The 576716-nt window shown below is 40.7% G+C and overlaps 2 protein-coding genes, 4 long non-coding RNA genes, 2 other non-coding genes and 1 pseudogene across 14 annotated transcripts; 6 read left to right on the forward strand and 3 right to left on the reverse strand.

Moving 5' to 3' along the window:
* Window positions 1–17426: 17426 nt before the first annotated feature.
* On the reverse strand, window positions 17427–17533 carry LOC111773326 (U6 spliceosomal RNA). Its single transcript, XR_002807710.2, has one exon. It is a non-coding gene; the product is annotated as a U6 spliceosomal RNA (small nuclear RNA).
* Window positions 17534–44078: 26545 nt separating this feature from the next.
* On the forward strand, window positions 44079–44664 carry LOC111773089 (AP-2 complex subunit sigma pseudogene; annotated as a pseudogene).
* A 7474-nt stretch (window positions 44665–52138) lies between these two features.
* TAX1BP1 (Tax1 binding protein 1) lies at window positions 52139–131072 on the forward strand. Of its 4 annotated transcripts, none has more exons than XM_001499910.7 (18): window positions 52139–53161; window positions 60985–61150; window positions 69696–69798; window positions 74610–74797; window positions 78457–78615; window positions 89028–89176; window positions 89262–89352; window positions 92715–92900; window positions 97562–97786; window positions 98346–98492; window positions 100110–100233; window positions 101395–101498; window positions 104008–104133; window positions 106815–106886; window positions 119249–119432; window positions 119782–119930; window positions 129743–129825; window positions 130451–131072. In XM_001499910.7, the coding sequence occupies exons 2-18, from the start codon at window positions 60992–60994 to the stop codon at window positions 130650–130652; spliced, it is 2451 nt and encodes an 816-aa protein (XP_001499960.3). In that variant the 5' UTR covers window positions 52139–53161; window positions 60985–60991; the 3' UTR covers window positions 130653–131072. The 4 variants fall into 4 exon arrangements, with proteins under 4 accessions (XP_001499960.3, XP_005609328.1, XP_023495193.1 ...); XM_005609271.4 differs by having other exon boundaries at window positions 119249–119402; XM_023639425.2 differs by having other exon boundaries at window positions 53060–53458.
* Window positions 131073–132395: 1323 nt separating this feature from the next.
* JAZF1 (JAZF zinc finger 1) lies at window positions 132396–453828 on the reverse strand. 4 transcript variants are annotated; one of them, XM_023639427.2, is made up of 5 exons: window positions 453351–453828; window positions 273667–273739; window positions 183568–183764; window positions 142852–143021; window positions 132396–134788 (listed from the first exon to the last, which is right to left on the reverse strand). In XM_023639427.2, exons 1-5 carry the CDS (start codon window positions 453463–453465, stop codon window positions 134612–134614), a joined length of 732 nt encoding a protein of 243 aa, XP_023495195.1. In that variant the 5' UTR covers window positions 453466–453828; the 3' UTR covers window positions 132396–134611. The 4 variants fall into 4 exon arrangements, with proteins under 4 accessions (XP_023495195.1, XP_070120825.1, XP_070120826.1 ...); XM_070264724.1 differs by lacking the exon at window positions 453351–453828 and adding an exon at window positions 385003–385136; XM_070264725.1 differs by lacking the exon at window positions 453351–453828 and adding an exon at window positions 287648–287782.
* Window positions 134521–138428, forward strand: LOC138923783 (uncharacterized). Its single transcript, XR_011437906.1, has 3 exons — window positions 134521–136084; window positions 136191–136446; window positions 136963–138428. It is a non-coding gene; the product is annotated as an uncharacterized lncRNA (long non-coding RNA).
* LOC138923784 (uncharacterized) lies at window positions 390126–392116 on the forward strand. The gene is made up of 2 exons (XR_011437907.1): window positions 390126–390305; window positions 390462–392116. It is a non-coding gene; the product is annotated as an uncharacterized lncRNA (long non-coding RNA).
* LOC111773337 (U6 spliceosomal RNA) lies at window positions 394210–394315 on the reverse strand. The gene has a single exon (XR_002807721.1). It is a non-coding gene; the product is annotated as a U6 spliceosomal RNA (small nuclear RNA).
* Window positions 414293–420575, forward strand: LOC138923785 (uncharacterized). Its single transcript, XR_011437908.1, has 2 exons — window positions 414293–414699; window positions 420123–420575. It is a non-coding gene; the product is annotated as an uncharacterized lncRNA (long non-coding RNA).
* Window positions 452864–464571, forward strand: LOC106783081 (uncharacterized). Its single transcript, XR_002807494.2, has 4 exons — window positions 452864–453427; window positions 454313–454497; window positions 457404–457570; window positions 463144–464571. It is a non-coding gene; the product is annotated as an uncharacterized lncRNA (long non-coding RNA).
* Window positions 464572–576716: the final 112145 nt, after the last annotated feature.

Below are 576716 nucleotides of genomic sequence, written 5' to 3' on the forward strand. Positions count from 1 at the left end.
TCTTAGACTGTGAGCACAAGGGCCATGCTCAAAGAGTGACGGAGCGGGGGACTAGACCAGTGGCATAGTGGTTAAGTTCATGCACTCCACTTTGGTGGCCCTGGGTTCACAGGTTCAGATCCCAGGCGCAGAACTACGTACCGCTTATTAAGCCATGCTGTGGCAGCATCCCACATACAAAATACAGGAAGATTGGCACAGATGTTAGCTCATGACCAATCTTCCTCACTGAAAGAAAAAAAAGAAAAGAGTGGCAGAGCAAAGAGATAAAAGGAGTGCTCAAGCATACTCAAGTGCTACATGGAGCCAAGCTGTGTTACCAGCCAGGTTGCCCACCTCCAGACTTCTGCAAGAGAGAGAAATGAACTATCTTGTTTAAGTCACTATTATTTTGGGATTTTGACCACTCACAGACAAACCTCATTCTAACTGATATATATCTATGGACATTTATGAAAACATTTAAAATATTGCTTCCTAGGCATTTTTATTAGTATAGGAAAAGTCTCATAATATAATGTTAAGTGAAAAAAATCAGGATACAAAACTATTCTTGCAATATTTTTTAATTTTGTATTGTATTAAATGTTTACATATATGCATAGAAAAACAGTAGGGTTATGGATGGGTTTTTTTCCCCTCTCTGCTTTTCTTCACCTTCCCTACCTCACTATGTACAAAAATCAGCCCAGACAAACCAAAGACTTATATGTGGAAGGCAAAACTTTAAAACTATTAGAAAAAAAATATGGAAGAATACCTTTATGACTTTAGGATAAGGAAGAATTTTTAAATAAGTCACAAAAGCACAAACAATAAAGAAAAGTAGTAGTATATTCAACAGCATTATAATTGAGAACATCTGTTCATCAAAAGATGCCAAAAAGAAAGTGAAAAAAAATCCACTGGGAAAACATATTTGCAATACATAAAACCATCAAAGGATCAATGTCCAGGATATGTTTTTTAAAATCCCAGAAATCAACATGAAACATATAAATAACCAATCTAAAAAACAGGTAAAAGATATAATCAGGCATTTCATTAATAATCATGGAAGGCACACAAAACTATTAGCAAAGTTCTTTTTTTTAGGCTTTGTGATAGATACTGGTGTTCATTTTATTGTTATTCTTTAAATAATAAGGTAATTATTAAACATATATTTGTATCTCATACACTTTTTGTAGGTATATTTTGCAATGTAAAAGAGTTTTTAAAAGGCATGACTTGAGGGAGGCTGGCCCGGTGGTGCAGCAGTTAAGTGTGCATGTTCCGCTTTGGCAGCCTGGGGTTCGCCGGTGCAGATCCTGGATGCGGACATGGCACCACTTGGCAAGCCACGCTGTGGTAGGTGTCCCACGTATAAAATAGAGGAAGATGGGAACGGATATTAGCTCAGGGCCAGTCTTGCTCAGCAAAAAAGAGGAGGATTGGTGGTAGATGTTAGCTCAGGGCTAATCTTCCTAAAAAACAAAAAAGGAAGAACTTGGGGCCAGGTGGCCGAGGGGTTAAGTGTGCGTGCTCCACTTTGGTGGCCCAGGTTTCACTGGCTCAGATCCTGGGCGCAGATATGGCACCGCTCATCAGGCCAAGCTGAGGCAGCGTACCACATAGCACAGCCAGAAGGACCTACAACTAGAATATACAACTATGTACTGGGGGAGCTTTGGGGAGAAGAAAGAAAAAAAAAAAAGACAAAGATTGGCAACAGAAGTTAACTCAGGTGCCAATCTCTAAAAAAAGAAAAAAAAGGGAACAACTTGGAACTGGTTTTTGAAAACTAAGCCACACGCCCATAGTGTGTCCTGAGAACGTAAATTTTTAGCAAATTAACAGTTAGAACTCATTTCACGGGGATCATATGCAGGTTCGGACAAATTATTCAAAGAAATCAAGGTGTTTTGTGTATTTTTGATCTCAGGGCATGACACTGAGCAGAACACTTCCAGTGTCCTTCGCAGCTGGATATGGCAATGTGACTAAATTTGGGCCAACAGGATATGAGCAGAGGTGATCTGTGCCACCTCCAGGTCTTTCCTTAAAGTTGGATACCTTTACCCTGGACATCTTCTTTCCCATTTCCCCAGACGTGGAGGGAGCCAGTATCGACCACATGGATGAAGACCACACCCAAGGAGATGGTGAAATGATAAGACGGAAAGAACCTGGGTCTCTAAGTGAAGCCTGGGCCTCAGCTCTTGTGGAGCAGGACCGCGAGGCCAGTCTTGGACCTCTTACCCTAGGTTATTTAAGTCACTATGTTCTGTGGTCTCTTTATTGCAGCAGCTTAGCCTGTACCTTGACTAATAAAGCCATTGTCATTTTTTATGTGTTCCTTGTAAACATCAATAGAGAGACATGATTCTGAAAAACGAACAGTGTGTAGGTGGTGTTATCTACAAGAAACCCAGCTGCTTCCACAGCCTGGAAGTTTCGTTTTCTCAGTGTCTAGGAGTGATTAGGCCCTGAAAGAGTGGGGCAAGTCTAAAAAGCACAAGAGACCAGAGTCGACAGCTGAATGCAAATTTGTTAGTGTACTAACAGAAATAAAACAGCAATACCCCATGGACATAATTAGCTCATGCTCTCCCCTGTGATGAAGCTACATGGAAAGCTAGATCATCAGAAGCCATTTCAGTGACATTCCAGAAATTTTTGACGTTCACATCATCAACTCATTCCCTTCCTATAGGCAGACTTACATGGAACTTAGAAGGCTGCTTCATGAGTATGAAATCAAATCAAGGAGAAACAGATGAATCAAATGTCTAGTGAATGTCCTTTCACTTTTGTGACAGGAAGTACTCAAAATCAAATGCCTAAATCTCATATGTTTATCTTCACATTAGAAATGGTGTTGCAACTGGGACCAGTAATAGGTCAAAGGCAGATGGTGAAGACTTCCTTTTCCCCTGATAACAGGGACTACCAATGTTTGCCTCTGTGACTCTTCTTTTCTTATCCTAAGGGCTGGTCCAAGAGAGTATTGCTTGTCCTTAATGAGATTTTCACCTGTTTTGGAAGAAAAGAAAAAATATCTCCCTAGATTAATAGACTTTCTGGCCACAGCTGCCTTTGTTCTGAAAATATGCTCTTTATTATTTTTTTGGTAGTAAAGCATCTTTTCTTCTGTAACATGACGGTGGCAGCAGGCTGTTGAATTTTTTCATGCCAGTGTTTTTGGTGAATCAAAAAGTTGGCAGCACTTTATCAGGTCTTCCAATTTTTTTTTTAACTGAGTAATAAAAATTAAAGGCCTGGAACTACTGTTCTATCCTCCCACAGTTGAACAGCTGCTTTTTTTGATTGACACATTCTTAAGATACGATAATAAGTGCAAACTGGTTACACTGAAATTTTCTGAACCTTCAAGCTATCCTTCGGGTGATCCATTTTTTGTTCATTTTATAGCTAAATTCTTAGATGTTTTATTTTATCTCATTTACAAGTTATCCAGGCATATCATTATAGCCCTCAAGTATTTAGAACATTCTATGAATTCACCGTCTAGGAGCATAGGAGTCAAGTCTTGTAATAATAATAAGAATAACATCTACCATTTCTTGAATGTATACTATATGCCAGGCACTATAAGTTCTTTACGTGGATTAATTCAGGTAGACCTTTCAGCAACCCTGTGAAGTAATTATAATTATCTGCATTTTAAGATGAAATGGTTAGGTCACAAAGAGGTTATTAATTTGTTCGAGATCGCATAGCTGGTAACTAGACCTGGAACTCAAAACTAGACATCTGATTCCAAAGCCCATGCTCATATTATGTCTCTCAAGAAACCAGAGGCTGCCTTCTCGTTAGGAAATTAAACCCTGGTTTCTGGTGAGACAGTAAAGCTCAGGAGATGTGGTAGGGCTTTGTTTAGTTTATTTTTCAATTTTTGTTACTTAAAAAATATGCAATGCTAAACCTAATCCACCCTATCTATAGAAATACACAAAGAACTTGCATTTTCTAGGGTAGAAAAATGAAAACACTTCTCAGTAACTCCCTCTATCATTTTTCACTCTTCTATTTGTGAACATTTTGTCACTAAAATAATTCCTGACTGCAGCTTTATCAAGAAAAGTATTTCTTAAGGAAGAAGTTTTTCCTTGTGCTGATATTAGGTTTTTTCTTTTTAATCAACAAGCTTCCTGGTTTTAACCTGCTCTGTCAATGTGACTGAGACAAGAGTAGCCCTTGTCTCTCTATTCCATTTTCTAGGATGTGGCTTTGGATTCTGTTTAAGGAGGGTCCTGCCTCTGGTTTGTGTGTGTTTCTGCCATGTTGAATCCTCCACACCTTCCTTGGCCTTCCTCCGCTGACTTCGCCTGAGTGTGCTCTATGTAACCTTTCCCAACAGGTGCCCTTTTAGAAGTCTACATCATCTGCCAATTTTCCACATACTATTTAGCCTCAGCTTTAGTACTTTGGGTCCCCCAACCACATTCTGTAATGTCATGTGCATCCAATGTCAGGGATTCCAACTCTTTAAGAAAGAAAATCACACCAAAAATTGTTCCCATTTAAGTTTTCCTCCAGCGGGTTCTGTGTATTACCTCGTGTGTCGAGGGTCCCCAAGACCACCCCCAGGTTTAGAGATCTGCTAGAAGGAATCAGAACTCAGCATATGGCAATGAGTCAATACAGCAAAAAGATGCAAAGCAAAATCAGCCAAGGTAAAAGGCACATGGGGCAAAGTCTGGAGGAAACCAAGCACAAGCTTCTAAGAATCCTCTCCCAGGACACACTTCAGTCCCCAGGAAGGAGTTGTGATAACACATGCAAAATGTTGTCTACCAGCGAAGCTCATTAGAGACTCAGTGCCCAAAGTTTTTCTTGAAGCTGATCACGTAGGCATCCTCTGCCCAGCACAACATTCTAGACTCCAGAAGGAAAGCAGATGTTCAGCATAAACCACATTGTTGTTACAAACAGTTTGAGTACAGTGAGCCGTTCTTATCAGTTTGGGTGATGGGATCCCTTCCCAAATCCCAGTTACCAGACACCGGCCAAGGGCCAACATTATAAGGAAATCTTTCAAAGACTAGCAGTTGGTCTGCTGCGTTAACTCTTTTTTGAATATCTGAGGAAGTACAAATGAAGGAGAGCTGATAGAACAGGTCTAAGGCAAAGTCCTTGAGGGAGAGTCAAGAGTTTGAGGCTGGAGTTTCCAGACACAATTGTGAAGTCCAAAGGTCTGCAGCCATAAGTGAATGAGAAAGAAAACCAAAAATGGGAAAGCAAGCAAGAATCTGATTGAAGTAAAGCCCTCTGAGGGTTTTGATCAGAGGTGGTTGATCCCAAATGCTGCTGTGTGCCTGAGGGTACCCTTCGGGGTACATGGCTGAATTAACTGTTTAAAGGTTTAGAGTCAAGACTGGCAAATGCTCTCCAGATGCCCCCACAACACGGCAAAGATACCTCAGGGAGGAAAGCCTGAGACTGGTCATTGAGGCGAATGCTTGTCTTGGAAAGCCAGTGCCATGCCAATTTTCTTGGCCTCACTTTTTCCACTGTCCCAGTTTCTTTGGTGCCAGCCAAAGTCTGATGTCTTGTAGAGACTGTGTAGTATTTGACACAGACCCACGCAACCTTTCAGAGTGCATTTGTGGCAGAAGCTGAGTTCTGTGGATAGTATTTCCGCAACATATAGCTAGCTGTTTCTACATCTGTCCATGCTTGGCAGAGCTCTGGGCATACCCTGACAGTTAGTGGTGTGAACTGGGAGTAAGGAAGGCCTCCCATGCAACTACAACCAGTTACGTGTCCCAGCAAACAAAACTTAGATCCAGGCCTTTCTGCTGTGCCAGGATGCAAACTGAGAGGGCCACTGGGGCTCTTTGAAGAGAACTCATTTGACTCATTAGGGACTCTAATAGTCCCAAATGCAACATAACTTTTTCATTAGTCAGACAAATACAAGGATACTCTTGGCCAAAAGATAAGTCAGAGACTCCCAAGGAGCTATTATTTGTTTTCCTGCCCCCTAAGCCTGCTAGAAGACAATGTCATGCACTTTAATTGTAAATCTTTCTTTTTCTCTCTATCCATCTCAGGGTGATAAGGCTATTGATGAAGACAGTTTATGTATCACCTGTGCCTGCTCACGCTTGGCACTGGACACTCAACCATGCACCTTCAAGCTGCACCTGCAACCATACACCTGCAAAATGTAGTGGAATGGTACAGACCACCCAATAGGTTCCTCTCCTACAGAACTCTTGAGAGTCCCCATACTTGTAACCCATGCTTGTAAGGCATGTCAAATCCAGGTCCAAGTCTGTTTCATATCACCCTAAACTCATGGCCAAGAATCCATGAACCAAGTACTAGAATATTTCAGATTTAGGCCATCTTCTTAATAAGGCAGTTGCCCACAATAGAGCAAACTTGACACTGTGGAATTTTTCTATAACTCCATTCAAACAGCATTTAAAATACCCACTACAATTATGGGTTTTACTCCAAGTAATTCTCATTACTCACTTCAGTTACTGCACAAGCAACCCACCTAGAAGAATTCCCTGAAGTCCAGGAGAAAATTCAGGCTTTTTGAGACCTAAATGATTGGACTCTGAAGTCTGAAATATGGCCAAACAATGATTGCTTTGTAGGTGGCACTGAAATTTTCAGCTTTACTTGCATTATGCAGTCCTTCAGGAATATCATCTTTTGCTGGGCATACTATGAAAAACAGATAAAGTAGAATGTTCAGAATTATTATTCCTTCCCTTGAGAGTACCAGTATTTAATCTAAATTGGGCTGGATCCGAGAGAGACAGAACGTCCACGGTAATTTTAAGTTGATCCTGTTATTAGCAAGGAGATGTTCTGTTGCTTATTTGTCAGGCTTTTTGTGGACTTCTTTCAGTAAACTTTACATTGTTTCTTTGCAGCCAATCATTAGTAAGAGAAAGTTAAACCTAATGAATTTCACTTTGGAATTTGTAATTATTGTACATCCATCATGACAATCATTATTCTATATTCTCTCCAAACTGACATTATTGAAGGATATAGTCCTAGTTCCCCAACGGTTGCGTTCTAAGCATAGGATAATCTAAAAAAAGACCTAGTCTATATCAAATGGGAGAGCTTCCTATCAATTATATCTCTTCAAAGGACATGTCATGATCATTATTGCCAGGCTTTACTCTGTTTATTGCTGCAGAAGAGAAATTGGTTTTCTTGTCGAATAATTTTATGAACTAGGATAATTTTGTGAAGGCAACAGTGAAAAGGCTTTCATAATAGTATTGACAAAGATTAGGATGAGACTGATGGTCATTGTTGATTGCCTGCAAGGCAGCCATGTCCATTTCCCTCTCTCCCCTTTCTAACAGTATCCTATTCAGGTACCAGTATGAATCTTCTCATGTACATCGGGGAAGCTGTCACAGCCAGCTCCAGAGAAAGGCTATTTTGAATTAAGAGTAATGCCATCTCTCTTGCTACAGTGACTGGTGCTGGAACCCAGACCTAAGCTGATCTTCACATGACATTCCTCTGGTCCCAGGGACTGATTCAGCAACAGCATATAAACCAGTTTGGGCTGATAAGAAATGAGAAGAGATGTTGTAGAATCTTCTGAGAAAGAGTTTTCCTTGTTGTTACAAGAGAATCACAGGAAGAAATACTCTTTCCTTCTCTGGACATAGAGGAGAGCGGGAGTGAAGGCAGCATTTTGCCATGAGAAAAGCCAGTGTAAGGATGAATCCAACAGAGGACTAACAGTCCAGGTGGGCTGGACAAGACTGAACCTGAAGCCTGCCCTACTCACGACTTCTATTATGTGGACCAATGAATTCCCAGTTACATAAGCCAATAAAAACGAAGTGGATCTGGTTTTCTGTTACTTTCGGGCAAAAGTATCCTAACTGAAAAGGTGAGAGTTTTAATGTTATTTCATTTTTAAAATATTTTAAAGCTTTAAAAAAATTTTTATGAGCATGTGGTAATACTCAAGCAATATAAAAGGACAATGAAAGTAAATGTCCAACTCATTTCAGACATCATCTACCTCTCCAGAGTCAATTACAGAATAAGTTTCACACATGTCCAAGTGTATGTCCTTGTTTCTATACTCAAATAGAAGCACAATATACACATTGTCTTAACATCTTGCTGTTTATACTTTGTATATCTTGGAGATCATTTCAAATCATACATATAGATTTATCTCATTCTTTTTAAAGGCTGCACTGTATTCTATTGTATGGATGTACTAAAATTTATTTAAGCAATTCTAATTTTTTGCCATTATAAATAATGACATTAACAACCTTAAATTTATATATTTAAACAAATATGTGAGTGTAAATCTAGTGATAAAGTCCTAGAAGTGGAATAGCTGGATCAAAAAGTGTATACATTTTATATTTTAACAGTTATTGCCAAAAATCAATAAAACCCCTTTAGAAGAGATTTTGGCAAACTATTAAAATATAAAATGCATACATTTTTTGACATCATAGTCAAATAGATTGTTTTGCCTTATACTCTACCAGCTACTCAAAATTATACTGTATTTTAGATTGATTAATATTTGGACCACAACTTTATTTCAGTTTTTTTTTGGTTTTCCCGGAGTTTCTAATTGCCTTTCTTTTTTTATTCCCCCTAAGAAAAGGAACATGCCTTCTTCACCATATTCAAATATCTTCCAACACTTTATTTATTCTATCTATAGCATGGAATTTATTCCTTTCTTAATACAGACATTCTTTTTGGTTCCCACTGACCTGTTTTAATTTGGGAAGACTTATTCCTAGGCCTGCAGAGCCAGCAGTCATTTGGGATTTCTGTTCTGAACAGCTTCTGTTCTGTTTTGAATCCTGGGTTATTTCCATGTTTTCTGTATTCCAGGTCATTTTCTTTCTGATTTCCTTCCCCCTTGCTTTTTTCAAGTACATCAGGTAACCTCCTACGAAAGGGAATGTTTGAATCCTTGAACATCTTTATCTTTTTCTATTGCTTACTTGACAATTGCCTCCAAGTTTCCAATCCCAGAACTTCTCTGAGGTTCTACTGAATAGATTCACTCCTATAGCCACTGCATGCCCTCCTGATTGTATCTGGGTTGTGTCTTCCTTCCCTCTGTTTAATCCATCACATGGTTCCATCTATTTTCTGACTTCCATAAATTAAAAAAAAATCTTTCATCTGTTGGTGATTTTCATCCTATTCTCTTCATTCTTGTGATTTTATTTCCTTTTTTGATTTTGTTCCTTTCCTATCATTTTAATTAATTCCAGATCAAACACATGTGTACAGTTTGCCATTCAAGTGGGAAGCCTCTCTCTAGTCCTTGTTTTTTAAAATCTCAAAATAATTGTATTGGTTGTCATCATGTACAAGAATTCGTCTGTCTACTTTTTCCATGAAAAAGTAGCTCATGGTGAGATCTAATTGCTTATATAATTATATAAAGTTGAACTATATGGGTGGGAATGAAATGTCACCTTCCAAAAATATTAGGCACTTAGCATTTCAAGATGGTTTTAAAGTATACCTTAGATGTCATAGGATTTACTTGTCTATTTATCACCAAAGCATTTAAGGAAACAACTGAATGAGTATTCCTATTAAGCATTGGTAACATCCTGAACTTTTTGTAGCTTTGATAGAATATGACTCAGGATGGAGTCATACTAGTCTGGAACTAAGCAGTTGTGAGTGGAATGAAAGTATGCATTATTCATGTTTTGTTATTACTAGCAATTCATTATAAACATATAACCTGTTAGTAGTGGTATACTAGTAAATATTTAACAGCCAACTCTTCAGGGAAAAAACTGTGTGTATATATATGTATAATGTATATATTTGTTTATTATAAATTTTAATAATATAAAGGATGTGTGGCATACAATTTAAAAATAATAATAAAATTAGAATACTTTTATTATAATTCCCATATAGCCAATGGATTATTACAGAATACATTTGTTGACTTATGCCAAACTTTTGTACCTGTAGTCAACATATGGTTGCAAGTGAACCATTATTTGACAAATGGAGTTGCATCCCAATCTGTTAACTCTTTTCCTAATAAATCTATTGTCATTAAATCTGACATATGTAGTCAATTTTTCATGACAGCTTTGCTTAACAACCAGCTTGCAAAATTCCTGGAAATTTAACAGTCAGCTCTCACAAACTGGTACAAGCCAACTCCAGCATACCACTACCTACAAACTCCACTTCTCTGACCTGGGGATCAAAGTGAGGACCTATCTATTTTTTTCAATCCAAATAATACTTCTCTGATATCATGAAAACATCTTTCTTCTCTGTAATCCGTGCTCTCTAACCATTCCCCATCTCCCACCATAAGAAATCCATACATCTTGGGGACTGGGCAGTTAGCCCTACTTAGTCACCTCCAGAAGAGAAAACTAGAAATTTGTCTGGTCAATCAAGGTGGCTTATTGTGCTAGGGTTATGCTGTTGCTGGTGTCACAGCCACATGGTGGTGCTCTTGAAACACAGGTATTGTAGCTGCCTCAGTACCCCTACACACACCCCCGCCCCAACCCTGGCTTGGCCCCAGTCATGCAAAGCTTTCTAATGGACCAGCCTACATCTCCTCTAAAAACCTAGCAGTCCCTCTACCCTTCCACACACTGTTCCTTTCAGCACAGGAAATTCCATCAATGCAAACAAACCAATGGGAATTCTGCTTGCCTAAAAGTTATATAATAGGGCCTTCCTCTTGCATCTGTCCCAGCAACTTCTACTTGTTGACCTCTGGTTTTTAAACTCTGTCATCCATATGTCACTGGGGGCCTCTCAGTCTCAGATTTAGTGATGCAGGTAAATTTTTGAATACCAGTCCAGGGCCTGGGGAAGCTCAAGCCCTTTTTTTAATAATTTATGTGTCCTTACTTATTTGTGTCTTTCTATCTTTTGCTGTCCACTGTGTCCACATGGCCTGCTAGGTTCTGTTCCACATTAGACCCCAGTGGAAAAACTCCGTTCTTTATCATGTTCCATAGGAATTCAATAAAACTCAGCGTTTTTGTGTTTGGGCAACTTCATTGAAGAGTTCTCAATTTCATATGAATATCCTAGGGAAGGACTCTAATTGGCCCAGCTTGGGTCATGTGCCTACCACTCAGCCAGTGTATGGTCAAGAGGTTGGGACACTATGACTGATCAGACCTATAACACATGCCAACTTCTATGATGGGGAGAGTATGAGTGGCAGCCCAGAACCGCATGGAGTAAGGGAAATAGAATACTCCAAAGAAAATGGGGAAATATTACCTGAAGATAAAAGACACAAGTGCTGAAAGAACAAAAGCAACAAACATACGCTACTGGTAGAGATTTGACCCTTCCTCATGGCCAGGTCTCTCTTTTTGGATGTTCTTACAATTCGTGGAGAACAACAGAGAAAGTTCTGCTTTGTGGGAAAGAATTTTAAATGAAAACATATTTAACATAAAGTAATGCTGAAAGATGTCCTTTGAACCATTCCTTTAAATATTAGTTTATCTACTACTAAGTTTAGATTTTTGTACAATTGGTATTCTCAAAGAGGGGCACAATTTTTGCATGCTTTCAAACCCTCCGCCATGTGGTATTACTTTGAGTTTTCACTTAATGTGATATAATAATTTAGAACCTTCAGTGGAAACATTAAATCAGAAGATGCCTTATGCTACTTAGGCAGAGGCAAAAATGGTGAAATAATCTTACTACTATTTACTCACCCCACTATTCTAGCTTTATAATTTTGTGATTTATAGGCTTTTTCATCTCTAGAAATTCTGTATCAAAATATGAGAATTAGACCTTGGAATGTGAGCTGTTCCAATAACAGGAAGCATTAGCAAAGTAACTCCCTTTGTCCTACTGAGTTTCTGGAATGCCTGTTGCTGTGTGACTGTCTCAACACTGGAAGGCTATCTTGTGTTTTTGTGACACATGCATTTCCCCTCTGAAAAAGGTTTAGAGCAGCAGACTTCAAACTGGGTACTCATACTCCTAGGGTACATGAAGACTGTCCAAAAACACATGGTGATTGGATAGTTTTAATGCAATGATTTCCAGATCTCAATGTTCCCATGTCCCTTTCCTGAGAGTGCTCCTCCCAAGGCCTGCCAATACCTCCCTTTTTACATTCACCCTTCTCCCACCTCCCAGAAGACAGACTTATCTTCTCCCAACCTGAACCTTGGTGCATTGCTCTGGGCTATACATATCTTGGAGGCAACTCATAAGGAGATAATTAAACATGAACTGTCTCTGTGGAGGCTTCCTCCCATCCCCCACCCAAAGATAAAACAAAGAAAGCCTCAGTAAAAGTCCTAAAGTCTTATTTTATCTAGGCAACAAACTCTTGGCAAGTCTCCATGCCTTCTCTCTCTCTCCTCTGTCTCTGTCACATGGAATTAAGATTCAGAAGGATATTAACCCAATCGTTCAAATTTTAAAATGATAGATAGTTAAGTCTAATTTAGCTGTTTGGTTTGACAATGAAGACTGGCTTCCAAGTGCTATGCTTATATGGTGGACTTATTCCATAAACCGAATGAACTAAAGCTACAGCTCCAAGGGTTTGATAAACACGAAGTTAAAGTTTATATCCAAATTACAATACACCAGGAAGTACATTCTTTGCAGTGATTTAAATTTAAGATAAAACAGTTTTAGATACCAATGTAAAATGTTCAACGGGTCTTACATTTTTCAAATGCTTTCAGGATTACATACGCAAAGAATTTTGAAGATTTCTGGTCTAAAGCACCAGGAGACCGACTGACCGTCTCAAGCAATTTAAACTCTTCATTAGGAAAATATAACTATAACTATATAACTTACAGTTATAATTAACTAGGAAAAACATCTCATTTAAAAGAAGGATGTAAAAGAACATGACATCTTAGTAAAAATTCGTACTTAACGAAGCTAACATTTTTCTTATGTTGACTTAATTTTTTTACTCTTTAATCAAATGTGAGTTTCTTCCTGTTAAATATGGAATTTGGCCAGAGGACATACTAAAGCTTTCCATCCCACCGTCTTTCAGCCTGTTTATGCTGTAGGTGGGAAGTGGCTGGTGCTTAACCTCTATTTTCCCCATATTTAAACCTATGAAGCCTATATTTGAAACCCCACAAAATTTTCTGGTTACAGTTCTCCTGGTGGTGGGTTCCCCCGCTGCTAAATATCAAAGAAGAAGGAAATAGCAGTTTTCCAAGCTCTGGTAGATCCCATGACTGTTTTGACCCTATGAAAAAGAAAATTGCAAAAGCACTACTGACTTTTACCTTCCCTCTTCCGGCTCTGTTGCTTAGAAATCTTTAGGGTCATTTAACACAATACAATGCAAAATTAATTACTGAGGTTTGATTCTATTAAATTGCCAGACGGGTTTACCGACCCAGAGCCAAACTGGTTTTTTCTACTGCCAGAATTTTCCTTCCTGTTTCTAATGACTGAAAAATGTTGAAACATATAAAGACATTGTAAATACTTAGCATCACAGTTTTCTCCACAAACATACCCTCTTACCCATTAATTAGCTGCCAGCTGAGAGCAAAATTTAGCCAAGGACAGAGACTCCCTCCTGAGAGCAAGAGAGAGGAGGAGAGGTGGCTACAAAGGGCAAAGGGAGCTGTTTGGAGAGTGAATATGCCAGGGACAAACTTCCTATGGCACACGCTTGCCTCTGGCCAGGCCAGTCCCTGAGGACAAGGCCCCCTTTAACCACCACACTTAGCCTGGCGTAACCTCGGATTGGGAGAAATAGTAACTTCTTGATATGCATTTGGAGCAGAGGATTCATTTTATTTAGTTTGTCTTTGTTTAATCTTTATTTTCTATCTGCATTGTGGGCCAAGCCCTTAAAGTAGCAAATTGGTCCAAATATATCTTTGGGAACAAAAACCTAGCTTTCAGGAAGATATTCTAGCTATTGAATTTGAGGGGTTTCTCTTATTTTCTCTTGTTTTCATAATATTTTCAACGTTATGGCTGTTCCATCTATATTTTTCCATTCACTCATTTGGGGAGTAAAACCTCCATCAATTTTTTTTCACGAAAATAGTCCCCAAAGGGTAATTACATGTTCCCTGTGGTGATAGCAATATTTTCTAGTCTCATCAGCAGAGACTCCAGAGCACAGTCAGTACACAATGAATAATTGTTAATGATGATAAACCATAAATAAGCAAAATTAAGAAGGTGTGAATTCATTATGAATAGATGATGCAATGGTGAACTCGTTACCAAGAAGAAACAACTTTATTATTCATGTGATATATTTTTAAATGATAAGAGAAACATCGATTGCTAGAGTAACTCTTCGCTAGCTCAGATTAAATGAAGATTTAGGTGTGGTTAAGTGCATGCACGTGGACTTGAGGATAGACAGAATCTTCTTTTAACTATCTTATACTACTAAGGACACTGAGGTCACTGAGAATTCACTGAGACTTTGTCTACACAAAGCCCCAATCTGGTCAGTTTTGAGACAATGCCTTACAAATCTGTTTTCAGTATCATGTAGGAATAACCTTAATTTTTAAATATCAGCGTGGTCTATTTTGTAATTCTTCTGCAGTCCTAAAGAGATTCCCTCAAGTCGCTCAATTCTTCAGCAGGTACTGCTATATTGAAAGCTTCTGGTTTCCCCAGCTTCCGAAGGTTAAGCTAATAAATATTAAATTATATACCGGATTGCTTCTTAAAGGCACCAAATCTAGTTTCTCTCTAAAGAGAAAGAGGATGATGCATCAAAAAGCAAACTGCTAGGGCCGGCCTGGTGGCGCAGTGGTTATGTTCGCACGTTCTGCTTCTGCGGCCGGGTTCGCCGGTTTGGATCCCGGGTGAGGACATGGCACTGCTTGGCAGAAAGCCATGCTGTGGCAGGCGTCCCACATATAAAGTAGAGGAAGATGGGCACAGATGTTAGCTCGGGACCAGTCTTCCTCAGCAAAAAGAGGAGGATTGGCAGCAGATGTTAACCCAGGGCTAATCTTCCTCAAAAAAAAAAAAAAAAAGCAAACTGTAAAACAGAGGACCGACTAGACATTTTAGTATGATCCAAAATGAAACACGGAATAAGAAAGAAAACATATAGGTGGGGAAATGTATCTTGTTTGGAAACACAAATTTAAAGCATTTCCTTTGATAAGCTTTTGATCAAGACCGGCAGAGTGAGTTCACTCAGAAGCAACATCCCACCCACAGAACCACCTTCTGCCCTCCACGGCATAATAGACAGAATGGTTAATCAATGGTGTTTAAAAGATGCCTACAAGCTCTAAAACGAGATGGGTAAAATGGGATATAAAGTGATGTGTCTCTAGGTATGCACAGAGAAATAAGAAAAATGAAGTTAAATTTGTATCTTTTAACTTGTGGAGAAGTTTGTGATATATTAAGTGAAAATAGTAAGTTGTGGAGTAATGTGAATAATAGAATTCTATTTCGTGAAAAACAAGAAACACCAAAATCAGTCAATCTCTCTTTCTCTCTCTTTTTCCAATCTATGCGTGTGTGTGTCTGTGTAATGAACAAATTATATAGTTCATATATATATAACTTGTGAAAGAATACATGTCAATCTTTTAACATGTTTACCTTAGACAGATGGCAGGGATACAAGAGAGAGATGAAGTCAGTTTTTCTTTATATAACTTCATATTGTTGCAGTTCTTACAACCACCCACTATCATCTTTATAATTTGAAAAACCCCAATTTAAGAAGACTTTAAAAAATTAAATCAGGCTGAGTTTTACACAATTTCTATATTTAATGGTAAATTGCATACTGGTTCAGGATTCATTTGTAAATATTCTGAATTTTATCTAATTATAAAGTTAACCAATATTCATTTTCAAAAGATTGCGAAATACAGAAAATCACACACAAAGAAAGAATAAATATCATCAATAATCCCTACCCCTAGAGATGAATACTATGAACACTTTCGTGTAATCATTTCTGGTCTCTCTTTTTTTTTTTTCCTGTGTGTGTTTATGTGTTTGTGTATTTTAAAACAAAACAAAAATGTCACATACTATGCATAATCTACTTTTTAAAAACCTAACAAAATTTTCCCAATAATCAAATATCCTTCCTTAACAGTGATTTAGTGGCTACACTGTACACTATGAGTGCATGCTCCACCAAGTCTTCAAGGACATGGATTCTTTTTATCTTTTTGCTCCTTTGTCCTCCGTGTGGGGGTTCCATCCTCAAGGTCACTTCATACTCCAAGTTGGCCACTAGAGTTCAACATCAGCAAAAGGGAGAAAGGGAGAAGCACAAATGGGTCAACTCTCCAGACTCAGTGTCCTTGAAGAAGCCCGGCTCTGCTTCCACCTCATTAGCCAGCACTTAGTCAGGAGGCTATGCTTACCTCTAAGGGTGGCTGGAAAATGTAGCCTTTGTGCTGGATATGTTGCCACCCTGAATGAAACCAGGATGTTACTAAGAAATAAAGGTTAATTGATACAGATAGGCAAGGAATTGTCTCTGCCACGCCAACCTAAAGATATAATTTACTTAATCAAACCTTTTTTATTTATGGGGGTTGTTTCTGATTTTTTAACCTTATCAATATCATTTGCAAACTTTTCAATTGTTTCTTCCTCCAAATGTTTAAAAACATATTCCTAAACAACTAGTACATTTCTTTGGAAGAATTTTTCCATTTATTAAATCAAACTAAACAATATGTACTTAAACTCTCAATGATGACAACAGTAGCATTCTTTTTTCTACAAAGAAAAAGAGGACAATTAAACATTTATGTTGATATTTAGTCCTGACATAAACACTGTGTGGGTCGAGGAATAGATGGCTAAAGATAAAGACATGTTAAATTCTGTGGCTTTTTTGATGCCCTGATCCTTTACACTAATGCTAATTTATGTGTTGCTAGATGACAGAAAGCAAAAATGATAAAAGCAACTTCTGAAGGTTACTGTTTTTTTAAAGATCACTTACTTCTACCTGAATCAATCCATTGTCAATATCTTGATACATTGTATCATCTTGTATTAATGTTATCTATTTCTAATATTGAGTATCAGGATGCATTGTGTCATCTTGAATTAATATTATCTACTTGAAGCATGCCAGAATACAAAACCTAAGTGAGAACTAGTTCTTGTTCATTTTTTTTTTTATTAATGTTATGATAGATTACAACCTTGTGAGATTTCAGTTGTACATTTTTGTTAGTCATGTTGTGGGTACACCACCTCCCCCTCTGTGCCCTCCCTCCACCCCCCCTTTTCCCTGGTAACCACCGATCAGATCTCCTTATCGATATACTAACTTCCACCTATGAGTGGAGTCATATAGAGTTCGTCTTTCTCTGACTGGCTTATTTCGCTTAACGTAATACCCTCGAGGTCCATCCACGTTGTTGTCAATGGGCTAATTTTGTCTTTTTTTATGGAAAAATATGGAACGCTTCACGAATTTGCGTGTCATCCTTGCGCAGGGGCCATGCTAATCTTCTCTGTATCATTCCAATTTTACTATATGTGCTGCCGAAGCGAGCATTTCTTGTTCATTTTTGCATTAGCAAAATGAATCAACCTGTTCTTTAGTTGGTAAAAACTAGTTCTCTGTTTAGCATTAGCAACTCAAGACTAAAATAACTTGACTCTTCTTAGCTCGTTTGTTTGTCACATCTTTGCCAAGCTTATCAAATTATTTCCATAGGAAATGAAAACATGATTTACTAGCCTCCACAACAGTTTTATTTGAAGCAAATAACTGTGAAAGAATTTGCTTATTCTATTTTTTCAATCAATGCTTAAATGATAAGAATTTGTAATTTGTTAAACAGAATAGTATCTGCATATTCCGATTCTAATATGAAGTTTTTCTGAATGAATTTGGGTACCTTTAGACTTCAGAAATGGAACCATTAAAATCTGAGTATTATGAGCAAACTGTTATTTATAGAGTATAGTTCCACATACTCTAACATTTTGTCCTTTGCATATAAATATCTGGGTACATGCACCATCTGAGTGTATAAAATCAAACTACCTGAACACCTTTAAAAAATTAGAGTAAAACGTAAAAATGTCTATAAAAAGAAATTCATTAGAGATTTCAAAATATCCGTAAGTGCTAAAAAAGGTTTCCAGAAATCAGTGATTATGCTGAAACATGTCACAAGGGGAACTGTTAACAAGTGTTACTTTGCCAATGGTAGGAAGAGTGCCAACCTTTAATTGGCTTTAAAGTTGGTGTTCTATCAATGGCGTATTGTAAAAGCCATAATGCCCACATTTATGATTTAAGCCTGAAATAGGAACGCTAGTTTGACTAAACGTGGCACTATGCACTAGTCCTTCTAATTAAAAATATTCAAATGCCCACCTTTTAAATTTGATTAGGATGTTTATTATCATGTTTTTATTAAAAACAACAGCAAAACAAAAGATGTTTGTCTACACTTTACAATATACAATGACCAGCCAACCCCCCTCTTACTTTGCTGTGCATTAACTGTTTTGTTCTAAGGAAAATACTGAGAACAGCTCTTTCAAGGCTGCTGGGAAGACGGAATTCTACTGAATGAAGCAAAAATCTGGCATGGTAAGATTCTTTGGATTCTGTAAAGGAGGTGTCCTCATTAATAAATGCAAATGAGAGATCATATTATCTTTAATAAGCAGAGTACACGATGCTCTGTCCATTGGCTACTGGATTTCTAACTGTGAATTCCTATCCACCTATTGACCTGATCCTGGGGCCATGCAAGAGAACTCATGAATGACAATATGAACAAACAAACATGAAGCTTCCAGTCAAAGCGTTAAGAGGGGAAACCCTAACAGAAAGATCACTTTCAATATGAGTGAGGCTTTATAGAGCGGGGAAAAAGATCCAGGGAGGATTTCTGAGGGAACGCTCAGTTCTTAGTGTTCAGTATTCAGCTGATCAACCTGGCAGTTTTGTCCTGCTGACTTGAATAGCTTTATGGCGTAGGGATAGTGCAACTTTGCTTGCAGGTTACTGATTCAGCACAGTGCCTTTCTATACCAGCCACGTGTTTTCCACTCTCTCTTCTTCCTCCTCTTCATGGGACATTGCACACTCCATATTTTAGTTCAGTGGTCATTAGAAATTGGCAAGACACATGCAGTGACCATAGCTACATTTAAATAGCTACAAGACCCTGAGGCAGACACTGTTGGCTGCCTTCCCAAGGTCATATCTCCCCTCCCCTGTCTTCCTTGCTGGCAGGACTGTCTCCTACAGGAGAGGCAGAAAACACCAAGTACTTACATTCTCAGCCTCCCTTTTGACCCTGCTTCTGGACAGTGGTGTAAGAGGAAGTCTGCCAGGAATTTCTGGGAAAGAAAAGTTTCTCCCCACCCTCCACCCCCAGCCTTTCTGTTTTTAATGTGAGTCTGTGTGAAGATGTGATGCCAGCTAGGAGCCCAAGAGGCCATCTTGCGACAATGAGAGTAAAGATAGAGAAATTGCAGAAAAGCCAGCTTGGAGCTTTCTGGACTTTTGTTGTGTGATAAAACTAAGTTATTTTTAAAGCCAGTTTTAATTTTTATTTATTTTTTTACTTCCACCCAAAAGCAGTTTAAATATTTACTCTTAAAATCATTGTAGTTTGCCAGCACAAACAGTCTGACTTGTGATGATTCAAGCTGCGTTTCAAATAGTTCACAGCATCTGCTTGGTTATTTCTCAATCCGTTTTCTTTGATGCTATAGAAAAGCAGTCCTCAACCAAAGAGATACATGCTATTTGTTGAGATTTAAGTAAAATCTAAGTAGAACAATGACCGTGAAACAATTGCTTACACTTCATGACAAAATTCCCCAACACTAATGCAGTTTTTGTCCTTTATATCTCTATAAACATAAGGTAGAATGCCCGTGGGTATAAAAATTTGTTTCTCAGAAAAGATAGTTTTTTAAAAATCATTGTGGATAAAATGGTTTGTGGAATGTAAAATATGAAAAGACAGAATCACAGCTATTAAGAGCCAAAAGTAACGATAAGAATTCAAAAAGAAAAACAAAACTGGTTTCCATTTTTAATATATGCAGCTCATTCTCATATAATCACAAACTATAAGAAACAAAAATTTAAGTATTTAAACCACGGGTTTTGAGTTCATCTCAAGAACAGTAGCAAAAGGAATCTTTCGCATCTATTCTCAGCTAGAAAATTTGGCAAAATCGACTGTCTCCTATAAGCATCACAATTATTTGTTTAGGCGGAAGAAAAAAATATGGAAAGGATATTAAATGTGTTTGGGAATTGGCTTCAGAGTCAGACCTGTCTATTCTGAGGCCCTCACTGAATTAATTTGGAGCTCAAGTATAAAATCTTGACTAAATCACCTCATCTTGTAGTCTCTCCCTTCGTAGCCTGTTCTTTAATATGGAGTCAATATTATTGACAATACTTGAATCTCCTCTGTGAGCTTGGAAATTTTGAGTTAACTCCAAGCCATCTCCAACCTTATGTCAGTTAGGATTAGGCTCAGCTGTTGGCAACAGAGACTCAAGTGTAGCGGCTTAAACATATTGTTTATTCTCTCTCAGAAAAGAAGTCCAAAGGGTCCAAACTTACTAGAAGATGAGTAAGTTCTGAAGATTTAATGCACCGATAGTGATTATAGTCAAGAATACTGTATTACACACTTCAAATTTGCTAAGAGACTAGATCTTAAATGTTTTCACCACAATAATGAAATGATAATTATGTGATGGGGTAGAGGCGTTAGTGAAAGCTATGGTGGTAATCATATTACAATATATAACTATATCAAGTCAATATGTTGTACACCTTAAACTTAACACAATATTATATCAATTATATCTCAATTAAAATTTTTTTCAAAGTCCAGACATGCCAGTTTAGGGCTGATATAACGACTTCACAAAGTCATCAGGGATCCAAGCACTGCCGTCCTTGATGTGTGGCTTCCTTTCTTATTCCAGCCATCATGTCTGCCTTCCAGCAGGAGGAAGGGAGGAGCGGAAGAAAGGGCATGAATGAGCTGTTTGCCCCTATTTTAAGGAGCTTTGTAGGAAGCCTCACCTAAGAATGTCTGCTTCCATCTCATTGGCCAGAACTTTGATCTAGCTACAAGGAAAGACAGGAAATGAAGACTTTTAGTTGAGCACATTGCCAGCCCAAATTAAATCAGGGTCCTATAAATAGGAGGAAGTGGAGCATGGATAGTGGGTACACAGCTAGCAGTCTCTAAAACTGTCTGACCATTTGGTGATCCAACACCTTTCTCCCCATTCATAGACTATACTCACCCGTTCCCCAAGGCCTCCTCCAGTTATCATACCCAGCAAAATTCTAGGATCTCTAGATGCAGTCCTCACTATCATGACTGGATGTGACCCTTTGTGGTCTTAGAAACTAAAAGACGAGTCCAGTCTGTCTCCAACACACCCAGTATATAATAGTTGGCGGGGGCGAGGGTATAAATAGGGTAATTGCAACCAAAACACCTTTTCAGAAAAAGGGAGACTGTGAAATATACAGCAGTGAAGAAATCTCTGGTTACAAGCATTGTTCCAACATTGATTTCTTAGTTTTGACAAATGTGCCGTTGTTAGTTAGGTAAGATGTGAACGTTAGGGGACGCTGGTTGAAAGGTGTATAGGAACTCTTTTTTTAAAATTGTGGTAAAATTCACATGAGATAAAATTCACCATGTTAGCCATTTAAAAGTGTACAATTTGGTGGCCTTTAGTGCATTCACAATGTTCTACAACCATCACCATTATCTAATTCCAGAACATTTTCATCACCCCCAAAAGAAACCCTGTCCTCACTAAGCAGCCACTTTCTATCCCCCCCTCCACCTCGTGGCAACCACTAATCTGCTTTTTGTTTATATGGATTTGCCTATTCTGAATATTTCAATAAATGGAATCATACACTATGTGGCATTTTGTGACTGGTGATAGGGTTCAGGACATGTTACCCCAAAAATAAGGCACCTTAGTATATTGAGTAGTAAGCTGAAGGAGTTTGAGAAAACAGCAGAAGCAGGAAGTTCACTTGATCTCCTTTTCCCTGACCCTTCTCCCCTGAAACAGGTCATAAAAGCCTCATGTGAGAGGTGCCCTCCCTAGACCTGGAGGAAAGGAGCATCCTTATCTCCTAAGATAAAAGGCCACTGAAAAGAATCCGAACAAACAGGCCTTGCTAAGTTTCCCCCAGTTTACTGCAATCGCCTCATACTCCTTAATCTATCATATTTCTACATGACTGTCTTCTCTTCATCAAACCTATCATAATAATACTCAGGTCTGTTTCTTTGAGCCTTCATTTCCTTATGAAGGCTCCCATGTCTTGTAAAACTTACATTCAATAAATTTGTATGCTTTTCTCCTGTTAATCTGTTTTTGTCGGTTTAATTTTCAGTCCCAGCCAGGGACCCTAAGAGTTGAAAACTTTTTCTTCCCTTGAAATGATTTCTTTTGCTTTGCATAAGGTTTTCAAGGTATAGAAACTCTTTGTACCAGCTTTGCAACTTTTCTGTAAATCTAAAATTATTTCAAAATAAAGTTTATCAAAAAAATTGAATAGGCTTATGTTCTATTTTCTTCCAGTCCATTCCATGTGCTAGTGACCACAAAGATCAGACTATCCTTGTTCACGCTTGAACCATCAGATCCACATTCCAGCCAGGAAGCGGGAAGGGGGTGGTTGGACCAGAACTTATTCACATGGCTGGGGAATTGTACTCTTTCAGCTGGGCACACTGTTGCCTGAAAATGATGGTGATTCTGCACTAAGGAAGAAGGTAAGAATGGATATTAGGTAGGCAACTAGCAGTCTGTCAGACTTCCAACAAAACTCCCCATGGCAATAAAAACAGAGTTGAAGCAAGGACAGCTGTTCCTCTAGGGAGCAAGAGCATAATTTGTAGTCTGTCTGAAACCTGGAATTGAGACTACCTCTGCTACGTACTGGCCTCGTGGCCTCAGGCAAACTGCTATCTGAGCCCTAATTTTCTCTTGAACAATGGGAAGAATAAAAGTGCATGGCAAGATTAAATGAGATAATAAGTAGGAGCTTTTTCATAAATTATCTGCTGAAAAGTGATTTTAAAAGAGGAGACCCGAGGCTGGAGCTATACTTCGAAGAACTCTCAGGACCAGCAGACATCATGCTGAAAGCAAAAGCTAATTTGTTCTCATGGCTCTCCGAATTAATTCCAGTGGTCTCTGATGAGCAGCACCGGGTGCTCTTCCTTCCTTCTGGGAGGACCCAGAGCCTTTTCTGCCACAGTGGTCGAGTTCCCTGTAATGGTTAATTTTACTTGGCTGGGCCATGGTGCTTAGGTATGTGGTCGGACATTATTCTGGATGTTTCTGTGAGGGTGTTTTTGAATGAGATCAACTTTTAAATCGGCGGATTTTGAATAAAGAGATTGCCCTCCATAATGTGGCTGGGCCTCATCCAATGAAGTGAGGGCCTGAACAGAACAAAAGAGCGACTTGCCCAAAACAAGAGGGAATTCTGGCAGCAGCCAGCCTTGGACTTGAACTGCAGCCTCAGCTCTTCCCTGTGCATCCAGCCTGATGATCTCTGGATTTGAGCTGCAGATTTTGGACTTGCCAGCCTCCATAATCACTTGAATCAATATCTTAAAATAAATCTCTCTCTCTCTCTCTTTTTTTTTTTTAAAGATGTTATTTCTCCTTTTTCTCCCCAAAGCCCCCCAGTACATAGTTGGGTATTTTTAGTTGTGCGTCCTTTCAGTTGTGGCATGTGGGATGCTGCCTCAGCATGGCCTGATGAGTGGTGCCATGTGTGCGCCCAGGATTCCAACCGGCAAAACCCTGGGCCACCGAAGCAGAGGGCGCAAACTTCACTTGGCCATGGGGCTGGCCCCACATCTCTCTCTTCTATAAGTATATATGTATATATTTATTCTATTGATTCTGTCTTACTAGAGAAGCCTGACTAATACATTCTCTGACAGAAAACTCAGGGATTAATTTCCTCCAAGCCTAGTTTCTGCGTTAGTAAAAATCATCCCACTTAAGATGTCATTAAAACATCACAGTTTTGATATCACAAAATAATGACTGAATACTGAGAATATTGATTACAGTAAGCCTCTCTTAGGATGGTAAGTGAGGAAAGAATAAACTCTTAGCTGGGTATAAATGTACCTTGCCTATTCCAGTTATGTTTAGGACAGACAATGGCTTCACATATAAGGTAGGAGCTATATAAATAAAGTATTATATTGACTATATGTTTTATTCATATTACTTTTCAATATTGAGCCGGTGATTTCCTGGAATGATTGTTAATGTACATATTGCTTTCTAAAAGCCTTTTTCAGATTTTAAAACGCAATTTATTAGCAAATATAAGTCCACAACCACAACTTTCCAACTGTGAATGCATCAATTTATCATTCCTTGATACTTTTTCACCAAACATTTCAGAACTACATTCTGTGTTTGGTTGGAAAAAGTTCAAGTTGGTTCTAAATAAAATGCTTAAGCATGAATGTGATTTTCCTATTGTAAGATAAAACATTCTACATGCAATGGTTACCCATTTACACAGGCAAACTAGAGTTTTATGCAGGTAACTGAAAAAAAGGAGCGATATCCCCGTTTATTATCTCTCTAGTGTTGAATAAGTACTTTGTGACTATGCAGGCCTTTTGATTATAAAGTCATAATTTTTTTTTTTTTGGAGGAAGATTAGCCCTCAGCTAACTACTGCCAGTCCTCCTCTTTTTGCTGAGGAAGCCTGGCTCTGAGCTAACATCCGTGCCCATCTTCCTCTAGTTTATACGTGGGACGCCTACCACAGCATGGCTGCCAAGCAGTGCCATGTCCGCACCCGGGATCCGAACCAGCGAACCCCGGGCCGCCGAGAAGCGGAACGTGCGAACTTAACCGCTGCGCCACCGGGCCGGCCCCCATAAAGTCATAATTAATTTTCCACTAAAGACAATATATGGCTTTTGTGCATTGAGGTGTTTTTGATCACTTAAAGCTTGCTGTTTTATTTTTAGCTTTTGCATTCTAGACAGCTGAAATTTTTTATGAATTATCTCACTAATCTTCACAACACTCCCCTGAACTATGTTGGGAATCAGTCACAATCTTTGGGGAACATAAGGTTAATGTAATATATACTTATATTTATTAATATAAATATTTATATATTACATGTAAGATATATGCATACTCTGAGTATGCTTAATTCTTAGCATTCTTACTTAGACACAGGTTAAGTAACAGAGGCAAGTAAATGAACTTCCTTTGTGCATTTTTTGCCATTGGTATCTCATAAGCAAAACTTTGTGTTTATGAAGGTCTAAAGACACTTACTGCTGATTAAATTTATATTAAACACATATACAGAACAGTACTATATTTTTCCTAAGTATGTGAATGCATGGAAATAATCTGGAAGGGTGCATGCTTAATGGATAACAACGAATACCTCTGGGGCAGTAGGGCTAGGATCAGGATGGAGATACTCTTCTAAGAAGACTTTAGCTTTATCTATAATATGTATATCATTTATTTATTTGTTTGTTTTTGTGAGGAAGACTGGCCCTGAGCTAACATCTTTTGCCAATCTTCCTCTTTTTGCTTGAGGAAGATTGTCACTGAGCTAACATCTGTGCCAATCTTCCTCTACTTTATGTGGGATGCCACCACAGCATGGCTTGATGAGCAGTGCTATGTCTGCACCCAGGATCCGAATCTGTGAACCCCAGGCCACCAAAGCAGAGTGCACAAACTTAATCACTACACCACAGGGCCAGCCCCAATCATTTATTATTTTAATAACTAAAAGAATTTAAAAAAAATGAAAATGTTTAATGCGGTTGATTTTCTTCTTTGTAAAATAGAATGGCTAACAGTATTTGCCATGCCCATCACCTGGGTCCCGTAATCCTATGTTGGTACTTGTGACACTGGCCACCCTGTACATGATTGTATAGACTCTTCTCACCACAGAGGAATGGGCATGATACAGATTTGTTCTACATGAAGCTCCCCCATACACAGATAATGGCCGAGAAAGAATAATTAACAGATGTATCTCTTATGGCTCTGTTTGCAGTTTTGTTATGAATAACAATCTGGGTTTAAGTAACAGTTATTTATTCAGTGCTTATTCTGCGTCCAGCACCAGGGTAGACACTGGACATACAAATATGCATAAAAATGATCTTGCCCTTAAGGAAAGGTGGAGAGAGTGGACAGACATAAATAAGAGACTGGAAATATAATGAGGAATAAAAAAGCTAATGGAGGTCTGAGCCAAGTGCTTGGGGGGACACAGTGGATGGGGTAACAAATGGTGCTGAGGACTGAGGAGAAGAAGGAATCAGGGAAGACTCGCAGTGATCTTTAAATGGATTCTTGAAGCACGAGTAGGTGTGTGCTAGGCAAATAAGAAGAAAATGGGTGGGGTCGCCTGGTGGTGCAGCGGTTAAGTTCCCACATTCTGCTCTGGCGGCCTGGGATCGGCTGGTTTGGATCCCGGTTCTGGACCTATGCATGGCTTGTCAAGCCATGCTGTGGCAGGCCTCCCACATATAAAGTAGAGGAAGATGGACACGGATGGTAGCTCAGGGCCAGTCTTCCTCAGCAAAAAAGAGGAGGATTGGCAGCAGATATGAGCTCAGGGCTAATCTTCATCAAAAGATAAATAAGTAAAGACAAAAATGGGCCTAATCAGGCAAAAGAATTGTTAAACTCCCTAATCAAAGATCACCAGGGGAACCTGTTGATTATTCAAAACTGGGTTTATACATATTAAGCGAGGCAGAGCACAACCATTACGGCCTCTCTAAAGGGAGGAGTTAGGGAAGGTTGCTTAATCAGAGGCTGCAGTTAACCATCAGATGGGTCTTAGGTAGCAGTTAGTGAGTGTGGCCTGGGCAGAAGCTGGTCAGAATGTCAATGAGGTGAGCTGTTCGAAGAGCCAGTGGTCCTATCTATAGAACGCATGAGGCTACAAATTTAGTTGTTGGTCTATTTGATCTTGGAAGATGTGAATCAGAAGGAGCCGGGGTTCAATTCGTTTGATCTTAGATGGTATGTGTGGCACATTATGGTTCAGTGCAGTTGATCTGTTTTCTGAGTCATGATGCATTTTTCAAGTTGCATTTCTGTCATTTCTCAGGATCCGTTTGTGCAAATGTACAAGGGCATGAAAGGCCATGGCCCGATTATAAGTGTTGCGTGAAAATAATTACTGAGATTGGATGCCAGCCCCAGGGCGAGGCAATGATAGATGTTTTTCTGCTCCTCGTTGCCTAGCAGGTCCCTGGGACTTCACTGGCAGCAGGGCCGGCCACGGCTTTAGTGTGTGGCAGGAGGGCCAGAACAAATCTGTGGGTGTTCTGATGTCAGAGCTGGAGAAGGAAGTGAGTCCAAACAGGTTTTCAAAGCAGGGAAAGCCTGAGATGAGAATCTCAAGCCAGTGTAAGAAAGAACAAAGACGAAGGTTTAAGCTGGACAAGTGGATTCCTAGTGATGCGTCTGTACATAATTCCAGAAGCCAAGAGGACTGTGAAAATCCGCACACCAGAGAAGAACTAAATGGTCTCTGAAGTCTTTTCCAAATCTGAAACTAAATGTACCAGAAGGATAAAGATAGAAAAGGGCAAGGTAGGACAGAGGGACGTAAGGATAAGGAGGCGATCGTAAAATACATGAAATCTTATCAAGTGCAACTTCCTGTCCTCTACTGCAACATCCCCCTGGTGAGTGGGCGTCTACCCTCTCCATCGACAACTTTGAAAAAGGTCACGCATTACTTTAAATGTGTGCATTTGTGTGTGTGTGTGTGGACAGTTTTAATCACCACCTGAGGTGAAACTAGATCATCTGTGATTTCTGCTCATTATTTCTGCTTTGGATGCTATATAGCACATATCTCATCTTCTACACAAAAGAACCTGCAAATTTTTGAAGAAAGTCATCAATTTTATCATCTTACCAAAATGTTCTTTATTCCTGGCTGAAGTCCCTTTAAAAAGATTTCTTTCTGGGGCTGGCCCGGTGGTGCAGCGGTTAAGTGCACATGTTCTGCTTCTCAGCGGCCCCCAGTTCGCCGGTTCGGATCCCGGGTGCAGACATGGCACTGCTTGGCACGCCATGCTGTGGTAGGCGTCCCACGTATAAAGTAGAGGAAGATGGGCACATATGTTAGCTCAGGGCCAGGCTTCCTCAGCAAAAAGAGGAGGACTGGCAGTAGTTAGCTCAGGGCTAATCTTCCTCAGGAAAAAAAAAATTTCTTTCCATTTTTCTTCTGATATTTTCTTATTATGTACATATAGGAATAAATTACAAATATACATACAACTTTTGATGTTTTATAGTTTTGATAGTGATAGATATTTTTAAGAGTTATCAAGCTTTTTATTTTGGAATAGTTATTAGATTGATAGGAAATTTGCAATAATATTATGGAGTTCCCATTTGCCCCACACCTAGTTTTTCCTAATATTAACATTACTATGGTACATTTGTCATAGCTAACAAAGCCATATTATTAAATAAAGTCCACACTCCACTCATATTTCCTTAGTTTTTACCTAATGCCAAAAAGTCAATTTTTCATATGCCAGTTTTCTGGCCTTTATAATCCTGATCAAAGTCCTCTTTAAGTACCCAGAAATAAACATGATTCTTCATATATACTGTGGCCAGGGCAGATATCTCATCAGAAACTAGATGGTGAGCAGAATAAGAGAGGATGGGGCAATCCCAAGGACACATGTGAGGTCCACACCCAGGAGACTGTCTCTGAAGGGCTGTACACTTCTCATTGATTAACACATTTAATCCTCCTGGCAACCAAGAAGGTAGATGCTATCATTATCTTCATCTTCACAGAAGCTCAGAGAGATTAATTGACTTTTCCAGGGTCACACAGAGCCGAACCTCCAATCCAAATTTGTCTGACTCAGAAGCTCACTGCACTGCCTGCTGTGGTATATTTCAAGGAAATTATACCATGTAGTATACCATGTGTGCTATCCATGAACCACTCATTCTTCAGACGAGATGGCAACATGAGGGGCGTCTAGCCATGTTCTGCCTGTGGATTCACTTATTTAACAAACATTTTAGCTCCTACCATGGAGCAAAATGGCTGTATTTCGTAGGAAGGACTTTGGATAAAATCAAAGGGCAGACTGGGGCATGGGGCCCCAGTGAGTAATGTGACTGTGAAATGTAAAGGCACTAGCAGTCAGTCAAATTCTTTACCCTTAACTGATAGACTTCCAAGAACAAGAAATGAGGGGAATCTCTGTTTAATTACCTGATTGGGAGTTAGCAATAAAGATGAACCATAATTAGGAAACCAATAGTACCTGGGTCCATAAATGTGCTATTTGTACTTCTATCTAAGGTGAATAGGACATTTACCAGGGTTCAGAGGTAAACAGGTGACTCTTATGAACCTCAAGGTTGAGAACCTCTGGTTTACTGACTAGGTTCTATGTGGGTGAAAGACTATGTAAAAGAAAGTTCTTTTTTTATCTTCCGGTATAAATTGTCTACTTAATTGCTCATGTAAAGTAATTTTAGTGTTATGAACATAGAGTGATGATATTAGCTACCATTGTGCCTGTGACACTGTGGGCCATCCTCTGCCTTAAGGCCTTGACATTCATTTTCTCATTTACTCTTCAAAGAGTCTGTTAGGGAGATAGACTAATCACCATTCCACAAAGAGTGAACGGAAGCTTAGAAAGACTAAGCACTTGCTGTTAGTAATTTAGTACTAAGCCAAGGTTTAAGCCTGGGTCTGTCTGATGCTTGGATGGGGATGAGAAGGGTGCAGTTCACCTGCTCAAATATGAGTCATATTAGTTGGGGACAGTGCGACGAGTGACTGACCTTGAGCAGGTCCACCACCTCAGTTTTGGAAATGAAGATGAAACAGATAGAAATGTTCAGCTATTCCTAGGATATAATAATGTGTCACAGTACTAAGGTCCCATGGTCCAGATGCCAGGCTAGAACTTTAGGTAAAGAAGCTAAACTTCACCTATGAATGGATTGAGGAGTTTGATAGGGTTCTCCAGTAAACCTATGATATGGTTTGTTCAAATCAACAGGGAAACCTGTTGGATACATGCAGGTATGAAGAAATAAACTTTACCTACTCATGACGGTAGGAGGAATGTAAGAATGGGGAGATAGAGACAAAAATATAGGGAGAAGAAGGAAGACAATGCTGAGTGGTCTTGAAACCATCAGGCATTGTCTTCCTACACTGAATAAAAATGATGATAATAGCAAACATTTTTTGAGTACTTACCATATGCAAGCATTTACGTGAACATGTCACAACTCTACCAAACAGGTGCTATATAGATAAGAAAAAGATAAGACTCAGAAAGGTGAAGTAACTCTCATAAAGCCACTCATGTCTGTCTGACTGAAAAACTAAGAAAGTAGTGGTATTTCTTTTTTTTTTCTTAAAGATTTTTATTTTTTTCGTTTTTCTCCCCAAAGCCCCCCGGTACGTAGTTGTATATTCTTCGTTGTGGGCCCCTCTAGTTGTGGCATGTGGGACGCTGCCTCAGCGTGGTCTGATGAGCAGTGCCATGTCCGCGCCCAGGATATGAACCAACGAAACACTGGGCCGCCTGCAGAGGAGCGCGCGAACTTAACCACTCGGCCACGGGGCCAGCCCCAAGTAGTGGTATTTCTTAATCCGTGTATGTTTAACCCATTGTTCCATCAGGATATCTTTCAAATCTCCTCTAAGAAGGCATGGAGATAAAGAAAGGTATGGAGAGAAGCTTAGTGGATAATCTGAAATAGAGTTTCTCTTGACAGGACTCTCAGAGAGAGTGTGGACACAATAGTGAAGAGCCTGGCACTGTCTAGCTATTGTAGGGTTGGAAACCTGTACTTTGTTAGATTGACTATACTTACGAACTTTGTGTTTTCTTTGCTTGTGTCCCTTTTTCTTTAGTCAAGTTTCTTTGGAAAATTCCAATCTGCTTTGCTGTGCTGAGAGAAGCAACGTTCTTTTGTTCATATTTGACTCAGAGAACAAGGAACAACTCTTTCTCTGTCAAGGATAGAGAAAAGGATGGAATGGGATGGAGAGTGGCATGGGGTGGTGGTGGGGTGGTGGTGGTGGATTACTGTGGATATCAAAGTGAGAGAAGCCTCAAAGGGGAGACTCACGTGCACACACACTCCTGGGTCCTTTTCTCCTCTATGTATTGTGGTAAGAGAGAGGGCATTGAAAAGGGGGCAAATGCTTTTTTACTTATCTGTTGTCCTCCTTGACTGTAGATGCTCACTGTGAAACAGGCATCCAGTGGAGCAGATGTAGGGGTTCTTTGGGAGTCTCTGTAGTAGACCTCTCCACTGCTTGTTTCTCTGGTTTGGGGTAAACTAGCCTGATATATTTTAAAGTCCATCAACTCCTTCTTCTCTCTCCTACATGACTCTATTACTCTCTTGATGCTGGGATCCTCTTGCCCCACAGGCAGCCCTCTTGAGTGGAGTACCCACAAGATAGCTCAAGCCTGCCTATCTTTTTCGTTGTACACTTGGCCAGAGAAACTCCCACATTTTGGCCACACGTGTTGGGAATCTAATGTAAAAAACAATTGCGCCTTAACTGATATATTCATGTTTTACCAGCTAAGGCCAAGACAGTGCCATCTCTGAGTACATCAACTATCGTACTTTAGTAAAGGAGCAGGCTGCTCCTCAACTGTTCCCTCTCTCCTCCTTGTCACCACTCCTCAATTCCTTTTCCCTCTGCTCAGATAGGCACAGAGGGCAGCTGATCAGCAATTCCAAGGCATAATTATAACTTCATCTGGAAAATACCCTCTTCTTCTTGCAGGCACTTCCCAAATTTACGAATCAATCAGTGGTTCTCTTAGTGTCCTCCTCACTTGACTTGAATGGGAGATGAGAAAGGAAGAAGCAGAAAAAAAGCATGGTGGAGGGAGGGAGCTCACAATCCTGATATTTCTTTTAGAATCTTTGGGTTTTGTATATAAGCTGCTGGGGATAGGGGTGATATTTGGAGTAGCAAATATAGCTTTGCTTTTAGCAAGTTCTGAGGGCACATATCCGAAGGCTTTCTTCAGAATGGAAGGTGGGAAGTTCAAGTATGTATTCTTCTCAGTTTTAGCACCTAATGTTCTCAGCTTTGGGGTTTTCCCAGCAACCAGAGGCAACAAGAAAAGTCTCATTCAACATTCAATTATGTGTGTTAATGCAACAACAAGGGTGCAGTAATATGCCTATCTCAATCGTAGGGGCAACATGAGAGTAACGTGAAGTAGTGAAAGGGCTAACCCCAGCCCACGGTTGCTATTAAATCAGAGGTAGCCTTTATATTTCAACAAGCCCTAATTTGAAAACTGTAGGGCCAACTATGTTCCAGAATTCAGAAGTTTTTGGATTTTAAAACGGTAATTTTATATATTATGTAGCACCCCCAGGGGGTCTGGAGCAAAACTCTCTGGATCTGGAGCAGCATATAAATAGTCACAGTAACTGTTTTTTTTTTTTTTTTTTGGAGGAAGATTAGCCCTGAGCTAACATCTGCTGCCAATCCTCCTCTTTTTTTGCCAAGGAAGACTGGCCCTGAGCTAACATCCGTGCCCATCTTCCTCCACTTTATATGTGGGACACCTACCACAGCATGGCTTGCCAAGTGGTGCCATGTCTGCACCCGGGATCCGAACCAGCGAACCCTGGGTCACCGAAGTGGAATGTGTGAACTTAACCACTGCACCACCAGGCCGGCCCCATAGCAACTGTTTTAAATAAAGGCTTTAAATAGCCTACTGTCAGTTCAGGTGATGATTTGCCACTAAATGAGTTCAGACTTGTATATGGTTTTGGCATCAAATGAGTTGTAAACAAATTGTCAGCTTACAGATTTCAGTTTCAGATAAAAGATTGTGGACTTGAATTAATAATACGAGGTCTTTGTCCTAGGAATTGAAAACCAGCAAACCAAGCCACTGGACTATAGCTCTCTTCACTGCTGATTCCCAACAAAGCATCATTGAACTGGCCCTTTACAAAATAAACTGTGCTTCATTTGACCCATTCATGTTCTACTGAGCTAGCCTAAAACAATGCCCTTTCTAAGTGCATCAATTGTCCTACCAGTCTGGCGAAAGTACTTGGTGTCTAGCAGACAGGCCTCTTGGATAACTATTACAGTACAGAGATTTATTAAATGGTGCCCTGCTGGTTAACAAGCATTCATAGAGCTCTGAAACAAGCCTAATTATAACCTGGGAGTCTCAAGCATAAGGCTGAGTTCATTGGGATTGTTACTCACCTTAAAGAGTACAGGGTACACCCCTTAGTCGTTAGTCCCTTTAAAGTATAGCATTCTGGCTACTGTCAGTTGATTATATGTGCCATGGATTTTGGCCAAGCTCCAGATAATCAAGGATTTCTTCTACTTTGGAATAGCTGATTTTTTTTTTAAGTTTAAAAAAAGGTAGAACAAAAACAATAAATTTAATCCACAGAGTCCCCAGATTACTTAAATTTATTGTTTAATTTGAGATATTCACTACCAATTAATTGACCCATTTAAAATAATATACTGTATAAAGCTCCATATTATGCTAAAAATATTTTTAGTACTAACTTATTAGAGCAATAAGAGAGATATTTTTAGCACAATGTTAAAAGTGCCCTAGAGCTTTAGAATTGAAAGATTATGTTCATAAGTTCCACAGTGTTGGCATGAAATATAATTCTCAAGAAATACATGGGATGATAAACACTCAATTCAGAATAGTAGTTATCCCTGAGGGAGGGAGGGAAATGCAATAGTTGAGGGTGTATAGGGGCCCATAACTGTGATAAAATTTTGTTCCTTAAACTGGATTAAGGGTGCATGGGTGTTTATTAATCTTTATACTTTTGCGAATGTCTGAAATATTTCATGATAAATTGAATACATATGTATAATTTTCCTTGATTCATTTAGGCTAGGGTAAGAGAAGAACAAAATACACTTCTGTGTCAAATATCTTGATAGATAAACCGTATACTATTCTGCCATCCCTCCATGGATTTGCTTCTGGTGTCCTCTGAGTTTCTTGATCATTGAATGCCCTCCTTACTCAGATTTCTTTGTAGGAATTAGTTTGTGGACAAAAGGAAAGGCCTGCAGACAAAGTGTCTGTGGAAAATGATTCCATTTTGAATGTGAAGTGTGACATTTTATTCTTAGAGGAAGATTGAAAGCACTGGAGGAATTCCTGGCCTCCTCTAAGGCCTGCTGCCATCATATCTCTACCCCCTCCATCTCCTCTCTTCCTGCCTCCTCCTAGCCTTACCTTTGCATGATGCAGAAGTCTGTCATTTGTTATGCTATCTGCATTTTTTGTCCTATGCTTTCTTTCTCATGGAAGCTGTTGAAAGCAAGCCTCTTTATTACATGGGAGTGGCCTTTCCCAGAATCTCAGAATTTTTTCCGTAAAAATTTATATGCAAAAAAGAGTCAGAGTCCACTTGAGTCACCCTTAACAAGATGTGGGAACCTGGTCATAGGTCTATTTGGTAGGCAGAAAAATCTCCTTGAAAGCAAATGTTAAGCAAACATTATAAAAATGCTTGTTTAGCACTGTTTACACAAACTTTAGTATATTTAACAGTTTCTCATATTGAAATTTTGTTTTCCTTTTAGATATCATCCCAGTAATTATGTAACATTTCATTCTGAGTGTGTTTCAGATAAGAAAGGTCTTTGATATCATGTACATATTATGTATTATATATAACGTTTACAATGTGATTGTTCTTAGAATCTTGGATAAGCATGTTTATTTCTTTGAAGTAAAATATGCTATATTTGAAATCCTCAAATAAACTCATGATTTTCACAATGTGTTGCTTCATAAAGAGGACACTTAGGTTTTGCTGGTGTTATCTACCCTCTGCTTCTAGGCCCATCTTTGTGGAATGGGCAGCTCGAAGGCCTTCTGGCTCAGTAGCTGTCTATGCTTGTTAACCCTCCAAAAGAGGTGTGGGAAACACCCGGAGCAGAACCAAGGAAGAATGAGAAGTCAAAGTCTGGCAAGAGTGCCCAGCAATCACTGTTGTCACGTTAAACAGGGTAAAGGAAGGAGAACCAGAGGCACGGATCTTGCGAGTCTCTGTGGTTTGGTGAATGAAGTCAGGACCTTGGTTTTCTCAGTTCCATAGTCAGTGGCCAGGTCAGTTTCATGTGAATATTCATAACTCGTCCTAAGAAGGCCCGGTCTACAGCTGTAGAGAGCCCAGAGTAAATTCACTTCCATGAGAAAAGCAGCCCAAAATTATACTCTTCAAAGAATGAGGTGGTTATATTATCTCCAGGAAGGGCAGTCTCTGGTGTTCAATTGTAGAATATCATAATTGGTCTATGTTTCTAAGGGTTAAATTAGCCAGAGTACATTTGCTTCTAGGCAACGGCCTTGAGAAGAGCTGATTTTACAATGGAAGCTTTTCCTAAATCACTGCAGACTTGGTGACTTCAATGTAGTAATCTGATAATTCCTTTTTAGTGCCTCCAAACTGGACTGGGAATGATAACAAACTATATAGCACCTTAGCGTTTACAAAGTGCTTTCTCCCATCCCTAGACGCACCAGTAAAACTCTGGACAGAGAAGTAATTGGTAGTAGATAAACTCAGTATAGCAGGGATTCTGATCTGGCTTTGATGGGCACACTAAGCTGTGTAACACAAGCAGTCATTCATTTAATTAACATCTTTTGAGTTTCTCTTATGTGACAGGCACTGTTCAAGGCACGGAGATATTGTAATAAATGAAACAAAGCCCCTTTCCTAAAGGGACATTTTTATAAGTGAAAATATGACAAATATCAGCTAGTGAGAGGTGCTGTAAAGAAAAACAAAGCAGCACAAAGGGCTAATAAATCAGGAGGCCAGGAATGCTGTTTTGCATAAAGTGATCAGAGAAAGCCCTTCCAAGGAGGTGACATTCGAGCAGAGACTGGAAAAAATCAAGGAAGTATACTATGTAGCTATCTGGAAGAACAACATTCCAGGCAGAAGTAACAAGCACATGCAAAACATGTGCTGACGCAGAAGTATTTTTGTATCATTTTTTACACAAAAATTTAAACATGTGCAAAAGTAGATAGCATTGCATGACGAATCCCGGGTATCAATTACTCTGCTTCTATACATCCAACCAATCCACCAGTTTCTTCTCCATAATGGATCATTTGAAAGCAAATCCAAGACGTCATTTAAATATTCAGCATGTATTTCTAAAGTTACAAACACTTTTCTTTGACATGCCACAATATCACTCTCACTTAAAAATTGTCAATAATTCCTTAATATCATCTAATATTCACCAGTATCCAACCTTCCAATATTAGAAATAAATTCATATATACTTTTACTAATTGGTTTGTTAAAATCAACTTTTAAATGAGGTTATCTGGAATGTCTGAAAAATAGCAAGGGGGGTAATGTGGTTGGAAAGAATAGAACTCAATACCAAGTCTCACAGCCACGCAGAAGGGCACAAAGATAGAACTGGGGTCAAAACATCAGTTAGAGTAAATGAGAGAAGGTGAGTAGTGGTTATCAGAACAAAATGAACAGGCTGATGCTGGCTGGCAGAGATGCACAGGCTTCTGCTTCCATTTATGAGGAATGTTGCCCTGTGGGCCCAGCCTCCAGGAGGATCAATGAAGCAGATGAGATTGCCTTACCCTTGAGGTCCTTGAATTCCTTGCCCCCAGACAAGAGGCAAAATAGCCAGACAGGAGAGAAGACCAACATTTCTGCTCAGCACTAAATTGGGAACCTTTACACATCAGCTCTTCATTCTTACAATAACCCTACAAGATACTAATTGCTGTCTATAAAAGATGAGACTGAGGCTCAGAGAGGTCAAGTGGCTGGTATGGTGTGGAGAATGAATTTGAACACTGGTCTTCTGGACCCAAAGCTGGTCTTCATTTTCTGCTATTATGTCATGTATTCATTTGTTTATTGCCTGTTTCCTCCCTGACCAGTTTGTCAGCTCCATGAGGACAACAATCCTGTCTGTCTCTTACACTGTGACCTTCCTGGGTCTAGGAAAGTGCCTGGCACATTGGAGAAATTAAAAATATTAATTCAATGAATGAATGTACATGTTATATAACCTTGAGTCTCAAAGAAAATTCTTTTTCAGGGATCAACTCTACAAATTTCAGGGTCTCCATGGCTCAATATGAAACTTTCCACTTTTTCCACCTTTCTCTACCTCCTTCAATTTCTTTTAGATCCATAGCTCTGGGATGGCTTGGAATGTCATCAGGGTTGGGCAAGGTGAAAAAGCTCGGGACTGATCCCAAATGAGATACTATTTTATACCTACTAGATTGGTAAAAAGCAGGGTCTGATAATATCAATGGTTGGCGAGGATGTGGATTAACAGGAATCCTTACATACCACTGGTGGGAAGGTGAATTGATACCATCGCTTTGAAAAAATTTGGCATTATCTTGTAAAATTGAACTTCCGCATACTTTAAGACCCAACAATTTCCCCCGCTAGGCCTTATTCCTAGAGAACTCTTGCACTGTTCACCAGGAGACACATTCTCAGTAGCATTGTTCGGAATGGCAAAAACCAAAACCAAAAAATAAAACCCACTAAGCAACCTAAATATTCGGGGACTTTAGAATGAATTCATCAGTTTTGCTATCGTCAAATGAAATTTTATAGAGCAGTGAAAATGAATCTGTGAGCTACAGCTGCAAGCAACAACACAGATGAATCTTAGAAACACACCCTTGGGTAAAAATACATACAAAAGAAATCACATAGTTTATATCTAAGCTTTGAAGCTTTTGTATGTATCAAAGATCAAATAAGTACATAAATCAAACAAGTCAGCCCAGGATGGAGCTGTGTGTAAAGACATCATGTCTGTCATCTGCACAGCCATCTGCTGGCTGCTGGCAGGAGTGTACTTCTGGCATCTGGAAGCCGTTGTTTTCTGCACCATGGGTGCCAAGAGGTGAGCTGAATCCCATAAGTGAGAAATGAAACACTCACTCAGATGTGGAACTCCCAAGCACACATCCAGCATTACACACCAGAGAGGAGAATTCATTCAGGGAAAGCATAATTTATTTGTATTTAAACATTCCTTTACTGTTTGACAATGTGGTGATCCCACCGAGAGGTACCAGGCATTCGAATGCGTTCTTTTACAAACATTTTTCTTCACGCCCATTGTCTTGCATAAAGCTGCCAAAGATCACGCCTTAGGTTCCCTTGGCCTCTTCCCCACAGACAGGGAGGCACACAGACTCTCAACTACACATGTGGGATTAATGTGTCTGATGTCACTTGGCCTCATGTGAGAAAAGTCACAGATTTCATCATTCTTTCTAGTAGTTTCAGAAGTCCTGGCAGCTCTTGCAATCTGGAAAGGGGGTAACTTCATTAATTCTAATTAAGTGTCAGAAATGAAAATCGAAAACACACAACGAGGCTTTTTCCTTAATAAGGAATGTTAACAACATGTGACCTTAGCTGTGTGACAAAGACAGGACTTGTACTGGAGTCTAAGGCGTGGGACTCTTTTGGAGAGTATGAAAAGTGCTCTGAAAAGGAAATTTCTTCATTATTTCTAATGATAAGTGTAGACAATAAAAAATCTATAACTGTGCTTACTCTCTTCATAGGGAAAAGGAAGATTTATAAATCACCCAGAAGATATGATCAATGTAAATAAGCTGCTAATTTAGACACCTTTATTTTTTTGTTTATAGTGTTGACTGAATGTCTTTATCACATGAATCAGATAATTGCTAAATCTCCACCTTATTTTCTTTGGATTAGACATACTGTCAATCATTGATCCAGGCTACAAGGTAATTTTCTTACAAATGTAAAAGCAGTTTTTAATAAGCCAATTAAAGAAGGTCGTGTGTGTGTGTGTGTGTGAGTGTGTGTATGTGTATTATATTACATATATATATATACACATACATATATATGGAAAATGTGTTTTTTTCAAAATCCCACTATTCCTAGAATAAGCAGCAGCAGGTTTATAAAAATAGACCTAAACTGATTTTCTAGTAAATTAATTCACATGCAATTTTTAAAAATTATGATCATCCAAGAATGGTGCATTGCATAGAGCATGATATATAGGTATTATTGTGTAGCTTAAGGATCTGATCACTTTCCTGGGACTATTTCTTATGTTGTTATTAGTATTGCCCTTTGTAAACTTTTGACTCCAAGGCACCATGATAATACAATACCTATTCATTTATCATTCATTCATTCAACAAATATTTATAAAATGCCTATGAGACGCCGGGCACTTTGCCAGGTGCTGGGGACATGATAATGATTAAAACCAAATAGGATCCTTTACCTCACAGAACTTTCTATTTAGTGATGGAGAAAGATATTAATGAAATACCACAAAAAGAAACTTATAATTACAAAATGTGGATAAAGAAAATGTATATGGTGTTGAAAGATTATAACGGGGGTAATGTGCCTTAGTTAGGGAGGACCTCAGAGGGCTTCCCCAAGGATGTGAGGTTTGATGTGAAGAATCCCAGATATATAAAATCAACCACTTGAATCTTATTTTCACTACAGTTCCTTTTAATCCTGATGTTTTGCTAGAATCATTCTCAAATTGCTCTCAGAGCTGTGTGATAATTATAAACAAATTCACAAAAATTGATTACAGGCAGTATGGGAAAGAATAAAATAACTAAAGTTCTTGTCTTCAATGAGTTTACTTAGTAGGGAGAAAAGCACAATACAATAACATATAACACAACTTGATAAGCAAAACAAGAGATATAAAAGCAAGAGGAAAAAAGAAGGAAAACTTTTTTCTACTTGGAAGTAGACTCTAGAATGTTTTTACTGAATGGGTGGCGTATACTTTGGGTCTTGCAGTCTGAGTGGGGGTTTGAAGATAGACGTAGGAGGAAAAACATTTCAGTAGAATGTTCAGATGGGAAAACATGAAGCATACTCTAGAAATTGTGGGTCCAGTCTGAGTTCTGTAAGAGGAAGTGGTGAGAGTTGAGGCTGGAAGGTTAGATTGGAATCAGGCTGGGACAGGCTTTGATTGCTACCCTGAGAAGTTAATATAGGACTCAGAAGGTAGTGGAAGATAAATTATTAGACGTGTGCAACCAGCCTTGCTCAGCTCTCCCACTCCATAACGTGGCTCTGAGCAAAGGAAATGATGAACTCTGATAACCCCTGTCTCTATCTGTACCTTAAGCTGGTTAAAAATGACACCAACAAATTGTACATATTTGGAGAAACACAGAGGGCCTGCATCCTTGAGGTCAGGGACGTTGTCCTATTCATACTGATATGCCTAGCACCTCTCATAAGCTTGGCATAAGATTTGTGCTTGATAACTGGGAGTTCCCAATTTATCTTCTCAATCGTTAAGTAGAAACCAACAAAAGAAGAACCAAAACCTGTATATTCCCTTATTTTTTCAATTACATTTTTTTAATTACAAAAAGACACCAAACAGATATAACCAAATACAAACTTGGCTTGAAGAAAAATAGGTACCAAAGGCATTATTGGGACTTTGAGGAAATTTGATAATGGCCCCCATATATGAGGATATTGTGGCATATCCAATATCCAATGTGGAACATTGGAATTATTTTATTATTTATGGTAATGGCCACAGCATTCATAGGCTATGTTTTACTTAAGTGCCTGCAACTAACTTTCAAATGTTCAGCAAAAAAATACATACACACACACCCATAAAGCAAACACACCAAATCATTACTAATTGTTGAATCTGGATAGATGGTATTCAAGTATTCATTTTTCTATTCTTTTAACTTTTCTGTATGTTTGAAATTGTTCATAACAAAAAGTTGGGGAGGTTTTTACACTTCAAAAATATACTCTATCAACACTTGAAACTAATATAATCTTATATCTCAATTAAAAAAATCACACAAATATACTCCATCAGTCAGTATTCTTAGTTTCTAGTAAAGAAACCAACTCTGGCTACTTTAGGGAAAAGGTCTTAATTAAAAAGATAATGGGTAGCTCACAGATCCTTGGGAAGGCTTGAAAATCATACTGCTCAACACGTCCTGTGAAGAGCTCCTTGCCCTGTCCCCGTCGACCTCACAGCTGGTTCTGCCAACTCCACTGATGCTGCAATTGCTGCTCTCTCTTCCTCTGGAGAAAGAATATGGCTGCCACCAAGCTGCTACCTCTGCTGGGGCAGAATGGATTCTGTAAGCATCTGACTGGTGTACCCCATGCCCTAACCACAAGGGAGGATGGGAAGGCATGAATCTTGCATTTCAGTTTCTACAGTGGGATACTTGGTCTGCTTCATGACATATGTGATTCTCCAGAAATAATGAGGTGCTTCAGATGTCGATTGGCCAAGAACAATAATAAAAGTCAACTGCTTCTGTACATGATATAGAAATCTATATTATTAAAGGTGAAAGTTACACTCCTTCCCAGAGGAAGTCACAATTTAACATGTATGTATGTATCTATCTAAAGTATTGATAACGTATATATATATTTTACATAAACAATAATAATGACACGTACCTAACATTACTGAACAATTGTTGAGTACCAGATACTATTTTAATGTATGCTTATATGAATTAACTAACTTAATGCTCACAACAACCATTTCCCTACAAGGAAACCGACGTTCAAAGGTTATGTAACTATTGAAATTATCCAATGTTCCCAGAGCAAAGTAAGTGGTGGAGTAAGGATTGTGAATCAAGATAGAACCTATGTTCTTTAAACACAGCCGCTCTGATGCCTGTCGTTCTATTATTTTCTTCATTCATTTACCAATATATGATTGTTTGTCTAATTCATTCTTTTAACGGCTGCATAATATGAGCATATCACAATTAATCTACCCATTCCCCTATTGATAAATGTTTAGATTGTCCAGTGTTTCCCTACCCAAAACAATGTTTCAGTAAGTGTTCTGTTAGATATTATCTTTGTGCATACATGTAAGTATTTCCAAGAGTCCTAGCAGTGCAATTGCTGGGCCAAATTGTACAAATATTTTGAAATTTATAGATACTGCCAAACTGTATTCTACAAAGTTTTGTACCAATTTACATCCCACTTCTAACAGAGTACGAGTATTTCTTTTACTGGTTTCTATATTTGTGACAATTTAATGGTGAAAAATATTTTATTGTGATTTTAATTTGTATGTCCTTGATGATAGCAAAGCTCAGCATCTTTCATGAGTTCATTAGCCATTTATATTTTTCCTTCTATGAATTTCCTATTTACATATTTTAACTCATTTTTTCCATTGGTTAGCCTTTTTCTTGATTTTAGGGTGCACGTTATATAAAAATCCTCTGTCTGTCATATATCCTACCAACGGTTAAACTTTAAACTAAAAACTAAGGAACTTAAAAAAGCAATGCAAGTGTGTGTGTATGCACTTGTCTGTGATTAAAAAACCAATCTGGGGTGAAATAGGAACAAGGCCTGTAGTTTAGTTAACAATATTGTGCTAACGTCAATTTCTTTGCTTCAATATTATGCTGTAGTTAAACATTACCATTCGGGGAAGCCAAGTGTGTTAGTTTCCTAGGGCTGCTGTAATAAATCACCACAGACCAGGTGACTGAAAACAACAGAAATTTACTCTCACATTTCTGGAGGCTAGAAGCCCATAGTCAGAGTGCCACGTTCTCGCCAAGGGCTCTGGAGGAGGATCCTTCCTTGCCTCTTCCCCAGCTTCTTGTGGTTGCCAGTAATTCTTGGCATTCCTGGCCTGCCTCCAGCGTTTGCCTTTGTTGTCACATGGTGTTCTCTGTGGGTGTGTGTCTGCATCCAAATTTCCCTCTTTTATAAGGACACCAGTCATTGGATTAGGGCCCACTCTAGTCCAGTGTGCCCTTGTTTTAACTTGATTACATCTGAAAAGACCCTATTTCCAAATAAGGTCACATTCATAGGTAGCCGGGATTAGGACTTGAACGTAGCTTTTTGGGGGACACAGTTCAGCTCACAACACTGGGGTGAAGTGTACGGAGGACTCCCCGTGCTATTGTTTACAAATTCCTCTGAGTCCATAATTGTTTCAAAATAAAAAGTTAAAAAAAACCCCATATCTGTCAATCATAACTCAATAAAGCTAGGGGAAAAAACCTATGTAGAAAAATAAAACCAAGTTAACCATGGTTACCTCTTTAGAAGATTTCACATTTTATTTAACGCATCAATACAGTCTGACTTTCCTTGGATTTATGGTATTTTGGTAATTAATTTACAAATTTTAAATTAAAAGCTGGAGGGAAAATTAAAAATTAGGGGGAAAGGCCTGCCATTAAAGTGCTTAGAGAGGGGCTGGCCCGGTGGAGCAGCAAAGTGCACACTTTCTGCTTCAGCAGCTTGGGGTTTGTCGGTTCAGATCCCTGGTGTGGACATGGCACTGCTTTGTAAGCCACGCTGTGGTAGGCGTCCCACATATAAAGTGGAGGAAGATGGGCATGGATGTTAGCTCAGGGCCAGTCTTCCTCAGCAAAAAGAGGAGGATTGGCAGCAGATGTTAGCTCAGGGCTAATCTTCCTCAAAAAGAAAAAAGGGCTTAGAGATTAGCTTTTTAGAAAGATAACTTCAGTAGCAGTGTGAAGGGATGGTGTGGGGATGGTTTGAAGCTAGAAGCTGAGAGACAGATAAGAGATGCATGCATTTATCAAGATGAGAAGAGACAAAGACCTGAGCTGGAACACTGGTAGGGAATGGCAAGGAAGGGATGAATGTGAAAAACATTCAGAAAGTAACATGTACAAGTTTTGGTGACTGGTTGGATATAGTAGAATAAGTAAGAGAGAGGAGTTGAGAAAAACTCCCATGTTCCTGGCCAGAGAGACTAGATCGTTGGTGGTGCTGTTCATTGAGTCAATGTGCTGGTGATTCTCCATTTGCTCCACCAGAGCTATTCTCCATCCTTTACCCTACTACTTTGTGTCACAGGAAGCCGACTTTTGTGGACTGAATCACCTGGGATCCTTTGACGTCTAGTTTCATGGTCTGCTTCACCCTCATCCAGAACCAGATGGGCAAGACGTGCCTGACCAAGTGGTACACGCAGTTTGATGATGATGAGAAACAGAAGTTGATGGAGGAGGTGCACACCACCATGATCACCATCCAAGATCCTAAACACACCAACTTTGTGCAGTTCTGAAACTTAAGATCATTTACTACTTCTACTCTGGCCTCTACTTCTGCATCTGCGTCGACGTCAATGACAACAACCTGGCACACCTAGAGGCCATCCACCACTTCGTTGAGGTCTTAAACAAGTATTTCCACAATGTCTGTGAATTAGGCCTGGTGTTCAACTTCTACAAAGTTTATACAGTCGTGGATGAGATGTTTTGGGCTACCAAGATCCGCAAGACCAGCTGGATGAAGGTGCTGAAACAGCCACTGATGCTGCAGTTCCTGGAGTCCAGGCCTGAAGCTCACCTCCAGCAACCCCCTCCCTCAGGTGCCCAGGAGGAAGGCATCCTGCTGGGTCTGGGCCACAAGGGAGGAGACTGTACCCCACTGCCTCTGAGACCTAACAGCTGGTGGAGGCCATCTTGTGTGTACTGAGTAACCATGCCGTTGTCACGTGATGCTGCCAGTGTGCATGCGTGGAGCCCCTAATAAACCTGTGGTCCTCACGTGAAAAAACAAAAAACAAAGCTGACCTGTTTTCTGGTTGGGTTTGGCCAACGGGTTGGTGTTAGCAGGAGATTATGGAGACAGGTCACAGTTTGGTAATGGGTGTGGCCACAGCTTCTGTCAGGCAGCCCTTCCTCCATATGCAGGTAGCACCCTTAGGACAAGCAGGGATAACAGCTTCTTCTCTGTTGCTAGCAAACCCTTACTGAAACTCTTAAACCCTTCACTAACCTCTCTTCAGTGACTTCTTGAGTGTGTAATCTGTTTACTGCCAGGAACTTGATTGGTACAGAAGGTAAGTAAAGGTGAAGCGGGGGTGAGGTGAGGAAAGGATTACAAATCCACTTTAAGAAACACTGAGTTTAAGATATTTGTGTGACACCCCATTGGCAATGTCTATATGGGGCTGATGTCAGGAGGAAAGCCTGGGCTGGAGATATAGCTCTGGTAGTTATTAACAAAAGTACTAGTATATTTAGCAATTGAAAATATGCACTAATAATAGGAAATGATTTAAAACCCAAAGGACAGAAGGCTAGGCTCTGAGGAAGATCAGTATTTTTAGGGGCAACTGCAAAATGAGAAGCCTGCAAATGAAATTGATGAGTTTTCAAAAAAAAGAAAGACTAGGCTGCAATTGTGTCACAGAGAGGATGTAGGAAAATGCTTCAAGAAAGAAGGAGTGGACAATTGTGTCAATAATATTGATTTCTTGGTTGAAAAGTCTGTGGGGTAAGGTCTGAGAATTGAAAATTGGGAAAGTTGGCAAATCTGAGGGTTATTGATGAGCTTATCATAGGACCTTTCAGTGGACTGGTAGAGGTGAGCACTTTGCATGAGGTGAAGAAAGAATGGTCAGTGAAGAAGTGGGGATGTAAGGTTAATGAACATGTAGAGAATGAATATTTTACAGAACTCAAGTCTGTAGAAAAACATATTGATACATTTCACCAATGCAATTTCTGAGTCCCCTAATTCCAGTTTTGTCAGGATTTTAGAATATTACTCAGTACTAAGATGGGGCAGGGGATGTTTGGAGACCCAGGAAGGTTAGACAGGCTGGGGGATTTTGTCCACCTAGATATACTCTTCCACGTTTCTCCAGCCCAGAGAAATCTATTTCTAGAGTTGGGGAGGATGCTATATTTTCTCCCTCCACGATTATCCCCCTGCTCCTGGCTTCTCTTCAAGCCATGTGCTCTGTGGCCTAAATCTTCTCCCTGTTTTGGGGCTTGAGATTTTGGAAACAGACACAGAAATATTTCCCTTCTATATCCCTCCTTAAGGCAACAAAACTATGAGTTTGATAGGGGGCAACGTTTGGGAAAGTGGCAAGCTATAGAAGGGGAAAATACCAAGAAAAAAATAGGTTATTCTCTTAAATATATTACCTTGTCATATATATTGGTCTTTAAAGAGGTTAAGTTGGGAAGACATGAAGAAAAATAGGATGATAGTTGGAAGAGGATATGGGGTAGAGGAAGGTTCTCCTGGAATGACAGCGAGTGTGATTTAAAAAGCACAAGGAGGATCCCTTCCTTAAAGAGATTGTCCCCATGGATGCGTGAAAAACTCTCAAGACAGGCTCATTGCTTTATGCTTACAAGCCTTATTTTGAGATCCTCATATTTGGATTAAGTCCCTCACAGTCATAGGGATTAATATTGAGACTCAGTTTCTTTTTTTTTCCTGGACAAGAAAAACTGCCTGGTGCCTGAGCAGGTAGGGTTTGTTGAATCTGGGAAAGGGCACCTGAAAGAGAGAGAAAAGTGTAGAAAAGGAAGAATTCAAGAAGGGGAATTTTGTCTATTCTTAGCATCTTAGAACTTGCTATATCACACTAACCAATCTCAAAAGGCAATTTTCACAATTAACTGATAAAATGTATTATAAGTCACTTTCTAAAGACACTCAACATAAGTACTTAGTAATAATTTCATTTTTCCCTGTGTCCTCATGGCAGGCTCATCATAGGATGGCCTCTTCTGAGAATAAAAGCATTTCTTTCATCTAGGAAACCCAATGTTAAATGGTAATAAATCATCATTCCTTGAATTCTACAACCTAAACTATGTTACGGAAGAAATTCTAGCCTCTATGCATCATAATTAACATCAAATAGCAGTACAAAATTGCAATACAACAAAGAGCTACATGGCAATAACCCTAGCTGGTCAGAACTAAATTAACTCATTTAACAATTACTTAAGGAGAAGAAGGAAAAATAATCAAGACAGGTTCTACCTATGGAGCTAAAGGAAGGGAAATAGTGATTGTGTCAGTCTGGGTCCAATCAGTAGAGAGAAACCACACAGTGATTTGAACAGGGAAAGTTTAATATAAAGAGTTATTAACTATAGCAGGGGACTGGAGTAACCAGACTAGTAAGGAGTACAGAGAACTCTAAAGACTTTAAGAATAGCAGATATAAGGAGCAGACACTATCTCCATGGTTGACATACATGCCCAGGCAAGAGCACCTCCAGGGCTGAGATCCAGACCTTGCAGACGGCACGGCTATGGATCACTGAATGAAGAAGTCCCACAGAGAATCTCAGAGAGAAGTCCTTGTGTTGCTGAGCTGTTGGAACTTGCTAGAAATTCACCCTCTGGAACTTGCCAGAAGTCCACCTTCTGGAACTTGCTGGACAGCCACTATGTGGAACTTGCTGGCAATCTGCCCTCTGCATCTTGCTGGAAATCTGCCTTCTGGAACTTGTTGGAAATTTGCCCTCTAGGGTTCTGGGGAAAGTTGTTCATGGAGAATGATTTCACTGCAGGCACTCTGCCATACAACTGCCCAGAGGGGAAGACTGGGGGTAAAGTTGCTGGGTGCCGCTAGCTACCATGCACTGCAGGGATCAGCGACCTAAGCCCCAGGCACTGCGGAGCTGGACACTGGGAAAGCTGAGCAGGCTGCAGTAGATGGACACTGGAGAAGTCATACATGCTGCAGGAGTCTGTTGAGTGAGTATACAAGAACCAGGAAACAAAATCCTTTCCTCTTTCAGTATCTCTCTAGCACTTCCTACTGACAAAGCTTAATATCATGCCAGCTGGCAAGGAAAAATATTCAAAGGTCCTGGATGCATTTTCTCGGCATGGCAGCAAGGCAAAAAGGGTGCATTTAGAACTGAGAGGCAACAAATTGATAATAGGCATGACAATAATCCCCAAATTCCCTCCCCCTACTCCAAATTTTAAGCCCCTCAGAAATGTTTTAATGTTTTATAAAGTTGGCTGGGTATCAATCAGGGAAATGATGGAACTCTCCAATCACGGACGAAATTCAAATTCCTTTTCATGGATCTTTTTTTTTTTTTTTTTTAAAGATTTTATTTTTTTCCTTTTTCTCCCCAAAGCCCCCAGTACATAGTTGTATATTCTTCATTGTGGGTCCTTCTAGTTGTGGCATGTGGGGTGCCGCCTCAGCGTGGCCTGATGAGCAGTGCCATGTCCGCGCCCAGGATTTGAACCAACGAAACACTGGGCCGCCTGCAGCGGAGTGCGCGAACTTAACCACTCAGCCACGGGGCCAGCCCCCCTTTTCATGGATCTTTTGAGTCCCAGGCAAATCACGGAATACGGTCAGACACCAGGTTAGCATCCACAGGATGCACATGAATGTTAAGATGGATTTGCCTGTCTAGTGTATATTATGCACCTTACTATATTAATGCAACCTGTTTTGATGTGATGGGGGCAGCATCCAGAATGGAGTAAGAAAGGTTAGGAAATAACAGAGTGGAATATAGACAATTCTTTTTAGTAGTGAGAAGTTTGCTTGTGAAGGTGACGACAAAAGACAGTAGTAGCTGGAGGGAAGTATGGAGCTGGAGAATTTTGAAAAAATTAAATGGAAGAGATGAGCATGTTGAAAAGACAATGGGAAATATCCAGTGAAGATGGAGAGCTGAAATATAAGAAAGATGATGTAGAGTTCCTGAGAAGGTGGGAGGGGATCTGTGGAAATGAAATCGCATTTTAACCTAAAATATTGATTCAGGCTTTGTTAAAATTAAAACTTTAAAAAATTATCTTGATGACATTTCTTAAAATAACTTTTATTAACTTTAATTGCCATTGATATGCAAGTGACTCAAAAAAATGAAAGGTATGTAATTAAAAACACCGGGAGGAAAGAAACTTGTTGACTTAAATACCTTAAGAATTCAAAGTACTATGCTGGCTATTACTCTTCTCTGTAAGATAAGGAAGGGAGGTTAGAGAATATTTACATTCCAGTGACCTCTGGGTTGCACAAGGAACAAGAACACTGTTAGGAGTGAGGAGGGGCAAAGGTCTAACTAAAGCATAAACCTCTGCAGGCTCTGTTTCTTAATATCGTGAATTACATAGTTTCTCTCCTTGATAGTGCAAGAAACTTCCCAAGACACCCAATTTTAATGCCAAAGTTTTTGCTTAGTATTTTCAGACGTAACCTTTAGTGGTTAAGCATATGATGACCAGAGAGTCTGTAACATGTTTGTTGTAGGAAATTGCACTTAATCTGCAAGATGAAAAATCAAGGGATTTTAGGGTACTGGAAATTATGTTAATGATAGTCCATGGACTCTGAGTTGGATTATGAGAAAAGTATTCAAAGGAAAAAAAGCTCAACGGATTAGAGATCCCAATGAGACTGAAAAATAGATACAGTGGGCTTATTTGAATAAGCAAGTTAGGAGAATACGAGGTTGCTGTCAAAGAGCAAGATGCTCGATTTTGAAGGTGAAACAGTCCAAGTACGAGCATGGAAATAGACCTCTGGAGTGGAGTGAAGGAGATTAACGGAGACGAGGGATTCAAGAAATTAAAAGGCCAGGATGTTGGCCTTTTAATTTTAATCTCATTGAGTGACACTGAGGGGCTTAGAATGGAGAGGAAGGCTGGGTACCAGGTGAGTCTTCAGTGAATGAGGAAGAGTGACTTGGAGATCAGCAGATGACAGCAACAAGGAGGAAAGGGGGGGTTATAGCTGATTGACAAGCGCCTCAAAGGAGCAAAGTTTTTACAAACATCTGAGAGAGCAATGGTAGGGAAGTCATAAGGAGCAAGCAGTACACCAAAACTATCTCCTAACACAGGGTAAGAGAAAATAAACAAGTCTGTTTTAAAGTGTTTTGAATCCTCCCTTTTTCTGTCTGTCCAAAACCTACCATTATTCAAATCCCATCTTTAAAAGCTCTTTTTTTAAAAAACAAAGGTTCACAGATATATTATTTTTTAAGGAAGAATAATTTCTGGCAAAAGAATCTTTAATAAAAACACCAAAGAAAATCACTGCTCTGAAAGGCGAGAACAACTCATTTTACTTGCTTTCAAAACCTGTAATATTTCTAGAACATGCCTATTTGAACTCAATTTTTCTAACTTTCAACCCATTTTGTACCACCTAATTGTCCCATTTGTGCCTTTTTAATTATTTTCTCTACATGAGCCCTTTCTGTACCTTTTCTGATCTCAGAAAGCAGTGTAGCTTGTGTATGGGAATTATTTTTTGTTAACAGTCTTCTCCTCACCTAACTCATTTTCTCGAGCTCTTACATCCTGACTTGAAAGTCTTCCTTCTGTCTCTTCATCAATACCCCACTCAGGGGCCAGCCCGGTGGCGCAGCGGTTAAGTTTGTTCTTCTGCTTCTTGGCAGCCCGGGGTTCACCGGTTGGGATCCTGGGTGCAGACATGGCACCACTTGGCAAGCCATGCTGTGGCAGGCATCCCACATATAAAGTAGATGAAGATGGGCACGGACATTAGCTCAGGGCCAGTCTTCCTCAGCAAAAAGAGGAGGATTGGCAGCAGATGTTAGCTCAGAGCTAATCTTCCTCAAAAATGAAAAAAAACCCCAAAAAACCCTACTTAACAGTTGAGGCCTACCTCCTCAAAGAAAGTGTCCTGCTCACACAAGCCTAAACTGAAGTCTCCCATCTCTGAATATCTTATCCTTTCTTATCATTTTTAATTTTATTTTTATACTACATTTTATACTTTAGTCACCTATGTTTTCATGAATTCATTTATTTTCTTCCCTTTGTTATCATAAGTTCTTCTAATAGAGGAACAGTGTCTTTTAGATATTTTCCCAATAAAAACATAGAGTAGGTGGTACGTGATGTGATAGGTTAGGACAACTGCCAAGAAATTCTTTGAAATTGTAATTGCTCCAGAAATATCATGGTATGCTGAGGGATTTACTTTTCAATAATTCTCTGAACAGGTCTACAATCCCTTATTCACTATTTTGAAATCCAAAAAGCTTTGAAAATCAAATGTTTTTTAACATTTGGTGGCAAAACCTATTCTGACCTAAACTCATTTGTCAATAAAACCTGACTTGGTCTAGGGGCCGGCCTGGTGGCACAGCGGTTAAGTGCGCACGTTCCACTTCGGCAGCCCAGGGTTTGCTGGTTCGGATCCTGGGGGCGGACGTGGCACCACTTGGCAAGCCATGCTGTGGCAGGCGTCCCACATATAAAGTAGGGGAAGATGGGCATAGATATTAGCTCAGGGCCAGTCTTCCTCAGCAAAAAGAGGAGGATTGGCAGATGTTAGCTCAGGGCTAATCTTCCTCAAAAAACCCCCAAAAAACTTGACTTGGTCTAAATTCACAGTGGCAAAGAGGCAAAACCTGATCTGAACTGAAGTAAGTCTATACACTTCATTTATCCTACTTAGTAGTGTGATAGTCATAAGTTTTCCTGAAAAAAATGTTAACTTGATTCTGGAGTGCTGCCCCAGCCCTTGTGGGATGTCATATAACAAAGTACACTTTCCTAAAGTCTGAAAAATTCTGAATTCTGAAATCCACCTGGCTCAACATCATTGTTAAAAGGATTAAAGCAAGGTACAGTTGTTAAACAAATACCTTTGTGGGGAAAATAAGATCTAAAATCTCAAAAAATTACTAAAAACAAGAAAATAAAAATATTTTCCAATTATGGCTTTTATTAAGCATATTGTTTTTCTGATTTCACTAACTGAAAATTGGTGGTAACTAGAAATTTATTACATGTAAATACGTAATGTGATTAAAAAATAGAGTGACACCTCTGGAAAACTGTGCTTATAAAGTTAACTGCTATATTTATATTTCTTAAGGGACACAGTTATTTTGCATTACTATAAGGTTGCTGGCAGCGACGCTAGTCGTTACTGACAATGACTATCACATCTTTTTCTTCACCTGTAAAATAAGAAGGTTGGGTCTAATGACCTATAAAGATTCTTCTGAAATTCTAAGATCAAGTAGGATACACAGAACGAGACCAAGTTCAAAGATTTCGTATATATGAAACAAATCAGTCAGCAAATATTGAGAACCTATATTATCGAAGGTGCCGTCATATTAAATACTGGGAAGCGAAGACGAAAGGATTTGAAAGAGGATGTTGTACGTTCTATACTGAGAAGGTGCTTCAACGTTTAATGTGATCTAACTTATTATTCTTTCTTCACTGGTGATACTGCAAATTTTATCAGGGTTTTACGGCAACACAGGAATACGATGAATTACATCACAACACATTGCTTCCGTGGAGTTAGGATTCAAACTGTAAGCCTCCTATAGGAAGTTAAGATATAGTGACAGCCAAAAGTGACTTTAGAAATTATGATTGAACAGAATACAGGACAAAACTCACACACACAAAATAACACAGAGAACAAAAGCAGTTAATCCACAGCAATGCGGGTAGAAAGAGGCCACGGCTGGATCAAGGGGAAACAGAATCAGAGAGCATCAGAAGTGAAAAGGAGAAACCGCCGTTTTACAGGGAACGAAACCAAACAAGCACGGGACTGGACCAGGAGTTGGGAGAGAGCCTCGGGGTTAGGGTTGCAGCCCTAACCGTGAGGTCGCTCCCTCACTTCTATGGTTCTCTACTTTCTGGTTTATAAAATAAAGGATTCGCTTAGACACATTTTTAAGATCCAGGCAATGACATGGGAACAGTTCAAACCTCTGGGCTACCCGTTCCATCTAAGTGGTAAGTTACTTAACTTTCCGGTCAAAGAGAAAATTATATAATAAAAAATGCAAATCCAAACGGACCCTGTTTGGCTGCAACTAGCTCTCTGAAAGAAAACGGCGAGGCCCAAAAAGAGAAGGAGGAGCCGGGCCGAGGGAAAAGGCCAACCTAGACCTGTTTGCGTCCAACGGCCGCCCGCTGGCCGCGGGGCTAGCAAGGGCCGCGGGGCCCGAAACAATGTTTCAGCGGACGCGCCCAGCCAACCCAGCGCAGCGGCGGCGGCGGAAGGGGCGGGCCCCATACGCGGAAGTGACGTGGCGCCGGCTTTTGGCCCTGAAGAGAGGTGTAGCCGGTCGGTGGAGAGAGGCAGTGGTGGCGGAAGAGGTTCGGCGGCTGATGGTCGCTCAGGCTCGGAAGCCTCTCTGACGCTCCCGCTCTGTCCGGGAGCCTCTCACTGGTAAGCGCCTTCCCCAGCTCCCCCCAGCGCCTTGTGCGAGGCAGACCCCCGCTGGAGCTCTTTGTGGGCTTGTGATACACCCCCCAGCCCCTGGAGTCTCGGGGCCTGGCCGGTCTCTGTGGTGACGATGCTGCCAAACTGTGATGCTTTCCTTCCCAAGGACAAACCTTTCCTCCCGGACTGCGATTGTGACGGGGGCGTGGGTGACCTCGGTTAGCAGTGGAGTTGGAAAAAGCGACGGGTGCCCGTCCCCCACGGCCGGGAGGCCCCGGGATATAGGCCTTTCCGATTTGGGAGGTGCGTGGAACGTGGTCCCTTTGGCGGGGGGCGAGGGACGCGGGTGACCCCCGAGGAAGAAACTCTCTTGCCCAAGGCTCAGCTCTAGGGTGAGCGTTTTGCGGTCGCCCGGTTTGCGGCCGGCGTAGGTGAGCTTGGGAAAACATCTGGACCGAGTCCGGAAAGGACGCTCGGGTTTTCGGTGCGGAGTGAAACCCAAGTGTTTTGGTTTGAGTCGCCCTGGAGGCGGAGGAGGAGGCGGAGACTCCCTGCGCCGCCTCCGTTGGGGGCCGCGGGCGGAGTTAGCTCTTCTGGCCTGATCTGCGACTTCGCCTGGGCTGCGCGCTTAGTGACCGCTCTTCTTCGTCAGTGTATGAGTGGCCCCTCCGCCTGGTGCTCGAAGGGACCTTAAAAAATCTTTCCAGGAGCGTCACATCTTTTTTTGCTTAGGCAACTTTTCTTGATTCCACAACTCTTTCTCCCCATCGCCCAACACCCCGCAGGTCCGCGGGTTGTTGGACAAGTCCCGACAGGCGCGACATGCGCTCGTCGCTTCGGGGAATCTTTGTTAGGGATTAGGGTGTGTGTGTGTGTGTGTGTGTGTGTGTGCATGTATGTGTATATGTGTAGAAAACTATTGATAAATATGTATTGCCATATTGGTAATAGTTTTGTTTGAAAACACTGGCATTTGACTTTCTACATATACTAAGTTTTAGGTTTCACAAAGTAGTTATGAATTGCTGTTGTGTCAGGGATTTAGATGGGAAAATACATCTTAATTTTTCAACTCTCTGCATTGCACTGATTGCAAAATTTCTACGAACTGTGCACGAACAATCGCTAATTATAATTCTGGTGCTCGATTCCAAAAGCATTTAAAGAGGTTTTTTGAGTAACTTGTTAATCTCAAAGTGGGCTGATTGCCCTCGAAGTGCTGTTCGGGTATGGAGAAGGGGCGGAGGCCAGGCCTTCGTTCTGTTCTTGTCGCTGGTAGACGTGATTTCTTGAAGGATTGCTTGATTATGTTAGAAATGACTTACTAGGTTTTTCTTTTTTGCAAGTTCAAAGAACATCCTATTGTAGTTTTTATTTTCTAGTCATCATATTCTTAAATTGCACACCTCTGTTTACAATTATGGCTGAGCCATTTGTTTTTAGACTTAACCAGTAAATATCTTTTCCTTAACAAAGTAATAGGTGTTTTGGAATTCTAAGTTTCACCCTTTTTAATGGTGTTAAATATTTATGAAAGATCCTAACGATGGTCCTTTTCTACCTCTTTGGGGGAATTATCTCACATGGGAAGTTTATTGGCTTGTATTCTTTTGGAATTTGGATATTACTGAGTAAAACTTTGGCTGTATGCACTTCTGGCTTTTTAAAGTTTATTTTGCTCCAAATAAACCCTTAGAAGAAGATAAAAATTCCCTCCCCTCTATTATGTATGGGCCACGATCATAGCTTTTTAGAAACCAACTTTTAAAACAACTTAAAAAGTAAATAAAAGTAGTGTGAGTGACAGCTGGGCAGAGTGTAGTGGCACTCATGTGTAAGGAGTTCTGGAGATAGGGATGTCTGTAAGAGTGCAAATTAACAGATTGGTGGCTTGGCTTCTGCCGGGATCCCAGAAAGTTTGCCTGTAACATTTTTCTGGTCTATATACCACCTGGTCTTTGTTTGAGCTAAAGTATGAATAATTGGGAACTGTTAGACTCTCAGGCATAATTTTCCCTTCAGATGTTTTTGTGTCCTGTAGGACTGAAGTTTGGAGATAATTTTAAAAGTTCACCTATTTTTAGCTGAAGATTTAATAAACGTTCACTAAGTTTGTCAACCAGTACATGTGATGTGTTTCTGTTGCAGTGGTCATACATGGAGTTTTTATTACTAATCTTTGTTTATTTGATCTAGTTTCACTAACTTTTGTTATGGAAATTTTCAAACATACACAAAAGGAGAACGAACAGTAAAAGGAACCATCATTTTGCTAATCTTGTTTTATTACCACCTCCAACACATTTATTTTTTCCGTTAGAGTTTTTAAAGCAAACCCTGGACATTAGGATATTTCACTTAGTATGTGTAATTACTTCAGCCTCTTTAACTGATAAGGGCTTTGGGAAAAAAAAAATACAATCACCATAATCATATTATTATACAGAACAAAATTACCTTATTTCCTTTTTGAATTCTAATTGTTAGAACTGGCAAATTATATAAAATATTCCAAATTAAAAAGCCTAATTTGATTCTGTAACGTTTAATGCACAGAAGTTCTTAGTATGGTCTATTTTCTACTGTAATTGACTAAGACTTACATTTTTGGGCCAGACAAGTAAAATAAGGATCAAGAGCTACTGGTAAAATACTACCACAAAAGCCAGATCTATTTTAGGCTTGAAAAAGTACTGAGAGGAAGAAGTAAAGACAACATTGAAATGTCTTCCGCCCCACGTTTATTTTAGCTAGATACTTGAGTGCCCACTGCATAGTATTTATCTTTTCTTTGGACATTGATGAAACCCCAAAATAACAAAATTGGATTTTAGACCAAAGAGTTCATAGTGTAAAGTTTACAGCATGATATAGGCAAAGGAACTCTAGAGATGTTAGAACTCTGGGAGGCCATATAGTAGGAAGCCTAGAAGAGGGCACTGCCAGCAGCATGCATGTGCATTCCAGACTTGGTATCCCAGCCAAATGTGACTGGTCCTTTAATTCTTGACTGGAAAGTTTTTACTTAGTCTTGGCTTGCATCTTAATGTACCCATGCTTCTGGAGATGTACTTGAGAGAATGGGAGCAAAATTTGTTATGGTAGAGGGGCTTCTGCTTCCCTTTGTGTGTAGCGGCTGTATTTCCTTTCTCCAGTTGAGGCAACAGTTTGTTCTTTTTATCAGGATGTTAGTGGAGCTACACTTCCAAGTATTACCACAAGGTGATGCAGTGACTTTGCACATTACTTCTCACTGGGTGGGGTGTGTGTGTGTTTGTGCGTGCATGCGTGCGCATGTGTAGTGTATAAATCTGCCTGTAAGTCATCTTGATACATTGGCATTCTGAGTGAATTTCAGCATTTTTATAAGCTTGCCAGTCTTTTCACTCCATTGCTTATCCGTGTGAGGAGTGAAACAGAGGAACATATGGAAATTAGAAATTTTATTTTACTATTTAAAATGGGTTGATTCATATTGTAATTACATTTAGATTACATTTATCCATGTTAACTTTTTTTTTTTTTTTTAAGATTTTATTTTTTCCTTTTTTCTCCCCAAAGCCCCCCGGTACATAGTTGTGTATTCTTCGTTGTGGGTTCTTCTAGTTGTGGCATGTGGGACGCTGCCTCAGCGTGGTCTGATGAGCAGTGCCATGTCCGCGCCCAGTATTCGAACCAACGAAACACTGGGCCGCCTGCAGCGGAGCGCGCAAACTTAACCACTCGGCCACGGGGCCAGCCCCCATGTTAACTTTTTTATGACTAGAAAATATATTGGAATTTAATAAAAAAAGATTAATGGGAGTGGAATGACTTTTATAAAATATTTCTGTAGTTATCACACTGAAATTTTTGAAGAGGTTGGAGTGTTGGAGAGAGATTAAGAAGGTTAATAGGATGATCACAAATTTTCTTACTCTTCAGGTTTATAAGCGTCGTGATTATATTTAAAGTCTGATGTTAGGGTCTTCTACTAAAAACTTGAATTTGGGGAGGAGGGTTTAAAAATAAAATTTTGTGTTAGTATGTTTAAGACAATGAAAATAATACATTTGTATACACTGTAAAAATTCAAACAATCAACTGAATTAACCTTTAGTCTTAAATCCTCTTTTCACACATTTCTCTCATGAGTAAAGACTATTAAGTGCATGATGAGTACTTTTTGAGTCCCTTTTGATGCATTTATAGGCATATATACATATATAAATATGTGTATACCTTCAAGCTATTTTATATCTTAAACACTTTTCATTGAAGTAAAAGTGTGAGGTTGGATTTTGGATTTTAAAAATACTCTTGTAATTGAGGTTAAACAAAAGTTTAGACTTCACTGCCTTGTTTTATAACGAATAATTACAGCTTTGTTGATTTAGTTTACTTTAGGAAACATGTTAAGTTTGAAGATAGAAAAATGTCATTCTTAAACTGCTTTTAATTAAAAACATGAGAAACTCATTCTAAGCCAGCCTTATTTTCTCCTTACTGAATATCTCCCTCAGAGAAACGTAAATATTCACTCTCTTCATAGAAAAATGTTACTGATTCTCTTGCCTCAGTTTTGGTAGTTCTGTCTAACAGGTTGGTTCAATTGATTTAGCTATAGTTTCTCTTATTAGTATCTTATAACCAGTAGTGAACATTTTTTTTCAAAACTGGGATTGATGGGCTTTTCCCACTTTAGAAAGCCACTGACTTGAAAAGATACTCGATAGCATCATGACATCCCCCGAGCCCAGATTAGCTCAGACAATTCAAAGAGACAAAGTAATAGCTGTTCCGTTTTTTAAAGCAGAATTCCCAGTGTTTGTAAACACCACCTTTTCATTTTCCTGAAGGCTTTGGGTTATCACCTGGGGAGTATCGACAGTTAATCTGTGAAATAGGGTTGCTGGTAATAAAGCCTTCTTGTTAGTGCAGAGGTACAGGAGGATTGCTGCTTAATGCACTCTCTTTACTTTGGAATCCTAGCAAACCTTAGATGGGGAGAGGCTAACAGGCAACCAGCCTGGTATTCTACCACAGCGGCTTCCAGGTTCAAGATTGACAGTCTCTCTATGGGATGTCCAGTATATTGTTTCAGTAAAGCAGTACTTTGACCAGAACAGATGCAGAGAATGCACAAGAAGAAAAGTGGATATTTTCCAAAGTGCTTGTTATTTGAAAACTTTAAAAATTGCCCTAGGATTTCAAACAGTCAGCAAAAGAAACAGTTGTAAAAGCATATTGTCCTAGATCTTCTTAGTAATAAAGACTTTTTTTTTTTTTTTAAAGATTTTATTTTTTCCTTCTTTCTCCCCAAAGTCCCCCGGTACATAGTTGTATATTCTTCGTTGTGGGTTCCTCTAGTTGTGGCATGTAGGACGCTGCCTCAGCGTGGTTTGATGAGCAGTGCCATGTCTGCGCCCAGGATTCGAACCAACGAAACACTGGGCTGCCTGCAGCGGAGTGCGCAACCTTAACCACTTGGCCACGGGGCCAGCCCCATAAAGACTTCTTAATGATTGTTAAAATATGAGTAGAGTCTTACTGCTGTGGTTGCCCTGTGGAAACTTCATTCATTTGTTAAGTAAATTAATTTGGTTAGCAAAATCTTGTTCTAGTTGTCCCCATTATTACAGAGATTCCTGTTTTGATGACTCAGAACCAAGTACTGTAGGGTCAGTGTCATAGTTTCTTATGTGTACTGTAGAATCAAGGATTGTGCTGAGTCTGTGACACACTGTAGATAGCCTTTTTGAGTAAATATTCAATTATATCCTTTATCTCAAAAGTAGAGAACAAAATATGGAAAATATTTGAGTCTTGCAGATTTTTATAGTCCACTCTCACCAGTACTTGGTGTTCACTAAGCCAGTGAGTGTTCACTGAATCTATATTAGATTTTCAACAATATGTTTTTCATTGACACTATACATTTAAAAATATGTAAATTATTTTTCAGCAGTAAATATGTGGAAAGGGTACATAAATACTGGAAATCAAGGTAGAATCATTGAACTCAGAGTGAAAGGGTGGAATCTGTATAAGTAGAGAGGAACAAATAGACTGAGCTATTTCAAGTAGACTAGCTGAGATTTTACATCTGAACAAGCATGTACCAGAAGCCCAAGGCCTAAGTCTGCATCTGTGGAAATGAGTGAGAGGTGGTAGTGGAGACTTAAGTTGTTGGGTTGGGTCAGAGTCTTAAGCAGTGGTTCTCTGTACTTGCTGCATACAGGATTAAGATTACTTTGAAAGACTTTAAAAGAAAAAAACACACATGTCCCATTTCTGGAAAGTCATTGTCCTGGCCTTTTTTTTTTTTTTTAAACCTCTAATGATTCTAATATGTAGTCAGGGTTGAGAAACACTGGTCTGGGGATTGTGAGCATGGGTCAGGAATGCAGGCACAGAGAGATTAGCATCAGTTATAGGAGCCTAGAATCAAGGGAGAGGAGGGGATGGGTCAGATTAGAGAGGAAAATGATGAATTTCAAGGGTTCAGCATAGGAACGCCTCAGGTTCATTTGCTTTTGGTTGCAAAAAGAAGCAGAGCTCTAGGCTGTCTAGGAGAGTTGAGTTTTTTCCCCCCTAAATTGTGGTCATAATAGCTTATAACATTGTGAAATTTCAGTTGTACATTATTATTTCTCATAGACCATATAAGTGTGCCCCTTCACCCCTTGTGCCCACCCTCCACCCACCTTCCCCCAGTAACCACTTATTTGTTCTCTTTGTCTGTAAGTTTGTTTATATTCCACATATGAATGAAATCATACAGTGTTTGTCTTTGTCTGGCTTATTTCGCTCAGCATAATACCCTCAAGGTCCATCCATGTGGTTGCAAATGTGACGATTTCGTCTTTTTTTTATGGCTGAGTAGTATTCCATTGTATATATAAATATCACATCTTCTTTATCCATTGATCAGTCAATGGGCACTTGGGTTGCTTCCACATCTTGGCTATTGTGAGTAATGCTGCAGTGAACATAGGGGTGCATAATTTTCTTTGTATTGTTGTTTTCAAGTCTTTTGGATAAATACTTAGCAATGGGATAGCTGGGTTATATGCTATTTCTATTATTTTTTTCTTTGAGGAAGGTTAGCCGTGAGCTAACTGCTGCCAATCCTCCTCCTTTTGCTGAGGAAGACTGACCCTGAGCTAACATCTGTGCCCATCTTCCTTTACTTTATATGTGGGACGCCTACCACAGCGTGGTTTGCCAAGTGGTGCCATGTCTGCACCTGGGATTCAAACCAGTGAACCCCGGGCCACCAAAGTAGAACGTGCACACCTAACTGCTCTGCCACTGGGCCGGCCTGGTATTTCTTTTCTTTTCTTTTTTAAAGATTTTATTTTTTCCTTTTTCTCCCCAAAGCCCCCCGGTACATAGTTGTATATTCTTCGTTGTGCGTCCTTCTAGTTGTGGCATGTGGGACGCTGCCTCAGCGTGGTTTGATGAGCAGTGCCATGTCTGCGCCCAGGATTCGAACTAATGAAACACTGGGCCGCCTACAGTGGAGCGCGCGAGCTTAACCACTCACCACTCGGCCACGGGGCCAGCCCCCTGGTATTTCTATTTTTAATGAGAGTTTGTTTTTGATTTTGGTTTTTAAAGTTTTTAACTGCCATGTAACTTTCTGAGCCATATTGTAAATGAGTTATTTCTCAACTTGTCAGTGAAAATCACGTTTTTAAGGAGGAGTTCCAGTATTAAAAACGTATATGTCTTCTCAAGGCTTATGGCATGCAAATATCCATGTAATTTGCATTAAATGGTATGTATTTTCTAAAGGTTTTTTTTTTAGTTGGTGTTATTCAACTTGTATGATTTACTTGTTTCAGATTCACAATGACATCCTTTCAAGAAGTCCCACAGACTTCCAACTTTGCCCATGTCATCTTTCAAAACGTGGCCAAGAGTTATCTTCCTAATGCACACCTGGAATGTCATTACACCTTAACTCCGTATATCCATCCACACCCAAAAGATTGGGTTGGTATATTCAAGGTAAGAAAAACTTTCTGCGTATTTCTTCCATGTAGATCGTTTTTATTTTCTTTTTAAGCAGGTTGATAAGTAGCTTGTACTATCCTTGTCTGAACTCTACATTAATGGTCATTTTTGTAGACATCAAATGTAAAACATTTACATTTGTAAGTGTAAACATTTTGTAAACACAAAATATTTAACAGTGCAAGGTAGTATACAGCAAATGTTGGGAACTTCAATTCACCAGGCTTTCTCCCTGTGATCAAAAGGTTTAACTTTATCAAGGTCTTGTGAAAATTTTTTCAGAATCTTTTTTTTTTCTTCTTCTTTCTCCATTCCTTTTCTGAAAAAATGATCTTTTCCTTTGGTTTACTATGTCATTTACTATCTCTTCCAGACATTTGTAATGAATTTTTTACAGCAGTTCTTATATTTTGCTATTCATTTTGTGTATTTACTTGAAAATTGCATTGAGATGATCGTTATAGTGGTGCTTCACTGTGCTGGAGGTTTTCTGGCAATTTCAATTCTTTAGAATGTGGTGGAGAACCAAAACATAAGAGAAGAGTGTCCTTTGAGCCGTCAAAATAATGTTATAAAAGTCCAGACAATAAAACGTATTTTTTTCCTGGGTTACTCTAGATTATCCCTCAGAATCAGTTTGTTTTATTTTAGATGTGATTTCAACGGTCTTGAAACTTTGTCTGGTCTGTATAAGTTAAACAGCAAAGTAGAAAGAAGTAAGAGTAGCTGCTAGACTTTGGCACATTGAGAGTATTTAGAAATGACAGTCCAGCCTAATAAAGTGAGGAGGTCAGGAAAACTGTATTGGACAAAACAGAGAGTAGGCATTTAATGACAATTCGGTTCCTTTGTGAATCCCTCAGTCCTTGAGGTTGCTGGATAGATGAGTCATTTACTGTTAATTTTGGGGGGTTTTTAGACTTGTCAAATTCCAAAATGGAGATAAATTTATTGTAAGCATTTTTTATGAAAGCAGTATCAGTTTTGATTTTATATGAGATATTGGTGTCAAGTTAAAGATACTGACCAAGAATCGTATTTTCTACAAGAATGGGTCAAAGAGGAAGAATAGAGCAAGGAAATGAGATTGAGGGAAGAGAATGGTATTCCTAACAGGAAAATGGTATAAGCAAAGGCACTGAGGTAAGAATGTTAGGAGAATGAGTTAGTCGGTTTAACTAGAACATAAGCTTCATTTAGGGAAGTGGAGGGAGATAAGGTTGGAATTAAGTGTTAGGCTAAATAGTTTGCCGACTTTTTTATTGTGGGCAGTGGGAAGTCTTTGCGTATATAGGTATGTAGGCTGATGTGTGATAAATTGTATTTCCTGAAGATGAATCTTTACCTTTTTACTTCAGACTTCTTGTTTATTTCTTCTATTTTTTTTCATTTTTAGTTAATAGCCTATTGCCTAAGGCAAAAGCTCATGACTTTCCCTTCAAATCCAGCCAAACAGCAATTCTATCCATTTTACTGCCTACGTATTTCTGCATAGTATCACTGCCCTAGTTTATGCCCTCCTTTTCTCTTACTGAGACTGTTGCAGTAGCTCACCTCTTTTCCCTGCTTTCATTCTTGTCCCCCCCAATCCCCGTCTGTTCTTCAAACTGCTCTGTATAAACTACTATAATATAAAATGAAGATCTGAACACATATTTTTCTTGTCTGAAACTCTTTCAGTGGTTCTTCAACATATATAGAATAATGCCAAGACCAAATAACTTAGTGTACTATATAGAGCTCCTTTATATGACTTGATCTGCGACTTCAGTTTTTTTCATTGCCCACAGCTTACTTTTTGCTTTGGTAATGCTAATCTGTTATCTCTTGTGCACTCCATGGACTGTAACTTTTCTCTAAACAACAAATAAATACTTAGATAAATATATAAATAAATGAATAAAATTGTATAGAATACCCTTTCCATCTTTTTTGCCTGGATAATACTTTAATATGTCTTTATTTTGTTCATTTGTCCACTTATTTCAGACAGTAAGTTCTTGGAAATGGAATTGCCATGTTTATGACATTGCATGTTCTTAAACACTTTATGTGTATTGCAGATTGCCCTCCAGAATGATTTTGATAGATATGATACTGACAGGCAGTCAGGGAGAAAGTGCCAGATAGTCATTGTAAGGGGGAGGGAATGAAGAGAAAGTGGATGGTATGGTTGAGAAAGTGTTAAGGAATTTGATTTGCCTGGGACAGATAGCAGTTTTAGATGATGAATGGGAAAGATTGGTTTGGGTCACTTTGTGGATTGTTTTAATATTTGGCTGAGAAATGCAGAGTAGTAGAGTTTGGAGGTGAACTTTAATCTTGTAGTGCAGAGTAAGATAAATTAGAATTAGAAGAGAATGGCAGAAGAGAGAATGTTTATACTATCCTAATTTTCTAGGTGAGATGACAACAAAGTCCTAAAGTAGAGAAGAGAATCACTTGTGGGTAATAAATCCATAAGTAGAATCCATAGTGTTTGTCAGCAGTTAGTTCAATGAATTGGGACTGGAACTCACTCATGGCTTGAGTATATTCACTAAGGGGGAGCAAGGTCATGTGCTCAGAGTTGGGAAGGGCTTGAGTATGGAGAAGATCTGGTCTTGCTAGGGTTGAAGAATGTTATATAGAATTGAGGTAGGGAACCTTCTGGTTGCTGAGCAGCAGTTTTGTGACTTTCTCCAGAGAGGTTCAGCACCCAAAATTGTGAGTGAAGAATTTCAAAAGTGGACATCATTCAGAGTGGGAATTGGAGAACAGTGGGGGAGTGTGAATGGAAAGGGAAGTCAAGAAGACAGAGGATACTAGTGTGGTTTTGGTGCATTATTGAAATGATTAACTGACGGTGAGGTCCATGTTGGGTAGGGAAATGAGTGAAGCCAGACAAGGGATGTAGACTGGGTTAAAGATTTTTATTTTTTCCTTTTAGTTTTTACTCCCTCTTCTAAGTATTGACTAGTTTTAATTATAAGTAAAATAAACATATGTTTATTACTTTGCCCTTTGCAAAGATCTTTCATCAGAGCATTATAGTCCCAATTTTATAGATGAGGGAGCTGAGGAGAGAGAAGTGACTTGCTCAAGGTTATCCATTAAAGTTTGGAGCTGTGATTTGAACCTCATGTAAATTGGCATTCAAGAGTTGTTCTCTGACCGTTTGGTTAAGTGAGAGATCTGGTTACTCAAAATTAGCAACAGAGTTCCTTATAAATCCAGCATGTATTTTATGAGTAATAGAGTTAAAGCGAAAATACAGGAAAAGATTTAGAACTATACCTGATGCCATATCTTTACTATTAAACCCAACATTAGCTGCAGTAAAATATCATGTTATATTATATGAATTTTATTGTTCTGTTTGTGTTTATGACTTTTATTTGTTCTTATTTGTATAAGTGTATGAGCATAAGGAATTTATTTACATTTAGATTTATGCTTAGTACAAATTAAATTACCTTATAATTAATTTATATTAAACTAAAGGTCCATGGGATTTAAAAAAAATTTTAGTCTTAAACAGTTCTCATGCTTCCGAGATACTGTTCTTGATGAGGAGATTGGAAGTGCAAAGTGATTCCTTCATGTGTCCAAGGTCACAGGCAAACAGAATCTCCCAGTAAGGCGCTGTTCTCACTGCATCAAACTGCATCCAGATGAGAACCTTTAATTTCCTGGTGTGGAAAGTGAACCTGAGCAGTGGTTATATACTTGAATATGCTGTTTCAAGCCTTTGTTTCCCTCTTTCTTTTGTCTCCTTTCCTTTTCATATTTCTCTTCTGCTGCTTCTGTTTTCCTGCCTGGGTCTCCCTTCGAGCCTGTCTTATTTTCTGTTTTAAAAGAATATTCTGTTGTAAAAGTAATCACGATTTTAGAAAAATTAGAACAAAACAGAAAATATGAGAGAGAAAATTAAGATGACCAGCAATCTCATTGCCCAGCTATATTCCTACCTAGTAAAAGTGGTTAGTACATGTTTTAAGTATTTCCTTCAGTCTTTTTTTGTTAAGGAAGAAGACTTTCAGTCTTTTTTCTAATGCATATGTTTTGAAAGTAGTTGGAATAGTACTGCATGCCCTTTTTTATGTCCTGAATTTTTTCACTTATGATTATAATCACTTTCTTATTAATATAAGTAGCTCTGTAACATTTTATCTCATGGAGGGACATTTATACTGGTTATGATATTTCTATCTTAGAATCAGCGTTGAATCCTCCTTGTCTATATCTAGGCATTTTTGTAGTTTTCCTTTAAAAGGAGGGACCTTTAACTCTTCCGATACTTTTGAAAACTACAGTGTATACAAAAGAAGGAAAATGAATGACCCTACCCATTGTACCCACACCTCTTCCAGAAATATCTAAATTTGGTGTATATTTTTCTAGATTTTGAAAATTCATACTTATTTTATACTATTTTGTATGTTTTGTATTTATCCATACATAACCGGCAAATTTATTTTCAGTGCCTTTCCACTCCTAGTCTTGTGTCTGTCTTCCTTTATCCCTATCTCAAAATCTGTCCCCCTTGGATCTCTGTCTCTCTTTGCAAGTGCTCTCTTCACCCTTATGTTTCTATCTTTCTCTTAAGATTTCTCCAGAATTTATTAATATCTTTACTTTTACTAGGCAACCTTGACGTCCTTCACATTTTCTTTATGTTCCCTCTCAGAATTTTCTTTATGATCAATACTTCTCATCTAACATGTTTTTCTAAAATGTTAATGCCATTTAAAGGGAACGCATTTGTGATTTTTTTTCCTTTAATGTCACCCTTGTTTAATTTCCTTTTTAGCTCTTATTTTGCTATTGCATTTGTAACAGAAGAATGATTCCCAGTACTATGGTAATTCCCCAAACTAAACTATGTGAAGTATCTGTTGCTTTGATTCCTTAACGTAGATAGACCCTCTTAACTGGATTCAAGTGTATCTCCTAGACGCAATATATTCTGACAGTCATAAGTAATTTTAACTCTTGGTCTCAATGTTCTAAGTGTTGTCCTATTCTTGCAGTTTTTCAGTGTTTTAAAATTGTTGTTACCAACTCTAAATGTAATAATTTTTTTAACGTTTGCTGCTAATGGACTAAGGCAAATTCCCTTGGATTTCAAGGGATTGAAATCTGCAGTCCAGAAATCGAATCAAGTTCTAGCCAGGTGACCAGGAAAATAAAACAAAGAGAAACAACCGGTGACTTGGACAGTTTGTGGTTTATTGACTCTTCTAATAACATTTGTTTGTCATTTTTACCATGTGCGCCTATATAATTTTCCAATGTCTGTCTTCTGTGTTTCTTCCACTGTGGTCCAGTCTACTATACACTTACGCTGGAGTGTAGGTGTAAGACATACCCATCCTAAAGGAGCCCGTATTCTCTTTCCAGATTGAAAGACTTTTACATTTATTTTTTTATATATACCTGACGTGTGCTTCCCAGAGAGGCCTAAGAACTACTGTTCAGTTTTCCTTCCTCGAAAGGAATTTGAAGTATAGTTCTATATTCCTAATTTTTGTACTCAGAGAGTTGTGTCTTGCCCCACTTCCCCAGTAGGCTCAGCATAGGGTACATGTGACACACATCTCATAGCACAGTCAACCACTCTCTTGAGAAGAGTTGCCCAGACTTATGCAAAAAGGGAAAGCAAAGTATAAGTTACTATTATAGTCAACCAATAAGAAACAGCCTGAGCTGTTGTGATTTACTTAGAGAAAACACAGCAAGGACCAAACCACTCAACATATTTCTTTTCTTACACACATTTTTCTTAGATGAAAGACAACTAGAAACAGAGCTTTCCCTCTTTACCTTACTGTGTCTTGTTTTTTGTCAACTTTACTTCTTTTAAGAATTATATAGTTATAGACTCAGTTTTGGAAGGAAGAAGGTGGAATTTCAGAAAGTATGAGTATTTTATATCCTGCCAGGAGAGGAGTGAGTGGTGTCCTGGTGGTTAAGAGCTTAAACTTGAGGTTCAGATCCTGACTCTGCCATTTACTAGTTTCTTAATTTGTAAGATGAGGATAATGATATTTACTCCAAAACAAACGTTCAGTAAGCTATCTGTTACTGCTGTTCCCAGTACCACTTGAATCAGATATCTGTAAGTGTGATGTTAGCAGTTTTGTGTGTCAGCCATCACAAATAAATGACACACCGCAACTCTTCTGTTGACCACTTGATCTAGGTAGAGCCTGTTCACTTAGGGAGATTTCTTTCAAAAAAGATGCAGCTCTACTTAGTATTTCTTTAAAAATCGGTGTATAGACAGGGACAAAGAGTGCAAGGTATGACTTATACTAAATGCATTTATTGGGGGAAAAACTTCAAATAGGCTCTCTTTCAGGAGATGGCAGAAGCATCGTGGGATCTGAAATGAGGGACAGAACATTGTAGAGTGAAGATGACCATCCCTAATAGGATGTGTGTCCTTAAGTGTTAATGAACAGTAACATTTAACGAACGCTAATGTACTAGGCACTGTGCTAAGTGCTTTGCAGGGATTATCTCATTTAATACATGCACAACCCTTTGAGATTGTTACCATTAACTCCATTTTAAGGAGGAGGGAACAGAAGTTCCTTGTCTGAAGTCATACAGTTAGTGGGTGATCTTTTCTGGCAGTCTGACCTTACTGCCTATGCTGTTAATCACTACAATATACTGTGCTTGCAAAAACCACCTTTTATAGAGTGCTCACCATAGGTCAGGCACTCTACTAAGTACTGCTTTTATGTTCATCGTCTAATTTTAATCTAACAATTCTGAGAGGAAAAACTGAGCCTCAAACAGGTGAGGTAAATCACTTAACATCACAGATTCCTTAAGCTTCTCATCTATAAAGAGACAGTGTTTTTCAAACGTTTTTGTTTATGACATACAGAAAGAAAGAAATTCTGTGATTCAACCCAGCAAAGTTGCATGCAAATACACCTGAAACAAATTTTCATGAGGCAATACAGTAGTACCCCCCTTATCTGTGGTTTGGCTTTCTGTGGTTTCAATTACTTGTGGTTACCTGAGTCTGAAAATATTAAATGGAAAATTCCAGGAATAAACAATTCGTAGGTTTTAAATAGCATATCATCTAGCTCTGTCCTTCCTGGGTTGCGAACCATCTCTGTCTATTGTATCCATGCTATATGCGCTACCTGCTCGTTAGTCACTTAGTAGTCCTCTTGGTTATTAGATCACCTGTCACAGTATCACAGTGCTTGTGTTCAGGTAACCCTTACTTTACTTAATAATGACTCCAAAGTGCAAGAGTAGTGACATTGGCAATTTGGATATGCCAAAAAGAAGCTGTAAAGCACTCCCTTTAAGTAACAAGGTGAAAGTTTTTGACTTAAGAAAAGAAACACAGTCATTTCCTGAGGTTGCTAAGATCTGTGGTATATTTTATTACAGTATATTGTTATAATTATTTTATTATTGTTAATCTCTTACTGTTAAGAGACTTATAGAGATTTATCAAGAGATTATCAAGGAGATTTATCATATATAAACTTTATCATAGGTATATATATACATATATGGGAAAAGGCATAATATATAGGATTCAGTACTATCCATGGTTTCAAGCATCTGTTGGAGGTCTTGGAACGTATCCCCTGTGCATAAGGGGGGACTACCTACTATACTTACCCTTCATGCACTCTGATACTTTCTAATTTTATGCAATTAAAGAATAAATGTGATTGTGAACCACTAAATTGATATTACCTCTTTCTGCTGGGTTGTGACCTGCCGTTTGAAAACACTCCTTAGAAACTAAAGATTGATGAGATTCTTCCAGCTTCAATATTCTGTAATATCTAGTTCTAGGTCAATCAGACTTACAGAACATATGTATAATCTAACCCTGTGGATGATGCATAATTTCTTATAATATTACTGGCAAATGAATATCTAGTACCTGTTTTCAACATCTCTAATGTTCAATATTTAACACAGTACCATCCATCTGGAAAATGAAGACTGAGATATGTAACGTATATATTCATGTTGTAAGTTGAAGATGTTTTAGAGATAGGTGGGACACAGGTGGTCTATTTGTACATATAAACATCTTGATAATAAAGGCGTTTTACAAAATTTACCAATTCGCTACAGGCAAGACTTAGTAAAGATCAGAGATAAGTGAAATTTAGTTAGTGGATTTAAATCTTGTTAAAACACTTAAATTTGAGACATAAAATAGTAAGTTTTAAAAAGTTATATTTAGTGCAATCAAATTTTAAGCAAAATAAGTTTTTATATTTGATCATAGGCATACTAAGATTTTCCTTGAGAAATTGGATATCAAATTGCATTTTAATGCATAGTAGAAATTCTACTGTTCAGTTTATATAGATTTTTATAGCACTAAGTTATAGCTTAATAAAAAATCATAAAAATTTGACATGCTTGTTAAAATACTCATGATTTGTAAACATATTAACGCATGTTTTAACTTTAGGATGTAGTAAAAAATAGTATGCTAGAAGATATCACTCTAATATTAAACTATTTACTTATAATATTCATGTTTTATATTTTTTAGGTTGGATGGAGTACTGCTCGTGATTATTATACATTTTTATGGTCCCCTATGCCTGAACATTATGTAGAAGGATTAACAGTCAATTGTGTATTAGCATTTCAAGGTAAGAACTGAAAACTACAGAACTTGATGAAATTAGATGTTTTTTTTGCCATTAAAAATGTTGTATCCCATTGTAATGATCTACTTAGCCATGCCCAGCATACTAAAGTTCAATTAATTAGTAACTTAGTTTAACAAAAGTCAAAAGAATATAAATAGCTAGGGTAGGTCACATGGTATTTTATGTAGACATTGAAAAGGTTTTTTTATCTTAACTTCCGTTGAAAATGGTGGGTTTCTTTCCAGATCTTTACTTTTGATGATTTTTTTTCAAATGAGAAAATGATGCTATTACTGATAGTAGAATAATATAACAGGTTAGAGGTCAGGAAATATCCTATGTGAAAACTATAAAGATGAGTTAACAGTATCTATAGAGTAGTTAGATTAATTCTTAGGGAAAGTTGCCTATAAATGGATGTAAATGAGGAATATAAAATTCATGTTTGTTTTAGCTTGGCGTTACATACAGATTTTTAAAAATACTCTTATTTAGGAATCTATCACAGAGTTTGCTGCACAGTGATTTTCACATTATCATTGCACTGACTTGGAGTATTAAAGCAAATTCTTAGAGGAAGATGGACACAAATGTTAGCTCAGGGCCAGTCTCCTCAGCAAAAAAGAGGATTGGCAGCAGATGTTAGCTCAGGGCTAATCTTCCTCAAAACAACAACAACAACAACAACAACAACAGCAACAATAAGAAGCAAATTCTTAGTCTTGTTTATGCCGTGGCTTCTTTTTGGTCTGGTGAAGGTAGTGGACTCTGTCTCAGTATAATATTTTAATACACATAAAAGGCATAGAATTACAAAGGAAACCAATTATATTTCATTGTGCGGATGTAACACAATTTGTTCATCCATTCATTTGTTAAAGGACATCTTGGTTGCTTCCAAGTTTTGGCAGTTATCAAAAAAGCTGCTATAAACTTTCATGCACAAGTTTTTGTGTGGATGTAAAGCTTTCAGCTCATTTGGGTAAGTACCAAGGAGTGCGATTGCTGCATAATATGGTAAGAGTATGTTTAGTTTTGTAAGAAACCGTCAAACTTTTCCAGGGTGGCAGTATCATTTTGCATTCCCACCAGCAATAATGAGAGTTCTTATTGCTCTGCATCCTTGTCAGCATTTGGTCTTGTCAGTGTTTTGGATTTTGGTAGTTTACATTTTTTAAGAAAACTTTTTATTCTGAAGTTTGTATATCTTTGTTGTGAATGTCAGTTGGCAATGTGACCCCGTGGAGCTTGCATATATAAAAAAAATTTCCTTACGCATTATGTCAAAAAACAAATATTCAGAGGATAAAAATTTTTTTTTGAGGAAGATCAGCCCTGAGCTAACATCTGCCAATCCTCCTTTTTTTGCTGAGGAAGACTGGCCCTGAGCTAACATCTGTGCCCATCTTCCTCTACTTTATATGGGGGACGCCTGCCACAGCATGGCTTGCCAAGCGGTGTCATGTCTGCACCCGGGATCGGAACCGGTGAACCCCAGTCTGCCAAAGCGTAATGTGTGCACTTAACCGCTGCACCAGCAGGCCGGCCCCTACAGGATAAAATTTGTTCTGTAATACAGGCAAAGATTTAGGCTTTCATAGATGTTTTATGGATTAAGAAAAGTTACAAATTATATAAGTAGTTTATCTTTTAATTCTTAGCCTGTTTGTTAGATAATCAAATTGAAGTATGTATATTGGAACTGATTTTGTTATTAAGATATTTGTTCTTAAAAGTTGTGGGTATATTTCCAGTCGTTTTTAATGTGATTGGTTTTCTTATAATAAATAAGTTAACTTACTGAATTTATTATAGTGACTAATAAATATATGTATCAGTGACTTAGCAAAAAGTTTAAAATCAGTAAAAGTAGAAAAGCATTAGTTTATTTCTGTTTATACTATAAAAGCATTTTCATGGGAGCTAAGCATAAATGCAGTAAGTTTTACAAGTTTTTGAAGATTGATGATGTTAGATTTTTACTTTGAAATTCAGAGGTAAAAACTTCTGCCAGCCTAGACTTGTTTGTTATACAAAAAAGTCAGGATAGAGTCACAGAAAACTTAGTCATAGAATATTAATGCTCGGAGAGATTTTAAAGCATATTCCAAGTTACTTTGCTCATTTTGCGGATGAGTCCTGAGAATCCTGAAATGCAAAACTCAGAACAATTAACAAAAACATGTAAGTGTAATTGTTTTCCTAAATTGGAGTCTTATTTGTTTATTATAATTTGGCTGATTGCAAATGTCACAGGCTATAAAATTTTGACTCTTTTTCGTTTCTACTTTTTCCTATTTTCAATGTTATTAATCTGATGAGAGCTTTTTCTAGACAGCTTTAAATTGCAACTCTGAATAACTACATCTTTTATCTCAAATGGTATTTGAATCATATTTTGTAGTGGATTATTTTTGTGAGTTTTTTTAAATCACCCCTTGAATATCTAGTTTGTAGAATTTTTAATGTCATGATACTAGAGCTGATTAGTCAGACTATATTTTGTTTTCTCTTTTTAAATAAGTCTAGTGGCCATTTGCAAAGTTACTCTGCCATGGATTGATAAATTTAGTAGTAGATATTAGGAGGGTGGGGTTTTTAAAAACTTTTAAAAATATTTGCCAGGTGTACCTGTATATTACTTTTTTTAAAACTTGATATTTTGAAATAATTTTACATGTAAAATTGCAAACATAGTACACAGAATTTTCATATACCCTTTACCCAGCTTCCCTTAACGTTAACATCTTACATAAGCATAGTACATTTTAAAAAACCAGGAGTTTAACCTTGGTACAATACTGTAGGCTAAAGTACAGACCTGACTTACGTTTCATTAGTGTTTCCAGTAGTGTTCTTTTTTTCTATTCCTAGATCCAATCCAAAATCTCATGTTGCGTTTAGTTGTCATATCTTCTTAGTCTCTTGCAATCTGTGACAGTTCCTCATTCTGTCCTTGTCTTTCATGACTTTTACATTTTGAACAGTACTGTTCAATCTTTTCCTTTCTTTTTTTTTTGGTGGCATGATCCTAATTTGGGGCTCGTCTGATGTTTTCTCATGATTAGATTGAGGTTATAATTTTCGGGAAGAATACCATAGAAATGATGTTGTATCCTTTTCTGTGCGTTGTATCAGGGAGTACTTTGTTCCATGTATCTTATTACTGGTGATACTAATCTCAATCACTTGGTTAAGGTGGTGTCTGCTGGGTTTCTCCACTGTAAAGTTAGTATTTTTCCCTTTGTAATTAATGAATATTATGGGGGAGCTACTTTGAGACTAAGGAAATATCTTGCCTACAACAATTGTTGTTGTGTTTGCCTAATGATGCTTTTCTATTCTCATTCCTTGTACTTTATTAGTTGGAGTTGTTATGTTAGGAAGAGTTGTCCTGTTCTCCATGGACTCATGGATATTTATTGTGTTCTGTGGAATAAAATCTAATACTATAATTTCTTTGTTGTTCAAATTGTTCTAGCTTTCTTTGGCCATTGGGAGCTCCATCAGGTGAGCTCCTGAATTTTTTGACATCTCCCCCGCCACACTCCCCCAAGCCTTCCATTTCTTTTTTGAGTACTTTTTTCTTACTTTCAAGCACCACAAGATGTTCCAGGTTTATCTTGTATTTTCTCTGCCCCTCTCTCCTGTTTCTAAGGAGAAAGGCCAGCTATTTTTTAATGAATGAAACCAAACGAAGTAAATATCATAATAATAAGGCTGAAAATTTCAAGATATGAAAGAATAATAACAGGCATACTTACTACAGATTTGTGGGTAGATATTAATATCCAAGATAAGGTGAATATATTCATCTTTGTAGTTCATTTTGCAATCATTGAATGCTTCCTTTTTACAAGTCATTCTGGGGGATTCCAGAATTTTTATGTGTATTATATATCTGCCTTCAGTATTTCTGAGGTCTTGATATAGGATATAAAGCATGCATATAATGACTAATAATGCTAAGTATACTGTGGAGTTTTTTTTTTTTTTAATGTAAACAGTACCATGGGAGCTATGGAGAGAGGAGGTAAAGATTAATTTTGAGGTAGGATAATCCAGCAAAATTTAAAAGAGAGGGTAACAATTGAGTTGAAGAAAGAAGGAACAAAATTGAACACACATTATTTATTTGTCAGATAGTGGGCTAGATGGTATAAATACATTATCTATAAATACTTTGGAACTCTGAGATAGATGGCTTCATATCTCTTCCACGTAAGAAACTGGGGCTCAGGGAGGTTAAGTAAATAGTGGTAGAGCTGGAATTCCAGAATAAATCTGTGTGGTTCCAAAGCTTATTTGTGTTCTGTTGTACCAGTGGACCTCATCTTCTTTTCTGCTTTACACAATTCTTATGTGCAGCCTATTCCTTTTGTTAATATCTCACTTTTGCGTGTAATGAATTTCAAATTTGAAGAAGATTTTTTTTTAAATTATATGTTCCCACCTTCAATCCTCCTAGATTTTTATGCTGGTTTTTGCCTTGCTCCTTCTCCAGCTTCTTTCTGATTGAAAAATACATACTTGACTCTCTCAGATGAGTTGGTTTTCCCTAATAAAGATGGGGGAAAGGGTATTCTGGAAGTATAAACTTAGATCTAAGATAAGAAAAATTTCAGCATGTTTAGGGAGGAAGAATGAGTCTAGTTTTGACAGATAATTTGTGAAAGATAGGGGGAAAGATACTCTAAGTGTCTGGAACAGGGTCAGGAATGAGAGGAGATGGCAACTATAGTTCAATTAAATTGAAATAAGATTAATTTTATAATAGGAAGTTTAATAATTTTTTGTTAACTTCCTCTTAGGATATTACCTTCCAAATGATGATGGAGAATTTTATCAGTTCTGTTATGTCACCCATAAGGGTGAAATTCGTGGAGCAAGTACACCTTTCCAGTTTCGAGCTGCTTCTCCAGTTGAAGAGTTGCTTACTATGGAAGATGAAGGAAATTCAGACATGTTGGTGGTGACTACAAAAGCTGGCCTTCTTGAGGTTGGTACCAACACTGAGCTGGTGATTCATAGTTAATTTTAAGAACAGAGCTCACACTGGTTGGCATTTTAAGAATTTTCAGGTTATGCAAGAGTATAATCTGAAAATCAAATGCTTTTTAACTAAAATAATAAACTTAGACTGTCGGTTTTGAAATACTTTAAAAATTTTTCACAATTATGCTGTTGATTTCACTGTGGCAGGGACTAACTGTAAGGCTTATTAGTATTTTGTGCATAGTAGATGTGCAGTAAATAACTCCTGAGAGTATTTAGACCTAAAGCTTTCCTAATGTTCCCTTACCCTAAGCTTTCTTTTTTTTTTTTTTTTTTAAAGATTTTATTTTTTCCTTTTTCTCCCCAAAGCCCCTCCAGTACATAGTTGTATATTCTTCGTTGTGGGTCCTTCTAGTTGTGGCATGTGGGACGCTGCCTCAGTGTGGTTTGATGAGCTGTGCCATGTCCGCGCCCAAGATTCGAACCAATGAAACGCTGGGCCACCTGCAGCGGAGCGCGCGAACTTAACCACTCGACGACGGGGCCAGCCCCCTAACCTTTCTTTTTTAGTGGTGGCCTAACTCATTGATTGTAGAACAGTATATATTTGGAGGGTGAAGCTGGTGGGAAAGTGATGTAAAGCAATAAATGTAACTGTAATTGGGTGTGAACTTTATTTCACTGTGCAGTGCTCTTTCCCAAATGTGGCAGTAAATCAGGGAAGCATCCCAGTCTTTTAGTTTAGGTTGAGAATTTTTAGGATGATTTCTTTTCCCTGTTCATCTGATCAAATGAATAAGCCTGGATTACCCATAATTTAAAAAGGAAAAGTGAAAAGTGTCTGTTTTTTTAATTGAATATTTTGAAGTCATTGCATCAACTCCAATAGAAATTTACTGGGTAGATGGTCTAATAATGTTTTATATCTTAATTTTTAGTAGTTATTGAAGGAGAAAATGGAAGAACATTCTTATTTCAAGATATTTCTCAATATCTTTACCCTAAACCTAAAAAATTAGAATGTTACACTTCAGTTTCTATGAAAAACAGCTGCTTTAACTGGTTCGGTATACATTTTTGGTTAGTTTACATTCATATTAGTCTATGGCAAGGCTTTGCTTTTTCTTTATAATCAGGTGGATATTTTTAAATATTTTTAGTATTTTATACTTAGGTGGATTTTTTTACATTTTTAATGTAAATATTTTATGCCTTTTATTTCATTTTATTTATCTTCAAAATCTGAGACTAGAGAAAAAAGACAAGAAGTTATAGATATAATACTTTTATTAGACAGTTGAATGAAGATGGTTAGGAACCAATCATTTTTTATTGTGAATTCTTCCATAACTTCCCTTCCCCCTCCAGAAATTCCTCTCTTATCTTACATAAAGAAATGTAACTTTTATAGGGTGACTAAAACATTTTGTGGTGACAACTGCCTCATGATCAAGGTTTTTAGCCTGGTATTTGAATGCTAGTCAAAGATGCTGAAACGAGCCCAGCTCTTAGGAAGAATGCAGTTAGCGTTTATATTGCAGCATTTTGAATACTTGTAGACCACCCTGATTTCGGGGCCTCCAACAGAAAGACAACGGGCATTTTGACATCAACATCTCTGTTGTGCTCCTTCTTTAAGTAAATTGGGACATTGCACAATTTATTTTGCTTCTTCCTACTCATAAAATCCTTTATAAAGAAAATTTAAATTGTTGTCTCTTAGGTAGATATTTCTAAGATAAAAAATTTTTATGCTCTGACCTATTTTTTGAGAATTCTTTTAAATTTCCTCATTCCTCAAAATCTTTAATGATTTTGTCTAAGGCTGCACAAAATTATTAGAAATGTGAGATATCTGGGGTATTGTTGACATTAAAAGTGATTAATGAGACATAATCCTTCAATATATGAGCCTTGATTGGATCCTAGATTTTAGAAAAATAGATATTTGGGGTAGTGGGGGATACTTAACTATGGACTGTGCATTGGATGTTATGAAATTATTATTAATTTTCTTAGCTATGATAATGGTAGTGGTTGAATAGGAGATGCTTGCTGTGAGTACTTAGGGGTGAAGTGTCTGCAGTTTTGCATCAAAAAAAATTATGTAAATACACTTAAGTTTATAATGGGTGATAAAATAAACATGGCAAAATATTAATAATTAGTGAATTTAGGAGATGGATCTGTAGGTCTTCATTGTAAAATTTTAACTATTTTGTTTGCTTGAAAGATTTCAAAATTCAAAATTGGGGGCAGGAATTAGACTTGTATACATTTTTATCTAATTTTAATTCCTTGTTAAAATTCTACTTAAGATTCAGTGAACTCTTCAGAAAGTATGTGCCAGTGAAATGAATCACTGGGAAAAAGTGGTTCTTTCATAATGTTTCTATTGCACTATGTCAAGATGTATTTTCATTTTTAAGCTACCAGAAAGTTTAGAGCCAAAAATGATTTTTTAAAAACATAAATAAAGTATAAAAGAAGTTAAATGAATAAATTAACTGTTCTCTTTTGAGGGCGTTTACTCATGTCATTTTCATTTGGTCTGATGCAACAGGTAGCAGGGTGATTTAAAAATTTTTAGCTTTTTAACTTTCATAAGAGTTTAGTCAGTTTGATTTCCTCACTTTGGAAAACTGACTTGGGTGTCCAAGGGGAAAACGTTTTAGCTAAGTGTGTGATTCCTCTTTTGTGAAATCTTCCCTCTGAGTCTCCATTCTTCCCCTATTAGAATCAAAGACTTCTTGCTGTACACAAAATATTAACCATTTTATTTACTACTATTTTAGGTCCCTTAATTTAGTAATTTTTTAGAATATTGGAATTTAGATTTTCCTGAACTGAGTAACTATTAGTGTCCACATAAGAATCAGTTATATTGTTAATATATTGTTACAGTCTGCATTTTGTCCTAAAATTTACATTTACTTATAAAGTTTGTTTTGGTTGAGCAAAACGGAGGCGATTATATGTATAGAAACTGTTATTCCTTATTTAAAGAACCAAAACTTTTAATAGTAATCCCATAGATGAAGGCCTTATGTAATACATAAGGAAGTTCTTAATAGCTTCAAAGATTTCCCATAGATTTGCATTCAAGAAGAGGTACACATTTTCTTCCCGAATCTTACCCATGGAAAGCCCAGAATTAAGTCACTTATGAAGCGTAATATGTCTTATTTTTTTTTAGGACTGATTTCAAAAGTGGTTGCAGGCAACTTCATAATAAAATTAATTTTATACCTTTTTTTAATGTTTTCTTCTTTGCCCAACCAAAAGATGATTTAAATTTATTATTCATAAGGGCCAGCCTTGCTGGCCTAGTGGTGAGTTGAGCATGATCCGCTTTGGTGGCCTGGGTTTGTTTCCAGGCAGAGACCTACACTACTCATCTGTAAGTGGCCATGCTGTTGGGGCGGCTCACATAAAGAAGAGGAAGATTGGCAACAGATGTTAGCTCAGGATGAATTTTCCTTAGCAAAAAAAAAAAATTGTGATTCATGAATTTTTCTAACTGAAGGCTAAAAGAGGCTGATTGGTATGAAGTAGATAGTATGTAAAAGTTCTTTCTGTGAATTTATTCACTACTTTTTGAAATGGAAAACAGTTTATAACATTTTAGGATTATAAAAAAACTATGAATTTTTTGTTTTACAGTTGAAAATTGAGAAAACCATGAAAGAAAAAGAAGAACTGTTAAAGTTAATTGCTGTTCTGGAAAAAGAAACAACACAACTTCGAGAACAAGTTGAAAGAATGGAAAGAGAACTTAACCATGAGAAAGAAAGATGTGACCAACTGCAATCAGAGCAAAAGGTTAGTTGTGTCTTCAGTAACTATTTGGGTTTGATAATGTATTCCCTGAAACCCACTTTTTTTTTTAATTGAGATCATAATAGTTTATAACGTTGTGAAATTTCAGTTGTACATTATTATTTGTCAGTCACCATATAAATGTTCCCCCTTACTCCTTATGCCCACCCCACATACCCCTTCCCCTCTGGTAACCACTAATCTGTTCTTTTTGTCCATGTGTTAGTTTATCTTCCACATATGAGTGAAATCATACGGTGTTTGTCTTTCTCTCTCTGGCTTATTTCGCTTAACGTGATACCCTCAAGGTCCAGCCATATTATTGTGAATGGGATGATTTTGTCTTTTTTATGACTGAGTAGTATTCCATTGTATGTGCGTACACACACACACACACACACAAACACATACACACCAGATCTTCTTCAGTCGATGGGCACTTGGGCTATTGTGAATAATGCTGCAGTGAACATAGGGGTGCATAAGTCTCTTTGAATTGTTGAGTTCAAGTCCTTTGGATAAATACCTAGTAGTGGGATAGCTGGGTCATATGGTATTTCTAATTTTAATTTTTTGAGAAATCTCCAGCCTGCACAGTTTGCATTCCTACCGGCAGTATATGAGGGTTCCCTTTTCTCCACATCCTCTGCAACATTTGTTATTTTTTGTCTTGGTTATTATAGCCATTCTAACGGGTGTAAGTTAATATCTCAGTGTAGTTTTGATTTGCATTTCCCTGATGATTAGTGATGTTGAAGATCTTTTCATGTGCCTATTGGCTATTTGTATATCTTCTTTGGAAAAATGTCTGTTCAGATCCGCTGCCCAGTTTTTGACCAGGTTGTTTGGTTTTTTGTTATTGAGTTGTGTGAGTTCTTTATATATTTTGGAGATTAACCACTTGTTCTATATGTGATTTGCAAATATTTTCTCCCAGTTGGTGGGTTGTCTTTTCATTTTGTCCCTGGTTTCCTTTGCCTTGCAGAAGCTCTTTAGTCTGATGAACCTGTTAAAATGCTCTGTTTTCATTAAATGTTAAGTTAGGGTTGGGGTTAGGGTGTGCTATTTTGTGTAGTTATTATTCTTTTTTCTCTATTCTTTACACATTTCTCTCATTATTTGTACCTGGATTTGGCAGTTTTCCAAAGTGGAATGCCAGTGTTTTCTCTTTCACTCTTTTGCAAGCCAGAGGGGTGGAGGTGAGACAGAAGATGATTTCTGAGAACAGCCCATTACAGCATGTACTTAGCCCATGAGATCAAGAACACCCTGAAATGTGGCCTTTGAGGTTTTGACTCTTATCACTTTGAAATCCATGGGAAGAGTGGACGATTGGGAGAACAGGAGTTATGGAATGATAGTCTTCAATTGTGTGAAATTACTCATACACATCAAGCCATGCCTCTGATCCCGTTGAGTGTTAGGTGACATTCAAACAGTTTCAGGTTCTCTCTGCTGTCCAGGTGACAAGGATAACACTAAAGCTTATTCTGACAGACTTAGGTTCAGAAAGTGGTAGATTGAGGTTTCGGGATTAATGAAGCAAAATTTGTGGGAGATTGTGGCTGTGGTACCCAGTAAAGGTCTTCAGCAGAAGTTTTTATGGCAAATCATAAGTCTTGATGACAGTCACTAATCTTGGAGGGAACTCCTTCCCAGCTGCCATTCTTGCATTGGGAAGATGAAGTATGTGGAAGTGATGTTTTAAATGATAGTGTATACTACAGAAAAAAGGACCTAGAATGGTGTTTGTTACATAGTAGATTCTTTATAAGTGCAAGTAGCCATTATTGTTTTACTAGTTTTCATAATGATGAACCAGAGAATCATCAAAGAAGAACTAAAATGTGAACAGTGTCATAAGAGGAATGGAAATTCATAGAATTTCCCCAAGATTCTGAAAGTAGTATTTATATAATGTAAAAAAAAAATTCTTAGTTATATGTTGGCAATTGCTTATTTCTTGGGATAAAATGATATGCTTGCTAGTATTCCTTTATTAGATAGTTTTTCTTTGTTACTAGTCTCAGGGCTTCTGGTTTTTTATGAATTTGCTTTTTACTTCCAAAATTACAGTCTCCATCTTATTTATTTATTTATTTTTTTTTTTGGAAGGTTTTATTTTTTTCCTTTTTCTCCCCAAAGCCCCCTGGTACATAGTTGTATATTCTTCGTTGTGGGTCCTTCTAGTTGTGGCATGTGGGACATTGCCTCAGCGTGGTTTGGTGAGCAGTGCCGTGTCCGCGCCCAGGATTCAAACCAACGAAACACTGGGCTGCCTGCAGCGGAGCGCGTGAACTTAACCACTTGGCCACAGGGCCAGCCCCTACAGTCTCCATCTTAATTAGGCAGGTCTGCTGGGCAGCTGTAACAGCTCAGAAACTTTCAGACTTGTCTTAGTTGGGTGGCTTATAAAATCCATGACATTTCTTGGCACTTGTTTTAAATATATTGCATGATGTGAATTCTTAAAAAAAAAAAAAAATCTTAGGGGCTGGCCTGGTGATGCAGTGGTTAAGTGTGCACATTCTGCTTTGGTGGCCCAGAGTTCACCGGTTTGGATCCTGGGTGCGGACGTGGCACTGCTTGACAAGCTGTGCTGTGGCAAGCGTCCCACATATAAAGTAGAGGAAGATGGGCACAGATGTTAGCTCAGGGCCAGTCTTCCTTAGCAAAAAGAGGAGGATTGGCAGCATATGTTAGCTCAGGGCTAATCTTCCTCAAAAAAAAAAAAAAATTTAGGAGAGTAGTTCTGAAGATCTTCTCTTTGGATACTGAGTATGTAAACTACTGAATATCTGGAGGGCTATTTTGATGTATCATCTACAGTTTCGATTAAAATTTTATAATGGACAGTATACTAGGAATGATTGGTTGAAATCTTGTTTCTTCATGATAGAAGAAATTAATTGCATTTTCATTGTTTTATAAAATAATATGATTAGCTTATTACCCATTCAGTACTTGACAAATACTGACAATTAAATGTTTATAATAATTAAGTGATTATAAATAAGATCTTTCATCTTTTATAAACACTGACTTTTCTCGTTGTAAAATGCCACCAGAGAACACTTTTACTTTGTAAATTAAAAGAATTGGATATGTTAAGCTTATCAAAACTGATTGATTTAAGTAATGCCTATAGTTATATTTAAGGTTGTTTTGTGTGATTGGCTGTTTGAAGGAATAAAGTAGATTAAAACTGAAATCAAACGTTTGTAAATTGAGAACTATAAATTCCGTATTATATTTCCCCTAGATTATTTTAATGTGGTATGTACGTTTATGTACACCCTAGATTTAAAAATAAGGATAATTTTTACATTCATTTCTAGTTCAACTTTTAATACGTGTGGAATTTTCTCCTCTTTAAAAGGCTGATTAATAAAAATAACTCCTGTAACACTTAATGTAAGCCAAATGCTGTTCTGAGCGTTTTTACATTTGTCAACTCACTTACTCCTATGAAGTAGGCTCTGTTATCTGCTTTTTACAGAGGTAGCACAGAGAGGTTACTTAACCTGCCTACGATTGAACAGTTTGTAAGTGGGAAAGCAGGCAGTCTGGCTCCAGCCAGTACTCTTAATCACGCTCTATACTTCTGCCTCTGAGGGTCGAAGATGTGAGCTTACCTAAATGATCTTTTTTAAAAACAACTTTATTGAAATTTAATTTACATACCAGAAATTTTATCACTTTAAAGTGTACAATCCTATCATTTTTATTATATTTACAGAATTTTGCAACCATTACCATGACCTAATTTTAGAACATTTGTATCACCCCAAAAAAGAACCTTTGTACCTATTTGTAGTCATTCTCCATTTCCCTCCCCTCTCAATCCACTAATCTAAATATCTGTCTGTGTGGATTTGCATATTTTGAACATTGCATGCAAGTGGAATCATATGTAGTCTTTTGTGACTGGCTTCTTTCACTTAAAATGCTTTCAAGGTTCATCTGTGTTGTAGTATGTATCAGTACTTCATTCCTTTTATTGTTAAATAAAATTCCATTGTATTGATTGATGTCTTTTTTTTTTTACCCCAACTTTACATTTATTAGACTTACATAAAAATTAGCAGTTTGTATGTATATTCGTTGTGTTCTTGTTTTTGTTTCGTTGGAGTGCTAGATATGTATTTGAAAATCAGAAGATTGAAAAGTAGGGCTCAGGGAACCAGTGATACTGAATCTTGTTTTCCAAATAGGACTAAAATGGGCTGTGACTCTGTTAAGTTTTTTGTTTTAGTTTATAATTTTTTGGAGCCTAAACTATGAATTGAGTTTTTTGCATAAAATAAATTATTTTCTTAACTTGAATGTTGATAGTATAAGATGTACTTCAAGGCATTTTTAAAGTAAATTCTTTTTGAGGATACTAAACAATATTGCATAAACCACATAAGGAACATGTTATGAACTGTTGTATGTGTTCATATTGTTTTTGTTCTTAAGTTTCACAAACTGGGTAGGATACCTTGAGAATTACCAGGCATTTGGGAGTTACTACAGGTTTTGGAGTGAGGGAGAATGAAAGATCTCTCATTATGGTGACTCTGGCTAGTGTGGACCTCTTTGACTATCTTTATGTTTTTGGCTTTCTCTTCTCTAAAGCTTTATTTATCATTGCGTTGCATCCCTGGTTTTGGACAGAGGTAGTTTAAGGCATTTAAACTGCTTAATATATGGAATTGCTCCAATTGCTTATATATATCTATATATGATATGTATCTTGATATACAGATATCTATATATATATTTCCTAATAGGTGAAATTGCCAAAAACCAATTTTGAATTTATAATACTGAATTTCTAATTCTCTTTTACTGATTGTCATTGAGGGAAAAAAGACACAAAGGCTTAATTTAAATGATTAGGGCATGATGGTTATAACTTATGTGTATATGGCAATAAATTTCTTTAAAGCCAATTACGTTCATTTTGTATCTGATTTGCTAAGTAATAGTTTCAGGAAATTCATAATATTTTGTTTCTAAAGTATAAGTATATTTATATATACTTTGAACTAGCTCATACTCCTTGTAGATAAACACTGAAGTGTAAGATGAAGCATTTTTTTATAGTTCCATACAACTTGTATCATTGAGTATTTTCCATTCAGTTTCTTTTTTTTCCCCACCAGCTTTATTGAGGTATAATTGAGAGGTAAAATTGTAAGATATTTAAAGTGTACATTGTGGTGATTTGATATATGTATACGTTGGGAAAGGATTCCTCCCGTCTAGTTAATTAACACATCCATCAACTCACATATTTATCTTTCTTTTTTTGTGAGAAGATTTAAGTTCTACTCTCTTAACAAATTTTAATTATACAATACAGTGTTATTAACTATAGTCACCATGTTATACATTAGATCCTCAGACCTTATTCATCTTGTAGCTGAAACTTTGTCCCCTTTTACCAACCTCTCCCTATTTCCCCCACCCCTGGCCCCCTGGCAACCACTTTTCTACACTCTGTTTCTATGAGTTTGACTTTTTATTTAGGTTACACATATAAGTGATACCGTGCGGTATTTGTCTTTTTCTGTCTGGCTTATTTCACTTAGCACAATGCCCTCAAGGTTCAGCCATATTGTTGCAAATGGCAGGATTTCCTTCTTTCTTATGGCTGAATAATATTGCATTGTATATATTGTACCACATCTTTATCCATTCATCCGGTGACACTTAGATTGTTTCCATATCTTGCTTGTTGTGAATAATGCTGCAGTGAACATGGAAGTGCAGATGTCTCTTCTATATCCTGTTTTCATTTCTTTTGGATTTATACCCAGAAGTGGGATTGCTGGATCATATGTTAGTTTATTTTTAATTTTTTGAGGAACCTCCCTGTTATTTTCCATAGTGCCTGCACCAATTTACATTCCCACCAACAGTGTTCAGGGGTTTCCTTTTCTCCACATCTTCTCAACTCTTTGTTTTCTCTTGTTTTTTTGATGATAGCCATTCTAACAGGTGTAAGGTGATATCTCATTGTGGTTTTGATTTGTAAATCACTGATGATTAGTGATGTTGAGCACCTTTTCATGTACCTGTTGGCCATTTGTATGTTATCTTTGGAAAAATGTCTGTTTGGTTCTCTGCCCATTTTTTATTTGTTTATTTTTTGAGGAAGATTAGCATCTAATCCTCCTCTTTTTGCTGAGGAAGATTGGTTCTGAGCTAGCATCTATGCCCATCTTCTTCTACTTTATGTGTGGGTTGCCTGCCACAGTATGGCTCAATAAACAGTGGGTAGATCCACACCTGGCATCTGAACCGGTGAACCCTGGGCCACCAAAGCAGAGTGTATGAACTTAACTGCTGCACCACTGGGCTGGGCCCTCTGCCCATTTTTAAATTGGATTTTATTTTTATTACTTTTTTTTTTTTGCTATTGAGTTATGTAAATTATATATAATTTTGGATAGTAACCTCTTATCAGTTATTTGATTTGCCCATATTTTCTCCCATTCTGGAAGTTTCTTCTTCATTTTGTTGATGGTTTCCTTTGCTGTGCAGAGTTTTTTTAGTTTGATGTGGTCCCACTTGTTTATTTTTGCTTTTGGTGTCAAATCCAAAAAAATCATTGCCAATGCCAATGTCAGGGAGCTTACTCCCTGTATGTTTTCTTCTAGGAGTTTTATGGTTTCAGGTCTTAAATTTAAGTCTTTAATCCATTTTGAGTTGATTTTTGTGTATGGTGTAAGGTAGTGGTCCAGTTTCATTCTTTTGTATGTGGCTGTCCAGTTTTCCCAGCACCGTTTATTGAAGAGATTATCCTTCTCCCATTGTATATTCTTGGCTCCTTTGTTGTAAATTAATTGATTATTTATGCATGGGTTTATTTCTGGGCTTTCTATTCTGTTCCATTGATCTATGTGTAACTTATGTTACATAGCCACGTGTAACGTAGATCATTATAACAATACACACAAACCATCCAATTTCATTAAAATAAAAGGCAACTTAATATAAGTAAAATTACGTTATCCTAAATCTTTTCTTCTTATTCCCTGCCTCTTTAAAAATGTATGTGAAACCCAGTGTTAAAAATTACTTGTCCATGGAATGTATACATGTTTAGGAAATTATTTAGACATTAGATATGTTTGTAGCCTTTCTTCCCTCTTCTCTACTCCAACCAAAAAATTTCTTTGGATCTGCCGTTTTCTTATAAAGGTAGAATTTAAGTGTATTTGCTCATAGGAGATTTACATTTAGTTAGTAAAGTAGTCCTCGTTACATTTTATTGCATTTAAACTTTGCTTTCTTTGAATACGAACAATAGTTCCTCTTCATGGAAATTTTCTTAGTGAATTTCTTGCTTTTGTTGTTCTTTGTTTAAATAAAAGTATAAGGTTTTCTCAAGATAATTTTGAAGTTTATTACTGAAGAGGTTATATGAATATTTGATCTTTAAAGATGTTTAAATTCAGAGATCTAAAATAAATTATGATTTCTGTCAGGTTAGTTTATAAAAACAAAAAAGCCAGCTGCAACTTAAATAGGTTTTTATCAGGGCAATGCTAATGAAACAAATAATTGCCTAATTATTGTGGTAATTATTTATTTATTTTGCCTTTTAGCCCATTATTTTAATGCCATGAAGACAGTTTATTATTGTACATTGTTGTCTGTTATATATTTTGTCTGAACCAGAGAACATGCATTTATATTCTATGTGGCTATCTGCATAGCTCAGTATTGTAGTTGATTTCAAGAAGCAGAGTGTTTGAGAAAGTCCAGGCTAAGTCAGATGAATGAGATTTACTTTAAAATCTCCTAGCAATTTCTCTGAACAACATAATCCTTTTGCCACTAATTTGCTATTTAGAGTATTCAGGTACTAATTTACTAAAGTTTACCACTGTTTACATTTGAATCCAGAGTACCACACTTGTTTTCTGGACAGTAGTCAGTGATACCGTACCTGGTTTCTTTAGATACATTGGTATTCATTGGTAATCAGTTAATTTTGTCTTTTTTTTTAACATGGGAATAAATGTATTCTGTTACTTTAGATATTTTTAGTACATGATTAGCCACAGAGATAGGTGATTTACAGTCTTTTTATCTGGTTGTTCCTATTTGAGAGTTTTATGACTTGGGAGAATTGATAATAGTGGCTCGTGGTAGCAGTGATCCTTAAACCTAGTAGGAGAGGGAAGAGTCTGCGGCATGAATCTGAAATATCCAAGTCTCTTAGTCTCCTTTTGCCTGCATTTTTTAATTGTTCTTATCTTTGTTTTAATATTAGAATTAGGCACTTTTGGCATGATTTGCAAACACTGTGATCAGATGAATATTTATCCCAAATTTCAAGTGTTTTTCAAAGATTGTGTTGTAGATTTTACTCTTTTAAGAAAAGTTATTTTTTTAAAGAAAGCATGATTCTTAGTTGTTTGTATGTACACTAAGGGCTTTGATGCCATTTTCATGCTCAGGAAGACTTAAGCACATTGAAGATGCCTATGCTTCGCTCAGACATGAGAACTAGAGGCCTGAAGAAGAATCTCTACTTTATTGTGCCTCTTGAAAATAGGCTTGGATACTGAGAAGCTGTCAGATGCCTTTATGGGTACCAGAAAAAGATTCTAAGACTCTCAAGTTACAGTTAGAATTAATTTGTGACTTAATTCTGTAGAGTTAGCTGACTCATAGATAATGCAATTAGTTCATGTTTTGCATTTAGTTGCTTGCCAATCTTTTCTTGTTCTTGCCCCATAGGTTTTTTAGAAGGCTATTTACCAACTGTAGAACTTCGTTAATTATGGAATCAGAAACTAGTTTTTGCCTCTGGGCAATCTAGTCTTTGTCCTGAGGAGAGATACCTGGATTAAATCTGTAGCCTATTTAGAGTGCCAAGAGAACTTTTGGTAAAACTAAAAGTAAAAAATGTAAAAACTATTTAGAAACCTCTCTGGCTGTTTTTATACATCTGTCAGATTTTTACAAGAATCATTGAATTTTTTTTTTAAAGATTTTATTTGTCCTTTTTCTTCCCTGGTACGTAGTTATATATTTTTAGTTGTGGGTCCTTCTAGTTGTGGCATGTGGGATGCCGCCTCAGCATGGCTTGATAAGCCATGCCATGTCCGCGCCCAGGATCCTATCCCGCGAAACCTTGGGCCCCAGTAGCGGAGCGCATGAACTTAACCACTTGGCCGTGGGGCCAGCCCCATGAATCGTTGAATTTTGACAACAGTTATAGCAGAGGGAATAAGTATTATCTGCTCTCTTTGGTAGTGTGGCTTTGGTGGTGGAAAAGCATTTGGCTTTGTATAACGATTGTTGGTTAATGTTGCAAATTGACTAAGGCAAACATTTGCTTTGAGCAAAATGAAACCAACAGAGTGTATCTGACCACCATTGTGATAAGCTTTTTAATGAAGTATAGATACAATATAGCAATTTTTGTATTATAGGAAGATAATTAAAATGGTATTCTACCTGTAAGTAAAAAGTTTGGCTGTGTTATTTTATATAAATCAAAGTGACTTATAAATACTGTGTAACATTTGATACATTTAAGTTGGCAGTTTTCTTTTGTTTTTGTTGTTGGTAGGTGGGTGGTGCTTTCTTAGCGGGAAATTTTAAAATTATTTTTTTAACAAAAACAGTTTGTCTTAATTTATCAATTTTTCTGATGTATAGTTTCCCATAACAAAGTACCTCCATATGCGTTGTTACATTTGAGTCTCATAATTTTATAAACTAGGCAAAAAAGCCTTATTATGTCCATTTTACAGATTATAAAACAGGCTTAGAGAGGAGCTTGATCAGGTTCTCATAAGTTGCTTGTGTGAATTGATGTGATAAATTTTTTTTAACTTTTAGATTATTTGTTTAAAGTAGAATATTCTATGTTAAATAGAAATACATTTTATTTATTGCATTTATTACTTGTTTTTTATTTGTTTCTGTTTCTTTGAATATTGTTCATGCCTCTGAGTCACAGTGGCAGGAGCATTAGGAACACTGCTTTAGGCATGTGTCTTAACTTAGTGCTTTGTTGTAATTATCAGTGGCTCTTAGTTATCTCTGCTGGAAGAAGCATATGTTAACGTTGGTAATATCATATGAAACCTGATTTGTCATTGGGGTGATGTTGAAAAGCAAGATGTGAAAAATGAAAGTGACTGATTTTTACATTTTTTTCTCATTTTTGTTGTCTGCCCTCTGGTGGAGAAGTTAGTGAAATCAACAAGCAAGTGTATGAAAAGCCAAGAAAAAAAATCGATAGTTTAATTTAGTATATGAAAAGTTGAATATATGTTACAAATTTGGGTTTAGTTTTTAGTGTTAGCTTATAAACTTTGGAGGGGACAAATGTGGGATTAAAATATGCAAATTTGTCTTAATTATATTTCTGTTTCTCAAAATACTTTGTTGTTTTTAAGGGTCTTATTGAAGTATCACAGAGTTTAAAAATGGAAAATGAAGAGTTTAAGAAGAGATACAATGATGCCACATCCAAAGCTCTCCAGCTTGAGGAAGATATTGTGTCAGTGACACATAAAGCAATTGAAAAAGAAACTGAATTAGACAGGTATTTCTGATGCTTTTAAAAAAATACTTTTATATTTTAACAGAGGGCTTTTTGTTTATACTAATGTTACTTGAACTTAATTCAGTTTAAAGGACAAACTCAGGAAGGCACAGTATGAAAGAGAACAACTTGAATGTCAGTTGAAGACGGAAAAGGATGAGAAGGAACTTTATAAGGTAATTTATTTTTTCCATTTCTATTAGTTATCTATTGCTGTGTTATAAATTACCCCAAAACTTAGTGGTCAGGTCAGGAATTTGGGAGCATCTTAGCTTTTCGGTTCCGGCTTAGTTGCACTCAGGATGTTGGCAAGGGCTGCAGTCAGCTAAAGGCTTGATTGGACCTGGAGCATCTCTCGTCAAGGTGGCTCACTCACATGACGTTTGGCAGGAGCCCCTTCAGTTTCTTAATGTGTGGGCTCTTCAATGGCTGTGGAATATCCTCACAACATGGCAGCCAACTTCCCTCAGAGTGATCTATCCAAGAGACAGCAAGGAGGAAGTCACAGTGCATTTTATGATCTAGTCTCCGAAGCTGTACACTGATCTTCTACTTTATCTTATTCATTAGAAGCAAGTCACTTGATCCAGCTGACACTCAAGGAGAGGAGAATTAGGCTCCATTTCCAGAAGAAAGGAGTATCAAAGGATTTGGGGACATATTTTAAAACTACCTCATTGTGTATTGTCCCTAAAAATTAGTTTTCAGGGGATTAATTTGCTGGTATTTTAGATACTTAGCAGTAATGTGAAATAAGTCAAAGTTTAAATGGTAACAAGATACCTGTTTATCAGAATTTACATAATTATTTTCCCGTTTTAAGAACATATAAACGTTAGGGAGAGCATTAATTTATTTCAGTGATCATCATGTTGTAGAATTTGACTTTTGGAATAATCTTCAGAGACTGTCATTTTAAAAAAGATATCCTCACTGCTAACAAATCTTCGTATTTTGAAGTTTTTGTTCCTTTCCTTTTTAAGTGATTCTGAAATAGGATAGTTAGCTTAATTGTCAATAATGTTTTGAATGCACATTGAGACTTATCTTAGGTGGCTCCTAAGCCATTCCTGAAGGCAGTTCCAGATGAGGAATTTCAAGAACATTCTGAGTTTGTCAGTATTATTCAGTTAGATTCAGTCTCTTGATTAGAATAGGAGAGGGCAACACTCTTATATTATGGTATATATTTGATTAAAGATAAAAACATATAATTCTACATATTTTCAGTATTTGAGAATCACAATATTTGCACTAAGAAACTAGAATGTGATTTGTTGTATTGCCAGTGGGTTTTTTCCTTATTAGTTTTGGTGGTGGTTTGTTTTTTTTTTATAGATAAGAGTTAAAAAATATTGAATCCACTATGTACCTCAGAGCAGAGCCTGGATAGGGACATTTTGCAAATCATGGATTATACCTATTCTATTTTTTGGAACAACTCTTCTGCAGAGATTGAGAGAGAGAGAAAGAATTGTGTGTGTGTGTGTGTGTGTGTGTATCACCCCCAAAACAGGAAGAAAAATAGTGAAGATTCACTGGTGGATGATTTTATGATTTGACTCTTTAAGAAAAAGTGCCCAAAAATAATGTTTAGTTTTTGACCAAGATTTTGTGAAAAAGAGGAGTAATACAGATATCTAGAGGAAGAATTAACGCAATTGGATTACCATTTATACGGTGTTTTTGCAAATTACCTTCAAATGCATTTTTTTAAAGTTATAAAGCATTTTTTAACTAAGTGAAAATTTGGCATCTATAATAATTTTTTGTTTAATGTTACTATGAATTTCAGTGAGAGTGTTTCAGTTTTATTGATAGGAAAAGACCTGGGCATTATTTTTCTGTGGAGAATTAAGTGCTTTCCATGTTGTTTTTCTATTACCACAGTGGGAGATTATAGTAAAGTAAATAGAATGTCTATGTCTTCAGTCATTTTAATTCAATAGTAAATGAAATGAAATATAAAGGCATGCTAGTTAGTATTGGGAAGGGTTTAGGAAGGTCCTAAGTAAACTAGTGATGCTGGAGAGGTGTAATGATAACTAGGATGACTTATTTTGGAAAACCTAACCCTAAGGCTGTCACCTTTCCACTCTGCCTTTCTTTTCTCTCTTCTATCCTGAGAACAGGACTTCTGGTGTTTTATAGAGGGTTGCAAGCACATTTTAGGGTAAATCCAGCATTTGTTTTTCCTTTACTGCTCTAAATTATTTATCCCTTATATTATCCCTTGTTTTGTCTCACTTTCTGCGAAGACTTTCTGTCTCTCTGTTGTACACCTGAATGAGTCCTTTGCAAAAGAGTTGGCAGGCAGGAAGGAAGAGAAAGGATGAGGTGGCTTGGGGATTTATTCTTTTACAGTGCCAATATCTCCAGTTTCTATTAGCATTAGCAGTTGGGTTCAAAGTGACATTAAAATTCCTGTTTGAATACTACTCTCCCCCAACCTCCCAGTGTTCTGAACAGTAGTATTTTATTTGAATGTGTGTACCTCAAAAATCAGAAGTAAACTTTTCCTTTGAGATTTTTGTTTTGTGTTTTTTCAGCATGGAGATTCCATTTACCGAGTGTGGTAAGACCTCCTACTGTGCTGTTAACCTCAGAAAACATACTTTCCTGTCCAAATTGTTCACATAAATAACCAGAGAGATTGCTTATGTCTCTCTCCTTCAGCCCCTATTGGATCATATGACTCATCCCTGCCCTATTAGAATTTAGAGGAATTGGTAAAACACTTTGATGAGCTAATGATTATGAAAATTAGGTAGTGTTTCTAAAGTGATGCTGCAAAGGTCTTGTCTGCTGATACCTTCATAGAATCCGGAGTTATATTCTATCCTTGTCAACAGGAATTAGTCTTTCAGCATTCTATACATTTAAAGAGCAAAGTGCAAAAAGTATGTTAATTTGTTTTTCTGTGGTACTCTTAACCAAAGCACGATACTCTTTATAGTGGAAACTAGATATCTGTGCTCTTTATAATTTCATTTATGGAATTTGATTTGTGTATCTGTTGTGAGTAAATGAGCAGCAGCAGCCAAAGTTCCTGGAAAAATCAATATAGTTGGGTTAATTAATCAACAAATATATTTTTAGGCACACAGGAAGTAAATGACATAGTACTTGTCACAAGCAAAGAATTGCTTTGCTTAAGATGTTGTTCTTGAATGTCTGCCTTTAGTTTTCCAGAATGTAGTCATGCCTTTATATCTGAATATGCTTTTAACATAATCTGTTTCCCCAAAAGAACAATCAAATCCATGTGCAATTTTAAAGAGAACTTAAAATGATTAAATCAAAGGAAAAGACTTTAGAATTAATCTCTATGGAAAATTTTTTTTAAAAGATCAGAAAAGCTGTGTTCTGCTCCCACATGCTTATTAGCTAGTCATTTAGCAGAACTTGGGTCTCCTGACTCCTAGTCTCATAAGTCTTCTCTTGCCTTGATCATATTTGGGTTAGTGATAAACAGTGGTATTTTAAAGTTTGACTTATGAAGTTAGAATATTCTTGACATTTTTGAACACTGTTACAGGTACATTTGAAGAATACGGAAATAGAAAATACCAAGCTTGTGTCGGAGGTCCAGACTTTAAAGAATTTAGATGGGAACAAAGAAAGCATGATTACTCATTTCAAAGAAGAGATTGGCAGACTTCAGCTCTGTTTGGCTGAAAAGGAAAATCTGCAAAGGGCTTTCTTGCTTACAGCCTCAAGTAAGGTAAGTACTTTTGCAATATGTATTTGAAGATTGTAAAACATATCTCTGTTATATGTAAACAGTATGGTGGTTTTTATTTTTAATCTCCCCTCTGCCTAAAATTTTTTTGAAAAAGTCCTAATTTACAGAACAGTTGGAAGACTAGAACAGTGAATACATATGTATCCTCAAATATTTTGCCATCTTTATCTCCCTCATTTATGTGCCTTTTTTTTTTGAGCCCTTTGAAAGTTAGTTGCAGGTCTTAGGACATTTCACCCTCAACACTTCAGTATGTCTCTCCTATCAACAAGTACATTTTTCTTTATAATCCTAATACCATTATCACACCCAAGAAATTTAACATTGGTATGATAATATTCATTCTTTTATATAGTTTTAGTCTACATTCAAATTGTCCCAAATATATTTGTATATAACCTTTAAAATTTCTTGATCCAGTGGTAGTGAAAGATCATACATTAATTTGATTATTTTTGTGTTCCTGGTCTACTCTGATTTAGAATAGTGTCCCTATACTTTTTGTCTTTGTTGTTGTTGTTGTTGAGGAAGATTAGCCCTGAGGTAACATCTGTGCCGATCTTCCTCCACTTTTATACGTGAGTCACCGCCACAGCATGGCTGGCAAGCAATGTAGGTCTGTGCCCAGGATCCCAACCCACAAACCTGGGCTGCTGAAGCGCAGCGTGCCACACTTAACCACCATGCTGTGGGGCCAGTCCCATACTTTTATCTGTTATGACATTGATGTTTTTGAAGAATCCAGGCTTGTCTGAGACAATGTTCCATAATCTAGATTTGTCTATTGTTTCTTTGTGACTGGATTCAGATCAAACATTTTTGGCAAGAAAAGGCATAGATGATGTTTTGTATATTCTATTGCAGTCATATCAAGAGTCACATAATGTCACTTCCACTCTTGATGGTGTTAGGTTTAATCATTTGTTTCAAGTTATGTCTGCCTCTCTTTCCATTATATCTATGCCTTTCCCTCTTTGTGATTATTGAGTAGTTTGTGGGATTATACTGTGATATCATGTGAACATCCTATTCCCCAATAGCCTTTCACTCCATGGTTTTTATCCCTGATGATCCTCACCTGCATCAGTTATTACATTAATGATTGCAAAATGGTGATCTAAAAAGTTCTATCATTTCTTTTACTTTTATTAGTAGATATTCTTTTATAATGAGGAGGTTCCCTGTTGCCCACTCCCCTTTTTTTATACACTGTGGACTTAGGGATTGTTTTTTGTTCAGTGTATTGTACATTATCATTATTATTCTTTTTCTTACCCAAATTGTCCCATATTTTCCCAGGGGGAGCCTTTTCAAACTTGTTTTTTCGCTCTTTTTGATATGTCCCCCTAATGCTTTGAATATTTCCTTGCTTTGTGGCACAACTGTATGTTAGAGCTTTAGGTTCTGCCCCAGAACTGGTATTAGTCATTTCTCCAAGGATCCCTGCTTTTTCAGTAGGGAATGATATTTTGAAACCAAGAACTAGATCTGTTTCTACTAGGGGTTGTTGCTGCTGTATACATTCATTGGACAGACATTTTAAAAGTGTTGAATTTATATTGATATGCCCAATTCACATCTACTGCCTTAAGGTTCTTTCTTATCTTTCTCCATTCCATATTTACGTATCTCTTCTCCCAGTGTGAGAACCCTTGTTTCCAAAACATCATTATATTTATTCATTTTTTGCCCAGCTACACACACCAATAGTTTCAGAATAATTACGTCAATGCCACTTCCAACAATAAGTCTACCAAATAAAATTAAGATCTTTTGCAGCTTTGTTTTCTTAGAATATGTTTCACTAAAGATATACAGAGTACTGTGTTCAAAAGTTATTTGAATTAATTTTTCAACATACTTATGCTATGAATTTGTAATACAGTTTATTTTTTGTTGTATTTAATTTTAAGATTTGTTTTTATTCTTCTGACCTTTTGATTTAATTTTTTGAATATGTAAAATAGTTGCATCATTCAAAAGTCAAAATGATTTAAAAAAATTTACTCTCTCTCAATCTCTTCCCTCAAAAATTCCTTTCTTACCTATACCCATAGGTAAACATTTTCATTAGTTTCCAGTTTATCCTTCTTATGTTTCTTTTTGCAAAACTAAGCTTACATGGACCTGCATGAGTACACACTCTTCTCTATCCCCTTCTTTCTTAAAAAAAAAAAAAGGCGCCATGCTATATATACTCTTTTGCACCTTGGTTTTTTTCACTGAACAATATAAACTGGAAATTATTCCATATCAATTTATAGAGATCTTCCTAAGTTTTTAAAAATAGCTAATACTACATTGTGTTGATTTACCTTGATTTATTCATTAACTTTTGTGGATGCATATTATGTTGTTTTCAGTAGTTCGCTATTAAGTACACTCAGACATAGTTAATACAACACCTAAAATGTCAGATATGTATGATGTTTAGAATTAATAAGACCCAAGTTAATTTTCAGGGTATTTAATGTAGCAAATTGCAAATGCAAAGGTGAAAAATATATTTGATTGTTATTTAATAAGATGCTAAAAATTTCTCTAAGCATCTTTTTCATACTTAAGCCAGACGTCTGTCAGGAAAAACATTGGTATAGAAATACCTGGGAAAAATGACTCTGAATTGTTAAAACTTTTTTTAAAATATGAAAGACAATATGAGGTCTTGGTTATAAAAGAAAAAATTCAAATAATGCATGAGGGTACACAGTAAAAGTAACCCTCATCGTTTCCCAGATGTTATCATTATAGAATTTTTAATTTTTCTAGAAATCTATGAATGTGCACATAATATTTATATTTTAACAAAAATGAGAATATATATAGTATTCCAAAACCTTTTAAAAAAAATTTATGGACTGTCTAGACATCTTGCAGTATGAGTGCATGTACAAATCTTCCTCGTTCATTATGTTTCTGCATAGTATCCATCCTTTTATTTACTAGCTGTGTACTGTGTAATTGTTTTTAGTTATGTGCAGTCCTTAGTTATTATAAACATGCTGCAGTAAACGTTCTTGTGCAGATATCTAGGCACATGTATAAATCTAGAATGAATTCCTCCAAGTGCAATTGCCAGATATTTAAATTTTTAGAGTCATTTTCAAATTGCCTTTCAAAAAAATTAATAGATCAACAGTGTATGAGATATGCTGCTGTTTGTAGTGGCTGCATAGACTTTCATTGTGTGGAGTATATATCATAGTTTATTTATAATAAATTCTCATATTGTTAGACACTTTGATTTTTAATAATTTTTCATTATTTTAATATTTTGCTGAATCCCTGTCAAGCTAAACTCCTGTCCATATCCTTTAATAATTTTCTTAGAAACTCATGAAAATAAAGTTGCTAGATCAGAGGCTGTGTGCTTTTTAAAGATATTGATGAAAGTTGCAAAAAGTCTGATGAGAATGTTTATACCACTTATAGATTATGTAACCCCACCTGTTTGGAAATGTGCTAATTTTCCTAAACCCATCCAAATATTGGAGTATTCCTCTTTGTCAACTTGAAAGAAGATAAATAGTATTTGTTTTTACTTCTTTATTTGATTGTTGATGAGTTGATTAATTTTTTTATGCATAATAGTTATTTTTTTCTTTTAAAAAAATTTTATGTTCATGGCTTCCTCCAGTTTTGTTTTGTTTTTTTTTGGTTTTGAGTTTTTGCTTTTCTTATTGATTAGAAAAGATGTTTACATCAGTATTATACCATTTTTGAATATATTACAAATAATTTTCTTCTCGTTTTTTGCTTTTTTATCTTTTGACATATAGAAGCTGACAATATTTACATAGTTAGATGAATTAATGTTATACCTACAAAGATTTTCTCTACTTCAACATTATGTAAATAATTATTTACATTTTTTTCTAAGGAGCTAATAATTTAAAAACCAAGAACAGGTTGCACTTTTTCTGAGTTTACACTGTTTTTAGTGCAGAGATAAAAGTAAAGTTGAATAAACTAGATTTAGTGAGCTTATAATGTCTAGTTAATATTAAAGGAAATAATTTTATCATGGCAATTTTAGCTTCTTAAAGATATTTTTAGGTTTGTTAAGAGATGCTAATTACTTTTCATTTTTACAGTGCCTCATCTCTGCTATTTGCATATCACTATTTTTATTTAGAACTAAGTTCTAAATCTGTTCTGTTTTCATAATGATGTGTAATGATATATTAATGTTATATTGGATATGTTTTAGGTTAGATAGTAGGAAACATCTTTCAACCAAAATTTTTGGCGTTACAAAGAAGTTTTTGAAATTATTTTTATTGGTCATCAAAATAAATGAGGGTCAGTAGTTCCAGCTGGAGAGATCCTGGGGGACAGGAGCTTTCATTTGTCTCATTTTAGCCAGAGCTTTAAGCATGTTGAGTATGTCACCTGACTTCCTGTACTTCAGTTTTCTCGTGTATATAAAATCGTAGTAGTGCATAGCATTGCTGTATGGGGACTCTAAAACAAAGTCGTATCTTAAGTTTTTTATAGACATATACTTCATTTGTCATAAATAGAAAAGCAATATTTAATTAAAAATTTTCAGTCTGTTGAAATATGAGTAAAAATTGTTTCTGCTTCTATTTTTTATTTGAATGGTTTAATTACAAATATATTTGTCTGCCTTTCTTCAGGAAGATACAGTTTTTTTAAAGGAGCAACTTCGTAAAGCGGAGGAACAGGTTCAGGCAACTCGACAAGAAGTTGTCTTTTTGGCTAAAGAACTTAGCGATGCGGTAAACGTGCGAGATAAAACGATGGCAGATCTGCACACTGCACGCTTGGAAAATGAGAAAGTAAAAAAGCAGTTAGCTGATACAGTGGCCGAACTTAAACTGAATGCTGTGAAAAAGGACCAGGTAAAATTGGGTTAATTTTGAATTTACATTTTGATCAAAAACTCACTCTAAGCTCACCAAAGAGAATGAATTATCTTTGAACAGGTTGGATTCCTGATCGCAGAATTTTAAATTTCTATTCATTTTGTTTAGTTGTTGTAACTTCTTAGGTTGAAATTAATGTAAGTTTTAAGAAAACGTTCTGTAAGCCAATTCCTAGTGGTCAGTAAAAGCTGCTCTCTTATTGTTCATTAAACTTTCTGATGTCAGGTATATATTGCTTTGTGTGGAATTTCTTATTTACTAGCTACATAAAATGGTATTACGGTTTTTTAACAGGGTAATACTTGTTCCTCAGGAGCTGGGATATTCTTCTCTAGTTTCTTAATAAACCTTAGTCCTAAGAATATAAAGCTGAATTTATTAGGAGAGCTAATGTCACTCTGTAGCCAAAACTCCAAAACAAATAAAAATGAAAAGCCAGAAAGAAAAAAGTGAAAATGAGGTTGGGATTTACTACTATGTTATGAGAGATGAGATGTTTTCTTTTTCTTAGAGGAAGTGTTTGTTTCTTTCTTAGGAAAAGACTGATACACTGGAACATGAACTGAGAAGAGAAGTTGAAGATCTGAAACTTCGTCTTCAGATGGCAGCAGATCATTATAAAGAAAAATTCAAGGAATGCCAGAGGCTCCAAAAACAAATAAATAAACTTTCAGACCAATCAGTAAGTTGAATATATATAGTTGAATTCATATATAGTAAGATATTTCCTTTATCAATATTTTTGTTTGCAAATCAAGTTTATAATATTCTGAATATTAGCCTTTTGAATATAATTTATCTCTGCTTGATTTCAAGTCATTGGCTTCATATTGTAATGATATATATATTTTTTCTTTCTTTTTTTTTTTTTTGAGGAAGATTAGCCCTGAGCTAACTACTGCCAGTCCTCCTCTTTTTTTGCTGAGGAAGCCTGACCCTGAGCTAACATCCATGCCCATCTTCCTCCACTTTATATGTAGGATGCCTACCACAGCATGGCGTGCCAAGCGGTGCCATGTCTGCATCCGGGATCTGAACTGGCGAACCCCGGGCTGCCGAGAAGTGGAACGTACGAACTTAACTGCTGCTCCACCAGGCTGGCCCCTGTAATGATATATTTTTTGAAAAAAAATCTGAAATTTTTATTTGATGGAGAACCAACAAAAGAAGCAAGGGCAGCAGGAGGAAAAGAAAAAAAAAAAAGGAGAAAGCATTCTCTTTTCCTGCCCATTTCCCACTAAGTTCTTGATAAATGTCTTTTTCGCTTGAAAACTCAATATGTGTTATTGAATGCCTCCTGTGATAATGGTGCCTGTCTTCACTGGGGTTCATGATCATCCCCGGAGTCTTAGATAGTTTCCTGGTTGTAATTATTGAGTTCTTCCATCCTATTCACATCCAGTAGATTAGGAAGAGTTAAAGTGGTAGTTGGGGCCGGCCCAGTGGTGCAGCCCAGGGTTCGCCGGTTCAGATCCCAGGTGTGGACATGGCACTGCTTGGCGAGCCATGCTGTGTTAGACGTCCCATATATGAAGTAGAGGAAGATGGGCACGGATGTTAGCTCAGGGCTGGTCTTCCTCAGCAAAAAGAGGAGGATTAGCAGCAGTTAGTTCAGGGCTAATCTTCCTCAAAAAAAAAAGTGTTAGCTAATTATTTTTGTTCCATTTGAGAGTGGGTAGGCAGATTGAATAAAAGCAAAGAAAATGTTTCTGTTTTGAAATGTGTGTTTTAATGTGGGTCCTGAAATTGTACTTAAATATAAGGTTTGTTATGTAATGGAGTCCTGGAAGTGAAGAAACGTATTTCAAACCTGAAGTTGAAAATGATACCACAGTTCTCTTTGCAAACAAAATTTGCTGTAGAGATCGTTTTATTTGTATACAGATGATGTTTTCCCAGTCTTATTTTTTGAAAAATGAGATGCAAGAAATGCATGTCATCAAAAACGAAGGCTGTTGTGAAAAAAATTGTACTTTAAGTATGACACCCACATGTATAGATTTTGGCTTAGGGAGTTAAAATATATTATGACTTTGTAGTAGAAAACTTATGAGATTTCTGTGAATGGCTTGTTTTGGTGGTATTTTGATGATTTGACAAGAAAAAGCAAAATAAAGCTTTTCTCTTTTGTAACATCTATGCCAGTAAAGTGATATGTCTAACTTTAGTCTTTCTTGCCCTTTAACACAAAGCAGTTTTGTAGACTTTTCAGGATTTCTTTACATAATTATTATTTACACAATTACTGAAGGAAGGAAATATAACTCATTTAACAATTTATTGTTAACATTTTGAATAGGCCAATAACAATAGTGTCTTCACAAAGAAAATTGGGAATCAGCAGAAAGTGAATGATGCCTCAATCAACACAGACCCAGCTGCTGCTGCCTCCACTGTAGATGTAAGGACACCGCCTTCTGCAGGTAAAAATCTTTCAGACTTTGTGTGTAAAGTGTCCTGCCTTGAAAAGTATTTATACTTATTTATATTGCCTTGTTCCAGGTGTAAAAATTTTAGGGAGCTTATAAAAATCCTTATGTTATAAATAAGGATTTGAGGCAAAGGGTCTAAAAGTAAGATAAAGTCATGCATGTGGTGAACATACAATATGCGAGTGTGAACTAGTGTTTGTCTCATGAGAATATTCACAAATGTTAAATGGGTAGTACAACAAAAGCTGAGAATTGAATTTTTAATTGTACAGTTCTTTCAGGGGGAAAAGCTTATAAAACCCCTATTTGTTCTGTTCGTTTCTCTCTCTCTCTTTTTTTGGCTGCTTTGGGGCTATAAGGTACTTCCCTTATTAGTGTACCTGATGGCAGATAAGTAGATAAGTTAAATCTTTTTATTAGTTTATTAACTTATAGAACAGACTAGCGAGATATACTGAATATGTGAACAACATGAAAGTTTGAATTAACTCTAGGTTTTCACTTCTCCTAATTTCTGTTTTTCACTTTATGTTAATGATTTGACAGTAGTGAAGGTAAGCACTAGAGTATTTAAAAGTGTTATTTCCTTGTGTAGCGTTTGGAATAATTGATATTTTTAGACTGTTTAAATGTATTGTAAATTTCCTATACTATTAAATATTTAATTGGGTTCAGCCACTATAGAACAGGCTCCTGCCTTCCATTTCCATACATCCTCTATAGTAACTAGAATGGTGTTATAGAGCATTTAATAAGGACTTAGTGAATAGTATTGAAGGACTAGAAAAATGATTTAAAATGTCTCAAAGAGTATGGCTTTTCTACTTATCTTGTCTATTCAGTTATATAAAGAGAACAATTTTTGTGCTATTTTAGAAGTATTTTTAGCTAATTAAAAAAAATAAAATAATGTTCCTTTCATTATTGAATGTGAACTTAGTTCTGGCCAAACTGACATTTAAAAAATTCTCATCTAGAGTTTATTTTATCCTTCTTTGTTTATTTAGTGTATGGATAGATGTTTTTAAATAGATGTTTCTTTCCTTTGGTATTCCATTTACCATAGTTCACAGTTTACTGACCCTTAGGTTACTCGGAACAGGGCGATGAGGGGCAAAATAATTTTTAATAATCTTACGTTCTGCCTTATAGCTGAGACAGATTTTGACATTGTGACAAAGGGGCAAGTCTGTGAAATGACCAAAGAAATTGCTGACAAGACAGAAAAGTATAATAAATGTAAACAACTCTTGCAGGTAGGTTATCTCCGTTGTAAGTGAAAGATATTTATCAAATGTAATGGCTTATGTAATCGATTGATGGATACCCTAGAGTTCCTTTTCATGCCCATAAACTGGCATTTAGTTTCACTTTTGAGATGATGAGAGAGGATTGTTCTGTGTATCTGTTCATGTAGCCTGTATGTAAAATCATGATCCTAAAATTATTATTTTCTGTGCACTTGTCCTTCTCTCAATAATGAGCCAGTGATTAATGAGATTGGATATTATTGTCTGTTGTGTTCATATAAGGATACATGGAAAATGTTTGAACTTCATAAAAGGAAAGTGCTCCTTTTACATTTAATGTAATGATAGCGAAGAATTTTACCACATCTTAAAAGTGACCAGATTTGCAAAGTGGAAAAAAGGAACGTTAGCTCAATGAGTTGATGCCTTAACAGTGTTACTTATTTTGATTATTTTAAACTGTGTTATTCAGATGTTTCAATTTTTCAGCTGTCTTGGCAGCATTCACTACTGGAGTACTTAAAGGATAAAGGGAAAATGCTTCTCTTTTATACCTGATTTGGAGAAGGGAGAAAAAGGTGTTTTGTGTTTGTGTATGTGATTTTTGTTTGTTTAATTAAATTTTTTTGTGTGTATGTTTCTCTGCATGTGGAGAGGGGAGGGATAATGTTTAGAGCTATAGAATGAAGTTCATATGTTAGCTCAATGTTACTATAGTGATTAATTTAAAATATTTTATGTTACTGCTTTCTAAATAATATTAATTTAATGTAATCTTTTAATCTAACTTTAAACTGAACATTTTTGTTGCATTAGAGGATCCTTCCTTCTGTAGAAGGGTTGATTAGAAGGGTTGAATATATGCTTACCCTTGAGTTCAAAGTATTGGTTTATAAGGGACTAAACTATTTTTCGTTAAATGTGAAACAATTCTGGATGAATATTTTAAAAATCTCATTATACGGTATTATTGAAAGGAAGATAGAATGTTCCTTCAAGCTAAAAACTTCCTCAAGGTACATTTCTTTTTTACAATTGTGTTGAAGTACAATTCAAATCCAATAAATCACACATATTTAAAGCCTGCAGCTTGGTCAGTTTTGCAGCAGATAGTCATGAAACTATCACAGTGTCAAGGTAATGAACATTTCCATTTCCCCTCAAAGTTTTTTTGTACCCATTTGTAACTCATCCTTCCCTCTATCTCCATCCTCGGGAAACCATCGGCTTGCTTTCTGCCACGATAGGTTAGCCTACCTTTTGTACAGTTTCTATAATTGGAATCATATGGTATGTATTCTTCTTTTCCTGTCTTCTTTGAGCACAATTATTTTGAGATTTATCCATGTTGTTGTTTATATTGGTAATTTGTTCCTTTTTATTGCAAAAGTTCAAATCTTTTGCCATTTTAAAAATTGGGTTGTTCATCTTATTATTGAGTTGTAAGTGTTCTTTGTTCTGGATACAAGTCCTTTGTCTGATATATGTTGAATGTTTTCTCCCAGTCTTGGCTTGCCTTTTCATTTCTTTACTGGTATTTTTAGAAAAATTTTAATTTTAATGAAGTACAGATTATCACTCATGTTTTGTCCTTTTTATGTTCTAGGAAACTTTTTACCTAATCCAACTTGTAAAGATTTTCTCTTTTCTTGTCTTCTACAAGTTTTATAGTCTTAGGTTTTCCATTTAGGTCTATTAACCATTTTAAGTTTATCTTTGTGTATGGTGTGGTATGGTATGTATAGTATGGATATTCAGTTGTTCCAGCATTATTTGTTGAAAATACTTTTCTTTTCTCCATTGAATTGCTCAAAGCCTATTTTTAAACTTTTACCTTGAACAAAAACATTGAAAATGAAATTGGTCAATTTACCTGTTTGTCATAATTTTTAACTCCTGCATTTTAACATTCTGGGTTGTAGAGAAGACCATTGTATAAGAAGTCAACCTAGAAATTGTCTTGGTCAGAAAATCCTAGAGTCTTATATACCAGTGTCTGGAAACAACAGCATTATAAATACATGATTTTTATTACTTCCCTTTGCAAAAGTAATATATGCTTATTGTGAAATGCTATGGCATTATAGAAATAAAGATGGTCAAAAGTGCTATCATGATCCTGATCCCCAGGGATAAGAGCTATTAATATTTTGGTGGTTATTTTTCTACACAACACTATATGGACATCGTATAAAATTGTGTTAACTTTTAAAACAAAAATAGGGTTATACTATATATTTCTGTTTTTGCAATTTCCTAGGTTCAATTATTGTATTTTGGCATTTTTCCTTGTTAGTTTGTACATCTACTTTGTTCTGTTAAATAAATATATACTCTTCCATTGTGTAGATATAAAATGGTTTATTCAGTCTTCCATTGATACACATTTAGTTATTTAGTTTTTATACTGTTACAACAGTGTTACCGTAAACAGTCAGCACATATTAAGTATATTTGTCTAGATATTGATTATATGGATTTTAAATCTTTTGGTAATTATACTAATTTCATTTAGGATGAGAAAACAAAATGCAGTAAATATGCTGATGAACTTGCAAAAATGGAGCTGAAATGGAAAGAACAAGTAAAGATTGCTGAAAATGTAAAACTAGAACTAGCTGAAGTAGAGGATAATTACAAAGTAAGTTCAGTAATCACATAGCTAGAGGTGCTTAGTACCTGGTCTGGTACTTTTGAAAATGTGTTATCTGTAATTTTTATCAATCGAATGTGCAGTTTTAATATGGATAATTGGAATAGTACTTCAGGTATAAATAAAAATGTGCTATATATTTAGTTATGTTGAATATAGTTCTTTAACTATGAACCAAGAAAATGGGCACCCATATGCACTGCCATTGTGGCTTTAATGGTGTGGATTCAGATGGCTATTAAAATTATATCTTTCAATCGCACTTAGTTTTTAAGATGAAAAGTGATCATTTCATTGTCCTCTTGTTCACTTAGAAACAAACATGAATGTGTATGTAAAATTATATAAGGGCCTTGACATTTTTGTGGGAGTGTAATACTATATGATCAGTAATTTAAAAATTTATGTTAAAGTTTTTGAATTTATCACCAAAGTGTGTTACTTGTGGTCCTAAATGAAATACTGCAGAGTAAATGATACAATCTTAATTAATGAAAATTATCTTTGCCAGTGTAACGTTAGGCACTAAGCCCGAATGGCAAACGATATTTGTGAGAATTTTAGAGAAAAAAATTAACAGGCTGTCTGGCTAGTTAATAAATAGAAAGATATTTTTCCTCTAAGAAATAAAGTGTAATCTTATATATGTTAAGATACGTATGTATATATAATTGGCATATTTTTTTGTGTAACTAAAGACCAGGAAGTTCTAAATGATGTAACTTATCTATATCACAGCTAATTGTACCTATAATCTAATAGTTTAAATGTAATATTCTTCAAGACCCCAAGAATTACTTTAGGTTTCCTCCTTGGGGGCTGGAGAGGGTGGCACATTATAGGCCAAGGTAATTTTACTGGTGGTCCTTTTTTATCTTCATCTACTGTCAGAATGAAATTTTGAAACTTTTATTTCATGAGATTATGATTGCTTCTAGGATCCCTGTGAATATTATTTTTAATGGATGGCAACTTCCCTTATTTATAAAGTGTGAATACTGAATTTATATGAAATTTTGTTTTTGCATATTGGCTACAAACAATGATTTAGTAAATGTTTATTGAAGCCTATTATATATAAAGGACTATGTTAGCTATTATGTGGGTGATAAGTAAGGCACAATGCTATGCTAAAGAGTTTATAATCTAGCAGGTAGGTGTTACTAGAAGTGTAGTGGTGATATTCACATCTCTTTCACATTCACTAGGTAATTATCTGTCAGACCTGTGGGAAGCTAAACGATATTTTTATTTCATTAATGATAAAAATGAGCATTGAGATTAAGCAGCATATTTAAGGTTATGCAACTGGTAAAGGTGCTTGGCTTTTTGTTTAGTGCCCTTTCTCTTATTTTGCACTAGACACAAAAATCCACTACACAAGGTGAAATGTGATGAAGTTCTTCGTGAAATTGATGAGGCTAAATAGCTTACTGCTGTTTCCAATGGAATATTTAGGAGTTAGACATTATGGAGAAACCAGACCTTTGAAAGTCCAAATGGAAGGGAGGGGAAGCAGAGCTAGGAAAAGAAAGAAGCAGCATTCCAAACAGATGGAAAAGCATTAATAAAGGTTTTGAAGTCAGAAGTGGAGAGCATAGTCTGGGAACTGTGAGCAATCTTGAGTAATAGGAGTTTAATGTCTGTGATGGAGTAGATTAGACTTGAGAGAGAGTTTGAAGCCAGATTTTGAGGGGCCTAAAATGGAATCTGGGTGCTATTTGCTGTTAAGAATTTTCTAGGAGGAAAAGGACCCAACTACAGTGGGTCTTTTTGAAAATATTTTGGTAGCACTGAGAGGATTTACAGGTGGGAAGGGTTTTTGAAGGTAAGAAAATCAGGTAGAAATATTCTATGAATGAATTGATAAAGGCCACCTCTTTGGGTACTTCCCATCACCTACCTTTGAATAGGTATGAGTCTATCAAGGAAAGCTTTGAAAGACATGAGAAGAACCACTGAAGAATCGTTTTATTTGTATTTGTATACGTAATGCTTATAATGTAATAGGCAAACAATGGGTGGTTGTTAAATGAATGAATGACTTAAGAGACTGAAAATGTTGAGGGAGTAGAGGAGGAGGAGAAGGAAGAAGTGTCTAACAGTTTCCTACCTTCAGTCACAGTGGGCTCTGAGATTGATAGTATCAGTTAACAAAAATAGAAAAGTAGATTTGGGACATGTTACCCTTATAATGCAGAAAGACAATAGTGAAAATATTTCTAACTATCATTAAAAAGGCAGATTTGGAACTTGGGCTAGGAAGAGTGTGGCACACAAGTTAATATTTGATTTATTCTCATGGGGATGATAGTTGAAGGCATGGAAGAAGGGGAGTTTTCAGAAAGACTATAGAGAGAAGAAGCCAGAGAGGAAACTTTGGAGAATACCCATATTTGTAATTGTGAAGAAGCAGCAGACACAAAAAAAGAGCGTGAGAGGATGACAGTGTTGGTGCAATTTCATATAAACTAGGGGAGAAGTTTTAAGAGTAAGGGAAGTTGGTCAGTAATGGTAAGTAATTCAGAAATGTCAAAGAAAACAACCAAGGAAAATACAAGGATATAGCAATAGGAATTATTTTGATAGAATGATATGAACTAGCTCTTGAAGTATAAGGAGAGAATAGATAATGAAAAAAATTAATGGTAATTTCTTTCTTTATTCAGCTTCAGTTGGCAGAGAAAGACAAAGAAATAAATGGTCTAACTTCACATTTGGAAAACCTCTCCAGGGAGAAGGTATTGAACAACGTACTTTTACAAACTGTTTGATATGATACTGAATGATAATACAGCTTTGTGAAGAGAATTGGTTTTACAGTTCATATGAGGGTGGTTTTTTTTAAAAAAGTTAAATGAATAAAGAAAAGACTGAAACAGATATTAAGACTCTTAGGTGGAGTTTGTCTTTAGTTAAATAATATTTTACTTTATAATAGAAAAATGCTTGTGTTGAAACTTAGTTTCGTCTTTGTTACATATTTTCTATTTAACAATACAATTTTACAGTGTTCAAATTTAGGAAAACAGTAAAAATTTAAAAAATTATACACGATGTTGTAGTTATCTGTTTTTCTTTTGTAATAGGAAACATTTTAGAAGTTGCTTAATGATTTATAGCATAACCTAACATTCAAGCTGAGCATACGTTTGTAATGTAAAAAATACTACTATAACGCATCATTTCTCAGAATGTGGGTTGTGGTCCTTTGGGGGTCTCCATCCCCTTTTAGAGATCTACAAAGATAAAACTGTTTTCATAATACTACGGCATTATTTGCTTTTTTCCCCCACTGTGTTGCATTTGCACTGTTGGTGTAAAAGCAGTGGTGGGAAAACTGCTGGTGTGTTGAATCAAGGCAGTGGCATCAAACTACATTAGTAGTTATTGTATTCATCCCAACTATGCATTTACAGTTTTAAAACAACTGGTTTTACTTAGGATAATGAAACAGTAAAATATTAATTTTATAGAAGCTTGACCCTGAGGTACATGTCTTTCTAATATTCTGCATGATGAAATGGAAGGTATCCCCCAAAACACTTCTGCTGCCTAATGAAGTATGATGGTTATCTTAAGGTAAAGCTCCTGTGCGATTGTTTGAGTTGTGAGCTCAACTAGTTTATTTTTTTCATGGCACATCATTTCTCTTTTAAAGAATGGCTAATAGACAGAATTTGGTTGTTCAGACTAGAGTATGAAAAGATGTGAAGTGAACTTGTTACTTTAAGGAACAACAAATGGTAATATTTGTTGCCAATGATTTTTGCTTAAAAACCTGAATTTTGTATCTGCTACCATGAGCTTTATACTTCCTAATGCTTACAGACTTTTCTAATGAGATGGGTGGTAGTATGAGACTGATTTTTTTTTTAATTGTTTAGTAAAATGTGTCAACATCTGGAAGATCTCTAAAACTCTCTGAACCAATCAGTAGTTTTCCAAATGACCAGTGATGGTATTACAAAACCATGCATGGTAAAAGAGCCATTTAAAGTGCTAGATAGACCTCGAGCTTGGATGGCATTACTGTGATAGTTGCAAAACTCTGATTTTTAAACTCTATCACTTCCTCCCTATTTGTCCCTTGGCATTCTACTGTAAGGAAGAACCTTCCTTTGTCCTCATTTATGTTCCAGCAACAATTCTCTGACATCAACTGGGTGTACTACAATTCAGTTCAGTCCTGACAGCAACTACCCAGAGTTAGCGCAGACCCAAGTTAAGGTCTCAGCTCCACCCTCCTCCCCAACAAAATTCAATATTTTGCTAGAATGACTCACAGAATTCTGGAAAGCACTATACTTATGATTACATTTTATTATAAAGTGTTATTATAAGGGATACAACTTAGGAACAGCCAAATGGAAGAGATGCATAGGGCAAGGTGGGGGTGTGGGTGCCACAGAGCTTCCATGCTCTTTCTAGGCATGGCGCCCTCCTAGCACATGATGTGTTCACCTACCAGAAGCTCCCCAAACCTTGTTTAAGAGTTTTTAATCTGGGGTTCCAATACGTGTGATTGATTAAATCATTGACCACGTGATTTAACTCAATCTTCACCCTCCCTCCCATCCCTGGAAGTGGGGAGGTGGTTGCTAAAATTTCTAAATCTATATAATCATGTGCTCAGTCTCTGATAACTAGCCCCCTCCTTGAAACTATCTGAAAGCCCACCAGGAGTGGCCTTATTAGCGTAAGTTCAGGTATGGTCTGAAGGGGCTTGTTATGAATGACAAAAGACACTTCTATCATTCAGAAATTCCAAGAGTTTTAGGAGGTCTGTGCCTGGAACAGGGACAAAGACCAAATATATTTTTTATATCACAGTGTGTGTATATTTTGAATTTATGTTTGGGTGTCTGTGTCCATCCGTCTGTCTGTTTGCCTGCCTGTCTGTCTTCCTATCGTTTTAGCTGACAGTCTTCAGTATGAACTCTTTAGTCAGTAGGTTAGAATATGTTACTCTTCTTAATTTGATGTTCACATAGTCCCAGATTTGATCAGTCAGAGCACCTTCAAGCTGGTTCCTGATGTGCACCTGTATCAAAAGGATGTTGTTGGTTTCTTGAGCACTTAATTTCTTTCTAGCACTGCAAAATATTCTGGGTCATCTTGTACCTTTCTTATCTCATCTTTGGAGTTGGCCTTTTTTATAAGAAAAGAAGCTCTGGTCCACTTCTGCAATCTATTCTTTCTCCAAGGAGTCTGGTTCCTTATTAGTGGGAAATGGTATTTAGAAACAAAATATGGGCCCTAGGTATGTTTCATTATTATTGATGTTCATTGCTTTTGGATCCTTGCAGTGAACAGCGCTAGGAAACATTTATATTTTAGATATCATGAGTTCTGGTCCAAGTCCACAGAGTTCTTCCTTGTCTTCCTCATTTCCTATTTGCATACCCTTTCCACAGTGAGAATCCTGCTGCCCAGTAATATCAACACATCTGTTCATTGTCTAAATCTGATAATCCACATAAAACAGTTTCAGAATTGCTAGAGCCATGTATTACTATGAGAAGGAAATGTATTAAGAATAGAATTCAAGATTGTTTGCAATTCTTTTTTTGCCCCCTAGGCTGTCAGTATATTGTGTTCAAATGTTACTTGCATTAGTTCTCTCTCTCTCCCACTCTCCTGCCCTTCCCTCTCCTTTCTTACTCTCGTTCCCTTTCAGTGTGTGGTAACACAGAATGTCAAGTGGATTATTCTTGCAAATAAACAGTGGATTAAAGATAATTAAAATGGTAGGAGCACAAATGAAGACTAAGAAAATGATTTTTTACTTCTGGTATGAGCTTTGGTCAGGTGTATCACAAAATTAAAACAGTGATGATCTAATCATCTGATAAGAAGCTTGCAAAAATATATATATTTCAAATGCTTAAGACACCTCTTTGAAATATGTATATACCTTCTCCATTAGTAAGAAACCTAGCTCGAGTGTATTCTGTGCGTAGAGATATTAGCTAACGCTAGAGAGAAGTAATCAAGGTACTTCTTGATTTTACATTTATAAAACACATATTTCATATCTAAAATATTTACATATAATTACATAAAATTAATAAAATTTATATATAATAGTTATCTTACACTTTTTTAAAGATTGGCATCTGAGCTAATATCTTTTGCCAATGTTTTTTTTTCTTCTTTTTCTCCCCAAAGTCCCCAAGTACATAGTTGTATATTCTAGTTGTAGGTCCTTCTGGTTGTGTTGTGTGGGAGGCCACCTCAGCATGGCTTGCTGAGCGATGCCATGTCTGCGCCCAGGATCCAAACCAGTGAAACCCTGGGCCACCAAATCAGAGTGCACGAACTTAACCACTTGGCCACAGGGCCAGCCCCTTACACATTTTATATAATTCATATTTCTATATAAAATGTTACGTTATAGATGAAATATATTTTATATATTTTGAAGTTTTATACATGACTAAAAGATAGATAGCCCTGAATGGTTATAACCATTTGTATATTTTGTTGTAGTATAAATGGCTGAAGTCACACATGGAAAATGATATAGTGACTATATTAGTTAATGCTGTGTAACAAATTACCTGAAAATTTAGTGGCTTAAAACAACATTTGTTATCTCACAGTTTCTGTGAGTCAGGAATCCAGATGTGGCTTAGCTGGGTCCTCTGGCTTCACATCCTCACAAAACTGCGATCAGGGTGTCACATGGGGCTCAGTCATCTCATGGGTGTAGATCTACTTCCAAGCTCACTCAAGTGATTGACGACATATATTCAGTTCCTTTGGGCAGTGGACTGAGCCATACTTCCTCCTCTGCTGTCTTCCATGAGATTACTCCCCTCCTCTACTCTTGATTCATGTGAAAGGGTATTCAAACTACTGGCTGGGTAACCTTTAAAATGTAAAGCTGATCACTCCTTTGCTTTAAGCTTCTTAATGGGCCTCCCATGCACTTAGGATAAAAGCTAAAATTCTTAAAATAGCCTATAATGTTTTATCTGGCTGGCCTCCATTTATCTCTCTAGTCCCATCTCAAGCTACAGTTTCTTGTTTCACTATCTTTATTGTAGAGTCTCTCTCAGTAATTCTCAAACTTGAGGTTGCATCCGAGTCACCTGTATTGCTTGTTAAAACACAGATTCCTGGGTCCAGTCCCAGAGTTTCTGATTTAGTAGGTCTGTAGTGGGGCTTGAGACTTGCAGTTCTAACAAGTTCCTGGCGCTGCTGGTCTGGGGATCACAGTTTGAGAACTGTTGTAGTCACTTAAGCCTTATAACTCACCAATTGCTTTCTTGTCTCAGGGCCTTTGTTCGTATCCTTTGCCAGGTGTATTCTTGCCTACAATTCTTTGTTATTTTGTTAAACTTTCTTTTTCTTTTATCTTTTTTTTTTTTAAGAATTTTAAACATATATGGGAATAATACAGTGACTTCTGTTGTACTCCTCACCCAGCATCAGCAGTTGATACTTTATGGCTATCTTAGTTTATCTATCCAACCATAATTCCCTTTCCTCCTCCCCCAGTGATATTTTTTTCAAGTCTCTTCCAGAATTTCTATTATTTCCCTCTAAATATTTAACTGTTTCTACCACTCTTGACTTGACTTATCCTTCTAGTCCTTAGATAAATGACTCTTCTTCAGAGAGGCCTCCTTTGACCTGCCCATCTAAGTTGGTGCCTCTGTTAAACTTACACTTGGGACCTGTACTTTTATTTCATAGCACTTACCATGATTTGTAATTAATATTTATTTCTGTGTTTATTTATCTAACATGTGCTGCCTCCGCTGAATTGTTAAGGTCCTTGAAGACAGGGACATGTCTATTTTATTCACCACTGTATTTGTAGCCCCTGGTACAGTGCCTGATACTTGAAGTTAAATATTTATGGAATGAATAAACTAATGGGGCAAACATAATTTATAGCATTTGCTTATAAAAACATTTGGTAAAGGAAATGTACTGGGATCAGCAGTTTTGTTGTCACTTAATACCCTGCTGTCAGGAATGCAATAGAAGCAGACCAGTTTGCTTTCTACTTCCTGTCTTTTTGAGTTACTCTTGATTTTTCTGCTGGTGACATTAGAGTTTTATATTACTTCTAAAGACTATATAAGAATTTCTGTTTGCTATTTGAATGACTTAATGTTTGTCTCTTCCCCAGTGTTTCTCAGAACCCTCCCCCCTCCCCCAGTCCTCTACAAGGTTCGGTAAAGACCTTTTTGTTCAGCACTGAAACCTAGATCCAGATGGTGCTGGAATGAATCAAGTGATCATTAAGGAGTAGTTGAGTGAGTAAATGAAAAAAATCAATTTATCATCATCCAACAGAATATATATTTTACTTTGTTTTTATTTTGTTTATTGTCCATCTTTCTGCTCTAGAACATAAGCTCCATCTGGGCAGGAATTTTGTCTGTTTTGGTTATTCCTAAATTCCTAGTGCCTAGAACGGTGCCTGCCACGTAATAGGATACTCAGTAAATATTTATTGGTTGTATGTGTGAATAAAAGAACTAACTCATTATAGATTTTTTAAAAAAAACTAGGTCCCTAGTTTTATAATTTATGTTTTAAAAATAATAGTGTGAAGTAGTTTAGTATATCTCTTTGGATTCAAAACCCTACCAATTTGAATTTATCTAGAACTTAATAGCTTAAAGTATCTTATTTTTTCATGTCATTTCAAAACTATTGTCTAGAATTATTTGCCATTTTCATGCCTTCCTACTATTTCACATATTCTGCATAAACCCCCTACTCTCAAAGTTGAAAAGGGAAGATAAAGAAAAGAATAAAGCAAAAGCAAAATGGCAAATAATGATAAAAAAGATTGTAGGAAATACTTTATTAACTATTGATAAAAAATTAAAAGATTTTAAAAATTAAAACTATTTCAAAAATACTCTTTTCTTTCCCTGAGGAAGATTCGCCCTAAGCTAACATCCACTGCCAATCTTCCTCTTTTTGTTTGTGAGCTGCTGCCACAGCATGGCCACTGACATACGAGTGGCGTAGGTCCATCCCTGGGAACCAAACCCAGGTTGCCGAAGCAGCGCATGCTGAATGTAATCACTAGGCCACCAGGGCTGGCCCTCAAAATATCCTTTTACATTAGATGCCTGACTAGGGATTTTTCTGAATCATTTTATATTTCCAGGTGATCTGCTTTGCATCTGAGAATAGAAGAGTAGTATATCTACTTATAAATGATTAATGGAAGATGTCTCCAATGAAATGCTACAGCAGCATGATGATTAAATAATAGTGACCCTGAATAACTGATCTTAGAAAAGTCTTATAGACTACTATTTCTTTACCTATTTTACTATAAGTTAGAGACTGTCTGGAAGTGATAAAAGAATAAAAATTATGAGAATTATATAGTACTTTGAGCAGCTTTTTCATAGGGTTGTAAGTAATTCAAAACATTTAATGCCTCTTCTCCTTCACTCTCACAGCATCTGTGTGTGGCATATAAGAGGAATATATTGTTCCTCCTATTTAACAGTTGGAGTACCAGAGACATCCTTAACTTGTTGAGTAATTTGTAAAACCAAGGCTACCGTGAGCCATTTTGGGGCTTTGAAGAAAAAAAGATTTAGGTACTCTAGCAAAGGCAAACCAGCTAAACAAACTTTTGTGTCCTGGAACTGGAACTGTAAAAGAGGATTCCTAACAAAATCTGCTTCTTAAATTGTGGAGGCTTTTTCTTTTAGGAGAATTGTAAATCAGCAATAGATATGGTTTTGCTCAGGTAAGATAGCTACACTCATGTCATGCATGTCTTTGAAGGTAGGGGAGGTCCAGCAGGGGTTCTTGACTATTTTTGTGCCAAGGGCCTTTTGAAAGTCTGGTCAAGTCTATTTTCAGAAAATATTTTTAAATGAATAAAGTAAAATATACAGAATCACAAAGGAAACAAATGATAAGAAGTAGTTATCCAAATATTAAAAAATTTGTGATACATGTGATAGTATATGTGCTTATTTATTAAAATGTTAAATAAGGTTTAGCATGTCTAATAATTACTTTAATTTCAAAGTGGTGATGAATATAAAGGCTGTTTTGAGATAGCTGCAATAAACTCTAATATGAAATGAATATATCTTGATTTCTGTAGGTGACAGAGTTAAAGGTACTGAAACTATTGCTGTGATGTTTTTGCTTGCATTCATAATTGAAGAAAATGCTCAATTTCAGTTACAAGTTAAGTGAAAAGATGTAGATTTTTTTTCCCCATCTGAGTTCGTGGATCTCCTGAATTCTAAACATGGACCCTTTGTTGGGCATTGTGAATGCAAATTTAAGAATCTTCTCTAAGTCAAGAGTTCAGTCATCCGATTTGCCGACCTAACCAAAAGGAAACAACCTAACCATAACTGTCTTGTTCATGTCCCTGTATTCTGTTTACCCCACCTCCAGTTTCTCCCATGAATCAAACCTGCTTGTTACTAGTCCTTTTCTTACCCTGCATCCTATTTGCAGAGGATTTATTGGGTCTTTGTTGGTAGAAGAGAGGACTATTAACTTCAATAAACTCTTTATTATGTTGGAAATCTCTGTAATGTTGTTTGACTGTACCAGTGCATGCATGAATCTTTTGATGGAACTCTGTTTCATCAAATCCATTTTAGTTTATTGTTTGCTTACAGAAGAACTTATCTATACTCCTCTAAATTAATTTGCTTAAACCTTTGTAGAAGTATTTTATCATCTCTAAGTCTTTTGCTGCTTTCATGCCCCTTTTTGCTTCTCTTGAATCATCTTTGAAATATTTTTTGAATTTACTTTCTTTTTCTTTGTTCACTTTGCTACTTTCACAGTCCTGAATTACTATAGTAGCACGTCTGGGGATTTTGAGTTATGGCAGGAGATGAGGGACCATCCCTTGAGGGCCTGCTGTGTTCTAAACACTTCCCCTCATTTCTCAATAGTTCTCTGAAGCCTGGAGAAGATAAGTTCCTCAGGGTTATTAGTGCTAGAGCTGATGAGCAAATCCAGGTCAGTCTAATTCCAATCCACCATGTCATACTGCCCCCTCCCACCCGCTCTTGTTTCTAGTTTCAACTATGCCCAGTGTAGTTTTGCTAGATTAACCTTACTAAGGACCGTTTTACCATATTATTATTATTCAGGAACTATTAGGTCCATTGTAGTAAACTGTATAACATGGATTTGGCACATCTGGCCTCCAACTTGTCTCTTTAGCTACATCTCTCCTGCTCTTGTCATGTATCCTGTGCTCTAGCCATATCATTCACTTACCAGTCCTGGAATATGTTGTTATTTCATGTCTTCTGTACTCTTTTTCCGTGCTTAGGAGGAACTTTTAGTTCCCATGTCTCTTCTGAAACCAAAATTGACTTGCATTTTTCGTGTTTACAGTTTTACTCTCAAGTGATAATGACTTACTCTGTTTTAAGGTCGCTTATCCATTTTAAGGTCATTTATATAGGTAAAAATTTTTTAACAGAGACTCATCTCTGCTCCCAAGTGATGACAGTCAGCAAAACCTACTGAATCTTACTTAACAGGTGAAAATTTTTCATACTTAGATCCTTTGTTAATATTTCTCTTTGTTCTTTTTTTTTTTAACATCTCTATTGGGTATAATTTACATGTAATAAAATTCACTTATTTTAAGTGCAATTTCATGAATTTTGGTAAATATATATGTCCCAGACGACCTTTCTGATTTACTTTCTTTTTCTTTGTTTTTGGTGAGGAAGATTGTCCCTGAGCTATCATCTTTGCCAGTTTTCCTGTACTTTTTGTATGTGGGCTGCTGCCACAGCCTGGCCTAACGAGCAGTGGATAGGTCCTCACCTGGGATCCAAACTGTGAACCCCCGGCTGCCAGAGCAGAGCATGTAACCGAACCACTATGCCACTGGGCTACATTCCGCCATCTCCCCCCCCCTCCCCCGCCACCAAAGCCCCAGTACACAGTTGTATATTCTATTGTATGTGCTTCTAGTTCTTCCATGTGAGCCACCACCACAGCATGGCTGCTGACAGATGAGTGGTATGGTTCTGCACCTGGGAACCAAACCTGGGCTACTGAAGGGCAGCGTGCTGAACTTTAACCACTAGGCCATCGGGGCTGGCTCATGATTTACTTTGTTATCACAGTTTTACCTTTTCTGGCATTTCATGTAAATGCAGTCATGCAGAATTTATCTGTTCATTGGTTGATGGTCATTAATCCTTTTACCAGCGATGGACATTTGGATTATTTCTAATGTTTTGCTATTATGAATAATGCTGCTATGAACATTCCCATACAAGTTTTTGTGGATATAGGTTTTCATTTTTCTTGAGTAGATACCTAGGAATGGAATTGCTAGTTTATATGATCAGTGTCTCTTTTTAAGAAACAGCCAAATTGTTTTCCAAAGTGGCTGTACCATTTTGCATTCCCACCAGCAGTATATGAGCATTCCAGTTGCTCCATAGCCTCACTAGTACTTGGTATTGTCAGTTTTTAAGTTTAGTCATTCTAGTGGGTGTGTCATGTTAGCTCATTATATGGGTTTTAGTTTTAATTTCCCTGATGACTCGTGATGCTGAGTATCTTTTCATGTGCTTATAGGCCATTGATATATATTTTGTGAGGTGTCTGTTCAGACCTTTAACCTGTTTTTTATTGGGTTATCTTTTTGGTTGTGTTTGGTTTTAAGAGTTCTTTATGTGTTCCAGATACAATTCCTTTGTCATATATATTTTGGAAATATTTTCTCCCAATCTGTGGCTTGCCTTTTCATTTTTTAAAATATTATCTTTTGGAGAGCAAAAGCTTCTAATTTGACATAGTCCACTTTAGCAATGTTTTTCTTAATACTATTTGTGTCCTATCTTAAGAAATTTTTGCCTAACCTGAGGTTACAAAGATTTTCTCCTATTTTTTCTTCCTGTAGATTTATAGATTTAGCTCTTATGTTTAGATTTATGATCTATTTAAAATTAATTTTTGTGTATGATATGTAGTCAAAATTCATTTGTGTACAGATATCCTGTTGGTTTAAAAGATCATCCTTTTCTTTCATGGAATTACTTCTTCTATGTCTTTGTTGAAAATTGACTATGAGTATGGGTATATTTTTGAATTCTCTCTTTTGTTTTATTAATTTATATCAGGGATCAGCAAACTAAGGCTTACAAGACCCAAATATATCTTGTGGCCTGTTTTTGTTAATATAGTTTTATTAAAGCACATGGCTACGCCCATCATTTAGGTGCCATCTATGGCTGCAACAGCAGAGGCTGATTGGAGTAGTTGTGACAGAGACTTTGTGTCTTCCACAGCTGAAAATGTCTGTTATCAGGTCTTTTAGGGAAAAAATTTGCCAACTCCTGATCTATGTGTTTATCCTATGCCAATACTATACTTTCTTGATTACCATAGCTTTATAATAAGTCTTGAAATCAGGTTGAGTAAGTCACCCAACTTTCTTCTGCTTTTTAAAAATGGGCTATTCCAGGACCTTTGTATTTCCATCTACATTTTAGAATCAGCTTGCTAATTTATGCAAAAGCCTACTGGGATTTTGATTGGGATTGCATTGACAATAGAGATAATTTGGGGTGAATTAATAGCATAAAAATATTAAGTTTCCTAGTCCAGGAATGTAGTATATTTCTCTATTTGTTGAGGCTTTCTTTCATTTCTCTCAGTAATGTTTGTTGTTTTTAGTGTATAGGCCTTGCACGTCTTCTGTTAAATGTATTCCTAAGTATTTAATTTTATCTATGAATGCTACTATAAATGGAATATTTAACAATTTTATTTTTAAATTGTGTACTGCTGACATACAGGTGTACAATTGATTTTATATATTGACCTTGTATATTGCAACCTTGCTAAATTCATTCGTTTTCCTAGTTTTAGTAGATTCCTTAGGATTCTCCACATACATGATGTCTTCTGTGAGTAAAGGCAGCTTTATCTCTTCCTTTCCAGTCTCTCTGCCTTCATCTTCATCTTGCTTTAATGCACTGTTTAGAATCTCCTATACAGTGCTGAAGTGCTGAGAGCAGACATCCTTGCCTTATTATTGATCTTAGGTAGAATCATTTGGTTTTTCACTGTGGGTTTTTGTAGATGTCTTTTATCAGTTTAAGGAAGTTCCTTTTAATTTCAGATTTGCTGAGATGTTTAAATTTATCAATGTCTGTTGAATTTTATAGAATATTTCTTTTCCTTCCATTGAAATGATTATATGGTTTTTTCCTTTAGTCTTTGAACACAGTGACTTACATTGATTTTTGGATGTTAAACTAAATTTTTTTTGCAGTAAAACCTACTTGGTCATAGAGATGTTATTTTTCAATATTGTTGGTTTTGATTTCTTAATAAGTTAAGGATTTTTGCATCAGTATTCATGAGGGATAGGGTCTGTAGTTTTCCTGTCATGTCATTGTTTGGTTTTGGTATCAGGATAATACCTGCTTTGTAAAGTAAGTAAGAAGTGTTTTCTTCTTTAGTTTTTGAAAGAGTTTATGTACAGGATTAGCATCTTTTAAAAGTAAGTTTCCTAAATGTTTGGTAGAATATACTAGGGAAGCAATCTGTTTTTTGTCTTTTGACTTTTATTAATAGCTAAGTTCTAAGAGATTCAGTTTCCCCTCAATTAGCTTGATAAAAAGGGCATTTTCTTGTGCACAAATAAATTCGAAAATACATTGGGCCTTACCCTGCCTTCTGATTTTGTTATATGTGGAAGGGGCATTTATGAGAAGCTGAGAGGCAGCCTTTCTAACTGTATACTTGAAACATAATGGAGAAATAATTTTATTGTTATATTTTGGCTAATTTTTTTTTTTTTAAGATTTTATTTTTCTTTTTTCTCCCAAAGCCTCCCGGTACATAGTTGTGTATTTTTAGTTGTGGGTCCTTCTAGTTGTGGCACGTGGGACGCCACCTCAGCATGGCTTAATGAGCGGTACCATGTCTGCGCCCAGGATTCGAACTGGTGAAACTCTGGGCCACTGAAGAAGAGCACACGAACTTAACTACTCGGCCACAGGGCCGGCCCCTGCCTAAATGTTTAATGCTGCCCTTGTTATAAAATATTTGATTGCTTTGCTTATTTGAATTCCTTTGTTTTTGTTAATTTTAGGAACTTAAAAGGAGTCAAGAAAATAAAGCAGAAAGGAAAATGGAAAATCAGAATTCCCAAAGTCCTCAGCAGATCTCACAGTGTCTCAACACATGCCCAGAGCAAAATGGTCATGTTCCTACAGTGCCAAATACACAACCAGTTCTGCAATATGGTAATCCTTACGCAACACAGGAAACAAGAGGTTATTAAAATATTTTTGGTTTGGCATTAGTTGAATATGGAGGTTTTTTTGGTTTGTATTTTCATGGCATTAGAGAACTGCTGGTACAATCAACTCTAATGGAAACATTATTTTACACCAAGCACTTTTAATAGTTAGCACTAACTGGCTTCATCTAGAAGTGATACACCATGAATGAATAGTCTGTTTATTACATATAGCGCTTATTGTAAAAAATCACTTGGGTTAAAAATGAAGACATCATTTTTCATGCACTAAAATTGTTTTTTATATCCTATTCAGCATAGCTATACACAGAGATTCTAATTTTAGTACCAAGTTTCAACCTACTTATCCAAAATTATTTCAGATGGAGCAGATGGTGCTTTTTACCCAGATGAAATCCAAAGGCCACCTGTGAGAGTACCCTCTTGGGGACTGGAAGATAACGTTGTCTGCAGCCAACCTGCTCGAAACCTTAGTCGGCCTGATGATTTAGAAGACCCTGAGGATAGTAAAGTAAATTGAATTTCCATTTTCTGAACCTGTCCCTCTTATTTTTGTCCTATGTAGAGAGTTATGTATGTGTGGAAAGAGAGAGTGTGTGTGCTTGTGTGTACACTTGATTGCTTACTTGATTTTTGGAAAACCTGCTTGCCTTTAAATTTGAAAAATCAGCCATTTATATGCTTCAAACTTACACTTTAGGATTAATACTAAACTTAAAAGGTTAAATTTGGAGAATGACTTCAGTAAATTGTAGTTAGCAGATAGTTTAATCTTAAAAGAATTTTTTATTGGGATATAATTGACATATTAGCTTCAGGTAAACAATATGATTCGATATTTGTATATATTGTGAAATGATCACCACAAGAAGTCTAGTTAACATGCATTATCACACAGTTACAAACTTTTTTCCCCTTGTGATGAGAACTTTTAACATCTACTGTCTTAGCAACCTTCAAATATGCAATACAGTCACAGGTAGTTTAATCTTAATTATCACTTACTAAGTAATTGGCTATGTTCTTTTGATTGTAGATGTAGTAGGCTGGAAGAAGCACAGTGTTAATGACAATGTTATGCTTCAGTGTGCATCTTTTCATTTTAGCATTTATATCCCACTCTAAATTTTAAGGTGGACTATTCTCTTTAGCTAGAAAAAGAGAGAAGTGTATGTACGATAGTTTTCTTTTTCAGAGAAATACTCCTTTTTTTGTGTGTGTGAGGAAGATTGGCCCTGAGCTAACATCTGTTGCCAGTCTTCCTCCTTTGCTTGAGGAAGATTGTCCCTAAGTTAACATCTGTGCCAGTCTTCCTCTATTTTGTATCTGCGGTGCCACCACAGCATGGCTTGATGAGTGGTGTGTACATCCACACCCAGGATCCAAACCTGCAAAACCCAGGCCACCGAAGTGGCCACTTAACCACTACACCACCAGGCCAGCCCCCAGAGAAATACTCTTAGACATCGTTAGTATGTCTAAAATCTCTCAGCAACACAATGCTGATGATAATTGAATTAGTTTGTGTAGCATGCCATTATTTTTATTTCACTTAGAGATTTCTTCACCATTTAATAAATAGGTTTTCGTCCTTATAGCAGCTCTTTTTGGATTTCTTGTGCATTAAGATGAATTTCCAAGAAATGCTTTATTGTGCTCTTTGCACGTACAGGGGTATCATGACCTGTTTCTCATTTAATCTAGTTTGCTGCATTTAATTGCTATTAACCTTTGCGGAAACTGATCAGTGTTCAGACAGGCGTGGTTTTAGCCCTAGTGCTCACCACCCATAATGGAGAAAAATGTATTTTTCCCTCCTGCCTTTTGGCCTCCTATGTCCATTACTGGGAATAATTAGGAAAACTGTCAGAATTTTTGTAGCCTGTTTAAGGTCTAGGGTATCATCTTACTGCATTTTCACACCTTTACTTCACATTTTGCATATTTAATCTGATCATTCTTGGGACAGATGTTCCATGTGACAAGCCCTGCTCTTCTGTAGTCATCTGCTTCAGTTTAATTAGCAGAATGTTCTTTCTGATCCGTGTGCTTTGCCCTCCTGCAAACCCATGAGAAGCAGTGTAAGAGTCTTGTGCTCATTTGCTGACACGCTTACATTTGATAAGAAGATGGAAGGGCTCTTAATAGGCACACCGTGGGTAATTGTATTTTGCAATCAGAAGATTTTTCACATTAGACAGAAACTAATTTTTATGTACATTCAGACCTTGTGTTTTTGAAAAGATTCTTGTCATTGCAACAACAAAAATCACTTGCAAATGAAGTATTTTAGTAAGTAATTTTAGTTAGAATAGAGAAAGATTTGAATTGACCTGTTCCTTTTCTCCAGTTCTCTGCCCTGGGAGTGACTAGCAGCCACAGGACCCATCCCCTTTGAGTCAGGCTTGAGGCAGCCTATTCTTCCAGCCTCCTCCAGTCATTCACCTGTCATCTCTCCTCTCTTCTGCTCCGGAAAGTGTGGTCAACTATCAGATCAAAAGCCTTTTATGACTCTCTTTTACCTAATAATTGCAATAACTATATAACATCATAATTGTGATGATGGTGATGGCAACAAACATTTCTGTAGCTGTATTTGCCAGCTAATGCTTAGCTCTTTAAATATATTAACTCATTTGTTCTTTGTAGCAGTCATACAAGGTAGGAACTCTTACTCTCTCTATTTTATAATGGAGGAAACTGAGAGCCGGATTAACTGGCTTGCTTCACATCACGCTGCTGGTGAAAGCACTGCCAGGATTTGAGCCTCATCACTTTGGCTAAAGAAGCTGCGGTCTTCGCTACCTATCAACCTATCACATAGCCTAAAGCAGAGGTTCCTAAACTTTCTCAGTTTATGACACCTTTAGCTTCTCAGTAAATTTTTTTTACCCCATAAGCCAAAAGAAATACTTAACGATTTCCTAACAAATGTAGTAACCATTTGAAAAAATAATACACATGAATTGAAAGAAAAATTCATATTTTAATTTCATTCTTAACCATGGTTACTAATGGGATGTATGTGGCTGTTGAACACTGTATGACTTCTCAAACCTTGGAGTCAGATTGGGCAAGCCCCTTTCATTTCCTCTTTCACATTGATTTTCACAAGGCACATGCTTTATATCTCATCAACTGCCAAAAACCTAGCTTCTCAAAGATAAGATGTCATTGAAAGGAATGTAGTGCTATCTAATATTGAAACTGTGAGCTATCTTGAACTAGTTGTTCACATGGTGTCTGACAAATGTGGAGTGTTTCTCCATATTTAATTAACTTAGAAAATTAAAAATATCCCATAGTATCCCTCTGAGTTTGCTGTGGTGCCCTAGCTTCCTGTACAGTTTTTTTGAACCATGAGTCGAAACCCTTGCTGCTCAAAAATATGGTTTGTGGACCAACAGCATTGCTACCTCCTGAGAGCTTGTTAGAAATGTAGGATCTGGTTCCACTCCAGACCTACTGAGAATCAGACTGCGTTTAACAAAATCCTTAGGTGATTATATGCTCAAAGTTTGAGTTGCACTGGCCTAAACTTCATCATTCCAGGCTGGATTACTTTCTCTTCAACACACATCCTACCTTCTGGTTGATTTCATGCTTTTGTTCAGTGTTTTCCTTGTACCTAGACTGGCTTTATTCCTTCTTTCCGTTTCCCTATATCTCTGAAAAACTAAGGCTCACACATTCTGTTGATGTGGTTTGTTTACAGCTTTCCGAAGGAATCCTTCACTATGAACCTTCAAATTGAAGGCAGACAATTTTTGTTGTCTTTTTTTTCCCCTCATGAATTTTTAGCTTTTATTCTCGGAAGGATCTCTGATTCTCAAAGGGGCTGTGACTCCAAAACTGTTGATAACCACTGCTTGACAGAATCAAGGTCTGTTTCCCATTTGTCATGGGGCATTGAGTTTTTGTCTCTTAAATTTTGCTCTTTTTCATCTGTTGTCATCTGTTGTCATATTTTTAAAATTTTGTTTTGAAAAGAGCCAGTATGTTTTCTTTTTACAAAAGTAGTACATAATAACAGTCAATTCATTTTTATCAGAGTGCCAAGACATTTCAATGGGGGAAAGAATAGTCTTTTCAACAAACGATGCTGCAACAGTTGGCTATCTGTATGCAAAAGAATGAAATTGGGTCCCTACATCATACTATATATAAAAATTAACTCAAATTGAACCTAAATATAAGAGCTAAACTATAAAATTCAAAAGAAAATAGAGAAGGCTTTGTGATGTTGGATTAAGCAATGGTTTCTTAGATATGACACCCAAAGTACAAGCAACAAAGGAAAAAATAGATAAATTGACCTTCCTTAAAAGGATTTTGTGAATTCCATACTGTACTATTTTTATTTTTTATACACACTTATTTCCAGCTGATATTGATCTCTGGTTGGCATCTCTTAATGCTGGATTTTGCCTTTTCTATAATATACAGTACAATGCCTTTCATACAGTAGGGGCTGTTTAAATATTTATGATTAATGATTTTAGTTAAAAAATGCTTTTAATTATTTCTGTTTTCTGCCTGCTAAGCTATTTAATGTTCAGGTTGTCTTAGAAAAGTAATTAATTTTTGCTAACAGCTTTATTGAGAAATAATTCACATACTATTCAATTCGCTATTTAAAGTACAGTCATGCTTCGATTAATGACGGGGATCTGTTCTGAGAAATGCATCGTTAGGCGATGTTGTCATTGTGTGAACGTCAAAAAGTGTACTTGTATATACCTAAATGGTATAGCCTACTACACACCTAGGCTATATGGTACTAATGTTATGAGATCACTGTTATGTGTGCAGTCCATCATTGACTGAAATGTCGTTAGGCAGCACGTGACTGTGTACAATCCAGTGGTGTTTAGTATATTCACAGAGTTGTGCAACTATCACCACAATCAATTTTAGAACATTTTCCTCACCACAAAAAGAAACCCTGTACCCTTTAGCGGTCACCTCCCCTCTCTATTCTCCCAACCCCGGGAAACTTTCAGTCTACCATCTGTCTCTATAAAGTTGCCTATTCTGGACATTCATATAAATCAAATCATATAATATGTGGTCTTTTGTGACTGGCTTCTTTCACTTAGCCTAATATTTTCAAGATTCATCCATGTTTTAGCATGCATACATGGTTATCATGAAGACTATAATTCATTCCATTTTAATGCTGAATAATATTCCTTTGAATGGATATACCACATTTTGTTTATCCATTCAACTGTTGATTGACATTTGGGTTGTTTCCACCTCTAGTTTACTGTGAATAGTGCTGCTGTGAACTTGTGTACAAGTTTTGTTTGAATACCTTTTTCAGTTTTTTGGGGTATATAGTTAGGAGTTGGATTGCTGGTTCATATGGTGACTCTATGTTTAACCTTTTGAGGAATTGCCTGATTGCTTTCCACAGTGGCTGCACAGGTTTACTTTCTCATCAGCAGTGTGTAAGCATTCCAGTTTCTCCACATCCTCCTCCACACTTGTTTGTTGTTTTGATTATAGGCCATACTAATGTGGGTATGAAGTGGCATATCATTGTGGATTTGACTTGCATTTCCCTGTTGGCTAATAATGTTGAGCATCTTTAATGTGCTAGTTCACCATTTGTGTATTGTCTTTGGAAAAGTGTCCATTCAATCATTCAGCCGTTTTTTAATTGGATTATTGTCCCTTATCAGATATATGATTTTCAAAGATTTTCTCCCATTCTGTGGGTTATCTTTTCGCTCTTTTGGTGGTATCCTTTGCAGCACAAAAGTTTCTAATTTTGCTGAAGGTCAAATTTATCTTTTTATTCTTTTTTTGCTTATACTTTTATACTTTTTGTTGTCATGTCTCAGAAGCCATTGCCTAATCCAAGATTTGCCCCTGTGTTTTCTTCTAAGGATTTATGGTTCCAGCTCTTACATTTAGGTCTTGGTCCATATTTACTTAATTGCTGACATTTGAAAAGTAATAAAGATCTTGCAAAATTATTTGCTTTCTGATTTTTAAATACCTTTAAATATATAGTTATAGTTAAATGATATTCCTTCATTGACCTGATGTATTCCTAGAAGTGGATGTTAGAGGTTAAACAGTAACATCTCATAAAAAGGGGAATGTTGACTAATGTTACCTAATAATACAAAGTTTTGAGAGAATAAAGATAAATATTAATACTAAGGTTTTATATAAAAGTTACCCAGAGTCACTGGTACTCTGTTTTCTCTTATGTGTTGACTTTGGCCTTTGCAAATATATTTCTTAAGCTCTTGAACTAAAGTAATAATTTATCAACTTTAGTAAAAGTTTTATTCAGTGGTAGACCTTTTCTCCTTGACATTCATTACTAACTCCCAAATGATATCTAAATGTTTCAATTAATAATTCCTAGCACAGGTAGAATCACAACACAGTTTGGGAGATGCTGAGTATATATAGTCCCATTGTCTGGATCCTGATGATTCAAATGGCATAACTCAGTCATTAGCTCCTGAGTGTATATTGTTAGTTTGATCTTGATTGTGTTTTTTTTAAATTGTGGTAGAACACACATAACATAAAATTTACCATCTTAACCATTTTTAAGTGTACACTTCTGTAGCATTAAGTACTTTCACATTGTTGTGCAACCAGTCTCCAGAACCCTCTTCATCTTGCAAAACAGAAACTCTATACCCCTTAAAAAACTCCCCATTCCCCCTTCCCTCTATCCCCTGGCAACCACCATTCTACTTTGTCTCTATGAATTTGACTTCTCCAGGTACCTCATACAAGTGGAATCTTTCAGTACTTGTCTTTTTGTGACTGGCTCACTTTACTTAGTATAATATCCTCAAGATTCATCATGTTGAAACATTTGTCAGAATTTCCTTCTTTTTTAAGGCTAAACAATATTCCATTTTATGTATTTACCACATTGTGTTTATCCATTCATCCATCGGTAAGACATTTGGGTTGTTTCCACCTTTTGGCTATTGTGAATAATGCTTCCATGACCAAAGGTGTACAGATATATCTGTTTGAGTTCCTGTTTTCAATTCTTTTGGATATATCCCTGGAAATGGAATTGCTTTATCATGTGGTAATTGTATTTTTATGATCGTGATTGTATTTTGAATTTAGTATGATTAACCCTATTGTCCAAGAGATGAACCCATTTTAATACTATTTCAGATGTTCAAGGTTTGGTAAGAAAAGAATTTTTTTTATAGACTAGATTTTGAGTTGGGCATCTAATGAGAAGTTTTTGAGTTTCAAATAGAGCTTTAGTTTACCATAGCTTGTTTCCTTTGTTTAAAAGGTAAATGACCAATGTAAGGTGCTGTAGACCTTTGTAGAGATTAAAGTGCTATTAAAAATGTTGTTTTCTTAAGAAAATTGTTCATAAACAGATTTTAGTATGGTATTCCCAATAAAATTTGCTTTTAAGAGTCTTTTAGCAATTTAACTAAAATACTAGGTAGGTAATGTTACTTTAAAACTTGCTATTCGAAGTTCTTTTGGGCTGATAAGACTTTCAGTGCTGAAACTTATTTTAGAAGTTTTGGATGGAAATCTTTTTAAAATAGAATACATGATTCTCTGCCTTCTTAAAGAATATCTGACATAGCCTTCATGACACAAGGTTATTAATTTAAAAATCAACGTTAAATGATGTCTTCACGTTCTTTTCAGATGTATATATAGGAAAGCTATGTGATCCAATGCTGAAATACTGTTGGATGTTTTGCGTTCTTGTCTGCTTCTCTCTTTTTACCGGTAGCCATTTTTTTGTTGTTGACAGTGAGCCTGTCTTAATAGCCTCACTTCACAATCTAATTTGTTATATTTAATCTAGTATGGTTTTGGAAACTAATGAACTGAGCTTGATGAGTAAAATAGAGCAAATGTATTTGTGAGTGAAAATTTGAACTGGTCCTTTTGCATGTCAAGATCACAAGAGACTTTATTAATGAATTGGCTACTCAACTTATTACATACTTTCTGGTTTTCTTCTCTGAGTAGGTGATTTCTTGTTTCATAAGAACTTATGTCTCATTATAACGCCTAGAATTCTACTCTGGAGTCCCTTTCCCCTTTTATTAGGTATTAGGTGGTAGAAGATACAGAATAATAGGGTTATCCTTACCAAGTTGTATATGGCTTAGAAAGTATAAATTAAAAAGAACAAAAGTATAAATTGCTTTTTTTCCCCTTGCAGATATTTTACAAGCAGGGCTGACATGTCTGAAAGGTTGGTCTGAGCCTAGCACCTTAGCTAGCAACCAGTTCTGTTGTTAGCTGATTCATAGAAGCAGTAAATTGGTGTAAGCTGTTAGCTGTTATAAAACACAGAAAGGAGGTTATGAGATTTTTGGTTCCATTATATTTTTGGCCGGTAGAAAGTTGTATTTTATTATAAATATGTCATCAAGAATTTTGAAAAGTAGAATATCATGACCTTTCCTTTATCTTCTCCCATTATTTTCTTAAATAGCATTTCAAAATTTCAAAGATTTTTTTCTTTTTTCAAAGATAAATGAGAAAATTTTATTATTTTATATGTAATTCTTTAAGCAGATTCAGTGTTTCAAATACTGTTGCTGGAAGGCCTAAAATCTGGCAGCTAGAGTAAAGATGTGGCACGGAATCCAGATTTACCATCATACATATTAAGCTTAGCAGATTCAACTACTGTACCATCTTCCCTTTGTTTCTACCATTTAAAAGCTGTCTGGATTTTAGTTACTTGAAGATTTGAAGTATATAAAGTACTTGTCTTATATTCCCCAATTTCACAATCCCCCATTAGGTTATCTAACTTCTCTTGCCTAGTTATATCGTAAGGGAATCACAGGTAAACAAAAGTATTTCCTCATGTGATTAATATGAAAAAAAAGTCTTCTACTACCTCTTTGACCTTTCAGGAGGGGATAATCCTTAGAATAATAGTCAGATATCCCCCACCCCCCAAAAAGAAAAGATAACTCAATTTGTGTCTTGTTTGTTCCTTCGAATTTCACACCACATAGACTTCTTTGGTACCTCTTCCCATGACAGACTTGACTATTTAGCCCGTTAATAGCAGCTCCACAGCAATGACTGCCCGGCAACTAAGGACTTTCATCAGTGCCTGCTCTACTTGTTTATGTGCTTTCAGTTTGTGATGTGAGAGCAGCCAGCAGAGCTGCTCAGAGGAAGAAAGCAGGTGGGCACTCTAGAGGATGTGGCTGCTGTTGATGTGAAGGGAGGGTCCATGTTTGGCTGTTGATGTTGCACTTACAGACCTCTAATGAGTGACCACAGGGATGCGGGCATGGAAATCTAAACCAATGTTTTCTTTCAGATTCAAACTCAGATTTACAGATTTTTAGGAGTGTTCCTTGACAATCTGTTAGATATTTAACTTTGAATTTTACTCTTTCACAACAGAGTTATGAGGCCTGTAGTTTGGTGCGTTGCTTTGGGGCTTTTTTCCCAGTAATTTTATTGAGATCATAATGGTTTATAATATTGTGTAATTTTGGGTGTACCTTATTATTTATCAATTTCTGAATATACTTCATCATGCTCACCACCAGTAGTCTAATTTTTGTTCGTGCATTGCTTTGTTTTAACATGGTTTTCCAGTTGGATTTGCCCGTGTATGTGCCCAAGAACATACATGTGTAAACTCATACATATTTTACTAGCATTTCTTTATTTATAATTTCTGTATATTGTGCAGTGGATGTATATTGTCAAAGAACATTCTGTCCTGCAAGTTAACAGTTATTAAATGAGAGTAGTAGGAAAAATAATACAGTCTTAAGATTTTTATGAAAGTGGTCACCTATTGTATGGAACGATAAAGTCGCCTACATATAGGTTCAAAAAAGCCTGCAGATCTCATTCACACATACAAGTGTGGCATACTATCCATTCCACTAAATACTACTGCTTTTTATTTCAAGAAGGTAAGACTTAGTTCATAGAGAACTATTCTGTAAAAATTTACTTTCAAACAGAGCTGCCCTGATGGCCTAGTGGTTCAGTGCTCTCACTGCTTTGGTGGCCTGGGTTCATTTCCCAGTAGCAGAACCACACCGCCTGTCTGTCACTTGCCACGCTGTGGTAGCAGCTCACATAGAAGAACTAGAAGGACTTACAACTAGTGTATACAACCATGCACTGGGGCTTTTGGCGGGGGGCAGAATTTCAAAGATATGTTTATATTAAAATCTAGTTAAATAGAAGTAAAATTTTGAAAAGTATATCTTATTTTCTTTATACTATGCTTGACTGAATTAATCAAGGAACTTATATACAGTTTCACTTTTCTCAAAAGTTGCAAAATTATTTCTTGCCTAGGAAGATGAGACTGAGCCCACTGCTCCTGATCCTCCAAGTCAGCATTTACGTGGGCATGGAACAGGCTTTTGCTTTGATTCCAGGTAATTTTTCTCTTTACTGTGTAGAAGTTGGATGAGATAGACCAGTGGTTCTCAAAGTATGGTCCTTGTGAACTTGTTAGAAATGCCTATGATCAGGGCCCTACCTTAGACCTTCTAAACCTGAAACTCTTGGTGTGGGGCTCAGCAATGTGTGTTTTAATGTGCCCTCCTGGTGATTCTGATGCATGCGATCCTTTGAAGAACCAATGCTGATAAACACTCTTAGTTGTTAAACTGAATGAACACTGTTAGGAAATTGTTATATTAATCTTTATAGTTTTACAAAAGGTATTTTCTGTTCAATAAAAATTGAAGAATTCTTGTTACTAAGCCTCATTTCACATAATATGATTGTATTTTGGGGTTGTAACAAAAGTTTTTTTCTTTGTTAATCTAATTGTAAAACTAAATTTAAAAGCTTTGTAAATAGTTTACACAATTGTCAATAGCAAGCATTTAGAAACAGAAAGCTTTCTGGAGTAACTGAAGACTTTGAGGGTAAGTTGTTTAGTATGAATATCAGCTTAACTAGATAAATGTAATCTTTTCATATCCTGAAGATTACAGTTGTTAGAACTTTGTTTATTAGAAATATGTAATTCTTTCATTTTCCTATTTCTTCAAGCTTTGATGTTCACAAGAAGTGTCCCCTCTGTGAATTAATGTTCCCTCCCAACTATGATCAGAGCAAATTTGAAGAACATGTTGAAAGTCACTGGAAGGTGTGCCCAATGTGCAGCGAGCAGTTCCCTCCTGACTATGACCAGCAGGGGTTTGAAAGGCATGTGCAGACCCATTTTGATCAGAATGTTTTAAATTTTGACTAGTTACTTTTTATTATGAGTTAATAATACACTTTAGCAGTTAAAAAAAAATCACCTCAAATAGACCACTAAGGAGACCACAAGGTATCACTTCCATGTACCCTCTACTGTACTTTTCTGACCAAGAGCTACTTTGAGTTTGGTGTGACTAGGGTCAGGGTCAGTCTTTCGCTTATCAATAAATTTTAACCTCTGTTAATCTTACCTGCTTAAGAAAAGAAGTTCTTGTGTGTTTGTATCTTTATTTATTCCCCAGTTTGCAAAATTATATGAATAAAGGAAACAGGGATTATTTTAATGTTATCGCACTGAAAAAATATGTATGATTAATGTGTAATTTAGCAGAATATTTACAAGTTTCTGTTGACCTTGTTAATTGAGCATGACTACTAAATATTATGTAATAAAAAGCATTTGTCATAACAGTCTTGCAAAGTAATTCTTTGAATACAGAATCTCCCATAGTTCAGCCCATGAAATGGTGGTTTTTTTAACCTACTCTAGAAATGGAGCTGCATGCAGAATGAGATCATATGCTTGCAATATAGCAAATATCCCTTTTGTATTTGAAATGTTTGCTTTAGGAACTACTAGAAGGCAGATTTTGCTAATTTTATGACTGAATAACCTGAATGATTATTTTTAAGCCACCTTAAAGTTGTATTTCTATCTAATGGGAAAATGAAACAAGATATGTCAGTCTAATTGTTTCATATTAAATGATCTACTAAACAGTAGTGTTTGTGGTATAAAATCACAGAAAATGTATCTGTATCTTTTTCACATTTTCCTGATGAGAGTATAACTTTGAAATAGTCTCAGTAAGTGCTTAAATATGTAATTCATAAGCCCAGATCAAAGTAGTGTGTTCATTAAGTTATGTCTCTGCTGTGTATAGTACTCATTAACATAAAGAGGAAACATTTTTGGAGGTACTTTCATTGTCAGATTTATTTGTGATAGTTTTTCATTAAGTTCAGCATCTTGAACATCTTTCTTTGGTCTAGGCCTTTAAAAAATATTTCTGAACTGTATTCCTCTCTGTTTTAAAATATGAATGTTAAGAATTTAAAGTACTGACCTTGATTTTGCTGCTTTTGTAGTTATCAAAATATTTAAACTTGTCTTAAGCAAACCAGCTAAGATGTTAACCTAATATTCAGTGTGATGGCATTATAGGGTGCTATGTGTGAACTGCATACACATCATGTCACTTGTATTTGTTTATAGGAGCAGAATTTTCGTATTGTTGGAATCCTTTAAAAAGGTTTTTTGAGTCTAGGGCAAAACAGTATTAGGAAGTCAGGTGCCAGACGTTAGGAATGGCAGGCGAGGAAGGCAATGGCACTGAAGACTCTGTGTTTCAGCTTCCTGACAGCTTAGATCATAAGCAGAATATATTCAGGTAAAATATGTTCAACGTGAGGAGCATTTTTGTTACATCAGTTAATAACTATGGACCATGCTAACCAAAAAGTATCCGTCGAATATTATAGTAGTACCACCACCAGTGAAATGAGATTGTTCATCTTACTAACCTAGAAATTATTTCTAAGTAGCTTTTGGCCCCAAATTTATGCTGAGTAATTTATTATTGATAGAAAAGCCATGCAGTCTAATCTAAGCAAAAAAATCAAGGAATAAGGAGGCAGCCTAAGACAGAACAAGGCACTGAATGGATATATTGGTTTCTGTGGTAAACTTAATACTGATCATAATGGACGCTAATAAAAATAAAGAGCCATGTTTATTTTGGGTCAGAGGCAGTTTATTTTAAATGTGATTTCATTTACATTTATAAGCAGCTTTTCTTGACAGGAATTTTGATTCATTAAGTTGCCTTCAGTTCTAAAACAAACCTCTGTTGCTTTCAAACTTAATGTGCTCTGTCCCCAACAAAACATATGAAAATATAATTTAAAGCACAGTTTTCACAGACACAGTACAATACATTCACTATACACGGTATAACAAAATATTCCCATCCTTACCTGTTTAGTAATACTGTCACAATGAATAAGTAAATAGAAATTGGAATTTGTTTTATAGTTGAAAGAAGTTTAACATGCACAGTGACTCTTTTATGACTGTTTAGCTATTGAACTACTGACCCAGCCTATAGTTTCTTGCACTAGAAGGAGCGAAGCTGAATAATAATTGCTGGCCTAAAAAATTTTGGTCAGTTGTAGGTAGGTATGAAATAGCCAAGTAGGGCCTTCTTATGCACCAACTAGTTGCTTCTCGTGTGTGGATCACCCTTTTAAACATACAGGATAACACTGTTTATTCAGGACCAAGACCACTCTTCAGAATCTGAGGAAATTTTTAGAGGGCAGTGTCTTTATAAATACTTTAAAATTCCTCATTATGAGGGATTAACAACTTAAGAATATAGAAGCTCACCCATCTGACTAACCAAATTGTCATCCTTGCAAAATGTCTGAAAAATTGAGGGAGGGACACCTGCTTCCCAACTGTAAGACTTTCTTCAAATGGGAACATGGGAAGAAAGTTATTTTATAAGCAATTTGTTTGCTTTTCACTGGTTTTGTGGGCAGTTAGCCATCTTAAAGCAATTTTCATTGCATAATTAGGCAATTGGTAAACTCTCTTGTGTAAGGAATAGCACTTGGGAGAAAAGAACACTCAAGGCATGATGGTATTGTTGGTGAGAAAAACCTCGGGAATGGTCCAGACGTGGGTTACTCTAACGGGTCATGTATTAGTCATTCTTTGACCACCTGCTGCAAGAAGCACTTAATTCCAATAAGGCGCAATTTCATATTTCAGCAAAATGTTTTATAAAGCTAAACAGACATTTCCAATGGGAACAGACATCTACAATGTGATGGAAAAAGTGCCTGTAAAAAAAGTCTAAAAACACAATGAGCATGAAGAAGAGGCAACAGGGGTCTTAACAAAAATGTTCCTCTTTGAAACGTGCTTGGAATTTTAATTCTTGTTTGCAACTCACAGCTTTACTAGGACAGTGGTTGCAAGAATTGGCAACACATAAAACATTAAGTCTGTTGGCAATAGAGAACTACAAAGTGCTTTAAAACTTCACCTGAAGATGAAGATAGAACTAAATTTCACACACACAAAATTTGCACTTAAGTATTTCAAAGTGTTTCCTAACAGATTTCAGGGAAAAGTACTTCACTAAACTGGTATCTTGGTCCGCAGATATCAATAGGCATAAATTGAATCCCTTGCACCCAGCAGGCACTCGATAAATTTGTGTTAATGAGTGAACTGAATAGACTGTTTTGTACAAAAATGCCATTTATAACACTAAAGTGATTGGTGAGTCAGATGGCAAGATTTTCAGCTTTTTAAAGGGCAGAAGGATTTGCAAGATAATATAAAACACAGAAAGCACAACTTTTATGTATGTTATTTAAATATGAAAATATTTTTAGCATATTATGTTAAACATTCTTTCTTATTTATATTTCCATTACCTAAAGTCTTTCTACTCACAAATACTAACTCCATTATGTAAGGCATGGTAACCAGTTGGATGATGAAGGTATTATTTTGGTTTTGAATGTAGTGAGTTGATGTGTTGAAAAACTTAAATCACATTACAATCTGGGGGAAAAAAAATCTCAGTGCCAGCCCCTCCACCCCCCCAGTTGATATCACTGCAATACAACTAAACAATATGCAACATGCCCTCAATTTTATTTTGTTTTTGGGGAAATGTGCTGAAGAACCTAGAGCTTTTTTTTGTTTAGCACCTTATATCAAAGTAATGAAAATGGGTATGATGATTACATGTGCAAATGTACAAAATCATTAACTCTACAAAGTTACATCATTCCAAAATTACAGAAAAAATTTAAAGCATGCATTTAATTCTTTAAAGGGTTGCTGAATGCTCCCCCTGAAAAAAGGTGGCTGTTTTCAAAATCAGCAACTGCTGGTGAGGATTTCTTGGCACAGTTATGACCAGCGTGTTATTGCTGCATCTTCCTGATAATCTCAGCCGACACCGGGGGATGGAAATTGATTGTGTGGTGCCGCAGGCCCTGAGCTGTCTTGTAACTCTTACCACAACGACATTTGAATGGTTTGCGGACACGAATCTGTGTTCTGTGACCATTCTTAGCATGGTACTTTATGCCATTCACATTCTGTGGAGAAGACAAAAATATCACCTGTTAGAGGGAGTCACGTCATGTCTGTCAGACCCAGGAAAACCTCAGCGTGGGTTTGGATTGCACTGGACATCTGCATAGCAGCTATGTAGAGAGTAGCCTTTGCGTGAACTCTAGTTGTGACCCTCAAGCAGTCTGGTGTGTTGATCACAGGCTGTGCACACTGGGTCATGCACACAGCTGACTCAAGGCAATTTCAAATACGCCTTATCTACTCTGAAAATGATAGTACTGACTTCTTCAAGTTCTACATAAGACATGTATTGAAGACTGAGGCTGCGTAAAGAATCACAGTTCCCTCTGCCTGCAACTTCGCTGCTTCTCTCAATCTTTTTTCTACTCTGAAGAGTGGTAATGAACATTACATAAAAATACCCTCAGGATGGCCAAAAAAAAGCTTTCTCAAGTAAGAAAACACATTAGGGCAATAGAGGTCAAGACGTGTATGAATTCTTGATTTGGAAACTCAGCTTATGTTTTGCTTCCAGACAACTGGTGATAATTCCCTACTTTAGCTAGAAGTTTTTGTCCATTTTCTACTCTGCATTAAGCCAGTGTCCCTGCCCCCGTGGGAGCTACTTTCCCAAATCCTGCCCCAGCATAGTTGTGTGTGTTAAATAAGCATCTACAGGCAGACTAGGCCCTACTTTTATTTATGTACTGTGTTCCAAATATACAGTGAACTTTAAAAATGTAAGGTTATGGAAGTCTCAGCAAGAGAAGAGTTCCAACTGGCCTACAAATCCTAAAAGATACGTAAAGTATCAAAATGCTTTCTGGATTTCCATTAATTGGTTTTGCTAGCTCACTAGGATATTCACTGTAAGACTCTATGCCTAGATCACTCTTACAGATTTAACAAATTAAACAGTTACTTTGCTCATCCCAATTAAATGGTGAGGAAGCAAGCTCAGGGGAGTGAGTAACTAATGGAATATTTAAGTAAGATAAATGGCAGAGGTGGTATCAGAGCATAGGTCTTCATTTCCAAGTCAGCTATTGCCAGATTAGAGAGTAAAGGAAAAGAGAAGAAAGCACTTGAGACATAAAGTTGTTGAGTATAGATCACCAGAAGAGTGGGCTGTTGCCTAAAGTATTACCTGAATCTAGTCCCACTGAGCCTAGTCCTATGCCCAGCTAAAGGATTCCAACACAGTCGTCGTCTGCTCTTTCCTAAGATGCTCTTACTGAGCCTCGAGAGAACGGGACCTGCTGCTGTTTGTGAGCACTGAGCACAGTGCCTGGCATGTAGTAGAAGCTCAGTAAGTATTGGTGAGTGAATGAATTTGTTGGAACACACCTCCCTTTCTGGAAGAAGTTGAGAGACTTGCCATTAAAATGGGTTCAGTGGTTATTACTATTTACATTTCCTTTTTAGAAATTCACAGCGCACATTAATACTTCTTAAAAATCCCATGGTAGAGAATCTCGCTTGCCTGTTCAACCCAGAGGTGCCAAATAGCAACCAGTTGGCGATGCTTGGAGTCTGAAAGTTGTCCAGTGAGTCGAAGCACAAGGACAAACACCCTCTGCCCTGACCACCTGGCTCTCAGCCTTCTACACTTTCAGCCCATGTCCTTCCTGCATCAATCCCCGCATGCAGGGTGAGGAAGCACCTCACTGGTCTTGTGGAGGTGTGTTGGGGAATAAAATTGCTGTGGTGGGATATGGGGAGAGCAGTGACTGGCAGAATCGGATTCACTGAGATGGTTAGATGGGTAGATGTGCCTTGCCAGGTCCCTGCTGTTCCAGCCCCCCCACCAGAGGCCCAGGCAAGGAAGTAAAGAAACCAACTTGTATATCTAACCCCAGCTGGCGTCTTGGTGCAACCAAATGAGAGACCCAGGTGAGAACCACCCAGCTGGAGCCAGGCAACCCACAGAACCACGGAAGCATAATAAATTGTTTTAAGCTACTTGAAAGAGAGAGAAAGTTAATAAGAGTTTTACGACCATTAGAAAAAGACTGTCAACTTTCTAAGTGATAGTAGCAATATGATAGGAAGTCTGGCTCACATATGCTAGAAATTTCCATCTGCCTGCTTAATAATATCCCGTTTATTAGCTCCACAGATATTCAGTGAGCACCTAGTAGGGTCCCTTTGTGTGGGCAAAGGATTACTAAAACATTTCACGTCCTTGTTTTCACAGGGAACTTGTTGCAAGATGGATCATTAAAAATCCAGCTACCCCTGTGTCCCAGGTACTGCTCACACCTTGTCAGAAAACAGAGGAAACGGAAATTAGAAAAACACTTGACTAACAAGCAAAAAGGCATAGCAACTCCAACAGGATCAGGGCTTAGATACTCCATCCTGGCCTTAGTTTTTATAACTAATTAGGTGAGAGAAGGTTTGAAACCAGAAAATTGGTAAAGCCATAAGAATCCAGTCCAACATGAAACCAGATCTGGAGTTCACCAGGAGAAGGACAAGCCCAGGATTGAGGTGATTCCAGCAGGTTCTGTGGTCTGTTCCCAGCTTCAATGTGTTGTGTGTCTGGCTGTGAGACTGTGAAGAGAAAACAGCCAACTCCGTATGATAGCTTTATTACTCTGAAAAATCAGGAAGCCAATTGCACATTTGGAAACGTGGCATTTTTAACGTTGCTGAAGAACCTAAAAAATCCTACCTTCGTGTCACATTCTCTTTGCTGCTGTGATTTAATGTTCCCAAGTGTCCATGGAACACCCTTATCACAAATGTCAGTCCAAGCTCTAAGTGGACTCAAGATTTCCCACATCTGTTCATTCGCATATAGCAATGGGAACTTCCACTTTCTAAGACTTGAGGAGCTTAAACAGATTTCACTGACGTTTCTAATTGCAGAGAGCCTGAAATGAGTTTGGTCTCTCAAAAATATTAATAACAAAAATAACTAATGGCAGGCAACTTGAAAATAAAATGCTTAAATCCTCTGGTCTCTGAAGAAAGGGAATTAAGCTCAATAAGGCAAGGAAGGTCACTCCTCATGCTGAGTATATACAGTTGGCCCTCTATATCTGCAGGTTTCACACCTACAGATTCAACTAACTGCGGGTCAAAATTCCATGGATGCGAAACCCACGGAGGCAGATGGCCGACTGTATTCATTGTACTGCGCCATTTCATATAAGGGACTTGAGCATCCCTGGATTTTGGTATCTTCAGGGGACCACTGTACTTGATGTCTACTGTTTTATTCAATACTCATGTTTTAGATGAAACTGACACTCAGAGAAGGTGAGTGACTTGCTGGAATCATGAAGCTGGTAAATGATAGAACTGAAACAGGAACCCAAGGATGCCTGATTCCAGAGTCCATATTTTCCCTCAGAATGTCATGCACCTAAAGTGTGAGGTACTCATTAATTAGCACAACCAGCTGGCTGTCTTTGAAAAATCTTAAAAGTTGGAAAGGATTGGGACACTCAATCTGGAGAAAACTGTCTGTGAATTACAATGGTCTTCTGACACACAGCCAGCATGTGAAACAAGGGGCGGGTCAGGAGTTACAAAGGAGGACCTGAGGCGGCGGTGGGCTGGGTAAGGCTGGCATGGGTTCATTTCCACGCTAGGTTCTACCATCAGGAACTACGTGCCCCGATGAAGGAACCGAGCCAGTCAATGGACAACAAACAATTTAGAGGCTCTTCTCAAAATTCCCACTCCAAATCAAATCGTGAAACCTAAAGTCTGGACACCAAGCTGGGCCATCATTCCCTTGACTGTATTTGATAATTTGTTGTCGGTACTCAGGCCTGAATAAGTACAATATGTATGTGACCTTAAGAAAAAAAAAAACTTTCAATTTCTGGTGGGCCTTGATATTCCACATAAAGGAGAGGATGAAGTTGCTCGGGGATTTGATGAGGAAAAAAAATGAAAAAACAGAAGCTGGAGGGGGTGGTGGTGGTGGTGGTGGTGGTAATGTTAGAGTTAAAAGTGAAGCCACTTGCAGCTGTGTGGCGACACTCCACCAGCCTCACACAGCTGAAATGTAAGTCACTCCCCCACTGGACTCGACATGGCAGCACTCAGAATGTCCCGGGCCACTCAGGCGGCAATTAGGTCTTTTTCTCCTGTGATTATTAAAGTAATCTGTGTCCAGTGTAGGTGATTGCAGAAATTTAGAAAATACTGAAGAGCATAAAAAAGAAAGAACAGATATAATCACTGTTTAACATCTGAGGTATTTCTTTTCACTAAGCGAGAGAGATCATATGAGATTGAATTCCCTCATCATTCAATATTTTTTGAAAATAGGATTTTAATGACAGATTCTCTTCCATTCCCCTACTGTTAGAAATTTAGTAATTTAAATTTTAGTAATTTAGTAAAATTTAGAATTTTAGTAATTTAGTGACTTTAAGTAAATGTGATGAACATCCTTGTACATCAATCTTTGCATCCCTGATGACGTGCTTAGGATAAACTCCTAGGAGAATTATGGAGCTAAAGAATATGAACCTTTTTTAAAGTTCCAATTATTTACTGCCAGGCTGCTATCCAGAAAGGCTGTCACTTATGCTCCCACCAGGGCTTCTGATGGAACCCTTAAGAGACACCAGGAGATTTAGATCCACTGAGGAGGAGAAAGACTTGAAGGGCTTTTCTTGGGAAAACCCCAAGCTACACATCTGCTTGACTGTGTATCTAGACGTCAGGAGCCAGGCTTTCTTTATGTTGCTGAAACAATGATTTTGAAGCAGCAGAGGACTCTTTCAGAGAAACTTCGGGGGCACGGTGGGGGGGGGGGGGGGTTGCAGGGGGGGGGCTTGTTCTGTTTTCTATTTCTTAAAGGAAAAGTAGCAAATGCCTTTAATCCTAGCCACTCTAATATAAAAATCATCAAAAGAAAGAACCTCAAAGCGCTTGAACCCATCTTTTAAACCTATTCCCAATTATAGAGTTGGGGAGGGGGTGTCCTCTCTCTTTTGCCTAAAGTCAGAAGAAAAGTGTGAGCAGCATCAAGGCGGACAAGATCAGTTGTTCCCGACTTGGAATGTGTCTGAAAAGAATCCAAAAGAATGAATCATGCTGCTGCTTTGGGGTTCCAATGGTCAGCGGGGAGCCCACACTGCCCTCTTCCCCAGGCATTTTGCCTCTATCCCTTTATTCTCTGAGGATCTACTATGTCCAAGACCTGTGCTGGGTGCTGGGAAGGGGTCTATGAGCTGTAAGCACCCTTGGGGTGATCAGGTAGTAAGTGCTCTGCCAGCAGTATGAACAGAGCATGTGCAAAGGTCAGAGGACAGAACTTCAGTGTATGAGTGGGGAGTCAGGCTGGGAAACTGGTAATGGCTTCCTAGAGGAGGTGGCATTTGAGTGGTGCCTTGAGACATGAGGTGAAGTAGAATGAGAGGTACTGATGGAGAGAGGAGGGGAAGGGGGGCATCTTAGGCAAAGGAATTAACATGGGAAACAACACGGAGACAGCTGTCCTGCTGGGCCCTTCTACCTTACGCTACTCAGCATGAAGTCTGGGAAGTTAGATACTCCTCTCTCCGTTCTACAAATGCTGATGAAATGGTGAGAAGAGCTGATCCTGAGTCAGTGTCCTAGAGACCCCCTGCCAACAGGGGCAGGGAATGAGATGAGTGTGAAGTTAGCCCTGGGAATAAACAAGATGGTAGCACTTCTGGATTCTGCCTGACTCTGCTGCACACCAGCTCATTACACTCTCCCCTCACCAATACCCAATCCAGCAATCATGCGGTGAATAAGATGACATCATAATTATACTAGAGACACCACTGCTCTGGGGCCAGTTACTTCCCAGCAGAAAGAGTCATGCTGAAGCGTTAGGGAACATGACCACGCTCATCTCAAGCACTTGGTTAGAAGTAGTTACATGCTTGTTCCTGTCCCATGTCCCATTCCTTGGCATTCTAGCCCAGAAAAGGAAACTCTGACTTCCTCGTGGAAATCAAGACCACTGATGGCCACCCATGTCATCTGTCAGTCAGTGGCTCTGAAGCAGGCAGCCGCTGCAGCCCAAAGTGCACTCAGTTTTCTCTTGGCCTTAGATGGAGAAAGAACACTCCAACAAGCCCCATCAAACCAGACAAACTGCAGGAGGAAACTGCTGGAAACCCAAGAAAAATAAGTGCAAGAGCATAAAACAAGAACTAGCACATAGAAATGACTAGGGGAAAAGGACGGCAAACAGGAATGAAGCTAGAGGTGGGAAAGAGAGAATGCCTCATCTCTTTAGCCAGAATAAAGGGTTCGGAAGCCCATACTGCCTTTTTTGGTCATCCTCAGTCCGGGTCATTACTTTGCTCCCTCTTTTAAAACAGCTGATGTGCAAGGCACCCCTTAAACAGCATCCAACACTCGAGGGAAGGCAGTGCTGTGGCAGAGCCTGGGGGCCGGCGCAGTGAGGCGTGGGGAGACCTGCATCCGAGGGCAGGCAGGCTGCGATGACAGCCATCTCTGTCTAGCGTTCTCTACTTTGAAATAAAAAGGACAATCCCTTTCTGTAGTGCAGAGCAGCCCTCTGGAAAAAGGAGCTTGTCTCAGCAGCCCCTGGGTGTCTGGCATCTGGAGGTGACAACTTAGTAGCTTTTCCTCCTCTCCCACGTCCCCAGCTCTGACACATAGAAATGTACGTGTGCATCCTGAGGCATGTTCTGACCACACAGCTCTTCCGGGCACCCTGACGGGACTCTCACATCTCCATGCTGGAGCTTTCATTTTAGTTTAGACAAAGGGCACCTGGACTTTATGGTAAAATTTTAACAGTATATAGAGTAGGTAAAACTTTAGGCCACCGACCTAAAGTTGTGATACATTTGTGTTCCATTCTTTTATATCAGTAGCAGGCATAAAAAGTACAGAAATAGATTTGTGTGTGTATGTGTGAGGAAGATTGGCCCTGAGCTAACATCTGTTGCTAATCTTCCTCTTTTTGCTTGAGGAAGATTGTTGCTGAGCTAACATCTGTGCCAATCTTCCTCTGTTCTGAATGTGGGACACTGCCACAGCATGGCTGGATGAGCGGTGATAGGTCTGGACCTGGGATCCGAACCTGCAAACCCCGGGCCGCCGAAGCAGTGTGTGTGAACTTAACCACTGCGCCACTGGGCTGGCCCCCAGAAAAAGATTTTTTATAATGTTCAGAGACACATATTTAAGAAGGAGTAATATAAGAGGTGCTTAATGCTATCACACTTCTTCAAGCCTTTTAAAAAAATAGTCAATCTGCTGAGCTATGGGTAAATAGGCATATCATCAAATGTACGAGGTATGTTTCTGATTTTTATATTTCTGTCTCACAGTTGGATTTTAAAGGGCTGCTAACACCTCCTGGAAAAGTTTGCAAATTTTTTAAAGTGCCCTCAGGACCCACACTTGAATGTTGTGGGTGTTTCTCACTGCTTTGTCCCTTTGAGTTTTCTTAATGGAAAATTTAGTGCCCCCAGCTGCCCATGACACCCAGAGCCAGGCCCTCAGAGACACGGGTTCTGTGCCATCTACAGAGAGGACACTGAAGCTGACGCGAGTGGTTTGGTGAGAAAAATATCAAAGCCCCTTTTGCCCCCGATCTCCCTCCATGCCAGGGTGGGGAAGGGAGCAAGAACTCCCTCAGCTGGAAGCTAAATGTCCTACAACATGTTCCTAAAGGGCTCTGTGAGCCATCTGCTGGCTTTTAGGACTTCTAAGTGGTCTTCTGTGAGCCACCTGGGGAGCCATCCACCAGGGAAGGTGTTTGGCAAATAGGTGACACATTTGATATTCTGATAGGCCCCTGATATGACATGAATTTGAAGAATATCAAAGACATGGTCTTCCTACGAAAAATCTCTTTTGACCTACAGCTCCCACGCCGGTCAGCGAAGGAGAAAACCCCACCAAACACACAGAAACCAGGGGCCAGCATTGACTGGAGGGCAGCCTGTGCCCAGGCAGGGGGTCTCAGCGAGGACCACATGTGCCCAGTTGGCACTGGAGAGGGAAGTATCTGGACACTCTCTTCAGAAGTAAAAGGGGCTGCTCTCTGACGTGGGACTTGCCCTTTTCCAGGCAGTTCCATCAAGTGAGGTGGTACTTCTTTTACCTTGTATCTCTTTTTACATCCAGGAACCGGGCAGGCAAAAGGCTTCTCTTCCCCTCCATTCATGCACATGGAGCTGAGGATGGCTTCAGAGCTGATGGCGCTCTCTGTGGTCCAGGACTCATCGCTGTCCGACTCCTCGTAGTCCACCTCCTCCTCGTCGTACTCGCTGCCTGTGGGGCCAGAGAAGTGCAAGGAGGGTCAGGAGCAGTCACCTCCCCACAGCTTCCCTCTGGCCACCCCCAGGATGAGAGGAATGGCAGTGATGGGACGGGGCAGCCCCTCCTGCCCTAAGAGGGCATTCCAGGCACAAAGGAATTGCAAAGGCACATCGTCCCTAGGACAGCCGTGGGAGGAAAATGTACGCATTCTCACCTGTGAGACCAGGTGAAGGGCTTCCCAACAATTCATGGCTAGGAATTAGCTGAGCAAGAACTTGAACTCGATTCTGAGGCAGGCCAGTTTGATTGCAATGGTGCTCGGAAGGCTCCAAAACCAAAAATAACCAATGACGAGACACCCCCTCCCAACATACACACACACACACACACACACACACACAAACACACAAAGCTACACCTGACATTCCAATGAACAGAATTCTGTCCCTTTAGTTTTATGGTTTACTGATCTAGTAAATGCAAAAATCTGTGGGAGGGGGTTCCATTTTACACTTATTAGGTATTTACACTTTAGTGGAATTAATTTCAGCTCTGTTTCTTTATAGGTTAAGCTAGGAAGACCATGAGGAAATTTGGAACTAAAAGGGAGTTACCTCAAGATGGGGAGGGGGGAAAGAAATGCCTAGAACTCTGAGGGCAAACTGTCAGCATCAGGATGCAGGTCCGGCATGTGGAAGACCAAACAATTCCCACCAAACCTGTCCCCAGGGAATGGCACCTGCCCCCTGCACCCCCCTGCCACCGCCATCCCTGGGGAGGGAGGGCTGACCCATCAGTCAGACAGGAGGCAGGGATTCCCTTGTCTTCTGGAGGTTAAGAGCTCTGCTTGGAATTGAATTAAAAATCTACTTCACTGACTTCTCTCAGGCCGGCGGGCAGGGATGGAGGACCACTTCAACAAGCAGCCCCTTTTTTAATGAGGCCCAAAGCCATTTATTTTGAGCTTTTGCACAATACAACCCTGAAGGACATAATTCTACAGATCATAAACAGTGTAAAATAATATGTTGACAAGTCCTAATGCATTTACAAGCCCCGTGGAATAAATAGGAATTATAGCACAACATTAATAAGAATTATATGGTAGCAATTACAGTTGTGAAATTCATCCCCCAGGTGTGAGGCTAAATTGCACCAGGGGCCTGCCTGGGTGCTCCACGGCTCACTCTGCCACATCAATTATTTCAACACCAAATATTGGCACTTTTATTGGGTTTCATTTTAATAGGCATTAATAAGATTGTTTGAAGAACCAGTTGAGCCAGGAACAAGGACGCCAGCATGTGAGGCTAACAGTTAAAAGGGTCCAGGAAGGAAGGAAGGGACCTCAAGTTGATTGAGTGCCTCTTATGTTTCAGGCCCATTAGGTGCATTATCTCATTTAATCCTCCTGTGACCCCGTGAGGTGGAGAGGAGTTTCATAAACAGGAGGAAACAGCCCAGTGAGGTTCGAGAGCCTTGCGTTCTCCAGTAGCCATCGAGACCTCACTTTGCTCCACAATGCTTCCCGACCCCGACACCAGCAGCTCTCTGAGGGGTCTCGCAGCCTCCTTTGAGTTGCGGGTTCTTCACCATCTACCACTCAGAGGGAATTCAGAGCAGTGTGTTTTGAAGCCTCTTTAGAAACTCTCAGGGGGTGCAGAAAAAGCAATTTGGCAAATTCGAGGCTTTGGAATTAACTGTGGGTTTTAGTAAGCCCCCCTGTACTTGGCTGTAGCTCCTAGAAATAAGAGACCCAGTGTGGAGATGCTCATACGAGACAACACAGGGGTGCTATCCCACCACACGTCTGTGTCTGTCCGTGAGCAAATCTCAAAATCTGTTTTTAAGTAGGGCATTGTTTGGGACATTTTACTCTTAAACAAATGCCACATGCTGGTGTCCTTTAAAATGCTTGTTAGAAAACTATAAATGCTATTTCGTAAAGCTCCTCCAGCAGGACTTTAGAAAGTTAGGATGACTAATTTACCCATCTAATTGGGCTAATGTGTGAACCGGAATACCAGGAACCACGCGACATTTACAACTGGGGGAACCTCAGACCCGCCGAGGGCTTAATGAAGCTCAGCAGAGGACAAAACTGCAAAACTCCACCGGATCAAAGGGCTTGATGCTGTGGACGCAGCCGCTTGAAACCACGCGACATCCAACCCCAAGGGGGCAGGTAGAGGGACCACACAATTTATCGTCCAAGTCAGGATGCCTTTGAGGGTAAAAGCCAGTACTGGGACGACAGGCGTAAATCGGCACTGGCCCTGGCTAATTGGGCCACACACACGCCCTAGTCATCCACACACCACAAGGTTCTGTGGGTGCTTTGTGAAACTAACCACCTCCCTTGGATGGGGACCAAGAAGGACCTGGTTATACTTAATTCTGTCCTATAACAAAGAAAAGCAGTGCACAGACCAAGGTTCATGTCTTGGCTGGGCACGTCTGCTAAGTGGACAAGCTACTGAGCCTCTACTTTCTCTTCTGTGAAATGGGTACAAATCTCTTCCTTGCAGTGTAAGGATTAGAAGTGATGTCTAGAGAACACCTGGCACAGGAGGACCTGACATAGTAAGTGCTCAAAACATGGAAAACAGTGTAAGTGATGTCATTTTTGTAATATTACATATACATATTACAAAAGTAATATTATTTTTAGAAAAGCCTGTTGTGAAACCAAACAAAAGATAAGATAATTCTGAAAGGTTTGGGACTCTCTACTAAAAAAAATACAAGAGGGCCTCCATATGGAGAGGCGCAGGGTTTGCTTTGGACTTCTCAGTGCAGGCGGAGCCAAGCGCCTGTGCGGACCGGAAGGCTGCGGGGACCAGGCTGGGCGCCTGTGGGAGCCTTGGGCTGCTACTGACAAGCTGTGTGACCACAGGCAAATGATGTCATCCTCTGAGCTCTAAGACTCCTCATCCGTGAAATGGGCTAATAATACTGCCCCCTCTTAAGGTTATTGTGAAGAGTAATTGAGATCCTGTTTTTAAAAGTACTTAGAACAGTGCCTGGCCTATGGTAAGCATTAAAGAAATATTTGGTAAATAAATAAGCAAAATGACACGAGCTCTTTCCTTATTTCATCCACTGTTCCCTTGCGCTCTTGAGGGTTCTCGCTTTTTTTAAAACAGAGGAGCGTGTGTGGGATCTCCTGTTGCTTACGCTACTGTAGCCCAAGTGTCACCCTGTCGTCAAACAGGAGAACTCTCAACAGCTGGGAGGCGGTCCTGTTTCTCAGCTGCCCTCTTTCATTCACAGCCAGAGGGCCTGCTGCAGGCCGACAGGCTGCAGTTGTTTCAAAAAGTCACATGCTCAGACGCTAGCATCTCCTTGGTGCTAACATCTGGGGAACCTGTCGGCAGCCCACAGTGTCCTGCAGACGACATCTGGGGCCAAAAACAGAACTGCACTTGGTCCACTTTCAAACATCTTTGAACTCTAGGAAGAGCTAACCTAAAACGAAAGGTACATCTTTAGTTACAAAAACATCTGGGCCAACCCTCTCTGCTTTATGCGCTTGCTCATGTCTTTCCAGGGAGAAAAATAAACCCCAACCTGGTTCATTTTCAATCTCTGCTTCATCTACTGTCTTCAAAAGTAACTTCAGAATGAATGAATTCCCAGCAGTTCCCAGACCTTTGCTAGAGAATTTCCCCACCCATTAAAGGAAAGCAGGATGTAACAAGCCTGGTTCTTCTAGCAGTCATCAATAAAAAATTGTGAGAGGCTGTCCCCATGGCCGAGTGGGTAAGTCTGCGCCTTCCACTTCGGCGGCCCAGGGTTTCGCCAGTTTGAATCCTGGCGCGGATCTAGCACTGTCATCAAACCATGCTGAGGCGGCATGCCACATAGAGCCAGAAAGACCTACAACTAGAATATACAACCATGTACTAGGGGGAATTTGGGGAGAAGAAAAAAAAAAAGAAAAAGAGAAGATTGGCAACAGATGTTAGCTCAGGTGCTAGTCTTTTAAAAAAAAAACTGAGTGCTGCTCCCCGAGCATGAGTGTGTGTGAATATATTTATTATAAATAACATATGTGTACTAATATATTACTGTATAAAACAGGCAGGAAAAAAAGGGATGAGGATAAAATAAATATAGGTTAATAAATATTTGTACTAATAATTGTAACAGATATTTTACTACGTAAGACTAAAGATTTCATATCTCCTTCCTCCACCCCATGGCCCATCTTGTGCACCCACTCTGAGGCCTCCTGCCCACCAGGCCAGCTAGAGGGGTCAGGGGGACGTAACACAGCCAGCTTCCAGGCCATCAGATGGAAATGAGGCTTCGGACTGTTCTGGGAGTAGTGGGGGCATTCAGGAACAGATACAGTCATTCATTCACACAGCAAACACTTAGCCCAACCCTGATCACAAGCGGACTGCGTGGTCTCAGTTCCTGTCTAAACTCCGCCCTATAAGCCTCCAAGAGAAGGAGCCGGGCTCCAAGCCAGGAGACAGAGGGACGACATGGAAGTAAGATGAGCTGCTTGTTCTGAGCCCTCACCACCCGGAATCCACAAGCGTTCATTTTTGCATAGTTTTCTGAACAAACAAACAAAAATCCTCTGTGTAAAAGAGAGGAAAAAAATCCCACACCCTATCTGGAGCTGTAAGTAATTGGGGCAGGGAGGCGAGGACAAAAGGACTTCGGAGCACGGGAGTCGCAGGAAGAACCTACCCCGCTGGGGCCCAGGGCAGGTGTCTGGGGACAGGCTGGCTGGTGTCCCCCAAGGCCGCCCTGCTGGCAAGATCTGTCGGGGCATCCTGGGTCTGGAGTCAGCATTTTGCAACTGGAAGGAACTTACAGGCCCCTGAACCCCACACTCGTTTTGATGTCTCGGAAGTTAGAGGGTGGTCAGCTGTCTGCCCAGGGGGCTTCCTTTCCTCAGGGCCACCCGGCTCAGCATTCCAAGCAGAGGAAGGCTACACTGTGGTGCACCCCCGTTCATCTTCAGCTCCCTTTTCCCCTCCATCTCCCCTCCCACCCTTCTCTGCAGGTCAGCCCTAAATCCTGGCAAGTGCCAACTGAAAGGGACGGGGTGCTCAGACACAAAAGAGAAAACACCCTGCTATCAATCAACGCCTCCTACGATGCTTAATGTTTTGAAGGGTCTAGAGGAAAGCTTTCTTACAACTAAAGAGAAGCCTGCAGACCTTAATTAAGAAAAGCAGATGAAAACTCCATGGCAGTGGCTTCTTTGGGCAATGGTGGCTGGTTCAGTGGCTTCCAGAGCACGACCCTTTCCCCTGGGTTGTGCACGTGGGGAAGCTGATGGTGCAGGGAAACAAACACAAAGACATTTCCCCCAGTGTTTTAAAACAAAGATCGATGGACTGGATCAGATTTCTAATTCTGATGGGCCCGTTCTCTGTGAGAAGAGAACACTCTCCGAGGTCTGTGTCTCAAAAGGAGCCCAAGGAGGACGCAGAGGCCCGGCTGCTGGGTGAGCGCCCGGTGGGGACTGGCCGAGCAATCTCTTTGTTAGGGTGGTTATTATTTTTGCTGATGCTCCGGCTACAAAGTTCCATGATTCTGAGGGTCTGTCCCAACCCGAGTTCTCCCACAAGCCCTGTCATGTTTAGTGCACCAATGGGCAGAATATGAAGATTTTAGGAATGCATAGATGGCACGATAGTGAAAATGCCTGTTTTACGATTTGGCCTCCTTTCGCTTTAAGTCAATGGCTTCTTAAATTCCAGTACCTGTATACCTAAACCCACCTGCGCTTACTTGGATTTCTTTTCTTAATGAAAACTGTAGCTGTCTAAGGATGTTGTTTTCCACATGCACTTCTGGCACCGGGAGGAGCTGGGAGATGCCTCTGCCATTTAGGTCTGGGGTGCCTCCCACAAGCCTGGGGCCAGGAGAGGTGCCCTCCGTGTAACCAACCTTTGTTTCCCCAGTTTGACAGAGGGGAAAGCTGGGGCTCAGGAGGGGATATTAGTGCCGAAGGGCACCTGGGTAGAAACAGGCAGACTGGGCTGGCACTTGGGTCTTTGGTTCCAAAGCCTGCGTGCTTTTCGATTTATTTTCAAACTGAATATCTTCTGTACGAGGGAAGTAAAGATGCGGCAAAGTAAGGCCCTGGAAACACTGGGGAGGGAGGAAAAGAGACACATGGCATGGAGTCGCTCACTATGGTACATGGGACTGGCAAATGAGCCTGTGGGAAGTGGTGGGCTCTGCCTGATACAGCCAAGTGGTGGGACCCATTCCTCCTGGGGTGGGTACAGTCCAGTCTTTCAAAGAGCTCCATGAGCGTTTTTTTCAGGCTCTTCTTAGTCTTAGATATCATTAATCAAGTTAAAAATGATACCCACTGATGTCAGAGATTCTACGAGAAATGTCATTTTGCCTTGCATTGCTGCATGTAAAAATTGGCTGCCACTAATCTTTCTTGGGTTGGATTTTCCATTTCCATCCTCTATAGTTTCGCAACCCCCATTGTGGGGGCCCGAGGTGGGCAGGACAGCAGCCGAGAGAGGCCTTGGGTAACCCCAAGAGCTCATTTCAGCATTTTAGTTGGGAAATGAGCAAAACCTAGTAGATAGGATTTCATGATGAGACAATTACATCCCACAGGACTATGGAAAAATTCCTACTGGTCATCAGCAAAGGAAGTAAAAATCAGAGTTGGTTTCATGAATCACATGAGAAAACAAGCTGTCTGGAGCCCCTGTACACACATACATACTATATTCACCCACCTGGACCAAGCCCACGTCCCCGCCCAGGAACCCGGCTGAGTGCCTCTGCCGAGCTCACCCTCGCTCACCACAAGAGCCATTTCAAATCTCGTCCACTCCCCTCAAACTCTGCCCTCACTGCCCCTTGGTTACCCCTCTACTCTCTGCAGAGGGCCCCCGGTCCATTTTAGCACCTAAGGCATTCTCATTCTTTGTAGTCACCAACATAGAACAGTGACATACAGATGGATAAAAATAAGTCAACCTTTTGCAGAAACCCAATATGCCACATTTTTCTTATAATGCAGATCATTAATATTCATGCAAGTGTTATCTGCAGTGACAGCAAATTAAAACTCTCCTGGGGTGTCAAATTCTGGCAAATACATTAGCAGAGAGTTGCCTTTCTGCCTTATAGATTTATCATTATAAATTAGCTTTCATTAGTACTGACCCACTTTATATGAGCTGAAGCTACAATAGTCTAAATGAATCGGCCACATATGATTACGACGATGAAAGACGCACTAATGGCTCTGGGGACCATGCGCCAAGCCTCAAAAATTCTTGAGCTCCTTGTTCCTGGCCTCATCCCTGGAATGTCCTTCTCCCGCATCTCCTGCTTAACGATGGAATGGATAGTTGGTTGTCCAAGCCAGCAGTAATCTCTCCCTCACAGGAATTAACACTTTCTAACAGATTTGGAGGCTCTCAGTCATTATCTTGGATAACAGCCATAGCGCCCAGGATGGGGCCTGCATTTAAGGAGCCAAAGGACACGTGATTGTTGAATGATTGAGGGAATACACTTCAGAGATGGTAGTGGTGGAAAGCGATCTAAGATTGCAGAGCCTCCACTCTTCACCTCCTACAGTCGTAAAGTAAATTAGATTATCTTGCTTGCCTGCTTAAAACCCTCCAATGGCTTCCCATAGCAAGGAGCAACCCAATGCCTTATCATGACCTTACTCTATATCACAGTTGCTTGGATCTTTAACACTTGAAGGTTTTTTTTTTCTTTTTTTGGTGAGGAAGATTGTCCCTGAGCTAACATCTGTTGGCAATCTTCCTCTATTTTGTATGTGGGATGCCACCACAGCATGGCTTGATGAGTGGTGTGTAGGTCGTTGCCCAGGATCCGAACCTGCAAACTCCAGGCCACCGAAGCAGAGCGTGAGAACTTAACCACTACACCACCAGGTTGGCCCCAGGTCTTTTTTGTTTTAATAAGAAAACTTAAGAACTATTTGTACTTGATTTAGTGCTAAATTTTTATACCTATAAATCTATTTGACAAGTATTTCTAAATATTCAGATACTATTAAATAAATAACTCCAAATATAATTTTTAAAATAAAATGCTCTTATACATTTAAGTGTTAATTACAACCTTAGTCAAATTCTACAGATTTCAACAAAATTATGCCAACTTTACCATTTAAGTAGTTAAGCTTTAAAATATCTTAAAAACAGACAAATTTCATCCTTTGCTTTGACCGTCCTTGAGTTACAAGAATCTGGCAAGACCTAAAAGAAACAGGAGTTTATCTGGGCCCATGGAGGCTGTTACTGACTGACTGACTCTTGGTCAGGACACGATGATTTAGGAGTGAGCCTGCATTTCATGGGCTGGACTCCTGGGTTTTTTACTCATGGTTCACTTGTTCCATAAATAGGATTTTTTTAAGTCTATGTCTTTCTTGCCACATGACGTCTTCATTATAATTACTAGGGCTGTTGCAGATTGCATCTCCCAGGGGACAAGGGACTCCCACCTGGGGACTCGGCTATTCCCCATCTTGCAATCCACTCTCACTCAGGCCCTCCTTCCACCTGTTGTGACCAGGGTGCTGGCTGGTCTTACACTGGCCTCAGTTCCCACTTTTCCTGCACAAGTGCCTGCCAGTCTGCTAACGGAGGTGGAGAAAAAGAGCACCTGTACTTTATGAACAGGCATCTGCTTTACAGAAGAACACAACCCCCACCTGTGCCGATATTCCCTGATGTAGCAAAATGTACAGAAATACAAACGCATCCTGTTATTTCACCGTTCTTGTATTATAGCTACTTTTTGGCATACTTCATATTAACTTTTCTATGTTGAGTATCATTTTGGACCCACTGATTTTCAGATTCAATGAACTACCAATTAATTACCAGTTATCAGCATACTTTGATGCTTAAATACCTCAACTTAGCCGGTGGAGGCCCTTCTAGGTGGTCTCCTCTGTCCCTTCAGTATTTCTCATTATTGTTTAATTAAAATTTTGTTCTCTTTAATCAGTTATCATTGTACAGAGTAAAAAGACATAGCTTTATGAGGTTTCTAGTGAAGAAGAGCAGTCCCCCGTCTCCGCCCCCTCCCCCACAGCAACCCCTCACAAGTCTCTTAACCACAGTTTGCCTCCCCATTTCCAAATAATGTGCTTCTACTGCTATTTTTTGATGTTCAGTTTTGGATATCTATTGACCTCTTATCTGTGGAAGATAAGAATTCTGATCTTTTACATACTTTCCAACCCTTCTCCTGCATCGTCTCTCCTCCTGGTAGAATTTCGTTCTACCATTGGGCGTCATTATTATTCACTGTTTGCACTCTTATGACACTGGGCCAGGTAGCAAACTCTGATCACATTTTTGTTGTCCTTGGAGTCAACATATGCCATTTCCCTAGCCTACGTGGTCGTTGTCTCTCTCTCATCTGCATCCTCCTTCTCATCACCATCATTACGGTCATAAGGGCAGCTGACACTTATTTGGGGCTCCCCACATGCCACTACAGCTCTAAGGCACAGTGCGTCTGTTAACTCATTTAAACCTCACAACAACCCTATGAGGTTGGTACTATGATTCTCTTCATTGTACATAAGACGGAAGCTCAGAGAGGCAAAGTGAGTTGTCGGAGGTCACAAAGCTCTTCCATGGCAGAGCAAGGGTTCTAATCCGGCCACTCGGCTCTGGAGCTTGTATTCCTAACCAGTATATTGTACTGCTTACTTGAATTCATCCCAGACTCTCCAGTGGAAGCATAAATCTCAATATGTTTAAGCCATCAGGTAGGCAGTTTTATTTCTCCTCACTCTTCTTCCTCCCTGCATCCTCCCTTCCTTCCTTTTCTTCCTGAGACACGCTCTCGTGCTGCTGTCCACTCTCTTGCCCCACCTGGACCATTTGCCTTCCAGGCCTGCTGCACAGCTGTCACCCTGGGATCTCCCTTCAGCACCACCCCAGGAATTCCCCTTGCCTCTTCCCATGGTGGGGTGACCCCTTTTTCATACAGTCCACGTCTTCCTCTTGTTTGGGTGATGGGAAGTAAAATTTTGAGTCCTTGAATGTCTGAAAATGCCTTTATTCTACCCTCACACTTGACAGTAACCTCTGAGGTTAATGGCCGTTTTCCCTCAGGATTTTGAGGTCATTGCTCCCAGGTTTCCTAGCTTCTTGGGGTGGGAAGGCCCACGCCACGCCGACTCCTGATTCTCAGAAGGCATCCTTCCTCTCAGGAGACAGGAGCTTTTCTTTTCTCTTTGTCCCCCACATTCAGAGGTGTCTGTCACTCCAATTCTTGTTAAAATATATATAAATATATATAAAATATATATTAAAATATATAAAGCTTTATTGAAATATAATTCACATATAACTCACCCCTTTCAAGCGTACAATTTGATGGTTTCTACCATATTCACAGAATAGTGCGGCCATCACCACACTCCATTTTAGAGCATTTTCATCACCCCAAAGAGAAACCATGTACCTGTCACGCAGCTCCAATTTTTAAGGCTTTGTGGGATTCTTTGGTGCGAATCTGCTTGCTTCTGAGCTCACTGGCTCCGGTTCTCACTTTTTCTAGCCCGCCAGTAAGTCAGCCACCTGTTGGCCAGTTGCTCTCCAGCTGTGCCCTGTGTTGCTGCCGCCTGACTTCAGACTTTAAACCTCACCTTCTGTCATTTTAGGTGCATGTGTGTGTTCAGACTGCCATCTTTCACGGGAGGTTCCCTGGCTGCTTTGAAAACATCCTTCTTTCTGGCAACAACAAAAGTCCCAGGCCTGTACTGTGTTTCTCCTGCCCTAAGAATCCTACTTTCCTTTCCACAGAGGCAAACACAGAGACCCACCTCCAGAGGCTGGCAGTGGGGGGCAGACTGTCCCACGAGGGGCCAGTGTTGGGTTGCTGCCGATGAGCCATCAAAGAGATGGGCTGTAAGGACTTCTGTCTATGACCGTGGGTTAACTACTGACATTTCCGATTTAACTCTAACCTTAACAAATCCCTGAAAATGTTGTTCAAGATAAACACTGAAATAGATTTTCCCTGCAATATGGTGACTGCCCCAGCCTCTCGTTTTCCTTCTCTTTTATGATGATCATCTCCTTGTCCACCGTGCTGGGGACACTTCAGTGACATCACTGTCACACTCTGAGTTAGAGGCCACGTGTCTGTAAAACGCTGAGCAGCTTACCCCTCTAGGGCCTTTTCGCTGTTTGTCCCTCTCCTTAGACACTCTTTCCCCCAGGTTTTCTCACAGTTGGCTCCTCCTTAGCATCCAGGTCTCAGCTCAAATGTCACCTCCTCTGAGAGGCCAGCCCTGATCACCTGCCTATTTAAACAGCCCGTCCTCCAGGCACAATCTCCTCCCCCTGGGTACCTTCCTCACAGCACATCCAACTTTCTACATGATCCTGTTTTAGTCTTTGTTATCTTTCTCCCCCACTAGAATATAAGCTCCACGTTGCTGGCTCCCCAGTGTCCTTCAATGTGCCTGGCACACAGCAGGCACTCAGTGTGTGCTTCCTGAACAAACAAACGAAAGGCAAGGGCAACATCAGGCCTACTGACACCAGGCTACTGCCTTCCAGCTACATGACGTTGTGACTGCGGGAAGAGGACAGAGTGAAGAAGGCCTCGTGAAGAGAAAAAAAACTTAGATTCCTGAGATGCAGCTTCTGCCACTTAATGGCCAATGGGAGGCCTAAGTCCACTTCGCTGTCAGTCACCTTTCTCTGTGTTGATTTTTGCACGGAGGAGACTGTGACTTTCCTCCTGGCTCCTTCATCCTTTCTCAGGAAGTGAGAAACTCTATGGCCTGTGACTTAACCTGAGGTCAAGTTCAAAGCTATGGAAATCAGGATTTTCTAAAAATTGGAAATTCAGATTTTAAAACAATTCCACAAAGCAAGAGTAATAAATTCTGTATTTGAAAAGACATGCTTTCAGAAAAAAGACGAAAAGAAATAAACACCTAGAAAAAACTGGCCCCTTTCTCATTAAAGCTTTACTGTTATGCCTCTCAATCCTTTTCTTCTTTTCTCTTTGAGACTTCAAAGAAGCCCTCTGTACTTGCCTCTCACCTACTCAGTTTGGAGTCAAACCCTGTGGCTTGTCCTAGCTCCACGCTTTGGTTTCATCATCCCCCTGCACCACAGTGCGAGTCCTCTCACCACCGAGGGCTCCAGCTGGGTGTACTTCTCTGGGTACCCAATTTCCCAGCTCTCCATCCTGGTTAGACGACAAAGAAACTGCCCCCAAAGTGCAAGAAAAACAGCATCTCCTTTGTTGTTCCCATATCTTCACTATTTTTCAGGAAAAAAATCAGCAGTAAGAAAAGACGTCTCTTCAGTACAGCATGGATTTCGGTGACATACCCCCATTCTCCTCCCCAGTCCTCAGCCCTCGTACCTCTGGGGGAGATCAGAACAACTTCTTTCCCTCTAGCCTTCTAGTGGCTGCTCAGGATTCACGGAGACTGAACACAAAGCCTTCCCGCGGCAATCGGCACCGCTTAAGACCGACTCCCAATGCAGACTCGTAGTGTTTTCAAACTGCAGACTGTGACCCATAAGCGGGTCGTGAAATCCAGTTAGTGGGGCACGACTAGCATTTAAACAAATAAAAGCCCAGAATGGAATACAAAGCGTCAGAGTGAAAGATGTGTTTGTAAAACTTTGTTTCAGGTGTGTGTCTCAACGTGCAATACAGTTCTTACTACGTGTCACAGTAAAAAAGCTGAAAGCCATTTTTGACCATCGGCGTCTCAGTCTATAGAACTTTCTAGAAAACCCAACATTTCATCTAGGAAAAAAATACCAAACAATTTTAACTGACATTTAAGTAGGATGTAAAACAGTCTGAAAGAGAAGAGAAAGGTTGTTAGGTGAGCTGTCAACAAAGTATTGTGTCGGCCCGTGGGAACCTACAGTTTAACCGAGAAGGCGGGCTGTGCCGACCTCAGGGGGGTCAGGCGGGCACACACAGACAGAGCCAACAGTGTCACCCAGGAAAGTGACAGGCGGATGCAATGGATAGAAAGTATGAAGACACTTCTTCATGGAGTCAGGTATCCTTCAAGACAGCGTCACGTCACATCCTTCTTAAATACTCTCAAGGACCGTCAATCTTTGTTTTCCGTCTGGGTGAATCTGGTTCTGAGAAACGGCCCCAAGTCATTCACTGCCCTTCTGCTGGATTAAGAAGCGTCGTGCAGGGTGCCCTGCGCTCTCTGCCCAGTCTGTCCTCAGGTTGCCAAATAGAGTGGGTTCTCAGAGTTTCAAATCCTGCAGCTGAGCCGAGGAGGCCTGGCCAGCAAGCATGTGCCCAGGATGGGTGAGTGGGCCGCCTGGAGCCACTGCTGGGCCAGACCCAGAGAATCAGAGCTGCCGGCACGGGGAAGGAGCCGGAGCCAACCAGGAAAGAGGGGGTGTAGGAGTGCTCGAGGGTGGCTGGCAGATCTGTCTTTCCCGTCACCCTCACATGCTCACGGGGAAGTCACTGCCAGAGGGGAAGTCCTGACTCCCCGCAGCACCGAGCACGCAGCGCAGCGCCCGGCTGAGCAGGCCTCAGCTCATCTTTGTGGGGTGAAGTCCAAACACGGCAGAGGCCCCGGGCACCAGAAGGACGGCACTACGTGACACAATGCATGTTGGTATTTGTATGTACTAAACGTATGTTATACTTAGTACTTATGCTTATTTAATGCACACTGCAGATTTGTATCTGACAAACTGAAAGGAACTATGATGATGATATCAGGGATCACAAACCGCAACACGCACACACACACTGGCTTCAGCCTCCCATTAAACCTGATCAGCACAACTACAAAAACCAACCAAACTCTGTCCAGAGGCCGTGTGGTAAGGTGGGACTCAGGAACAAGCTGCATGTAATAGGATTCTGGCTGTGCTCTTCCTGTCTGGTGGCCTCAGGCCAGTTACTTTACCTCTTTATACTTCCATTTCATTACCTATAAAATGGAAATAACACTAGAGCTAACCTCACAGGGCTATTGTGAAGGCTGTATGATCTAACATGTATAAAATGATTAATTTCTGGCACATACAGTCACGTACCACATAATGATGTTTTGGCCAACAACAGAACACATATACAACAGTGGGCCCACAAGATTAGTACCACGTAGCCTAGGTGTGTAGTAGGCTAAACCTCCTAGGTTTGTGTAAGTGCACTTTATGATGTTTGCACAACAACCAAATTGTGTAACGACACATTTCTCAGAACGTATCCCTGCCGTTAAGCAACACATAACTGCAGTTATGTACTATATTAGCAGTGGTTGGAAATACTATTTTAATCAGTAATTTAAAATTGTTTAGGGGTCGGCCCCATGGCCTAGTGGTTAACTTCATGTGTTCCGCTTCAGTGGCCCAGGGTTTCGCCAGTTTGGATCCTGGGCGTGGACATGGCACTGCTCGTCAGGCCATGCTGAGGCAGCGTCCCACATGCCACAACTAGAAGGACTCAGAACTAAAAATACAACTATGTACCTGGGGGATTCGGGGAGAAAAAGCAGAAAAAAAAATTGTCTAGACTCGAAAGAAATGACCAGAGATTCACAAAACCTAACAAGATATCCCCTGGTTAGAGTCATCGGCCTCAAATGCATGGATAAAAATGCCTAAGATGTGGTTTACATTTCCAATGCAATGGATCAGGACACCGATTTCTAATGCCGTCAGACACAAAGTAAAATGCCGATTTAGGATTATATGGCTGAACTTGTTTTCATGAATTCATTCATGATCCTGGAGACCTGGTGATGAAAAGGACACACAGTCTCTCAGCCCTCGAGGTGGCCTCACTGCAGACATTCATTATCACATGGCAGATTCGCCCACTGGGGCAGTGCTCTGCTTTTAATAAGATGAATTCTGAAAAGACGGGAGCAGAGGATGGCCTTTTTTGAAGCAAGTGCAGCCTCGCTCTGCAGTACTGAGGTGCTTGCCAGGGCTGGGCACTGCGATGGTGTTTTCTCTTCTAACCATGAAATGTAATGTGCTATATTCACACACAGGGTGAGTACTTTTATGCCAAGGGACAGCTCAAAGAGGAGAGTCAGGAAGGGGAGCAGGATGGATATTGAGAAGAATGTTGCCATAATCAAGATGAGAAATAATGAGTCTGCCAGCAAAAACCAGTTTCCACTGCATCAGAGTAACTGTCTCTTTCCAGGCACAGCACACGACACGAAAATGCACCACAACAGAAAAGCAGTTGCTTCTCTGGGGAATAATGTCATGAGAGTCACTGAAAGTTCATACAAATCTCAGAGATCCCCCATAAAAGCTTAGTTTCACACTTTGTCCCATGTGGAAACTACAGCCTGTGCCGCATGAAAAACGAGTTTTATGAGAGTACTTCTGATTTTTAAGAAGGCTATTTGGCTTCATAACAGGGCAGCTTCCTGAAAGCACCAGGAATGTCGTTTTTACATATTGCACATCTCAGGCGGCTTCATAATCGTCGGGGCCGCACTTAAATCTGGTGAAATGTTACGCGTGTGACAAACCTTGACAAAAGCGATCGGGAGAAAGTGCAGGGGCAGGAATTTCCCAGTTGAAGAGATCGTTTTAAGCATGTTATAAAAGCAAGTCAGACTTTTTACACGCCAGGCATGATAATAAAGCCTCCAGTGGACAACAGCACCCTCCCCACTCACAGTGCTATTCATTCCCTGTGTGCTTATTTATCAAGCTCCTCCTATGCCCTGGGTTGTGGCAGGATTCGAAAGGCCGAGGCCTTAGTGTGACCATCCAGTGAACCTGACAAGGCCTTCCCTTTTATTTCTATCTCACATGGTCACGAGAGGACACTTGGGAGCCTGACAGCTTGGGTTCCAACACCAGCTCCTTCACTGACTCGCTTGATGACCTCAGGCAACTCACTCAAGTTCTCTTTGCCACAGAACCCACATCAGAGGAATAAATGAGTTAATATATACATAAGTGCTGAAACCAGTACCTACCACACAGTTAGCACTATGTGTTATTAGCATTTTCATTGGCTGAGCAGACACGGGATTCCACAAATTAAAGAGTCAATCAGGATGATGGATGTTGCTCAGTGGCTTTTTTAAGACCCAGGGTCAGTGACAGAGCCCCAGGAGCAGTGGAGGTCAACAAAGTTGCCCAATTTCCCCTGCCCGCTGGCACTCGCATGGCCATGGCTGGTTCCTGCCCCTGTGGTTTACTGGTCCTCTCGCTCAGCTCCAATGCTCCATGCTGGGTGGCTCCAGCTCTCTCACCTCTCTCTCGGCTTGCTTTGGCCTACCTGTGCTTTACCTAAGCTGGAGCTTGCTGTAACTCTGCCACCTGGCCACCACCTCCAGATTCATCCACCCTACGTGCCGTTGTTGGTCATCCTCATTGGGGTTTCTCGCCTTCCACCCCGGACAAGAATGTGGAGCAGCTTGCTCTGGCTTAGCCAGCTGGCTCCCTCAACTTCCATGCTGCTAGCCCATTCTGGCATATGTTCTGTGACAAAGACATAATGCCACTTCCTCAGAAGACCTGATTCTTCTTTAAGCTGGACATAGTTGATTTCAAAAGTGGCTCTGAGCTTTCCCTGTTGCCACGACTTACAAGCATCAACTCTGGCGAGGAGAGGTTGCCTAGTGATAAGAGCATGGCCTCCGGAATCAGACTGCCGAATTCAACTCCCATTTGTGGGATCTTAAGGAACTTACTCACCTCCTTCAAGCCCGGGTTACCCCACCTGAAAAATGAGAAACGCAACAGTATCTACCTGACAGCCGTGATCGGGCCTGGGCCAGCACATGGAAAAGGATTTCACGTGCCCGGCCGAGAAGAGGCTCAGTACAGACCCTGGGGTGATGGTCACGTGCACTGATTGCATGACGTCTTTCTTCCTTGCCCAGAATAGAGGTGGTGGGCTCTTTCCTTTGCTCACTGTTGTCCCCTCTTTGTTCAACTTCAGGGTCTCTCTGGACACATGCATTGTTAGACTGGAAATCCTGCACTCGCAGGTGGCCTCTTCTCATTGTGTTTACAATACATCATGCCTAACAGAACGATGCCACATAAGTGTCACACGGTGATAAACAAGAGGTTTCCCCATGTTTAGTAACAAGACTAAGGGTGTATGATTAGATATCTATTGAAGGGCTGAAACCAGGAACGGGTGGTGGCCTCATAAACCACACTTATTGGTCCCCAGACAAGCTGCAACAGGACTAAGGAAAGACTGTCATTCTGCCCAGACCCTCACATGGAAATGTGATGGATGATATATTTACAGGTCAGACTCCAAAATCAGCAGGTGCTAAATTCTGTTCTGCCTGAACTGCCTGTGGCCAATCTGGGTGGGAAGTTTTACTATACTGCATGAGGACTAACCAGATATTTCTGGGGCTTCAGAGAGCTGTGTCTCGACGGCACCAACCCAGAGGTCCAAGCATCACATCATCAGCTCTGCTTCTCCCCACCCTTCCTCCCCCGTGTTTCCAAGACAGACTATCAAACCTCAGCAGGGGCTTCCATCTGGGTCACTTCCTTGTGTGCTAATCTCACGGAAGACCTGAGGGGCTGCTTCTGGCCTGTTTTCCAGGATCATATCCAGGATCCTGAAGGCAGGCCAGGAAGACGCCCCACCCGCCATTTTCAATGTGTGGTAGGAAGTAGGCTTTGTCCATAAAAAACGAAAATAGAAACACAGTGACAAAAGATACCATCTCACTGTCCTTTTCCCATTTTCTTCCCTTTTAGAGTTGGGAAATGGAATTTCCATAGGAAGATCCGACTCTCTGTGCAAAATAAAGGAAGAATTTAATTGGAATTTTTGTGTCTCATGTTCCTAGACCCTCCACTAACTGTCCCCCGACAAGCTCATTTTAAAGCCCCCTCCCCCCATCAGCTCCTCTCCTCTGGGACCTCGCAGCAGGCACCTTCATTGCTCTGACCCTCGCATCTCCCTTGGCTCCCGCTCTTCTGTCTTTGCTCTGGCCTCGACCTGCCCCCTTCTTGTATGTCTTCCAGCTCTGTTTTCAGTTCTAAGAGAGTTGGACTCTGTCTTCTGCTTCTCTCCTACACCTACAAGTCCTGAGTACACTGTTAGTACACACTTTCTGACTGACTTAAAAATGCCCAAGCTTGACCTTTATATGATGTCATCACTGGGTCACAGAACAAAATTTCAAGGTTAGAAAGGACTTCAGGTCTTCTGTGCCAACCTCTTTTCTTACAGAAGACAAGACCAAGGCCTGGGGAGGTGACCTGTCCCTGGTTACATACTCAGCAAAGGTCCAGGCAGGGGCAGAAGTCCAGCACCTAGGTCCTGGACGCCCCCTCCCCACAATGTCCTGTTCAGTGGCTTCCCCAGGCAAATAAATGCAAAACCCACCATTTGCAAGCCAGGTGACAGAGACCTCCCTCATTTCGCAGATACTGTGCATTAAGCTGTTTACAGCTTGTTATACTCAGGAGTTCGCTCAGGGAACACACCCGGTCCTCCAAGATTATGTTTACTAAGCAAGCTGCCTATTTACTTTTCAGAATGCGAGGTTGAAAAAGGTCTTTTGAAAACTACTTTAGACTGAGTTTCTGTATCCCCTAGCCATAACCTGTATACATAGATGCAGCTTCACGACTATACAAAGAATAAGAGGTTTAAACACTTCACATGAACTGTCACTCTAATGTCAAGGTAGCAGTTGGGTTCTAAGCGAAAGACAGTGAGAATTTTTAATTCTAAGTTCTCATATCACTCAGTAACTTTACTGCCCCATCCTCCTTCTCCGCTATGGTTTGGAGTTTGATTTGTGGCCAGCACTGAAACCAAATGGTGCATTTTTCAAATCAGTCCTGGCCCAGAGGCATAAAGGTCAACCTTGGAAAAGCAAAGTGAGTCCTACATGCCAAAGGGGTTGTACTGTTTATAATGCGATTATAACTCTTAACCAACCTCCCTTCTTCAGCTCAAGTCTACTGTTTCTTCTCTTCTATTTGTTTTGCTCTGCAAGGAGAACACTCCTTTTTATCCAAAGACAAACCAAAGACCCTTTGCAAGTCCCATAAGTCATATGTCATCCACAGATTACCTAATGGGATAATCCATGTGTCACAGACTATAAAGGAGGTATTTCCCAGATGCCTCAGTGAGGATTAATGAACAGATACTCAGCAAACCTTTGGGGAGACACAAGAAAACCCCTGGAATGGGCAATGTCATCAAAGCCCAAGCAACTTGTATAGTATGCATTAGTAAATAACCATTTCAAACTACTTTAGGGGCATAATGTTCAAGTTTCAGCATCTAACAGAATGTTCTATATGGCTGTATTTTTCAAAAAAGTGAAAGTTTGGAAAGCCAAACCCCAAATGTAAATTATATGATGGTCCCTATCTTTTGGGGTGGGTTCTAGAATTAGAAGTGTGTGAAGAACATGTGCTTCTGCCTTAGCCGACCGTCCAAAGGGAAGTAGTGATGCAGACACGCATGTCAAGCATCGAAGGCAGGGAGACAATTTGATCAGCACTGTCTTATGTGCTCTGTTCAACAGGACTCAGTTCAGAAAACGCAGCTGAAATGCTTCTGAGGCGCTAAAGCAAATTACTGTCATGTCACTCACTGCGTAAGGTGCTGTTGACACTTTATAGCCACAGAGTGCCCGTAGTGTCTGGAAGTCATTCTGCATTCTTACATAAATGCTTTTGGCCCCCAAACTCCGTTCTCTGCAGAAAAAGGCCTTTCCCTAAAGAACAGCCGTCTGTTCCACAGAGCACAGGGAAAACATGATAAACCAAGTCACACAGCCTTGGCTGTAAACGCATTCTTACACAAGATTTCTACAACTCCATATAAACAAAACACAAGCTATTCACCACTTGCAGAACAACAACCACCACAAACGCACTGGGTTTCCTGCAATTAAGTGGCAATGTTTTACAGTACAATTTTATTGATAACTAAAAAGGAGTAAATAAATAAATATATAAAAAGTCGAACAGATCCCTCTCGCCAAAGGCTTATTCTGCAAATTAACTTTGCAGTAGTAAAAGCTGTGCCAGCTGGAATCTTTCCCCTGTGCTCTGTGGCACAGGCAGCTGAAGCAGGTATACGGCGGAGGGAAAACAAAGTCGGGTATTTTCCACCTTCGTTCAGGGATGTTAATTGAACTTTGGCAAACGTTTAAAGATTTCTCTCTCCATGTTCAAGAAAGAATTAAAAACAGTTGAGCTGGGGAAAACGAACATCTGTTACTGACTTACACTCTCACAACCACAATGAAAAACATTCATAATTAAAGCGATTTTGCTTCCCTGCTAGTTAGATCCGTAATCTCGGGTTAAAAATATAAATGCGGAGGGGCTCCTTATTGTCTCTGGGCTTTCTTCTGATGGCCGCTTGTAAAAAAGGTAGTTTACGCTGGGTTGAGTTTTTTTCCGCTGGAATAACAATATCAGGAAACAGATTTGCGTAGAAAGATAGGGGATGACAACAAAAAGCACCTACGCAACTCAGTCTCGTTTTATGAAGCTATGAAACAGTAGTCAAGAAGTGTTTTACATTTGGGAGTTAAATACACTTTACAGCTGTGTAAAAAACCAGAGCCATTTTGGGCCGAACATAAACATTCCAATGTCTACAAGGTTCACTTCTGTTGAGCAAGCGAGCAGGTTTCTATCAACCGGGAGGGATTTGTGCGTTACGAGTAACAGCATTGAAAAGCCTTCCACATCAAGTCATTTCCCGTCCAACAGGCAGAAATTTCATCAAGAAAATCAAATCTATTTCCATACTTTCATCTTCGCTATTGAAATAACCTCCTAACTGATATATCAGCCTCCAGCCTCTTTGCCCTCCAATCCATCCTCCCTCAGCTGCCAAATTAACATTCTCCCAAATGGCTCCAATCCATAATATCCCTCTTCTTTGATCACATTAGTTACCTCTCTTATTAAAAATGGCGCCCCACTGCCAACTCTATTAAACACAAATTCCTTCACCTTGCGTTTAAGGTTCTTATAGCTATGTGTGCGCTTCATGAATCCAACACACCAATCAAACCTGTGTGTAAACCATCACTGGTCCCTAAGTCATCTTGGCAATGTCTGATGAGGTTTTTGGGCTTAGAATACACAACACTACACCCACCCCATTCTCTACCCTACCTGTACCGGTCCTTGGAGGCCTCTCTCCAATGCTACTTTCCCCAAGTAATTAAATGTTAATTGGACTGTTACCAAGTAGAAGTGACTTCTCCTTCCTTTGACCATTATAACCCTGAATTTAAGGCTCTTGGGGTCAGGAGATTTCTGTGCACACTTGTCTTCCTCTGTAACTGGATTCTCATCTCCTCAAGGGCAGTGATTATTTTCTACTCCTCTCTGCATCCCCTGAAGCACTCAGCACTGGGTCTTTCGCTAACAATCAGTCATTAGACCCAGTTCCTCAGTTGTCTATCTTCTAGAGAGTTGCTATAACCTTTTCTGATTCTTGTCTGATACGCAGCTAAGGCAGATACTTTGGAGCAATTACTACATGGAGTAAAAACAATCACACACAGACACTCGTTTCCATCAATAAAACGTGTAATCTGGTCAAACAGATTTGCCAGGTGTAGGTTCGAACCAGAATGGCCATCATAGTTAGTCCCTTTGCTTGATCAGGCCAAGAGGGAATTAATTAACATTGTTTTGGAAGAATCTTAAGACGGAGTGTAAATGAGCTTATCTAAAGTTCAGCACAGCCTTACTTGCTGAAGATCTAAGGCCACCACCCGAGGAGGCTGCCCTATCCTGGAATGTGTCCGTGGGCTCCAGCCAGCTCTGGCCCCATTCCCACACCATGGAATCCACTCAGGTAAAGGGGAAGAGGCTGGGAAAATCCCCAGGGAGAGAGGAAGCGAGGGCAGAGAGCTATTATACCCTTAGCAGAGCAGGAGGATTTTCCTGAGGTTTTGGAAAATAGGGCTGGACAGTCTTCTTCCGAAGTGGTATTGGTTCAGCACACCTCTGCCTTCCCCTGCGATCCCCTCAGGAACGAAACCCAGAAGTGCCGAGGGAGCTGCGATGTTATTCCTGGCCCCAGCGTGAGCGGGGGATGCGCCATAAATCTCTCAAGAAAGCCTAGGCTCATGGGATTTCCAGAACCAATCTGCTGATTTATGAGCATCAGATCATTCAGATAGACTTCTGAGGCTGAGGTCCTTAGGAAAAATACTAATATATGGGAACATTCCTGTCCTTTAGGAAAATGCTGCTCTTAATAGGATGTGTCTGACATCTATGGAAAAACATCAAAGAACTATAGCCTGGATGAGGCCAGTCAGCAAACCTCTACTTTCAGAATGACTGATCTGGGAAGACTGCTAGTGGCTCACTGGGCAATGATCAACGGGAGAGACAGTGTGGCGTGACACTGGCTTTGCATCTGGGCAGGAATATTGCTCAAATACCCTTTCAGGTCCTCAAGACTGGCCTTGGCAAATGTGAAATGGAGCAGTGAGTTTGCAAACAATGTTCATGGACTGGTGCTCGGTTGGCAGTGATAGAATCACCTGGGAGCTACAGAAAGCTCCAGATTCCCGGGCTCTACCCCTGGAATTCGACAGACTAAATCTGAGGCAGGTCCCAGGGATCCATATATATAAGGTGCTCCCAGGTGACTGGGAAACGTTTGGGAACCACTGACATACAGTATATCGTGACAGAAGTCATCGGTGATTTAAGGTCATGTCCTGATTCTGAAAGAGAGTCCTTGATTGTAAAGCCCCCCAAACCTCTTCCTGCTCCATTATGCTCAGGAAACAGCATCACCACCTACTTGGCGGCTCCAGCAAAGAACTTCCTCTCTTTCCTGCTCCAGTCCCTCAACCAATGCCTGAGGGCTCTATCTCCAAAACACCTTGAGTCCCTCCACATCCCCACCTTGTTATCCTAGTCCCGTCACTGTCACTCTCCTTGGACTGCTGTGATAGATACCTCCCTCTTCCTGTAGCCATTTTTAGCCCCACACTGTCAATATTCATTCATCACTCAGAATACTCTTTTAAAAATCTAAAGCAAACTATAACAATCCCATGTTTAAATCCTCCAATGGCTTCCCATTACACTTGGAAAACAGGGCAAACTTTTGTCATCTGGTTATTTTTCTCCCTCCCCCCTCATCTGAACCAGCCAGCCTCACACACCCTCTTCTTTTTCTTCATCTTACTAAGATGTACTCATTCTTTTTTTTTTTTTTTTTTTTTTTTGCTGAGGAAGATTGTCACTGAGCTAACATCTATGCCAATCTTCCTCTATTTTGTATATGGGTCACCGCCACAGCATGGCCACCGATGAGTGGCATAGGTCCATGCCTGGGAACTGAACCGGGGCCACTGAAGCAGAGCATTCCAAACTTAACCACTAGGCCACGAGGCCAGCCCATAAGATGTACTCATTCTTAAAGCTCAGTTTGATATCATTGTCTCTGAGAAGTCTCCTGTGACTCCCCACCCCGAGGCTGGGCTAAGTGCCCCTTCCTTCTGTGTACACACCAAGTTTGTCTCCATCAGGGAACTTAGCATCCTGTGCAGATTTCATTGTCTACCTCCCCCAACCAGTCTCTGGGCTACTTAAGGACAGAGGTTATGTCTTTTATCTCTGTACATACATTTGGCATGTAGTAGGTACTCAAATGTTGGTTCCATATATGAACAATAATATCTCTTGGTTGTACCTGAAAAAGAAATAATTACCCTAGGAGTGTAGGATGTGCTAAGCACTTCTGAAGAGCACACAAATGAATCATATTTCATATTTTTAGTAGTCGTAGAGGAGAGCAGCCAAGAGTGTGCTTTGGCGAAAGGCAGACCTGGGTTAAGATCCAGGTACTCAAACTTACTAACAGTGTGCCCTTGGGAAGTTACTTAACATTCCTGACCTTCCAGTTTCCATCCATATATAAAATGGGGATGTGAATAACATGCTTAGCAAAGTGCCCAGCACATTCCAGGTGTCCCCACATGGTGACTAACATTGCTATTCTTCTTTCTCCAGGTGGTCACCACACACCAACACTAATGCCCCTTGCTAAGGTCAGGTACGGGCCAGAGGGTCTCTGACCTGCTTCGACAACTATTTTATTCTCCTGGTTTGTTTTCTTCCTTAGATAATCTGTTTTAACATCATTTCTGAAAACTCAACTCTCCTGAACTCTAGAATGGCTTCAGTCACCTGATTCTTCCTCTACTCTTAGGAGAGAATCTGACAGGGGACTCAGGACAGACTCTACCCTTTCTGTCCTTCTCCCTCCAGAGAGCACCTGCTTCTGTTTTCCAGTCTCATTAACACTATTGTCATTACAACTGCCAATATTTTGCCAAGCACCTAAAGTGGAAAGAGCCCTAGATTAGAAGTGTGAATACTTTTCATCTCTTTCTAGATAAGTTTTGCCAGCTTAGTTTCCTAAAATGTCAAGCATTAAACTGCTTTTATCTCACATTAATAACTAGCTTTGGCAAGCAAGAAAGTAAAAGGCACAGTTGGATCATTCTCAAAAATAAGTTGTGAAAAATAAAATCCCAGATAGTAGTGTACTAGGTTCAAAATGCAACGAGATGGCAAAGCTGTGTAGATGCCAATAAAGCAGAAATCACGAGCTGGGTGTCTTTCCCTGGATGATGGAGTCAGTAGGAGAGTTTCCATTACTCTTCCCAGAGAGAGGTCCACGCATCGGTGGGAAGGGCAGGTTTCCACAATGAGCGCTCTATACTTGAGAGTCCTTAAAGACTAGAGGCACTCTTTTCTATCGCTGCTTTGTAGCTTGGAAATCCCAGCTAGTGATGACTTTATGGGTTTGTACGGTGTAGACAAGAGGGTTACTCTTTGGTGAAATTGCTCCTAGGGGAGGTTACTGTGAAAATTCCCATACAACTAATTACCATTCCGAAGGGCAGGCGACCGAGAGAGCGCTAGGCTCTGGCAGAGGCTGTGGTTGGAAAGCCAGTACTCCCAGCTTTATCGCCAACTACGTTTATTTTCTTCCCTATCAAAACAAGGACAGGAAGGGAGAACAGGAGCCCTAGCGAGAAAAATCAACTCAAGGTAATAAGGGAGAACAAAAACCGAAGGCTGCTCCAAGATCTGACTGAGAGGGCTGAGCCTTCTCTGAAAATAGGGAAATCCTGCCCATCCTTCTGCTTTAGCTTTTCTACATAAATAGCCTTCTCAGCAACATGAGATCTTTAGAAGCGAGCATGTAAAGATGCAATGGTCTGAACTGGGGATGGGGTAAAATGCTTCCCAAAATATCGGAGTCGTGGTGCCAAAACCCAGAGGAACTCACGACTATTTTCACCTCCGGTTTTACGGGACCCATAGAGGTAGGTGGCTGGACGTGTTCCTTCCATACTTGGAAGAAATCATTTTCACCTACCCCAGGACAGAGCCAAGAGAAAACAGCTGTCTAGAAAGCCTTGGATTCTGGTTAACTAACTCTGGGAGGGAAAATGGTCTCTGGGAAGAGAAATCAAGGCCTACGTGCCCAAGTTTCAGGTCCACATGCAAAACAAGTTCTGCTAGCAGCCTGTCTTCTCCAGAAGCCCTTCCACACCACACCTGCCCCACACAGGAGCCTTCTTGGTCATAGGTGCCCTCCCGGTCTTGCTGTCATCTTATCTTGCACTAAGGCAGACACAGTGTCCCCATTGGCATCTTACTTGTTGTGACACAGTTTCTTCTCTTTCCCACTGAGTTCCTTAGGGTGCAGACTGTATCTTCTCCCACTCTTACTTCATTCTGATGGACCTAATGATGGTCTTGCATGCTAAGTGCTCAGTTACTGTCTAAGATGGATAATTGATTAAACAAAGGAGAAATTTCTACCAAAAAAGGTCTATAGAGAAAAAGCGTTTTTCCTCCTCTTTGCGGTTAAGCTCTAGTGAAGGGCCTTGTAGTCACTGGCGGATGGGGGTCCGGGAACATTCCAGGATCAGCAGGCCCAGAAGGAATCATGTGGCTATGGTTGGATGAGGTCTTGTGAATGGAGAACCACGAACACAACACGACTGATTATGAAAACACACTCGGTATCCTGCAGTGGCTGGAGTGTGACCGAGAGGAAAAGCACTAGAGTGAGAATCAGGAAGCTTGGGATTTGCTACTGTTTTGACCCAACTTGGCTACATGACCTTGGGCTTGACAGCATGCTTGTGTGCAGGGGTGAGCCTGGATCACTGGCTTTCAAGATTTCTGACCATGACCCAGTAAAAAAAACATTCTATGTCACAACTCAGAAAACAACTCCCACCCCAAACACAAAACTAAAACAGGTGTCCCCAGACAATACTCATCATTACTAAGTCTGAAGCACCTTGTTTTCTATTTCCTTCTTTTTTTTTTAAATGCTGGTCATAACTTACCGATCACAACAGCTGAGATAATCTCTACCTGTTCTATGCCACGCTGTTTTTCCTTCTTTGCTTTCTCTAATCAGAAGGAGTTTGGGGCAGTAATGCATCTCCTAAAGTCAGGGGTGTTAAGGAATGACAACTTAGATAAGAAAGCCTCAGAACACCCACCTGCCGTCTCCCAAGAATTCTCTCCCGCGGGGTAGAGAGGCAAGGGAGCTGCTCTCTGGTCTCTGACAGTCATTTTAAAGAGAGCAGGAAGTGGAACTGGCCCCCTCCCATCCAAGTCATGCATCTCTGTCCTTTCTAGATGACAAATGAAATGGTTTGAGGCCTCTCAGTTTGACATTTATTTTTACCAATTTGTCTTCGTCAGTCTCTGATTCTTTTGAATATTCTAAAGACATTTGCACTGAACACAAAGACCATGAAGATGAACACGTTACAGCAATACTGCTGCTTTGTCACTGAGTAAATTGAGGCCACTCGGAGTACTCCACAGACACGCGCTTTGAGTTGTTTTCTTCATAATCACATTTTCACACTGATCTTGACTCCCTTGGGTCAAGCCAGAGGGTAAGGAAATCTTTGAGAAGCTGATGTGCCCTGTCTGTGTTTCCTGTATCTCTACCACCTCTTTCCTGAGAGGTTCCAAGGAACGATACTACCTGCTGTCTGACATTCAACTAGCATCACGGTTCCCGGCCCCAGGATGGAGCCAAGTGAACTGGCCCACATGGGAATGAAATCCACGACCTCGGACTTAGTGAACCATGCTCCAGACATTTGAGCTAACTTCAAGTCCTGGAGCTCCGGCTGGCGAGCATCGCGAACAGAGAGGGAAGATGACTTAGTCCAAGACTGCGAAGAACCAGCACGCACAGCTCATTCTGCTTAGTATCTTTCTCTGCCCACGAGAAGAATTAACAACAACTGTTAACTGGGAACCTAAATAACAACACGGTCTATCAGGTTAATAAATTCAGGTCACTCAGAACACTTTCTAGACAAGAACCTGGTATCACTTTGAAGGAGCCACAAATTGCCAACTTCTGGAAAATGACAAAAGAGGCAAAATGTTCCGACAAAGTACCCATTCACTTTTCAGTCCCGCCATCTTTCCAAAATATAATCTATTTTCTGTTTTATATATTTCTATTATATAGTAGAAAATACAGACAAAGTGAACAGAAATTCTAGGAGGCTGTGAGATGCTATTTTTAAGAGGCACAGTTACCATGAAGAAGCAGCTACTTTCAAGTTTATATATAGCATAATTCATTTTCCAGTTTCCTCTCCTTGCTTGACAGAATTACAATGACAATGTTCATCAGTATGCCACATTTATAGCTTTAGCTAAAGGGCTCCCACATGGCAAAGGACAAAGTTTTGAGTCTTGGCAAACCTTCCTCTTCTGATGATGCCAGGAAATAGTGCTTTGTTGAGAAGCAAAAAAGGGAAGAAAAAAAATCCTTTTTGGAATATTTATTACTTATCCATTTCATAAAACATTGCCCTATAGATTATTTACAAACGAGTTAACTGGATTCTACTAAACTTTTAATTTGCTCTTTTTTACTCGCGAGAAACCACATATTAGTTACCAATGGTGTATTTATGTTTCCGTAATGCATACTTATTATATAGTTATTCCAGAAGTTGATTTATTTAAAAAAATTTTTTTAAGTCTCAGTTTTTATATTTGCAGTTACTACTTCATAATTTTAATTTTATGGTTTAATTTCCAAAAGGGGCTTATTCATTTCCCAGGAGAAAAACCCCTCCAGGCTGAGGTGCGTTGTCCACAGGTGGTGGGAGGAACATATCCAGCCTGTCACAACCAAGCCCAGGCACCATCTCTCTGGCAGCTCACTCACGACTGAGCTGCAACATTTTAATTTTATGAAAAGTTAATCATTTGTCAAGTTTTGTGAGTCTTAAGGAAATAATTTTCCTTTAGGTACAACATAGCATATTCTAAATTACACACATGTATATTACTGAAACCAAGTGGCATTAATTAAACATTTTTTTCAAAGACTGCTTCCTTTTAGTGGCAGTGAAATACTGTTCATAGCATCTGAGTGCTCTGCCAAAATTAACTTCATCAAGGTGAATTTTAGGGAGACTTTCAACACAGTAACGGTCTAGAATGCTATGTAATATTAGAAAATAGCCATTTATGGGAGGGATATGGATGTGCAAGATATAGGATCACGATCTTGTTCCCAAAACATCCTCCTAAATCGACTGCTTGGCACTGGTCTTTGTAACTGTCTATGCATTAGAATTTAGCCTTGATGACACCCTCCACTTCTGCCTGGCAGACAGAAACTGGAAAAGGACAGCAATGGAAAAGCATGTGGAGGTCCTCTCCACCCCTGAGTTTAAGATTCTGTGCAGCTGTTTTCAAGTCAAACATCCTAACTAGAATCTTAAGTATACAGCTACACAGCATGGAGAGAGCCTGAAGTAGATCTCATGGAAAGCACCATTTTCACAATTTACTACAAGAGAAATTTGCTCTACATGGATTTTTTCCTGTTATTTGAATATTATGGTAATTTTGAAAAATGCATCTATTTGAAAACGAAAAGTCTCTGCAGACCCAGGCTGTCAAGAGACATCTTAGCTGGCCCACAACGGCAGGTGCTGTCTAGCTACTTTATTCAAAATTCTTTGCACCAGAGGAAAAGCGTTTCCCTGAGAATGACTTGTTCTTAGGCCTGTAATCATCTGAACACCTAGGCTCCTTTTTCACCTTTAAGGAAGAAAAAAAGTAGTGATTGGGTACCTAGGTAGAAAACAGCACACCATGCATGATTAGATCTCAAAGTCATACACAGTTGTCCCCTAACGGTCTCTAGTTTCTCAGGGGTGATTTTCTATGTGTGTTTCCATACCAAAGAGAGCTGGATTGGCTGGGTTTGAAAAAAAAATTCCTTATTCAGCTCAGTGGATTATGAAACACATCTTTGATCTGATAAGATCATACCAACTTATTGCTGGTTTGATGAATATAAATTAACATGAGCATCCAGTTTTCCAAGGTGGAACTATGTAAGTCTGGTGGCAAGGTATAGACGTGTATGACCAGCAACCTCTCCAGCCCTGACCCCAGCAAGGTTCCAGCAGCCGAAGTCCCCCTTCCTATCAAACACCACTTCCTTTATAGTGCATTTCCAAGTTTGAACAAAGTTTGACAGGAGCAGAGAGATTCTGTACCTTGATTGCCTTTCTAGCAAGAACAAATTAGCTTAGAGCTTTCTCATTTTTCTGCAGATTCTGTCTCTAATGCTGTGCAGCTGGGTGTGCCTGGGGATCATTTTATTGTTAAAATTAGACTCTCATGGAAAAGACATTAAAACAAGTTTGCTGCTGTGATACCACGAAGATGAAAGGGCTCCTCTGATTTTAATATGCTGTGTTCTAGAGGGAAGGGAAAAAGAAAAGCTTCTTTGGAAACACACACATTTGGCCGGGGTATGAATTCATCAGGTGTTAACCCTCCGTCAGCTCCACAGCAGAGGCGCAGGTGAGCGCTGAGCGTCTGTTTGTTTATCCATGTTTTCAATGGAATCCACACCATTTTCCAGGCTTACAATATGCTCCTCTCTTTAGCACTCATGTTTCGGTTCTGGTACTTGCTTCCAAAGGAAAATTACTAAGAAGTGTGCACTGATGGGTGTTGGCACATGAGCAAGTTCTGGATCTTGGTTTAAAGAAAGTGCATTCTTTTTGGGGAAAAGGGTGTGAGCAGCACAGTCAATGTATGCCCTTTAAAATAACTTTATCTTGTGATCTTTCTTGCTATTTTTTTGGCCAGTGCAGAGATCCCTGCTGGGACAAGAAAAAGCAACATCGATGGAGGGCCAAAGCCTTGTCCACAGACTGTTTCCAGCACTAGGTGAGATATGACTGTAAAGATAAGACTGTCAAAATCTCTAGCAGGAATTCTTAACACTGAGTTTGATTAAACGACAACACAGTTAGTAGTAAGAGATGAAATTTAGGTTTATGACTAAATGTAGATGGTTAAGCATGGTATTGTAAAAATGACGGGCCTCAAAACTATCTTCCTTAGAAGATAAATTATTGAGCCCTTTCCGTTAGTGCAGATATGAAATCTGAGAAGAATCTGCTGAGTGGCTGCCCATCAAACAAACTGGGTTTATTCAGAGTCTCAGAGGACGTGCTCAACATGGGCTGAAACAGAACAGCTTTTAATTAATTTTCTTTCCTGTAAAATTCTCAGCATAACGAAGCACATCATCTCACACAAGCAAACTATTTTGGCTACTGGAAGACTCAGATGCTATAATTTTTTATCAGAAACATTTTCAGTCATGGACCAATTCTGTGTCCGGAGAACGAGTGTTTGGCAACTAGCTCTTCTTTGTCTTTCCTTCTTTCCTCTTTTTCCCATCCGTCTGTCTGTCTGTCTGTCTCTCCCTTTATTTAATATGTGCTGCAGTTGTTTTATTTGACCACAATTCCATTTCCTCGGTGTTCCTAAGCTAAGAAAGCTGAGAATAGATGATCCCGTTTACTGTCTTTCCTCTACAGAGAGGAAATTCCAGAGATTTTCGTACTAAAACCACCGCATGTATTTACTCCCTTTGTTCTTACATGGATTGTTTACAGCAGAGGAAATGCTATTTGCTCATTCAAGGAGTGGGTGGGAGTTGTGGGCTCCTGTTCCTTATCTCTGCCTGGGTCATCAATTTTTTTTTTTAACTGAGGTAAAATTTTCATAGAGTGCAATGCACAGATCTTAACTGTATAATTCGATAAGTTTGACAAATGTACACATTTGTGTAACCAACATCTCAATCAAGATATAGAATATATCCATCATTCCAGAAAGTTCTCATCTACTCCCTTTCCCCACCCACTCTGAGTCAACTACTGTTCTGATTTCTGTCATCACAGATCGGTTTGCCTGTACTTGAAGTTCATATGTATTCCTTTGGGTCTGGCTTCTTTTGCTCAGCATAATGTTTTTGAGATTCAGCCATGTGTTGTGTGTATCAGTACTTTGTTCCTTTTTATTGCTGAATAGGACTCCACTGTATGGAGAGATCATGGTTTATTTATCCATTTACCTGCAGATGGACTACTTAACAGATTGGGCTATTGCAAATAAAGCTTGCTCTGTACACCCTTGTACCTGTCTTTTGTGGACATATGTTTTCCTTCCTCTTGGGTAAATACTGAGAGTAGAATCGGCAGGTCAACAATACCTTGGTCTTGGAGCCCTGAAGAAGCTATACGACCTCTGTGGGTCTCGCCTCCTCAGCTGGGTGGAGGAGCAGTGACATCTGACGCCCTCTCCCTGCAGAGCAGCTTTGAGGACTTTCTCTGCTCTTCAAAGGCAAGAGGGCACGGAGTTTCTGAGATGCTTCAGTAAAACTCATGAGGTCCTGAAAACCTTGAGATGCCCTCTACATGGCCCTATGACCTTGATGTATCTCCTCAGTGAGATGTTCAATTCTTTCACATCTTTAAAGGGCATCAAAAATCTAAAAGGACCTCCAAGTGGATGGGGCAAAGGGGCACCCCTCCCCCTACAATTGTGATGGCGGTAGGGCCTAAGTGGGCACATCCTTCAACAAGAGAGGGGATAGGGCTCGTTAAGGAGTGTGTGTATCTGTTAGAAACATCCAATTGAATTTTCTTAGTGCACTGAATTTCCATAATTAAAAGGGTTATTGTTGCTACCTTTACTAAAACAATAAAACAGGATATAAAAATCTATAAACCTGTTAACTCTTTACTTCTACCATCCCTGGTCATAAAATGGTTATCTTCAATCCTCCTTATTAATAAATTAATGAGAATAGTGTCATTTTTGTTTTCAGATATGACCCCCCTTCCCCTAGAAAATATACCTATGCCCAGAGCAGGTCATTAGCAAATACCACCTGTAATGCACATTCCTGGAACAAGCCTTCTCTGAGGTTAATGCAGACTAAAAATAAACATGCCCAAGCGTTCTGGCCAGGGCGGGGGAAATACCGTCTGCCCAAGAGGGCAGGATTCAGTTAAGAACGAAAAATGTTTTCTTTGTTTTGAACATGCTATATAGCTACTTCATGAAGCCCTAACTAGCCTGACAGCATCAGCCATTTCCACCATTGACAGCCAGCCGTTGCTGAACACAATGGGCTTATTGACTAGTGCAGGGCGTCTGGAACGCACAGTAGGGCACTTCCAAAGCTGATGTCTTTTCTGAACCGGCGGTTTAAGTAGAAACAGTGTTGACCTAAGCAGTTGTTTGTCTCTATCCTTATTCATTTATCCTCACAGTGCGGTGCATTGCCTCCAACATACAGATGAGGAAACTGAGGCTTGGAAAGGTTTAAGGTCATCTATCCCTCAAGCAGCAGAACTGAGATTTGAATCCAGATCCCTCTGATGCCAAAGGCTGTCACTACTTCACCTCTATGCTCCCAAAGTTTTGGAAGGTGACTCAGAAAACTCCAGGTTTACGTAACAGTCTTTGTCAACATATGCAGACACGCTTACTAATTCCCTAAGCTGACATTCCATAATGATCATTAGCTATAAAATTGTTTGACCCCAAATCAGTTTCTCACTGATTTCACCTTATTCCAACTTGTTTGGAATTCATATTTGCCTTATAATATCTAAGACATTTTATGGGTGTGAATATACAGCTTCTAACTGCACTTAGAACACAGCATAGAGAGAATGACTCCATGTGTGTCTCTATCTTGTCTAACCAAATATCCACGCTGATAATTTAGTCCATCTGTCTATATATCATATTCATTAAGCACCTGTCCTACATGTATATAACCTGCTTCTACTAAGAGATGTAAGTTCTAATCCACAAGGGCTATACCTTATGCTTTTTTTGTATTTCCAATACCTGGCAGAGTGACTATAACAGAAGAGATGCTCAATAAATGATGTCAACTGGAAAGACGCCCAATCCTGGTGCTGTGGAAACAGTGGCGACTCCACTTGGGAACCACCTGAACTTGGGCAAGTTATCATTTAAATAAGCCTCAATTTCCTTTGTCTTTCAAGTGGGGTTAATAATGGTGAATGTGAATGCTTTTATGCACTATAAAGATATAATCTATCATTACAGGTCACCATAGATTTCGTTGTTTTCTTTAAGTCAGGAAAACGTTTTGTTGGGGAAGGTCTCTTCTAAGTGGTTTAGTTTTGGAAACGTAATTGAAATACCATTTTGTTGTCGCCATCCCTATTCTACCAGCTCTTCAAGTAGCAAGAGGAGATGAAAAATAAGCAGGCACTTAAGATGGCGGGGAAGGAAGCAGAATTAGCGATGACACTCAGGAAGCAGGATAAAGGTTTTACAAGTCAATCAAAAAAAGATGAAAGGAAACAATTAGAACAAAGTAGTGTATAAACAAACAAGCAAACAAACCATAGGCCAGGAAAGGGTGTGTTGGTGACCCCGAGCATAATGCAAGCCAGAGAATACAGGACAGCTTGTCCTTCTCCAGCTACAAGACAGCACACTTCCGTGGAAATAGAAATCAAGGCCATGTTCTCAATGGGAAGATTTCGGGGAATGTTTCTTAGGCATCATACAGACATTCAACTCTTTATGGAAGAAACTGTTCGAAATACCAAACTACAGCCTCAGGAATTCATAAGCAGGTCGCAAAATTCAGTCAGGCTGAAATATTTCACTTTTCTTTTCTCATTCTCCACCATTCAATAGGAGAGGATTTATCTCTCTGAGGAATTTCCTTCTATTTCACTCTCTTCTTCTGAGTGGATAGGGGGAGGAATGTCCGTTTAGACCTTACTTTTTTAGTTATGCTTTTTTCTTTGAGATTTTCTGTCATTATTAAGCCTATTTACATTTATTTTACTTTCTAAAAATAAAGGCCTTGGAGGAGAGTTCATCTCAATTCCATTTAGATAGAGCTTCTAAACGTCAAGCAAAATTCTATCAGTTCTATATGTCTGCATTGCAGAGTAACTTCCATCCTGAGGGAAAAATTAATACTTTAAGAAATGATTTGTTGGGGCAAGCCCGGTGGCGTAGAGGTTAAGTTTGTGTGCTCCGCTTCAGTGCCCAGGAGTCAGAGCTTTGGATCCCAGGCACAGACCTACACACTGCTCATTAAGCCATGCTGTGGTGGCATACCACATACAAAATAAAGGAAGATTGGCACAGATGTTAGCTCAGTGACAATCTTCTTCAAGCAAAGAGAGGAAGATTGGCACCAGATTTTTAGCTCAGGGCCAATCTTCCTCACTAAAAAAAAAAAAAGAAGAAGAAGGAAATAACTTGTGTATTATAACTCTGGAAAATTTCAAAATCCTTGTAATTTGAACAATTTATTGTAAAAGCCATAAAGAAATGTTAACAGTCTACTATAAGGCCAAGTAGCAGAAGACACAGGAATATGAAGCGAAATAACACAATATAGAAACTTAAATTTATGCATTAATAGATATATTCTGTGACTTCATAGTCATCATAGGAGCCTAACAAGAAAAAAAAATTGGTTTCTTTTCCTTGGGTGGCTTTCTCTGGCTTAATACTTGAATTTTCCCCCCTGAGTGGGCCAAAATACATATACAAATATTTTCCAGGAGAGACTATGCAATGCTATTATAACCAGAAACCCAGCCACAGCTTCTCCACTAAGACATAAGAAGCATCTGCTCAGTCCCATTGGACTCATCTCTGGAGCCGAAGCAAGTGGACTACAGTAACCTTTCTCCAGGCCAGGTGGAAATATGTGAACTCAAGCAAGAAAACACACAGCTATGACAACTAGATGTGTCATTTTAAAACACAGGTTTCCCAACTCTGGCTGTAGGTTTGAATTACCTGGCCCAAGAGAGATTTTAAAAACTTCCAATGCCCAAGCCCCACCCACCAAGAGAATGAGAGTCTCAGGGGTGAAGTCCATGCAAAGGGAAGTTTAAAACCTCTCCAGGTGATTTCAATCTTCATCCTGATAGAGAGCCATTGTTTTAAGAGATTCAGTGGGCAAATAGGGGGCGTGGGTTGGGGCTGGGGGCTGGGGGAGAGGCAAAGAGAAATGACTTTCTTAACTAGGCTGCAGGCACTGATAACCAGAACAACCTGCTTACTAATGATGGATGCACAAGCTAACCTAGGCCTTTCATACAGGGTGACCTGGCTCCTCCCCGCAAAAAAGGTCAATTAAAATAATTTGAAGGAAAGAAATTCATTAAGCTTTTTTTGAACGGGGTTATTCCATCTATATCTGCCTCTATGTCTAATTCTGTCTATATCTTCTGATTATACACAGTAAACAGTTGTTTTAGTTACAAAAGTAATACAAGCTCATTTTAGAAAATGTGAAAAAAGAAAGAAGAAAAATAATACCCATCTTCCGATCATATTAAGGTAACAATGCTTAAATTTTGGGGAGTAAAAAATAAAATTGGGATCATACTGTACATACAGTTTTGTAAGCCAATTTTTTCACTTAACAGTATAATGTGAAAACCTTTCCATGTCATTACATGGTGACCTACACCATTGTTGTGAATGGCTGCAAAGCAGTCCATTGTTTGAAATGGTCGTTATTTATTTATTAGTGATGGATTTTTGCTTTAGGTTTATTCATGACACAGTTAGAACCATGATCCCTTCAACTATAAACTAAGTAGGATTAGTCTGGCAAATACTGAAAGGATGAAACGGTGGTATAATGGTAAAGGGGGAGTGGAGAAATCCTGATAGGGAGCATTTGCCGATTTCACCCGTGTAAATGCTCCCACGATGGCCAATCTCAAGATAATGTTTCCACAACTGGCTTGCAAACCTGAATATTTAGCAGTTGGATCTCTGGAGTCAGCTCCTACGGCCCCTTAAAGAAAACTATGACTGAACTAAACTGGGAAGTTCTTCAGTTCTGACCTGCTACTTGAATGGTGGAGTGGAGTAAAAGTGGGCGTTACTATGAGTGGAGGTGAACCACATCCAGCATCTGAACATCTTTTTGTATTTGGGGTTTGGAGTTGCTGAGTTAGGACTCGAGGCAGCTAAACGGCTGAAGGTGTAATAAGAGTTTTTAAAGAGGTACTAACGTAATAATAATTAATGTGTAAAGGAAGAGTGAGTTCACCAGAAAGACACATTCTTTTCATAGACAGACATGCTTTGTGCAAGTTAACCTTACTAAGCTTCTATTTCTTCAATCTGTATAGGGGAATTAACAACACGTCTCAGTGAGGCTGGTGTTAGGATTAAATACAGCATCATACATAAAGTATATAGCAAACACTCGACAAATGTTAGTTGCCTTTCCGTTTTAGTAATTACACTCTCCACAGTATTACTTTTAAAGGAGAATGTTATGAATTGTTTTAACACTTTATTTTCAGGGAATTTAATCACGTTATCTTTAAATTCCGTATCTCTGTGATTTAAACCAGGGGTTGGCAAATTATGGCCTGTGGGTCAAATCTGGCCAGTTTTTGTAAATAAAGTTTTATGAAAACTTTTAGTTTTAATGGAACACACCATGTCCAATCGTTTGTGTAGTTCTGTAGCTGCTTTCATGCTACGACAGCAGAGTTGAGTAGCCAAAACAGACCCTATGGCCTGCAGAGCCTGAAGCATTTTCTGCCTGGTCCTTTATAAAAAAGGTAGTTGACCCATGATTTACACCATTGTAAGCTTTCTTTAAGTGAATACTTTCTTTTTTTATATATTAAAAGAAAACAAAACATGGATAGGAAATGAACAAGATGAAAAGAAGATATGGTATATATATATATATATATATGTATACACACACAATGGAATACTACTCAGCCATAAAAAAGATAAAATCGTCCCATTCACAACAATATGGATGGACCTTGAATGTATTATGTTAAGTGAAATAAGCCAGATAGAGAAAGACGAACTCTGTATGACTCCACTCATAGGTGGAAGTTAAACATAGAGACAAAGAGAATTGATTGGTGGTTACCAGGGGGGAGGGCACAAAGGGTGAAGTGGTGCACCTACAACATGACTGACAATAATGTACAACTGAAATTTCACAAGGTTGTAAACTATTATAATCTTAATAAAAACTTAAAAAAAAAACAAAAAAACCCCGTGACTGGAGACAACCTGGTCATACCGTCTAGTTACGGTCATCTATTTCTGAGGACAGCTGTATTACTCTGTCTTGAGCATCTTACTCTGACTTTTAAAACATCTTACTCTAGACTTTTAAGTACTATGAATAATAAAAACTTCAGAACCCTAAAAAAAAAAAAAAAAGATGAAAACAGGAGATTCTTCTAGGATTTAGAAGCTGCAAAACAAATTCTGGTTCCAAGAATACCTAAGAAATACTTGAAACTCTAGGATGAAGTTGAGCTCTGATTCCTTCTAGTCAAGACAGTATATTTTAAAGTATATTTTATAAATGAAATTTTCCACAAAATGACTATTACTTCTGGACCAGGAATGCACCTTGAATATGGAATTTGGAACTGAGAGAATTTAGGAGGTAGAAACATGGAATATTATTTATAACCTGGCAGTGAAAGTGACCAAAACCACATTAGTCAGGCAAAATAAGCTGATCTCTCTAACTACAGGTAAAATAACATTTCAAACATTGAAAAATGTACACAATCAAAATTGTACAAGGTAGGGCTTTAAGAAACCATTTCCCCTGCTAATTTTTGATGTTTACATGGAATGTTCTTCAAGCAGCAAATAACTTACCAATGATCTTGACAGACGGAAAATGATACATCTTTACCACAACATAAATTAATTCTCTTAGTGGGAAATTGTTAAAATAGGCAAGGTGTCAGAAAGATTTCTTTATGTCTGAAGGAAAGGAAATGATTCCATTTCTTCCAAACATTCTTACATGAAAAATAATAAACTCTCACTTTTAAACTGTCTTTATTTTCACGGGGTTCTAAGGCACCCGCTGCTAATTGGGGCAGTCATGGTTATCTGGTGCTGGCCATGAGTCGGTCCATACCAGGTCAGTTATAAAACACACCCCCATATGAAACTGCCGCCATAATTCATATTAGATATGAATAAATATTCATAGAAATACCCAGAAAAGAGGATCGCAGAATTACAACACTCTCACGGCATTCCTTAGATTTACACAGTCAACGTTACGTGAAGATCCTGGGAAGTAAATCTTCACAGAATAAAATATAAAGGAAACATGGTGACCAACCTAGGGAAATGGACGAATGCCCACGGCAAATGAACCGATTCATCCTCTACGGAATGATCCTGAGTCTGTTCATGAAGCAAGTAGTTGAAAACTCCAGACCACAGAGACGGACAGTGACTGAATGCTCGTGCATACGTATGCCATCGCATTTGACTCTCACACAAAAACCTTTCATAATGGGTACTACTAGTGATTTGTAAACAGAGAAGTTCAGGTAGGAACTCTGGCCGGACTGCCTCCCACGCCTATCCTGTCTTCAGAATGCCCAATCCTGACAGAACACAGGGTGTCTGTCAACCAGGAGTCCCTGAGATACCCCTAGAAGAAGAGCTCTCATAACTAAGTCAACTAAGTTTGGGAAACTTACTAAATCCTCCCCTTGGAGAATAACAACGTATATTAAAGTCTTGTATTAAGGAAACCAGTTTACCTTTGTTTAACCTTTCCTCTCCCCAAATTTATTAGGGAATCCCTTTTTCCCAACTACTATTTTGTGAAACGCACTTTGAGAAATACTACTTAAGTCACCTCCCTCGATGGGAGATGGATGACAGAGAAAGATATAAACTGTAAGAGAAAATAAACATTTTTACCCATGGTCAAGGGGGTGATGCTATGGAGATGATGGTGTGATTCTAAGTGGCTTCTTTTCGCTCTTAGGATCAACCAGAATTTTTAATAGGACCCACAATACACTGGTCCTTGCTGACATCCTCAGCCTCATCTAACACCTAGCCATCTGGCCAATTTTCAGTGCCTGGGCCCTGCCAGGCTCCCCCTCACAGACACCACAGAATGCTGTTCCCCAGCTACACACTCCTCCTTTCCCTCTTTACCTATTTGACTTCTATTTATCTTTCAGGGGAAGCCTTTCCTGACCTGGTGGGACTCTCTCTGGATACTCTCATATGACTGAGTTCTTCTATGTAATACTTGTCATGGTTACAATGTTATATTTGTTGGTTAATAGTATATACAAATATAATTGGCATATTTATTAATTGGTATATTTATTGACTAATGCCTGTCTACATGCCTGCTAGGGAGAAGGGAAATATATTCCCTGCTTCTCAGATGGGAAAAATTGGAGGAGGGAACATTCCGGTGTCTTTCTACTGTCTCTACTCACTCCTGCCTATGGAGGAAGAATGACTTAACAGACCTCTGAATGGGCAGCAGGGACTGCGCATGCTCAGCTCTGGGCCCAGGGTGCACTCTGGTCTGCTCCCGCTCCGAGTAAGCTCAGAAGGGCAGTCTGGGAAATAAGGTAAATTCATGGAAGACATACTAAGAAGCCCAATGGTTACAGATCCAAGCTCCATTCTGTGGTCCAGCTTTATGCACTAATAAAGTTGATTTTGATCTTCACCTCTGACTCCTACTTTCTAGTTGCTTCCACGTTTTGGAGGGGAAGACAAGAGTGTGCTCTTTGGCACCTAGAATGCCAACATCTCCCACTAGGCCCAAGCTCCTTCAGGACAGGGCTGGGGGCTCCTTTGGCTCACAACTGTAGCTCAGTGCCTGGTGCACAGGAGGCACTCTAATTTTTTTAATTAATCATTTTATTACGGAAAAAATTTTAAATAACCAAAAATAGGGAGGATGGTGTAATGAACTCCTATGTACTCACACCCAGCTTCAACAATAATCAACCCATGGCAATCTTGTGTCATCTACTCCTCCATCTGATGGAAGCAAATCCAAGACATCGCATCACTTCATACATAATGAATGGCAAAGACTTGAAAAATACCTATAATACCATTATCCTACACATTTATAGACAGTAATTTATAAATATTTCTTCAATAACGAATAGATGAATGAATCAACAAACGCTATAGAGACCAGTAAAGGGTCAAAAACGAGGTGGGTCTGAACCATCATCTGTCCCTGGCCCCCTTCTGTCCCCAGCATATCATATCTTATCACACACACACTCTTCCCTTGTGTTCCCCAACTCCCCCGCTCCAGGTGGTAGGGTCAAGCCACTCACCTGTTGGAGTGCTGCTGCGGAAGGAAGAGGAGGGGGTGATGGGCGGGGTCACGGGGGGAGTAAGGCTTCCACTGCTGTGGCGTGGTGGAGTGGACACATTCCCCCGAGACACTGAGCTGGACAAGGTCAGCGAGAGCTTCGGCTGAATCTTCTTCTTTAGGGACTCCTGCTCTCGGCGGGCAGCATCCGTCATGAATCTGCAGCAAGAACAGAAGGTAAGTAACTGGGATCATCTACAGGGCATGAGGAATTACGACAGTTAACCCGAGTCTGACAGATGCTCCACCCTGGCAGAGGGTTCACAGATCTGTCTCACTCTCAAAAACTCACAACAGATTCCCTTTTCCTCCATGATGAAATTATCTTCCAGCTTGTTGTTTTAAGGTTCCTCAGAGTCAGCTCCATTTCTTCCCTATGCAAACCTTCCTTGTGGGAAACTCATACACACGGACAACTATCTGTACCTACTGCAGTGCCTTCAGTTACAAGCTTTCCTCTCTCTTGGAAGGTTCTCTCTTCTCAACCCATAGAAAACCCATCTATTCTCAGTCTCCCAGCCACTCCCAGGTAGAGGGGGCCTCCTTCACCTGTAGGTCGGTAGTGTTTATTGTTTGTACCACTTTACTGCCACTTAACATACAGGCCCCCATGAAAACTCTGATTCTTTTGTGTATTACTCTGGATTCTCATATTGTTATTGGGGTTTTAAAATTTTTCTTGGCTGACTGAAGGTCTTGTCTCCCAAGCCATTAGCTGAAAGGAAAGGACTCAAGTCCCCCTAACCGTTGCCAGCACACTGCCAAGGCCCCTCAGTAAACATTTACAGAATGACTGAATAAATATGCACACGCAGATTCAAAAAGAAGGGAAGAGAGCAGTGCAGGGAGAAAGACTGCTAAAGATCTGTTTATGTTGTGATTTTATTACTCATAAAAGGAAAGGCGACTTTTCTCAATAGTTTCACTTTGGTAACTTCAAAGTTATTTTGTCAACATTTCTCTTACGTTAGCAATATTCAAACTTTGTTTTTTTCTCACTGTACAATCTAACAGCTCATAAATTCATGTAATACAATATTCAAAACAATCTTTGAAATAGTATCTCTTACCTAAAGAGCAAACATCTTTTTGTATTACAGTCACCCGCCACCTAACAATGTTTCGGTCAATAACAGACTGCTTATACGACAGTGGTCCCACAAGATTAGTACCATATAGTCTAGGTGTGTAGTAGGCTGTACCATTTAGGTTTGTGTAAGCGCACTCTACAATGTTGACACAATGATGAAATCACTGAAATACACATTTCTCAGAATGTGTCACCACTGTTACGTGACGCCTGGCTGTATTGACAGGCAGACTTTGCTAGCTGCGTTTTTGAAAACTGTGATGGAAAGCCTAGTGAATAGAATGTATACAAGCATTTAGGTAATAAAAACAGGCACCTATGCCCACTACCTAGGCTAAGAAACAGAACACAAGCACACCCCTCAAGTCCTCTCTCTACCCCGCCCTCCCATCAATTGTGTTTTAACTATTTTAATATAATTCATCGTAAATGAATTCCATCACACTTAAACATGGTATTTTATCCAACCCATTTCACATCCTGCCTACCAAATTCCTTAGTATTTGTCTTCATTACACTACGAAGTTTTGGAAGTCAACAGAAAGTTCCTGATAAAAGCTTAGAGTTGATCAAACACCCAATGAAACAATATCACAATATTGTTACAGTGTCTTAAAATGTCTACTTTTATACTTGGAACATGGATGGCACATTTCTTGAATGGCTTCTGCAATACAATCTAGACATATAAAGTGGATTTTATATGCAGAACTGAACTGTAATAAAGCTACATGCTTTGCCTTGAGCTCTTAGGTTTTCTGCTACAAGATGGTGATGATTTGAAAAGCAGAAAGGAACAACCAACGCAAAACAGAATTGTTTGTACGCGGGAGCCAGGTACTCATTTATTTTCAGATGCAAAGTGGGCTCTACTGCTCTTAAAACTGTTCCCCCTCCTCATGAACCTCTGCTCAAAATATGGGCTCTCAGAAGAAGCAAGGAACTAGTGCTATTTTTTTATTATTCTAAGTAGAACTACTAACTGGTGTAGCGATGAGTTTATCAAATTGGGGTACACAGTGTGCCGGGGAGTGGGCAAAACCACAAGATAAACATATTTCTTCTTCCAGGAAGACCACTGTTCTCAATGTAGGTAATTCAAGTTAGTTTTTAAAATAGTCAAATAAACACAGGTACGCTATGGATTAGAATGAAAAATTTACAGCTTGCATCTTAGCTAAGAGCACGGGACTCGGAGGCAGGCAGGCCAGGGTTCAAGTCCTGGCTGTGCTACTTACTATGTGGCTTGAGGCAAGCTGATACACCTCTCTCAATCTCAACTAATGTTATTCTCCGTAACATGGGACTAAGAATTGTGGGTAAAGGGTTAACATACATCTCTTCCCTTTCTGTAGGAGAATTTGATCTTTGGTTAACTCTGGTAATCCACTAAGACAGTAGGTCAACTACATTACTAGACAACACTCCTTATGATAAGATTAACCCCTGACTGGTAAATTGCATCTCGACTGGGAGGAACAAGGAATCATCCATACATACCTGATAGGAAGATGGAGCTTGGGGCTTCCTGAGTGTGGTGAGCTGTTCCCGAGGCATGTCCCTTGCGGGGAACTGGGGAGTATGCCCAGGGAGTGTTACAGGAGCTCTGACTCCTCTTAGGGCCAGGGCAGCTCCCACCCCTGCCTGAGGGGTATCTCGTCTCTCTGCATCTCAACAGGATGCCCTGTACCAGAGAGGACTCCACAGAAGGCCTGATGCTGCCCTGATGGCAAGCGGTGGCTCTGCCCACCTTCCCTCTGACCAGACCCAGCAGCCTCCGGTCATCTTTTAAGTCTGAATCTAGGAAGATCACCCACTGGTGGACAGGCAATAATAGTGCCACCTTCAGAGAACTACAGCGAGGATTAAGTGAGGTAGCAGTGCCTGTGATATAGGAAGTGGCTCAGAATGTAGAAGCTGCTATCACCATATAAAAGCTTTATAACGTAGTTTTATCTATAGCTTCCCACCTACCTTACTTAACTCTGAGTTTGTTGTTTATGACTCTGAAAGCCCCTGCTTCATACCTCGTGTGTAGAAGAATGGATTGTGGAATGGCTGATAGGGAATCAGCCCAGAGAGTGTACATATAGTGTCAGACAGAAATTCTTGCCAAAAGAAAACAAGAAGAAAAGAGAGAGAGGCTTCTCCATGTCGTCTCTCACTCTGGTTAAAAAGCATCAACAGCTCATGCTTTTTACTGTAAAATAAATACTCTCCTACAGCTCAGATATAAAACAACAACTATAAACAATCACAACAACGCACCCATGCACATCTCCCACCTTTACCCCAATAGGGGTTTGGTCAGTTATGGATGGCAATCTATTTTTGGCTTATATCTGCTAAGTGCTTTCTAGAAGTGAGAATGAGGCACCACGTTAAAAGCACTAAACACGAAACTCACAAAGCATTTCTGCCAGCCATTCTCTCTCTCCACCCTCCTTCCTCCTCTCTTGGATTGGTGGTTATGAACTTGTAGCTACACCCATAAATCATGGCAACCTTGCCGAACCAAGATACACACCTGCACAATCTATTTCTGGTGACAACATACATGCATGGGAGCATTAAACACGTACACCAACTCCTTGGGAGCATTGGTGAAAATTTACCAGTTTCTCACTGACAGTGTTGCATTGTGCCATTACTTTACCTGCTTTTTGAGACTTATTAAACCCTAAAGCTTTAAAGCAATGTTCCATCAATATAACTGTTTGTTGAAAGATGGGCAGATTCCCATTGGTAAGGAATCATTTGGGGAGACAAGTTTATAAAGAACCTGATGAGGCAGAGTATAGGCTATGATTGCAGCCAAGATGAAGACTTGAGTAACTTGGCTTTGACCAGAAAACCAGACAAAACCATTTTCCACCATCAAAGGCAGCTGTACTTTGACACATCCTTGAAGGACCACAGCCTAGATCTTTCCATGGTCAGGATTAGAATGTTCCCCCTGTATTCTCACTCGGAATGAGACGGGCAGAGTTCAGGTTTAGGAAGTCACATCACTCTGTGGTCTGATGAGTTGTTCTCAGTGGGTTTTGACATGATTGGTCATCTTTTCTGAAGCCCTCAGTAATCACAGCCAATACAAGGTCTTAGAGCAGGAAGAAACTAGATAAGACACACCATCTAATCTGACACCCCATTTTTCACAGTAACCAGGAACTGAGGTGGAGTGGCTTGTTCAAGGTCATTCTTTTTAAAAGATTTTATTTTTTCCTTTTTCGCCCCAAAGCCCCCTGGTACATAGTTGTATATTCTTCGTTGTGCGTCCTTCTAGTTGTGGCATGTGGGACACTGCCTCAGCGTGGTTTGATGAGCAGTGCCATGTCCACGCCCAGGGTTCGAACCAATGAAACACTGGGCCGCCTGCAGCAGAACGCACGAACTTAACCACTCGGCCACGGGGCCAGCCCCTGTTCAAGGTCATTCTACTGGCCAGTGGCAGAGCTGGCATCAGAGAAATAAAGCCTCAGGACTGGATCAAACACTCCTACACTCCACCATGTAGCCATCGGCACGTCAAAGAACTCTGAGTTTCCTTGTTTTTGCTTCAGGAAAAGGTTTTCTGAGTTAAAAGCGTTTAAGAAGCTGAAGCTTAGGGCCTGGGAAAACGCAGAGGGAATCCCTCTCGGGGGTTACATGTGGGCAGTGGGGCGCTTGGGAGAGCATGAGGCCTTATCCTCTCATGTCAGCCAAGTTCTGCGTGTGGGGCCGCTTGGCTCCTGGGGGGCCCTGAATGGAGCCCCCCGGGGCTGTAATATGGAGGAAGCCTGGCTGCGCCCACCTCCCCGAATTCCTTCTGCTTTGTAATGGGAACTGCTCTGATCTTGCAGTAGGAGTGCGCTTGAGGGGGCTCCGACAGGCTTGTGAGAGCTGATGGATAAATTTTCAGAGATTTTGTGAGCTAGTTGTTAACCATGGCCATTATTAAAAATTAAATTATGTGAACTTATAACGAAATATATTGAAAACAAAGGTAATGATACTCAAAGCTTATCAGTTCTTATTTTACTCTTATCTACGTTATTGAGGTTATCTATGTTGATACTGCACCCGTTTGGGAGAATTACTATACAATGGCGCGCTACTGCACATCTCTTCCCAACTCTGTGCTCAGTGACGTCACCTGGGTATTGACGGCACCTTGAAATTGACCGTGGTGGGAATATTTACACCATGAAAATTGGTAAATACTACAAATCAGGGCTTTTTTCCTCCCCTAGAGGCAGTTGTTAAACATTTACCACTACACTTTGTAGTTATTATTTTTTTTAATGTGGAAAAAAGCATTTGAAGTGCTAAAGGAGCTAATTGGGGAAGGGATAAAGAATGGATAAGAAAGGCTTCTTTTCCTTTTTAAAATTATAAAAATAATACATCTTACTAAAGAACACTTACAGAAAAATTTTTATGGATTTGTGATGTGTTTGAAAACATTTTTTAAAATTATGGAATATATATACAAAGGAGTATACATATTTACAAGCACAGTTTAAAGAAAAATCATAAAATGACAATCCATGTACTCAACACTCAGCTTATAAAAAAAAAATCACAACTTTTGAAGTTTCCTGTATAAAAAGTTTTTTCTTTTCTAAGAAAAGTATTATCCAGATACCACTACGGTTGATTTTTCAGGCTGTTTTCCTTTTAGTATTGCTTTTCTACACATAGAGAAAACTGAGTATTTCTTAAAGGAAAAAAAATAAGTCACCTGAGGGTTCATTCACTGTTGACTAACAGCCTGGAAATCTGCGGTCAGGCAAAGACATGTTTTCATTTTGAAACCAAAACTGCCGTAAGATTAATTTTAACTTTCCTACAAATCAGAAATGCCTAAGTTACTTTAATTTAATATGGTCATTTGTAGTAATATTTGTTATTGCTTGGGGAAGTACATATTCCTTAAGTAAATTTTCAAGACTCCATTATAAATCTTTTAAATCCTTAGACCACAATGTTCATTCAGTCTGACATGTTGAAGGTGGAAACATGAATATAACACCACAGGGGGAAAATGTCAAACTGCTGGTCCGGGGAGACCAGTTTCAACCACAAACTCAGGAAATTTACAGAGTTCGCTGGAACCCGGGCAGAGGCCCCACTGCCACCTCACTCCACGGCCAAACACCTGAGCCCAAGTGTCCTGCTGGGGAAAAACCACTCGGCTCTGGAGAGCCCGCCGATGGAAGTGACCACTCGAAACTCGAGTCTCTCTCAGAAAAACTTGAAAAGAATCCAAACTCTGAGATGCATGGTGTGGTGTGGTTTGCTTGTTATTATAAGCCTCTGGAGAGGGCGTGTGGTCCAGAGGCCTGAGCCGCGCGTCAGGAGGCCTGTTCTGGGACGAAGAAGCGGGTGGCCTCTGGCAGTCCCAATGCTTGCCATTCTGGCCCTGATTTTTCTACTTGTTAAAATTGAGGAGTTTTGGTTTTATAGATCTATGAAATATATCATCCCTAGGCTCCTTCCCAGCTCCAACAGCCAATGATTCCAGCAATAGCATCGTGCAGTGTTTTCCAAACTTTTTTTACCTTAACCCATTATGAGAAATGCATTTAGGGGCCGGCCCCGTGGCCAAGTGGTTAAGTTCGTGAGCTCCGCTTCAGTGGCCCAGGGTTTCGCCAGTTCGGATCCTGGGCGCAGACGTGGCACCGCTCATCAGGCCACGCTGAGGCGGCGTCCCACATGCCACAACTAGAAGGACCCACAACTAGAATATACAACTATGTACTTGGGGGGATACGAGAAATGCATCTCATATTGGGAGTCTGTATACACATACATATAATTCGGTCTGCAATCTGCAATTTTGCAATCTCCCAAGCTCTGAAAACTGGAAAATTTCTTAATAAGTTTGGCAGCAAAAGTCATTGGGAAACAAACCCTGAGGTGAACCACTTAAAAGGCTATTTACACCCTGTATCTATTGTGTCTAGTGGGAATAGTCAGATGCTTCACTGTGCTACTATTAATGTGTGTGATTCCAGGGGGCTGCCCAAACCCTGCAGGCAGTGTTATGAATTTGCAATATTTGTACTGTCTTACCTTTCTGAAATCAGAAAAGTTATGAATTATGAAATATATTTGGATGCAAAGATAAAGAATTTTTAGGTAAACATCAAACAAAAGTTGCATGACACCATCCTTAGTACATGTGATATACTGTGATATTTTTCTAATCTATTTCATTTTAACAGAATATCCTGGTCACGACCACCACACTGACTTCTTGACCTACTAACAGGTCGCGGCCTGCAGTGTGAAAATGTTAGTGTAGCCCTTAAGAGGGTGGGCTTTGGAGGTAGACTGCTAAGATTCTAATCTCTGCTCTCTGCTCTCTGACTGTGTGACCTTGGGCAAGTCACCTAACCTCTCTGTGCCTCAGTTTTCTCATCTGTCAATGGTGACCATAGCAGGTCGTATCTTACCGTGTTGTGAAGTTAACTGAGTTAATACAGGTAAGCACTTGGAACAGAGCCTGGCACTTTATGCTTGACAAACGTCAGGTTCCTGGTACCATAACGGATGTGAACAACACTTGTTCAGGAAATCCTAACTCACAAATCTTTCATCCCTGACACTTACACCAGCAATTTGGTTACTTCTAAGCTGAATTACTGAGTATTAGGGTAAGTACTGCCATCAGAGTCCTCTTGATTCTGAAAGCAAAGAGCTACCTTGACTGATTCTGCCGGCATTTATTAAACTACTGCTGTAATCATAGGTAGATTCAAGAAGGTATTTATAGTAGCTGGAATACAAACAGAAGGCTGTCCCTTTCACTAGGGACAACATGCTGGGGGGCCATCTATAAACCCACACACCTGCTCTTCTTTACTTCTCTGCCTTGGTTTCTTGAGAAGAACCAAATTATGGAAGGTCTTTTTAGCAGGACAGCCAACAGGAGACCATCCGCGCAGCTCGCCGATGAAAAGATGTCTTTCTACGCAGTTACAGGCTGCTCCCCACTTGGAGATTCATGAAGTTGCACGAGGCCCTGACGTGGTCCACAACCAGACCCTCTGGACAAAGCACCGCATCCCACTACTTCATTTGAAGTTCAAAAGCTTTGTTCTGCTTTTACAATGGCCCTTTGGGCATTGCCATTTTTCAGTGAAAACAAGTTTGTGAAACCCAGAAAGCCTTTGAGAAAAGCTGCTAGGAGCTGGCAGACAGACCATGAGATTCTAAGCACTCCTAATTCTGGTCACTCATTGCTCCACACAACGGGATTTTTGACCTGACAAGGACACAACTGATCTTCCCAGTGGAAAGTACATTACGGATTTTTCTTTTCTCTGACTACTACTATGTGCAATCCAGGACAACGATGGACAGAAAGCCAGTAAGGAAGCAAAACAATCTGCGGGACATTGGACTGGAGGCCGTGGGAAATGGCCACAGGAATAATGGGTATATTTCAGCATGCAATCATGTGTGGCCCACATGTCAAAGGATCTGGCGGCTCTAGGTCTCCATGTAATGATGGCTTTCAGAATGCACATCTGCTAAGAAATTCATGAGGCGGGTCTTCTCATTTTAGCAGCAACTTAAAGCCACAGTGAAGTCGAAGGAGTATTTGGCTAAAACAGCTGGCCAGTGAAACATGACCAGCAACCAGCAGTGGAGGGATGGCCTGTCTGCATCCTTTCATTAGTGGAAGGACCTTTTCTGGTGATCTGGGAACTTAGTAAATGGTTTTCTTTTCAGTAGACAGAAGAAAATTTGGACTCATGAATAAAACTAATTTCAGAAAGCTTCTAGTAATGTTGTGAATAACCGTATGTTTCACTTCACATCCCAGAGCTATTTTGGACTTCAGCATCTGAGGCCTGTAGTGTGGATTTTGAAGGTTCATAAAAATTTTTGCAGTGTCACCAAAACTCTGAGCCTCTTTTAACATGCAGCTATTAAAATTTTAATGCAAAATAATAAAACTAAGAGCAGCACCAGGAAAAAACCCACACCATCTGATCAGATCAGTTTGGCACTGAACTCGTAAGGGTTTGTGTGTGTGTGTGATTTTCATCTGATATTCACACGGGTTGTGGGCATGATTTGTGAAGCACCCAGCCCATGAATCAGATATTGTTCTTGGGTGCCAAACCAAAACTGACAGATTTATTGCATCAAGTGAGACATGATTTTTTTCTTTTCTTTACTAAGTTTATATCAAACGCGTACAGAAGGATATAGTTCCTGGACTTTGAAGTGTTCCAGTCTAATTTCCACAAAATAAATTAACATGAGGGCAAGCCAATTTCATATCAGACCTTGCAGCTAATTTTTCTTATAAAGGTTCACTTTATCTTTGGGGACGGAAAGAGAAAAAAATAGAGGGGATTAAGAAAAAAAGAAGACAAGATAAGAGGTGCTCTTTTTCCTATTTACTCTCTTGACAATCATATTTTATTTATTTTTTAAGGCAACTACAGTTAATTTATATTCTCTATGTATACTATAGCTTGAATATTCTAAAACTTTAAAAAATATTTATTTAATAACATTGGGTTGCTGATTTTTACATTGCTAAGTGGTATACCTTATTTAACTACTATCTATCATCACCAGCCTCTCTTTAAAACGAAAAAAGCCATTTAAACATAAAATATAAGAAGGACGTAATCTTGGAATAAAATAATCCTTTCTTGAGAAAGACTGTTCTTTATTCTGAGATTATGATAACAATAGAAGGAAGGAAAAAATGTACTTAAAATTTGTTGAGATGCAGAGAAACTACAATAATTTTATCATTTTATCATTATTTTGTAACCACATCATATGTACACTGTAATATATTGTTTATAATAATAAAACTGTTTGTAATTATTCTATAGATACAAATTATTAAAAATATACAACTTTATTTTCTATCATTGCCATTGCTAAAAATTCAATTTCAAGGAATGTTGACCAAAATGGAACTCTATTTAGGAGGAATCAGTTGCCATATTCTGGGCAAACTGAAAGAAGTCAAATACAAGAGCACCCAAATTCAGTAGTTTCTCCTTTTCAAGAGCTGAGAGAAACGGGGAAGAGCTGAGCGTCTTCCTATGGCCAGACACACAGAGGGCCGGTGGGGCGCTGGATGCTCCCTGGATGCTGGCCCTGCACACTTTAGGCTATTTGGAGATGCAGACCAACAGAAACAGCCTCATGAACGGGATCATTCAAAGACTAGCAGCTGTTGTGTGAATAGTACTTAGGAATTACTTTTTTTTTTTTTAAATCGGTAATCTCTTTTCTGGAATTTCAGCATTCAGATGAATTCACGTTCCAAAGCTGAACAAACAAAATCCTATTCCTGCATACCATTACTTTGAATACTTCCAATAAACACTGGGTATTTTCTCATAACTAAGGAATAATATAGTCAATGTACCTCAATGAAAGCTTTGGTTCAGGTTCCAACAACCACTACTTTAAGCCATAGGTTGGCATAAATTATCAATGAAGCAATTAATTTTGATTTACATGGCCTGAATAGAATAAACCACAGTCTTTTTCATCATGAATGCCAAGAATAAAAGCCACTTCTGAAAACTACACCCACAAATCTTTGGTTTGGAGGTCAATTGGAATATCCCCCGCCTGGCAACCCTTTGTCATCCTTTCTATTCCTTTCCATCAAATTGGGAATGCCTATGGCTACTTCTTACACATGGTTTTCATTGCTAATTTGACATCCATGTAAAAACCAATGAACAAAACAAAGCAGTTGCATTTCACGAGGTTTTGTGGTACAAAACTACAATAAGCTTTAGAGTTTTCTTGTTTTGCCTCTTCTGGAAACAAAGTAAATGAATTATTTGAGGTTTCAATGTAAACTGCTAATGAGATGATGCATAACTCTCCCCATAAGCTGGCAGAAGTTTAAAAACGAAAGAAAAAAATTACCGGGTCCCTGGAGTTTTAGTTCCAGGTCAGTAACAGCTGTGAACACAGCCAGCAGTTGAAGTCTAGGTTCTGGAAGTGAACTCCTAATCTGATTTCCTAGGTATTTGAGCTTGGGCAAACTATTTACCTTTTCTAGTCTTGGGATCATCATTTATAAAACAGAGGTAACTCCAACACCTACCTCATAGGGGCTATTGTCAAACGCATGAAAAGCACTTGGCCCAATATAATACCCTATAGATGTCAGGGGGCCACTCAGAGTCTTAGCATTTCCATGGAGGTTGGCCTTATGCTCCTGACTCTCATCCAGGAATTATGATAAATTGTTTATAAACATCACAGTCATGTGATTGGCTAATTCCTAGATAGGAGGTCATTTGTGGGGGGAACCTATGCAGTCCACAGATGGGCTTGGGTAGATATCTAAGTCTGGGATCAAAAGTCTCCATATTTCTCTGACGCTGCCATGACCTTCCACCTAGGTGAGCTCTTCTGACCAGGTGGGCTGGTGACAGTCAATATTTAGCTAAAGACAAGTGACTCCGAGTGAATCTAGCACCAGGGGATGGGGTGCACTGGAGGGCTCTGGTTAATGAAACACTGGGTTGAGAAAGGGGAGGGGAAGCAAGTGTGATGGTAGAGGGCTCTCAATGTCAGAGGAGGTCTCAAATAGGTAGGGTCTGTTTATGCCAGGGATGGCATATCCAGTGCCTCTAGTGCCACTTATAGCCCACTCTGCCCATGGAAGGCATCACTAATCGATCACAGCACTTTTGCCTGTGCAGCTTCTGCATTCAGCCTTAGACTCTTCCTCATCACTGGGCCCTCGGCAGCCACTATCCACTGGTTAAGGCGACACACAAACTGAAAATTCATGCCATCTCTAACTTACACATTTCCCCTATATCCACTGACATTTCCACTAATATGCCAGCCTGGGCACATCTTAACTCAATTGGTACATACTTTACTCATTCTCAGAAAACGAGGGAGCAAAGATGGCAGACAAGAAAGATAATACTCAAGAGAAACAACTGACTATGTCTAAGACGAGACTCGCCCTCAAAGTGAGGCAAGGATATTAAGCACACACTCAGATAACTGCATCTATTCGTGAATACAATTATAAGTCCAACTGCTCATTCAAACTTACTTTTGTGTATATATGATTCCCTTACCGAGTGGCAGTCAGTAGATTAGCAATGTTTGGGAACAGAGTGGCATCAAAAAGCAATTTTCTTAAATGGATAAATCCATTTAGGCAGTGAAACTATTTGGAGGCAAAGTCAGTTCCACACACGGGCTGTCCCTTCACAATGTATACATTTGTGGGTATCACAAGCTTCCAGACCTCAAGTTTCATGGGCCTTGGTGGCTGATTTTTTTCATAGTGATTTGTTTTCTTTTCATTGCAAGACTTCTGTTAATCTGCTTCTGGACTAAACAGCTTAATTTTCCCTGTTTTCCAGGAGGCTGGCACCTGACAAATGTATTTGTTTCTTCAGATAAACACACACATCTGAGGACCAAATAATCATTTAAAAAAAATGATAGAGCTGTGAACTTCCATTTCTCTTCTTCCTGCTTGAGTTAACCCAATAACTTTGTGAGGGCGAAAGGTACTCGGTAAACTAAACATTGGGGGCAGAGAGGATGAGGGGGTTGATGAGGTGGCAATTTAAACTTTTTGTTAGAGATCATTTCAAAAACACATAAAACTAGAGAGATTACAGGAACTGCCACATTATCAACATTTCTCCATCTTATTTAAACTTTCTCCCCGCCTCCTCCTTTTTTAGGCCATGATTACTGATCATTCACATATTTCTCATCCTGGGTTCATAGAATCACTTCAGAAACATATAGGATAAAAAAAACAAAAAAAAAAGGAAGAAGAATAAGAGGGAAGGAAAAAGAGAACAAAGGGAGAAAAAGGAAAATTTTCAACATAGCCCCTGGGAAATACCTAATGAGGATTCAAAATTAAGATGGTTCAAAATTGAAGCGTAACTACGTGATCTCTTTCTCTCTCACACATGCACGGCTAATCTATAATGCTTGCAAAGATTGAGCACTATTTTACAGAGTACATGTTGTTGAAGGACACACTGAATGTTTATTAATTTGGAAGATCTGAGCCAATGCTTCCCAGCTTTTCCAGCCATGAGGGCCCTGTTACAATGTCGAAGGGTACACTGCTTTGAATATCATAACGGTCCTTCTGATGTCTTTTACGTTAGGGGGGATAAAGGAATAACACAAGACTACCATTCTGTATTGCTTTGAAATGAATTTGTATTTTACAAGGTCCCCTAGCCATCTTTGCCCCAATACCCCAAAGTGGGAATTTACAGGTTAGTTGGAAAAAAAAAAATTCAGAGTATAGATGTGCGTGTATGTGCCTTTAAAATTTTCAAGAATGTCACTGTACTTAACTGCTAATGAAGTGTTTCTTGGAAGGGCCCCCAGCCCTTGTGTGGCTTTACAATGAGCAGCCTTCATTTGCATGCCAAAGGCATGCACTAATCCTTAACATCAGCTGGTTCCCAGAAATACATGTGCCCCCACAATCCTGTTTATCCTGCTGGTTTATTTAGCAAAGCTTTTTTTCACAGAGAGTACAGGCCCCCATTTCAGGTCAGCCAACCTGATTATCCCAAATCCCTAATTAGTGTAATTAAAGCTTTAATGGATTGCAGCCAGGATATAAACCATGCAAGCTCCCTTTTAAACTCATTGCTTCTTGGGTGTGCCAGACTGGTCCATGCCAGAGGGCTTCCTGTTGAAGGACTGAAGGCCCTGCTCTCCCAGAAGGCCCTGGACACCTCTGCACCCAACATCCAGGCCATTTCTGATGTCCATGGATCCTCTTCATCAGGTTCATGCATACAAGCCAAGCTGCCCCCCTCCCCAAGTGTCCTCCGAGGCAGACGGGACACCTCTCAATGCTCCTATGGATGCTAGCCTCATGAGGATTTTTCTCTAGTCACTACACTCTGGGAAACAAGGCTACTGCAATAACTAATATAATTTCAAGCAACCTAGGAGAATCTTGTTAGATCCTTCAGAGGACTCTTGTATTAACCCTCCTGCAGAGAATTGCTCAGAACTTTTCCAATAACCAAATCCCAAAGGCCTATAGCTTAAATCTGAAGTTTAGGTATTGCTTACAACATGCAAACTGAGCCATTCTTAAAATGGCTCCCGTGAGTGTTCACAGTATCTAAGCTTCACATGGATATTTGGAAGTTAATATTAAAGAAGGGATAAGGGGAAAGGATCTATGATTTTAAAAACATCTTTCAGTACGTACTACGCTAGGTGCGTCATTGACTACTACCTTATTATTGAATCCTCATAACAACCTTGTCAGGGGTTACTCTCAGTCCCATTTCACAGATGGCAAAGTTGAGCCTCAGAGACATTAGGTAGTTTGGCCAAGGACCCATAGCTAATAAAATGCCATAGAAAAGATAGAAACAAAAACGCTGTAGATATGATGTCCAATCCAGCAGTCATTAGCCATGAGGCTACAGAGCACTTGAAATGTGGCTAGTGCAACTGAGCAACTGTATTTCTAATTCTATTTAATTTTAATTAATTTTAATTTAAATAACCACAGGAAGCTAGTGGCTACTGTATTGGATAGTGCAAAACCAGAACACTTCCATCATAACAGAGAGTTCTATTGGATAGTGCTCTTATAGCTGGAGAAATGGTCAGTTCTGGATATGCTGGGTTTGAAATGGTGGTGGGACATTCAAGGGGTGCAGACAAACAGGTCAGCAGTCCATATTTGGAGTCATTCACCCAGAGAGGAAAAAGCAGGAGAGCAGGCAGGAGAAAGAGGGACGAGGGTTGAGAAGAGAAACTTTGGGGAAACGCCTAACCTTTTAGAGGGTAGGAGGAAGAGGAGCCTCCAAAGGTCTTGAGAAAGAGAGTTCTTATACTTGTTTCAGGCTTAATAATTCACTTCTCCTCTTATATTTTTAGATGAGCATTTGAGGAACAGATATATTGCTTGAGATTGAAGATCTGCCTCTTGTAATGAAAAGTGCATGTATTTATTCATTCACCATTTTGTGCAAAGATGACCTCCCTTTGAAAGGCACACCCTCCGGCTCTTGGTACGCTATGTGCAGAACAACATTAGCACAGGCACAGCATCACATGGCTTTGACGCAATGTGCAGGAAATCGTTCAAATTCAATTTCAAACTGTCCAGAAACCCCCTTAATGATGAGATCCCAACAACTTGCCGAAACAAAAGCTCTGACGCAGGTCCCTGCTGTGGAAGGGTACTTTACGATGATTTTCACTTAAACTTCCCTTTCAGTTGCCTGGGGGATTCTTCATGAAGTTATCTGATCCTGTATTTCTTACTGTGTAACCAAAGGCACCTGGAGAAAAAGTCCAATCCTTCTCCTTATTGGGAGTGAAAAATCCGCTCGTGATGCCTGTGCAGTAGGAATTTTACTTTACTAAGATCTGAGACCAAACTCTGCTTTCCCTTGGAGAGAGTGAGAGAAATTCTGGACCAGCTTACCCCCATATTCCTTCCTATGGAATGACAGAGTCTAGAACTCCCACTGACTTCAAAAGGAAATTCTCACCCACCCTGTAAATGGAGATGGGTGATGCAGAGTGGGAGGAAGGAACGGGGTTTGAAAAAGGTATTAGGGAGGCAATAAATGAGCCTGCTAAGATTAAAGTTATAGTTAAAGCAAAAAACTTGAAATTCAGAGTTCTGAAAAGCCCATTAAAACATTTCTAACTTTTTTTCCTATATAATTTACAATGGGGCTTTGGTGACTACTCATAGCGCCAGTGGCCCTAAAACGCACAATGCAGAATTTGGGAGAGAAGAATTCTGGGAATTAAAATGCATGAAGCATGCAAACAGAATGCCAGTGTTGCCTATTAAAACTGGGAAAAGACTGGAGGATGCCCAAATTTAGTTCCCATTCTCCCCATCCTCACTCCTGATGGGTATACGTAGTGTTTGCAATCATGGTGCTGAATTTACACACAGCCCGTTTTGCCTCGTTTATGCAATTAACTACACTTTCTCTGTGTCTGCATCACTCCCTGGGAGAACATGAGGAATTTGTGAAGAGACGTTATATCTTTCAGGATACCTGGGAGCCATTTAGTGGGTAATTCACCAAATGGAACCCCAGCGCCTATGAAAGAGTTAATTCACCTCTTGAGGGTCCCCGAGAATGTGCCTCATCAGGCCTAATAGGACCAAAGGGAGGTCATTACAGAATAGCTTATATGATTTTTTTTTGATAACTAAATTGACTTTTACTGATCTTTTCAATTTTAGAATTTCCACCACCACAATGCAATGCATTGTTAAGGGAAAAAAAAGAGAAAACGAAAAAAATAGGAAGGCCATACATTTTGGACAAGTAGGACAGGTGAGGAGAGAATGGTCTAAGGCCTGGCTTACCTCATTCTCTGCCTGGAGGCAGAAGAGAGGAGGGATGTGGACAGGGAGACCTGTCAAGAACAGAGCTGGCTGGGCAGGCCTGGGCAACCTCTGAGGGGTCCTGAGAATGCTGGGTGGTCAGAGCATTTGCTGCACTAAGAATGGAAGCCATTTGCTCTCTTTCAGGCTGGGTCAGAGCTCAGCTCAAACCCTTCCTTCCTTTCCTTCTCTAGCCTGCTTGAAATTTCCAGAAGAAATTCAGCACATCTGTGGGAGCCCTTTCAGACGCCTCATTTCTTTTATATGCAAGCACAGAGAGACCTTGGCCTCTTTATTTCTGACCTACCCTCCTTTTACTATAATTGAAGGCTCATTTCTCTCATTCATTCTCAGCAAGGTTGTTACTTAGCAGGGGCTGTGGTGCAGAAAAACAAAGGCGGGGACTGTAGGCAAGACCCAAGTCCAGCCCTTCCACACGCTCATTAAAGTCCTGTGATCACGTTTTTAATCTCTCTGGGCTTCAGTTTTCTTATCTGTCAAATGGGGTTTTATTTACTCATTTGTTTATTTCCAGCAGTCCTGGAAGAATGAAAGGTGGCTTTCCAGGATACATAAAGTACAGTCAGATAGAATGAATGGTAAGAAGGGCGGAAGAAGTAAGGCAAAAGCAAGGCTGGGGACATGGCTTAGAGATAGTGATTGGGCTAAAATAAATTGGGGCGAGAATGCCCTATTACATAGTTGCTACGTGGGTTGAATGTTCCTGAAAATCCTTGTAAACTGGAAAGTTCTGAACAAATGTAAGGAGTTGCTCCCAACATTTTCAGCAGCTACTGAGCACAGGCCTGTATGTACTGTAATTCCATTTAACAAGTATTTACGGAGGAACATGGGCTGAGGGAGACACGGGGAGTCCCTGTGCTCCAAGAGCTGCCAGCAGTCTGGCGTGAGGAGTCCAAGGGAGAGCATGAATGACTCTAAAACAGAACGTGGGGAGTATGTTAGGAACAGGATGAGGCCGAAAGCAGAAGGCGGCTGCGCGTGGTGGGACCAGGGTCTTGGATATTATGAACTGCGTGTGCTAGCATGTCACCCTCAGCTTCTGTTGTTTATGTCTACACGAATTCTGTGTACCTTGTGTTTCCAGACTGCACTTCTGACTCTCTCATGTGTTAAGCATGACTGCCAGGAAAGCAGCCCTCACATCCCTTACTAAAAATGGAAAATCTTGCTCACCAGCCAAGGATGAGAGGGGCGCGTGGCCAACATTGACCTCGACATTCTTACTCATTTACTCAGTCTCCCATACAGACGTACTACTTCTTAAAAAGGATGGGTGATATTAATTTCATTTTCACACAAGGGTCTTTTGGAATCTTATAAATCTGTTCAACCTTGACTCCATCTCATGTTCAACATTCTCATAGAAAAAGGGCCTCAGAATTTCCCAAGACATGCAGAGGGCTGCTGTGTCTTCTAGAATCTCCCCCTCTGGTGTGCTAATGGAACCTATTTTATTTGTGGCAGTAACTAGGGCACCTTTTACTTTAAGTAAAGAATCTTAGCTGGTGAAGGAAGGAGCCCTAGCTCTTAAGCCAGATTAGACTCAGCCTCAGTAACCACTAAGATGGCAACTGCCCACCATTTTGGCTACAAATTACCGTTAAGAGTTTACTATCAGGACAATCCCTTCAAGCAGGCCCTATTAAAAAAATAATCACCATCTGCTAGACTCCCTTCTTTTTTATTAAACTGGTCATTAATTACTGGTAACAACTAATTTTGTATGGATTTTATTGAGTAATTATAAAATAAACAGGGGAGGATATCAAGCTCCCTGCCTTGCTGAGGGCAGGAATTCTTCATGATGCTACGTTTCAAAGGGGGGCTGTAATAAACCACCAAATTCCATTTAATATGGTAATTATAATTCTCAAAATGCATCCTTCCTGTGGTTAACGAGTGTCTTCTTTCAGCTTAGCTCAGCCTGACTTCAGCCTGGGTCATTAAATAGCAAACTAGTTTTCACCCACTGGTAACAATAGATCTTTCATGGTTTACTGCCTAATTAATTGAGGTGCATAATTTGATCACTACAACTTTTTAAAAATTTCATATTCTAGGTGTCATATAACAATACAATATTGTAGAGTAATTAAAAATGGAGTGAGTTTTGATGTTTTGATTAGAACAGGTTTATTATCCTGGATAAGGTAAAGTGCAAACTTTTACTAATGTTTTTCAACTACAACATTTAGGTTAAAACATTTGAAACAGGCCATTAACTTAACATGCTCATCCAAAACAAATCATCACTCATTTCTTTTTACTGCAAAAGTAATTGAGTAATGAATAATGAAAATCATCCCACTGAAAAGGGCAGCAAATATGTTGACTTTATTATTAATACTCAATTTTGGTTAATAAGGCAGCTATTAAATTTGAAACATGATGGACTTGATTTATTGATTCAAGATAACAGTGAAATATTATCTGGTAAATACTACGGTTCTTGCAAGAGAAGATCTGATCATGAGACAAACTGGAATTCAACTGAAATTTCAGTTCATGTTTAGAACTATTTGACCTCAAACCTCTTATCACTGTACCTCATGTGTCTTAAAAGAGTTTCAATTGTGTGTGTGTGTACACAGGCACGCATGTGTGAAAGAGGTAGGGGGAGGGACCTACGAGAGCTTTGCACATCACTGTGCACCCTGGTGAACTGGAATTCTCTAGTGAATCAGTTTTGGTTTGGTGGTTCTTAGACTCTAGCCTAAAGGAGTTCATGATAAAATACCAAGGAGACGTCAGTTACACCTAAAAGCTGCTCTGTAGCCTAAGTATCAAACACAAGATTTTAGTGATGGTTCAGGGAAAAGAAAAAAAAAAAAAAGGAAAAGGATTAATGCAATTTTTCCCCCTCCTGTAAATAGGATTACAGTTGATTCTTCGGTTATTCACAGTAGTTCTGTTCTATAAAGTTGCCACAGACACTGAATTGGTGAATACTGACACTGGATTAGTGAATACTGAGCTACTGTGTTTGGGTTTACCAAGAAATTTTAGTGAGTAGTGAATGTGCAAATATTGAATCCACAAATGAGGAGGACTGACTGTCCCTTAGACCACAGGCTTTTACTCCTCATTCGCCCATGTATTATACACTCGTTCCTCAGTATCTGCAGGGGATTGGTTCCAGGACCCCGACGGACACCAAAAGCTGAGGATGCTCAAGTCCTTCGTATAAAATCGCACAGTGTTTGCATATAACCTACAGACATCCTCCTGTGTACTTTAAATCATCTCCAGATTACTTATAATACCAGATATGCGTAAATGCTATGTAAATAGTTATATTGTATTGTTTGGGGAATACTACAAGAAAACAGTCTGTAGGACATGTTCAGTACAGACACAGCCATCACAGCCTTTCAATGCGCAGTTGGTTGAATCCAAGAATGCAGAACCTGAGAACGCGGAACCCATGGAAACGGAGGGTGGACTGTTTTTGCTCATCTACTGTAATTCTTTTTCACTTATAAGACAATCTGGCCGTTCGCGTAATGGTATGGGCCAGAATACATACCTTATTTAGTAAAGCCTGAAAAATTAGAGAATTATTAACTTAGAAGATTTAGAATAGTAATTAGAGCTTCAAGTAATATATATTTTGGGGACATTTCAAGTTCTTGTCAAATATTTTCTTATTTATCTGCACATTTCAGAGAACAGCTTCATTTCACACTCAGAGATGTTAACTAACATCTTGGGTGTGTAGAGCTCCACACCAACAATGACATTTTTCTTTTTTTTTTCTTTTCTTTATTTTTTTTGAGGAAGATTAGCTCTGAGCTAACATCTACTGCTAATCGTCTTCCTTTTGCTGAGGAAGACTGGCCCTGAGCTAACATCCGTGCCCATCTTCCTCTACTTTATATATCGGATGCCTACCACAGCATGGCTTGCCAAGTGGTACCATGTCCGCACCCAGGATCCGAACTGGGGAACCCCGGGCTGCCAAGCGGAACTGTGCACTTCTCTGCATCACCAGGCCGGCCCCAACAATGACATTTTTGATATAAAAGATTTCTTGTCTGTTACCTTCATGGGAAGGATATCCACAACTTAATCTTACAGGTGACATGTAACACCTCTATCTAGGAGAGTTGAAATTCAATTAAAAAGTTTTAGTAGTTATAGTAGGATCTGGGCCAGAGATCACAAACTGATGGCCTAGAGAATGCTAACTTGAGATTAAATAATGAGATTTTGTGTGACAATCCAGACTTCCATATTCTCTTGGAAAATCAGCAGCTCTGGCATCACTGGGCCTAAATTCTTACAAAGCAACAATGAGGAGAAAGCAGAGAAGCAGCCTGCCCCACATAAGGGGCATGGGCTCTCAACGTCACTCCCTATTTTTCTAGTACCCAGCCAGCTCCACTCATTTACGTCATTTGTCTGAACTTCTGAAGCACTTGAATTTCCTATCTCTTGCCTAGACATTCAAAACTTCAATAAGACTCATTCAACAAATATTTACTAGATGTCTACTGTGTGCCAGAGGGTCTTGCTTTCTGAGAATACCCAAATAAGCCTCCCTCCAACTTGGAGAACTTGAACTAGGTAGAAAAACCAATATCTATACAGACAAAGAAGTAACGAACACATCAGTGAGTCTCAACTAGGGAAGGGAGGAAATGAAGTTTTAAAATGTATGAAAAGGATTTTGGTTGGCAAGAGATAATAAAAATCAGATTCCTCCATGAGGGAGCTGCACACATGAATGAGCGGGTTGGGGCAGACATGAGGCAAAGAGCCACGATATTAGATGGCATTTGGAGGATGTGCTGGCTGTGAGAACGTCACTTTAATTACTTGGATAGGAAGAAGCAGATTTGCTTTGGTAAGAGTTTTTCTTGCATTGTTAAGATGGACATAGAGGGCCTCTTGCTTTGTTACATGCCTTCTTTGAAAACAGACTAAGATCCTGTGATGGGTTTTGAATGGCCTTAAAATAGTTCCTCAAGGCTCAGCTGCCCCTCGGAACACATATAGATCTACCTGCAAAGGCGTCAACTTATGACCTCATGACCACGTCATCATTCTACAGTTCACAGCTCACTTTGTCGACGTAGTCTTAAGTCTGTTCTAAGGAGGGCCTGGCTATGCAGGGGTGTGAGCAGAGACCTATCCACTTTTGCTCTGGAATTGAGAGAGTGGGGCCAGACCACACATTTGAGCTTGTCAAATACCTTTTTTTAAAAATCTGGAGCTCTTCCTAACACTGAGCTGACTGCAGAGTACAAAAGAGGAAAGCTTTGACAGATGAGCAGTAGACAGCTGGAGAATCAATGAGCTAACCAAAGATGCTACTTTGTTTTTGTTTTTGTTTTGAGGAAGATTAGCCCTCAGCTAACATCTGCTGCCAACCCTCCTCTTTTTGCTGAGGAAGACTGGCCCTGAGCTAACATCTGTGCCCATTTTCCTCCACTTTATACTTGGGACACCTAGCACAGCATGGCATGCCAAGTGGTGCCATGTCGGCACCCAGGATACGAACTGGCGAACCCCGGGCTGCCGAAGGGAAACATGTGCACTTGACTGCCATGCCACCAGGCTGGCCCCTGAAAATGCTACGTTTATAGCCAAAGGAGTCGCAGAGTAGAACAAGCTAGCAGTGGGCAGTGATTCAGGTCTCTTTGATCCCCAAAGAAGAGATGCCTCCTGAGAACTGTGGCAAATCAGGGAGAACACTGCTGGGGAATATAGTGGAACTTTTGTTCTGCAGCTGGGATGCTTTTTGCTGCAAGTCACAGGGTTAATACAGAATTTATTACCTAAAAAAAGTGTTGGATAAAGGGTAGTTCCAGGATGGTTAGTTAATTCAGTAGCACCCAGGACTCAGGTTCCTTCCTTTTGTTTTATCATCCCTGGCACGCTGGATGCTCATCTCCTGGTTGTAAGAAGGCTGCAGCATCTCCCTCTATCACATCTTTTCATGGAGACACAGTCCTTTTTAAAGACATGAGGAGCTTTCCCAGAATGCCTCACCTCACCCTCCAACCTAGCATATTTCCCCTTATGTCTCACTGGCTAGTCTTGCATCACAATATTAACTTGCCATCCATCAGTGGCAAGGAGAATGAACTGCTATCATTAGCTTAGATCAACGTCACTGATTCAGATCTGGCGTAAAACCTAAGAATCTGCATTTCTAGCAATTTCCCAGGTGGTACTAATGCTGTTGGTTTGAGAACCATTGAGCTTAGCCTATTCAAGATTTATCACCTGAACAAACCCAGGGCCCTTCCAGCAAATGAGAAGGGAAGGGACAGTTTTGGGTGGAAATCAGCAACGGCAGCTACACATGCTCTTTACAAAACATGAGTCTGTTGAAACACTGCTCAGAGTACTTGCAGGTGGGGAGCCTGAAGAAGACTAGCAATCTGTATTCCCAGTTTTCTAGACAGAAGCTGAAACCAAGCAAAACTATTTTAAAATCCCTAGAAGGTAAACTAGAGATTAACAAGCTATGATCAGCTCACATGAGAGAGTTTTATTTAGTGGGTATGCCAAGTGTTGTATTCTTTCTAGAAATTTCACAGAAGGATGTGGCAGTCACTGATACTGTTCCCTAAGTATGCTCTGGCTCTCCAGTTTCTGGGCACACAATAGGGCCATGGCCATGTGACTTGATTAGGCCAGTGAAATATACATGGTGACGTTGGCTCACAGCAATACTTCCTTTTGCTGTAGTGATTATAGAACATGGGTCAAGATAAAGCCTTTATCAGACTAGGTTCCAGAGTGATTAAAATGAGGAGAGCATTCCTCGTGAGCCTCATGGGACATGTACAGTGAGCAAAAATTAAACTTGTGTTAAATCATTAAGATTTGGAGATGATTTGTTATAGCAGTGTAATCAAGCCCATCCTGACTAACAAAGTATATAAAATTTTTATACTGCATTTAAGTTATTTTTTTCTTTTTAGCTGAAATATCCCTTTTTAAAAATTCCTAATGATCCTTCAAGCCCTGGCTCTATTTGTTCATCAGCACTCTGGTCAACATTTGTCTTGTATGGACACCAATTCCAACTATAAGAGGATCACAAGGTTCAGTACTTGGTTATTTTATAATTGCCCATTTTTATTGATATCACTTCACTGATTAGATGGGAGTCTTTTAGAGAGCAGAGATCATGTCACAGGCATCTTCGTATCCTCTTGAACAAAGGAGGAAAATTAGCAGTTTGCAGATAGAACCTAGTTGAAGAATGGAGCTGCCAATAATTTACAGTATTTGAACTTTTCCATTTATTATTTGCACACAATCAGGCAGTTGTTGAGCATGTTTTGCCTGCAGAGTTATGTGGGAAATGTGAAAGCAGAGTTGCTTCATTAAATGCTGCAATTTTTACCACCTAGAGAATTTCCATTTCTCTGAACAATTTTGACTATATATTGGCCTGTTTACTCTCTCTTCCCCAAATGAACTAAGGAGTGGACAGAAAACAGTGGTGACAATTTAGGGGGAGAAATTACCTAGTGGGATTTAAAATAAAATGTGGAGAGCTTACATTAAATTGCTGCTTAAATGTGGGAAGGACATTGTTGAAAAGGAATGCTCAAGCATGTTTCAAGTTTCATTAATATCAATAATCTGAATCTGGGACTTTGTGAAGGCACCTGGCTTGGCCCTCTGTCTTCAGATCTTTGCTTTCAAGCATGCAGAGTATCATAGTTCTTAAAAGCAGATGTTAAGAGGCTGACAAGGTTATCTGCTTAGTAAATGATGGAAGTAGCATTGAAACACAGATCCTAGAGAATGGGCAACTTTAACTACTCAACATAGGTGGGTGGACTATCCCATCAGGATGGGATATAGTTGTACTTTGCAGAATTACAATTTTTGGGCTCTCGGGAAGCAGAAATATTTTGGGCCTGGCCCCAAGTTGTGAACAGGAACTAAAACAGGAAAATTGGGGGAAGATAAACCAATAAGGAATAAAGCTCATAAGTTAATCGTGCTCAAACCTGTGATGAGAGTTTAAAAAAAATCTATCATTTAATTTTTCAAAAGTAAATGGATACAGTAGGTCTGGGGGCACCTAGGAATTTGCATTTCTAACAAACTCCCAGGTGATGCTGCTGCTGCTGGTTTGAGAACCACTGAGCTTAGACTCTTCAAGATGCAAGCATGTCAATATGCCTTAAAGCACCGTAGCAGCATCTTTCCTTCTCAAAAATATAACTATCAGTGCTAGATATATTCTATGATAACATGGTGACAATCCAAAATAACAGCTTTATAATAACTAAAGCACTGCTAAATTTGCTGGAAAGCATACAATAGGCTTGGGTGAAGTCTTAGAAAAGAGGGGTGACTAAGGTTACAAAAGGAAGAAGTGGACTCAATTTCGTGCTATTTGACTGCAGGAGTGGCCATGAGGAGTACGGACTCCAGAATGCTAAGGAAGATTCAGGGCGACCAGGAGCCCAATTTTACCTATGCTTTTTATTAAATAATTAAAAGTAGCTAATCAATTCAAGAATACAAGTTGGAAACAGGCTGTAACTCTAAATACCATTAATGACAATGTATATAGAGGAAAATTCACTCCTCACTTCCAGCAGTTGAGTTTACTCTGTGTGCAAGTTGTACAATTGCTTGCACCTGAGGCTCCTCCTTAATTGCCACCCTTAAAATCCAAGCAAATGGATGTCTTCCAGGTGTGAGTGCCTTAAGGGAAGTACCCTTGGTGCTTGAGGAACCAAAAGCCCCTGGCCCTGCCCCAAAACTAGTCCACAATACTGTAAGTTACATCCAAGAGTAAAGATGTTATGATAATGTTTCCATACACTGAATCCTCAGCTTTTTCAAAACGTCAGCCTCATTTGGTAACTGATGCCTCTCGGGGAACAAAATTACTTACACCATTAAAACTTCATCAAGTAATCATTTTCTTACAGTTGTTAATATAAATAACTGCAGTAAATAAGTACAGAGTGATCGATTTGTTCTTGATATCTCCCGGGAGTCATTATTCAGCTCTGATATATAAAATCGGGACAATATTTATTTGAACGGCAAACTGCATATCAACTATCCACTGGGGCGTGTTTGAATTTGCTTTAGGTTTAGCACATTCCATGACTGAACTGCATAAGCAGGTCTGCTTCAAAAATAAGGTCTCACATAACAGCTAAGTCTAAATGATGATGTGTCACATGGCATGGCAAATATTTTTCTGCTTTCCTCTGCTTCCCTTCCTGACACCAGAAAAAAACCACAAAACTGTTCTAAGGAAATAAAAAATGAAATTCTGTTCAGATGGGAAAAAAGGAGGGGGCCAGTGAATAAATACAAAGGCCTCCCCTCTTCCACAGTCAGCAAGAAGAGCCTACAGCCCTGCCTGATCGGCCTCAGAAGCAAAGGACAAATTTTTCATTAGATTAATGTCTCCCCTCGCTCTTCTCCCAATAACAAAACAAGATACGGCCTGCTAAGATGGATGACCATCATATAATGATTGAAGGGAAAATAGATGGTGTCATATGGAGAGGTCTAAATACCTGTAAGTGGAAAAAAGCATAAATGACCGTTTTAATTAATTTCCTAATGTATAACACAGCTGTAGTATCGTTGGCAAGTCTCACCCACCCGTTTTAAATTTGTGACATGAAATCATGCCACTTAATTAAGTCTTAATGCACAAAAATATATTTTATTTACTTTTTATGGAATATCAGCATTTAAAGCTTTCTATTTATGTGTGTAAACGCTTTATAAATTACTTGAAATACTGGAAAAAATCTGACTACTACTAATCGGCAGTTATAATGTACCAGTTTCGGTTTCAATAATGAAATGCCTTTTTGGTGGACTCCCGCTGCTGTGTGAACTAGCTCTAGGCTATTAAAGTAATGAGTCCGGACAGAGTCATCCGATCTCATGCTTGGTACGAAACTCAAGGAAAAGGACTTTGCCCACAATTCCCAGTCTGTTTACCAGACTGCGACCAGACTGACTACAGGAGCATTATAAAGCCTCTGGACTTCTCCCCTTCCCCCTCCCAGCAAGGACCGCTTTCTGCTTTTTCCAAACGTTTTAGGAAAACATGGTATTGTAGAGCCCTCTGCAGGCCAGAAGTATTAGAGGCGCTCTCTAGCACAGCTTTCCGGCTTTTCGCAGCGTGACACTAAAGGGGGAATCCTAATTGTCAAAACTGCACACATCCCATCTCCCTGGGAAGATGGCTGTCATAAGGACAGGCTGACAGTGACGCTCCCAAAAGACTCACTAAAAAAAATAACACTTTTGCCAACTCATTTAAGGCATGCCGCCTTGATAGAAAAATTTCTGTAAGCCCCTAGGAACTCTCCATAACGCACCGCAGTGTTAGGGACAATACCATCATCTTCATCACAATAATTCTTAAGATTTCCCAGGAAGGATATGGGACTCTGAATAGTTCATGTAAAAGATGCCATTTCTAGCACATGTGGGCTTTAGAGGCCGGGATACCGGGAAGGAGAAACTAGAAGTCATGCAGACAAATGCCATACTTTCCTCAGCCAAGTTTTCATTCTAATGAATGAAGTGTAGGCCTAGCAAAATTCAGTGAATTTCTCAAGTGTTTCAGTGAACTTAGTGTAAATTTTTACAGGGCATTTTATATTGTGTTTTAAACTTCTTGGATGGAGCAGATAGAAATTATTTCCGAAAGAAATCCTTATGTAAAGATAAGTATGAGGAAGTGTGTTGAAGACAGAACAAAATAAAACAAGCTCTTGTTTTCATTTAGATGGTACTTTTCTAACCACATTTTATGTTGGTTATAAAATGTTCTTAAAGTCAGCAAAATAACCAACAACTTTTAGTAGTGGGTGATTTTTTTTTCATAAGTCAAGAGAGCATTCATTTTTACCAAAATATTTCCTTTTATTGAGTTTAATCTGTACCAGGTACAGATGACCAAAGATACACGCTTCTAACAACTCTCACACGGGCTGGGTCACCTCCTCAAAGTTCCTCTCCTTGGCAGGAAAACAGTATGGTCTATACTCGCCTGGGAGGCAGAATATGTGGAACAAATGGGAAGTGATATGAAGAAGAAAAAGAACCTGACCCTGTATATGTTAAAATTTCCTTCCTCAGGACTTTTAATCAGTTTACATTATCTTTTTGAAAGACCTGTATAGGGAGCAAAGAGGAAGCAGTGGTCAGGGGCAAGGACCAAGGCTACGGTTGTTTGCAGCAAACCCCTAGGTGATTCTCCAAGGTTCCCTGGGCTTTCTGGCACAGTCTAACTAACAAATTGTGTCTTTTGTGTTTGTTTGACATATCTGACTGCTGCTTTCCCAAGGACACACATTCGGTGTTGGAGGTTTTTCTTGTCTCCTCTATTCAGCGGTGTAGACAAGACCAGTATCTTCTTAGGGTCATGTCAGCAAAGGTTTTGGTTCCAGTAAAACGACTCTTCCAAATGGAAACCCCAAATTAAGACAAAGAGTTTCCAGCTTGGTGGAGTTCAGAAACAAGTACACTCAGCATGAACTGTCAACGGCCAAAGTTAAAACAAGGCAGCTGCTGGCTCCTATGGAATCATCTCCACACGCTCCATCCCCACCTCACAGAGTCAGACATTATTCTACCAGGCCTGGAATCTGGCTGCCAGGCTCAGCCTCCCTCACTGGGCTTATCTCCCACTGGGAGGCTATGGCCCACTTGATGGAACTGCACGCTTCTCAGATGTTGGGCTGCCAGCAACGGGAGCACGACTGGGCCTGGCGCCACCAACATTTACAGTCATTCCTCCTGCCCCTGCTCCCCGGTGGCCCCCAAGCCCTGTCCCACCACCGCCTGGCCTGCATGCAGACTTGGCCCCCTAGGAGAGGACAGGTGATGAGGATTAAGACAAGCGTATTTGCATATCCCCAGCACAGGGAAGGAAATGAACACCAGAGTGACATGATTTAGTGGTTGAACTTAAACCTGAGAAAGTCTTGGACCAATTTTTGAGCACCAGGAGACTGAGGGAAGGAGATATAAAATGCAATACATCTGGCAGGGATGGGCTGGTCTAGGGTTAATGCAAGAAGCAGAAAGAAATGAATCAGTTTGGGTCCAAAGTGTTGTTTAAAACTCAGCCACAAATTATGAGCGGGCTTTATTCTTGGGCACGAGAAATGCCTCCTTCACCTCATTCTTGTAGGATGGGGGTAGGAGGGTGGGACTGTTCTGGGTCATTATCACTATCTGTCCAGGTAGCTATTTCATAGCCTGAATAGCCCTCCATCACACTGCCCACCATTTGTCTGCAGCCAAGTTCAGAAACAGTCTGACAATTAGGTATTTCAGAAACTGAACATTTTATGGATTTTTTTTCACTATAACAAGTAGGAGCAAAAAGACATTTTAGGAATCTCTCATGAAAGGTAAGTGAAGGAGAAAAGAAAGAATTAGCACCCGTGAAATATATTTTCATCCTTCTAAAGCTTTTTCCTTTGGGAAAGCCAGGAAAAGAGCTGATTTTTTAAATGATTATTTAGACAACTGTGTCATCCAATAATGGAAGCAGGCAAGAAGGCAGCTAATGTTATTCCAATTTGCTATCATATGAAGGTACCTGGAAAAATGGATGGTGTCAAAAGTTTCTTCTCATTTTCACAAAGCCAGTAAAGTACCAGGTGCATTCTCTGAGCAAATCTGTATAAGCCGCTTTAACTCATTTTTTGCTAAGACAACAACAAGCTCAGCTCTAAGTAAGCACAAACCTAGAATCACTTAGGACACAAACACCATTCCCCAATCCCCTAAAAACACAGTACTTCACCAACAAAAGGATGTCTGTAATCAGACTAACTTTAAGGCGAATGCCAGAACACATATAAAAAGATAGGGCTTTACTCTTGAATGCTGCCATCTTAGGTGGCCGTATGGCACTGATTCCACTATGCTGCCATTTCATTACTCAGAAATATTTTAGGCTTCCTCTTGAAAACAACTTTGGAAAATGCCTGGAATTCTGCAGAATATCACTGATGGTGATAACACTTTACCACTGAGGAGCCAAAGGCCACTTGTAATCAAGTTTGGAGAATAAGGGGAGACCTCTAAGAGTAAAATGTACACAGCAAAACTCACCCAAAACAACAAGGTGTGGTTAAATATGAGCCTAAACCTCTTACGTAGATTGAAAATTGCCTTTGAAGGCCATTCCAAAAACGCAGCTGCAAACATGTTTTGTGCAATGGGAGAATCATTGAAATACACCTGCAAACATCTCCCAACGTAACACTTTTAAAGGACAGCACTCATTTGGATGTATACACTCTGGTGTGTGTGTGGCAGAGAGTACGCAAAATGCCCATCAGAGGAGTCTGTAAAAATCATTGTGGGGGCCAGCCCTGTGGTGGAGTGGTTAAGTTCACAAGCTCCACTTCAGCGGCCCAGGGTTTCGCAAGTTCGGGTCCTGGGCGTTGACCTAACACCGCTCAAGCCATGCTGAGGTGGCATCCCACATAGCAGAACTAGAGGGACCTACAACTATGTACTGGGGGGCTTTGAAGAGAAGAAGAAGAAGAAAAAAAGATTGGCAACAGATGTCAGCTCAGGGCCAATGCTTAAGAAAAAAAAAATCACGGGGGCCGGCCCCCATGGCCGAGTGGTTCAGTTCCCACACTCCGCTTCAGAGGCCCAGAGTTTCCCTGGTTCGGATCCTGGGTGTGGACATGGCATGGCTCATTAAGCCATGCTGAAGCAGCATCCCACATGCCACAACTAGAAGGACCCACAACCAAAAATACATAACTATGTGCTGGGGGGCTTTAGGGAGAAAAAGGAAAATAAAATCTGTAAAAAACAAATCATTGTAGTCTCTCCTCTATCTAGGAGTCTCTGTTGACGTCACCTAGATACAGACCGTCTTTCTTCTGGGCAGACATTTGGCGCCTTTATGACTTAATGTGCGTATGTGTATGTACACACGCACATATACACACACACATATACATATAACATAACTTTAGTTATGAGGAAAGGTGTACTAGAAACTTTGGAAACCTCACCACAGCCAGCCTCGACAATCCCTTGAGGTATATGGAGCTGAATGCTGGGGAGGAAGTGAACCACTCTGCCTTGTGATAAGAGAGTCTCAAAGGGGAGTGATGTCACCAGTGGGGCAGGAAGAGTATGTACTGACCCAGACTCCAGATGGAAAGGAAAGCTGGTTTGGCAATAGCATGTGACTGTTAGAAGCACCTCTGTATCCAGTTTCCTGGGCGCAGCACGTGGTTTAGAGAACAAGAGCGGAAAGTAGGAGTCACACAGGGCTCTCCCTTGGTGTGGGCCATGACTAGACCTGCGAGCTCACCCTAACAGCAGAATATCTGTCCTTGAAACTGGCACGACACACCTCCAACAGCAGCACTGTGCAAGAAAGATGGCAGAAGAGAGCTGCTCGGAATCTGGCTTTCTCTCTCCCCTCGGCATCTGAAGAGGAGACTCACCCTTTGGACTGAGCAACCACTGGGTTTTTGGACAATTTGTGAATGTTAAGAAGAAAGTCTGACTTTCTGCTGATAGAACACGTGGGTGCTCTACCAACTAATGGGCAAAATTGAGAGATACCACCGTATCAGCGCTCCAGCCTCACTATTTTGTTGTCTTATCTCATTTATGACCTTGTACGTATTAGGCATTCCACAAATATTCGTCAATATGGACAAAGATTTCATGATCCTCACAACAAAGTCGCTGATGTAGATAGGAAGAGTGTTACAAGATCTATTTTACAGACAAGGAAACTGAGGCACAGAATGGCTCAAAGGTAGTGCTCTTGCACAAGGAGCTCAAGAATCCCTCGAGGGTGGTGCTCTTCTCAGTCCGCCCCACGCCGGGGACTGCAGATGCAGCAGAGTCCAGGCTTAGCGGCAGGAGGCAACAAAGAAGTAGGCTTTCCAGAAGAGGGTAGGTATCGACAGCATCATATCAAGGGAACTGCAGCCTCGCTCTCTTCTTTAGGGCATCGGACACCACCATTGTGGGGTGTTCGGAGACAGGCTGTTTCCCTAGGGAGGTCTTCATTTTGCGACAGACACACTTCCCCCTTCCATCTTCGTGGTGTTGCCAGGGTCAAAGACTTGGATGGGTTATTCTGTGAACTGTTTCAGATAATCCCCAACGTCTCCTAGAAGCTGAGGGAGTCAGGAGAAAGAGAATAACTAGGAGTCTGACTCCCTCCCCCAAGTACTCGAAAGCGTAAGGGTCTAATGATGAGTAGCTCAGGCTGCACCAGGAGACCGGGAGGCTGCTCCAGCTCCTTCAGAGTCTCCTGAGGTTCTGAGAGGCAGCAGCTGCAGGTCTCTCATGCTCAGTCGAGAATTCCTTGTGGAGGCCCTACCCCAGTGCTCTCCTCTGAACTTCTATTCATAGCAAGTACTATAGAAATGAACGATGAAGCTTTCACTATTAGGAGGGCCCTTTAGAGACATGGAGCATGGGCCCCATCCTGCTGTGTTTTGAATCCCAGCTTGACCACCTACTATCTGTGCAGACAGGGGCAAGTTTCTCCATATCTCCATGTCTTAGTGTTTTCGTTTGTAAAATGTAGGTAACAGTATCTTCCTTATAAGATTGTTGTAAGTATTAAGTGAGCTAATAGATGTGAAGTGCTTAGAAACAGCTTCTGGCATATGCAAATGCATACACACACACATAAACACATGTATAAATAAGTGCTCAACAAATGTACTGCAGTATTTTTATCATAGTATCACATATTGCCTTCTACAAGTAGTGAAATTTTAAGGCCTTTTTTTCTCCACCCCCCAACTGAATTACAAGCCTGCTGAGGGCAGGGACTATGTTGTCATCAATCCATATTTCTTGTTGGAATAACACTCTCACAAGAGTATCTGTATTAAAAAACAGATAAGGGAGAGAGGTTACAAAAAAGAATCATTCTTAATGGTGGATTTGGGAACACTATTTGCGTAAGGGGGCCTCAGCATCCTTTAAATCATGCCAAATGCTAATTAGTATTCTACAAGAAGGTCAGAACCAATTCTGGAAGTAAGGGTTTCTTCCCTGGAATCAATTTTCAGGGACCCTACAATGAAAACTTCTCCTGTTACATGTTATTGATAAAATGAAATAATAATTGAATCTACAAGGCCTATGTACAACGATGAGGTCATATAACTTTGTGTCAACATGTTCGTGTATTATCTGAATAGCTCATTCGTATTTAATCATAATTTACTGAAAAGAAACACAGACTTCTACCAAACTGTGTCAAATAGTATGTGATTGCTATACTTAAAATGTTCAGATTATTTTCAACAGAGGGATTTATTTTCTTCTCTTAGCTTTTGGAAGTCTGGAGCTATCTGGTTTCAGTTAGGCAACAGTCTTTGGCCAGCATTTTCTGGTACATTTGAAACTGTTGAACAATGAAAAGTAAAAACATGTAATTGCCAGTGCAGCTTAAGCCTAATGCAGATATAAACACAGTTAATAGCACTTTATTTAGGTTCTGCTTTATTATTCTTAACTTTCATAGTAATTTTGAATCACAATGCATTAACAAATTTTTATTAAGTTTCCCAACGGAAAGCCAGTTGCAGTCAAGGCCTTTTATGACTCTCACTAAAGAACGTTGTAGTCGATCTTAGATTTACCTTCCAATACAGAAGAAAATAGAACTGTTAAAAGCTTGCTTTTGTTAAGTTCTAATTTAGTATGCTCTAAAGTACGCTAATTCTTTCCTTTGCTCTTCGCAAGCGCCCTGCCTAGAGTCGTGCAACTACCTTCCTTCACTACCTTTGAGTTACAGCCTTTTAAGAGAGCACATGGCAGTTAGCTACAGGAGGGCAAGACAGCCTTCCCCTGAAGGCTCTAAATCTAAAGTACGGGCGTGGGTGGGGGGTGTTCAATATTTGATTTAAACTGGCAGTTCAGTTTTCTTGCAACTAAAAGTACTCTAAAGCAACTTCTCCCTCTGAACACTTCTTCCAGATTTATAAACAAAAGTAGTCTTCCAGGAGCCTACTGCTTCAGAGCAGCTGCTACATTCTGTTTTGTGATTTGTTTAGTGGTTAGAATATTTCCCTGTGATTTAGGCTAGGGTGGCTCCAGTGGGCAGCCAGGTATTGCCTGGTGGCCTGTGGGATGACCAGCATATTGTGTGCTGTGGCGAGCAGAGGGAGGGAACAGAAGAGGTAGCCACCCTGAAAACTCTGGTGGCCAGCAGGCCAGGGAGTGTGGCCAGCAGCCATGTGGAGGAGATCCAGGCTCCCAGCAGGAAGTGAGGGTCATTCTGGAATCTTCAATGAAAACACTCACTACAGGGTACACTGCAGAAGTACCACTTTTACTAAATAGTACATTGACCACAAAGAAGTTCCTTAGTTTGCCAGTTTCAAACACTAGCTTATTGTCTGTAAGGCAAAGTTTGTAGGCAGGAGAATACAGTGTCTAAAGAGTGCGTGTAGGCATGAGCTGTGTGACCCTGGGCAAATGATTTAACCTCTTGTGTCCTAATTTCTCATGGGTAAAATGAGGTTTGTAAGATCTGCACCTAGAGAGATGCTGTAAGTTTTAAATGAGATTGTAGAAACAAATTAAAATGGAGTCACTTACATCAGGGATAAAATGGAGACAGTCAACATAAGTGCATAAAGGACACTTAACCCAATCTTACAGAAATTTACAGCTCTTCTCAGAAATCAGGAGAGGACACCAACCAGTCCTCAAACACCAAGTCTGTTCACACCATCTCCGGACCTCCTTGTTCCTCTGACTCAGCTACCCCGATCCAAATAAGAAAGAAGACCTCTAGGCAACCAATGAGCTGAAAAAGTCAAATAACTTCCGTATTTATCCCATAAAAATCCCTTAGCCTGCGAGCAGCTCCAAATGCATTGCTCCTATAGCCTTGAGCTTCCTGGCTTGTAGGTCAAAAGCCTGCAATAAACTCATCTTTCTGCTTTGTTTTATTCAGTATGCAGAGTTTGGTTTTTGACAAGATCAAGCATATAAAGCTGTTAGCAAAGTGCATAGTCAAACCAAATATTCAATAAGTCAGTATTGTTATTATTCCCAAGAAACAATAATAGCAATTTTAAAAAATGCATATAATATACACGAAAAAAGCCTGGAAAGACATAAACCAAAATATCAACAATGGTTATCTCTGGGTGGTGAGATTACAGGAATTTTTCCTTCTATGTGCTTTTTCCCGTATTTTCTACATTTTCTATAATGAACACGTATGACTTTTCGATCAGAACAAAGCTATACTAAAATGTATCTTACACAAAAATAATAAATAAAATGGCTACGAAGAAAACCAAAATGAGAAAGTTATTGCAAGCTTGACATATGTCCTCTTGGATTGCCTCTGGAACATTCCAGCCTTGTGCTCCATTTCTCTGAAGAAGAACCCATCACAACTGGTCATACCAAGGTTAATGAAAAAAGTCATATTCATAGTGATACAAAAATGTAAATAATATAAATAAGTTCACTCTATGATAATTCTGTTGGTTTTGAGATATATTTCAAGAAAAAGGGGAGGCCGGCCCCACGGCTGAGTGGTTAAGTTTGCGCACTCTGCTTAGGCAGCCCAGGGTTTTGCTGGTTCGAATCCTGGGCGCAGACATGGCACCGCTCATCAAGCCATGCTGAGGTGGCGTCCCACATGCCACAACTAGAAGGACCCACAACGAAAAACTGACAACTATGTACCAGGGGAGAAAAAGGAAAAATAAAATCTTTTTTTTTAATAAAAAAGGGAAGATAAAATTTTTCTTCATGAAAAAAGAAATGGTTTAATAGTTTTTTTCAGATGCTTTCATAAGAACTCAAAATTGTAGATATTTGCTCTCCCACTAAGAAAATGTTCACATAATCTATGTTTTATGTTTATTCTTTCAAGATGTGTTTATAACTTACCACTGTAAAAGAAATATTCCAACAATTTTCTCCTATAAATTGAAAGTAAATACAAAATAAAGGGAAATACTAACCTTTGAAAAAAGTATATGTTAAATATGAACACACAGTATAACCAGGGCAGTGGCCTTACATCCAACGCTGGCATCGCAGAAATCCTCAAGTAATATATAAACAGTGATTTGAAGTTTTTCTATCACTTTGTGCTCAGAAAAACAAAGCAGGTGTTAACAATCACATCTTTATAGAATGTGAAACCAGACCTAAGAGATTAAATGACTTTGTCTACTGTTCCTTCAGCTAATTTGTGGCAAAGGAGCATTTCTCAGTGCAGTACAACATCTTTGTCTTCTGGACACCCAGCTACAACGAGATTAGATGTAGGGCATGTGTCCGCAAACTTTTCCTATAAAGGGCCACAGAGTAAATATTTTAGGCTTTGTAGGCCAAAAGGCCTCTGTTGCAACTACTTAACTTTGCTGTGATAGTGTGAAGGAAGCCACAGAGGATTCCTAAATGAATGGGTGTGGCTGTAAACTTTATTTACAAAAACAAAGGGAGGGCCAGATATGGCTTACAAGCCATAGTTTGCTGGTCCCTGGTGTAGAGGAATAAAATTATCAAATTTTAAAACCATTCTTTAAAATGTGTATTCTAAAAAAGAAAAACACATGACCATCACATTATGAGAGTAAACTCTGCTTGCACGGGGGAGATAGATCTGGGATATTCTTGTGCAGCATATGTATGTTTGCAAAGGATGGCAAAAATCAGGTTTGGGTGACTTGCCTGGATGTGTATGGGAAGAACTCTCCCTGAGTCACCATGGCCTGAGTCCTGAGCAGAGATTCATGTGAGGCACTAAAAGCATGGATTTTTTAAAAAAGCAGGAGGGGCAGGTGGTGTGGGTGGCGATGATAAGCCTAGGGTAAAGGACACAAGGACAGAGAAGGGTTTCATGGGTCTGGAGAGTGAGAAAGGAAGAGAAAGAGAAACCCAAGGTTTGGAAGGCCATTTGGAATTGAAGGCAGTTAGTTATCTAAGGCATTTTCCCCAATTGTTCTGAAGTCCCACCCTGGATAAAAGGAGGCATGGGTTGAGTGAGGATAATTAGATCGCTGTCTGATGTAGCATAATCTTGGATCTACGAGCAGTCACAGTTGCGAAAAACGCTGGTGTGTGATAGGGCACGTCAAAATGTAGTACTTTATGATGACTGTTGCTACATAAAATCACGGATACCGTCATCTATAATGCAGACGCAGGTGGGAGAGAGGGCACATCTTATGTTCTTATTCATCTCTGAAATCAGCCTGAAGCGCTAAATGAAACTTATGATTCCCAACATGAAATACTGACTTGTTTTTAAAGAGAAAGACTTTAAAAATGAAGGCTTTAGTCACACATGGTTTATCCAAAACCACTTTAATGTGTATCCATTTACTGCAAACTCATCTTTTCTTTAAATGGCTACATCTAGAACTAAATCACGACCAAAGATGAAAAACGAAGTCTTTCAAGATGTGAAAATGAACTCAGTGATGATATATTTAACAAGACTCCTCAATCACTCTCCTGCAAACCTATCAGGTACGCGATTTTACAACTATTTAAATGTGTGGTGATTTGGTAGTTTACTGAGAAAGAAAATTCTTTTCTTTTAGCTTTGAAGTTAACATACTAACCTACATTAAAAGGTTTTTATTCTTCTTTATGCTGATTTTTTTTTCTTAAAGATTGGCACCTGAGCTAAAACTGTTGCCAAACTTCTTTTTGTTTTCTTTCAGCTTTTTCTCCCCAAATCCCCCCAGTACATAGTTGCATATTTTTAGTTGTGAGTCCTTCTAGTTGTGGCATGGGGAAGCTGCCTCAGCGTGGCCTGACGAGCGGTGCCACGTCCGTGCCCAGGATTCGAACCGGTGAAACCCTGGGCCGCCGCAGCGGAGCGTGCAAACTTAACCACTCGGCCACAGGGCCGGCCCCATGATGATGTTTTTGATATTCTGTATAAATATGAAATGGGCTGAGCAAGAGACGTGCAGATCTGATCTATAAGATCTGATAATAATGGCTGTCAATCACCGAGCATTTTACCAGGCAGGCCATGAGGCATTTTACAAATGTTACCAGGACACTCTCAAAACAGCTCTGTGATGTGGGTATTATTATTTTTATTTTCCAATAAAGGAAAGTGGGCTCAGAGATGTCAAGATGTCCACAGTGACCCAGGTTCTATATAGTGAGCTGGGATTCAAACTCAGGACTGTCTCACTCCAAAATCTAGTAAGCCACACTTCCTCTGACTATAAATGTGAAAAATTCTAAAGTAAGTGAATACCAACCAAAGCAAGAGACAGGCCATAAACATCCACTCTTTCGGTAGAATTATTTTTCCTAAGGTCATAATAATATGCTCTTTCACACACAGAAAGCTTCGAAAACTCCCACACCCATTCTGGTGCAAGAATAAATGAACACCGTGGGGGCCATTGAAATCTTAGGAAGAAATGTCTTTATTCACTTGCAGCCAGGGGATGATTCACAGACATCTCCGCACTGTCTCTCATTCTTTGCAGCTCAGATAACTTCTCTGGGGAACAGTCTTCTCTAATTTTTTTTTTTATGCTGAGATTTATATCCTTGCTTATGCCTTTCTTCTTGCTTCCTATGTTGGACTATTCATAATCTCTCTCCTTCCTTTCCTTAATCTTCCTAGAGTTTGTTTTAAAAATCTCCACAAACATTTCCATTTACTCCCCTCTCTCTTCTAATTAAAATGTTTTTAAACCATCAGTAACATTCAACGTAAACAATCAGCTCAAATCAAATCAAATGGGGACAAATCAAGTCCCCATTTACTCATTAAGATAACATTGTTTTCTTCATTTGTTTATCACATACGTACAAAATTCCAGCTTCATTATGGTTGGATGAGCTTTTGTGGGCTAACCTGGGACTCTGGTCACCATGTGTAACATCGTTTCTACGGAAAGTGCATTATTTTCCAAACAATTGATTTATAAATGGATGTTTGGAATCCAAACCATTTGTAAGTTTGGAGCTGCCTGTAAATTGGAAGTGCATTAAGTAGGAGAAGGCATTTTTGATTGGTTTAGCATTCTGTAGTTATGCTACTCAAAGACTTCTCACACTCTCAGAAGTCAATAGTCCGGTCCTGGTATTGTTCCCATGTGCTAACGAGGAGCTCCTCCCAGCCCTGTGGGTAACGGGGCCAGTAAGTGGATTCACAGGCACAGGAAAAAGTCCAAGGCATGGTATGGGCCAACAGAAAACCACACTTCCATTTTAGCTTGGTAAAAAAGCAGGAATACAGAAGCAAAACAGAGACCAAATAATCACCTTTTAAAAAGTACCATCTCCATCCCTCACACTCCCCCTTCTTTCACATTACACCTTAATTTTGACTGAGTGGTAGCAGCTACCTAAAAACGCTTCTATTATACTTCCAAAGACGACCCTTAGTTTGAAGAAGAAATACAATGAAAAACTTCATCACATGAGCCCCTAAGTAAAATACTAAAAGAAAAGTCATCCCAACCTTTTCTTGTCTAAGTCTGTTCTTGGCTATAAGCTTCTGGTCCAGGGGTATGAACACAACTCAATTCCACAAACATTGACTGAGCAGCTAACTGGGCTGGTTCTGAGGTAATCACAGGTTAGATATTAAAACACATCTGAGTCTCTCACCTCAGGAGTTTACAGTTCAGTGGGTGAGAGAAATACACACAAAACTGAATATAATTCGAGGTAAATGTAAATATAGCAAAGTTATTAAACGCTCCCTTCAAACACTTCCATTTTTGAAACTTCACTTTTTTTAAGTAAACATACTCAAATTTTCACTCTTATGATTTGTCTTTACATGTGGCCCAAAATTTTCCCAGTGAAAGCAAGCCAGAGAGGATCAAATGCTTTTTATAATGCTCTAAAATCAGTGGCTGTGGGTTCGATGAGGATAACATTCAACTCACAGTCTAAACAGACATGCAATGCAGCAGAATAATTTTGAATTCAGACAGAGAACGGAAAAATAAGAAACATTCATTAGCTGACTGATAACTACTAAGCAGGTATTTTCCTAAGGTAACACTTCAAGCACTGAGCCGCTAAGAACCAACCAGAATGTAAGGTCCAAAAAACCAGCAGAGCTGCTTCTGCAGTAGGAAATAATCTACAGTAAAATCTCTCCCAGACCTTTCTTTGGGACTCGCCGGTTTATAAAAACAAAACAAAGCAAAACATGAATATTACAATGTTTTGTGTTTAGGAAAAAGTACAAAGAAAAACAGGTAGTCTGGCTATAGATTTTCTTCCCCAGATTTAGAAGTTTTGTTCTCTCGATCACATTTACAACAATAGAGTCATTCTAGCAAGCCATATTTAACTAAATATGCTTTACGGTCTTGGTGCTTGCGGATATACTGTATTTCTGCACACTTGTGGACAAGATGTTGACTTCATTTTACAACCAACATCTTGTCCACATCAGGGGAGCTTTCTCACACAGACACGCATACCATGTGGGCTACCTGCTGAGTTCTGGCAAGCTTGGTAGACTGCAGAACATAATGGGAAGGCAGTTGGAGTGGAAAAAAAACCTTCCTGGGAATTTTTTAAGTGGTTAAAAAAAAAAAAGGCATACCGTTTCCTCATGTCCCACACTGTGAGTTGGCACAGGGAAGATAATCCAGGAAATGAGATGTAAAATCTGTACACAGGTTCCTTAACAGAAGAGGCATTTTGCAAACAGCCAACACAAGAAATGCATTTCTCTTTAGGAAGTCAACCACTTGAAAGTTTTACTTTTTAATTAGTCACATGGAAGTTGAAAGAGCTGGAAATCATCATTAATTCCACATGGAGATCTTAACCGGCTAGGCTCTCAGTTTTCAGAAGCCAGCATGCTCACTTGATAGCTAAGGCACGCATTCAAAGTAACCAAGTTGGGTAATGTCTACGAATTTCAATTAGATAAGCAATATTAGGTAAATGTTGTCTAAATGCAATATTTTTGTTTTCTACTTTGGTATAATGTTTTCTTCCAGTAAATTATGTGGCTTACCAAAGTAGAAAGTAAACCCTCTCATTTTCAAAGCCAAGACAAAAAAAAGAGGAAATGCAATAGCACCACCTAAAGGGCATTTCACAGCAATAAAAACTAAACAAAGATTAAAAAGCAGTAAGGACTTTTCATTTTGCCTCGAGGCACAGTGTACAAGATTGCTATGAAAAATGCAGTTTGACAGACGGCACATTGTGGGGCAGTCTCTGGAGGAGTTATACTCTGGCTCCACATCCCATCTGAAAAACTGGACAAAATCAATCCAATCCACAGAAAAGACCATTCTGTAAAGTTCAAAACTCAGTTGAATGAACTCAAATGGATCACAGACCTAAATGTGAGAGCTAAAACTATAAAACTCTTAGAAGAAAACACAAGAGTAAATCTTCCTGACCTTGAGTTAGGCAATGGTTCCTTAGATATGTCACCAAAAGCACAAGCAACAACAGAAAAAAATAGATAATTGGACTTCATTAAAACTAAAAATTTTTGTGTTGCAAAAGATGCCATCAAGAAAGTGAAAAGACAACCCACAGGATGAGAGAAAATATTTGCAAATCATATATCTGATAAGGGACTTGTATCTAGAACATACAAAGAACTCTTACAGTTCAATGATAAAAAGATAACCCAATTTAAAAAATGGGCAAAGGATTTGAAAAGATATTTATCCAAAGAAGATATACAAATGGCTAATAAGCATATGAGCAAATGTTCAACATCATTAATCCTTAGGGAAATGCAAATCAAAACCACATGAAATTCCACTTCACACACGCTAGGATGACTATAATAGGACAGACAATAATAAGTGTGGGTGAGGGTGTAGAGAAAGTGGAATCCTCATTCATTGCTAGTGGGAATGTAAGATGGTGGAGCTGCTTTGGAAAACAGTTTAGGAGATCCTCAAAATGGAACCGTACCTCCACTGATGAATGGATAAACAAAATGTGGTATATCCACGCATTGGAACATTATTTGGCAATAAAAACAAAGTAATGATACATTCTGTAACATGGGTAAACCTTGAAAACATCATGCTAAGTGAAAGCAGTCAGACACAAAAGGCCACATACTGTATGATTCTATTTATATGCAATATCCAGAATAGGCAAATCTATAGAGACAGAAAATAGATTAGTGGTTGCTTTGGACTGGGAAAGTGGGGGAATGGAGGGAAAACCAACGTGTGTGTGGTTTCCTTTAAGGGTGACAAAAATATTATAAAATAAGATTGTGGCAGTGGTCATACAACTCTGTGAATATACTAAAACCACTGAAGTGTATACTTTAAACAGGTGAAATATATGGGATGTGAATTATATCTCAATAAAACTGTTAAAAAGATTCAGTTGAAGAGTTTTCAACTCCTACTCGCCAGTGAAATGGAAGGGATTATTTATATAAAAAACTGAAATCTCCATGGCTTCTGCGATCCTGTAATTTCCAAGCCCCAACCACCACGTTAGAGAGGAGGAAACAGTTCAGACAGCTTGGTGAGGTCGCACAGCTGTCCACAGCAGAAGTGGGACCAGAACCTGGGCTGCCCATGCAGGCCCAGGATGGGGTGAGGCAAGAGCACCTGGAGCAGGGCACGGAAGGAGGGGGCTCTCTCAGGGCCTCGCCTGCCGGCCCCAGCCCTGGTTCCCCGCACACTATTGTTAAAGCTTCAACCATCATTCCTCATTTGTTTTTCCTACAAATGTCGTTAAAGAAAATAAAAGTTTTTTTCTTTCTTTTTCCTTTAGGGAAAAGAGAGATGACCCAAAGAATGAGAGGTTAGGCAGAGTTTGGAAGGAAAAACAAGTGAGAAAAAAGACATGCTTGCCAAGAGGACATGTTTTCTCTGGTGACCAGAAGTAATGATGCTGCTTATTTAAACGATTTCATTCAGCATGGTCTTCGCAACATGTCTACTGCCGCTGCCAGCTAAACCGATAACTTGCCAACCCTCCTACTCATCTGCGTCTATACCCATATGCTTCCTTCCATCAGTCATGTGTCTGAGTGCAATGCATAAAGGTCTTCACTATGGAAAATACAGCTTGTCAGTGGACGTAGTCGAACTGTAACACTAAAGATGTTGAGTTCTTGTTCCTTAATAGTCTCTTATTGTTCATTTGCACATTCATGCATTCTCTCCAGAGGAAGCTCAGCACATACCCTTGGCATGTTGCTTGGTTTATATCCAACGCACAAACTCAGGTACAAAGTATTCCTGAAAGAGTATGTAGGGTTTCAGCTTTATTTTCTCCCTTTGTTTCTTTCTACCACGATTCAGATTGCAGACGATGGCAGTAAAGATGAAAATGCTCTCCCACGATGACCTCTCCTGCCTGTTGATGGGATAAAATGGCTCGTAAGGCGGCCTTTCTATTTACAAGTCCTGATTTATTTGCATTTGTCAACTATTCCCTGTTGATTAGCCCCTCCAGAATGAGTCGCATGCTTTAGCTAAACATATTTTCATACTATTTCCTGCTTTAATCATAGCCAAATATTTGAAATCACAGACATGCTTGGTAACTCCAAGTTAAATAGGAGCCCGGGCTTTACTGTGCTAATGTTTAGTTTCACTGTATGTTTCCCCAGACAAGGACTGTACTCACTCCTCCATCTTCACGTGAGCCTTTGCCAGCAGAGGTAGGATATCTTCATGCACGTACATTGCTTGGTGTCCACTAGAGTTCTTGAAGCCTCGCCATTTTACTTTCTGGGTACACCTCTCAGAGACCAATGGAATTTGGGCCTTAGGAAGAAAGCTCTTGTACCCAAGCCATTTAATCCACAGGGAAGCAATTAGCTTAATGGTCAATGAGGCCTCCAGAAGAAGAACTCACAGACAAGGGTGGAAACTCCACTTTGCCACTTAGAGCTCTGTGCACACTGCTTCCCCCAGCTTTGCCTGCTTTACCTAACTGAAAAATCGGGACCAATATAATACCTACCCTATCGGGCTGTTTTGAGGATCAAATGAGGTGCACAGCAGTCATTCAGTAAAGGCAGCAGCTATTATTTGTTGTTGAATTTTGCCTTTACGATGCTTCTGTGCGTACTCCAAATCTGGTTTGCTGAGAGGTAACCAAAATATGATCCTTCTCTTCCTAGAGCGCATGTACTCACTGGAAAATAACTTACTGACTTGAAAATGCTCAAAAATCAGTAGAACAGGTTTATTGCTTACAAATAAGAAAAAAATTTAAGCAATTGGTGTTCTCTCTCGTTTTTATGGATACATAACAATAGAATCAATATGGAATGAAAAAGCTTTATATCCCATTAGGAAATCTCATATACCTGCCTGAATAGGACTGCCCATTAAAACTTGTTTTTTATCTCTTTGTTTCTTCGGAATTCAAAAGCAACAATTTTACCATAAACATCCAAATGTTATAGAATTATTTATAATGTAAAAATGTTCCTACAGTCTCGGCCCAACCACTGTCAGTGGCTGGGGAATACTCCAGATTGCATTTTTTCCATGCATTTTCTTTACCAAGTTTTCAAATATATATATAAAAGATTGTAGTATTTTGCAAATTGTTTTTTTTTCTTTTTTAAACTTAGCAATATATCTCGGACATCTTTTTAGGTCAGTACATATGGATCTGTCTCATGGTTTTAAACAGGACGGATATGTCAATTTATTATTCCAATCTCATACTGAAGAGCATTTTGGTTATTTCTAGTTTTTTCTTTCACAAACAACACTTACGTGGCCAAATTCTTAAGAGATTCATGGCCTGACCCAGTCTCTAGACATTTAAGAAGGTTCTTCCAAGTTTTGTTATCCACTGGAATGCACGGCCACATGCATCCTCAAGTGAACCCTGCCACTTCACATCTTTCACTTTTTAGGAAGTTTACGTTACATTGTACATAGGCACATGCCTTGTTTTGTTCTTAACTTTTTTTTTTTCTTTGGGTGAGGAAGATTCGCCCTGAGCTAACATCTGTTGTCAATCCTCCTCTTTCTTTGCTTGAGGAAGATTATGTCCTGAGCTAACACTCGTGCCAGTCTTCCTCTACTTTGTACATGGGATGCCTCCACGGCATGTCCAACGAGTGGAGTAGGTTTGCGCCTGAGATCCGAACCTGTGAACCCAGGCTGCTGAAGTGGAGTGCATGGAACTTTAACCACTTGGCAACAGGGCTGGCCCCATGTTCTTAACTTTTTAACATTAACTCTTCCCTGAAATAAAAACAAAAACCCAAAGCATCTGTGTTTATGTTAAAATCCTCTGCAAACCTGTTTCTCTCTCCTGGCCCTTCCATCTATTCAGTAGCTCTTTGCTCTGCAGCAATTTCCATGGAGGTCCAGAGCATGTGAATCTTAGCTTCACCCCTCACTGGTACTACAGCCTTAGGCGAGTTACTTACTATCTCTGTGGCTCAGTTACCTCCTCTGTGAAATGGGGATAATACAGATTTGTGGATTAAATGAATTAATACAAAGCAAAGTGCCTTCAAGGGTAGCTGGCAATAACAGGTGTTCTATACATAGTAGCCATTATTGTTAATCATTGTGTAGTTGCTTTCAGTGATTCTTTTTCAAAGACCTGAAAATACTGATTTTTGTCCCTACATGGAGAGTGGTTCTCACTCTTGTTTCCCTGACGGCATTCTGCCTCTTTCACCTTCATCACTGTTTAGCTGGAAACCAGACGCTTGGGCGTCTCTAAAACCCCTAGTGTTGCACAGCCAAGTAGCAGCTGGCCATGCAATGTGGTTTGAGGAGCACAGAGCAGGCCTTTCCGCTCCAAAATACATTTCCAAAATGTTACAGAGAGAGATTCACCACTTGGGGCCTTGGGAGCTATTTGGTTATCAGGAATTCACTGCTTAAAATACCAAGATTCCTGGGAAGAAGAAACTCGTTATCAGCTCACAGCTTAGCATAGATGAGTCGACAGGGAACTAAGCCAAAGTAGGTGGAAATAACGGCTTGGGGGTGGGGACTGAGAACCAGGGTGAGAAACAGCATAGAAGTGGGGAATGTGGGAGAGAAAGGCTCATTCACTTTCCAGGGTGCATTTCACAGGTCTTGCCTTAGCCCCCAAAACTCTGAGAGCACCCTGCTGGGGCCAGAGGGTCCCCGGATCTGGAGGGAAGGGGGTGAGCTGTGCATCCCTGGAGTAGATGGCCCTGCGCCCTGTTCTACCAGCCAGTTAACCACAGCCTCAGGCTTATTTCCTCCTCCACATCCCTCTTCAGGCAATTTCAGCACTGAGCAGGTTTAGGGAAGAAATAACAGTGGCCCTTTAGAAGTGGGATGATCCTGCGTGTAAGGCCACAGGCTAAATGCCACCTTGCCATCATCAGCAACCCTAACATGTTGTTTTCCTTACATTTGGCACTCTCCACAGGAGCCTGGTTTTATAGTTACTCACTTACTGGTCTGTTTCCCAACTTCGTGAGAGCCTCCACGAGGATTCAGTTCTGTTTCCAACCCTGGGTTCCCATCACAAGGTCTACACAGGGTTTATTGAGATGAATAAATTGGAATTGGGGGCTCTCTTCTCCTTTTTGCCTGTAACTATTGCTGTCACTTTCTAGCTTGGGTTAAAAGCCTGCTCTGCAGACCCCGTGGCCAGGACTAAGGCAGGCAGTGGGGTCAGACTGCAGGTGCGAATCAGGACTCCCAGTGCAATGGCAGCAGGCAGCTCCCAGTCTCCTAGGAACAAGAAAGGCTGATTCCTGCCGCCTGTCTTCCTCTCACCTGCGCATACCATTTGAAATGAACCCTGGAACACAAAGTCCTCTTCCGTGTCTGTTTTGGTTAGTTCCCTGGAAAGGCTGGTGAAAAAGGCAACACCTTTGTGCTGGGGCTACCACATGCTCCCACCCCTTCTACAGGGTTCCTCCTCTGCCCCTCCACAGGATCAGCCTCGCCTGAGCTGCTCCTGACCTCTGGCCATCAAAAGCTCTCTCAGCCTGGCCCCCTCACTCCCTTAGATACTCTTTCTGTGACCGAGACCCACCTCAGAGCCCCTGCCTTACTCATCTTCTTCTGTGCCTGCGTTTCCAATTCACAGCACACACATGCCCAGAAGCCCTCTCTCGGGAGTTCACCTACGTCTTTCTACACAGAATGACTGCCAGCACAACGAGGTTTCTAACAAAAGCTCCCTGCTGATGACGGTGATTTGGCTGAGATCCCTCAAGTGTGACAATGGCACCGAGAGGCCACCGACGGTCCACGCCAGCCACTGACTGCGGGTCCTCGGGTGAGGGCGTTGGCTTGGGCAGGGGCTGGCTGGGTCTTGAGTCTTCTGAGGGGTTTTACAGCGATGCAGCAGCCCTTGAAATTAATTTCCTATTAAAATCTAAGCCTCTCAGTCTGATAAACAAACTGCGCATCTGCTGTGGATTCTGTATCTGACCTTTTACACTGGTTTTGTCAACAAAATTTACTGTATTCATAAATACTAATGTTCTCATTTGGTTCCCTATCTTTAGTATACTGTAAATTATGAGCAAGTACATAAATGTCTTTGGCCTGGTAATATAGTGGCCTGAAATGACTTCCTTTTTCCTTTAAAGATGTTGCATGTTTTAATGGTAGGTGTTTTTAATTAACTGGAAGTGCTATAAACTGCCCATGTATGAACCAAAGACAAGCGAGTTGCATTAAATTAAAAGTGCAGTATCTGACTAATGTTAACAAATTAGGCATGCCTTCAAGATGCACAATTTCTGCGTTTGGAGTTGTCATCTTATTAATGCAGAGATACCAAGGCTCCTAGAACAGCCGTGCCAAATGAGCCTTTCAAAATTAATATTTTTGGCAATCAATTAGGAATAAGATTTCAAGCTTTAAAAACATTCCCACTCGGGCATCTCAACATAGCATCCCTTCTCTCCTTCCTTCATAAATGAGCTCGATTTGGGGATCTGATCTTTTTGCCAATATCAGCCCAAATTAGCACTGTAAATATTGAAATCAAATGTTACTACTTGGCCTAATTTTCTTTCAGCCTGTAGTTAATCTTTATTCAGCCTTAATGAGTATTTATTGTGTGACCCTGACAGCTTGCTACTGCTGTGATAAATTATCTGACTCAAGTCCGATTAAAAATGCAACCCTGAGTGCTAATTATCTCAACAGACCTGCTTAATAATAGCATTTCTTGTCAATTATGGAATCTCAGCATGGGTGTCAATAGCAACAAATGCACCGGGCTACCTCAGACGCCAACTTCCCATAATGCCCTTTTACTTGCCATATGTAAATCAGAGCGCTTCTGTACCTGTGGTGACCTTTTATTAGCAAACTGTCAAAATGATAAAACTAGCCATAGCAAAACCCCCACCGCCATACAATTAGGGGCTACAGCTTAGGACAACAGGAGGTCAATCAGACATAGCTAATTATGATGCATCTTACTTATGGCCTGTCCAGCAGGAAGAATTAGCTATTTTTGAAATTTATGCCAGCTTAAGCATGGCCCACAGGAGGAAGCCTACTGGAAAGTGGGGGCGAGGGAGGCAGAGGGCAGAATTGCACAGTTCTACAATTTTTCAGGGCGTCTAGAATCCGATCTGAGTTCAATTTCAGGTCTGTCACTTACTTGCTGTGACTTGGAATAAATCACTTCAACTGAAAAATGAAGCCCAAACCATCCACCTCATTGATTGGGGGCTGGGGTGAGGAGTGAGAGGTACACGTGTAGAAGACGCAGTGTGGTGCTATCATGCAGTGGGCGATGAATATCTGCGTTACTTTCTCTCCGTCTGCCCCGTCTTGTTCCCATGATCAAGATAACAGATGATAACACGAGCCACAAGTAACATTTATGAACTCTGCTATGTACCCTGCACAAGTTCTTACACGTATCCTGTCATTTAATCTTCCTCCTTGACCATAGTCAGAATTTAGGAAAATAGCTGAGCTGAAAGCTACCCGCACAGATTATTTAGCACAGTCTCCCATTTATAGGTACAAATGCCTTAAATTCTTCGAAACCAAAGAGGAGACTCTTCCCAAAGATTATGTGAGGCAAACACTTTGCAACCTCCCTTGGTAACTGTGAAAGGAGCAGCACCGACTGAACTGAAGAGTTACTCCAGGCCAGTCACCGTGGGGAGAGCTTTCCTCAGTTTAATCCATGCAATATCCCTTAGCATCTTCCCTTTGGAGACCAGGAAATAGGTTCAGAGAGGTTAAATGACTTGCCCAACATCTCACAACCAGTAGGTTTTAGAGCCCAGGCCTCAGTTGAAAGCCGAAGCCCCCATTTCCCCAAATAGGAGGGACCTCGATGTATTTCATTTACCTCCACAAATGCTTCTAGCAGAAAGGACGGGAGAGGTTGACACTGGCCTCAGAACGCTGCACTACACTTTTATGTGGCATTTTAATTATAAGGAGCAATAAATAATACATGCCTTTTTGGCTCTCTACTGTGACAAACCACAAAGCAGAGGGCAGTGACCAGGTCTGAAACACAAGCCTCCATCTTTTCATTGGTTGGGGGGGGGGGCAGTAAAGTGAGAGGAGCTACTGTTTCATCACATGACCTCAAGCATTTTCAGCCTTTGGTGGTAATTTTGGGGGCACAAATCTCCTCCCTCCCAGCTTTTACGACTCCAGAGAGGCTTGCTTTTTCAAGTGGAAACATCATCACTGTTCAGTTCTGCTGCATCGCAGACTCCCGGCCTCACCTGCCCGCCCTTCCCAGGCCGACCTGACAAGAACCCAGTGTAGCGCAGGGCTGCTGAGCGAAACTCAAGCAACCTCGTCAAGGACAGTTCTGAATTCTCCCAGATTAGAAGGGCACCATCGCAAGCAACCCTCTGTTAAATAGAGATGCTCACGTTCCCCACATCAGGACCGTGTGGTCTATGCACAGAGGACAGAGAATCCGTCCTGTTCCACGAGGGGCCAAATCACGTTTCCCCAGTGGCCACACCTGGGATGGCTTGTGATAAGGATTCTGGGCTGTGGGAAACCATGCAGGGGAAAGAAAAGCAGTGTAGATGCCTCCACTGTGAGCCGGAGGCTGCGAGGCTGGATGGCTAATGAGGCCCAGATGAGGGTCTCTCGGCGACAGATCTGGGGAGACGCAGGAAAGGAATGTGATCATTTCCTTCTGAAATAATGTGTTCCCTCTTCCCCAACACCTCGGGCCTACTTCATTACTTCCTTCACATATGATCTCAAATTAGGAAGCCAATCTTTCCCCTCAATGTGATGCCAAGTTAGTGCCACGAGGGTGTAAATCAAATGTTTCATAAACACTGTGTGGGCTAATTTTTCTTTCCAGTCGTGCTCCAGTCAGTCATCTCCCCTCGTGAGCATTCACTGTTTCCCCATAAAGTAAGTATGCCTGCATTTCCTTTGATGAGTGCTGCTAACTGTCATTTGGGGTGAGATAGAAAGCTCTTCCTCTAGGGGATTGGCTGAGTCTTAATGTGTCCCACAGAGATATCTGGTGGCCCGGTTTCCCATATCTTAAAGCTCCTCATCACCTTGCTCTATAAAGGTAAACTCAGATTTCAGTTGGGAATAAAACCTCGTGGGCTGAAGCCTGTCTCCTGATTTTCACACTTTCTTTGATTCCTATGACACAATGCAGTGTTGATGTGAAAATTACTTTGTACCGCTTCCCTCCTTGGCGTGTCCTTAAACATCCATTCAAATTCCACATAAGGTTTCGCAGGAACTATGGAAACACGTCCTCTACAGACAAGTTTAGCATGGAAGTTATTGCCCCACTGGGCAAAGCCCAATGGTCTGATCCTATTTAACTCCCTCTGAACACTACAAGGGGAACTGAATCCTTCCAAACACATTAGTAACAAGGAATGCAAGATATGTGCCCAGTGTGCTATTAGAGTCATACTTGCATCCTCTGTATTCCAAATTGTTCTATGCATGAGTCCAGTTCAACAGAAAGTGTGGCTCAAAGGCTGAGCCTACAGCGCATTAGCTTTTAAGAAGCTGTTGCTTGCCTGTACATCGATCTCTTAATTTTCTGGGTATCCAACCATTTGCCATCTGGCTTCCTATTTTGAAGAATATGCCTGTTGACACAGTTCTACTGAAAAACCAAGTAATCTGAAATACAAACTGTGACTTAAGTGGTAGACTATAATTTGTTTTGTATGTGGATGCCAGATTTGAGCAGCTATTATCAATTTTTCATTTTATCATGTTGACGACACCTTAAAAATTAATTACGCTGGCTATTTATTTCACAGTGCTGGTCTCAGGCCAACCAAATAGCTCCTCGAACTTGCCTGAAACATATGGACGCGGGATTTCATTTATTGCTTTTGGTAAAAATCACATTCTTCCAAAAATCACGCAGGGGTCACATGAGAATCTTGGGTGCTGTCATTTGCCCGAAGCTGTTTCCATTAGCAACAATATTCATGAAAACACATGTCAGCAGTGAGCGCTCCAGCAGTATGAGTAAAGCCAGCCCTAGGGAGCCTCATTTCTATTTTGGGGCCTCACTGTCCTTCCAAGGGGCAGAAAAAGATTTTTGATCCCTTGGCTCTGCAGGAACCCTTGCCTAGTTTCTATTTCTCTAAACCACACCCTTTTTGGAACCCTATCATCAGCTATGATGTAACTGTTCATACATTTTGGATTTCAAGAAATAATCTTTGACACCTCCCTACCACGCATTATCATCTTAAAACTATCACAAGACCTAGAAGAAAACAGTCCTTCCGTCTCAGAAATTTGGGAAAGTGTTTGAGCATCCACTTTGGTACTTCTTAGGTACTGAATTAAAAAAAAACCAAGCCTTTAAAATATCTTTCAAAGCCAGACTTTAAACATACAGCTGTTGGACACACTGTTAGAAAATAAAGTAAAACAAGAAGATATTATTTCAAACAGATCTGAGTGTGGGTATTGGGCTTTATACAAAATTATGACAGTGCTAGGGCATCAAATATCCAGTGAACGCTGGCAAGGTGAGCTATGACCAGGGCTAATTTCCTGGACTGTGAAGAGCTCTCTAGATTCTCCGCACTGAGCTGCTGGGCTGCACCTCCTGACTTCTGACCTTGAGGTAGAGCAGCAGAGCTCTCTGCACCTCCTCTCTCGGTCCCAGGCCCCTGGGGTCCCAACAAGTCAGATCTTTTCAGCTCTTTGTCCTCCTCTCTGAAAGTTATCACCACTTCTCCCACCAGGTCTGATGTTACCTGTCAGTTTCTTATGGTTACTTGATTCCCTCCAGACCAGTAACCCACACATCTCGGGGGTCTGGTTCATCATGGTACCGTCGCTAGAAGTTCTCAGGATTCGCAGCACCAGCATGGCCTGGGTGCCTGTTGGAAATGGAGACTCTCCACCCCAGACCTATGTGATTTGTATGTAGTTTAAGTTAGAGAAGCACTGACCTGGAACTGATAGACCTTTCTCGAAAGTACTAATTTCTCAGAGTTCACGAATGAGATAGGAATCTGGGACAGTGCTCAGAATATTGACAACCACAGCAACCTTCCAAAATCTCATGGGTGGAGTGCTTATTCTACTTGGGTAACCAAGAGATATGTTTAAATCTGTAGTAACTTATTTATTTAGTGTAGAAGGGAAATTAAATATTCTAGTCACCACACCCACCAAAAAGGATAAATAATTTTGAAGAATTAACCTAAAGAAGATCTATCTAATTGTGTAATTCTGAAGGTATTTTGGGATCTTGTAGTACCTCATGTTTAGCACCAGCTGACAGGGACTAGGAATGAGCAGTCCCTATCTTACTTAAAGTTCTACTGGAAAAGGAATCGAAGAGTCTCCATGGTTCCCAATAACCAAGCCACCTGAGCATGTGGAGTATTCAGTGCCCACAAGCTGTGAGTGGCTTCCAAAAGCCAACTGGGATGATTAGAATACAAACGCCTGGGCTGCATGTCATTCCTTCTAGAACAGAATCTCTAGAGGCTGGAGCCAGGGATTTGTGCTTTTAAGATCTCCTTAGGTGTCTCTGAGGGAGGGCCATAATTGGGAGCCATTGTTCTGGAGGCCACTGAGTGGCTCCAAAGTTGGCTTGAATGTTGTTGCTATTTAACCTCAATCACAAACATAGATTTATGCACAGAGATCTAGACCAGGTAGCACGGTGAATCCAAAGGCAAAGAAGGGTTTTGTTGACTACGTGCCAGTCCTTGAAGTTGTATCTCTATGCTCAGAAAACTATGTTGGTCTATTCATTACTCCAACAAGCGAGGACAAAATATCACTTGAATTCATAAATATGTGCTACCAACAAGTGCCACTGCCCTAAAGGAGAAAAAAGAAGTCAAAACGTTCCAGGTAGCCATGTTATCTATGCCCACTGCATTTAGTCAGAAATGGTTCTATATTTTTTGCTTTCAGGAAAACTTGGTTAAAGTCTAGATCATTTTAGAGTGAAAATAAAATCCTATGTCACGTGCCATGTTATCTACTAAAGCAAGTGATATTATGCACTTTGATTATGTTCAGAGAGTCTATGTTTTTGTTGCTTTCTATTAGAGTAGATTCTTTAATCACTGTGCCTGAGGAAGTTCATAATGTCATGTTTGCAAAATAGTTTTAAATGCTTTTAAATGCTTCCAAGATTAAAATAACTGTCGTGTTATTTTGCTCTCTATTTACAGTTCAATTTCATTTCATCACTGAACATACTCTTTCTCTAATGGATTTATAACCACTACGTAATAGTAGCCATCCATAAAGAACCATATAATAGAAACAATTAGTTTACTAAGAAGCTACCACTCATGGGAATTCTGTGTTTGGTCTTTGTGGCGCACAAGAGTTTCTGCTACTTCTTTCAAATGAATCTGCTTTATTATAGCATTTATTTCTTGACATTTTAAATAATTTAGTCAAGTCCACACTCCTTAATTTTTTCCCTTTGATCTGTGATGATCTGTAAACCAACCAAACAAAAAACTATAAAATTCTAAATGTAGCAAATTTACTTCTTTTATCCCCTCTTCTTCTAGTTGGTTATTTACATCGCTAGTGACATATGGTAATAAATTGCCATCACCATCCACTCCTCACTGTGGATCAAAGCCTTGGAATGCTTGATGAAAATTTATTAGGCCTCTGCCCACTGATTCCCACCTGGCTGCTCACAGCACCCGCCGCCAGCGCTGCCTTGGGCTGGCTGGAGACGGAGACTCTGATGACTAACAGCTGGGCATCTCAGCCAGTCAACCCTGCCTCCACCCCCAGGCTGGCCTCCGCTTGCCTTCCTATTGCTCTTTCCTCATCTTACCTAGGTCTTTGGTCAACTTGTAGCAGAGACTGCCAAGGATGCCAGAAAGCCTGAGAGGATGCTAGGGGCAAAGGGACAGGTGTGGCCAGCAGAGGCCTGCGTGCCGACAACAGTGATGGTGCTGCTCAGCTGGTGCGGGACAGGGGGCTCACTGACGTGGGGTAATCGGCGGCAGAGGGGATCCAAGGAAGCAGGGCAAAGAGAGAAAAACTCTCTGAGGGGCTTACTGGGAGATTTATAAGACCCAGGGGTGTTTACATCTGTGCTCAGTTTTGAGCATTTTACTTACTGCTTCATGCCACGCTGCTCCAGCTTAGCACCACAAAGATGGTCAAATAAAAACTACATGCTGGTATTTGGTAAAATTTATACAGAGGGCAGCTGTTTTATTTTTTTCTGTCACGAGTCTCATCTAATCAAACAAATCTGGCAATAAATATTACAGACTTCAAAGTCCGAATGAAGCGTTATTTTTTTCTACATTAGTTTTTTCCATGACACCACAATGCCTACAGAAAAAGAATCCAAATAGAAACCTTAGTAATAGTCTCTAAGACTATTACTCTACTAGAGTAATAGTAATTTCCTCTACAGTGATGACTTAGCATTTGTATGCCCTTGTATTTTCAAGGGGTTGGAATAACCCCAACAGCCCCAAATTCTGAAGATTAACTTCAGGCGTGTGGGAGCATTTATGGCCAAGGTGTAAGGAACAGGAATACAGCAATGGTCTGTACATGTTGATAATCTACAAGAGCCTGTAGATAGATTTCTGCCACTTTAAAAACAAGGTGGAATCTAGCTCAGTTTTATTGATCGATTTTCACCACAGTTATATTAACCAAGGTAGAGTCGTTCCTGCAAGCTATAGCCCATCTTTTTGGTGACTGGAAAAAGAACGGAGACTCCTGGATTTAAAGTATCATACATCAAGGTAGTGGTTGAATTTTGGAGCTCTGTTTTCGAAGATTTCTCACCAAGACCCACACCACAATTGTGTCAATCTTCTACCTCATACCAGCGATTAGAAAACTTAGCAATTAATGCCATTAATTACTACCTGCCCCCAGAAGATACTCATTCTCTGGATACCCAGGATGCTATGACATGCCAAAATGTGCACCCACAAATTTATAAGGCTAGATAAGAGGCTGTGTTCAACTGGCCCTGTTATCAGCTGCATACATATCCCATAAAAGCTGCTCCCTCTATCAGTTACATCCTTTGCGTCATTATCTAGACTGTTACTCTTTGCTTTTTTCCGTGGAATCTTCTAATTCACTGTCATTCAGATAAACTCTTTAGAATGATATTGCTCCAGATCAGGATTCTGGTAGGCCAGAGAGAGCTGGGGAGGAAGGGAAGAGCTGGGATGGGAAGGGTTGTTGATTCTCAACAGAAGTGTCCTGGCTCATCCTGCTGATCCTTGGGCATTTGACTTCCATTGTCCTTTCCATTGTCGTGCCCATCTCTCATTGCAGCTTTTTTCCTTTTCCTCTTTGGTAGCTGAGGTCCCCACACTGCCGGCTTTCAGAATGCATGTGTAGTCCCAGGATCCAAATTACACCCAGGGAAGTGCTACCATGCTGATGGTGTGATGCCCATCTTCGTCACGTGGGTCCCGACCCATAAAATGGTCTCTTGTGGTCATTTAAAATTCTATCTCCCCAGGCAATGCCAGTCCTGAAGAAGCTCCATCACACAACTCTGTCCACTTCATAGTAGCCTCAAGTTTCCCCTTCAGATTCAGGCAAAACTCTCATTGTCTCCTAACTCCAACTGAAAAACTTTCCAGGATTCCTGACTACAGGATTTCCTCCCATTTACTGGACCCTCAGTGTCAGATCAATATTACAGAGAGATTTCCTTGTTTTTCATAATATTTTTGACACAACCTCACTCCACACTCCATTCCTCTTTGTTAGACATAGGCGTCCATTTGGGTTTTACAGACATCTGTTAACATTTTCAAGGTTCAAGCCTCATAGTACCATAATAAGCATAGCAAATAAGATTATGTATACCAAAACGTTTTGTAATCTGTAAAGTTCTACAGACGTGGTTACTTGGGTCAGCCAGATCTCAGAGTATAAGACTTTCTTTTTCTTTGCAGAGTTGTTGAGTCTATACAATCTGAAGCCACCATAGGACACCCAGCTGCCACCCTAGACAGTTGACAGTGAATCATTTGAAGGCCTAAATCTGCAAAAATGCTTCATTTTCAAGATGGTCCAGTGTCCTTAGCATGTTTGGTGCTACTGCCTTGGAACTCCATCGCTCCCAGGAGGGGCTGGGATTGTCCAGTGACCCCATATAGCATGATGAAAATACGTCCAGGGAGTACTATCCATGAATGGCCACTACCATCCTCATGGGACCTTTGAGTAAGTCTAGAGAGGAGTACATTTTACCAAAAAATGAGCTTTTTATGATAATGGCCTCGATAGTCATCAGCCTATAGTAACTGAAAACTATAGATTCAACACTGGGCTGATATTTATGAAGTCATTCTAACTTTGAACCAAAGTTAGCCAACAAAACTTGAATTCTATACTGTCCTACTGAGTATTCTTTATGCGCTATAAGGTAGATATTTTATGTAATCTGATACTTGGCCTACAATGTGCAGCATAGAACTACACCAAGTAGTTGTCATGGTACCCACAGAATAATGGTTATACCAAGGCCTAACATAGAACACAAAATAATTACAAATCAATGCAATAAGTTTCTATTAAAAATGCACTGATGGCTCAAACAGTCTGAATTTCAATCATAGAAAAGACACACCTCTTATGTACAAGATGACTTATCTTTCTCCTCTGTCTGAAAACACAAAATGAGGCTACTACATTTTCCTTTTTAAATGGTATTTAAATAAATGTTTGTATGCATTCCATAACCTTGCCCATTCTTCTACGATAGTAAACCACTTAACCAGGACTTAATTACTTCATGCACCCATCTTACTCAGGAAGCTCGGCTCAGTGCCTGGCTCATAGCAAGGGCTCAATAAACAGCTGTTCTTCTTATTAAGCCCATCCCCTCTATTTAAGTATGCACTTTCATTTTAATCTAGGTGTGATAACTCCCCTTTAGGGAAATATTCTAGCTCACGCTTTGATGTCTTGTAATGGTTCTTACCCTGTATTCTTCCATGCATTAGCTCTGCTAAGCCAAAAGAACAGTACTATTGCCATAATAAAATATATAGGTCTCTGAATATTTAATAATGCAATTTTTACCAGGTTCTAAAGCATCTGCTACCACAGTATATCCAAATAAAAAGTAAAAACACACATTTGAGATGTTAAAGCAGAAGCTGATGCTTACTTTTCTGATTCTGATCATCTTTCCTGGGCAACCATAGTTGCTCTGTAGCCCCAAGAATCTAAATGTGCCCATTCTTGCTGCACTACCAGCAATTCAATTCAATCTAACAATGAGTTTATGTTCAGTTCCTGGGTATAAATATGAGTAAGAATGGCCCCTGCCTTCAAGGAGCCCTTTGTCTAGGTGGGAAGGCATGCACACAGATAGATGGATAAACATAACCACTTTGCACAAGGTGGAGGCAGCACGTAGCACAGAGGAGTAATTAACTATATGGGGTGGGGGGAGATCAGGGAAGCCCTTTGGAGAAGGTGGTTTTGAGGGATCAACTGGAGTTTATCAGATAGAGAAGAGGATTAGGGCATTGATCCTGGCACCCAGTGAAATGCTTCCTAGGCTTCACCTATGTCACCAATCCAAATGGGGGGCCCTTTCCCACTTTCTCTAAGGGGCTTTACCAATGCAGACACAGCCCCTGAGTATAAAGCTACATTCTAATCCACTGATTCTGTTAGAATCTTTCATAGGTCCCATAAGTAAAACCAACAGCTGAAAAACAGATCTGGCTGAAAGAAGTCAAATCCCTTTAGGCCTTCCCAAAGTGGCGAGCCTCAGCTGGCAGTGGAGTTCTCTCTGGACTATGAGTCACTGAGGAGAGGGGACTGAAAGAAGCGAACCTGCAGCCAGCCACAGGGCTGTGAGAGCGAAGCAACAAGTAGGTTCCTTTTTTATCAAAATCAGATGTTACTAACTTTAGTCTGTTCTCTTCCCCGTACAGACGCAGAAATGCATTTAAAACATGTTCAGGAAAAAACACATTAAGATATTTTTATTCTTATGAGAGTACAAGCATAGCAGGGATTTGAAGGCACCTGCTATCAATAATCGATATAAAAAGTCTTACCTATTTGATCCCTTAAATGTTACCAAATGGAACCCCATCCTGAACAAAGAGCTTCATAATATTAAACAAAATCATCTTTAGCACAGAGAAAAAAGGGCAGTTTCTTTCTCCTGTTCTAAAGGCAGTAGCATGAGATATTAGTTATAGTATTAGCACAATCCTGAGCTGACTTTATTTTAAAAGCACGGAACAAATATTTGATGATGCTTCCAATTCTACCAAACTCTAGTTTTTCCAGCTGGCAAACCACAGGCTGAAAAGTTAAGTCATATGAGGCGATACAGCCCCATGGATTAAAAATATTCTCTGCCAACGGGTAATTTTTCAAGCCCCTCTAATCCTTCATGTAGGTGGATAAATTTTAAGCTTGAACAACATTTTAAGGTGTGGGCTTTTTGTTAACTACAGCCAAAGGTAAAAACTGTCCAAACCCAGTTCTGGCATCCATTTGGAAGGTAACATTTGAAATTAAAATTTACGTGTATAAAAAGGATTTACAAACTTAATGCTGAACCTAAAATGTGCTTCTTTCGTCACCAAGGTAAATGACAAATCCAGCCCTTTGACACCACACTTTGCTGAAGTGCCTGCAGTTTATTGCAAGCTCAGCTTTGAGAGGGTGAGAAGGGAGGGAGCAGGCTTCAAAAGATCCCGTGGTTTGGCTGGGGCATCTGACCTCAGAATTGACCTAACCAGAACCTAGGAACCTCTAAATAGGGCTCCAATTAGATGGCAGGTACACGCCCACATTCTTTTGGGGGTGAGGGAGGGAAGGATAAAAAAAGATGAATTTAACTTGAGCAACTGGAAAATAAATAAACTGAAATTGATGTTTAAACCTCTTTACGGGTCACACCAAAGATCTGTAAAGAACATTCCCATTTTAAGTTATGGGCTGAGTCTGTGAGAAGGTAATGAACGCTACCTCAATGACCTGGGGAAAAGACGGACTGTTTATCCTGGACAATCAGAACACAGTCAGCTTCTCACTGGAGATTTCATCAGAGAAGCCACAGTAACAGTATTACCACCACCCCAGCACGGCGAATAAGATGCTGGACGCTGTGACCGGTGACTCACCAGACCTCCAACTCCTGTCCACCCTGGTGTCCTGCCAGGTCCCTCCCCATAATGAGCATGCTCATCCCTCAGCCAGCCCCACCCAGCCAGTCTGTCCAGGAACCAGCAAAGATGAGGCTTTAAATTTCTAACTGCAGACATCCCAGAGGCTTCTGAGAGACATCCTTCGTCCCTCTGTGTTAGGTAGCCCACCTCAGGGACCCAACCCATTATAGCTCCGGTAGGTAAACACTTCGGTTGGTGGGTGCTGCAGTGTTTCTGTTCCCTGCTTCCCTGCACTGAATTTCCTCCCCAATTACTCTGCACAACCTGGCTGGGGGTGGGTGAGGTCCCAGTGATTATGCAGTGTTGGCAAAGGTGGCCCCTGGGGAGCTCAGTGCCTGCTACCACCTGCAGAGGGATGCCAACTGTGGAACGGGGCATGGCGGGCAGTGAGTGTGACCACTGGTTCTGGAAACACTTAGGATGGTGGCTTTTGTGGGACCTCCTTGTCCACCTGCAGCATCAGTCCTGTCCTCCAGCCACAAAAGAAAACTCCAGGCTTGTACTCCAGCAATTTTTTATTATCGTGATTGGTCAGCCCACAATAATGGCCAAATTCAGCAACTCAAAGAAAGAAAGGTGGCATAGGGTACTGACCTGTAATGCGTCTGAAAAGCAAATGCATGAAACTTGAGGCCTGTGGGTGGCAGACAAGGCAGGCTCGGCTCCGTCTGTGAACAAGATCCCTCTCTAAGCATCACACTTGACTCTCCAGGCTCAGACGGGACTCTCTTAATTGACTTCTTCTAACTTCATGACAATTAAGGAGCCTGGCCAATAAATTCCTGTGGTTTGGCCTACATATACTTCTTAAAATATGTATTAGTCTTTTATATATTCAGTGTTGGTTTCTGCCAGATTTGTGAAGTAATAGAAACAAGTGGTAATAAGTGAAACACATCCTTTGTAACTCATATGAAAATCAAGCCAACATGCATTCCCTGAATTGAGTGTGTTTTTAGAAAAAGAGGTGTAATTTATATCGTTTCATTTACAACAGTGCTAAGTTAAGGCTCTTGGCTGCTTTTGACAGAGACCTTTCCAATCCGACTGCAATGATTTGTTTCCCTGAAACACTTTCAGGACTCAAGGACTTTTAATTAGCTTTCTAGAGAGTGTTTTCCTGATGGACACCACCTCCCCAAAGCCTTGTAAGTTTCCTGGCTTCTAAAAGAGAACAAGAAACTGACTCAGAGTCTTTGAGTTTCTGCCTTTCTGGGGGTTAAGAACAAATTGTTTTGTGCAACTGCTCGAGAATCCTGTAGACAGGCTTCTTTCTCTACCCTCTCACCCCAATCTCCAAACTTGCTCAGCGATTTGACCAAATTCGTTATTTTACAACTGATTGTGAGGGTGTCACTAAAAGGCAGGTTTTTACACAAAAAATGTCAACTGGGAGTAGTAATAATAGATGAGGCCACAATTAGGCATGACCTTGACCCAACGCAGCGCTTCCTAAAGTGTTCTACAGTCAAACAAAGGTGGGAACTCCTAGACTAAACAAGGTAAATCAGACATCTTCAGTGAAAAAAAATTTTCAGAGGCTTTAATTTGGATTGTGGATCTTTCAAACTTGCGTCATGAATAGGAATCTATGACATAGAGCATTTCCCACAGTTACTTGACTACAGAATCCTTCTTCTGAAGAACAGCTTAGGGGGAGTGTTCTGAAGAACTCTCTTTGGGACATGCTGACTTCATTTACGGAAATAATACAGCACTGGAGGAGTGAGCAGATGAACTTGTGTTTTGATGGGATGGGTGGGTGTAGCATGGATGAAGTAGTGGGAGGAGGGTCAAGAAAGCTCTCGAGTCCGGTAGAGCGGATCTTAAAGTCATTGCACAAGAATCTGAACCTTTACTCAGCCCTGAGAGCTGCAAAGAAGTCCAGAGTAGGAGGTAATATACGGGCTAACACGGTATCTAATTTGGATCCACCCTTTACCCTTCATGTTCCCATGAGAGTAGGTGACCAACTAGTTATTTAAAACAAGGGGTCCTCTGACCCAATTACTTCTCTCACTGATTCTACTATGTGTCCGAAGACACCCCTGCCCCCCACCTTGAGATCATGTGCTTTGGGCTTGACTTGGAATATTTTCACATGGGAATGCTATCAGTATCATGCGATACAGTATCATTGGAATGCTATCAGGGAGGGTCATGTATTACAGTATTTTTCTCCTCATAAACAAGTCAGGGACTGCTTTTCTGGAGGAGAAGCCTCTATGTGGAAGGGCTACAGGGCACAAGTCCAGAGACCACCAGGAAAGTTACACAATGGCCAAAAAGTGGTGAAAATGCAGTCATGCCAAACTTCACCCACCTCCTCATTTTGGCTAAAGCCAGGCCCGGCTGTCGTGGCTACCAGCCTCCATGACATGGGGTCCATGCGAGAAGAACATGCGCCAACTGTGATGCAACCTCTTGGGGATGGGAGGCTGGAGGAGCAGTAAACTCTGGAGAGCTCCTGCGCAGCAAGAGTCTACCCATGTGAGACCTCAGAGAGTCAGGGCTGCGCACCAATAATGGCGCGTTTCACTTTCGAGTGTTAGAACAATGAAGTGTAGTAACTCACACAGCCATTTGTGGATGCGAAGTTTGTGCTGTTGATTCAGTTCTGTTCTGCCCTGAGCCTGCGCTTGTTCTTCCCTTCCCCTCTAGTGACAAAGGCCTGTTTGGATCTGACACACAAATCTCCCTCAGTCCTCTCCTGGGTAAGTGAACTGTGTTTAAATGCTCAAAGCACTCTTCCTGTCACCTTCAGGTCAACTGGCTAGAACCTGACATCAGTTGGCCACATTTATTCCTGAAATTTCTAGTTTTGTATCTTAGATATTAGGCCTCACCTGCAGAAGTGGTTTTCAGTGCTTATTTTATTTATGAAATAAACCTATTTTGTCTTTTTTTATTTTCCAGGAAATGTTGACACAAGGGATGATGTTCAAGGTGGTCTGAGAGGAAGTGACATCTCGGGCTGGTTCACCTCATGGGGACGTTTCTGCAGGATTTCCAGTTATGCAGCTGGTAGGAAGTGTTGTAAATTTCCAGAACATCAGATATAGATGCATAAAAAAAGGATGAATAAAAACAGACTCAAAAATAAATCAAAATGAGGTGCTTCAGGTTATCTAGAGTACTGCATTTTCCTCCCTAGCCCAGCTCCATTGTTGTAAGATTCTATCGTCTAGAAGATCCTCATATTTTAAGCGACTACCTTATAAATGCCCTGCTCTACACCCAGAATACCGCAATTACACAGTAAGATTAATGAATTCACAGGCGCTTTCTAAGGATTTAATGGCTTCTTAATAGAATAGGGTGCACACACAGCTACACTATTATGACAAATCATAAAAGCTTCTTAAAAAGAAACCTCAATTAGTTAATTAAAATTTGCTAATTGAAAATTCTTAGAATAGCATGTAAAATATTCCAGACCTCTAGATACAGCAATAAAACACGTATCTAACATTCCCACCAGACAAGTTCTACATACTGTGCAGTAGGAGACCTTGATCAGTGAAATAAGAAATGAGGGAATAGGTCATCACGTAGAAGCCTTGGGAGTGGGCTAATATATCAGGAATGAGAATTGGAAATTATTCTTATTTATCACACAGAGAGCAGGTGCGAGGAATGAGGGTCACCTTTATTAATTTACTCCTACATTTCTGACTTCTCCTACTCCTGTACAGATTCATCTCTCTGCAATGGCATAAAGGCATATGTAAGAGACAATGCACAGGTGTTTACCAATTTTGTATATTTTAACATCGTTTCCTGTTCTGAAAGGGTGCACTTGAGGTTCAGGGTGGCTTCACAAGAAATGCTCAAAATATACATCGCTAAAGGGGTTGATGCAGTTTCTAGTAAAGAGCAGTTCAAGTGTTGCAAGGGAAGGAATGCCTTCTAAGGCAAGTGGATAGCTTGCTTTTATTTTTTAAAGATTGGCACCTGAGCTAATATCTGTTGCCAATCTTCTTTTTTTCTTCTTCTCCCAAAGCCCCCCAGTACATAGCTGTATATTGTAGTCGTGAGTCCCTCTGGTTGTGCTATGTGGGACGCTGCCTCAGCTTGGCCCAAAGAGCGGTGCCATGTCCATGCCCACGATCCAAACTGGCGAGACCCTGGACCGCCGAAGCAGAGCACGCGAACTTAACCACTCGGCCACAGGGCTGGCCCCTTAAAACATTTTTTCAAAATGCCACACAAGCAGCTCTAAGTCAAAGGGAAAGAAGGAAGAATGATAACGGAGCTATAGGACTCAACTGCCTTCAGTGGGGCCACCTAGTTTGAGTGTGGTAGGGCACACGGCTGCCACGCCACCAATCTGGCAAGCTAGATTTTCCAGCTCATCTGAAGCATCCCTGAGCTGTTGCATAATGGCTCTAGTGAAACCTGAAGACAGGTCCAGGGTCTCTGATTCGTTCTTGTTCTGAACCTGAGGGTCCAGTTCCAGTTGACTCATCTTTATTCACCATAACTTTCAAGTAAAGTAAGGCCAAATGTTTTAGCTGTGGACTGAGTCTTGGAATTTGATTTTGCAGTCCAGACTGCACAGACCTGCTGTGTCCAAATCAGGTCTTCTTATAAAGGATTTTGGAAGAAGAGAAAGGATGCCAATGGGCTAGGGGAAAGGGGACAATCAGGGAGCGAGCTGGAATGTGAATTGCTAATAGAAATCAGAGTCGTACTAATAGTAGTAACAGTGGTTGTCATAGCAGTAACTGGAAAAGCAGAGGAGTGGTGGCAAGATTAGCAATGGCAGTGGTGGCGGAATAGTGGCCAGAGCACTAATGTTAATAAAACCAGCAACCGTTTGGGGAAATGCCTGCTGATGTTAAACACTGTGTAGACTTCTAATTAAATTTTTTTTAATCACAGTCGTTTTACAGATGAGAAGATTGCAGCTCTGAGGTCAGGTACCCTCCCCTTGGCCTCACAGAGAGGAAACAGTAGATTTAAGACATTTTAATTAGGATGTTCCTGATGCATTCTAGTCATACTCGTGGTCCTCTGGACGAATCTCAGGAAATACCTCTAAGTCATTCACTCTTCCATTCCTTTTATATGGACTGTCCTTCTCTTTCCTCTTTAGCTAGCCAACTCCTATTTATACTGCATAGCCTAACTCCCTTTCTCCTTCCTCCATGAAGCTTCTCTGATTATTTCAATTCCTCTGAAGTCACAGCATTGACTATTTGTGCTAGTAACTCAGCAAAAAGGGCTGTGACACACTCTGCATTGTTATTTCAGTTTCCATGTATGTCATCTTACTTGAGTGTATGACCATTTTATATTTCTTTGTCTCTCCTAAAGTACCTGGCACTCGTAGGCACACATTTATCTTTACTTCACAGATGTTGAGGCCAGATTACACCAATCAGTGCAGTAAAGTAAGGAGGGTCCAAAGTGGGGTGAAGATGAATACCATAACCTCATCACTTGTTTTACACAGCATAAAAATGCATGTAAGTGGGGGCCAGCCTGGTGGCCTAGTGGTTAAGTTTGTGCACTCTAATTTGGCGGCCCGGGGTTTGCAGGTTTGGATCCTGGGCATAGACCCACACGCCCCTCATCAAGCCATGCTGTGGAGGCATCCCACATACAAAATAGAGGAAGACTGGCACAGATGTTAGCTCAGTGACAATCTTCCTCAAGCTAAAAAGAGGAAGATTGGCAACAGATGTTAGCTTGGGGCCAATCTTCCTCACCTCCCCATAAAAAGCATTTAGGGGCCAGCCCCCAAGGGCTAGTGGTTCAGTTCAGGGTGCTCCACTTTGGCGGCCCATGTTCAGTTCCCGGGTGTGAACCCATGCCACTCGTCAGTCAGTGGCCATGCTGTGGTGTCAGCTCACATACAAAAAGGAGAAGGACTGGCAGTGGATGTTAGCTCAGGGTGAATCTTCCTCAGCAAAAAAAAAAAGAATTTAAATTCCCCAAATTCTTCTCTTTGGAAAAGGTATACATCTGTGAGCAACTTTCTAACAGAAAAAGGCAGATTTCAGAACACGAAATCTCCCCAGCGCTTAGACCTATTGTGCTTATTTGATTGAAAAGCCTTTTCAGAGGAAAATTTTATATAGTTGTCAATTCATGTGTCTCTCTTAAACCACAGGACTGAAGGTACCCAAGGAGCCCAGTCGGGAGTTTTCACTCCTTTGTGCGAAACCCCCTGGTTTCTGAATGCTCATTTTTAACCTGCCTATCTTTCTTCCTGGGGGCACTGCACTTATCTTGTATATAAAATTTCTTGAGGTGACATTCATTTTGGGATGGCCCATGCTAAGTTAACTGAGCACAAAGACTTAGAAGAGACTTGGTATAAAAAAGGCACAAGGACTGACTGGCTCTAAACATTCGGCTGGACTTTGCCGGTATGTTCTTCAGTGCACAGAGAAGTCAGGCTGCGGCGTCAGTGGAACTTCAGCCTCGCCAGGGACGCAGCCTGGACAGCAGGGAGAGCCGAGGCTGCGGTGGCCACCCTGACAGTGGCGGGGCTGGCGCGTTGGCAGAGTGAGAATCAAAGAAGTCTGGGAAAGAGTAAAGCTGAGGAGAGTGAATCTGGAGGGAGAAGGCTCGGCTTCTGGGAGCCATCCAGCGGGCTGTGTCAGTGCCGCTCCTACTCAGACTTCTCTTCCTGCTCACGATCCACAGAGAAGTCAGCCGGGAGGTAAGAAGGGGTGAAAGGCAAGCTGACCCAGGGGGAGTGACGGGGAGACCCTGAAGTGAGTGGAATGGGCAACACACACAGCCAAGAACAGGAGGAGTCACAGAGAAGCATGACACACCAAAGAAAATAAGAGAAAAACTGGAGGGTGATGAAGGGAGCATGAGCGAGAAGGTAATGGAGCAGCCAACTGCGTATATAAACGCTCATCAAAATGGACAGCTGGCATCTGAGGACTTCCTGTTTAAACTTTCTTCCATGAGAAACTTAGAGGACAGTAACAGCTACCAGTCACATAGTGCTTACTACATGCCAGGCACTGCTCTAAGAGCTTTACAGGAATTACCTTATGCAATACTTACAGTAGCCTATGAGGTAACTAATTTATTACCCCCATTTTACAGATGGAAACACTAAGGCATGAGAGGTTAAGTGCCTTGCCCAAGCTGACACAGTCTATTGGAGGGAGAGATGAGATTTAATCCCAAGCAGTCTGTCTCCAGAGGCTGTATTCTTAGCCACTCAGCTGTACCATCTCCCACAGACTCATGACATGCAATTAGATGACATGAGCTATGCGATGTATACACGATGCAACTGCCTGAGGCAGGACTGTCAAGTCTGACTGCCGCCCGAGGCTGATGTGTGCTGGTAAGTGGCCCAGGAGGCGACCGAGGCCCCGCTGATGGCCCCCCCCCGCCTCATGTCTTAGAGAAATTGTTTTCTATTTGTCACCATATACAGGCTCAGGAACACTAGTGAAGACATTACAGGGTTTATTTTTCAGGAAAATATTGCCTCTCAAGAAAGCCGACGGCCAGGGCTAGTGATGGCAGGCAGAAGGCATTTGCCAGATGACAGCAGAATTTGGTTTTGGATAAATTAAAGAATGGAATGCTGACTTTGATGCTAGTTCAGCTCTATGATGTGGACTTGTGCACTAGACATTTTATATAAAACAAGGAAACGTCATCATAAGAGTTTCAGCAGGAGCTCCAGCCAGGGGAACGGAGCATTTTAACGGGGCGCCCCCGTGATGGCATTCAAGGATCTAGGGATTCCTGGTGCTCTGGGGATCTTTTCCATCACGGGGTCAGAGGTTTACTGGCATCACCCAGAGGCAGAATGCTGTGCTGGTCCAGGGCTTTGGAACCCGAAAGATCCAAGTTCAAACCCGAGCTCCACTCCTGTGAGTAATGTCTTCCAGCTTCAGTTTCCTCAGCTTTATAAAAGGAAGGTGGCATCTCAGCCGTAATAATCAATCATTTAAACACTAATTGTAAACCTTCCTGCTTTCTGTGTATCGACTTCTGGTGGATGTGAATGTCTGGCAGTCCTCCCTGCGCAATCACATGATTCCCCACCAGATAGATATTCTCACTCCACTGATTGAAAACATACCAGATACAAGGCCAGCTGTAGGCAAGAGGAAATACATATGGGTAAGAAGTATCAAATAATTTTTCTTCAAAATTCTCTGATTGTAGATATGCTTAACTTTGTTGACTTGTTATTAGAAAAGGGTAAAAACGATCATGATCATATTTGGAAAATTGCTCTGAGGCCCGCAGCCTTCAGCGTAGGAAGGCCGGGCTCGCAGTACACACGCGTCCTTATGAGAGGTTCATCCAGCTGGCTCTAACCATCCGGCTATTCACAGTCTTCCCCAACCCGTGAGAGTCTAGACTCGCTTTTCTAAAAACAGAAGGCTTTCCTGCTAATCCTGGACTCTCCCAGAGACAAGGGAAACCAAACGGGTCAGAGATGGTGGATGCAAGTTATATTTGGAATCCCAGACTGAATGCAGAACTAACAAATCCGCAGAAGAAAGGCAGCAGGCTTTGCCAGGCCATAAATTAATTACCCTTAATGGCTGGGCTTAGGGTAAAAGCAAATAGACACCCAAGCGCTTCCCTATCTCCTGCTTTCATTTTGGTATTTAGCACTAGAGCTAAAATCACTTTTAATCAGCAAGAAAGGCAGTTGTTTTTAAAACAGTAACATGCTGAAGAGAGAATTTCCCGATATTGTAGGGAATTTGAACTTTGGCCTTTGCTGTGGAATAATCCCACATATGCCTGTCTGGAATAAACTGCATATCTTTTTTGTCCCCTTTAAATCAATAGGCTAAAGTTCCCCAAAGGTTAACAGAAATGATTCTACCCACCATCCTCTCTTTTAAAACATCACTGTATCGGGGTTAGCATTCACTTCTCTAGTTTAACAAACAAAGCAAACTGCACACAGCGAGCTTCCAGAATGAGGGAATTCAAATGCTGAAGTGTATTGTGCTTTGAAGTGGAATTCTTTGTTATTGATTTTCTATAAATCAAGGCGAACACAGATAATGAGACCAAGAATTTTCTGGGAAATATATTCTCATATACATTATGTATAATTTGGCATACAGCTTTCTGCAAACTTACTTTCTATTAAGTCAGTGACAATTTTAGGAGTACAAAGATAATCATCTTCCTCCATACCACAGCTAAATTTCAATTAATTCTAAATTTGAAATAATGAAGATTTTATTTTGGGCTGTGTTTCCACTGTTAAAAGGATCGACATGATTTTTGGAAGAGAAAAACCTTACTCTTTATTTCACTTCAAATTCTGAATTACCTGTTCTTGATCCTTGGGGTGACTAACATTCAGTTAAAATGGTGGCATGGGGGGCCGGCCCCGTGGTCAAGTGGTGAACTTCGCGGGCTCTGCCTTGGCAGCCCAAGGTTTCACTAGTTCGGCTCCTGGGCGCCAACATGGCACCGCTCATCAAGCCATGCTGAGGCAGCGTCCCACATGCCACAACTAGAAGGACCCACAACTAAAAATATACAACTATGTACCAGGGTGCTTTGGGGAGAAAAAGAAAAAATAAAATCTTTAAAAAAAAAAAAAGTGGTGCCATGGGAGCGGCTGTCAATCTTGGGGGCTTGCACGCATTTGGGGTGAGTCACGATCACAAAAGTGATAGTAAATGGACTGATGTTTATAAATGACTATTTTTAACAAACTAAGGTAGATTTAAGATTAACTGCAGGGGCTGGCCCTGTGGCCGAGTGGCTAAGTTTGCATGCTCCACTTTGGTGGCCTGGGGTTTGCCAATTCAGGTTCTGGATGCGGACCTATGTACCACTCATCAAGTCATGCTGCAGTGGCGTCCCACATGGAAGAACTAGGGTGACTTACAACTAGGATATACAACCATGTACCGGGGTTTTGGGGAGAAAAAAGAAAAGGGAAAGATTGGCAATAGATCTTAGCTCAGAGCCAATCTTCCTCACCAAAAAAAAAAAAAAGAAGAAGAAGAAGAAGAAAATAGATTAACTGTATGCGAACAGTGCTTTCTCTCATTCTAACATAATTTCTTAAGTGGAGAATGATGCCAACATATGAACCAGTTACTTACGGACCTGTAATATAGTGATCAAAATCGTGAATTTCTCTAGTGCTTCACCTATACTTTCTTCCTCCAAATGTTTTGGATTTAGTAGAAATTTAATTTTTCCCTGGGAATATGTAATCAATATTATCATCCAAGGTACACACTATGGCAGAAGAAGTTGGAGACTTAATCGTAAAGAGCATCCAGTTTTGAGAAAAGGTCCTATGAAAATAATCTAAAAGGAAAAAACTGGGGCCAGCCCTATGGTTAAGTTTGTGTGCTCTGTTTCAGCAGCCTGGGTGCATGGGTTCAGATCCTGGGCACAGACCTACACCACTCATCAGCCATGCTGTGGTGGTGACCCACATACAAAATAGAGGAAGACTGGCACAGATGTTAGCTCAGGGCTAATCTTCCTCAGAAAAAATAAAATAAAAGGAAAGGAAAAAACTACTGGCACAGTGAAAGATGTTTGCTTCAGTGTAATCTATGATAATGAAAGCTTGTAGGCAGCCGTCTTGACAAAACAGAGGGCATGTTTCCATGATCTCTGTCTTACGGAAGGAATATTATATGGTCACTTAAAAAATAGTAACTTTGGAGATGTAGCAACATGGCAAATGGTCATGAAATAACACAGTTAAATGTCTGTCCCAATTACAACCTCATACAAATACCTATAAAATTAGAATGGAACTAAAAAAATTGGAAGGAACACACATAAAATATTCTGCTAGAATGGTAGAATATAAATGATCCACTAAGATATGACTACATGAATAAAAACCCAGTCCACCATCTTCAAAGGTTACTTTAGGATTTCTTTAATAATTTAGAAAAATTACACAGTATATTAATACACAGTATATTAAGTTTTAATACACAGTATATTAATACACAGTATATTAAGTTTTTTAAAAGGATCTAAGCAGGAGATGACTAAGGGAACCAAAGGAGAAAGGAACCAACCTATTCTGGTGGTCATGAATCTTACCCAAGGCTGGTTGTGTCACCTTCAGATGCCAATTATGGGAACTCATGAATCTGTTAGTCCTTAAAATATTGGCTAAAATGCTCAAGCTAATCTCAAGAAAAGTCATTAAAAAAAAAAAAGGGAGAGAGACAAACTTTCCCAGTATATCTTGTGCTCTGGAATTTATCGTGGTATCTGTGACCGTGAGTGTGTGAGTATGTTCGCCTGTGTTTCTTTTTTCTAACATTATCAGCATGAGAACGACTAGAAATGCGCTGTAGATTTTTCAGAGGAAGTCATGACAGCCGTGACAGCTACAGGATTTCATTTATAGACACTGACACTGCACATTTCAGTACATATCAGACTCAAAGGTTAAAATATGTACATATTGTTCTTCAGCATGAAATCTAAGCAAAGATCATAACTCTTGACAGTACCAAAATGTTTCATTTCTTATTTTTTCAAGTCATTGCTTTGTTCCATGATTTTTTTTTTTATAACACAAATAAGCAAACAAAAAGTCAGGCATCTAATAATAAATGCATCCATTCTATATGCAAAGTCTAAAAGAAAGGAGACCTGGTGGCAGCATTAAAGGAAGATCTGGACATATTTATTTTTATAGTCAAGTTGTCTCACACCGCATAGATACATATGTTTTCCTTACAGCTAATATTAACACACATAAACGTCTATCACTCAAGTCTTCTGACATCTCAAAATTACTGCTTGAGACGAGTAAGGGCCACAGATCATGGCATCCTAAATTTCCCCAAATTTGACTACATGAAAAAGACTGGCGAACGTCTCCCTGTTTAAAAAATGTTATATTTCTAAGTGACACATCTCTTTGGAGTAAAGTTGGGTATATTCAGTAAAGAGCTGATTAACCCTTCTTGATCTTTACTCCTGATTGAAAGATCCTTGTATTTTATAAATCTTGAGCACATTAGATTTTGGTAAGTCTAAAGACTAATGAAAAATGAAAGAGAAAAACAAAGCCAAAAATCATAAATCCTTCCTGACTAGAAGGCATTCCTGCCTTATCCCTAAAAGAAACTCATGCCCGCACATCTTGTTTGAATTTAACTTCTGACGTTCGTCTTGTTCCATCTCTAGAACAAGTCAGGCAGCAGGGTATAAAGATATGACTACATGAATAAAAACACATGACCAAGGCGGCCAGTGCACATACAAAAACAGGATGAGACAGAAAAATATGAACTGTCAAGTGACGTGTCACTTGGATACATGTGTTTCTGTGTTCTGTCATGAATGTTCGATTGGAAAGCTACTGGAAAGATCTGAGATCTCCTTCCCCTGCTATTGCAAAACATGGAAATGTGATCAGGAAAAGCTAAGGCTTAGGAGCAGCATGCTGGCATCACTTTTCAGTTCCAGAAGATTTGCGAAAAGAAAAAGTATTCAACACATTAACACTACACACCACATTCAGACACTCGACAAGGCAGGGTGAGATTCCCGCTAGTGCAGTGCCAGGTTCTTCTGAGAAGGTACCTTGCACAAATCTGGGCTTGTGTTTAACTTGGGGAGGGCATGCTGTTTTGCTTTTATTCCCACCCACTCTTTCTCATACCAGTCTTATATGATTTGTAGTATTTTTATTGCACATATAGTAATGAAACCTCACTCTGTGCAGATTGCAGCGGTGATGAGGGAATTGGAGTGGTTTGGTGACGGATGGAGGTGAAAGGGAGATGCAAAATTCTATTCCTGTCACAAGTGAGGAACACCCATTCAAGGTTGATCCTGGACACAGCCATGTTCTTGGGGAGGGGACCTGTGGAAGGCGATGGCACCGACGGTGTACAGAATTTGGCCATGGCTCTAATGAGATGAAATCCATAAACGGCATTCTCCCTTTTCGAGCCTCTGTAAATGCAGAGGAGAAGCAGGGTACACAGTCGGCCACAATCGTTACTGGTGGCCAGATCTCTCTGGTGGGAAAGGCAGGTTTATTTTCACGCTTTTATATTAGTTGAAGCTTTTAAATAAACAAAATTCTTAGGAAACTCTCAAGGGATGATCCTGACTGTCTGACCTTCCCTTGGTACCCTGCTTGGAAAGTTCTTTCCAGTTCTTTCTTCATTCCTTTGGAGGTCTGGGATTCTGATCTGGTAACTTGCAAAGAAGCAGTACAAGCAGCAAAGATGAGGTAGTGGCTTAACCTTCCAGCTGCTTAAGCTCAGACAAGAAAAGGAAACTGACCCGGGATATCCAGGTTAACAGCAAGATGGTGCTGACTTCACAGATCTAAGGAACTGGGCTAGCCAGGGACTCCATCCATTCTAGACCAAGAGATTTGAAAAGGCTCAATTCCCATTTCTCATTACAGTCTCTCACCTTAGACTTCAGCTCATTTGGGGAGGCTGGGAAGGAGAGCGGCTGGAGTAAAGGGCTGTTGAAAAGCGAGGGGAACAAACATCAGCCAACACACTTCTCTCTCTTTTTCCACCCTCTTACATCTGGTTCCCTGCTCTTCTAGGGCCTTGGTGCTTTTCACAGACTGATCACAAATAGTGAAAAGGAAGGAACAAATCTGAACACAAGATGATCTTATTCCCCAGGAATCACACAAATGTTTATCTAGTCATCCAGTTTCAAACAAGGGACTCTGTAATTTATTATGAATGATTTGATCATTGTTCTATGGGAACAGGGGATATAAGTCTTGGCTCCAATCTGGATCTCATATTGAGGACCCTTTTGGAAAGAATCCCAGAGGACAGTTTGGAAATTATACCCTTCCTTCATGTGTTGAAAAGATCTAGCACAGTTCTAGGTCGTGGCCCTGCTACATGAACAACAGATTTTTCAGACCAGTCATTCATAAATACCACGTACTGATGTTTTCCTTAAGATTAGATTGGCAAAAGTTTTAAAAATGATAATCCTAATGCCAGCAAGGAAACCGTGAAACAATATTCTTGTTCATCACTGGTAAGAATAAAAATGACGACATTCTTTATGGAAATGATTTGACAACCTGTATCAGTGTTAAAGTGTTCATACTACTGAATCCTAGTCTGAGAAAACATGGCATACGGAATCATGGCATCATTTATCACAGTGAAAAATGGAAAACAATCCAATGACCAACAGCAGGAAATGGTTGCATAAGTTCCAGGTATTAATGCTGCCAAATGATTATTTTTAAAAAATAGAGTAAAAAAAAATCCTCACAATATAGTTAAGTGAGAGAACCAGATGACAAAATTCTAGGTATGGTGTGATTAAGGAAAAATATGCACAGGAAAAAAAAAACTAGAGGGAAATACCCAGAAATATTAACCATGGTTAACTCTGAGTGGAAAGATTTAAGTATTTTCATTATCTTATTTTACCAAATTTTCACAATGATGAGATATTACTTTTGTAATATTATTATTTTTGTAAAATATTATTTTAATAAGATAGGGAATTAAACAGATGAAAATTCTAACAAAGGAATATGCTTTTTGGTTGTTATTTAAGTTTTTTAAGCTGGAAAAGATTCAAAAGAATTCTGACTCCAACTGGGAGTAAGGAAAGGCAAAATAAAAAGACATACATCCTATACTGGAACCTGTTTCTGGAGGATACTTTGGTGAAATAATCAAATTTCAGTTGCATACATCTTTAGACTCAGCAATGCCCAACAGAAATTTATCCCAAGGAAAGAATTGGACTAGTGTGCAAAAGATGTGAATACAGGTTGCTCACTATTATCTTGTTTATACATTAATGATTTAAAAGATGAAAACTACCTACATGAGCATCACAAAAGGGTTGGTTAAATTTTTTTTTGTGCTGAGGAAGATTCACCCTGAGGTAACATCTGTTGCTAATCTTCCTCTTTTTTGGTATATAAGCTGCCATCACAACATGGCCACCGACGGACAAGTGGTATAGGTCCGTGCCTAGGAACTGAACCCAGGCTGCCAAAATGGAGCACACTGAATTTAACCACTAGGTCACTGGGGCTGGCCCTGGTTAAATAAATTTTTAGTAAAACCATAGGTAAGCTAATATGTACCCATTCTAATGATAATATATAGCTGTTTTTATTCATGTATAAATAGTTCCACAATGAAATTTGTTTAAAAAAGAGGGATTATAAGAATGGAGTATAGAGAATATGGTCCATTTATATATTATATACTCTCTCTGTATATATAAAACTTCATTGTGGAACTATTTATACATGAATAAATATATACATTATATACACAAAGAAAGAATGATGTATACATATATATACACACACATACGAAAAAAGTCCTGGAAATCCATAGGCCAAAATGTTAACAATGGTATTTCCTGTGTATGGTGGTAGAAATACAGGTGACTTTCATTTCTCTTTGTAACTTTCCTCAATATGTGAGTCACTAATAATGAGAATGCATTGTTTGCAACATTTAAGATTTCAAAATGGCTTAAAGAATACTGCAACAAAAATTTGTAAACCCACCTCCAGCTTCAGAAATAAAATGCTAGCCACACAGGTGAAACCCTTTCTCTCCTCCTTCCCATGGTCCTCTGCCCCCAGGGATAACCATGATCCTGGTTTTTGTAGTTCTCCAGTCTATGCACGTCTTTACACTTGTATTATATACATGAGTACCTAGGCACATTGCGTTTATTCTCAGGGAAAAAAATAAAGCTGTTTTCATTTTTGGAAAAAAATCTGACTCAGCTGTGCCCTCCCCAAGAGGCATACAAGGGCATCTGGGAGAGCAGTGGAGTAGGCTCCACGGGCCCACCTGCATCCTGGCCAGACCCCTCCCCGAGACACGGACAGGAATGCTCAGGGACACGTGTGGACTTCTCTGCTGGGGCCCAGGAGGAGAAAATAGAATACAGGGGCATCCCACAGCTTTCTGACTGCCCGCTCCTTCTTATGGTGGTAGAGGGAGGGATTCAAGGGACTCACACTTTTATTTGTAAAAAGATAGAATAATGTCTTAGCATCGATCATATTTGTGGATTCAAATTGGCCAGAGTTTTTAAAAACTATTATTGCATTGCAATCTAGAAAAAGAGAAATGAAATACCAAAATTTTATAAAGTTTATCATAATTTTTTAACGTGTGGAGAAATATTTGAAGGGAAACATGAAAGCATCCTATGTGTTAATGAAATCTAAGTGCTATTTCTTTCAATTTTTTATTCTTATCCTTTTAGCATTTTTATATAGCAAAAATAAAGAGGTACAATGGATTAAAAATAAATTGTTCTAAATATCACTATACAACCACCAGAATTACTAAAATTGAAATGGCTGACAATTCAACATGTTGGTGAGTCTGCCAAACAGCTGAAAGTCTTATATCTTGCTAGTGGCAAAGCAGTATGGTTCAACCACTTTCAAAAACTGTTTGGCTGTTTCTAACAGCTAAACACGCACCTACACCAGGCCTGAGCAATTCCACTTCTAGTAATAGACCAAAGAGAAATGAATGCTATGCCCACAAAAAGACTCGTGCAAGACTGTTCACAGTCTCCATTTCTTAATAGCCATGACCATCAACAGGGGAATGGATAAACTGTGGTAATCCATATATGGGATAATATACAACAAATAGATAAAAATAAACCATGTACGATTGCATGCAATAATACGGACGAATCTCAAAAACACATGTTGAACAAAAGAAACCAGGAACAATTAAATGGAAATTAAATGGAAGACGATCTGAAAATCCTGATTAACATGCTTTGCCATAAGCAGTATTATTTTATACATAATAGAGTTAGTCCCATAATTCACAGTTCACATAATAAACATATTAATATATGGGAGAGACGATAGCTCTGCGCAAAGCTCTGTTATTTTGAAGATAGAAAATGAGAGGCTTCTATCCGTGGAATTCCAGAGCCAGGACCTGGTCTTTCTGTATTCAACATCTTTTAGGGGCTACAAGGGTGTGGTGTGACCCAGGGAGTTAGAAATTAAATGGTTTAAGTAGTTTTTCAAGTTTGAATTAAGATTTCTTTGACTTTGATATTATACACAAATATTGTGTGTGCCCCTTTAAAAACTCTAGAAAATAAGACCTTGATGCCTTAACCTTAGCGAAATCTATGCCAAAGCCCAGAAAGAAATATCTTTTAAAAGGGTAAATGAGTTAAGAACATAATGTGCCTTTATTATTAAAAGCATTCTGGCTTCGAGTTTTCAAAAATACGGCTGCCATCTAGAAAAGATTAATGCAAGACAGAAACCAGCTTTTCATCATACTTGTTTGGCCCAAGAGAACCGTACATCACTGAATCTGATTGGTGCTGAACACAATGATAAAATGGGCAATGAAAGAAAGAGTGAACGTTTATATGGGCACAATGAAGAACAAATCTAAGCAACTTCCCAACTTATTTGCTCCAAATGAATCTACCCCAGTAATGAAAATAAAAAAATAAATCCAGTTTGCACCAACAATGGATTCTATTTTCCCCGGAAGCCTATAGTACAGAGGCATCTGTAGGTGACACACAATGCCGAAAGGTCCCATAGCATTCTTTCTCTAGGTGTAAGGACGATGACACCACTTATCCTTTCCTGCTAACCTTAGTTTGGGCAAAAGGCAAACTTGGGCAGTATCTGATATAAAGAGGTGAGCACACCATTTGCCAAGGTGATATTGTGCTTTCCAAGAGGAACAACTACTGACTGTTGCTAAACTCTCTCCACTTGAAATCACATTGAGTCGGCTAAGCCAGGCAATGTCAAGAAAAGATGTACACAGACACTGCTAAGAAGGCAGGGACAACTTCAAAAGCCAGATCCAATTTCTGCTCTTGGCATGCCGAATCATAGCTCATTAGAAAAGAGAGGGAGTCGGCAAGAACCGATTTGTACGCTGGCCCCACCACCTGTAAATTACATGGGCCCCTGTTGTCACCTAAATCTGCAGGGAAATTTCGGTGATCACGGAAGGTGGAAGCCGCTGGGAAGGCTTCTCTGCAAATCCTTCTGCCTGTCGAACATCACGTTTATGGCCTTAGCAACGGTGCAGAGTGAATTGATTGTCAAGGAAAATGCACTAACTCGCATCAAGCAAGGGAAAAAAAACCCTGGGACAGGACTGACATGAGTGCAATGACCAGAGACTAAATTACCACCTGCTTAAGGTGGGATGAAAAATCCTCCTTGCTTGTTGTTTAGTTTTATCAGCAACTGGAGACAATGACATAAAATACAAGCTAGCACTTAAATTATTCAAGTCTGGTAACTCCACCTGGTCTGCATGTCCGATTAAAGAACAATACGTGAATACATTCTGAGCTGTAGGTTTTTAGAGGCAATGTCTATGAAGCAAGACAACAGAGCTGGAGATTAGGGGATGGGGGCCTTATCCTGGACGTGCCTGGATTCCCTGCAGATTTGAAAGAAAGCATCCGACATCTTTTTACCTTCGTATCCGGGCAATCCAGAAGAATGACAAATACAGGGGTATACAATGAAAAGATTTGGGTGTTCAAATCCTAAGTCTGTCATTTACTAGCCATGTGAACTTGGGCGAGTCACTGAATTTCTCTGATCCTTATAAAAAATGAGGTAAGAGCAATCTTTTATAGTAGAATCATGGCTCAATGGAGAAAATGTGTGATTTCACCAGAAACCAGAGCACTTGGAACTATTTGTGAAAGTGCTCTGTAAAATAAAGGTTATATACATTTTAATTTTTATTATTTGCTTTTGCCATGACCCACTCCACAGGGCAGTGTGATGACATGTAAAATATATGAAGCTTTTATGTAAAGCAACATATTAGTATGGAGAGGCACTATGGCATATAAGAAAAAGCAAAGACTTTGGAATCACATAAATTTGAGTCTGAATCCACCTCTAAAAGTTACTTAGTAGCTGTGACACCTAACTGAGGTGTTCTTAACCTGGGGGTTGTTCACCCAAAGAGGCCATAGGTATAATTCAGGAGATCTGTGAACTTAGATTAAAAAAAAAATTTACATCTTTACTTTCATCAACCTCTAACTGCAATGTAGTATTTCTTTCCACTATGAATACAGGCAACAATATGAGTATTTTTGCAGTATCTATGACTTTGCACCCAAAGAAGTCACAGAAATTTTGACATCACAGCATAATTGGAATAGGTATCTCATTACTAATTTGCAATTATGGAAGCTATTAACCCAGCATCTAAGATTTCTTATTTAAGGCCTTAATAAAAAGTACATATTACTATATCACAAACTTATAATTTGTGCTTATTTACAAAATTTAATATTTTGAGAACTGAATTTTAATGTAGTTGCTTTTCTTTGTAATTCTATACATTTTAGTTTATGAATTTTAAAACATTATTTTGGGAAATAGTCCACAGGCTTTCCAGTTTGCCAAAGGAGTCCAAGTTACTAAAAAGGTTAAGAGCTCTCACAACCCCGCGGGGAATTCATTTTCTTAGGTGTTAAAGGGAGATAAAAGCTATGATACAGGGTCATTGTGAGGATGACAGTGACATCGTATTGTCCAGTGCCCTGCACACAGTAGGTGTTCAACTAAAAGAATCTAATCTGCGTTGAAACAATGAGACAAGGGAAGTAATTTTCTGTATTACACATTTCTTCCTTAACATGACAATTTTGATAAATTTAGTTTTGATCTTTTAAGAATTTAAGGTTAATGCTTTCTTATGACTTGCCTGTCTTCATTTGTTTGGCCAGATGGCTCTGTGCATTGTTTGGGACAACATGGCTATGTGGATGCCTCTCTAAGTCCAGACTGCCATTGCTGGAAACAACTTACACACAGACCAGAGGTGAGATGCTCTAGGGGAGAGGCTACCTTGTGGGCTGAGGATGTAGAGGGCTTTTCTGGGGCTACAGGCTGACCTAGCTACACTGCTTTGAACCAGTGGGCAAGGTCTTGGCCATAGTGGGGGAAATGAGAACGAGTTATTTAGAAACTGGGAACACGAAGGTGTTTTAAAGCTTGCCAGTGAAGGGGCCTTCAAAGGCGAGACTAGTCTTTAGGCTCAGCATAATGAACCTCAAAGTGAGAAAATTAAGTAATGTTTCAACTTGAGTCCCAAATCAACAGTCTCAGCAATATGAGAGTATCCTGCAAATGGGAGTGCACTAGAGCTATGGAGGGAAGATTCATGGCCTTCTTAATTAACTCTGAGGTGCTGCACATAAGGGGAAAACGATAAATCAAGTAGATTACTGCCAGCGATCTGAATTTCTAAATGAAATGAGAGGTGTAGAGCCTTGAGTCATTTTGTAAATGCGTATGGCTGTGGTGGAGGGGGGATCTCCAAGGTCATCCTTTATGTTAAAATTTGCCACTATGCACAATAGTCCCTTGATTTCATTTCTTAGGCAAAGTACTTACCACACAGTTGTGAAAAGGCAGGAAACAGAAAGACAAGTAAAACACATAATGGGATGGCAACACAATGCACATACATGTAAGACCGTGATCATTATTCATGTGTTTATTCCAAACACCTATTGTGTAACAGGCACTGCTCTAGAAGCTGAGGATATAGTGATGACCAAGATAGACAAAGTTCCTGCCCTCATGGAGCTCACATTCTCCAGGGGGAGACAGGTACTCAAGACAAAACAATTAGACAGTGTGATCCAGGTGGTGATAAGTGCCATGAAGAACAAGAAAGCAGAGCGTGGACACAGAGAGGGGTGGATCAGAAACTATTTCAACTGCTGGTCAAGGAAAGCCTGCTGTGCAGGTAACATCTGACCAGACGCCTGAAGGAGGTGAGGAAGTGAACTGTGTAAAGCTCTGATGGGAGGGAGGCTATCCCAGCAGAGGGGCCAGCAAGGATAAGAGCGGAGAACAGGGTATACTCAAGGAGATGTGGCTCTTGCTGGGGGAGGTGGGAGGGGGGTGGGAAGAGGTGAGCCTGGAGAGGTCGGGGGGTGCCTGATCACAGAAGGCCTGTTGGCCATGGTGAGGAGTTTCACTTTTATTCCAAGTGTGATAGGAAGCCATCTGCAGGAGAGAAAGGCAAGCTGAGTTAGAGTCTACTAACATAGAAATACAAGCAAAGAAATATTGGCCTGTAGAATAAACAGGGATTAATCTACATTGGTGCTGTTATTAGTGGCAGAAAAACACAAATGCACGGAAACAAATCTGGAACCAACCTGAATGTCTACCATTCAGTTGTGGAAGAGCTGAATTGTTATACATCCATATCTTAGTATCTTACACAGCCATGAAAAAGAAAGAGTTAGACCTCTCTCTAACTTTGATATAGAAAGATGTTAAATGAAAAAACAAAACAAAAAGAGTAGTGTGCCCATATTATATATGTATAATATTGTATAATATTTATTTATTTCAGGCTCCCATTTTTATAAAAATAAATGTTACAAACAACCAAACCCCTATATAATACACATCTGCACCTGAGGAAGAAAGTAGATGGATACCCACCATGACACTATGATTTTAACATTGGTTACTTTGGGGTAGGAGGCTGAGTAGGGAGTTGGGGAGGGAAGCGAGAAGCTATCGATGTTAAATATATTTGTGGGGCCGGCCTGGTGGCGAGGCGGTTAAGTGCGCACATTTGGCTTCTCGGCGGCCCAAGCTTCGTTGGTTTGGATCCCGGGTGCAGACATGGCACTGCTTGGCAAGCCATGCTGTGGTAGGCATCCCACGTATAAAGTGGAGGAAGATGAGCACGGATGTTAGCTCAGGGCCAGTCTTCCTCAGCAAAAAGATTAGCTGTTAAGATTAGCTCAAGGCTAATCTTCCTCAAAAAAAAAAAAATTTGTACACAAATCTAAATTTAAATGATTCAATGGTCACAGCAAAGTGCGTTAACACTATGATTTTGGAAAAGGAACTTAAAGATTCAAACAATCCATTCTGGGAATGGGGGGAACCTTCATAAATAGGCAATATTAAAAGTTGATCTTGAAGAGCAGAATTGTCACAGCCAGAAAAAGAATGGAGAAAAGAAGAACAGAGTCAGCTAAGGGCAAAACATGAAAGGTGTTTGTACACAGTGTTGATGGACTGATACTTTCCACAAATCTTTTGATGGCAGCTGGTAGTCAGGGTGGCAGTGGAGAGAATGGAGGCAGGCAGGGAGATTAGTGAGTTCTTGGGACAACCCAAGACAGGAAGGTAGAGCCTCAAGTAAGCACAGTAGCAGAGGAAGCATTCAAGAGGTGATGAGGAGGAGGATGTCACAGTTTTGGTGCCTACTTATTTGGAAATGGGAGTGATGGTGGCTAGAAGATAATTAACTCCAAGCTTCCTAGACTAATGAATGGGTATTATCATCAAACATTATGAATCCAAAAAAGAGGAGCCATTTTGGAAGGAATGTGAAATAATGAGTCCACCATTAGATGAGTTGAGCCTGTAACTGAACATTCATGTACCAACAGGGAGTGGGCAATTAGAAGTGAAGATTGAAGAAAACTTGGTATTAGGGGTTGGGGAGTCCTCTCCACAGAGGTGATAGCTAAACTCATTGAATGAGTGGATACAGACAGAAAAGCAAAATGCTAGGGACAAAACTTAGGGAGAAGCCTCTATTTTGGGGGCAAAGAGGTAAGCAACGAACCAGGAGAGAACAAGTTAATGGGCACAAGGGAGGAAAGGGTTTCAGAAACAGAAAGTGGTCAATGGCATCAAATGCACATAGGCCAAGTAGGGGAAGGTCTCAAGGAAGATGCCATAGTTATCTATGAAGAAAAAACAGACATGGGCCAGGAATTCTAAGGATACAAGTAGTATGACTAAGTGAAGCCAGAGGAGAGGGGGTTTGAGGCCACAGAGATGAGAAATGGATGTGGAGTACAGGCTGTGGTGCCAGCTTTGAACAAGGGAGAAAGCAAATGAAGAGAATATGGGTGAAAGATCCAGGGGAATTTGGAGATGAAAAAGAGGGAATTGAGACTGGACACAGAAATGGCCCTTATCTTCTCAGTGCAGGTATTGAGAACATCTGCTGATGAGGAGGGGGATTGAAAATTCCTTTGGGAACTTGAGTACAACAGGACACACCTGAAACTGACTGTGATAAGTTTAGCAAGGTTTTTAACTTGGGATGAAAAGATCAAAGGACAGCCTGGAGGGTCCAGCTGAGGTTAGAAAGGTTGAGTTTGTGGTGGGATGAATCACCTGCTAGGCGCTATTCTATAGCGACTCTCAGCAGCTAGAGAGTAGAGAGGCACATGTTAGCCATATGAACTGGACTTCAAGATGCAGAAAAAGAAGATCACTTATAAATACTGATGGTTGAACATGACAGATCTAAAAAATGGACTGATATGATTCGAGTTGTATAAACAACCTTTGCAAAGCACTGATTGCCCTAAGAACAAATTGTAGATAACAAAGAAGTTATATGAGGGACCAGTGCCTAACAAGCGAATCATATTATCCAGTTCTGCCAAGACTCACCTTTCCCAACGTGTATTTTACGCCAGCAGCACAAGCTAATTCTGTCAGATCAAGCCAAAATGTCACATAAGGGATCTTTCCAACTTGCCAGTGTCCCTTGAGAGTACATGGTTTTTGCAGAACACAATGAGCGAGCCAAATCAGTTTAGAGATATTACAAGGAAAATCTGGCAGGCAGCCATCTCGGCTTTGTTTCAACTGATGTCCATAAAAACATAGGCTAAAAAAATGGTAGCATAACGTCTGGTGTTTGAGATCTAACAGCACGCAGCATGTTTATGGCATGCATTAGGCCACAAACTTCAGGCTGGGGCACACAGCAGAACTTCAGAACTGGTGGACAAAGGAGGAAAATAGGAAAGCATGTCTTGTACTGTAATAAATATGACTGCTCTCAGAAGACCACAAACAGGTGGTTTCATGGAAAAAAAAAAAAACACTACCTTGAGATTAAAAAAAGAATCAAATGCTTCAGGCTTGTTTGTATAAAATAAATAGAAAGCCAGTGCAAGCTTGGCTAATTACAGCATTTTTTACGAGGCTATGACTGACTATAATCTGGCAAAAATGAGTCTAACTGAAACAGCAAGAGTGTGGGTTTGGGGGAATTATGTGAGGTTTTGGAATAGGAATAAAAGTGGGAAAGAGGAAGAAAGCTTTCATTAAGCAGTTCAAATTCAGGGAGAAGGATTTAAAAAAAGGCATCCAGACTGATTTTATTTTCATTCAAAACAACCTCTTATTTAGTATATTTTTCCTATAAGTTCTTGAACACATTTATAATGACTGCTTTCAAGTCTTTGTTTCCTAAATCTTAACATCTTGGCCATCTCAGGGAAGGTGTCTGTTGACTGTTTTTTTGTTTCTTGTCTGAGGGTAAGATTTTCCTGTGTCTTTCATGTCTAGTAATTTTTTATTATATATTAGACATTGTGATACGAGTCATTCCTATGAAGACTTCTGATTTTTGTTTTAGCAGGCAGTTCAATTGCAGGATGATCATGTTGTACTTGTGTAGGCCTAGATTTTCATTTTATTAGGGTGAATCTGCGGAAAGTCTAAAGTGTTTCCCAAGACCTTCTAACTTGTCAGGACTCACCTCCAAACTCTGTCCCCTCTGAAGATCTTATGGAGGCTTGGTTTTAGGTCTTGTTAGAGTATCTCCAGAGCAGGCCACACTCTAGGACAAAGACCTTATTTCTAACTTGAAGTCTTTCTGGTATCACAGTTGGAAGATTAGGGTGTTAACAAGTTGTCGCTTCCATGCTGGCGGGGCTGGAATGCAATGCCTAACAGCACTGCTTGACCTCTGCTCTCACTGTCCCATCCTCATCAGTGGAGCTGCTGTTCTTTGGGAAGATCACAGTCTTACCCTGAACATGTGCAGCCCACCCTCAGCCACGGACTTATGAAGGACCCTCATACAGCTTTTGTGGCCCCTTTCTGCACAGATCCCTCATCTCTAGTCACCCCGTGCTACAGATTCCAGCAGCTTTAGTTGCCCCAACTCTGACCTATCTCTGCTTAGGTCAGTGGAACTGCTGTGCTGTGCTTGGGCTCTAGCTCACTCCACTGCAGCAAGGACACTGTCCTCAGAGAGTGAGCCCGAATCACCTCAGTTCTGTTTCTCTCAGGGTCACAGTCTGGTACTGCCTATTGGGAGACCAAAAACCATTCTCTCATACATTTGTCCAGGGGTTTATGGTGGGAGAACTAGTGGGGGCCCTCATTTAGTATATTTTTATGCTGCATTCCATATGAATGCTGAATAAAAGTGAACCAACATTCCATTTTCATCACATGAAATGCACACAGGTAGTAGGGACTCCTGGTTTCTCACAGAAGTGTCCCGAGCATTCCTAGAATCATTCATTATTCACTCTCTCATTCACTCATACACAAATTCACACTCATTCAATAAATATTTACTGAGAGTCTACTGTGTGCCAGACACTGTTCTGGGGGCTGGGACACAGTTGTGGGAGACAGAAAATGTCCCTGCCCTCAAGGAGATTATTTGCTAGTGGGAATTCTTCCGGCCTGCTCCAAAGCCATGCTTCCTCTGCGGTTGTTCCTCTAATTATTGACTTGATAGAGAAAAGGGCAACTTAGCATGAGCAGAATACAAGGAATAATAAAAAGACCTATTACTTATATAATAACACTATGTCACAGGCCCTGTTACATGTGCTTTATACATACTAATTGATTTAATACTCACAATAAAAAAGATATTATTAGAGATGAAGAAACAGAGGCTGAGACTTGCCAACCTGCTCTCATAGCTCATGAACAGCAGACAGGACACAAACCAAAGAATACAGAGTGATAGTTTCTAAGCAAAAAAAGTAAAAGCTTTATTTTTAACAGAAGCCAGGTAGGTGTCTGGGCAGGTTGTGAGACCTAAATGGATCCCTATTACACAAACCAAAGAATAAAGAGTGATAGTTTCTAAGCAAAATAGTAAAAGCTTTATTTTTAACAGAAGCCAGGTAGGTGTCTGGGCAGGTTTTGAGAAGTAAATGGATCCCTATTAACAGAGGCAGAAGAGTAGACGTTGACTGAGTTAGCACTTGAGGGCACAGTTTTGTCCCCCTTTTTCCCAGTTGACCATGACAAAAAAGGGAGTGTTCTGCATTTTGAATCAGAAAAAGAATAGAAAGCTATCCTGAATACAAGGCTTCAAGGTTCCTTGGGGGAAGTTCAGGATATAGGTGGAAGCGATACAATTCTAGCAACCTCCAACTGGTATATGCAGAACTAGTCCTGTCAGGTGCTTCAAGAAAAAGTGCTCTGGGATCAGGTACATATGAGAACTATACCATCCCTCTTGGAGACTTAAAATGCGTATCAGTGTAGGAGAGGATCTGATAAATCCTATGGGAGAGAAACCCATTTTAGTTAACTCACGATTTCCCAAATGTAATTGACCACAGAACCCTTCTGTGAGTAGATGAGTTGCTTGCGTGCATGCATGTGTGTGTGAAACTGGTAGTCTTTGATATTACTGTTCTATGAAACTCACTTTAGAATTTGTGGTTTAACTTCAATAGCAAACATTAAGCTAAATAAAAATCCACTTTTAGAGGAGGTGAAACCTAACTACTACCGTGCAAGCAGTCCAGAGTCTTACGAAGAGAACTCGCGTAGAGCTGTAGTATAGGTATAAGAGAATATTAAATTTTTATTAGGTAGTCAATGACACAGATTGAGTGCATGAAGCTACCAATTTGTGCCTAGGCCTGATATTCCTTTACAGCTTACACCAAAATGACATACATCTTTTAAAAATTAAAGTGAATTTGGAAACTGCAATTTACGTTATTTTAACAAAAACATATGGTAGAGAAAATAGTATAGTTAACAGCCATGGCCACGTACATTATCATGTCTTTAAGTTATCTCAGTTACCCATCTCTAGGGAGTCACAAGTTACGAATAAACTATCTTGTCACCTTCAAGGTGGCTTCCAGAACTATATCACAATAACCTGAAGGAAACACCCAGAGGCAAGCCAGTGCTTCTCCTCCACCTTTTTATGGAGACTCACCTGAGTTCACCCTGTAGCTCATCTATCCATCACCTGCCCACTGGTGAGACGTGGTGGAGGATAGTTCCTGCGCGCTCACTGTGCTCCTTCCTGCTCTCCTCCTGCTCTAAGATGCTAAGGGGTCCTTCCCCACTATAGCGGAGGCCTGCTCCTCTAGGATGTGCCTGCACACTCAGCCCAATTCCCTGGCAGCAATATATCATTAGGAGTTACTGGTCACCTCTCTCACAGCATTTTAGCTTCTGCTGTCTCCCACTGTCTCATCTTATTAGGCTGCTACCCTCCAATTCTCTACAGCATGGTAATGACTCTCATTTTTATGTCTCTCTATGTCCCCTCTGCCCAGCTGTCCTATGCTATTTTTCCAATATTAGATAGTCTTCCAAATTCTCCTGTTACTCTTCTAAACTAGTACTTTACTCTCTGATACCTCAACAAGTTGGGCTGTACGTGATTAGGAACACAGACTCGGTAGCCTAACTATGCAGGTTTGAACCCAATACTCCACTGCGTACCGCCTGGGGACCCAGCACAAGTTACTTAACTCCTGAGTCTCAATCTCTGCGCCTGTAAAATGGAGATCATCATAGCACCTCCTTCCTATGGTTATCGTGAAGATTAAACAAAATAAACAAAGTAAAAACTGCTTAGCATAGAGCTCAAGGCAGAAAAAGTTATGTTCGCTTTTTCGAGTATTATTTCTTCTATATTGTCTTTCATTCAAAATCTTCTAGCTTTTCTTCCTGCCCTTTATACTTCTTTTTTCCCCCAGGTATATAAATATCATACAGACGAAGCAATTAAGTTTCCCATTACATGAACTTGTCATTGTTCCACACATCACAAAATTAATAGAACTTCCTATCCTTAAAATTCATATCCATCTTTTTTACCCAGAACTATTCCCCCAACCCTCACTAGTTCATTCAGTGTTCTTCATTCTCATTAAACCATCTGTATTTTAAAATTTGCTCAAGTGTTGTAACAGACTGCTTTTAAATGAATTAAAGGTACATTCAACATACATTATGTTCAAAAGACTAGAGCAATTTAGATAGTTATAAATAAATGTTCTAATTTCTGCTCAATTCTTTTCTTTTTATAATCCAAAAAGCTAGCTCCATTTTAAGGACCCTAACTCTGTTGATTTCAGTCAATGTTATTGCCAAAGAAAGTTTCACCTCAATTTTGAGAGGCCCAAATGTACATTTGAGTTGTATAAACAGATATCTGAGCAGAGAAATATTCATTCTTTTCCTGTCTTCACTGCTCAGCAAAATTAGAGTTTATTTCCCTCTGAGATTTAAGAAAAAAAAAACCTCTTTCATTTGTTCAACTTTATTTTTTTAATAGTACTCTTTTCTGCTGCATTCAGGATATTGCTGTCAAGCTTTCTTTCACATAACCTACCCTTTATTACTCTCTTCTTGAGTCCCTACTGGCTTCATGTGAATTTCAGCATGCTTCCCTTCTGTATCAAAGCCCCTAAGACTCCTTTTAGCATATCTTGCCCTATGGCCAGGCCTGGCTTCCTCCTTGCAGCTGTCCATTGTTCGGCCCTCTGTGTCATTTACTAGGTGTTTACCACCTGCAAACAAATATCCAGAGCGTCCACCGGGTGTTACGTACTATGCTATGAATGTGGCACTGTCCACACACGGATCCTGAGTGAGAAGGGGTGTTAGAACCTGGGCAACCTTCCATACACAGACCTTCTCTTCACCTCAAGATCACTAGTAAACTGATCGATCCCCTGCATGTGTCTACTTCTCTATCAGCTGGGACTTGAACCTGTTGGACGACATGTTGAGGAGACAACCAAAAGAAAACCCAGAAGGTGGGAGCATTCTGAGACAACTGGCCCTCTTTCAAGTCACTGTCAATAAAAGGGACTGTGCCAGCTTCAAAGAAATTTAAGGGGCAAAACATCCAGGGACAGTGTGACGTTCTGGATTGGACACTGGATCAGACAAACAGCTATAAAGGACATGTTTGTTCACCTGGGGAAATCTGAATATGACCCGGGTATTAGATTAGATTCACATGTACTGAAACAGAAAAGTGGTCATCAGTGACTAAAGAACAGGTTGCAAAACAAAGTTAAAAGTCATATATAGATTTTTAAAAAATGATCTGAAAAATATGTCTTAAAGTGTTACCAGTAGTGCTACCTGGGTGGTGGAAACATGATGTTCTAAGGTAAAAAAAAAATTTTTGTTTGATTATATTTTCTAATTGTCTATAATGCCTGTATACGGCTGTGATAATAAAAGGTTATTTTTAAGAATGACTCATTTGCTCCCAGAAGGCTCATCCAAGAGATTTCACACCCACTGATTATGCCCTGACTCTCCACGATTCGGGTAAATCCCATCCCATCGTTCATGCTCAGCTATCACACTTGATCCAAGTTTTCTGGTGGTTTTTTTGTGTGGCCCTTGTCACTATTCTTTGATTTCTTCTGTAAGTCCCAAATCACACCTGGCAGAAAATTTAGTTCTTCAGTGAGTATAACACCTGTGTAATTAGCAGATCCCTGCTGCCAAGGAGGCTGACGATAGAAACAGGAAGAACGACCGTGAAAATCTCACAGACTCTTATTAGAATAAGGCTCAGTATTACACGGATTTGTACATACATAGGTGACATATTTTACCCAAGACACAGTGGCCACACTATTAAAAAGTCCTATTCAATACCACAATTAGTCTCTAAGCCTATTCATCCTATTTCCCAGTATTAGTAGGCTAATTAACATATATTATATTCACATGTATAATTAAATAAATATATATAATGTATAATTAAAGATTTTTCAAAAGTTATGCTAATCACTGGAACACAGCTTTTGTGAGGCGGCCAGGTGAGCACATATATCTTTCCTTGCATCTGATGTGATTTGAAGGTGTTCCACTTAAAACATGTCAAAAGTTACGGGTCATGAAAAGCTGTATATATTTTATCTCATTTCTAGGGAAGACTGATAAGTAGGAAGTCCAAAGGAGACATGCAAATAGATACTTATGTTAATGAGTCCTTTTTAAAACATGCTTCATAAAGAACTTGAAACTGCACAGGCAACTCCAATTCAAAGCTCTCTGTAGGCAAGATTTAAGTTTTCTAAACAGGCATTGAAATGAAACGGTACAGATAATTCATTCCCAGCTTTCCACTTCAGACCCTGAACCTCAGCTCTGGTACCAAGAAGCTGGAAACACTCTTTGCCGTACATACAAAAGGGACAGTCAATAGAAATTCACACGCTGAATTACGAGCAGAGAGCTTTTCATTCTCATTAAAAACTAGGTTTGCTTTTGCTTTGCTTTTTTCTCTTTGGCGGTATGTGTTTTCTTAATGTAAGCTGATTTCAGGTTCTCTCCAAAAATCACTGTCTCCTTAATTATTTGAGTTGGCTGAAACACTAAGTCCTCTCTTGGACCCGATATATCAAGTCCTAACTGTTCTCTAAAGTCGTGCTCACGCGTTTGGTTTCAGTAAAAACTCACGTTACTCTACACGGATAAGGCACGTTGCTTAGAATGTTTTTTACCAAAAGATCAGCTGCTACTAAATAACTTTCTGATATTAAATTATTTCAATTTGTTATATCCTGGTATATTCTGATATTCCAACAATGTTCTCAATTCACGAAGTACCTCTTCACCCCAGGGTTTAAAAGTTTCACTCAAACATAAATCCATTAATCTCCCAAACTGCCCTATGAAGTCGAAAGAGCATACTCTAACTCTGCATACAAAATACTTTCAGAATGAGCTTATAAATCAGTCGTGTTTTCAGCCATGTGCCCCAAGAACTACAACGCTACATCTCCCCAACATAGAAACAAGAAAACTCCACAGAGAGGTTGATTTTAAATAATCTCCTATAAATATTTTAAGACTGAAAACACTTTTTTCTACTCTATTAAACAGATACATTTAAAAAATAAACATGTGGTAGATATAAAGTTGCTATAAATTCTGAAAATGGCTTACCTATTAATGTAACTGAGGGCAACATAGGTTGGCTGCTGTAATTCTTGTTTTTCTAAAACACGTGGATCTGTATCTGTAATAAAAACACAATTACGATTTTTTAGCCTTTGCATCAGAATATACGAGGCTACCTAACATAAAGTAACAGAGGCTAGACAGAGAAAAAGATTAATTTAGTATAGCTCTTTTCAAAGAAAATTCAGTAGAACACAATCATTTGTTCATTCATTCATAAATAACAAGATATTGCATTACTTTTCAAGGGAATTCCAAACATCAACGGTGATAAAACGTCCATCTGTCACACAAACTCCTGCACAATCCCCCTCATAAATATTGGTTTTCACTGCTTACAGTTACAATGTTGGCATGGTTTTGGGTGGTTAATCGGCCTAAGAAAGAAAGTCTCTGTTAATTATGCTCACTTCAATGCTGGAACAAATTACTTGCCTTTGGAAAGCTCCAGCAATTTGAAAATCTACTGAGTTATTGTTCTTGTTCACTGAACACTTTTCTGGGTTTGGATTCATATTCTAGAGAGCAGCTCTTCTCCTTTCTAATCGTAGAATGAGTTTGTTATAACTTTTCTAGGCTCTTAATCAGAAATTCTCACACTGGTTCAGAATCCACAAACGCCACATTCATCCGAGGGTTTTCCCCTGTAAGAGAGAGACTTCCACACCATAGCAACCTTCCGTACTGGCGCTTTCTCCAACACAGCCCACAAAAAAGGGGCAGTTTTCATGACTAGAGAGGTATTCTCAAGCTTCTCATGTACAGAAACGATTGTGCTAAACATATGCAAAACAATGTTTATTTAATAAGACTATAAAGGGAGGAAACAGCCCATTTTTGTTTTCTTAGAAAAAGGCGCAGACATTTCACACAGATTTCATTATAACCTCATTTAAAGCCATCTCATTATTAGAACTCTTCCAGCTGCACTTGGCAATAACACCTCCTTTGATGTAATGACAGATGTTGTTCCAAGCACCTTTGTACAGGAAGTGTTTATTGCACGTGGCAGATGTAAGAGACACACACTTACTCCAAAGTACATTAACAGGTGATGGGGGTGGGGGGCGCAGACACAGTGGCATGGAGCATGGGTGGCAAAAACGATAGCCCCAAAATCAATTTACAATGCTTTCCACTCCCAGACTAGAACTGGACAGTAGTGGCAATTTTATTCTTGGTGTTAAAGTTAAGAATCTCATGTTCACTTTATTGTTTCTCCTACGCCAAGAATTTCAGGGACACACTATTCAGAAATCCAGCTTCCTGGGTCTTTGCCATTGCAGCTCCTGGAAAGCCAAGTTCTGAAACAAGAGACAAAGATTCTCTGAATGGCTCCATCCAGTCGGGTCTCAAGGTTTTGGCGGTGCAAGTGAGAACAGATCATAAACTCAGCATTTCCTCTCTCTCCTACAATGAATACAGATGCAACCGAGGCTGCTGGTACATCACTTGCCTACAGATCCAACGGGCAGTTCTTTAAATGCACTGAAACCACCCTTCAAGGGAAACTTGGCTTTCAAACACAACCCTTAGTCACACTCATCTAAGTTTGCTGTAACCCCGAGTGTATCCCTGTTTCTGAGAGGAAGGCTTTGTGCCCTTCACCGGTGCTCGCTGGAGAGGAATCAGCAGAACAATGCTCACCAGCGAAAGGTGGTTTGTCCAAAATAAGGGCCATTGGAATGCCGGGCAGGCCATGTGTGCAAATGGTGACTGACATGCCAATCCTGCAAGGTCTTTTTGGTGGTTAACAAGGTAAGAAACAAGAGATTGGAGACAAAAACTGGGAAAATGAAAAGAAAGGAGGAAGATGAGAAAGAACAAGGCAATGATTGCAAATGTCTTTGTGGAAAATTTCTTAAGTGCCCACAAAACAGTTTCACCCCAGTTTGGGGACTGATGATCAAGGGGCTTAGTTTTTGAGACGGGGGCCTTAACTTGATTCACCACAGCTCGTTCCTTCATAGAGACATCTGGAGCATGATTATATGAGGTGCGTTATTTTGGAACAAAAGAGCACCATTCTGATTCTAAAATGTGAGCATAAAGGGAAAAGAGTTAAGAGGCCAATAAACATTTTTATATCTTCCACTTTTGCCTTTACTCCTGTAACTGACGCTCAGTCTAACAGTATTCCCACAAACCATTTTCCAAAGCCTTTCTTTGTTTCCAAATTATATAATTTCTAAATATTTTAAATACTACCTCTCTAAACTAACTTGAATTTTTTTCTTTTATTAGTGCATTTACACACACACACACACACACATACACATTTGCATTATTCTTTCCTTCTTCATGCTCTAGTACTTTGGGGAAGGGGAAGAAAGTACCTTGTATAAAATTCTACAGTTCTCTGATGCTCAAATAAATGGTGTTGGCCACTGACAGTCACACAAATGGCATCTTGTAACCTTGTTTCACAAACATTCAAGAACGTTCAGCATTCTATTTGCAAAGCAAGGTTTTGAAATTTTCTCTTCTTACTTTGCTTTACCTCCTTCCATTACCTATGCTAGACTTATGCTCACATACCCTCAAATTAGTGGTGAAACAGAATTCCAGAAGCTTCCAAATGCTACCCTCACGATGACAGAAAACCACCTAGAAGCACCTCAGGCAGGATTCTCCTGTTTTTCTAGAATGCAGACGCTGGTAACCAATAAGAAAGCAGAACTTCCAGACAGACATCTACCAGGCCTAAAAAATTTTTTCACATTAAATGTTTCCTTGAGCAACCTTCAGAACATCCACTAAAGCTTCGAGTTCTTAAAATGAAATTAGGCACTTGGCGCCCACAAATCAGGAGAGGCCTGCGTAAGTGCTGCTGGAGGAATAGCATTAGCTGCTGGTCACAAATAAACATCAGCTCCGTCACTTGCTTCCTGGCTGACTGGTGCGTGGTGATCATGACTCACCATTTTATGGATTTAATTACTCCGCTGAGCACTTCACGTTCAGTAAAAGTATAATAGCTGCCTTCATTATTTCTCCCCCTCTGACACAAAAGTAACTGTCTGATGCTAAAAACTCTCTACAGGAAAGGATTAGAGAGACAAGAGACTAGGATTTCACAGCAGGACAATGACATACTCATGAAGACACAATGACCATTATCAGAATGAACTGGAGAGAGGAACACTATCCACTGGATATTATGGAATTCAATAAAAAGTACTTCCTTATACTATGTGCCACACCATTGAGAAATTTCTTGCACATGATAAGTTGTTACAATAAGAAAAGTGATCTGAATTGCGATGGTTATAGCACACAATCTCCCAGATATTTCTCTGGCTTGTTTGTTTACGGCGCCAGTAAAAACATGAAACTGGAACACTGGCTACCATTGCCCAGAGATATAATCCTCCTCAGTAAATGGTCTGTGGAATAGAAACATTTGAATTTTTCATAGCCACATGATGCTCCTTAAGCCGGCAACAACTTGGCAAGAAAGCAAGCATTTCTATAATGTGGTTGAAGACAGCCACATACAACAACACTCTACCACTTTAATATCACTAAGAAGTAACAGGAAGATAAACCCAAACTTTTTCAGCAGGGCAGGAGATAGCCAAAAACAGCACTGAGAGTTTATTGCTTTCTGCCTCATCCCACCCCTTGCACGCTCACAGATTCCGAGTTGACTGAAGGCTAAGAGAATTTAAATGTTAAAACGTATTTAAAAATACCCAAGCAATAAAAAACAATCAGCTTACTTCAAAGTTTCTAAAACACAGCATCCTCTGCAGTAGACGGCAATGCGTCTCTCCTCTCATTCCTATCTCGGGGTAAGAGCTTGAACGCTCAGCTCTACAGTAAGCACGAGACACAGGCACAAAGTGGACCTTTCTGTCGCTCATAGGGTCCTAGAGGCTCATGGTTTCATAGATTCAATGAAATGGCAAAGGGCTCAGTGTCACAGCACTAGTTTCCATCACTTCTCAAGCGGCGAGGAGGAAAGCAAGACAGAAAGCAGAAATAAGGAAAGGACAGCATTTATACCCTTCTCAGAGGGAACTGAAATTGCAACATGACCACAGCAAGACAAACAGCACAGACCACCGCGGTCAATCAGTAAGGCCCCTGTTCATCAGCTCTGCTGTTTCTGGAGTTGGGAACCGATGGCAACCAAGTGTCTGGATTTGTGATGTACATTGAGCCTTTTGTAGTGCTATCTTCAAACCTAAGGAAAACTCGATCAAGGCTGTTTGCTGGGTTAACTGAGGCTAATTAATGAGCTTGTGGGCTTTGGCTATGCTTTAGCTGGTCTACACTGCTGGGCTTTTATGTACTACTTGGAACCACTTATAATTTTAAAAGTCAGCAACCAACCGTATTACCACTCAACAAAACTAATGAGGCCTCTACCAGCAATGAGCTATTTGTGGGCTGGGAGGCAGCAGTGAGGGAAGATGTGGTATCATGCTCCCCTGAGAAGGCCTTCTTCAAATTCTGCATCCTCCGAACGCCAGGCTCTTTTCTAACTCTGTATGGCAACAGTGGGAGGCTGGCCGGATGTGGGTGGGAAGGCAGGGGGCGATGTGCAGCACTGGAAGACCCTGGAGAGGCAAAGGCCCACCCAGAGAGACGAGTGATTTTGAAGATCTGGGCTGGATACACCACTTTTCTTTGGACTTGCTCAGTAATAATTAACGAGTGCAATCTGTTCTCAGTCTTCCCCAACAGTTGAACTCATAGAGCCACAGAGTTCTAGTTCATTCAGCATAGCCTTGCACAGCATCCCTCACCGAGCTCGTCACATCCCTCCACCTTTCTCTGCACCATTTCATTGCTAGCACTATCCCTGTACTTATGTCACCACGGAGGCGTGATCTGGGTACATCCTTTCCCCTTCCCACACTTCTCAGAAGCGAAGAACCATCTCGGCTTCTTTCATCTCTCCAGCACTCAGTTCAGTGTCTGGCACATAGACGGCACACAATATTTATTGAGTAGGTACACTAATTCATTAATTTTATGATGAAAGAATGGAAGACTCTTGGTCAAACATGGCAGATTGATCGAGGGCATTTGTTTCCGTCACCATCCAAGGCTCCACTAACTGATAAATAAAGGAATAAAAAAACTCACCAAGGATAGAAGAAAGGAAAGGGAGACATCAGCAGACAAGTGATTTCAACCAGTGTTTTGGAAGGTAGACAATCCATGCAGGAATGGAACGTGACCTAGAGCGTAGAGGAAGCTACAACCTCAAGTGCCTGCAGCAAAGGAGACCCGTGAGCCAGGAGGCGAACCCGCTGCAGAAGTCCGGGAGGCCGTGGATTTGGAGGGGCCAGGTATGGTAAAAGGGAAGGTTCAGGGCTGAAAACAGGAGGATTGTTTAAAAGGTTGATTATTCCAAAGACACTGAACCAGGAGACCAAGCATAGCAGAGGGAGAGGGAGAGAGGGGAGAGTGCAGTGCTGAAAACAGGGACATTAAAGTGGAAATATGTCTACTCCACTGCTCCTGAGAACACTGGCAGCCAGTCAGGAGGATTCCTCTCTGATTAAGTTAAGTGGGCGTAGAGAAGAGACTGCCAGATGCCGACATCTGGCAATTCCCTAATTAAATGATCTCCATACAGTTAAGTCCATGGTCGACAAGCCCCAGCCATGCCTCCATCCAGAGCCTCCCATCAGCTTTTTATTGCCTTGGTCTTAAATATGAGCCAAGTACAGTCAAGGAATGATCATTAGACATTTGAGGGAAAGTCTTGAACATGAATGGGAAATACCAAAACAAACAAACGGTGGGGGAGGGACATAGGGATTCTGGAGCAAAGAAACAGACAAATTAAGGCTTGAGAGGTGAAGAGATATGCCTACTTACACACACCAGTTAATGGCAGGGCTAGGACCAGAAGCCCTGCGTCCTGAGTCCCATTAGGTCAGCATTCTGACCATTAAAAAGGCTGCTCATCCTCTGAAGTCAGCTAATTGCTACCATCCACTTGTAACACTGGACTCCATACAATCTTTATGGCTTTCTTAAAAGCCTAGCAGAGCTCTGTTGCAACTTTCACTCCACTTTTAGGACTGAATTTGATGAACCAACAATTTACAAAGACCAACTTTTAATTCACGGCTAGTTTACTTCAGCTGCTGAAATAAATATTTCTTGTTGGCAATGGCCTTTTCAAAAAAAAAAAAAAATCCTACAATTGCACATAACCAGCCTTTGAATGGATCAACTTTTCCTTAGTTTATAGACACGTCATTTGAAACTTTTCCCAAGCCATAATTTCCATTACAGGGCAGTCAGTGCAAATTACAGTGAGATTCTTGCCTTCCCAAATTCAATGTGAAATCCAGATGCAGTTAAGTGTTGCTGTAAACTTTATGAGTTAAATATCTAAAAGTTGGGGACACCGTGCAGCACAATAATTCCGTCTATTAAAAAAAGCATTCATGTTCACATTTGTAGCCTGAGTTTTCCTCCACAAGTGAATGAATAAACATTATTCAACCAAGAACCATTTGGACAACACTCTAGGAGGCTGATTTATAAACAAACACAGCATGGTGCAGCCTCCCCGGTTTATGGCATGGCCAGAGGGTTAACGTTATTAGAAATAGACAGTTCTGACTAGGATGCTTTCTAACTCTTCCAACCCATCAAACTCCTAGGGTCATTGATGACTTTGATTGAGAGTGGTAGCTATTTTTCCCTAAGTATAAGATGTGTAGCCCTCTATCTATGTAAATAACACTGAGTCCATACCCTCCAGTGGTGACAGGGTGTTATTTATCTTCCTTAGCTCTCACCTTGTTGTTATCTGTCACAAGAGAGCCTGCCAGAGACCATCGTGGCTGCCAGGTGTGCTTGTGAAGTATACAACCTGTACATCTGTATACAGCACCCCTGGAGACTAGGGTGCTGGGATTACACAACAATAAAATCCTTTCAAACAGGAGTAAGGCCAAAACTTGGTTGCATTTACTCTGACGTGCATGTGCACGTGTGCACACAAATACACACGTCTGCTTTTCATCAGAAATGAACCTGATGATGGATCCAAGTAGCATGCAATACAAAGACCATGAAGGAGCTTCTGTGTCACCCCTTCCCATGGGAAGAGCCTACAAGCAGTCATCTGGAAAAGAAGACAGCTGCTGGTGGGCAAGGCTAAGTGCCAAAAGAGCAGGCAGGGAAAATGAGGCTCTTGAATTCCTCCCTTTAAGGTCAGAAGGGAAACAACCTGTTTAAGCAAAGGAGACCTTCCACTGGTTCTACCTAAAATTGTTTGCCCAAAGAAATCCTACCCATCCTCTAAGACACAGGCCTATGTACTACATCTTAGAGGCCACAAATCCTAAGCCTACTGCTCTGCAAATAATCAGTGCTCATTACGATGTACTGAACAAATAAACGAATGCCCTGGACAAGCAAAACACAAAAGACACAAAGATAAGCATACAGCTCAGACACTTCCACCAGGAGAGTCAGATAGGAGAGGAAAATAGACCCATACATAAATGAATGTACCAGTATGTATAGATACTTACATGAAAAATATGTACTATCAAGCACAGATGTTCGGAGAGCTACAAAATGATATAACATTCAGAATAATGGGAAAGGGGGCAGATAGGGCTAATCTGGGAAGGCTTTATTGATGAAGAGGAATGGAGATGGGTTTTGAAGGAAGGGAGTGAGGCAGAGGGCGTCATTCATAGGTGTGGGCAAGGAATCTAAGAATGGCATTACGTTTGCGGCAGAAGGCACAGGTAAGAAGTCTGTTAGTACTTTGGAAAGGTCATAGGGCTGAAGAGCCGATGTTCTTTAGTTAAAGAATATTTACACTTTAGAACAGTGGTTCTGAACTGTGGGCAATTTTGCCCCACCAGGGGATGTTTGGCAATGTCTTGAGACAACCAAGGAGAGGGTGCTACTGGCATCCAGTTGGTAGAGGCCGGGAATCTGCTAACCTCTTATAATGCAAACACAGGACAGTCCCCTACCCCAAACAAAGAATTTTCTGTCCTAAAATGTCATTAGTGCCAATGGCGAGAGCTACATGAATATTATGAGAAACGGAACTACTGCTCCTAGGTTGACTCTAGATGATCATTTCTGTTATTTTCTGTGGTCTAAATCAAGAGGCCGGAAGGCTGGTTAGGAGGCTACAAAGGAAAAATGACACAAGAAGTTGTTTGGACCTAGATCAGAGCTCTGACTTTCTTGTTGGAGACACAGAAACTGAATTCATTTCAAGAAAGACAGACTGAATTCCTGTCATGTGCTGGCTGCTCAGGGCAACTCCTAAGTCAGTAGATTGACAACTGAGCAAGAAAGACGAACACAATTCACAGTTAATAAGACTCCAAGACAGACTGCGACGTGTGCCAATATAGAAGAATACACCAATTTCTGTAGAAACAAAACACGGTTCTTTGTGAGAATCATGGAAACTCCCTGAAAGAACTTTTACATGAGCCTCAAACTAAATTTCCAGATAGAAAAGGTGACACAGAGTAGAAAATGGTTTGAACAGATGAGCAGAAATCAGTAGGGACTGGCAACAAGTCCAGTGTGGCTGAAACTCTGCAAGAGTCTCGAAACTTACATTGGGCCCACATCCTGGGAGGCCTGAAATGCTCTCTAAGAGTTAGACTTCATCCTGCAGGCAATGGGGAACCACTGATATGGTCTATGTTTCAGAAAAAGAACTGGTGGTGTGGAGAATGGGGGAGAAACTGGGATAGAGACATAAGATTTGGTCAAAGTAGAAATGGAAATACAAGAGTTTTGTTATGGTAAAGATCTGAGTGGTTCATTACCAAAAGTAAGGAAGTAACTAGAAAGTAAAAGGGTTTGACAGACAAGAAAAGGGGGTCTGCTTCTGATGTGTGGTGAGACATTTCGCAGAACCAAGAAGTCTGGGCCTCAAAGAAAGGAGAGATAAAGGACTCATGATACAGATAGGAACTGAAATGCTGTGGAATCCCATCGTGAGGCCACGCATTCCAGCAGGCACTTGAACCAGAGCACGTCCCTCAAAACAAAACAGTGATATATAGTAAAAACCCAACTACTTTGACTAAAAACTTGGTTATCATATAACTCAGCCAATGAATCAGGAAGTATTGACTGAGGATCTACTACGCCTAGTAGAATTCCAGCAAGGATAAAGAAAAGCCAGAGGTAGCACTACACTTGAAACCGCATAATTGGCAAATTTCACAAAGGGAGTGCGTGTAAAAGATTGGGTTAAAAATAGAACATAGTCAAAACTGACCCTGAAAGAAAATTTTACATGAGCCTTGAACTAAATCTCCATATACAGTAAAAACTCAGTATTTAGTATTTTAAGGGATCTGATACCTGAGTCTCCAAGGCTCACTACTGTAATTACCATCTCATTGGAACTCTTGCTCCCACTTCTTGGTGTTGCTCAGGATTATAATGCAACTCCACACAAATCAAATGGCCTGAGTTTAACACCAGCTGTATAACCTCTTTAAGCCTCAGTTTTTTTCACGTGTAAAATGTTGATAAGGATAGTACTTTTGCCGTGGGCTGAAATGAGGATTAAATAAGCAATGTGTTAGGTGTCGCTACTACTCAGTTCTTAAACCCATAAAGTTTTTTGAAATTAAACTCTGCACTGTTGTGGATTATCTCCATTTTATAGTTAGTGGCATAATGATGCATAGAAAATCTAACACCTCCTCATTCACATAACATGGCAGAGAATCCTGGCTGCCATCCAATAGTCATTTTTCCCTTCTTCCTCCATAATGCATAGGAATATGGCTGTCTGGTATAAAGACTACATTTCCCAGCATTCTGTGAGCCAGGTACAGCCATGTGACTAAGTCCTGACCAATAGGATAAAAGGTTTCTGAGAACCCCCTTAAAATCATGTGCTTTTCTTTGTGGTATGTTTCCCTCCTGCTGGCTGGAAGAATGACTGGAGCTCCTGCATCTACTTTAGGTATGAGATAATCTTGGGAGTAGAAGTCATACATGGTAGAGAAACACAATAGGAGTTTGGATCCCTGATCCTGTGAAGTCCCCCATCGCTTTTGGACTGACCATCTCCAAACTTCTTGAAAGCGAGAGAAATAAAACTCTTCCACATAAGCCATTGCTATCTCAAGCTTTTCCAGTTATACACAGCCAAACCAAACCTGAACTGAAACACAAAACAACTGGAATGTTATTTTATTTTGTAGGACCTGAAGTTCTAATGTGAAACATGAAATATTTTATGTCTTGCCTTGTTTTTCTGGATTTTTAAAAAATCTCTTTAAGAATTTATCATACTAAGCTCATAGGAAGAAAATTAGAGTAAAATAACACCCGTATCACCACAGCGTCTGCGGTTCACTCTTAAACTGGAACAGTTAAAGAAGGGAGAAAGAGGAGGAGGAAACCATCATGTCAAATTATGGCTCCTTTGGTGGCTTTAGGACTTTCTCCAGAATTGGTTATTAGTGGGCAATAATGAAGCAAATTGCACATGCATATTACTTCTGAGTTATGAAAAATGCAACCGGCAGTAACCTTTGAAGCTGTCAGGATCTTTTCAGGCAAGCAATTAAAGTGAAAAATGAGAGGGTGCACAACTTCCATCACCCAATACTACATGTAATAACACCACCTACAAACACTGACATAAGAGTGGGACTCAGTCTGAATATTTATTAATGCAGATCTCTTCCCATTTGTTCCTCCTTTTTTTTTTCTCCTATAACCTATCCCACCCCTACTAGCCAAATTTTTTTTTTCTCTTTAAAGGGCAGCTCTGACATCATGAATTGCATTCACTGGAAACCTACATGCACTGTGACATGACTCCCATCTGCATCTAAAGAAATTTCCTTCTTTCTCCATTGACCAAAATATAAATTTAGGACAAGCCTAGACTCTAGAGGAAAAAAAGTTGATAAGGAAGTAAGCCCTAATTAGGAAAACACAATATCAAGATTAAAATAATCACCAATAATTGATATTTGCAGAAGGTCAAATATATATGTCAAGTATTGGGTGCTAGGCACTGAAGGCCCCTCTCTGTCCCCCAAACGGCCTCAATTCTCAAGTAGACACACTCTAGAGGATTTGACTTATACTGATCGGTAAAAAAAAGATCCAGTGTAAAAAATATCTGCTTTTCTGCTAAAGTGTAGGAATCACTCACTGTTTGCATATGTTTTTTGATTTAACTTACTAGGAAGGACTTTAAAGAATTGGCAGGGATAAACACAGAGATGAGCCAGGTGGAACAGGTCTTTCTAGGCTGAGAAGAAACCCCTGTGCTGGAGTCCTAAGACGTGATGCCTGTGGGTCCTATAAGCCAGTTTGTCTCATTTGGTTTCGGCCATTTCTATACCACCAGGTATGTAGAGACTGATGGTTCTCAACCAGAACTGCATGTTAGTATTACCTGCGTTTCTTTAAAAAAATTCTGGAGGGGCCAGCTCCGTGGCCGAGTGGTTAAGTTCACGTGCTCCACTGCGGCGGCCCAGGGTTCGGATCCTGGGGGCGGACATGGCACCGCTCGTCAGGCCATGTTGAGGCGGCATCCCACATCCCACAACTAGAAGGACCTACAACTAAGATATACAACTATGTACCCGGGGGGTTTGGGAAATAAAGCAGAAAAAAAAAAAAAAGATTGGCAACAGTTGTTAGCCCAGGTGCCAATCCTTAAAAAAAAAAAAGAAAAAAAGGGAAGATTGGCAACAGTTGTTAGCCCAGGTGCCAATCTTTAAAAGAAAAAAAAATTCTGGAGCCAGTCCTGATGCCCTAGTGGTTTAGTTCAGCATGCTCCACTTCAGTGGCCCAGACTTTGTTCCTGGGCGTGGAACCGCACCACTCGTCTGTCAGTAGCCATGCTGTGGTGGCGGCTCACATAGAAGAACTAGAAGGACTCATAACTAAAAATATACAACTATGTATTGGGGCTTTGAAGAGGGGGAAAAAAAGAGAGAGGAAGATTGGCTACAGACGAAAGCTCAGAGCAAATCTTTCCCAGAAAAAAACAACAAAAACCACCACCACCACCAACAAAAACCAATTCTGATGCCCAGGACTCATCTCCAAAGATTCTAATAGATAACTGGGGTTGACAAGCACCAATACAGACTGAGAAGCCTTAGAAATCCGAAAAGGGTTAGAGAACTGGTCGGGAAAGAAATTTAATCAAACAGTTTGCATGTTTTTTCCAAACTAAGAACGCAATTGTGAAACTGGAAATTAATTACTGAAACCGACTGAAAGGTTTTATAAATCAATCCAAAATCCAGTAAAACCTTTAAATTCAGACTTCACTTGGGACTCCAGTCTCCCCACCTCTTTTACTTTGTACACAGAAAGTGTTAAGCTTAATAATTATGTAGACAAGTCAGCATCTTCATGTATTTTTAAAACAAAATCACAAACAACCAAATACCAACAATTCTTGAATTGTGAGCAATTTTCATCTATTCATAAGGGTGTCCTGATAAGACTTCTGACTAGGAATGCATTTTTTTTTCGGTCATTGATTGTCACAGTGTGTTCCTAAAATTAATAAGACAGCATCAGTTGAAATATTCTATGGCTCAGAAACGTCTGTAATTCAGATTGGCCCAAACCAGTGTGGTTTTCCTGTGCTGCTATTATTCACCTCAGCTACAAATCAGGTCATAACCAAACGAATTAGTTTTGTATTCTGGAAACTAGTTAAGTCAAGGATTTGGCAAAAGGAATCACCCTCATTACGTCTCATCTCGCAGGGAAGCCAAATTACTGCTTTAAAAGGAAAGAAAAAAGGCACAGAAAGAAATAGCTGAACATCTGGCCATAGAGTGACCAGATTGTTCTGCCCAAGAGTCATCAAACATAAGCGTGCTCATGGGTTACAGCTTACTGGGGTCAAGGTCTGATCTGTGGAGCTCTGCCTGGCTGGCTATGGAATCACTCAAGCCGTCTCATGTCCAGACAGCAGCCAAGAACGCGTGGGCAGGCTCATGGGCCACGGGGGTTATGCAGTTGTTCGGATTTATTTTTCCCTATTCTGTGTGAATAGTACGTTCATTCTAATTGCTAACGAGTTGGGGGCACATGCTGGGCTGTACTAGATCCATCTCACTGATGGTGTGAATCTGAGCGTCTGGGCAGGCCCTGGCACCTGGCAGATGGCTCTTGACATTCTTGGCTTCTGTGGAAGGACTTCTGGGAAACAACTCTGGACTTTCTGTTGCTTTCTTTTTTTTTTTTTAAGAGGTTTTAATTTCTTCAGACAGGCAATATTATATAGTAGTTACGGGCACAGTCTGCTACTTACTCTGTGACTTAAGCAAGTTTCTCAGCCTAAGTCTCAGTTTTCTGATATGGAAGACAGTGATTCAGAGTCCCTACACATGAGGTAATTATGAGGATTAAGAGAGCTAAGCCATAGACAGCGCAGAGGTCGGTACATGGTAAACACTTGACAAATCGTAGCTATTACTATTATTATTTCAGGTAGTCAGATCAAGCATTTAGTGTTTGCATTGTGGGACTACATTTGTGAACAATCAATTGTTCTTAAGTAGCAATAATAACTGATAATAAAGATATCATTACCATTATGGAGTTCCAGTGTACTATGAGTCAACACGGAATGAGCGGCTTTCTATATGCAGTCCTCGTGAAAAGCCTGCAGGGGAGCTCTCTCCCCCACCCCTCTCCCAAAAGAAAATATAAGGCTCAGAAAAGATCCAGTTCACAACCGGGAGCGGAGGCCTCAGATCCAGGCATGACTTCCAAGTACACACTATTTGACCCTGAACGCAACCTAGTCCTATCACAATATTCAATATCAACGTTCTCAAATTAAACTGCCAAGTGGCCTTTTCTTGTTTTTTTCCTGACTAAAAAAATGCTTCATGGATAGAAGCACTGGAATGCTTTGGAAGCACTGGGATGAAACACGTGGACAAACTTTGATGAAAACCAGAACCCATGAGACAGGCTCAAACATACTTACTATAGCTGCCTCTCATATTCAGCTTCTCCTGTGGTGACTGATCTTAAGGAAGACCAGATTTGGAACCAGAAGATGCAGATTCTAGTCCTGGTTCTATTTCTAAATTACAGCTTTTAGCAAGTCAGTTTCCTTACCTGTGAAATGGAGATAATGGTCATGTACCACCTCCCTTAGCAGAATCACACATTTTAATTGAGCTATTCCAGTGTAAACACGAGAACCCTACCTTCAGCTGCCAACCTAAGGTGGCCTTGGAGTTATTTTTTCTCCCACAGGAATAACCCAAAGCAGCCAGGTATTTACTTGTTAGTCTCTCTGGCGAATACTGTGTGCGGAAGAGAAGACTTAAGTATACACAAAAATAGTGACTTGAGTTATTTCTATGAAGAACGTGGATTTCATTTTCTTGTGCCCTCGCTGGAGCTGAGAGAGAGCATGCATATGCACCTGCGTTACTTTTCTCCTGGAAGAGTAAAGACTTTCATCAGAAAGTTCTCCAACTGCTCTTCCAGAGAGCCACATGTCTTTCCAGAGGAGACAGAACACTGTTTGGCTAGTGTTCAGCCGAGTTTATTAAAAGTCGTTCTGACTAACTAGAAACAGTGTGATCAATTAACTTGCTTTATAGATAAAAGGAAAGCCTTTCAATTTCTAAACCAAGACATATTTAAACGATTTTATCACACTTCAAACCAAATGCAAAACTCTCCATAATGCTTAAGTAAAACAGACACTATCAAAGCAATGGCAAGACATGGGATTCCTCAGAGAGGTTCAGGAGCCTTTTGGGACTTGGTAAACATTACTATCAGCTGAGCTTCAAAAAATGGAAGGCAGAGACTCTGATGGATTTTCTTGGCTTACTTGAGATGAGGTTTAATACTCTAGACATGGATTCAATATCATAAAGATATTTTAAAAAGTCACGGCTTTAAAAAGGAATGAGCAATATATGGATGCTGGTTCTTGTGCATCTCCAGCCCCGCTGCCCGTCATTCTCTCCTGCCTCCAGTCCACCGCCACACTTAAGCCAGTGATCAACCCGTGTTTTCTCCACATTTTCACTGCACCCATAGAATGATATATTTTTATTTTTTTAAATTTTTATTCAATTTATTTAAATTAAAAAAATGTGATACATATTTTAAATCGTAACCAGTATACCTCCCCCACAGAAATATACAAAGTTTCACAAAACACTACTAAACTTCACTATATGCAATGCACTCTGATAATATTATTTCATTTTTTTGAAATGGTGGGACAACTGATTAAATTGATTTTATGATCCACCCAGGAATCCCAAATGGTGATTTTAGAAAATGTGAATCTTGCTAAATTACAAATCAATAATATCCTGCGTTAAGCTCACGCCCACACATGGCTCTTTATTGCTTATGTGATAAAAAGCTTAGGTAAAATATAGAAGATCATTTACAACTTAGGTCCAAACTCATCTTCCTTAGTTCTCGTCATGCTCCCCACATTCCAGCAACTCCTAACTTTTCCCGTCCTCTGCACACACCTTGTTCACATGCCATGCCTTTTGCTCTGATTATCCTGTTTGCCTCTCCAGACCCACTGACTGCCCTTCTCTGCCCTGTGCTGTGCCCCGTGCTGGTTTACCCAGAATCTCTGGCAGGGTTCGGCCAAAAAGAAGTAGCAGTAGGAAATTAGAGGGTGAAAGAAGAAAGAAGTGTTCTGCTGATAAGCTTTGTAACATAGCTCTTTCCCCTACTCGGAATACCTCCTCCCCATGTCTCTGTAGCCACCCTCACATTCATCCTCTGAAGTCCACTACAAAGGGCGCCCCACCTCCAAAGCATTCCAGGAACCTACTTGACAGACTTCATCTTAGTACACACGACTATTAAAAGGATAAATTACACTTTGAAGTGTTTATGTGCCCAAAAGACTCAGCTTCTCCAAACGGACCCTGTTTCTCTGTGTCCCCAGCACTGAGCACACAGGCTGGCAAGTAACTGTGCTTACTGAATGGATCAATAAATGAATGAAAAGTAACAGGATTCTTAATTAAGGACATCACAATTATTTGCCACGAGGTAGTATTTTCTAACAACGTGTCTATAGAGCTGCTTCATCTAAATTCCCATTCTGGGTCATTTTCTCTAAATGTACGTGCTGGGAGCAAGCTCGAGACAACCACTGCTCTTCCCACATGGTGAACCGGCCGTCTCCGGTGGTAACTAACTAGCTCCCCACAATCCCACATCACCTGGCAGGGTGTTTTCTGCTTATTATGCTAATTAGATTTTACTTGAAAGATGTAATTATTGCTGCAACCCAAGGAAATAATTAATGGCCAATTTTAGTGGGCAAAATATTCATTAATCAAGGCAACAGAGACAAGAGGCCTACAGACTTAAAGGATCCCGAGAGAAGAGCAAAAAGATAACCAGCTAAGATTTCTCCTCTCCATAAATATACGTTAAATCTATTTGATCATTGTCTCTTGAAAGTTGACATTTCAGATTTAGTCCAATGACTCCTCACGAAGTCTAGGTTTAAACTTTTGGGTTCTAAAACGCATTGCCCAACAGAATTATTTAATCATTTTATTGCATCAAAAGGTGTGATAAAGAGGTGACAGCATGCATCTCGTACTTGGTCTCTTTAAAACGTCCAGTCACTCAAGGATTTCGAAACACAACCACCATCAGCCTCTGTTTTCTTATGTGAAAGGCAGGGAGGTGTCATAATGAGAACGCTATTTGGCTTGGTGGATGTTTACATCATCTCTGTCCCTTTTAAACCTGTGGGTGAGAGGACATTTTAAGTTCTTCTAACACCTTGGTAATCAGAGCCCAGGGAAATATTAGCCCATGAAAAACAACGTAGTGATCCAGAGATCAGATCAAACCCACACTTACTATTAAAAGATATTTCAATCCCAAAGAGCATTGTCCCTCATAAAAAAATGGTAAACAAACCCCCTCCAGCCTGTTCCCCACAGCCCTTCTCTTCAATGCCCTTTTATAATATGCATGTCCTCAGATTTATGTCGACTGTATATTTACCAGACGTGTCCCCTCATTACATTATAAGGGGCTTAAGGGACAAGAAGAGATGGGTCACAGAGGCAGCACACAATAACGGACAGTTGAATTTTTTAAACCAAAAAAACGTTTCCATGTTTTCATTTAGTTTTAAATGCTAACAACCATATTCTGGCCTCCACATGCTCATAAAGCTGTTTAACAGTCCAGAGAGAAAAAAATAATAATTTTCTTTTAAATAATGTTCACCATCCACATCTTAATAGTCTGGACACTGAAGCATTTTTCATTCAGAGTAATGATCTCCAGGAGTAAAAATAATATAATTATAACTGAACTAGTTGGTCAGCTAAATCATAACCAGAAATGCACTGGTATGTATTTCATTCACTGTGTCAAAAAATCTTCATTCTGGACCATCAACATAGCACTAAATTTTGATCTGTCATTGAAAACAGGTCGCTTCTATTTCTGGCTTACAGCATAGTAACGGGGTACAGCAATTGGCAAAGACGGCTAATATTTCACATTAAATCTCGCCACCTGACCTTCTGAATCAAAAGTGGAGAGACTCATGAATAAGGAATTATTTATTATACAAACATCCCCTTCTTAAAAAAAAAATCTCTTAAAGACTGGAAAGAAAGATCAAAATTCTTGGGAAGAAAATTTGTTGTTGATAGGATGGCCACTGAAGACCAGTGAAGGGTGTGGGTTCTATCCCTGAGCTGCTTCCTCTTAAAAACAGGCGAGAAGTGGGAGCTGTGGGTACCCAGGCCGTCCTTAAGACAAAGCCTCCATAGGCGTTCCCAATGGAGGAACATGGGATCAAAGGGCATGCCATCACCGTGGGGGTGGCCTCTGCTGGCCCTCTGCTGTCCGCTGCCACTGAGAGTTAAGATGGATACTGGGAGGATGAATTACATGCATTGTAAGAGAAAGCAAATCTCCTGATGTTCTCCAAGACTCGTTCTGAAATCACATGTGGATCCATATTTAAACCACGTTTTTACCTTTTACCTTCCTTTTAGTTTTCCTTCAAATAAAACTTTGAGACAGCCTTTGCAGATACTTCCCCTTTTTTTTTATCTCCAACCCAAGTGACCCTTCCACTGCACCCTGGGGTCACCCGCATCTTCACACTTACCACATTGTTTTGAAACCGCCCCACCAGCATTCTCTCCCACCAGGCCAGTGTTTCTCACTGGGGAGCTTTATAAAGTGGTTTACACCTAGGTACTGCCCCAGCGATTCTAATTTAATTGATCTGGGATGAAACACCCACTAGGTGAAGGCACCTGGATTTTTAAGAGCTCCTTGGGTGATTTTAATAAGCAGCCAGGGCAGAGAACCACTGCTGTATTTAGCTCCCTGAGGACATGCACCGTGGCTGGTTCACCCTTGATTCCCCCACCCCAGACCAACTCTGGCACCCAGCACAGTACCTGCTCCCTGAATATTAACTGAATGAATAAAGAATGCTGTCCAATGATTGAAGAAGAAAGTCAGGGTAAAGATAGGAGGGACATTCAGCATGGGTCATACACTGAGAGCTTCTTAAACTGAAGTGTCCATCAGAGTCAAGTGGAGGACCTGCTAGAACTCAGACTGCCGGGCCCACCCCCAGGGCTTCTGATTCAGTAGCTCTGGGCCAGGCCTGAGAATCTGCATTTCTAACAGGTTCCCCCATGATGTGGATGCTGCTGGTCTCAGGACCACGCTTCCAGAACCACTGCACTAAAAACAACCAAAGCAGCCTAGTAATCTTAGATTAGCTGACACATAGTAACATGGGACAACCTGGGCTGCAGGCATCGCTGATTGCGCCAAGGACGGTAATACAGTGGGGAAAGTCACAAGGAGGGAATGCACAGGCCGTCAATCCCATCTGATTCTGGCCACAGACCAAGGCCGAGGAAACTGCCCCTCTGGACTCCCAATTCAATCGGCAATCTTTAATTTTCACGGTGAAAGTGTCTGAATCGTATATCATGTGTTCACTGCCATTCACAATTAAGGTGTGGCCAGCAAACACAATAGACTGCCATCAACATTTGAATAAAAATTACAGAACACTTTCCTAGAAATAGGCGCAAGACCAAATTTTCCCAGAGGACCCGTGGCAGACTTAGGCCAGAAAACAAACCCACGGCTGCTTGTTAAATCAACTCAAGCACCAGATTCAACAGCTGTAAAAATACAGTGGTTTAAAATCCAAGCTTCTAATAGCCACCCAAATAGATGCTGTACTAGAATTACTCAGGGAAAAAATGCACGCTTTCTCCAACCGCTCTCAGTCAAGAGATTTCCTTCTTAAGAGACAAAGGTAAGGAATAAAGAAAATGCCAAGTGCATTAGGTTTTCCCACGAGCGCACTGGTCACTGGTTCCCAGAAACAGGAAGGAGGAATTACGGACAGCCCTTCCCACTGCCCTCCAGTCACACGAGCCATTGCACAGCGGCACAAATGGAATCGTGACAGCAACCCAGAAAGGGCTTCTCTCTCCAGCTCTAGTTATCGGTCCTCTGGATGCTAGCCAGCAGTGATAAATCTGGGTGTCAGAAAACTGAATACTTTTGGGTTGTGAAACAGTTAATGTTTGAGGAGTCTCTGGAGCAGAAGTAAACAGGAAATTGTGGCTTCTGGAAAAGAACTGTGTTATTAGGAAGAAAGTGGCATAAAGATGGAGGGCTCACCCACTGCTAAGTATAAGGCTTTACATTTCCATACAGCCATAGGGACATAATGGCTCTATGAGGTGACATAATGGTTCAATGTAATGTGGTATCCAGAATGGGATCCTGGAACAGAAAAAGGATATTATGTAAAAACTAAGGAAATCTGAATAAAGTATGAACCTTAGTTAATTATCAATTTGGTTCATAATTGTGACAAGCATACTATATGAATGTAAGATGTTAATAATAGGGAAAACTGGATGTGGAAATATATAACTCTGCACTGTCTGTAATTTTTGTGTAAATCTAAAACTATTCTAAAATAAAACATTGTTAAAAAAGTAGGAAATTGATGCTCTGACACATTTGTTAAAGCAAGACAGTAGATACACAGGTGGGTGTCTATTGGATTATTTTCTGTATTTTCAAATATTTTTGAAATATTTCATAATTTAAAATATTTTATAATTAGAAACTATGAAATTATACACACACACACACACACACACACACACACACACATTCCCGCCCCACCCCCCCCCCCCCCCCCCCGAAGAAAAGGACTGGGGTTTGTTTAGACAAGGATGCTGTGCTGGAAGCAGGCTTGAAACACACCCTCATCCAAGCAGTTGCTACAGTTTCTCTCTGTCTGAGACCTCCTTGGACTGTTAGCTCTGTCACCATGGAGGGGACACTCCATCCCCTGCCACCCCGGATTTGTCCCTGGACAGAAAACTGTGAAGGGCATGGGCTTGGTCCCTTGGGCTCCGCAGGGTCCTAGTCTCTGCCTCTCCCTCACATCCACCACAGTTCTGCCACATTTCATCATACTTATGTTCCCACAGAGCCTTAAACTCAGCGAGACCCCTTCCAATGTGAGCTGAGAGCTGCCTTAGAATGCTGCTCCTCCAAATAGCAGTGGCATTTGACAAGCACAGAGGAGAGCCTCTGAGCCCACAGGGGTGAACTGAACGGTGCAGTTTCAAGGCACTGCGACAGGCAGAGGGCCACCAGTGCCTTCAGACCAAGCCACGTGGATACTGCCCACGTCCCTTCTTTGCTTCACACTGGACTGCACTCAGTCAGAGGTAAAACCCGCGTCCCTTGCTCCAGGGCCTCTCTCACCGAGTGATGCTTCTCGGGCCAGCCCAGGGCTCTCGATGCCACAGAAATGAATGAACACACTGACGACTTACGTTTCCCAACCTCCGAAGGAGTTAAAAACAGGTGGTGAACCCACCAGAATGGGAATGCAGGGGAAAGGGGGCTAAGAGGCTTGGACAACCCATAAACTGAATTCTAATCCCTGGAACAGTGGGACTTCACGGCTGCCCACACGTTCCTGAGGCTGGCTATTTTCGCTTGGTTATTTTAACGCCAATACCAAGGAATGCGTGTGGCGGCCAGCCTTCCCCCGACACCTCTGCCTTGGGTTTCGCCCAGACCAAATGAGTGAGGATTCGGGGAGAGAGGCCAAGGGGACATCACTTGGGAGTTCAATAAATAAAACCAAAATATTACTGGTTTGTTTTCTAGACCAAACAAGTCAACATCTTGTGTCTACTGGTTCCTCCTTGCTCTTATCTGTGCCATTATCTCATTCTGGGCTGATCCCCCTCCACCCCTCTGTGGACTCGAATCCAGCCCATGCCTAAAGAGCCCATTAAAGTCCTAAATGCAGCCCAGAGCTCTCTGCTTGCTTTTACCTCATTCTTTCTTTCACCTGACAAACATTTATTGAATATCTACTGTGTGCCAGGTACTGTCCTCAGCACAAGAAATACAGTGAGGAGCAAAAAAGAGAGACGCCCTTCTGTCTTGGAGTTGACATTCTGGGAAGGGAAAGGGTCAATAAGGAAAGAAGTGAATATGTACACTATTATGTGTCCTATATCAGGAAGACACCTACAACGGGAAGTTCCCAGAATTGGCAGTTCTACCGGTCCCTTAATTGTCACTTAGCATTTACCATCATTTAACCTGGTTAATGTTTCCGTGTTGCCTCTTCAGCTGGATACCCTATGAGCGCAAAGGACAAGAGCTGTTTCAGCCTTCTTTCAGCACAGGGACATGCACGCAGTAGAGGTTCAACGGATCCTGTTGAATGTGAGACTGTCCATCATGCAGCTGATTCTGATTTTAGAACCCTAGACCTTCTGGGTGCACAGGGCGGACAGGAGATTAATCAGTCTCCGTGGAGCCACATGTAGTGAGTCGTCCGTTCTGCGCCCATCTATCACGACCCTATCTCTGGGGCGGAGGGCAGCACTGACGAGACGCCAGTGAATCAGCCAGATGTGATTCCTGCCCTCATGATGTGTATGTTTCAGTGAGAAAGACAGCTAAAAGATAAGTAAACAGCAAATAATTTCAAAATTTCTATGAAGGAACAAAGCTGAGACATGAAAAGGAGATTCACAGCAAGAAGGTCAGAAAAGGCCTTTCTGAGAAGGTGCCGTCCCAGCCGAGACCTGAAGGATGAGAAGGAGCCAGCCAGGCAAAGGGCAGGAGAGGGATGCAGCAGGGACGTGAGAGTGAGGGTCCTGATGGAGGAGACCGCAGGGACAAAGGCCTGGAGGTGGGGACGTGCTGAGCGCGCTCCAGGAACAACTGAGTTAGTGGAGGAATGAGGTGGAGACGGGCAGGAGCGAGCTCTCCCATGCCCTCCGGGGCCAGTGCAGGAGTGTGGATTTTACTCTTAAGTGCAGTGGGACGCCACAGGAGAGTCTAAGCAAGAGAGAGCATGAGATTTCTATTTTAAGATTTCTGTTTTGTGATTTACACTTAAGATTTATATTTTAAGATATTTAAGACACTCCCAAAATCAGGGTGACCACATCAGTTTGTTGGGGATAATGTCATTTTATGCCTGTTGTCCCAGCATATTATTACCAGCACCCCATTTCACTCTCCAAAGTGTTCCAGATTAAAAGAAAAATTATCTGGTTATCTTCCCCAGAACCCATTCTTATAACTAATAAGATTCACCGTTAGATGAAACCTGATATTCTCTGGGCCAATCAGGCCCCTTCAAATCAAAGACTCACAGCAGAAGCTGGATACAACGTAATCTGTAGTGTCAAGTCAAGCCTGTTCTCCAGCACCATGATTATAAAAAGGTTCTCTGTTTTCTGGTTTTTTTAAGACAGGAAGAAAAGAAAATTCTATAAACTTCTCTCCATGATGTATTCCATGTTTCACAGCTGCCTCAGGGGGAAAACTTTTCCACGGATCAAATCTAAAATTTTCGTGGCTCAGCTGGGGACTGTCCTCACTCCATATGGACAAACAGGGTCAGTCACTGCCCTCTGTGCGGAGATACTGAGAGTCCTGTTCTAGAAGAAGCCTGCCAAAGGCACCTCTGAGGAGCTCCAGGTTACATAACCCCTGTTTCTCTAACCTCTCCTCTCGGGTCTTATTTTTCAAATGTTCAGTTATCCTTGTGGCTCCTCTGTTGATCCCCGCCAAGTTCGTCACACTGACACAGTACCTCTAAAGTTATATTCCAGAAGCCGTCTGCTATTTCCCTACCAAATCTTCGCAGCAGTTTCAAATCTGTTCTCCTGCCCATCTGAGCCATGGACCGGGAAACTGGAAACAGCCCTGCCATACCAGGCTCTACCTCCTCTCCTGCTTTCACCTGTCCTCCTTGGAGCAGACCACCTAAAGAGAGGATTAAGGGTAATTTTACCGCGTGTGGGTTACAAAGGCACGCGTGGGTGGCAACCTCTGTCGGCTGGATTATACCCCCTTCTCATGTTCCATCTTAGAATCACACAATGTCAGGGTGGAAGCAACCTTAGCTACACTCTTTTCATTAGCAGATTTATTTAAGGCTGATCTAATAAAGAGCCCAGGGGAGGGCTGGAACTCAGCCTGGACAGGAGCCCTGCCTTCTGCTCTGCCACCCCTCCATCATTCCAAGGAAACATCACTGCTCTCTGATTGTTTTCTATTGATCGTGTATACATGTCTTTTCTCATGCCCCTCCTTAACTTTATTTTGCTTCTTGAGGGCAGAGAATATATGCAATAATAGGTCTTTGTATTATTTACAAAGATATACAGCCGGGACATCTGTGTAGCCAGGACTCAACAGATACTTGCTGACCAATGCACACGTGGATTCTTAAGGCTCCTCCTCATTTTCATGATACAGACAGTTGAACAAGAGTACTGTTTCCAGTCTTTGGGTGGGCACAGGCTCTGGATACAAACAGGACCAGGTCCAAATCCAGGCTCTGCCACTAGTTTACTAGTTACTAGTTAATGGACCATGGGAAAGATGTTTTATCTTTCTTCATCAGAAAAATGGGCATAATATATTTCCCTTTCTGTGAAGGCGAAAGGAGAACACCAGGGCCTCCACACCTGTGTGCTCTTCCTTGAGCCCCATTTCCCCTCTTTGGGTTGTTTTGCTCACTTAATACGGGATTCTCCTTTTTTTCTCTCTAAGTTAAGCTTTTACCAAAAAATAAATAAAAGAGAGAGAGACGAGGGAGAGGAAAAAAACCAAAAAATCCTTAACAGTACGATTACTAGAGAGATCATTTTTTTCTATCCTGAACTATGTAAAAACCCTCCCTAGGAAGAGAGAAAACTATGCTCTTACTATAATCCTTTTGCAAATTTTTTAGTGTGAAGATGACACCAAAATGCGAGGATTCCTGAGGTTATTTGTGACATACGTAGGAGTTAGGAAAGTATTTATATTTAGAGAGAGGTGTGAACCAATGGAAAAGTGCGCAGGGAAAATTAATAAGAGAGGCAGTCTGTGGGCCAATACTGCGGCAGAAGGAAACAGTCAGGTGAGCCAGCGGCCTTGACTGCCTTCCTCCCTGATTTATAGCCTGAGGGAAGCATGACTGGACTTCTGCAGCATCCAGGACTGATACCACACTGCCATCTTGTGGTTCTAAGTATCATGACACCTAGGTGGTCCCAAAGCAAGCATGGACCTGCATATTAATATTACTACTATCTGTTGATTTTGCAGCAATACTTCAAGTGTTTTCACACCATGGAAACAAGAATGAGGAAAGGTAGCTGCTGCCGTATCAAGGAACAGGTGTGCTGGCCAGCAGCTTCCTGGTGACACTGGCATTTGTACTCCGGCTGTGTTGGTACTAGTACCTTTAATAAACGTCGCTGTTTTCCAGCATTTGCACCTCTGGGCTGAGCATTTCTTCTTATCTGGCACCTGAGACTGCAGGTCGGAGTTATTGCAACTTACTGGTTGTTTTAAAAGTGAAATGAAGACTGCAGCTGGAGCTTTCAAATACCAACCAGATCTCCTCCCCCTCATGAAGTCTAAGAGAGGAAGGCAGGAAATAGAAAAATAACCTGGTTCTTTGGAATTTCAAAATTAAATTTCTCTTCACAACCATACCCAGGAGCTACCTGGTAATGGATGTATGCCAGAAATCCTCCCCCTTAAAGAATCCCATATTGTATTGTCTACTACATTCAAAGCACTTGGGGATACTGGTGCGCCCCTGAGAGCCCATGGTACCAGAGGAAGTGGACAGAGGTCCTGGTACAGCAAAGCAGAGGAGGAGTGGAGAAAGGCCGGCAGGGGCCAAAGAGTTCTGATGTGGGAGATGCCAGGAAAGGCTTCCATGGGAATGCAGCATTTGTCATTTAGGACCAGCAGTTTGGGGCCAATAAAGATGGGCATGAAGGCTTTTATAAAGCAGGCCGGTTGAAGTCACTGGCCTTGGACATCAGGAAAAACAAGATTTAATTCCTAAGCCCATCACTTCCTAGCTATACATCTGGGCACGTGACCCAGCTCTCAGAATCTTATTTTCTTCATCTGAAAAGCACAGAGGATAATTCCTTTCCTATTGTAGTTGTGAGGATCCATGAACTACTGTGTGGAAGAGATGACTCAGCACATGCAGTCCCGTGCCATCACGGATGACGGCCCTCAGAGCCATACCGACCAGCAGTTATTTTCTGTGAGATCCAGTCTCAAAGACCTACACATACGCTCTGGAGAATTCAGGGAGGATTGCTCAATATTGCCACAAAAATATTTTTAAGGGATTTGAGAAAACTGGGTTATCATCTTAATTTCACAGCATTATATAACTTCTTGGTTCTTAAGCCTAGCTCCAAAAACACACTGGCAGCACTGCCCTTAACTGCTTTTCCAGATGAAATCTTTTCAAATTTCCACCAAAAGAATGCAGTCAGCACCACCTCATCCTGAACTTCCTAACAAATGAGTAAACTGTGCTGCAATAAGATGGGATAGCCCCAACATCTGCTCATACCTACCAACAAGGTGTGGCCACGGGTTCTAACACTAAATAAGGCAGGGAAAAAAATCTCCTTTTAAAAACTAATGACACTTACGTTTTTTTTGTTTATAATAAAAAATAATAGATATGATTGTAGAAAAAGTGGAAAATCTAGAAAATTATGGAAAAAGTTTACCCATAATCAACTATCCAAACATAATTCAGTTTGTGCATCTTGTTGTCCCTTCTAGTCTTTTTTGCATATATTTTTAAAAAATGGGGTCAGTCCTATCTTTTCACTTATAACTGAAGATTTTGTTTTATATTTTGCTCTTTATAAAAAAATTACTGATCATGAGTTTGTACCTAAAGCTGAGCTTGAAAGACGTCTGAGATTAGGTCAATGGTCTCCAGAAGTCTGTGCTTTAGCTGGGGATACATGACAACACACAGGAAACATAAATAGCGGTAAACAATGATAATCACAGAGAGGGGTAGTACAAACAGAAATGTCTGGAAGGAATTCACACCTGGACAAGATTACCACAGCCTGGAATGGTCTTCAGAGGGTTTCATGAAGGAAGAAAGAGATGAGTCCAACCAGGAAGCACTATAATTCTACAGATAACTTTGAATTGCTAATGACTGCTCCAATTTACTCCCCTTTTCCCAATGTACACAATGATGGATTCACCGAAGTCATTCCCATTGCTATGCCTTTGCTATTACGGACAAAACTGAGCTCCTGCAAAAGCTGTTTCTCAAAATACCACAAAAATGCCTAAAAGTAATTCAAAACAATTTTTAATTGTTTTTATTCATGAAGAAAACCAGAGATTTGGGTGAAAATCAAGAAGTTATTTGAAGAATTAGAAATGAATTCTGAAATTCCAGATCCCTGGTGTCTAATACCCAACGCAAGATATCATGTATACAGCATTAGCAGGGATAAAATTTGTCAGGTAGACACAACCCTATTCTACATCTGATCTTGAAGTTTGGAACCAGTGATCAATCCAACTTAATTCCTGGGGAGAGACTTTCCTGATTAGCCTGTCTTCACTCACTCACTCATTCATTTAGAAAACACTGATAGGTATTTCAAAGTGTCTATTAATGAGTCCAGCACTGGGCTAGGCGCTGAAGATACAAAGGTGGAGGGGACCAGACGGACTCTGTTCCTGCCCTCATTGAGCAGACAGTTTAGTAGGAGAGGGGATGGCAAGCAGACAGATAACTACAATGCAATGTAATAAATGCTACGGATAAACGCAAGGCTAAGGAATGAGCACCAAGAAGAGGCACTATGCTAACCTAGGCTTGCAGAATTAGGACAGGCTTCTCAGAAGAGATGATATTTAAGTTGAGGGGAGAATAGCAGATAGTCAGGTGAGGCAGCAAAGGAGCTGTCTAGGGAGAGGGAATGGTGTGTTAGAAGTTCTAGAGGAAAGAAAAAACAGGGTGAAATCATGGGAAAGAGATGTTTCTAATGGCCAGGTCAGAGAGTGGAAGAGAGAGGATTTTGGTGAGAGAAGAGGCTGGAGGGGAAGCTATATGCATGTATATGTGCATATATATATACACACATATATGTATGTATGTGTACGTGCATATGCACGCATGCACACACACATACTCATTTAGATCTCAAAACAACCCTATCATTATTATCCTCATTTTACAGATGAGGAAACTGAGACACAAGAGAGCACTAGCTGGCGATAAACAGTAAGTAATCAAAGGCTACGGAACAGGAGAGGGATGTGATGAATTCCGCACCATTGGAAAAACACCATTGATGCTGTGTAGAGAATGCTTTGGGTCCAGAGTGAGGTCAATGAGGCCTGTTGGGAAATAGTAAAGATATCTTTACCAAGCTTCCTAGGGAGATTAAAGGGCTCACTTTCTGTCACCTGACATACAAGGTCCTGGCGTCTACAACTTGAGAGATTCTCTGATAGATTAACCAGAATCTCTGTCCTCAAGAAATTTATAATCCACAAGGGCAACACCACACTGGGGCACCAGAAGCACTCTGTAGCCCTTCAAAGATTCCATGGTCCAAGTACTTCCTGAAGAACCACGTCCAGCTGAATCACAGGCTGGGGTTCCTCCTCTGTAAGATGGCCAAGCTTCTGCCAGGAAGAGAAAGCCTAGACTGCAGCGAGACCGTGACCACAGCCCCAGCCCCATTACTTCCCTGGGTCTGACAACCTCAGGACGACGACAGGGTCATCCCCTCACACCTTCCTGTAGCCTCACCATCCTGAACTAGTCTGCCAATGGCGTCCACATGGCATTGCAATTATCCAGGGCTATTCTTAGCTTGTCCTCACTCCTCACCTCTTGGGGTTTAGCCACTTTGTCACCTCATTGCTGAAAAACTGCCACTTACGAGTAATACTTTTTTCTGAAGACATTTGTTCCCATTCTTAACATTAATCCTGTCAACCCCTTATTCCCTTTCCCTCAAAGCTCTGAGTAAGAAAGAGAAATGAAATTCAACTTTTCAGTGTATCTAACAGGCTCCATACAGCAACATCATACCTAAATCCTTACAACCACGACTCCGAGAAAAAGATATGCTTGTCCTCATAAACAGATGACAAAACCGGAGCAGGTAAATTGCCCTGCCTTAGCTCACATGGCTGATAAAGCAGGATTCAAACCCCCTTCTGCTTCCAAGTCCACTTTCATTCTACTGTATCATTCAATCATTCAGAAAGAAAAACAGGTCATTTGAAAATACACTATCTTTCTCAAGTAGGAAGACACTGTGTTTGCTACAGCAGACTGGTCAAGAACCCAGTCTGGGGTTTAAGATTCTATGTTGATATCATACCCTCAACAACTAAGGCCCCCGTTCTGGTTTGGTGGTGTATTTAGTCTTGTCAGTATGGCTCTCACAGCACCAGATGTTGGACTGATGTGAAATGGAAAGATTTCTGGCCAAGTTTCCAAAACCCTAAATTCTAGACCTGCCTTCCAAAGTGGCTACAGGTTCACGCGAGGTGGGGTGGGGCTGGGTTTACTCTAGCCAAATGCACGCTGTTATTATTCAGAGCTTTGGCACTAAACTTCGCCACGGCTCTGGTAAGACAGGATGGGTTAGATGTCAATGACTCATCAGGAGGATGATTATATAATTTATTGTCCAAACCACTGCGACACCTCTGAGAGTGAAAGGGGACGGGATCAATAATTACACCAGGACAAATGTATAAACGAGGGTGGGCCAGGGCAAAGCAGAACTGATGGTCACCCTGGTCAAGAGAGACTCTTTTACCCTCTAGCTTGAGGCCTTGCTGGTTCTGGTCCCCAGGCTTACAACCTCATCCCATTGCTAACAGCAACAAGTGGCTTCTAAAGATGAAGCTCCTAGGGAAGAAAAAGTACAAAAAGCCTTCTTCTCTAAAGCCCAGAGCTAATCTAACCACTTTCCCTGAGACTTAGAGTGGGGTGAGTTGTAGGGGAGGGAGCCTGTTCTTCTGACTACATCCAGGCCTAGGGCCAAGAGATTGTCCCCCCACAAAGAGGGAGACAAAAATGAGAGGAAAGGAATGTAGTGCAGACAAAAGAACTGTTAACCTTTTAGGCACCAAACTGACAGTCCTTGACACTTGTGGCCGAATAAGAGCCCTGATTTGGAACCTACATCAGCTCGTTCCCCCCTCAGGCCCCAGGTTCCTCCTAGAGACTGGAATGCCTCCAACATATGCACCAGATGCATGCTGAAGAATGCGTCCCCCTGGGATGTGCTGGTCACGAGAAGTCCTCGGGGTAAGGGAATCCACCCAACAGCACCAGTGTCATTACTGTAAACATTTAAAGCACCATGCAAATGCTAGTTTTTTTCAAGTGTTACAAAAATAAATGGCCTTTATAATTTGTATATTTGTAAAAAGAGTAATTCTCATGGAGATTGGCCAGAATTTAAAGACCCGATACTCTGCCCCTAACACAGACCTCTATACCTAGTAGTCACTAAACGTTCTCTCAACTGAACAGAACCAAATTAAGTATTTTTCAAATCACCAGCATTGGAGGTGGGAACAAGCGGCTCCTTGATGCTGAGCGGTGAAAAAGAGGCATCCACAGAGCGGCTGAGGCCGCAGAGGCCCTGCGCCGCCTTTGCCTTGGTTTTCCACCGCATCCAGTCAGAGGCGGATTTGATTTGCTGTCCCAAGTGGGCTTCTCACCTTCCCCCATATTCGCCAGTGTGTCTTTTTCCATTACCCATGTTTAAAAACAGACTCTTTAATTTATGGGCATTTAGGGCTGGTGAAAGTCTCCAAGCCCGAGGCTCACCACAGACTCAGGCCCCTAAATGGTAACAGCTGAGTGGGCTTGTGTGGGGGGTGTGTGTGGCGGGGTGATGGCCCCGTCTCCTGCCCCTGGAGAAACAGCCTGAATGGACAGGCCTGCTGTCCCCATGCCAGTCTCACGGGCTGCCCACAAAGGGACTCACTTAGCGGGGAGAGTTGCTTCCATGCTGAAGAAGGAAATCATCTTTGTGTCCCATGTTAGGAAAAAAGTGGTTCCTAAATGCCGCCCCTGGATGTCTCTGATCTCTGACAAGAGATGAAATGCTGATAAGGATGGTCGTTTACTTGCGGGTTATACTCTTTTCTGGTTACAAAAGTATCCTGTCTTTTGAGAAATGATGTTGACAGTAGATGGTATTTTTTTTTTTTAGTTTTTAATTAGCAAAATAAAAAGTTAGCATCAGCGTGTTGATAAAGATTTTTGGTAAGATTTTACTGGCCCATGAAATGCAAGTCTGGGAAACTGCCTCAGATTCCACACCAGGGCTGCTGAAGAGCAGACACATGGTAATGGGGGTTGAGGGAGGGGAGAACACCATCTCGGAACTTCAGTCTGTTGGGCGCAACATAAACCTAAATTAACATGTAAGGGAAGACAGCACGGACGTCCTCAGCACCTACTCTACAACAGGCCCTGTGCTTACAGTGCCTCAGCTAATCCTCACAACCTCTCTGCAAAACAGATAGTACATTTGCCATTTTATGGCAGCAGTGCCAATGACTCATCTATGGTAACACCAGCAAGTAATGGAGGAGGGCTGGAATGCAGCCCCAAAGCCCATTTTCTTTCCCTGCGGGGGCAGGGTGTGAAGAGGAAGGCAGGGCTTCAGCCCTTTACTGAACAAGCACAACAAAGCTTCCACATGAATCAGTGAGTTGTAGAGGGAGCCTATTTCTAAACTGAACCTCTCACTCTATAAAACCCAGGGGAATCACAAAGACATTCCAATGGAATTTGTTTACTTTCTGTATTTGCTAATCAGTTTATTTGCAAATTTGGCCTCTGGAACTGCAAAGTCCCTGGAAATGACCTTCATCAAAATAGGCCCAAGTTCAATATGAAACAACAACCTAATGTCAGACATTACTCTGCAAGTAGCATTATTCAGCTAAATCTAAATTGATCATGTAGTCATCATCCTCTCTCCCTTTCTCTTTGGGTATTTTACTGCTTGTTGCCATTCCCCAAAAAAAGGTTAGGGTGGGCTAAAATAATGGTTCCTTAAAATGGTCAGAGTTTAAGTGGAAGGATTTTGAAAAATATGAGGACCAAAGAGTTCACTTGGGTATTATCTCTGGATTTAATTTAACCAGGTTAATTACTGATTTCCAAAACAGACAAACCACACTATGACTGTAAAGGGTCATACAGCATTCAAGATTAGTGCAGTAGTATTGGTGTATGTAGTTGTCACAAACAATGACAGGATTTGGCATCTCATTTGGAAGGCTTCCTTTGCCTGAACAACTCTATTAAGTGTCGGTGAACAATATTAGGCAATCATTCATTCATTCAGCAAACATGGACTGAGTGTCTATTAAATGCCAGCCATTGTTCAGGGTGACAGGGACACAGAAGTGAATTAAAAATACAGACAAAAATCCTTGCCATTATGGACTTTTCATTCTAGTTGGTGGGAGTCTGAAGATAAACAGTAAAAACTTTACTTCTTATAATCAAAATGGAAAATTTAAATAAAAAATATACTTTTACTTTTAGACAGTTTTGATGGTACATAGAAACCCATATGAGTTTACTCAAATTTCTTTATGTCTTCATACTAAGAAAAAATTATTTTGCAAATGATTTAAAACATGATACTTAACTTGAAGAAAATCATGCAGACCATCTTTTGCTAATATCCATGTTACTGAAATATCTTCCTTGCATTTTTTCACTTCTGAGATTGGAGCAATTCAAGGCACTGTGCTGAAGCATCCTTACAGATGGCCCCAAAGAGGAAAATGGTTCCCTACACAGGACTCATTCCTGCAATGTCCTGCCAAGTCAAAGTTACTTCCTATGATGAAAGCGACAATTCATTTTTATGCTGGACCATTAAATAATATGGCAATGTTTTATTCAAATAGCTTTGGCAGAAGCTTATGAAATATCTTAAGAATGAAGGCAAAAGTGAGGATGAGGCGATGCAATCAAGAGTGAGTATCTGAAATATCACGCTTCTTTTGTTGTAAGGAATTGCTAACAGGTGAAAAGCAAGTCCTCTTAAAAATCCCTCCTTGGAAAATCAGTTTTCAAACACATGCAACAGAACTCTGGAAGCATATAAGAAGTTACTATAGGGTGCCGGCCTGGTGGCACAGTGGTTAAGTTCACACGTTCCGCTTCTTGGCGGCCCAGGGTATGGACATGACACCGCTGGGTCACCATGCTGTGGTAGGCACCCCACATACAAAGTAGAGGAAGATGGGCATGGATGTTAGCTCAGGGCCAGGCTTCCTCAGCAAAAAGAGGAGGACCGGCAGTAGTTAGCTCAGGGCTAATCTTCCTCAAAAAAGAAAAAGTTACTACAAAGGCAACTGCTAACTTTCATTATCCTGAACAGATGCATGGCAGATAACGTGGCTGCAGAACATGGTGAGACCTAAGTAGAAAGAAAGGCTACAGTGGGAATCTATGAAATTCCACAGAAATAATTTACTATATAAAATGAGAGCCATTTAAAAAATTTGAGGCAAGTGAGATATAAAAAAATTTTTTCAACTTGTGCTCAGATCTTATGTTTTACAAGCTAATTATTAAAAAGCTTAAAAAAAAGAAAGCAATGTTACTTTTGTTATTTTCATTTGAAGTAATCAGAACCAAGTTTGATGGCAAGGTGAAGAATTATACATTCACCTGGGTACTGGCTGGAGTTAATTTTTTTTTTTTTTGAGGAAGATTAGCCCTGAGCTAACATCTTCTGCCAATCCTCTTTCTGCTGAGGAAGACTGGCCCTGAGCTAACATCCATGCCCATCTTCCTCTACTTTATATGTGGGACACCCACCATAGCATGGCTTGCCACGCGGTGCCATGTCCGCACCCGGGATCCAAACTAGGGAACCCCGGGCCACCGAAGCAGAATGAGCACACTTAACTGCTGCGCCACCCGGCCGGCCCCTGGAGTTCATTTCTAAGTGGAAAGCAAATCACAGGAATAAGGTGGAAGGTTCACACTTAGTACTAAGTGCTACATATTCCTGAAAGTCAAGCATTTGCAGTCGAACGGAGTCCTTCCTGGGTAAAGTACCAACCTCAGGTTATATCTGGTTTAAAGCACCCTTACTTTCAAGATCAAAAAAATAGCGAGAGTTAATAATACAGCTTGACCACAGGATAACAGGGTGTAAAATCACATGAGCTGATGGGATTCAGAGAACACCGACAGCGCCTCTGTAGGTTTTCCACCTTCAGATTTAGAGCTGAGCAAACCAGAAGGAGCAAGAGCCCTTCAAGTGGTTGGGGCAGGGTGGAGAATGTTTTTAAAGGACTGAAAAGGAGTGTTCAGTTTAAATATACACATACAGAATGTCGCCTCGGCCCTGACCGTGGTGCAGCGGAAATTTTATAGGCTTGTGGAAGCAGGCATGGAATACAAACAAATCAATGTGGACAGGAGTAAGAGATAAACAGTTTTAAATGTCTTGTACAACGAAGATGTTTCTGCAGTCAGGTTCGCTGCCAAAAGGAAAGACTCAGAAAATTGCAAAGTGGCAATTCCAATTATAGGGCTTTATGAAACCCCGCAAGATACAGCAGTGCCTTCCTGAGAAAAGCAATGATGCCCTGTGCACGTGATCTCCGAGGTGAGCGTACTTTGTTACGGACAGTGCTGTGTAAGTAGGCACTGTTCATCCTTTCAAGTTTTGGCTTTCGCTCTTTTTGGAAGGGAGTAAGGAAGATCTTGTAAATTTCTCATGATCTATTTGTAAGACTGAGACTTGCGCCACTAAAAAAAGTGCATGAGTTACTATGAACTTTCCTACTATTTATAATGCAAAGTACAGGTCGTCAGTTACCATCTTGACTTTTAAATAGTTTTTATTTATCTTTGTGTTGGTTTAAAACAAACTTTAAACAATGTCTCTCTCTTTCTCTTTGGTTTAGGGGGAGAGGATAATAAAAGTTTTGACTTCTATTTTGGTCCTGAACAAAAGTATTCCATAAACATTTACTAAGAAGATCTGTTAGGTCAAATCTGACTTAAACTGCTCCCATGATGAAGACACAAACCTTCTTATGATATATTCAGATGACTGTATTAATCATTTTCATTCTTGTGTTATGATTAACACCAAGAAGGGCACAGTTATCATTAAAAGTAGGGCTGGCCTGGTGACGCAGCAGTTAAGTGCATACTTTCCACTTCGGCGGCCTGGGGTTTGTGGGTTCGGATCCCAGGTGTGGATATGGGACCTCTTGGCAAGCCATGCTGTGGTGGGCGTCCCACATATAAAGTGGAGGAAGAGGGGCACGAATGTTAGCTCAGGGCCAGGCTTCCTCAGCAAAAGGAGGAGGATTGGCAACAGATGTTAGCTCAGGGCTAATCTTCCTCAAAAAAAAAAAAAAGTAACGAGAGTTCACAGGCACCTCTTCAATTGCCCTATGTACCACTTCTTGGAAAAGCTTGGCTGCTATACGTGAAATGTACTTAACACCTATTTAGTCCATAAACATTTCCTAAAATCCCTCCATTGGGTAAGGTGCTGGACCTTCTAGAACTATGAAGACACCTATCCCAGGTCCACCTGTCCTCTCCATCCTTTCTCTATCAATGGCACCTTCATTCATTAGATCCTGAAAAAGAAGTCACACTTTCCGAAGCAGAGCCTTCAGAAGTTGATACGGACAGGCAGAGCCCAGGGCGATCTTTGTGATGGCCATTTCTGCCTGTGTGTCCACAGCAGAAGTTCACAGAAAGCAAACAGTGGCATGCAGGGGAGGATGCAGGTTGAGTGGATGATGGCAAGGAGAGAAGGCATTTTGTGCGGGGACCCCCACTCCCAATTCCCCACCCCTCAGCCCCACATTGCTTCTGAGATGGGAGGCAGAGAGCAGGATGAACAGTCAGTGACCCAGGGACACCTCACCCTGGTTACAAGCACCGTCCTGGAGAGTCCACAATTTGTATGTGTGTGTTTGTACATGTAATTTTTTCACTTAGAAACTGGGCCTCCTTTCTCTGATAAAGATCCTCTGGGGAGAGGCAGGCATTTGAGCTTTGTCACGTGGGGGACCTTGAAATGAGGAAGAATGAGGATGTTCTCTCTGTGTAAGACGCTTTGCTTTTCCAAGAACACTTTTGCAGTCTTACATATCCAGAAGCAAAGACTGGGGCTGGTTCTCGAACGAATCTTTACAACCAATCTAAACGTAAGTTCTGGGTATGGCCTCTGTAAAAGTTTATCCTGGAGACATAAAAATAAAATACGTAAAACATAACATTTCCAGTATGATTTCCTTCTTGTTTTCATGTTTACCGTCCCCATTCCCTCTTCTTTAACCTGCACCTGGGCCCTGTGAGTTCTTTTGAATAGAAACCCAAGAGAGAAAATATGTATTCTTTGAGAGAACTAGATAAGAACTAAATAAATAGGCCTGCAATTTGGAAGTTAAAAAAGTTATTAGGCATTCTTTGTAAGAACCACAGAAAATAAACACATCTTATAAGTTTGGGAATTAAACAAAGAGAAACAAAAAAATGAAGCCCTGCTGGGCCTTGCAGAAAGCCCCCTCTGCTCTGGCGTGTTTGTTAAATAGCGTGTTTCACTCTGCTAGTGTGAGTGACAGCTTGAGAGTGTCCAACCCACTACCTCATTCGCTGGACCGGGTTGCCTCTTCTGTTTGTGATAAGTGAAACCTTATCTTCGCTTTAACGAGAATCTGTCCAATATGTTTAGAAGATGAGTCAAGGCTATCCCTGAAGCCATGTAACTGCCTCTGTGCGTCACGCATTTCAAGCTAGTTCTAAGAGCTAACACAAGGAGACTGAAGGCTTTAAATACTTGTGTTTGGATAATTCTGGCCTAGGAGAGACTCCACGACTGGGCAAGGGTCATTACCAGGTAAGGAAGTAACATTATCACAAAGGGCCTATTCTTTGACCCTAATCTGAATCCCAAACATGCCTTCCATTATCTCCCCCTTTGTATGTCTCTGTCCTCCCACCCCATGCCTAGCACTTACCCTCAGCTCCCCACAAGGATACTAAGCATCCTAAGACAAAGGTGTGTCTCCGTGGTCATTGACTCCTCCATCTTTATTTTCTAAAGATGTCACCATAGCGCCTTACAAGCTGAATTTAGCCAAGGACCTATCTAGGTGTGGATTATATTGTAATCACTTAAGCATACTAGATGGTGAATATGAGCCAAGCTTCTAGCTCACCACTCTTTACCCCTACAACACAGCAAAGTGTTTGGTACTTGATAAAATGCTGACTGAAGTGAAAATAAGGAGACTGCTCAGACATTGGCGTGGAACTTCTGTTATGGGATAAAAAATTCACAAAAGTGAAAACATTTCCAGAGTTGAAGCCTGGTGTGTGGTGTGGGGTGAAGATTTGAGACTGGAAAAGTGGCAGAAGACAGTGGGAACAGGGCAGAAGAGCAGCAGATGGCGGATCCAATTATTCATGAGACAGCCTAGGACCCAGAACTAGCTGGGCCTAGGGGACACTGGGGCCTCACATATACTCATTTCCAGGCACTCACAAAGTTATTTGGGGAGCAGAAACCTTAGAAAAGAGAGGACATCGAAGTAATGAGCATTGAGGGCTTGGAACATTGAGATTTGGGGGGATTCCTATAATGTGACCAGAGGGCACCCCCCAGCTGATGAAGTCAAGAACACACTAGCTCCATGGTTAACACTGCCCTGAGGGCTCGACAGAATTCTTTCAAATGCCGTACTGCATAAGTCACCTATTTCCTTCCGGATTTTGAAATAGCCCTGATTTCTGAACTCATAATTACGGCCCTCTACAGGGACTTTTAATTCTTCTTAAAATCAGCTAGTCCTGATGCATAAAGAATACCAATATTTCTCTAAAAAGAAAGATTATCTTTCGCTTGACTTTCTGAAATAAACCATGACAACAGAAATTTCAAATTACTTTGTCTTGTACTGCTTCAAGGCAAAACAGACAAACCACGCACACACGAAGTTTATAGAGATCTTTTCTAAGTGACTGATTAAATGAACTTGAAAACCTGTAATTCTGTTCTTACTAAGAAGTGTCTAAAGCCAGGTCCACCCCGGGAGCAAGGTTGATGAGTTCTCCCCCAGGTTAGGGTGGGTTTTTGCTCCCTTCAACCAAGACCTACAAGACTTTGCCCACTGTGGTCCCATTGCCCCTAAAACAAACAGCAGGAGGAAGAACACTTTCAAGCACAAAGACATCCCTCCAGTTTCTCTTGGGACCAAATCAGTGTATCTTACTACACGTTATTTTGAGTATGAGTGGATGGTCTTCGAGGGTGGCCAGTTACAAGTGAAAAATTGACTTTGAAAGAAGATAACTTACCTATACACAGTGATTTACAATTTACGTAATGTAGTATTTAATATTCACAACATCCTTATATGGAAGAGATTCTCATTATACCTAAGGCTGCTTCATTTCAAAAAGGATTTACAAAAGACATCTTGTCTTTAAGTCACAGAGGAAAAAAAATAGAGGCCAAACCACAGAAGTGACTTGCCTACGCTCACAGACGCAGGTGTGTGGCCAGGTTGGAATCTAAACCCAAGTCTTCTGAATTCAAATGCTATGATCTTTCTAGAACAATAACAAATGACACCATCATCCTCCTTAACAGAAACATGGAACTGGATGAAATATCAAAAGAGAAATCCTGCTTCCTCGATTCACTCAGAAAGGAATTTGTTATTGAATCAAAGCTAAACATGCCACGGCCTCTGCTAACAAACTGATGTTTTTACCGGCCTGTGTATTCGCGAAAAATCATCACAGCCAGTTAGAGGGGGAACTTGCAACATGAAGCCCAGGACATGAAGGCCGAACAATCACCATCCTCAGATCTCAATATTATACATAAAAGAGACAGGACCAATTTCTCTGTTGAACAGGTGAAGAAGATCAGGGTGGCATTAATCTCATGTCAAGTAAAAAGCAGAAAAAAAAAAAACCCTTTAAGGGATTAAAAAGACCATCATCAAAAGTAACTTTTGTAGAAAATATCTTCTGAGAAAATAAACTCTTAAAATCAAATGAGCTACTCCATTAAGGCACAGAGTTCCTCTCCCTAAGTGTTGATTTTGTTTTATTTTTTGGGATGGAGAGGCCAGGAGGAATAAACTGGAAGATAAGGTATAAAGTGAGAAATTATGACATGCTTAGAAATTGTTAGCATGTGTGCATTAGAGTGGACACAGAATGACAAAATGTAAATCAAAAAAATATATAATCTGATACATTTCCCTTCCGGGTTTTCAAAACCCACCAAAGCTTTCAACTATTGTCCTGAGCAATTCTTAATTCAAATTCTAAAGTAACAGCAACTGAAATTCTGAGAATGGACTAAAGAGATGTACGACAATAAACACATGAAAATAAAGAAAGGAGGAAACATTAAATGTAGTTGTTAGACATAACATCTTTAACCAGGTAAAGGTGGATTTGCGATAATTCAGCAAGATGACCATCTTTTCTTCTAACGATGTAACATATAAAGTAAAATCGAGCCCCTCCAGCCTCGTTATAAGTAAATGGGTGTGAGATGATCACTAAGGACCCTCACAGCTTTACTCAGTAAATTACAATCGTTTCTTTGTCTTGATGCATTCAAGTGTAAAAACTGTGGGGGAAAATAAAGCAAATCAAATCTGCCCCAAACCAGTCATTGTAGCTTGTCGCTCTCTGCAATAATTACGATTCCATTATATACTAAAGTCCACTGAAACAGCAGCCCAGCCTGGAATGAACTTCAGGTTAGAGTCTACTTGATATTTATTAACAAGCCACTGACGTGGAAACAAACTTTCTAGAGTAAACGTCTTTTTATGTTCCGCACTATTAACAGGGACATCATGTTATTCAAGAATATTAGTAACATAAAGTTCTCCTTGCTCATTCCTCATCTGGTGTGATGGTCCTGGTTCATTCTGGGGGAACAATTAGGATGCAAATATAAGTGGTAGATTAACACACTCCCACTCTGCAGGCAGCTTTAGACAGAGGGCATCTTCACAAAGGCTCCACAGCTTAGAGGAGGCCGGGTCATCTCTGGAGGGCATCCTGGCTTCCTCCTGGTGTACAAGTTATTCTAGGACCCGCCTAAACAGGGGGAAGGAAGGAAAACTGCCTTCCCGACGTGGGCCACTGGCCTTTTATCCTCCCTTTATCAGACACCCTGAGACTTCTAACTGCCTTGGATTCTGGGGTGTGGGATGTTGGAGATGAGGCTGTGCTCCTGCAGAGGGTAGGGTAGTATAGTTGGGGAAAGAGTGAAGCATCTGGAAAGAATGTACATAGTTATATGGAAGACAGCAAACATAGCAACTCTCACAGCAGACTATTTGCATCTTAAGACAAACTCTCTTTAGGCGCAGCAGGAGGCAACAGACATAGAACTACTTCCTTTCAACTCTCCAGTGGGCACATTTCAGTGGCCCAGGTGACTTTAGGAAGATTCTAAACCTGTGGGACAAGAGCAGACAGCTAAGCATATCTTAGTGTGATGCAGAGAGAATCAATCTGTTCAGAGTTTATTTGGGTACATGCAGATCTTGCTTAATCTCTGTTTTCCTCTGGCTGAAAACCCAAATATGACTGCAGGAAAAGACAAAACAAGACTCGATGTACTCAAATTCACTAATATTATGTTTTCTCTCAAGTGTCCTCTGCAATAAGATACAGAAGCTGAGGAATTTTAAAGACCACATCCAAGAGATCTGCTTAGTCAGAAAAAAATCAGTTACTTTGTTTTATTTTTCAGTTTTCCAGGCAGGACCAATTAAACCAATTTTAATTCAATTCTCAAGCGGTTCTTTAGTGATTGGTCTGTCAGGTTTTTTAAGAGCTTAGCAGGCCACATTTTGACCTCGGTTGAGTTTTATGATTCATATAAAACATTCTGAAAATGAATCAGGGAAAGAGAGGGGACACGGTGAGACAGAAGAGGAGGGGGCATGAGCTTGGAGTTCTTATTCCCAAACTCTGGGACTAGTCGTGTAGCTTTGGACAGGTCACTTCTCAGAGCCTCAGTTTCCCCCATCTGAAAGAAAGGGAAGGAATTTTCCAGTTTCATTTACAAGTGTCTATTCCTTTCATCTCAGTTTCATGAAAAACTGATCCCGGGTCAAACGTAATAGGTCCAAACAAAGCCTCTTTCTAAATTCTGATTCACGGGATCATACAACGTCCAGATTTATGGAGGATGGAGAGGTTACCTAATTCAGCGCTTATAAATGAACTCCAAAACATCCAGGAGACCTCCAGCAATGCAGAATCTTCTGCTAGGTAGTTCACTGCATTTCTGGATATCACTAACTATCACAGATGTCGTCTGACAACATGCCTCACCACCACTTCCACCTCTCACTCACTCTTCCCTCTGGTCACACAAATATCTAAATTGCTTTACTAGGAGTGGACAGAGACATTTTGGAGTTCTCACTTCCAACATGACGATGTCACAATTTTAAATAGGAAAAAAAAAAAAGCTTTTTTCTTCCAGTGAAAAAAGCTTGAAACTCAGTTGATAATTCTTACAAATGGTACCAAACAAGGCTGGAAATAAACCCAACCAGAACTGATACACCAGGTCAACACAACATGAAGAGAAGGTAGAAGGGGAATTTTCCATGCAACGGAGATTGTCCACATGGATAACTCAAGGCCACAGCCATTTCCCCTCCCACCTTTCTATGTTGTATGTTTTCTTTCAGCTGAATTACTCTAATATTGTTATGTCCATTTTCATTTACCTGGCCAAAAATAGGCTCCCCAGTGAGTTTTGCAGCCGTCCTTTTAAATACCAGATCCACAGGCCTAATTTAATTAAGAACCCTGGCTACACAATACCTAGCACATAGCTTCTTAATATGCTTGCATCAATTAACATAAGTAATAGATACATGCTCATTTTGCAGGGTTTTATGGTTCTAACACTATAAATCTATGTAGATTTAAACTTGTTAAGCAAATGACTCATATGATCTTATTTCCATAAGTAGACTAGATAAAGGAAGGAAAAGATAAAAATTCTACTATTGAATTTGCTATCTTTCCAACATTTATAAATAAGAGACAATCTTACTTTTTTTATAAACAAAACTGTTTAACATCTGCTTTTTATAATATTGTTATTTCTTGTGAACACTCAGTGTTTGAATTCTTGTTCCCAAGAATTACTTGCAAATATCAAATAACTGAAATTCCAAAAAAAGGAAACGTGCACAATTCGTAACTCCAGTAAATTCTTGATTAACTAAAAGCTGGAACCCAACAAAACAGAATTCCAGATTATGTGGAGCTTGTCCTTCCCATCTGACTTCTATAAGAAAGCTGGAAACTACCAAAAAAAATAGGTATTTATTTAAAGCAAACGCCTTGCTGAACATATTTACAGATCAGTATATAGTCGCCTACTCGTCTATTCTTGATACACAAAGTATTACACAAAAAGGACAAATGTTCATGATGAACATTTCCCTCTACCTTAAATGCTTTTGTGAAACAAAGTAGAATATAAATAGATAGTGTCTTTTATCACTGTAACCCCACTGCTTAGCACATTGGTTACATTTCCATAGTGAAGCATTGGTGTTAATTAACAAATGGTGGTCAATTGGACACAGAGAATATTAAATTTTAAAAGATTCATGATGGTATGGCATATAGAATTTAAGATCATAGAGTCTTAAGGTTTAAAGAGACCTTAGAAATCTCCCTAGCCGTCGGTAGTGCAGGAATCTTCCAAGAACATTCTAAAGTTTTAAAAAATGGTTTGGTATCAGGTACTATACCACACACACACACACACACACACACACACACACACACACACAGTCATTTCATTACCTCAAAATATTCTTACAAGATAGACATCTTTATCTTGCAAACAGGGAAACTGAGGCTCAGAAAGTAAAGGAGGGAAGATGAGGGAAAAGAAAAACTCAGAAAGAAAAGTCACAAGTTTCTGCCAATTCTTTCCTATGGTCTAAGATCTAAGGATAAACAAGAAATAAATCAGACAGGAAGAAAATGTGCTTCCCCTCCCCTGTGTCCAATGCACACACCAACATTCCATGGCTAATTTACTGAGGTATATGGAATAAGCCACGCCAGCCCCTGGAACACACTGGACACGTCAACTTTCTTCTCAGTATGTTACAGCATTGTGGAAACCAACAAAGATATTTAAGATCTGCTCCCAACTTTGAAAATTCAGGAATTATTACATAACTAAAGAGAATTATGAGGAATGCTTAAAACCCATACCCCTAAGAATAATCAGCACAATTGTGTTTTTTATTTTAATTTAAAATTCAATAAGTATATGTCTCCTTTTTCCCCCCAAGAAGATAAATAACTGGAATGACTGAAGACAGCACAAAATACAGACATGGGAAAAGGGTGGCAGTGTTAACTTCGAAATTCACCATTCTGGTCAGTTAAAGTCAGATCTAAAGCATTAATTTATTCGGAAACATTAATTAACTGGAGCTTTTTTGCATTTAATTTTCTCTGGCATTTTGGGATCTATTCTAAGCCCTGTGGAAATGGCAGGTCTGATGTTATTAAAGTTAGCCTTTCAGAAACTCCTCGAACTGAAGACTCCAACACATTAAAAACTGCTGAGAGTCCAGATAATGCAAATCTAAAGTATTATTAAAGGGTATTCTTTACACATGAAAGAAAAACCTTAATTTCATTAAAAATGAATTCAACTCTTGGGAAGCCTTCAATTTTATCTATCACCTGAGACTTTCAAACTCCTCCTAAGAAACATTTAAAGCCAGTTTCATTCATTCAATGAAATATCTATTGAGCGCCAAGTATATGCCAGACAGGTACTGTACTGAGTGGGCCAAGCAAGGGCCTGCTCTTGTGCAGCTTATAGTCTAGATGAGAAAAAAAACAACAAATAAAAAAGAAAATATCTGAGTGATGAGAACAATAAAGAAAATAAAAGGGTGATATGATTAGGAGTGATTGGGAAGACCCCTGAGGGGAATCATTTACATCAAGTCTTAAATGATAAGAAGTCGGCCACACAAAGATCTGGGGATAGACATCTGAGACAGAGAGCTTGGCTGGTGCCACTTCAAGAAGGTGAGACTGAGCTCGGTAGGTTTGAAGAGCAGGAAGGTCAAGGTGACTGAGCCACAAGGCAGGTGATGGCGTCAGCTACTGAGACAAGGAAGCCTGGGAAGGAAGAAGAGTGTGTGTGAATGTAAGTGCGTGCGTGTGTGTGTGTCTGTGTGTGTGTGTATGGGTAGGGGAATTGAAAGTTCTATTTTGGACATGTGGAGTTTTAGATGCCCACTGAAAAGAACGATTCAAATAAAATTATATTAGTGACATGCATGATCACTCAGCATCAAGGGATGAATCCAGAACGGATGCTGCAGACTATGGCCACAGTGAGTAGACTGTAGTTCTCTAATAGGCTTTACTTCATTCCACGAGTCATTTTAGATACTCAATTTAATCAAGTGATATTTAATTTAATATGCCCCAAATTCAATATAGTAAGCAAGTCATAAAACATCCACTAAGAAAGTCCTTTTAGAAACCACAGAGATTATTTCTGTTTTACAGCTATAGCGTGTTTTCAAAGACACAAATTCTTTCACAGAATGCAAATCAATAGCTGCTTTAGATGTGCGTGGCAATTTTTTTTTTAATTAAAATATGTGCAACAGAAATTGTGTTAAGAGAAATTAGAATCAAAAGATTTTTAGTTGTGGCGCACAACACAAAGAGCTGTTGTTTGGCCGGTGAATGTCAGCGTGTATGTGAGCATTTTTCTGTGTATGTTTGCATGGTAAGAGTTGACGTTGGCTGATAGTGGAAGGAAAGAGAGTTTACAAGTCAGACAGTCCCAAATGATTACACTTCCTTACTTGGGATTCTTTGAGCTTGAGGTTAGATGAATTTGGTAAAAACTATTAAAAAAAAAAAAAAAAAGGTGATGCAGACGTGGGAAAAATGAAACTAGACATCTTACTGAAGTGCAAAATTATGAGCCAGCACAGAATTCCATGACCACATCTACTTCCCAAGCCTCAGCTCTCCAGAAGCCAATAAAATATCACTGCATCTTGTGCCTCTTCACTTTCCGAGACATTTTTGTGTCTAAGCTTCATCAGCTTGAGGGCAAGACCTACATACTTCAGATTATTTGAATTTATAGATTATGACTACAATACATACAAGGGCCAAGAGTTTTGGTTCTGAGTGTCCTTGCCAACATTTAGGAAAGGGCTCCCTTACTCTCTATTATTATTATTATTAACAAATCTTCAGAGGAGAGAATTGCCCTGTAACTTAGCTGTCTGACAACAGATAGTGTCTAAAAATTCATCTTGAGCATCTCAGAAACAGAGTTAGTATTTCGCATACCTATAAATGCTACTAATGACCATGTTCTCTGAGAAACGGGTAAGGAGTAATTTTAACAACTGTTGGACTGTCACAGAATGACTCCTCTCTCATCCTATAGGAGGAGATAAAGTCTCTCTAACTGGGTGCAAGAATCTAGATTATCCTATGAAGTGCTGCCTTCATACGCGTTCAGCTGGTCTAGCCTAAGATGATGGGGTCACCATCTGAAAATAAAGTCTTGGGTGCCTAAAAGAGACAGTCTTTTTGGGGGAGCAGAGAAGTAAACAATTACAACCAAGAGGAAGAATGCACTGAAGGCACACAGGATGGGTTTTGAAGAACGAGTAGGAGTTAGTCAGGTTAGAAGGGTTGGGAGACAGAGATGACGTTTCCAAGAAGGAGCCAACTGTCTGATGATGAGGAGGCAAGATGGAATGTGATATTTGGGGAACAAGCAGACCCACTGGATCATAGCACAGCGTGGGAGGAGGGGAGAGGAGAGGATGAGGCTGGAAAACAGACTGTTGCCAGTGCCACACAGAGGGGCCCTCGAGGACCTGCTGGAGTGTGGGACGATTATCCTGAAGGAAATGAAGACACATTGGAGAATTTTGAGTGTGGAGAGTGGGGTTCCTGACATCATCAAGTTTCCATTTTAGAAATAGCACTGGCAGCAGCTGGAGAATGGACTGGGGTAAGGTTCGGGGTCGCAGGGGTAGGGGTGTACACCAAGACTGGCAGGATAAAGCGACAAAGATAAAGTAACAAATTAATTTAAGCAAAAAACCAAAATAATGACCATCCTTTCACCTACTGCTTGGCAGGAGGGGTCTTCCGTTAACACTGTTTTCCTGCTTGTTTCACCTGCACTGTAGCATCTTCTACTATTAAGTACACAAGTTTCGTCTACTTGGCAGATGCTTCTGGGGTACTATGATCCTGCAAATATATAAGATGGATGTGACACTGCTGCAGAAGATCTGAGCGTCGCTAGGCAGCAGACTGGAGGGCTGAATGAGGGCTCACATTAAGAGGGGGAGCTAAGTCAGTAGTGAGGGCAATGGACAGTAAAACTAGGAATCCAACCATCTGGTCAGCAGCTGGCCTCATATAAAAGATGGCTGCCAGTTAAGGGCAGACTATTAGCCCTCTTTACCGCAGAAGATGTGCTCTTTGTGTGCAAGAATCCCAGTGTTGTGAGTCTGTCTCCTCCCACAGGACTTTCTGCCTCTGACTTTGAGCTCAAGTACCACCTGCTCTGAGAGCTAGACTGCACCGCCCTCCCCTGAGCCCTACATTGCTCTCCTCCACCAGGAGGGCCCCAACATTTCCTTGCATATCTTTGCCCATGAATGGGGGCTGCTTTTTATTCATCTTTGTGTTCTCACGGCCTAGCCCAGATCCTGGTACATAACTGTTTGCTTTAAGAATCATTGTCAGCTAAACGATGCTTTTAAAATATTACACAGCCACTGGGAAAAACAGTTTGGCAGGTCTTCAAGAAGTTCAGCAAAGAATTACCATAGGACCCAGCAATCCCATTCCTAGGTATATACCTAAGAGAACAGAAAACAGGTGTTTAAACAAACATTTGTACACAAACGTTCAAAGCTGCAACATCCAGAATAGCCAAGAAGTGGAAACAACCCAACTATGCATCAACTGATGAATAAACAAAATGTGGTATATTCATACAAGAGAATATTATTAGGCCATAGAAAGAGATGAAGGACTGATACGTGCTGCAACATGGATGAACCTTGAAACATGCTAAGTGAAAGAAGCCAGACACAAAAGACCACACATTATATGATTCCACTTACATGAAATATCCAGAATAAGCAGATCCACAGCAACAGAAGGGAGATTAGGGGTTTCCAGGGGCTAGGCAGAAGGAGGAACAGGGAGTGACTGCTTAATGGGTATGGGGCTTCTTTTTGGAGTGATGAAAATGTTCTGGAATTAGATACTGGAGTAGCTGTACACCATCATAAATATGCTCAAAACCACTGAATTCACACTTTAAAGTGGTTAAAACGGTGAATTTTCTGTTATGTGAATTCTACCTCTATTAAAAAACAATGCATCTTTGTAAGTCTAATCCCACTGAAGACCCAAATAAATGTCCTTCTGTCCTTCCTTCCTCCCTCTCCTTTCTCACCCCTCTCTTCTTCCTTCTTTCCTCCATTCTCAGCTTGCTAGGAACCTTGGACAAAGTCAAGCAAACCCTTCAGTCCTCAATTTCATCTGCAAAATGGGAGCTGCGCTAAGATGATCATCTCACACATTTTTCTGCTCTAACATTTGCAGGATAATTTATTGAGAGGCTGTAGGTCCTGTGCATGGGACGTCCCTAGCAGAGAGTGGGCGCAGGGATGAGGGCTCCCCTTCCTCTCGAGAGTTTGCGCCATCCTAGCTGATGAGGTGATCTGCCAAAGCATTCTAAGAGTCTGTCTGCTTTCTCTGAAAGTTCAGCAAGATAGGAGAAATTACAAAGAAAGCTAATAACCTATTCTTCTCAGGAAAAAAAAAAACCCCACAAAATGTATTTTTCTTTGGTTTTTAATTAAAATTGACCTTTCTGGAGGCAGCTGTAGTAATGAAAAACGATGTCATTTGCCGGTGATACTAACGGCGTGGCAGTACAATGAAAAAAAGGTTATAATCATCATAGAATCCTAGGTCTCTACATACCACCTAACGGTTGCGGCAGAGGGGGAGGGAGGCACAGAGGAAGAGATGTTACAGTCACACCTGAGCAAAGGACGGACCTAACCTCAGTGGAGGCCCATTTGAAGTGGGGTATTCTCAGGACTGAGTCTCAGCTTTTCCTTTAATGCTTCCAACACCGGAAAAGCAAGTGGGCAAGTGCTCAGTTGTCTAAAAGAGATGCAATTTTGACACCAGAGGCCGCCAGCCTCCTAACCTCTGAATGAGGTGAGACCAGTGCCCAACCTAAGGGGTAGGACGGAAGGAAGGAGAAAGGCTGGGAGAAGCAAGGAGGAAGGTGAAAACTAGGGAGACACAAAAGAAATTCCTTGGCTTTGCTTCTTTAAAGAAGGCAGGGCAGGGATGGAGGTGACCATAGGGAGGCAGGAGGGTGTTGCAGAAATGCTGCTGACTGGCTAAGCGCGTCAGAGCCCATTTTCCCCCAAATCCAAAATGTTTTCTTCAGACAGTATCTGGGCTGCTCCCTTTCTTCCTCCTGCAAGTTAACCCACACTAAATAACAAATGCAGCGGAAGCTGCCAGGAAAGGAAAAGCTTTTTAAGGGACACTTGAAGAAAAACTCTGCTGAATTGAGATTAAACTATTTCTCTACGGCTATTCCTGTATTCTGGATTATTCAAAATTCGGAGGGGGTGGGAGGGGAATGACTACATTCAGAATAAGAAATACCTATTAATTTAGTGACCACCATATTGCTCAAGTAAAATGAGTGCCGGGCCGGTGGTGAGACTGATGCTGGAGAAACGCTTCATGGGAGCTGTGGTTTTGTGTGGGTTTTTTTTAAAACCATTTTATTAGGTTTAAAAATTACAAAATACCATTTGCTAATTTTTAAAAAGTGGAAAAACCATTAAACACTTTAACGGAATCACACAGACGTGTGAAGTTGGAGCGTGAGCACCCTAAGCTCCCACTGCCTCCCTCGGTGAATGACCACGAGCACTGGGCTAGGCGTCCTTCTGACCTTCTCAGTGCACACGCAGATCTGTAGCCACTTGTGCTACTTTTAAAGCCACTTCTTATGGAGAGCCTACCACGTCCAGCGTGATGCATGCAGTGTCCCATTTAATTCCTACAAAACCCTTAGCAGGTGAGTATTATAAATAGTCCCATGTTCACAGATGGGCAGACTAAGGCTTAGAGAAGTTAAACAGCTTGCTCAAGGTCACCCAGCTTGTAGATGACAAAGTCTGTTCCAGACGTGGGCTCTTATCCTTTATGCTGACATATGGCATTGACTCACATCAAATTATACAAAACTAGCTTGTTGTTTTTAATGCTGCATGGTCTTACATATAATGAATACTCTAAATTTTATTTAACCTGTTCCCTTATTGAGGGACATTTAGGCTGTCCCCAAGTTTTCTCTATCGTAAATATCTCTATGAGGAATTTCTGTTGTATAGCAGAACTGCCAGGTCAAAAGTAGGTATGTTTTCAGGTTGGGTAGGTGTGACCCTCCTAACTATGCTGTGTAAATCTAAACTTCCAGTAAGAGCGTAGGGGACTGCCCTTTTCACCACGCCTTCCCAAGCATGGGACGTTACCAGTCATTTTAATTTTTGGCAATCTGACAGATAAAAATTGAATTCAATAGTTGTTTTCCTTCATGATTAATGAAGTTGAAGGTATTTTGATCTATTTATTAGCCGTTTATGTTTCTTAAGTGATTGTTCATATCCTCCCCATCTTTTCTATTCCATTGTCTGTCTTTACTGATTCAGGGAGCCCCCTATAAATTCTGAATATTAACCCTTTATCTGTTTCATATGACTCTCATATCTTCTCCCAGTTGGCTATGCATACTTGAATTTTGTTTATAGTTTCTTTCACCATAATTTCATGAAACTGAATTCGTTAAACATTTTAAGACTTCAGGGCTTCTTGTCATGCTTTTAAAGGCCTTACCACTACTATAAAAATATATTGCTTTATTTTCTTCTAGAATTTTATAGGTTTGACATGTAGTGTGTGGCATGAAATAGGGATGTAAATATATATTTTCCCAAAGAGATCGCCAGTTGACTTAACTATATATATATATACACACACACACATATATAACTATATATTAAATTGATATAACTATCAATCTTGCTAATTGACTTAATTATACACATAACTATATATATATTGATATAACTATATATTAAATAGCCCATCCTTTCCTACTGATCTGAAAGTTTTACCTTTGTCATATATTAAATCCTCATGTACACATGACTTATTTATAGATTCTCCATAGCATGTTTTAAAATTGAGTATGGCAAATTCCCCACAATTGTTTCTTTTTAAATATAATTTCTTTGCCATTTTTGCTTATTTATTCTTCTGTATGAACTTTGGAAGCAACTTGTCAAGCTTTAAAAAGAAATCCTGTTAGAATTTTATTGGAATTGCACATAAGTGCTATACTAATTTGGAGAAAACTTACTTTATAATACTGAGTTCCTAATCAGGAGTAGAATGCATCTCCCTCTATCAGCGTCTCTTCGTGTACTTCAGTAAAGTTCTATTGTTTGTCTCATATAGATTTTTTGTTAATTTTACTTGCATATTTTTATAGATTGTAATGTAATTGTGAGAGATACCATTTTTTTCCATAATACTGTATATGTGATTAATGCTATCCTATGGAAAAAATACTCATTTTTGTTGATTCATATCCTAATGATGAATCAACCTTACTGAACTTTATCACTTTTAACAGATTGCTTCTGATATTTATTCACATATAAAGATAATCATATGGGTCTTAGCATTTTATCCTATTAACTTAGTGAATTACACTGGTTTTCTAAACTTTGACTATACTTGCCTTCCTAAACCAAGCTTACAATATCATGGTGTATTATTTTTTTTGGTATTTTGCTGTACCTGGTTCACAACTATTTCAATAAATGACATGGTTCCACATTTTCTGGATCATATTCTCCTCTGGTTTAGGTAACAAGACTTAAGCTGGCCTGTGGAATAAACTTGGATGCTCCCTGTCTTTATGCTTTGCAGGCACACAGATTGCCAGTACCAAGATCTGGACCTGGCATTTAGGAGGGAGGAGATTGGCTACTTTTCAAAAAGAATTAGACGGTTGGTTAGGATGGAAATGAAAGGATGGATAGGAGAATGGATAGACGAATGGATAGACAGACGGACGGAGGGATGAAGCAGTAATTTTCTTCTATGGTTATTTTCTATTCATGCGTTCCTTCTTGAGTCAATTTTGATACTTACAATTGTTTAAATTTTCAAATTCATTACTAAAAAGACAGATGTACAGAAAAGACTTGTGTACCATTGGTTATATCTCACTCTTTTCCCCAATTAAGCTTGTCAGGTGTTCCCATTTTGTCAATGTTTTCAAAGAAATGGTTTTTCAATTTTATTTATCAAATCCCGGGGCCGGCCTGGTGGCACAGCGGTTAAGTTCGCTGGTTCCTCTTCTCGGTGGCCCAGGGTTTGCCGGTTCAGATCCCAGATGCAGACATGGCACCACTTGGCATGCCATGCTGTGGCAGGTGTCCCACATACAAAGTAGAGGAAGATGGGCACGGATGCTAGCTCAGGGCCAGTCTTCCTCAGCAAAAAAGAGGAGGACCGGCAGTAGTTAGCTCAGGGCTAATCTTCCTCAAAAAAAAAAAAACATCTACTAGGTATTTGTCTTTAATCTTGTTTTCCATAATTTCTGAATGTATAGCTATTATGTTTTTTGACTTTTTTTGTTAATTTACTTGTTCTTTTTCTCCAACATTGATTTGAATATTTAGTTTATTTTCAGCAATTCTAAGTGTCTTCCAAATGTCTTTAAGACCATAATTTGAACTTCCAGAACTGCTTTGGCCACAGCTTATGGGTTTCTACATGGAGTGTTCTCACTCCCAGTAACTTTTAAATAGTTTGCTATTCTAATTATGATTTTATTCTTTAGTTCAGAGTTCAAAACATGTTCACACAAAAAATTGTAGTTGAATGTTCATAGCATCATTATTCATAATAGCCAAAAGGGGGAAACAACCCAAATGTCCATTAATGAATGAATGGATAAAAATAAGTGGTATAATCATACAGTGGAATATTACTGAGGCACAAAAAGGAATCAAGCACTGATTTCACGTTACAACATGTATGAACCCTGAAAACAAGCTAAGTGAAAGAAGCCAGATACAAAAGGACACATTCTATGTTCCCATTGATATGAAACGTCTAGAACAGACAAATACATAAAGAAAGAAAGCAGGCTAGTGGTTGCCAGGTGCTGGGGGAGAGGTGAATGAGGAGTGACTACTAATGAGTACAGGGCTTCTTTCGGAGGTGATGAAAATGTCCTGAAATTAGATAGTGTTTATGGTTGTATAATTATTTGAATATACTAAAAACCAACGAATTGTACACTTTAAAAGGGTGAATTTTACGGTATATAAATTGTATCTTAAACGACAACAGTTACAAAGAATAGTATTTTAAAATTTCCAAGTTGTTTGATTGGGCGAAGGCTGTCCTTGTTGCTAACATGTAGTACTATTGTATCTTGTTTGAAGAACTGACTATGCATTGTGTTGAACTTTTGAAATGTATAGAGATTTTATTTGTTGCCTGGTCCATACTCGATTTATGTATCATATAAGTACTTGAGAAGAATATGTGTCCTCTTGAGGATATTATGTTAAGTGAAATAAGCCAGATAGAGAAAAACACTCTCTGTATGACTCCACTCATATGTGGAAGTTAAACATGTAGACAAAGAGAACAGATTAGTGGTTACCGGGGGAAAGGGGGGTTGGGGGGCGGGCACAAAGGGTGAAGTGGTGCACCTACAACACGTCTGACAAACAATAACGTACAACTGAAATTTTCCAAGGTTGTAAACTATCATAATCTCAATAAAAAGTTAAAAAAAAAAAGAATACGCATCCTCTTCTTGTTAGGTATTAATCTTCTCATTAAATCAAACTTGTTAATTGAGTTCCTAATATTTTCTATATGCTTTCTTTTGTTATTGATTTTCCAGCAATTTCTGAGAGAGATATTATAACTGTGTTTAAAAAACTGGTATATTTTAAATAAATATAATTTACTTACTATGAATAAGGTCTCTAATCTAGTAAAATTCTACATTTTCTCCTGCACACTGGCTTCTGAACACTAATTTATCCTCCTCCTTTTGGATACTCTGCATCTGTTCACCTTCTAAACAACACACCTCCCCAGCAAGACCCCCCCACCCTACTGCTGATAAAAAAACCGTCCTGGGACCCATATGCGAACCCCCTACAAAGGTCAGCGCCACAAAAGAGTGTTGTAAACGACACAGTCCATCAATATTTAAAGCCTGCAGATAAGAACAATTAAAATCAACTAGTAACTCAAAGTAAAACAAAAATCACAAGGAAAGAAGTCACACTTAAAATGGATCTAGATGGGCATTAGAAACCCTGCCACGTGATTTAGTGACAGAAACCAAACACTCTAGCGTGGTCTAGTAGAAAAGAAAAAATACTGTCATCTCTTTTCTGTTTAGGAGCTGATGCACTGAATCTTTGAAACTGCAGGTTCACTCCCAGGGGAGGCCTCATGTGATGTTTAAAGGGAAAAAAATTAACCTCGTGCACACCTCCTATATTCAAGATCATTAATGAAAAGCCAAAATGTTTAATTTGCTCTGATGTTTCTGCTTTCTGTCATTTTTGTATAGTTAACAGGATCATAATTTAAGTAAGTCACACATTGTAAATAACCTGGCTATATTATTCTCTCCTCCTTGGTAATTAGACCACCTTTTGTTACAAAGAATCCTATAAACCATTTAACCATGAGTGGTTGTAAACTGCTCGTATTAAAAATTGGGTGCTCCCCCTCCTAAGTTGAATAGCGCCAAGGAACCTGCAGACCTTTTCGTCTCTACTATTTTCATTTTATTTGAGTCTCTGGAATCAATTTAATAATTTGTTAATTGAAATACAGGCATAAAAATCTACTATAAAAACTTTTGGAAGGAAGCAATCCCTATTGACACTGTCACTTTACATCAGTGCGAAGGAGAGGTTAGCATGGAATACAGATTTATAATCTACTCTCCAGGCCCTCATGGACAAGTGGTTTCCTCAGCCTCTCTTGAAAATAACAAAGCTATTTGGCACAGTAGGAATTGGAGAAGTATTTAACCAACTAAAAACAAACAAAAACCCCTTCATCTCTCCAGTTTCACAAGGAGACCAAAGCAACTTGTAGCTTTGTGTTACTTGAGATTACTTCATATGCAGATCAGTCGGGACTTTAAAATCAAACCTGCAAGGGGCCAGTCGGGTGGCATAGTGATTAAGTTTGTGTGCTCTGCTTTGGCAGCCTGGGGTTCCCCAATTCGGATCCCGGGTGTGGACCTACACACCTCTCGCCAAGCCATGCTGTAGCAGTGTCCCACATACAAAAATTAGAGGAAGATCAGCAACAGATGTTAGCTCAGGGCCAATCTTCCTCACCAAAAAAAAAAAAAAAGAAGCAGCAGCAGAAGAAGAAGAAAAAGAAAAAAATCAAGCCTGCAAAATTCATGCTAAGAATTTAGCATTTCCCAGTCTTAGAATAAAGGACACTTACAAAGAGGAGGAATCATTTTTACCCAAAGAAACAGTGACAAGTATGGAGACTATTTTCATTGTGGTAAAAAATACGTAACATTAAATTTATCATCTTAACCATTTTTTTATGTGTGTGTCCCCTCCTGTTTTTTTTTGGGGGGGGGGGGTGGTTGAGGAAGATTCATCCTGAGCTAACATCTGTGTCAATCTTCCTCTACTTTGTATGTGGGATGCTGACACAGTGTGGCTGAGGAGTGGTGTAGGTCCACACCTGGGATCTGAACCCACAAACCCAGAACACCGAAGTGGAATGCATAGAACTTAACCACTATGCCACAGGGCTGGCTCCCTCATGTTAACCACTTTTAAGTGTACAGTTCAACAGTATTTGGTATATTCACACTGTTGTTCAACAGACCCCTGGAACTTTTTTATCTTGCAAAACTGAAACTCTGTATCCATTAAACTGTTAATTTCTTCTCTTCCCCTCTCCGCAGCCCTTGGCAATCATCTTTCCACTTCCTGATTCTTTTATTTTGTTTACTTTAAATACTTAGATGAGTGGAATCATATGATATTTATCCTTTTGTGACTGGCTTATTTCGCTTGGCACAATGTCCTCGAGGTTTATCTGTCTTATACCATGTGACATAATTTCCTTCTTTTAAAAGGCTGCATAATATGCCATTGTATTTATATACCACACTTTCTCTTTTTTAAATAATTTTCTTTTCTTTTCTTTTTTTTTATTCTTTTCTTTTTTGTGTGTGAGGAAGATTGGCCCTGAGCTAACATCTGTTGCCAATCTTCCTCTTTTTGCTTGAGGAAGATTGTCTCTGAGCTAACATCTGTGCCAATCTTCCTCTATTTTGTATGCGGGATGCCGCCACAGCATGGTTTGATAAGTGGTATGTAGGTCCATGCCTGGGATCTGAACCAGCAAACCCTGGGCCTCAGAAGTAGAGCATACGAGCTTAACTACTACAGCACCAGGCGAGCCCCTAGAACACATTTTGTTTATCCAGTCATCTGTCAATGAACATTTGTGTTGCTTCCACTTCTTGGCTATTGTGAATAATGCTGCTGTGAACATGGGTGTGGAAATATCTCTTTAGCACCATGTTACATTTCCACCAACAATGCACAAGGGTTCCAATTTTTCCACATCCTTGCCCACATTTGCTATTTTCTGTTCTTTTGATAGTGGCCATCCTAATGGGTGTGAGGTGTGAGGTGACATCTCATTGTGGTTTTGACTTGCATTTCTCTTCTGACTAGTGATGTTGAGCATCTTTTCATATGCTTGTTGGTCATTTGTATATCTTCTTGGGGAATTGTCTATTCAGGTCCTCTGTCCATTATTTAATTGGGTGATTTGTTTTTGTGTTATGAGTTGTAGAAGTTCCTATATATTCTGGATATTAACCCCTTATCAGATACATAATTTGCAAATATTTTCTCCCATCCCATAGGTTGCCTTCTCACTCTGTTGATTGTTTCCTTTGATGTACAGAAGTTTTTAAGTTTGATGTAGTCCCATTTGTCTATTTTTGCTTTTATTGCTTGTGCCTTTGGTATCACATCCAAGAAACTTGCCAAACCCAATGTCCTAAAGCTTTCCCCCTACCTTTTTGCCTAGGAGTTTTATGTCTTTAATCCATTTGAGTTATTTTTAAATGTAAACCAGAAACTGCAAAAATTATGTCTGCATGAGAACACATTCCTCAAAGAATCAATTCACTACATCTGACCTTCATTATGCTTTCAGCTCTTGGTTTGTAAACTAAATGGATTGATTGGGGTAAGACTATGACAATTGTAGTTAGGAGGAAATAATCTTTTTCAGGGGAATATTCAGGAAATAATTGAAGAAGTTTAATCTATTCTGCTAGTTACCAAAAGAAAACAGTACATACAATGGTACTTTCATATCTCCTATTAATGGCAAAAGTATCCCAAATATCTGAAATATGCTGTGATCTTAAACGACAGATTTCAACAGATAAGAGTTTGAAATTAAACAGCTTTTTAAACTTTCGTCACACTGCCAATGGAGTGTTAAGCAAACGAGTGGCAAGAACTTGAGCGGGCTGAGAAGACACGGACTGAATCCATTCTGGGGAGATGCTGGAGGGCGTTGTGGGACCCCTCCATCCTCCCCTTTCCCACCCCAACCCTCATCCACAGCAGCTCTGTACTCATCTTTTTTTTTTTTTTATCTGTTGAATAAAGCAAAACTAAAATGGAAAAAAAGAAAACCACTAGGCTTTAAGTTCCTCCCAGGATTAAAATTCAATTTCTTCAATTAGGTTAAGAATCAATGCAATTCTTTATGTGTTTTTCTCTTACTTTCCATAAATGTCCTTCCCAAATAGACACTTCCCAAGTCCATTTTGAAAAGCAAACGTGCTACAAACCAGTTAGGGAAAACAGAGGCTTCAAATTCTATTTGCCACAGAGTATATATTCCCACATTTACTTAAATATACGAAACACCACTTTGATGCTCGATCAATACCATTTAACTAGGATGCCTTTCCTAATTGCCTCGGTATAAAACTGACCATCCAGTAGTTACAGGAGTCGAAGAAATACAATGTAAAGAATCGACCCTTTTAAATTTGACCCATCCCGGTGGTCTTTTATAACAACTGATACACAGATATCTAACTAGCATACGGTGGTTATCAGCAATGGAACAAAAATGAATCCCCGTCTGTGTGTAAAGAGAATATTGTACAATTACTCTGGGAGGGAGAATGGCAAACTGCACTGATTGTGGGACCCCTGCTCCCTGGTTACACCCGAGACCCAGGGACCTCTCCCCTCATGCTCTGGCTGACAGGATCTCTGTTTGTGGTTTGTTTGGGTATGTTCTGGCCACACTAAAGCTACTTGTAAATATTTCTACTGTTTCCCTTTAGGAAACCCAGGGCTTGGTATAAAAAGTGATTCTCTCATGCTTGGGGCCATTAGGGTAAATGTGCTTCGCGTATCCCACTTAAAAACTTAACTCAGGAAGAGGTGCAGACTCTGGTAGACACAGTCTGCCTTTCTTCCTGCTGTCTGGTTAATGTAGCAACTGGCTGCTCAGGAAGGAAAGGGAGGGAGATGGAGCGGAGGGCGGAAAGACGGCAGCTGCTAGGTAGGATTTACCCCACGGACTCGTCCACCATTGTCCCCTAAGACAGGCTACAGTGAATGGGGCCCACACCGCATTTGGGGTTAAAAGTCTCCAAAGTTCTATATCTCAATCTAGATATTGTTCACAGGAGTATGTATATAATATATATTTTCAAAAATTAGTTGTGCACACTTAGTATCTCGATATTTTATGTCAATAAGACTTGGAAAGATTAAGTGTTAAAAGTTCCCAATATAGACAATAAAGAAAAGAGGAAGGCTCCAATGCATTCCCTCCACGAAACTTGTGCAATGACGTGACCTCTCCAACCTCCAGTCTCCCCTGCAGTTCCCTTTATGCATCACTAACATGTAAAGCTTCCTGAAGTCCAGATCTGGTCACAGCACACCCCAGGTGAAAAAATCCCTGATGGCTCGTGGCCGTTTATCACTGTCGCCCAAGCCTGGCACTCATGCCCCTCACCGGGGCCAGCCGTGCACACTGGCCCAACACCCTCCTCAACGGCCATCCCTGAGCGCATCCTACACAGATTTCCCAAGCCACACTTTGGTGCATGTATTCCTTCTCCCCTACCTCCACCCTGCTCCAAATTTCCATCTCAGACTGTTGAAACCCTACCCATCTCTTACTCTTTCCAGATCTCTCCAAATGGATACTATAATAGTAAAAGCAGCAAGTACTTGTTTATTACGCGTTTGTTAATCAATCATGTTTTAATACTATTTATCAAATAGAAGATAAGCTCCACAAAGGCAGGGCTCACTGTTACTCACTGACTTATCCCGTGGGCGTGGGACAGCACTCGGCACAGAGGAGGTGCACAACAATTATTTGCTGATTTGCTAATAAAAACTTTCATGAATGAGAGCTTGTTTCCCACACACTGTGCTCTACACGTAGCATTTCTCTTCCTGAAAACATCCTTGTAATGTGTATAATATAAACAGTCCAGATGAGGAAACTAAAGCTCAGAGATGTTAATTAACTTGTCCAAGGCCTCACAGCTCAGGAGAGTCAGGAAGCAACATCCTCTTCCTTTGAGTTCTCAGAAAATGATGTACCGCTGCTGTGAGGCTTATCTCCTGCCTGACTTTGCAGTTTGGAATAGTCTGTCCTCTCCTTCTGGGTTCCGTTCTCTACGAGCAGAGAGAGCATTACCAATGACAGTCTCCTCTGAAGCACCCAGCTCAGAGCTTCACCAAATAGGGGCTCCATACAGATCTCGTGAGTCACTGAAGGGTAGATGATAAAGTGGCAGAGAGAGTATGATTTAGAGTCTCTCTTTAAAAAACAAACAAACCCTGGAGCATGCAATAATGCATAAATGAGCACTAATTACTAAAAGGAGGCAAATTAATTAGTAAAAGGAGCCACTTCACACTACGTGTATGTGACAGTGGAGAGCAGGTCCGTGTGAGATGGGGCCCCTGGGAGTGCGACTCTTGAACATTTAAAAACTAACTGAAGACTCAAAGGGCAACAATACGTTGAAGGCAGCTTCATTTCTTCTACTACTTTGGGGAAAAAAAAAAAAAAAAAACCTGCGTAGGCTGGACTGAATGTATTATCTGAATGTGAGCATGAAATTTCACAGAGGAAATCATTCCAAACCTTTCACTCCTGTAAAAATCATGTCCGCCTTATCGCAAGTGCTAAAGTAAGCAGATTCAAGTGAAAGGTAACAGCTTATGAAATCAGGAGGGCTCCCCGGCGTCCTACTCAGATGAGGCTCAGATTACTGTTTGGCAATAACGAGAGTGGTGAGCACTGCCCTTCTCTCTATCTCTCTTATCCCAACAATTCCCAGCGCCCTCTCTTGTCCCCCAGCCCCTGGAACCCTCACCCAAGTCTGTAGCTCCTGCCATCCCTCACTCAACAAGTAACTTACAATGACATTTCGCAACACACCCATCTCTAATTTGGGGACTACCAATACTATACTTTATTAATGAATACTTATAACAATGTTTTGTGGCTGCTGTTCTAAAACAGATTTTGAGCTCCTACTCTACAACATGCTAAAATGTTGTTATTAAATTTGTTCCGGAACACTAAAAAAAAAAATCACACTAATTTGCCCATTTTTATCAATTTCTCAACAGTGGAAGGTAAGATCAAAGCTAGTTCCTAGTGAACCATGGAGCTGTGACCCTCATCACGGAGGTAACTTTAAAGTGCAGGGACACTTGTCCACTGAAGACGGGTCTGCCACTGACGGGCAGAGGCTGAATTTTACCGGTGACCCATATCTTGGTAAAAAATTTGCTAAATTAATGAATTGGTGGTACAAGGAAGATTTCAGCCTGATTATTGCAAAAGTACATCAAAGAAAAATATGTTTTCATGACTTTAAGCTACGTGTCTGTTTCCACCAGGGTTTTAGAGATTTCACACACTACCTGAAGACTTCAGTACAGGCTAAAGAGAGACCCCGCGAACGAGCCTAAGAAATAACGACGACAGCGGCTAAAATTCTCCAAGCGTTTACTTTTGTGCCAAGTACCTATCAAAACATTTAATGTGTGTTATCTCATTTACTCCTCAACCTTCCTCTGCAGTAGAAACATCTGGGCCTGGTGTTTTCACTATGTAAAGATTTTAACTTCTGATTTTAATGGTTATGGGCTATCCAGGTTTTTTGGAGCTTCTTGAGTTTTTTGAGTTTTGATAAGTTAGGAATTTGTCCCTTTCGCCTAAGATTTAAACTGTATTGGCCTTAAATTCATTCAAAATATCCTTTTCTTAGATTTAAATCTCTGCCCTAACCTCATATACATAGTTTTTCCTTTACTAATAGTGTTTATTTGTGGCTTTTCTCGATCAATCAACTTTATTATTAACCTTTTTGAAGAACCAACTTCTGGTGTCTTGATCTTGTCTAGTGTAAAATTTTAAAAATTTCCCCTTAATTCTTGCATTTATTTCACTCTTTCCTTCTTTCTATTTTTTTTGTGGGTTTAGTATGTGGTTCTTTTTTTTTTTTTTTTTTTGAGAAAGATTAGCTCTGAGCTAACATCTGCTGCCAATCCGCCTCTTTTTTTGCTGAGGAAGACTGGCCCTGAGCTAACATCCGTGCCCATCTTCCTCTACTTTATATGTGGGACACCTGCCACAGCATGGCTTGCCACGCGGTGCCATGTCCACACTTGGGATGCGAACCGGTGAACCCTGGGCCACTGAAGAGGAACATGCACACTTAATCGCTATGCCACCAGGCGGGCCCCATGCTAGAATTTTTAAAAAATCTAGTCTGATAATCTTTGTCTCTTAGCTAGAATAATTTGTCCTTTTACATTTAATAGAATCACTTTTATATTTGGATTTGCTTCTAGAATCTTATTTTGTGCTGTTTGTCTTGTCTATTCCTATGTTTCTTTTACTTTTGGATTGATCAACTTTTTATTTCTTTTTTGCCCCCTCTACTAGTTTGGAAGCTAAACACTTTGCTTCTAATCATTAGTGGTTATTGTAGAAATAGTGAAATGTATATATAATGTATCCTAATTTTAAATTTTAAAAGCTAAATTTTATCACTATCTTTACCTTCCTTCCAAATAGTATGTCTAATCACCTCATGACTGATATGCTCTTGTTGACACATATTTTTTTTTTTTTTAAGTTCACAAGACAGTTAATGCTGGTTTGGATTTACCCACACATTGATCACTTTCTTTGGGTTTTTTGTTCTTTCTTTTTATTTGAGAGCTCTTTCCTTCTTTGCAAAGTACATACTTTAGAAACTGCTTTCGTGAAGATCTGTTGATGACAAATCCTCTCCTTCTAGGTGGTCCACAAACTGCTTTATTTCACCCTCATTTTCAAAAAATAGATTTAGCTGGGCACACAATCACAGATTGACTGTGATTTTTCTCTCGGCACGCTGAAGACACCCTTCCACTATTTTCTGCTTCTGCCACTGTTGTGTGTTGAATTGCTCCTTTGAAAGCTGTTGTTTCCCTCTGACTATGTAAGATCTCTTTGTCATGGTATTCCGCAGTTTTACTATGTCACATCTAGGTATGGATCTCTTTAAAAAAATTAATCTTATTTGGGATTTGCTGGGTGTCTTGAATCTGTGGACTGGTATCTTTCATCATTTATGGAAAATTCACTATTCTCCTTGTCTCTTAGCCTTTCTTCTATATTTTCCACCTTTTTGTCCCATAGTACTACATTCTAAGCAATTTATTCAATCTTATCTTCCAGTTTATTAATTCCCTCTTCAATTTTGTCTAATCTGCCATTAAACTGCCTTTTGAGCTTTTAATTTCAATTACTGTATTTTTATTTATATAAATTATATTTGCCTCTTTCTCAAATTTTCTTTGTCATTTTAATGATCTTGCTCCTTAGACAAACTTTCAATCTCTGCTTCCATCATTTAAACACAGAAACCATACTGATTTTATTGTGTCTGATAGAATTCAATATCTAAAGTCTTTGCAGGTTGATTCTGCTGACTTTCTTTCACGTTTTCTTTTGTTTTGAGATTTCTGAATAGGAGCTAATATATTTTTGAAACTCTCTGTGAGGGTTCTTTATGGTCAAATTAAGTTGAATTCCTCTACAAAGAATTTGCATTCGCTTCTGCTAGGTCCTGGGAGTGTCTCTCAACCTGACAGTACTTAAATTCTTAGTTTAATGTTTTTCTGACCATCCTCTTCTGAGGAGATTTATTTTTGCTCCTCCACATGATTTTAAGGTTCAAGACAGAAAACTTTTCTTCGAGGAACCTATTCTTTTTCCCTAGCTCACCATTACCAAGAGAATGTAGCTTAGGGGTTCCAGTTCCACGGTGGGAGGAACCTTTGCTAATTACACTGCCCAACTTGGGTGGGTCCAGGATTTTGCCTTCTGTGGCCCTGAGATTACAAAAACCTAAGAGCAAGTTTAAGGTGAAAGTCAGCCTGCAGCACTCAGCTTATCTCCCTGAATTCCCAAATTTCACTTAATATTTAACATCTGAGCATTTCTTCTTGTCTTGTCGGATTGGCAGTACATTGAACAATAATCCAATCCATTGATCCTGCAGGTATAAAGGGTTCAGAATGAGAGCTCTGAAACCAAACTCCCTAGGTTCTAATTCCTGCATGGTGCTTACTAACTAGGTAGTCTTAGGAAGTATTTGAAACTCTCTGCCTCAGTATTCCTACCTGCAAAATGGGAATAAGAATAGTACTTGCCTCATATGTGGGCTTTTGTGAAGATTAAATGAGTTAACACACGTAAAGCACTTAGAACATGCCTGGCCATAGCCAGTACTCAAAAAAAAAAAAGTTATCATTATCATTACTGTTAGATGGTGGTGCCATGATGAGACCTTACAATGCAGATGCTGAGTTTCTGCTCCATCATATTGCTCCCTTGTATTTCCATTTTGTAAAATCAAGCTCTGCAAAATGTAACTTGACATTAACATTTCTGCCAATGCATTCATTTTTATGAAGTTTCTACTTAAGAAAGTACACAACAGCCATAAATACATGCATAACAATGAATGGCAGACACACTTCACTGAACACTCCTATTTATCCACTCTTCTAATTGAGGACCAAGAGGGAGCACAATGAAGTTAAAAGGCATAAATTTAAAAAACCCAGGGTAATTTTAGTGATGTCTAATGGAGGGAGCCAGCCATTGCCAAGTAGGAAGGTGAGCAGCCACATGGCACACTAATGGGAGAATGGACCGGGGTTTGTTAAATGTGATTATCCTTTGCTCTTACTGAGCTTCAGAGATATAGATACACGAATAAGAGACATAAGAGTTTTCAGATCCAGCGTGGCTTTGTTTAGAGAGGTGAAAAGCCAATACATTACAAACAATGTAAAAAGACATACTGCGCACGTCTTTAATCTTTTAGTAATCAGAGAGATGGTTTTTTAAAGACAAGTATTTCTCGATTGTAATATGTGCTTATTTTAAAAATAAAATGTCAAAATCAATCTCACTATCATGAACTCAAATTTTGTTTGAGCAGTCAATTTATACTGCCAGCATTGCAGGATTCTTCAGTTGCAAAGTAGAGAGTGAGCCCTCAAAGGGAAATCAGCTCCTTTTGATTTTTCACTTTTCTGAATAACAGCAAAACAGAACATCTTCGGCTAAATTGGAATTTGGGGTTGTGCTAGTTATCAGTTCATCCTGGTTCAACTCCAGATTGACCCTTTAACAGCTGCTCAGTGATAATGAACTAGATAGACTCTTGAAGCCTTTCTTCTTTCCAGCCAGCGCAACATTAGGTTTTGTCAGTAGAGGGCGCTGCAGGGACACTGCAATAGTTTTGTCATACTGTGTTTTTGCATCTTCTTGGTCCCTCAGGGTTGCATGCATATGAGAACATCTGGTGATGCTCTGCTCTGGCCAAGAGTCCAGAGCATGCAGTCCCTCAGTGACCACACAGCACTGTCCTGAATCCAGTAACCACCTCCCCAAAGCCCTCCTACAGAGACTCTGCATCCAGCAGGCATTGCACTCACAGGGGTACCCCAACTCCCTTTGCACATTTGCCCACCAGCCTCAGCTTGCTTGTGCCCAGAGCATTGTCTCCTGCTAGTCCGGCAACTGTGGGTCAGTGGTGGAAACCTGGCAAACTTCCGGCCATCCCAGTAGGCTGTGTCCACACCCTCTCCAAGGAGGTCTGAACTCCAGCCTTGGGGAGGGGCCCCCTTCCAAGTGTGTCCTTCCTGAGGTACTCTTCTTCTGCTCTAGAGGACCCATTAGAGTTCTCTTTACATCCTTACAGTTACTGTCTTATCTTAGCTTAATAATTCTTTATATTAAACTTCTCCTATTTGAATGACTGTGTGGTTTCTTTCTCCTGATTTGATCTAGACTAATAGAGTGGTTGACTACATTTCCTTTCCTTTTTTTTAAATTAAGATTACGATAGTTAACAACCTTGTGAAATTACAGTTGTATATCATTATTAGTCATGTTGTAGGTACATTACTTCACCCCTAGTGCCCTCCCCCCACCCCCCCTTTCCCGTGGTAACCACCAATCAGTTCTCTTTGTCTATATGTTAACTACCACCTATGAGTGGAGTCATGCCGAGTTCGTCTTTCTCTGTCTGGCTTATTTCACTCAACATAATACCCTCAAGGTCTATCCATGTTGTTGTGAATGGGATGACTTTGTCCTTTTTTATGGCTGAGTAGTATTCCATTGTATATATATACCATATCTTCTTTATCCAATCATCAGGCACTTAGGTTGGTTCCATGTCTTGGCTATTGTGAATAATGCTGCGATGAACATAGGGGTGCATGGGACTTTTGGAATTGCTGATTTCAGGTTCTTAGGATAGATTCCCAGTAGTGGGATGGCTGGGTCATAAGGTATTTCTATTTTTAACTTTTTGAGAAATCTCCATACTGTTTTCCATAGAGGCTGCACCAGTTTGCATTCCCACCAACAGTGTATGGGGGTTCCTTTTTCTCCACAGCTTCTCCAACATTTGTCACTCTTGGTTTTGGATATTTTTGCCATTCTAACAGGTGTAAGGTGATATCTTAGTGGAGTTTTGATTTGCCTTTCCCTGATGATTAGTGATGATGAGCATCTTTTCATGTGTCTATTGGTCATCCGTATATCTTCTTCGGAGAAATGTCTGTTCATGTCCCCTGCCCATTTTTTGATTGGGTTGTTTGATTTTTTGTTGTTGAGCTGTGTGAGTTCTTTATATATTATGGAAATTAACCCTTTGTCAGATAAATAACTTGTAAATATTTTTTCCCAATTAGTGGGCTGTTTTTTGGTTTCAATCCTGTTTTCCCTTGCCTTGAAGAAGCTCTTTAGTCTGATGAAGTCCCATTTGTTTATTCTTTCTATTGTTTCCCTCGTCTGAGGGGTTATGGTGTCCGAAAAGATTCTTTTGAAACTGATGGGTTGACTACATTTCTGAATGCATACTGCCATCTACTCTTTCCTCATCATACACCACTCACTCTATCAACTCATAAAATGGTCTTTTAATGTACATTACAGCTAAAATGTTGGCCAACCATGCTCCTCACAGGTTTTGAAAATCTTTGAATGATGCTGGGGAATATCTTCCAACCTTATTTTATTCTTTTCTTGTATCATATGAAAGAATTCCAAGCTCAGCACCTCACCAACCCAAGGATTTAAAGTCAAATTAATTATTTTATCCTTTTTCCACACTCTGTTCTTTCTTCCTTTCACAAAGAGGGGATGGTCTTTTGTTCATAATTTCATAATAACAAATATAGGATTTCATGCCTTATTCTAAAGCATCTTATTTTATTTTATTTTATTTTTAAGATTTCATTTTTCCTTTTTCCCCCAAAGCCCCCTGGCGCATAGTTGTGTATTTTTAGGTGTGGGTCCTTCTAGTTGTGGCATGTGGGACGCACCTTAGCATGGCCTGATGAGCGGTGCCATGTCCGTGCCCAGGATCCGAACCGGCGAAACCCTGGGCCGCTGCAGCAGAGCGTGCAAACTTAACCACTCAGCCACAGGGCCAGCCCCCTAAAACATTTTATTTTAACAGGAATTTGCAGATCCTAATTACTTCTAGGGTAACAACTTACAACTAAGACAGTAAAAATGCATTTAAAAATATGGATTATTTGTCCATTTAGTCAACCTTGAGGATCCAGTATTAGACAGACTCCAAACCAGGTCCTATGGCATAAAAAGATGAAGGAGACACCCTCCCTTCACTTCAGTGGAAAAGGACCAGAATACAGGCGAAAAAAGGAAAAAAAGTAAATACACGTAGTAAGAGAAAGATAAAAAGTTCCCCAAAAGACTCCCTTGTAACCACTGATAAACATTACTAAATACCTCTTAATTATTACTAAATACACCTATATTCAGGGGAGAAAAGGAGGAAATATCTTCAAGAATAAAAATCAAAAAGTTTCATACCACATCCATTTGGAATTGAATTCTTAAATGAAGAAGCTGAATTAAATTAAAAAATAAAATAAACCTGCCTATAACATAGCAGATACTATAGAAAAACAGAAAAAAGCATATGCAGTGTGCTTCGTTTGCAATACTTCCTTGTATACCTTGGTAATGGAAATAAGCAAATATCTGGACTTACAAAATTTTTTAGGACATCCAATTCACAAGCATGCAAATAACTTGACATTTTACAACTGTATTTTCAGTAACATTTGAGATTCCCTGAGTAAACAGCTTCCAATCTATATGCATCTCCTTGACACGTGAGGGAGGCGTCAAAAAATGCCACTGTCTGAAAGTTATCACAATGGAATTTCAAATGTAATGAGCTGTATCTCATGTCTACGCAGAGAGCTTCAACAGGACTGCAAGAAATGTTCTATGCTTTCTCCCCCAAAATAATTCTAAAAGGTCACACCAGTCTAATGGTGATAAGTAACTGCCAAGAATTTTTTAAAAATTAGGCATCTTGTAAATTATAATTTTTAAAAAGTAGAAATGACTGAGGCAGGCAAAATTTATATGCATCAAGAAAAACCAAAGATATAGAACTAACACCTCTTAATGACCAGAAAAATCTGGCCATATATACGCTTATTCTGACATTTAATTTTAAGTCAGTTCATTTCCCTCGAATGTATAAATATATTTCAACCCTCAGCATTTTCTACTTTAACCAGCTAGCAGGAAATCAACACAAAATTTAAAGAAGGAAACTATGTAAAAATATTACATAAGCAAATCCTTTTTCAATTCTTATCCTACTATGTGAGCAGAGAGCAACATTTCTGGAAATTGATTATTAACCAGAAAAGAATGAAAAGAGACGCATTCTATGCACCACCCACTCAGCAGAGAACTAGTTTTTAAAATGAAAAACTAAAGCAATGCGTTCCAAAAAGTGGTTGCAAGAGAAATTCTGTAAATTTTCAAACTAACCTAATGACAGTTGAGAAAACAAACTATCAACAACATTTAAGTAGTTAAACAGAGCTTCCCATCCTCCACGTTGCCAGACAAAAGCTCATGAATGTGGGATAAAACAGGAAGAGATCTTATCATCCAATTCAGTCTCCTCTGCCAGATTATGAAATCGAAAACCAAATAAATTTCTTTGTTTCCTCTAAAAACTGCTCTGTTACCGGCCTTATGAGCAGGTGGAATAAATACGGTGCAATTTTGGAGGCACGAGATCGCCCCACCTTTACGGTTTCTTGACCAGCCAAACAGGGCATCTGAAATCGTGGTATTAGACATTCATTCTACTGGGTTATACATTACATCTACGAATCGGAAAGTTGGAAGGGCATTTATAGATCATTAGTCCAAACTCATTTGAGGAATGTGTCTGAATTGCATTTAGGTTAAGTTCTTTTATGGAAATAATCGTATCTCCTTTACCTCCGTAACCCCAGAGCCTGGCAGACAGTAGCAATGCACAAATTAACGGTAATGTTGGTGGCCAAAGAATCAGTCAGATAACCTTCTCCCTTTGCACCGATACAGAATCTTCTGGGAATAAGACTCTGGAGAGGGAAATTTTGAATAGGAGGAAGGCCCAGAAGGGAACCAGCCTTGGGTCACAGTTTGGAGTTCTTAACAAATGTTAAGTAGAGTAAAAGCTCGGGCTAGAAGTGTGAGTAAGAGGAGCGGGGAAAGTGCCTCCAGAGAGCATTCTGGAAGGGGAAATGAGGGAATGGAAGAAACACACTTTGTTTATTGCACAACGTTTCACAGACCCTCCCCTGCAATGAGCAGGCCGTAAATGTCACTATCCTGTCCCAACATGTGTTGTTAAGACAGTGCAAGATGACTTAGAAATTTTGCAACTATTTTGAAAAATTACCAAAGATGTTTTAATTCTTAAAATCTTGTTAGCTAGGTTAGTAAAATCACAACAGATTAATGTGCTAGCTTAAGGAAAAAGAAACATCGCCAAACCATCTCATGACTTTATTCTTTCTTTCCTGGGAAATTGTAAGTTATATAGGTCCTATATTTGTCCTTCTTTTTAAATGGGAAAAAGCAGAGAAAATAAAACTACAACACGTTTTATTTTTGTGTTAGCTATACAGCTTCAGGCTATTTCTTCTTTCTCTTCCTTTCCCAAACAGTGTACCTTTTAGATCTGACACAAAAGACAGAAAAAAAAAAAAAGGAAAGTTGAGCTCCATCAGCCACATTTTTACTTGTGACAAAAATACTGGACCAGATGGACTGCAAACTTGCCAAGAGCACAGTTAAATGTTCACAGGAGGACTACTCCGTAAGCATGGAACTTGCTAGTTCTTCTATCTGTTTCTGTTTTCATTCCGCCAAGAACCAAGGGCTTAGAAATGCTGAGGAAATTACCCCCTGGCAGATTCAGTCTTTCACCTTAGCACATTATCTAAGCGTTAACACCTTCGATGCACTGAATGGTAACACAAACGATTAAGAAACAAATGTCTACGGCTACAGAATTTCACCGGAGGTATTTAAAAAATTGCTGGATACTCTCTGAAAGAACACTGAAAAGGCTCTGACACAGGCTGGGCCAGGCTGGGAGTCGGAAAGTATCAAGGACAAATGTGGGAAACATCAAACCATGCGACGATGCTCCGCTGAAATACTGCAAGATCTCTGTGCGGAACAGAGCCACCTGCGCTCTCCAGTTGTCACCATCTGACAACACAAACAACACTCTCCAGAGGACCGCTGCTCTTGCTGATTTTGCTCTTGTTGTTTTAAGGTTCTAATCGGGAAAATCAGTTTGTGATTCTATTTTATGACCTGAAGAGAGGAATGGCCTTTTCAAGAAAGGCTTTCCTGAAAACCCTACAAAATCCATCCAAAGATGGCCTCCACTCATCCAGAGCAAAGAGAACCAGCAAGTACCTACAGAATCCTGGCACAAGGACCCACCCCGTTCTAAACTGAGGCTCCTGCCAGTTAACTCCTTTGCAGCTGTCTCCTCCTTGAACAGGAGGGTCTCTGACGAGCTGCTGCCATCTATCCTCAGCTATGAAACCACCTGCGTAAAAACCAAAGGAGACAGCGTGTTGTAGTCTGTGTCCACTTGTGCAAACTAAGCAGAGCTTTATTATTTACTAGGCCCACAGCAGATGGAAGTAGGAAAGGCTGGGTTCAACCAAAATTGAATTGGGAGAAATACGATCCTCACTAAAAATGGATCCCTGCCATTTCCATGTTGTCTGGAGGGGAGCTTCCAGGGGACAATGACCTGGACATCGGTAGGACTGAGTGCCGCCATTACTGGTTATTAAACTAATGGACTGTTGCTCCCTCAGCTGGCAAATGCTGCTGTGCCCACATCCCCAGAAAAATCCCTTGCTGCTCCTGCCTTTTCCCTGGGGCCACTTCAGCCTCCCCACAGGCCATCACCACAGAGGCTCCAGCCAGCATCTCATCAGGGGCTCCCCACACCATGCCAGGCTTTAGGTAATCCGATTATTGCCCCTGGGACCCCATGGAGCACAGGTGGTAGAGAATGGGTCAGGCAAACCTTTTCTTGTTTTCTGCCCAGTCTAACAAAATGAAAATAGAAGGAGGAAGATGGGCTTCGGCCACTTAGAAAACACAATGAATTGGAACCAACTAGGGGAATTAGTTTGACTTAGTGAAATCTCAGTGTCAAAAAGGTTGGACAGGGGTCTTTGGCAGGTGCTTTATCCAATCCTTAAACTTATAGCTGGGTTAAGAGACTTACAGTCGCCTGCCACTCAGTGCTTCAGCCTCAGTCTCTCAGTCCAGAGCCCCCTCCCTTCCCTCACTCTGCTTCTCCAGGGTTGTTATTTATTTTTAAGACAAACTATTTGTATTACTTTCAAATGGACCAGGAACTGGGCTAGGAAGTGAACAATATGAGAATTTCTTCCATTAAAATATAAGAAGGATCTCTAATCAACATGCAATTGATCAGGATACACCTAGAAGTTTCTAACGTATGCAAAAGGAATTGGTTCCTTTAAGTTAAACATTCCCTGTCATATTAATTATACAACTCCTCTATTAATAAAATCTTTCCTACATTGCACAAAGGCAAACTTTTCCACAGATCTTGCCAATGATCCCAGTGACTAATTGTTGCAATGCCATTAATGAGATTTAACTCTACTAATAAATAAAATTGTAACCACGGCCCCATGAAAAGCTCATGAGTTGGATAAATACAGAAAATGTAAGAGGTTAAAATTTCAGGTTTCAAGATACCTCTTCATATATGCAACACAGAATAGAGAAATAACAGGCCTAGGAAATGTCACTTAAAAAAGAAAACCAAAAGGAGGAGGAGAGAAAAAGAAAAAAATGAGTCATTGATAAATAATCTGTTGACAACTTTGTTTGAAAGCATACGAAGTATTCTGGAGTATGAACAATTGCCCATACTTTGCCCTGGAATTGCTGAAAAGCTGGCTCCGATAGCAAAGACAGATGGCCCAGGCCATGAACTGACTCATCCCTGTGTAGGGTTTCAAAATGCTGCCTGATATCATGGCAACTGCACACAAACGAATGTTGCACAAACTGTGATCAAGGCCCCCAGTGGGAAAATCCCATGGGATTTACCCCATTTCTAAGATGTTCCCAGGGCTCTAGAAATCAGGTCCTCAGTTCACACATGCTAAGAGCAAGAAGGAACTTACATATCATCCAACCTGCCTATGTATAAGGCAGACAGGGCCGGGAGCAGAGCCCCAGTGACTTGCACTGATGTCACAGTTAATGGCCAAAAAAGGAATAGAACTAGGCTGTCTGTACTCCTAGCTCAGTGCCCTTTCCCGTTAACTCACTGCCGAAGCTTTTCAGTTTTAGTAAAAACTGAAATTCCCCACCACTCAGTGGTTTTCACAAGGAGACTCATGCTCCATGACTATATTATTATTATTATTGGTTTTTTGTTGAGGAAGATTCAGCCTGAACTAACATCTTTGCCAATCTTCCTCTATTTTGTACATGGGTCACCACCACAGCATTGCCACCGACGAGGGGTGTAGGAACACACCCAGGAAGGAAAGCTGGGCAGCCAAAGTGGAGCTCATCAAACTTAACCACTAGGCCACAGACCAGCACCTATATTAGTATTTAATCTGGAGATCTGAGTACTGCACATAAATTAGATATTTGTGTGGTGTGGATTTTTTCTTGTTTTAAGGTGACATGAAAAATGGCAGACCCTATACTTCCCACTTTACCAAAGATGGTCTTAAGGATCTATGTCTTCTCTAGTCCTCTAGTTTCCCTGCCTGCTAACCAGTGTTACAGGAAACAGAAGAAAGGTTAGATGGTTCTTCGAGCAAGGCTGAGCCATGCATCTAAAGTGAGATGTCCTGGGAGAGGCCTGGTTTCCTAGGTCTGTATCACGACATTCAAACTATCTGAAAAGCTTCTCTCCATGCCCAAATTGGAATCACGGAGGAAATAAAGCTTGTGCCTCAGTGTGTCCTATCAGACTTGGGGCTTATGCAGACTGTAAACATCACAGTTCCACCCACCTTACAGAAGACCCAACAACCTTGGATGACGCCACCATGGAGGGGGCCGAAGATCTAGGCGTTTAGATCACGTCTAAACTCAAACCAATCAAGGGAACCAAAACTCTGTGCTCTTACAATTAATTGCCATCTTAAATCCTTGGGATCTTTTCCCAGTCATCGTTTTCATCTTTTGTCCATAACTGCACAAACAGGGGAAATGAACTTATTTTCAACCCAGCTGGCTCATTGAGAATCATCTAGGCCCTGAGCGTTAGATGTGGGCACTTTTTTCTCTTGGATGTACCGGGACATGGCTTGAGGCTGCATTCACAGCACTAGCAGAGCTGAGAGTGGGGCAGTTTGGGTGCAACTTCATCCCTCCACGTTTTAACAAACTCACACAGTCCCCAAAGGAGTCCCCGCTGGCCCCGTCTATCTGGCCCATAAGCTTCTGCACACCTAATCTGGAGGCCTGCGAGCCTGGAATAAAGCCAGAACCGAGTGTCTCACCTCCGGACACCCCTGCCCGCCCTCCCTGGATGCCGTTCCCTCCAGCTCACTGCAATGTGCACTCTGAAAAAGCATCCTCAGATGTGGACGGCCGAGTTCTGGCCGCCATCCCGGGAAAGGGGAAGCTTTGCTGTGACTCTGTCCTCGATTGATCCTCACCCTCCAACAGCTGTAAACCTTTTTCTTCGTTTATTTTCAAGCAATTAAAACTACAGCTTGCTATCATTACTGTCATCTCTCCCCATTGCGTTGAAGGGAATTTTTCTTTATTTAAGACTTCGTGTATCTATCCAAAAGAGAGAGAAAGTCTAGAGGCACCGCATACCTCAGGAAAGTGACCCGATGGGTTTTCATGCCTGAAAAAGCCAAACACTTGGAAATAAGAAGTTGAAAACATGCATGTGGCCACATTTTTCCTCCCCGTTGCTTCCATGTCCACATGGAAAAGAAGAAGAAAAACTGTAGATATTTGCAAAGGTTTTTATGAAATATGAGCTTTGGCGAAGCAAATGTTTTTAAAAATATTTGCACCCTCCAAATAGAACAGATGTTTTTGCAAAATTTTCCACCATCCAGTCGCTGCAGTCGCCAGCGAGATTCTGCCCAACGTCCAGCCCCCCGGCAGGCTGTAAGTGGCAGTGGGTCTGAAGAAATTGCCCCAAATCATTCAGCCCTTCTTGCACGTTAAAATAAGCTCTTTTTTTCCCCTACCCCATTTTTTCCCTACCTGCTAGGAGGCGGCTCTGGCATTGGAACAGCAAAGGAGGGCCAGGAGCAAAGGTTGAGGGCAGTGGGAATGTACCAAATTCTCTCCACGACATTCATCAACAAAGCCTACAATTTCACAAGTCCAGGGCCTATTTCTTACTATGCCCTGAAGCATTAAAGTCACCCCAAATCCCCTATTAAATACAAGCTCCTCGAGGGCACAGACTTGTGTTTTCATTCATCTTTGTGGGCACGGCACTAGCATATTGCCCACACAGAGCAGACACTCAATAAATTTGATTGACTAGAATTAAAGCTACGAATACCTTTGTGGGAATAGGGCCGTAACCATCAGGCATCTTAACTAGAACTGGTTGCCAGGTAAAAACAGCAAGAAAAACAGAATATTTCTACATGGCGAATGCAGCTGCCTAATACAAATAGGGTTGGTTTTCCCACCGTATGAAAAGCCAGCCTGCCTATATGTCCCGAAACATCCTAAATGTCAGCGAGCAATGCCGTGTGATACCAGAGGTTCCAACTACATGCAACGGAGGGTTGAGGGCACCAAAAGAGACCCTGAGAGTGTTACAAGTTGTAGGAAAGGCCCAAAAGGTTCTAAGAGTTCAGATCACAGCATATTTCTTTTCAACTTTACCCACCAGGACAAAGACATAATACCTTTAGCTGATACCCCTCTGTCAACCCCAACACCAGGAAGAGCCTACAATTTAATTGTGAAATTAAAATTCTTTTGAAAATCCTTCTTCAACCATCCTCAAAGAAGTCTTTAATCCTCCTCCCAAACAAACTTTTACAATTAAACTTTCACTTCTTTTTTTTCTCAGAGGACCATTTGGAAAGGTTTTGGTTTTTCAATAAATATATGAATACACAAATGTTAATACTTTCCATAAAAGTATTTTTAACCCAACTCCTAACCTGCCAAGATTTCTGCTCAACCTTTCACTTACCATTTGCCACCCACATACAGACCCACAGATGGACCTTCCATCGAGTGACGGCACTTACAGCTGATTAAAGGGTTTAGAGGCGATGACAAAAGTATGCTTGGTTTACAAACATAGGCAACATGGAAGGGCACATCTGTGATCAGAAAAGCACAGAAAAGCTGCTTTCGATTTGCATTATGACTGCCCGGGTTCAGAAGGAAAGAGAACGGCTGCTCCAGATGCTCAAGTGGCACCACGTCCTGAGGGATCCCATACTTAATATGTGCTTGGTATTTCTTCTTCCGAAAATATACAACAAAACTACTAACAATAAAAAGGGGCTGATTTTACCCTTTTTTTTCTTGTCAGAAAATGTTAGATTAAAGAAGAAATTAGTGATCCTGTAAGCTTAACCTAACAGTCTGAAATCCGTACTGAACAGAGTACCTGCACTAATTAAACGTGTCTTCCACTCAAAAATCTGCCAAAATGAACTTCCGAGAAGATGCATGAAGGATACACATAGTGCTTGCATAAACCAGATCCCACGACAAATATGGTGGATACACTTCAAACACAGTTTGCACCTTAACCCTGCGTCTGTTATAATTGCCTCAGAGCACCATCCCAGCTCTTTCATTTCAGCGAGAACGTGTGATAATGTTGTCAGCCCAGGGTGTAACAGTGACTTGAAATAAACTGCTATAATCAACTTCCCCCAGACCCACTGAACTGTATGCATGGTAGTGTGTAATAAATAATTAATGCAATTAAAGGAATGGCATGAGCCCACTACAGAATTTAATCTGCTCAAGCAGAAGAATAAAGTTTATTTGAAATAATTATTACCATATTGACTTATGGATGACTATATGCAGCTTAAATAGCAAAACACATATCCTCAAGTCAGAGCTTTAATGTAAAGTGGCCTTGTTTCACCTTTGACATAAATATCCCCAGACATACAAATTCTTGTGTAAAACAAAAAAAAAACCCAAAGCCTAGAAATAATTGTAGAAATGAGAAAATGTAGAAAAACAAAAAGAGGAAAATATAATCTAGTTCCCTTCCAGCGCTCAAAAAACAAAAAACCTTTGGTTAACATTTTAGAAGATATAAATACTTAGCAGTGGCTATTTCAAAAAGTTGGGATGCAGTGAAGGAGTCAGGGAAGAATGAAGTTATCTTTCTTTGTACCACTTACATTTTTTTATCATGTGCATGTACTACGATTTTTTTTCTTTCTTTTCTTTTTCTTTTTTGAGGAAGATTAGCTCTGAGCTAATGGCTGCCAATCCTCCTCTTTTTGCTGAGGAAGACTGGCCCTGAGCTAACATCCATGCCCATCTTCCTCTACTTTATATGTGGGACGCCTACCACAGCATGGCGTGCCAAGTGGTACCATGTCCACACTGGGATCCAAACCGGCAAACCCCAGGCCGCCAAATTGGAACGTGCGCACTTAACCACTGTGCCAGCTGGCTGGCCCCTAACTTTCATTTTTTTAAAACTAGTTTATATACACATGCAGTTACGTTCCAGACTTTTCTCTGGGTACATATTTTTTTAAAAGCTAAAATTGTGATTACATTGTGTGAATAACAGGAAAAGATTATATTGAGGAAAAACAGAAAGACGACCTCTCTCACCTTGCTCCCCATCCTTGCCAACCTCAGGAAGAAAGAAACTCCAGCTCTGCCCTACCCAGTATGAAGATGCATGACTTTTATAATTAGCACTATCTTGTAGGTGGCGGGGTGGGGGGGGCGAGGTATGACCCACAATCTTTCTTTCACACAAAATACAACACTATTGTTTTCTAGATTTCACTATTAGAGAGGATTTGTCAAATTCCCTCAGTTCTTAAAGAGCAACCAGTACCTAGAAAGGTTACATACTCAGAGCAATTAATGCCAGAGCCTGGCTGGAGACCCTGTCTGCAGACTTCCGCCTACCCACCCATCCCGGCCAAGGCTGTTATCTGTGGGGCTCTTTCTTATCTTCAGTTTCACTTCTGAGATGGAAGGTCAGTCCTCAGATGTGGCCCGCAGTGTGATAACTTTAGGCTGCACCCTCAACACAGGAATGCCCACGGTTCGCAAATCAAAGTCCTGATCACATTCTCCCCACCCGACTCTAGGAGCTTGAATCTTTGCATTTTGCTGTATTTTCATTTAAAATCAAAGCAGTTTGTTGGGCCAAGTCTCTTAACGGTTTGGCCTACAGCATTCTCCCGTCCACTGTGAGGTGTACTCCCTTTTGAGGAAACACGAATCCTCATGCCTCGTCATGCTGAATATACCTGCTTAAGACCCTGACTTTCCTGTCGGCATCATTCTCCCTGCCCAGGGAATGCTAGCTGGCAACCCCAGAAAGGATAACTTCTGCTGTTGCCAGTTTCAAAGTAACTAAGCTTCTACACGAAGAAGCCCCTGGATTTGTGAATTCTTCTTTCCTGCAAAGGGAGAGAAGGTTCAAAGACAAGCTCATGATTACAGGGTCAAAGGGGCTGATAGGAAGCAAAACATCATAAAATCAAATAATCATATTTGGAAAGAAACTGTGTATAAGAAATAAATCCAAATGCCATGTAAGCCCAATCATTTAAGTTGGAGTAGATGCTCAAAAAGAATAGTTTTCTTCAGTTAAAAAATCAGAGGTGGGGCTTTTCCTCTCTGTGTATTTATCACTTTCTTACGCTTTATAAAAATATAGCTAAGTAACAGTATTATACAGGAGTCACTGCAAAATTTCAAAGCACTTCACGTTCACCTATGCAGTGCTATTTTTTCAGGCTTCTGGGAGAGGATGTGTAAATTATTTGGCCTAAATACATGACTTTGCCCCAGAGAGGTCAACAAGTCAGTGTCATGATGTCAGAAGAAGGACCATTAAATGTTAGCTCAGGTCACCGGATGAGGCTCACTTGTGGCTTTTCAATGTTTTTTTATCATGGTAAAACACGTAACATAAAAATTTACCAACTCTTTTTACATGTACAGTGGTATGAAATACCTTCATAAGGTTGTGCAACCATCGCCACCATCCGCCTCCAGAACTCTTTTCATCCCGTAAACTGAAACTCTACAGACGTTAAACAATAACGCACTATTCCCCCAGCCCCTGGCAACCACCACCCTACTTTCTGTCTCTGAATAATTATTTCTTTCATAGAAATAATTCCAAAGTTTGAGCTGTGGAATAGAGCTGAAACCTGAAATGGGATTTTAATATTATGCATAACATCTTAAAAGGCCAACAGGAAAGCAGTATCCCATATAAAACAGAAATCCAAGCTAAAGAAGATCTGAGAAACAAAAGAAGTTTGTAGGGCTTATTTAGAAAAAAAGAAATCAAAATACATACACGTGTATATATACACACATACAAAGAGAGAGGTCTCTAGTCTATAGAATAAGCTTCATATTTTTACGGAATAAAAAACATTCATGGCTTATTAAATAATATGTTTAGAAGAACTGAGCTGTTTGAGTAAGCTACTATTCAGCAATCAGGAGTTTATGAAAGAATACTTTCCTAATTACTATGATCTTTAAATTTGGGATATTATTTCTCATTATTGATGACATGCTCCACCTTGCCCATTGCGTAAAGTCACCTACTTTTCAATTGAAATTGAATTGACATTAGTATACGTGGCCTCATTTTAGGACAAAGGCTTCCACTCGCTGGAGAATTCACTGTGAATCCCATGGGCCCAAAATAAGACTTTTTAATGACTAGTGCAAGTGTTTATAAGAAATGTCAACCATTAACAACAATAACAACTACTCCTGAATTATGTCCTCATCTTCTAGAAAGAAATCAAGGATGAAAGGAAACATGACCCTGGAAATAAAATCTGCATTTAAAGAACTCTCCTCAGAAACCAAGCAGCAAGGAGAGAGGGGGTTACGGGCAGAGCCTTGGAGCCGGGCTGGTCTGGGTTCAAATCCTGACACCTGACTTCAAACTTGTGACCTGGCGAATTACTGAACCTCTCCACACCTGTGTCCTTGGGTGGACTGTGAGGATCTGTGGGGTAAGGCTGTTGGAAGGATTATTTGAAATGACAACTGTAAAGCTCTCACTCGGCCAACAGCTTCTCTCATTACTGTAACCCAGCATCTCGAGTAATAACAGAAGCAGACGCTTCTTCCTCACTCCTGCTCCACAGAAGCTCATTTATTTACTTAGAATAAGTCATTGGCTTGAGAGTGAGCTGACCTAGTCCAAGAATATAAAAATTACTGGTTAAATAAATAAGAATTTAAAAATACATATAGAGAGTAAAAAACTTAACCTACCCCCATCCCCACTTCCCTTTATTTTTACCATTAGCGATTTGGTGTGTGTTCTTCGAAACCTCTTCTATGCACCTCTAGATGTATATTGTAGTTGGTTGGTTTTCCCCTCAAAACAGGGTCATGCTGTATATACTGTTCTGTAAATGACTTGCTTTACTCAACAATATATAACAGACAATATTTATTCTTTTTAATGGTTTCCTATAGGAAAGTACTTCATTTAACCACTCCCCGTATTAATTTAGGTGAATCCAATTTTTTTTGCTACTAAAAAAAGTTGAGCTAAGTACTTGATTGATTTGAAACTTAATTTTATGCTAACTGTCCTGATCACAGTGACATCAGATCATAAATAAGGTCACAATAACATAACAGGAGGGATGAGAGAGAACTTCTATTGGCATTGGGAGCATCTTTTTCTCTTTGACTAGAAACAGATCCATTGTGGAGGAAGGCCTCCCCATTCTCAGTGCAGAGACAAGGCTCACATACTTAAAAGTACACGTTTAGGATTCTAGACTTGGTTCAACTCAAATGGCCTTGATTGGATGGGGTCCCCCCGCAGTATTAAAACTGCTCTAATTGCATTCTTCAAGCCAGCTGAAGGCTGACAGCTTCCGCTCCCGGCTCATTATCAGAGCACTTCAAGGGGCTCCATTATGAGCAGAGCACCTGGTCCAAATTTATTTCAACGGCCCAGGGCAAAATGGGAAGGTGCTTAATGTTCAACCACAATGGTGACATTTTTATGAGATATCCAAGGTTCAGAAACAAATAAATGAAAGGTTTGAAAGGAGCACGAACAGAAACTGTGACAATAAAAATTCAACATTAATATATCAATTTTAAACCATATACCACCCATACACTTGGGGCAAGGCCAAAGGTTCGATGCAGGCTAAACAGAAAGAAAAAGGAGGAAAAAAGCCAATACCTAACTCCTCCCAAGACAAGCTTCGCTAAAAAGACGGATCAAATATGTAAAGATATCAGAATGAGACGCAGATTCTGAATTCTAGTTGGGACAATGATTATGTTATCTATCTGCACCCACAAGAGAATAAAAGAAAACTCAGCCAGAATTTGAAATGTTCTTTCTAAATGTATTATTTTCCTACCTTTTCTCTGGTTTACTCACACAATTGCTGTCTTTCTCCCTTTTAAAAGTTCCCTTTTTGAAATGAGTAAGTTAAAGACTCCTTACACAGATGTTTCCATAAGAAAACATTGTGCAAATACGTATTTAGAACTTTCTAATAAACGTATAATAGGAAAAATTTCCCAGGTAGATCACAGCAGGTCCAAAGTAAACATTACATCCTATTGCATAAATCCGTATCTAGAGACTTCTTGTCAAGTGGGATTTTGCTCTCTGCGGCTGAGTATTTGCAGAGGACTCAGTACGTAGACGACAACCAATTTTAAAGCCCCGAAACCCAGCTGCAGAGCATTAGTAAGCTCTACCCTCCACTAAGAATCTGTTTAAAGAAACGTTTAAAATAAATATTTGTATTCTTTTACTAAACACAACAATGACACTCACATTGGAATCTAAGAAAATGATGAATGAAAAATTATAACACTGGCACTTTACAATGGGAATGCTGACTAAACTGGAACTATAGGGATTTACTAAATGTTTAGTCTTCTAAGGGAAAGAGGAGGATAATTAATCAACTACACTCAGAAATTTTTTCCCGCTATTAGTTGCTTTTGGTATTGTAATTTTATCTTTCTCAAGCATTTTCCGTATTAAGCCGACCATACAGATGTGCAGACATTAATTGGCCAGACTATAAAAGCTTTAATTATTTTACTGATTTAGAAAGGCAATTAGGCAGCACCTATTCTTCACACATTGATTGTACCTACTCTGGTTTGAGATCTGAATGCAGGAATCATCGGGCAACCGGAATAACCACAGGCTGCTACTTGAGTCTTTTATTTTTTTTTCAACAAATAAATAAAAGCACGTAAAATTAATTACCTGATAGAATCACCCTAACTACCAACAAAAAAAAAAGTGGCAAAATCTCTTCAGAATAAATTCTGTTATGTATGTTGCCCAGCAGAGTGACCACGTGTGTGACTGCCTGCAGGCCCTCTAAAGTTAGGCCTTAGAATTCGGGAGCTTAGAAAAATCTTCCTCTGGGAGTTCAATAATGGGGTGTTTTGTTTAGTTCTGACTTAGCCTTGCTTGTCCCTTTACTGTGTGCTGCTGTCTCGTTTGAAACTACTTAACAGGGTGGAGCTCTGGAATCCATAAGGAATTTTCAAGTTCACAATGGAAACTGAAGTCATCTTTCGGACTATGTACATCCAAGTCCAGCTTTCTCCTTCACTTTGGCCTCTCTTGTTAATCTCCTCATCTCCTATTTAAGACCCACATATAATACAGATCAAAATCACTGAGACTGCAGACGGCTGTTCATGATGGTGCCCATGAAACAAACACTCTTTCCAGAAAAGAAAGACACATGGGGTTTGGAAAGCTTTCACAAGATGCTGTGTCAGATGAAAAAATTGGGGAACTGTTGCCATAGAACAGATGATTTTCTAGCTTTGTATGCCTCCCAGCTCTTCTTGAGGAAGTTGCTGGAATGATGATAATGCACCATTTATGGGCAGAGTCATGTGATGGAAAGAGACCTGGATTCAGGTAAGATTTGGCTAGTTTCAAGCACTGGATGGCATTTGGTACACCGGTATGCAAGTCATCGTTAAGCTTTTCTAGCTTTAGTTTTTCCATCTATAAAATGGGAATAATTATGCCTGCCTTACCTATCACAGAGAACCCGAGACCATCACACACGCATGAAAACGCCTTGTAAATTGGAAACTAGTGTTGCAAACGGGGTCATTATTTCTGCAGAAGCCATTTCCTTCATTCAGTCACCTGCGCTGCCCTCTTGTGGTGAGAAAGCTGCAATGCTACTCAAAAGGCAAAGTGATTTTGGAATCAAAGATTATATTACTACATGATTATTTTTATGTAGCTAACTTTTGATTGTTAGGCTAGTGGAGAGAGGGGCACGTGACATGGAATATACAATGCAAAGGATCTACTTGTTATTGTTGTTGTTTTTACCTTGATGCCATAGCAGAGCCCGAATTTCAGTGACACAGAACAGTGAGGAAGTTTAAGAAAGAATTCTAAATTTGTGAAAAGTGAATCCAGACACTATACTCCTATGCATTTTTTTTTTTAAAGATTGGCACCTGGGCTAACAACTGTTGCCAATCTTCTTTTCTGTTCTGCTTTATCTCCTCACCCCCCCCCCACCCCCCTCACCCCCCCCCCCCCCCCGTACATAGTTGTATATCTTAGTTGCAGGTCCTTCTAGTTGTGGGGCATTTTTACTTGAATCACTCTACAATGATAAGGAATTCTGGAAAGTGTAAAGAATTGGACAAGAAGAGGATTGTCTCAGCAGTTCAGTTGAGTAGTGGTGGGAGGTCTTGCCTTCCCTCCCCCTTTGAACAGAGATATTCAAGCCAATGGAATTATTCACCAATTGTAGGAACAAAAAGCGATCCATAGACTTGCCTGGACTCTAGATCTAGAATAACAGACTTTTAGAACTGTAGGGACCTGATATACCATGTCGTTCCACTTCCTTCCTTTATAGTTAAGAAATCTAAGATCCAGATATCGTAAAAGACCTGCCTGACTTGAACAGTGACTGCTGGATCCGATCACAGCACACACCACCACACCCGCCAGCCTCCTGTTTCCATTTTTATCATACCTCAGCTCTCAGCTCAAAATACATCCTCATTCCCATTTCTCTGTAACACTGGTAGACGTCAATGAGGTACTGAAAAACACTGAAGAATGAAGCCATGGGGAAAAAATAAAATGTTGATATCATCATTTAAAAGAATTCATTTTGAGAAATCATGGGAGTGGCAAGTCTCCAAACAAAAAATTACTTGAGAGTTTGTGGTTTAGCAATATTAAAATAAGACCAACAACGACACTTCACAAGCAAACCAATAAATGCTTGTTGATGGATTGAGTTAGCACTCAAGAACTTGCCTCCTCTCTAAAAGGTTGAACTGAGAAACATTTCATTGTACTTACTATGCAGCAGGCCCTGTTTTAAATGCTTTGCTTCTTCTAATCTCATCATGACACCCAGGGTGCTGTTAACAACCTTTATTGACTACAACATCGGTTTCCAAACCACAGTGAGCACCACAGATCAGAGAAGTGATCTATTAATGAGGGGAAGATATCAAGGTTCCTTAGAAGAAATTCAGTCAGTTGGTAAATTTGGGGGAAAGTCAAGGAAAGCCTGTGGAGAAGAGCACAGGGAGAAGCAGCTGGCAGAGCTGGAGGATGCTTCGCATTCCTTTGACCTCAGGGCAGCAGAGAACACAGTTGGAATGTGACCAAGCCAAGTTAAGGTTTTGGGGACAGGCTAAGCTGAGTGTCTGGAACGGAGTGATCCCCCTCTCTGTGATGAGGACATTATGATGAGAGAGAACACATGCGGATAAATAGTATCTGGATGATAGAGTAACCCTGTCTAGCTTCAAGTTGGAGGATGAGTCTGGGAGCGGTCTATACCTGCGGAGGATGAGCACGGGTACCAGAGCTTCCAAGGTTTAGTCATAATCAGCACCAACAAGGCAAGTAACTGCCATATTCACTAGCTTGCTCTACCCTCCACGCTGGCTTGGGGTGGTTGGTTTTAGGGACTTAGAAGGGAGCTGGGTCTGAAGAGTGCAGCATCCATGCTCCTGGGTAAGCTGGAGGGGCCTGGAGCACTTGTGCTGGCCTCTGCTCCACCCTTGAGCCTTGGCCAGGAGCCTGATGCTGCCTACAGAGGGATGTGGGACAAGACCTGAGGCAACAATAACACGCAGGGACTTCGTAAAATGTCAAGGCCGAGGAGCGTGAGCTGACGAAAACCTTGGGAAGAATAATTCCACATGCATTTATATTTTGTCTTTCCCTCTTCCCAAAGAGGAAAAAAAATTTAACATGGAGGGAACTTTTTATATTTCTATATATTCATGTATTATGACATTCTTATACCAACAAAACTCTGCACTCTAACTTTCTTAGTAAGCTCAATACAGTAAAGCTCCTATTAATCTACATACCTGGATGATAATAGAGTTTAATAAATGTTTACTGAATAAATCAATGACTGAAGGTAAAATTAAGGGGCTAGACACATTGATCTCAAAAGCTACATTCAACCTAAAAATGGTACATTTTGAGATAAATATGTTTATTATTTAAAAATCCTTATGCCATTTTAGAATAGAGTATGTTTGATAATTATGAGAAAGTATATAGAGACTTCAAACTTTAAGAACCACTAAAGCATTCCTTGGACGCGTCTCCTCTGACAAGATGAAGTGCAATTTGATGGAATCCATTCTATCCATTCCACCCAATGGATAGAATCCACTCTGAATCCCAGTCACCGCAACTGTAACTGGGCTTTGGCTCCAGCGCCCCCATTTCTACTCTGTGCTCTCTAAGGCAGCAGGCTTCTCAATGCCAATCTGATCACCTCATTCCCAGCTCAAAACCCCCCAATGCCTTCCCACAGCCCTTAAGGCGAAACTCTTTAAACTTGTTCAAAGGGCCTTCCAGCCCTGACCACTGCTCAGTCCTCTAGCCTCTCCCTGATTTAAAGCCTTTTACTCACCTACCTTGCATTTGCTGACTCCTAGATTAAAAAGCTTTCCCTTATTCCCCCGCTGCAACAATTGCCTCCTCCCCCACCCCCCACCTGGCTAAGGCCATCTCCTCCTTCAGCTTTTCAGTTTCTGGTAGGTATTGTCTGAACCCCTAAATCTACCTCAAGCGCCCCTTCCAGCTGCTCCTTTGGGTCTCTTCCCATCCCTCCATTTAGCCCGAGGCCTAGACTGTAATTTCCTGTTTACTTCTTAGTACCCCCACCTCACTCGCTTGTAAACTCTTGAAGGCTATAAATTCCTCAAGGCTGTCTTGTTCACATTGTGCCCCGAGAACCCAGCACAAGGCTTATCACATGATAGGCGCTCAATAAATATTTACTGTTGAATTAATGGATAGGTATTAGTATTTTACTAACGAATACTCGCCCTCTGAGTTGTTAATACAAAACGGGAACACCATGGGTTTTAGAATCAGACAGACCTGGGTTCCCACCCCAGCTCTACAGCCCACAAGCTATGTGATGGTAGAAAATGGAAGGAAGCCTTCTGAGGCTCGGTGTCAGGGCCGTAAGGGCATAATAAGCCATTTACTTCATAGGGTTGTTGTGAGGATTAAAAGACACAGGACATATAAAGCAACAAGTGCACTGTATTATTTTTCAAAATTCAGGGCTACCAACTCATTTATCGCTGTATCCGTTAACACTATTGCTGCCTTAACCTTTAGACCATCGGGGACGTTTCTGAAGTTCTTTATGTGAGCAGTTATTCAAAAAAATAAGGCTTGCCCATTAGCCCAGCACATCCATTCAGGGCCTGCATTATTACTCAAGCAAATTGGTAAGTCTAATACCTGTCAACCCAAGAATTATAAGTACTGCTTCTACAGTTTACATTTTATGGCAACAAGTCTAACCATATAAAAAAATAGTTCATTCCTTCCCAGGATGATTGAATAAGGGCAGAAAACAATTATGAGTATTTTTTTTTTTTTGAGGAAGATTGGCCCTGAGCTAACATCTGCTGCCAATCCTCCTCTTTTCTGCTGAGGAAGACTGGCCCTGAGCTCACATCCATGCCCATCTTCCTCTACTTTATATGTGGGATGCCTGGCACAACATGGCTTGCCAAGCGGTGTGGTGTGTAGGTCCACACCTGGTATCCGAACCCTGGGCCACCGAAGCAGAACATGTGAACTTAACAGCTGCGCCAGTGGGCCGGTCCCCAATTATGAGTGCATTTTGATAAATATTTCAGGCACTACAAAGAATACTGAAATATATGCCAGTCTTGTAACCACCACACTGCAACCCTTCCTGCTGCCTGTTGAAGGTTCTAGAAAAGCCCCCCTGCTGCTGAGGGTTCCAAGATATTTTTGTCCCTGTAATGGTTTGTCACTGCTGCCTGAAAGCGAATATCTTATTTTGCAAAGCAAGAAAGGTAGAGAGAGAGAGATGGAGAAAGGAAGGGAGACAGGGAGGGAGGGAAGAAGGAAGGGAGAAAGACACCTAAAAGTCACCCATGATTGCAGATTTAAAGTCTTGTTCTACCAATTTAACAGCACAACCAAGCCTCCCTATCGCCAAAAAAGACAAAAACAAACTAACAAAAAAAACCCTTTTTGGTCAGGCCAACTAGTGGCTTCAGAACCAATTACAAAGTACTGTAAGATGACCTTTTCAATTAAAACTCTTAAGCTATCCAACAAGTCGAGTAAATTGCGGCAGCTGAACAGCCACTTCAAAAGTCTAGGTTCTGACCACAGCCTCCCATCCAACCCCCTCACATTCCAACAGAGTTAATCCTGGCTTCCTGGCTCGAAGAGAAGGACTGCACACTAAAAACCAAAAGGGGCCCTCAGTCCTTCCCTGACATGACCTAAGAAATCCCGGCCTCCTGAGGTGCCCCCAGCCCCCTGTCCCCCACGATGTTGGGTTAGCATCATCATGTAATCACCTCACCTCAGGAGAAGAAAAAGAGCGGGCCTGGCAGGTCTTGGCCATTTTCTCCCACTTCAAAACAAGAGAAAATTTATGTTCTAATTCAGAAAAGACGTTTGTCGTCTTACCCAACGTGGCCCGCTTCATACTATACTTTCCAAGGCTTGCATATTTCAAGCTTTATGCTAGAATTCTTATTGATTTTGACCTAAAACATGATTTTATGTGGCTAACTGGCGTAAAATTGCAAACACATTAATACTGAAAGATTTTCTAAATATTGTTTGATATGTATCATAACCATGTTTCAAATGTTTCCTTCTGGTTTAAAATGAATGATCCAACACCAAACTATAGAGTATTTCCTTAGAAAAAAACCGAACAAAATGAGCAATAAGAAACGCTCTTTATTATTTAAATATTTTCACTTTAAAGTATATAAAACTTGAATCTTTTATATGCAGCTTAGGTCTTCATAAAACCTACAAATAGGTAAATGGAACACTTAAATCTATTCCTTTAAATATCTTTGTCCCCCAGGACTAAGACCTCATATTCGAAGTGTCATCCCAAGTGATTTTTTATGACCAAGTTATAAACCCCTCCAAAAACGGAGTTTACAATGGAAGTGTTGACATCATGTTAACTATTGCTCTGCAAACGGAGCCCAGTAATCAAGGCACATTATATTTATGAGGCAGGTAAAAGTCTGTACCCATTAATCACACAGCCATATTGACAGAGCCCAAGTTTGAGGTCCAGCAAAATTAATGCATCCCATTTCTTGCATTATTGAGACCAAGAAGAAAATTTGCAGGCATTTTTATAGTTGTAAGGCTTTGACATTTTTACATAAACGGGGGCAGCAGCCTGGCTGAAACATTTCATTTATTTACACCTGCTATGGTCTGGTTTTGCACATCCACAAACTACTAGAGATTTTCCTTTCCCATAGATAATTCATGAGAGTGCCATGCATTTGCACAAGCACAGCCTTTAATGGAGGTCATTACAATCACGAATGCTACGTATCCATACGCCTAACACCCACTGAGGCCACACCAAATTGTGATTAATTACCACAGGAATATTCCACTCCTAAATTATAATTCACCATTCCTATATAAAACAATCTAAAATGTCAGCACTCTGTCTTTATGACATCATGCCATCCCAATAATTCTGTTTTACAAGTAAATTCCTATTATACCTTAATAAGGGCTGTTGGTGGCTAAACATCTTGCCTCCCCAGTAATGACTCAGTTGAAGGCAATTAGGGAAACCAGGTGCAGCTGAGCTGGGTACTCATAAAAGGTTTTACATTTTACTATTTCCGTTTGATTTGGGGGAGAGCATTCCAATCTGCCCAAATTAAGGAGGAAGCTATGTCCATGTTTTCAGCTGTTGTGTGTTCTGACCATTACCAATAACCCCCTTTAATATTTCTTTGCTCCTTTAGAAGCCAGTGATCTGAGGAGTTCAAGTTTCACCCTGGGCATCAATATTTCACAGCCTGTCAGAGTGGTTACACACACACACACACACTCTCTCTCTCTCTCTCTCTCTCTCTCTCTCTCCCCAACCCCCCCAGGGTAACAGAGCAGCACCTTCATTTAAGACTTTCTGGGGCAGCCCTGAGTAGTAAAAGTGATGCATGAAAGAAAGAACTTTACTCACTTTGTTAACATGTTTTTGTTGTAATTAGCTTGGGTCAGTGAAGGAGACATCAAATTAAAGTTTTATGTCATAATAGGAGTGATGATTTTCCCATTACAAGAAAATCAATTTCCTTCGACAAACTACAAACACTACATAAAAGAATTAATAAGTGTAAAGACTTCACACATCTGAAGCAAGAGGAAAGGTTACCTGTGACGATGACAAACATCCTCAGAAGCAGAATTTTAAAAAGAGTTAACAACTCACCCCCAGGAGTAGTAGAAGGGTGATATGCCCTGGGAAATTTCCCTACCAGAATGACATGCAGAAAACAGATCCCTTTATTTAATCTATCACACGTTTTTCTTCTTTTTACTCTGTAACTCACACTACTCAGCTTAATTTATTTTTTAAAAGTAATTGAAAGTTATAAACAATCAGTCTTATGATACCAAAGGACGGATTTAGCAGGGTTTTGTTTGTTTTTTCAACAAGTTGTATGGATATTCTATATAACACCGATCAGACAGACAAAAGTAACTATGCACCAGCTGCGAATCCAAAGACCAACATCATCCTGCAGAGCTGCATAAATCCTGCCACCGACAAGGAGACGGGTCTCACTCTGATTTCAAGAACACACTAGCCAGACCACCATAGGAAGTAAATTTGGAGGGATGACTGGGTCCCAAGGCCCCCTTTAGAAGTGAAAAATCATATTCCATTTAATTTCAGAGAGCAAGATGGATATGACTACATCTGAATGGGAACAGTCTTCAAAAGTAATGCCTAATTTTCTTTCTTGGTTGTTTGGGGATTTCCCTTTTTGCTTGCTTTTATTTTTTAGGGAAACCTACCATTTACCAGAACACGATAAAAAAACAGAGTGGTACAGTGCAACTTCAGAAAAGAACATGCTCAGAAAGGCACTATTACTTTGCACTGATAACCCATCTCCCCATTTCCTGAGGAAAAAGTCACATAAAATGAAGACCCTCTGCATACAGTTCATCACCTCTGGCTTCTTACGGACAATTTCATTGAGGATTTGTTTTAGGATGGTAGGCTTCAGAATGTAATCATTTTCACACGGTTTTTCAGATTTACCACCCGAGAAGATGCCATTTGTTGACATGAAACAAGGAGTATGAAAATCGAAACTTTTTGTCTTTGTCATGTCTCTTTTCTTTTCTTTTCCTTGATCAATGACTATTTTCCCATAGAAGAACTTTTGAAATGCCAGTTTTAAAAGGGGACAAATAATCACCATCAGTATTCTCATATATTCTCTTTCCCCTCCCCAATTTTTTTCCTAGCGGAAGTAAGGGAGGCAAAGAGAGGGGCTTGACAAAGGGGCTTTATTTCTTTCATGCAATCACCCAGACAAGCCTGTTTCCCAGTGGATAAATCCCTGCCAACTTCTGAACTACATCCAGAGCCCCTCATGTAGATTAGACACCCTCCACTGACAGAGCCTTGAAAACCAGGGGGGCTGAAAACGTGCCGCTTAGTAAAGCTGAAGGGCCATGTAGGGTTAACATCCATATGGCTACCCTTGGCTGTGAAAGGGGCAAGAACGTGGGAGCATGGGAGCCAAGAGCAATTCTGACCGAGATGGTGTTCTAAGAGTTTCAGCACTTTTTAAAATCCAATTTATTCACTTTTCTACAAACCTCTCTTCCATTATTGCTAAATCTTTTTGTTGCTGTCATTGATTCTGAGATATTTTGCTGTTGGACCTAGTTTTGCAATAGGCTCCCAGTGTCTCATAAGGAAATTCAGCAGTACATTAATAAATGCTATTATTGGCTTGCTTCTTGCCATCAAAGTGCAACTGGGTTGCAGGTAATTAGACCTAGAGCCTCCATTGTGGACCATGTCTTTCTGTTTCCTAGTTACACGAGAAAACTTCACTAAGTCTCAACTTTTACAGTAGTGCTTCCTGCCTTAGAGATCAAAGTCAGAGGTGAGTATGACGAGTCTAGCCAGATATAAGGAGTGTCTCTGCGTTCTTCTACTTCTAAACCCTATCAGCCTCCAAAGGGAAGGGAATGGGAGCAGTCCTCTGATGCTCCTCTGCTAGAGGACTGTTATTTTCACCTGCCAAACCATCACTATTCCACTAAAACACTATTTGCTTCTGCTGCCTCATGTGTTTCTTTTTTTAGTGGGGACGGGAGTGTACGTGAGCTTACAAAATCTCTCTAAGGATAAACTCATTCTTAAACTGCTAAGGGGCTTGTTTCTCATGCTAATTCCTTCCTCCTAGGTCATTTTAACTCATCCTCTCCAAGTTAGGAAATTGGTCAAATTATTAGCACTGCCTACGTTCATCGTATTGTCAACCACCACCGATTTTCAACAAGAACAAAAATGCTATCCATGACCTAGTCTCCACTTGGATTTACCTTGTCATCAGATCACATTGCAGTGAGTAATAGAGGGGAAAAAACAAGACAGAGGCTAAAGCAGTAATAATAGTATTTTATACTCAAGGAAAGTTAAGCAGTTACAGCCTCTTCCTTACACACGTACTATGCGCTGTTTGTCAAAACCAAGCTTCTGTAAAAAAAAACAAACAGCTGAGAGAAATAGGAAACTCGATGGTGGAATTATCCCATTCAGACCCAAAAGCCCATGTTAGATGTGGATCCCCAAGGATCTAACCACACACACACCCAAATCCATCATGATGCCGATGCCAGTCAAGAGTCATGGCTTCACAGCCAGCCTGCCAGGGCTGTGACTCCAACATCCACTGTGGATCTCGGGGAGTTACTCAACCTCTCTAGACCGCAGCTTCCTCAGCTGTAAATCAGTTTAATGACTGACCCTCCCTCACTGGGCTGTACTGAGGATTAAATCAGACACCACCTGCATAGCACTTACAGTGCCCAGCATGTCTGTGAGCTCAATGAATGGTAACTGTCATCAACACCATCATCCTCATGAGCGACAAGCCTCTCTGCTTATCCAAGATGCAGACATTCAGTCAGAATGCAATTTCAATATCGGGTTTCCCCCAATTTCCTCTGCAACTGCTTAACCTGCTCATTCTCTCTCCTATTTTTCATAACTTTAAACACTACCAAATCAAGGTATAAGAATCCACAGTTGACTTTTAATATAAATTCTAGGCCAATTACATGCCAAAGGGAGATTATGTCAGGGTTACGATGCATTCTTAACACTTAACATTTTCTATTCTATCGTCACTCTAAATTTGAATCATCTCACCTGAGCATCACAACCCCCCCTGAAACAGGTATTATCATTCCCATACCACAGAGGAGAGGAATGAGGCTTAGCTGCTTCACTTACCCAGGACCACAATCAGAGTAATTGATGGCACCAGACTGAAGCCAAGTCATTGGACTTTAACCACGCCTCCTCCTCCCGTTGGCCTTCCTCTTAATCAAGTTCTTTTTTTCTGTTCCACGGACTTTTTTCGTTTTAGTTATTTTACTTAAAAATTAATTAGAATTATTATTATTTTTCCAATTGTATCAGGTGAAATAACATTATTATTAGTTTTAAATACTTTTAAGAGTTATACTTTATTCTATCACCCTGAACTTCAATTTTTCATTGTCTCAAAGAGAAGTCCATATTTTCATGAATATTTAATATTTCCCTCGAATAGTCACGTTATTTTCCATAATTATTAAGAACCACAGTTGTTAAACTATGTATTTATGAGGCTTTTCCCCTTGCTCTCTATATGCTACCCTAACAATTTTCACCACTAAGAACATTCTTAAAATAGTTTAGATTTTTAAAATTTAGGTATGACTCCCATTAAACCCACTTTTCAAGAAAAGGGAATAAGGATTTAATTTCTTGTATGCTCTTAAAAATCAACCTAATAGGGGCTGGCCCCGTGGTCGAGTGGTTAAGTTCACGCGCTCCGCTGCAGGTGGCCCAGTGTTTCGTTGGTTCGAATCCTGGGCGCGGACATGGCACTGCTCATCAGACCACGCTGAGGCAGCATCCCACATGCCACAACTAGAAGGACCCACAACAAAGAATATACAACTATGTACCGGGGGGCTTTGGGGAGAAAAATGGAAAAAATAAAATCTTTAAAAAAAAAAATCAACCTAATATTAACCTGAAAAAAAATGAATCCTGAATGAAGATTTCAATGTAAATTTAAATGCATATATAATAAGATCAAAGGGAAATTGGTTTAATGACAAATTTGTTTACTACTTTTGGCTTTTAAAATTCAGAAACATACTTAAACATCCGTATCTCGGTCAGAATAGTTGGTCTGTGTGTGGCCCAACCGGAAAAATATTCTCTTGTTTTAAATTATAAGGGTCCTTGAATCTCATTTTACGGAACTTAAAGGCCTCAGCTTTTATCTTAGCATGCCAATAGGTCAAAACCTTGTAAAATCAATTTAGCAATAGAATTTCATGCAGTTCAAGTGTGTTACACCGAGAAAAAATTCTTCGCTAGAATGAGTTAATTACACAAGTACATAGGAACTTTCAGTTAAAAGGAATTAAGATTTTGGGGAACACTTTTGATGTTTTCTTTGTTCCGTCTGTCATTGGGGCATATGTGCAGTGTTTATATAGGACCCCAGGTACACAAGTAAACATTGTGTTTATATATATAAACTGCACCCAATGGATACAAGTTAATATTTAAACGATCAACTTTAATTAATTTCAAATTACTTTTTAAAATCTGGCAGCACTAATTTAAATTCTAATATTTCATTTTAGGGAAAAGAAAGCAGAGAATTACACCAACCATTGCCAAAGTTGAAAAAGAAGGAAATAAAAAGATCTCATTTTCAAAAATGACACCTCCTTATTTTGGCATTCAGTTAGTTAAAATACAGAGTTTGACTGAACTTTATTGTTCTACTGTGCATTCAGAAAGTGTTAAAAAAATTATAAGCAAGGGGACTGCTTGAACTACTTCATAGAACTGCTTTTAGAAATTTCCATCTGTAGGCAAATAATCCATGTTAGTTCGTATCATTTTAATCCATTTACTAAAACACATCCCTTGAAGGATTTCTACAGGGTGTTCTAGTTCTAGTTACCATGTGTGTATTCGAAAAAGAACAGGAAGGCACATCTTTTTAAAAACATTCTTTGTGATGTTTCAGTATCTGACTTTTCACCCCGTATGTCCCACCCCTGGTTAGAGTCAGTGAACCTGGTGATGCAAATAAAAAAGTACTGATTGAATGACTTCAAACTTAATTCTCTGAAAAACCTGATTCTTGATCTCTCACCGCTTAGATTATCTTTTCAATTTGCTAAAAATTTCTCCTCGTATATGACCACATCACACGGCTAAAACCCACTCAGGCCTACCAAGCAGTGAGCTCACTGGGTTGTTTGACTAAGTTGCTAAGTTAGCAGGACCCAGCCCAGTCAGGGGGAAAGGAAGAGGCTCAGCGGATATTCCACATCTCTTCACTGAGCCCAGAGCACACCCCAGGTGACAGTGGCTGCTCCCTCCATTTCAGATGCCATAGCGCCCCCCTGTGGCAATGCCTGCAAACAAGCCAATAACATGGAAACCTTTTAGAATGGGTTACTGACAACAGACTAAGAGGTGGGTAGCAGAAGCAGGGGAGGAAAGGACGAAATCAGGGTTGAGGAGAACTCGCTCCTTCCCCTTCACTATCCCTTACGTTCATTCAAATATTTATCAAGTGCTACAAGCACATCATAAATGTGGAAACACCTGCAGGATAGACCAAGGTCCCAGCCCTAATGGAACTTATATTCCTGTGCAGTGAAAGCAGGAGAAAGATAATAACATGTAAACATAGAAATAAGATAAATGTCCCCACAGCTCAGAGGTGGCAAAAAGTATAAATGTCCAAAACGTGGTAAGACTATGAAACATGATTATACAAAATATCAGCAATGTATGTAATCCTTTAATAATAATTCTTTAATAATCCTTTAATCCTGAAATAGAAGTCAAAATTTTATTTGCTCTGTGGCAATCGATGTTTGAATTTTTTTTTAATCAAGAAAGCATCTAAAAACAAACGGCTGTCTACCTACCCAATATCCATCCTTCCCTTCTCCATTAACACAGATCCCTAATGTTCACCCGGGACAAAGGCTACATTGGTCAGCCTCAAGGTTCCACAGCTGGCAGGTGGCAGGACAGAAACTGAAGGACCAGCTCGCCAAACATCAGAGGTCATTATCTTTCCAGTCCCTGTTTCTTAGGCTGCCCCACTCTGCTCATAGTCTGTAAAGGGAACACTAAGCTCAAAAGGCCTGGAGAGGCTTGAACTGGTCTGGGTTTCTGTCCTAGAAACATAGGCTAAACTTGTTTGTGACCCTACACATGTTAATAAGCTCTGATTCTAGATTACTGTCTGCTGAAAAGCAGCCATCTGTTTTACAGGAATGCCATGAGGGGAAGAACGAACTGTTAGCCACACAGCACTCGAAATTTCTGGAAGAAGGAAAACGGGGGCAAGCAGACCCAAAGCCTCTCCTTCTACACAGGGCCACCAGCTCCATCCCCACTTTCTTCATGTTTCTGCTCATGGTCTTTTAATGACGCCCCTTTCCCGCACTGCCTTCGACTTGCCCATCAAAGCACCTTAGAAAAGCAGGAGAGAATAAATACCCAGAAATATATCTGAAGTCCCACCAAGAAAGAAGCCCCGCCCAGGAAAACTGGCACCCCAGAGAGGCACATGTCCATATTCTGTGGTTTGACTTACACCTGACATCCACGTGTTCCCAAGAGTTTGGCATCTCCCAATTTGAGAAGCTCCCACAGCATCAAGGCCAAGCTACTCAGACTAGTTTTCAAGACTTCATTCCATCTATCCCAACTATCCCCATGATTCTTCATTTTCATAAAAGTCTATCTCCACTCTCCATCAAATGCACCAGTCAGGGGCAGCCCCGTGGCCGGGTGGTTAAGTTCACGAGCTCTGTTTCAGAGGCCCAGGGTTTCACCTGTTTGGATCCTGGGCACAGACCTAGCACTGCTCATCAAGCCATGCTGAGGTGGCATCCCACATAGCAGAGCCAGAGGGACCCACAACTAGAATATACAACTATGTACTGGGGGACTTTGGGGAGAAGAAGGGAAAAAAAAAGATTGGCAACAAATGCACCAACCATTATATGCATTCACCCATTCTTCCAGACCTCCTAAGCCAGACCCTCGTCTCAAGGCATCCCCTGCCTTTCCACTGGTCCTCTGCATTGCTCTCCTTCCAGCAGAGCCTCTGCTACCTTCCAAGACGTAATGATGGTTCCCTTCTGGGAGCCTTGGATCCCCATTAGATACTAAGAAGGTGTCTCAGGCAGCTTCAGCCGCCATAACGAAACACTCTAGACTGGGTGGTCTAAACAACAGAAACTTATTTTCTCGCAGTTCTGGAGGCTGGAAGTCTCAGATCAAGGTGCCAGCCAGCTCAGGTCCTGGGGAGAGTCCTCTCCTGGCTTGTGGGCGGTCACCTTCCTCTTGTGTCCTCACATGGAGAGACAGCTCTGGCGTCTCTTCCTCTTCTTAAAAGGGCATCAACCCTACTGGATTAGAGCCCCACGTTATGAGCTCATTTAACCTCTATCATCTCCTCACAAGCCATGTCTCCAAATACAGTCACATTGGGGGTTAGAGCTTCAACATATGACCTGGGGGCGGGACATAAACATTCAGTCCATAAAAGGGAGAACGGTATGAGATGGGAGACACTAAAAGGCCAAGGGGCAAGCAGAACTGACAGAGAGGCTGCTCTACAGAGAGACATCAGAAGGCCGGGACTGTGTCTGCTTTTGGAGTCAGAGAAGACAGGAATAGGTGGAAGGAGAGAGCTGCAGGGGTGGGTTCACTGAGAGGTTTTGTGGTAAGGAAAAATTTATGTGTAAAAGGCAACAGTGTTATCTTATGAAGCACAATGGAATATAACACAATAAATATAACAAGAGGTGACTTACTGTTACTCTTTGAAAGTCACTGACACTGGACTGGACCATATAACTTGGAAATGACCTTTACGTTACTCCCTTGTCATAAAAACAACAGAAACCCCTCATAGACATAACAATGAAAAACATTAGTATCCATTAACCGAGGTGAGGAAAAACATCTCTCATCAAACTAAATATTAAGTCTTTTAAGTGCATTAACGAAATGATTTATAGACAGACTCTACCTTTCACACAGTCATGCATATTGGTTGATGGAAGAAGAATCAGGAAAAAATTAAATTCAAAAAATAAAATTGCAGCTCAAATGTGCCCTGGACAATTTATGTTCTTACTAGAGGGCAGTTAACAAAAGACTCTTAAAGCTTTGTCATTTTCAATTAATTTTTTTAAAAATTCTCAAATCACCTCTCTTAAATTGAGAACATTTTAGCTCCCCAGTGTAGAAAGCCCGCAGTGGGACTGACTGCGAATAAAACACTGACTTACACTGCCCTCTGCTGGTACCGTGACCACATTGCAAGTTCCTTAGTTTACAAAGTTGCCAAAAGGCAGTCGAGTATTTTGAACCAGCAAATTCAAGCCTAATTACTAAAAACAGGTTGTGGAAAATATTACTAAGTGGCTTAAATACCATCTGCACCACATCAGGCACACATTCCTAATGAAAAGGGCACATGTGTGCGAAGAGGTGGTGCCAAATCACGTCTGCTAACCTAATATAAAGAGGTTTTTAACTGACTCTTTAAAATATGCATTAAATTCACAATAACGCCTTTAAATTGCCCCCCTTTCCCACCTAACCCCTGCCATGCCAACCAACTTTTCAGAAAACAAACAAATATAGTAAAAAAAAATTTAAATCTTGGCCCCAACACTGCATTTCAGCCTCTGCTTAAATGAGCTCTGCAATAAATACTGCATGTTACTGCAGTTTATGAAATTCATTTTCTAAGGATAGACTTTTTTTTTATTTAGAAGCCGCTAATTTGCTAGAATGTTGCTGGAAAATATGCCATTTGTTTAAACACACATACACATCAGCCTCCATTAAAATGATTACGGCATCATTCAAAAGTCTAAAGCATTTATTAGGTGTCTTTAATTCCACAGGGTATTTTACTAAGCCCTGTATAAAGGAGTTAAGCCAAATCCTCGCCTCAGAGCTTGTTTCCTAAAATAGATGAAGTAACACACACGGACACAATGGAACAAACAGCCCAGGTATATTAACCTCAGTGATTGTGCCTACATTCTGCCTTGAGGTAAAAAGTGGGAGAGTTCTATGAGCTGGATGTTTACAAAGGGCGGGGCGAGAGGAAATCACCGTTGTCTAAAATTCCAACAAGAATGCCTCTGGAAGGAGATGGGACTGCAGGTAGCTGAATGAAGGAGGAAGGCTTGGGAACCTCAGAAGAGAGGAGGCAGCCGCGGGCCTCGCTCGTGCCTGGGAGGTCTCCTGCACAGAGGAGTCAGCAATTATATGCTCTTGTCCAGATGCGCCACACGTCATTTCCCCTTGGAGCTCACTGGATGGAACCAAGCACAGGGACCCAGCCAACTGGATTCTCCAGTCATAAAACTCAATGCCAGCCGAGTGGCAGGGAAGTGCGCTCCTACTGTGCCCAGAAGGAGGTAGAGATGGAAATACTAGGCAAACCACCACAAAACACATACAGTGATGATTACAGTAGCAACGTCACATTTTTGGTAAACAAAGATGACATCATTGGCCCACTCACATAGGTCAAGTCGTTTTTCCACTTGCCGTATTGGATTTGCGTGGAGTCAGGCATCACTAGCTCATCCACACGTTCACGCATCCATTCTCACAGCATTTACTAAGTAGCACCTTTCAATCTAGTTGGGGAAGCCCACATATACGCATGCCCAAAAACGTGAAAATAATGCAGACAAATATAACAAATATACAAGGATACCAACGGAATACAGCTGAGGCACTCAGGTGGCAGAAGATTAGGAATCTGAGAAGTGACATGCATTTTGAAGGAAAGAAATCTTCATGTGGCTTTTATGATGGAAGCCCAGAACCACAGGCAAACAGGCTGAGCAGGGGGACAGAGGCTGGTTGCCTGGAGCAGAGGACCTTTTCTAGAGGGTGAAGCTGGGAAACGACGTCCTTGGCGGAGGAAGCAAAGCGGCCAACGTGGGCACTGGTCCTCCTCGATTTTCACTAGAGTGACACGGGTGAAATGCGACAACGTGCTATGCGAAAATGAGACTTTCACAATAATTTTGTTAGTTCGCAAAGTAGGTTGGCCCCTTAAATATGAAATAAAATTGGATGCTCACAGAACAATAATTTTTTTCCTCTGCTTACTTCTGAAAGTTGAATGTGAAATTTGAATTTTTAACTAGAAAAAAATACTGGGAAAGAACGCACACTGAAAGGTTCAAATTTTGAGAAAAACATTCATATCTGAGCAGGGCTAGGTTTCTACACATTTTGTACTTAAGTCCCCAAGCTAACTGATGGATTAAAGAATCTTAGAATTAAGAAAATATAAACCAAAAATCTAGTCCAGGTACCGCATTTTATAGGAAGAATTTGAAACACAGAGAGACGAAGTTTACTTGTTCAAGGCCACACCATTCATTTGGAACCAAGCAGAAAATTATACCCTGCTCCCTGATTACCAGCTGTGTGCTCCTTCCACTATTACACCACCACTCCTAAATAAAAATACGTGTGGTGTTAAATGGTGGCAGTAGTGTAAACATTAATAAACGTTATGACACAACTGAATTCAAAAGTGTTGACAAACCTAGGTTTTACAAATGAGTGGGAATGGTGACTGCTCCATTTCTTCTATTTTCAAATGCCCTTGTATCTGAAAATACAAATATTGTACCATTTATCAGTTAGGTTAAAAAGCAAGGGCAAGGTAGTGTTTTTCAAATACTGGGTCAATCAAGTTAGCAGGTCACAACCAGTATTTTTGGTTTCTTTTTAAATGAAACAATATATAGTTACTTGGGCTGTATTTTCATTTGCCAAAGATGGACTAATTTTTCTTGTTATTGCCTTTACCCAAGATTCACAGGTCTTGAACAACTATTTTTTACCATCATTTAAGTAAAACACAGGTTTTATGGGCAAACAAGTTGCAGAAGGATTCAGTGAAGAAAGGCCTGTAAGGACACATGGTGTTGGCCCCTGCTGCCTTCTCTCCTTAGTGACACCCCCCTGAGGCTGGACAGAGAGGCGGGGTCTGATCAGTAGAGCTTTGAGTCTGAGCTCAGAAGCCCATCCTGGAGGAGATGGGGAGTCAGTGGTTAAATGGGATGCCACCTGGAACGGGCCTGGGGATAGGGCTTTTGAGTGAAGACCAAGGTCAAGGCAAGCCAGTGAGTCACAACTCAGTGTGCAGAGGGTCCGGAGGGGGAGGAAACACGGGACGGGGGATTGAGATGGGAACCAGAGGAAGCACTGGTTCTAAGCTGGAGTCAGGACTCTCAGTGGGGATGAGGGATCTTTTTTTTGATCTTTACGTGATATCAGCTATGGAGAGGGGGTGGAGATCTGTGTAAACAAGAAGCTGCCCTAAAGGCAAAATTCAATGGCACCCACGCAGACAGTCCTATTCCTACATACACTTCTACATGTGGGTACCAGGTCCGCTGCCTAAAAGGTTTCCTTTGTACCATGTGACATACCATGTAGATTCTGAATAGGAGCTGGCAGGCAAGGTTTCTTACAGGAGTGTTTAAGAATCTTCAGGGGATGGCCATTAGTTTTAACAAGCGTTTTCAACAAATCTGGATTTTTCTAGTATGCTTTTAATAGTACAAACTATAAAAAGTAAAGTCCCACAATATCTTATTAGCTGGTGAGAACCTTGGAGTTTCAAAGGGTTGACAAATCAATCAACTCTACCTTAGTATAAACTAGTTCCATCAAGCAGCCTTCCTCCTACAATAATACTGGCCACATCTCTCCACATTTTCCTGGTTGGCTCTCCTTCCCATTCTAGGCAGCAGGTTATTAGCAATCTCTCCCACTCAAAAATCTGACCTCACTACCTCTCTCCTCATTTGCAGCCATCAACCACCCTTGTCTCCTAGCAACCATAAAGAGTAAGCCATTAGAAGGCAAGTTCATCAGCTCTTTGCCTCTGCACCTGTAAAACTCCTGCACCTACACCCCACCTTTCTCCTTCCCTCCCCTGACATCCTTTAGATTCTCATCCCCTTCTCCCTCCTCAGGGGGCTCACACGCCCCATCAGCATCTCTTACCATCAGTATTTAAGCCCACCTACTTGCCTGTCTTTCAATAAACAAAGGAAAACCTTCCCTGCCTCTCTACTTCCCAGCCTGCATTCTGGGAAGGGTGGTCTACACAGCTGCCTCCCACTCCTCACCACCCAGTCCTTCCCACACGCACTGCCTTCGACTGCAGACTCCCCAGTCCACTGAACCAGCTCCAGCTGAAGTCCCCAAATGACCTCAATTTTACTAAATCCGATGGACCCTCTCAATATTTCTAAACCTCTTGGCAAAATGCAGTACGCTGAGAGCCTGTCAACCCTTCCTACAAGCCCATTTTCCCTCAGATTCTGTGACGCACTCTCCTGCTTTGCCGCCCGGCTCTCTGCCACTCTTCCTCAGTCCCCTTTAGGGTTCTCTTCTTTCTGGTTTTCAGATGTTGGCGTTAGTCTCTTCTGGGCCCTCTGCTCTTCTGAGAGTACAGATTCTCCCTTTGGGGAAGTTGATCTGCTCCTAGAGTTTCAATTAGCACCTAAGTGATGATGCTGCCAAAATCTCTACTTGGATTCTACCAGAAGGTCACTCATCAAGCATGTCCAAGACCAATCCCTCATCATCATCAATCACAGGTCTGCTCCCATCACGTATCTCCCATTTCAGTCAAGGCCCCAACCATCCTTCTGGATGCCCACGCCAGAAACCAGACATCTCCTTGGTTCATCTCCAGCCCTCAAGTCAAGATCATCAAGTCCTATCCATTCTACTGCCTAAATATCTCTTGAATCCAATCACTAATGTGTGGTAGTCAAGAACAGTCTGCCTGGGTTCAAACCCTGCCCCTGCCATTTACAACTATGTGAGTGGGCAAATTCCTGGCCTCCAGTTTCCTCATCTGTCTGATGGAAATGTCAATAGCATACACCTCCAATGATCGTTTTGAGGATTAACTGAGTTAATACATATGAGGCACTGAGAACAATAAGCAGTGTGTAGGGTAGATGAGAGCCTTGTGGTTATCACGCTCAATCATTTATCACCACTCTGGCCCAGGCCCTCGTCCCCTCTCACCTGGACTACTCAAACCCCCTTTTAATTGGCCTCCCTGCCTCCAGTTTGACTCCTGCCAATCTAGCCTCTATGGCATGATCAGAGTGATCCTCCTACAAGGCAAGCCTAATAATGTCTCCCCGCTCCTAAGGGCTGTTTCCTTTCTCTTCTCTTCTCCTTGCAGGCTCCTGCCCTCCCTTGTCTCCCATCTCTCCTCACCCCCGATCTGACACTCCAGCCATATAAATTCCTCTAACGCACCATACCCTCTCCACTGGAGGCCAGTGCTCATCCTGCTCCTCTGCTGGAATATTCTGTTCTCCTCCTCACTCCTGCTCCCTCCTTCAGGTCCCAGCTGAAATGTCCCTTCCTCCAGCAAGTCTGGGATAAAATGCCCCCAACAGACACCAAGAAGAACCCGGTACCTTGCAGTCATTCAGCAACTGCAACTGCCTCCTTACTGATCTCCAGCTCCGAAAAATAGAAGCTCCCTGAGCACAGGGGGCAGATCTGTCTTCAATTTTGATACGTTCAGCACCTAGCCAAGTGCCTGGCTCAGAAAAGGTGCTTAGTAACTACCAACTGACATTAATAAATATATCCTACTCAACCATAGCCTCTCTAATAGAGTATAAATTCTGTTCTGTAATGGAACAGCGGTCATTTTTTATTTCAGGGCCCCCTTTAACTAAAGCATACCTAGATTCGAATTCCTTTGAACTTGAAGATGCCTCGTAATGTGTCCCCCTGGGGATAAGGGAATGTTAGGATTCACGATTCAGCATTTGATGGTAACAGATAGTTAAAAATAACAATGATGATGATGGCAACAGCTAACACTTACTGCACGCTTACAGCGTGTTGGGCACTGTGCTAAGCTTACCACACTCGGCCTCACCCAGTCATCGGCAAACTCAGAGGACAGCATTTGTTAACTAGCCATCACACCCGGAAGGTCCATAAAGGAAAGTCCACCAATCGTGCCTAAATCCCTCTTCTGAAACAGTTCACAAAACAAAGCTAAATGTTCTTAACTAAATGCTCTCTGGGCCATGGGAGGCAGCCATGAGCCACTATAACTTTTCCTAACAAGCAACAGGGCAAAGTTAGGAGGAGGACTGCGGGCTGCTGGCTCCACTGACTCGGGACTGTCTGTTCTTCCTGACAACTTGGCCAAGATGACTTGGAATGATGTGGGAATTATTTGCATTAATGGAACTGAAACCTTCCTCTTCTTTTCAAAGAGCATAACGTACCTTGTCCAAATGTCCAATGTCTTGTCCTATCTCAGCCAACAGCCAGCTCCCCATCCCCAAATTTCAATGCTGGAAGGATTTGGGGCCTTTTTTAAAAACTTATATTCAGACTGACTGAAAAATATTCTATGAAATTTTCACTGTCTATTCACAACTTCCAGCAGGACTAAAAGGCATTTTTTACAGCTAGTAAATTCCAGTGTAGAAAGGTTAAATGTTCTAAGCTTTGGAACCTCACCAAAATGGAGGGGGAGGGAGTGTGCAAGATGGAACAGCTTTTTAACATATTTTCAAAAGCTACCCAGTGACAAAAACAGAATTGATGAACAAGAAGGGGGTCTTCACTTTCCTACAAAGAGATCTGGCCTTTCAGTCTCCAAGATTTTGGTGCTTAGAGCTATACTTGGCTGGCCTCAATACCGGGAACAGCCAAGAGAAGTTTCTGTGCTCTGAGAGGGAGGAGAGGCATACTAAACATCCTGTTCTTTTTAATAGTCTGATGATATATATCCAAGTACTTAAAGTGAAGATGTTGAAAGATGCTTGCTTTATTCTGTTAATGAGTCTGAGATCCAATGTTGGAAGGAAGAGAAATGGACAGTGTGTTCCATACTCCCAATTTATTAAAAAGGAGAAAGAGGCAAGTTCTGAAGAGAGGATAAGTGGAGAAACCAATCAGCTTTAGTAAATGAGAGTAATACCTCTGTTCATAAATCAAGTTCAAAATAAACAATAAACCAGGATTTATAAAACAACACATAAGGGCATTTTTATAAACCACAATCCTTACATTAACTCTGGATTTGAGATCAGCGTCTCTGGGCTTGCCTAAAACTTCTGTAAAGAAAACCACTACAAATCCACATGAAAAATGTTTTCTTTATGAAGCTATTGATTGTTCAGGGAGAAACTATGTACATATATGGACATGCAACTAACAGGATCTAACTCTTACTAAATGAGGAGGTTTCCAGCTTATGCACAAGAATGGCTGCTTTCAGAGGCATGGAAATCAGGTCTTAGACAACATCCAAACGCTGAGTTGACTCTGCAAGCTTACTTTAATTTACTGTCCGTATTTTAGAGATGGCATGTTAAGGTTCTATATGCAGCATGATGAGTTTCCTAGGAAAGAGCTCAGTTTCACAGAACCCACCGCAGAAGTGCCTTTATTCTCTGATCACTCTAGACACAAACCTAAGGGACTATGAGAATGGAAAAGAAAACAGAATCACAAGATCATCACCAACATGCACTGCTTTTAAAACCTCCTGCCAATGTTCTAAAAAGCAAAGGTCTGCCGGGAAGAGCAGAGTCATGAGAATAGCTGGACCAAGTTTGTGGAAAGTAATCACAGGACCACCAGGAAGTGGGTCTGGGGCATCTGCGTGCAAGCACTGTGTTCTGTGTTGGGTTAAAAACTGGAATGAATAAACCAGAAGCTTATGCAGCATTTAATCCACTTTTTGGATGAAGATAAAGCTCTTACTTAATATAACATTGAGCTGGTGGTAGTAGTTACTTAAAGGTTGTGTGATCTGAGCACCTAAAAAGAGAATAATACCGAAGTGACTTGGATGGAATTTGGCAGTTTCGGTATTAGTTTGAAGTGTGATGTTTAGTGTGACTTTAATGAAGTGAGCAGTCAACTCTCCCAACTTGACAGGCAACAATGGGGGCACCTGAACACAGGAGCTCTCTTTTCAGTCTCACGGTGTCCACTGAGGTCGCGACCACCACCACAACTATGATTTCAAACACCATTAATCTGATATGTCTGCAACAGCAGTTTGTCAGCATTTTAACTATTGCTGTTAACTATACATTAAGTACAGTTCTATCACAGACACACACTTACGTGCTAGATACTATACATTATTTACCTATATTACATGTTATATATTATGTTCATTCCACCTTAAGAATATCTAACAAAACTAAGAAGCACAAGGAAGTTTGAAAAAGGAATCACGAAAAGAACTGACATATTTAAAGTTTATGCCGAAAGTGTGTGTATTTGAGAATCTGTAAAAAACCAAATATATATTTAACTAATGGGCTGAAATGTCACTTTTTTTAAGCCTAAAGGAGATCCCTATGACTAGGGACCCTTATAGATGTAGAACTTGTTGATTTTAACAGAGTAAACCTTGAGGGAAAAAACACTAATTTTCTACCTGAACCACAGATGAATAAAAGGCGCCTCATCAAACAGGTCTCAGTGTCTGGGATGGGTAATGGTGCCAACAACCCTGCTCCCGGTAAGTGCTCCCTTCCACCATCCTGCCTCCCTGCTCCTCCGCAAAGGCAATGAGGATCCAGGCAGCTAATGGGACAGCTTACTATGGGGTAAAATAGGAAAGTGCAGTGAGAGATAAGAGATGGACAGTGGAGAATGCTGTGGGCCCCGGCTGGAGCTGGACTGACTGGGTCCAAATCCATCCCAGCTCCAACCCTCGCTGCATCGTAAGCAAGTGTCTTTATCTCTTGGGGTTTCAACTACAAAAATGGAGATAATAACAGTACCTATTTCTCATAGGATTCTTGTGCGAATTAAATGATATATTTCAAATACAATGCTTGTCAACAGTGCCCAGCACATGGTAGGGCTCAATGAATATAAAGTTTTTCCATTATTATCACTCCTATTTCTAGGTTAATTCTGATAGGCGATCCCTCAACTACTTCTAGTCACCATGACCTTGGGAAACTACATGGCAGTCATGCACCACATAGCAATGTTTCAGTCAACGATGGACGGCATCTACCACGGTGGTTCCGTAAGATTATAATGGAGCTGAAAAATTCTTATCACCTAGTGATGTCGTAGCTATTGTAACGTTGTCGCATAGCAGTTTAAACAAGTCAAGAGTCGTTATTCATTGCATAATGTGAAAGTGAGTGGTGAATCTGTGAGTGCTGACGTGAAGATGGCTGAAGAATTTCTGGAAACTCTAGATAAGCTGACAGTGAAGGAAAATTACTTGCCAGAACAGATATTCAATATGGATGAAACCTCCCTATTCTGGAAACAAATGTCTGAAAGGACTTTCATCCATAAGGAGGCCAAGTCAACAACAGGTTTCAAGCCTCCTAAAGACAGGATAACAGTCTTGCTTGGGGACAATATTGCAGGCTACAAATTGAAACCCCTTGTGATCTGACATAGTGAGAACCCCAGGGCCTTCAAGCATATCAACAAGCACACACTGCCAGTGCACTACAGCAGCAATAGGAAGTCATGGATGACCCAGCTCCTCTTCTAAGACGCCCTCCTGAATTGCTATGCCAGTGAAATGGAGAAGGGCTGTTTGGAGAATAACATACCTTTCAAGATTTTGCTTATTGTTGATAATGCTTCCAAACATCCTCCTTTTATTGGTGATCTTCATCTCACTATCAAAGTGGTGTTTCTCCCTCCAGACACCACCTCTTTGATCTAATCAATAGATCCAGGAGTTATAGCAGCTTTTAAGGCTTACTACCTGAGGAGGACCTTTGCCCAGGCTATTGCTGCAACTGAGGAAAACCCTGAAACAATTCTGGAAAGATCACTACATCTATGATTGCATCAAGAGCCTTGCTTGGGCTTGGAAAGTTGTCACCAAGGAGTGTATGGATGGCATCTGGAAGAAGACACTCAAGAGGTTCATCCATGACTTCAAAGGATTTGTCAATGATGCAGAGGTTACAAAAATCAACAAGGCTGTGGTTGAGATGGCAGACAACTTTAACCCGAGTGTGGATGAGGATACGGTGAGGAGATTTTACAGGTGGTTCCTGAGGAATTGACTAATGAGGAGTTGTTGGAACTGGAATAGAAACATATAGCTGAAGAAGAGGTAAGAGAAAAGGAAACTGCAGGAGAAGAAAAAGGAGAAGAACCCCCAAGAAAATTCATAGCGAAGGGTTTAGCAGAAGCTTTCGAAGACCTCAATAAGCTCCTTAAAAAGTCTGAAAACGTGGACCCCAACAGTGAAAGGTTTTCATTAACAGAGAAGAATGTTCATGGTGCATTATATGCTTACAAGCAAATCTATCATGAAAAACAGAAACAAACCAAGGAAACCACCATGGACATATTTCTGAAAAGAGTGACACCTCCTCAAGAAGAGCCTCAGGCCGGTCCTTCAGAAGGTATTCTAGAAGACATTGTTATCACAGGAGATGACAGCTCCACGCATATTACTGCCCCCGAAGACCTTTCCCTAGGACAAGATGCGGAGCTGGAAGACAGTAATATTGATGATCCCGACCCTGTGTAGGCCTAGGCTAATATGTGAGTTTGTGTTTTAGGTTCATTTATTTATTTTTTGAGGAAGATTAACCCTGAGCTAACTGCTGCCAATCCTCCTCTTTTTGCTGAGGAAGATTGGCCCTGAGCTAACATACGTGCCCATCTTTCTCTACTTTCTATGTGGGATGTCTACCACAGCATGGCTTGCCAAGCGGTGCCATGTCCGCACCCGGGATCCAAACCAGTAAACCCCGGGCCGCCAAAGCGGAACACGTGCACTTAACTGCTGTGCCACTGGGCCGACCCCTGAGTTTTAGTTTTTAACAAGAAAGTTTAAAAAGTAAAAATTAAAATTTTAAATGTCTAAAAATAGAAAACAATTTATAGAATAAAGACATAAAGAAAGAAGATATTTTTGCACAACTGTATAATGTGTTTGTATTATTACAAGAGTCAAAAATTTTTTAAAAATTAAAACGTTTATACAGTAAAAATGTTACAGTAAGCTAAGGTTAATTTACTATTGAAGAAAAAGATTTTTTAAATAAATTTAGTCTAGCCTAAGTTTGCAGTGTTTATAAAGTCTACAGGAGTGCCCAGTAATGTCCTAGGCCTTCACATTTACCCACCACTTACTCCCGGACTCACTCAGAGCAACTTCCAGTCCTGCAAGCTCCATTCACGTAAGTGCCCTGTAAAGGGGTATCATTTTCTATCTTTTATATCATATTTTTATTGTACTTTTTCTATGTTTAGATATGTTTAGATACACAAATACCACTGTGTTACAACTGGCAAGGTATTCAGTAGAGTAACATGCTGTGCAGGTTTGTAGCCTATGAGCAATGGTCATACCATATAGCCTAGGTATGTAATAGGCTATACCACTTAGGTTTGTGTAGGTACACTCTACGATGTTCATATGACAATGAAATCACCTAATAACGCATTTCTCAGAATGTATCCCCATCACTAAGCGATGCATGACTCCATGCATCACCCCCCTCCAGCTCACTCCCCTCCTGGCTTTCCTCCCACCTCAGTGGCAGCTCCTTCTCCATCTCCTTTACTGGTTCCTCCACTCTCTCAGGTTCCTATTGTCCCAGTGCCCAGGATTCAACTCTTGACCTCTTCTCCATTCTCTCTCTTCTCACCTCTGAGGAGATCTCATCCAGTCTAGGGCTTCAATTCCATCTATAACCCAAGTCTTCCTAAATGTCTATCCTCAGTTCTGACCTCTCCCCAGAATTCCAGACTCGAATATCAAAAATTGCCCACTGGAGATAATTGTTCAGAGATCTAATAGGCATCTCAAACTTAACATGGCCCAAACTGAGATCAAGATCTCCCTGCAGCCCTCAAAACCTGCTCTTCCCACTCACCCTTATCACAGCTAATGATAATCAAAACCTTCTAGCTGCTCAGGTCAAAAAGTTTAGAGTCGCCCTTGACTTCTTTCTTTCCCTCATGACCTAAACCCAAACAGTTGACCCCATCTCTAAAATATACCCAGAACCCTACAACTTCACACCACCATCTTCATGGCAACCACCCTGGTCCAGGACCATCATCTTTGTCCTGGGTTATTGCAATAGCCCCCTAATCAGTCTCCTTGCTTCCCTATTCTGAACACAGCAGCCAGAGTGATACTTAGTGTCCATCCATCACGTCACTCTTCTGCTCAAATCTCCCAATGGCTCTTCGTCTCTCATAGATAAAATGCCAAAGTCCTTGCTCTGGCCTACGTGTGCACATACCCCACTTCATCTCCAACTATCCTCCTTTTTTCACTCCAGCCCCATTGGCCTCCTTGCAGTTCCTCAAACATACTAGGCAGGTTCCCACCTCAGGGCCACTGTTCTAGCTGTTCCCTCCACCTGAAATAGCGTTCTCCCAGATAGTCACCTTTTTACCTCCTTCAGGTCATTACTCAAATGTCTTCTCACCAAGGCAGTTCCCCAACCAGCCTATTAAATACTGTGACCAAACTCCCCCCACAACACACACTCCCTATCCCCTTTCCTTGTCTTACATTTCTCCATAGCAGTTTCACTGCCCCACGTAACCTGTATTTCACTCACTTCATTTACTTATGGTCTGTCTCCCCACAGTTAACATATAAGTTCCACAAAAGCAGAAATTTTTTTATTGTTTTGTTCCCAACCTAGTACCTAGAACAGGGCCTGGCACAAAGTAGGCACTGAATAAATATTTATTAAATAAATAAATAGGATTAAATGGTAGCTGCCCTTACCTCTCAGTTATATCAGGAACACATGACATAAGGAATGCGAAAGGAACCACTAAATAATGTGACAGTCAGATCACTATGTGGATGGTGTCACCAGCATTACTATATTGAAAATCCAGATATGGCCTGAATGAGCCCTGCTTGAATTGGTTCCCCACTGCTCCTTTGTTTCCCTATTTTAGTACAAAGGTTGGGAACAGAGAATTCCCACAACACTAGGATTCTGGAAAGGATTCGGTTCATAGATCCACTCAACGTCTAACCCTACAAATGATTACCTTAATCACAAGTTGGGATTTTTGTCTTCCCTTGGAGAAGAATAGGGGGAGGGGCAAGGGGAGATTAAAAGATTAAGTGTGGTCACTTAAGAGCGCAGAGAGTGACAGATCTCCTTTTACTGGGTGTCAAATACCACTTAACTTCCAGGCAGCTCAGGGGAGAGGACACTCCTTGACTTCTGCTGGGCCCTGATGATACAACCATGTCTCACCCGGGGTGGATTTTGGTGTAAACTCTCAATGGACAAAAGCTGGGGTTCAACTCAATGACCTTCATCTGGAAACCAAAAGTATGTAAGAGACTCTATTAACTCCAGGAGATACAGAAAATAGTACAGTGTATTATGACACACCAGAAATTACTTTGGGAGGCACCAAACAGAAATGATCCAGAGTGAGAACTCTCTTCTAAATGCAAATGTCTCTCAGCCGGTAGAAAACTCAGCGGGAAGACAAATTTGCTAACCTATAGTCCACCTTAGCTAGAATGATTGTTTAAAACTCCTCTCTATGAGTTCCAAAGAAACCATAGCTCTTCAGAGGCCAATAATAATACCGTTTACTTGCAAGACGAACATTTAGTTACTGCAGTTAAACTGCAAAGCATTGTGAATCCTGGTGAGGAAGGCAATTAATCTAATTGAGCTGAACACATAAGGGTTTTCAAGTGGATAAAGCGGCATCCTGGGACACCTGAGCCCAGCCACAAAAACTGCTCCATTCAGGGAAGAGGCAGCAGTGAAAGCAAGGAAGTCCTACCGAGCTCACCCTTGAGTTTTACAAGTCGATTTCCTTCATCATCCGCTCCGGCCCCTTTAGAAAGAAGCAACTTACAAAATTATATCCTATTAAAGACCCTAACATCAAAGTTGGAAAACTGACCGATTTAAGACTTAATCAGCTTAATTGTAAGATTTTGCTTGTCAGTGACGTATCAAGCCTGACTTGTTCCTCTCACATCATTAGTTGAGACTGCATCACTCAAGAAGAGGGAGGAAGAGGAGAGGCAATCAGAAAGAATTACCCAAGTTTCTAGAGAAAAGGCTTTCATTTTTCACTTTATCTAAGTGACTAATGAGATGAGAATACTGCCTCGCAACCTCACCAACCGTGGCTGCTTTTTTCCTCAGTAAAAACAAAACAAACCGAAAAACCAAGTTATCTAGCATCTGGACTCTCTTCCCGGAGTAACAGCGCGTTCCCAGGAAGGATCAGATGGAATGGGAAACTGTTTTAAGGATGACACACAGGCACACTCATGATCCATCCTGCTAGGACGCAATCCAAGCCCATGTGGAGGTTTCAGCAGGAATCAGGAATAATCTTCACTGTGGATGGGGTCTTACAGTTTACTTCAGCGTACAAAATGCTTTACTTATTAGAGTGAAACCAGAGAAAATGAATGAATCCATATCAGACCAAAGCATTACAAATACAGAAATTCCCCAGTATTGCTGACATGACATTGCTTTCTTCTGATGAGCAGTGATTTTTTTTCACTTGCTTTTGACTCCACACTGGGTTTGATATTTTCAACACACACAAGTCGGGAAACCTGGAGTTAATGTTCCAATAGCCACTCCTTCCATCAACCTCTCGCAGAGACACGCACCTGGCTTCATGTGCATCAATGCGCCATTACGGCATGTCATCATGTCAACAAACAGAACTCGAGAGTTACAAGACAACACCAGCTTCTTGAGAGACAAAAGATCTGACACACATTAATGCCTCATTATACACCCAGGCCTTTTACCAAGCAGAAGGAGAAGAGGATCACCCCTTAATATAAACACTACAGGCCTTTCTTGCTAGGAGGGTCAAGTCCGGTATATTTATTTCATTCACCACATGGTCATCTTCCCCCAACTGTAAAGGAGATTCAGTGAATAAAAGCTATGTTAGTATAGCATTATGCCTGAAAATTTTAAACAAACCAGTGAGGCAAATCACTTATGGTTTTCATACCAAGCATACCTCTGACAGGCTCCATATAAATACTCCTTTCAGCTCAGAACACCATACATACCATTATGAAAACTGTAGTCTGTGGAGCAAGAGACATAAAATTCCACTGGCTTAGGAAATATCAGTTCACATGTTTACACTGCCATATTCCACCAGGCCCCATGGTCTAGCGGGCTAGCACAGAACCGGGACTGAAGAAACCTGAGGGGTTACAGGACTTCCTCAGTCGCTGACAGGTTTCGAGTTAGGGAAAGTTATTCAAATTATAGCCCAGTTGCTTTATCTCAGGAAGAGGGAACAAAAGTGACTACAAACTTGTAACTGCAGCAGAAGCGTCTAAACTTTAAGCAATTCCAAATGACTCAAGCTACAATCTGTCACCTAAACCTCCCAGTGTTACAGGTGTACTTTTAAATTTGTCCTTCAAATACCAACCAACCCACAAACCTCCCACAAGAGTAAGTTTCCAGCTCTTACGGAGTGAAGTATCTTGAGGCCTTTCTCACCATGTGCAGAGTTCTACACCCAGCCTCCTGAAGCACTTCTGTCTATTTGACAAACCACATCCATGCTATGCAAAGACTAAACCATAGAGTGGCTGGGCCAAGTCACCTGCGGAGAATACAGCCAGGCACAGTGTTCATTTTTGTGCCAGGTGACCTGGAGTAAAGAAAAAGTGCTTTGGAGAGTGGAGAATGTTCTTGGTACCTGCAGTCGCTGTGCTTCTGGCTTCAGAGTGATGAAACTTCAGCTGGGGATGCATTTCATGATACGAAGCATGAAACAGCCAGGAACATAGGAATCCAGTGTCCCCAGTGGCCCCGAAAGCCAAAAATTACATTGCAGCAGTCGAAGCCAGAGACCACCACGGGAGACCAGCAGAGACGAGACACAAGATTAAGTAAAATAGACTAACTCAAGGTGCACAAACAACGGAGGAATAAAGGACATGATGACCTCATGGGTTACAACAGTATCAGAACAAAATGCCATTCCAGAGTGGTTCAAAGGAAAAGATACACACAGTCACCATTACCATTATTGGATACACACATCTAACTGAGTTTACTGTCAAAGAACGCATACAAAGCTCCACTTTCCAGATCCTAAAATAGAACTAAAACAATTTCATAGGGATGATTTATTAAACTTAGAGCGGCCTTCAAATTAAAACCGAGAGACCTAAGACCAAAGGCTTTTATACCGCATCTTACCCAGGCACATCTGGCTTCCCTGAGCTGGGAAAACGCAAGCTCTGTGGGGGCTGAACAACGCCCTCCCCAGGTTGCAGCAGTCCCCTTAGCTGGATGCAATGACGCTCTTCTTCAGAGGACAGGCTTTTTCAGAAGGCAGAGTGATAGTTAAGCTGAGAATACAGCTCAATTCTGCAACTGGTTCTCTACATCATCCTTACTGTACCCATTTATGAATTCAACAAATATTTATTCAGCACTTACTCTGTGCCAGGTACTGTGCTCTCAGCATTGCTTTTTCCTAGTGGACACAGTCGCACACAGGCCCAATTAACTTCTTGGTTGGATTAACTTTCCAACCTCTCTTCGTGTTTACCTTTCCAGTGATGCCAAATGCATTCAGTCCCCGAGGGCATCAGCATCCCAGTTTCAAACTAGGAGCCTCCCCGCGATGCTCCTTTTCTTACATTTTGGTGGGAAGAGAGCCCATGCCCTTGGTTTCCAAGTTCATCTCTCTACATAATCAAACCAGCTCCCGTTCTTTGTCTTCCCTCTTCCTGCCAGTTCTCTCTGTTCCTCTAAATTCACTTACTCAGCCTCTCATTGATCTAATCGTCCCATGAGGCGCCTTGATGGGGACTGGCTTATCCCTTTCCTTATTCAGGCAACTCTGACATCCCACCTTTCCTACATAATTCATCTGCTAATAATCTAAGCACCCTCTCTATGTGTATCAATCACTCCCCATGAAAAAGCATCTGCAATGATAATAGATTGAACACTTGATAAAGCACTTCCAATTATACCATCTCAATTAATCCTCAACAACACTGTGAAATGGATACCACTTAACTCATTTTATACACGAGGAAACTAGGGTGTGTACAAATGAACTAACTTGTCCTAGATAACGCAAATAGTGAGTGGCTGAACTGGGACTCAAACCCCATCAACTGGTTATAAATCACGACTTTTTCCATTCATCACTCTGTCTCTGCCAAAAACCCTGCTCAGGAATCAGCCATGAGAAATAGGGAAGATAGAGGGTGGCAGCTTGCCTTGTCTGCTGAGGGCCAAACTGAGGCAAAAAGTGAAGAAAGAAGCAGGCAAGCCAAAGGAGACAGGAATTTGAGGCTGGGAATCTTAAATGGCCTAAGTCAACTTCAAAGAGTAGAACCCAACCAGGAGTTCTCAGGAAAGGACCTAGAAAGAAGCTGCAAAGGTTAAATTACAAAGTCTATGAGGGACTGTCTAAGGAACACTTGCACATCACACACATGAAGCAGTAAAAAGGAAAACATCCATTTGGCTCCTAAAGAGTTAGAATTTAAAAAGAAGCACGGTCAAGAGGAAAAAAATCAACTGCAAAGAATTCTAATTAGAAAGCTAAAAAGAATTTAATAAGGCAAGGATTCCAGGATTCTCAAAGAAGGTGAGTTCTGTTAAGAAGGTGAGAAAGCGACATATTTTCTGCCCCAAATGTCCTAAAAGATTCAGATATGGTGCGCGGACATGTGCCCAGCCACAGAGCTGCCTGAGATCTCAGTTAACCTGAAGTCACCGAGCTCTCCCCCGTGAGCCTTGTCTGGCAGCCCATATCAACCCCATGCCCAGAGTTTTCTGTTTTCCCTTTATTCTGGAGAAGACCACAGTAGAAAACACAATTGGTAATAAATTTTTTTAAAAAGTAGAGTGAAGGGAATGCTTGAGATCTACTTGACAAGATGGAGAACCACTCAGATTTTCTTGCCTCCAGCTTCCCAAGGCCCTACTGCAGTGGACAACCGCACCCGGTTGAAGAAAGTAGGATACTGACAGTCAATCTCAGCCTATTTTGTCTTTGATAGCAATCCATGTATCAAAATATTCAGAGATAAAAGGGTATTCTGTCATTTTTCTATTAGGTAAGTAACACTAATTCAATGAAATTCAATAAATATTTCTTGTGCATCTACTACAGGCCTGCCTATCCCCTTGGCAATTCTGATTATAGGCAAAGAAGTAAAAAACAGAACTCACTTGTTTCCATGTTTTTACGATCTATTAGAGATATTTCCCCTTAGGGTTTTCCTTCGTTAGGATTTTGTTTTATTTGTTTGTTTCTTCATTTGTTCCTTCATTCATTGAGCTTTTCATTCAAGTACAACATGCAATACAGGATGATCCTTACATGCAATACAGGTTTTGTGATAAAATGTCAAACTAGGCCTTTATAAATTATCATTCCTTCCTCCCACAAGACAGCTGTATGTCTTTGAGTAAGTCGCAGCCGTTCTCTGAGGAGCTTCCTCAGTTAGCAAAAGAGGTGTAAGAGAGTCTACCCTATCCATCTGAAAGTGGTTTTCTGAAAGCAAATCAAAGGATAAGTCTGAAAGTGCTTTGGAAATATAAGCATGGATATCTATGGATCAGAAAACCTAGTAGCAAAAAGTGCAATTACCTTCAAGAGACTCCCGAGGGGTGCGTGTCCATGTTACACGCATGTGCACGTGTGTTATCAGCAAGAGTGGTGGAACAGCTTTGTGCCTTCTAGGTAGTATTATCACTACCCAGGTGCAACTATTATTTCTGCAAGCATCTGAGTTCAAGGTAGAAACAAGACTTAGGGACAGTTACCTATACACCTGACCCTGAATTGTGTGGATAGTAGGGTGCTATACCAACATCTAATTTTCAATCTTTCCAACTCTAGAGCTCTGTTTTCACTATGCTTCTGTTCCAAGAGCTTGACTGGTGGACAAGATACGTCAAATGTCCCAAATCTATAATTTTGTGATCATGGGGCATCATCACCTCTGCCCTGCTGATGACCAAAAAGTGGCTGTCTGAGAGTACTTAAAACAAGTACCACTAGGAAAGAACTTCCTGAAAGAAACTTTCATGGCCTCCAAATTGGAAACTGAAAGGAAACAAGGGGCCAGCCTGGTGGTGCAGCGAAGTGCGCACGTTCCACTTCAGCTGCCCGGGGTTCGCTGGTTCAGATCCCGGGTGCGGACATGGCACTGCTTGTCAAGCCATGCTGTGGTAGGTGTCCCACATATAAAGTAGAGGAAGATGGGCACAGATGTTAGCTCAGGGCCAGTCTTCCTCAGCAAAAGAGGAGGATTGGCAGCAGTTAGCTCAGGGTTAATCTTCTTCTTCAAAAAAAGAAAGGAACCAAAAGTCAGTGAAGGAGAATTCACTGACCTAACAATCAAGGGCAGTTTTATTAGCTTCATTCAATGAAGCAAAAACTTGGACCAAAAAACTCATTATTCAAACCAGATGCTGATTTTGTAACATTCATTTCAATGATGAACTGTTTCAATTTTCTTTTATTTTGAATACGTAATATAAAGCAGGCAAACCACAACACTAATAAAGGCACGCTTGAAATTTGTAAAGTTGGTTTGAAAAAGAACGGAATGTAGGAAACCTGTTTTCAAAAGCTTATTGCCAAAAGCACTTTTTTTCCTTTTTTAATCATGTGACAAAAGAAGTGCAATAGCGGGTTTCAGAAAAGATCAATTACGGGCAGCAATGAAATTACCCTTTGATGATAATTAGCCCCAAATCTTGATTACTGCCAGCTCCAATTATCTGGTCATAAGGCATATAAAGTACTGTGTTCATCTATCTCAAAAAAGAATGAAGGATGAGCTCCCCAAGGTGAGTAGTCAGATAAGATGGGGAGGCAGAAAATGGGACCACACAGATCTCAAGTGACGAAGAAAAAGCAAAATGTTCATAAAAATGTTTACTAAGCACAAAAGTTACTTTAAAAAAAAGCCTCCTGATAATCTCCCTCCTAAAATGATCATCCTCTCTTGTCAGAAGAATGATGAGGAATAGATCTCAACCCCAGAAAAAGTAAGTATTTCTGGTGAGACCAGAAATGCAGCCAAGTGGATCCTGGGAGAAGGTGAGAGCAGACCATGGGGAATGGAGCCCAGAAAGATGACCTTGGCCTTGGAACATAATCCCAGAGGGAAAGAGGGACACTCCTCCGGTTCAGGGCTGTTCAGAGGTGGCAGAGCCTTGCTGTGTGGTTTCCAGGTTCTCAGTCTGAGGCTGTGAACTGCTACCCCACAAACAACACAGCCTCACGGCCAGGGGCCTGCTTCTGTCGCCTTAGGGAGACAGAACTAGAGCATTTTAGAGATGGAGAAGATCAACATCTTCATTCTACCAACGAGGAGACTCAGGATCAAGGAGGCAGAGTGAAATCTCATGGGACTAATGAACGGCAAAGCCTGTTCTCAAACTCCTGTGTCCTGACTCCTTACCCACCTGCCCCCTCCCTCCCTCAGACAATGGTGAGGCTCTGAGGAGCAGTCACTGCCGACTGCCATTGTTGAGCAATCACTGCGGTCTGTCACAATTATGAAAGGACGCGCTCCCCTTCTGCCTCGGGTGTGCTCGTTTGCTGATTCAAAGCCAGACAGCTGCAAAAGAAAATCTACATTCATATTGGAGCAATAAATCTTATTTACCGAAACCTACTGTGGGCCAGGCTCCCTGTTAGGCACCAGCACTCATTCTCCTCTTGCAATGCTCACACCCCAGGAGGTGTTTATAACCTCATTTTACTGACAAATGAAGCTTAGAAAGGTGACATAACTTGCTTATGGTCACAACACGAGGTTAAGTGGTGATCCAGGGTTCAGACCAGTTTTTCTAGCTCCTTGATGACACTGCACTTTCTACTACACTACTAGCCCTAGAAGTTCTGCAAAAAGAAGAGCTCTTCATTCATGGATTATGAGAGCTGCATAGGAAGCTTTGCCTAGTGAAGCTATCGGAATCATCATATAAGAAGTACATGGATCGTGAGCAATGGTAAGGAAGCTTCTAAAATCTGGGCATAAACATGAGCCCTTTTAGTTACGTAGCTAAGGAGAGAAGTTTCTTGCAAAATTCTAATTTTTCCTTCTAAGTATCTTTGCTCCACAGATCCTGGATATTCTGCATATTACTCTTCTTTTCTCTTTCCAGCAAAAGCTTAAGTCCCCACAAGCAGAAGAGAAGGACAATGGGAATCTTAACAACACACGGACAGTCACCGACGTAAGAGCCCGTTGACAAGACCGTGGAGAACTTCATTATTCCAGCTCGCAGCCTCTCGCGGCTGGCCAGCCTCCACCTATGCTTTCACCTTCTGGCAACCACCTGCCACCTTTACCTTCTGGAAACATGGGCAAGTGGCCAGCCTGGAGATTTCTGCTCTCTGACTAAACACGAACACCTTTCACCCTCCAGGCTGAGCACAGCCCTGAAGGCCAGGACTCACTGTGGGTTTGGTACTACTGATGTCTCTGCAGTTTGCAATCTTCTGCCTGCAGGGACGCTGGCCTGTTTAAAGCTAGAACATTCCAAAGAACATTCTTAACCAAGAGAAGACCCACGGGGTTGGAGCCTGCTTGCTTGAATATACAGACCAAACAAATAGAAGCACCAGCCAGGCAAACCGGGCATGGTGTGCTCTCAACAAAACACAACCAACTTCAGTCTCCTAGGGACTTTCTGGAGTTTATTTACTGGCAGTTTCAGGTTCTGGGAATACCAAAAAGAATGGGTTCTGCCCCTGAGGAGTTCACAGTCTGGCAGGGGAGACAATATCTTGAAAAGGTTAAGTGTGGTCTTAGGTGGTAAGTGTGAAAACACACAGGTATACCAAATGCTATAAGGAAACAGCACGGAGGAACTGGGAAAGTTTCATCAAAGAAGGGACCATATGAACTGGGTTTATAAGATGGGTTAGCATGTTCAAGGTGAAGAAATGGAGATTCAGGGACATTGCAAGCAGACAGGATAGCATGTTCACAGACTCACATTTATGAAGGGCCCTGCAGTCCAGGGAGTGAAGAGAAGCAATGTTTACATGTGGGGGAGGTGGAAAACCAGTAAAGGAAGCATCTCAGAGACTATTACAAAGGGTCTCTATAGGCATCCAAGAGTCAAAGAAGGTTTTAAACCATGTTTAGCTTTTTTTTTAAAAGAAAGTCATTCTGGAAGACATGCCAAGTGTGGACAGGAGTCTACATCAGTGCTGTACAAAACAAATAAAAGGCGAGCCACAGGGCCAAACCACATATGTAATTTTAAATTTTCTAGTAGCCACATTTAAGGTAAGAGAAAAAATAAGTGAAATTAATTTAATAATAGATTTTAACCCTCAAATCCAAACCATGATCATTAAACATGTAGTCCATATTTTTAATGTTACAAATGAGATAGTTTACATTCTTTTTTCTCATACTAAGTCTTCTAAATCGGCACATTTACAGCACATCTTCATTTGGATGAGCCACGTTTCAAGTGCTCAAAAGCCAGATGTGGCCAGTGGTTCCATACTGGACAGCATAGCTCTAGATAAACCAAAAACAAGACCTACTTTGGAGGCTGCAGCCAAGAGTCCAAATAAGAGATGATAAAGCTCTGGGCAGATATTTCCTTGGACATACGCTAAATTACCATGGAAATGCAAGTTTACAAACCTATAACTTATTTTTTGTTTTGAATAGGTAATAATTCACACGATTCACAAATAGAAATCATACAGCAGGGGATACAGCAAACAGTGCTGCTCCCACCCTTTTTCTGTCTACCTCGTTCCCCACCCACCCATTAAAGGCAATAATTTTTATTGAGTTTCTCTTGTTTGTTTATCCTTTCAATGTTTCTTGATGCGGATACAAGCAGATATGCATGTAGGCTCATGTTTTGTCCCCTTTCTACAGGTTGCATATTATGTTCTGATCTACACTTGCTTTTTTCATTTAATAACATAAGTTGGAGATCTAAACTGCACAAAGAGTTCCCATGTTCTTTTTAAATGCTGCACCATTTCCAACTGTATGGTTGAGTCATAGTTTATTTCACCAGTCTCCTACTAATGGATATTTGAATCATTTCCAATCTTTTCTATTACAAACAATGGTTACCGCAATAAAAAACTAAATTAAAAAAAAAAACAACAATGGTCTAATGAAAAACCTCCTATAATACGTCACTTTATATGTAGCCAGATGTACCTTCAGGTAAAAATTACCAGACCCAAATCGCCGGGTCAAAGCATAATTGCATTTGCAATCTTGACAGACTGCCAAACTGGCCTTCCGAAGTTGTGCTATTCTGTACTCTCACAAGAAGCACAGTGGCAATTTTTCCACATCTGGCCAACAATGTATAATTGTCACACTTTAGAATTTTTGCCAATGTGATGAAGTGAAGAGCGCCACTTCAGGATAGTTTAAATTTGCTTTTCTCTTATTATGCCCGAGTCTGAAGATCTTAGGTTTATAGACTATCTGTACTTCTTGTTCTATGAATAATGTGTTCACGTCCTTAGCCTGTTTTTCTATTGGTCTGCCAGTCATTTTCTTATTCATTTGTAGGAGCTCTTTATATAGAGAGATAAGCCCTTTGTCCATTGCAAATATTTTTTTCCCTGACTGTCCTTTGTCTTTTGAATTTGCTTATTGTGTTTTTCACCAGATAAAATTTTTTATCTGAATTTAGTCAAATGTATCAATCTTTTTCTTTTATGGTTTCTGAATTTTGAGTTATAGTTAAAAAGGCCTTCTTACTTTTACCCATGTTTCTTACCCTTAATTTTTCCATGTTTCTTCTAGCCCTTTATTATTTTAAGCAGATATGAATACATACTCAAATTTTGAAATTCTTGTTAAAAATATCATTTCTCACTTTTTCCAACTGAAGTAGAACAGACATTTTATGAATTGCCTTCCTGATTTCTCCCTCCTTTCTTTGTCATAATTGTTTTGAATATCACAATGATCAACATATAAAATGAACTGTTCAAGATGGAGTTTATTTATTTTTAAAATTTTTCTTTTTGAGGAAGATTAGCCTTGAGCTAACATCTGCCACCAATCCTCGTCTTTTTTTTTCGCTAAGGAAGAGTGACCCTGAGCTAATATCTGTGCCCATCTTCCTCTACTTTACATATAGGACGCCTGCTACAGCATGGCTTGATAAGTGGTGCATAGGTCTGTGCCCAAGATCCAAACCGGTGAACCCCGGGCTGCTGAAGCAGAGCATGTGAACTTAACACTATGCCACCAGGCTAGGCCCAAGATGAAGTTTATTTTTAATGGTATGAGTTATAGAACCAACTTCATCTTTCTCCAGATAGCTACCCACTTGGCTCAATACCATATGCTTTTTTAAAAACTTCATCATTAGCCCATTGAAAATACAATTTTTAAATACTTTTCTATTTGTGTAGACAGCAACCTGGATTTTTATAAACTCATGGTTCTAATTCTCTGGTCTAGACACTACAGAGGTAAATACAATTTATGCTACTCAATTATTGATGGGAACTGCCAAGTTTTGCAAAACTGCATTCCTACAGCAATGGTTTTACTCCCACATCATCATCCATATTTTTTAAGCAGATGCTTGACTTGAAGAGATAGACAGACACAAACTGCCACTGAGAAGTTGACAATTTGGAGGCTGCTAAATTATTTTTCACAATTAATTTATTTAAAAGGCAAGTGACACAATACAATTAAATTAAAGTCTGGCAAAACTCCCATTAATGACAGAATGCTGGTTTACCTAAGATCATTTTATATGATTGCCAGTGTAGTAGTCAAAAAACTTCCAAGAAAGAAAGAAAGGAGGGAGAAAACAAGTGATTCAGAAAATATATGGTCCACCGCAGCTGGAAAAGTAAAAAATAGTATTTTTCTGAGTTTTCATAAAGATAAATAAAAATACGGACCACTTCACAAATTTGTCTGTCATCCTTGCACAGGGCCATGCTAATCTTCCCTGCATCATTCCAATTTTAGGATATATACTGCCAAAACAAGCACGAAAAAGGTGTTCTTTAACAAGAATTGAACATACTCAACTATTTCTATTCAAAAGTTTCTAGTAAACTGGAATTAAGGTAAAAATGAGACAGGTATAGTATTCTATGACAAATGTCCTTTTACTCCAATATTAATTCACATCCTCTATATTAGCATCTTTCACATTTTATTCAATCATTGCATATTGTACATATTTCCCTGTCACTTGAGGTTGTAAAATTAGTTCTTATAGTTCAGTTTCTTAGAGAGATTTAAACACACAAACACACACAGTTATGAACAGCATGTCCTTCAAAAATCACAAGGGGATCAGTTCCTATGGGGATGCGCATGCATTAGACACAAATTTCACTTAGGTGATAATAGTACCAGAAAAATAACAATGGCAACAAAACGATCCCATGTAAAAAATAAAGGAAATGTTGATGAAGTGGGTCAGGAGAATCCTGTGGAGTAAAAGCTCCCTCAGACATGACCACAGTGTAGCTTCCAGACCTCTGAGTTGTTTCTGATAGAAACGGAGCTGAAGCAGAAGCCAACAGCCCTGTGAACAAAGAGGCCATGGTCATGCTTCTCTTGGGGTGGTCTCCTCGCAAAACCTGCTGCTTCCCAATCAACCTGCAGACTCATGAGAAGGCCTCTCAAACCTGATCTCCAGCCCTGAAACCATCTCTTGACTTTCAACCTGTTTTCAACTTGCAAGTGCCTAATGGAGGCAATTCACCCCCATATCACACTTAAGCGTCTAAAACCAACCACTTACGCCCACTGACCTTCCCCTCCCACAAAATCCTACCTTGCTTCCCCTATCTATGTCAACAATATTATCATTTTCCAATTTGCCTGGACTCCGTCACACCTTACACCTTAGGCATCTTCTGACTGTTGACACCTGTGATGGCCACTCACCAAGTCTTTCTCTGGGATGTCCCTATCCTGCTCTTCCCTTTTGTTCCAAGGCCACTCATCTATTTCAGACCCTCCTCAGGACCCTGTGCCTACTTCAAAATCTCCTGACTCCCCCAGTTACAAACAATTCTATGTAAAATTGCCATGAACTTTTCCTAGATAGTACTTTCTCCCAGCCTCCAATGTTCCCCATTACTTACATGACAGCCTGAAGTCATGTCACTGATCATTTCATTCATTCAACAAATATTTATGGAGGTCTATTTCTTGCCAGGCACTATTCTAGGTATTTGGGACACATCAATGAACAGACAAAAACTCCTGCTTAATCTATCTCTCCCTGCCCTTCAGCCCACTTCCCCTAGATAACTGTAAACATATCTACAAGTAATTCTACCCCAGCAGCTGTATTCTAGTATATTCACATATTCAATGATGCCTAACAAGCCTCTACTAAGGGTTGGATCCAGTAGTGAGCAAGACAGATGCAGTCTTTCCATTTGTCCCTCTCTGGCCTTCCCTCACCTTCGTGCTTGGAATGCCTTCTCCTTCATCGTCCTCTAAACCCTGCCTGTCCTGCAATATGCAATCCAAACCCTCCCACTTCTGTAAAGACTCCCCTGGGAACCCACGCCCACGGCAGGGACCATCAGCCCCTTTCTGTCTTGCGACATCCCTTATCTTGTAAAGTGTTTGTGGTGTTTTCTTTTCTTTTTTCTTTTTTGTACATTTAATGAAACTGCCTAATCAGAGTAGAGGTCTTTGAGGACCAGATGCTTGTTCTCTTCTTTGCACTAACTCCCTAACAGATTTCCAGAATCACAGAACAGGACAGCCAAAGGAAATCTCTGATATCAGTTCATCAAACACACCTGGCTGCTTGAGAAAGCTGAAGCATAGAGAGGTTAAGTCATAGTATCAAGTGCTAAAAAAAACCCCAGAAAAACAAAAAGTGAATAACTATGAAGGCAAACTGGCAGGCATCCTTCCCTTTGTCCCTTGAGGTGGAGGAAGATGTCTGAACAGCTAGTTGCAAGCAGCTCTTTTCCCCTGGAATCCATGCACATGTTCCCAAGCTTTCTGATGATTTACTGAGAGCTACTGCCCAGCTGAGGCTTAACTAACCTGGAAAACCCACCCCAACTGGAGGATGTGCCCAGTTCTGCACTGTTGGCCTCTTGGCAATTCTCCACTCCTGCAGGTTGCGTAAGACCTCAATGACGCTAAACAACTAAACCCTAAGCCCATAGATTTTCCAGATTCCAGACTGCTCTCCTCTCACTGCCCCCATGAAATTCAGGGCTTCCCTTATCCTGCTATATTAGTGCTTTATCGTCCACTCTGGCCAGGGAGCTGCCCCTGCGGGGAGCCAGGTAACAGCAGGAGCACCTAGGTGGTGGTAAAATGCAGACGTAATTAAAATTATCTACAAACACAAAATAAGAATAACCCTGGGGCTGGCCCCAGTGGCACAGTGGTTAAGTTTGCATGTTCTGCTTTGGCAGCCCAGGGTTTGCCGGTTCGGATCCCAGGTACGGACCTGTGCACCACTTGCCAAGCCATGCTGTGGCAGGCGTCCCACATGTAAAGTAGAGGAAGATGGGCACGGATGTTGGCTCAGGGCCGGTCTTCCTCAGCAAAGAGAGGAGGATTGGTGGTGGATGTTAGCTCAGGGCTAATCTTCCTCAAAAAAAAAATAAAAAGAATAACCCTGTGAGAAGTATAGTTTTAAACAGGATCGTAGCATCCAGAAGTCATCTACAAAGCCATGAGATGTAGCATGATATATAAATGCCAGGATTTTTAGCATGAGCTCCATTTCTATTTCCCCACATCCATGTGATTTCTTCCCCGCTATTCATACAAAACCCACGGGGAAAAAATATTTTCATCCCACAACACCTTGTGCCTACTGACAGGGCAAGGGGTGTTCAATAGTGTTTCCTTAATCTCCTAAAAGTGAAAGACCAGTTTATCCTTTGCTTGAGCTGAAAACAGTCAAATTTAACAGAAGCGCAGATGTGCACACGTGGCCAAGGCAGATAAGAGTGTCTCAGGTTTGCACGTTTCTCTGTGGGGCCCAGAAGAACTGACAGTACTTAATTGGCCACCGATTAGGAAGCCCACGTTCACCAAATTAGACTGGAGGTAATTGCCTCTCAGATGTTGTTTTAGGCAGCTGTTCCATTATTCACAGTAAATCTGTGCCCTCAATTTATAATAATCCTTCAATGTTGTCATCTTTTGGTATAGCTGGATGTGAAGCCATCAGTAGCTTTCTCAAGCTGTCTTCGGACCTAGAGGATAGTTTGGTGGCAATTTTCACCTGGGAAGAAAATCTTGGTTTTCAAGATCAACGAATATTCTCTACATTTATGACAACCTTTGAAAGATAGAGATTCTTACCTAACAGCAGCCAGTAAGTATCCTTGTTTATTTCTATTTAAGTAACCGAATTCTTAAAAGCAGAAAAAAAATTCTAAGCTCCAATTTTAAATCTTCTTCTATCTGATTTTAGCTTCTTTGGGGAAAGAAAGAAAGAAAGATTCATGCCCGAGCCAAAACCGAATGACATGCGAGTCCTTCCGTCAGAGGTACAGCTGCCAGAGTTTTCTCTAATGTGCTCCCAACCTACTGTTGCAGCCTCTCCCCACAGTCCTCCCCTGCAGACAGGACATCTTTCCCCCAGTCAGGACTGCCCACTATGTCCGGAACATGCTCTGCTGCTCAGCTTATGCGATTATCTGAACTTCGCTTGCCAGAACGAGGCCACTGTGACCTAGGTCGGCCTAACAGTAACTGCTGACCCGGACCAGGGACTGGCGTGGTTTCTGGTCTCTCTTGCCTGGAGCTGGGACTGGTTCAGGGAACCAGGGTGAGGCTGGGCCAGCGGGCAGGATTTAAGGGGCCCTCCCAGATCTGCAGAGGAGGAGGAGACACAGGCTGGGGGACCGCTGGGCCTGGGAAGACAGTGCAGCCAGCCCTCCCTTGGTTCACCAGACCTGAACGGTTTAACACTAATGTTTCACTGCTTCTGAGGTTAGGTCAACTCTGGACCATCACCCACCAACATGACCCACTCAGTAACACAGCATTCATTTGTTCATTCATTCATTCATTCTCTATTTAATGAGCCCCTGCATAGGTGTAGGCACATACACCTCAATATGGTGAATCTAGTAAACTCCCAGTTACCTTGACCACACTGAAGGATGAACTTCCATTAACTGGAATGATGGGGTTCCTTCCTATAAGTGACATTTCAGCCACACACCAAATTATGATGTTCTATCTAAAAATGCCTCTCCCTCTTCTCTGCCAGAGGAAATCAGTTAGATTTATACTTAAAGATACAGATGTCACTTCCCTAGGAAGGCTTTTCCAACTCCCCCCACAAGCCCCGTCTTCCTAGAAGGCTTTCCAACCACATCTCTCATTACATCCTCCTTTACTTTCTCTTTATACCCTCCTTTCCTTTCTTCTCTAGCTACACTGTCCTTTTTTCAGTTCCTGCCTTCCATGTTAAGCTCCTTTCTGCCTCAGGGCCTTTGGACATGCAGTCTGCTCTCCTGAAATGGTCTTACCTATATTCTAACTCATGACCACCTCAGCACCACATCCCCAAATGCCATCCCTTCCTCAAAGTAAGCCTCACCACCCTTCAGATCGCAGTTGAACCAGGAAAGCCATCCCTGATCCCCACCATTATTCACCCTCATAATATCACATGCCTTTCCTTTTCCACACTTACCAGAGCTGTACTGTTAGAATTGTGATATTATTTGATTCAAGTCTATTTCCTTACTACACTATAAGCTCTAGTGCAGAGAGCAGGCTTATTTTTATTTCTCCTTGTAACCATAGTGACTGGCACAGTGGCACATAGTAGGCTTAGTAAGTATTAGCTGAATGAATGAACGACATTTTCTACAGTATTTGTGCCACTGAATTCTAATTGCCCATTTGTGTATTGGCCCCAAAGTCTGGCCCTTGCCAGCTCATCTCAGAGCTAAACTCTTCTCCACAATTCATTTAAAAAGTGAAACGGACATTTATCCCTATCGCCTATACCTCATGTATCCACATCGAGTAATGACGGAGGGTAAAAATAGGACCTTAAGGTCGTAAGGTTGATGATCCTCCTGTACTACTAACGTGATGAAAAAGTGGCCTTAGAATACATCCAAAAAAGGTTGAAATAAAAACTAAAAATAAGGCGGGATGGGGAGGAGTGTGTCAAGTATTCCTAAGCATTTCTGATCAATTCTGACCTAACCAGGCAAGCCATAACCAAAGAACCCCATTTCCTGACTCCTTTTCGGATGATGTGCCAGTTGCGTTGACCACTGAGTACGACCCACACCCAAAGAACCGAAGACAGCAACGGGCCATGTGCAGCTTCTGGGTTAGTGTCGTTATAGGCTGAATTGTGTCCCCCCAAATTCATATATTGAAGCCCTAACTCCCAATACCCCAGAATGTGACTATATTTGGAGACAGGGCCTTCGAAGAGCAAACGAAGTTAAAATGAGGCTCTTCGGGTGGGTTTAACCCAATCTGACTGGTGTTCTTGCCTCAGAAGAGGAGACTGGGACACAGACACACACAGAGGGAAGACACAGGGAAAAGACAGCCACCTGCAAGCCAAGGAGAGAGGCCTGAGAGGAAACTGACCCTGCCAGCACCTCGGCCTTGGACTTCTAGCCTCCAGAACTGTGAGAAAATAAATTTCTATTGTTTAAGCCACGCAGTCTGTGGCATTTGTTATAGCAGCCCTCGTACCTAATACAGTGCCCAAGCAGTTCTGGAGGGACAGGGGAGGAATTTTTGCCAGATATGCACTGCCTGACCCACTCTTTACAATCCTAGGTGTTGTCTTCTCCCCAGGGCTGTCTTTTCTTCTCTATGTGACAGATGAGGACACTGAGGCACAGAGCCAGAGGGGGCTGAGCCAGAATTTGACTCCGGGGCTATCTCCTTCCAAATACCACGTCCTCTTTTGGCACTAGAAGGCACTATACCTTCAGATCCAAAAGACCAAAGTGGAGTATCGAATATGAAAGCCGATTCTAATTTGCTTGACTTAGCCCTTACAAAATGGGCGAGATCGCCATTTCAGCTAAGTTGAAGAACCAGATGCATTTGTATGCATCACCCAAATAAAGTGATTGAAATACTGTGAAACAGATGTGAATAGAAACTCATTTTGCTTTTTAATGAGCATTTTGACCAGATCAATACTACAAAATGCTAAGCTGCAAAACGTCATTATAATTTAAATGCAACTGCCCAGTTGATTGGTTCAAAGAGGCACTTCTAGTTGCTAAAAATGTATTTTCTCTTCATAAGAGCAGGAGTCTATTATGTAAAATCAAGTCATGAAAATTTTAATTGCACTACATAAAGGACAGAACCTAGTCTAGCCTCCAAACCAGGGAAAGGCAGAGAGAAACAAAATGCAGCTGAATGCTTAATCAGCTGTCTGTCACATTCTGAATAGTGACTAATATTCTAATTATTAGTCACCACACTGAGAAGGTACAATTATGGAGCAGGAGCGATTGCTTTCATGTTTTTTTGTTGTTGTTAACCCACAATTTGTGAGGCCTTCACAAAAATATGATTGAAATCCCCATAAGCCATAGAGGAAAAAAGGATTAACAGTTAAAATTCAGTTCCCCGCTCTAAAGCATTAAAAAAAAAAAAAAAGCCTTGAAGTTGTATTGACAGATATGACTAACAACTGTAATCACAGAAATAAATTTAGTAAAACGATAATTTATCTGTCACAATTTACCGAGGGAGAAAAAGAGCAGCCCAAGCAGCTGAATTGTGAAGTTAAATGAAAGCAAAGATAGAACCCCGTTTTTAATGAAATGTAGAGCATTATTAATTGGTTTCCTAGCAACAGCCAGACTAAAATTACTTAACATGTCTGCTCAATCATATGCAAATATGAGTGTTATCCCTTAAATGTTGATTATAGTTGGTCTTTTCAGATGCAAATCCAATGTGTAAAGTGAATGTAAATGTTGACAATGCTGACACAAAAAAATCCCCTGATTAACATCATTCTGGTGTTCAAAGCACCAGAGTTGAGGGTCTTCCTTTTGGACCGATTGCAAGCTGCTTGGGCTGCCATCTTCCTTTACCTCTCCTCCCTGTCTCACCTCACCACCGCCCTCATCCCAGTGCAAGCATTAGAGAGAACTAACAAATGATACTGTGGAGCCTTGCTGAGCTGCACTACAATTACTCCTCATCAGGGCCAAATGATGGATGGGTGATGCTTGTGGCTTAGAGTTCAATCAGATGATGCACGGGGCTTCCCAACCCAACACCAAGGTTGGTCCCAAGTTTGGTTTTGCAGATAAAACCAGACCTTTGGATGACTCCATCAGAGCCCAAGTAGACAAATTCCCTTCAAAACTGGCAAATAAGGCACTCTTCCACCTTACTCTGGCCTTGTCCTGCAGTTCAAGAGTAGCTGGGGAACAACCATGTTCCACAGACAATAGAGAAACCAGGAAGGGGTCCCTCTAGGGACAGACAGAGTGTAGTTCCCTCATAACCACCATCAGGCTCTAAAGTCACCCTGATAACACACCACTCCAAGCAAAAGCAATACGCTTGCTGTGTTTTCTCTTACTCATGCAACAAATATTTATTGCATAATTACAGTTTGTCAGGTAATGATCTGGGTGCTGGAGAGACAGCACTGAATAAGAAAAAGTCCCTATCTTCTGCTGTCTTAGTGCAGGGGAGAGAAAAATAAATCAAGAAACACATAAACAATAAAATTTCAGGCAGTGACAAAAAATAGCAAGAAAAAAACGTAGCCCAAGCAGGAGAGAGGGATGGGCAGGGCTGGCTGGACCATAATAGAGAAGGCCTCTCACAGGGTGTCTTCTGCACAGATTTAAAAGAAAAGGAACAAGCCAGGCACAGGTGGGGAAAAGTAAGTCTGCACCCTGGGGCAGGAAAGAGCTTGGGACAACATGAGGGCCAGGAGGTTAAGTATGACGAGGAACAGAAAGCAGGTGCGTGTGAGGTGAGATATGCAGCTTTGAGCTAAGTTCCTAGACCACCTTTCAAAAGGACTGCATCCCTAAGCCCGCATCAGGGACACTACTGTCTCTAGGCCCACCTTGGGAGTATGCTTCGGGTCTAAAAGATGGAGGGTAACTCTGCCATATGTGGGAGGAAGGAGGAGAGGGCGAGTCCCACTGGACCCTACAGGTCCTTTCTTCTCTAGGCCCAGGCTCAGTCCCCTCCTGACCCCTGAGAATCTTCCTAGCCAATCGGAAAGCACATTCTTGAACTGACCTCCCTTAGAGGAGGTGGGGTGGGCTTTTCTGGCCAAAGCCCCTGCCTGCAAGCCTCCAAAGGTCAGGGAATAGACAAATACTTTGTTCCAAACACTCAGGCAAGGCTCTGGGATATCCCAGAGCGGTCAGCAGCTCAGGACAGTCCAAGAAGTTCTGCAACTTGCTTATGAACAGAATTGACAAAGATTCTACTGACAGCTCCATTCTAGGCCAAGGAGCCCCAGACTAACCTTATGAGTGTTGGGCCAAGGGAAAATGGACAGGTTCTTCTTCCAAACAACACACTCTGGCCTTGTAAGTCATGCCTTAAGTCTTTGAAGGTTTTAAGAGTTACTATTAAATGCAAATGACCTTAAGAGAAACAGGCGGAACCATAGGCGTAGCCCACCTGGGGGTAGGGTGGGGTAAGGGGGCTTAGTCTGGGGCATGCAGATGCCCAGAGGAATCTGTGTAAGTGGGATGGGACCTAGTCTATCTGGTTGCCCTAGAATGGGCCTGCTTCAGGAACGCTTTGCAGGAGGAGTTGCCCTACCTGTCTGGCTGATACAAACAGTTCATCAGGCTTGCCTTAATTCATGTTAACCCTTAAAGAGAAAACCAATAGTACTTCATTTAGCTCGGGAGTCTAAAAAGAAAAAACAGAGCCAAACAGTTCGGTTTCCTCAAACTGGAGGTAAACATCAAAAACAAACCACCACTCATTTAGAAAAAGGATAACCTTCTGTTTGCAGCATCTAATCATAGTTCAAGGAGGCTACATTAAATTCTGAGTTAAAAATCAAACAGATTGTACATGTGACTGTAATCCTTATCACTGAAACGTTTCTTTCAGTCTGGTGGTTCTCGAAGCAGCATCAGCAGTATCTGGGAACTTATTAGAAATGCATATTCATAGGCCTAGTCCCACACTTACTGAATTAGAAATCTGGCAGTGGGCCCAGAAATCTTTGTTTTAACAAGCCCTCCAGGTGATTCTATGCATGCTAAGTTGAGAGCCACCTTTCAAGGCCAATTCAGCAAGATAGTGTGTCTCCGAGTTTATACTTGGCACTAACTTACTGCAAATTATTTCAATCAACAGGAAACCAAGGAGAGTTGCACTGTACCTTCAGCACGATGGCATGCATTCAAAATAAACACACCAATTGTGTGAATTCCTGACACAGTAACTTCTTCCAAAGAATGCACCATTCAGAATACAAGATGCTGATTTACTGATTTCTTAAGATAACCAATTGTTCTGGCTAAGAGACAAATGAACAGAAGAAAGTTAGTTATTCTTTGGGAAATTCAAGTTTGAAGTAGACTTCTGAGAGAAGCTTTGAGAATCACTGAGTTCTCCGATCGAATGCTGGTCTCCCTTCCCGGACCCACTCCAGCACTGTCAGGGCTCCATCCTCAACAGCAGGAGCTCCCCAGGGTGGACCAAGGCTCTTACAGGGGGGCTCACTGAAAATACTCCAAAAACCCTTGCTGAACAGATGATTCCCTCTGAATCTTATATTTTAGAGGGAACATTTATTCTTTTTAGTGTTCCTGACAATAAAATGGATGTTATGTGGACATACGTTTATTAAAAACTTTGAAGATGAAAAAAGTCTAGAAGATGCTTTAATCATTATAGAATAAAAATACATGAGGAAATCTGCAATCAGAAGGGTGAATCTCAAATTTAATTGTGCATCAGAATCACTTGTGATGCCTGATACAAATGCAGACTTCCGGGCCCCATTTCCAAATATTTTGATTCACCTGAGTTGAGGACCAGTGTTCTGCCTGTCGAATAAGCAGGCCCGGGTGCTTCGGAGGGAGAGATCTGTATTTAAATTACCAATGTGGTAACTTCTCCAGTTTTCAAAGGGGATTAGTAAGGGGTAATGACAGAGGGGTTTTTTTAACTTAGGAAAACAAAGCAATAGAAAAAGTTTTTATGTATTTTTTATTAAAGTAACATTTTAATAAGTAACCTTTTTCTGATTACAAAAGTTAGATATGTTCATTTAAGAAAAAAAAAAGAAAAAGATAGAAAGGAAAAATAGCCATAATCCCACCATTTGAGATAACCTGGTACATTATATTCTTCCAGATAACTCGCTGACTCTCTCTACACACACACAATTTCTTTTTAAAAATAATGGGATCAGAGTATATGTAGTTATTGTATTACATGTTTTTTTACATCTAACATTGTCAACATCCATCTACTACTACTTGATTCTTTTAGATATAAAATGTCAGAATGTCTAAACAGTAACTCTGTTGGTAAGAGTTAAAAAAAAAAACAAGGAATTAAAATTCTATTTATGTGGCCAGTACCTAAATACAAATATTTGTGTCATTTGTACAAGTATGCTAAAAATCTCATTATTGTTTTTATTAAAGTGATTTACACTGATACAGTTTATTAGTTCATTAGTTCATCTTAATGTGTGCACATTACTTGAAAGCCTCTAGACATACACACAATATATTAATACAACAAGTATTCACTTTAATAAAAGTTATTAGACCAAGGTTTTTCTCATTAAATTCAAAGGGAGCCAAAAGACTCTACTGGAACAAAATTGAGACAAAAAAAAACCAAAAAATTTTTAACATGTCCCGAGAGGCTATAAACTTTAATTCTATTCAACCAGGAAGTGGTCAAAACATAAGTGCATTTCACAGAATACACTCATCATGACTTGAAAGGTAAATTCTTGCATGTTTTATAAACAGGGCGGAAAGAACATGAGTTTACGTGACTAGCCCATATCCACACTCCCGTGCGAGACCTGGCATCACAGAGCTTGCAAGGCTTCAGCATTTAGTGGTCAAGTGAACTTCAGTGAGCCACCTAATTCTTTGATGCTTTGGTTTTCTCATCCGGAAAATGAGGATGCTGATAAATAATATCTGTGTTACTCAGTTCCCAAGGGTTTTCTGAGGGCCAAGTGGGATAGTACATGTGAAATTCTAAAGTACTTCTCCAATGTTATCCAGAGTCTAGCTGGTATTGAGCTTTCTGAAATGATGCTCCCTCACCATTTCTTAGTCTACTGTCCTGCCCTCACTGTAACCCTCAATCTCTTGAACACAACAAGAGACTGGATAGAATACAAAATGCATGTGGGTCGCACCAAAGAATAGGGAATAATCTAACCTTCCACTATTTGTCCTGAGAACTGCTTTACCATTGAATCACACCCAAGGATTTCTTACTGTGATCATGAAAAGTCAAAGTGATGGATTCCGGGAAGTTCCTCATGAATGGCTGTTCTCTGAGAGTGATGGGCGTGGTCCCATACTGGGCTCATCATCACCGCTACCTGGAGAGCTCTCAGGAACCAAGAATGCCAGATGCCACATCAGAGACTCTGGTAGGTTTTTAACATAACCACATATGAGATTTAAGATGCCTTGACCTATCATAGTAGTTTCTAAACCAAATTATTCTTGATGTTAAAAATTGTTTATTAATTTCCATAAGACTAGGAACGCTGAGTACAATATGACTGAACTGCGTGTCAGACATGTGTACATTCACAAGGACAGAAGGCCCTCAAAACTGTTCTATGAAACAAACACAGGGACCCGGAGAACAGACTGGTGGTTACCAGAGGGGAAGGGGGCTGGGGAGAGGGTGAAAGGGGTGAACGGGCACATGTGTATGGTGACGGGTGGCAACTAGACTTCTGGCGGGGAACACAATGCGGTCCATACAGTGATGTACACCTGAAATTTATACAAAGTTATAAACCAATGTTACCTCAATAAAAAAATCAAAATAAAGTCAAGGCACGTAAACCACACCACCTAAAAAGAAAAACAAACAGAAAACCAAAAACAACACTGTTCTTTGTCACTTCAACAAAAACATCTATCTAAATGACTACCTGAATGTGCACAATTAACTTTCTCAGGGAAATAACAAAAGACCGCCAAAGGCTTTCCAAAACATTTTTTATTTCACCACAACCTTCTCTCTTTACATAAATAATACCACAAAATGCACTAGATGATTAGAAATTTTTTAAATATCCTCAACATCATAATTGTCGTCTCTTTTTCCTATAAACAAGTAAAAAGGACAGACATTTGGGCCCTACAACCTGCTCTTTGCACGTATTGACAAAGCTCTGGACACGACATTCTTTTATTCATTCAACAAATGACCAAAATAAGCATTTTCAGCCCCAACCACAAATCTGCAGAGCTTATCCCAGAGAGCAGGATCCGACAATTTGCATAGGAGGTCTGTTACCATTCTTTTAGAGAGTCAAACATGGCCTGATTTTTCTAACCTCTGGGTTGGAAAACCAGGCTGTGGCTTTGCCATGTGCATTCTTTCTCAAAAGTTTCCTCCCTTATGGGAAAACCAACAGCACAAGTTCTCTCAATGTGCTACTGTTAGGAACGATTCTTCAAATCCGATGGAATAAAAAAATGTTAAAATACATACCTTCAAATTTATTGTACTAAGCAATCCACCTGGAACATATGGGTCAGAGACGGACCACATAAAATATTGATTTTAAAAAAACCCTCTTTGATAGTACTGCCCCCACGGTCAGATATTTTTTAGCTAAAACATTTCTTAGCTGGAATCCCAAGGAGAATATCATTATATGTAATTTTCCTACCATCACTGATGAACTGGAATGTAAGAACTGCTCATTTTGAAAACATGGGAGTTATTGGTCACTTGATTACCATTAGAGAATACGAATGAGCGTAAACAGTGTGTGGCAGTCTGGAACTGAAAGACAGCAATGAATTCATTAGGGAGACTCAGGATGGGCAAGGCTCAGCTAACTGAGAATACTGACCGCAACACGAAATCAAGTCGTGCTCCAGACCCACGGCTCATTAAAAGTTCAGCGGGAGAAAAGGGAGCAAAGACTGCTTTGCTTACAAGTTTGAAGACTTGTGGGAACCAAGTATCAGGACACTCATGGCTTAGGGGAAACCAGGACTGCCCATAAAGATTTCAAAGGAGTCAACTTCAAGGACGAGGAAGGATTCTTAAGGGTGGTAAGGAGAGGATTAGCTAGAAGTTGTAAAGTGAAATTATTGCGAAGGCAATTTGAGCTACACATAAGGAAGCAATTTCCAGCCATAATTTTAATTAGGAGCACAGAATGATCTTCTGTGTAATGATGGCCCTTCATCATTACCGTTATTCAGAATTACCCTGCATCCACATGCATAAACATAGAGTGGAAATGAAACATAGACGGGGAAAAAAGGTCAACTGTAATCAATCTTTTTTATCCTTCGACTGGAGGTGAAATTTCCAAAATACCCAAATATAGTTAGCTCTCAATTTGTATTCAATTTACAAAGAATTGATAAACCCAGAGAGCAACCGCTCTCTCCCATCCTCACTCCTAACCCATCTCTGACCCTTCACACCATTTCCAAATATGGAACTTCCTGCTGCTGCTGCACAAGAATCTTTACGGATATACATGGAGCTCTTGAGAGAAGCTGTGAGTGGAGAAAAGGAAGAAGCCATAAAAAGCAGACACTGCCAAGCAGGCAAGGCTGGCTCTCCCCTTTGGAAAAAAGATCCTCCTCCAAACCTCTCAAATGACTTACTCATCTTTATTTTACCATCTTATTCATTAAAACAGGAGATTCACTTGGCTCTTTTAAAAATGCAAATAATTTCATAAGCGGACCAAACTATATCAGCTATTCACACCATGAATCAGATTTGCTTTCCTACCACCAGTGAGAATTGTTGCCTGGAAGAAATGAGAGTTTTGATTGAGAATGGTTAAAAGGGGAAGAAAGGTAAAATTACATTTAGAAAATGAAACGCCATAGGGATATAGCAGGGGAGGGGCATCACAATGGGGAACTAAAATTAAAGAATCCTAAGAGCACCTGCTGCCCAGATAAAGGGATCCTGATAAAGAGAGATGATGACACAGACAATGTGCAAATTGTGTTTACTTTTTAAAATCCGCCAGGAGGACCCAGGAACAGAAAGAGAAATTTTCTTTTTTTCTTTATCTAGCAGCAACTTGTTTTCAGGACCCAGAATTCAACCTAGTATTAATATTAAGAGTTTGGCTTCAGGGCCGGCCCAGTGGCGCAGCAGTTAAGTTCGCACATTCCACTTCTCGGTGGCCCGGGGTTCGCCAATTCAGATCCTGGGTGCGGACATGGCACGGCCTGGCACGCCATGCTGTGGTAAGCGTCCCACATATAAAGTAGAGGAAGATGGGCACAAGAGTTTGGCTTCAACTTGAGATAAATGGCCTTTTGCACACTAGGTTGGAGCCTATCTGTTGTAACGACTCCTTATTGTGGCCTACCAGGACCCCACCTCTCCATTCAACTTCACTCACAATGTTTGAGCCACATGAAGCTTCATTCTGTTGCTTGAACAGGCCTACTTGCTCCTACCCCAGGGCCTCTGCATTTGCTGTGCTCACTGCCAAGGACGGTGTTCTTCCAGAAAATCTTTCACATCACTCTGGTCTCAGAGAAAATTTCACCTCTTCAGATGGGTCCTCCCTGACCCTAACCAATGTTGTCCCACCTGCCACCTGCAAAACTCATGTACAACTGTCCATTTTTATTGGTCTCATTTTATTGGTCTCATTTTATTTCCTTCTTCGCACTTGGGCCTATCAGAAATGTTATCTTGTTCATTTATTCACTTGTTTATCACCTGTCTTCCTCACTGAAACCCAAGTTTTCATGAAAGTAGGAGTGTCAGCCCTTGCTCACTGTCCTCCACTTTGGGCACTGGACGGTACCTGGCATGTAGTGTGCACTCTGGGAATACTGGCTGTTCCAAAAGAACTTTCACAAACGTTGGGACACTATCTCGTTTTTTTTAATTTGGAGACTTCTCCGTTATAAAAAGCATCAAAGACATATCCAATGAAAATCTCTAACAAAACATGTATGGTTTTAATATCTAGAATTGGGTCTCTAGTATTGTTTTAAATTTACCAGTATTGTATTTTACTGAAGAAATAAAACAGGACCATGGTTCCTGAGGAGCACCAATAGGAGCCCAGTCTAACAGTGATTTTTTTTTTTATACCCAAATCAAGTAATTTTAGTTAGTTCAAAAACAGGCAAAAAAAAAAAAAAAAACAGGCGACAATAGAAGCTTTAAGATAGGGGACTTCTCAAGGGTATGAGAACAGATGATTGAAAAATACATGTGTGTGTATATATTGGTTTGTAACTCCTACAGTTTATTGTTCACTCTTTTTTTATACTATCATGTCATTTTCTATTTTGTATTATAGTTACTTATATGCATGTTATCTCTCCTGGATTGTAAGGACCTTGAGGGATGGGATTCATGCCTGATTCTTCCTGCCTCCCAAATGCCCAGCATTGTGCTTTACATGTTACAGGTGCTCAGTGAACCTCAAACGCATGCATGAATGACACTTCCACTATCACTCAAAATGGAGCAAACTATGAGCTGTTCGATCTCCAAGAACAATTTTCCTAAGTGATACCAGGGTAAGTCGAGCGAACTAATATTTTCCTCATATAGTAACATCATCAATTACTACTGAGAGAGACAGACTATTTGAAACACAAACGTGCACGTTACATTGCATACACACAGAGACACGGGTTTGAGTGAAAATTAAACAGGGACATTTCTAGCCCCAATGTTCATGTTCCCCAAAACTAAAGACCCCTTTCTCCTCAACAGGCTACGTACCTAACAACAGAACTATGTTGCTACTACAAACATTCATTAAGCAGGAGACTGGAGACAGAGCCTTCACCACGTGGCACAAAATATACTGTTTAAGATGTAGGGGTTGCCACGTATTACGAGTTTTACAATAGGTCTTATGTCACTTAATTGCTTATAAGGGCAAACAGCACCCTGCCACGTGCTCCTAACCACATGTTCTTTGACTATTTTAATAAGAACTGGCTTGGATTTATAGCAAAATAACTTGACTCAGGCCTTTCTGCCAAAATCTTATCTGATGAACACCCCCCACACATGGACATCTGGGGACGGCATTTTGAGGCAGTGCTCTGAAAGCACATGGAGGAGATGTTTTCAAGGGCAAAAGAGAGCTTCAAAAGAAGCAATGACTTTTTAAGTCTGATCAATAACGAAGAGTATGAACTGTAAAATGCCTCTTAACTCATTTCAGGATGAGGCGAAGTGACATTTACAGCAACACCAAGAACAAAATACTTATAAACAAGTTGGTGGTATTCTGGCTAAGTAGGTGGTACCAACATAAAATTCTCTGTTTGTATGTACGTCTCTAGGTAGAAGGAGGTTATCAACAGATTCATCTCTAGTCCTCTTCCTGGATTAACGTCTTCTGCTATTGTACAGGCCCTCTTATTTTAAGCAATGCCATGTAATGAAGCTTCTACAAGCTGTTGAGATTGGCCACTGTACAAACACCTTTTTCCATTCTCCGTTTCACCTCAGGAAAAATATTCTTTTTTCTAAAATGTATGGATAGCACTACCAATCTACAATGCCGCTATGGAAGCCGAAAACGTAACAACAACAATGAGCACAACACAGCAGGGCCTAATTACTGAAAGCTCACACGTGCCAGGGACAGTGCTGAACGTTTGGCATTTATTATCTCACAACCCTTAGAACTCTGTGAGGAAGGTATACTCTCCTTATTTTACAGATGAAGAAATGGGGACACAGAGAGTTTAAGTTACTTGTTTGACCCAGTACAGCTAAAAATAAGTGCTAAATGGTAGAACTGGGATTCAAACCCAGTTTTCCTAATTCTAAACCCAAGCCCCTATCCGCCACACTAAACTTTTTCCTGCTCTTGTGATCTCTTAAATGGGAAGGCAGCTTCCCTTGAGAAAGGAAAAAAAAAAAAGAAATCACCTGGATACATACAAGGAGATGGCCTGTGCCCCTCCAGCAAGGATGAGTCAAGAAACAGCAGTGTGTTTAGAATCAAGACAGAAACAATAGCTTGGCTGAGGTGGGTCTAGGCTGGAGTGCCCTGAGCAGGGAGCTGAAGGCGTGGTATCACGGGACAGCTCAAATCCACCAAGGTTTAGCGGGTGCCTGCCCTGCACCGGCCACCTCCCTCTGGGCCAGAATTTCAGAGGTAAGAGAGTCCCTGTCCTCACAGATTTGCAGTCAGGGAGAGAGACAAGGAGGAGTAGCAATAAAATCCTGCATGCTAAGACTCAATACTGAATAAACATCAATTATTCAGGCACAAGAGTATGTCAGATGAGGAAGACAGAGGGACTGCCAGGAGGCTTCCCAGAGGCGCTGATCTTCAGATAAGAACCAGGTGAGCAGGCAAGCTGGAGGGCCAGAGGGTGGACGGGCGTTCACACCAGAAGTCTTCAGGAGGTGAGGCTGGCGGCCTGAAAATAACAACGGCTAATGCCGCATCCTCACTCTGTGCCAGGCCCTGTGCAACAGCACTGTGCTGCCCAGCAACCCGAAGAGCTGGGCATCCTGAGGCATTCTGGCAGCTGAGGCACAGAGGAGAGCAGGGACTGGCAGGAAGCTGCCCAGCAAAGTGATGGGGCTGGGACAGAGACTCCCGTTCCTAAGCCCACAGTGGACCACTGTGTTGCCTGGCCTCGTGGGCTCAATAAACTCCTGAGGGCCAGAAGGGGTTTAAGCAGGGAAGCGACACGACAGAAAACCACTCTTTCAGCTTATGAAATGTCAGGAGGAAGGGCTGGACTAGACGCATGAGGCCAAGCAACGGCTGAGATGCAGCATCCTCTCTGCAGCCCGACTTCTCTGCCTCGTTGACAGCGCCTCTCTCCTGCTGCCGGCTGCCCGTCACAAGCCTGTGGCCTTCCAAAACAAGAAGGGCGAAATCTACTTGGGACAAGCAATCCGCAGCAATCCAGAATACCCCTCCCCATGACTCCTCGGGGCTCCTCAACGGCATTTTTCACAAGCATCAGAAGTACTTCCTTGCAAGTCCTTCCTCCCCCTAAATGGTGAGCTCCTGGGTGAATTATGCGTGACTCATCTTGGTGTATCCTCAGGAGGTAGATGGGATGGTCTGAATGGTCCCTTCCCATCTCTGCTGATGCTGCTTCTCAGTACTCATCACATGAGTGGTGTCTGCAGTGGAGCCAGAACTCAGGATGGCCAACGTGGATCTTTTCAGACCATCTGGCAGATGGGAGAGACTTGGCAACAAGCAAGAGAACATTATGTCATTACCTTGGGACTGAAGAGCAACTGAGGACCAGTGGAATACTATTACTAGTGTTAACCAACATTTATTGTACTTAGAATGTATTGGGCACTCCTCTAAGAACTTACTTGTATTAATTCATTTAATGGTCATAACAACCCTTTGGATAGATACAGTCATTTCCCATTTTCCTGATGGGGAGACTGAGGCACAGGCAGGTTACACACCTTGCTTAAGGTCACACAGTAGATAAGTGGTAGAGTCAGAATTCAAGTCTAGGTAATCTCACTCAGAGCCCACAGTCTTAACTACTCTCCTCTACCGACTGCCCCTCAGGAGAAAAACTGAAGAGGCGAGATCCACATTCCAGAACCATACCTTCTATGTGCTACAAAGCAAGTAGGTGTAACCTCTCTGTAGGGCTTAAGGGTTTATTACAAGAAGGGAATAAAATGCAGAAAAAAATAGCATACATTTTCAAAATCCTGATGCTGGTAGAAGTCACAATAAAAATAGGAGCCAGAATCTGCTCTCATTTCTGCAACTCTATGAACAGACCCAGCCAAGAAAGAAAGGCACAGAGAACAAGTTAATAATGGCCTAAATATAAAGGCATAGCTTCAAACCCAACCTACTATTAATTAATTTATGTATTGCCACTAGGGAGGAGACAGTTAGCATTAAGTTAGATTAAATTACGGAGAAGCTTCAGCATTGCTGTGACTATTTCAACAGTAATTATTAAGTTGCTATGCCTTCCTTCCCTAATAAAAAACCCTCTATTCTCATTCTTAGAATGCTTTGCCATTTACCTGTCGCTACTTTCTTTTGACAGGTATGACAAGCTTTTCAGAGTAGACTAAAGACACTTTTCAAAGAGAACAAGGAAATCTGATTTGTAAATCCTAGTAGGCTTCTGATCCATACTTGGTCTCTGGTGAATATCTGCCTCCAGTTTTCTCCAAAGGGTCCTGGGTCTCACTGCTGTTCCCAGTGTACACTAGCCGCGACCAATAGCCCCGGAAGGAGCTGTGGACACGCTACAGGGAAAGGGGCACTGAATTAGGAGCCCAAAGACCCGGACTCATGTCCCAGCCTTACCAGTTAGGAGCGTGTGACTGCCCTCAGGTTCCATAACCATAAAATAGAGGCGTCTACACTAACTACCACCCGGAGCTGGCAGGAGGTCAAACGAGAAAACACACAGGAAAGCTGTTTGGAAACCGTACACCACACAAATATGAATTAATTAGTTAACTAGTAAACTGCCTAGTTAGTTAACTAACCAGTTAACTGACTAATTAGCGGATTAACTAGGTCATGGCAGACCTAAGTGAAAGGGCCGAGTTGCTACCCCACGGCCCAGCTCTGATGATCCCCTGTCCTTCTGCTCTTTTTTTTTAAATATTTATTTATTCGTTTTATTGCAGTAACATTGGATTATAACATTATATAGCTGTCAGATGTACATTGTAATATATTTCGAATTCTGTGTAGTTTACATCATGTTCACCACCCAAAAACTAATTATAGTCCATCCCCTCACATGTGAGCCTAACCACCCCTTTTGCCCTCCCCCCCATCCTTCTGTTCTTGCTGCACTATCAGACACTAACTTCCCCACTGCCTCTAGTGACAGCTGATCCTGCTTCAGATTCTGCCACAGAACACTGCTTTTGCACACTCCCATCAGCATCTGAGGACCTGAGGGCCATCAGCCCGTCCCTGAAGTGACTAGAACCTTCACAGAAAGGACCAAAGGAACCCTTAGCAGAGCTCATTCCTTCCCCTCTGCACCAGCTAGAGGGCCAGGAAATACCTAGGATTGCTTTTCCTGTTGCCCTGTGCTCAGTAATTCATTCATTCAGTCATTTACTGAGGGCCCACTGTGTGACAAGGCCCTGGACACATGGATGAAGACAACATTCTGCCTCAAGGAGCTCGGAGTGGAGCAGGAGGCAACAGCCCCATGGACAAACATGGTAAAGTGGTCACCAAGGTATGCTGAGAGTATGATGCTGGGGTATGCTGAGAGTATGCTAGGGGTACACTGAGTGTATGCTGAGGGTGTGCTGAGGGTATGCTGGGGGTATCCTGGGGGTATGCTGAGAGTGTGCTGAGGGTATGCTGAGAGTACGCTGGGGGTGTGCTGAGAGTGTGCTGGGAGTGTGCTAAGGGTGTGCTGAGAGTATGCTGAGGGTATGCTGGGGGTGTGCTGAGGGTGTGCTGGGGGTGTGCTGAGAGTATGCTGAGGGTGTGCTGGGGGTGTGCTGAGGGTATGCTGGGGGTGTGCTGAGAGTATGCTGAGGGTATGCTTGGAGTGTGCTGAGGGTATGCTGGGGGTGTGCTGGGGGTATCCTTGGGATATGCCGGGGGTATGGTAAGGGTGTGCTGGGGGTATGCTGAGAATATGCTAGGGGTATGCTGGGGATAGGCTGGGGGTAGGCTGAAGGTATGCTGGGGGTATGCAGGGGGTATGCTTGGTGATATGCAGGGGGTATGCTGGGGATATGCTAGGGATACGCTGAGAGTATGCTGGGGTATGTGGGAGATATCCTGGGGGTATGCTGGGTGTGGGGGAGATAGAGGCCATGGTTCTTTCAGGAAAGGGATGGAGGTAGGAAGACCAGGAAAGTTGACGAGCTCCTGTAAAAGTTAAATGAAGTAATCACAAGTCCCAGTTACCCAGAAAACAGGCAAAGTGACTGAAGTGTCAAAATAGAGGAACACTAACAGAGACAAAAATACCCATTACAAGACTTTTACTGAAGTCTAGGAAACATATGCCCGCCTGCCTGCCCCTCACCCAAACCCCACTGAGATCCTGATTCAGTAGGTCTGGGGTGGGGATCGAACATGAAAGCCCTTAGAAGATTCTACAGGTGATTTTAATATCCAGCCCCGAAGAGATTCTGTTGGTGCTTCCAGTATTTTTCACATCATGGCACATAGTAAATAACAATATTTATACAACACATTGAATTAACATGGAGATGATCTGGCAACACCTATGTGGAGACTGGTGACAAAAATCAATTTTCTTTATTTATATTACATTATTATGATAAAAATAAAAGGCTAAGGAAGATATTAAACAAGGGATTTTTATAAATATTCCAAATACAATCTTTTGAAATCACGGAATTCAAGAAGTTTACAAGAGGAGCCAACCAAGTGATGTTCATATAGAATTGGAACTGTTGTAACTTTTTGAATGGTAGTAGGAAATATTCAACGTTTTAGTACAGAAGGAAATTTACAGCCATGAACAAGTGGTGGCACACGTGAAACCCATTCACAGCCCGCAGCTTTAGGGAGCTCTCAGGTTGTGTTAACCCAGCTTTTAATTTGGGGCAGAACAAAAATTCACAGTCTCGAAAGATGCAGCCACAGCCTGTATCCTGTTCCAGTGAAATCCCAGGCCAAATGTTAAATAGAAAGTCGACCTAGACACAACTCAGAGACATGTGACTTCTAGAAAGTTTAAGTTAAGCAAAATGAACAATCAGCTCCCACATAGAAAGCCTGACACCCAGAAGAGAAGGGTTAAAAGAAGTAGTTTTCAAAGGCTCAGCTCTCTGAGCTCTAGGGGTGGAGTCAAAGAATTTGCCCTATGTTCTTTAGGTACACAGTGGAGGCATGCCAGAAAATTCCTGTAAGGTGCTGGGAAGAGGCCAACACTGCTCAAACCAGGCCAGTTTCCTCAGTAAAAAGGCTGTATTTAGAGTCATGTCAAGTGAATTCCAATAAGATTCCCAATTCAACTTTTATGTTGGTATATTACCTACAGTCCCAAGACACTGGACTTTTTCAATAAAGCATGCCTTAAGAACTGGAAGCCTTCATTATTTTCAGGCATAAACCAAACTAATAAAAAAGACAAGTCTTGGTTTTTGGTATAAATGTTCAAATAAAGAAAGTTCAACAGTTACTGTAAACTTACCCTCAGAAAGATAACACAAGGTTCTGATGTTGGTACTTGACAAATACTTTAAATATTTATATTTCTCTTAATCTACGGCTTTTAGACTTTTGACCACAGCCTGCAGTAAGAAATAGTTTTTAATATTTCAACCTGTATACCTACAGGTGGAAAACTGAAAAAAAAGTTTCAGACTCTTTTGTAATTTCTTTCATTTTAAAAACAATACTAAAAAATTAATACTGGTCAAGACATACAAGTTGATGTACAATCTATTACTGAGTTTACGGTTAGAAAAAACATCACAGTCAGAAAAATACAAGTTAGCTAAATTACAGTCGATCTGCAGAGTGAAATACTATGCAGCCATTAAAAAGAAGGAGGCAGCTCTACTCCTACTGATATGGAATGATTTCCAAGATAGATAATTAAAGCAACGAAAACTAATTTTAAAATATTAGGGTTGGCTTCATAATGATGTTCAAACATGTTTTCCCTCTTCTTCATCAACAGGACATGAAAAATCACAAAAAAAGAATTTCTCAAATGTTACTGGTCATAAAAACTATCTGGAGAGCTTCATGAAATTCCTGGGCATCATCCCCAGAGATTCTGCACAGACCATTCTGTGCTAGACCACAAATACAATCTTTATTGCAATATGTACATGCCAGAAACTTCACAGTCTTTCAGAGCCAGGTGAGGAGTAGCATATTCCCTGAGGCTCACTGAGGGACCACCACTTAAGCGGAAGACCCAGGGAGCACCAATCTCCCTAGGTCAGAAAGAAGTTCTAAGGGCAGTGGAGGTGGTGACTCCACAGTTACTTCCCAAATACTAAAGGCCTTACCACTGTGAGCATCTTTCCTTTTGTCCCCCCAGTTTTAGCTCCTACTACAGAGTAAGAGGCCAAGTACAGGAGAAAGCTCTGGTGTTGAATTGAAGTGTCTCCCTGTATTTGCCCCACAGAGCCTGGGCCTGTCTCAGCAGGCCGCCGAGGGCCCTGCTAGCCCATTTGGCCCTTTGTGGGACTTCAATCGAAATGCCTCTTCTTTTAGGTAGAAATGTAACTCAGTACAGGATGCAGAGTGTGGCCAGCAGAGAGCAGGCTGGATTTCAGCACTCCCACCCTCTTCCAGGCATTTAAATGAAGTGAACAACCTGCACAACCAGACCAGATGCAATCCAATCCATTGTATTGGTCAACCGTGGTTTAAGGCTTACTCTGTGTTACAGGGATAAAAACTACATACACTGTGTTGGAGCAGAAGAGCACTGTTCTGGGAGTCAGAAGAGCTTTCAGTCTCAATTCTGCCTCTAACCAGCTTCCTAACTAGGATAGTTACTGGGCCACTCTGATCTGCAGTCTCCTTAGAGATAGAATAAAGAGTGTTACCTAACTCTAGCTCTAACCCTCTGGGTCTAGCCTCATCTTCCTCACCTCCACACCTGCTCCTCCATACCCCAGCTTGACTATAACACTTCTACTCACAGAAGTCACCAGGCTTGGCTCTGTGACGCCTCCAGCCTTTGTAGTGCTGTTCCCTGTTTGGAAAGCCTCTGCTGACACTTGTGTATGTTGCTAACTCATCCATATACTTCAAGTCCGTGTTCAGGTCTATCTGTTTCTCTGGTTAAGGCTTCCCTGATTCCCTCAGGCTCTGCTTCTAACCACCCCACCTTGAACACACACACCTTCCTTAGAGCAAGTGTCTCACTGAATTAGAATTCATGGCTGGTGTGCCCGTCTCTCTGACACAGGTGGAGACCACATCCTTTGGAGATGATGTTCCACTGACCACAAGCTACCTGGTGTATAACATGCTCAGTATTTACTGAAGGAATTAATAAATGGAAGGACTGTTTCTTCTACCCTCGAGCAATTATTGTAGCATCCCTCTATCAGGGAGAAGGACCATTACCTATGTCCAGTCTTCAGAACTACAGACAGATCCTTTGACTATAAGATAAAATGATTCTATCCATAAAAGGAACCTATAATATATTCTCATCAATGCAGCCAGAGTGGCCCTTTAAAAACAAAGGCCAGGTCGTGTTTATCATATTTATTATATGTCTTTCCTAATAAAATGTAAGCTCCAGAAGGGCAGAGTCAATTTCACTCACTGCTGAATCTCCAGCACATAGAGTGCCTGGAGCCTAGAAGCTTGTCTGTAAACAAGTTGTCGAATGAAGGAATGAATGAAGACTGGACTAACAAATGGACCTATGAAGATTAAAGTTGCTGGGTGGGGGGATTAAGAGAAGGGAAAGAACTTGGAACAGATTCTGCACTGCTGAGCATGTTTACAAATTGCTTTATAATCACTAATTAGCTTTTCTAAACCACATCCCCTTGGATGCAGGCCGTGCTATCCTCCCAATTTTAAGATAAGAGAATTCAAACCCAAGGTCACACAGCAAATCTGCTTCAAGTTCAATGCTCAGCCCTTAGCTGGCAATAAGAATAAGATTAAAGATACTGCTGATTTGTAAAAGGTTGAAATATTAGAGGAAATAAAAGAGTTGAAGGCATGGGACCAAGAAAGCTTTGCACATATTCTCAGCACATTGCATCAAAAGAAAAACAGACTGTTCTGTCTGGAATCATAAGTTCTCAGTGTGTGTACACTGCATTATTCAGTCATCAATTTCCACAGCCCTGAGAGGCAGACATTTGCAGGAAACAATGGGAGCGGCAGTGTCGCTCCAGAGTCTCAGGCCCAGGCTGCCAATCAGCAGTGACACCACTCTGTCACCAGGAGGCTGGGGCTCGCTCCACACCAGGGCCTGCACACGCTCTTTACAGAGAGGATGCAGGGGAAGGAGAGAGGAGAACGAAATACCAACTAAAAAAAAAAAAAAACGAAAGAAAGAGTTAAATCAACTAACAATAGGCTGACATCAAAAATAAATATATATAATCACAGTTTAATAATAGTACAATCATCTAGTGGAAAATATGCTCATTTATTTTACAAATGAGACTCTAAATTATACCCCCCAAAATGAAGGAAAATGGACAGATGGAGAAAGAGTCCTAATCATTCTATTTCAGGCTTTTTAAATCAAAATTAAATTTGCTGAAAAACTGCATTTGGTTTCCTAGCATTATTACTCATATTCCAAGAAGGGAGAGTAAAATACAAATTTTGATGAAATTTAGAAATTAATTTCAGTTGGTCTTTTTCAATTTACTTTTTATTTAGCTTTGGAAATGAGATCAATCTCCTCTCTTCTGTTTTAAAAATTATTTTCCACTAAACCATAAAAACACATTCAATACTGCAAGAAGGACAGAGGTCACGGGGAGTCTGCAGGACTGAACAGGAATGAAGGAACCAAGAGCATTAGGAAAAGACAGCCCCATCCTTGATCCCCTTTTAAGCCCAGTCCACATTCCCAGCAAGTGGAAGGACCAAGGAAAAGGTCACTAAAATGTCCAGGGCACTGAAAGGTCACCGAGACAAGGTTCAAGTGCAATATCTTTGCTTCTCCAGGTACCGAGGGCATGGACTATGAGGTCGTGCCTCCCAAAATACCAGAAGCAAAGATGAAAACACACCTGAGCACATACTGAAATGAAGACAAGGAAAATCCAATGCTGAGGATAAATTATATCCTGACCCTGCGGCTTAATCAGTCCCTCACTTCAATTTAGCCCTAAGTAATGTCAGATGAAGCATTTTTAAACATTTAGCATGGTGGTTTCTTCTAGACGTCCAAGAAACAATAACAATACTGAAAGTAGTTTGGTAATAATTCATCTTCAAAGGAGCACAAAAAGTGATTTGAAGCTCTCCCCATATTAATTTTTTTAACAGCTTTATTGAGATAGAATTTGTACAAAATAAAATTCATCCATTTTAAGTGTACAGTTTGATGAGTTTTGGCAAATGTATACAAGTTGTGTAACCACCACAATAAAAAAAGAGAACATTTGCATCAACCCCAAACAGTTCCCTGGCGCTTCTTTTGTAGTCAAGCCCCTTCCTCCAACCCAGGTCTCAGGCGACCACAGATCGGTCTTCTGTCCCTATAGCTTTGCCTTTTCTTTATAGGCTTTCACATAAATAGAATCATACAGCATGTGGCCTTTTGTGTCGGGCTTCTTTCACTTAGCACGATGATTTCGAGATTCATGCATGTTGCTGTGTAGATCTCTTTCTTTCTATCGCTGAGCAGTGGTCCATCTCTTCACATCACTTTTTTCTTTTAAAGATTTTATTTTTATTTTTTTTTCCTTTTTCTCCCCAAAGCCCCCCGGTACATAGTTGTATATTCTTTGTTGTGGGTCCTTCTAGTTGTGGCATGTGGGACGCTGCCTCAGCGTGGCTTGATGAGCAGTGCCATGTCCGCGCCCAGGATTCGAACTAATGAAGCACTGGGCCGCCTGCAGCGGAGCGCGCGAACCCAACCACTCGGCCACGGGGCCAGCCCCTCTTCACATCACTTTTATATTTTTCCTAGAAGCCCTAAGATAAGCTCAAATGCTATTTCTTGACTTTCCTTGATTTTTGTCCTCCAAAGAAACGTCAACCTGGATTTGGTCGCTTGACTCCTATCACGAGGGCCATGCTGGGCAAGCCAACAAGAATTTATGCAAAGAGTTAGAAATGACTAGACATGCTGAGGAAAAGAAGCCTGAAGATGAGAAGCCAACATCCTGATGAAATCTCGACTAGGAAAGATTAGACCAACACTAAGTTAGAGAAAGCCATTTCCCCACGGATCGACTGGTCAGCACTTCTGCGCTACAGGGAACACTGATACACCTGACCGACTGCCACCCGTCCACTGTGAGGGTGCATGAGCTACCCCCATGGGGCCTGACGATTCAGAATCTTCAGGTGTTTCACATGAGCCAATTTTCAGATCACTGAAATTTATCTTAGTAAGTGCCTTTAAGTATTAGTTAAGTACTAAAAAGGTACTAATTCCATGCTGTATTAAACAGAGTCTACTGAACATAATTAAACGTTTACTTGATGATGCAGGATCATCATTATAAGCAGTCTGACTACGGTGCTAAGCTCTTACACAGAGATCTTCTCAGGGGTTACCAAGTTTGACAGACTTGTGTATCCCTATTCTAAATGCCCCAAGACAACTGTCACTTTTAAATAGAAGTTTCCATCTTCTTCCTAAAATGTCAACTGGCACTCTTGATACTGTTGCTATGTCCTTGCTGCTGACCTACTACTATTTTCCTTTTAAAAACTGATCATAGGGGCCGGCCCGGTGGCAAAGCAGTTAAGTGTGCATGTTCTGCTTCAGCAGCCTGGGGTTCACTGGTTCAGATCCCGGGTGCGGACACGGCACTGCTTGTCAAGCCATGCTGTGGTAGGCGTCCCACATATAAAGTGGAGGAAGATGGGCATGGATGTTAGCTCAGGGCCAGTCTTCCTCAGCAAAAAGAGGAGGATTGTCAGTGGATGTTAGTTCAGGGCTAATCTTCCTCAAAAAGAAAAAAAAATCATAAAATATCTCCATGAGAAAGAAAAGTCTAGAGATTAAGTATTTAAGTACTCATCCTCCGACTTAGAAACTGTTCACAACTGATATATTTGTTTCAGACCACTATTTTCCCCTACTAGTAAAAAATATATATATATCTTTATATTATAAAAGCAGTTTAGCCACTTTCCAAGGCATCTGGAAAACAGAGAAAAGATATCACTCAAAATCTACCATCTTAATAACCAGAATTCACATTTTGGTGAATTTCCTTCTTTTCTTTTTTCCTGTGCAACTGGGTTTCCCAAATATTTCTGAGCATACATATAATTTGTAATGTCATTCTTATGACAAGTTTTTATCAAACATGCTTCTTTAGGTTGCAACAGAACCACCATTTTTTAGAGGCTGCACAGCAGAGCAAGTGAATGTACCAGTTACGGAACCAATCCCATCTCATCATCACCTAAATTACAATAAAATAATTACCTAGATTACATTTAGGATAGTTCCAATTTCCTGCTATTGTACATAGACTTGAGAGAACATTTTATGCATATAGTCTAACCTCCTGACTTTTAATCTACTCAGAAAGCATATCTGAGTATTCTCTGGCTTGAGAGTGACTCCTCGGTAGCATCAGAATGAGGTCTAAAAGACAATTTCACTCATTAATTCATCCATCCATCTATTCATTCATTTAAAAAACACTTACCAAGTTCCTACTTGATGTTAGAGATCTTTTTCAGTAAAACAAGTTAAAAAGAGTAAGGCATGGTCCCTGCCCTCCAGAAGCTCAGTGAGACAACTCACTGCCCTTGTCACAGAGAGCAATAAAGGAATAGGACATGAGTCCCAGATTCGCTGCTAAGCAGCGTTGCACGAATGATCCGTTCAACTCAAGAGTCTGCGGGAGGAAACCCTCCTGTGGCTACTGCAGTCAGGGATGGGCAGGTGAGGGGGTCTCAAGGGCAGGTGAGGCGGTCTCATTCACATATGCCAGCTTCAAAGACTATACTGCTCTGATATTAACAAAGAGATGGTACCCAAATCTTTTCTCCTAATCCAAAGTCAAGCGGAGCAAAAATGATAACGTTTTCTTTCCTGGGATTAAGCACTGTCACTGTCATTTTGGGTGATGGAATCAAGACCTTTTCTGTGATGTCAGGGAGTATTCACATACGAGCCGGGCTGTGTTGCCTATAAACAGCCTTCTCTCCTCAGGCAGCCCAAGCTCTCATATTTTAGCCATCTGAATCAGACAGCTATATCCCCTTTCTTGTTCTGTCAACAAATGCAAGAAAACGTAGCCACTTAACTTGAAGAAACACTCACACAGTGTCTCTGTATTTTTTCTCATCTTGCTGCAGACCAGTGACAGCGTCATGAGCTGGCACAGGTCTCACATTTGGGCAGGATCACTATAGAGGCTCAGGACAGGCTTTCCCTCTGAGAGGCGAAGCAGCTTCTCAAGGTTCACAGTGGTGAGAGATCAGGAAGCGCTCAGGTGGCATCTGAAAGGAGGCCTGTGTGACCAGAAGTGCACACGCATATGCCACCGGCCTGGCCTCCAGGCCCCTGCAAAGCCGGACCACTGAGAGGGACTGGCTCTTGAGATCCGAAAACCTACCAGTCATTTTGGTGTCTCTAGGCTGAATGTGAAGTAGACTCAAGCTATTTTAATTTACAGCACGTGGATTCAATATAAGGGGCCATCAAAGGTTTCGTGTACAAAGAATTTGTACTAGAAGGAAAAATGTTTAAGTTGTAAGATTAATGGGAAAAGCATAATATAAATTATATATAATAATTTCTTGAATCACGTAAACAAAGAAAGACTGAAGGGAAATACATCCAAACATTAAGAGCAATAGTCCTATGAGGGGGGATTATGAATGTACTTTATGTTTTTCTACGTCTTTCAAATTTTCTATAATTTATGTTCATATTTTCCTCTATCTTCTTCATTTTCTACAATGCTTTTAAAACCCGAGGATAAAATATTTTTATTTTTAGAAGTTCGAGGGTCAAAACTAAATTTTTTTAAAACCCTGCATTTGAAATTATTATCAACTGCCACAATTCAGTAACGGTTTGCAATAATACTCTTTACTAGCAAAAAAACAAACAAAAAGAATTGTGGCTCATGTTTAGCACACACTATTTTTTTTTCTGCTTTAGGATATCTATCACATTATCGTTTTACTTAGAGATTTTCCAAAATAAATCAGCAGGTTCACATCTTTATGCAGTTTCATTTTGACATGATGAAGTGGGAGTTTCAATCTGACTTAATTATTTCATCATGTAGAGCTGAAATCCAGCCAAATCTGTTGATTAATCAGATGATCTCTTATACTTGAAAAAAAAAAGGCTATAGGTCAGTTAATGATAGATAGGTTTAAAAGGAAATGAATTAGGTTGGGTGGATTCATGACAGAGTTGTCAAACCTCCCCTATATAGGATTTTCCTATAGGTGACCACATCCGTCCAACAATTTTACTAAGATTCATCTGAATACTTAAAAGTTCTATCGTTAGTACAAAGTCCTAAAGTATGCTTTATTGCTCATGAAACCTTGAGTCTAGTTCCTGGTATAAGTAAGTTCGTCCTCTGACCCATGGATTCCCCATCTACTAGTTACCCCACTACACTAACCAGCTGTTAGCACTTCCTTTTCTCTCCAAAGCTTTACTGCATCTCTTCTAATTCTTATTAAATGCTTACTCTATGCAAGACATTGTATTAGTTTCTTCTATCCCCCATTGACTCAGAGAGAGGGGGAAAAAATCAAAGGCCACCTAGGTAAAAATAAATCTGGATTTAGTCTTTCTTTTTAAAAGAGAAAGATAAAAATAAAACATTCTACTCAGGAAATATAAGAATCAGAGTAAATGTGGCAAGTTAATGAAAAACAACGGATGAGGGAGCAGCGATTGGAGAGAGGGTTATAGATATAGGAAAAGGAAGAAGGTAGGAGGTGTGAAAGGGGGAGTCAGTGGAAAAATGAGAGTGAGAAAGCACAAAAAAAGAGACACAGATAAATACAGATATACAAAGATGACTTGAATAAAAAAAGTTTTTCATAACTATTATGACTACATGTTTTGTAAATCTGTGTTGCATTTTCACAACAGCCACAGAGCAGTATTATATAGTTTCTTAGTTTCTAGGCAGAATTTTTTAAATTTATAAATCATGTAAAAGGTTTCTTGAGCTATCTGGCTAATTTTCAACTTTCAGAGGCCAATTTCCAGTGTATGACAACTTTCCCTTTGACTCAGAAGCAAAGATGGAGAAAAATGTTTGGGCAAAGAAAAGCCTCGGATTGCCAGGCCAGCACTGCCCCCACCCTCCCAACACAACAAGAGAGAAGGAAAACCAACCTAGTGTGCAAACCTCAGCTCCCCTTCTCTCCCCTTCCTTCTCCCACACATGCCCACTCCCACATAGCAGTAGTCCCTGGAAGCCAAATGCAGCCCGTTCCTCCCATAAAACCACGTCTTTGCACACGAAGTCACCCATGCAGAAATGTCTGCCCTTCTCTACCTTCCGACTTCACTCTTCCTTCTAGACGCTGCTCAAAGGCCGCCCTTAAGCCTGGCCTTCTTCCACTGAAGATCCCTCACCCATATTCCAGCCTCTCATACGCACCTCCACTGTGGCCCTAGGAGCAGTGTGGGGCCACCAGTAACCCCCAAGGAGACCCTGGCATGCTCATCTCTGAGCATTTAGCTCCCAACATAGTATCAGCTAGGGAGTGGACTCTTAGAAAATGTTTGCTGAAGTCAAATTAATTAAATGGAAGCATCTGGTTCTTTTGCAAAAAAGATTAAACCTAGACCAAAGGCATCAGTTTTACATGAAAAAAATGATAACCATGTTTTTTAAAAATTTCTTTTCCTAAAGTCTACATTCAGATTGTGGTTTAAAAAAAAAAGAAATGACTTTAACTTTTCCACTAGAAAAATTTTCATTATTGATATACAGATTTCAGAGAGATTGGTCAATTCTACATGAAGATACCAGAAACTTCTATCGGACACAAACCTGGCCCACTGTAATCTCCATTCTGACCCTGTCTTCACCCTCTGCAGCCACACCGAACAAATCTATTCCCTCTTCCTCAACAGGCCTCCTCAAACGTGGAACTGTGCTCTCTTCACCAAGCTAAGCATTACCAGCTTCTCATTTCATCCTCGTTCAAGGCTTCATTTCTCGGTAGCCCTTCTTTGGAGACCTATTTCATTAAAGTGACAACCAGAACGGATATGGTCCAGCAATGGCCATGGTGGGGTTACCATAGCTGGGATGCGATACCTCTACTAAGGGAGCTTTTAGAGGCCTGCAACAACGTGGGCTCATCCTGAGCTCGTGAGGAACCAAAACCCCAGGATGTTTTTGCACACCATATATCCTCTCCTGCCCCCCACCTGTCTCCCGCTATGCTCCCTCCTAGAACAGTCATTACAAGAATCTAAAAAGTCCCCATCAAAACTTCACGATGAAAAATCCAGGCAGAATGCTGGGAAACACTGAGAATTCTCAGTACATGGTCCTTTCATAATGGGATGAGGAGTGTCTGAATGGCAGCCGCTAACACGGGCTTTCCAAGGCTTTTGAGAGGCTGGCCTGCTTGACTTCCGTCCACCCATGACGACAATTGGCCTGTATAAGAGAGGATCTGAAAAGCACAGAAGAGCTTTTGCTACAATCCTACAAATTGATCCCATAATCAGAGCTGTCCAACAAAACAACGGACCTGAAAGGAGTTGATGGCGCCCTTAGTTATTACAAGATTCAAGGATGGCAGAGGGCCATTTGTCAGGATTCCCAGAGAAGAAGTCTTGCATGGGGTTGCTGGATGGGTTTGAGATCTTTAATGACCCTTCTGGTAGTTACGATTTAATAATTATACAACCCCCTCAAGATCCTGTGGGCAAACTTAAACTCATTTCCAATACTCTGGTGCCCTGGAGTGAGCACAGGATTCAAACATTCACTCAACAATCAACAATTAACCAAATCACACGTACTGACTATCTCCCAGATGCCTGCTATGGTGCCGTACAGGTGACGCATGAATCCCTTTCTCATTCCCCATCCAATCGCATCCTTTATTATTCTGCTTGTACTTTATTAATCTATTACTGAGCAACTTTAGGATGTTGATGACAATTAATATTAAATCATTACTTATGATTCCCCATTCCCACCTATCATTTATTAATTATGGTACTTAATAATTTCTCAATTTCAAAATTTCTGTAACATCAATGACTATAAATATATTCAATTTCTCACTAAGGTGAAGCCTACACACTGACAAGAAATGAGATTCCTATGATAGAAAAGAATGGCCTTTTCTCCTCAAAGAAAATTATGCTCAAAATAGACAAAACATACTAGAGAGAGCAACAGCCAAACATTAAAAAAAGAAAAAGCTTACAAGCAGATACAGTAATCTCTTTGCAACTGCTATCTGCCCTTGTTCACTGAAACTAAAAATAAAATGGGCCTCTGGTTTACTAAATTTGGTTGCAAGCGCTTTTCCCACCAAACCACTTTGCAATCTCATCAATCATTAATAATAAGGATTGGGAGGGGGATGGAAGAGAGGCTGTAGTAAAAATATACTGTATATTTTCTGGAATGGATGATGAAACAGAAGGTTTCACTTCTTGTTTCAACTATTTTAGCACCTTCTCATTTTACTCAATTCCAGTCCCATTAAAGGGACTGGGCAATTGGGCAGAACATGAGGAGAACTCATTTTGAGAGAAGATTAAAATCTGCCCCAGTAATAAACTGTCTTCAGTTACTGTACACATCAGTCAAACCAAATAACTCACTCTAGGTTTAACTCATTCAGCAGGGCTGGAATAATACATCACTCTTCTGATAGAGGCGCAAGTCCATTAATTACCAAAACGTGCTGCCAGAGTCATGTGGTCCCCATTCTTCCCCTATCAAGTATGTTTTAGTTTTGAGGCAAGAGGAGAAATTCAGATGGGAAATGAGTAATTTGGGAACCTCTTACAGCTCTCTGGCCTGCAGTAAGTAATCCTTTCTTCCCCTTTCAGAGTCGATCAGCAAAGGTACCAAACACAGAAAGCAGGGCCTGGCTGCTCACGGCCATGCAGCACGTAAAACCTCCACCCGAATTCTGAATCATCACACTAACCAGTGACCCAGACAAAGGAGATCCAGAGAAACAACCGCATCCAGGTTGTGACACCCTATAAAGTGAGTGTGTGTATGTGTGTGCACACATAACCACAGAAGTACAAACACAGCCCCACTTTTAGAGGTTGCATTGCCCGGCACTGAGGAGTCCTTAGAACCTAGGGACCTGGATAAATTCTCACCCCGCCTCCTACTGGGTAGACCTTTTGCAAGTTAACCTCACAATGCCTCAGCTTTTGTATCTGTAAAGTCATCCTAAGGGTACCAACCTCATAAGGTGGCGTGAAGTTACACAGACTAATGTCCCAAGTACAGTAGCTGGTACATACAGATATACCCTGGATAGACACAGTACTCATTCAACCCAAATGGCTGCTCACTCCAGCAGACTGGTGTTTTGTTGCTGCCAAGATCTACGCAACAATATACTTAAAAACCTAATCACCTAAAGCGTTTGGCTGGAGCCATCGCTCCTTAACCAAGTCCTTGCTTGTGAAAGGTTCTCTTGGCCCTGTTTACTTTGGACGGGCATCAAGTGTCTGTTTTCCTCAGAATCTGAAAGTCACTGGGTCAAGGTTGTCAAGGCCCCTTTTCACACAGAGGAATCAGTCAAGACTGAGAATGCTCTGTGTGGTGGTGGTGGTGGTCGCCTGGCCAATCTCATAGGGAGTCACTCCGTGGCTTTGGCAGTCTGCTACTGTCTGCTGGAATAAATCTGGAGCCAAAATATGATTTGTCTGTTTTGACTTGCGTACATTTTCTGAGTACAAGACACTATTGATAAGGAATCTAGGTAAGAGCAGAAAATGTTTCTTGATTCCCCTGAAAGTACAAAATGTTCATTCAGTGAAGAGAGGGGGTCATTCACTCATTACAATTATCTACATCTTCTCTAGCAGTGGTTCCTAAATGTGCCTCAGAATTGCCTGGGAGCTGGTTAAAACACAGATTGCTGGGTCCCACCCTCATAGTTTCTGATTTAGTAGGTTTAGGGCAAGAGAGCATGGTGCTGAGAATTGCATTTCTAATATAGTTCCAGTAGATAACGAATGCTGCTAGTCTGGGGACCACACTTTGAGACCCTCTGCTCTTTCAGTAGAACCACCTGTCTGGCTATAAGATACTTAAGTTTAGATCCTAGGTCATAGCACACTACCAAGCAAAGAAAGTGCAATGATTCTCATTAGGTATTTGTTGAACGAATGCATGAGTTTGAACAAGCAGATGAGTTTTCCTCAGAGCCTGAGTTTTTCTCCTCCATCAATATCACATTTCCCGTATTGACTTATACAGAAGCTACTGAACACTATATATAAATTAAGATAGCCCTCAATATCCTTCAACCAACCACAATGGATTTTAAAATAGATAAAAAGACTGTAGCATACACACCCCTCCCCCACCGTGATGGTCTGCTACATGTACCCCAACATCTACACTCTCCTTCTTTCTTTTAATCACAGAAGCTCCAGTTTTAGCTGGGCAAATGGTTGCCTAGTTGCAGACTATATTTCTCCACCTTCCTGCAGCTAAGTGTGCCCAATAACAAGTCCCTCTTATAGGGTGAAGAATAGACAAGGTGAGAGAAAGCCAGCTTCGACCACGGACCCCAGGACCACACTCTAGAGCAGAGGTTGGCAAACCTCTTTTGTAAAGGGCCAGACAGTAAATTTCTCGGCTTTGCAAATCATATGGTCTCTGCTGCAACTCTTTAACTCTGCCATTGTAGCACAAAAGCAACTAGAAACTTTATGAAAATAAATGAGCATGCTGTGTTCCCAATAAAACTTTATTTATGGATATGAAATGTGAGTTGCATATAATTTTCATATGTTAGAAAAGTTTTTTCCAACCATTTAAAAATGTAATTTAAAAACCATTCTTGGTTTGTGGGCCATACAAAATCAAGGGACAGGCCAAATTTGGCCCATGGGCCATAATTTGCCAACCAAGCCCTAGAGGATGATGAAGGAATGAGAGAGAAGGGAGCTGTCCTTAGAGAGTCTTACGGAGCAGAGGTACTACTCACCCTAACCAGAGTCTACTTCTTTTAACAACAGAGAAAGAAGCTTCTATCTTCTCGGAACAATTGCATTTGAGGATCTCTGTTAAAAGAAGCTTAGTGTGTAACTGTCAACCATGCATCTACATGTACAAAATCACATTTTGGTGTGAGATAGTCTCAGATATTAGCACTGTTCAGAATGAACAAAAAGTTAAAGGAATGGAAGGGTTCTTTTTTTTTAAACCTCTGAGGTAAGCTTAAACTCTACATGTTTCCTTATGACGTTCTAAGGTGGCAGAACTAATAGGAGTAAACATCTATCTTGGTTGCTGCAGCAGAGATTGCCCAATATCTACTCTCTCCTCATTCCTTCATAACAGATCCACGGACAATGGACCCTGCAAAAGGGTTACACTTCTCAGCCTGCCCAAGCCCAATTAGGAACAGGGACTCTGGGCCTAAGGAGAAACGAGGCCACGTTGAACACACACACACACACACACACACACACTTCCTAATGTTGCCCGGCCCTCTCCCCAGAAACACAGCTCATGAGGGACTGAGAGGCGATAAATGGCCCTCCCTCTTCCATTCAGACAGGGGTGACCAATGTAATACTATAAGCAGTAGCTTCTGGGGAAGGTTTCCCAGAAAGCTCTTTTGGTCTTCCCAAAAGCCTGGAAATCAGGAGCATTAACTGGAGCTTTTGGAACCACGAGGTAAAAAGAAAGAGAACGGCAGAGATCTCAGTTGGCATGAAAATCCTGGGCCACTGAAGAACCAGCTAGACCCAGAATTCTCTCACCTGAGCTCCTGTGGTCAGGTGTCTGTTACCAGCAGCCAATGTAATTCCAACTCACGTAGGCCCCAAATTAGGTCCTATCTGCACAAGTGAGTAAAGATAACACCCACATGCATACAGTGCACAGCTCGGAAATGGAGATTTCTCAGGTGAAAAGGAGCAATACTGTGGTCACGATGATGTCCTGTAGGGATTCTGGAAAAGTCAGTTTTGCCTGAGGGTCCTCTCACCATCAGCTTACCCTGATCCCGCTAGACCTCCTGACTGGCCTCTACACATGTGGTCCTATCACTGACTGCAGCTGAGAATTCAGTCGGACACGGACACGGACTGGGCTTAGTGACAGCGAGCATTCCAATCGGTGTCAAGAAACCTAGCTCTCCATGTTGGCTTTCCACTAATGGCTTTATGTCCTGGACCAGCCTTCCCTGGCTGAAAGCCAGTCAGTTGACCAGAACATCCCATGTGCCAGCCACTGCTCTGGGCCCTGGGAAACAAGAGTGCACCCGGCTGTGAGTTCCTATCCTCAAGAAGCTCACATCCTGGTGAGGGGAGACAGAAAATAAATGAATAAACAAATGAATAAATAAGATAATTCCAGTAGAGGTAAGTCCTATGAAAACATGTAGCTGGGTAATGTGCTAGAACAAGGAGGGAGCGCGGGCTGCTCTATGAGCTGAGGTGGAGAGAGAAAGTCTCTGAGCAGCTGAGACTTGAAGATAAGGAGACAGTCATGGGAAAATCCAGAGAAGTAACTGAGTGTGGGGTTGAGGGGACCTCTTGGTACTATCATCGCAATTTTTGTGTGTATCTAAACCTGTTCTAAAAATTAAAATTTATTTTTAAAATATCTAAAGAAGAGAAATCCAGGCAGAAGAAACAAGAGCAATGGTCTTGAGGTGTGAACAACATCGGGAGGTTGAAGGGAGAAGACAGTGAGTGTGTGTGGCTGCAGCATGGCGAGCACAGAGGAGGAAGGAGGTGGGATTCGAGGCGGGCTCACATGCCGTGCTGAGACTTCTGAGCCATCCTAAGCCAACTGGATTTTCTCTTGTTGGAATGGGGAGGCTGGAAAGCAGAGTGGCTTGATATGATTGACATTTTCGAAAGGTCACTCTTGCTGCTGTGGAGGACAAGCATTAGGGGATGGAGGAGCTGTCATGGAGGCAGGCAGACCAGACAGCAGGCTGCAGCACTGGATGATCGTGGCCCGAGAGTCTCAGTCTTCAGGCCCCGACCAATGGCTGTAAAACGCAGTGACACAGTGAATTTCATCCCTCCTAGTGTATATATAGCCTATTATACTGTACACCGCATAAAAACTGGAGCCTCAGACTTCACTTCTAACGCCTAAACAATTTTTAAAAATTTTCACCCAAAGCCCTGACATTCCTCAAACATAAAAACATAATTAGGAAATAAAGCACTTTGATTTAAACCGTTGTCTTAGAGTGTGATCTTTTAAAAGCAGCTACTTCAGTTTTGTTCACAACAGCAAACATTAGAACAGAATGATGGGGTGGCCTTGCCCCCGAGGTGGTGAAAATTGGTTCTGGGTTGGGGTAGGAAATCCCACTCTTTTTATATACGAAGTGTAGATATACATACAGCACATAAAAATACAGCATATCTGTGGTATTAAAATTCAGGGGGAGGGGGAATAGGAAACAATCTCTGAAATAGACAATGTCCTGCGGAGGGGCTTATTGAAAAAAGGGTTGAGAGACACTGATTTACATAAACACTCCATCTAAAACGCTATACGGTCCTCCCTCGGCATCTGCAAGGGATTGGTCCCAGGACCCATGGCAGGTGCCAAAGTCCCCGGATGCTCCAGTCCCTTATATAAAATGGCATATTAGCAATATAAACTACGCAATCTTCCTGTATACTTTAAATCATCTCTAAATTACTTATAATTGTAAATGCTATGCAAATAGTTGTTATACTGTATTGTTTAGGGTTAGGGAATTTTTTTTCTGAATATTTTAGGCCTGCGGTTGGTTGAATCCGCAAATGCAGAACCCGTGGATAGGAGGGCCAAAAGAACCCCCACTGTCATTCTCTACTGGAAACTAAATATGAGTCATAAAGGTCCATATCTTGCTGATAATTTCAGAAATCCTGGAATCTTTTCATTATTACCTGATGCAGCATGAGGTTCTGTTACATTGAAGTTTCTGACAGTGGAGCCGCTTTAATACACGGAAGGCTTCCTAAAACACAGCTGATCCTGGGGGTGAGGGTCATGAACAGGGGGCCACCTTCTCATGAGATGCTTTTGGTATGCAAGGAATGGCCTCCTGGGATGGATCAAAAATGGATCAAAACTACCTCTCTCAAGAGGGAGGTAGTGAATTCTTTGAGAGTCTTTCTTGTAGAAGAAAAGTTCTTGAGCTGCCTGTACACAGCCACTGGCATAGAACCACAGCACTTTCAGACCTAGGAGAAGCCCCAGAAGTCATCCATTCCTGCAGCAGAGTGTAGCTTTGGATCTTAAAGTACAAGTTTGAATTCTGATTACTTTCTAGTGAGTGACAATGGGCAGGTTATTTAATCATTCCGTGGCTCAGCTTCCTCGTCTGTAAATTGGGAATAATAGTAAGTGCACCTTACAGGTGAATTAATTCCTGTAAAGCACTTAGAACAATAACAATGCCAAGCACACCACAGGCATTTAACAAATGTTAGCCCTTATCACTATAATCAGCCTTTTGGTTTTCACTTTTTTTAAACTTGAAAAATCCTTTGAGAAAAGTTTACCCAAAGTCCTACATGTAAGGGATGAAAACTACTAGGGAGTTCTGTAGAAATCCTAGAGCCTCAAGAAGCACTTCTGGAAAACCAGTGATTAAGCCTAATGCGCATAATTTATTCCCCAAGAAACGGAGACTCAAGTTTGAAGTGACCAGCCAAGGTCACACCAGAACCCCAGTCTCAACTACTGACCCTCTTGTACTCTGTTACCAGGTGCCTCCTCGTTATCAAAGAAGTAAGAAGTACAGAATGCGTGTGCTGATGGGACTGTCATAGGAATGAGGGGTCATGGGTGACATGCAGAAACCGGAATGTACGAAGCAGTGCACTTGACCTTCACAGCCAATCATGGAAGTCACCACGGCCCTCAGTGCAAAGCAGGAAATCCCTCTGTGGCATCCCTAACAAAGGTTTATACAGCCTCTGCTTGAACTATTTCCCGAGAACCCACGGCTTTTCCTGATGGCCTTTGCTGCTGACTAGCTGCAGAAGCCAGAATTAAAAGCAGTATAGAACTATCCTTTATTCCTCAGAAACTTCACCATTCCCAGGGCAGTATGGTGAAGGCTTTGGAGTCAAGCAGGCCTGGCTGTGTAACCTTGACGAGGTTTCTTACCCTCCTCTTAAGGCTCAGTGTCTTGACCTATAAAATGCAGATAATACTAGAACTTCCCTCAGGGCCTTTCTGAGAGCGTCAAATGAAATAATGTGTTCAATGGTATTTAAGAGCCCCTAGCACATAGTTGGAGCTCAATAAATTGTAAATGCTTTTAATTATTATTATAACCATCCACCCTTTCCCTATTAAACTACTAGACTATATATTAGCTATTCAATGGGAAGGAAAAATTCTCAAAAGTAGACTCACTTGTCGGTCCACGGCAGGAAACTACTAGCTGTCCCCCTAAAGCAGGCCCTCAATTCCTCCACAGTAACAGAAGTGTAGTTAGGCCCTGCTGGGGGCTAATGTGCCAGTGCCTTTGCAGCTACATGTAGCCATGCAATTAAGTTCTCACCAATGGAACAGGACTGGAGGTGACAGGTTATCCTTGAGGTCTGGGCCATAATACACTGTAAGTGCACTCCTCTACACTCTTTTCCTTTCCCTCAAGATGAATACAAACAAAAGTTTATCCTCAGAGAAGGACCCCAGAGAAGCCAGCTTTTACCACACAGAAGAAGGAGGAGCAGACTGTGGGAAAATAAAGAAGTGAGATGGAAGGATCCTGAAGCTCTGAATAACTGCATGGAGCCAAGTAGTCTGTCTACCCACCCTGGATGCTTCTGTGGAAGAGACATAAACTTCTTGGACCTTTAATCCATGTAATGTTAGGCCTGTTTGTTACAACAGCTGAGCCTTTTTTCCTAGAGTAACCACTGCTTGGGAGCAATGACTTAGCTGAAAATTTACTACACCTTCAAAGCAGCTGATGGTAAGATCACACCCACAATCTGAAAGGCAACTCAAAGGACAGGAGTTAGAAGAATATAGGACCAAATATTCTTTCAGTGCCCTTTAAATCTTGTAGACACACCACGAAAATTAGCCTCAGTGCTTTTTTCAACTCTTCTGATGTAACATAGAGGCCAGGGCCTTCCTTGAGTGTGTAGAAAATGTCTGATTAAAGGCAAAGCATGGAACTAACTCAAATCCTTTAAATTCCTTCAAGGCTTCAAAAGCCTTTATTTCAGGAACAATGTGCAAGTGAAAAAATAATGGCTAACTCTGTCTTTAGGAGCAATTTAATCTGGTCCTTGGAGCTGAAGGCTTCCTGGTAGAGGCCAGATGCCTGGGTACAGTTCACTGGTGTCATTTTAAGTTCCTATATCATAACTTAGTGCTATTGCAGAATGGAGACATAGAGATGAAACACAGAGCCACGAATCAGCCTTTTGGAGGCTCACAATCTAGTGAGGAGAAACAGAAACACTGGAATAACAATAATGGAATGCTGTCTGGAGGCCCTATTTCAACAGTTGATAATAAAAGCATGATCAACTTATATTTATGAAATGTTTAACATGCACCAGGCACTGTGCTAGGATTTGCCACTTACTTAACCCTCCTAACAGCCCTATATGGTAGATAACATAGTGCTCATTTTGCAAATGAGAAAATTATACATTAGTAAGTTGTCCAAAGTCATAGAGCAGCCCTGCCAAAACCTGGGGTGTCCAACACCAGTGATCGTTCCCTCAGCCACCAGAAGATGTGATGTACAATGGGAGAATGGAGAAAGGAGGTTCCCGACTGGCGTGTGAGTCCTTTTCCATCCTCTGTGACATTGGCTCAGAACTGCAGGAAGAGAAAGGGCACAAGACCCACCTGGTAAAGCAGTCTCAAAGCTATTCTGAAGCTCCCTGTGCTGGGAAAGGGCATCAGAAGGTGTCCCCAACCTTCTCAGCCTTGCCAAACAGCTCAGGAACTTAGAAGACAAGCACAGACCACTGGAAAACCCCAATTAAAGCCTTGAGCAAAGCTTAAGTATTCTTAAGTAACCTCAGAATGAAAGAGGGGTCGATCATTCCTAACCTGAGAAGCAGATTCTACTGTTCTTTGCGGCAAGCAGAAATCACTTAACTGCTCTTACTTTCTTAATTTCCCTGTGTGAAATGTTTATTCATTCCTCATTGGAAAGTCATAACGTATGCCTCCCAAGTTCTCTGGGATGTTGTAGAGTCAGCAACCTCATGTTTATACAGTATTATGATTGTCTTAGGGGGAAATTTATATCCCGGTACTAAGTTTCAAATCCTTTTGGACTTTTTCTATTCCTGAAAAGAGACATCTGCGATAATAGATAATGGATTACTGAGATTCACTCCATCTCTCCCACTTACCCTTGGGAAGGAATATATTTCCTTGCCCTATCAACTCTGTGCTTGGCCACATGCCTTGATTTGGCCAAAGGAATGTGATGGACATGACCATGACACGAATGGAGGCCTTAAATGAGCTTGCGTGGTTTGGTGTGGCACTTGTACAATGGTGGTCCACCATGAGAAAAGCGGGACCCTAGTCCCTTCAGCCTGGTTGCCAGAATGAGCATATCAACTGACTTGTGCCCAACTCACAGTAGATCAGCTCACCAGCAGCCTGAAACAGAGGCACCCAGCTAAATCCAGCTTCCATTAGCCAGACACAGTCACTCTGCAGAACAGAGAACAGGAGAATAAGTGTTGGAAAGTCACTGAGTTTTGAGACAGTTTGTTATGCCCCATGATTGTGGCCATAGCTGACCAATGCATCATCATTTTATATTCATTGGAAAGGCTAAATTACGGCTACAAATACATGTATTTCTGATCTCACAGTCTTTGATTTTTCCCTTGAATTTCATTAACTGCATGGGCATCCTGTCATCTGAAACACACCATTTCTCTATTACTTGAACAAAGGTACTGGCAGGTTAGAATATAGAGAACAGGTTCATATACCTTCAATAAAGACAAAAGCTCATTTTGACAGTGACATGTTTATGCTAACACCTGCCCATAAGATGCAGATGTAGAAGAAAAACCAGTATCTATTTTTCATGGAAGAGCTACAGAAAATACTACCTTTCAGAATAAAAAAAGGGACTGATGGCGAAATAATATCTTCGGGCTCATGGTCTATATCATCTCCCTCAGTAATTTTTCTGTCCTTCTGTCAATGTCTTTGCTACTGCTTTCAAAACCATTCTCTCCTCTCTTCTACCCCCACCCTGCCCTCCCTTTCTGCCAACACTCAAATCCACTAAAATCTATGCAAGATTTCACAAAGCTTCTGAAGGAAAATTTTTAAAAAATCTATAGGTCCCAGAGTTTGGAAACTGTACCAAACATTCTTTTTTAATGTATCGTGATTATTGATAATCCTGATTTTCACTCCCGCTCCAAAACAGTAAACACTAAATGAATTTCACTAGTCAAAAATTTGTATTTCAATATAGATTTCAAAATATAAAAAGGGCTTTTAGGATTGAACAAAAAGCAAACTAGATTTGAAGAGATCTCGAGGCCCATTATCAGGGATTTCCACATCTCTACAGGGCTTTGAAGGTGGTGAGGGGGTCCTTCAGCTATTTGAATGTTACTAAAAAAACATATTGGAAACTATAACCATAATAAAGCTGCACAGCATTCCACATCATCATTTGGGGCTGGAATCAGTGGAACCCTTGTTTGGTGACACTGGCTGACACACAGGTCTACATGTCCCTGACGACCACTCCTATCCCATCCCCCACCTCCCTCCTTTCTCCCTCTGCTCGCGCCACACTAACCTCCTTGCTGCTCCTCAAGCACACCAGATGCTCCAGCTCAGGACCTCTGTCCTTGCTGGTCCCTCTGTCTGGAACATTCTTCCGCTAGATACCTGAATGGCTCATTCATTCCCCTACTTCATTCAGATACCTCCCTCTCAAAGAGGCCAGCCCCAGACTACCTTATCTCAAATAGGCCTCTCAACCTCTATCTCCTGACTCACAGCGCTATGACTGTTTGAAATTATCTTGTGTATTTGTGTTCTGCCTGCCTCTCTCATGAGCATGGACTTTAATTGTGTGGTCCACTACTGTATCTCCAGCTCCCAGGTAGTGCCTGCATAGTTGGCTCTCAAGAAATATTTACCAATACATAATTGGGAGTTTTAGATGTTGTTGCATGGAGAAACTGAAAAGCTTTAATTACTTATAAAATCAGACTGTTTAATAGACAAAACTCTTTCAAGACACAGAATCCATGAGAAGGGAGAAGGAAAATAACTAAAAGGGCCCTCAGTAACAAGAGTTGGAAACCATTTTTTCTATTAAAACTACTGATAATTCACACACGCCTGCACCAGCTACTTAACTGTATGGGATCTCGGCCGACTCTTTAAAGGAGAAAACCAGTGGCAACATATCCAATAGGGCTGAAAATGATTTCAATCATTGTCAAATACCATTTAGGAATAAAGTATTTTAAATATTCTCCGCAATCAGTAAACAACTCAACCATCGCCACTTGAGCTTCTAAAACAAGGCCTATCCCGGGACTTTCCTGAGAAGCTTCCAGCATTTGAGTATGTGACATTTCAAGGACTATTATTAAAGAGATGCACAGCCACTTAACGAGGAGAGCATGACATTTTGTTAGAGTCCTACAGTCATGTTCTTGGATTTCTTCACAAAAGCCCTACAAATCCTTTTGAATGATTCACAAAAAACCTTTACAAACAATACATACAAAAAATCATCTCCTGTTTTTCCACTGCTTAGTTGTGCAACATGAAAAAAATTGTTTTCTGTTTATACAGTTTAATAAACCTCCCTAGACGCTTAAAATGCCTTTTCTCCCAAATAGAAAATTATATTTATCTAATATGGAAGTCATGTTTCTAATCACATGATCTAACGTCGCAAAAACTTAAATCTGGATAAACAATGCTAAATTAAGGCTGGTATACTTTGAAACAGCAAGAATTTGTGTGTGGAATGTTTTAACAGTTCATGGATTCCTACAGCCACTCAGTATGACTTATACAAACACAAACCAAGACTCTAGCAGGGAAATCGAATTTCATCAAATATCTCAAAGTAAAAATGCTTAACAAAAACCAGAAATGTATAAGATTATTTTGATTCTTCTTTTTCCGTTGTATTATAAAAAAACATAAAGAGGACAGAAGAAGCTGAGGAATGTGGCATTGGGAGCATCATCATGGATGCGGGAAGGTGGTAGAATCCTATCAGTATTAACATTTACAGGTGCTTCCTAGTTGTCAGGCCCTTCATATGCATGTTTTTATTTAATCCTCATAACAACACTCTGGGATAAATATTAACTATCCTCATCTGACAAAAGTTGAGGTCTAGAAATATCAAAAAGCTTGGTCAAGGTGGTCAGCTAGCCAGTGGGATCTGAGGCAGCACCCTGGCCACTCCACAGTAAGGCCTCCAGCACGGCTTCCTCCAGAAGGCAATGCAGGGAATTAACTGGAGAGCTCTCTTTTCTTCAGAATCCACCAGAGTTCCAACAGTTAACCCACCAAACATGTGTGGTATCTCACTAAACCTGGAGATGGGTACTATTACCACCATTTTAGAGATGAAGAAAACGAGGCAGAGAGAGGTTAGGTAACTTGACAGAAGGAGGAAAGCCAAGATTCCAAGTGAGGCAAGCTGGCTCCAGGAGCCACAGCTGAACCACTGTTCTACCGCCGTTCTCTCGACTCCTCTTGGCCAAGCACTCCCGCTCACTCATGATTTCAAACCACCTCGGCTTCTTCACGGATGGAACTAGCGAACTGGGCTAGATCCTCTCTCTGTTTTCTTCCAGTTTTTCAGTGAAACAATGCTCAACTCATCTGCAAAAGGTTTTTTTTGCCATGATGAAAACACGCAGGATAGAGTTTTTGAGTGGTCCTGTTTTTTTCCCCAGGGGAGGGAAATACAACTGATAATGATCTTAACACACTTTCAGGATTAAGGCTCATTTTTTAAAATTTGGTATGAAACAACTACTTTTTTTTTCTGAGGAAAATTAGCCCTGAGCTATCATCCGCTGCCAATCCTCCTCTTTTTTGCTGAGGAAGACTGGCCCTGAGCTAACATTTGTGCCTATCTTCCTCTACTTTAATGTGGGACGCCTACCACAGCATGGCTTGACAGGTGGTGCCATGTGTGCACCTGGGATCTGAACCGGTGAACCTGGGCTGCTGAGCGGAACGCGCGCGCTTAACTGCTGTGCCACTGGGCTGGGCCCTGAAACAAATTTTTTTTTTCTTTTTTGGCACCTGAGCTAACAACTGTTGCCAATCTTTTTTTTTTCTGCTTTATCTCCTCAAACTCCCCCGTACATAGTTGTAGATCTTAGTTGCAGGTCCTTCTAGTTGTGGGATGTGGGATGCCGCTTCAACGTGGCCTGACGAGCGGTGCCATGTCCGCGCCCAGGATCTGAACCCTTGGGCTGCCGCAGCGGAGTGAGCGAACTTAACCACTCGGCCACGGAGCTGGCCCCTGAAACAAATTTTTTTAATCACAAACTTTTCATATTAAAAAATAATCATTTCATAACGAGAAATGGAAATTAAAAGAAAAAAACCTATGAGCTACTATTCTTTCCATTACACCTTCTATAGTTTCTATAGCTTCCTTGTTGGAAACCATGGTCTTCAAAATTTACTCTGCCTCTGAGCATTCATATGCACTCCATTAAAACACACAGCCTATCATTAACATCTCTTTATTAAATACAGTGATTAGATAGAGCAGAGGAGCTTTCTTGCACAGTTTTAAAACCATCTGTATTAGCTGCAAACAGTTAAAGATAGATTTCGCATAAAAATATAAATTCCTAGCTACTAATAACAACAACAAAAGAATCTGCCAACAAAGAGCCTGTACTCCAACATGGCACCAGTGGGCTGGAGGTGACAGCAGGCGCCTTTTTAAGCAAGGCAAGGGCTCTCCAGTGTGCCAGAACTCCAGCCACTCCCAATTATATTGAACGTGGTCACTTCACCCATACATTGTGTCCTCATGGCAGCTGAGTTTGAGACTCTTAGGTCACAGGCTCCCCAGTTTGAGCATTGCTGCTCTAACAACATACCTGAGACAGCAGCGTATCTTCAAATTTGCTCTGTATTAAATACTTGCCTCCAGTAAAACTAAAAACTACACCTATAGAACGGAAACCCAAAAAGTTTACAACTCTTCAACAGTCTGATTCCTTTTCAAAACTCCATCATCTTCACAATGCTAGTTATTTCATTAGAGTAAATGGATGGCTTCCCAATCTTGGAATCAACATTAGAATCAACTTTGAAGGGTTACAAACACTGGTGATCAGACTCAGATCATCCCTGTCAATCACCTCAGAAGCTCTGGGGGGTAGAGCCCGGGCATCCTTACTTTTTCCAGGTTTACTCAAGTGATTCTGATGGCACCCACGTTGAAAACTACTGACATACACTCTACTGACACACAGGGTGTGACCTATAAATCAATCAGACTGATTTACACAAGCCACAGATACAAATCACTCTCCTTACTTTACAGTGTACATTACATAAGCACTTAAGATGCTATCATCTTTTCAGGTTTTGACAAAATCTCACTTCTTTATTCGACATCTGAAGTGAACGGCACATATAACTTAAGATCTCTTCACCAAATTTTCTGTCTGATGTTTGCATATTTTAACAGCAAATATGTTGGTGTGGGCCCCTGAAAGTGTTGAAGTGAAGCCAACATACAAAAGGGAGTTTCCGACCCAGGCAGAAACATTGAGGCCCATTAGCTTAAATCACACAGTGTCAACCATTTGGTTGAGTTAGTGCCAAACTCCAGATGTCGAGTGTCAGAAATACTCTATTGAATGGTCTCCTCTGTAAACATCTCAAAAGCTAAACTATAGATAACCTGGGGCCTAGGAAACACCCGTGACACTTGCTACGAGTGCTGAAGAGGACTTTTAGTCGACAGTTCACCAGCCTGTTAGATACCTCAATAAAGTGAGACGAGCTCAACCAGGGAAGGAGCAAGGCCTAGAAAAGCTCATCTGGAATCTTTGAGGTGGAGGCTTTCTGTAATATGTACGTACTTAGCTTGAGTTTACAAAGAAACTCCAAGAACCTCGTCTCGTTCATTTGATGTTTGATACCTGAGGAAGCATAGGCATAATTTATGATTATTTATGCTTATAACCATGGTGTTCAGTCTACTTAACAGCAAGCTGCACAAATATGTCTCTCAGATTTCCCTGCTTTTGCCATTTCTTATATAATTACACCATGTAGCGAGAATCAGGCAGCTAAATTAGCATTCAAGAGACTTTCACTAAATGAGTTAGGTTAAGAAAAAGGGTGCTCCAATTTTTAAGCCCTGATGTGCTCCCGTACCAGCTGTTTGAGGCGTGGTGATGGCAGAACGTGACCTAAGGTATGCTCTCCCTGTGAATGCCACCAGGGAGTGTCCAGCAGGGCAGGCTCTCAGCACAGGCCAAGAGCAACCAGGGTTTCAGCTCTTAATTCACAATGTTTATTGCTGGGTCCTATTATGTATCATTGGTCCAAACAACTTTTTAAAATAATGAACATAATGAAAACATTATTTTAATGTTGAAAGTCTAAAGTAAGAGAAGTTAGTGAGTGTGTATAGTGTTAGGTATTGTTTGTCAGGAGTCCCCCACCCCCAGGTAAATAAATATCTGTGAGGGAGAGAAAACCGGGTAGCACCTTCAGACAATTCAGTAATTATAACCATTTTGGAATTGCCAAATTACTGTTTTCCTTGCTGTTACTGTGATGATAGGATGCTCATGGACCCTCTCAGCCTACATAAACATTTTCTTCAGAAGTCTGGAAACATTTCTGTTTCTACCAGAAGGCAGGCATCAACGCAGCCCCCAACCATCCAAATCGCTCCCTTTGGAAATCCAGCCTTTCTGTACATAAAACACAGGGGTACACAAGAGCCTTCTATTAAAATGCAAATGTCTTGTATAGGGTCACAACTTAGGCTGTAATGAGCAGGTACTAAGGTATATGGGGACACCTGAGAGCAAATCCTGCCCCTCGCTCCCCCGAGCATTTTACTGGCTGTGTACTTCGAGCCGGGTCACTTGCTCTATGTCTTGGTCTATGTCTTGTGTCAAATGGGACTAATACTAGGTGCTTAAGCAATGCATATAAAGCAACTAGCCAGTGCCTCATTAGTAGGCGCTTAACAAATAGCAGCTATTGTAACTATTTTATACAAACAAGAAGATGGTCAGAACTGTGCGAGTTGGTAAAGGTAGCGGAATCAGGATTCAAAATTCAGTCTGTCTAGCTTCATGGGCCAAGCTTCCGCCCAACCCAGCCCCCTGCCTCCTTTATAACAAAACTCCTGGCAAAGAGGTGGGAAGGAAAAAGATGCACTTTTGTCCTAGCATTGTTTAAGTCCTAGAATGTTCTAGACAAACAAATATTGTAGATAAGGCAAGAAATGATTCAACGAAGCTTCATAATATCCTTAACCTGGAAAGGGACTAACCAAGTTCAATTCCCAAGTGTAAAAAGAAAGACATGGATTTCCTTCTCAAATCTCTTTTAAAAAAAGTCTTCTGCAAAGTCCCTTAATAGAAACTACCTTAGACTAACTGCATAACTAGTTTGTGTGTATGCCATAAACAGACATGTATACGCACATAAATACATCATTCCTCATACATGTGCACCTCCAGAGGAGATTCCCTTCAAAGACACGTTTTTCACTGCACGGTTATGTTTGTAACTTACTCTTTTCACAGCCCAAAGCACTTCTCGATTTTTATTTTCATTTCATTTCTGAAAACACTTCTTGAGGAAGAGGCTAGGAAGATGACAAGGCCCCACCCTCCAGGAAGGGGCAGTGTTTCTGGAGGAGGCAAAGAGCGCACACATGGTCACCAAAAAGTATGGTGCTCACAACTCTGGCAGAGATGTGGGCAGGCGCTACAGGACGGAGAGGGAGGGGCCAATTATAATGACGCTGTTTTCTGAGGTGGAAGAGGCCTTCCGACCTGAAGGAAAAGATTTGTTTTATAATCTTACTAAAATAAACATTCTAGTTCATATTTCACTAAATAAGGTATTTAACTAACATGGTAGCATATTTTACTCCGAATTGGAAGCACTGCTAGGAGGGGTAATGTTTACTTCACCGGCTTGCAGTGAGGGTGAATTAAATACTATATGAAAACTGACTGGAACAGCCTCTGGCACGTAGTAATGATTCCCTAATTTGAACCAAGACACAGACCCAAGTTTTGTGAGGTCTGAAGCCTCAGAGTCTCTTTATGAAAAAAAAAATGCAACATTAGAAATACAAAATGTTTATGAAAGTGATCATTTATTTAGATTAAGAAATCACAAAATACAAAATTTTAAAAGCTGACATAACCGAAACATCACAAAATCAAAATCCAGAAAAAGAACCCACTATGTAAATTATTTAACCACCTGACACACTGCTATAAATACTTCTTTTGGGCTGCACACTCTTTGTTTGCCCCTCATACGACAATGATTTATATTAATGTCATTTTCTATAACGGGCAAAGATAAATCAGTCTTTCCTCAAGTGTAAGTGATTGAAATTTATTTTTAATTATTGATAATTCCAAAAAGTTACTTTCAGCCTCACAGCTTTTCACTGGTAATGCAACATAAATTTTAGGATCACTGTTAAATTTGTTAATATCTCTATTAATTTTCTTTCATATATGAGCCATAATAATTTGGGGCATGTGAAATTTTGTGCGTTAACTAACTTTAAATATTCTTTGTGTTGATGACACTCATTAACCAGTTCGTTGGTTATATTTTTTTGTGGTTATCAATATACACACACACACTCATGTCAAATGAGCAAGAAACTTAAACACAGAATTCCCATAAAAAAACGGTGTATTTATAAATGAATATTTTCATCATTAAGTATATTCCTAACCAAGGGACTTCCATATTAACTATACTCAGATAAAAAGTGAATCCTCTACTTATAATTTTACACATCTAACGAGTAGAAGAATATTCCAGACTAGCTTCTGGCTCCACACATTTCAAACTAATTTGTACTGGCAGATGTCACCAGACACATGCATGCTGCAATGCTCTCCCTGCCCCTGCCCCTTTGTGTAAGGACTCCAGGTGAGCTGGCACAGTGGAAGGCGTTCCTGGGAAGTGATTCCCACATTAGGATGGCTGGGAATAACTAAACTAGACACAGAGATGACTGTGAACATATAAATATACCCCACTAAACCCAAACTTAATGTGTCCCCAATTCAACTTCCCCTTAGCTACATCTCAAAAATACTCTCAACTCTGATGTCACCGAGAAGTGGAAGGAGAAGGGGAAGGAGTCACAAGGAGAAATGTTACTGAGGGGAAGCCAAAGTGGAAAAGAAAAATGTTAAGCGATTGCTTGTTAACCTTACTTTTTCAAATTTTACAAGTTATGATCCCATGAACACTTTGCTGTGCACACTGCTAGGGCTCCCCCAGAGCCTTGGAAAGGGCTGGGCGGGCCCTAACAATGTATTCAAAAATGGTAAAGCACATTGTACAAGCGAGGGGCCCTGGGGCTTCAGCTTCATTAGCTTCACAATAAATCTGCCTCTGTGGTCCCTATTATTATTCATCATTAATCTCAGTCTGTACATGTCTGCTCTCTCCAAATAAATTTCCCTTCCTTGGAGACAGGAAGTACTGTCTTAAGTACTAGCATATAGGAAATACTCAAAGATGTGTAGTCCTCACTATCTATAGCAATCTTGACAGAGAAAAAGAAAGACAGGGAGAATGTATGTATAACATAGATGTATGTATGTATTATATACACACATATAAACATACATACACATGTATATATGTGCACACATATATATGTGTGGTATGTAGGTACACGCATGCATAATACATACATGCATGTTATTTAGATATGTACTACATATGTATATGTATTTTATATGTTATATATCATTTATCTATATATTTTGTATATATATCAATTCTATATACAATACCAAAGAAACAGTTAGTCTTTCTGTGTTAATAACATGGTATCCAGATCTCGTCCCTTCACGGAGGTCTATCTCAGGAGAAAGTCACCATTACAGCCTGGCAGACAATGAACAGCGCTTCCTTTAAGAGGCCAGTGGGTGAGCCAGGCAAGAGTCACTCTGGCCATCAGGAGAGTATCAATGCTCTCTGGTGCTAGACAGAGAGGCTGTAGTTAGTGACCCAAGAAGAGTCACTTTGACTCCTGCCAAAGTGGAAAGAGAGTTATTGGGAAGACTTCATCCTTAAAGAGAATGTCCATTAATCTGGTCCCTGCTTGCAGCTGGCCTTTAAAAAAAATAGGCAAAACTACTGCACCATTTCAGTGCTTAGAGAGAAAAGCAGATAGAATTTTCTTTAAACTGACTTAGCATATTAAATGAAAGCCTTCTTTATAAAATAAACATATAATAAATTTCTAACATTTGCAGTTTCTGATTTTCATATTCTAAAGAAAAAAACAAGTATTATTCAACACCTTAGCCAGGTCAATATGGAACAAATCTATTCCCTCATCATGAAATCAAACGTATTATCTGCAATCCGGCAAGTATTTCTTTAGGAGTCCCCAGGTCGTGTCTGCACGGTCAAGATCTGAAGGTGAGGTAAAGATGGGATGGGAAGAGAAATATAAGGCAATGTGGGGTCTGGTTCTTGTCCTAAAAGCAACAGCTGGAAGAAAGGGAGGATTTTTAAGGGGTTCAACAGCATTGTGTCCTGTCTCTCAGACCTCAGGCAAAAACACAAGGTGTTTGGCTTCCAAACAGTCATAGGAAAGCCCCTCTCATTAAGTGTCACCAGCCTGCTCCAGCCTCGAGGCTTCTTCACTGTCATCAACAGGAAGAACAAGGTTTTCTGAAAACAGCTGGCAGCTTGCATTTCTAGAAGTGTCCAGGTGGGAGATGTCTCCAAAATACACGCACTCTAGAGGAAACCATTTTCCAAAGAATATGGGGGCTAATGTCAACTCAGTCAGTTGTGGGCAGAGTTTTTCTGTCTGGACATTTCAGTCACACCTCAGAAAACAGTACAGTAAGAGAAAACAATTAGAAGCTTGTGAAACTTACGACACAGGATGTTCATTAGCAATGTTACATAAAGGGTGATTTCACTGTTTACAGGTGAGAGGTGGGCAAATGGAAAAGCTACTGAAGACAGTGTTTTGGAGAAAGTTGTGAAGTTTCAGACATAGGGATCCCCCCACTGTGTGTGGGGTGTGCTCATGTGTGTGTGCAAACTCATGCACACACAGCACTTAGAAGCTGCCCTGGCTCTGTACCTGGGACCTTCTTGTGAACCGTGGGAGGGAGTAAGAGGGCATCTTGCCCCAAGCCACAGGGTGCAGGCAAAGAGCAGGGCAGGCCGTGACAAGCCTTTCATTCATTCATTCATTCAGTCATTCCCTCTCCCCACAGGAAATATCCTCCTAGGAATGTGCCCACAGGCCCAAGGCACAGTGCCTCTTTCTAGTCCTGGGGTTTTTCAAATAAATATAGGCCACAAGGAAAGGCCATGTTGGAAGCCGCTGGCCTTGACACCACTTTCCAGTCCACAGCGGCAAAGGCCTTTGCCAGCGCCTAAAGTACCTCTGGCCACTCAGAAGAGAAAGTGGCCAGAGGCTGCAACCCAGCGCTGGGCTGTTGAAGGGTCTCCTATTTCCTATTCTCAATCTTTCCTGGGAAGGGCCTGATGATTTTACAGTCATAAGTGGACACAACCCACCTTCTGTTAACGTCTAAGGTAGACTTTCACAGAAGGATTCCAAACACACTTCTTTAGTAAACACAAAATGGCAAGAAACTGGAGGATGTAGATAATTTAATACCGTAGACGAGTACTTTACACTTATGGGCTCACTTAATCCTCATCAGCCACTCCACGGGGTAGGTGCTATTAGTATCCTCATTATACAAAGGAGGAAACTGAGGCATGGTGTGGTTAAGCCATTTGTCCACAATCAAATGGCTGACAAGTGGCAGAGGTGTACATTCAAACCCAAGCAAGCCGGATTCGCTATGCTGCTTCTCAGATGATCCTCATCTCAAGAGTCTGGAGTTACTTTCTAAAGGAGGAAAACAGACCAATTGTGTCTGGAGCGGGAGTAGGAATGGTACTGTCTAATTCTTTACCTATTTGGCAATTTGGCACAGGCCCAGCTCTGCATATCTGTCTAAAATTCAAATTCTAGCTCATACTTACCAGCCACGGAAACTTAGGCAAGTTACGTAACTCTTCTGTGCCTCAGTTTGCTTACCAATAAAGTGGGAATAAAAAGGACCTACTACATATTATACACCCATCTATTTAGTATACGATGGTACTGCTTTAAGAAAATAATGCAAATATTTACTAAATTATTATTGGAGCCAAATTCTACATTATTGATAGTAACTATCTTATTTTTCTTTCCAGAGACTTTGACCTTGATTAATTAGATGATTAATTAATAACAAATCTACCTATGAAATGAAGCAGCATGGATTTCTTACCTGGATTTTGGCGATGAGGAAAGTAACAAGTAGAGATACACACCAAGAACCCCGCTAACATTCAGGGTCAAGAACCAACAAGTCATAGCTGTTGGAAGGTCACTATTAGTCAACACACTCCTCCTAACGGCGCATCTACAGGAAAATCTGAGCCAACAATCGCAAAGTTAAGGGTCCTAACATCTGGGGAAAGTTCTAAATGACCTGTGAGTTCAGTACTGTCACAAGAATAACTGAATTGGGCCAGATTCTGTATTTCAGTTTCAGAGGTGCAGTCTGCCTTGGTGCCTCTGCATTATCGGTTCCCTCTGCCTGGACCTCCATGTTCCTCATAGGTCCTCATGGCTAACTCCCTCACTTCTGTCAGGGTTTTGGCTTGTCTATCAGCTTCTCAGTGAGGCCTATCCTGATCAACCAACTAAAAATTCCAACACTTCCTTCTCCCAATCCACCTGCGCCTGTTCTAATCTTGCTCTTTTCCATAGCACTAACCACCTTTGCACATACTATATAATTTACTTCGTATGCTGACTGTTTATTGTCTTATCTCCCACCACTAGCACATCAACTCTCCAAAGGCTGGAATCCTTGTTCACCAAAAAATACCAAGTACTTAGAACTGTGCCTGGTACAAAATAGGTGCTCAGTATAAATTACTACATAAATAAATTCAAAATGCAGAGGTACTTTCACAAATGTATTAAATAACCAAATGCGGTAAGAATAAACAGTTGTCTTTCTGAGACCAAAAGCCAAAAGATTTCACAGCACTCGGGTGTGCAGACAGAGCAGGCATTTCACGAGTCTGTGACATGACCTTCAGCAGCTAAATTTAGTGCTCCTGGTGTTTCTATGATTCCTAGTGATCAGTTTAACGTCACCTATCCAGGATGTGCATGTCAAGAGTGTTTCTACAAACTCAAGTATCTGTTCACAGAGAGAAGCAAACAGATCCTGATCAGCTTCTCCCGTCTCCAGGAAACAGCCAGGCTGTGAAGGAACTGATAGCCAAGTGGATGGAGAAACAATTCCCAGTTGCAGGGCTGTGGGATGTCGAGGCAATTTAAGTTGGCTCGAGGGTTTAGCTGAGAAATTGCGCTGTACACAGAGACAGGTGCTCCAGTACTAGACCGGGGATGAAATGCAAGGAGAGGACAGGAACACAGGTGCAGCACTCTTCCCAGAGGCAGGAAGACGGCTACAACAGAGGATGGGGAAAATCACACTTCCCGCAGCTCTACAGCCCAAATCCTTGCCTCTTAGGGGTACAGGAAAACGGGTGAAAAACAAGACCTAAGTGTACATGTATAAGATAACAGACAGCTATGCTCAGCTGATGCACTTAATTAATCTGAATTAAACAATACCGTTATAAGGAAAACTATGGGCCTTGTACACTAAAGGCCTTATAAAAATCTGTCACGCAAGAAACACAGCATATTCCCATAAAATTCATTTCATTGCTGCTTCAGGATTTTGACTAGTGGTTAAATGATAATAACTCAGAAAGGTCCCCTAGATGGAACTGCCACCTAAGCATCTCTCTAATACTCTTCTGATTGCTAAATAACAAGCTCCTTGAAAAAATTAAAGATAAGATTAACATATATCTCTTAGTAGTCTCTTCATGCATCTTTTTAATGTGGCCACTGGATAACAAATCATTAAGTCAATCATTAAAAATAAGCACCTGTCTCCAAAAATATTTATAAACCGAATCACAAACAATAAATACCACTTAGCAATATATGTACAGAACTTTCACTAAATGCTTTATCTGATATATTTTCACTCATGTCTCTTCATCAGAAGTGTATTTATACGACACTGCCTACTGATCAGGTTGTTTTTATTCTTCTTGAGGTCACTTCTTATTTCTTTCTGCAAAGGGGGCTGTCTTTGAAAGTAAGTGGCCTCTCCTCAGCCGAGGTGACATACTAGTTTAATCTGGTCTCTTCACCCTGGGAATTCCAAATGTTTGTTCATTTTAACATTTACTTTCCATAAAGTTTGCTGGTTTCAAACTAATTTCAAAGTATAGTAATGGTGAGCCTTGCCACACAGTTCGCCTAAATTATAGCTATTGTTAGAAACTTAGTTTTTCAATATTTTCACTAAGAGAAGAACACTAGCCCTTTGGGAGTGACCATTACTTAAAACTCGAATTTTAGAAAGTTTAGGGAACCCTTAACTCTCTTAAAAAATGCTTGCACAATACTAAAGACAATTTCTGCAAACGTAAGAAACACTTGTGATTCACCAATAGTTAGTTTTAAATCCTCTACTTGATTATAAACTAAATCCTCAAGAAGGATAACTGTCTTTAACACATTTTAATAAATATAATTTACATTTTCTTTTAACCAGCTAGTCCAAGTAGGTAGGCAATGTGGGAAAATTATTAGTCACCTTACATTAATTATAGTTTATCCTGGAATAACTGGTAGCGAGAGTGAATGGGATATGCAATGCCAGCCTTCCCTAAGTCAGGAACTATTATTTATTTATATGTTTATATAATATATATTTATTCATTTTATTTATTATTTTCTACTTCTCATTGAAAGGGAAGTAACTTGAACTAACAAAATTTTTACTGGAACTTTGCATTACTGGAGTTTTAGCATTATTTTAAACCACCCATCATGAAAAATCTGATTTATCCTTTAAGCACGTTCAGTTATGATTATTCAATCGTGATATGAATCAGCAAATCTGTTACTCCATTAAACTCCTGCTTTTAAGACTACCAAAACTTGCCTAGATCTTCTGTCACACCTTTATCAGAGGAGATGGCAGAAGCTATCACATGGATGTTTTAAAACTTTTTAAGTTTCAAAACCTGGACAATTACTCATCAGGATTATCTTTTGAAAGACGTTCTCCAGACATTTTCAATGGTTATTTCCCATTTCAGATGCCCCATCATACCCCATTCTAAACTAGCATTCAAAGCTTATTAAGCACCCACTGTGTGCAAAGAGAAAGCATTATACTAAGCAAGGGAGCACAAGGCTCGGCCTCATTTTATTCGTGCATAAATACACAGCAGTCGTGATTTATTCCCTCAACTTTGTAGAAACGTGAGCTGCATCCACATGGCTGAATCTATAGCATTCATTTGGAAATGACTTTCTGGGGCAATTTACAGGTTCTCTGGATTAGACAGCCCCGTTGGGGCATCATGCAGTCCCTTCCAGCCCACAGAGGACAACTCGTCGGCACCGGCCACACCTTCCGCAGGTGGCTGGATCGCCTGAGCCAGATGAACCCGACCCATCTCCCCTGGCAGGGGCTCCAGATAGGAGTGTGTAACGTGTGCAAGGACTTCTGTGAATTAAAGGACTTGTTGAAGGCCCGGGGTCCTCAGCAGGAAGAGAAAGCAGCCGCCTCGCGGGGTGCCCCCTCCCCCGCGGCCACCGCGGCCCCGCGCCCGGGGCGCTGCGCAGGCCGCCGCCGCTGTGATCGCGGGCGCAGCCGGCGCACCTCGGGCCTAGCACAATTTGAAAGGCAAATCTCAGAGCTGGGGCGCATTTAAATGCCCGGCAGCGCGCCCCGGGGAATTGCTCTCCACCGGACGCAGCCGCAGGGGCCTCCGGGGCAGCTCGGCCTTAGGGCGCTGGGCGCGGCCCGCAGGCGCACCCGGGACCTCAGCCCGCAGCGCCCGGGCGTCCACGCCAGGCCGGGGCAGGGGCGGGCCCCCCGGGTCCCCAGGCCCGTGTCCCCGGCCCGGTCCGGTGAACCTGCCCCCGCCGGGGGAGACGGCGAGTGCCCCTTCCTCCGCCCGCGGCCGCCGGCTCCGGCCCCCTCCCAACGCACCACACCTAGCAACCGGCGCTGACAGGACGCAGTGGCGGCGGCGGCGGGAGGAGGAAGCGGAATGGCTGCCGCGGTGGAGCCACCCCCGCCCCCCCGCTCCCACCTCCCAGAGGCTGCAGCCGCCGCCGAGCCCTGACAGCTCGAGCCCGGGCGGAAGCGGCGGGCGGCATGCAGTGCCCGCCCCCCGCCACCCTCCGCCGCCCCCGGCGCCTCGGGCCGCCCCGACCACCCGGGCCAAGTAACTCCGCGCCCCTGCCCAGCGCCGGCCCTGCCGCCCCCTCCGCCCCACGCCCCCTCCCCGGGCGCCCGGCCCCGCCGCCGCATCTCCTCGCCGCCCGGTCCCTCCTCCCGCCGCCCCCGCCGCGGCGCACCCCTACTCCCACCACTTCGCAGCCGGCACGCACGCCCCTCGGAATCCCCCAGCCCGCCCGCGGCACCTCGGGGCGCCAGCCCCCTCCCCCACCCTCCCCCGGCTCCCCCCTCCAGACCCCAGGCACCTCGCCCCTCCGCATCCCGCCACCCCCACGCCCCGGGCTCGCACACACCCTCCCCGCCCCGCCGCCGCCTCCCTCCCTCCCGGCCACCCCTGGCCATTCTGGGGTTCTCGCCTAGGCAGGAGTTTCCGCGCGCCGGGCACCCCCGCCCACCCCCGGGCCATTTACCGATGTGGTTGTCCTCGATGTGCTCGATGAGGTCGGCCAGGGTGGGGAAGTGGAGTCCGCAGCCCCCGAATCGGCAGGTATTGGAGAAGAAGGAGGCGGCGGCGATGCCTGTCATGGTGCTACATCGAGAGCCCCCCTGGTGTCGGCTCTGCGAGCTCCGGGCGGGCGGAGGGAGGGAGGCAGGGTGGGGTGAGGAGAGGAGGGGCTGGGGGAGGGGGAGAGAGGCGGGGTGAGGGGAGCGGAGAGGACGGGACGGAGGGAGAGGGGGCGAGAGCGATGCAAGGAGAGCGAGGAGAGACCGGGAGGCAGAGGGGAGGCAGCAGCGGCGGTGGCGGCGTCGGGAGCGGCGGGGGGAGGGTGGGGGTGGGGGTTGAGGCCGCCGCAGCTGGGAGGAGGGACCAGGGCGCGCAGCAACAGCTGTGCGGCCCCAACCTCCGCTCCTGGACCGAGGCCTCACCTGGGAGCGCCTGCCACCAACTTTATCTCATTCGGCCTGCCCTTCACAGTTGGTAATAGGTGCAATCTCTTTGGAGCCTCCTTGGTTATGTATATTACATTCTCGACATATACACATCTATTAATTACACATGCATCCCTGCCAGGAGAGCTCCAGGAGTTACCCAGGGCCCTCTCGGGGACATTTGTTTGCACTTGGCCACCTGTCTAGGTGTGACACTCACATTCACAGGGGACCCAAGAAAGGTAATTGTGTGTGCACCTTACTCCTTAAACTTTCTTTGAAAAAAAAGTCCATATTCTCTGGAGGTTTGTACTAACTAATTGATTTTAATGAAGTTTCCCTCTAGGCCAGAAGAAAATCTTAGCTTTATTTAAATTTCAAAACAGAGTACTTGATTGTCAAGTGCATTTGCGTGTGTTTTACATATGTACCACCTTTGTTATACTCCCTGCTCCTTTTGGGAAAACAAAAACTAAAATGATTTCATTCCCCCAAATTACAGCACCCCACTGCCCCATCTCAGGTCTGGGCATTAACCCATCTGTGTCCCTGGGAACAAGACTGTCACAGCAGAAAGGACAGTGCATTGGTTAAGGCTGGAAGGAGTGGAAACAGGGTCAAGGGACATATTTACTCTTCATTTAAAAGAGAAGAGATCGCTCCGATCAATCAAGATCATACCATCCGGTGAGCATTTAAACTATAATGTTGACCAGTTAAGCACTTAAGTTGAATTTGTTAGGCTCTCTGAAAACCAGCATTTTGCTAAGAATTGATTACCTCCTTGTCCCCACCTCCACCCACAATTGCACTGATATTTTTACCTGTAAAGCATGTGTTCTCCAATAGCACTTTCCGGGTGCCTAAGGAACATTACACATTATCAACAGTTTATGATCCAACAGTGCATTTTTAAATTAATGCAGGTATATTGAATTTAGCGTTTTTCCTTAGGATAAATTTTACTGACCCTCTGGTGCAGATACATAGAGAAATAATATTCCCTTCTCCGTAAACTATGTTCATCTCTAGTGTTATTTGTAATAATAGGATTGTTAAGGCTTTTCACTTGAGTAGTTAAAGGCACCATAAAAAGTTTAACAATCTGACAGTCAGAGCAATTGGGGGTCATGAGTCCCCTCACCCATGGCTTTTCCTCTTCGTGCCCATCTCTTCTGTTTCCCGTCACAAGCTGACCAGCTTGTGCTGAGATGAGAGTTGGGTTGGGTGAGGCTGGGACAGTTGTGCCATTGAAGTTCAAATGGTTTTCTGGGCTCACTTGGGGGTGGGGACAGGGCTGGGGTGGGCCTTATAATGAGCCAGGGACCTGGTTGGCACTGGCGGGAGACTGAAGCCAGGGCCAGACAGGGGTCTAAAGAGCAGGAGTTAGAATTCTAGATTTTGAATTAGAAATTTGGCAGCTGTGCAGTGCATTCAGCTGCCCAGTCTGGAAAGGCCTTTAGCTGAGAGCAGGCAGACACACACCACAGCAAGGGACAGGACAGGGAAATGCAATGCCAAGACAGCCTCCCCTAGAGATGCGTGTTAGGCACCCCGACTCTGCAGCATCTGGGAAGCACCAAGAGTTTTGGAGAAGGAGTAACTCTGTCCTCTGGAGGGAAAACTATGTGGAATTATGAACTCCAGAGAGTGTGGAGAGGAAGAGAGGTGGTTCAGGCAAGAGAGCTCAGAGATGCAAAGTACTGGAAATGTGTAGGTGAAAGATGAAGGAAGTCAGGAGTCTGAGTTTCACTAATGCATAGGTCTCCACTACCTGCTATCAGTTTCAGTATTCTTAAAATAAAAGCTTGATAGGCCAAATTTAATAAATAGATTTTTTTTTTAATGAAAAGAGCCAAAAGAATTTATAAATAATGAATCAAGATTTTGATTTTTAAGATTTTAAATTTTTTTCTTTCCCTTGGGTAATTATTAATATTTTGGAAATAATCAGTTTATTTTGCATAGAATAACCTACTCTATTAATTCTTCATATGTAAACTGAAGCTTTACTTATATGACATTCTGCTCACACAATTTTTTTTTTAATCTGCACACACTAGGTATTTCTGGGCTTTGTAAGAGAGACATAATCATGGTTTTTTAGATCTGGAAGATACTCTGGCCATCAAACCCACTATTTTGTAGATGCAGTAAACTGAGGCCAGAGGCATGGAGTGAGTTCTCTCCAGGCACACACAGCTAGTTTCCCTGTATTCATAGTGCATTCAGTAAGGCATCAACAGACAAGAAAAAGACAAAGATAAAGTAACCACAGGCAAACTTTTAAAAAATGGCTTTACAATGACATGCTTACCATTATGTACTTAAATTTAAAAATAGTTGTTTCCAGGGTGTCCCTTCAGATGAGGTCAACATTATAAAAATATATAGAGGAAACTCTTCAACCTATTATGTCCAAGAGAAAGTGATGGCTGATATACCTCTATACTTACAAAAAACATTTGTCTGCCTGATTTGGGTATTAAAAATATTTCAAAGGAAAGAGACAGTAAGAGAACTGAGGAGTCAGAAGGAAGTGATAGTGGCTGTGAACTAGAAGCATTCCATGAGTTTAAGACCCTTTTCTTGGAAACCGTTTGCCTCTCCCCAGAGCACTGTGCCTCCCAATGAGTAGCCCCAAACAAAATATGGACATTTAGTGGCCCCATAGCTTGGTGCTTATCATTACACATGATTTGGGATCCAGTAGCAGTCTCCCAAAATCTAGCATGGCCATTGCCCACAGGATGGGGCAGCTGCCAGGAGGTTGTGACTCCATTGATCTAACGGAGCCAATCAAAGTCACCGAAGGCTTCTGATTCATGTAGTTGTCTGGCCTCCACATACACGATTCTGTTAATTTAGGGATACACTGATAATCAAAACCGGGTACTTCCTGTGCCCTGCAAGGACATCTGTTAGCACTACGAGAGGATCTGTATGAACATTGGATCCTATTTTGAATTTTACTCTCCATGCTACCTTCAACTCTACCTCTCTCAGGCTTTCTGGGTTATTCCCCAGGCCCCTTTTCAGGTGCTTTTCAGGTTTACTGGATGTAAACAGGTTCTTAAGTGGCTTGAGGTATTCCTTTTACTGCCACCATTATGTAGGCTGAGCAGATCACCAACCCAGGCCGTTTTCAGCTCATGCCAGTCTCTGGCCACTTCTAAGAGTGTCTGACGCTCCCCAGCTATTGAGGACTCAGGCTGCCACTCCTACCAACCGCAACCTTTGCCTTGACAGGGTGTTTTCTTTAGGCCCCACCTTCTCCCAAAGATGACAATGTCTGTTCCAGATTTTCTTGCTTAATATTTATGCAACAAAGTCTTCAAGTTCTTTGTATAGATTCTATTCCAGCTCAGAAATGAATCAGCTTCATCCACTCTTTGACGATTAATTCTCATTTTGGCCCCTAGTCTCATTGTGCCTGGAATTAAGGATTGCCCTTAGAATAAGTAAAGGGGATTCTCTAGTAGGATACCACCAGTGACCAAGCCTCATGGGCATTACCCCTTAGCTCTCCCTGGCTGCTTCTGCCCTACTGACTATATACATAGCTATGGCATTTCATTTCCTGTTCCTTGCAGGATTTCTCCAGAACTCGATTAGTGAAATACCCAGCTGATGACTGCCGTTCTAACTGAGCAACACAGTTCTACTCCGCTACTGCAGTCTGCCACACTGCCATCCGGATGGTAGCTCCACACTCAGATCTGATGGGATTTGGCCAGCCCAGCCTGCAGGTTTAAATAAGGTCATAAGAACAGCCAAGCAATTAGTATTTCATTCGTTTCTTTAACATATCTTGACTGAACATCTATGCAGGGCTCTTGGTGCACAACTCCAAAAAGCGTTATTTATATAGGAAACTGCATGGACAGTGACCCCAGGATTTGTACAACCCTGCAGTCCTGATCCATTGTGCAAGCTACAAAGGATACAATTTGAATAAGACAAGTACAGTCTCTCCTCGCTTGAGGGAACACCAAATGCTTTTGCAGGGTCCTCCTGAATTGGTTCTAGGAGCCTGCCACGGTTGGCTCAGGGGACTCTGTGTACTGTCCTCTTGGTTGCTCTGGTGTCTGCCATTTCCCTCCTTTCCAGCTTTGGCTCACTCAGATGATAACTCTTGTTGCTATTGACTATAATTCAGTTATTAAGGCACTAATGCTTGGAAAAGACTGCACAACCTTTTTGCCCATAGATGTGTCCTTAGGCATTACCAATGCTCACCCAGCAATGCCCAGGGTTGAGGATTTTCTCTCCCTTCAAAGGCTGCTAGCATCTTTTTTGTCCTGGCTTTTTAAGATTTCACCACCTCCCACTATTACAATCCTTTTCCTGTAAGACTCAGACAAGCGTCAGTGGAGACTAGGCTAGAGGATGAAGTTAGGAACACTGTTCCGTGATCTGATCTCACCTCCCCAGCTAGAATCCCTCAGCACCAACCTTTGCCATCAGAATAAGCTTCCTCTTCAATGACCATCATAACAGGATCTCTGCAGGAACCTTACCTCCTGCTGTTCCCTAACATATCTTTACAATTCAAGATGGACTTTATTTTAGTTTACAAAATGCACTCACAGGCTGCCCGGGCTTTGCATGTATTATGTAGCCTGCCTGAAACATTCTTCCTTCTCCCCTCTCATCCCACCATACACACTTCAGCAACTCAGCCTGTAACCTCCTCCAAGAAGCTTTCCCTGCATCCTGCCTCTTCTTCCTTCCCTGCTGAGCTGGATGCTTATCATCTGTGCTCCAGCCAACCTCCCTCTGCATTAGATTTTGGCTGTTGGCTTACTGGCCTTCCATCCCCTCTAGACCAGTAGTTCCCAAACCTTTTTGATCAAGAACCCCATCAATAAAAAAATTGAAATCTTGATCTCATGAATATTTATATTATTATTCATAAGTTATGTACAGGCACTACTATTCAACTATAGTATGTATATTATAAAACAAGTCAGACACTTTAAGAAGATGAGCTTTTTAAAAACAGAAATGGAAGGTCTAATATTTTCATTTCACACCCCAGAGAATTGCCTGGCCCCCATCCTGGGGTGAATGCATTCCACCTTGGAGGCTACTGCCCCTGATCCTAGCCTCCTTGAGAAAAGAGACTGTCTTTCATTGTGCCTGCACACAGTGCTCAATAAATGTTGTATGGGGGTACAGCTCAGCACTGTGATAAGACAATGTGCTGAGATTTCAGTTTTCAACGCTGAAGCAATTTCGAACAATTTTTTACTGTTCTTCTCTTATGTAGCATCAATGAAAGATAGTCTTCAATCATCTCTCACCTTGGATAGATTGCAACAGCTATACCTTCCCACGATGGTGGCCCAACCTTTGACGAGACCTCTTGTCAGGTCTAGCACAGCGTCACTGCACCATGCCCCTAACAGGCACTTGCAAAATGCTTGTCTCATTGGTTTTGACGGCACGAGTTCCTAGTCTCTGCTGATGCAGGCAAAGCCGTTCAACTGCACAGAGATAAGCATGGAGCCATTCAGCCATGACATGAGATCCGACACTAGCTCCCCTTTTATTTGACTGAGTAAGACACCTTTCCCTTTCACAGATGTTCAAGTTCATTATGGTGATTATTTTAAATAATGATTACCACCATTCATAGAGTGCCTACTGTCATGTCAGGCATTGGACTAGATGCCTTAACATAGACCAATTTTTAAACCTGATGAGATAGATAAATGCATTATGCCCTAATTATGGATGAGAAAAAAACAAGACCCAGGGAAATAAAGTAACTTGCTGAGGTCCGTAAAGCTAATAGGTGCTGGAACTAGGATTCATCTCAGGTCTGTGTGAGTCCAGAGTCCTGGCTCTTAACATCAATACTTCAATTTAGGTGATATAGAACATTTCCCTTTTCTCTCCTTGAATCTGGGGGAGAAGTGGGGCTCTTGGACACAGGCAGGACCATGCTCACATACATCACTGACACCAAGGTTGAGGGGCAAGAGCATCCTACTTTGCCTAATGCACTTCGGACTGGGTACTGAGGGTCAGGATGGGGTATGATGATGGAGAGGGCTTGGGGCCTCCATCAGGTATTGAGGCTCTTGCTTTGTCTTTTCCCTTTACTTCTCTTTTGGAAGGTCGTTTCATTGCTGTTGCTGAGCTTGTTTACTGGTCTTAAATACCTTATTTTAAACTTGAACTTTATAGAAAAGTAAGTCTTTGAAAAGATACCCTTGTTTTGCTCTTCAGCAAAAGGATAAGGTAAAGTTCCTGACTTACCCTTCATTGTGTACCTTCCTACTGTTGATTTTAGGGGTGGAGCGGGCAACACAGGCATCACCTATCATGCGGAAAGCTGACTCTTGAGCTTTTGTCATGCTCTTTGTCTCCAGTCTGTAATGACTCTAATTGTGTTGCTTTTCAACCAATTGTTTGGCATAATCGTATTTTCTGTTGTAGTTTTAATTCCTAGAGTCATAGAACAAACAGCCCTGCTGAATGCCATCTCAAAAGGCTCTGAAACTCAATCCCTTCTTTTCCAGAGCTAGACCCACGTGAAGGCTGCTTTGCCTTTCCGAAAATGGGCCTAGATGCCACTAATTTTTCAAGGAGGGACTTTCCCCTTGGTTTTATAACTAGATTTACCTTTCTATAATTTTCATCTCATTATGCTTTTGCCAACATAAGTGATTCTTTCTTCTCTGTAGTGCCTTATATATTTAATGACTTTTTTTTTAATCTTAGCCATCTCAACCTCGGAAGCCCTAAAGGCCAGGCAAGGGGAGCGATGAGAACAGAGGGCAGTGTTTGAGTGCACATGTGTGTGTTGTGTGACTGGTGGGGACCTGTGGTGAACTGGAGAGCACTGTTCTCTCAAAACACTGGGAGGCAAACATGTTCCATCTGCGAGCCCCATCTGGCCCATGAGCCCACCCATTTGCAACCTCTCTTTTTTCTCCCAAGTCATGGTATAAAAATTAGATTCCTTTTACTGTCAACACCCAAAGAGTATCCAGAGTAATTATTTCTAAATTTCTCACTACCATGAGATTCGATGCACTCTAATTCTCGGTGCAAATAATTCAAAAAGGACCCTGTGTGCCTTAAACAGAGCTGGAAGATGATGTCAGAGCTGCTCAGGTAATGACTGTATCAGAGGGAAGAAATACTTGGTAAGGGCTTCTTCCAGGCTCTAACACTTCTTGGTTGGCAATTTCTTTCCGTATTTCCTAATGCAGATCAGAGTCTTAAGAAAATTAATTTTCAACAAGGGGAGTATGTGATAACTCCAAATTTACCTAAAATGAGTGCTACATGTAAATACGTTTTATAGTGCCTGAGCTGTCTCCAGTTATATTTTAAAGTAATTAACAAAACTCTTCAGTTAGCAGGTTTGGCCTTCCCAATCTATGCACGTCCCCACTCCTGGGTCTTCAGTTCAAGGTCATGTCGCCTTGAAGGCATTAGTTCTTTTTAAAAATGTATACAGTAGGGGCCGGCCCCGTGGCAGTGGTTAAGTTCGCGCGCTCCGCTGCAGGCAGCCAAGTGTTTCATCAGTTCGAATCCTGGGTGCGGACATGGCACTGCTCATCGAGCCACGCTGAGGCAGCGTCCCACATGCCACAGCTAGAAGGACCCACAGCTAAAAAAAATGTACAACTATGCACCGGGGGGCTTTGGGGAGAAAAAGGAAAAATAAAATCTTTAAAAAAAAAAAAAAAACGTATACAGTGATCTAACATTTAGATGACAGTTAATCTTTGGTGTCAGAGCCAGTGCATGATTCCAATTTCTTTCTCCTTTCTCTTTCTTCCACCATCCTCATTCTGACCCCCCTTCCTGATCCTGTATGCCCCCATCTTTCCCCACCTTGTCCCCTGACCCCTCCAGGATTCCTTTTAGGACTGATTCTTGAATGGGGCCTGCCCATGGAAAGTGTTTGGTATTGTATTTGAGAGAGTTGCACCAGAGAGGAGAATTTGAGAAAGAAACACAGTTAGGAAAAAGGAAATTGGGAAAGAAAACCAAAAACAGGGCAGAAACAAAGGTTGAAAAGATCTTTCTATCTTCTCTCTCACATGCACCAAAGTCCTGCAGCAGAGGAATCCTCCTTTCAGACAACCCCTCCTCAGTCTCCCATCCCTCCGAACCACATCTGGATTAGCATCTTTCTTATTTTTCTTACTCTGTACCCTGGTCCAACAGACTAACCAGAGGAAAGGTCGCTACAAAAGTTCAGCATCAAAAAGACCTAGATCCCAGGGCCGGCCCGGTGACACAGCGGTTAAGTTCACACATTCCACTTTAGCGGCCTAGGGTTCATGGGTTCGGATCCTGGGTGTGAACCCTGGGTGCGGACCTATGCACTGCTTGTCAGGCCATGCTCTGGCAGGTGTCCCACATATAAAGTAGAGGAAGATGGGCACCGATGTTAGCTCAGGGCCAGTCTTCCTCAGGAAAATAGAGGAGGATTGGTGGCAGGTGTTAGCTCAGGGCTAATCTTCCTCCAAAAAAAAAAAAAGAAGGATCTAGATCCCAGTGCCAGGTCTATCACTTACAAGCTGTTGACCTTGGGTAAATCAGTCACTCAATCTCTCTGAGATTTCCTTATCTATAAACTGGATATAACAGTACAGATCCTACCCAGCTCCCAGGGATGAAATGAGATGCTGAATATGAAAACACACTGGAAACTGTAAAATGCCGATCAAGGATGAGGCATTATTATTATTTTGTTGTTGTTGTTGTTGAGGAAGATTAGCCCTGAGCTAACATCTGCCGCCAATCCTCCTCTTCTGGCTGAGGAAGACTGGCCCTGAGCTAACATCTGTGCCCATCTTCCTCTACTTTATATGTGGGATGCCTGCCACAGCATGGCCTGACAAGCGGTGCCATGTCCACACCCGGGATCAGAACCGGTGAAGCCCGGGCTACCAAAGCAGAACATGTGAACTTAACCACTGTGCCACTAGGCCGGCCCAAGAGGCATTATTATTATTATCTCTGAGTCCAGTGCTGCAGATGTCATGGCCTTTGGTCATCTCTCCTCACCAAATGTCCTTAGGTTTCTTGCAGACGGGGATGGGTATTACAGTCTGGTACAGCAGTGAGGCAGAACTGTATGCTTTAGGAGGGAAGCTGGCATTTAAAATTACCAACCATTGCTGTTCCTAAGATATCATGAGGACGTGGAATCACTTTGGAGCATACCTTCTCTGTTCTGGGGTGAGCCATCTGAGTGCATCCTTTTAGTTACGTAGACACAGTAAGCGTAAGCACCCATTATTCTGGGAAAAGGTGCAACGGGAGTCATTTTTGTTTGTTGTGTTTTCTTTTCTTATCTAGGGCTTGGGGCTTCAACTCTGTAGGCAGATGGAGTCTTGCTACCAAAGTGACTGGTTCGGGAGGTGGACCCAGAAGGTCCCAAGATTTAAGCTCAGAACTTTTATTCAGTGGCTGTGTGGATAAAGGCCCCTCACGTCTCCTCATTTGAACAAGAAAGAATGTAGCTCGGCTGATGCTGGCAGACATCTTATGCCCATGAAGGACTTCTGCCTGAGGATGAAACCAACCTGGGAGAACGCAGAGTTGAGAGGTTTCAGAGAAACTGAACTGGAGCTCTCACAGAACTGTGCCTGAAGCCCACAGTGGTCTTTGCATTTACATGACCCAATGACTTACCTTTACTGTCCAAACAAGTTCAAATTGTCTTTATAGTACTAGATACTGATAGAGAGGTCATCCTAAATGGCATAGAGTTTGAAGGTTTCTGGAGAAAGGGTGGGAACGTCACGTAGTGTTCAAGTTGCTCACTGACAGGAAGCTGCTCAAGTCTCCTCATCTTTCCCACTGAAGCTCCCAGCCGTGAGCAGCCTCTGTTGGGTTGAGGCGGGCTGCCTCTGATCAGCTGATGGGAGAAGATGCTGCTGGAGGGAGGGTGTCAACAACAAGGCCTGAGTTGTTGTAGGGGAAGGAAGGCTGGAGTGGGTCCTAGCATGGGGATTTGGATAATGCCGTGTCACTAGGTTGATGGACATGTCTGTGGTCCATGATTATGCCTATGTTCAGTTTTAGTAGATGCTGCCAAACCGTTTTCCAAAGTGGGTTTACCAATTTACATACCCACCATTGATATTTGAGAGTTCCCAGAACCTTTTACTTTTCCTTTGCCCACAGGCTAATAAATGAGGTGTTCTGGTTTGACCAGAGTGCAGCAGTTTACAAAGGGGGCTTACAAAGTGCAAGTTAAAAGGGGGCTGCTGGAATAAGACATACCAAAAAAGGCACGCGCTTGCGCACGAAAGCAGAATTCATGCAGCATGGCAATTCAGGGTGATGCTTTAGAGGTAAATACATTTCAATATTTTAATTAAGTTATAAAAAATGCAAATGTAACCCAAATGCCTGAGGACCTGCTGGTTCTAAACTGTCCTCCATAAAACAGGAAGACGTCAGGACTCCATCAAAATTTCCCTTCCGGGGCTGGCCCTGTGGCCGAGTGGTTGAGTTCCCGTGCTCTGCTTCGGCGGCCCAGGGTTTTGCTGGTTCGGATCCTGGGTGCGGCCATGGCACTGCTCATCAGGCCATGCTGAGGCGGCATCCCACATAGCACAACTGGAAGGACCCACAACTAAAATATACGTATTTTACATATAAAAAATATATATACACAATTACATATAAAGTATACATATACACAACTAAAATATAAAATATATGGGGGGATTTGGGGAGAAAAAGGAAAAATAAAATTCTTAATAATAATAAAAAAAATTCCTTTCCTTGTATATTGTGGTGGAGTTTGAGAGAAAGTGGGGGGGTGTGTGTGTGGCAGATGGTGCACAGGTGGGAAATGGTAAGAAAAGTTTTGTACACAAGTAGCAGCCAGTCAAAAATATTCCGTTATATTAAATAATTTAATATGTGTTGCAGAAACAGGCAGGAAGATTTTGTAAGATCTCCACTAATACTTGGTAATTTTTTGTTAATTGTTGCTTAAAAGAATGTCTCAGTTATCTAAAAAATTCATTACATTTGGCTTAGTTAACCAGCAGCAGCAGTTTATTAAGCATGAAGGATTTTCTTGAAAATGGTGGAGAGAGTCGAAATAAATTTAACCGACATAATATTCTCGTTTAAATATGCATTTATTAAAAACAAGCCAACATTCAAACCAATGAAATTATGCATGCTCATTCAAGTAGTAGCTAATTTATTCCCATGTTGCCTTTCATGGGTTCCATCCTTGGAGTAGGGGGTGGCAACCCCAGGAATTGATTTCTTTGTTCCCAATTGCAGTGTCATTCACCCCCTTTTGTGTAGGCTTGTCATCTATGCTGGATCAGTAGTATTGTTATCAGTCAGTACCATCTGCCAGCCTTTGGGAGCTAATGAACAGACCTTAGGAAATTCTGGCTTCTTCTCTGGCCTTGTTCCTGCCACATTATATTTGGTCATTTTCAGCAACTCACATTTTCATCCATTCACAAGCATCTTGTGGCGGAGACTTCTAGGTGCCTATCCAATATCCATCCTCATCTTGCTCCTTAGTAACAGATTTTGTCAAGGGAAGCAACGCATCCAGATTAAAGCCAACATTTCACAGCCTCCCTTGCAGATAGGGGTAGCCATATAACTGAATTCTGGCCATTGAGATGTAAGTGAAGGTTGTTGCATGGGGTTTGTGGGAAGGCTTCTTAAAAACCATACTGACTCAACTGCTGGGCACCATTTTCACTTGGCCCTTCTCCCTTTCTGCTTCCAAGAGCAGGATGTGATAGCTGGAGCTCCAGCAGCTATCTTACGAACACGCGGTTAAGGACCACACTCTACGATGATGTTCTGGAACTGCCACATCAGCCCTGGACTGCCTACCTCTGGAATTCACATTTTGTGAGAAAAATCATTCCAGTCTTATTTAAAGCACTGTTTCTCAGGTTTTTATTACTCATATTCAAATGCAAAATATTCATTCAGTGTAATCATCCTTTTGATCTGTTCAATGTTTTATAATTGTTGACCAGAAACCATGCAACAGAGATGTACACAACTCACTCAGGTTCCCTGGCCTGGATCATGAAAGATTAAGCTTTAAAGGCTCCACCAAGCTGAATTATCCCCATGAAACCAGGGACGGGGTGGCAAGGCAAGTCCTTCTACTCCCGGGTAGTACTGAGGAGTCCACAGGGTAGACTGAAAGCTTGAGGTCTAAGAGGTATCCTAACAGAGCTCTCGGCCTGTTGTCATGGCAGCAAGGAGAGATCCATGGCAATATGTCAGAACCAATATGAGACTTCCTCTTGTCTTTACACTAAGTCTTGGAGGCCTCCCTGTTTGATCAGGCCGCCTGAATCTAAATGTCAAGATCTTCTGGCAGGTATAAAATATAATCAGCCCATGGACACCTCCTCCTTGCCTCTGCCTTTCTTCACCTGGCCTTGGACTAGGGATGGTGTTCCAGCCCCTACTTCCACCCCAGGACCACCCCCAGTGGAAATCTCTCTGCAGATGTGAAAGAAGCAACAAGGAGGACCACTGTGGCAGGCATCACTCCTACTCAATCTCTAGCCCTCACTTCATTTTCCCCCTTTATTCTTTTGTTTCCCCAAATCATTTGATTAAGAAAAATAAAGTGTTTGCCAATGAAAAATGTTTATGGAAACCAAAACAGGTCAACTGCATACCAAAACGTTTTCGTAAAGTTTGTTAGTGCCCTTGAGTCGATTCCTACTCCTAGCCACCCGGTGCACAGCAGACCTGAACCCTGCTCTCACCTCTGGCACTAGAACAGACAATGCTCCACTGCTCTTCACAGGGTTTTCATGGCCAATTTTTTTGGAAGTGGGTGGCCAAGTCTTTCTTCCTAGTCTGTCTTAGTCTGGAAGCCCCGCTGAAACCTGTCCACCATGGGTGACCCTGCTGGTATTTGAAATGCCGGTGGCGTAGCTTTCAGCAGCACAGCCACACGCAGCTGCCGCAGTATGACAACCAGCAGACAAGTGGTGTGGTTCCCTGACCAGGAAATGAACCCGGCTTGTGGTAGTGAGAGTGCCGAATCTTAACCACTAGACCACCAAGGCTGACTTTTATAAAGTAAAACTTTCAAAAAGCAATTTATAGATTTGCAAAACTAAAGCAAACTCAGTATTAAGGCAGGAAAAGAAGAAGAAAGAGAAGAAGAAAGAAACGAGTTCAAATTTAAGCAAGCCCATAGAAAGAGAGCTCAGACTTGTGGTTACTAAGGCAGGGCGTAGGGGTTGGGGAAATTGGTGGTCAAAAGGTATGAACTTCCAGTTAGAAGATAAATAAGGGCACGTAATGTACAACATGATGGCCATAGTTAATAATACTCTTGTGGATATTTGAAAGTTGCTAAGAGAGTAGATCTTAAAAGTTCTCATCACAAGAAAAAAATCTTTGTTAACTATCCAAGGTGATGGATGTTAACTAAACTTTTCATGGTAATCATTTCACAATATATACATGTATCAAATAATGGTGTTGTACATCTTAAACTTAGTGTTATATGTCAACTGTATCTCAATAAAACTGGAAAAATAAAACAAAACATCAAAAGTAAGCCTGACCTACCAGCTTGGCAAATAAATGAGCCCATTTCCAAAACAAGAACATTTCCTACATTCTGCCAGATATTAAATTCATTACCTTTTAGGAGTGGTGTAGCTTTAAACTTTTCCCTCTCCTGTGGTTCCTAAAGCTGAGCTGGAGACAGCTTTTCAAACTCCATTTAACTCGAAGAGCCGCCTCGGTGAGTCGAGGACATCAGTGAGAGCGTTAGCAGGTGGCTGCCCAGCCCACCGTGCTAGGTCTTTAGGCAAAGTGCCGATGAGGAACAAAGCTCCTGTCCTGAGTCTCAGCTCCCACAGGCTCCTCCTTCTCACCCAAAGGAGACAAGGAATGGCTGAGGACCCCATGACAGCTTCCATTCCTGCCAGTGTCAACATCTGCCCCTGGGAGCATCACTGGAGAGTCCTGTGGCTTGTGTAGGGTCTCTTTGCCACCACAGTACCACGCTGCTGTGGCCCCTGCCCTGGAACCACACCAGGCTCACCCAGCCTCCTCCATCCTGGGAACACATGCGAGGGGTCCCCGCAGCACGGGGCACCTCAGGCTACTGCTGCACCTGTCCTTTCTCCGGACATGCTTAGGGGGTCCCTTTGCTCTGGCTCCCACCAGCCCCCACAGCCATGCAGGAGCTGTCACTAGGACAGGTGACCTGGTGATATTTGTCTGGATCCCCTTGGTGGGAGCACCAGAGCCCCACACATCAGGTCACAAAAGCACAGCTACATAACATTTGAGAAACTTAATCCTTCCAAATTCCAGTTTATTTAGCTATACAAATGGGAATACGGTACCTTTACATGACAGTCATGATCTCGTCACGACAACCGTCATCTTTTTCACATTTACTACAAGAGGCGTGTGACCTATAATGCCAAATCGCCTGTCTCTACTGCTGAACTCCTGGATAACCATGGCAAGCTGCTTGAGTGCTTTGCACCTCAGTTTCTCCATCTGTAAAATGGGGACAGTAACGAGCCCACATCCAGGGCTGTCGTGGAGGTTGAGGGAGCTAATAGTGCACTATGGAGGTAATATAGTCAGCGCCACAGCATTTGCCAAGCACGGTGACCAGCCCTGTCAACCCTCAACAGAGGTAAGTACCGTTACGTATTCCTACCTTACAGATAAATAAACTCAGGTTTAGAAGGATTAAATATTAAGCAATTGTACTTTGAGGACCTCAGGGGTTTCTCTTCTTTTCTCCTTTGCTCCAAGAAGCCCTGGATCCCAGGGGTCAGAGGTCATCGCCTTACTTCCTGAACTGATGTCGAGCCCTACAAGTTGTTTCTCCACATCTCAGACCTAAACTGAAAATCCTTTCCTTCACATTTTCCCAAAGCTAGCTCCCAGCATCCCCCACAGTTAGGCTCCTCCTCTCTCCTAGGGCCACGTCCGGCCTGTCAGGGTCCCTGAAGGCTGCCTATCGAAACCCACTGGGTGAAGGGAGGCGCCTGGCTACAGAGAGAGGAGAGCGGTCCCCGCCGAGAGCGAGGCCTGCGGGCGCACGGACAGGACGGCTTGCTGGCCGTGGGTGGCGACTGGGCCAGTTTGCAGGGGTGGCTGTGGGCTGTTTTCTCTCTTCTGCAATTCACACTTAATACTTAGCTCTAACCTCACCATCTTCTTAGGTTTCCTGTTCTAGGTTCCTGGCTCACAAACCTAAAATCCCCTTCTGGCACTTTCTTCTTAGCACACTTCTGGGAAAGAAGCATGATCTCCTCCTTCTGAATGGTCTCATTCTGGACCCTGAGGGAGGGTTTATTTTTTCCGCAACGACCTTGGGCTTTTTCTCTCTGCTTCCATCTGACCTTCAAGTCTGGCTGCTCCGGAGCGCACATTAGCAGTCCTTACACCCAGCAGCTAATTGCTTATGTCGGGGAATGTTATTTATCTACTCTTCCCTGGAGTTCAGAGCGACACACCTGCAAAATGCCAATAGGGCGAAGTGTGGATTCTTTAGCTTGTCCTTCAAAGAATTTGGTGTGGAAATGGACTTTCTACTGAGTGACAATTCTCAAAATGTATGGCAGTTTTGAGAAGCACACTGTGAAACGTAACCCTCCCTTCCAACACTGAGCACCCCTTCCCCAGGTCGCCCCTTCCCAGGGGCAATCGCTATTACTAATTTTTTGTTTCACCTTCCAGAAATATGTGGGCCTGTGTGTTTTTTGTAACAACCGGTACCATGATACACACATTGTCTTGAACCTTGATTCTTTTCATTTAATAATAGATCTTGGAGATCTTTCCATGTGAAAGCCTACAGGTGTTCTTCATTCTTTTTAAAGGTTGCACAGTATTCTGCTGTATGAAAGTACCTGTATTAGTTTCCCATTGCGGCGGTAACAAACTACCACAAATTTAGTGGCTTAAAAGAACACAGATTTATTATCTTACAGTCTTGGAGGTCAGAAGTCCCAAACTGGTCTCCCTGGGCTAAAATCAAGGTGTTGCCAGCGCTGCGTTCCTTCTGGAGGCTCCAGGCAGAATCCACGTTTGTGCCTTTTCCATCTCCTGGAAGCCACCCGATTCCTGGCTCGGGGCCCCAGCTGGCAATCGTATCTCTCCGACCTCTGTGTCTGTCATCACATCTTGTTCTCTCTGACTCTGATCCTCCTGCCTCCCTCTTATAAGGACTCTTGTGATTACATTAGGCCCATGTGGATAATCCAGGATACTCTCCCCATCTCTCAACTAAATTACGTCTGGAAAGTCCCTTTTGCTATGTAAGGTAACATATTCCCAGATTCCGGGAACTAGGAAGTGGACATCTTTGGAGAACCATTATTCTGCCCTCCACAGGACCAAGGTTTGCGTAATCCACTTCCCACATCTGCACTTTTCAATTGTCTTTGCTATTAATACAAATAGTGCTTCAGTGACTATCTTTGTACATGCACCTGACAGTGTTTCAGAACCGAAGCAATTCCTAGAAGATGAATTGCAGGTTCAACGGGGATGTACATTTGAGATTTTGATAGATCTTTGTCTCGGTAGTTTACAAACTGTATTTTACAGGGCTGGCCCAGTGGCACAGTGGTTAAGTTCCACTTAACTCCACTTCAGCAGCCTGGGGTTCTTGGGTTTGGATCCTGGGTGCAGACCTACACACCACTCATCAAGGCCATGCTGTGGTGGTGACCCACATATAACATAGAGGAAGATTGACACACATGTTAGCTCAGGGCCAATCTTCCTCACCAAAAAACCCCCAAAACTTTATTTTACTTAAGATGCTCTGAATGCACAATTATCATAAAATCATTTTGAAGGTAATATCATTTTACTCTCTTTTGCCAAGTATCTATGATTGCTAGGACTGGGTCCTTGACTTTGACAAAGGCCCTGAATCTCAGGCAATGGTTTTAGAAAAAGGGACCTGAACTGATTTATTTGATTACACACCTAATACTGTAAAACTGTGGCTATGCAAATTTAAAGTTAAAATTAAATAGAACTAAATATTTAGTTCCTCAGCCACATTAGCCACATTCCAAGTGCCCAGTAGCCACATGTAGCTAGTGGCTACACCATTAGACAGTGCAGATATAGAACAATTCCTTCATTGTAGAAAGTTCTATTAGACAGTGTTACCACAGAGTGATCTTTTGATTCTTCTGTCAAATTAGAACCAACCCATTGCCTGGATTGTGTTTAACTCAACTGCATTAATTCAATGAACTTTATTGAATGCTTACCTTGTGCAAGGCACAAGATGATGACTTTTTTTTTTTTTTTGGTGAGGAAGATTTGCCCTGAGCTAACATCTGTGCCAATCTTCCTCCATTTTTTGTATGTGGGATGCCTCCATGGCACAGCTGATGAGTGGAGTAGGTCCGTGCCCTGGATCCCAACCTATAAACCCGAGCCACTGAAGGGGAGCACATGGAACTTTAACAACTCAGTGACGTGGCTGGCCCCTGATTTTTTGTATTTAAAAGGTCCCTGTCTCAAGTAGGTCACAAATCAGTGGAGGAAAACAGAAGTGTTTTCTGGACTTGCCCCAGGAATGCCAACTATAACTGAGAAAATAACAAGTACAATAACAAGTTCCAAAGCAATTTAGGAGCAGAAAGAAGAACATACAGTGTGTAGGTGATCCTGGAGATAAGAATATGAAAGTTATTCTCCCGCCTTTAAAAATAGCTTGCTCAATGTCCATTTTTCTAATGCTATGGAAGTATTGAAATGTTCATTTGTATTTCTATTTAAATAACAAAATGAGAAAACACTTTAAAGTCTCCTAATAAAGCATTATAAAGAAGAAGTTACAGCGCACAGACTCTGGAGACAGGCTGCATGGGATCAAATAGGGACCCTGTTATTTATTAGCTGTGTGACCTTGGGCATGTTACTTAACCTCTCTGGGCCTCAGTTTTCTCATCTGTCAAATAAGTACTTATCTCACAGAGTTGTTGTGAGGATTAAATGAGTTAATGTCTTTAAGTGCTTAGGACAGGGCCTGGCACTCGTTGAGTACTAAGTGCCAGCCATTATTATTATCTAAACATGAATAACTATAATGCTGGAATTTAAGTCACTAGGAAAGAATCTAAATGTTCGGTTGGTTCTGAACTGACCATGGAGGAGTTCAGTGGTTTGCAGGAATCCACCTGGGTCTGACCAGTCAGTGACACAGATGTGACACATGCATGGCTCAGGTCCACTGCCTGCCCTCCCTGGACTCTGTCTGGGACAGTGGCACTAAGGGAATATGCAACCAGAGGGCCTGGATTTCCTCTCTGACATTGATGGAGAGAACTCTGCACTCTCGTGGTAGTTAGTGATGGCCTGGCCATTTGTAAATTTGGCCAAATTCATTTCATGCATTTGGCCAAATATTACCTCTCCCTGTTCTGTGTGCTAATTTATAAGGGAGACCAGTCATATGTCCTTTTATTGATTCTGAAATTCTCCCTCTCGAGCTCTGAAAGATCCTCCCTCTCCACTGCCTAGAAATGCAGGTTCCTCAATGGTCACAGCTGCAGCCATTTCAGTCATGCCCTCCCTTGGGTTTTCCAGTATTCCTGATCCTTTGAGCCTGTCCTCCTACGTCATCCCCCTCTTCCTGCCTTTGCATCATTTTTGGTAGCCTCTCTCTCCTTCTTCCCATCTTTGAAATGACACTGATACCCACCAGGACTGGCCTTACCAGATCATTAAAAGAAATAATCAAAGCCTAGAAAACACTCAGCAGATACAAAGTGCTACATACATGTGAAATAACAAGGCTTTCAACTACAAAAATGTACTTTTCTCTGCTTCAGTTGCAATGTGGGTTACCTGATTCATTTGTGTCTGCAAAGCCTGCTTCTTAAGTACTAAATTCATCCTGCAACATTTGGAAATGTATATTATCCATATATATATATATATATATATAAATAAAGCCGTTTGTTGTCCTGACTAACCACCTAGAACCTCCTTTTAAGTCTCTAGGACTATTATCTCTCTGCTACTGTCAACTTTGATTTCAAAGCCAAGCTGCAGAACTTTAGATAGTTTTCACCAAAGAAAGCTAACAAATTATATGAGTAGGAAAATAAAGCACACCATACTGCTTGTAGTTTCCTTAATGCAAATCAGCTAAAGCGCTCTCCAGAAAAGCAGGAAGGATGAAGCAGTTTACAGGTGGTCCCATTGCCCTCGGTACCACCTCTGCTCTGAGGCAGATTCACCCTAAAGCTAATGTCACTTCAGTTTCAGGGCCCTGAAACTTGCACGGGTTCCTACCAAGTCCGTGTGTCTAATGCTGTATTCTTTTTCTTAAAGAGCTCCCTCCTCCCAACTGTATAAGCATCAAGTTCCACAAAACCTAATACCCCATGTTGATGCCATAGTAATTGTGACACATGGCCACAGGAACTGGGGCAGCTGCATTGTGTTCTGTGCCAAGTGTCAATCTCTGTCTCCTAAAGATTATGCACTACTGGGTCCAATTGTTCATGAACTTGCTGACCCAGAGCCTAGGTCACTGCCTCCACCTCTGTCAGGCAGTCCCTTGGGGCTGAGAAATCATTTCCTGAACTTCACTCCAAACTTCTTTAGAATCTTGCAGATTTGAGAAGAGTACCTCAGGTGCCACTGAGAGAAGAGGACGTTTTTAGAAGATATTTAATCTAGGTTTTCTCAACCTCAGCACTATTGACATTTGGGGCCAGATAATTCTTTGTTGGGGTTGGGGAGGCTATCCTGTCAATTATAAGATGTTTAGCAGCATCCCTGGTTTCTATGTACCAGATGGCAGTATCAACTCTCCCCCTTCACCCCCAAGTTGTGACAACCAAGTGTCTCCAGACATTGCTAAAAGTCCCCTGAGGCAAAATCTTCTCTGTTCAAGAGCAGCTGCTTAATCAGACATTCTAGCAAATACCCAAGATGGAAACTTTCTTTTTCTCTTGAATAACAAGATGAGCATTTTGCTGCTCACTGGCAAGACTCTCTCTACTCCAATGCAAGCAGGCTTTTTGACTGGCAAATTCAACATTCAAAAGCCAATTGTTTCTTCACAGGTGACATGATCTCATACACAGAATATCCTAAGGAATTGATACACACACAAATAATCTGTTAGAACTAATAAATGAGTTCAGCAGGACTCCAGGATACAAGATCAATACACGAAAATCAGTTGTATTTCTATACACTAGCAACAAATAATTGAAAACAAAATTAAGAAGACAATTCCATTTACAATAGCATCAAAAGAATAAATTTAACAAAAGAAGTGCAAGATGTGGACACAGAAAGCTATAAAATAAGACTGTCAAAAGAAATTAAAGAAGACTTAACTAGATGGAAAATTCATCTCATTGGAAGATTTAATATTATCAAGATGGCAATACTCCCCAAATTGATCTATAGCAATACAACCCGAATTGATCAGCTTAATTCCTATCAAAATCCAAGCTGCCATTTTTTTTTCCAGAAATTTACATGTTGGTCCTAAAATTCACATGGAACTTCAAAGGACCTAGAAGCGTCCCAACAATCTTGAAAAAGAAGAAGAAAGTTGGAGGACTAATACTTCCCAATTCTAAAACTTACCACAAAATTACAACTAATCAAGCCAATGCGGTACTGGCATAAGGATAAATGTATAGATCAATGAAGTAGAATTGAGAGTCTAGAAATAAACTCTTACATTTATGGTCAAGTGACTTTCAACAAGGGTCCAAGACAATTCAATGAGGGAAATAATTGTCTTTTCAACAAATGGTGTTGGGACAACTGCCCAACAATAACCACAAGAAAAGAATGAAGTTGGAGGCTTACTCATACCACATACAAAAATTAATGCAAAATGGATTAAAAACCTAAATGTAAGAGCTCAAACACAAAACTCATAAAAGAAAACGTAGAAGTAAATCTTGGATTAGGCAATGGTTTCTTAGATTGGTCTCCAAAAGCACAAGCAACAAAAGGAAAAAACAGATAAATTGCAGTTAATCAAAACTAAAATTAAAAATTTTGTACTTCAAAGGACATCATCAAGAAAATGAAAAAGCCAGCCCCAAAATGGGAGAAAATGTTTGCAAATTATATATCTGATAAGGGACTTGTATCCAGAATATATACAGAACTCTTACAACTCAACAATAGAAAGACAAATAACCCAATTTTAAAAGAGGCAAAAGATTTGAGTTGACATCCTAAGGAAACAGCCAAAAAGCACATGAAAAGATGCTCAACATCATTAACTATCAGGAACACGCAAATCAAAACCACAGTGAGATACCACTTCATACTCATTAGGATGGCTATAATTACATAAATAAATAAAAACAGACAATAACAAGTGTCAGCAAGGATATGGAGAAGTTGGAATCATCATATATTGTTGGTGGGAGTGTAAAGTGGTGTAATCACTTTGGAGAACAGTTTGATAGTTCCTCAAAATGTTAAACATAGGGTTACAAGGAAACAACAATTCCATTCCTAGGTATTGAATTGAAATATTATTGAATTGAAATATGAGAAATATGAATGAGAATTGAAAATATATGCTTATGCAAAAACTCCCTAAATGTTCATTGTAGCATTATTTCATAATAGACAACAAGTGAAAACAACCCAAATGTCTATCAATTGATGAATGAATAAACACAATGTGATACATCCATATAATGGAATATTATTCAGCAATGAAAAGGAATGAAGTACTGAACGTGCCACAACAATGATGGATCTTGAAGACATTGTGCTAAGTGAAAGAAGTCAGTCACAAATGACCACATGTAGTATGATTCCATAAAATGAGATGTGCAAAATAGGCAAACCTATAGGATCAGAAAGAAGATTAATGGTTGTCAGGGATTGGGGGAAGAAGACAATGAGAAGGAGCTGCTAATGGGTATGGGGTTTCTTTTTGGGATGATAAAAATGTTCTGGAAGTAGTGGTGACAGTGGCACAACTTTGTGAATTTACTAAAAACTACTAAATTGTACACTTAAAAAACAAACTAAAAAATGACAGAGCAGTTAGAATGAAAAAAAAAAAGCCAATCATTTTGAGAAAAACAGGATTGCTCTAGGAACGTCATTAGGGAGGGCCTTGCGGAGAAGGAAAGGCTGTGGAAGTCAATAGTCTAGCATATCTCGGTGAGAGTCAGAAAAATGCCTTACCAAGGTATGACGACAGCTGCATTCCCTCTGCCACAGAGAAGGAGGCTGCTGGAGGACCTAGCTCCTCCAACTCTTCCCACATTGTCTGGGCTATGGTTTATTTTGACGAAACTTTAAGACAGTACAGGAGGGAGTCATTGATAAAACCCACAGAGAAAGGCCCAGAAAAATACTCACTTACAAAGTATGATATCCCAGTGCGAGGAGGACAGTGCTGAGGACTGCATGCCTCCTTCCTTCCTGGAATGAGGATGAGGTTTCCATCCAGGAACTGGATACAGGCTGTCTGAGTCCATTCAGGCAGCCATAGCAGAATACCATGGATGGGGTGGCTTACAAAAGACAGAAATTTGATTCTCACGGTTCTGGAGGCTGGAATGTCCAAGATCACGGCTCTGGTAGATTGGATGTCTAGTGAGGGCTGGCTTCCTGGTTCACAGACAGCTGTCTTCTTGCTGAGTCCTCACATGGCAGAGGGATGAGGGAGCTCTCTGGGGTCTCTTTTATAAAGGCACTAATCCCACGATTGGGGTTCCACCATCCTGACCATCTCATCTCCCAAAGGCCCACCTCCAAATACCACCGCATGGGGACTGGATGTTAACACATGAATTTTGAGGGGCACAAGCATTCCGTGTATAGCGCAGACCCTGTTCCCACTTTTCACATGTTGCAGAAGTATATTTCCTTTATTGTTTGTCCCCTGTTAATTACATTAGATTCAAGACTGCCCTTTTTGTGGTTTATTTAAAATAGAAAAAAGAAAAAAGGCAGGGGACATACAACAGTAAGCAAAACAGACCCAAATCCCCATCCTTGTAGAACTTACATTCTAGTGACTAAACGCTAAGTCTTTTTCTGGGGGCTTCTTATATACTCATTACCTTCTTGTCACAGCCTGATGAGCTAGCTGCTATGGTAACCCCCATTACCAGCGAGGAAAGCTGAGGCTCAGGGAGGCCTCATTATGTGCCTAAGCTCACCCTGCAAGGGAAGGGCCAGAATTTGAACCCAAGCACGTGACTCTAGGAAACTAAGCACTTCACCACCATGCCCATAGATCTCAAACTGTGCGCCGAGGTGCCCCAGAGGCCACAGGGAACTAAAGGCCACTGCAGGAGCTTTTAATTTTTGAGGGAAACGGACATATATCAGACACCACATCAACTCCTACTCTTAAGTTGCTTGGGATTAAACTAATAAATAAAACCATTAGGTATTTTTTTGATGTAGAGGCACTGTGAAATATTACTAATATTAACAGCATTATATTGTGCTAAAGGTACTGTGAACTGAGAACGTTTGGGAAGTTCTGCACTATGCTATTGCCCATTTACATATCTGGTACCCCCTCTAGACTGCAAGCTCTTGAAGGCAGCCTGGCACATAGTAGGCACACCAAAAATGTTTGTTGAATGAATGAATGAAGAGTAGAAGTAAAGGGGAGATGGAAAGTGAATCAGAGCCAAAATATAAGTAGCAGGGACACCAGAGAGAAGAAATGGCAGAAAGGGGGTGCAACATTTGGGGAATAGAAATTATGTGGGGATCATACTGCAAAAGACAGTATAGGGTAATACTTAGCAAGTAGTTTCTGAAGCCAAACCTGGCTTTGAATCCCAGCTCTACCACATACAAGCTCTGGGATTCTGGGTAGTTATATAACTCCCCTGGGCCTCGGTTTTCTCATCCATGAAATGGAGTTAAGATAAAATCGTTAAGGCAGGTTAAATGCGCCCACGTGAATAGGCTGCTTAGAATGTTGTCTAGTGTATGGTCATTGTTAGATGCGTGCTTTTCAGAGTGTTATTTTTGGGGCTCTATTCAACTAGGTTTATTTTTTCATGAATTTGAAGTCATTGGTGTCTAAGAGGAGAGGAGAGTAGCCAAGTTGGTGGCAGCTAGGGTGACCCATTACCCTGGTTTGCCTGGGACTGGGAAGTTTCCCTAGAGATGAGACTGCCTGTACTAAAACCGAGGCAAGTCCTGGGCACACTAGTTGGTCGCCCTGGTGCCAGCTCATCTCTTCGTTCCTGCAGGGGATTTGACTGGAGGCTTGTTCCTAGATCAGGAGGGCTTGCTTCCTTGGCAGGTCCAGAGAAAGCAACTGTGAGGGATTCAGGTTGTTTTGCGGCTGAGTGACAGGAGGCAGGAAGTGTGCAATTTAAGACAGGAAGGCATATATTGTTTAGATTTATATCAGCAACATAAGAACAGAGAAGAGGATCTGTCATTACCGACCTCTACAAGGCTCCATGTTGCTCAGACAGTCTAAGTTTTCAAGAGTTTTCAGAGAAGGGAAAATAATTGCTTTAATTAAATTTTATAGATAATTGGTGACTCAAACATTATTGAATCATGTGAATATATATGAAAAAGTCTGCCTTCACTCCTATCTTCTAGCCAGTCAGCTCCCAACACACAAAGGTCATCCTTCCAGAGTTTGTTCAGCCACATACAAGAAAATCCAAACATGTGTTCTCATTTTACCTTAATTCTGGCACCAGATGACCTTAAAGGTGGATGCAAGTTGTCTGGTCACTGGAGAGCTATACTGTGATAAATGGATAATTGAGAACAAATCTTGAAAAGGTTGTTCACTTTGGGGTTCACTGAAAAATTGGGGTTTGGGACCTGTGGAATTAGGGATGAGATCCTGAGAGGTGGTGACAACATCAAGGCCCAACCACTTCTTAGGGTCCAGCTACATGCCAGCCAGCCTTCAGTGATGGCATCTTTATCTTTCCACTCTCTTATTTCCATATAAGAACCGTAATTTTTAACTTATTCATTGTCAAGATTCACAACCACTTCTATAGAGATTGGCCCCACTGTTTTCAATGTTGTTGGTGGTGTTCATTTCATGTTTATTTCCTTTGTCATATTATCAGTTCAGGATGTTTGACAACTACCCGCTCCCATGCCTCCAAATTAACATCACTGCCCCCTGTTATCTCAGTTTCTAACTGGCGGTTTTAGTTTTGTTATGACTAATTCTATATTTAGGTGCTTGTCAATTCCGCTCCAAAAGCTGTGCAGGACAGAGGAGGAAGATGCTGTAGGTATGCACTGGGTTTACCCAAACATTTTCTCCAATCCTCTACCATTCTGCCTTTCTGCCATCACCCCTCCCCAATTCTCCTTGCCATGCTTATGTCCTCTCTCTCTCTTTTTTCAGGTTTAACTCCTTCTTACATCTCAAAACTTCCATCTGAGTTCACTTACATTCTGACTGCAATACCTTCTTTAGAATTTCTTTGAATGATGGTCAGCTGGTAATAAATTATCTGTTTTCTGTTTCTTTACAAAGGTTTTTATTTCCCTCTTTATTGGAAATTATCTTCACTGGGAAATAAATAAAATTCTACATTGGCAGCTATTTTCTTTCAGCACATGGAAGATATCATTTTTCTTGAAAGTATGTTAGACCTTATCGCTCTATATTCCATGCCTCTTAATCTCTCTTCCTTTTTTCTCCCATTTTTTTTTTTTCTCTTGCCTTGTTCCGGATACTTTCTTTCTTGTATAATGCTACTGTTAACCCCATCTATTGAAGTTTTATTTTATTATTAGTTTCATTTCTAGACATTCAATTTAGTTCTTTTTCAAATATGCTGGATCACTTTTTATATTTTCTATATCTGGAGACATTATCAAACTTGTTTCTAATAATTCCAATACTTCAATTATTTGTGGGTCTGTTTCTACTTTCTGTTGTTTCTGCTGTTCCCACTCATGATGCCTAATTTCCTTGGGTGCTTGGTTATTTTGACTGTGTGCTTCTTGTTGCCTTTGAAAAATTATATGTGTTCTTTGAGGCCAAGAATAATGGTGCCCCTTCTGGAGAGAATTTGTCTTTGTTATTGCCACATTAATAACTGTACTATCAGTCTGGGATTACTTTAAACTAAACTCATGGCTTCAGGTTCTTTTGGACCACCCACATGATGTAAATTTGAGGTAAAAATCTTTGTGAGTGCTATTTTGTGGTTAACAAAAAAAGTCTCAGGATGGATGGGGTTTCCTCCCGCGCTCAGCCCAGCATGAAGGTAACTTCCCTTACATTCGGCTGGGGTTGGGGTCAGTGTTGGTTTTACATCTGGTTCCATCTTACCCTGGTGTCCCTTATTATTGTGGGGTTTTCTGTTATATTTCCCACCTGGAGTGGATTTGGAGCTTTGATTTTTTTCCTTTCACCCAACAAATAGAAGTTCAAAGTTGCTGGGATTGACAAATGATCTCAGGGCCTAAGTGGTTGGTGCACTCACTTTTTTCTCTGGGTTCCTGCTTTTGCTTAGGTATCTTTTTCATTTGTCACATCTTCCTTATCTTAAGGGATACGTTTTTTTTTTAAAATGTTTTATCCAGCATTTTAGTTGCTTTCAGTGGGAGGATTGATCTGAATAATCTGGTTTGCCACTATCAAAAATATCAGTATGTGGGGCTAGGCTGGTGGCATAGCAGTTAAGTTCACACATTCCACTTTGGCAGCCCAGGATTCACCAGTTCAGTTCCTGGGTGCAGACCTACACACTGCTCATCACGCTGCGCTGTGGCAGGCATCCCACATATAAAATAGAGGAGGATGAGGACAGATGTTAGCTCAGGGCCAATCTTCCTCAGCAAAAAGAGGAGGATTGGTGGCAGATGTTAGCTCAGGGCTAATCGTCCTAAAAAAAAAAAAATCAGTATAATCATCTATTTTTCATCTGCATACTTTTCTATCACATGCATTTACCAAAGTAATTTAACCACTGTCTTATGATGGACATTTGCTTCTAATCTTTTGATGATACTAATAATATTGCAATGAATGAATTTCAACATCTACTGTTTATATATACACATATATACATATACATATATATATACACATACGTTTTCTGTAGGGTAAGTGCTCAGAAGTGGATTTCAGGATCAAAATGGATTACACATTTTTACTTTTGATAGCTATCATCAAGTTACACTCCAATGTACCAGCAATGTATGAGCGTATCACCATAGTCTTCCTAAGTGTTATAAAAAATAATATTTTACATTTTTCTGAGAAGAATTTTCAAAAATCTTCATTTGATATTCTTCTGACCAAAGGCATTACTGGTGTTAGCATGAGGAAAAAGCTCAATGCTGGTGTCCATTTTTCTTTTATATTTTCAATTTAAGAGCCTCTTGATTTCATGTTCTGTTGGCATACGCTTTGGATATCCATTCAAATTACTAAAGACCTGGATGAAAATAATTTCTTGGTAAATCACTTATATTATACGCATGCCTAATTGCCATACCCAGGTCTCCCTGGGCCCCATCACGGCTCTGAAACATTTAAATGACTGTGCAAACGTAAATGGAGAAGGCAAACTTAAATAAGAGCAAGCTTAAACAAATTAAGATCTCGTTAGCTCAGGGACAATCTTCCTCAAGGCAAAAAAAAAGGAAGATTGGCAACATATGTTAGCTAAAAAAAAAAATTAAGATCCCCAATTTCAGGTACTTCATTTTAAAAAAAAGGAAAGGAAACACACAATAGCTGCACCAAATAATTTGAGATTTCTCTCAACCATCCCACATCTTTTCACTTTATAATGTAAACCTGAAGAGGAAGTCTATAGAAGTCTTTCACGTTGCAACAATGTTAATACTTTTTATTTTTGAAATAATTTCAAAATTACAGAGAAGTTGCAGGGACCGTTGAAGGAACTCCTACATATCCATCAATCACAGACCCCATTCAAATTTCACCCATTGTCCTGGTAACGTCCTTCATAGCAAAATGCTCCAGTACAGTATTATGTGTTGCCAGACCTCTTCAGTCTCTTTCAATCCAGAATAATTCCACCATCCTTTCTTGACTTTCATGACTATAATATTTTTTAAGAAAACAGGCAAGTTATTTTGTAGAATGTGCCTCAATTTAGGGTTGCCTGACGTTTCCTTATAATTAGATTCAGGTTATGCATGCATTTTCAGCAAGAATATCACAGAAACAACGCTAATTTCTCCTTGCATCCTATCAGGTGGCTCATTTCAATCTGGTGATGTTACATTTGATGTCGCGCTGGAAGGAGGCGGTGTCTGCCAGTTTTCTTCACTCGAAAGCTATTCTTCTCCCCTTCATAATTGTCAGTCTTTTGAGGGGAGATCCTTTGGGACTATGTAAATATTCCATTTGTCATCTAACTTTCACCCACAAATTTTAGCATTCATTGATGTTTCTTGCCTGAATTGGTTATTACTAAGATTGTTGCCTAATGCAATTTTCTATTTCTTTTATATTTAATAGTTGGCCTTCCACTACAGGGAAGAGCTTTTTCTTCTTCCATTTATTTATTCATTTGCTTAGATTTGCATGGACTCAAGGATATTTTATTCAATGGGTCATAATCAATTGCTAGCACTATTTATTTTGACGCTCAAATTGTTCCAGACTTGCCCAGCGGTTGGCCCTTCAGACTGGCTTCTCCATCCTTTCAACATCTCCGTATCATTTCTGAAGTACTTCATTACTTCCTGACATTAAATTACCTTTCATACTCATCTCATGCTTTTGCTGCCCCAGCCCTGAAATTAGTCATGTTTTCTAAGACCTCTTTTAACTGTTAGTGGAAAATGGTTTCTAGAAATCAAGATCTGCCTGCCAGGTATGGGCTATTGCTGCTTCCAGGATCTTCCAGTGGCTAGAACTATGATAGAACATAGATACATCTATACTCATTTTTCTATCTGTCTATCTATCTATCTATCTATCTATCTATCTATCTATCTATCTGTCTATCTGTCTATCTATCTATCTATCTGTGTACCTATCTATCTATCTATCTATCTATCTATCTGTCTGTCTATCTGTCTATCTATCTATCTATCTGTGTACCTACCTATGTATCTAATGATATGTGTATATACCATGAGTTCACATCAGTACTTTCATTTCAGTTCAAACACAATACCACAGAGTTTATTATCCTTCTTCCTTTTTTATATTTATAATTCCCTTATCTAACAGCAAGAAATATGGCTCCATAATTCTCAATATATGTACTTATTTGCTTAACCCCCCGTAAGCAACAAACCCCCTAACCTGCCGGGCTACCACCCATTCGACTTTCTGGCTGTCCTTCCTGCTTGGGCCTACCAAATGACTTTTTAAATGAACTATTAAGGAAGGAAGGATGGTAGGGCATTAATTGTAATACTGTCATGGATAAGCATGTGAGTAGAAAGTCTGTGAATCAGGGAAAGACAATACAAAGATAGGGATCTACCTGACTGAGAAGTGGTTATGAGTCAGGCGAGGCTAGGTTATGCTGTGGTAATAAATAACCCTAACATCTTAGGCATTTAAAACAAGAAATATTTATTTCTTGAACCCATGAAATTCACTATGGGCCCGTGCAGCTCTACAAACTGACAGCTCTTTGTGCGCTAGCTGGCACTCCAGGCTGCTTTGACCTCATTGTCCCTCTATCTTATGATGCTGCCATCTCAACACACGTCTTCAGGGATCTCTGGGGCTGGGGAAGAGAATGTAAGATGACCAACTCTTAAATACTTCCTCATGGAAGGGACACATGTCACCTCTGCTCACTATTTGTTGGTTAAAGAGAGTCACATGACCGCTCATAATTTCAAAGGGGCAAGGAAGAACAACCCTCCCCACTGTCCCTGAGAGGAGAGTAGAAAATGCTCGTAAACCCGGGGAATAACCACCCGGAGCGTTTGTTAGGAAACGCTAGTGATATTCAGACTGGTCAGATCCATCTATTTTTTTTTTTTGTAAAGAAGATTTATTATCTCTAGGCAACCATAAATATTTTTGAAATCTAAGATAATTAAGATAACAGTCACATTATAGTGACTAAGAAAATAATTTTAAAATGATTTACTTCCAAACTTACACAGGACTTAAATCTGAATTTAGAGATGGTTCACACAGTTTCCACTCAAAAACTTTTTAGTAATTCCTTAAATCAGCAATTTTCAAACCTGGCCACGCATTAGAATCACCTGAGGGTTGTCACACTCACCCAAATTTTCTCAACTTCATGCCCTCCTTAGCCTAGAATATTCTTTCATCGTATTTCTGTCTATCCAGTTATGCTGAGTAATTGTTGGTCTCCTTCCTCTCCCTCTTGACTTGTTATGTCTAAATAAGTCTGGGCAATGAAAACCAAGCAGTGAGGGGGGAAAGATGCTCCTGGATGGCTGTATTTTCTGGAGCGCTCTAAGTGGAGAACAGCAGGGGAGAAAGGAGAGAGTAACGGCCCCATGCACTTGCGCACTGATTTCAAGTGTGCCATCTACTTTTAATTATTATTATGGCACTTCAAAGCATATTTTGTAAAATTAATAAAGTCTGAGTAATTTGAAACCTCTCTCATTTAGCCTGCCAATACATCTTTGCTGAGAAATGCGTAAGTGGGATTCTGAGAGAATGATTTGATCGATGGGTTGGGGACAGAAGGATTACTGAGGATTTTTATATGTTCTGAGAGCACCCTTCTATTTCAGGAGAAAAAGAATACGAATTCCATTTCACAGAAGCAAGTGGAGTTATCTCAGAGAATTACTTGTTTAGTAAAAAATTGAATTTTTACTCTAAACCATGCTCATTTTGTTTATATTAAATATAGAATGAAAAAAATTTAGAAAGCAAAAACAATGTTTGTGATTGAACTCTTTTACAAAATGATGCAGAGATGTCGTTGAGGATATTTCAACTGTGTGAAGGCCTATATTAAATTTTGCATGATAACGTTGGTTTCCAGGATTTCCTGTTGAGAGTAGAGACCTTTACCAGCATTTACCAGCATATTGTCACGGAAGACTGCTTCTGCATGATGCTCTGTGACGAAAGCTTTCCAGATTAAACCCATTTGGTAAACCATGCATGCTCTTCTCTCTCTCTTGGAGATTCACAATGTGTCTGCCTATTAAAACTCGGAGTGCTCCAACAGCAAAGACACTGTTTAAATTTGTTTAACTCTGTCATTCCCAAATTTGTTTGACTGTGGAACCTTTTTAAAAATAATAGTTATTACACCTTTTAATACCTGAAAACCTAGTGTCCTCTGGGGTATCCACTGGAAAACTCTGAATTACATACATCAATCAAATACAGTCACTTGCCCAGCTAACCCTCAGAGTGTCCTTTCTGGAGTGGAGTTGCAAGGAGAATTACGTAAATGTTTATATAAAGCATAATGTGATTTAAAACTGGCCATAAAGATTTTTTTGGTGGTAGCTTTATTGAGATACAATTCATATACCATCCAATTCATTCATCTAAAGAGCACAATTAATGCTTTTCGGAAGTTCACCCTTGTGCAGCCATCACCGTAGTGAATCTTAGAACATTTTCATCACTTCAGAAAGAAACATCATCTCCTTTTGCTATCACCTCCATCCCTCCATCCCCCTACTCCAGCCCTAAGTAATCACTAACCCACTTTCTATGTCTATGGATTTGCCTATTCTAGATATTCCTATAAAGAGAATAATATAATACTTGGCCTTTTGTGCCTGGTTTCTTTCACCGAGCATAATGTTCTCAAGGTTCGTCTATGTCCTAGCATAGATCAGCACTTCATTCCTTTAGCAATAAAGTAATGGAGATTGACAGAAGACCAGGAAAGTAAGAAAGGAAATGAAGGCAGGACTGGTGAGTTGTCCTGCCGGAAGCTACCTGCTTTCTCCTTGGGAGTGCCACGGTGAGCAAGCACCCCGTCTTCCCTCTCGGGGTGATGAGGGCTCGGCTAGAATGGAAAATGGCCCGCCAGGGAAAGGAGTGCCATCTGCTTTCCTTTCTTCCCAGTCTTCTCATGGTTTTGGCTCCAAATCTTTTTACACATATGGAATTGACCTCCTCTGCAAAATCTGCTTCCTAATAATCGCCTGTGGATGGACACTGATGCTGTTCTTAGATATGCCGGACGTGAGGCTTGCACCTGTTTCTCAAAATGAATATCTGAAGTCAGAGATGCTCGTACTTGCTTTCTGCTTATTTCACAGCCCTGAGGAGGGAATTTCCATGGGGATCGCATGGAGCTTCAGTTAAACCTTTTAAAATGTTAAAATAGTCTGGAGACAGAGTGCGGCTTCTCTCCTGAGGCATCTCCCAGAATCACTACGGGGATATGATATTTTGTAAAGTGTCTCACAGCAATTTTCAGTAATTAGCTCATAAGAGCTCTGGGGGTGAGGAGAGTTCCTTTTCTTAACACAGAAGAAAGGCAGGATTCGGGCACAGAGTTTACTCCCAGTCATATTCCCCCCGAGAAGAGGAAAAGAAAAGGAACTTCAGTCTTCCCTGAGCACCTGGGATTTAGGTGGATTTTATGCAGGTGCCTTCTATTTGGCCAAGTCGTGTCTTTCACTTGCATCCCGTTGCCTGCTGCTTATTATCGATGGTTGAGTATAATTGGGTTGCAGAGTTCAAGGACCATAGGACCCTGCAACAGCTAGAGGGGGGCATTTTGGAGGTTGTTCTGGCTCTCGATCAGGAAATCCTGAGGGCCTGGTTTTTCGCTTCACAGGGAACCTGTACTTAGTCTGGGTTACACTCAGGGGAATATTGATTCTGAGGCACTGGAGCCGTGGAACCCCCGCAATTTTATTCATTCATTCAGCTGACATTCCTTGAGTGCTTACAGCTTGGAGACGATAGGGATACAGCAATACTCAGACAGCCCCTGCCCTCATGGAATTTGTAATCTGGCTCAGAGTCTTCTAAACCATAGTTGTCTGAGGTCTCCTGTGGATTCCATGAAATAACCAAGGATCTCTCAAATGAACTCATTTTTGACCTGAGCTCCCTAGAGAGACCTCAAATGAGCAGGAAGAAGCATTTACGTGCTATTTGCATCCTATGTCCCAGCTACCCCTCTGCATGCTTCACAGGCCTCATCTTTCACCTTCTTAGCCCACCTGCAAGTGGAGTTTTGTTATCACCCTGTGATGAAAGAACTTGAGGCTCAGCAAGGTTTATTTTTATTTTTTGTTTCTTTTGGTGAGGAAGATTGGCTCTGAGCTAACATCTGTGACAATGTTCCTGCACTCTGCATATGGGATGCCACCACAGCATGGCTTGATGAGTGGTGTGTAGGTCTATGCCTGGGATCCGAACCCACGAACCCCGGGGCACCAAAGCGGAATGCACAACCTTAACCACTACCCCACTGGGCCAGCCCCTCAGCAAGATTTATTAAGAGACAGAGCCAGGATTGACTCTAAGACTCTCTGACTCCAGATCCCATTCTCTTTCAATGAATCAATTCTACTCCAAAAGACTAAGAAAGTTTGAAATTGACCTCAAGTTCAGGGGATGCCCAAAGGAACACTAACGGGTGACAAGGAGCAGTGTGCTAAATTCAGCAGGGACAGAGGCATTTTTGTGCCTTGAATCTCTTGGTGTGGTGGAAAGAGTGTGGGCTTTCATAAATCAGTGTGAATTAGATTAGTCTCCAAGTAATTGAAATTCCAAGAATCGTGGCTTAAAAATTAGAAGTATATTTACCTTTCACGTAAAACGGGGTATGAAACTCCTTGGTCTTCAGGGTCAGGGACACTTCCAGCTTTGTGCTTGTTTTTCCTCATTGTCCAAGATGGCTGCTAGAGCTCTGGATATCACATCCTTGTTCCAGGCAGCAGAATGAAAGAAGGGCTGAAAAAGGACGTGGCCCCTTTCCTTTGGAAACACTTTCCAGCTGTTCTACATAATATTTGCACTTCCATCTCATTCAGAACTTAGTCACGTGACCAACGTAGCTACAAGGGAGAGTGGGAAGTGTGGTCTTTTAGCTGGATGGCAGTGTGCCCAAATGTAAATTAAGGTTCTTATCACCAAGAAGAGGAGTCTAGATATCAGGAGGTAACTAGCAGTATTTTCTCTAATATATTCTATTCTTCTTTATTATATGGTATAATATTAGCTATAACCTGTTAACTTAACTGATTGCAATTTTCATTCATTCAACAAATATAGATTGCTGCCTACTGTACGCCAGGCCTTGCATTAAGTGCTAGGGATACAAAGACCAATAAGACATAATTTCAACTAGATATCATCAAAATAAAAAATTTTGTGCATTAAAAGATACCATTAAGAAAATGATTCCCAGAGAATGGGAAAAAAATTTTGCAAATAATATATCTGATAAAGGAATAGTATCCTATATATGTTTATATATATATATATAACTCTTACAACTCACTAATAAAAAGGCAAATAACCCAATTAAAAATTGTGCAAAGGATCTGAACAGATGTTTCTCCAAAGAAGTTATACGAATGAGCAATGAGCAGATAAAAATGCTCAGTATTATTAATCCTTAGGAAAATGCAAATGAAAACTACAAAGAAATACCTCTTCACACTCGCTGGAATTGCAACATTCAAAAAGACAAGCATTGGTGAGGATGCGGAGAGACTGGAACCCTCATGCACTGCTGCTGGGAATGTAGAACGGTGCAGCTACTTCTGAAAATGGTCTAGCAGGTCCTCAAAAAGGTAAACATAGAATTGCCATATGACCCAGCAATTCCACTCCTAGGAGTTGCCCAAGAGAAATGAAAACGTATGTTCCCACAAGAATCTGTACACAAATGTTCACAGCAGCCTTATTTGTAATAGCCCCAAAGTAGAAACAACCCAAATGTCCATCAACAGATGAATGGATAAACAAAACGTGGTAAATCCATATAATAGAATATTATTTAGCAACAAAAAGAAATGAAGTACTGGGTCCGGGCTGCAACGTGGATGAGCCTTGAAAACATTACGCTAAGTGAAAGAAGCTAGTCAGAAAAGACCACACATTGTAAGATTCCATTTATATGAAATGTCTAGACTAGGTGAATCTACAGAGGCAGAAAGTAGATTAATGGTTGCTTAGGGCTATGGTGGGGGATAGGGGCAATTGGGGGTGATGGCTAAGGGATGTGGGGTTTCTTTCACAATTCTAAAATTGATTCCAAATTTGATTGTGGTGATGTATACACAACTCTATGAATATACTAAAAAATGATTGAATTGTACACTTAATTAAATGTATGCTTAAATTAAATTGTACACTTAAATTGGGTGAATTGTATGGTATATTTATTATGTCTCAATAAAGCTGTTCAAAAAAAGGACACAATTCATGCCAGCTCATGAAGGATCCGGGATCCCAGGGCTTAGGAGTTTGGTGTCAGTGTGGAGCAGAAACAGAGCTGTGGTTCTCAAAGTGTGGCCCTGGACCAGCAGCTCCAGCTTCGTCTGGGGACTTATTAGAAATGCAGATTCTCAGGCTTTGCTCCACATCTGTGGAATCAGAAACTCTGGAGGTGAGGCCCAGCAACCTGTGTCTGGAATGAGCCTACTAGGTGATTCTTGTGCACACTCAAATTTCAGAGCTACTGGATTAGAGACTATGAAACGACTGAGGGAAAGCATTTAGCATGCTGTTTCAATACTCCCGGTCAGAGATGATGGTGGGCATTGGTGGCTTGAAGTAAAGTAACAGAGTTGGGGACAAAGAGATGGATGGAGATTGCTTGAATAGGAGGAGGGAGTAAAAACAATGTCCTCCCCTCCTCAAATCATCATGCTCTTAAAAATATTCTTTAGGCGTCTCTGGACACACTTCTAAAAGCATCCTAATATACTTATTTATTAAATTTGCGAGTCAGGAGGTAATGGTTAAAGCTGATGAAAAATAATGTAAAAGTACATTTAAATAGATAATGGAAGTAACCTATTAAAAGAAGTAAAGAAATTGTCATCAACATTTTGGAGGAGGGAAGAAAAAGAATAATAAAAATAAATTAGTCTCCATCCTTTTCGGCAATCTCTTGAATAATCTTGAACTTTTTGAATGATAATCTCTTAAGATGACAAATACATTTTTGAAGAGAAACATAAGCTTATTATGTAAAGAAGAACTAGACCCGGAAATGGTTAGAAGAAATTTCCCTGCTAAGGTGGTCAGGGTGGGGCTTTTGACTATACACCTTTCTGTACTTAAAAAGAAAATAGTGCAAAAATGGAGTGTTTATTGTTTAAAAAAAACCAGCAACCTTCTAATGAGGCAGATTATACTCTCTATTAATCTCACTAATCTGATCCCTCTTAAGGTATCAGCTACAGTTTATGAGTAAATCTGAAAAACCACGAGTTTTAAGAGGTAATGCCAGAGGATTGAACTGAATATGAGGAAAAGGTCATCTCACAGTAACACAAAAAATCTTGGGTGTTTCCTAAGCCTCAATAACTGTTATCTTTTCAATATGAGTTAACACCACAAGATTCTTGGTTTTCTAGTTATTTTTCTTGCCTAATTTTGAGCTGCTCTGGTCCTGTCCCCCAGGTATGAAACATACCTCTCTATGGATGTGTTTCCCTTGGTTCACCCAAATCAATAACATCTATTGGTTCCTTCAAGGCACTAAATTCTGTGTGTTTTTATACTTCACTGCCAGGCATCCCAGGAGAAGAGACACATTCCACTCAGGCTTTCAGCCCCATCATTCCTCCAAACCTATTCCTTCAAGGCCCGTGGACTTCCGTGTTTCCAGACGCAGTGGTCAATTCTTGGTGCACGTTTATGCAATCCTTCAACTCCAGCTGATCATTCACTGCCTTCACTTGGCTTTCAGGACCCCACTGTCTTGGTTTTCAGACTTTGCTGGTTGCTTCTTTTCAGTCCTCTTGGTTCGTTCCACTTCTAAACATTGGCGTGCCTTGGGGATCCGTCCTCAGATCTCCTCTCCTCTCTAGCTACACTCACCTCGTTCCCTAAATTATCTTATCCAAGTCTCAGGGCCTTAAGTGGCATCTGTACACTGATAACAGCTGACTTTGCATCTCTAGCCCTTGCCACTATGAACTCCTGACTTGTACTTCCAGCTGCCTATTCAGTGTCTCCTCTTGGGAGAGGAACAGTCACTTCAAATTTGACAGGTTCCAAAACACTCCTCCTGCCAACCCTTATCCTTTTGCAGGGTTTCCCAACTCAATAAATGGAAACATCCTTCTTCCAGTTGCCTAAGTCAAAGCATATGGACTTATTCTTGTTCTCTTCCTCTCATTGCTCTGTTACTCTCCATCAGCAATAGTGCAGCTCTCCCACCAGGTCTATTATGAAGACTACTTCTCAACATCTCCGTTACCACAACCCTGGGCCAGGCAGCTAGCATTTCCACCTGGATTATTGCAATGAACTGTCTTCCTGTGTCTACCCTTGTACCTTTCCAATTAATTCTCCTCATAGTATCAGAGTGAACCTCTTAAAACATATATGGGGTTATATTACTCCCTGCTCAAATCCTCTAATGGCTCCCATCTCACCCAGAGAAAAAGGCAAAGGCCTGACTTTTTCCCCCACGTGTGACCTTATCTAACATATGATACCATGATTCTCTTTCCCTTATCAGGATTGGTTTCACTTTGTTCTGGATGAATCCTTCTCCTGCAGCTGGCTGTCTTGAAAACATAGGCCACTGATCACAGAGAATCTTAAGAGAGAGTAAGTGGCTGAATCAGAGAATTTCTATCTGCTAAAAACAAACAAAATATAAAGAAAAAAAAAGAGTAGTGTGGATGATGCCTTAGTAACGGTAAATGTTTATGTGTACAACAAATGACAATGTCAGTCTACAAACTTAGGTATTCCAAGGCTATACTTTATTTAGTTTTCTATAATTCAATTTATATCTAGAGCCGTGCTGTCCCATAGAACTTTCTGAGATGGTGAAAATGTTCTATATCTGGACTGTCAAGTGTAGTAGCCATCTACCATCCTGGACAGCACAGAGCCAAAGCCCCCATTCTTCCTAGTGGTGGAAGACATGATCAATGTTGAGCAAACTCAGTCAAAGCAGGGATTTCCCAGCCAGTTTGGGGGAATCTCCCGCCTCTCTAGATCCCTTCAGTTGCATCTAAGTTTTACAAGGCTCCTTGAGGGTCTCTCTTTCTCAGTCTTCCTACAGTCATCTGTTGAGGTGTCTCAGTTCTTATTTGGTCCCTGGTCATCGATCTCTCAGGTGACTGTATCTTCTGGTGTGCTGGTCAGCCCCTAGTATTGTTTATGACCTTGCTGTGTGTATGGAGGGGGTGATGGTGAATATGCATTTGTTCTAATATTTGAGAACATTCAATTCTATTATAGAAAACAGAAATGGAATGGTGACACTCATAAAATGTGTTCAATATAGATAAGTAAGTTACTAACTTGTGAGACATGTTAAACACAGATAAAGTAGGGCTTATGAGTACTGAACACAGATAGCAAGAAATGGAGGAACTAAGAGGCACAATTTTCACAAAGCACTAAATACACATGGGGCATCAGAAGCACCTAACGTTCACGAGACACTAAGTACACAGGAAGCGTGTGAAGTGCTTGATATTCATGAGGTCTTAAATTAGCCACCCATTGGGGACACCCCTTCTGGCCCCAAATATCCTCTGCCAGATAAAATCCACAGCTGCTCCTCAGGCTAGTTGGTGAGTCACAGCTCTGGCCAGATCTACACACCCCTGTATCTCCCCCATAAAGCAAGTGTCTGTTAAGGTCCCAGGCATCTTCTGTCTTTTGGGCCTCTTGGCTCAGACCTCGTCTTCGGTCCTTGCAGCACAGCATCAGCAGGGAAGGTGAGGAGGCAGGGAGAGGGGTGCCCATGAGCATTGCAGAATCCAGGTTTCAGGTAGTGTGGTCCTTCCACCTTGCTCACACCGTTTCCTCGGTATGTTACCTACCCCATCTCTTTCCCTTTGTTTCTTGCTGTGTTTTAAATTGAATTAATGAATTTTGTGGTTTACACATCTTAATTTGTTCTCTGAGCCTTTCTGATCCAGCACCTCTGGAGTAGCTTGCCTGGGAGTATACTTAGAGGCTACTGTGGTGTCAACACAATTTCCCTCATGACTTTAGGGGTAAATCAAAGTCTTTCAAATACTCTCCTGAGTGACTCGGGGAGCGAGACTGCTTAAGGCTCTCTCTGCCCAGACAGGCTGTCCTTGTCTACTGCCACTGTTCTGCCATGCTAGTGGGAGTTCGCTGCAAGATTTGCTGCTTCTAAGAGGCCCACCGAAGGAGTGAGACACAGCCATTGATTGCTCTCAGAGCCCCAAGTTTATCAGGGGTTCTACCTATTTGATTCCTTCTTTGGAACACCCACCAGTGTCTAAATAGCTTTCTCCCTCCCCATCCCTCAGTTTGAAGGGTCTGTATCTCCTTGGAAAGTGTTGTTCTCAAATGTGTGGGTAATAGTATAAACTTTGTGCCTCTAGACCTTAAAGACCTTTTTTTTTTTTTTTAATTGGCCCAGCCCTGAGCTAACATTTGTTGCCAATCTTTTTTGTTTCTTCTTCTTGTCCCCAAAGCCCCCCCAGTATATAGTTATATATTCTAGCTGTAGGTCCTTCTAGCTCTGCTATGTGGGACACCCCTTCAGCATGGCCTGATGAGCAGTGCTAGGTCTGCGCCCAGGACCTGAACCAGTGAAACCCTGGGCTGCCAAAGCGGAGCATGCAAACTTAACTACTAGGCCAAGGGCGGTGCCCAGGACCTTGAATTTTGATTCTGATAACCCAGGTTTTGAAACCCCAAAATTTTTCATCTCAAAGTAGTGTTTCTAGTTTCAAAAGTCTATTTTGAAAGTCAATATCTCTTTTCCATCTCTTTGCATTTGTGTCATGGCAACCCTACTCTGAGGGCACACACATACACAGACACACACACACAAGCATACACAGAGACACACATGCAGACACACACACACAGACACACAACCTCTCTGCTGCCTGAATTGGGGGAAGGATGAGGATAACTTGGAATACTGGGAAAAGAAACATGGATTAGTCATTTAAAATACTGTTCTGCTCCATTTGTGGAGGATCACACATAGCTCTAGCAGGGACTTTTAAAGGAAGTCCAAAGTTATGTCCAGACCCAGGGTTCATATGATTTAAAGGCTGCCCACCCTCTGTGTCTTAGTTCGCTCTTATGCTTGTCTTTATGCAACAGCAAGATGGTCGCTGGCAGTTCCACGACGACATTGTCGGTAGATTTCAGTAGCTTCAAAGGATACTATGATAGCTGGTTCTGAAAATCTCTCTCTTACCCTCTGTCTAATTCTACTTCGGAAGTCTTGTAACTTTGGTTCTTCAAGGGATTGGAGAGAACATTTACTGATTTCCTTCTACATGCAAGGCATTGCTTTCCGAGAGCTCCCTTTTTAAAATGTAAATTCCCCCTGGCAGGGAAAACCCCTTAAGCTCTCATTATCTAACCCCTAGAATTAACTTATTAGAACCATTTCCATCTGTCACAGCCAGCTGTGATCAAGGCCTGTGAGACTGGAGTTGGGATAGCCGCCCTGAGGAGGGCATGAGGTAAAGAGCCCCAGGAGGAATAACGGGGCAATGAAAGGGGGTAGGGGGTGGACTTCCAAATCCAAGTTTGCCTGCTCCACAAAATTTGCCCCCTGGTAGCCCTGAAGTGATTGATGTGCTAATGAAAATCCCTGTAGATTCATCAAAGTAGTCCTGAGAAGAACATTTCTGCTTTGCACTGAGGGTAGCTAGTAGTTCGGGTGTAAACATGAAAGTAATGAAACTCATTGCTTTAAAAAAATTCTTTCATTTTGGCTTCTTCTATCACTCCAAATTATAGGGTTTTATCATCCCTTTAATGCTTAGAAATGCAAAATATTGATACTCAGATGAGAGAAGATGCTTATATCATATAACCAGGCTGGCTGGTGACTTACAATTTATATTATATAGACTGGTCACAGACGATTAATCAGCATGTCTAAATTAAAATGATATTCACATAGTGGAATGCTACTCAGCAATAAAAAGGAAGGAATTACCATGTACCATGGAAGGAATTGCCAAATAGCCATGTTGTGGCAGTGACCCACATACAAAATAGGGAAAGACTGGCACAGATGTTAGCTCAGGGCAAATCTTCCTCAAGCAAAAATAATAACAACAACAACAATAATAATAATAATAATAAATTAAATAAAGCAGTTCATATATGCAACCATGTGGATGAATCTCCAAAACTTATTGAGCAAAAGAAGCTAGACACAAAAGAATATATACTATACGATTTGATTTAGATGATGTTTTCGAACAGGCAAAACTCATCTGAGTTGATGAGTGGTTATCTGAAGGGTGGTTACCTCAGTAGGGGTAAGAGTGGGGGACTAAAGCATGGGGGAAATTTCTGGGGTCATGGAAACATCTATCTTGATCTGGGTATTGATTATATGGATATACACATTTGTCAAACTCTTAGAAGTGTACAATTCAGATGTGTAGTTTACCACATATAAATTATACCATAATGAAAAAAGATTCAAAAACATGGGGCGGGCCCCGTGGCCAAGGGGTTAAGTTTGCGTGCTACGCTCCAGCGGCCCAGGGTTTTGCAGGTTCAGATCCTGGGCACGGCCATGGCACTGCTCATCAGACCACGGTGAGGTGGTGTCCCACATGCCACAACTAGAAAGACCCACAAGTAAAATATACAACTATATACTGGGGGGATCTGGGGAGTAAAAAAAACCATTTCCTGGTCTTCTATTGGGTATCTTTCCTCCGAATTGGCCAACTGCATGTTGGCGGTCTGTCTGAGGTAACTGACAACATGGGTATGTCTGGGGGAGAGCCGTAAGGGCAAACTGTGCAACATGCAAATTGCTGTAAGTTGAAGTGCTATACATTTAGGGCTGCCTCCAGGTCATGTTATCAATCACCTTACTACGTAATACCTGCTCTAAAATTTAGATGATACAAGTACATTCCGTTGATAACTGTTTTGGATTTTTGATTTATCCAGAATGTTTTTTAATAGGAAAAGTGCAGACAGAAATCCCTGCTTCATTTAAAAAAAGTCTTCAAGTGGCTTACTCTTCTCTATCCTAGTCCTCAGGAATTCCTTTTGTTCAAGAAAAAAAGTAAATGAAAAAAAATAAAGCAGTTCAGGGGCTAGCCCCATGGCAAAGTGGTTAAGTTGGCATGCTCTGCTTCGGCAGCCTGGGTTTGCAGGTTCAGATCCGGGGTGCAGACCTACACCACTGTCAAGCCATGTTGTGGCAGTGACCCACATACAAAGTAGAGGAAGACTGGCACAGATGTTAGCTCAGGGCAAATCTTCCTCAAGTGAAAAAAGAGGAAGATTGGCAACAGATGTTAGCTCAGGGCTAATCTTCCTCAGCAAAAATAATAATAATAATTAAATAAAGCAGTTCAGCTCTGCCCCTGTCATGTACTTACATGTACCTATACATTTCTTTCTAATTCACAATAGTAAATAGAAGTGTTGTGAAGACTTTAAGAGGCTTCCCTTCACCTCTGTTATGCACACGGTGGTCTGTGGTATAGGAGTATTTACCGCTTAGAGTAACTGATATCTCCTGGAACACTGGGCTGAAGTGTTTTTTTAAGGTTGAAATAATTCTGGAAAACCTATGGTATATTTTCCCACTCTAATATTTCTTCTATTCTTATTAAGAATAAGAATCATGATTATTTTCATAATTCATCTGCTCCTGTTGTTTATTCCTTTCCTGAAGTCATAATCCTCTCCTTGAGACATCCCAGTTGGTTGCTATGGAAACTATTACTTTGCTACAAACATAGAATTATGATTTACAATAAAGAATAAGCAGCAGAAGCAAATGAGCTTTTGGAAAAAAATTTAGTCTTAAGCCAAAATAAGACTAAAAACTGTTAAAATGTAATAGAAGTTGTCCAAAGTTTTTCATCAGGCAATAATTTACCTGACATTTTCTCAAATGATTATTAGGTCCATTGATGAAGCATTTATGGTTTGAATACATTTATGGGACTAATACCTGTGTAACACAAGGTTTGCCCAAAGTTTTAGACCTAAAGGTTCAAAGCAACCAATGATTCGATATTAGTAATAATCACTTAATTTTTTCCTACCTTCCTACCCCAAAATTATAACTCTACTTCAAACGCAGCCATTTAAATTCCTAAGCAGTCACATCTGACTATATACATACAAATATATATAATTCTGCTTTATGTTTTCTTTTGTTTTAATTAGATATATTCTTTTCCATATTTCTACATCATCTTAATATTTATAATTTTTATATTACATTTGAGAAACTACTTATCCTGGTTTTCTATTGTTGAATATATTGTATTAAATTTTTCTGGTGTTATAAATGAAACTGTTATAAATATCTTGACAGCAGATCTCGAAAGAAATTCTCTAGAATTAACTCAGAGAAGTGAGTTTTAGGGCAAAGAGTATGAAGATTTTAGCAAGGCACACTGCCCTACATGCACATCCTCTGGAAACGTTTGTTAAGAGGAGGGCCCTCACCATAGACGCTTAGTTTATGGCAGGTAATGTGTATGGCTTTTACAAGGCAGGGAAACAGGACAAGAGGAAGTTTCAAAGAATTTGGGGGGAGAAAGCAAAGCTTCCATAGACTGAGGTCCAGGGAAGCTAAGCTACGTGACTCAGGCCTCGCTTGTGAGAAGAGCACATTCAGAAGCTGCTCTTCCCCTTTCACTTAATTCTTTCCACTCCACCGAACTGTGCTTCTCAGAGAGCTTGCAGAGTCTTGGGAAGTCCCTGAGGGTACTCAGCATGTTCCTGACTCTGTTTAGTTTGTGAATTTTTGTGTCCTTTCTCTTCTAGAAATGATTTCAGGCAGATTATACGGAGACATAAAATACAGTAGAATAATGCCAAAATAAAAAAGATAATCAGGTCAAAGAGAAAGTATGGGCAAGCAAAGTTGTTCCTCAAACTTATACTTTAAGATCATATGAAGTTGGAAAAGATGTGATACAAATTTCACTCTGAGGGGCCGGCCCGGTGTCGCAGTGGTTAAATTCAGACGTTCCACTTCGGCGGCTCAGGGTTCGCCGGTTCGGATCCTGGGTGCAGACATGGCACTGCTTGGCACACCATGCTGTGGTAGGCGTCCCACATATAACATAGAGGAAGATGGGCATGAATGTTAGCTCAGGGCCAGTCTTCCTTGGCAAAAAGAGGAGGATTGGCAGCAGAGCTGATCTTCCTCAAAAAAATTCACTCCGAGCTTCTTCAAGGCCAGGGGAAAGAGGGAAATAAAAGTCAGCTGCCCAAGAGGACAGTGTTCTCTGGGATTGAACCTGCAGCTGAGCACCTCTCCAACACCAAGATATCGCTCAGTTGCGACAAGTGCTGCTACTGAAATAGGCTGGATTTAGCAAGCCTGGTCCCCGAAGCGCCTCACACTTGATGACTGAATTTTGATGACGGCCACCAGGTGGGGAGGAATACAGGCTTGATGGGGAGAATTTAGGCATAAGTACTTGAGAGTCTAAAAGTGCTAGGGGCTGGCCCTGTGGCCGAGTGGTTAAGTTCGTGCGCTACGCTGCAGGTGGCCCAGTGTTTCGTTGGTTCGAATCCTTGGCACGGACATGGTACTGCTCATCAAACCACACTGAGGCAGTGTCCCACATGCCACAACTAGAAGGACCCACAACAAAGAATGTACAGCTATGTACCGGGGGGCTTTGGGGAGAAAAAGGAAAAAACTAAAATCTTTAAAAGTGTTAGACCCCATTTGAATTAGATTTTAAATACATTTTTTTTATTATAGAAGTGATATATAATATAGACTTATTGTAGAAAATGGAAAAATATAAAGAAGAAAATAAATGTCACTATAAATCTACTGCATCGAGAATTTTTCAAACCTTAGGTATTTTTCTTTCCATAGTTTTGGTTTTATATGTATGTATGTATGTATACACACATTTTTTTGTGTGTATGTGTATATGTGTGTATGTATATGTATGTATGTATAATACATACGCATCTGGAAACTCCAGACAAAGCAAATGGGAAAGAGGCAAATTGAAAAGATTCTCTGAAGCCCTGCAGTATAACTCTTGGAGGTTTAAAAGAGTCTCTTTGGGAGTCGGCCTGGTGGCGTAGTGGTTGAGTTTGCGTGCTCTGCTTCTGCAGCCCGGGGTTTGCAGATTTGGATCCCGGGTGTGGACCTGCACACCACTCATCAAGCCACGCTGTGGCGGTGTCCCACATACAAAGTGGATGTTGGCTCAGGGACAATCTTCCTCAAGCAGAGATGAGGATTGGCAACAGATGTCAGCTCAGGGCCAGTCTTCCTCATCAAAAAAACCAAAAAGCAAACAAAAATAAATAAATAAAAGAGTCTCTTTGGCTTCATCATGGGTGGAAAGGAAAGTAGGTTGAGGACTCCAAGTCCTTCCCATGGCAGTCCCTCTACTTTTCTAAGACTCATAGCCCTCAGCAACATATTGCAGTTTTCTATTTATGGGCCCCACACATTTCTTGCTGGGGTTAATACAATTATATGTGTGTTTTTTTATATTGTAGACAAACATATTTGTTCTATTATACATTCCCGTTGCCATTTCTAATATCTATGGATTTTTATACTTTTCTTTTGCATCTAGATGCTTAACTAAATTTTCTTATAACTGCACATAAGATTTTTTTTCCTCTAGAGGTTTTCCCAAAAAGAAATATTTCCTGAAGATAATGATAATGTTATTGCTTCCTTGTCAACTGACAAGTTTTGAAAACTCAGTTTTATCTAGTGATTATCTCTCTAAATACGAATGGTATGCCAACATTCTTTTTCCCATCATTAAACTTTGTGAATCACAGTTCTCTCATCTATGATTGTTGTTTTCATTATCCTTTAACGAATACCTATATCTGAACTTTGGTAGGATTAAAGAAAAAATAAGCTAACAAAAAAACAAAGAAAATGGACCTTTTTCAATAATTCTTGCTTTCCTGGTCACATCCTTCTTTCTCTCCCGTTCCTAAGAATCAGTTTCATAGCTGCGTTACAGAAGCACAGAACCAGCAGGCATGGAGAGCAACAAGCGCGAGCCCTGGAGGCAGCTGGATCTTCCTAAATTGTATAATGTTTTCCAGTTTGTCAGGGACCCTATTAAGGTACATAGAATTTACCTACAATTTTAAGTAACACTTCTTTTCCTTTAAGTTACATAAGTGACATGTCTGATGCAAGAAATTAAGGATACTGAAAAGCACAAATAAAAATATCCAAATTACCTAGAGTTATCATATCCCAAAATACCCTATCTGACCTTGGATTTCCCCACAAAGAGCCTTAGACAAGGGCTCATGTGCAGGTTGTTTCTTTTGGGAAGTGATGCCAGGGAAGAAGAGGGGAAGACCGGAGAGAGGGCAATAGGGCAGGATGGAAAAGCAATTCAAAGATGTGTTACCAGATTGCTCATCAGTCCGGGCCAGTAGGGCTCGGTCTCACTGGGTACCGTCTGAGGAGACGAGACATATAGAATGTGATGCAGAGCGTCCACTCAAGAGATGGAAGAGTGGGGGATTATTCACTTGTCTCAGCTTGGCACAGCCTATTGCTCACATCTCTTGCCAGCTTTATATTCGGTGACATCAAGTTGGTGGCTTGAAATCGATCACAGTGGGAGTATTTACATCAAGGAAACTGGTGAATCTATGAATCAGGGCTCTTTTTTGTCAGGGAGCTGGATGTTAAACATTTGCCAGCACACTGCTATGGTATTTACCCACTGGCTCCCATCCCCCCTTAGTCAAGGGTCACCTCTTGGGGCGAGAACTCCCCTTTTCCTCCAAATCTGCACAGACCTCAGAAGGCCGAGGGGGTTTCTGCAGATGACTTACAAGGCTGAAAATAGCTTCTCTCAGCCGAGGCAAAGTGCTGTCAGTTTACACCTGCTCACCTCGTTTTGACAGCAAGAACTGAAGGAAAGAAGCTGGCTAAAGGGATGTGAGGCACAAGAAGTACCCATTCCAAGCAACATTAATGTTTAGACAGTTTCCTTCCATGTGTATGTGCACTCCTGTGTGCATACACACACATAAAAGCACAGCTTTGAACTCACCAAAATGGCATTATGCCAGCCATACTCCATTTCCTTCTCAGCTTCTGGTCACTTGACAATAGACGGTGAACATTTTTCATGTCAACCAATATGACTTCAGTGGTTGCAAATTAATAAATACACCAGAAAGTACATTACTAATCTTCCACTGTTGCACATCTAGGCTGTTTCTAATTTCATGCTTTACAAATACAGTTCTGGTAAATTCCTTGAAGTAGAATTACTAGGTCAGAGGGCATGCATATTTTTAAGACTTTTTGCCATATTGTCTAGCCCATAATATGTATATCAACAAAGCCTATACCTTATGATCTTTTGAAGTCTTTTCTAACTATATTATTCTATAATTCTCTCATTTTAATATGGAAGTACCAATCATTCTTGTAGGATTAGCATAAACTGCAATAAATAAATAGATTGCTTAAGTGGGGACCTGAAATTGGCCACCCCAAGATATGTCTGTTTGGCATCAGGATTATTTGAGGCTGATTGTTTTTGATAAACTGGGACAGGGAAGGAGGCTCTGAGGAATGGAACTTGCCCTTTGTTAGGACACATTTACATTTGTAAGGTAAATCTCTATCTGTAAAGGTGCCTCCCTCTCTGTACCAGGAAGAAGAAAGGAGATGACCTTCTCTCTAGAAACTCTTAATCAATACCAAAGGCAAGGACTTAAATCTGCATTTTATTGTGCTAGTCTGGTAACCTCCTGTAACTGACTTCCCTCCCCCTCCCAGCGTTGGCGTTTCTTTGGGGACTGAGCGTCTTTCCTTGGGCTGGGAACTGGTTGCTGTGCTCACCTGTGACCTCCCAGCTCCGGACGGTCGACTTGCCTCCTGCTACAGCCACCAAGATGGCAGACCATTACCTGCTGTGTCCATCAAGCAATGTGCCGACAGGGCAATCTTGTGACCTTTGTGGGAGGGACATTTCAATCACGTGTGAAGCACCCCGTTTGGGGGTATATAACCACTATGTGCACCCCACTTCTTCGGTGCCCTTTCTTCCTTCGGGAAGAAAGGCCCCGGGCCATGGTTCCTCATAAAGCTTTGTTTAATTTTCTCTTGCTATTCTGTCTCATGTGAATTTAATTCATTCTCCGGCCTGACGAACCCACATTTGGGAAGAGGAAATGTCTTCCTCCCCTACTCTTATGACACCATATCCAATAGCCTTGGATAGTACATACTTTTGAAAACAAAACAAAGATATTTTACTTTAATAGCTGTATCTAAATAAAGAAATAATATATTTTTTCATATTTATGATCCATAGGAACAACTTGTAGCAACCTAAGGACTGATTTTTTAGACTTTAAAACTTAAGTAAGACATTCCTATAGCTACTATTAATCACCAGTCTTAAATATATTATTCTAGAATGCCTTTAGACTCAAGAAGGCTTTTGTCTATAAATCCACTTTACACAGCTATTTTATTTGGAAGACAGCATAAGGCAATGACAAATGATTCATTGTTCCTGGAGCAAAGTAATATCATTCCAGAACAAAAGGAAAGAGAAAAATAGTAACAAACATTGTTGTGATATTTTTGAATTTGGATTTATTCAATTCTTCAACACTGTTCTAATCTATCATATCTTCTGTTTTATTCCATGTCTCTAGTCAGATCTTTAATGACTAAAAAGAATGTTTGAAATCTCACAGATGGGCTCAGATATTTAGCAACTTAAGATGTTGTTACTGCATTCAATCCTATTGCTCTGTAAGAGATTAAAAAGTACAAAATCACTGTAGCAAAGCCAACACTGAGTTTTCCGAAAAGCTTCAAATTCACCGTTCACCACAAATACTTGTTGAGTACCTTTTCTGTTCTAGTTGCAGTGCAAGGTACTAGACATAAAAGAGTGAACCAGACAGACACCACCCCGGACCTCATAGAGCTTACAGTTAGAAACCATACTTCAGTGGAAGTAAGGAAATTAAGAAGCAAACACCCAAACTTCTACATGATGCCCCAGGCATCTGTTGCCTTCTCAGATGTTAAATGACCTCTCTGGGACCATTTCCTTTTTGAACAATGAAGGGCCTGGTATTGGCCTTACTTTTAAGGAAAAGCTCATAAAAGTGATTTGCCAGACTGAATCACAACCCAAAAGCACTCATTTTTATCACAGAAAATAACAAAGAAGTAGCATGAATAACAAACAGACCTATTTTAATTGATATCAACTGTATTCTTAGTCTCTCTCCAGGTAGTTAACGTCTCCCTTTTCATACAAATACATAGAGCTCCTCTGGAAAGATCAGCTATTGGCATAAGAGCGCTGTTGTCAGTGACCAAGGGCCCCAAGAAGTCAGCACAGTCTTCCAGGGCGAGCTCCTCTTGGGTAAAGTTATGAGTAACAGCCGCCTACCACCGGCGCCCGCTCCTTGGTGTGGCAAGAGGCCTCCTTCCCATCCTCCGCATCCAGTCTCTCACTTTTGCCACTCTTTCTTCATCAAAAGGCTTTCAGTAACCAATCTGATAACAAAGCCCAAAGAGTAATAAAATGTGAATTTTAGCAGAAAACAAAGCTTTAAGTCAAAGGAATAGGTAATTTAAGGCATTGGTGAACATAGAGAATATATTTGGGCAGGAGAAAAGTCCAAATATACAGAAATTCAAGAACAAAAGAAGAGAAAACTGGGGACAAACATTGCTGGGGGTGGGTGGCAGGCATCAGGCCACAGCAGGATAAGTCCAAACTTTGGAGGCAAAACACAGCTGGCTTCAAATTCTTTCTGAGCCTCAATTTCAATTACAAAATCAGCATAATGGCATCTACCTTATAAGAGAACATCTATTTTAGAAGAGTTTATCTATTTATAGTGCAGACTAAGTCTGATAATGTCCATAAAGCACATGGACTGTAGAAAGTACTCAATAAATAATGGCTATTGTCATTGTGCCTTGGAAATCAGATCACAAAGGTGGTTGTGAATTCTGCATAAGGGCACTTCCTCAACGCCTTTGCCTATCTGTAAAATGGGATACAACAGGGCTCTTGAGCTGAGTCTAAACTCCAATATTAGAAATAGTAATGGAAAGACATGGAAGGGAGGGTGGGAAGGGCAAACAAGTTTTTTAATTTATTTATTTTTTAATTTAATTTTATTTTTTTTAAAGATTTTATTTTTTTCCTTTTTCTCCCCAAAGCCCCCCTGTACATAGTTGTATATTCTTCGTTGTGGGTCCTTCTAGTTGTGGCATGCGGGATGCTGCCTCAGCGTGGTTTGATGAGCAGTGCCATGTCCGTGCCAAGGATTCGAACCAACGAAACACTGGGCCGCCTGCAGCGTAGCACGCTAACTTAACCACTCGGCCAGGGGAACAGCCCCCAAACCAGTTTTTTTAAACTTGAGTTTATTTTTCCAGAATAAGGCAATGGTTCTTCTACTTTAGTTTGTGTTAGAATCACTCAGGAAACTTCCCCCTCCCTTTATATGTACATATAAACTGCAAACATATTGTGAGCCACAGATATTCTCTCCTCAGAAAGCTCGTTTTGAAATGCAGAGTCTGGGGCTCATTCCTAAGACATTCTGATTCAGAAGATCTTGGGCAGGTCCCAGGGAGCCTGCATTTTTAAAAAGCTCCCTATGTCATTCAGAGCCGGGACAGCTGTGGACACACTTTGAGAGGAAGTGTGCCTTCCTTTCCACCTTGAGAATATACTGTCTTGGGAAAGTCTCTTTAAGGAGTCTTTTGGCAGTTCAAAAGAAAAGCAACTTTTTTCAGAAGTGGAAAGATTTAAGACAGTGAAAGCTAAATTGATTGGCAAAGTAAAATAAAAGTCCGCCTTCGTTGTGAGTGAGATGAAATCTTGGCGGATCGTTTCTTTCAGGAAACGTTTCTTTGTTCTTAATATAGATTTAGACTACTGTGAATCTGGACATTACTTTGCTTCCCAAATAGTTCCCCCAGGAGAGCTGGAGCAGAGGTGAGCAGGAACAGTTGGACTAGGGAGGAAGTCTGGATTTTCTTTGCAGGTGTAAAGCCAGCAAACGGGTGGGACTGGGAGCCCCAAAGCCCAACCCCTTGGGTCTTATGCATGACTCCCTTTGGTGTTACCTCAGACTGAATGTCCCAAAGATTGGGAAAGGTGCTATTATCAGGTTGGATCCTGAGGCATTGTCTTGTCGGGAATAGCAGTGAGATCTTCCTGAAGGTCAGGGCCTCTTGGCTGGACTGCCAACCTGGAAAGTAGAAAATCCTGAACTATAAAGTCCTCATTCAAGCATTGATTGGGGCCTGGGCTCTGGGAGAAGAAAACTGTGTAGGATGCTGTAGTCGGGGAAGGTGCCAGCTACTGCAAAATGGTGGCCACAGGCCAGGGACCGAGGAGACAGAATGAGTAGGGGACTCCTCTTGGGAGGGGCTCTTTTAATGATTCAGCTTGAAGGTTTTTGCTTTTATTTTGATCTTTTACTTGTTTCCTTATGCTATTTCCAGTCCTTCAGTAAAGATGGGCACATTCAGCGGATTTTTCAACTCCCAAATGTAGAGCCAATACCGTGTTCTAGGATACTTGGCAGACAAGAAACCTACCTCGACGGGGCTTTCTTCCTAACTTTAGATCCTGAGGTCAAAGGGGGATTAAGGAATGAGCTGGTGTCCAAAGCGAACAAGGCTGTGAGACTGGGTTTACACAAAAGGCCAACACTTGTTCGGAGCACCTGGCGGGATTTGCTTTGGACCCAGAAAGATCTAACTGTTTAATCCCTCTTGAGGCTACCACTGATGGTCTGTTCCCCTTGCCCCTATAGAAAATCCTTTTTAAATTGGAGTTGCTCAGTACAAATTTTTACTAATGCTTTTGAAGAGCTTACGTGAGCAGTTTGAACTCTAAAATATTATAAAAGAAATTCCACTCTTTCCAGCTAGGAACATTGGCTTCTACTAGAAGCAAAAGTAGAAATTGCCTGATCAGTTTTGATGAAAATGAGAATTGTTTATAATTTGCAATTACTTTTTTGGCATCCACATGGAGTCTGTTTGCTCTCTGTAAGAAAGCTCAAATCACTCACCATCTTATTTTAATTTAAGAAAAAATTTTTCCATTACAGATGTAATACCTACTTCTATTGGAAATTTAGAAAATAAAAATAAGTAGGCAGAAAAATTTTATCAATAGTCTCACAAATACATTGTGACATATTTTTCTTCTGATGTATACATTTTTACATAGTTGCAATTACATGATATACATAAAATTGCACGTGCTCTTAAAAATCTGTTTTTGAAATATCTGCTAACGATCTGAAGCAGGAAAAAATATCACGTTGAAGTCTACTTACCCAGAAATACTATCCCTTTCCCTGAGCCTTTAGGTGCATTTCCTTATAATTCCTTAATTCCTTTTCCATACTTTTTTTTCTACAACATTGTAGCTATGTTGGGTTAAAGATTTATTAACGCAGCAACATTCACAGATCCTGTAAGAAAGAGGCTTCGAGAGGCTCAGTGACAGATTGTAGCTGTTACTTGGTGGTTTAGTAGTCTTTCCCAATTAAACCTCAATGACTCAGGATTCTCAGTATGACTTTTAAAAGTGCAGACAATCATCATTCATGTTCTATGACAGGGAAAAAAAGACCGTTATGTTGTCCTATGTCATTCTGCTTTTGTGCGGGGAAAGCACCTTTTCAAAGAAATTCTCCTGGTTTAGTTTCTTAACAGCGTGACCGGTGTAGCCATGGCTAGCAAGCGCTGGAAGAGAATGATAGCCATTACTGTTGTCAGTGCCCATTAAACACGCAAAAGATTTCCTCTGAACTGAAAATGGAAGGATATGGCTCAATAAGCCCATTTCCTGGCACTGGAAAGTGGAAAGAGGAGCCACAGGAGACGCCGTGTTGAAGGAAACGCAATAGTGCCAAGCTTTCCCGGCACTCAGACCCCCTGCTGGAGCTCCTGATTTTAGGTCCCAACCTGAGTAGGTGAGGGATCCTCTGGCCTTTTAGTTACAACTTCTTCCTGGAGTTCTTAATTTTCAACTATAACTTGGTCGTCTGAATATATTTTCTAGAAATTTCCTCAGGTAGAATACAGGGATGATTCATGTTCTGACATTCACACACGTGAGAATGACACATGTAATTTCATTTACATATGATATTCTGATGTCATGATCCTTTTCCAAAAGTCTGAAGACATGTCTTCGTTGTCTTCCAGAATTCACTATTGTAGAGGCCAAGTCTGAGGAAAGCCTGATTTATACCCTTTTGCAGGTAGACTTCTCTTTTCTCCGCTTGTTTGGACTGTTCTTAATTTTTTCTTTTTTTAAAAAAGATTTTATTTTTTCTTTTTCTCTCCAAGGCCCCCTGGTACATAGTTATGCATTCTCAGTTGTGGGTCCTTCTAGTTGTGGCGTGTGGGATGCTGCCCCAGCACGGCCCAATGAGTGGTGCCATGTCCACACCCAGGATCCAAACCAGTGAAACCCTGGGCAACTGAATTGGAGCATGTAAACTTAACCACTTGGCCCTGGGGCCGCCCCCTTTTCTTAATTTTTAATTTAGCAATTTTTCTAGAATATGTATAATGGAGATACTATTTTTGTCAACCCCTTGGATGTATTTTTCCTCTGTGTCATCCAGTTTACTTATTCATTTCTCTCTCTCTCTCTTTTTTTTTTTGAGGAAGATTAGCCCTGAGCTAACATCTGCTGCTAATCCTCCTCTTTTTGCTGAGGAAGACTGGCCCTGAGCTAACATCCGTGCCCATCTTCCTCTATTTTACATGCGGGACGCCTGCCACAGCAGAGGTTGGTAAGCGGTGTGTAGGTCCACGCCTGGGATCCAAACCTGTGAACCCCAGGCCAGCGAAGCAGAACACGTGAAGTTCATTTTTCTTTCTCCTGCATCCCTTCTACCATGAAGGCTGGGCAGGAAAGCCTCTTGCCCCGGGATAGAGAGGTCAGGATTAAAGAAGTTTCTACGGTACAGAAGGAAGGAGATATATTGTGGACATACTGTTGGCAGAAATAACTGGGCCTCAACTAAATTGAAAGAACATAGCAGGAGTTACTCCAGGGCCTGGAGGTGGAGGCTGTCGCCCACGCACAGGCTCAGACTGCTCTGCCCCAAACACCTGCACACTGACTTCTCCCTTCCTTCAGGACTCTGCTCACATGTCACCTCCTCAGGGAGGCCTCCTCTGTTCCTCTGCACTGTTCCCACTCCCACCCCCCGCCCCTGTGTTCCTGTCCCCCTCACACTGCTTTGGTTACCTCCACAGTGCTTACCCCACCAGACATAGGTCAGGTGTCCTTCTGTGTTGTCCAGCAGGCTTTTTTCTAGTTCTGCTTTGCTGGGCTGCATTAGACCCAATTCCCGGCTCTTGGTCATTCTGCATGGGTGGAACACGTGAAAAACTTGAGATTTCTCTGTTCCCACGGTAGCCCTTTCTTGTGGGGGTCATCCCCCTAAGACACAGTGCCACTAGCATCTCTCTCTTACCTCCTGCTGAGTTGTGTTCTCAGTGTCAGTCTCTAAACCAACGTGGAACTGACATCTGTCCAGCTGGAATGGAAGCTGCATGAGAGCTTCGATATTCTTGTTTACTCCTGTATCCCTGTTTCTAGAACGGTGCCTGGATAGCACATAGTAGGTGCACAGTAAGTAATTGTTGAGTAAATATATGACTGTATCTAATGGACAAGTTTGAGAGAAAGGAGTTAGTTTGGAAATGGGGGAGTTTAGCGCGAGAACCGGGGCCCTGACCGCCTCGTGTATGACGGGACAGACTGCCTCTTTTTCTGCTTGGCCCAGAGCTTGTATTCCTGGGGCAAGACGATGGTGAGGGAATGAGTGCTTGTCTACCTAGACAGACAGTCTCTTTTTCTGGAGTCAAGAACTGGGAAGACCCACCAGATTCTGGGAGTGGACTGACTGGCCCTGTTTTCAGTGTTATGGATTTTTTTTTTTTTTAAAGATTTTTATTTTTTTCCTTTTTCTCCCCAAAGCCCCCCAGTACATAGTTGTATATTTCTCGTTGTGGGTTCTTTCTAGTTGTGGCATGTGGGACGCCGCCTCAGCGTGGTCTGACGAGCAGTGCCATGTCCGCGCCCAGGATTCGAACCAACGAAACACTGGGATGCCTGCAGCAGAGCGCGCGAACTTAACCACTCGGCCATGGGGCCAGCCCCTCAGTGTCGTGGATTTTTGTTACCTGTGTCTTCATATGAGTTCTAGTAGGAAGGTGGGCAATGCTGTTTTGGGGTATCCACCCAGATTTGCCATTTCAAACTGGACATCTCGTTATTCTTTTAGTTTATTTAATGAACGCTTCACAGAGAATGAAGAGATAAACTACAGGGAGCTCAGTTCATCCCCCAAAGGGCAGGCGAGAGACTGCATCTCTACGTTATGTCTGCACTACAGAATATTTCAAAAGAGTATTTTGTCATTGCTTCCAAGTATATACAAATAGTTTTTACTAATTTATATTGGCCACATTCACTATTCTTATTTGGTGTAGATTAGTGACTTTTTACTGTTTTAAAGAAAAAGAGCCTAAACGATTACTTAAAATCTTTGGATACAAATTGTACATAGGTTTCATCCACTTACAAACCACAAGAAGCGAAGATTAAAAGAAAAGTAACATCAAAAACCACAGAAACAAAATGTGTTTAACTGATTCTTTGGCAGTTTATTGATGTTGAGCCTTTTCCCCCCTTGAAAATATATAAAATTTCTCTTTTATCTTCCCTGAAGCCTGTTGGAATAAATTAGTGACTGCATAATTAAGACCCAGGTATTTTGTGCTATTTTGATCATGGGGTCCCCTTCTTATAATCTAATTTTGTATTTCAGACCACACATTCTCAGTTTGTTGATAATGCATTCAGTTGCAGCCTGAGATATTTTCAGGTCTAAAGCCAGGTTCACATTTTTGCTTTGAAGAGACAGAAATTCCAAACAAATACAGATGGTCAGACCATAAACTTAATTAAAATTTCTACTTTCCTGGATGTTACATTAAATATGGCCATAATGCCAAGAGAAATACGTGGAAAAATCCATTTGAATCCATATCCGGCTGCTTCCACGCGGTATGGAATAACAGAATGCTGAGAAGGATGTGTTTGTGTATATGCATGTGAGACCATGTGTGTGTTAATCCAGCTCTCTTTTGGCTTGGCTGTCATACGAGTCATGTTTTGACCAATAAAAGATGGGTTTTAATTAAAATCTTGGGTTGGCCAGCTGTAGATCTGTTAACTTTTCCTCATAATTCTCAAGCACTAATTTAGATACTTTCTGAAGTACTGTAGTTTTCTTTCTCTTTTTTGTGCAAATCTGGAACATTTTAATCTTTCCTAATTAGCCCAGAATATTTACTTAGAATCATATGGAGATAATAACAGAAAGTATATTTAGAATTATATGAAGATAATAATTCATCTCCAGGGGCTGGCCCTGTGGACGAATGGTTGGGTTTGCGTGCTCTGCTTCAATGGCCCAGGGTGTCACCGGTTCGGATCCTGGGCACAGACCCGGCACTGCTCATCTAGCCATGCTGAGGTGGCATCCCATATAGCGGAGCCAGAAGGACCTACATCTAGAACATACAACTGTGTACTGGGGGGCCTTGGGGAGAAGAAGAAAAAACTCTCATCTCCAAGAGAGTAATAAAAGTCATTCATAGGAAGGTGAAACGGGGCTTTCTTATAGAATTTGAGGGGGAGGAAGGGACCCAGCGTTGTCACTTGTAGATGAGGACTCTGAGTCCTGGAGAGGACAAGTGAGAGAGAGTTGTCTAGTGTGGCTGGAACACACCACACCCAGTGCAGGCTGGGCAGAGAGGGCTGAGAGGACAGCTGGGGCCGCGTTTGATGGTTTGATGAGTCTTGGTCCTGTAGTACGACACCATCCGCAGTTTCCGCCAGCTGTCTTGGGCCAAATTCCCCAGAAAGATGAACCTGAGAGCAAGGCTTCCATGTGAAGTCTTTATTGGTGAGTGTGATCCTGGAGAGGGGCAGGGATGCAAACCAGGGACGAAGGATATGTTTTGAATTGGCCATCTCCATGGTCAACTGGTTGCTCTCTCCCACAGGATCTTCTGAGGAACCTAATGAAATGCACCTTGGGGCCCTCTTTTATGGGCTGAATTGTGTCCCCCCAAATTCACACATTGAAGCCCCAACCCCTGGTATTTCAGAATGTGACAGCATTTGGAGTTAGGATCTTTCAAGAAGTGATTAAGTTAAAATGAGGGTGGTAGGGTGAGCCTAATTCAATCTGACTGGTGTCCTTTTAAGAAGAGGAAATTTGGGGCTGGCCCTGTGGCTGAGTGGTTAAGTTTGCGCGCTCCGCTGCAGGCGGCCCAGTGTTTTGTTGGTTCGAATCCTGGGCATGGACGTGGCACTGCTCGTCAAACCACGCTGAGGCAGCGTCCCCATACCACAACTAGAAGGATCCACAACGAAGAATATACAACTATGTACCAGGGGGGCTTTGGGGAGAAAAGGGAAAAAATAAAATCTTTAAAAAAAAAAAGAAAGAGGAAATTTGGACACACAAAGAGACACCAGGGATGCACACACGTGGAGGAAAGGACGTGGCGAGAAGGTGGTCATCCACAAACTAAGGAGAGAGGTCTCAGGAGAAATCAATCCTGCCGACACCTTGATGTTGGACTTCTAGCCTCCAGAACTGAAACAGTAAACCTCGGTTGTTCGAACCCCCCCAGAGTGTGGTGCTTTGTTACGGCAGCCCCAGCAAATGAATACACCCTCTGACAAGGGAGAAGAAAGGTTCAGAGTTTTGACGGGTGTAGTGTTCACTGCCAGCACTGCTGGGTGGCATATGTTCAGAGGTCAAGCAGTTTCCCTGGGGTCTCCTGCATTGGAGTCAACAGAGATGTCCTAGGACAGGAGGTGACAGGAGCACAGCTGGTTGTTAAGGGGAGGGCTTGGTTGGTAGCAGAGGAGAGCCTGTGCAGGGCTGGGCTGCAGGGGGTGAAAGGAGAGGAGGGGAGGGAGGCGGAATACCGGCTGAGAAGAGCTGAAGTGGTATTTGATACCTGGGTAATAATGACATTGATAAAGATAACAAATGGTAAGTACTGAGGACATTCTATGTGCTAGACCCTGGGCTAGGCGCTTGAAACTCTCTCATATAACCCCAGCACCACTCTAGGATTTAAGTAACATTATTATCCCTGTTTTACAGATCAAGAAACTGAGGCACAGAGAGGTTCAGGAACTTGCCCAAGGTTGTAATGGCTACTAGCCAGTAACTGACTCAAGTTCAATTGAACCTGGCCCCAAGGCTTAAAGTCTTACTGCTTTCCTTGATACTGTGATTGAAACAGTATTCACAAAGATAAATTTGAATAGATGCTTTAATTTATTTTAATTTCACACACAAGTTATTTCTTTAAGGACATACAAAGTATTCTATGCCGAAGATTACCATAAGAAGGTCAGTGTGGCAGAGTGGTTAAGCAGTCAGACTACAGAGCCAACATGCCTAGGTTCAAATCCTAGCTCCTCTACTTATTGGCTGGGTGACTTTGGGAAAGTTACTCAACCTCCCTGTGCCTTACTTCACACCTATGGATGATTAAAAGCTGTACCACTTCCTGGGGTACTTGTGAGGATCAAGTTATTTAATATACATAAAGCACTTTTGATATTAGGTGTTTTTTATTGTTATAGCATTTAAAAATATTGACCAGACAGAACTTCTTCCAATAACTCTTATCCATACAAATTTATCCATTCAAAATTATTGAACATTGCATGTGTATCTCTGAATTTTTGCAACCCTTCTGTTGCTATGTAAGCTAAGGGCCAGATTTTTCAAAAGTAGTCAAGTGTCAGCTGTTAAACATCACATTGCCTGCATCATAAATGAAGTCACCATTTGGCGAATAATTTCTTGGCAGGAGGGGTTCTTACCAACAGGGAAAATGAAAAAAATTAAATAAGATCCCCACTGCAATTTGTTAAGCATTTCAGACACATGGCTCAGCAGTTTTTCCAACTGCAGATTGCTTTTCCTCTCATCGTAGAACTCCGAGGGCTGAGCCGTGTGGAGGTGAACCATCGGGTAAATCCTTTTTTTCTGTAGCCATCATTTCTCTGCAGGTGAGGCTGTTTACCACAGGAAGAAGGTAACCGCATTATTCAGACACAGGCATGGTCTCTGGCTTAGAGACTTTATTATCTAATTGCTTTAGTTTAATGTGGGGAACCCAGCAGAATGGTTGCAATAGCCGTTCTTATCTCATTTCCTCCCTTTCAAGGGTAGACAGAGCAAGTGTCCCCATCTGTGAAATGAGGGGGTGGGACCGTATATCCTCCAAGGTCCTTTTTGGCTCTGACATTTTGTGGCTTCAGATTCTCTTCTTCTTGGGTAATGTTCTTTGTTTCCCACTGCATTGAGTGGGTCCAAACATCTACATACTTATTCCAGTTTTGGCTGCTAGGAAAGCAAAAGGCAAGGTCTTACACGTCAGTAAAGTTTTACAATTTATAAGGTGCCTTCGCATATGCAGGCTTTATAAAATCTTCACAGAAACCTCAAGGAATTTTAGATGAGGAGAATGAGACCCAGAGAAGTTAAGTGATTTGTCCAAGGTCACACAGCTTGTAGGAAGCAGGGCCTTAAAACAAGCCCTTGTGTCAGTGCAGCATTAGTTTTAGTCTGCCACAGTGCCTTACACCCCAAGAGGACACGGTGACCTCATCAGGACTCTCTCCATTCTTTCAGAGAGTGGTCTAGCATTGACTCTGTTGGTTCTGATTTGGTCCTGTGGATAACCCCAAACCAATTATTATGGCCAACAGAAAGTAAGGCTTCTGATTTGGCCACGCCTAGTCACGGCATCTTCCTGAAATGTGGGATAGACTCAGCTCCCCTGAACCACATAGCTGAAAATGGGAGAAGGAAAACCATGGGCAGTCATCAGAGGAAGAGAGAATATCTTTTCCCAGTATACACAGAGAAAGCAGTTCCCTCAAAATACACCTCAAAAATAAGTTGTTTTAAAATGTTTTATTTTGTATTTTGCCTTAATTGAATTTAATTTTTTGCAAAAGCCGTTTTCCCTTGAACTGATGTCAAATCAAATACTGACTACAGTGGTTGAGGAAACATAACCATAAAAGCTGAATCTTTTCAAGTACTGGGATTTCTGGAAATCCATATCCATTTTTGTGTGTCTGGGTCTCAGCTCAAATGAGACAAGCTCATTCTTTGGGACATGAAATAAGGATTTGGAGCTTTCCCCATCAGATCAAACCAACGAACATTTGTTGGACATCATACGTACAAGGGGCCCAAGGTAAAGAGAGGTGGCGGGCGGCCATGTTTCCTGCTTTGACTCTTTGACCCCGACACCTAGTTTTTCCTTCCTTGCCCTGGGAACCCCAGATCTGATACCTGCGAGACCTTGTGCTTTGGGGGCATGCGTCATTCGAATCCCCTTTGGCTTAGAGAAGCTGCTCAAACGGTTGTTTTTTAAAAAACTGTTTTTGGATTATATTCTGTTGACCAAAACTTTCCCCTCAGTTGTCATGGCAACTTTCATATTGCGAGAGCTAGATGTTAGCCTAGAGGTTTGACAAGCAGATGACTTCCAGACAGAGGGCCTGATTTAGGACTTTTGGGCTGGGACACAGGGCTTTTACTGTGCTCAAAACTCGTTTACATAATGTGTAAACGGTTTCGATTCTCATAAGCTAACCTCTGAATCCACCGTGGAGTGTTTGCTTACATCCCCAGTCCCTACCAGGTATTAGTCAACTCATTTATTTCTATTTCTCAAGCTTCATCTAGGGGCTGACTAGTCGCCTACAGAGGTGGGTTAGGGAAAGTTTGTCGTCTTGCCGTTGTGGCCAGCAAGTTCGGTGCTAATGTGCTTTTATCTCCTAAGCCCTCCTCAAGCCGTGCTGGCTCCCAGGAACACTGACGGATGCCATCACGAACCCTCCAGCCCCAAGCCTGGCGCTGATGTGCCGTCTGGGACCACCGTTGAGGGGAATGTGGTCGGCAAGTCACAATTTGCCCAGTGAGAGCAAAGTGTTCCCCTGAAACTTAGGGCTGCAGCTTTTTTTTCCTCCCCGAATACTCTGTTTCATATCCTCATTCAGATGTGCCTTTTAATGATTCTGCTTGTTCAATGAGACTCTGTAAATTTATTTTTTGTTTTTGTTATTGTTGTTTGTGCTTTTACTGGGAAAAAGAGTTATCCGCGGTTCCAGTTCTTGAAACTAAAGCCGATTTCATTAAATTGTCATGAAAAGGGAGAATGGGGGTTTTAAAAAAGTTTTATTGAAGTCTAATTTACATACCATACAATTCACCCTTTTTAAGTATATAATGCAATGAGTTTTAGCAAATTTACAGAGTTGTGCAACCATAACCACAATTGGATTGTAGACCATTTCTTACCACCCCCCGCAAAGATCCCAGTGCCCGTTTGCAGTCAATCCCCCTTCCCAGGCAGCCAGTGAGGAAGGATGCTCTCTCCTTCTCTGCTCGGCTTCATTAGTAACCCCTGGAAGTTCCTTTTGGGATTCTTGAATGGCCATTGTTCCAGGAAAAAAAAGAAAGACACAAACAACAGCCTTTGTTATTTTTTTTCTGGTTACAAAAGTAAGACGTGTTCCCTGTGAAACAAATTCAGAATTTAAATAAACGTGCTTAAAAAATAAGTGGGGGCCGGCCCGGTGGCACAGTGGTTAAGCTCGAATGTTCCCCTTCTCGGTGGCCCAGGGTTTGCCGGTTCGGATCTTGGGTGCAGACATGGCACCGCTTGGCAAGCCATGCTGTGGTAGGCATCTCACATATAAAGTAGAGGAAGATGGGCATGGATGTTAGCTCAGGGCCAGTCTTCCTCAGCAAAAAGAGGAGGACTGGCTCAGGGCTGATCTTCCTAAAAAAACAAAAAAAAAATATGCGGTTAGTAACAGAAATAACCACAGTTAATATTTTGGTATGAAATATTCCAGTTCATTCTTTTTTTTTGTTATCAGCAAGTGTTTATGGTAGAAAATTTGGAAAATACTTAGAAGCACAAATAAGGAAAAACAAAAATCACTCAATCTCATTATTCAGAGATAAACTCTGTGTAGCAGTTAGCTTTTCCGGTGTGGCAAATGGCCTCAAAAATCTCACTAGTGGACAACGATGAGCACTGATTTCCTGCTCCCGGTTCTGTGGGTCAGCTCGGGTGGGTCCATTTCACGCTAGAGAGCAACGTTAGGTTTGTTCCACAGGTGTCATTTCCTGGCTCAGGGTCAGTGGTTACCTGGAACACGTCTGCCCAGAGGATGAATGGGAGCATGTGAAGCCCTAAGTTCTGAGTCAGACCAGGCACACCCCCACTTTATTCATGCTCCACTGGTGGCCAAAACAAGGTACATGGAGTCCAACTGCAGAGGGTGGGGAAGGGTACTCCTCCCATGGTGATGCTGGGAAGGGAGTCAATAAGTGCTGGGCAGTATGTCAGCATTCTGATAATGTTTTGATGTTTGTATTTTCTTTTTTCTTCCCCGATGTAATAGATTTTTATATAAAAGTTTTTTCTTTTATAAAAATGGTTTCTTTCCAATAAGCACATGAAAAGATGTTCATCACTAATCATTAGGGAAAATCAAATCAAAACCACAATGAGATACCACTTCACACTGTTTAGGATGACCTTTATTAAGAAAAACAGAAAATAAGTGTTGGTGAGGATCTGGAGAGACTGGAACCCTTGTGTACTGCCATTGGGAATAAAAAATGGTGCAGCAGTTATGGAAAACACTATGGTGGTTCCTAAAAAATTAAAAATAGGGGCTGGCCCCATGACTGAGTGGTTGGGTTGGTGCACTCTGCTTTGGTGGCCCAGGGTTCACCAGTTTGGATCCTGGTTGCAGACACACCACCACTCATCAAGCCATGCTGCGGCAGCATCCCACATAGAAGAACTAGAATGACTTACAACTAGGATGTACAACTATGTACTGGGGCTTTAGGGAGAAAAAAAAGAAGAGGAAGATTGACAACAGATGTTAGCTCAGGACCAATCTTCCTCAAAAAAAAAAATTAAAAATAAAATTACCATATAATCTAGCAATTCTTCTTCTGGGTTAATATCCAAAATAATTAAAACCAGGGACTCAAGCAGATATTTGTACACCTGTATTCATAGCAGCCTTATTCCCAACAGCCAAAAGGAGGAGGCAACTCAAGTGTCTATTGATGGATGAACGGATAAACAAAATGTGATATATCCATTCAATGAACCATTATTCAGCCATGAAAGGAAGGAAATTCTGACACAAGCTACAGTGTGGATGAATCTTGAAGACATTATGTTAAATGAAATAAGCTCATCACAAAAGGACAAACACTGTATGATTCAACTTATATAAGGCACCTAAATTAGTCAAATTCATAGAGACAAAAAGTAAAATGGTGGTTTCCCAAGGGCTGGTGGGACCAGGGAATGGAAGGTTGTTACTTAATGGGCATAGAGTTTCAGTGTTTCAAGAGCAAAAAGTTCTGGAGATGGATGGTGGTGATGTTTGAACAACAATGTAAATGTACTTAATGCCACAGAACTGTACATTTATTTATTTATTTATTTTTGAGGAAGATTAGCCCTGAGCTAACTGCTGCCAAACCTCCTCTTTTTTGCTGAGGAAGACTGGCCCCAAGCTAACATCCATGCCGATATTCCTCCACTTTCTATATGGGACGCCTACCACAGCATGGCTTGCCAAGTGGTGCCATGCCCACACCCGGGATCTGAACCAGCAAACCCTGGGCTGCCGAGGCGGAAGGTGCACACTTAACTGCTGCACCACTGGGCCGGCCCCAGACCTGTACATTTAAAAATGGTCAAAATGGTAAATTTTATGTTATATGAAGTTTACCATAAAAACTGTTCTCATTACATATGGTTTTAATTGTCTTCATAACATTTCCAAGCCAATGAACATTATTTTATAACATTATTTTTAATGATTACATAGTTTCTCATAATGTAGGTAATTTAATTCCTTATTATAGGCATTTATTTTTTCACTTTTTGCTATTGTAAATAATACTTTTGTTCCCATCTCTGATTACTTTCTTTAAATAAATTTCCAGAAATGGAATTATGAGGTCAATGGATATGAACATTTAAAAATGTAAATGTAAAAATCTGCATTCTCATTTCCTCATACACTTGCTCCTATGGCACATTACTATCTTTTAAAAAAATGGTTTTGGCTAGATGAAAAAGTTTATTTCATAGATGTTTTAATTTGCATTTCAAAGATTAGTAAAAGCTGAACATATTTTGATGTGACCTTTCCTTTTCTCCCTCTTTTCCTCCCTTCTCTCTCTCTTTTTCTATCTCTCTGTGTGTGAATTAGGTCAGAGCCATATGAATGGTAAGGTAACGAAAACAGTCCACTCTGGGTCCAATATGGGGGTACATTATCTGTAGATTATTTGTTTGTTTGTTTGTTTATTTTTGAGGAAGATTAGCCCTGAGCTAACTACTGCCAATCCTCCTCTTTTTGCTGAGGAAGACTGGCCCTGAGCTAACATCCATGCCCATCTTCCTCTACTTTATATGTGGGATGCCTACCACAGCATGGCTTTTGCCAAGCAGTGCCATGTCTGCACCCGGGATCCAAACAGTGAACCCCAGGCCACTGAAAAGCAGAACGTGCGAACCTAACTACTGTGCCACTGGGCCAGCTCCATGTTTGTTTGTTTATTTATTTATTTATTTTGCTTGAGGAAAATTAACCCTGAGCTAACATCTGTGCCAATCTTCTTCTATTTCGTATGTGGGAAGCTGCCACAGCGTGGCTGTTGCCAAGTAGTATAGGTCTGTGCCTGGGAACCAAACTTGGGCTGCCAAACTTAATCACTAGGCCACGGGGTTGGCCCTAGATAATTTAAAACTAATAATAAAACCTACTAAAAGTCAGTCTGCACCAGCATTCTAAACAGGTCAATGATATAATACTCCCCATCCACCTCAGCCAGGGCTGACCACTTCCACTCTTCTCCTTTTCTTCCCATTGGTCTATAAAATTCTTTATATAATATAGTTATTAAACGTTTGTTTGACTTTCATGTTCATATGCGCTGTTTAATTTTGTTGACAGTTTTAACAATTGTTTTGAGTAAATGATTCATTCTCATGTTTAAAATTCAGAAAGTATAAAAGGGTCATCAGGAAAAAGCCTACCTCTTATTCTTGCCCCCCAGCTACTGAATTCTCCTCCTTCCAGGCAACCATTGTGATTAACTTCCTATGTATCCTGCCAAAAAAGAGTTTATGCATAAACATTTCTCCTCTCTTAATCAAATAGGAGCATTACTATAATACTGTTCAGTGTTTTGCCTTTTTTTCACTTGGTAATGGATGTTAGAGATCTTTCCATATCAGTAATTAAAATCCTTTTTTTTTTGCAGAAGATTAGCCCTGAGCTAACATCTGACATCTGCTGCCAATCCTCCTCTTTTTGCTGAGGAAGACTGGTCCTGAGCTAACATCCGTGTCCATCTTCCTCCACTTTATATGTGGGATGCCTGCCACAGCATGGCTTGGTGAGTGGTATCATGTCTGCACCTGGGATCTGAACTGGCGAACCCCAGGCCGCCAAAGTGGAACATGTGCACTTAACTGCTGCCCCACCAGGCCAGCCCCCTCCATTTTTTTTTTTTTCTGTAGAGTACTCCATTATATGGATGTACCCTAATTAATTTTACCATTTTCCTCCTGATGGACATGTATCATTTTGCACATGTACCAGTATATCTGTAGGATAAATGCCTAGGATGGAAATTCTACATTAAAAGATTTGTGGATTTGCACATTTGATATTGTTAAATTGTTCTTTCTATGGGTCTGATCAATTTGCACATCCAATAGTAATGTAACAGAGACTGTTTGCCACAACCTATTCACTGTAACACGGATGTTTACTGGTCTCTTAGGTAAGAAACATATTTTGCTGAACTATGTGAACTAGGTGGCTAACATCTTGACATGTTACTCCTAAAGAATTCAGCATAAACTTCCTGAAAAATAACATTCTCCTATATAACCACAATGCTATTACTACCGCTATAAACATTAACAAAAATTTCGTGACACCGGTAATAGATATTCCCTAGTCAAATTTCCCTGATTGTCCCAAATCTTTTACACATGTTTTACTTTTTAGAACCAGTTGTAGATCAAGCTTCACCTGTTATGTTTGATTGATATGGGTCCTTAGTTTCTTAATCTAGAACAGTCTCTTTATACTTTTTATCTGTATTAACTTTTTTTTCTTGTTGTTGAGGAAGATGGTCCCTGACCTAACGTCTGTGCCAGTCTTCCTCTATTTTGTATGTGGGATGCTGCCACAGCATGGCTTGATAAGTGGTGTATATGTCCTTGCCCAGGATCTGAACCCATGAATCCTGGGCCACCAAAGTGGAGTGCATGGACTTAACCACTATGCTACTGGACCAGCCCCCCATATTAGCTTTTTGAGGAGACCAAGCCAATCATTGTGTAGAAAGTTTGCCATTCTCAGTTGTTTGGCTTGGGTCCTCCTGGTGTCATTAACGCCACTCAGGCCCCAGGGAGATGCTTCTCCACACCTTCGTCCTTAGACCACAAAGTGATTATGACTGAGTTCTCTGCCAGTTTAGGGCTGTGCCTACTGCCCATGCTGGAGGGACACTGCTTTGGATTGTGAGGAGGAAGTAAGAGGTGGAAATACTTAATAAGGCGAAAAGGCAAATGAACTCATAAAACTATTCTTCTCAGCATGAGTACCAAAACATTCTTGTGTAATGAAGTATTGCCATCCTGTAGTGCCAACCACCCATTTTCTTGCTTCTCTTCACATGGGAAAGAGGTTCTGGAAATGCTCATGAATTCACGTGGCGTTTGTAAGTTGCACATTTTGCAATATTAAACAATTTATACATACACATGAAGTATGATACTAATACTTATATAGGCAATTGGATGGCTATTGAACGAATTATAAAAAATTTTAATTATATAAAAATATTTAATAAGCTTTCATCAAATTTTCAAAAAAAATTAAACATAATTTCAGCTTTAAATACTTTTCATTAAAAATTTTCATATTTGTGGGGCCAGCCCTGGTGGCCTAGTGGTTAAGTTCAGCACGCTCTGCTTCAGCAGCCTAGATTTGGTTCCTAGGCATGGACCTACACCACTCATCTATCAGTGGCCATGCTGTGATGGTGGCTCACATACAAAATAGAGGAAGATTGGGAACAGATGTTAGCACAGGGTGAATCTTCCTCAGCAAAAAAAAATTGATGTTTGTTAATAATAAATTGCAGTTACCTTTTAATAGATCATTTTGAATATTTAGAAGAAAAATAGTATTTTTTGAAAGCACATATAAGAATAAATTTAAATTTTCTGTATTATGTAGTTTATATTTTGTGATAAAATGCATTCAAATTTTGGATACTTTGAATGCCATTACATTTTATATTTCTAACCTTTTAGATTATTACTAGCTACAGGATGCGATTTATGTCAAATTGTTAATTATAACAACTTATTTAGAGATTTTACTGACATGAAGGCAATAAACATTAATATTATCCAAATAAATATACAGTAAAATTACTTATATGTCTTTATTTTATTACGACATGACAGTGTATCAACACAAAACTCACATGTGCACAATAGTTCAGTCGTCTTTGCTACTTCCCCAGCTTTCAGTCATCTAAAAGTCCCTGTAGAAAAAGCATAGCTTTACACGAGTGTACCTTATAAAGGTGTATTTGTCAAGGGGCGAGAAGGAAATATGCTTTGTGAAAGTTGGTAGCTTGATTCTCAAGTTCTAAATGTTTAGACAGTGGCATGTGGGCCTCCTTGTGTTCTTGCACCCCGGGCCCCGTAAATGGAGGGCACATTTCTCCGCTTTGACGGCTTGGTTAAGGTGGGAGCCACTGGGCCTCTCCCTTGGGACCATACATCTTCCCTTTAGTTAGCCATCTGTGGGGTGAGACTTTGCACTGTGTTTTAGCATCCATTGATAATGTTTGCCAAATCACTTACTACTTTGGGGACTAGAAAAAGATGATTTTTCTCATTCTATTATTGCTTCTACATTTATTAGATGACATTCTTCTACAACAAAGAGCTTTCCTTCCCTCCTTGATATCTTTTGCCCACTTTCTTTTTTTTTTGTTTCTTCTCTCCAAAGTCCCATGCATGGTTGTATATCTAGTTGTAAGTCCTTCTACTTCTTCCACGTGAGCTGCCACCACAGCGTGCCTACTGACAGACCAGTGGTGTGGTTCCACACCCGGGAAGCGGACTCAGGCCGCCAAAGCAGTGAGTGTGGAAACTTAACCACTAGGCCATCTGGGCTGGCTCTCATTTTCTTTTAATTTAAAAAAAATTTTGAAATACACCACTGTTGTGGCCATGAAATGGCATCTTTCAGATCTCCTGGAGTGAGGAGTATAATTGATTGACAGTCCAGCTGCTGCTTTTGAAAGCACCTCCAAATTCATGCTTCCCTAGGTCATGCTTCCCAACGTTGATCCCAGCCACTGCCTGGACATGGAAAGGACACTGTCCCTGCAGGATGGCAGCTCCTTGTTGGGTGGCCTTGGCTCCTCACTGGCCGGGCTGAAACTTTCGTAGAACTGTGCTACAGTGCAAGGCTGTTGCTACTCACCCTGCTTCCTCCTCCTCTCCCTCCCAGGTGTCAGACCTGCATGTGGTCCCTTCCAGGCATTTCCCTAATAAATCTCTTGCAAGTTTAACCCCTTCTTGGCTTCTTAGAGGACCTGAGCTAACACAGTCATAAATTCAAGAGTGTATAAAACACATATGCATACTTTACATAGTAATAAAATAAAGAAATAAAATAAAATAAAAAAATTTTAAAAATCTGCCAGCCAGGCTATGAAATAGAAAATCGCCTATAACCACCTCCTTCCTCTCCTTTACTTTCAAAGTTAACCATGTTCTGAATTTTGTGTTATCATTCCTTCCTTTTTCCTTATTGTTTAATCACTGATATGGGCATCACCAAGCAAATTATTGTTAATTTTGTCTATACTGGGATTTATGTAAATGAAATTATACACTAGGTATTCGTCTATGGCTTTATTACTCACTCAACATCACAGCCCATCAACACAACATTCAGATGTGTGTGGTCATAATTAAGGTGAGTTGACGTTGATATTTGCCTAGTTCTGATTCTATGCTTTATTCTTTTGTAGTAATTAGTTATATATTCTGGACACTAATCTTTTGCTAATTATATGTTATAAATAGCTTCCTATCATTTGGGGCTTGACTTTTTACTCTCTTTTTGATACCTTTTGATGAACACAAGTAATCAAAGATATCTATCTTTTCCTGTATTGTGTTTTACTTAAGAAATTCTTCCCATGGGCCGGCCCCTGGCTAAGTGGTTAAGTTCAAACGCTCCACTTCGGCAGCCAGGGGTTTCGCTGGTTCAGATCCTGGGCGCGGACATGGCACCACTCATCAAGCCACGCTGAGGTGGCATCCCACGTGCCACAACTAGAAGGACCCACAACTAAAAAAATACACAACCGTGTACTGGGGGGCTTGGGGGAGAAAACGGAAAAAAATAAAATCTAAAAAAAAAAAAGAAATTCTTCCCTCTTTTAAGATCTTAAAAGATAATCTCCTGCCAATGCATTGGCTGTTAAAGGTTTTATTTTGCCTTTAATATTTTAATCTTTAAAGTATCTGAAATTGATTTTTAATATGGCATAAAATAGGAATCCAACCCAACTTTTGTAATGACCTAATTTACATTGGTAAAATTCACCTTTTACAGTTCTATACATTTTGACAAATGTAGTCGTGGAATCACCACCGGCAGCAACATAGAATCATTCCTTCACCCCCAAAGTCCCTTTGTGCTCCCTTGTAGTCAGCCTCTTCCCCTATTCTCAGCTCCCCGAAACCGTTGACCTATTTTTTGTCTCTACTTTTGCCTTTTCTATAAGTTCTGATGAATGAAATCATACCATACACAGCATCTTGAGTCTGCCTTCTTCTACCTTCTAAAATGATTTGAGAGTCATCCACATTGTGTGAATCAGTAGCTCATGCCTTTTTTTATTGCTGAATAGCATTTCACCATGTGGTTGTCCCAGAGTTTGTTTATCCCTTCATTCATGGAAGGGTATTTAGGTTGTTTTCAGTTTTGAGTGATTCCCACCAGCAACATAGGAAGATCGCTGTTCTGCATCTTCACCAGCACCTGATATCGTCTTTTGTTCTCTTAAATCTATTCTAATGGGTGCGTAGTGGTATCTCACTGTAGTTTTGATTTGATGTGATTTTTCTCTTAGGATTAATGATGTTAAACATTTTTCATGTGTTTATTCGCCATTTGCATCTCTTTGATGAAGTTTGCTTGTTTAAAATTGGGTTGTTTGTATTCTTATTATTGGATTGCAAGAGTTCTCTCTCTCTCTCTATTTTTTTTTTAAGGAAGATTAGCCCTGAGCTAACATCTGCCGCCAATCCTCTTTTTGGCTGAGGAAGACTAGCCCTGAGCCAACATCCGTGCCCATCTTCCTCTACTTTATATGTGGGACGCCTGCCACAGAATGGCTTGACAAGCGGCGTGTAGGTTTGCATCCAGGATCTGAACCAGTGAACCCTGGTCCGCTGGCCCCTATATACATTTTTTTAATATATTCTTAATAAAAGTCCTTGATGAGGTTGTGATTTGCAAATATTGTGTCCCAATCTGTGGCTTGCCTTTTCGTTTTCTTAACCACGTTATTTGAAGAGTAGATGTTTCTAATTTGATAAAGTCTATTTTATTCATTTTTTTCTTTTAAGGATCATGCTTTCTGTGTCCTAAGAATTCTTTGCTTAACCCAAGGTCACAAAGATTTTCTTCTAGAAGTTCTGTAGTCTTAGCTCTTACTTTGGGTCTATGATTCATTCTAACTTAACTTTTTCATATACTAAGAGGTCAAGCAATTATTTTTATCAAGAAAATATCACTATTCTGAAATATTCTATTGCAAATTACATGGGATGTATTTCAGCTACCTAATTCAGACTTCTTAACTGATGACCACAGAGAATGTAGGTATTTCCCCCCATTTATTATCATGAACTTTATTTTTTAACCAGAATGTATGCTAAAGTCCAAATCAAACAATCTACCCATTAGCCAATTTCCTTGGTAGCAGGCAAACTATCAGATATTCCCCAGTGCAGAGAAAATCTTGATTCTAAATATAAAAACATGATGTTATTAAGCTGAAAATATGAATCTCAAAAACGTCTAAGACAGACTTGCTTTACTTTTAAAATTTTAATGAAAATGTTGTTTTAGTTAGTTCGTTTTTCTTAAAATTCCTATTTACTCAATAAACGCATTTTGAAAATAAACCGTCAAGAGAGGTATTTTGTAATAAGATTCATTCTGATATAGGCTCAGAAAGAAGCCTCTTTCTTTAGCAGTATTCACCTGCTGGGTGGCCAGTGGTGAGGCCAGTTGACATAGTTGTGGACTGCACAGGAGCGTTAACTTTTCCTATCACCCCTGATCTTTTGAAGACAGTTAAGATTTGCAGGCTGTGTGTTTGTGTGCACACACGTCCAAGTCCAACTGTGTGTGCCCGCATATGTGTGTCTGAAGAGACCTAATGGGAACGAGAAGTCTCTCCTGCTTCATGCACGTGAGGAGCCAGCCCTTTGATGAGCGACTAGGGTTGAAGAGGCTGCTATCTAAAGAGGCTCTTGCTGTTGATCATACCGCCTCTGGGTCTCACCTTGGCCTGAAGCCTTTGTCCACAAACAGCAACTCAGCCTTTCCTGGGAAGTTTCTTCAAAGCACAGTGTCACTTACACTTTGAAATGATAACCCTTGCAGGTGGCAAACGGTGTTCAACGCACTCTTTGCAGAACCCCACATGTAAACATTCCCATGGAAAATGATCTTTTCTACCCTTTACATATTGGATTTAATAAGGGGTTAGTATCAAAGTCACACACAGAACAGAGGGAAGGATGTTATTGAATGCTCAGCATGGAATCTACAAAATTTGTCTGCCGAATGCAGCCACTTCCTTTTCAGGGCTGATAAAAGCCAAATGGGCTGGAATGCTGATATGAAGGGGAACTGATTATAGTCACATTTTGGCTTTGGGCCTGGCTCTCTTTAATCTATCTTCTTTTTAAAGTCACGGGTGACAAGGATCATATATGCTTCTACCTGTGTGGGCCTGCCACAGCTGCTGGTGACCAGGAAATCATGAAAAGAAACGACTCACTTTGAAATTCCATGGTACTGTTACCAACAAAAGAGTGGTAAGGATCTTAATGTCCTTGAAAAACTAAACAGAAGAAGAATCTTGGTGCTCAGCTCTATAGTTTAGTTAATACACTAAAACTGAATGTTACTATTAAAAAAATTAGAGGGGGGGCCTGCCTGGTGGCGCAGTGGTTAAGTGCGCACGTTCCGCTTTGGCGGCCCAGGGTTTGCCGGATTGGATCCCCGGTGCGGACATGGCACCACTTGTCAAGCCATGCTGTGGTAGGCGTCCCACACACAAAGTAGAGGAAGATGGGCATGGATGTGAGCTGAGGGCCAGTCTTCCTCAGCAAAAAGAGGAAGATTAGCAGCAGATGTTAGCTCAGGACTAATCTTCCTCAAAAAAACCCCCAAAAAACAACTAGATGGGATTAAGTAAAGCTGCTCCCTTTTTAGTTTGGTTGGTTGGTTTGTCCCTGCGTGCATTTAAGTGAGTTCCTCTATCAGTCTCCAATTTTCGAATTTCCTGATTTCAGTGTGCAGTAGATTAGATTCCTCCTAGTTGGGCAGGTACAAGCCTGCCTCATTTGTAGCAGAGTGAACTCGAGGTCACAACCCGAGTTCATCCTGGTAACTGGCACATGTGACCAGGTGCCTTTAGAATAACAGGTTGCAGAAAGGCTCCAGAAGGACCAATGGCTACTAGGGGATTGTATCTCTTTTCTAGTGCTTAAAATTTCAGATGTTAATGACTAGTGTTTCTTAGAAATGTTGCAATAAACAATTTTATTAACTGAATTGTAGAAATATATATAATAAAATATTTTGCAGAAGTTCCTTTGTGGATGATGACTCTTTTAGAATTGAGGATTCTAAAGAACAAAGTTCAACAGGTACCAGTTGTCTTGCATTGCACTAAAAGGTTTGCAGATAAAATTTTAAATTGTTAAATATATATATTGCAATAAGGCAGTATATAGCAAATGTGGGTTCTTTTAGCTCATATTTTAAAGTATTCTTTTACTCGGTAATTCAATTTCTGGGATTTTTTAAAGAATATAATTCAGGGGCTGGCCCCGTGGCAGAGTGGTTAAGTTCGCACGCTCTGCTGCAGGCGGCCCAGTGTTTCGTCGGTTCGAATCCCAAGCGCGGACATGGCACTGCTCATCAGACCACGCTGAGGCAGCGTCCCACATGCCACAACTAGAAGGAGCCACAACAAAGAATATACAACGATGTACCAGGGGGCTTTGGGGAGAAAAAGGAAAAAATAAAATCTTAAAAAAAAAAAAAGAATATAATTCAAAAGAAGGAAAAGCAAGGGGGCTGGCTGGTGGCACAGCAGTTAAGCGCGCAAGTTCCACTTTGGCGGCCGGGTGCACCGATTTGGATCCCGGGTGCAGGCATGGCACCGCTTGGCACGCCATGCTGTGGTTAAGTGTCCCATATATAAAGTAGAGGAAGATGGACAGGGATGTTAGCTCAGGCCCAGTCTTCCTCAAAAAAAAAAAAAACAAAAAAGGAAAAGCAGTATTCATTTAGATCTTCACAGCCAGGTTATTTATAACAGAAAAAAAAGGAAATAAATGTTTCACTAAAGGTAGATACTTAAGTCAATTGTTAAAAATCCGATGGTCTATTCTGTAGTTGTTAAAATGATATTTATTATTTCTATTTATAAATCTATAAAATGCATGTGATTCACTGTTACCTGAAAGAGCAAAAGTGTGTGTAGATACGACTGAAACTACATAAAGCTATATATTCACAGGGAGAAACAATGACATGCTATTAAAAATAAAGGTGTCAGAGTGAGTGGACTGTAGAAGATTTATAAAATAATGAATTATTATTATTATTATTTTCGAGGAAGATTAGCCTTGAGCTAACATCTGCTAATCCTCCTCTTTTTGCTGAGGAAGACTGGCCCTGAGCTAACATCCATGCCCATCTTCCTCTACTTTATATGTGGGACGCCTCTCACAGCATGGCTTGACAAGTGGTGCCATGTCCGTTCCCGGGATCCGAACCGGTGAACCCCGGGCCGCCGAAGCAGAATTTGTGCACTTAACTGCTGTGCCACCGGGCCGGCCCTGAATTATTTTTTATCAGTATTTTCTTTTTAGCAAGAAAAGACATTAGGGTATCTTTAAATTACTAAGCCACAAACATTATATCAAATTTACATAATCTTAAACTGTGCTTCTTCAATATTCTTCATCGATTTCTGCAAAACCAAAAAAAGAAGACGCACCATAAGTGAATCAATTACATCACTAAGTATGCTGTTTAGTTCAGCTGACTTTTCTTTTGGTAGCAAGACTCGATGAAGAAGTAGTGCTTTGATTTCCATTCGGGCACAAGTTTCTCACCTTGTTGCAGACACGTCACAGACAATACTCTGAGCAGCCCTATTTTAGCTACACTCACCTTCTTTCTATTTCTCAAGCATGCCAACCTCCTTTCAGCCTTGCACTTGTTTCTTCTGCCTGAAATGTTCTTGCCAGCTGGCCCCATTCCTGAGTCCTTCTCAACACTAGGTCTCAGTTCGAACGTTATCATCTGACAGAGGCCTTCATTAGCCTACCTAGCTAAGGTTATATACAGAATTCCCTTTCCCTTTGCCTGGAGCTCCTCAGAAGATCTCCAACATTTGTCTGTGATTTTGGAGTGGAGTTGTGGGTAATTTTTTGGATATGACAGTGATATGCTGGGATTGCATTCCAAGTGGGACCAGGACAAGGGCGGGAATGGCCCTAGCAAGTCAAACCAGTTGACAGTTACCAATGTGTGTGAAGAACCTGTGTCTTTCATCTGCAATAGGAAGACTCAGAAGATCTCACGAAGGATCTGGGAAAGGTCCACACTTAGATAGGTAGGACACAGGAGGGAGCATCTGCTAAAGGAAACAGGCTGATATAAGTGACTCCAGAGGCCTCTTTACTTTCCCGTCCCAATGAATGGCCTGCATTATCATCATTCTCCTTCCAAAGTGGCCAATTGCCTTTGTTATCTATGTGTCAAGAAGTCCCAGATGGAGCGGTGGTGGTAGTGGTGAATTTTGCAAAGGAAACACTTCCATCATGTGAAAAAGAGACATAATTTTAAGTAAGCTTATTCTTGGTAAGTCTATCCTTTCTGCACTGAACAAAATTCTGACACATTTTCTTGGATGCAGAGAGACTGTTGCTCTGGGATTGCCTGGGGATCCTCCTGCCTGGCACCCACCTGCTATCCCAGCCTTTCCTCTTCTCCTCACTCAAAAACTGACCTCTTTTACAAAGGAGCAGTGATGAAACTTTCCAGGTTTCAGGGGGCACAAGGATACCCAGCTTTGACTCTAAAATGAGGCAAAGCCTCAGAAAATCCATGGAATAGGGAGGGGCCAGTGGCAGAGCTTTTCCAGCTTCCTAAATTCACAACCCTGTTGCTTTACGCTTTTGGTTGACTACACATATGCTAATAAAGCAATGGTTAATATTTGTATAGAGCCAGTAAGCCGGCTGTCCAGAAAGGGCCTGAAACAAACCATAATTAAACGTTGAAAATCGAAGTCGTGGGGCTTGTAGCAAAACCTTTCTTTCTACTTATTATGCTCCTTTCCTAGGTCAAAATATGACAAATGGAGTGGATATTTGATCTATTGGTGCAATATGCTTTCTGGTGTGGTTCTTTGTTATACCTGGGGATAAATGCACCACTAAGGATGAAGATGACAGTACCATATGGAGATAAAAGAAGAGAAAGAAACTGCTTCAAAAATAGCCTCATTGAACCTTAAAATCAATAGATTCATGAAATCACCCAAGCCTAGCATCTCTTCCAAATGTCCCAAGGAACAAATGTAAGTTTCTGAAGACTGAGTGTCACGAAAATGTATTTGAGAGGACTCTGATATTTGCCTCTTATGGATTGACTGGTTTGTCAGAGAGGATTAAAATTCTTCAATATTCAAATTTCTTTGTTAACTTTTTTCTCTAGAAATCTCATAAATAGATCTCTTTAAAAAAGTTTTTGGCCCCAAGATAGTCTAGCAGTTGGGAACAGGGACTCTGGACGCAGGTAACGCAGGTTCAAATCTCAGCTGTCAAGCACTCAGTCAGTGACCCGGGCAGGTTACTTAACCTCTCAGCCCCAGTGTCTTCACTGATATAAAGAGGGTAAAAATAGCACACATCTTGTAGAACGGTATGAAGACCAAAAGAGCCAATCAAAGTAGAACACTTAGAACAGCGCCTGGCGTATAGTAAGTCCTTGAGAAGTGCTTGCTATTGTTATTTTAAACCTAGTGGAACAAAGCATTAGGTTAGGCATTGGTGGAAAAACACTTAGCTGAACTGGATGAATATTCTCAAATTTCTTAATATTAATGTGCCGTGTAGGCAGGTCCAAAATTTAAATATGCAAATCTTGTTTGTAGTAAGTTGTGTCGATCAGTGTTCCTAGGATTTCAACAAATAAACCCTAAAGTGGTGGTTCTCAAACTGGAGCTTGCACCAGAATCATCCGGAGGGCTTGTTAAAGCGCCGGTTGCTGGGCCTCACTCCAGAGTTTGTAATTCACTAGCTCTGGAGTGGGGCCTTAGCGTTTTCCATTCTAACAAGCTCTCAGGGGCTGCTGGAGCTGCTGCTGTTCCACGGACCGCACTTTGAAAAGCACCCCTCTAATACCTGGGGAGTTCATGGTATTACATGGAGGAAAAATCCCCCCTCCTTTCTTTTTCTGTGAGGAGCAGCCTTCCTGTGGTTTCCTGGGTACTGTAGACTTCTTTACAAACAACTTGATCCCTTTAATTGAATTAAAGTCTCCATTTACTATCTTACTTCATCTCTGCAAGTACTCCCCAGACAGTTCAACTCTAGCCCGGGGCATTGGTGTTCTGCTTGTTTGTTTTGTTTTTGTTTTTAACGTTTTGCTTGGGAACATTAACTTTGTGTAAGACAGATCACTTTTTGCTTCCTGGTAGTGGTTACACCAAGTTACCACCGTGTGATCTTGGGCAAGTTCCTAGTCTAGCTTGGGTCCCTAATCTGCAAAGAGGGCGTCGCCTCTCACTTCGCGAGGGCAGTGGGAGAGTTGAATGAAATCACGTCAGCAAGTCCTACGTGTAGTGCCTGGTCTAGGACAAGCGCCTGGTAAATGTGAGCTATCGGCATGCAATAAACAAAACAGGAAACTGAGACCTTGAATTAAAGAGCAAAGTAAATGAAAAGTAATAGACAAGAAAATAATACCATTTTGGAAGAGAAGGGATGGAGTGAGGAGGATTTTAATTTTGATCAGATTAAGGAAGCCAAGTCACCAGTTACCTTAGTTCAGCACCTAATAATATCACGCACGAGTTAAAGCTAATTTACTGCAGTATTTTGACTTGTTTCGATTTGAGGGGCTAGAAAGATTTTCCTGGGATTTACTGAAATGTTGTAGGAGTTCTACTGTCTTTCTTTTCTATCAGTGCTCTTTATATATAACCTCTAGGTAAAGGAAATGCTCTAATTCATCTTCTATCTTTTTATATTGTGAATGCAATGCTTTCTCTTCCAAATGATTTATTTCCTTGGAGCACACATTTTCCAAAGAGCATTTCAGAAAATCACAACCTCACATAATTTGGCAGGAGTTACTACAACAGGATAATTCCTTTTTGCAAATGTTTAGGGTTCTTTGGAAGAAATTTTTAGTCTCACTTTTGCCTAATATTAAGCGTATTCTTTTCACACATTCTTATTTATCTTTCTGGCAGTTCCAGATACTATAAGGTTATGTCTACAAAAGTGGATCTTTGCAATAGATATATTACAATTCTAAACAAGTCTCCCAAAACTTCCTCTTAATATAAAACAAAAGAGGCTATTGTTGTCATTACTATTGTTGCAAAACAATTTCTAAATTTATTTTGTGAAGGAGGCCCCTTAGAAGGAAGGGAACTTTGTGAAATATAATCTTTTGTGGGGAAAATTTTATGTAAGTACCTCTCTTTCACAGTGAGGCGATCCAAAGAATGCATCATCAAGAAAATGAATGTGGCAACGAAATACAAGCTCGAGGCTTTGCAGTAAAATGGGAGCTCAAGGCTTTTCCTCTTCCTTTTTAGCTTAAATATTCAAAATGTGCATATAGTTCCCAATTTACAAACACCTACAAACGACCCACCAAACATATAACTTTGATGTGGCTCCTCATAGTTTTGTTACCAGAGCTCCACTCATGGGAATTTTCAGGGGAAAAGTCTAAAAAAGAAACAAATGAAAAAAATCTAATTGGAACCTTTAGAGCAGTGGTCCTCAAACTTTAGGTTGCTTAGAATGACCTGCAGGGTTTGTTAAAACCCAAATGTCCATCATGGGTAAATGGATTAACAAATGTTTTACACACACACACACACACACACACACACTGGAATATTATTCAGCCTTAAAGAGGAAGGAAATCCTGACACATGCTACATCATGGATGAAGCTTGAGGAAATTATGCTACGTAAAATACTGCAGTCACTAAAATGCAAATATTGCATGATTCCACTTACGAGGTATCAAGAGTACTCAAACTCATAGAGATAGAAAGCAGACAGTTGACAGGGGCTGGGAGGCAGGAGGGATGAGGAGTTGCTTCATGGGAACAAGAGTTTCAGTTTGGGAAGATGAAAAAGTTCTGGAGCTTGGCTCCACAATACTGTGAATGGACTTAGAGCTACTGGACTGCACACTCAAAATGGCTAAGACGGGAAATTTTACGTTATGTGTATTCGTTACAATTAAACAGTTTTTTAAATAAAAAAAGAGAACGGGGAAGAGAAATTGGAGACCAAGTATAAAACTCTGGGATGGGAAGGCGAAGAATGGGGCACAGCTGGAGGTGGAAGTGAGGTCAAGTGTTTTGTTCTTATATTGTGATCCTAGGTTGTCTGCTCAAATGTAGGAAGAAGAATTATGTTTGTTGATCTGAGAAAGCTTATGCAGATTTCCTCTCTTTCAGGTAGAAGTTTGCAAGAGAGTAGGTGTGCTGACAGGCAGGCCTGAGCTCAGGAAGGACCAGGTGAGAAATAATAAGGTAGAAGAGATTTTGCATTTACAAAAAAGGAAGAATAGCATCATTTACACGCAAGTTCATGGTGATTATTAAATAACACATGAAAAGAACTTGCCGTAATATGTGGCACTTAGTGCTGAAGAAATGAAGATAGTTACTGTTAGCTATTGTTTATATTTCCTATTTGAAAAAGGCAAAACTTACCTTTTTGGTATTTCTTTTAAATTTGTGAATTACTTAGTATTTTAGAAAAACTCAGTTTTCCACCTGTGTGTTTTCTTTACTTCTCACATAGAACCCTTCACTTCTGGTCACCAAATGCGTGTGGCTTTTTCCCCACAGCAAGCAGTTCTCCATCACACCAGGTGAGTGTCCTATAATTCAATTCTGACAACATCCACCTGGAGATAGCGTCAGATCCCACAGATTAAGCGCTCAGTCCTCCAAGGCTGCCGCCCCTCCTCCGCCTTCAGATACCATCACAAACCCAGGTCATCACCTGCGCTTCTGACTAACTGGCTACAGGTTGGAGGTTCCTAGGACTCCCCCCACCCCCTTGAGTTCTACTAATTTGCTCACAGATTTCAGAGAAACATTTTACTCACTAGATCACCAGTTTATTCTAAAAGGACACAACTCAGGAACAGCTGGTGAAAAGAGATGCACAGGGGAAGGTGTGGGGAAGTGGGGCGGAGCCTCCGCACCCTCTCCGGGTGCACCACTCTCCCAGCACCCCCAAGTGTTCACCCCCAGGGGAGCACTCCAGCCCCAGTCCTTTTGGGGTTTTACATGGCTTTATTACATAGGCATGATTGATGAAATCGTTGACCCTTCATTCAACCTCCAGCCCCTTTCCCCTCCCCGGAGGTCAATGGATGGGACTGAATGTTCCCACCGTCTAGTCTCAAGCTTGGCTCCACTGGCAACCGGCCTCCATCTTAAGGTACTTTCCAAAACTCACCTCATTCACATAACAAAAGGCGCCCTTAAGGCTCCTACCACTTAAGAAATTCCAAGGCTTTTAGGAAACAGATATCAAAACCAAATATACATTTCTTATTATAAATCATCGTATGACACTTAGGAAACAATATTAGGGTACTTTATTAGAATAACTTATATGGTTAAACAGATTTAATTGTGGTTCTTTTGTCTATATCCCGTTCTCCGTTTGGTTCTTGAATTTTTTTATAGAAGGAGTTGAAATAAATGAGAATTTTCCCCCTTAAATTTGACTTGGTTGATTTTTGCCACATATGGAAAAAATGAAAAAGACTATTTTTGTAAAGCAATGGTTGCTTGTGGGTTAGAACAAATCTCCCTATTTGGGAAGGAGGATGTGTATATCTTCCAGAACCTTTACCTTGGACCATAAGAAAAAAAACAATTTGCCTTGGCCTTTTTGAAAGACCCTGGTTATCTAGGCTGCAAGAAAGAGGCACACTCAATTTCGTGAATTACCATTTCATGTGAACAAAAACGAAGTCTTTATACCATTCTTAATTTGGTTTCTGAAAGGGATTTAGATAATTGGGGTAATTTACAAAAGAGTATGTTCTCTCTGGGGCCAACCCTGCTTTTTCCATGGGTTGCAGGCTCTCTGCCCCCTTGTGGCCTTTCGGAGGGTATTTTTTACTGTTTCACATTTCCAGGCTGTTTTGAGAGCAGGGAGACTGCCTGGTTCCCTGAATACCAGATGCGATTGCTAATCACATTTGCCCAGACGGGGGAGGAGGCCCCTCAGCCTACGGGACTTAATTTCGGAAATTTACTTTCCGAGTGAAGCGAGAGAGAAGATTGCTTTCCAAATTGAAGGGAATTAGGTTACAGGCATTTGCTTGTGTGAGGAGGCAGAATCCCAGAACAGGAAGGAAATCTTCAGAAGTTTTTTAATTCGATCTGGACTCCAGAAGACATTCGGGACAGATGGGCAGGGGCCTCGTCTCCGCGTTGTATCTTCCTGTCTCTCTTCTCTCGGACAGTGGGATTATTCTTTTGAAAACGTTATTTATCAGAAATATATAGATTTATAAAACATTTGGGAAATGCTGAAGAATAAAATAAAGAAAATAAAAATTATCCATAACCCTATCACCCAGACATGGTCACTAATCACATTGAAGTTTAACTCTTTGAAGTATTTTTTGATAGAGAGAACTTATATATACACTTTTGCATTGGATATATAATAAAGTAAGGGTTTCTGGATAGTAGAGAGCAGCCGTTGGCAAAATGTGGCGGGGGGCCAAATCCAGCCCATAGCCTGTTTTTGTCCGGCCTCTGGGCTAAGAATGGTTTGAGATTTTTAAATAGTTGGAAAAAAATAAAAGAATAGCATTTCATGACATGTGAAAATGATACGCAATTCAAATTCAGTGTCCATAATAAAGTATTATTGGAACACAGCTGTGTGTATTCGTTTATGTATTGTCTATGGCTGTTTCTGCACCACAGTGGTAGAATTGAGTAGTTATAGCTGAGACTGTAGCCCTGTAAAATCTAAAATATTTACTGTCTAGCGCTTTGGAGAAAAAGTTTGCCAATCTCTGATACAGAGTAAGCTTTTCCAATACCCTTAAATATTTTTCAAAAATAGGACAGCAAAGTCATTGTTCATGTAGTTTGGTGGGATGGAGCCTGCTTTCTTCTTCTCATTCTCCTGCTCTTAAAAATATTTTCTTTCACAGTGGTTTTAAAAAATATGTTTATTGTAAAAAATTCAAATATACATAAAAGAAGAGAGCACAATACTGCCATATGCCCATCATTTGGATTCTATCATTATCAAGATTTGCTGCTTTACTTATTTTTTCGTTTTATTCTTCATTGAAATATTTTTTTTTTTGCTTTTTTTTTATTAATGTTATGATAGATTACAACCTTGTGAGATTTCAGTTGTACATTTTTGTTAGTCATGTTGTGGGTACACCACTTCCCCCTCTGTGCCCTCCCCCCACCCCCCCCCCTTTTTCCTGGTAACCACCTATCAGATCTCCTTATCAATATACTAATTTCCACCTATGAGTGGAGTCATATAGAGTTCATCTTTCTCTGACTGGCTTATTTCGCTTAACATAATACCCTCGAGGTCCATCCACGTTGTTGTGAATGGGCCAATTTTGTCTTTTTTTATAGCTGAGTAGTATTCCATTGTGTATATATACCACATCTTCTTTATCCAATCATCAGTTTCTGGGCATGTAGGCTGGTTCCACGTCTTGGCTATTGTAAATAATGCTGCGATGAACATAGGGGTGCAACGGACTCTTGAGATTTCTGATATCAGGTTCTTAGGATAGATACCCAGTAATGGGATGGCTGGGTCATAGGGTATTTCTATTTTTAACTTTTTGAGAAATCTCCATACTGTTTTCCATAGTGGCTGTACCAGTTTGCATTCCCACCAACAGTGTATGAGGGTTCCTTTTTCTCCACAACCTCTCCAACATTTGTCACTCTTGGTTTTGGATGTTTTTGCCAATCTAACGGGTGTAAGGTGATATCTTAGTGTAGTTTTGATTTGCATTTCCCTGATGATTAGCAATGATGAACATCTTTTCATGTGTCTATTGGCCATATTCATATCTTCTTTTGAGAAATGTCTGTTCATGTCCTCTGCCCATTTTTTGATCGGGTTGTTTGTTTTTTTGTTGTTAAGCAGTGTGAGTTCTTTGTATATTATGGAGATTAACCCTTTGTCGGATAAGTGGCTTGTAAATATTTTTTCCCAATTAGTGAGCTGTTTTTTTGTTTCAATCCTGTTTTCCCTTGCCTTGAAGAAGCTCTTTAGTCTGATGAAGTCCCATTTGTTTATTCTTTCTATTGTTTCCCTCAACTGAGGAGTTACAGTGTCCGAAAAGATTCTTTTGAAACTGATGTCAAAGAGTGTACTGCCTATATTCTCTTCCAAAAGACTTATTGTCTCAGGCCTAATCTTTAGGTCTTTGATCCATTTTGAGTTTATTTTGGTGTGTGGTGAAAAAGACTGGTCAATTTTCAATCTTTTGCATGTGGCTGTCCAGTTTTCCCAGCACCATTTGTTGAAGAGACTTTCTTTTCTCCATTGTAGGCCCTCTGCTCCTTTGTCGAAGATTAGCTGTCCATAGATGTGTGGTTTTATCTCTGGGCTTTCAATTCTGTTCCATTGATCTGTGGACCTGTTTTTGTACCAGTACCATGCTGTTTTGATCACTGTAGCTTTGTAGTATGTTTTGAAATCGGGGATTGTGATTCCACCAGCTTTGTTTTTCTTGCTCAGGATTGCTTTAGCAATTCGCGGTCTTTTGTTGCCCCATATGAATTTTAGGATTGTTTGTTCAATATCTGTGAAGAATGTTCTTGGGATTCTGATTGGGATAGCATTGAATCTGTATATTGCTTTAGGTAGTATGGACATTTTAACTATGTTTATCCTTCCAATCCATGTGCAAGGAATGTCTTTCCATCTCTTTATGTCATCATCAATTTCTTTCAAGAAAGTCTTGTAGTTTTCATTGTATAGATCCTTCACATCCTTGGTTAAGTTTATCCCAAGGTATTTTATTCTTTTCGTTGTGATTGTGAATGGGATTGAGTTCTTGAGTTCTTTTTCTGTCAGTTCATTGTTAGTGTATAGAAATGCTACTGATTTATGCACGTTAATTTTATACCCTGCTACTTTGCTGTAGTTGTTGATTATTTCTAATAGTTTTTCTGTGGATTCTTTGGGGTTTTCTATATATAAGATCATGTCGTCTGCAAACAACGAGAGTTTTACTTCTTCGTTACCTATTTGGATTCCTTTTATTTCTTTTTCCTGCCGAATTGCTCTGGCCAGCACCTCCAGTACTATGTTGAATAGGAGTGGTGAAAGTGGGCACCCTTGTCTTGTTCCTGTCCTCAGAGGGATGGCTTTCAGTTTTTGTCCATTGAGTATGATGTTGGCTGTGGGTCTGTCATATATGGCCTTTATTATGTTGAGGTACTTTCCTTCTATACCCATTTTACTGAGGGTTTTTATCATAAATGGGTGTTGGATCTCGTCGAATGCTTTCTCTGCATCTATTGAGATGATCATGTGGTTTTTGTTTTCCATTTTGTTGATGTAGTGTATCACGTTGATTGACTTGCGGATGTTGAACCATCCCTGTGTCCCTGGTATAAATCCCACTTGATCATGGTGTATAATCTTTTTGATGAATTGCTGTAATCGGTTTGCCAAAATTTTGTTGAGGATTTTTGCATCTATGTTCATCAGTGATATCGGCCTGTAGTTCTCCTTCTTTGTGTTGTCCTTGTCAGGTTTGGGGATCAGAGTGATGTTGGCTTCATAGAATGTGTTAGGGAGTTCTCCATCTTTCTCAATTTTCTGGAACAGTTTGAGGAGAATAGGTATTAAGTCTTCTTTGAATGTTTGGTAGAATTCTCCAGAGAAGCCGTCTGGTCCTGGACTCTTATTTTTGGGGAGGTTTTTGATTACCGTTTCTATTTCCTTACTTGTGATTGGCCTATTCAGATTCTCCATTTCTTCCTGATTCAGTTTGGGGAGATTGTAGGAGTCTAGGAATTTGTCCATTTCTTCCAGGTTGTTCAATTTGTTGGCATATAGTTTTTCATAGTATTCTCTTATGATCTCTTGTATTTCATTGGTATCTGTTGTGATTTCTCCTCTGTCATTCCTAATTTTATTAATTTGCAATTTCTCTCTTCTTTTCTTGGTGAGTCTGGCTAGGGGTTTGTCAATTTTGTTAATTCTTTCGAAGAACCAACTCTTTGTTTCATTGATCCTTTCTATTGTCTTTTTTGTTTCAATATCGTTTATTTCTGCTCTTATTTTTATTATTTCCCTCCTTCTACTGACTCTGGGCTTTGTTTGTTCTTCTTTTTCTAGTTCTGTTAGGTGTCGTTTGAGGTTGCTTATGTGAGCTTTTTCTTGTTTAGTGAGGTGAGCCTGTATTGCGATGAATTTCCCTCTTAGGACTGCTTTTGCTGCATCCCAAATGATTTGGTATGTCGTGTTCTCATTTTCATTAGTCTCCAGATAAAATTTGATTTCTTCTTTAATTTCTTCAATGATCCATTGTTTGTTGAGAAGCATGTTGTTTAGTCTCCACATTTTTGCACCTTTCTCTGCTTTTTTCTTGTAGTTGATTTCTAGTTTAATAGCATTATGATCAGAAAAGATGCTTGATATTATTTCAACTCTCTTGTATTTATTGATGTTTGCTTTGGTTCCCAAAATATGGTCAATCCTTGAGAATGTTCCATGTGCACTTGAGAAGAATGTGTAACCTGCTGTTTTTGGATGAAGTGTTCTGTATATATCTATTAAGTCCATCTGGTCTAATTTTTCATTTAATTCTATTATTTCCTTGTTGATTTTCTGTCTGGATGTTCTGTCCATTGGTGTTAATGGTGTGTTGAGGTCCCCTACTATTATTGTATTGTTGTTGATGTCTTCTTTTAGTTCTATTAAGAGTTGCTTTACAAATTTTGGTGCTCCTGTGTTGGGTGTGTATATATTTATAAGTGTTATGTCTTCTTGGTGGAGAGTCCCTTTTATCATTATATACTGTCCCTCTTTATCTTTCTTTATCTGTTTTGCTTTGAAATCTACCTTGTCTGATATTAGTATAGCGACACCTGCTTTCTTTTGTTCATTATTAGCTTGGAGTATTGTTCTCCATCCCTTCACTCTGAGTCTGTGTTTGTCTTTGGGGCTGAGGTGTGTTTCCTGGAGACAGCATATTGTTGGATCTTGTTCTTTGATCCATCCTGCCACTCTGTGTCTTTTGATTGGGGAGTTCAATCCATTTACATTTAGAGTGATTATTGAGATGTGGGGGCCTACCACTACCATTTTGTGTCTTGTTTTCCGGTTTTCTTCAGTTTCCTTTGTTTCTCGTCCCATGGTTTAATCTGTTCTGATGTAGAGCTGCTACTCTCTGTTGTTGTCCTTCTACTTATCTCCTCTGCTCTTGGTTTTGTAGCCCCTTTCCTTTTTTGGATTTTTCAGGAATGAGGGTTTTCCTGAGGATTTCCTGAAGAGGAGGTTTTGTGGCAATGAACTCCCTTAATTTTTGTTTATCTGCGAAAGTTTTTATTTCTCCATCGTATTTGAAGGATATTTTCGCTGGGTAGAGAATTCTCGGCTGTAGATTTTTGTCCTTCAGATTTTGAATATATCATTCCACTCTCTTCTAGCCTGTAAAGTTTCTGCTGAGAAATCTGCTGATAGCCTGATGGGGGTTCCTTTGTAGGTTAGTTTCTTTTGCCTGGCTGTCCTTAGTATTTTCTCCTTGTCGTTGACTTTTGCTAGCTTCACTACTATATGCCGTGGAGTTGGTCTTCTTGCATTGATAAAGTTTGGAGATCTATTGGCTTCTGTCACCTGAAGATCCATCTCCCTCACCAGATTTGGGAAATTCTCAGCCATTATTTCTTTGAATAGGCTTTCTGCCCCTTTCTCCTTCTCTTCTCCCTCTGGTATACCTATAATCCTTACGTTGCATCTCCTAATTGTGTCTGATAATTCTCGGAGAGTTTCTTCATTTCTTTTTAGTCTTGCTTCTCTCTCCTCCTCTGCCTGCAGCAATTCTATATTGCCATCTTCCAAATTGCTAATTCTTTCCTCCATATTATCGGCCCTACTGTTCAGAGCATCTAGATTTTTCTTAATCTCCTCTATTGTGTTCTTCATTTCCAATATTTCTGTTTGGTTCTTCTTTATCGTATCAAACTCTTTTGTGACATAGCTCCTGAACTCGTTGAGTTGACGGTCAGAACTCTCTCTTAACTCATTGAGAATTTTAATGATGGCTGTTTTGAAGTCATCATCATTTAGGTTATATATCTCATTTTCTTTGGGATTGTTTTCTGTGTATTTGTTACTTTCTTTCTGTTCTGGAGATTTAATGTATTTTTTTCATATTGCTTGATGTTGTTGATTTGTGCCTCCTCATGGAGATAGAGTTTAGTTGCTCCTTTCACTTGTTTCAGCTGCTGCGGTGGGGTAGCAGCTGTTTATACTGCACCAACCAGGAACCCTGTCCGCAGTTGCTAACTGGGCCTGGGCCCCTCCTCGTAGCCACAGTGGCCCTTTGGATTCCCTCCTCTGCCGTGGGGGCCGTCACAGGGGGGCTTCAGGCTGCTGGTGCCTACTGTTGCAGCCCACCTAGATGTGCTCTCTCCTTGGGGTCTGCAATGCTGTTATGGGCTTTTCCAGCGGCCAGGGGTGGGATCACTTATATTTGTCGCTCCGTTGCTGTCGGCACCCACAAAATCTCACTTGTCTTCTATGGGTCGCAGGAGAGCTATTGGCATCTTCTACAGTCTGTGGTTAGTTCACCTAGCTATGCTGCTTTTTCCCTGGGGTCTTCCAGCCTTGTGGCTGGCGGCTGGGTGCCTTCTACTGGTGCTGTGCAGAGGCTTTCCCTAAGGCTGCTGTGAGCCTGTAGGGTTTCCCCCTAGGCTACGAAGCTGGGTCTCTGGAACTCCCCCCAGCCCCAGTCCTCTCCGAGATCTCCAGCTATCCCTAGTCCCACGGGGCGGGCAACGGCAGCTGGGGGTCGCCCCGCCCTCTGGGATTCTCTCCGGGCCTCTCCCGGAGCCGTGAATGCTCGGTGTGGCCCCTCTGCTAATGGCAGACAGAGAGTTCTGTCTGCTGCCCGGGCGGAACTCCGGTGCTTCCCCTCCGGGTCACAGAGCCGGCCCTTGAAACTTCCCCCAGCCCCGGTCCTCTCCGAGATCTCCGGCAATCCCTAGTCCCACGGGGCGGGCAACGGCAGCTGGGGGTCGCCCCGCCCTCTGGGATTCTCTCCGGGTCTCTCCCGGAGCCGTGAATGCTCGGTGTGGCCCCTCTGCTAATGGCAGACAGAGAGTTCTGTCTGCTGCCCGGGCGGATCTCCGGAGCTTCCCCTCCGGGTTGCAGAGCCGGCCTTTGAAACTTCCCCCAGCCCCGGTCCTCTCCGAGATCTCCGGCAATCCCTAGTCCCACAGGGCGGGCAGCGGCAGCTGGGAGACCTCTGTACCCTCAGCGACTCTCTCTGGGACCCTCTGGACGCCACGAACACCAGGCGGGGTCTCCCCGCCAATGGCGGGGAGAGACTCTCCCCGCGGGCTCAGGTGTGCAACTCCAAAGTTTCCCTCTGTGTTTAGGAGTAATTGCGGGGGGTTTAGGTAGGGTTCTGGTCACCTGTTTCCACCGTCGCTCCTCTGTTGTGTGCTCGCTCTTGCCCTAGATGTGTGTAGATCCTCTGGGGGCGTCCGTTGGAAGAAAGCCGCTTGCGGGTACTAGGCTGCTCGTCGGGGTCGGAGAGTTTTCACCTATTTCCACATCCTCCCGGAGGAAAGTCCGTCCGCGTTCCGATGTATAGTCGCGTGGGTATCTCAGACGTCCTGAGATGCTGTCTGGATATCCTTTGTCAAGCGATAAGTGTCCAAATAATTGTAGACTCGAAGGGGGAGAGACAAAGAGGACTACTCATGGCGCCATCTTGGATCCGAGGTTCTTCTTTATTGAAATATTTTAAAGCAAATTATCGAGATCATGTAATTTCATCCCAGAAAGTTGAGCAAAGTTCTTTAATTATAAAAGTAGCACCTGCTCATGATGATACTAAAGTAAATTAAAACAATACAGGTGTATGTAAATACATGAAGAAAAAGTGGAAACCCCTTTTTCACTTCTCTCCACTCCCTCCCCTGACAGTTTAGTGGATATCCTTCCAGCCATTTTCTGATGTGTATAGATAAAAACTTTTTGTAACATAGATTAACCACTTAAAAAATAATTTTGGAATAAAAGAACAGAAGAAGAAACCCAAGTGAAAGGGCATATGGCAGCACTCCAAACTGGTCCTTTCATGAGACATGAGTGAGGACTGGGACCCTCTTAAGTTATTGGTTGGGGTAGGATATGTTTTCTTCCTCAAACGCCACTCATCACCAAGAAGCCCACATCATAAGCCAAGATTGGGAAGGTGGTGTGGTGGGGACACTCTTCCTGCTGCCCTTTGCCACCACCCCATCTAATTTTTCAGGTAACAGGTGAATGCACATAGAAGAGTTTAGGCCCCCAAAATGAGAGTCACTGTACTTAATCCATCTTACTATTTTTTAACCTTTTATTTTGAAAACAAAACTCAAATTCAGAGAAAAGTTGCCTGAATTGTGTAATGAACTACTATATACCCTTAACCAATATACCCTCACCAATTATTATTGCCATGCTTGCTTTCTCTCTCTCTCTCTTCACACTTATTATTATTTTTGTTGTTATTATTGCTGAACGATTTGAGAATAAGTTGTAGATACCATGACTCTTTGTTCCTAAATCTTTCAATGCGCAAAGCATACTTTTTTGGAAGCTTCGTCCTAGAGTATGTCCTGAAGCCTCATGCAAGAGCCTTCAGGTCTGCTAAATGTCATTTCCTCGTAGAGTTCACTTGAATGAGTGTTTGTGGAGTTATCTAATCACTTTTGAACTATAAATTGACAAATTATACATTCTCTTCAGTTTTTTCATTTTTCTGAAAGAAAAATGTTTACAGTGGGAATTTTGAGTGTTAGGATTTGGGGTGAATTCTTTCCGTTCTGTTATTTCTTTTTCTGAATTGCACGTATAGTTTTTAAAAATAATAGCTTGACTGAGATATTATTCACATTGCATAAAATTCATCCCTTTGAAGTGTAAGATTTGGTGGGTTTTGGTCTATTCACATAGTTGTACAATTGTTACCACTATGTAATTACAGAACATTTTCATCGCCCCCAAAAGACCTTGTACCCATTAGTAATTTCCCATCTGCCCCTACTCCCCTCAAGCCTCTGGCAACCACTAAACCTACTTTCTGTTGCTATATATTTGCCAATTCTGGACATTTCATAGAAACGGAAACATACAACATGCGTCTAGCTTCTTGCACGTAACATAATGTTTACAAGCTTCGTTCCTGTTGTAGTACGTATCAATTCTTCATTCATTTTTATGGCCAAATAACATTCCATTGGATGAATATATTACATTTTGTTTATTAATTCATCAGTTGATGGACACGTAGGTGGTTTCCATTTCTTGGATATTATGAATAATGCTGCTATGAACATTCACGTACAAGTTTTTGTGTGGAAATATATTTCAGCTTCCTTGGGTATATACCCAGGAATGGAATGTGTCGTATGGTAACTCTATGTTTAAGCTTTTGAGGAACTACCAGACTTTTCCCAAGTGGCTGCACCATTTTACAATCCCTCTAGCAGTATACGAGGGTTCCAATTTTTTCACATCCTTACCAGCAACACTTGTTGTTATCCATCTTTTTAATTATAGTCATCCTAGTGCATGGGAAGTGGTATCTCATTGTAGTTTTTATTTACATTTCTCTAATGGCTTATGATATTGAGCATCTTTTCGTGTGCTGATTGGTCATCTGTAGATCTTCTTTGGAGATGTCTATTCAAATTCTTTGCTCATTTTTCTGTTGGGTTGTCTCTTTACTGTTGAATTGTAACAGTTCTTTACATATTCTGGATATAAGTCCCTTGTCAGCTATATGATTTGAAATATTTTCTCCCATTCTGTAGGTTGTCCTTTCACTATCTTGATAGTGTCCTTGAAACACAAAAATTTTTAATTTTAATGAAGTCTAATTAATTTTTTTTCTTTTGTCACTTCTGCTTTCGGGATCGTCTCTAAGAAACCATTGCCTAATCTAAGGTCATGAAGATTTATGCCTATGTTTTCTTCTAGGAAAGTTTTATAGTTTTAACTCTTACATTTAGGTCTATGATACACATTTAGTTAATTTTTGTATGTGGTATGCGATTGGGACATCTGAGATATATATATATTTTTAAAGATTGGCACCTGAGCTAACAACTGTTGTCAATCTTCTTTTTTGTTTTTCCTGCTTTTTTTCTCCCCAAAGCCCCCTGGTACATAGTTGTATATTTTAGTTGTGGGTCCTTCTAGTTGTGGCACATGGGACACTGCCTCATCATGGCCTGACAAGCGGTGTCACGTCTGCACCCAGGATCCAAACCGGTGAAACCCTGGGCCACTGAAGTGGAGCGTGTGAACTTAACCACTCGGCCACGGAGCCAGCCTCTCTCTCTCTCTATATATATATATTTGTGTGTGTGTGTGTGTGTGTATGTGAGGAAGATTGGCCCTGAGCTAACATCTGTGCCCATCTTCCTCTACTTTGTATGTGGGATGCCACCACAGCACGGCTTGACGAGTGGTGCTAGGTCTGCACACAAGATCCAAACCTGTGAACCCCGGGCCTCCAAAGCAGAGCAAATAAACTTAACCACTACACCACTGGGCCGGCCCCAGGACATATGATATTTTTAAGAATAAAAATTGAAAAGAATTTAAAAATAAGTTTATACTCACAACAAACTAATAGCTTTCAAACTCCTAAAATATTTTTGCTTCTAAATTTGTATGCCCGTAGACTAGACATTTAAATTGATCGTCATTAGACTGAATTAGAAAAATAAATACAAAAACAAAGTGAGCTTTTCCTTTTCTAAAAAGATCTGGTGATGGACTTGTCAGATGGCTGCTGCCTGTGACATTCTGCATAAAAAAGCATTCCACACCCCCATTGTTCTATTAACTGTGTTTTTTGTCTGAAAAAAATCTCATTTATTCACAAGAAATCTAAAGATAGTCCTGAGATTCTAGGTTATATATATATATTTTTAAAGATTTTATTATTTCCTTTTTCTTCCCAAAGCCCCTCGGTACATAGTTGTATATTCTTCGTTGTGGGTCCTTCTAGTTGTGGCATGTGGGATGCTGCCTCAGCGTGGGATGCTGCCTCAGCGTGGTTTGCTGAACAGTGCCGTGTCCGCACCCAGGATTCGAACCAACGGAACACTGGGCCACCTGCAGCGGAGCGCGCGAACTTAACCACTCTGCCATGGGGCCACCCCCTCTAGGTTACATATTTTAAACAAAGAGGCAACCAATAATAATAGAAGTTTGAAATATCCAACTAAAAACATATTAAAAAATGACCCATGAATCCCAAAATAATGTTTATGCATGTTATATGAAGATGAATGGATTTTAAAGTTTCTAGTTCTCATTTTCATAGGTCATAACACATTGGAGGGTTTCTTCTAGATGTATTTTCCTAATTATTATTTGATTTTATTCTTTTTGTAAGGAAGATTAGCCCTGACCTAACATCTGCTGCCAATCTTCCTCTTTTTGCTTGAGGAAGATTGTTGCTGAGCTAACATCTGTGCCAATCTTCCTCTGTTTTATGTGGGATGCTGCCACAGCCTGGCTAGATGAGCGGTGCTAGGTCTGTGCCTAGCATCCGAACCTGTGAACTCTGGGCCACCCAAATGGAGCATGTGAACTTAACAACTATGCCACCAGGCAGGCCCCCCTAGTACCTTATTTTTATATCAAATTGTAAGTTCTCGAATATAGGCACCTTGTCTTAATCACCTTTTTTTCTTCAAGTCCACAGGGCAGCTGTGTATGCTGGTCTGGACTGTGTAGTGAACAATTCTAAAGAGTGCCTGGAGTTGAGCAGCGTCCATCTGTCCAACTGTACACAGTGGGCCTGACATGCACAATAAATTATAGGCAGAAAGTCTTGATACATATATATTTTTTTCCGAGGAAGATTAGCCCTGAGCTAACTGCTGCCAATCCTCCTCTTTTCGTTGAGGAAGACTGGCCCTGAGCTAACATCCATGCCCATCTTCCTCTGCTTTATATGTGGGACGCCTGCCACAGCATGGCATGCCAAGTGGTGCCATGTCCATACCCGAAATCCGAACCGGCGAACCCCAGGCCACCGAAGCTGAATGTGCACACTTAACCTCTGCGCCACCAGGCTGGCCCCTCAATATTTTTTTGTTGAGTTGAAATGGATTCCCATCAGTTCCCTCTAAAATCAGTGGCAGGTTCTTGGTGAGCAGGGTGCATATGAGGCAGGCAGTAAAAAGTCACCCAGATTACTGTTTGCATTGAAAGCCTCTGTTACATCTTTCCGCATATGTTAAGACAGACTCTAGTCTTTGTCTATGACTGAATTAAGCAAGGAAGAGGTTGGGTGGGCAGGCAGTGTACATCCCAGGAGGCTGACTTCATACATGTTGCATGTTTCCTAAGGAACATTTTCTATCTAGAGGCTGCGTGCGGTATCCGACACCTGTGTCCTAGTCATCCACCTTGTGTTCCTTCCTTTTCATCACAGAATTGAACTTGGCTTCCAAGTAAACAACACTGGTTTTTGAGTGACCGGGCAGCTGTTACACTTTGGTGAGAGAGGTCTCCTCATCTCCCCTCTCCCCCCGCAATTCTTGTTTCCCTTTCCTCTCCCATCATCTCCCATCACTTTCTCTGCTACCCCCACCTCCTCTGGCTTCCTCTACCCAATTACCACACCAGAAACCGCTCCTGTCTCTCTCCTTTCCCAAGGAGACGCTTCCTTTATTCAAGTGCTTAAACAAATCAAACAAAGTTTCCCTTTTCCCTGAACCACCTGCTCCGAATACAAGCGGGAGACCAATTATAACCGAGGAGACAAATCCCCTTTGAACAGCTGATCCAGAGCTGGATTTGGAGGCTTATCTTCAGTCTGAATCACAGGGTCATGCCAGGGTCATCCCTCGAGCAAATCGTCCCCTTGGCTTCCACTGAGCTTACCCTGAAATGTGCAAACTGGGTCTCTTTTCCCATGGATTATGAAGCTATTCGGTGAAGGCTGCTCATTTGATGTACTAATCAGCATCTTGACATAACACATGGGAAGAGTTTAAAAGTTTGCCTTTGTATTGCAAGGCTTCTGGGGTAGTTTCTAATTATGTCCTGACAATCGCAGACAGAGGCCTGTGACTGTAAACCTGAAAAAATAACTTCCAAAGAAGCCGGCGGAGCTTCTCAAACTTTTGTGTGTATACACATCATCCGGGGATGTCGTTTAAATGCAGATTTTGATTCAAGAAGGCTGGGGTGTGGGCTTGAGAGTCTACATTTCTAACAAGCTCCCAGGGGAAGCTGATGCTGTGGTCCATGGGCCACACTTTGAGTAGCTTACTTTAAGTGTAGCTGGCCAGGAACCTTTCTATTTGAGGCATAATTAGTGAAACTTGGATTCCTTAACTACTACCCAAGGACCTCCTCTGTGCAGCTCCCCCCAGCTGCCCAAACTCAGCTGGATATTTCCTCATTTTTGCCACTCACTACTTAGTTCAAATCTCTATTGTTACAGTGATCATATCGAATTATATTTGTTTACATGTCTGCCTCCTAGACTGAGCACATAGGGGTAAGAGACCCACTCTCATTCATCTTTGGATCAGGGACATCCAGAACAGCACTGGGTAAACAGTAGGTCCTCAACAGATAGATATTGAATAAAAGAAAAATTGACAGGTTACACTCATAAAATTTAAACAGCTTATATCTGTCCTAAACATCATAAATAAGACAGGCAAATGACAAACTAAGAAAAATATTTGCAGCCTATAAAGATCTCTGATGAATTGTTATGAGTTGCACTCTGTCCCCCAAAAAGATATGTCGAAGTCCTAACCTCCGGTACCTCAGAACGTGAAAGTATTTGGAAATAGAGCCAATGCAGATGTAACTAGCTGAGATGAGGTCCTACTGGGATAGGGTGGGTCCTGAATTCAATATGACTTGACACAGACAGACACACAGGGAGAACTTCGCGTAAAGATGGAAGAAGAGATCGAAGTGATGCGTCTACAAGCCAGGGAATGCCGGGGCGACCAGCTGCTGGAAGAGGTGAGGAGGGATCTTCCCCTAGAAGCTTAGGAGGGAGCATGGCCCTGCCGACAGCTTGACTTCAGACTACTCGCTTCCAGAACTGTGAGAGAATAAATTTCTTTTGTTTTAAAGTACCTAGTTTGTAGTCTTTCTTATGGCAGTCCTAGGACACTAATACACTAGCAATAAGAAAAAAATAATTTAGTGGCAAAGGAGTCCAAGAATCCTAGAGGCAGGGCACAAACGAATAAATGCAAACGGCCTACAAACAAGTGAAAAAGGTTCAAGGGCTAATAACCAACACAGTACAAACGGAAGCAACATTGAAATGCTATTTTTTAATTATTGCTGTTTTTATTATTTTAACTATTTTATAATATTAAAATTATTCTCAATTAGAGAAAAATAGTATTATAAGGGTTCAGGAAAACTGACCCTCTGCTATGCTTGAGCCACCATTGCCTGTTGATTTGACCTCCAAATATATCTTAAATTCTTCCATGTCTTCTACCATTGCCTCCTTCCAAGACACCGTTATTGACCTACTTACTTGGATTATAGCAGCCAGAAGGAGTCTTTAAAAAAAAATAAATCAGACCATGTGACTCTTCTGGCTTAAAACTCTTCGATGATGGCTTTCCTTGCAATTAGTGTGGCCTCCACCTTAGCTCCCTCCCTCCCAGTCACTGTGCTCCAGCCCACAGCTTCCTCCAGCTCCTTTGCGGAGTTCTTCTCACAGGGCCTGTGCACCTTGCTAGTCCCTCTCTCAGAATGCTTGTCCCTCCACTCTTCACCTTCAGGTCTCAGCTGCAATGTCACAGTGTCCTCCAGCCCAGCCTAGATTAGGTCTCTGCATGATATTTTCTCATGATGCTCTGTTCTTTTCCCTCCTGATTTATCACAGGTGGATATTTGCTTAGTGTCTCTCTCTCTGTCTAGATTGTAACTCTGTAAAGGCTAGTACTATATCTATTTCACTCTCCACTGCAACCCAGACTCTGGTGTGGAACCAAACACATAGCAGGCACTCAATGTATATTTTCTGGTTGAATAAATAGAGACAAATTTTGCAAAATAGGCCAAAGGTCTTAGAAATATGTATATCCTTTCAATAGCAATCCTATTGACAGGAATATATTTTAAGAAAATAATTAGGGATATGTGCTAAATTAGTTACAGTGCAACTTAGGCAAAATAAATAATAGCAATGAAGTGAGAAAAAATGTCCCCAAATGACCAGTTTAACAAATTATTGTACACTAAAACGGTATTATGCAAATACTCGAACTGATGTTGCGGAAATATGTTAACTGGAATAATTTCTGTGATCATATATTTTTGCAAAAGTAAAATGTATATGATATATATTTTTATATCGTTCTCTAATGCATAGAAAAAAATTTCGAAAGATACATACCAAAATGTTAATTGTGGTTCCTTTTTCAATTTGTTTTGATTTATTTAAAAAATTTCTTATATATATTCTTAAAATATTGTATAATAATCATATTTCTTACACAATTAAAATAAAAGTAATTAAAATTTTTATTGAATGAATGAATGAATGAGTGAGAGTTACCTGGTTTGAATTTTAAACTTTTGTTTCTACAAAAAATAAAATAGCTAGTAGAAGCAGAAACAGTTAGTATTATAAGACGCCATTTAGATCTCAGGCACCGTTGGCCACTTCCTGACAAGCTTATGCTGTGAAGGGAAGACACTCCATCCGTAAAGTCCCAGACCTTTCACTGTTTTTCATGGTTGAAGGGTTATTTTATATCTTTCGTTGGCTGAAAGCTTTCTTTTTATACAGGAGTCTTTTTTTTTTTTCTGTCTTTGATTTTAGGTAAGAATTGAATGCAGAAATCTGCAATTTCTCCCATCAAAGGAATTCCAATATTTTGGTAGGGACCCAACAACAAATTCCACTGGGTAGACCAAATATTGTCCAGAAAAAATGGGCTCTGGATCAAATTTATGAAAACATGTGAATGAGTTTTATCATTTGAAAATTTTCAGAGGTAAAACTATACGGAATCTTAAAACTTTATTTCTGGACCTGTCTTCCCATCAGGAACTCAATGACCTCCTTGGGTTCTCCAGACACTCTTGTTCGAGCCCGGCAGAGGTGAGCTGTGTTCCTTCTGTACTTCTGCCCTTAGCAAGGCTCCTCGGTTAGGGTCAGAGGGAGCCTTTGTCATATTCGTGTATAAGCACAGTATTGGTTTGTTTCCAGTTTTATGTCACTCAAAAGCTCTAGATTTGACTGTGTAATGCTGTTTCTTTACTAGAAAGAACAAGTTAAGGGAACACACTTGTGTATCTATGCATGTGTGTTATACACATATACATAAAATACACACAAATTTACATATTAATAATGAGTCAATAACAATATAAAATTGAGGCAATTTTTAATCAATGTCCCGCAGGTAACGAAACTGTAAAATAAATAACAACAAATAAAAGGTGTTTAGAAACCAAACCTAGACCCATTTTGTTCCAGCGTACACAAATCTCTTCCTCTTGTCTCAGTGTCTGGAAAGTTATTATTTGGGGGGGTGGAGAAAGGAAGTGGGGAGGAGAAAATTCTTACATATACTCGCAAGTTCAAACTAAACAACTAAATTAATAAAAGTAATCCCCCCTCCCTCCATTAGAATGTTCCCTCCCCTGTGATTCCAGAGTACTTACTCCGCTGGGTAGTTTCCATTGCTCCCCTTGTTTGTCGCTGTGATCAACCCTGTCTCCAATACTTCCTACCTTTGTGGCTTCGAGGCCTCAGTGGCCTCATTGAAGTTTCGGTGGGAGTTAACTGAGATAAGGCATAACTTGGCATGGTGGCTAATAGATATTAATAGCCTACTATTTTGTGTTTCTGTGTCTCTCTTCATCAGGAGTTGTGTCTATTCCTCAGCATCCTCCTGGGTACCTAGCAAAGTGATCAGAACATTGCAAATGCTCAATGAGTATCTGTGCAATTGACAAGAAATGCATCAAGCTCTCTTTCCACCAGCGTGTGTTCTAACTCAGGCTAACTCTCCAGGAAGTGCAACCATTTCTTAATTCCTGCTCAACGCTTTTTGGGATGTGGGCGAATGTGAAACAAAATTAACAGCCCCTGTCTTTTTTGATGTGACTCCTTTCATCATTTTCTTTCCATTTAAATAGAGGAAAACACTTTAACTTTTGTGCATTTTGACTTCAGTCCTTCACTAGGCATACATCTCCTTAGCTATTAGCTCCAGATTGCACTTATTTTGATATCAATTATGTCTCAGATTTTCTGGTTTAAGTACTTAGTTTCTTTCTGCCTACTTTATTTTGATCTTCTTCTTCTTTTCATTTTTAAATAACGACACAGCTACTCCTGGACATTCTCAGAAGGATTCACAAGAGGCGGAGACCTGGGACTATACTGAGGGAAGATATTTGGAATGGGGGTAGGGAACAGGGTGGGAGGTAGATGTACTTTTCTCTGTATACCCCTTTATGTCTTTTGAAGTTTGTATAATATGAATTTATTACTGTTCAAAAATAACAAAGAAACAGCTACCTCATTGGGCTTCTAAGTACTTACTCATTTTTTCACAGGGAGACTTCGTACCTCGTTTCTTGAGTCAGTCAACAAACACATTCTAAAAATTCCTTTAAAAAACATTACTGGCTTCCTCTGACCTTTTCTTTTTCTTTTTTTGCTGAGGAAGATTAGTCCTGAGCTAACATCTGTGCCAATCTTCCTCCACTTTATATGTGGGTCTCTGCCACAGCATGGCTGATGAGTGGTGTAGGTGTGTGCCTGGGATCTGGCCCAAGAACCCGGGCCACTGAAGTGAAACATGCCCAACTTAACCACTACACCTAGGGGCCAGCCCCTGACTTTTATCTTGAAATACTAGTCTCAGTCCATGAACACTTTCTTTGAGAGTAGCTTTAACCGTTATTCAGATGTATAACTTCTTTGTGTCTGTACACAACAGGTCACCACTTCAGTCCTTCAAAAACACACACACACACACACACACACACACACACACACACACGACATGCCCAACAACTTTGGGAAGGAAATCATTGCTAACTGCATTGCCTCCTAGGGAGTGGCCAGTTTTTACAAAGCCTTCCCACTGCTAAATTGTTCCTGCATTTTTTTTTCCTGCTTTTTCTCCCCAAATCCCCCCAGTACATAGTTGTATATTTTAGTTGTGGGTCCTTCTAGTTGTGGAATATGGGACACCGCCTCAAAGTGGCCAGATGAGCTGTGCCATGTCCACCCCCAGGATCTGAACCGGCAAAACCTTGGGCTGCCAAAGCAGAGCGTGCAAACTTAACTACTTGGCCACGGGGCTGGCCCCTGTTCCTGCATTTTGACAGTCTGGACAAAATGTCCTTTTAAGGCCACTCTATTTTTCCCTCCTGAGTCCTTACCAAGACTCAAACTTTAACCTGGAGACGTCGTCTGGTTCCTGTTTTCTGGACTGTTATGTGCCCTTGCCCATGGCTGAATAGAGATTAATGCCTGGGAGAGGGAAGCCATTACTAAATTAGTATTCAGATTTTGGGGAAGACAAATCTTTGTAAGCTTAAGTTTTTCTAAGATACTTGTGGAAATTCAAATACATCCAAAGGGTACTGATGACAGATACAAAGGCAGAAGCATTCAGTTTAGGTAAAGTCCCTCATAATTAAGGAGGATAATATAAAATTAAGTAACCTTCTTAAGGAATGATTTTGCTAATAAGTATTCCTGATCTAGAACCGACTACATAAATTCTGGGCCCAGTGAAAATGGAAAATGGAGAGTTCCTAAGCAAAATGATTAAGAATTTCAAGACAGTGACAGCAGAGCTCTAAACCAAGTGTGGGCTCTTCTGAGCCCAGGGTTCTGTGTGGCACATGGATTGCATGCCTGTGAGGTGAGTCCATGAGGCAGGTCCTGTCACTAGCTAGGACATGTTCTCTATATGGCGTCGTGATTAAGAGTGTAGATTCCAGAGACAGAAGATCTGGATTTAAATCTCTGCTTTGCTAGTTACTAGCAGAGAGACCATGAACAAGTTATTTATTTTTCTCTGGGTTTTGGTTTCCTCATTGGTGTAATGGGGAAAATAATGTCACCAAACTCAAAGGATAATTACTATGAATGTGAAATGAGCAAATACATGTAAAGTGCTTTGAGGGGCTGGCCCCATGGCTGAGTGGTTAAGTTCGTGCGCTCTGCTGCTGTGGCCCAGGGTTTCGCCAGTTCGGATCCTGGGCACAGACATGGCACCGCTCGTCAAGCCACACTGAGGTGGCATCCCACATGCCACAGCTAGAAGGACCCACAACTAAAAAATATACAACTATGTACCAGGGGGCTTTGGGGAGAAAAAGGAAAAATAAAATCTTAAAAAAAAAGTGCTTTGAATGACGCCTGGCATAGTATGTGCTCAATAAATGTTAGTTCTGAATATACACAAACAACACACATACAAACATTGCCCTACATTGCCCTACTGCCTGTAGGGATGGCATGCACATCTTTGAAGTTCAAGACCACACCACTTCCCCTTTTCCCTTTTTATTTATTGAAACAATTTCTGCATGTGTATCACAGTTCTGTTAAAAGGTAGCCTGCTCCTGGGGCCTGCTGGGTGGTGTAGTGGTTAAGTTTTCACACTCTGCTTTGGCAGCCTGGGGTTTGCAGGTTCAGATCCTGGGCATGGACATATGCACCTCTCATTAAGCCATGCTGGGGTGGCATCCCACATACAAAATAGAGGAAGATTGGCAACAGATGTTAGCTCAGGGCCAATCTTCCTCACATACACACAAAAAAAGAAGTTAGCCTGCTCCTTTTCAATCCCAAGAATTTTAAACGCTGAGTAAAATCCTCAGAATTTGCAACCTGGAGTAAAAGTCAAATGCCTGAATTTGCCTGCATCTTGCAGTGCCAACACAGCATGTGCTAAAGACCACAAAATGGGCTCGGCCTGTTTTCTATTTCTTGCTCCATTACCTGGTCTGTGTGGCTTTAGATAAACTACTTTTCTGTGCTTTGTTTCCACTGCACGATTTATGCTATTAGTGGAGAATAAAGCCAAAAGCAAACATTTATACACCCTGTTCTAGTTTGATAGGATATTTATGTAGGTATGGGTGCCATATAAACACCAGCCAGATCAAAGCGGTAAGACTTCTGCAAACACTGCGCCCGTGGTACGAGAGGAGGCCGGCCAACTTCCAAATTGAGCTCATCTTGGGAAGGATTTTCCTGAAGAGAGAAACATCCCCTGGTTCACTGGAAGCGAGTACAGAAACCACTGCCTGGGGCTTCTGCCCGTGGTGCAGCGGGAACAGAGCTGGGAGACGAGCCTGAGCTGGGGCGACCTTCCCCCTTGAGTCCCTTCCCTGGCCCTTTCCTCGTCACCTAAGGTGTTGGGACACTGTTCCCTACCCCAGAGGGTGGTTGTAAAGGTCAAGACTACATATGGGAGAATGTGTTGTGAACATATTCAGCTCTCCTCTCTATTGAAATTTCAAGAGAACAGCTAAGGGATATGCAGCTGGCTGGTGGACAAAAGACGACACTTGCGAAGGTACTTCTTCCTTCAGGAGTTCCAGGGACTAGAGATTTGCGTAGAAAAAAAAGGAGCCATTCCATAATGCAGAATAATCTACACAAAGAACCAAAAGCTGGTGCTCTCCAGTCAGGCAGACCTGGATTTGGGTCCCAGTCTGGCTACTTACCAGCTGGGTGACTTTGTGGAAATTGCATAAACACTCTCAGCCTGATCCTTCTCCTCTGTAAAATGGGACTAACAGATGGTTAGTGTGTAAAATGGGACTGGTCAGATGGTTCCAGGTTGTTATTTTCTAATTAAATGAGGGAATGCCAGGCAAAGCCCTTGGTGCTGTGCTCCTACTGTTTAGGACTCCACTGGGAGTAGAAGAGACTAACCTACAGTGACAAGGGCAAGATCCAGCCCGGCACGACCAGAGAGCATTGTGCCAGGAATGATTTGGAACTGTGCCGTCACTTGTGGAACACTCGCTTTGGCTCAGAGAGTCAGAGGGAATGTTCTAACGTTATTCCTTCACAAAATAAATCAAAATCAGTAGCCACTGATCATTGCCAAGGGGGCCTGTAAACACCTTCTGAAAAAGAGCCCTACTTTTAGGCAGCTTTAGGCAAGTTTTACCTGCCCTCTAACCTGTAACTACCGACTTTCAAATCTATAAAAACTGCATTCAAATAGATATATTTCAAAATGATTGAGGTCAGAAGTAGCTCTTCTAATTTTCTTGGACCATGATAGTCCTGGATTATGAAAGAACATCATGATTGTGAAATTGGGGACTTCTGGCAGCTTATTCTAAAGACAGCCAAGCTCAACTTTATGACCATGGCCTTGAGACAGTTGAAGCTCTTCTCTTCTGATAGCGGGCATTGTAGTGATTTGCTCAGCGCCCCCTTGAGGGCTGGCGAGCTCATTCTCCCGACGCCAGGAGCACAGCTCACAGCCCAGTTCTCTCAGGGCACTGTCCCCTACGGAAGGGAACCTTGACAAGGTCACACCCTATCAAGGACTAGGAGAAGGGAGGATTCAGCTCCTTGCCTGGATTTGGGACAACGTGAAGGGCTCCAGAGCTCCCCGAGGGATCTATTGACATCTTCACTGCAACAGATACTCTGTTCTACATTTCTCTCTGCCCACTCCCGCTTCCTTCACTGCCTTCCAGAGCTATTTCTAAGAGCACTGTTACAGTAAACTCCTCCATAGGGAACCTGACTCAAGATACTTCTCTAGGACTATCTTCCGACAGCTTCAACAATCTTTCAGCTGTGGTCTCCGTCAGGGGTGGTTTTGCCCCCATTTGGCATTGTCTGGAGACATTTTGGTTGTCTCCAGCTATTGTCTGGAGCTATTTCTTGACCCAAGTCAGGTCAGGCTGCATTCGTGTTACAAATTTGCCACATTTAGTAAATATTGGACTTTGCAGAATGTGCCTGTGAGGGCCAATGGTGACTCCCCAAGGAGCACAAGCCTTCACCTCATTACGGGCCAGGAGGTGGGTGAGGTCTGCACCTCCTGCTCCCCTTTGGTCAGAAGACACGTTTGGGGGGTTAGAGCACAGTCCCCTGAGGTGTTCTCATTCCTAAAGTTGTGCTCACTGTGACAGCTTGCCCAAGTTAAAGATGTGAGACGCCTCCACTTTCGTGGATTATTATTGGAAAATAACTGGAATCCAAGCCAAATTCCAACAAACATAGTCCATGGAGATGTTGGAAAAAAACCCAAAATGATCCAAGTGTGCTATGAGAAATTTACTCTATAAACCTAACAGGATGTAGTTATCGTTAAATGGATATATTCTCTACCACTTCTACACCTGTTCTGGAAGGATCTTTGATGATAACTGGGAAACACCAGATAAAAATAATATTAATTTTTTTTTTTTTGAGGAAGATTAGCCCTGAGCTAACACCTGCTGCTAATCCTCCTCTTTTTGCTGAGGAAGATTGGCCCTGGGCTAACATCTGTGCCCACCTTCCTCTACTTTTTGTGTGGGACACCTACCACAGCTTGGCTTCACAAGCAGTGCGTAGGTCTGCACCCGGGATCCAAACCAGCGAACCCCAGGCTGTTGAGGCAGAACATGTGCACTTAACTGCTTTGCCACCAGGTCTGCTCTAATATTAATTTTTTGATAATTGATCTTTAGCTGAGACTTTTGCCTACTCTGGAATCTACTTCAGGCTTTGGAGGCAATTAGTATTGGCCAGTATTTGTGATTGGAAAATATGAAACACACATTACCTCCAGTTTTCTTGGTAAGGAAATTGAGGCTCGGGGAGATAAGTGACATGCTTATGTTGCCTTAGCAACTAAGTAGCAGAGTCAGGACTCAAAACCTGGACATCTGACACCAAGTCCACTGTTGTTTGCTCCACATCATACTTGATTCTCCAGGAATTAATGTTTCAGCTATAGTCCCCATTCAGCACCTTCTCAAATATTATTCAATCTCCCATCTCTGACATTTAAAATCCCCATACCCAAGCCCTACTTCGAGTGGGGCCTTCCCTTTTTGACCTTGATACTCATACTACAGAATCAGTGATGACTTATTCTTAACCTCAGTCAAAAGATAAAGTATTCATCATGAGATGTCCCCCACTAACTGGGGTTCCAGATCAATTGTATGAATAAGAATCAGTATATAATTTTACAGCTTTTGTACTTAAATGTACATGATTATATCTCATTTTTGCATTCATTCAACAAACAGTATGACATTCTGGCATTAGCGATACAGTGTCAAACAAGATGAAAAGCTTTCCTGCCTTCTTGGAGCTTGCATTCTACTGGAGGGAGGGTATACAATGAAATAAATGGACAAGACAATTTCAAATTATGAAAATTGCTCTGAAGAAAATAAAATGAAATAAAACATCTCCATGTGATAATGAGAGAAGGCCTCTCTGAGGAGGTGGATTGAGCTATGATCTAATGACCTAAATGACAAAGACATGGCTCTGTGCAGGAGGGCAGGAGGCATTTTTCAGGTAGAGGGAACAGCATGCAAAGCCCTTAGATGCGAATGAGTTGGCTGCTGGGTTCCTTTAAGAGAGAAAAGGGGTGAGTGTGACTAGAGCCCAGAGGATGAGCAGGAGAGGGGACACAACCTTGTGGGACGAAATCTTGCCAGGCTTTGTGGGTCAAGATAAGGAGTTTAGATTTTATTCTAAGAGTAATGGGAAAACACTGGTGTTCTAAGCTCAGGAGTGACATGATCTGATTTACATTTTCCAGATTCCTCTGGCTGTTTTGTGGAGAACGGGTGGTGAGTGGGCAAGAACAAGAGCCCACAATCCAGTTGGAGAAAGGCTGGATTAGCCAAGGGCAGTAGCAATGAGGTGGAATAGTTTTGAGATACAATTTAGGTAGATCCAATAGGATTTACTGATGGTTGGGATGCTGGGGCAGGATGTGAGGGAATTCGAAAAACTGTAGATGATTCCCAGGCTTTTGGTTTGAGGAGCTGAGTAGAAGACAATGCGTCTACTAAGATGGAGGAAGGAATAGGGTGTGAGGTGGGGGTAAATTCTGTGGAGGGGAAAGATGAATGATGAGTTCTTTTATGGACATGTTAAAGATAAGATATCTATTAACCATTAAGTGAGGAAAGCAGATAAGAGGAAAGGAGAGGCTGAGGAGAGAGATTAAAATCTGATTGATAAGGAATCGCCCATGAGACAGAAGGAAACTCATAGATTGTAAAGTCAAGGAAGCAAAGAGGGGAAAGTGTTTTAAGCAAGAGAGACTGGTTAGCTGTGTCTAACGCTGAAGAGAGATCTAGTGAAATGAGAGAAGAGAATAGAAGTTAAATTCCAAAACTCGGAAAATGCAAATGAGAAGGGAACAGGAAGCCAGGACACTTAGCCTAGGGATGCAAACGGTTTGCACCTTGGCTGCAGTACATGGATCAAGAGGAAGCTGTTGAAATAGTCACTAAAGGTAACTTTGAACACCCTCTGCCGCTGCCGCCTTCTTCCACTTCCCTCTCCATCTCACACCAGTTGTGAAGCCCTGAGCTTTCCATCATTCGAAGAGTGTTTAATACCCTCTCCTAACCGAGAGGATTTCCCCAAGTGAAGTGAAAAGGGAATGTTGACAGGACCATGGCCTTGCTCCATCTGTGCTCACGGTCCCTTGAGTTGCCTCCTTTCTACATCACGCCTTCGCCACATCACCCTATGACCAGAGCTGCTAGACACGGCAGAGGGACTGAGCGTTGACTTCTTTGAGCCTCAGTTTATGTTAAATGAGAGTTTTGGACAGGAGGCTCTTCAAGGCCTCTTCAGACTCCAACATTGTATAGATCCCAAGTGGTTCTGTTTCATTTACCAGCAGTGGAAAGCAGCATGCCAACCAGTTGTTTGGTCGATTTACTCAAAGCAACACATTTCCCCTTCTTGAATTTGCCTTAAACAGAGGGGGAAACGTAGGCTGCGTCATTCCCAGCATGTAGAAGTTCGGTCTGAGATTCGTAGTATCGCAGGGTACATTTACTCCTTGCTAATGGTCCCTGAAGCTCATTTTGGTTTTAATCGTGTGAGCCTAGCAAAGCACAGACGCTTGGGTTTGTTAACAAAGACTCTGTGAAATCAATACAGAGAAACCTTGGGTTATATGAGACCGCTCCCACTCTGTGAATCATACTATGTGATATTTCCTAAAAGATAATGGGTTTCAAAACCAAACATAAATCTTCAGTGACATCTTGGCTATTTGTCATGTTTTCTGGCGGTAGAATTACTCCAGCTTCAATAAAATCCATTTGGTGGTTGAGTCGTGGATTAATATCTGATACAATCCTGGCCTTAGGACCATAAGAAGTAAAGTGCAGGAGGAGGGAAGCAAGTTTGCAATTATCCTAGGGTTCTAGTAACCCTGATGCCAAACCTTGGCCCAGAAATTGTTCAAAAATTGCAAAAAAGCAAATAATGTGGGCCTTTGACTATTAAGTGCTGTAAAGTGATACTATGTTCTTGAAATAGTAAACATGACTTCCCCATGTGGCTAAGTGCGCTCAACACCGCCAACTGAAACGCAAAGCAAATCGATTTGCATCTGTTTTGTTCACGCCATTTTAATTCCTGGCTTCTCATTTGAATCCTTCACACCGTATAATCTCACCTCTGCATATTTCTCGACTTAGCAGAAATATTTTCCCCATGACAAGGAAAATGAAATTGATTTTCCGATTAAATGGCTTCGGTTAGTCCTTCTGAGTTAATATTGTTTCTCTGTGACAGATGAGTCAGCAACATTTATTGAGCCCCCACTGGGCAAGAAGTATTTACAAGGTGTTACATGAATCTATAAGTACAATAACTTTGTGGCCTTCTTAACCCATCCATGCTTGGAATTAAGCAGCTATTTCTCTCCAGATGCCAGGTTAACACCTAATTCTCTCAATGTTGTGGAGAGAGGGAAGGTTGTCTTGACAACAGTTTGGAAAAAGTCAACTAGAAGAATTTATTTAACCTAAAACTGCCTCCTTAGCAGTTGAATATGGATGCAAGTTCTATATGGATGTAATTTAGGTCAGTATCTGGGTAGAAACCTCTTTTTAAAAAAAGTTAATGAAAAAGTAGATAATACAGTCATATGTTGCAAAAACTAGAAAGGTACAAAGAGTATGCAGTAAAGTGTCTCCCTCCCACCCCAGTCTCTCGGGAACCACTTCCAGCCCCACGGGTCTCCACTGCCTTCAATTTCCTACGTGTCCTTCCAGAGACATTAAATGCATATGAAAACAAAAACAGATGTATTATTTGTTTTCTCTCTCTCTTGTTTGACACAAACGGCACATTTATTTTTCTGAATATGTTTTTCAAATAATAATTTTTCTTGGACATTCTTGCATATCGGCGCAGAGAGAAATGCTCCTCCATCCTTTTTTAAATTGAGATATATGTAATTGATGTATAATATTGTATTAGTCCGAGATGTACAACATAATGATTTAATATATGCATGTATTGCAAGATGATTACCACAATAAGTTTAGTGACTATCCATTACCACACATAGTTATAATTTTTTTTCTTGTGATGAGGATTTTAAGATCTATTCTCTCAACAGCTTTCAAATATATGATACAGTATTATTAACATAGTCACCATGCTGTACACTACATCTCCATGGCTTATTTATCTTATAACTGAAACTTTGTACCTTTTGACTCCCTTCACCCATTTCACCCACCCCAGCCCCCCTCTGGCAACCACTAATCTGTTCTCTGTATCTAAGAGTTTGGGCATTTTTTTAGATTCCACATATAAAGTGAGATCATCCTCAGCCTTTTAAATGACTCCCTACTATTCTTTTGTGTGGATGTACTGTAATTTATTTAACCAGTTCCCTATCGATGGATTTGTTTCCTGTCTTTACTACTACAAACCATGTACAGTGGATAATTTTGCATTATTGTCACCTTTCTTGTGCGTGAGTCTATTGATAGGGAGAAATTGCTAGAATTGGAATCACTGAATCAATAAGCAGGGTAAATTTTTAATTTTGGTAAACATTGCCAAGTTGCCCTCCACAAGGACTTTATTAATGTACTTTTCCACGCAATGCATGAGAATGCCTGTTTCTCCACATGCACTCTAACACAGTTTGTTATTATATCTGCTCTTTTGATTTTTCCCAATCCGAAAGGAGAAAATTGTATCTCAATGACTCTTTGGGGAAGGGCAGGTGGCAGATCAAGAGCTGGCTCTAGATAGAATCCAGGCCTCCTGTTTTTCAGTGCAGAGCTCTTTCCTCCAGAGCCTCACATGGGATGCGCAAACAACACAGAGTAGGTGCGCAGCGTATATTTACTGGATAAATGCAGAAATGGATGCTTCGGCAAGTGGGGGACAGCTTGATGGAGATGGAATGGTTAGTCATGTTCTAATTTACATCCCTCTTATTATAATTGTGCTTGAACGTTGTTTTGGGTTTCATGTCTTCATGTTTCATCTTTTTCTTTCCTTTTATATCCTGTGCAATTACATTTTCCAACTGGTGGCCATTTGTACATGTGAAGTTATTGATAGCTGTACCATTAGCTTATTGAATTCTCTTCTTGTTTGTGATAGTTCTTTAGCTGATTCTCCTGGGTTTTCCAAGCACACATTCCATATCATCTGCAAATAATTATAATCTGATCTCCTTGTTTCCAATGTTCACACCTCTTATTCCTTTCTCTTGTTGAATTGTGTTGGTTAGCAGCTCCAAACAATATGACATGACAATAGTGACAGTGTATGTCTTTGTCTTGGTCCTTGCGTTGATGTAAATATTTTTACTTTCCTCATTCAGCAGAATGCTGGCTTCTGAGTTGAGATAGAATATTTTTTCATATTAAAGAAATATCATCTATTCTATTTCCTTTTAATTAAGAAGATTTTAAAAATAAGGTGAAAAGTAGATATTGATTCTTTAAAAAATTAAACATAGAACTACCTCATGATCCAGCACTCCGCTTCTGGGCATATGCTCAAGAGAAATGAAAGCAAGGACTTGAACAGATACCTGTACACCTGTATTCAGAGCAGCGTTATTCACAATAGCCCAAAGGTGGAAGCAACCCAAGTGTCCATCAACAGATGAATGGATAAGCAAAATGCAGTGTATACATAGGATGGAATATTATTCAGCCTTAAAAAGGAAGGAAATTCTGACAGATGCTGTAGCATGGTTGGACCTTGAAGACATTATATTAAGAGAAATAACCCAGTCACAAAAGGACAAATAAGGTATGATTCCACTTACATGAGGTAACTAGAGTAGTCAGATTCATAAAGACAGAAAGAAAAATGGAGGTTTCCAGGGGCTTGGGGGAGGAGGAATGGGGAGCTGTTGTTCAATTGGTACAGGGTTTCATTTTGAGAAGATGAAAAAGTTCTGGAGATGGATGGTGGTGATGGTTGCACAACTATGTGAAGGCCACAAAGCTGTATACCTACAAATATTTCAAATGGTAAGTTTTATGTTATGTACGTTTTACCACAATACAAAAGAGTAGATGTTGAGATTTATCAAGCATCTTTTCAGCATCTATAAAAAGGATCATGTGAGTTTTCCCTTTTGGTCTAAAAACATGGTGAACTAAGTTAATCGATCCCCCAGCATTGAATCATTCTTGCATCTCTCAGATTAACCCCTCCTAGGTTATGGCATAATTCTTTCCCAGTGCTACTGGATTCTTTTTTGATTTTATTTTGTTTATTATAGTAAAATTTACATAAAATAAAATTTGTCATCTTAACCATTGAGTGTACAGTTCAGTGGTAGTAAATACATCCATAATGTTGTGTAACCATCACCACCATCCACGTCCAGGACTCTTTTCATCTTGTAAAAGTGAAACTGTACCCATTAAAAGATAACTCCTCAGTCTGCCCTCCCCTTCACCCTGTCTCAGCCTCTGGCAACCACCATTCTACTTTCTGTTTCTATGATTTTGACTGCTCTAAGTATCTCATATAAATGGAGTCATACAGGATGTGTCTTTTTGTAACTGTCTTATCACTTAGTATAATGCCTTCAAGGTTCATCTATGTTGTAGCGTATTCAGAGTTTCCTTCTTTTTTAAGGCTGAATATAATTCCATCCTATACCACATTTTGCTTATCCATTCTTCTGTCAATGGACACTTGGGTTGCATTCACCTTTTGGCTATTGTGAATAACACTGCTATGGACATGGATATATCAATATCTTTTTGAGACCCTGATTTTTAATTCTTTTGTGCATGCCATATCTAGAAGTGGAATTGCTGGATCATATGGTAATTCTATTTTTAATTTTTTGAGGAAGTGCCATGCTGTTTTCCACAAAGACTATACCATTTTGCATTCCCACCAACAGTGCGCAAGGGTTCTAATTACTCCACATCCTAGCCAACACTTGCTATTTTCTATTTTTTTGATAGTAGCCATCATAATGGGTGTGAGGTGGTATCTCCTTGTGGTTTTGATTTGCATTCCCTAACGATTAGTGATGTTGAGCATCTTTTCATGTGCTTATTGGCCGTTTGTAATCTTCTTTGGAGAAATCTCCAAGTCCTTTGCCCTTTTTAAAATCAAGTTGTTTGTTTTTCTGTTGTTGAGTTTTAGGAGTTTTGTATATATTCTGTATATCAATTCTTTATTAGATATATGATTTGCAAATATTTTCTCCCATTCTGTGTGTGGCCTTTTCACTCTATTGGTAGTTTTTGTGATGCACAAATTTTTAAAATTTTCATGAAGTCCAATTTGTCTATTTTTTCTTTTGTCATCTGTGTCTTTGGTGTCATATCCAAGAAATAATCGTCAAATCCAGTGTCATGAAGCATTTGCTCTGTGTTTTCCTCTAAGTATTTTATAGTTTTAGGTCTTGCATTTAGTTCTTTGATCCCTTTTGAGTTAATTTTTGTATATGGTATTAATTAAGGGTCCAACTTCATTCTTTTGCATGTGGATACCCAGTTTTCCCAGCACCATTTGTTGAAAAGACTAATTTCCCTAAAGAGTCGTCTTGGCACCCTTCTCAAAAATCATTTAACCATACACAGGAGGGTTTCTTTCTGAGCTCTCTATTCTCTTGCACTGGTCTATATGTCTGTCTTTATCCAGTACTTTTTTGGTTTCTGTAGCTTTGTAGTAAGTTTTGAAGTCAGGAAGTGTGAATCCTCCAGCTTTGTTCTGAAAAGTAGTGCTGGATTCATTTGTTATTATTACGTTCAAGATTTTAAAAATCTGAGGTCCATAAATGAGATTGTTTTGCCTTTCTCGCCTTCCTCCTTTGCTCCTTCTCCTCTCCTTTCCTCCTTTCCTTCCCCTCTTCCTGCCTTTTGTGCTAGGTCTTGTGTGTTTTCTCTTGAATTCTCCTTACTAGCTGCATTGTTCTTCTCTGACTCAGCTGCATCAACATCACCTGACTATCCCAGCTGTATTTCTACTTAGCCACAAAATTCTGAATGTTTTGTTCTGTCTACAAATTACTCCTAATCTATTCTGAATAAAGAATACATCCAAAGGAAAGATAGGCAGCTTTTCAAATGATGCGGCCATGTGAGAGTCCAGATAACAGGGCTTTGAATAATATTAGTGCATTTAACAAACATTTGTCAATCATCTACGCATCAGGGACTATCTTAGATTTGGGGAATAAAAATATGATTGAGATAAGACTTTTGTTTGGGGGAGACAGAGAAGTGAATCAGCAATCACCGGGCTGTAAGAACAGTGCTTTGCAAGAAGTTTGCCCAGTGTGCACAGTGATAGGCACCTGGGGGTGGTCTCAGGGAAGATGCAGGTGCTGAATCCACCTCCTCAATTCTTGTTTCTTGTAATATATGCCTCTTGACTTAGACTCAGAATTGGCATGTAGCCTCACATTTGGCAAAATCATCCTCTTCTACTTATCCCAATGTTGTCCCAGGATCCAAAGAACCTTGTATGACAGTTTGCACCTTCTTTGGAGTCATGATCTCCTTAGATAGTCCTGTGAAAACTTCAGATCTGCTTAGAGTATAAGTGGGCTGCCCAAAGGCACACAGACAATAAGTGGTGGAGTCATCTGAGGATTGATTGACAGTGTCAAGAAACAAATTTGCTGAGTTCCCATTGTATCCTGAGAACAGGTCCTCGGAGACGCTGGAGAATGTGAAGCAGAGCCCTTCTGAGAAGGACTAGAAATCCCTAAGAGGTAACAAACACCTTTGCCTTACTTACGCAGTGCAAATCTGAGCCTACAAACGCGGCTCTTTCCTCTCCACACTGGAGGTATTTTAAGACTTCCTGTGTTCAGCCTGTCTTTATCTTTCTGCTAAAACTGCCAACAAAAGTGCCAACTCATGCCAACCGGGCTAATGTTAAATTCAGGTTATTTTCTTATGTTTATGCTTGATCTTGCTCTGCATTTGTTCCAGGGAAGATTTGCAGCTTCTGTCACTTTAAAATGTCCCCTGGAGTTACATTTTGTGACATCTTGAGCAAGTCTCTCTGACAAACTGAGTACAGACTTGGGTCCTCTTAAGTCATGGAAATGGGGGTTGCGCCATCTGCCTACCTGACAGCGGCATGAACGCTGTGTGGTGCTGATTATTTTCAGTGACTATAACTTTTTGTTCCTCAGACATTTGCTTCTTGGAATCTACATCTAAAAGCAACCTACGTGTATTTCATATCGAGCATTTTTTCCCTTTTGGAGAAATTCTAAACTGAAGAAACCAACTAATTCCTACACACAATTCTGTAACAGTGTATTCTAGGCAAAATGCAATGCTAGAATAATACCATTCAAATTCTTTACCAGAGGGTTAGTTACAACAGCCAGAGAAGAATGTGGCTTTCGGAATATTTAAGTTTAGTGTAATTATAAATGTTTATAAGCTGATGATGCATGAACTCTCAAATTATACATCTGCACTTAATTTTATGTTGAAGTGTTTTTAAACCCTTAGAAAAAGATGTTACCAAGTGTTTCTGGCTCACTAAGTGTGCTATTTTTAAAAATTCATAATAAACGCAAAGACTCATCCAACACCTTCTCATAAATTTGATGAGTGAGAAATCAATTTCTTGTAAATACTTCGGGCTAAATAGTTCAGAATCTCCTTGAATCTTAAACATGATGACCATTGCTATTTTGTATTTCTTCTTAAAAGAGGCTACAAAATTAAGCGTTCATTCGCTTAAGATGGAAATAAATGTGACAAGATCACAGTGCGAATGGAGAGGGTAGATTACCCAGGCCATCGTCATTCCCTGTCTTAGCTGGCACTGCTTAGCGTCCTGATTTTGAAGGATTCTTCCCCTGCCAGAAAGAATCTCATTGGAGTCAGAAATTCAACCAAACGTATTGCCACTGGGTGGCACAATTGGAAGTCTGTAAAGAAATTTGGGCTTTAAAAGAGTGCTTTTCCCTCCCTCTGAAGGACTGAGATTTATAAACACAAAAGCTGCAGCCCGTTGTGATTGCTTTTTCTTAGGAACTGTTTATAAAAGTGAGGAAGTCTGTGGCCTTTCAAAGAGTGTGGATTTCACGTTGGAAGTCTTTGTTATTCTATATGAAATTAACTGGAGTATTTTCTAGGTTTGTCTTCTTTTTGATCTGGCGAAAGCAAGTAGTGGAGGAAGAGGGGGATTTTGGACATGGTTACAAACTTGTTTGCAGAGAAAGTGGCTATAGCTTTTAGGCTCTGGCATCATTCTCTGTACCTGGATGTCTAGTATGGTGCGTTCTGATTGCATGTAGCTATTTAAATTTAAACTCCAATTCATTAAAACAGAATAAATTAAAAATTCAGGCCCTCAGTCACACTAGCCACATTTCAATTACTCAACAGCCTCAGGTGACTAGTGGCTACCTCATTCTACAGCGCAGACAGCAAACATTTCCATCATCACAGAAAGTTCTATTGGACAGGGCTGGTGATATCCTTTTATTATTGTTCTCGAAAGAATAGAGAAACAATGGATGTTTTCTGCTCATGCTACCGAAAGTCCTTGGGAAGTGTTATTTGCTAGCACTGATTGTGCAATTTGAACCAAAACACATTTGCTTTACATTTACCTGACATTAAATAAATGTATTTTGCAATCCTGCAACATTGTGTTACCAAAGTTTAGAAGCTATGGCAGTTTAATATACGCACTGGATAGTATGTTTGATTGACGTCAAAGTTATCTTAATATTTAATTTGTATACTGCATATTATAAAAATCAGTTCAGAATCTGTATCACTAAGATTTTGATAGTTAAATGTAATTATTCAGTGATTCCTCATCTCTCTAGGTCCATTTTTATGTAATGTGCTGTCTTTTTTTTTTTTAATGTGTTGTCTTTTTGATCCCTGTCATATTCTCTATTCATTTCTTCTTTATACTGTTTTTTTTTTAACCTTAGGTGTTTCATTTCAGTCATGCAGAGAGGGCTGCTCACCTTCCTCGGCCTTTGACTCTGCATCCCCTCTACGGGGACCGCTTACACCATACTTTCCAACTTGCCCACGTAACGCCGGTTCTCAAGCTTTGGCTCCCACTGAGGTCACATTCACATGCCGACTGAACGGGCTGTGAGAAGATCACTTGCTGTGTAATATTTGTGGAAACGTTCAGAAGTTTTGATTACCTTTATGTGCTGCCCAAGCAGCAGAGCACACGCACCCTCCAGCGCCTGGTGCTTGGTGGATGACAGATTCAATGCTATCAATAGTTACTGAGCATGTCTTTTGTGCCAGAGCCTGTGCTTGGTACCTACGGGTACAAAGGTGTATTCAAGACGTAGTCTCTGCTTTTGAGGCGTTCACCTACTACCAGGGAATGACTCACATTTACAAAAACCCCCACTGAATATTTCATTTTGCCCAGAAGCTTTGGAACTACGGACAGTCCGTGCCAAGATTGGTGGAGTGTTAGTGTGTGTGACTGACTGTGATGAAACAGCTTTCACGAGATATACGGGAAAGCAGTCTCATTTTTTAATATTCATCTTTCTCTTGGACAAGGGTTGTCAAGTTTGACTCCACATTAGAACCTCTTGAAGATCTTTTAAAAAGTACTGATCCTCAGGGCAGACTCCTTGAGCAGTGGTTCTGAGTGTGGTCCAGAGACAAACAGCATTAGCATCACCTGGGGACTTGTTATAACTGCAGATTCTCAGGCCCTGCCCCAGACCTCGGGAGTCAGAGACTGGCTTCGGGGCCCAGCAATCTGTTGTAACGAGCCCTTCAGTGATCCAGATGCTTGTGAAATATCAGAATCACTGCTCTAGACGTTCTGATGTCACGGGTTGGGGATTATGATCTAAGTGTTGGTCTTTTTAACAGGCTCTCCAGGTGGTTCTAAGGTGTGGACAGATTTGAGAACCACTGCCGTAGGAGAAAAGATACTCAAACTTCCCTTTTGATTTGGAACTGTCCAGGTTGACATGGCTTCAGAGAATCAGTTGTTTCAACTCTCCTTGGATTGTGGTCAAACTGTCAAGAAGGGATTTTCATGCTTTTAAATTGCGTGAGGGCAAGAGTCCACTCACTCTAGACTAGGGTGTGGGGAACAAAATTTAGAATTGACCAAAACCCTTTGGGAAATAATCCTTAAACTGAAGTAGACCAGTGCTAGTCAAACATTAATGCTTGTACAGATCACCTGGGAATCTTGTGAGATGCAGCTTCTGAGTCTGGGTCTGGGATGGACCTGAGATTGTGCATTTCCTACAAATGGCCAAGTGATGCTGATGCTGCTGGCCTGGGGACTTTGAGTAGTAATTTAGAAATTAAGACTGAGGTCCCACCCCAGGTTTACTGAATCAAGATCTACCTTTTAATAAGATCTTTGTTGTCTAAAGGTACTCTGTACTCTAGAAAAAAGAAAACCTTCTAATCTCTAGAAGATTCAGCCTTGAGATGAAGTTTTGTTGTGCTGGGTTTGTTTTGCATCTCCTAGAAGAAGAGGGTGTGTGAGGTATAGTGATATGATCGAGGTCCTGGAGTTGCTGCCTAGTGTGACAGAAACAACTGTTAAAAAACAATATTAAAAAAAAAGAGTTAACTATGTTCACTATGTGAGGTGATGGATGTGTTAATTTTCTTGATCTTGGTAATCATTGTACAATGTATATGTACATGACGTCATCACGTTGCACACTTTCAATCTATACAATTATATTTGTCAATTATTCCTCAATAAAGTTAAAAATAATTTCTTTGGATTTGGTGTGTATTCTTAAAAAAATTCACCTTGAGACAAAATCCCTTGGAGGTTTGCTGAATAGCAAAAGTGACTGAATGAAGTTAGATCTCTGATCTAACTTTTGTGAAACTACTTCAGAAAATAATAATGTGATTGGGTTGAAAATTTTTTAAAAACATTTTATCGAGGTCATATTGGCTTATAACTGTGTAAATTTCAGGCATACATTATTATATTTCAGTTTCTGTATAGACTGCATTGTTTTCACCACCAATAGTCTAGTTTTTATCTGTCACCATACATATGTGCCCATTTACCCCTTTTGTCCTCCCCCACCCCCTTCTCCTCTGATAACCACTAATCTGTTCTCTTTATGTGTTTATCTTCTACATATGAGTGACATCAGATGGTGTTTGTCTTCCTCTGTCTGACTTATTTCACGTAGCATAATACCCTCAAGTTTCATCCATGTTGTTGCAAATGGCAAGATTTCATCTTTTTTATGACTGAGTAGTATTCCATTGTGTATATATGCCACATCTTTATCCATTCATCCATTGGTGGACATTTAGGTTGTTTCCCAGTCTTGGCTATTGTGAATAATGCTGTAATGAACATAGGGGTGCAAATATCTTTTTGAATTAGTGTTTTCATTTTCTTTGGATAAATACCCAGAAATGAAATACCTGGATGATGTAGTAGTTCTACTCTTAATTTTTTGAGGAATCTCCATCCTATTTTCCATAGTGGCTGCACAAGTTTACATTCCCACCAGCAGTGTATTAGGGTTCCCTTTTCTCCACATCCTCTCCAACACTTGTTCTTTCCTGTCTTTTTAATAATAGCCATTCTGACAGGTGTGAGGTGATAGATCGTTGTAGTTTTTTTTTTTTTTTTGAGGAAGATTAGCCCTGAGCTAACATCTGCTGCCAATCCTCCTCTTTTTTGCTGAGGAAGACTGGCCCTGAGCTAGCATCTTTGCCCATCTTCCTCTACTCTAAATGTGGGACTCCTGCCATAGCATGGCTTAGCAAGCAGTGCCATGTCCGCAACCAGGAGCCAAACTGTCCAACTCCAGACTGCCAACAGCTGAGCCACTGGGCTGGCCCTCATTGTAGTTTTGATTCGCATTTCTCTACTAATGAGTGATGTTGAACATCTTTTCATGTGCCTGTTGCTCATTTGTATATCTTCCTTGGAAAAACATCTGTTCAGATTCTCTGCCCATTTTTTAATTGGATTGTTTGGTTTTTTTGTTGTTGAGTTATATGGGTTCTTTATGTGTTTTGGATATTAACCCCTTATCAGATGTATGATTTGCAAATATCTTCTCCCAATTGTTAGGTTGTCTTTTCATTTTGTTGGTGGTTTTCTTTTCTGTGCAGAAGCTTTTTAGTTTGATACAATCCCATTTGTTTATTTTTTCTTTTGTTTCCCTTGATAAAATGACATTCAAAAAGATACTGCTAAGACCGATGTTGAACAGAATACTGTCTATGTTTTCTTTTAGGAGTTTTATGGTTTCAGGTCTTACTTTCAAGTCTTTAATTCATTTCAAGTTAATTTTTGTGTATGGTGTAAGACAATGGTCTACTTTCATTCTTTTGCATGTAGCTGTCCAGTTTTCCGAACACCATTTGTTGAAGAGACTTTCCTTTCTCTGTTGTGTGTTCTTGGCTCTTTTGTTGAAGATTAGCTGACTGTGGATGTTGTGGGTTTATTTCTGGGAGCTCAATTGTGTTCCATTGATCTGTGTGTCTGTTTTTCTGTCACTACTATGCTGTTTTGATTACCATAGCTTTGTAGCATAATTTGAATTCTTTATGTCTTCTTTGAGTTTTTTCAATAATGTTTTATAATTTTCAGTGTATAGGTCTCTCACCTCATTGGTTAAGTTTATTCCTAGATATTTTATTGTTTTTGTGGTAATTGTAAATGGGATTGTATTCTTGACTTCTCTTTCTGCTAGTTCATTATTAGTGTACAGAAATAACTGATTTTTGTATGTTGATTTTGTACCCTGCAACTTTGCTATATTTGTTGATTATTTCTAAAAGTTTTTTGGTGGATTCTTCAGGGTTTTCCATATACAGAATCATGTCATCCACAAATAGAGTTTTACTTCTTCCTTTCCAGTTTGGATCCCTTTTATTTCTTTTTCTTGCCTAATTGCTCTGTCTAGAACTTCCAGTACTACATTGAATAAGAGTGGTGAGAGTGGGCGTTCTTGTCTTGTTCCTGTTCTCAGAGGAATAGCTTTCAGTTTTTCACTGTTAAGTATGATGTTGGCTGTGGGTTTGTCATATATGGCCTTTATTATGTTGAGGTGCTTTCCTTCTATACCCATTTTATTGAGAATTTTTATCATAAATGGATGTTGGAGAAAATTTTAAAAAATAGATAAGCAGAATATTTGAGTAAATTAGAAAATTTAATTTCTTTTATAATCAATGTAGTATATTATTTAAGCTGAAAATTATTTAAACTAAATGAAGTGTGAAATTTCAGTATCCCTTTTCACAACATTAAAATATTAATCTCTAGTTTTGAAACAGCAAATAAAAAAGCAGCTTATTTCATATTACATTAAGCATTTCATTAATAATTTAAGGGCTTTTTGGGATTGATTTTTAGCTTCTACTGAGAATAAATACTGATGTCAAATTATTTTGGAAACAAACATATCATATATGATTTTCTTTAGTGAATATATCAAGTTAAAAATCTCAGCTTGAGTGATTCAGACATATTAAGGCTAAAATTTACAATGAACTCAATGTATTTTTGTTATGTTTATTTTTTAAAAAAGTCCGACTATGTAGAATATAATTATCTAAACCATAGGATTTCAATACAGCAAATTCATAGAATTTAGAGCTAGAAGAGGTCTTGGATGTTGAATCCAATCCCCTCATTTTATAGAAGAAGAAACTGAGAGCCAGAAAGTTTTCGTGCTCTTCCAAAGTCCCAGAGAGCTAGGATTTGAGTGGGGTGGGCTGGGGCCAAGAGAGGCAGGAAGAGCCTTGAATGCCCTGCTGAGGAGTTTGTTGGACCCTTTGGACATGACCTCTCACCTTCCGTGGAGAGCCAGCCTTCTGTCCAACAAAGAAATTAGGCTCTAAAGCACCAGCTTTAAAGACCAATGTGGAAAATCACGTTAGAAGAAAGGAAAACCACATCTGTTTGGCTTTGGACCCAGAAGAATTACAGAAATCACCTCTTCTTTGCCCACCAATTATGGTGATTAAATTACTATAAAAATCAAACTTGAAAGAAAGCGAATGCTATTATTCTGTTTCATAAGATGATGGCGGAATAAGGAGCTGCTCCCCCCACCTTCCCTCACCAATTTTTTTTTTTAATTCAGAGCAGATATCTAATTTGCTAGTCTTAATTAGCAATTATTTGCAGCTTGTCTAATTCCAAATGTTTGTACAATATATGTTTAGTAAGCAGACCTGTAGTGAACCTTACTTATTTGGGTAAGAGCTGTTGGCCCTTGAAAATATAATGTGTGACTGGCCCAATTCATAGGCATAATTTTTGAGGCCAGTTGAAAATTTGGGCCCTCACTTACATGTTGGCACAGTTAACTAAAACCTGATAGAAAAACAAAGTAATGTACGATTACAGTTTCATTTCACTATAAGAAAGAAGCAATAAAACATTCTTTAAAAATATTATAACAATAAATCAAGAGGGAGGGACTATTCAGTGTTTATCTAGTTACCACTCAAGCATTTTAATGTAGAGAGAACGTTCTCTCTGCTTTCTTAGCTTTGCCATATGTAAAAATATACGAACACCTAATAAACGTATGCATGCCTTCTGATTAGGCTGTTTGACACAAACATTTGCATGGTTGTTGAAGATGAATAGGAATTGTATATTGTGTTGGAACTTCTAGAGTCAGGAAAAGAATAGGACTGATATAAATATCCAGTTTTGCCTCCCTGTGGCCAACTTCTTGCTTTCTAAACCTTATGGAAACAGTCCAAAATATACACACATACATACATTTTTAACTTCATACTATTGCAAATAAGAATTTGAGAAATGTGGACTTGATTAATGTTAACTGGATTTTATAATATTTTATGCACGTGTTCAAAAATAAAGTTTAAATAGATGCAAAGAAAAATATCTATTTAACTTACATTGGCAATAAAAGTGATATAAAATAAATACAGTTTTAATATAAAAATCAGGCAATCTTGTTAATAAGAGAATAAACAGCTCCAAAGAACAGCTGCTTTTTTATGAGTCCGATATTGGCATTCAAAATGCTATAACACAGCTCAAATATACAAATAAAACAGTGTTACTATAGTACATAATGATAGCAAGGATAAACATAAGGCTACATCCTGTTTTCTTTATCTAAAAGTCTTCTATTAAAGATGTGATCCTACTGTCAACCTAAAGACATAAAGGGGTAAACCGAGGCAAGCTCGAATGACCAGAAACTGAGTTTATTTGGGAATAGTAGAGGAATTGCCATTTGGGAAATGCGAACTGTAGCAAGCTACAGGCGAGCCCACCACAGGTTTGAGGTGGGCTATATTTATGGGCAAGGAGTCCAAATAGGAGGGAAGTCCAGTCAGAACCCAAGCAGTAAGTTCACCGGCTTGAGGATGGGTAGAGAATCTTGGGGGATGCTCATCGGTCAGAAGATAAGCTCTGGTTTCTCTAAGTCAGGCATTTAGGGCAATCTGTCTCTCAAGTCTTAAGTTTCCTGTTCCTGAGGGTGCGTACGTGAGATTCTCCATTTCATATCCTCTGGTTCCCTTTTAGGTTGAAATCCTTTCACTTCGGTCTTAGGGAAAGAAAATAATGTATGAGGTCTAATAATTTTGTTTTGTGACCAGACCACAGAAGCATATCATGGTTTAAACACTGTCAACCTAAATAAAGAGGTAAACTGAGGCAACCTTGAATTACCAGAAATTGAGTTTATTCGCAGAGGAATTGCAATTCGGAAGACGCCAAGTAACAAGCCATAGGCAGCCGCTGAGGGTTTGGGGTGGGCTGTATTTATGGGCAAGGAGCGCAAAGAGGGGGTCAGTCCAGCCACAGTCCAAGCAGTAGGTTCATTGGCTTGAGGGTGGGGAGAGATTCTTGGCGAATGTTGGCCAGTCAGGAGATAAGTCTCGGTCTTCTGTAAATCAGACGTTTACTGGTAAATCAATCCCTCGGGTCTTAAATTCCATTCTTCCGGAGGACGCATGCGTGAGATTGTCCATCTCATATGCTCCAGTTCCATTTCAGATTGAAATCCTTTCACACCATGCATCAAACGCTGTCCCAACCAGAGACTCACAGGACTCGAGGATACGTAAAAATCCATCTAATGATCAGCTTATGGGAATTGCTCAGCTTCACAAGTAAGCAAAGAAACGACGATTTAAACAAACCATTGTCTTTTCTCCCTATTAAATGCTCCTCCTCACCTCCTGCCCCATCAAATGCAAACCCCCAATTTCCATGAGTGTGGAAGGAGGGAAGGAATAGCACCCTCCTACCCTGCTGGTTGGAGTGTCTGTTGGTTCTTTTCCGAAGTACAGTGGGCACTGGTTATGGAAAACTGCAATCTTGCTCATATCTCTTTCACTTAGGAAATTTCTAAGAAAATGAGAGGTGTGTGTAAATATTAATGTTATTTATAATTTTAAAAAACCGGCATAAATATCCAATAATTGGGGACTAGTAGATAAATTACAGTATACTTGTGATATATATACATTATATATGTATAAGTATGTATATGCATATGTATATGTATAAATTATAGTATACATGGAATACTACATAATTATTAAAACTCACATTGTGGAAGATTCACTTGATGGAAACATTTTCATGTTATATTATTATGAGGGAAAAACAGGCTGTAAGATGGTAAATACTGTATGACTGATTCTGATAAAAATGTGTACACATTTGTAGGGAAAAAAGGCTGGAAGTATATACACCACCGTGTGTACAGTGATTATCTCTGGGCTTTATATTTATATATGACTTTCTTCATTAAGATCTTTTTCATATTTCCCAAATTAGCAACATGCCTGTCAAATTAAGTAATTAAGAAAAAATACAACTTTTTGAAAAGTTTCTGTTCTCCCGTCTCCTGTTTGAAGTTAGAAAGCTATGAGTTGCCAATCTCATCCTAAAACCTAACCTAGGAAGATGTAGCACTCCTCTTTCAGTGGAGTTCAAGGCCACTTCTTCTATAATTCACTTTCATAGCCTCTCCTGCTCTTCTTCATTTGGAACACAACCCTGAACCCACATCTTGGCTTTTTAAAGATTTTATTTTTCCTTTTTCTCCCAAAATCCCCCCTGGTACATAGTTGTGTATTTTTAGTTTTGGGTCCTTCTAGTTGTGGCCTGTGGGACGCCACCTCAGCATGACCTGATGAGCGGTGCCATGTCCGCACCCAGGATCCAAACTGGTGAAACCCTGGGCCGCCGAAGGGGAGCGCGCAATTGGCCACAGGGCCGGCCCCACA

Source organism: Equus caballus, chromosome 4, assembly GCF_041296265.1.
Source record: "Equus caballus isolate H_3958 breed thoroughbred chromosome 4, TB-T2T, whole genome shotgun sequence".
Taxonomy (NCBI): Eukaryota; Metazoa; Chordata; class Mammalia; order Perissodactyla; family Equidae; genus Equus; species Equus caballus.

Excerpts from the sequence above, each read along its gene's own strand:
- TAX1BP1 (XM_001499910.7), top strand. The coding sequence starts at position 60,992 with ATGACATCCTTTCAAGAAGTCCCACAGACTTCCAACTTTGCCCATGTC. Across the intron at positions 104,134-106,814 it reads AAGTAGAGGATAATTACAAA|CTTCAGTTGGCAGAGAAAGA; the intron begins GTAAGTTCAGTA and ends TTCTTTATTCAG. Across the intron at positions 106,887-119,248 it reads AAAACCTCTCCAGGGAGAAG|GAACTTAAAAGGAGTCAAGA; the intron begins GTATTGAACAAC and ends TGTTAATTTTAG.
- JAZF1 (XM_023639427.2), bottom strand. The coding sequence starts at position 453,465 with ATGACAGGCATCGCCGCCGCCTCCTTCTTCTCCAATACCTGCCGATTC. Across the intron at positions 273,740-453,350 it reads CATCGAGGACAACCACATCG|ATACAGATCCACGTGTTTTA; the intron begins GTAAATGGCCCG and ends TTTTTATTACAG. Across the intron at positions 134,789-142,851 it reads GATGTAAAAAGAGATACAAG|AATGTGAATGGCATAAAGTA; the intron begins GTAAAAGAAGTA and ends TCTTCTCCACAG.